Source organism: Apostichopus japonicus, chromosome 14 (assembly GCF_037975245.1).
Source record: "Apostichopus japonicus isolate 1M-3 chromosome 14, ASM3797524v1, whole genome shotgun sequence".
NCBI lineage: Eukaryota > Metazoa > Echinodermata > Holothuroidea > Aspidochirotida > Stichopodidae > Apostichopus > Apostichopus japonicus.
Window position 1 is genome coordinate 24889270 of NC_092574.1, and position 408379 is coordinate 25297648.

General features: G+C 37.3%; 12 protein-coding genes, 1 long non-coding RNA gene and 1 pseudogene across 21 annotated transcripts; 5 read left to right on the forward strand and 9 right to left on the reverse strand.

Moving 5' to 3' along the window:
• Nucleotides 1–1501: 1501 nt before the first annotated feature.
• LOC139979449 (RCC1 and BTB domain-containing protein 1-like) lies at nucleotides 1502–27251 on the forward strand. Its single transcript, XM_071990244.1, has 14 exons — nucleotides 1502–1604; nucleotides 3076–3384; nucleotides 6098–6248; nucleotides 6713–6797; nucleotides 8197–8264; nucleotides 10773–10880; nucleotides 11911–12053; nucleotides 13506–13702; nucleotides 14720–14784; nucleotides 15473–15543; nucleotides 21971–22024; nucleotides 22379–22482; nucleotides 25972–26102; nucleotides 26520–27251. Exons 2-14 carry the CDS (start codon nucleotides 3350–3352, stop codon nucleotides 26661–26663), a joined length of 1356 nt encoding a protein of 451 aa, XP_071846345.1. The 5' UTR covers nucleotides 1502–1604; nucleotides 3076–3349; the 3' UTR covers nucleotides 26664–27251.
• A 9563-nt stretch (nucleotides 27252–36814) lies between these two features.
• LOC139979447 (RCC1 and BTB domain-containing protein 2-like) lies at nucleotides 36815–68284 on the reverse strand. Of its 3 annotated transcripts, none has more exons than XM_071990242.1 (14): nucleotides 68103–68284; nucleotides 64744–65054; nucleotides 55349–55493; nucleotides 51601–51685; nucleotides 50398–50465; nucleotides 49292–49402; nucleotides 48806–48948; nucleotides 44460–44656; nucleotides 42872–42936; nucleotides 42229–42299; nucleotides 40785–40838; nucleotides 40254–40357; nucleotides 39391–39521; nucleotides 36815–38979 (listed from the first exon to the last, which is right to left on the reverse strand). In XM_071990242.1, the coding sequence occupies exons 2-14, from the start codon at nucleotides 65052–65054 to the stop codon at nucleotides 38836–38838; spliced, it is 1629 nt and encodes a 542-aa protein (XP_071846343.1). In that variant the 5' UTR covers nucleotides 68103–68284; the 3' UTR covers nucleotides 36815–38835. The 3 variants fall into 3 exon arrangements, with proteins under 3 accessions (XP_071846343.1, XP_071846342.1, XP_071846344.1); XM_071990241.1 differs by having other exon boundaries at nucleotides 68052–68283; XM_071990243.1 differs by lacking the exon at nucleotides 68103–68284 and adding an exon at nucleotides 67583–67779.
• A 2746-nt stretch (nucleotides 68285–71030) lies between these two features.
• On the reverse strand, nucleotides 71031–107913 carry LOC139979446 (RCC1 and BTB domain-containing protein 1-like). Its single transcript, XM_071990240.1, has 14 exons — nucleotides 107748–107913; nucleotides 93855–94165; nucleotides 90223–90373; nucleotides 88615–88699; nucleotides 87565–87632; nucleotides 86431–86541; nucleotides 85298–85440; nucleotides 82250–82446; nucleotides 80507–80571; nucleotides 79808–79878; nucleotides 78481–78534; nucleotides 78004–78107; nucleotides 76742–76872; nucleotides 71031–75653 (listed from the first exon to the last, which is right to left on the reverse strand). The coding sequence occupies exons 2-14, from the start codon at nucleotides 94163–94165 to the stop codon at nucleotides 75510–75512; spliced, it is 1635 nt and encodes a 544-aa protein (XP_071846341.1). The 5' UTR covers nucleotides 107748–107913; the 3' UTR covers nucleotides 71031–75509.
• Nucleotides 100000–102735, reverse strand: LOC139980097 (uncharacterized). The gene has a single exon (XM_071991474.1). It carries the CDS (start codon nucleotides 102733–102735, stop codon nucleotides 100000–100002), a length of 2736 nt encoding a protein of 911 aa, XP_071847575.1.
• A 5653-nt stretch (nucleotides 107914–113566) lies between the features above and the next one.
• LOC139979623 (ras-related protein Rab-30-like) lies at nucleotides 113567–125167 on the forward strand. 2 transcript variants are annotated; one of them, XR_011797240.1, is made up of 6 exons: nucleotides 113567–113701; nucleotides 115036–115244; nucleotides 115601–115684; nucleotides 116821–117004; nucleotides 118240–121466; nucleotides 121540–125167. XR_011797240.1 is itself a non-coding variant. In XM_071990600.1 (5 exons), the coding sequence occupies exons 2-5, from the start codon at nucleotides 115158–115160 to the stop codon at nucleotides 118476–118478; spliced, it is 594 nt and encodes a 197-aa protein (XP_071846701.1). In that variant the 5' UTR covers nucleotides 113567–113701; nucleotides 115036–115157; the 3' UTR covers nucleotides 118479–125167. The 2 variants fall into 2 exon arrangements, 1 of the variants encoding a protein (XP_071846701.1); XM_071990600.1 differs by having other exon boundaries at nucleotides 118240–125167.
• A 1570-nt stretch (nucleotides 125168–126737) lies between these two features.
• On the reverse strand, nucleotides 126738–218847 carry LOC139979999 (bridge-like lipid transfer protein family member 1). Of its 2 annotated transcripts, none has more exons than XM_071991324.1 (61): nucleotides 218122–218847; nucleotides 214103–214290; nucleotides 213186–213264; nucleotides 198441–198508; nucleotides 196981–197161; nucleotides 193423–193504; nucleotides 192683–192873; nucleotides 188840–188919; nucleotides 185525–185645; nucleotides 184719–184875; nucleotides 181539–181709; nucleotides 180518–180635; nucleotides 180125–180274; nucleotides 179249–179346; nucleotides 178473–178630; nucleotides 177289–177583; nucleotides 176103–176273; nucleotides 175555–175692; nucleotides 174687–174863; nucleotides 174032–174280; nucleotides 172002–173571; nucleotides 171540–171639; nucleotides 170907–171078; nucleotides 169951–170720; nucleotides 169521–169701; nucleotides 166651–168305; nucleotides 165110–165321; nucleotides 164665–164764; nucleotides 163791–164006; nucleotides 162909–163092; nucleotides 161356–161445; nucleotides 160391–160615; nucleotides 159884–160015; nucleotides 159308–159440; nucleotides 157783–157940; nucleotides 157436–157559; nucleotides 155950–156176; nucleotides 155314–155521; nucleotides 154987–155037; nucleotides 153977–154182; nucleotides 153278–153393; nucleotides 151919–152042; nucleotides 150539–150615; nucleotides 150006–150395; nucleotides 149080–149422; nucleotides 148417–148575; nucleotides 147773–147869; nucleotides 146690–146941; nucleotides 145002–145211; nucleotides 143461–143664; nucleotides 143058–143234; nucleotides 142047–142304; nucleotides 140002–140215; nucleotides 138977–139134; nucleotides 137692–137854; nucleotides 137148–137491; nucleotides 136120–136554; nucleotides 135182–135331; nucleotides 133873–134004; nucleotides 133078–133279; nucleotides 126738–132312 (listed from the first exon to the last, which is right to left on the reverse strand). In XM_071991324.1, exons 2-61 carry the CDS (start codon nucleotides 214281–214283, stop codon nucleotides 132084–132086), a joined length of 14013 nt encoding a protein of 4670 aa, XP_071847425.1. In that variant the 5' UTR covers nucleotides 214284–214290; nucleotides 218122–218847; the 3' UTR covers nucleotides 126738–132083. The 2 variants fall into 2 exon arrangements, with proteins under 2 accessions (XP_071847425.1, XP_071847426.1); XM_071991325.1 differs by having other exon boundaries at nucleotides 218118–218847.
• LOC139980001 (inverted formin-2-like) lies at nucleotides 208015–309606 on the forward strand. 3 transcript variants are annotated; one of them, XM_071991327.1, is made up of 19 exons: nucleotides 208015–208148; nucleotides 248930–249113; nucleotides 253428–253716; nucleotides 257012–257136; nucleotides 266986–267101; nucleotides 267700–267893; nucleotides 278663–278677; nucleotides 288503–288662; nucleotides 290333–291101; nucleotides 293903–294045; nucleotides 296046–296213; nucleotides 296953–297038; nucleotides 297276–297376; nucleotides 298384–298454; nucleotides 299290–299468; nucleotides 299647–299767; nucleotides 301443–301607; nucleotides 303091–303261; nucleotides 304243–309606. In XM_071991327.1, exons 3-19 carry the CDS (start codon nucleotides 253445–253447, stop codon nucleotides 306208–306210), a joined length of 4824 nt encoding a protein of 1607 aa, XP_071847428.1. In that variant the 5' UTR covers nucleotides 208015–208148; nucleotides 248930–249113; nucleotides 253428–253444; the 3' UTR covers nucleotides 306211–309606. The 3 variants fall into 3 exon arrangements, with proteins under 3 accessions (XP_071847428.1, XP_071847427.1, XP_071847429.1); XM_071991326.1 differs by lacking the exon at nucleotides 208015–208148 and adding an exon at nucleotides 229907–230015; XM_071991328.1 differs by lacking the exons at nucleotides 208015–208148; nucleotides 278663–278677 and adding an exon at nucleotides 229907–230015.
• On the reverse strand, nucleotides 219736–219819 carry LOC139980409 (U2 spliceosomal RNA; annotated as a pseudogene).
• Nucleotides 225636–227496, forward strand: LOC139979532 (uncharacterized). The gene is made up of 2 exons (XR_011797201.1): nucleotides 225636–227387; nucleotides 227430–227496. It is a non-coding gene; the product is annotated as an uncharacterized lncRNA (long non-coding RNA).
• Nucleotides 309607–312788: 3182 nt separating the features above from the next.
• On the reverse strand, nucleotides 312789–322635 carry LOC139980098 (uncharacterized). Its single transcript, XM_071991476.1, has 4 exons — nucleotides 321520–322635; nucleotides 319778–320888; nucleotides 313336–317366; nucleotides 312789–312814 (listed from the first exon to the last, which is right to left on the reverse strand). Exons 2-4 carry the CDS (start codon nucleotides 320785–320787, stop codon nucleotides 312789–312791), a joined length of 5067 nt encoding a protein of 1688 aa, XP_071847577.1. The 5' UTR covers nucleotides 320788–320888; nucleotides 321520–322635.
• Nucleotides 322636–322997: 362 nt separating this feature from the next.
• On the forward strand, nucleotides 322998–355508 carry LOC139979765 (uncharacterized). Of its 3 annotated transcripts, none has more exons than XM_071990855.1 (2): nucleotides 322998–323421; nucleotides 346291–355508. In XM_071990855.1, exons 1-2 carry the CDS (start codon nucleotides 323357–323359, stop codon nucleotides 351770–351772), a joined length of 5547 nt encoding a protein of 1848 aa, XP_071846956.1. In that variant the 5' UTR covers nucleotides 322998–323356; the 3' UTR covers nucleotides 351773–355508. The 3 variants fall into 3 exon arrangements, with proteins under 3 accessions (XP_071846956.1, XP_071846955.1, XP_071846954.1); XM_071990854.1 differs by lacking the exon at nucleotides 322998–323421 and adding an exon at nucleotides 327829–329504; XM_071990853.1 differs by lacking the exon at nucleotides 322998–323421 and adding an exon at nucleotides 337759–341770.
• LOC139979772 (15-hydroxyprostaglandin dehydrogenase [NAD(+)]-like) lies at nucleotides 354011–365211 on the reverse strand. Its single transcript, XM_071990866.1, has 7 exons — nucleotides 364206–365211; nucleotides 362151–362277; nucleotides 361198–361301; nucleotides 359987–360083; nucleotides 358985–359064; nucleotides 357831–357973; nucleotides 354011–357471 (listed from the first exon to the last, which is right to left on the reverse strand). Exons 1-7 carry the CDS (start codon nucleotides 364296–364298, stop codon nucleotides 357366–357368), a joined length of 750 nt encoding a protein of 249 aa, XP_071846967.1. The 5' UTR covers nucleotides 364299–365211; the 3' UTR covers nucleotides 354011–357365.
• Nucleotides 365212–365349: 138 nt separating this feature from the next.
• Nucleotides 365350–372334, reverse strand: LOC139979771 (15-hydroxyprostaglandin dehydrogenase [NAD(+)]-like). Its single transcript, XM_071990865.1, has 7 exons — nucleotides 371954–372334; nucleotides 371428–371554; nucleotides 370054–370157; nucleotides 369021–369117; nucleotides 368364–368449; nucleotides 366900–367045; nucleotides 365350–366656 (listed from the first exon to the last, which is right to left on the reverse strand). Exons 1-7 carry the CDS (start codon nucleotides 372044–372046, stop codon nucleotides 366551–366553), a joined length of 759 nt encoding a protein of 252 aa, XP_071846966.1. The 5' UTR covers nucleotides 372047–372334; the 3' UTR covers nucleotides 365350–366550.
• A 1773-nt stretch (nucleotides 372335–374107) lies between these two features.
• On the reverse strand, nucleotides 374108–395025 carry LOC139979767 (inositol polyphosphate 5-phosphatase OCRL-like). The gene is made up of 24 exons (XM_071990858.1): nucleotides 394851–395025; nucleotides 394086–394186; nucleotides 392271–392362; nucleotides 391520–391620; nucleotides 391020–391142; nucleotides 390539–390649; nucleotides 389108–389435; nucleotides 388420–388509; nucleotides 386822–387044; nucleotides 385960–386076; nucleotides 385225–385332; nucleotides 385037–385110; nucleotides 383759–383870; nucleotides 382945–383054; nucleotides 382412–382547; nucleotides 381935–382045; nucleotides 380902–381067; nucleotides 379907–380033; nucleotides 379164–379272; nucleotides 378883–378996; nucleotides 377937–378018; nucleotides 376112–376239; nucleotides 375774–375888; nucleotides 374108–374936 (listed from the first exon to the last, which is right to left on the reverse strand). Exons 2-24 carry the CDS (start codon nucleotides 394149–394151, stop codon nucleotides 374779–374781), a joined length of 2901 nt encoding a protein of 966 aa, XP_071846959.1. The 5' UTR covers nucleotides 394152–394186; nucleotides 394851–395025; the 3' UTR covers nucleotides 374108–374778.
• Nucleotides 395026–408379: the final 13354 nt, after the last annotated feature.

A 408379-nucleotide genomic window follows, 5' to 3' on the forward strand; every position in this document is an offset into this window, starting at 1 on the left:
CATGTGTAACGTCGACAACATCTTCAAGAGGCTAACAATTTACACAGTACTTGGCTGGCCTGTATATATCCAAAGGGACTTTCCTAATGACGATACTGCGGGACTTTCCGAGTAGGATTTCACTTCGTGGCTGGAACTATATTTTTCAATCTGTACAACGTCGACAACAGGGGCGGGATTTGAGTTGTGAAAGTGGGGGGGCAAACCTGCCAGCAAGACTATCTAAGCGGAGCGCCACCATCGGTTGGCGCGGAGCGTACAAGAAATATTTTGGCTTTACAAACCCTCCAGATGGCCGGAAACGGCACTTCCCGAGTGCTCTAAGCTGCATGTACCCATCCTTGAAATATGGATCTCATGTCTGCAATTTGTATCTAGATAGTTAATTATTGTTTAAAAATTTGAAGAGGATTGATAGTAGAACATATGGTCAGATGGTGATGTACAACTTTTGTTATACGTCACTATCTAAGCGGAGCGCCATCATCGGCTGGCAAGGAGCGTCGAAATTTTCGATGAAAGGTACCCTTAGATCGGTTAAATTAACACCCATATAGGCTTTAAATTGCATCTAAACAATTAATGAACGTGTTGAAATTTAGGGAGGACGGATAGAAGAACTTATATGGTGATGTACAACTGAAGCTTATACGTCACTATTTAGGCGGTGCACCACCATCAGTTGGCGCGGCGCGTCGAAATTTAAGCAAAAAGGAAAACCTAGATCAGCAAAAATGACACCTCTGGTAACAATAAATCGCATCTAGACAGTTCTTTCCCCCTAAAATTATTAGTATATTGTGCATTTGGACCGATCAAGAATATGTTCAGCACCCACTTCGAAATTCTTCCCGCGGTCCCCACTTTTTGGAGCACTTGGCAAATATTGGGGCTGAACATACCTTTACCCCCCCCTTACTTTTTTCATGGGGGATAAGCCCCTCAAGTCCACCGGTTCCGTCGCCACCGAAGTCGAGGAGGGGTGATTTCGAGCAGTAAAGAAATTACATCGGCATTGCCATTGCATATTGTTGAATGACACGGGGGGGGGGGTGTCATGTGTCAGTATATTGAATTTAATTATTGATATACCCAATATGCAAATCTGGCCTTCGTAAATCGTTTCTCTGGATTTAGTTATTCAACGCATTCAGTAGAGCAGCAACGTTGAAAATCAATTCCTGAAGCTAGCACTGTAGCACATGCCGCGGATTCATCACATGCAGAATTGAATCGCTAGTGTGTTAGCTCCAGGATTCGTAACCTGTGCTGCGAACCATGTGCAGCTCCAGTTATTCTGCATGCTACATGTTACGATCTTAAATACAAATTCGACTTAGATTCGAAACAAATAGGCCTATTTGATAGAGCTGTTGTGGGGGAATAATTTCGATAAGGGTTGTGCACATTTGTCTGCAAAAACGACAAAAAAGTGAACTAAGATTTGGGGAAAAGTGGGGGGGCAAATGCCCCCTCTTGCCCCCCCGTAATCCCGCCCATGGTCGACAACATTCTGAGCAGGCTAACATTAATTTATATATTATTTGACTGGCCTGTAGCCTAACTTAGGCATTCAACTTTGGTTCTACCAGCTTTAATTTGAGGTTTGTGCTTAATTAATATCAATTTATCGTAGGTCATTCATTACGCTTACCCATGACTCATGAGTCACTTGTGAGCTTATGCTGCATGAGTACTGTAATGCTTTTGTCTACCCACAATTAGCAAAGCAATATGCTTGAAGCTGTTCAAAGTAGGGCCACCAAAATTGAGTCAGGCTTTAAAGACCTAGACTATATGCTGATAGACTTGAAGGCTTAGCTATAGCTAACATCTCTTGTTTATAGGCAAAACAATGGAGACCTATAAGAATACCCAATTGGATTTGTGTCATTGCTGACCTCCCTTTTCGGTCAGATATGTCTGTAACTTGTGGCCATGCACAGCTTAAACTATATTTAAAAAAAAGATGTAACACAACTTCTTCTCTTCTAGAGTTGTTGATGTGTGAAACGGTGTCCCTGAGATAGTCGTCTCTACATGTGTCGTAACTTAACACATTCAAAAAACAGACTTGATGGTCACTACAAAGTTCACATAAGTTCTCCATCAATCCATTGCCAAGTAATGAATGACTTGATCGATATGTGGAGATGTTTTCTTTTGTTTGATCAGTCAACAGGATCCCCTATTCAAGACTGAAGAGGGTGTATGTTATATGTGTCTATGCGTGTATATGTCTATATATATACATGAGTGTGTGTATGTGCGTGTATGGATGGATGTATGTATGATAGGACAAGCATTAGGCTACCTGAGCCTATAATCGATACGTAGGCCTATTATATGTGGTTACTATAACAGGTATGTGTTAATTACAAGTCATATACCGAGGAAAGGAATTATCACAGCAAACTTGGTTGGTTAATCATCACATTGATGTATATGTTGGGCAATCAAGATTTAGGCTAAGGATAATATATCATATGCACCACTGATAAGTTAGTGGGCTGATGCACAACATTTCTGGTAAAAGAGTAAAACAAAAGTGTGCGTCTCTGAAAGTGTCTTCTGCCATTACGTACTGTGCCTAATTATTCATACCTCAAAATTGTCAACATTTATGAAAGGCTTTACAAACTCTGAAGGATGACAGCATATATTGTGCTATTCCTTCTGATAATAGCTGGGTACATAAAACACTCTTGTTACTTACAGCCATCATTCGATGCATGATGGGCCCATATATGATTTTAAAGACTGAGGTATATTCCCTCCAAAATGGTGGTTTATATCCTGAACCTTACTGTACATATAAAAATTTCTTTGTCAATGAACTATGCAACCTAGAATGCATGCTACTGTTTTTTATCCAACACAAGAATTGTCAAGTTGTGGGAGTAATTCAACCATTTAGTAGTTCAAAACATTACGATAATGGCTATCCACTGTGGTAAAATTATAAGTTTATGTGAAATTACAAGTGTGCAATCAAGCATTCTATCCTGGTGTTAAGACGAGATCATGCATAACACATCCTAACAAGATTCCATATCTTATATCTCTCATGTGCAGATGTCATTGGTACAGTTTAAAGCTGTCTGGCCAATTCTTGGCTTGATTGACTCTAAACTAAGACAGAAGATTAAGGTGGCGTATGTATTTGGGGGTGATGGAAACTCTGTTCTCTTTCTGACTACTGATGATGATGTCTATAGCTTTGGAACTGATCCCAATAATTATGGTTACCTAGGGCACGTAAATGGTATAAAGACACTCTTACAACCAAAAAAGATTGATGTTCTAAGTAAGAAAGGGAACCATCTGTTGGCAATTGGTGCTGTCGGTTATGTCCTTGCTGCTTACTAACAACGAAATATATGCGTAAGTCAAAATGTATTGTTTACCTGTTTTTATCCTCCTCATAAGGAACTATATTGCATCCTATATCTCTATTTCATTACACTCGTATATATTCATGTCTCTTTTAAAGACACAAGTCTGGATATATAGTATTGATCACTTTTTGATCACTCTTATTCACTTTCCAGGTCTGGTATCCTTTTAAGTATAGGCAAATCTTGCAGCCTTTAAATTGTAAAAACTGGATTGGTCTTCCTTGTATAATTCATAGAGTGCCAGAACTTTTAACAGGATTTTGATATTGAGGTCCTTCCTACTGCTGGTCTGTACTGTATATACATGTTGCCCATACTCTATGTCCTCATGTTTTTGAAAATTTAATTCCCAGATCTACGTCAATACTCATTTATATACTTCATATATTTCCATTATTTTGTTTCTCTTCTAATAAGGCTTTGGAATGATCATCGAAAATGGTCTAATTTTTAGGTTGACGGTGTAAAGGCAATGCCAGGAGTACAATTTGCAAAGCTGGTTCCCTTCTCAGCATAATTTGGGTGCTTGAGTAAGGGATTTTACCCAATATGAAGTCCCGGTGCCATTTTCCTAAGTTGCGATTGTTACGAGGGCCCATTGTAGCCTAACGCTAGTTACTGCTAGTGAGGAACCTAATGTTATATGATAGAAAGTATTTAAAATTGCCTACGTGATAAATCAGTATTTGAGAAATTAGGTCGGGTTACCGTGTCAGAATGTTATAATTCACGATTGTTCTGGTATATTCCTTATGATGACACGCTGGTCTCGGATTAACGTCGCTTTACGTGAAATCGCGTGTAAGCTGTGCAATCTTCGTGGATTCTCTGGAACGTTCGCTAGATATGCAAAGGACTTCCAAGAATGGAGAAACTGGGTCAGGTGTATCGAGAAAGATCTGGAGGATTCTTGACATGGCGAATCGTATATAAAAGCCCGCCCAGATCGGAGAGTTTCTCAGTTTCTGAACGAATACAAGCGACGACACTTATTATACCATTCTACTATATATCGTCAGTGCTCAACTACCAGTAGTTTCTGAGGGATTGAGATATCGATACTAAGATTGATTCTACACTTCCACTCAGAAGTTTGAAGAGGACTTTGCTGTGAAACTACAGTTTTTCAGTCTTTATTTCGGAGAAGGTGAAGAATTTCTGTCTCCGTTGAGGAAGTTCGTTACGCCAGGAGTTAGTGGCTATAAAGCTGGTTTTGGACTGACTCTGGTAATATTTAGTCGGCGAGAAGTTCGACTTGTGCTTCACTCTGTTGTGGCTGGAAGTCCGTCTTCTATTTTGGAGCATCGCCGGAAAGAAGGTGACTGCTGTTTCTGGGATCGCGAGAAACTTCGTCGAGGACCAGTGAATTTCGCGGTACAACGGACCGAGAATCGTCGTCATCAAGGTCGTGGCCGCTGAGGGATATCGCCGTTGGAAGAGACCAGCGTGTTTTAAAGTGTTTCCTATCCTGTTAAGTTTGTGAGTAATTTTCTACATATTTGTAATTACCACTTGTTGTTGTTGGTTCGAAATCCATTGTTCAATATAGTTCATGTTCTCATTTAAATTCTCTAGACTCGTCAATTTGTCTGTGTTCCTTACGGAAACGAACCCAGGCTTGTGTCTCGTTAAAAATTAATTATCGAGACCTCTCGCATTCCAACGTAACACGATATAAAAGTTTGTTTTCGTGTGAGGGGAGGGGAAAGTGTCACCACTCATGCGCATTTGGAAATTTTCAAAAACTATTTGCATATAATATGTCAACGTGGTTGGTAGACTTTGAATAGTTTTTAAAAGCCATATGTATTAAAAGTCAATGGGGATACTAGTCATAGACTAAAATATGAAATGGCTTTTGTGAAACATCTACATTGGGATGATGGACTTTGGATTTGAGTAACAAAATCAAAGATCTTAAACCCATCAGTGTATAGTGTGTAGCCTCTGCTGCCCTTTTCTAGCCAACCTGTCTATGCTTCTTTGTAGATTACATCAATGCATCTATATCAGGGTTACACTATTGTAAGTCTACTTTTGTTGAAGAGGTTCATTCACGCCAATTGGAGTTATTACTGGTTGTTAACATCTCTCACCAGTGCAATTCCCCATCACATTCCCTCACTTCTACCTGCTCATCACATCCCTTTAGCTGTCACTTGCTTCGCCCCTTCTCCCATCACCTGCCATCTCCCCTGCACTTCCCCTCTCCCATTCATTTTCTCTTCATTTTACCACCCACTCTGCCTTCACATGAGAATGACATGATTGATTGTCAACTACTGTACATAGTCAATGTTAAGTTACCACATTGTATGACAAATTTCTAATAGCAGCTTCTTTGCATACAGTTTCGTAGTCTGATGGTGCCCTAGCTTGTTTTCTGTGTACATGTATACAAATTTTGCCATAAGTGGGGGATGTTTTCCAGTTTAAATCAATAAACTGCCTATCGAAAAAATAGAGCTAAGAAATATATTTGCTAGCACACAAGTTGCAAATACACAAATATTCAATATTACTAATAATACATTAATATTTAAGTTGGCAAATCACATTTGATTATAGCATTGGATTTAAGTTGTTTCTTTTGATGGAAAAAGGTATAGGAAAAGGGTGTGTTGTGAGGAAATGGTGTAATTTGGTAACATAGCACTTTAATTCTATAAGCAACTTCTTGTTGTTTTTCTTCGTTGTAGGTGGGGATATGGTACGAATAACAACCTTGGAAATGGAGTTGCTGGTCAGGTTTACGTACCTACAGCAATAACAGCAAACTTCGGAGGACATCATATTACCAAACTTGCCTGTGGCTCTAATCATACACTAGCCCTCACTGATAATGGGGAGGTATTAAAGTGATAGCTGTAATAAAACCAGGCAGCTTTTGTACAGTTTTCTGTTATTCCTTTCATTTGTATTATCTGCCAACAACACAAATTTTCTATTTTTTTTATCAATACTGATAGTATTTCATTTGAAGTTGCATGGTATAGTAAGCTACTGAATCTTAAGCTTATGAATGTTTCCTGCAACTTTCGGTGGAACTAAATTCACAAGGTCCTTGTTTCGTTTCAACTATGAGGGGAGGGTACTTGTCTGGAAACCAGTCAGGATTTACCGATGGCAACTTAATGTTCCTTAGAGCCAATTTTTAATCAGTTTCAGATAAAACTGACTGAAATGTTTGCTATCCTTGACACAGCTGCCTTACATAGCTACGTTATTTACTTGGCGAAACAAGAAGATTAATACCTGAACACCCCGCCCCCCCCCCTTTTTCAGGTATAACATTGGTGTTTACTTTTTGACAGATTTACTCTTGGGGTACTAACAACAATGGGCAATTAGGACATAAAGAGAATGCATCTCGTCCGCAGCCCATAACAGCATCGATTGGTGAGTATTTATCAACAGAATGGAATTTTGTTACTTGATGCTAGAGCTTGCGTGGTGTTTTAGCAGTGGTATATGCCTCAACATTGTTCCTAGTACTAAAGCAATTTAATTAAACTGATCTGATGATGAAATACATAGAATATTAAAAAGCAAAATATTCACTAGAACAGCTAGGTAAAATAATGTCAAGCTCTTAAGTGGTAAACGTTACTAAGAAAAGAAAAAGATAAATGTTTAGATTAATTCTTAGTTGCTTTTTTTCTCGTTTGACTTTGCATCCTTATCTTCTGTATATGGCAATACATTGTAATATTTCTCTTCATTATGACTATTTGAAAGAGTAAAATATCGAAGTGATGGTTGTAGATCTGACAGTCAGCTACTTAAACCTGTAATGGTTCTTTCTTTAGCTGTTAAAGTTGTTACATTTATTGCTATGTTGCTGCATGATATATAATAAATGCATGGTTGAGAAATAAGCCATCTACAAGCTCACAAAGTGTAAAAGGTTGAGTGTTTGTAAAACACCAGTGCCATGGTTGCGTGGACAAAGGCAGTGACATTTCAAGCAGTGAAACCTAGCATCTGGAAGGTTATGAGTTCAATAACCCCAGGCCAAACAAGGTAGGGTAGGGTTTTCATCCAGGAGAAATCCATGGTTTTTACCATCTGAAAATGGTGTTCCAAATTGTAAGAAAAAATCCAAAAGAGCTATAGTGTAACTGTAAATTGGATATCCCACCCATGTGAAGTGTAAGTAATAATGGCTTCTAGCTCCCAAATGCATATACGTGGCTATTTGTAGTAAAATAACTGTCCTTTCTGGCCAATATTAAAACTGTTGAGATGTAAGTTTGTGAAATTCTGACTAGGATGTATGTAACATAGATAATTGCATTCAAAGATAGTGTTTCATGGCATACACGGATACCAATTGAAAACTGGAAAATACACTTGGCATGTGATTTGTTACCCTTGGTTACATGGTTTGGTATACAAAGTATGTGGCTTATATTTGGTTACGGGTGAGGCACCAAATGATCAAAGAATGAAGGGTTCCACCAGCAGGTAATTGACACAAAATTTATTTGACTCCTCGCTTACCTGTCTCCCCACAACCTTAGCACTCTCGTTCTACAGTGCATAGAAAGAACTGGTAACCTTTTAACACTGTGCGCCTTCTATGACCGGCTCTCCTGGTCAATGCCTATTATCCCTTATGATGCCCTTCATTATCATTCTACCATCCAAGGTTGTGGGGAGACAGCTTGCCACTGGTAAATATCTAAACCAGTAAATTAGATGCCAGAATATGACCAGCAATAACTTACAGCTAATGATTATAATATTTCATAGATGTATTAAAATAAATTCAAAGTGCATTTCTTTCTTTCAATAGGAGGACAATGTGTTTGTGATATTGTTTGTGCATCAACGTCTTCATATGCGTTACTGGATAATGGTGAGGTAACTATTGCTTTAGTCAGTGAAATTTGACATGCATTAATGGCCCCTCCAAACAACGAGAAGTAATGTAAGTATATATTTTCCAATTGTGTGATTATCCTTTAAGTTCAGCAGACATGCAGCAGTGCAGCCATACACCCATCACTAGAGGGGGAGGGTGTGGGGGGTCTCACCCCAAATTTGGTAAAACTGACGATAGTTGGAAAATTGGAGTGCGACAGTCGGACTCTAATTGTCGCACTCTAATTTACCTAGCCTATTCATATATTCCTGTGATTGTGAATGACCTAACAATTGAAAGTCATATTTACCACTTTTTCCTTGCCACTTTGAGAAATTGTATCTTGCGACCTTTATACTCCATCATACAAAACTTTGAATGATTTTGAATAACATGCCAAATAGAATTACTGTACTATAACGTTAACCAGCTTTAATTCGGTTTATTTATGTACTAATTTGCTATTGGGTGGGTTGACCCTGTTCATCAAGTAAGTTCAGGATACATATTGTCTCCATGGTATACAATTAAAGCGCTCAACGTCAATCTACGGTTTAATTGTCAACTTATCATATCTCGTCAGTTTGACATTTTTCTGAAATGTTCAACTGTCCACTTCATTCCGTCTGAGCAATTGAAAAATTTTCTGCAAAATGTTTAATTGACAGCTTATCGTATCTCGTCAATTGGACATTTTTCTGAAAAAATGTTCAACTGTCCACTTCGTTCCGTCGGAGCAATTGAAATAATTCTGCAAAATGTTTAATTGACAAATTATCGTTTCTCGTCAACTCAACACTTTTCTGCAAAATGTTGAATTGCATAATTCATTCCGAATGCACAGTTGATTACTTGCTTAACCAGAGTGATTAATAAGTTTGTGAAGGAAGGGCCAGTGGGTACAAATGTATCGAAACAAGTTCGGAACAAAAGGGCAGTCGCGAAAAATGGGGTGTCTGACTGACACTGACTGTATCGTTGACAAGTAGCACGAGGGGGGGGGGGGGGGGGGTACAAGGCAGCAGTCGGAATTTTCTGGCTTCAAAACCCATCCAGTTCGAATTTCAGCCTCTACACCCACCAATCACCAGACCTTGTTTGTAATTGCAGCTATATGGGAAATTATGTTGGTAGTTGGAGCTGTCAGAATTGGAGGGTATTGTTATCTGTCTTTGTGTGTTTGGGCACCGCAAAGTAACACCTTTTTTCAAGCAGCTATGAACAGGAGAATAATTTGCCATGTTTGTTTAATATTGTTGTCACCGAGATGACGCTCAATGAAGCTGAACTAGTAGTCGTAGATTTTAACCCATTTATTGCACACTTGGCTCAATAGGACCACGGTGAAAACTATAAAGTTAAAGATATCAAAACATCAATATGCAAACATTGGTGAAATAAACACATGAATTTGCACAAATCAATAATAATGCATAATATTTCTTCTTATAAATAATGCACAAAAGGAAGAAGTGTAACGAATAAAATTTGGTAACATGAAACAATACATAGAGAAAGATTGAAGACAATTACATTCTTGATAATCATAACTTACCTTACTATCGTTACCGGGCAAAAAGAACCGCACGACAAAATGCGGTGTACATGGGTTTTAAAGGGTTTACTGCGGCTTTCTGGTGTTTACGGCGGCTTTCTGGAGTTTACGGCGTCTTTCTGGAGAATGTTTAGAATACCAACAAAAGGAAAAGCCTTTCGAGAGATACTTTACAAAGATAATACTTTAACTCTTGATACTCTTACAAATAAGCAAACAACAAATACACAAACAAGGCAATCAAAATAACAAACACAAGCATACTGCAAAATCACATTAAAAGCAACTATCTATAATACGATATTAGAAGAGGTGTACAATTATGATATCTAGCCCCTTAATACCTATAACATTACCTATAACTGATACTTAATACCTATAACTGAGCTAACACAGTGGAGTGTTAGCTCAGTGGTTAACGCCGGCGCCTTTCAATCATAAGGTCCCCGGTTCGAGTCACTCAATTAATAATTATGGACGTTAAATATGAATGTAAGAGACTGACTTCGGTCAGCTTGCGGCTTTGATGAGCCTATGAGGCTTCTTCGCGAGTTCCTGCTTGCAGGAGGATCTAATATACATACATAAATACACCCACGCATACACGCATACATACACATATACATACATATAAAACATATATGATACTTACATAATAAGGGTCTGCTATAGAAGCACATGCGACGCCTCTCTGAAGCAGGAGAGGAATGAAGAATATGTACCTCACATAATGCGTAAGTATGCATCGATACGTGAGTGTGCATCGATTACATAAGTATGCAAAACAAGGAGGTGGGTATAAAAGGTCACCGTTTAAGGGCAGTATTGACCTTTGCCCGACCTCAACCAAGCGGAAATTTCCCTTTGGTCACGCTAAGGAAATAACACACATCGGCAACGATGACAATTATTGTATAAATTTGGTTAGAATGCTCCTTGTTTCTAATTGCAGCTATATGGATGGGGATATAATGCACTAGGACAGCTTGGAACCAATACTGTAACCAATTATACAGAACCCATTCAAGTCACTAGCTTGAAAAAGGTTGTTATTAAACAGGTATGTGTAGGCAGAACCTTTGTAATCATTAATCATCTTGTAAAGGAGAGTTTTAGTTCATCATTATGGTCATGTGATAGAGACATCTGTGACGAATAGCTTCTCCAAACAGTTAATAAAAATTTTTGTTCAATTTTGAGATATCCAAGTTTTAATATTCCTTCTCACTCAGAACTGAAGACTTAAAAAAATCTTAATATGACATCAACATATGTGCTTGATTTTTAATGGTTTCACCATTATTTACAATTTATGTTTGTTTTTCCAAAACACACATAATTTCATTGTTTGCTGCAACCAAAATAATTTTAGTTCTTTAAAGTCTCGACGTTTCCAGCTTACTGCACTAAATGTTCATTGAAAAAAAGACACCGTTCTATGGCATTTTCATATCAATATTCATTATTTTTATTGACTTATCTGTCGTTAAAAATTGTGAGTGAATAAAATTCGGCAGATTTATTAACGAGGCCGTAGATTCTACAAATATCGAAATTTGCAAGCCCTGCCCAACAGATCATGTGCTATTCTAATCTCTCTTTCTTGATTATGACCGTTAGTCCTGAACTTACTTTTACTTTCGTAGCTAGTCTGTCATAGGTGCCCTGCTCTTGTATCTTTTCTCTTAGTCTTATACCGATGTAGCTTGCAAAATTGTGTCATTTCCTTCCATTGCAATGAATAAACAGGTGATTTCAAACGTTTTCGTGTAAAAAGTGGAGTATACAGTAGGACTGCGTTAAAATATTGATTAGGTCGCATATGTAGACTATTTTTTCTTCATTTGTGTAATGAACATGCTGGCATGGGCGGTGGCAGTGATTTTACGGTAAATCGTTCGCTCCACAAGGGCAACAGAAAATAAATATCTTTCTTTCGATTGCGACAGCTTTTCTCCATTAAACCCACCCGGTCAGAGTGCATTTAGAATAAGAAACATTGAATCTACTGCAGAAGTTTGTGTTCAGAAATTCATCAGCAAACACGTATTGAGACTTTAATTATATCATATCATACAATTTATACACAGATTGTCTGTGGACCAAACTTCTTTTTGGCTTTGTCCAAATCTGGACATGTGTATGCCTGCGGAGAAAATACCAGTGGACAGATTGGTAAAGGAGATGTTGCAAATTCTTCTGTAGCAACTCAGTTGTCAGAGAAGCTTGGCAGGTAAATGAAGCTAAATATATGCAAATTTAAATCAATATCACAAAAAGATGCTGTTTATATATGGCAGAACATCATCCATGACAAAAATTTCCCCTAATTTGAAAGTAAGATTTTATGTTGAAACACACTTAGTGCTATTTGATTCTGTAATATTAATTATTGAAAATGTATTTTTTTAAAGTTTTTTTAAAGCTTTTTCATCTGTAATACTGATATGAAAAAGTGTGCCTAGCTAGGTGAATAAATGATGAGAATCCAGTCAAATTGTTAATCAGATGCTTATAAACATTTACTTGATGTTAAAATCTAGGAGGAGCTCTTTGGTTTTATGTCGCAATCTCGATTTGAGGTAAACTTGGTAACTTTGAGTATGTACGACTCAAGAAGACGAGCTACAGCTGCTGCAAAATTGCCTGCAGCAAGGCTGACTCAATATCAAACTATAAAGATTATCTATGCAGACTAGCAGTGCCAATTGAGTGTGTAGTATAGTTGTTCTGGAAAGTATATATTTTTTTGTTGCACATTTGGCACACTATACAATTTCAGTGGTCAAGAGGACATTTGAAATGTTGTTAACATGCTGCCATGTTGTTTGCATCATCATTAAAGTCTGGGTCTCAATTTGTCTCCAAGTTATCTGAGTGTGAAACTGCAATTGTTGGTATTATGTTGGTAGCTTAGTCTCTGGTTGCAAATGAGAAGTTTCTTATCTTGACTGCCATGCTTTGTACAGTTATATAGTGTGTAGCAGTGGCGTAGGAAGGTACTTTTGAGTGGGGGGGGGGGCTGAAGACTGATGGCTGGTCTGGGGGAGGGGTCTGGGGGAGGGGTCTAAGGGGAGGGGTGTCCCACTCCTCTTTTGAATTTTTTCCATTTCAAGGTGGCCTCAGATGCAATTTGGTGCAATATAGCACACTTCAACAGCCACTCCATTTTGTAAACTTAATTTTTCACCTGGCCTTAGATGCAATTTGGTGCTCCAAATGAGATTGTTTTTCTCATTTGGAAATGAAAAAGGGGTTTTCTGACTTGCGAAGCGGGGGGGGGGGGCGGAATGATACTTCCGCCCCTTCACATTTTCACTGGGGGGGCTGGCGCCCCCAGCCACCCGGTTCCTACGCCCTTGGTGTGTAGCGATGTTTCGGTGTTCTTTTTGTGGGCAAAATTCCCCATGGGGTACACAAACTATACACTGTTCGTTATACTTCATGAACAAGTGCAGCGATAGTGATATTGGGCCCTATCAGTTGCTAAAATGAAATTAGAATTTCCATCAGTAATGAAATTCAGTAGCAACCACTCAATTCTGTATTGGGAATTGGTGAAAGTTATTTTACCTGATATATTACACTTAAATTTAACAGCCAATATCATAAAACATAAGGTAACTTAAATATGTACCATGTTTGATGTTTAACTGCTTCATATCAATTTGTATTGCTCTTCCAGCTTCTCCCAGGTTGCTGCCACTAGTACCAGTAACCTTTGTGCTGCCCTCAATGATGCAGGTGAAGTGTACATTTGGGGAAGATGTCGATTTGAATTGGTTAAATCACCAATGAAAACTGAGTTGTCTTCCTTAGGCGATGCCTTCGCTTGTTATTCATCTCCTCCTGTTACTTGGCGACCACTTTCGATAGTATCTGGTTAGTATGTTTCTACAATTAGTATTAAGTAAAAAACAGTTGATTGTACACTGTTGGATTATGGACTGATAATGGTAGGTAGAAGCTAGGTTTGGTATATTGATCTTGGGGCTACTTAATGCTTAGGCTAAAAAGCCATTATTAACCATCTTGATCACTCCAAAGTATTAACAAGTTGATTTTGTGACAATTCTCTTCTCCTTCTCTCAAATTAATCTCATATCCCTATGGCAGATAATGTGATACTATATGGACTAGAAAGTTATCCCACACTGTTAGTTGGAAACCCCGTCCCAATATCCCTAAATCACTAAGGATATGGTAGTTTTAAGGGGAACCTATTTGACTTGTCCAACACTCCATTCTTCCCTGAAGTGGATCATAGTAGGTGGTATTTGATGTTTTACCAGCAAATGCCTTTCAAAAAGTTTACTTGCTTTAATATCTTCCTGTTGATGTCCCCTCGAAATCTGAAAAATTTCGACTGTTTGATTAGCTGACAATTTTCTCTGTATTTTCAAATCCATCTTAATGTAAGTTGCTTGAAGTATTATCTTCCTCTGTGAATAAAATGAAGAATCTTTTGATCCTTCAATTGTACTTCTATCACGTGACCTCTTCTGTTTTGTGCGTGATTGTTTGTTTACTGATTTTTTTTAATTCTGCTTACCTTGAACAAAACCTGCTTAGAATCACCTTATATACTGCAATCAGAATTTTTGCATAGGAACCTCATTGAGACTGATCCATTTCTTGTATTTCATTTCTAACACAAACAACAGCTGTCTAATTTTTCTCGTTTTTGTGTTACTAAGTAATAGGCTTCTGTGTCCATGTCCCAATCCAGTGCCAAATTAGATCAGGTGGCTCTGCATAAATGCAGTATCAAGAATTGAGTAAACTTGAGCTCATGACAGCATATATTGGATGAGCAGTTTTCTAACAGTTTTATTTTATTTAGAATATATTCTCAGATATTTAATCACCTCTTTTGTAATTTTTGCTACAACTTGATAGCTGTTCCTAACGAATATGGAGGGGATGTTTTGACCAGTTTGAAGAATTGTCTTACTGAAGATGAGGTAAGCTTGTACATGAACTGTTTATTACTCTCTAGTAAGCTGAGTCAATATACAACCCACTTTCAGGGGACATAAAGCCCAGTGGGTGGGAGTGGGCATAGAGAGCACATGTACATGCGGCTCCACATTTTCCATTTTTGTTTTAGGATAGTGCCCTTGTTAGGTTTTCTTCGTCAAAAATTAAGAAAGAAATAGTCTTTCATTGGGAAAGGTTTGTTGGTTTTGTTGTTAAAATACTGAATTTTGTGGTTCAGAATGCACAGATGGTTCATTTTGTAGTTACATTCTGAGGCAAATGTTGTGGGTTGCCTCCTCATATTCAAGTTTGCATGTCCTTGTGCCCATTAAAGTTTGTGATACCCCACTCCCCTCCACCCATATGCAACCATCCTCTGTCACCCTGACTGCACTTTATGTGTAACTACTGTACAGCTCTACTCAGACATGTGAATAGTATGCTCAGCATATTCAATCTTAATCCAGTCTTATCTTTATGAATGGATAGTATGTTAAATATTACTTTATACATGTAAAATGTATTAATTTCCATGTTGATTGGTACCAAATGAAAATGAACATTTGGAGAATTTTCTTTACTCAGTACCACGCCCATGTACTATCCCGCATCGTAAAAGCACCTTTCAAGATACAGTCTTCTACTTTTTGTTTACTTTTGTCCTCCTTTCAGGAAATTGAAGACATCACATTCATTGTTGAGGGCCAGAAGATTAGAGCACATAAAACTATTCTTATGATCAGGTGAGTGAAGCTTTGAAATTTGTTATAATGTAGTAGGATGGTCAGACTGATTAATTCAGTTATCCAAAGCTAAGAATTGCAAGGTGCCTTAACCTTTAACTGTACTAGATTTCAAGCTTGTATTCAGCCAATCTCAGTTGGGGATTGACAGATTTCTATGGTTTTTTGGTGCTAGAGTTTGAGGTGACACTGTGGAAACCAGATATTTGTTATTTTTGGAAAACATGTTATATTGAGGTAATTGTATTTCATTTCAAGCCACCTCGAAGGTGGTGGATGTTGTCGTCTGAATGTTTGACCTTACTCTTACAAACAACCGTGGGCATTAAAATTCATGCTTTACAGATCAGTGTGTGGCACATTAGAATAGTATAATTTAGTTAATTTGTATTTGTATGACAGAAGAAGTCAATCTGTCAGCTGTTTATTTTAGAAAGTTTTTTTTTAGTAACTTTTACTTTAGTCAATCCTGGTTGTTGTTGTTGTTGGAGAGTAGTATCCAGGGATGTAGGACAATTTACATAAACCCTAATCCCTCTATTCACTACAAAAATACAAGGTAGCATAGCTAGTGCACACAAAAGAAACCTACCAGGGCAGGACATAGTCAAGATGACAATGTATTGTATTGCCAAGTTATGCAAATTGATGCACTAGTAATTATGTGTGACATCACATCCAGCCAGTAAAGTGAGTGTTGGATAAGATTTTTATTCACTCTCCAAAATACCATCATCGGATTGAGTCCTGCTATATCTCTTAGCTGAAAAAGACGGAGCTACAATATTGTGATTTTCATATCATGGGGCACAGGATCCTATATATAGGATACCTGTATTGAAGCCTGGGCTGGTATACTTTAATTAATGTCTGGCATTTAACTGTGAAAGCTTGAAACACAATTTTTCCCTGGAGATTCCAGTATCACACAATATTTAGTGTTCTGGATAGGGCAGCTTGTCGGCAGAGTTGGGATGGAAGTACATCACCTGACCGGATAAAGTATAGCTGTATTGCAGAGCTCGTATGACAGTTTAAGAACTGGAACCATTTGCCACTCTCCTCATATTGAGTCGAAGACCGGAAGCTTTTGAGGATAGTTTTTTCACCGACTATAACACCTACCACAACCTGATATCAGCAACCACGTGTCAACAAGTATTATCAACATCTTTAGGCAATATTCATCACAGTGACAACTCAGAACTCATTTTTTTTAAGATAAATGTTAAATCAGAATTTCATGATGTAAAGGGGGGAAAACTCTTCAGACTAGAAGAGGTAGTCTCATTCTTTTGTAGAGAAAAGTATATCCCATAATTATATATATATATTAAGACTAAATTTATACGTACCAGTTTGCTCTCTCGCAATTGGAAAAGATCCAGGGGTATCAAAACTTTGTAAAGTCTTAAACTTTTCAGTAGTTAAGCTAAATCTATCATATGTCATTCTCTGGTAAAGATTGCACCAAAGCAATCTGTTATCTCTAAGTATTCAGGAGTCCTACGTGTTCTTAAGCAGTATTACAGAACGTTGTAACCTTTATTTTCCATGTTCCGTTTTTTTATTATTTTAAGGAGAAAGTTCCTCCTCAATAAATACATATTCACTTAAGAAGTTGAATTTATAAAACTTGTTCTGTATCATTAGTTGGTTGGAGTATTTCTTTTTTGCATTGCATATTGATTTTGGATAGCCGCTAGGCGAATGTGTCGCATTGCCACTTACTTACTTTGTGTGGGTGACAGTGTGACATAAACTGCAGTTAAAACAATTAAGAAGTAAATCATTTCAACATTGCCACCACATAAGTGTACTTTGAAATCATGTCAAATATCTTTTACGACATTTCTGGATCTGGATCTGGAGTGTTACTAATCAACTCCCCTAAAAGGGTTAAAACGAGTAGGGTGATGCAGTCTTGTTTATGCTGTGATTGGTTTTCTGGCTGTAGTGTTGGGCGACAGCCGCTTTGAAGTTATCCTTGTCCTCGATTTCTTTGATGTGTTGTGGGAGGGCGTTCCAGTCTATTAGAGTTTTTGGCATAAATGAGAATTTTAAACAGTTTTTGTTGCAGGGAATTTGAATGTAAGATCCGTGTCTTGAAGAGCGGACGACCGGGCGCAGAATTGTTTGCGTTGGTATGGCAAGGCGACCCGATTGGGCTTGGTGTAATATGGAGACCCTAGTCACTCTTCTTCTTTCCTCCAACGGTTCCCATTTCCCATGGAACATAAGTTTTTTTTACTTAATTTCATGGTTCACTGACCAAAACCATTGGTTTGGCTGATAAGTGATGAGGTATGTACGCTTTATTCACCATTAGACTTAGTTGACAAACAAAATGGCTTATGTCACATTAATTGGACAAAAGACAGTTCAAGTGATGGGGAAAGTTTGTCAGTGGCAAGGCGAGCTTCTAATAACTGCCTCACGGATTTTAGACTTCCAGTCACATACACTGTGTTTAAGTTTGATTTGAATTTACATGCTTCCATTGGTTTTAATTTCAATGATCTTTTTTCTTCATTTGTAAGGTACTTCATCATCTCAACCCCTTAACAAGTTTCCGTTGGTTAGTTAAGTAATCAAGAGAACTAATTGAAAACATATTTAGCTCTACTGTGATAAACTTGGCAGATTTGCCATAAATTGCGAATTTTGTGGTTGTCTATGAAGGTTTTAGACTTTTTGTATCAGCATATTTTTATTGAGCACTGGTTTTTGTCCTAGAGGTTATTACATCTTTAGAGAGAGTGAATTGATTATAACAAAGAGAAGAGAAAAACCAACTGTTGATGTTTGGGATTATTTCCTCTGACATGCTTCCACATCACTATAACCCCCCCCCCCCACCCCTCCACCCAGCAAAAAATATACCCTAATTTTACCGCGGTAAACTATGGTAAATGTGTGGTAAATAGGGTAAATGTGTGGTAAAATTGTGGTAAAATCAACCGCGGTACATTTACCGCAGTTTGACCATGGTATTACCGCGGTATAAGTATGGTAAAAGTGCGGTACATTGACCGCGGTAAATTTACCGCAGTTTTACCATGGTATTACCGCGGTATAAGTAGGGTAAAAGTGCGGTACATTTACTGCGGTAAATTTACCACAGTTTTAGCATGGTATTACCGCGGTAAAAGTAGGGTAAAAGTGTGGTACATTTACTACGGTAAATTTACCGCAGTTTTACCATTATATTACCGCGGTAAAAGTAGGGTAAAAGTGTGGTACATTTACTACGGTAAATTTACCATAATTTTACCATGATATTACTGTAGTAAAAGTAGGGTAAGTTTATATGGTACATAAACTACATAGGTGAAATTCCTACAATTGTGCCATGATTAACCATAGTAAAAATAGGGTAAAACTATACGGTGCACTTATACATTGATAAATTTACCATAATTGTACCATGATTCTACCACAGTAGAACATACATGGGTCACACTATGAAACATGATGGTACATTTACAGCAATTTTCCATGATTTTGTCCCATATTTTTGCAATACTGATATGAAAAACCTTTTGTTCTACTCATATCTTAATGTTGGCAATATAAATTACCTGTAGATATGAGTTGAATAAAGAAGAGAGACAAACTGCTATTCTTATATGTTATAGTATGCATCTCTTTTCCTAATCATAAGGGAGAACCTAAAAGCCTTTAAAATGAAAAAAGAACTATATCAACTAGCACACATAAGGCATAGCTTCTGTGCCTCAACACTGTGGCACACAAAAGTTGACCGATCATTTTCCTCAGATTTGGGTACTCTCTGTCAGGTCCATTAAATGACTTGACAAGTCTATGTATCTAGAAACTATGTTCTTGTAAATTGCGGTCCCGGGAGCAGGACTAAACACCCGTGCCTCGTTACTTCAGGACACTATTCGAAAAGAGAAGGTGAAATTCGCCTGTGTCCTTCCACGCACAAAAAACTTGGAACCTCAATAATTACCGACTAAGGATTTCCTTAGTCTGCTGAAGCACCTTCGGGTGGAAGCATAACACGAGGTATATCGTATCGTAGAGCGGTGAGGACGATATCGCCAACTGGACCAGCCACATCAATCCGTTTAGGACAGAAGAATACTTACAGCAGTACATCAACAGTATCAACCAATGGTGCCATGATTGGAGATTTGAACTAAACCCGAAGAAATCACAGATACTCTACATCGCCAAACATAACAGACTTAGAAGACAGCCGTATCTCACACTCAACAACGCCATAATACCAGTCACCAACCAAGTGCGTTTCTTAGGAATACATATCGACAGAGGGCTAACACTTGGATACCAACATCGCCTCACCCACAGGAAAGTTAAACAACGTGTTAGACTACTCTTCAGAATCGCCGGAACTACAGATAACCCTCTTGCATCACCAAGTACAACTATGAAGATCTATAAGATGATGATTAGACCACTCATCGAATATGCAGCACCAGCCATGGCGCACATCACCACAAACAACATAGAACAACTCGAAGCCACACAACGCAGAGCATGCAGAATAGCCTACCACATGTCACAGGACACGGACAGTGACACAATAACAGCCATCGCCGACGTTCCATCAGTCATCGAAAGATTAACCCAACTAAGGGATAAATTCCTAGACAGAGTCGCAGCTCCTACACACCACCTACACCAATTCACCAAGAATCAGCTGAAACAAACACCGTTCGTCCTTGATGCAAGCCCACTCACCGGCCTGGATCTTGAAATTTGGGACCCCTAACTCTCAGAAGACATTTAATTCCATCTCCTTCAAATTGTATCCTCTGTGACGTCCGTCCGTACCATCCGAAGAATCAACCATCCCGTTCATGTATCTTTCCCCCTTGTCAGCTTCCAGAATTTTTTCTCCGACTCGGCCCACAAAGTTCATATTTTCCATAATCTCAAAATTTTCAGTTCTCTCAAACCTTGGGGTCTAAATTTTACCGGCCAGGGGCTTTCGCCCTTGGCTTGCTGAAGCACCTTACGGTGGAAACAGCGTAATACTACACATAAGTAGAAGTAGTAGTGCACGTCTGCAGTACCTGAGGTCCCCCCGCTCCTTTCTCGTGGTAGGAAAGAGGCTACACGTGGGAAGTGGTACTCACGTCCTTCGGAGGGGACGTTAAATTGCGGTCCCGGGAGCAGGACTACACACCCCTGCCTCGTTACTTCAGGGCACTATTCGAAGCACCTTCGGGTGGAAGCATAATACGAGGCATATCATAATCAGAGTACTCATACCTAATTGGCTCCTCAGCTCCGACCTCCTGTTTATTTATGGCTTCTTAACAATGTTAAGCGAACAATACTTCACTTCTCAGCATCTCCCTGTTTGAATAATAGACAACTTTCCCTAGAAAAAAGAAAGAAAAAAAGTGTCTATTCTACAAAACTTAAATATTATCCCCCGTAGGACCTCTTGCGAGGTCGAACAGGGGTAAACTCCTTTATTGTTGTTGTCAGAGTACTCTTTCCATTTAAAACAAGTCTTTGAAGACAATAAGAGACCAATAGTCCAATCTGGTCTACCAATTAAGTCAAAAGAAGAGAGTCAGGAATCATACCAGCTAGGGTAATTGAAATTCAACAAAGCTTTCTCATGTATGAGATTAAAAAATCTCACACATGACTTTACCACATGATTTAAAAATCATGTGGTAAATTTGAACCAATAGGGCCTGACCTGTGGAATGCAAGCCCTAGCCTACTGTACCAATATGAACAATAGGACCTGTGTCCCGATGAATGCAAGCCCTAGCCTAGTGTATTAATGTGAACCAAAAGGACCTGACCTGTGGAATGCAAGCCCTAGCCTAGTGTATCAATTTGAACCATTGGACATGACCTGTGGAATGCAAGCCCTAGCCGATTGTACTGATTTGAATCAATAGAACATGTGACCTGATGAATGGAAGCCCTAGCCTAGTGTATTAATTTCAAGCAACAGGACCTGACCTGTGGAATGCAATCCCTAGCCTAGTGTATTAATTTGAACCATTCGACATGACCTGTGGAATGCAAGCCCTAGCCGAGTTTACTAATTGAATCAATAGGACCTGTGACCTGATGGACGCAATCCCTAGCCTAGTGTACTAATTTGAATCAATAGGGCATTTGACCTGATGAATGGAAGCCCTAGCCTAGTGTATTAATTTGAACCTAACAGACATGACTTGTGGAATGCAAGCCCTAGCCGAGTGTACTAATTTGAACCAAAAGTACATGCATGTGACCTGTGAATGCAAGTCCTAGCCTTATTTGAACCAATATTTTTGTAGAAATTTCAAAGGCTACAGACCCTTGCCTCATGACCTGTCCTTTGATAAATCTTGGAAACTCTAGAGAAATATGTTGCATAGCTCTTTCTATTCCTGACATATTTTTATGCTTTTCTTCTGTTTAGAAGTGACTATTTCCGAAGTATGTTCCAGAAAGACTGGGCAGAGAAAGATAAAAAGTAAGTTCATTTTGAAGAATTAATTTCGAAATGAGAAGAGTGACAATCTTAAAATAGGGGTAAAATTCGACTGCATATTTGTGGTCCCTGCTCAGTGATCATCTTTGTAAACTTTGATAAGTTGCTAAATTGGATAATGGTTCATCACTTGCGAATTATTTCCATGTTATCAATCGAGAACTGGCTTTGCTGCATAAAGTTGCTGCGATTCGTTTCTGCAGATTTTACTTCACTTATAGGTAACCGTTACACATCAAATTTCATAAGTAAATTATACTTTTCTATCAGTAAGATATCGTCAAAATTGTAGACACTGCATTGCAAATTTGATTAATAATTGTTATCTTTTGCCAGAGATATAACCATCCAAGGATTCACCTATGTTGGTTTCAACACTTACATAGAGTATGTGTACACTGGGACGATACCAAACAAACTCGCATTCCATGTTGCCGTAGGTAAGTGCTTTATTTCATTTTGTATGTTGTAATAGTTTCTCACATGATGTGTGAATAAACAATTAAGAAAGAGGTTTCCTGTTGAGAACGAAGGACTGTTACAATGTCTGTAGTTAATGTTAATGTAAAGTTAATGTCTTGTCGTGTGTGATGATAAAGGGATCAGAAGGGGTGAGATGGATTACAGTCTGGAGCTCCTTGTCAATTCTGGAGCCATGGGTAAATATGGGATGAAGATGATGTGTTCTCATTTTCATTTTTGCGAAAATAATAAAGACTTCAATAGGGGGCCCAGTGACATGATTGCATCCATGGGCCCAGTATAGCTCTCAAAACTACTGGCTATTGTATCTTTACTGGAATTCCAACCAAGCAAAGTTGAGTATTTACAGGTCATCAGCTGCTCTGTTACTGTATCCCTTTGGGTGATCCTCCTTATCTACTCTTTATTTGAACTTGTATTTGTATTCTTCTGTTTCATATTTTCATTTCATTTTATCATTTACTCATCCCGCTGCTTGGACCATGTCTCACCATTTGCTTTTGTTTCAGAAGCTCAGAAAATTGATGCAGAAATTCCAGCGCTATTCTTTCCATCTTTGCAACTACAGGCTCTACTCTCTCTCCCGCATTATTCCCTAAGGTCTACAGGTTACACCCCAACCAGCACTAGGGACACTCCCTCCAGGACTCCAGAGAATGTGGAACCGAGTCTTACACAGCACCTCCATCCGTCTCATAAACATCCTCACCAAACACTGTCAAACACTGCCAATAGTCTCAACGACGATATCCTGAGGCTGAAGCTTGAATTACAGTCATGCTGCACCGATGACGAATGGACTCAGTACACTACCAAAATCAACTTTTGTTTGTCTCAGCAGAACATTGAACTCACAGAGGGAAGGAATAAGAAAATAATTGACCTTCAGAAAAGACGCAAACGTGCCGCTTGTAACCGTTTTAGAAGGCCACAGACTCCACGTGAGTCTGAACCACCATCCTCAACTGCAGTTGTTAACTTATCTTCTTCTACACTTACCAGTGCAGACCTTAGGCTTCTCTCCAAAGGACTCAACTTCTGTCCTACTCCTCCGTCATTTGATCAAGTGGAACTGAGCCAAGATCTTACTCATTTCTTTCTCAGAATTCGCCTTTGCGAGTTTTTTCTAGCTGATCCTCCAACTGAACGTGACCCCTTCTACAAGAAAAGTTCTTGGATGCCTCCTAAGATATGAGTCCCTGTTTTAGAAGCCTACACACAAGTCGTCAACTCTGAGACTAACCAGTCAAACTCTCCTCTCCGCAGAACACACGACAACCTTCCAAGAGGTGAGCGTACAGTATTCTCCTCACTGATGTCTCGCAGTGACGTTATCGTCAAGCCAGCCGACAAAGGTTGTGCAGTTGTCATCTAGGATCGACAGGATTACATCAAGGAAGCCATGCGTCATCTCTCTAACAGCGATATTTATACTCTTCTTGATTCCGATCCCACAGTTATTTTCTCCCAGTCGATAAAACAGACCATCACTGATATGTACCAGCAGAACAATCTCTAAGAATCTAAGATTTCTAAGAAGGCTGTTTCTTTCCTTTCTCCCACAGACTGTAAGGCAGCCAGGTTTTATCTTCTGCCCAAAATTCACAAGCCTGGTAACCCTGGTAGGCCTATCATCTCAGGCAATTTGTCCCCCACCGAGAAGATATCCTTGTTTGTTGACCACTTCATCAAACCTCTAGTTCCTCAGATTAACTCTTACATCCATGACACTCCAGATTTCCTCAGGAAACTTGAAGATATCAAGAACCAAATCCCTAGTACAGCCATCATCGGTACTTTCGACGTCACTTCTCTTGACACTAACATCCCTCATGCTGAAGGTATCGCAGCCACGTGTGCAGCCCTGTCTAAGAAGTTCCACCCTTGTCCACCCATCTCTGACATCAAAGTTCTCATGCAACAGGTTCTCACGTTCATGGACAAGTTTACCTTTAAAACACGGGACTGCCATGGGTACCAGGATGGCTCCTTCCTTTGCTTGCCTGTTTATGTCTAGCCTTGAAGAACGTGGGCTCAGTACAGCTCCCTGCCGTCCTCTTATCTGGTGGCGCTACATTGATGACATCTTTTTTGTTTGGACCAGTGATGAGGATAGCCTGCTCACCTTCATCAATCACATCAATTCTTTCCACGGCACCATCAATTCACCTCTGATTACTCTCACCAACAAGTTAACTTTCTCGATGTGACTGCTCGCAAGGCACACGGTTCTCTCTCTGCAGACTTGTACACCAAGCCCACAGACACACACCAGTATCTCCATTTTTCAAGCTGCCATCACCGTCACTGCAAGTCTGGAATTGCTTACATCCTTCGTCTTCATCGCATTTGCTCTAACAATTCCTCTTTCATCCGCCAAACAGATGCTTTGGAAAAAACACCTTACTGCCAGGGACCATAGTGCCAGAAGGGTGCGTGAAGCCATTCAGAGAGTCCGCTCCCTTTCCCGATCATCTACTTTGGCAGTGAAGAACAAAAAGGGACGAGATTGCGACAACAACCCCCCCCCCCCCACGGTTGTTACTTTCCACCCAAATCTTCCTCCTCTTCAGCAAACCACCTCTTACAACCACAACATTCTCCTCACTCCAGATAGACTCCAACGAGCCGTCCCTGAAAACCTATCATCGCCTACAGACGACCCCGCAACCTATGAGACCTTCTTGTGCGTGCTGCTGTTCCACCTCGAACTTCTAACTCTACACCCATTCAGCATGGTACTTTCAAATGTGATCGTACTTCGAGATGCATCATCTGCAGCTACAACATTGTTGAATCCAATTCCATCACCAGCCATAACATGCAACTCACACACAAGACTAAGGGTCATATCACTAGCATAACCACTAATGTCATAAATCTGATCTCTTGTAGAGTTTTCGGCATCCAGAAGCGATTCTATGGTCACATATCCACACTCAACACCATGAAGACGGAGACCCCAGTTGGAGAACACTCTACCCTTCCCAACCATACCATTCACGACATGTCCCTACAGGGGATTGAATCCTTAGGTAGCCGTCCTGACCTAGTACGAATCAGCAGACAGAGAGGCTGTGGATGCAACGCCTTCGCACCATTCAACCTCATGGGCTCAACATTCAGGAAGGACATGACTAACTTTTCTTCTGTCCCCCTCCTTCTCCCCTTGTCCTCCCCCATCACTCTTCCTCTAATAGCTCTCTTCCACCCTTTTTTTCTACACAACTTTATATCTTTGCTTTTCACTTTGCTGCTAACTGTAACAAGATGCATGGGATGAATATGAATAATTAATTCATATTTGAATCATGAGATAAGTGTTGTTCTGCAGTGATCTCAGATCATTTACATATTGTTGTTACTGATTATTATGACGGATGAATATTTATATGTTTTGAGTATTTAAATCAGAACCTATGTGTTGTTTCCATCATTGATTACAGATCTCCTGCAGATTGCTGATTGTTATCAAGATACTAAATTGAAAGGACTCTGTGAGGAACCTTTGAAGGATAAACTACAAATCAACAACTGCGCTAACCTCTATCAAATAGCGACACAATTTCAGGCAAAGGTAAGCAACATGACACAGAGAGAAACCTAAAATCTGAAAGAAGTACATGTCAACTTGTAGATGCAATTGCAATGTGCTCGGGTATTTTGAAGCATTACAATTAGCATAGTTAGTAATAAAGAAAAAGAGAGACTGAAACAATAAACCTAGTTCATGAATGATAAGTTTCACTTTAAACTCGATTCCGCAGAAGAATGACCGGCTTATATGTTCTGACAAATGACCCCTACTAGCTGCACAGAACTATTGTAAATAAGTAAATAAGCAATTCTCATAGATAGTGGAAAGGTATCCAACATAAAACCGTTGCCAGTGCAGGTATCGATGAAAACCTTAGTTAGTACAAACTAATTGGAATTGATAAAAGCAAGCCAAGCATATATACCAAGCATAAAATGCTATTATTTCTATCTACAGTTACTGAGAGTCGGGTGCGCTAAGTTTGGTGCTCATCACATGACGGATGTTATCGCCAGTGACTACTTCAAACAAATGACTGATCCCAAGATCATCCTAGACTTCCTGGTTGCAACTGGCCAATACGGCGCATTCAAGTATTGAAAATGGTGCTTTACTGCTGCAAGCAGAGGGGACTTGATTCTCCAGTCAGACAACATGGGAAAATATTACAACTACTACTACTAATACTAATACTGCTACTACTACTACTAATACTACCACTAATACTACTAATATACTATTACTAGTCTAATACTAGTAATATTACTACTACTACTATTTTTAAAACACTACTTGCTACTATTACTACTACTAATACTACTACTACTACTACTACTACTACTAAAACATATTGAACTATGGATTAGAAAGGGTGATTTTTCAATTTCTTTTATATTGCATTAAAGTTCCAAAATTGCTTTCTGAAAATTGGACAAACAAATATCATACATCTGGTCATACGTCTGTCCCAAGCATTTTATAAACACGAAAGTTAAGTTCTCAGATTGAATTATGACTGTGATATATGTAAAACTTCCTAACATTTTATAATCTTTACACCTAAAGCTATTCCATTAAAGAAAGAGAAGGGACAAAATGAAATTACGTGTATAGTCAGCATTTTAGAATTTTGTAAGGGCCAGAATTTCTGTCAAAGCTGAATGGAACTTCAAACCACAGTGAATAAAATATAAGAGATCATTTGTAAGTTCAACAACACATGGTAACTTGTTCTCTTTTTTTTCAGTGGGATTTTTGTGGGATTTTTTGTGGGATTTGTGGGATTTTTGGGATTTTTTTTGTGGGATTTTTTGTGGGATTTTTGGGATTTGTGGGATATTTTTGTAACATACATTTGTAATAACTATGATTGAAGACCATAAAGGATGCTATAAAAATATCTAACAATTACTTCAGATCAATATTGTAAGATATTTATCTACTAATGAAAAAAATAGCAATATTGTCTAATCTTATAAAAAAAATTGACAGTTACAAATACCTGCATATGTACCACTATGCATATTTTATCACACACATGCAAAAAAAAAATTGAAAGAGTGGTACGTGAAACCTTCATTCAGGGCTGTGTCCAGGTCTGAATAGTCGGAATAAAGTCGGAATATTCATTTATTTCTTTTAACGCCAATTGTGTGCAATGGGAGTATGAGTTCAAAAACCACCAGGTCCGAGTCCAGGACACTCCCAGACCAAGGGCATTTCATTGATTTTTGTTTGGTCTGTGCATGATAGTTTTTAGTACAGTACACAAAGGGTAATTCTGTTCACTGTTAATCTTATAAGCCTTTCTTTTAAACTCATTTCTTACAGCAGCATTTAATGTTTCTAACAGAATATTTTAATCTAACTTAAATATAGCTGATGTGTATTTAAGAAACTTCATCATTCTTTCTTTGTCTTTTTGAAATATAAAGTGGAATACCAGACAGGCCGCACTGCATGGATCATATGTGGTAGAATGATATGATTGAAAACATTTTCCTTAGCATTTTGGTTAAAGAAAGACAACATACGCCAATCTAGATACTATATTTACCTTTAATACATGTTTAATGAATATGCATGGTTTAGTACTACTTCTTGATGCGGACCAGTGTTCTTGGCATGCTCAGGGGGTATCACTATTGAAAAATTGATTGACACTCTCTTGACCCTGCCCGTTAGTATTGTACCGCAGTTAACGTATAGTGGCGGTATAGACGAAATATTTACTGAAACTCAATATTCTCCTGGTTAATGCGAAGTCTCGTCATTTGATTATAGTTATGATAGTTATATATACATGTTAAATAATAAGGTTTTTGTCAAGTTTCACAAAGTGATGTGAATCGAATCACTGAGCCGAATAGGAAGGCACGTAGAGCAGTGCATTCCAGCCAACACGTGTTCATCGAGGTAAATGAATCTGGAGAAACTATCACACAGTAAATACGCGCGTACGCGCGTACCATGCATGGAGGGTCATGTGATGTGTTCCAGGGTGGTACTAATATATTACTCTCCCCATTACGCATGATGATTTCACCCAACTAGTACGTAAATGTGTATTCGTGCTTAGAGCAGCAGACGACACCCGTTACTTAGCAATAACCGTGCCTGTAGCCTAACGTGATAGCTATATTCCCGTCGAGCAGCATTAGGCTCTGTTCCATGGAGAATTCCGTGGTTGCACTGAACTAAACATTTCCCCACATTTCCCATTTCTACATTCACTTATAGCAAGTAGTAATAACGTTAGGCCATATGAGACAAAGCTTGCCTCTGGAGCTGTATTAATAAGTAAGATCTATTATGTAGAAGACCTGCCTTCATTCAAGAGAATAAGGTTGAACGTTAGCATATTATAACTATTTCGTAGGCCTGAAGTACCAGTACCTTCTTACGCCGTTAGTTCCCATGTCCGATCCGTCTTGGTGCAAATCTTTCACGAAGTCACTAACATTGTTCTCGAACTGCTATAGAGAAATATCAGTTTGGTACCACCCTGGAACACATCACATGACCCTCCATGTATGGTACGCGCGCACCCAATTGACATGAATCCTCCAGATTCATTTACCTCAATGCACGTGTTAGTGTGGTTGTCCGACCAAACATGCTGATGAGTTGAGAAACGCGAACAGAATTTGATGATCAATTATTACGTTTTGAATGATAACGAGTAGAATATAAAGGATTAAAGGTTTGGTAAGTGTAAATGATGATTTTGTATGAGTTAAAGAGGCCATGACACGAAAAATCCAACTCATCGAGAGTAACTTCCTCTAAATCTATAAGAAAATCTATGTTCAAAACTATCCTCAACACCTTGAAAACCTCAAGGACTAATTAGTAATTAACGTTTTAATATTCGCAACCAAAAATAGATATCTGAGAATGCGATTTCACAACAAGACAATGATGACGTCATGTTAGGAACACACGTGCAAAGCCCAGGCATGTATCGGATGCGCGACGATCATACCGTTCCACATACACGCACATTTACACTGAGAGAACAACCACTGTATTACGCTATATCGTTAGAAATTTCAAGTTTGTTTTACAACTGTTGTAAACTATCCGAGAGAAATGCCGGTCCATTGTGTTGTTGGAGGCTGCATAAATATCATTACCCATGCAATTAGCCTTCATCCATGGCTGAAGGACGAAAAAAACACGGCGATTATGACCAAGTTAGTGCACAACACCAGCGCCGATTTCACTGGGCCTAGCCAGTATGCAGCTCCGAATGAAGCGAACACTTCACGGAAGCATACTACGATCCCTCCTTTTTGTTATGAAATAAAACAAATGGACTTTAACGGTTCGACATAGAAGAGTCATTCTTCTGTCAAGTAATCCACAAAAAAAACTACTCTGAAGACCAGATCGGGGAACAGGAAACCTCCAATGGGGCGAGAGGCGATCCTTAGGAGGTAGCGCGCCGAGCAATAGTAGTACTATGCGTTACTACACTGAAGTCGCAATAGACGAAGAGATTTTACTGTATCATCTAAATTAACACCCCCTTCATTGCTCTATTGTATACTAATAAGCTATGAGGTTAGCTTCAGAAGCGATGGGTTGCATCTTCTTGTGAACAAATCTCAGTGCCCCAATTTATTTCTGGAATATGCTGGATCAGTTAGTTATAGCAATAATTTCTTATTCCTATTCCAGGAAAACCATTTTTTATGTTGTGGAGGGAGTGGGGGTAATGGGGATGGGTCAAAATAGGTAGGTAAAAAGATTTTATTCCAAAGGGTGTTTAATTAAATCTCAAAGCGATTTATTTTAAAGTCACAAAGCCAAAAATTCACACAACATAGTTCAAGTGTTAAATCATTGAACAAAATTTATTCAATATCAGTTCTAGACAGTCATTCTGGACAATCTGAACTAACATTAACAACAATCATTGTATTATATGACATAAAAGTAAAACTGTACTTTCCATAAACATTATCATTCTTAAATTACACTAATGTAATTTGTGACATCAAAGGAGGTTAAAAGAAAACAACATACATGAATTTTTTTGCTTTAAGCCTGCAAAGCAGTTGCATGTCCATCGCTATCAATCGTTGTTGTGACAAATACAATAAAGGGTAATTTAAACCAAGAAACACTGCACGAAGTAACTCACATGCAAAAATGTTACACAAGCACGACGACACGTACAACACTGATGGGCAATGTGAAACACAGCATCACACGCATTAAAACAATCGAAGACCATTAACAGGGTGCACTGCTGAGTTTTTGAAGAAAGACTACAAAACAAACCAACTGCTGCTGAAGAAACAAAGTCTAAACATTCAAGAGTTCTGCTGCCTCCATTGGTCTTTATTATGACTTTTCTGTCAAATATCATTGGTGATATGGATATTTTGGCTTCCAGATTAAAGGTACGAATCAAACGTCTGGGAGGTAAATGCCCCAAAAAAGGTCAATGCCCGTTCCCTTATGCACATATTATGTGACATCACGGTCACGCCAATACTTGTGTCCAAATGCATCAAAACATGCCTTTTCTTTCATTGTTGATGTTGGGTCTGGAAAATAACCTTTTCATCCTGAATTAAAAGTCTTGAATTTCAATATATCAACACTGAGGGAACCCTGACGGATTGATAATCCAACACAATCGTAGTTTAGAAAAGGTGTTTCTGGAGGAAAACTCTCAACCAAGGCTTCCTATACAATGAGTTTTCTCCTGGCAACTTGAATCCAGTGTAATGACCATTGGCTGGAAAATCACTTCTGATCCTTTGGACTGCACATGATGGTAGCACAACCCTGACGTGTCTTGCTAGGAACCCCAAGTATCATTGAACCTGTTGACCGTAGGCTATGTATCTGTACTGCCTGGGAAAAAAATTATGAAAGTTCAAAATGTATTAATGTTGGCCCATGATGTCCACAATAACAGGCAGGCATACAATGTACAGTTATGGTTACATTTGTTGTGATTTTACACCTTCCATGTATCATGAAACATTCTTTTGTTTCAGAAAATTGATTTGCAAAACTCCAGGCCAAAGTACTAGCCAAGTAATCATGAGTATGAAATAACACATATGCCTACCTAGCATGGCTGCATAATGCAACTTACATCCCCGAGCCACACTTTCAGTATGCAACCAACCCTACTAGTAGTACTACACACTCTACATATGGGTTGTAAGTTACCGTAACACAACGCACAATACGGTTTAGGGTGTTCCGCGAATTCCAACAACACATGCACAAAATGGACTCGATTTTGTTTTAAATGCTTCGTTAATAAATTCTTACCACGTTGTATGTTCCTTGCAATGGTTTCGAACCGATTTCTTCTTCGATATGTTGTGGGGCTTCAATTTCGGCTCGTTTAACAGGCTCGAACTGATACCGTTCTAACACCTCCGCTCCACCCTCAGCGTTCGGTTCAATATTGGAATGATCATCGCCTTCACTCTCTGCTTCGAATATGAGAAAGGGCACTCTAATTATAGCCCAAATTCACTGCCTTGTGAAGAACCATTATCACTTTGAACTTCGGTTGCCGCAATTGGTTATGGATCCGCCATTTCACAGGAAATTTTGATTTGATATCGCACTTGTGATCGGTGTTTTGTTTAGTAACTACTAGTGGTATGTGTACTTGTCTACTGTGTACGTGAATGGTATGCTCGGAGGATCGTAAAGCAGCGACAACAAATGTGTTCAAAACGTGACGTCACATGACGTCATGCGAATCGGAAAATTTTCGAGTTAACAAAGTTTCAAACGCCGAAAAGGGTAAATTCATTCTCAATTTTCGACTTGAAAAATCAAGTTTTAAACTGGCAGATTGGTTGATACATGTTCTAGAGAACATTCTTTGATGGATCCCAAAAATATAGGACATTTTCGTGTAATGGCCACTTTAAAGCAAGACAGTGATATATAGTCAGAATTAATTGCATTTCTAAAACACGACCTGAATTTCATTGTTAACGTTTTTTGTTTGTTATTTCATTGTTATTCTTTTGTTTTTCATTGTTAACGTATTTCATTGTTAACGTATTTCATTGTTAACGAATTTCATTGTTAACGTAACACTTACACTAGTTGCATATCACAATCTGTGCTGAATTCGTGTAAGTTGACCTAGCGTTAACTGTCATTACGTAAAATTATTGCATCATTCTGTCACATTGTATTAATTCTCAGTTCCTAAAAATAATCGGTGATGATTGTAAACTGTCATTCTATGTATGTGCCTAATCTTATGTTATGTGTGTTAGGAAAATCATGAGACATTTGTTAATTGGGTTCATGTTCAGTGAATGGCCACCATGTTGCTTAGTGATACTTATACTTGTTATTTAGCGAACAAAGAATTAGTTACAATGCATATACCTACCACATAATCCCATGCATATATAGTATATGGCGGTACTAGTAGAGTTGTGATGAAGTAGTTGAAGATTTACTGATAATTAATGTTGTTTCCAGTTTGATTTATTCTGATGTATAGTTTGTTTTGGAAGTTAACTCTGAAGAAGAACATGTAGGCTACTTTTACAATGTTTCATGTTATACTGTTATGTGTAACCTATATGTCTGAGGTTCCTGCCTGCCAATTGCAGGTGGATTGGTATTAGTATATTGTTTGTGTGCATACTTGTTTGGTATAGTTTCGGTGTCATTACACTTGGTAATGCAGGCCACTGTCCATCCCAGGTACAGGATCAGCTGCTGCAATGGTCTATTTGGGTTGGTGAGTACATAGGCTGGTTATGTATCATAAGTGGTTGAGAATCAAGATCCCAACTATTGTCTTCAATTTATTACCTGGTGATGAGTGTGGCAGATGTGGACACAGTTGATTTCCTTGATTACATGTTGTCATTCTTTAACCTAAAACTATATGTGTATATTACTGAATAAAATATGTAAGGTTCATTAAAATCTTCTTGTACCACTACTGCTTGATATTAAAAAATAATATGTAGTGTTTCCTCAATGATAGTTAATGTCTTGTTGTAATTATTGAACATGGGTAAATAGTACAAAGTATGTCCCATGAATTGAATGGTGGTCCATGTAATTATTATTATTGGTGTGGCATATTACCGTAGTATTGTCATTCATGTTACTTTCAGTTGTAACATGGGAAAGACTTATTTTGTTGCTCACTTTGATATTTGCTTTGGTATTCGTACTCACATCGTGTTCAATGTTGATGCTATTGATATTTCATGTGGTGATGGTTCATGATATATAGTCCGATATAGTGCTATTTCATATATTAGTTGTCAAACCCTTGTTAATGGATATAAAGTTGGTAATCTAGTGTCCATGCATCTTGGTATTCCCAATATTTAACTCTCATTTTTTTCTGGGGGGGGGGGATGGACAAATAAGTTAAGTTATGAAAGTGACTAATTCTTCAAACTGTTGGACATAAACATGTATCTGTGTTCAGATATTTATTACGAGCACTAATATCATGTTATATAGTTTTACATGTTTCTAATCCTGTTCTCATGTATATTTTATTTCACATATTTCAGAGGCTGTGTTTCCTTGGTTAATAAATCGATAGTAACGCTAATCTCTGGTGTCGCCCTTATTAACAGATTCTAATCAACGGTCTTACCCATCTTGTTCTCCTCCTTCCTCGGTGCACGTCCCTTCACATGGCAAGAAAGTTCAAACTGCCAACCATATATACTCCCAAGTATACTCAGTTTTGGAGGTTTTAGCCACCTCAGATCCCTCAATAATAATAATAATATTCTTTGTTTTTTGCGTTTTTGTATTTGTGGACTTTCCATCTCAATTCTGTTTTTCGTCGTAATTACAACTACATGCAGAGAATGTATTTCACATTTCGACTCGTATTGATATTTCATGGCCATAGCTGATCTTAAGATTTGCTCCTGTAATGTCAGGGCATGGGCGTCAATCCACGGGGGGACACGTCACCTCCCCCCCCCCCACATTTCGATGGGTGGGGAAACAATATCAAATGTCCCCCCACACATTTGGAAAAAGGGTAATGTCGCGTCTCTATTTGGTTAGGACTTACACATCTCAGGATTCATATCATCGAATATCACTCAATGATGCTGAATGGAGAATTCCACCCAGATCTCGTGAGTTGGTACCCTGAGCTCTCCGGCAATCTTAAGCTTATTCTGCCTTTCTTTCGAGGCCAGTTCCAGTTGTTGTCGGTTGAAGGGTATAAACAAATATTCAAGTTGATGAATCCAGCGGTACGGGCTATGTTTGGTGAAGTCGAAGCTCTCTTGTGGTTGCTCCTCGTCTCCTCCGCCAGTTCGACGGAAGCCGAGAGATCTTTTAGTGCTTTGAGGCGTTTGAAGACATGGCTACGGAGCACCATGACTCAACAGAGGCTGAACCATGTGATGGTGTGCTATATTCACCGCGAACGTCTAGCCCAGTTGAAGCCTGAGGAGTTAGCAGAGAAGTTCGTTGATTCCTCGGATTACAGACGCCGCATCTTCGGGCGATTCCAGTTGAAAACTAGTGCGCTCCGTCATTATCATAAGAGACAGCACTTCATAAGTAGAGCCAAAGCTTGAACATAGTGGTTGTTTAGTTGTAGATGGTGTTTCAAAGACGGTGTCCGTTCCCTAATATTGGGGAAATGAAATAGGGGGCATATTCCGTGGCAGCGCATCCCGTGTTACCTTGTTGTTGAGTGATACCGGAGTTTACTCCACAGTTAGAACACTGGGTACACGCAGGGACGTCGCTAGAGGGGATGTGGGAGTGTCTGACCCCAAACTTGGTCAAACTGACGATATTTGGAAAATTGGAGTGCGACAGTCGGAATTCCGACTGTCGCACTAAAGTTTATCTAGGCATATTTATTTATTCCTGTGATTGTGCATGACGTAAAAATTGAAAAAATGTCTGTCAAAATTTACCTTTAATCTGTCATATTTACCACGTTTTCGTTGCCACACTGAGAAATTGTATCTCGCGATTCTTATACTGCACCGTACAAAACTTCGTATGATTTTGAATACTCCAATTAAAAAATGCCTAAAAGAACTACCGTCATAGGCGTAGGAGCCAATTTGATTTGAGGGGGGGGGGGTTGTAACGACTTGCCCGAAAAATATAACCAAAATTTTTCTACACCCCCCCCCCCGCTCAATCATCAGGCCTTAGCTACGTTCCTGGGTACACGGTGGTTACATAGTACGCTCCGATGATTCACCCGATTACCAGATGCAGATCCACATAGCAACCGAGGTAACTTGCGTGAGGACTCCAACGAACAACCACTGATTTATTTGGATACCTTCATCACTTTAGCCACCACTCACATGGGACCTATTCTAGGTCTGACGATAAAATTTATTCACAGATTGTTAGTTGTAGGGGTATTCTATCCTAAAGCATAGGGCAAAATGGGGCTGGGGTTCCGGTTCGCCACATCATTTGTCAACTTGCACTGGGTTCTAATGTTCATGTCAATTGGAATCACTAATAAAAGAAATAATCCACCAAAAATGAAGGTCGCATGGACTTTATTGCAGATTTCCTGAGTGACGAATTTGTAATTTTCACCCGAAATCACGCAACTAGATGGCTGCTATCCAGCCTGGCAAGTGCCATCTCCAGCGATCTGGCAGGTATTGAAATCTGAAATTTTCTTGGTACGCTGCGCGCCAACCGATGGTGGCGCTCCGCTTAGATAGTACTTACGGCCGGAATACTCGAATAGATTACGTCCCCCCCCCCCCACACACGTTTCAAATCGGAATGACGCCCCTGCTTGTATGCAAAGGTTACGGTTAACATCGAAACCAATAACATCCTTCCTGTAAAAAAATAACTACTCCTAGCCGGAATAGCATTCTCAACATGAAGCCTAGCCTAACCAACTGAATATACAATATAACAAAGCCAAAAAAGAAAGAAAAAAAAATAGTTAAGCAACCAACTTCAGCCACCGGAATATATATTTCAGGGTTTATACACTGATAAACATGGATAATCAGGGTGCTTGAATATGGATCGATATGCATAAACCAGCTTGTTCGTCACAGATAAAACTTCTTTCAAGCAAAACAAGTTACTTCGAAGCCATGGTTTTCTCATTGCCACGTTTAATAGATAATCTAGGTTTATACAGCTATAAACTAGCTAGAGCATAATCTAGAGTTTGTCTTCCGATAAACTCGAGAAAAGGAAACTAAAACAGGAAAGCCAAAGAAAACAAACAAACATAAAAAACAAGCTAAGGGTAGTTCAAGTGATTATTTATTTTGACTGATGAAAGAGAAAAATAGATCTAAGTGTCCAGAGGAATACTTCATTCAATTCATACTGGCACACCGTTTTCAATACAGAGCAAACCTAACTTGAAGTTTACATGTTTGGTCCAAAAATGACTGACATGAAACAAACGTGTGATATCATAGAACCTGACCAAAAAGGTACGGCCGGGACAGCTAGAAAATAGCAAGGCGTTTACAGTTCAACACACCTTGGTTTATTGAAAATAGATAAAGTTCAATGCGAATTACAATATTGATGATATGTTCAAATCCCTTCTCTTGTTGATTAAATCTTGGTATTTACAAAATTCTCAGTGAGAGCTTGAAGTAGCATGCAATTTTTCACCACAACAAGGGGGAGGGAGAGGATGGGATGCCAGGTATGGATTTTTCCATGTTATTACAGGTGGATATATTGGCACAGAAAGATCTTGAATCTTTATAAATTGTACCGAAAATGTTACTTGTTATTGAAGTTACTTCTTTTTATGACTTTGTTTCCGGAATAATTAGCGAGTGAATGACTTGGACTAAGTCTAATGGCGTCCGTATATCTGACCCTGCAGTCTCTTCCATTACGCGCCTACTTCGTAGTTCTATGTTTTCCATGTTCTTAAATAAGCTAAAACGAAACTCCATAATTTGTATAGACCCGTGCGAAAGGCTATTTAACCAATCACTAAACAGCTGATCAAGTTTCATCACCCATGTGATGTATTAGAACGTACGTTGTTTACATGCTTGTAATGATTTGAAGTCACGTACGTGCGGGGAGAGAGTAAGGCAGCCATCGAACGGATAGGATATCAGAATGTAAGTTGTGATAATTTAAGGCAAAATTGACCTGTCTTTGGCTTAATTGCTGGTAGGGAACATGTTAAAGGTCTATCATTTTAATTCAGAGATAATAAGAAACTCGTATTAAGTTAATGATCCAAATATTTGCGTGCTTGAAGTCAACCTAATTCGAAGATTTGACAAGGGGCTCGGCTTGTTAGGCTGTATGTGGTTCACTGCAACGTTTGACACACTAGATTATAATTCACCCTTATTTTGTTTCGTAAGAGTATTTGCGACCTACAGAAATACGTCAATATTTTCAGTCAGTAACGCAAGGCTGTAATACGCAGTATACAGGCAAAATATGTGCAACAGATTTGTAGGGCTGTAACATCTGAACCAATATATTTACAAGACAAACATTTGGTATGCATGGGCACCTAGGATTCAATGTGGTTTGAAATTCCATTCAGCTTGGACAGATATTCTGGCCCTCACAAAAATTATACAATGCTGACTACCCACCTAATTTACCTTTCCCCTTCCTCTTTTTGTAACGGAAGCTTTAGGTGTAAAGATTATATTTTTTTTTTACATTGAATGGTTTTACAAATATCACAGTAATATTCTGGGAACTAAACTTTCTTGCTTTCAAATGCTTGACCAGATTTATGATATTTGTTTTTCTCATTTTTAGAAAACAAGTATGGAAGATTAATACTCTATCAAATAAATTGAACAAATCACCCTTTCTAATCTAAAGTTCAACATTTAAATCAAAATTACACCCCTCATGCACATATCTAACACTGTGACTTCAGTCACGATTTTTGTCTAAACTTACAAAATACGTACTAAGTTGTTTTTGAAATTTCTAAAGGTCTGAATTCAGGTTTTTGGTTGACTAGTTTTGGTTCTAGCCCAGAAATTGTTCATCCTAGATTGATAGCCTACCGTTTTATTTTAAAGATAGGTTCTTTGAAATATGTTAGCCTTATATGAAACTAAAACAAAAGCAAATATGATGTTCGTTTCATGATGGCAAGCATACCATTAATTGGAGGAGTATTTTCTGTGTGTGTGCTAGGTGGTGTATATGTAATTCTAAGCAGCTGTGCTATGTAATGTCTATGGTAGTATTTTCCCCTGTTGTCTGACTGGAGAATCAAATCGCCTCTTCTTGCAGCAGTAATGCACCATTTTCAATACTTGAATGCTCCGTATTGGCCAGTTGCAACCAGGAAGTCTTTGATGATCTTGAGATCAGTCATTTGTTTGAAGTAGTCACTGGCGATAAAAGCCGTCATGTGATGGGCACCAAATTTAGCGCACTCGACTCTCAGTAACTGTAGATAGAGATAATAGCATTTCATGCTTGGGATATATCCTTGGCTTGCAAATTATCAATTTCAATTAGTTTGAGCTGATAAGGTTTTCATTGATAACACTGTCACCGTTTTTATGTAGGATACCTTCGCTCTATGAAAATTATGTATTCACTTATTTACACTAGTTCTGTACTTTTGCCGTGGTCAGTTGTCAGAACATGTAAGTCAAGCCCATCTACCGTGGCATCGGGAATAATATGAAACTAAATCATTCATCAACTAGGTTTATTGTTTCAGTCTCTCTCTCTTTTTTTATTACTAACTATGCTAATTTTAATGCTTCAAAATACCCGAGCACATTGCAACTGCATCTACCAGTTAACATACGTCTTTAAAACTTAAGGAATTCATCTGCTTCATGTTGCTCACCTCTGCCTGAAATTGTGTCGCTATTTGATAGAGATAAACGCAGTTGGTGATTTGTAGTTTATCCTTCAGAAGTTCCTCACATAGTCCCTTTAATTTCATCTCTTGATAACACTCAGCAATCTGAAGGAGATCTGTAATCAATGATGAAGACAACACAAAGGTTTTGAGTTTAATACACCTATCATAATAATCAGCAACAAGCAATGTGTAAATGATATGAGATCACTGCAGAACGACACTTATCTCCTGGTTCAAATATCAATTAATTATTCATATTCATCCCATGCATCTTGCTTACAGTTTATACAGCAAAGTGAATTCTGATTTAATATGTAAATCCTATTTTGGAACATAGTGTGTAAACTGATTCTCTTGACAACAGTTAGTAACATCACAAAAGTTTGTCATCAATCAAAAACAACACTAATGTTTGGCTTCAATCTCCAAGAAATAGAAATACTCAAATCGATATTGATAAAAATAAGCAACCTAAAGAATGTTATTGATCATTAGAGAACAAACACTAACGCTTTGTTATGAGAGCTAGGCTGGGCCCAGGGATGCAATCATGTCGATCTGCCTCCTTTGAGGTCTTTATTATTTTCGTCAAAATGAAAATGAGAACACATCATCTTCATCCCAAAGTTATACGCAGGCCCCATAATTGACCAAGGGCTTGAGAAAGTAATCAACTTGACCCCCTTCTGACCCCCTATCATCAAGCAGAACAATAATTTAACTACATACATTTTAACAGTATGAATGATGTCCTTCCTTCTCAACAGGACGCCTCTTTTGTAATTGTTTATTCACACATCATGTGAGAAACTATTACAACAAACAAAATGAGGTAACGCACTTACCTACAGCAACATCGAATGAGAGTTTGTTTGTTATTGTCCCAGTGTACACATACTCTATGTAAGTATTGAAACCATCATAGGTGAAGCCTTGGATAGTTATACCTCTGCCAAAAGATAACAATTGTTAATCAAATTTGGCAATGCAGGGTGTACAATTGTAACGATCTGAGAAAAGGATAATATCATTATGAAATTTGATATGGACCTGTTACCCAATAATTGAAGTAAGCAGTGCAGAAACTGATCGCCGACACTTTATGCAGAAATGGATGGCAGCAACCTTTATGCAGTCCTCAATTTATAACTTGGAAATAATTCGCAAGCGATGTTCCGTTATATAATTTAAAACAAATTCAATAAGAGTGTTCACAAATGAACTTTATATTATATTTGATAATTTTTAAAACATCTTATCAAATTTTATTAAGATTATCACTGAACGGGGACCGCAACTGCACAGTCGAATTTTACCCTTTTTTTTAAGATTGCCACTCTTCTCATTTCGAAATTAATTCTTCAAATAGAACTTACTCTTTCTCTTTCTCTACCCAGTCGTTCTGGAACATCCTCCGGAAATACTCACTCCTAAACAGAAGAAAAATATGTTATATATAAATAACAAAGAGCTAAATGTATATTTCTGTAGCATATCCAAGATTTATCAAAGGGCGGAGCATAAAGCAATAATCTGTATATATTGAAAGTTTCTACCAAAATATTGGTTGATATTAGTACACTAGGCTGAGGCTTGCATTCCACAGGTCAGGTCCTATTGGCTCAAATTAGAACAATAGGCTAGGGCTTGCATTCCTCAGGTCACCTCCTTTTAGTTCAAAGTAGTACACTAAAGCTATTATTTAAGGCCTGGAAAGGTTATCTGAAGTATTGACACCTTTGGGAGTGTTTTTAGGGAAGTGGGTGCAGTTCAGAAGATAATAATAAAACATATCGACAGTTGGTTTCTCTTCTCTTTGTTATAATCAATTCGCTTCTCTCTGACAGGCTCTCCTATAGCTTTTAGAAGGAATGATCCCATCAAAGTTGCATACCAACAAACCATATACTTCAGCATCATTAACCTTGATTTGATTAATTGACACATTTACTCCTTCAAACACTATCAAAACCATCTTCCACCAGAATAGCATCTTGGAGTTTGGTCAGAGGTGTCCATGCATTCAACAAACTTCTTCCTTTGAAAGGTTAGAACCCTGCACCGTGGACTTGCCTCTTGGTGTATGTGTCAGGGTACCTACTAAAACCTATCTTGGTAGCTGTTCAATAGCTTCAAGGATGACTTCTTGGTCATCAGGACGTACATTGGCAGCTTCTCCAAAACATTCACCATATATGACTGAAGTCTGTGAGGCAATTATAAGACGCATGCCTTGCCACTGACAAACTTGCCCCATCACTTCAACTGTCTTTTGTCCAATATGCCACGTTGTTTTGGTCAACCAATTATAATGGTGAGTAAAGCTTACATACCTCAATACACATCTGCCTTACCAATGGTATTGTTCAAAAGTTAACTATGGAATTAAGCAAAGCATACTCATTTCTCATTTGGAATGTCGTACAAGACAATTTGACATGATTTCAAAGTACACTTCTATCGTGGCAATGTTGAAAGTATTTACTCCTTAATATTTTGCACTGCAGCTTATGTCACACTGCTCTGTAAAGCATAAATTTTACTGCCCACAGTTGTTTGTAAGATTAAGGTAACCCATTTTGAGGTGGCTTGAATTTAAATACAATTACCTTAAATAAACATCTTTCCAACAAATATCTGCTTCACACGGTGTCACCTCAAACTCTAACACCATTAATAAACTCTGCAAATCATATACATCTGTGAGTCCTTAAACTTAGATTGGCTGAACACAAGCTTGGAATCCTAGTACATTTACAGGATAAGGCACCTGGCAATGCTTAGCTTTGGATAACTGAATTAATCATTGCGACCACTCACCTGATCATAAGAATACTTTTGTGTGCTCTAATCTTCTTGTTCTCAACAATGAATATGATGTCTGTAATTTCCTAAAAAAAGGACAAAAGTAAACAAATTAGAAGAGCGTCTCTTGAAAGATTATTTTGCCATGCTGGATAGTACATGGTCGTGGTCTCCAATGTTCATTTTCATTTGGTATGAATCTACATGAAATTAACAGTTGAAAATTATTAAAATTGACATGTATAAAGTAATATTTAACACACTTTCCATTCATAAAAAATAAGACTGGATTAAGATTTAATATCTAGTCAGGGTGGCAGAGGATGGTTTAATGTGGGTGGAGAGAAGGGGGTAAAAAGGACATGCACACTTGAAAGTTGCCCCAGAATGTAACTACAAAATGAATCGTCTGTGTATTCTGTACCACAAAGTTCAGTATTTTTACAACATAAAATTTTCCCAACAAAAGAGCATTTCTTACTCTTTGACAAAGAAAATATGAAAAGGGCACTTTCTTAAATCTAAAAAAAATTGAAAAATGTGGGGGAGCATGTACATCCCCCCCCCCCCCATCCACTGGGCCTTGCGCCTCCTGAATGTGGTTTTTATATTGATTCAGCTTACTAGAGATAAATAAACAGTTCCTGTACAAGCTTACCTCATTTTCAACGAGACAATTCTTCAAACTGGTCAAAACATCCCCTCCATATCTTTTATGAACAGCTATCAAGTTGTAGCGAAATCAATCAAAAGAGGTGGTTAAATATCTGAGAATATATTCTGACAGGAGCTCAAGTTTTCTCAATTCTTGATACTGCATTTATGCATAGCCACCTGTTCTAACTTGACACTGGATTGGGACATGGACACAGAAGCCTATTACTTAGTAACACAAAAACGAAAAAATTTAGACAAATGTTGTTTGTGTTAGAAATGAAATACAAGAAATGAATGAGTCCAAATGAGGTTTCTTTGCAAACGTTCTGATTGTGGTATATACGGTGATTCTAAGTTTTGTTCAATGTATAAAGAAATAACAAATTTCAGTAAAAAATTATATTATTCACAGAGGAAAGTAATACTTAAAGCACCTTGCATTAAGATAGCTTTGGAAATATAGACATATGTAGAGAATATTGACATCTAAAAGCAAACAGTCGAATACGTTTCAGATTTCAAGCGGACTCAACAGGAAGATATAGGAAGTAAACAATTTGGAAGAACATTTGGCGGTATACCATCACATACCACCTACTATGATCCACTTCAGGGAAGATTTGAGGATTTAAGCAAATTAGTCCATCGGGGCAGGCTCGATATCGTTCACTGTCGTTGCACATATTTAGTACCAAGGTCTGACCACATATTCTGGTGTGTTTTCATATGCTGATTACAATTCTCGATGTTGGATGGTTCGGGAAGTGTTATTTTTAGAATAAACAGCAGTTTAAGACGGACTCATTTAGTCCGCTTTGCGTTGTTAGGACTTCTCCCGCCGCAGCGATTTTTCAGTAAAGAGCTAATCAAAATCCTTATTGTGTATCATGTGATATGTCAGCTGATACGGAAAGTACTCGATTCGGCGTGATGCATATGCACAGACAGTGACTGTGTGTATGTAACGTTTTTACGTGTTTACAAATCGTATGCATAACGTACTGCACAACAAGAAAACGATGGGCTGAATAGAAAGTCTAACGAAATTTACAGCCAACAGTTGGCAAACCGACGTCAAATGTGCCGAGATATGAAGTAAACCGAGTATTTTTCCTTATGTTTATTTCTGTGTGAGCGTTTCAAGTTGTCCCCACTATCTCAGAGTCATCCGGTCCTACTCTCATGGGAAGGTGCTACGTGTAATTTTCCCAAACCTGAAAATATATATTTTTGCCTGGTCACTGCGTTTTTGACCAGCTACATTTGCATTAGAGGTGATTCTCGAGGCAGACGTAAGGAGCGGACAGTGTTTAAAAGTGCATTTATTCAAATGATGTTTTACACTACATAAATTTGTTATTTTCGAAAAATTACACTACTTTAAGAATGCAACAACTCTTAAAATATTCTTTGGACATTCCTCTATTACTTCAGGATGGTTATTTATGGGCCTTTTAACCTTAGTATTGAGTAACCCCAAGGCAAGATCAATATTCCCAACCTAGCTTCTACCTAACATTACCAGTCCGTAATCCAACTGTGTACATTTAGATGTTTTAACCAAATACCAACTGTAGCAACATACTAACCAGATACAATCGAAAGTGGTCGCCAAGTAACGGGGGGAGATGAATAACAAGCGAAGGCATCGTCTAAGGAAGACAACTCAGATTTCATTGGTGACTTAACCAATGCAAATCGACAACTTCCCCAGATGTACACTTCACCTGCATCATTGAGGGCAGCACAAAAGTCACTGGCATTAGTGGCAGCAACCTGGGAGAAGCTGGAAGAGCAATAAAAGTTGATGTGAAACTTCAAATATCGTACATATGTACATTTTTGAAAACTGTATAGTGTAAGCAATCAGAAAACCAATGTTTACTATTTGCCGGACTCATATATGGCGGCCATCTTGGATTTTCAAAATGGCCGCTTTAAAAATGGGTGTTTCTCAATATCTCAACATCTAGGGGACCCAGAGTCCTGATTTTAATGGCTAAACCTACGTTTGCAGGGGCAAGGAATCTAGTGGTACCAAGTACAATAAGCTAAACGTAACCACAAGGTGGTCATCTTGGATTTTCAACATGGCCGCCTTAAGAATGGGCGTTTCTCAGTATCTCAACTTCTAGGTGACATAGAGTCCTGGTTTTAACGGCTAAACGAGCTTCGAGCTATCAACTCGCTCTACCACTTGTTTTGAAGCCATTGAAATTATCTAGGTCTTAGTATATTTTAGACAGTCATAGTGGCCCCAAATTTGGAAATGTGGAACTAAAAACCAGGATGCATCATCACAACGATTTTGTATTGAATTGTATACAAAGGCCCAGTTTCCCAAAAATCCGTTACGTGATTGGAAGCAACGAAAATCTTGAGCAACTTACGTAAGCGGTACGTAAGCTTTTATATCCTAATAAAACTAGGCATAAGTTACATTTATTGTTCAGGGTAAGCATTAAATAGTATTTTATTGAGAAATATCTTCATAAGGAATTATTAAAAGTAGGATTGCATCAAATTCAGCGATCGCTTGGAACCGCCGTAATTATAATTCGTTGTTAAGCCTTATGTTACATTTTAGCGTTTAGCGCCGTATATGTGGACTGAGTCGCATGGCATATCGGGGGATAATTTCCGCCATAAATTTCTGTTTTAGAGTTTGTTTGTAAGAGTTTATGATAATTTATATATTTTTTATGGCTGGTATGATATTATATGTCATTGCTATTCATATTGCAATTTTATGAGGCTGTTAAATGGGTGCAACCATATGATGAAGGGCCCTAGCAACCAGCCTAATTTCTCCAGCAAAACATCCTCGTTACAGCAGTCGCGTTTCGGGCAGTTACACATGTCACGTGACTGGTCACCTGATATTATCGAAGTGTTGTTATATGTATTTAACCTTTCAAATTCAGCCGTTTTAAATGTGATTCGGAGTATTCTTTCGTATGATGGACTGACATCTGGACTGGCACTATGATATCCCATGGTATTCAGTGTTCTAGGTGCAACAGACGAGTATGTGCCCCAGATCCTGAACATTGACGCCACTGGGCAGAAGTTGTATGAAGAGTACGTGTCAGAGCGAATCAATGGGGAAGTCAGCCTGTGGGCACCAGTGAAGAAACAGAAAACAAGATGTACATGTCTGGCAACAAGAAAGCCAGTGTGAAACTCCAGGACAAGGCTGATGGTCCTTGCCAGGTCCAACCGAGACATTGATCTGAAACAAGCCATCGGGAACTACGAGTTCACGTTGACAACGAGGGCACTGTTCGCGCCAAACGGAGCAATGCTGCCATGCACTGACAAGTCAAAGTTGATCCACCTCCTTGAGAAGTTGAGAACAGCAGAACCACCCGATGACGATCAGCAGCAGTTGCAAGATGCACGTGGTCTGCAGCGCGATGCAGTGGATTCTGAAACCATGGACTTCACACACACTGAGGGTGGCACAAATCGCATGATCGCACTGATGGACGGTATGGTGGTCGTGCAGAAGCTGACAAAGAAACCAGCCACGGTAGTGACAGTCAAGGACCTAAGTGAATGCTTCAATGCCAGACTGATGTCTCTGACAAGAGACTGTGATGAGATCATTCTGGTGTTTGATACTTTCAAGGCTGACTCCTGAAGAGTACCACAAGAGAGAAACGGAGACAAGGGAAGGATCCGGTCCAATATCAGATCAGAGATGACACCAGCATCAAACACATCCCGATGAGCCGGTTCCTTTCCCATGACAATACGAAGGCAGATCTGACTGAGTATCTGGCAGCAAGAACCCTGGAGTACAACAAAGACTCGTCCAAGTTGGTCATCACATCGGCCTCAGGACATACCAGAAGCAACAACGAACTGCTCTTTGAGGACAGCAACCATGAAGAGGCGGATAAACTGCCAGGCAGTGCTGGCATCACAGGAAAACGTCCATGTTGATGGCCTCCGGGGTGATCCAAGTGCAGCCAGTATGGACAGCTCTAGGTCCAGAAAGAGCAAAGGCTTTGCCAGCCTTCCACGCATTTTCGGGGGCAGACAAAACTGGGAGGTTCTCTCGTATAGGCAAAGCAACCTGGCTGCAAGTCTACCTAAAAGCAGACGGAGAAGTCGTCAAGGCTTTGCAGATGCTTTCGGATGCCACTGAAGTCACCGACCACCTGCCCTCTACGTTGGCTACATTCGTCTCTGGTGCATACTCACCAAAGTGCATCCAGATTGCAAGCATCCCCGAGCTGCGATGGCATCTGTTCTGCAAGCATATGGCTGTAAGTGACAAGCTGCCTCCCACCCCCGATGCTCTCAAGCAGCACATCCTCCGAGTCCAGATCCAGGCCACAGTATGGGGTCAGGCAAGCGTTGCTCAGCAGCAGTTCATGGATCCTCTGAAGCACGGCTTCTACAAGGACACAACTGGTCAGGTCAAGTCAGTCACTACTGAGGTGCTCTCAGCCCCCAAGGCCATCATCGAGATGGTGAGATGCCAGTGCAGAGCCGACTGTTCTACAGCTCGATGTTCTTGCAGTTCCAATAACCTATCGTGTACAGACCTCTGCCAGTGCGGTTCTTAGTGTCAGAATGATGAGGACTCTAGGAATGACATGTTGTTGGCCAGTGACAGTGATGACGATGAGTGAGAGTACTAGCTGATGATCATGATGATGGTCCTTGCCCTTGAAGTTTAATGATAAACAATTATCATCGTCGGAAGTGAAATCTCTGGCTCAGTCATTCAGATCATCTACTATCATCTACATCTGTTATTATGTTTAGCCTATTGTACTTGGTGCCACTGGGTTCCTCACCCCTAAAAATATAGGATTAGCCGTTAAAATCATGACTCTAGGTCACCAAGATGCCGAGATATTGGGAAACATTCATATTTACGGTGGCCATTTTGAAAATCCAAGATGACCGCCTTGTGGTTACGTTTAGCTTATTGTGCTTGGTACCACTAGATTCCTTGCCCCTGCAAATTTGGGTTTAGCCATTAAAATCAGGACTCTGGGTCCCCTAGATGTTGAGATATTGAGAAACACCCATTTTTAAAGCGGCCATTTTGAAAATCCAAGATGGCCGCCATATATGCGTCCGGCAAATGGTAAACATTGGTTTTCTGATTGCTTACACTATACAGTTTTCAAAAATGTATAGATTTGCAAATCTCCCAAAAAATCCAACGAAATTACATAATGAGCCTGACTATTTGCAACGGAGACTAATTAAGCTACCAACATAATGTCAACAATTCAATTCCTCATATGCAGTTTCACAATCAGATAACTTGGAGCCAAATTGAGACCCAGACTCAGAATTTTATCATTTTATCATACAACATTTCAAGTGTCTTCTTGACCATTGAAATTGCATGGTATGCCAAATGTGCAATAGACTTTATATATATCCAGTACAAATATACTACAAACACAGATGGCACTGCTAGTCTGCAGAGATAATCTTTATTGTTTGATATTGAGTCAGCCTTGCTGCAGGCAATTTTGCAGCTGCTGCAGCTCGTCTTTTTGAGCCGTACATACCAAAAGTTACCAAGTATACCTCAAGCACAGATTGCGATATATATACACAAACCAAGGGCTCCTCCTAGATTCTACAATCAAGTGAATGTTTATGAGCATCTGATTAACGATTTGACTGAATTCTCATCAGTTTGTCACCTAGCACACTTTTTCATATCAGTATTACAGATGAAAAAGCTTGCCAGAATAAGCTTTTAAAGAATTATATTTTCAATAGCTTATCACTATTCAAGCTATACAATATTACAGAATCAAATAGCACTAAGTGTGTTTCAACATAAAATCTTACTTTCAAATTAGGGGAAAGTTTTGTCATGGATGATGTTCTGCCATACATAAACAGCATTTTTTGTGATAAAGATTTAAGTTTGCATATATTAAGCTACGTTTACCTGCCAAGCTTCTCTGGCAACTGAGTTGCTACAGTAGCATTTGCAACATCTCCTTTACCAATCTGTCCACTGGTACCTTCTCCGCAGGCATACACATGTCCAGATCTGGACAAAGCCAAAAAGAAGTTTTTTCCACAGACAATCTGTGCATAAATTGTATAATAGGATATGAACTTAATTATTTTGAATCCAGCAAACAAAGAAATGATGTCTGTTTTGAAGAAAAAAAACATTAATTGTAATAATGGTGAAACCATTAAAATCAAGCATATGTGACATTTTGATGTCGTATTAAGATTTTTGAATTCTTCAATTTTGATTGAGAAGGTATATTCAAAACTTGGATATCTCCAAATTGAAATAAGATTGTTTATTAACTGTTTGGAAAAGCTGTCAATTACAAGTGTCTCCATCACATGACTATAATGATGGGCACTAAATCTCGTTTACAAAATGATCATTTACAAAGGTTTGGCCAACACATACCTGTTGAATAAAAACACTTTTCAAGGAAGTGACTTGAATGGGTTCTGCATAATTGTTTCCACTTGTGTTGATTCCAATCTGTCCTTGTTCATTACTTCCCCATCCATATAGCTGCAATTAGAAGCAAGGATCATTATAACCAAATTGATATGCTTTACAACAATATTAACAAACAGGGCACAATATTTTCCTGTTCATAGGGCTGCAATTGAAAAGGATGTAACTTTATGGTGCCCAACCACACAAAGACAGGTAACATTACTCTCCCATTCCGATAGCTCCAACTACCAACATAATACATTATTTCCCCCATTATAAAGCTGCAATTACAAACAAGGTACAGTACTACCTCATCAATATAGCCGCAGCTAGTCTATTGGTGAAGGGAACATAAATTTATCGATGGACTAGTAATGTTTATTACATATTAATGGATTAGAATTTGATTTGAACCATTTTCATTATGGTTGCTAGGCAATCAAAGCACCAAGCACATTAATGTCACATGATCATTATGCTCAAAACAGCCGATCACCAGTCTGTTTACCTGACCATTTTGATATACATTTAAGGGCCTTAAACATAAAGAAAAATTCAAATATTATCAGGACACAGTACAAGAATTCTGTGGTCATTGGCCAACAAGGGTTTACATGTAAGTCATTCTGACGAATCAACCACAGATGGCCCCTGTTCTAGTGCATAGCCCTAGAGAGTACAGAACACAATGTGTGACAACACTGAAGACTTCTTCATAACCATAACGTTATTGTACTGGTTTGCATAGTAGTAGGGCTAAATGCACATTTAATTGTTGGTCGTCTTTTAAAAGTATTTCATTACTAAATACCAAACATACATTAATCTGATAAAATGTCAATATATACGCAGGTCAGTACACTGAATTGTCAGACCATCTGACCCAGTTATGGTTGTTTGGCTGCCCTGCTGTCCGTCTGCTCAAAGGATACACACATATCACGTAAGGATACCTAGGATACACAAATTGTGTACACAATTTTAAAATATATACTAATTGCACTTCTCAGTGTTTGAGGGGCCAATGATGAATGTCAAAGTTCATTGACTATAAAAGTAATAGTTACCTCACCATTATCCAGTATTGCATATGATGAATGTAAGGCACAGGCAATATCACAAACAAATTGTCCCCCTATTGAGAGTAAGAGATACACTTTGAATTCAACTTTATATATCTAAACAAAAATTAAAATTGATCATTAACTGTAAGGTATTGCAAGTCATATTCTGTCATCTAATTTTGCCAATCATTTGGTGCCCCACCCATAACCAAATATTAGCCACATACTTTGTATACCATACCATGTCACAAAGGGTAACAGTTTACCCCTCTTTCTGATGCAACCAAGAAAGTGACTGGGGAAGGGTTTTGCAAGAAATTCATAATAAATCTGTAAATCAGCATTATGGAGCAAAGATCAAAGAAACTTTGGGTTGGATGGGATTCAAACCAGTGACCCAAGGATCACAAAGTCTTTGTTTGGTATGCCTGTACAGCCATTTATTTGCTGGGGATGTCAGTAAGAAGCAACACGCTAAGTTGTATCGAAGGAAACGGGTGTGATCCCTATCCATTAATGCAATTATCTATGTTACATACCCTCTAGTCAGTCAAGTTTACATAACCAAAAGTTTTAGTTTTGGCCAAAAAGGATAGTTATTTCACTACAATAAGTAGCCACATATGCTTGTGGGAGCTGGAAATTGAATAACGTATTACTTACACTTACATATGTGGGCTATCTAATTTACAGAACAACGAAATAGATCTTTTGTATGTTTTTTTTACAATTTGGAAGACCATTTGCAGATGGGAAACCATGGATTTCTCCTTGATGAAAAAACCCACCCTACCTTGGTCGGTCTGGGTTTCCAACCTTTAACCTTCCAAATGCTAGCTTTCGCTGCTTGAAATGCCACTGTATTTGTTCAATTGACGATGGCAGTGTTTTATATTACAACACCCAACCTTATACAAGTGACATTGGAGATAGCTTACATGGCAATTTATCTAAAATTTATCTTTTAGCTACATATAGCACTGAAGAGCAGTCATTAGTTTACCTAGTTGATCAAGTGAATATTTTGCTTTTCAATATTCCATATATTTCAGATCGGATAATCAGTTTAATTAAATTGCTTTAGTTCTTAGAAACAAGGTTAAGGACTATAGTACTATACCACTGCTAAAACACCACAGAACGGGGCTCTAGCATCATGTATATATAAAAAAAAAAAGCCATTTTGTTGTAATTCTTAATACTCACCGATCAAAGCTGTTATGAGCTGTGGATCCGAGTCAGTCTGATTATGTCCTAATTGGCCCTCTGTGTTAGTGCCCCAAGAGTAAATCTGTCAAAAAGTAAACACCAATGTGTACCTGAAAAAGTTTATTGTGCAAAAGGGAGGTGCTCGGGTATTAATATTCTTGTTTCATCAAATATATACCATAGATATTTAAGGCAGCTGTGTCAAGGATAGCAAACATTTCAGTCAGTTTTAGCTTGAACTGATTAAAAACTTTGCTCTAAGGAAGATTTGGAGTCTATTAAAACTAAACACCCTCAGCAGATATGTTGCTGGCATTTGACAAAAGTTATGAAATTGCACCCCCAGTAATGTGTAACTTACAGTAACATGTTACTGATGGTTAAAACACTTTGATCAGTGCCTGAGTTAATGAGTATTCAAGGTGGAATTGTTAGGGTCACCTTGGGAATGCAGGCTGTAGCTCTTTGTAAGGCTGAGAACAGGAATGCAGGTCTTAGATCTTCCATTGCTGAGCAGAGGTATTGTTCGGGCACTCCGCCGTACTAACACGAAGAGAGAACACTGCACTCTCATCCCTCAAGTCGTCTGCCACGGCCATATGTACGTTGTGTGTATTCAGTCTAGTTTCAACAGAAACTTTATTATAATGGTGTGGTAGAGTGCCCAAGGAGGTACTTTTATTTCCATTAGCTTTGTATCCTGTGTCTTAAATGTGCATTTAAATGGTTATCATTAGTTGAACTTAACGTCACAGCACATATTTGTATCACTCGATTATGCATTTTTGGTTTCGATGATAATCGTAACCTATGCATTCATGTAGGCGGAGAGTGTGTGGGTGTTTGTGTGTGCGTTTGTTTTTCTATCTGACCGAGGACTTGAACAAAAGAATTCCAGGTCCTCGGTTGTGATTTCTAAGGAATCACCACGTCCTCGGAAGAATTATATTGTATGGGGTATTATTAAGGTAAGGGTACGTGGATTTGAACAATGGAAAATACAATTGGGTCCTCGATTGGAATGTAATACAAACATGTGTGTGCGTGTGTGTATGTGTGTGACGCCTTGCTTGTAAACACGATATCTCCAGAAGGGAAGCTTGGACCAATCTAATACTTGGTGTATATAAGTACCACATTAAGTAGATGAACCTTATTATTTTTGGTGCAAGGTCACCAAAGGTCAGTTAGAGGCCAAAAACCAAAATATAAAAACAAGCAAAACTCCCATTGACAGGGTCCGAAATGGTTTATATTTTGACAGTAGTTGAGAATGGGGTAAGGGATCGTTTCCAAACGTAACGGGTATATGGTCCAAGGTCAACAAAAGTCAATCACGGGTCAAAAACTAGTATTTTTGCAATAACTTGAGAACAGAATGTCCGTCAAGGTTGGAAGTTACGCTATTGTAATCCGATGGTCGACCCGCATCTAGGAGACCGTTGACCTCAGGTTGACTTCCGGTGACCTTTCTTAGTTTCTTTGGTCATTTTAATTTTCGTGGCCATAATCGGATCTCAAAGGTACCTTCCGATTAAAATTGTCCATGGTTGACCCCTTTGCGTCCTTCGTGTGCGAAGTTATCAGAGGTCATATTTTTTGTTTGTTAATAAGTACAGTTAGGATGGTCGTACACACTTGTCATGTTGCTTTCTGGAATCAGCATGTCAAACTACATTTGACCACGAGGTCAAAAAGTCAAAGGTCAAATCTTGAAAAAATATGCTCATTTTAGGAGATACAGGGCAAAAAAACACAGTTTGTCCATATTTCGATATATGATAGAGCTCTTTGTTCTATATAGAGGAAACCAACTCCCGCTTCAATCGGACACCCAGTTCTCAAATTATGAGGGGCCAAAGGTTGGTTTTGATACCTTTCTAGCAAAAACATTATGTGTGTACATTGTAGCAAAAAATTTAGGACAGAGTGCACATCATCAAGAGGAACATTCTTGATAAAAGCATCAGGTCATCCAAGGTCATTCAAGGTTGCTTATGTGCAAAAAAACTGCCAACTTATGCTAAGTTTGGCAACAACTTCTAGTCACGAAGTCTGACATGGCTGATATATTGGGACAAGTTGTGAATGAAGTAGGGGCACGTTTTACAAAATAATCGTGATGTGATCTAAGGTCACCGAAGGTCAATTATGGGTCAAAATGTGTTTTTTGGCAATAACTTGTGAAACTACCATTGACAGGGTCGCAAAGTATAATATATGTAATTCGCAAAGTACAGAACAATTTAAGGAGTTTTGAGACAAAATTGCTTATGTTACTGCTAGGAATTTTGGAAGAGAGATGCTCTTACAACCTCAGAATATCATTGCGTAAAAGATTGCTTTGATTTAGGCAGTGAAATGGAGTAATAGCGATATTTTTCGCGCATTAATCTGCAGCTAAAAGACAGATAATTAAATGGGAAATTGTACGAAGTCGCCGCTCTAATTGAGCAGCGGTTCAAAGTAGCAGTGTGGTACTGCAAATGCTTAGGACTCCCGCACACCTAGTTTCTGTATAGTATATGCCTAAGAAAGTAGAGGAGAACAGAACAGAAGCCAAGCTATCTTCGTAGGTATTTTTACAGATGTTGTATTTTTAATTGTTTGAGACATTAAAGTAGGCCTAGCTGCTTATCCATGATTCTGCGTCATGCTTTACTTTGTTCAACACCTACTTTTGGTGGCAAAAGTTTTAATTTCGTACTGGTAGCTAAGAAACACTGTATAATGCGCAATTATGTAGCACCATGCATCTGCCTAACCTTTGTCCATAGAAAGTATTGATGTTGCAGATTTGTACTTTGGAGACTTGACCAACAATCATAGGCCTAATGGCGAGTGGAATTTGGCGAGTAGATTTTTAGTCATGGTTGCCAAATAGCGGGTACTTTCAAAAATATTTGTCGTGGCCTGAAAACCGTCACAACATGATTTCTCATGCTAGAAATCCTGGATACTTTTCATACATGGAATATGGATTTGTCATATTGAGTACAAGAATCCTATTGCTTGTGAGGTCAAATCTCGTATAGGTCACCAGGGGCCAAACTCTGAAAAACCTTTCACATGGTATGTACCGATGGAAATCGTGGATACCTCTAATACTTGGTGTGTGGATTCATAACATTGAGTACAATATCCCTATTGTTTTTATGGAGGTGTGTATAGCCACGCACAGTATACTGAACTGTGTTATCATGCCATAGTGTTATTGTAACAGCTAGTTCTGGTTATACTAACAAGCAGATGTCTAGTGCGTTGAAGTCATTTTGCATTCTGGTTAACGTATATTTTAGTACATTTATATATTTGTATTTCATGCAACTTCGTTATATTTTTGTTATAGTTTTCACTGAGAAAATAAACTTAAATAGAGAGATATCCATTCGCGACCATTGGCTCATCTTTACCGGTCCACTTACGTTGCTACCACACCACCATCGCTACAACATATTTAAGTTGCTATCGATCTTCACCGATTTTACATAAATGTACCCTCCCTTCATAGTTCAATATATACAAGGACCTTGTGAATTTAGTTCCACGGAAATTTGCAAGGAACAAGATTCATTAATTTTACTATACCATGCAAGTTCATATGACATAACAGTGTAAAACACTATCAGTATTGATACCAAAAATAGAATATTTGTGTTGTTCTAAGCAGATAATACGAATGAAAGGAATAAAAGAAAACTGTACAAAAGGCGCCCAGGCTTAAGCACAGCTGTCGATTTAATACCTCCCCAGCATCGGTGAGGGCTAGTGTATGAGTATTTCCACAGGCAAGTTTGGTAACATGATTTCCTCCGAAGTTTGCTGCTATTACTGCAGGTACGTTAAGATGTTCAGTTCTTCTGTAAGTAGAACGTTGACCATATCCCCACCTGTAATGAAAAAAAAAACAAAGGAAAAAGTTGCTTGTAGATTTGTAATGCTAACTTACTAAACTACACCCTTTCTTCACCCCACCCCCTTTTTCTATACCTTTTTACCTCACAAGAAACAATTTAAGCACAAAGCTATATTATTGGTGCCTCCCAATCATAAGGTCCCCGGCTCGAGTCACTCCAAGATTAATGTATGTCGTCCAGTTAAAGAGTTGTTGACAATTGACAATTCATAATCATGGACGTTAAATATGAATGTAAGAGACTGACTTTGCGGCTTTCATAAGCCATTGAGATTTCTTCGCGAGTTTCTGCTTCCAGGAGGATCTAAAATACATACATACATAGATTAATAACATTTAATATTTGTGAAGTTTGCAACTTGCTAAGTGTGTGCTAGTGAATATTTCCTAGCACTATTATTTGCTATAGGTAATGTATTGATTTTAAACTGGAAAACATCTTCCACTTATTGGAAATGTGTATGTACACATACAACAAGGGTACCATCAGACATTGAAATTGTATGCAAAGAGCTTCATGTAGAAATTTGTCATAAAATGTGATAACATTGACTATAGTGGACAATCAATAATGTCATTCTCATGTTGAGGTAGAGTGGGTGGGTGGGTGGGAAAGTGAAGAGAAAATGAAGGGGAGAGGGAAAGTGCAGGGGAGAGGGCAGGTGAAGGGAGAAGGGGAGAACCAAGTGACAGCTAGTAAAGGGATTTAATAAGCAGGTAGAAATGAGGGATTGTGAAGGGGAATTGCACTGGTGAGAGATGCTAACAACTAGTAACAACTTTAATTGGCGTAAATGACTACTACGAGCACATAGAATTATTTTGGAGCTGTGCCAAGCTGTAGTAAAAGGATAGCTGCAGAAATGGAGAGAATGAACTTACATTGTAGAATAGCCATAGCGTACAGGTTGATTTCAGTTTTCAGAAGCACATACATGGGGTGCGTGCGTTTATTATGACTCACATTCCGTACATTAGATCTCTCTTTCTTTCATGTTTGACAGACATATCATTCATTATTGGTTAACATTAAAACAGGTAACTTGTATGACACTTCAGAATGTATGGAGAACTGTTAACAATATTTTATGAAGAATAATACAACAAATAAAAAGAAAGGATTAAAAATGATCAATCAATCCGCAGCTGATTTTGTACTTATATGAGTTTCGTTTACTTGTACAGGATAAAAATATTTAAAGTGATTTGGAATGTTCCTGGTACTTTTCTGGTTGGGTGTTTGTACTGTTTTGTGAATTAAAATGAGGTTGGGTTTCTGTTGACGCTGCAGGATTGGGGTGTTGTCTGCTTGTATTGGTTGTTTTCCATCTCTTCATCTAAGTCCTCTTAATTTTGTTTCACATTGTCCTCTGAAGACTGGTGCAGGTGAACCCTATTTCTCCTCAACCTAGATCCAGAATATGTTAAAATGTTAAAGGATCTAGGTCCAACCGTCTCTTCTCCTTTTGGTGGTAGCCATACTTTCTTGTCACTATTCCAGACCCTTTTCACCAGACTGCAGTGACTTAAGTCGTTTTGTTCCCTTATCATAGTAATATTTTGGCTTCCTTTGACTTTTCTCTAGCTGATCCTTCACAGTTTTAGGATCAACATGACAAGGTTTGAGCATGGATGAGTGAATTGGAAGTTTAGAGTTTAGTCTCCTATCCATCAAAGCTTGTGCTGGAGATTTTTCAATTTTCTCTAGCGGGGGGGCTCGGTACTCCAGAAAAGCAAGATATTATCATCTGCTTTTAACATCAATGTCTTGATTGTTGATCATACCTCTCTGCTAAACCATTTGATTCAAGGATATATTGGAGATGATGTCATGTGTTTGAATTCCCAATCTGTTACAAACTTTCGGAATTCCCCAGAATCATAACATGGACCATTGTCAATGTTTGAGGTATTCCATGCAGACTTAACGCTGACTTCAATTATTGAATTACTGCTTGTGATGTAATATCTTTTTTTAATCACACTATCTCAGAATACTTAGAATAATAGTCCACAATTAGGCAATACTGCTCACCTTTAAATTGATAAAAATAACTTGCAACTTTTGCTCAAGGCTGACCTGGAATGTCATGTTTCTGCATAGGTTCTCTTGGATGTTGCCTAGCATAGGTATTACATCTTAAACAGTACATAACCATTTCTTCTATTTAATAACATCATCCCTGGTCAGTACACTGTTTCTGATATTTGAATTTCCAGATCTACATGATCAATACTCATATACCAGGTGGATTGGTTCTTTACTTCGCACATTATTTATAACCATTATCTAAAGAAGGGACTACAGGGTCAAATTCCATCGACAATGATTATCGCAAATGGTTGATTCCAACTTTTAACTTAACCTTGGAAAGTCAATGGGAGTAAAATTTGCAAAGCTGGGCCCCTTCTCAGCATAATTTGGGCACTTGGATAAGGGATTTGACCCAATGTGAAGCCCTGGTGCCACTTTCATTAGTTGCCAATAAATTCCATGATAAAGAGGGAGCGATGTCAAATTTCGTTTTCGGATGTGGTAGGGGGAAAGCTGTCACCTCCTATGGGTTAAACCATGGGTTAAACCATGAGGGTTTGGACATTTTCGTAAACTATTGTATATAAGTCAACGTATTTGCTGGTCATAGACTAAATTACGAAATTGCAAACATCTACATTGGGATGATGAATTTTGGATTGGAGTATCAAATCAAAGATCTTAAACCCATCAGTGTAAGTGAGTAGCCTCTTCTGGCCTTTTGTAGCCAGCCTGTCTATTGTTACTTTGTAGATTACATCAATGCTTTATCAGGGTTTCACTACTGTAAGTCTACTTTCATTGAAAAGGTTTATGTTGTAATGTACGGAATGGGAGTCATAATAAACACAAGCACACCAACTTACTTGCTGGGTATTCTACATGGTGTCAGAAGTGCGCCAAAAACAGCTTTAAATGGATCAGATAAAGACACTAAAAAGAGATCATGTTTGAAGGTAATTGTGCTTCAAATAATAAGCGCTGGGTGAAGGCTTTAGAAATATATTTCGTAGCGAGCGGGGTTGATAAGAAATCCGACACAATAGAGATCGCTAATCTGCTACGCATAGGTGGTGAACGTATTGTATGGTAACCAAATACAACGCATTTCAATGAGATATTTCTTTGTTTGTTTGTTTTATTCGCACTCAGATTGTGCAAAAAAAAACAGGGATGACATAATAGAAAGGAACAGATTGAAAAAAACAAATAGAGTAACAGGACCTATACCCATTGAGCTGACAGAACGTCGGCCCATTTCATATGGGGCCCTAGAGACAAAAGAATTGCACTTTCAATGGTAAATTCTAATAAAAGCAATAAATAAAGCTCTAAAAACGCACATATTGCACATAATTCTAAAAAGTACCTCCCCATCCCCCGACACCCTATATTATTTGAGATTCTTCCGTTACTCAGCTTTAAAAAGACGATAAGGCTTGATGGATTTAATATGATTTGGAAGAGTATTCCAATCCCGAATTGCCGTGAAGTAGAAAGTAGAGCTAACACCACCCTAAGAATAAATAACATAGAAATTGTGATGTCCTGAACGAGTCCCCTGAGTATGAATAACAGAGGTCTTGGTGAAATTGGTGGTGAGGTACGGAGAACTGCAGTTGTTAAGGATTTTGTGTGCATGGTTTAACCTAATGAATTTTGCTCTTCTCTCTATAGATAACAATCCAAAAACCGGAAATTCCCTCCTGCCCAACATGGAATCTTGGGCTTTGCATAAGTATTTGGCGAACCACTTTACTTTTTTTTTTTTGTAATTTAAACCTTCTTTTTAAGAGTATTAATTGTGTACCAAGAAGAAGAAGAGTAGTCAAAAAGACATTGAATAATACGACATGCATAGCAGTCTTCTGCATCGTTGATTCAGGCAATTGGCTTGGCGATGCATAAAACGGAGCCTCGAGTTGGCCTTTTTAATAACATCAATAGCATGCTCGTTAAAGCTCAAATGGTTGTCGATTAAGACACCAAGGTATTTGACAGCATTAGTAGCAGAAATGGAGTTGTTGCCACTTGTAGTAATTTTGAAGTCACCAGCTTTTTTGAGCATGCTATCAGTACCAAAAAGAATTAATTCAGTTTGCCCAACATTGAACGAGAGTTTTTTGTCATTAAACCAGTCACTACACGCTTCCAGGGCTTCTCCAAGTCTTGGGAAATCACCTTGGCGCTCTTGTGAGAGAATAAAATAGCATTATCATCTGCATAAAGCAAAAGCTTAAAATCAGTGTTCAATGAATCACACATGTCATTGATATTGCAGCGAAACAGGATAGGGCCCAAAATACTCCCTTGAGGAATGCCATAGGTGACCTCAGAGAAGCACCCACCCACGCATGTAATTTGAGATCTGCCGGAAAGATATGAAAGAAACCAATTAGTTGATTTGACACCCATAAGTTTTAGTTGAACGAGTCATACAAATCAATTAAAAAGGTGTTGGTAGTAAATTTGATCTAAAGCCAGATTGATATTCGTTAAGCAAGTTGTTGCGGGCAAGGTAACTTTCAAGTTGTACAAAGACTGCTTTTTCAAGAATTTTTGAAACAATACACAATATACTTATAGGGCGGTAATTTGCACAATCAGTTCTGCTCCTTTTCTTGTGAAGGGGAATGACTTTTGCAACCTTGAACTCATCAGGAACTTTATCATCAAAAATTGACAGGTTGACGATATGTGTTATAGGGGTCGTTAAAATGGAAGCACCATCCTTGATGAACCTTGCTGGAAGATCCTCAAGGCCTGTGCTCTTAAGAGGGTTGAGGTTCTTAAGCTCTTTTTAAATGAATTCCTCGGTGACTTATTCAAGGTACAAAGAGTCTCTCACCTTCGACCGATAAAAAGGAAGAACAGATTCGGAAGTATAGTTAAAAATGTGTTTGAGTGATGGTAGTTTTTCCACCAATTTGGCAGCAATGTTGGTGAAGAAGCCATTGAAACAATTTGCAAAAGCTTTGGGTTCATTTACCCTTAAGTTATTAATATCTACGACAATGTTAGAACTGTTTGATTTCGAATTATAACACACGTATTTCAACTGTTTCCATGGCTTCTTTGAATCATTACGATGTTTTACAAGTTTAGACAAATAAAAACTAGATTTGGCTTTTTAACATCACTCTTGACCTTGTTTCTCATAAACGGTATTCTATGTAAAGAGAAGCATCGTTTCTGTTATGTTTTAAGTTTCTTTAAAAACTGGTCTCTGTTATGAACGTCATGAAAAAAACAGGGATCAGAATGTGAGATAGTGAAACCACAATTTTGCAAATATTTTGAACTACGTAGAAACATGATTTATCTAAGATATCAGTTTTTCCCCGATCACAGAAAGAATTAGAACCAATCGATGCATTCATTACTGACCTTAGGAACAAAGCTAAAGACTGTGAGTTTGAACACTGAAAGATTCTTTAGTAAAAGACAGATTAATATGCGGGCTACTCAATTAGGCGTAGGCTACTACGGGTAGACAAACTAACACTAGAACTTAGAAGAAGCAGTCAAGTTAGAGTCAACACATGTAGAGCTCATGAGACTACAACAGCTCAATTAACAGAACGCTCTCACGATCAAAGCAGAACATCAGAAGTTCATACTGTCAGGTCAAAGACTATTCATAACAAAACATGTGGGAAATGTGGAGGACAACACAATTTTGGGGGCGCTCGGCATATGGCAAAGCTTGCAGCAGATGTGGAAGAGCACGACCATTTCGAGCGTATGTGTCGAACAAAGCTTAGATGTGAGGGTAGTGCCAAACAACCAAACATAATCAACAGGGGCTATGACAAAGGGCCAAGCAGCCATGGTTGTGGGAGAGGTCAGTTCATGCATCGCCAGGGAACTTCCAGTGGCAGGTTCAAGAAAAATTGTACAAGTAGTCCTACACGGGATCAAAATAAAGTTCACGTTCTAGATGAAGACATCCCTATGACTGATACAGACAGTGAAAAAGAATAACCACTTTTTGTTAGACTCATAGGACTCAACTACGTATAAACAAGAACATAAGAATCAGGATCGATGGAAAGTACAATTAAGGATTCATGGTAATGAAGTTTTAAGTAAAATTGATAGTGGTGCAGAGTGTAACATACTCCCAAAGAAAATGATAAGTTAAACCCAACAAATGCTGATCAAATGAGAGAGTAAAGAGAAATTGGTATCCTACAGTGGGGATCGTATCAGAGTAATGGGACAGACTACATTGCTTTCGAGTTACAAGGAAAGATGTACCCAATTAAATTTTATATCATAGAGGTAGATTCACAACCTCTACTGGGTGTTGACAAATGTGAGAAAGAATTCAAAATAATCAAGAGAGTGTATTCAGTTGTTCAAGGTCAAACAAAAGTTGAAGAATCAAATTCCAAAGAAAAGGGATCAGTTCAGGTCATAACTGTATGACTAAAGAAGATTTCATACAGGAATATAAGGACAAACAATTATTTACAGGATTAGGATGTTCGTTAGGAGAAATAAACCTGCAAGTGAAAAAGGATGCTTCACCAAAATTCACCCACCTAGGAAATATCCAATTGCTCAGAGAGCAACACCGAAGACAGCATTACAGAAAATGCAAGATGCTGAAGTAATAGTAAAACAAATTGAACCGACAGAGTGGGTCAATAGTCTTGTAACGCCTATCAAACCAAATGGAGATTTAAGAGTTTGCAAAGATCCTCTGTATGTGAACAAAGCATTGAAAGGGGAGCATTTATCCTTTGAACACAATTGAACAAGTAATCACACATTTGAATGGTTCATAATATTTCACAGTTCTAGATGCCTCTTCAGGGTACTGGCAATGTAAGCTAGATGAAGCAAGTTCCAAAATCTACTTTCAATACACCTTTTGGTAAAAATCGGTTCCAGAGATTACCTTTTGGTATCAATATAGCACCTGAAATATTTCAAAGACATATGGCAAACCTGTTTGAAGGCATAGAAGGAGTCATGGATGAAGTACTGATCTATGGCCGTACTGAGACCGAACATGATGTACGTGTCAAAAGATCGTTACAGATCTTAAAAGAACAACATGTGGAACTAAATCAAAACAAGTGTAAAGCATCAGAAGTTACTTAACTAGGGCATAGTCTGTCAGGAGATGGTCTAAACTGTGATCAACAGAAGGTAGAGGCGATACTAGAAATGCCAAGTCCAGAAAATGTAGAAAGTCTTTGCAGATTCTTTTGGTATGCTAAATTATTTAAACAAGTTCTTGCCAAATTTGTCAGGGGCAACAGGTCTATTAAGGGAACTACTTTTAAAATCAGTTAAGTGGCATTGGACCAAATTTCATGGAGATTGCTTCAACAAGCTTAAGAAATTGTTGCGTTAAGCACCAGTGCTAGCTTACTATGATGCTAGTTCAAAAGGACTAGGGGCAGCCTTGTTACAGCAAAGACGACCAATTGCGTATGCCTCAAAAGCATTGACGACAGCTGAAGAAAACTGCAGCCAAATAGAGAAAGAACTGCGAGCAATTTTGTAAGGGGTATTATGTAGCAATAAGGAGAGTGGTACGAGTCAGAACACTGTCGGTTGAAGATTATCTCAAAGAAACCTTTATGTAAGGCTCCTTTGCGACTACAAAGAATGATAATGCAATTAGAACACTATGTAGCCGTGATGTCAGATATTTAAAGGGCAAGAAATTATTCATAACAGACACACTAATTTGTGCATATCTTCCAGATTTTGGAATAACACTTGAATGTTCATTGGAGGTTACGGTGGTGAACGAACTAACTCCAATTGGCACAGTAAAATTTGAGGAGTTCAAAAGGGAGACTGCCAATGATAAAAATTTGGAAGTAGTTTGCAAGGTTGTAATCGAAGGATGGCCAGATCACATACATCCCTTTGACGCGAAACCTTACTGGACTGTGAGGGACGAATCAACAATAGTTGATGGAGTACTGCTCAAAAGTGCTAAAATCATTTTCCCTCAATCTTTTAGGAAAGAAATGTTGTCGAAGATACATGAGGTTCACCAAGGAATCTCTAGAAGTAAAGAGAGAGCTTGGGAAATTTTGTACTGGCCAGGGGTGATTTTATTAAATAGAAGAAATGGTTATGTACTGTTTAAGATGTAATACCTATGCTAGCAACATCCAAGAGAACCTATGCAGAAACATGACAGTCCAGGTCAGCCTTGAGCAAAAGTTGCAAGTGCTTTTTATCAATTTAAAGGTGAGCAGTATTGCCTAATTGTGGGCTATTATTCTAAGTATCCTAAGATAAAAAAGATATTGCATCACAAGCTGTAATTAAATAATTGAAGTCAGTGTTAAAGTAAGTTGGCCTGACGTCTCGATCCTAGCAGGATCTTCTTCAGAGGCTAAATGACAAGTACAGTAACAGAAGGGACAAAAACTCGCACCGTAAACAGACAGGTTAATGAGCACGGTGAACACAATGATATAGATGAAAGGGGATTATAAGAAGACAATGGATGGTGAGAAGAAAGCAACAGGGAAAGAGGAGAGGTAGGAGATAAACAGTGGAGGGACAAAGAGAGGATTGAAGGAACAGGGTAGGAAATAAACTGGGGAGGGACAAGGACAAGAGGTGTGGAGGAAAAAAGGAGGGGAAGAGAGCTGTGGGAGAAAGAGTGAAAGGGGGGGGCAACAAGGGGTGAAGGAGTGGGGGACAGAAGAAAAGTTAGTCATTTCCTTCCTGAATGTTCAACCCATGAGGTTGAATGGTGCGAAGGCGTTGCATCCAGAGTCTCTCTCTGCTGATTCGTACTAGGTCTTCTTGAGGGTGGTTTTCGTTTCGCCAACATAAAAGGAAGTAATTAGAACATTTCTTTGAAGATTAATGGGATCAAAAAGCTTTAAAGTAAGCATAGGTATAGCTGGAGAATCATGGGACACACACCCTCACATCCATACACCCTCACGCACATACACCCACCTACACTTAAAATGAACTCAAACAGCGACTGTAGAATGATGGAAGAAGCAATTAGACACCACAACATGTATGGGTGACACACCATGTAAACAGAAAAAAAGGAAGCCAGCTAGATATCTTGGACAGAAGCTCGAGGTGTGGCTGAAGACAGAAGCCTACAGATCGTGTCTCTGTGGCTGTGTACCATGAGGCATGCGGAGGATATAGGTACAATAACAGGTAAAAATACATGTTAACTTACGCATATATTTCGCTGTTGGTAGTAGCAGCAATGATATAACCAGCACAGCCAATTGCCACCAGGTGAATCCCTTTCTTACTTAGGACATCAATCTTTTTGGGTTGTAAGAGTACATTTCTACCATTTCCATGCCCTAGGTAACCATAATTATTAGCATCAGTGCCAAAGCTGTAGACATCATCATCAGCAGTCAGAAAGAGAACAGAGTTTCCATCACTCCCAAACACATAGGCCACCTTAATTCTCTGTCTTAGTTTAGAGTCGATCAAGCCAAGAATTGGCCAGACAGCTTTAAACTGTACCAATGACATCTGCACGTAAAAGATATATATTAGATATAGAAGCTTGTTAGGCTGAAGTTAGTTTAGTTTAGTAGAAAAAAGGATCAGGGGGGACACCTAAGTCCCCATCAAGGACCCTATAGAGAGAGAAAAAAAACTGAAGACACAAACACTCAGACCCGATTACAATGCTTAAAGTGCTTGTCCAAAGCATTCTTAAACCCATTCACACTACTTGCAAGTACAACTTTCTCAGGCAAACCATTCCACTCATTCACAACCCTATTAGAAAAAAATTTATGCCGAATATTAACCCTACTATGCGACTTTTGGAGTTTAGGACAATGACCTCTAGTACAACTACTGTTAGCAAACAAGAAAAAGTCGGTAAAGGATAAATTGTCGAAACCATACACAATCTTGAAAACCTGGATCAAGTCCCCACGTAACCTCCTCAGCTCCAGTGTGGTGAGATTCAACAGTTGTAACCGCCTATAATAAGGAACCCTCTTTAAGGAACTAATCATCCTAGTAGCCCTCCTCTGGACCTTTTCAAGTACTTCCTTATCCTTAGCAAAGTAAGGGTTCCAAGCCTGCATAGCATACTCCAGATGAGGCCTAACCAACTGCTTATAAAGCCTAACTACGATGACCTCTTTCAGAAAATTGCAGTTCCTCTTGATCATACCTAAAACCCTATTACCTCTTTTAGCAGCTTCAAGACAATGTTTAGAAGGTTGCAGAGATGAGTCAATGTAGATACCTAGGTCTCTTTCAACAGAGACCTCTTGTAACTCCTCACCATTAAGATTGTATGTAAAGTTTTGGTTACTACTACCAATGTGCATTACCTCACATTTATCAATATTAAAAAGCATTTGCCACCCCTGAGACCAGGAAAAAATCTTATCCAAATCCGCTTGAAATTTCTCAGAATCGCTTTTGGAAGAGACCTCAGAATACAATTTGGTGTCATCAGCAAACTTCTTAGCTTTACACAAATTATCTCCGTCGATGTCATTTATATAGGCAACAAACAACAAGGGACCTAATACAGACCCTTGTGGAACCCCACTAGTAACGTTCTGCCAAGAAGAAGCACAGCCTTTAATTACCACCCTTTGTTCAATATTACCAAGCCAATTCCCGATCCAAGACAGTAAATTCCCTATGACACCCATGATCTTCAGCCTAAGTAAAAGACACTGGTGGGGAACTTTATCAAAGGCCTTCTGGAAATCCAGGAACACAACATCTACAGACCTCTGCCTATTTAGTGAACTTGTTACATCTTCCATAAACTGAAGGATATTAGTGAGACAAGACCTTTTTTGACAAAAGCCATGTTGAGACTCTCTGATCAAAGACTGACTGCTGAAGTGACAGACCATAGACCTTTTAACAACAGACTCCATGACTTTACAAACTACACTAGTGAGACTAACGGGCCAATAATTACAGGGCTTAGACTTATCACACTTCTTGAAAATTGGGGTAATATTAGCACATCTCCAGTCCCTAGGAACATAACCTTCATCCATAAATTTACTAAAAACCAACGAGAGTGGAACGCAGAAATGGTGTGCAAAAGTCTTCAACAAATGCGGATGGATTGCATCCGGTCCAGAAGCTTTAGAAACATAAGTTATGCATGCTCTCGTCAAATCACCGGGAAAGATTTATTGATTGTATACTTTTTATTTGCAGGTTAAGAGAGAAAGACTAGAGAGAGGTGGTTATTGAAATTAATTGCACTTAAACTTGTCATTTGACCACAGTGGATAGCCATCGTTGTAATATTTTGAACTATGGATGTGGTTGATTTACACCCACAACAAGACAATTCTTGTGTTGGATATAGAACAGTAGATGCATTCTTGCTTGCAGAGTTCATTGACAAAGAAATGTTATATGTCAGGTTTCAGGATATAAACCACCATTTTGGAGGGTGTATTCCTCTTTAAAATCAGATCTGGGCCCATCATGCACCGAATGATGGCTGCAAGAAACAGGAATTTTTAATGTACCCGGCTATTATCAGAAGGAAATAGCACAATATATGTTGTGATCCTTCGGGGTTTGTAAAGCCTTTCATAAATGTTTGACAATTTTGAGGTATGAATAATTAGGCACAGTACGTAATGGCAGAAGACACTTTCAGAGACGCACACTTTTGTTTCACTCTTTTACCAGAAATGTTGTGCATCAACCCACTAACTTATCAGTGGTACATATGATATTATCCTTAGCCTAAATCTTGATTGCTCAACATATACATCAATGTGATAATTAACGAAACAAGTTTGCTGTGATAATTCCTTTCCTCGGTATATGACTTGTAATTAACACACACCTTTTATAGTAACCACATAGCATAGGCCTACGTATCGATTATAGGCTATGGTAGCCTAATGCTTGTCCTATCATACATGCATACATACATACACGCTTCTATACATATACATACACACACTCATGTATATATATATATATATATATATATATATATATATATATATATATGTAGACACATACACGCATAGACACATATAACATACACCCTCTTCAGTCTTCAATAGGGGATCCTGTTGACTGATCAAACAAAAGAAAACATCTCTACATATCGACGACTATCTCAGGGACACCGTTCCACACATCAACAACTCTTTTTTGAATATAGTTTAAGCTGTGCACGGTCACGAGTTCCACACATATCTAACTGAAAAGGGAGGTCAGCGATGACACAAATCCAATAGGGTATTGCCTATAAACAAGAGATGTTAGCTATAGCTAAGCCTTCAAGTCTATCATCATAGTCTAGTTTTTTAAGGCCTGACTCAATTTTGGTGGCCCTCCTTTGAACCAAGCATATTGCTTTGCTAATTGTGGGTAGACAAAAGCATTACAGTACTGATGCAGCATAAGCTTACAAGTGACGTATACAGTAGGCCTACAATTAGCGACTCATGAGTCATGGGTAAGCGTAATGAATGACCTACAATAAATTGATATTAATTAAGCACAAACCTCAAATTAAAGCTGGTAGAACCAAAGTTGAATGCCTAAGTTAGGCTATACCTGTTGAGGATGTTGTCGACGTTATACAGATTGAAAATTTAGTTCCAGCCACGAAGTGAAATCCTACTCGGAAAGTCCCGCAGTGTCGTCACTTGGAAAGTCCCTTTGGCTATATACAGGCCAGCCAAGTACTTTAAAAATGTTAGCCTGTTGAGGATATTGTCGACGTTACACATGGATTGAAAATGTAGTTCCAGCCACGCAGTGAAATTCTACTCGGAAAGTCCCGCTGTGTCGTCATTGGGAAAGTCCCTTTGGTAATGAGCTGCTATGTTTACGGGAAGCCGAATATTCACTATTGGATTAACCTGAGGTATATCTGTTGTGTAGTAGAACTGGAAGATACTTTATCCGAATACCAAGTACTTCGAGTACCTGGTACTGTGGTCCAAGTACTGCTTTTAAGGATCATCCGGACAGCATGTAGCAGGCAACAGTTTTTTAGAGTACTGCAGCTAATTTCGAGTATTTCTTGAGTATTTTTGCATTATTAACTATATATACAAAATTTATGCTGACAACTGCTCCCTTCCAATGGTCAGTCCTATTAAACAATGATATAACAGTTGGCTGTGATGACATTGCTTGGATATTGTTATTATTGGCCTTATTTAGAATGTTTCTTTCATTATTTGCCTTATTTAGAATGTTTCTTTCTGATAATTGGAATGACAACATTGCAGTAGAATAAACCTTGCTGATGCGCACAGTGGTTTTAAACTTTCATACAGTAATGATATGCGATCATCAGTGATATGAATTTTTCCTCGTGTTAGCAACTTCTTACACGTACTGTACTGTACTTGATAATGTACTTGGCTAGTACATGTATGATGATGCCCGAGTAGAGAGTAATGAGTATTGTATAATAATTTCATTTGATTGCAAAAGGAATAAGACAATTATAAGGCTTTTTATCAGTTGTATCGCCAGTTTTACCCAAAAAATATATATTATTGTAATTTCTTTAAATAAGTTCTCGTAAAGAACTGATAGCCATGGTCGATCGATTACCACTACCAAGTACTATAAGTACCAAGTGCTTTAACATTCGATTACTTTTTACCCATAGTAGGGGCACCGATCAATTACTTGCAAAAAAGTGCTCAAGTACAACTCAAGTGCCGAGTAAGTTCGAGTACTACGACACATGGTGGATCACAAAATATAAGGAAGTCTATGATGTCATCATGGCAGACGTTCTTCAATAGCCTTACGTTCCTCAAATAATCTAATTATTATTTTATACTAGAAATGTGTTACAATGATTTTGGGATATTGCAATTAGCTGTGAATATTTATTTTGTATTGAGAACTTAATCAAAGTAATACAATTAGTAATACAGTGAAACACTGTGGTGTGAAAACCAATAAATTCACAAAGACACAGGCTCTCCTGAAATGACCATTGACCTCAAGAACAGGCTTGTTAAACTAAATGTGATACATCAACTTACTAAATATGTGATCTGTCCAAGCTTACCTTGCGATATTATGTTGAGGGATATGTGTTAGTGTAAAGAGACAGGTAAGAAGGGAATGAAGTGAAGTTTTGGCGTTTGTTTACTTCCAATGACCTTCATCCTCCACCAAAAGCAATACCGGGCCCCTTAAATTTGATATGGTCCATCTGCAAACTAAATATAAGATCTGTCATAGGTTCCCTTCTTGCAATATTATGTTTACAAGGCTTTCACGATTTGACCTTTGATGACCCCAAATTACCTTTGACCTCCATAAAAAACAATAGGCTTCTTGTACTCAATGTGGTACGTACTTCTATAAACTAAATATGAGGTCTGCCTCTGCTTCCCTTCTTGAGATATCGTGTTTACAAGGTTTTCACAATTTGACCCTAGTGACTCCAAATGACCTTTGAACTCCACCAAAAACAATAGGCTTCTTGTGATACTTGTACACACCAAATATGAAAATTTTCCGATCATCCGTTGTTGAGATATCGTGTTTACATGGTTTTGACAATTTGACCCGGGTGAACTTAAATGACCTTTGACCTCCACCCAAAGCAATATGCTTCTTGTACTTAATGTGGTAATTCTACACATTAAATATGACGTCTGCCTATGCTTTCGATCTTGAGATATCGTGTTTACATGGTTTTTCACAATTTGACCCTGACGACCCCAAATGATCTTTGAACTCCACCAAAAACAACAGGCTACATGTAATTAATGTGGTTCTTCAACACACTATATATGATATTGGTTTGACCTTTTGTTCTTGAGATATCGTGTTTACAAGGTTTTCACAATTTGATCCCTGGTGACCTTAAATGACCGATGACCTCCACCAAGAACTATAGGCTTCTTGTAATTAATGTGGTTCTTATACACACCATATATGAAATTGGTTTGACCCTTCGTTCTTGAGATATCGTGTTTACAAGGTTTATACAATTTGAACCTTGGTGACCTCAAATGGAAAAATGCAAAGATTACGATTATCATCGAAACCAAAAACTTCCTTCTTATAGAAAATTAACTACTCCAAGCCGGAAAAGCATTCTCGAGATGAAACCTAAACAACTGCATATACAATATAACGGCAAAGCAAAAAAAGAAATCAAACCAACATTTGTTAAGCAACCATGCTGCAGCGACCGGAATATATCTTTCATAAATCGAGTTTATTCACTGATAAACCTGAATAATCAGGGTGTTTCGTTTGAATGGACCGATATGTATAAACCAGCTTGTTTGTCACAGATAAAACTTAATTCTTTCAAACAAAACAAGTTACTTCGAAGCCCATGGTTTTCTCATTGCTATGCCATGTGTAATTGATAGTCTAGGTTTATCCAGCTATAAACTAGCTAAAGCGTGATCTAGATTTTGTCTTCCGATAAACGCGAGAAAAGGAAGATAAAATAGGAAAGCCAAACAATAAAAAACAAACATAAAAGCAAGCTAAGGGTAGTCCAAGTGATTGTTTATTTTGACTGATGAAAGAGAAAATAGATCTCGGTATCCAGGTGAATTCTACATTCAATTCATATACTGACTCACCGTTTTCGATACAGAGCAAACCTAACTTGAAGTTTACACGTTTGGTCCAAAAATGAACATGAAACAAACGTGTGATATCATAGAACCTGACCAAAAAGGTACGGCCGGGACAGCTAGAAAATAGCAAGGCGTTTACAGTTCAACACACCTTGGTTTATTGAAAATAGGTAGAGTTCAATGCGAATTACAATATTGATATGTTCAAATCCCTTCTCTTGTTGATTAAATCTTGGTATTTACAAAATTCCCAGTGAGAGCTTGAAGTAGCATGCAATTTTTCACCATAACAAGGGGGAGGGAGAGGATGGGATGCCAGGTATGGATTTTTCCATGTTATAACAGGTGGATATAATGACACTGAAAGATCTTGAATCTCTACATATTGTAACGAAAATGTTACTTGTTATTGAAGTAACTTCTTTTATGTCTTTGTTTTCTGAATGAGCGGTTGAATGGCTTGGACTAAGTCTAATGGCCTCCGTACATCTGACCCTGCAGTCTCTTCCATTACGCGCCTACTTCGTAGTTCTGTGTTTTTCCATGTTCTTAAATAAGCCAAAACTAAACTCCATAATTTGCATAGACCCGCGCGCGAGGCTATTCAGCCAATCACTAGACAGTTGATTTAATCACCCAATTTTTCCGGTGTATTCTTTTAGCGTTGGAATATTCCATGTGATATATTAGTATACATGCCTGTATTGATGTGAACTCAAGTGCAGGAGAGAAGAAGGCAGCCAGCGAAGGGAAAGCATGTCTGAACGTAAGTTGTGTTATTTAAGGCAAAATGAACCGTTTTTTGGACTTAGTTTCTATTAGGGTTAATGCTAAAGATCTGCTAATTCAATTGAATAATCATAAGAAACTCGTATTAAGTTTAGGACCCAAATATTTGCGTGTTTGAATTGCAACCAAGTTCGTAGACTTGACAAGGGCTAGGCTAGGTTTGTTTAGCTGTATAGTCAAGGCTTCATAATTGACGCACCGTCGTAATTGACGCACTCCAAATATTACTAGCAACGATACAGCAGGCCACCTAACCTTTTAGCAGTCAAGCAGTCACATATTTTATGAGTTTGAGTCCATTTCAGGTATATGCTGATCAATTTTTTTAAAAGTTTTTTTGGACATTTGGAAATCTTAGGCTACTCCCTAAAAATAACCAAAATAATCTCAGTATAATACCAGTACTCTTTAGGACCTGACCTGTCTGCATAGCAAACACCATCCAAAGTCAATGGATGTATACTTAGGCCTACACTACAGTTACTAGTTAGCTAATCGACGAATGTGTCAATTTAGGGGTATGAAGAACTTGACACAGCAGACATTTTGTGGTCAAATTCTTCTCAATTGTACGTTGCGTAGGCACAGAACAATAAATAGTTTGAGATCATTACATTTCTGAGGAACTTCACATATGAAAAATGCATGCAGTTCGGTGATTCGGATATTACGTTGATACTGTAGACATCGTCAATCAAATCTTTAAGTGCGTCAATTATAAGCCCACCATGCTACATGTGAATGTGACTCAGTGCAACGATAGAAAATAGATAATTCATCCTTATTTGGCTTCGTAAGAGTATTTGCAACCTAGAGAGCCTTTGTCGATCGGGCTCAAATGTTCACTTATCTTAAAGAAAATGTAGGGAAAGAATATTGTAAAGTAACATCACTTGTAAACATCAATATTTTCACTCAGTATACAATCGAGAGATACCTTCACACGAGTCATTATTTTCACGAGAAATATTCTCACAAATAATTATACAAACGAGACACCTTCTCACGTGTCATTAGGCTCACAAGAAATATTCTCCACTTGTCATTTAGCCTCTGGAGAAGATCCTGTTAGGATTGAAACATCAGGCCAACATACTTTTACACATTCTCTTACACAGGCTCTTGAGCGGATGAGCAGTTTGCTAAGTTTTATTTTATTTTGAGAAACATTCTCACAAGTAATTCTATACATGAGACTCCTTCTCACCAGAGACCTTCCAACGAACTATTTACTCGACAGCGATATAAGAGTGAGTGGCTGTCTTCTCATGAGAGACTTGCTTGCAGGCTAGTTAAATTTTCTCAATTCTCTCCCAAGAAACTTGCGAGATATCTTCTTGTGAAAAAGGTACTCATCATTAATTTACGCAGTCTTCACGTAAGAGATCATTGGTCCTTATTGTTTATAATAGTTAAGTCTTCTTGTGAGAAAGTCTACTCACGAGAAACGCTCTCACGTGCCAATTGCATGTGAACTTTACTCAATTCAAGCTATTATATGTTGTAGCCCAAGGGTATGTTTCGTCTATGCTCATTAGCTATTACTCATCATTGTGTAGATTATCTTGAGAAGTATAGATTGAAAATAAGCTGAGTAAATATTACTCTGTGTGGTAAACCCTTTCTGCTAAGCACTCTTCAATTCTTCAATCACAGACCAATTATCTGTATAAATGTGAGCAATAGTGTTATTTCCATTAAAAAAGGACATTTTCTTTTTGGCGACTGTTTTTTACCAGAATAAGTAGACCAAGGTCAGAGTTACAATATTAGGCCTAACTACAAGAAGGAATCACATTCTGGGCTACATCTCAGAAGAAGTTGGGGGACGGGGGGAGGGGGAGAAACATGGTTGCTGTTCCTCACTTATCCCTAAAATTTGCCCATCTTCTACTACATTTACGGAAATTAGGATCTACATAATGAACACATAGACACAGCTTAATTACAATCTTGTACATTTACTGTAGGCCTACTTTCACAAGAAAGGGACAATCCAGTTGACCAAACAGTATAATCTTCATTATTGTATTTCAGTGTTATATTTACAGCTGATATAATGTGAAATTCGAATCCAACAAAAGTTTGAAAAATGCATAACGTGTATGGAGTAAAGTTAAAAGAAAAGTGATATTTTGGTGAGATATATATATAATCCATGTTTCACTTTGACAGGACCCAACATTTGTTGTTATCATTCCTCTGTTAAAAATTGAACCAAGTCTTCCTTACATTCACAGCTATGGAAATGTATCCATATACTATACATTTGTGGAATTGATGTGACAATCATGTTGGGAGGCCTTCGTAATGACCCCCAAAAACCTTTTCACTTTACCACTCTAGACACAGTATAGAGTGCATGACAGATACGTGAGAAAGCAAACTGGTAAATCACATTTTTTGTAAAAAGCAGCTGTGTCAGGTACCAATAATATGCTAACGAGACATTAACCAGAAATCTGAAGCCAGATTCTGAACAATCTGAAGCACATATGAATATTCAGCTTCATACCTGGTATTAAGGGAAACTTTATGACCTTTCAAAGTAAGAGCAAAAGATATCACTCAAGCACAGAACATCACATGGCCAAAGAGGGGTGCGAATGCGGCATACATCATGGTTGAGAGTACAAAATACCAAAAAGAGGGGAGATGGGGTGGGGGGGGGGCAAAGCCTCCATGTAAGAAACCATATAGTGTACGGAGTTAATATGGGGTAGTCATGATACTGATAGAACTGTAATACATATATATTATTGTAATATATTAAGAATAATCCAATAATATTATTTTGAGCTGTGTAACTTATTGCAATGCAAAGCTAGTAGTGCTAACGATTGGGAAATAATCTAAATGGCAAACATTTTCATTGAAATATGTGCAACAGATTTGGAGGGCTGAAACATCTAGTCCAATTTAGTTACAGGACAAACTTTTGATGTGGATGGGCACTTAGGCTCCAATGCAGTTTGAAATGCCATGGTACAGACGTATGACCAGATGTATGATATTTGTTTTTCCAATTTTAAGAAAGCAATTTTGGAACTTTTAATACTATATAAAAGAAATTTAAAAATCACTCTTTCCAATCCATATTTCAACATTTTGATCAAAAAGACACCCCTCATGCAGAAATCTAGTCACCTGACTTTTTTTTTTGTCTAAACTTAAAAAAATCTTACAAAGTTGCTGCTGAAATTTCTAAACTTCTGAATTCAGGTTTCTGGTTGATCAGTTTTGGTTCTACTCCAATACTATTTCATACTAGATTCATAGCTTACCGTTTTATAAAAATAGGTTCTTTGAAGTATGTTAGCCTTATATAAAACAAAAGCAAATACGATGTTTGTTTCATGATGGGAATTATACCATTAATTAGAAGGTTGGAGGAGTGTTTACTGTGTGTGTTTGTGCTTGGGGGTGAGGGGGAGGGAAGGCTAGGGATTGGAATTGGTAATGCAAATTAACTGTATACGATGTAATTCTAAGCAGCTGTGCTATGTAATTTCTAGAGTAGATATGACCTTTTTTGGTGTTGTCTGTCTGACTGGAGAATCAAGTCCCCTCTTCTTGCAGCAGTAATGCACCGTTTTCAATACTTGAATGCTCCGTATTGGCCAGTTGCAACCAGGAAGTCTTGGATGATCTTGGGATTAGTCATTTGTTTGAAGTAGTCACTGGCAATAACAGCCGTCATGTGATGAGCACCGAATTTAGCGCACCCGACTCTTAGTAACTGTAGATAGAGATAATAGCATTTCATGCTTGGGATATATCCTTGGCTTGCTTCTATCAATTTCAAATAGTTTGAACTAAGTAAGGTTTTATGTTGGATTCCTTCTCTCCCTATGAACATTTTACATTTACTAATTTACAATAGTTCTGTACTCTTGTAGGGGTCAGTTGTCAGTACATATTAGTCAAGGTCATCTTCGGTGGCCTTGAGCTTAAAACGAACCTAATCAATCATCAACTAGGTTTATTGTTTCAGTCTCTCTTTTTCGATATTACTAACTATGCTAATTGTAATGCTTCAATATACCCGAGCACATGCTGGTCAAGCCTGCCTGTAGAAAAACAGTCCTGCTCAAATTCCCACGAGCACGAGCATTCATAACTTGTTACTTTATAACTAAAGTACCCCAAATACTACCTGTTGTGATTCATCCTTGAGCGCACCTAATTAATTGACCAGCCCCCGTATGATTGTAAACACAAGTGCTCTAATGGTGGGCACCGCTTTCCTCTTTGAAGACAAATTTGGCTTAACCACTGGGATAGTACACTGTGTGTTTAATCATCAATTTGTGCAGATGAGCGTTCAGTATGGCTAGCATTACCTACTCGGGTAGATTCAATCATTCAATCCCCCCCTATTTTTGGCCAGAAACAGGCGACTCGGGTGGTATTTGCTATAGGCAGGGAAGATTGGAATGCACATTGCCCTTGCATCTACCAGTTAACATACTTGTCACTCCTCAAATTCAATTAAGCATTTATAATTTGCTATTTGATAGCATAAACTACCCCAAGTACTGTCATTAGGATTCATCCCTGAGTGCACCTACTTAATTGACCAGCCACCATATGATTGTAAACACAAGTGCTCTAATGGTGGGCACTGCTTTCTCTGTGTGAAGACAAATTTGGCTTGACCACCGACATAGTACACTGTGTGTTCAATCATGAATTTGTGCATAGGAGCGTTCACAATGGATAATAACTCAATATTCAATCTCCCCTGTTTATCACCAACAGGGGACTTGGCTTGTATTTGTTATAGGCAGGGAAGATTTTAATGTCTCTCAGTGTCATGTTGCTCACCTTTGCCTGAAATTTTGTAGCTATTTGATATAGGAAAGCACAGTTGGTGATTTTCAGTTTATCCTTCAGAAGTTCTTCACAGAGTCCCTTTAATTTCATCTCTTGATAACAGTCAGCAATCTGAAGGAGATCTGTAATCAATGATGAAAACAACACATAGGTTTTATTTTAATATTCAACACATATAAATATTCATTCGTCATAATAATCAGCAACAGCATTACAGCAATCTGTAAATTATCTGAGATCACTGCAGAACAACGCTTATCGCATGATTCAAATATCAAATAATTATTCATATTCATCCCATGCATCTTGCTTACAGTTTATGCAGCAATGTGAATTGTGATTAATAAAGATTATATATGTGATCACTATTTTGGTATATAGACAAGTGTGTATACTGATTTCTCTTGATAACAGTTAGTAACATCACATACGTTTGTCATCAATAAAAGAAACAACACTAATATTTGGATTTCAATGCCCAAGAAATAGAAATATTCATCTCTATATCGGTAAAAATCAGCAACCTAAAGAATATCAGTGATCATTAAAGAAGAATTGTTAATGCTTAGTTTTCATTATTCAACAGGTATGAGTGTTCATCTCAAGCATCATTGGTACAAATTAGCAACCTAAAGAATATCACTGATCATTAAAAGAATGATGGTAATGTTTTGATTTCAATATTCAACAAGTGTGAATATTCTTCTATCTAGAGCTCATTAGTAAAAAATAGCTAACCTACATGTGATCAATTAAGAATAAAATCACTACAGTATAATCTAATTGACGAATTTGGAGAATCAGAACCTTCAAGAAAGTACTTTGAAAACATCTAGGAAGTTTTAGTCTGCTAAAATTAGGAGACAATACCGATAACCGGTAAATACTCAACTTTGCTTGGTTTTACTTGAATGCCAGTGAAGATACAATAGACAGTAGCTTTGAGAGCTAGGTTAGGGCCGGGGATGCAATCATGTCACTGGGCCCCCTTTTGAAGTATTATTTCCACAAAAATGAAAATGAGAACACATCATCTTCATTCCAAAGTTACGCAGGCCCCATAAATGACCAAGGGCTCCAGACTGTAATCCACCTGACCCCCTTCTGACCCCCTATCATCAAGCAGAACAATAATTTAACTACAGACATTTTAACAGTATGAATGATGTCCTTCTTTCTCAACAGGATGCACCTTTCTTAATTGTTTATTCACACATCATGTGAGAAACTATAAAATGAAATAACGCACTTACCTACAGCAACATCGAATGAAAGTTTGTTTGTTATTGTCCCAGTGTACACATACTCCATGTAAGTATTGAAACCATCATAGGTGAATCCTTGGATGGTTATACCTCTGCCAAAAGATAACAAGTATTAATCAAATTTTTACTGAAAAAAAAGTATAATTTACTTGCTTAATTTGATATGTACCGGTGAAGCAAAATCTGCAGAAACGAATCGCAGCATCTTTATGCAGCAAAGCCAGTTCTTGATTGCTAGCTTGGTAATAATTCGCAAGGGATGTTCCATTATCCAACAAAATTGCAATAAGAGCGCTCAGTTCACAAATTAACTTAATATTATATAGGATCATTTTATAATACATCTTATCAAAGTTTACAAAGATGATCACAGAGCAGGGACCGCAACTGTACTGTCGAATTTTACCTCTATTTTAAGATTGTCAATCTTCTCATTTCAAAATTAATTCTTCAAAAACAACTTACTCTTTCTCTCTTTCTGCCCAGTCGTTCTGGAACATCCTTCGGAAGTACTCACTCCTAAGCAGAAGAAAAGCAGTAGGTAATAGAAAGAGCTAAAAGACATAGCTGTAGCACATCCAAGATTTATCAAAGGGCAGGGCATGAGGCAAATATCGTTAACTTGTGAAAATTCAAATTAGTACACTAGGCTAGGGTTTGCATGCCTCAGGTCACTGGTCTAACTGTTTCAAATTAGTACACTTTGATAGGGTTTGCATTAATCATGCAAGGCCTGGAAAGGGAATGCGAAGTGGTGACACCATCGGGGGGGGGGGGGGGGTTATAGGGATGGAAGCAGTTCAGAAGGATATAATCCCAAACATCAACAGTTGGTTTTTCTCTTCTCTTTGTTATTATCAATTGGCTCCTATCGAAGTTTAATCACCTCAAGGACAAAAACAAGTGCTCAATTAAAACTAATACAAACTTTCTTAAACCTTACATAGATGACCACAAAAATTGCAGTTCATGGCAAATCTGCCAATATCATCATAGTAGAGCTAAAAACATATTCAGTTAGTTTCTATGATTACTTAAACTAACCAACGGAAACTTGTTAGGGAGTTGAGATGATGAAGTACCTTACAAATGAAGAAACAATATCATTTAAATGAAAACCAATGGAAGCATGTAAATTCAAATAAACTTAAACAAAGTGTGTGTGACTGGAAGTCTAAAATCTGTGAAGCAGTTCTTAGAAGCTCGCCTTGCCACTGACAAACTTCCCCCATCACTTGAACTGTCTTTTGTACAATTAATGTGACATAAGCCATTTTGTTTGTCAACTAAGTCTAATGGTGAGTAAAGCTTACATACCTCATTACTTATCAGCCTTACCAATGGTTTTGCTCATGGAACCATGAAATTAAGCCAAGAATACTCATGTTCCATGGGAAATGTCGTACAAGACATTTTGACATGATTTCAAAGTGTACTTCTGTGGTGGCAATGTTGAGATTTTTTTCTCCTTACTTTTTTCACTGCAGTTTACTGTTTGTCAAACTGATCTGTAAAGCATGAATTTCACTGTCCACAGTTGTTTGTAAGAGTACGGTCAAACATTCAGACAACAACATCCATAACAAATACTGGCTTGCAGAGTGTCACCTCAAACTCTAACACCATTAAGAAACCTTCCAAATCATAGACATCTTTTGAATCCTTAAACTCAGATTGGTGAACACAAGCTTAGTTAAAGGTTAAGGCACGTGGCAATTCTAAGCTTTGGATAACTGAATTAATCAGTATGACCATTCTAAAACATTATGAAAACTTCCAAAGCTTCACTAACCTGATCATAAGAATAGTTTTGTGTGCTCTAATCTTCTGGTTCTCAACAATGAATGTGATGTCTTTAATTTCCTGAAAAGAGAACAAAGGTAAACATAAAGTACAAGAGCGTCTCTTGAAAGATTCTTTCACCATGCCGGACATGCGCATGGTCAGAGTAAAGAAAATTCTCCAAATGTTCATTTCCATTTGGAACGAATCTACATGGAAAAAAACACAGTTGCAGATTAATACATTTGACATGTTTAAAGTAATATTTAACACACTATCCATTCATAAAAATAAGACTGGATTAAGATTGAATACGCTGAGCATACTATGCACATGTCTGAGTAGAGCTGTACAGTAGTTATACATAAAGTACAGTCAGGGTGGCAGAGGATGGTTGAATATGGGTGGAGGGGAGTGGGGTATCACAAGCTTTGATGGGAACAAGGACATGTAAAAATTAAATATGAGGGGGCAACCCACAAAATGGATCGTCACATGTGCATTCTGTACGACAAAATTCATTAGTTTAACAACCTAAAAAAAAGCCTAAAAGGGTCACTTTCTAAAAACAAAACTGGGAAATGTGGGGCAGCATGTACATGTGCTATCTATGCCCACTCCCACCCACTGGGCTTTACGTCCCCTGAATATGGGTTATATATTGACTCCGCTTACTAGAGATTAATAAACAGTTCCTGTAGAAGCTTACCTCATCTTCAACGAGACAATTCTTCAAACTGGTCAAAACATCCCCTCCATATCCTTTAGGAACAGCTATTAAGTTGTAGCAAAAACAAGCAAAAGAGGTGATTAAATATCTGAGAATATATTCTGACAGGAGCTCAAGTTTTCTCAAATCTTGCTACTGCATTTATGCAGATCCACCTAATCTAACTTGGCACTGGATTGGGACATGAACACAGAAGTCTATTACTTAGTACACAAAAACGAGAAAACTAGACAGATGTTGTTTGTGTTAGAAATGAAATACAAGAAATGGATCAGTCTTAATGAGGTTTCTATGCAAACGTTCTGATTGCGGTGTATAAATGTGATTCTAAGCAAGTTTTGTTCAAGGTGTAAAGAAATAGCAAATTTCAGTAACAAAAAACAAAACAGAAGAGGTGATAGAAGTACCATTGAAGGATGAAGAGTTTCATTATATTATTCACACAGGAAAGTAATATTTCAAGCAACTTGCATTAAGATAGCTTTGGAAATACAGAGAACATTGACATCTACAAGCAAACAGTCAAAAAAGTTTCAGATTTGAAGCAGACATCAACATGAAGATATTATAGGAAGTAAACATTTTGGAAGAACATTTGGCGGTCTAACATCACATACCACCTACTATGATCCACTTCAGGGAAGATTTGAGGATTTGAGCAAATCAAAACAGGTTCTTCATTTGAAAATCCGACCTTTAGAAAGACTGCCGTTCATTTTTCACCACTGGCCACTTCTGCACCTTTCAAGGCTATTAATCAGGAACAGTAGCCTGTGTGTTATGTAATCAATTTGCCTAGCAAAGCGAACGAGCATAGAGAAGTCACTTCCGCAGCTCAAATTTCCCCCGATCTACTGCGAGAGGCTATTGAAATGCCGCAGGCAGGTAAACTGTTATGGCAGTGGTATTAAAGACCAACTATGGAGACTTTTCGATGAACATAAAATAACCCATTTTACTAAATTTTCTGCTTAAAATTGTCTTAAAACTAGTTGTTTATCTGTATGTGTTCCTGTTTTAAGCTAACAGCTTTTCAAAAGCTCGAAATTGGAAATCAAATACATTACAATTGTTCGCCAGCTGTGTATAAACAGTGCCTATATCAGCGTTTGATTTTCGCGGGATACCAACAATGACGTCACACGGTGACCAGAGGCTCCTTTGGGTCAATCTCTGTTTTCAGACATTCCAGAGGTACATGTCACGTGACTACCCAAAATGTCCATTTTCGTGGTCGTTTTTTATTGGTTATAGTAGGTTTTCGAAGATTATTTTTTACACATGTTGATTATGGGTATGTAACTCCCAAATTAAGAAAATCCCCCCAAAAAATGTTGTCTCAAAAGTTGGTCTTTAAAGGGCGCATTTTCAAATGATTTATATCACCCATATCCTGATTTAGGGGCAAGATATTGGGACGGGGTTGTCAACTGACAGTGTGGGATAACTCTCTATTCCATATAAGTATCACATTATCTGCCATCGGGATTTGACTTTAATTTGAGAGAAGGAGAAGAGAATACATTGTCACAAAATCAACTTGTTAATACTTTGGAGTGATCAAGATGGTTATTTTTATGGGCTTTTTAACCTAAGTATTAAGTAGCCCCAAGGCAAGATCAATATTCCCAACCTAGCTTCTACCCAACACTACCAGTCCATAATCCAACAGTGTACATTCAGCTGTTTTATACCAAATACTAACTGTAGAAACATACTAACCAGATACTATCGAAAGTGGTCGCCAAGTAACAGGGGGAGATGAATAACAAGCGAAGGCATCGTCTAAGGAAGACAACTCAGTTTTCATTGGTGACTTAACCAATTCAAATCGACATCTTCCCCAGATGTAGACTTCACCTGCATCACTGAGGGCAGCACAAAGGTCACTGGCATTAGTGGCAGCAACCTGGGAGAAGCTGGAAGAGCAATACAATTTGATATGAAACAGTTAAACATCAAGTACCTTCTGTTTCATGATAATGACTGTTAAGTTTAAGTGTATCAGGTAAATTAACTTTCACCAATTCCTAATATGGACATTGAGTGGTTGCTACTGGATGTCATTACTAATTGAAATTTTAAATTCATTTTAGCAACTGATAGGGCCCAATATCACTATCGCTGCACTTGTTCATGAAGTATTACAAACAGTGTATAGTTTGTGTACCCCATGATTCCCACGCAAAGAACACTGAGCTACACTGTAGAACTGCACTATTCATGGCTATCAAGATAGAAACTAATTCTCATTTGCAACGGAGACTTATTAAGCTACCAACATCATGGCAAAAAAGCAGTTACTCATTTGCAGTTTCACACTCAGATAACGTGGAGCATGATGATGCAAACAACATGGCAGCATGTTCACAACATTTCAAGTGTCCTCTTGACCACTGAAATGGTATGGTGTGCTAAAAGTGCAATAGACAAAGATAAACTATCCAGTACAAATAAACTACACACACAGATGGCACTGCTAGTCTGCATAGATAATCTTTATTGTTTGATATTGAGTCAGCCTTGCTGCAGGCATGTTGCAGCTGCTGCTCGTCATTTTGAGCCGTACATACCCAAAGTTACCAAGTATACCTCAAACAAAGATTACGATATATATAAAAACCAAGAGCTCATCCTAAATTCTACAATCAAGTGAATATTTATGAGCATTTGATTAATGATTTGACTGGATTCTCATCATTTTGTCACCTAGCTAGGCACAGTTTTTCTTATCAGTATTACAGATGAAAAAGCTTGCCATAAAAGCAAAAAAAAAACTTTAAACAAGAGCATCAATGAAGCAGTGTCTCAATACTGGAAGTTCTAATTTCGATTCCTCATTTCATATCTTTGCTCTGTCTCTACAACTATCAATATCAATCATGGTACAACAAATATAAAGCTTGCATTTACGCTACTTTGCCACGAATAGTCTCTGCAGGTTACACTTCATTCTGCGAGTGTTACCTTTAGCGCTCATTGCCTGTTTGTCGAGAGAACGGCGTTGCAAGGTTTAGTAATGTCATAGAAAATTGAAGAACTTGTTTTTCATGTGGTATCCTTCATCTTGGCTCAGTCTCTGTTGGAGTTTTTGGTCATATAGTTTGACATCAATGACAACGGCCAAATAAGAAGAGGCGAACAACTCGACCATATTCTTGATGCCCGCCTTGAAAAAGCTAGGCCTATCAACCTACTGTATGTTACTGTAGACTGTAGTGGTGACTACCATCAAAACTGTGTCCACTTCCAAGTATCAAAACAACCCACGTTTTCTATCTCAATTTTTCTGACATGAAGATTTCATGGATTTATGACTTGGAATAAATAATGTACTTAGATTACAAGTTTTTAATTGAAAGTGATGGGTGGCCTTCTCCTCCCCTAATAGCCACCCCAGTTCCTCTCCATTTTAGTATTTTCTCTTAATTCTTTGTATATTTGATGTCAAACATCACAGGTTCAAAAGAAAGTAAGCATACTTCTTATAACCTTATAGTTATACATCTTATATCCTTATAAATAAAACATAACCTTATCCAATTTTTATAGTCTTATAAAAGTTGTGATGCTATGGCCGGCTCCTCTCTTATACATACTCCAGTGAAACTTAAATGTGATAGATTATTATTTTTGTTTTTAATTCTTTTTTGGGGGGGAGGGGGCTTATAGAAATATACCAAACAAGCTGTTATTAATTCATAATGTTGCTTCATTCTAGAAATGCACAATATACACTCTATTCCAAATGAATAGTTGTTGTATTATCCCATTAACATTATGTTAAAATTATGGAGTCACAGTTAATATATAAGTTGGAAACTAAACTTAATTAAAACACACTGTAAGGCAATCAAACAAACTTACCCTGGCTCAAAAGCTGCCTGAACACCAATACAATGCTAATGTGGCTATTACTAAATGAAGGCCTAGGCCTAATATAGGATGAACTACTGTAGGCCTAAGTAGCCTTCAGCAGTACAACAATGTGTAGGCCTATACGTAATTATACAAAAATACCTGATGGGCAATCAAGGGCAATCAAACAAACTTATCATGACCCTTGCTCTGAAAAGCTACCTGAGTAAAATCCTTAAAGGGATATTACTAAAACCGTGGAGCTATAAACAGACGAAGGCCTAATATAAATTAAATGCACTATGTAGCATTCAGCAGTACAACAATGTATATATGGAATTAGTGTGCAATACACTACCAGCTACGTACCAAACAACAACAGAAAATTGGTCGCGAGGGTAGCCATTTTCGTATATCTAACATGTAGCTGTCATGAGTCATAGCCAATCTGCTACAAACCAGACTTGGAGGCGGGGCTTAATCATCAAAACAGGGAAACGTGGGCAAAAGTGCCCTGCAAACAAGTTTTGGATCGTGTGCAAAAAAGGCTTGCAAATACTGTGTTTCAGCCCGATTTGGCCCAATTTGGACATAAATCGGTGAAGAAGTCTTAGAATGAGATACAATTCTGGAATAAAAAATAGTAACTTTTGTTGGCCTATATGATATATGCTTGCTCTGGAGATTCCAGAGAAAAAAACTTTGTATGAAGACGCTGAAAATTTTTTAAGAGAAGAGAGAGTCCCACTAACTGTTACAATATCTCTATACATGTAATGTATTGAGATAAAAACTACTTTTTCAATAGCTTATCACTATTCGAAAGTTTTTTCATGGATGATGTTCTGCAATATATAAACAGCATCTTGTTGTGATATTGATTTAAATTTGCATATATTAAGCTCCATTTACCTGCCAAGCTTCTCTGGCAACTGAGTTGCCCCAGTAGCATTTGTAACATCTCCTTTACCAATCTGTCCACTGGTACCTTCTCCGCAGGCATACACATGTCCAGATCTGGACAAAGCCAAAAAGAAGTTTCTTCCACAGACAATCTGTGTATAAATTGTATATAATTAAAGTCTCAATATGTGTTTGCTGATGAATTTCTGAACACAAACTTCTGAAGTGGATTCAATGTTTCTTATTCTAAATGCACTCTGACCGGGTGAGTTCAATGGAGAAAAGCTGTTGTAATCAAAAGAAAGATATTTATTTTCTGTTGCCCTTATGCCGTGAACGATTTTCTGTAAAATCACTGCGACCGCCAATGTCAGCATGTGCATTACACAAATGTAAACAAAATAGTCTAAACATGCAACCTAATCAAGATTTAATGCAGTCCTACTGTAAACTCGTATCATCCACTTTTCACAATTCCACAGAAACGTTTGAAATCACCTGTTTATTCATTGCAATGGAAGGAAATGACACAATTTTGCAAGATACATCGGTTAGACCAAGAGAAAGGTACAAGAGCAGGGACCTAAGACAGACTAGCTACGAAAGTAACAGTAAGGTTAGGACTAACGGTCATAAACAAGAAAGAGAGATTAGAATAGCACGTGATCTGTTGGACAGGGCTTGCAAATTTTGAAATTTGTAGAATCTACGGACTCGTTAATAAATCTGCCAAATTTTATTCACTCAAACTTTTTAACGACAGATAAGTCAATAAAAATAATGAATATTGATATGAAAATGCCATAGAACGGTGTCATTTTCACTGAACATTTAGTGCAGTAAGCTGGAAACGTCAAGACAGCAAACAAAGAAATTATGTGTGTTTTGGAAAACAAACATAAATTGTAAAAAAAGGTGAAACCATTAAAAATCAAGCATAAGTGGCTTATTGATGTCATATTAAGATTTTTTCATGTCTTTAGTTTTGAGTGAGAAGGAATATTAAAACTGGTATATCTACCATATTAACTGCTTGGAGAAGCTGATCGTCACAGATGTCTCTATCACATGACCATAATGATGGGCTAACAATCTCCTTTACAAGGTGATAAATGATTTACAAAGGTTCTGCCTACACATACCTGTTTAATAACAACACTTTTCAAGGAAGTGACTTGAATGGGTTCTGCATAATTTTTTACACTAGTGTTGGTTCCAATCTGTCCTTGGGCATTACTTCCCCATCCGTATAGCTGCAATTAGAAACAAGGAGCATTATAACCAAATTGATGTGCTTTACAACAATATTTAACAAACAGGGCACATTATTCTCCTGTTCATATAGCTGCATTGAAAAAAGATGTAACTTTATGGTGTCCCAATCAAACAAGACAGGTAACATTAATCTCCAATTCCAATAGCTCCAACTACCAATATAATACATTATTTTCCCATTTATATACATACAATTACAAACAAGGTACTGTACAGTACTACCTCATCCATACAGCTGCAGTCTATTGGTAAAGGGACATAAATTTATTGATGGGGTAAGTTATGCTCATTACATATTTGGATTATGATCTGAGTTGAACCATTTTCATTTCAGCACATCAAAGTAACTATTAAGATTTCACATGATCATGATGTTCAAAACAGCCAATCCTGATCATCCTGTTTACATGACCATTTTGATATATATATATGCTCTGATGAAGATGTTACTAGTAAAATAAAAGCCTTAAAAATAAAGAATAATCCAAATAAAATCAGGACAAAAATATAAGAATTCTGTAGCCACGTTACGTCGGCCAACTATAGGGTTAAAGTCATTGGACAAATCAACCACAGATTGTCCCTGTTCCAGTGCATAGCCCTAGAGAGTACAGAACACACTGTATGACAACACTGAAAACTTCTTCATCATAACCATAATATTGTACTTGTTTGCATAGTAGTAGGGCTAAATGCACATATTTAATTGTTCGTCTTATTTCAAAATTATTTCATTACTAAATATCAAACATACATTGATCTGGCGGTCAAAATACATGGTGGTCTGTACACTGAATTGTCAAACCATCTGACCTACAGTAGTGATGGATGTATGGCTGCCCTGATTCCCATCTGCTCAAAGGATACACATGTATAATGTTGGGATACACAAATTGTGTACACAAATTGTGTACACAATTTTAAAATATAACTAATTGCACTTCTCAGTGTTTGAGGGGCCATTAATGGATGTCAAATTTCATAGCTAAAGCAATAGTTACCTCACCATTATCCAGTATTGCGTATGATGAATATTGGGCACAGGCAATATCACAAACAAATTTTCCTCCTATTAAAAGAAAGAAATGCACTTTGAATTCAATTTTATCATCTAAAAAAATGATAATTTATCATTAACTGTAAGGTATTGCAAGTCATATTCTGTCATCTAATTTTGCCAATCTAAATCTGTATTTGTAATGCAAAGCTTTGTCACAATCAACAGCTAGTGAAACCATTCATTGATCATTTGGTGCCTCACCCATAACCAAATATAAACCACATACTTTGTATACTATACCATGTAACCAAGGGTAACAATTAACCCCACTCTTGTTAATGCAACCAAGAAAGCGAATGGGAAAGGATTTTGTGAGAAATTCAGAATAAATCTGTAAATCAGCATTATGGATTCAAACCAGTGAGCCTAAGGATTACAAATCCTGTGCCAAGTGAATTTCCAGTCTTTACTTGGTATCTCTGTACAGCCATTTATTTGCTGGGGATGTCAGTCAGAAGCAACATTCTAGGTTGTATCGAGTGAAACAGAGGTGTGATCCCTATCCATTAATGCAATTATCTATGTTACATACCCTCTAGTCAGAATTCACAAATTTACATCCCAAAAGTTGTAATATTGACCCGAAAGGACAGTTATTTTACTACAGTAAATAGCAACATGTGCTTGTGGAAGCTGGTTTGTCGAAAAGCTTATTACTTACATCTGTGAGCTATCCAATTTACAGAACAACAGACTAGCTCTTTTTGTATGTTTTTTACAATATGGAAGACCATTTTCAGATGGGACACCATGGATTTCTCCTGGATGAAAAAAACCTACCCTACCTTGGTCAGCCTGGGGTCGAACCCACAACCTTCTAGATGCTAGCTTTCACTGCTTGAAATGCCACTGCCTTTGTCCATTCCACCTTGGCACTGTTTTATATTACAACACCCAACCTTTTATAAGTGAGATTGGAGATTGCTTATAAGGCAATTTATCTAAAATTGATCTCTTTTTTTTTCTTGCCATTCTGTTGATAAATACTCACCAATCGATGCTGTTATGGGCTGTGGACCAGATCCATTCTGACTATGTCCTAATTGGCTATAGTCTTTAGTACCCCAAGAGTAAATCTGTCAAAAAGGAAACACCAATGTGTACCTGAACAAATTTATTGGGGAAAAGTGAGGTGTTCAGGTATTAATCTTCTTGTTTCATCAAATATATAACATAGCTATTTAAGGCAGCTGTGTCAAGGATAGCAATTATTTCAGTCAGTTTTAGCTTGAACTGATTAAAAATATGGCTCTAAGGATCATTTGGAGTCTATTAAAACTTAATACCCTCATCAGAAATGTTACTGGCATTGACAACAATTCTGAAATTGCACCCCCAGTAATGAGTAACAGTAACATGTCTTTTTAATATGATGGTTGAAACACTTGCAACAGTGCCTGAATTAATTACTTATTCAAGGCCAAGTGGTGGAATTGTTTGGGTCATTTTGGGTATGTAGGCTGAAGCATTGTTCTAAGGCTCAGTCCAGGAATGAAGATCCTAGCTTCCACTGCTGAGCAGAGGTATTGTTCGACCACTCTGCCTTACTAACCTGCAGAGAGAATAATGCATTCTCATCCTTAAAGGCACTGAAGACTCGCCAAAAACCTTGTGCTGCCCTCTGAACCATTGCTTGCAACTGCAAGTGAAGTTTTTTTCTTGTCACTACAAAATGCAGACAGCCATGAAACATGATACCTTGTTATTTTTTATCTAGACCTGAGCTGTCCATGGCTGCTATGTACACTGTGTTTTGGGTGTTGACCGTAGCTGTATTTATTGACGGTACACTAGTGTCTAATTACCGACAGTAGCAACAGTAGCAAGCTGTGTGTGTATTTTCTGGGATCGACGGTGGAGTCTAACACTTCTGTTACACCTCATTCGAAACTAGGTCAGATTACAGGCATCAGACGTTTCTTTGTGCGCGAGTCTTCACTCCCTTTATAGCCGTCTGTCACAGGAGTGGTACATTGTGTGTATTCAGTCTTGTCTCAACATAATGGTGTGGTAGAGAGCCCAAGGAGGTACGTTTATTTCTATAAGCTTTGTATTATGTGTCTGAAGTGTGCATTGAATCTTTTGTTGAAGAACAGAACCCTTTGGTATATGTTACAGTAGGTAATTTGTATGTTTCATATAGTAATGCAGTAATTGAACTTAAATGTCACAGCACATATTTGTATCACTTGATTATACATTTATGTAACATATATTTTAGTACATTTATATAATTTGTATATATTTCATACCACTTAGTTATATTTTTGTTATAGTTTTCACTGAGAAAATTAGAGATATCCAGTCGAGACCCTTGGCTCATCTTTACCTGTCCACTTGAGTTGTGACCACACCACCATTGCTACAATATATGTAAGTTGCCATTGGTAAACCCTGATTGGTTTTTCAGAAAAGTACCCTCCATCATAGTTCAAACTATACAAGGACCTTGTGAATTTAGCTCAACCAAACGTGGCTCGGAACGTTCATTAGTTTAAGACTCATTAGCTTACTATACCGTGCAACCAATAAAAATGAAAGGAATAACAGAAACTGTACAAAAGCTGCCCCGGTTTAAGCACAGCTATCACTTTAGTACCTCCCCATCATCAGTGAGGGCTAGCGTATGAGTATAGCCACAGGCAAGTTTGGTGATATGATGTCCTCCGAAGTTTGCTGTTATTGCTGCAGGTACGTAAACCTGACCAGCAACTCCATTTCCGAGATTGTTACTTTGACCATATCCCCACCTACAACAAAGAAGAAAAACAAGAAGTTGCTTGTACATTTCTAGGGCTATTACACCCTCCCTCACCCCACCTCCATTTCATAGACCTTCTTACCTCAAAATAAACAATTTAACAACCATCCAATTTACATACATGCATACATGTGATTTGCCAGCTTAAATATTAATGTATTATTATTAATATTTAATGTTTGTGTATTTTGCAACTTGTGTGCTAGCAAATATATTTCCTAGCTCTATTTTTTGCTATAGGAAATTTATTGATGTAAAACTGGAAAACATCCCCCACTTATGGCAAAATTTGTTTACATGTACACAGAAAACAAGCTAGGGCACCATCAGACAATGAAACTGTATATATGCAAAGAAGCTGCTTTTAGAAATTTGTCATAAAATGTGATAACTTAACATTGACTATGTACAGTAGTTGACAATCAATGATGTCATTCTCATTTTCATTGTTTTTGTGGGAGGGGTGAAGGCAGAGTGGTTGGGTGGCAAAGTGAAGCAAAAATGATGGGGTGAGGGACAGTGATGGGGAGGGGGCAGGTGAGGGGAGAAGGGGAGAAGCAAGTGACAGCTAGTAAAGGGATGTGATGAGCAGGTAGAAATGAGGGAATGCGAAGGGGAATTGCACTGGCATGAATGACTACAACGAGCATATAGAATTATTAAGCTGTGCCAGCAGCCAGGCTGTAGTAAAAGGGTAGCTGCAGAAATTGGAGAGAATGAACCTACTGTACATGAACCTTTCCAACAAAATAGACTTACAGTAGTGTAACCAGAATTGATGTAATCTACAGTACAAAGTAGTGTTAGACAGGCTGGCTAAAAAAGACTAGTAGAGGCTACACACTAACACTGATGGGTTTAATATCTTTGATTTGATACTCAATTCAAAGTCCATCATCCCAATGTAGATGTTTCACAAATGCAATTTCGTAAATTAGTCTATGACCAGCAATCTAGTCTACAGTATGACCAGCAAACCCATTTAATTTGTATGCAAGTTGCTTTCCAAAAACTATTTAATGTCTAGCAACCACGTTGACATATATATACAAGTAGTTTTCGAAAAATGTACAAACCCGCAGGAGAGGTGACACTTTCCCCTCCCCTCACACGAAAAACAAATTTTTATATCGTAACTTAGGAAAATGGCTCCGGGACTTCATATTGGGTCAAATCCCTTATTCAAGCACACAAATTATGCTGAGAAGGGGCCCAGCTTTGCAAATTTTTCTCCTGGAATTGACTTTGCAAGGTCAACTTAAAAATTGGACTTCACCATTTTCAATAATCATTGCAAAGCCTTATTAGAAGAGAAGCAAAATAATGGAAATATGAAGTATATAAATGAGTATTGACGTAGATCTGGAAAATATCAAAAACATGAGGACATAGAGTATTTGCAACATGTTATACAGTACAGTCTGTACAAACCAGCAGAAGGAAGGACCTCAATTTCAAAATCCTGTTAAAAGTTCTGGCACTCTATGAATTATACAAGGAAGACCAAATTCCAGTCTTTACAATTTAAAGGGTGTGAAGACTCGCGCACAAAGAAACGTCTCATGCCAGTTATCTGACATAGTTTCAACTGAGGTGTAACAGAAGTGTTAGACACCACCACCGATCCCAGAAAATACACACACAGCTTGCTACCGTCGGTAATTAGACAGTAGTGTACAGTCACTACTGTACATGCAGCCAGTACGGTCGATACCCATAACACAGTGTACAAAGCAGTAATGGACATCTCAGCAGGGAGTTGTTTTGGAACTCCCTGATCTTAGGTCCAGATAAAAGATACAGTAACAAGTTATCACGTTTCATTTCTGTCTGCATTTTGTAGCAATAAGAAAAAACTTCACTTGCAAGCAACGGAAAGTTAACTTTTTCACAGGGCGGCACGCGGTTTGGGCGAGCCTTCAATGCCTTTAAAGGCTGCAAGATTTGCCTTTACTTACAAGGATCCCAGACCTGGAAAGTGAATAAGGGTGATCAAAAAAGGATCAATACTTTATCCAGACTTGTGTCTTTAAAAGAGACATGAATATGAGAGTGTAATGAAATAGTGTAAAAGGAAGTAATTAGAAACTAGTTGCTTGAAAATAATGTGATCAACAAGCATTAAAGTAAGTAAAGGTGGAGATTCATGGGACACACACACCCTCGCACACGCACACCCTCACACTCATACACCCACGCATACACCCACCCTCACCCACACACACACACACACCCATAAACACCCATACACACTTCAAATGAACTCAAACAGTGACTGCAGAATGATGGAAGAAGCAATTAGACATGACAACATATAGTCAAGTGGGGTAAAAAAAAAAACAATTTACCTCAAGTTTGCTCTAAAAATTGATGAGTAAGAGGTATTGTTTTGGTTCCAATGTTCAAGTGTGTGGAGTGGGATTCTTTTAAAGAGAATCTAACAAAAATAACTTTTTTGTGAATGGAAAGTGTCGTTTTTTTGCCCAAAATTTGCTTAATTCAGGTTAAAAAACAAAACAATGCAGGGGTAAAAAAAAAACAATGCTAGAAAATAGCTATTTTCTTCATGAATGTATCTTAAAATCATGTTTGCATATAGTTACATCTAAGTATGAGCTACTATATTTACATGGAAAAGGAAAAAAATTGTGAAATTGTCTTAATTCGTAATTATGGGTGGCTCGTGTCATATGTCATGCTCAGCCATATTCATACTGTACAGTGTGTATATGATGCTACACAAATGTGGTGTAATATAGTAGAAACATTAGAGTTGAGCCAATTTCAGTTATTTCTGCCCAATTATTTAACATTTTTGACACATGACAGACATGAAAACTATTTGCCTAACCTCTAAAATCAACATTATGGAAAAATTTATCCATTCGGGCAAAATAGGGAGTACATTGGAGCCGGAAAGTACTTGTTTTTTTTACCCCATTCGCATCATTTTTGGGGGTAAAAAAAAACAAGGGCCCCCCATGAAGCGTGAATGAAGTTGGAGTAATTCTACCATGGGGGAGTGTAATATCACTAACTGCTATGCTGTAACTGCTGGAATAATCTCCACATCATATAAGCTGGGTATGCAGGAGAAAGTTTCGGATATGTGGTACAAACTTCAAATTTCGCTATTTTAGCATTTGCTTGATTTGATGAAGCGGTGATTGGCAGCGAAGTGACATAGAGTTCCAGAAATTATATATAATAATAAACATATAGGACTATCACCCAAAATAAATTGGAACTTTGGCTAAATATTCCCCTTCTATGAAAGGTTTTTTTTTTTACCCCAACTACCCCCTTGTTTTTTTACCCCAACTGACTATAAATGGGGGACACACCATGGAAACAGAAAGCTCGAGATGTGGCTGAAGACAGTACTTACAGATGATGTTCCTGTGGCTGTGTATATACACAGGTATGTATATGATAAAAACAGGTACTAGTACCCATACATGTTGACTTACGCATATATTTCGTTGTTAGTAGTAGCAGCAAGGACATAACCAATAGAACCAATTGCCAACAGATGGATCCCTTTCTTACTCAGAACATCAATCTTTTTTGGTTGTAAGAGTGTCTTTATACCATTTCCGTGCCCGAGGTAACCATAATTATTAGCATCAGTGCCAAAGCTATAGACATCATCATCAGTAGTCAGAAAGAGAACAGAGTTTCCATCACCCCCAAATACATACGCCACCTTAATCTTCTGTCTTAGTTTAGAGTCAATCAAGCCAAGAATTGGCCAGACAGCTTTAAACTGTACCAATGACATCTGCACGTGAAAGATATATATTAGATATGGAATTTTGTTAGGTTGTAGTTATGCATGATCTTGTCTTATCACCCTGATAGATTGCTTGATTGTACAGTATATATACTTGTAATTTCACAAAAACTTATAAATTGACAAATAGCCATCATCGTAATGTTTTGAACTACTAAATGGTTGATTTACTCCCACAACAAGACAATTCTTGTGTTGGATAAAGAACAGTAAATGCATTCTAGGTTGCATAGTCCATTGACAAATGAATTTTTATATGTAAGGTTGTATATCCTGAAACCTTACATGTAAACCACCATTGTGGAGGGTCTGGGCCATTATGCATAGAATGATGATTGTAAACTGTAAGAAGAATGTTTTATGTAACCAGCTATCAGAAGGTAAAAGGACAAATATGCCGTCACACTAAAGAGTTTGTAGACCTTTCATTAATGTTTGACAATTTTGTGTTACCCTGTACATAAGTAATTAGTTACAGTATGTAACGGATAAAGACACTTTCTGGGACGCAAACATTTCTTTTACCAGAAATGTTGTGCATCAACCCACTAACTTATCAGTGATGCATATATTACCATTACAATCAAGCCTGCCTATAGAAAAACAGTCCTCCTACAAACTCACGCAAGCATTTATAATTTTTTACTAATTGATAGCATACAGTAAACTACCCCAAATACTGCCATTAAGGCCTTGTTCACATTTAAGAACGCAAGGGCAATTATTGATCTTAAGTCCACGAGGAGGATTACCAATTAAGAACATAATACGTTCACATAGAACGAGTGAGTTTCGTATTCAGTCCTCTTGCGAGATTATTATACTGCGCAGGAGTGAAAAGGTCATATCAGCTGTTTACATTCCCTGTGGTTTGTCGTCCCAATGTGCTGTTCTAATTTGGTAGTACTCTGTACACAACTGTGCCCGAACGTTTTAATATTGCATATAACAGTATACTGTATACTGTATTCAAATTTCAGACCAATCCGTACCACTATGTACCATTACATGTTAACTTAGATTTGAATTTCTTACAAACTCTTCAAATGGATGAGCAAATGATCTTGCTAGTCACTGTTTTACTACATCGAAGGCATGCATTTATAGGTAGTCTAGGCCCCAAATTATAGCATGCTTTAATTGCTAGAAGTTTTCACAAAGTACTTTCATGGAGGTCTATAACTCTCTAAATTGTTCTCAGACATTTTTAAGGAACATACAAAATAACTGAATGTCCCAGTGTGGAAAATTTCCTCGAAGGTTGTAGTAAAAACAGTTTAAGAATTTTGACCACAGGTGACCGTATTTGAATATCTTGCATATGTAGGACCAATACGGCATACCTTTAATGTTAGGTCTAAAGACCTAGTATAAAGGTCTATGCGTAGGCTAATATGCTTCATTATAGGCTAGGCCATACGTAATGGTTTTAGCAGTTATTAACTGCCGCAGCAGCAGATTCCAAAATCATCAGTTTGGAAATAAACGATTTTGGCCTCTCCAAAAATCTGTGTGGCATACAATGAATTAAAGTTTATTAGATTCTGATACTTGAAGAAACAAACACAACGTACAGTAGGTTTGCCTCACTGATCTGTACACTGTGCCGTATGCCTACTGCACGCTCAAAAATACCCGCCAAATTACAACTGGATAGAGCGGATATTATAATCGTAAGTCCGTGACCGTTCACATTACATTTATTAATGCATAAATTCTCTTACACAGGCTCTCTAGTGGATAAGCAGTTTGCTAACAGTTTTATTTTATTTTGATAATTTACATTTATTAAGAACACAAGAGGGATTGATTTGAAGAAACCTCGATAGGAGGATTATTCTTAAGAACACATGCGGACTTGAAGTACAAGTATGCGAGCGTTCACACTAAGGGAATTAATTGCCCCTGCGGACTTGAAGTGCGAGTGTGTTCTGAGGTGTGAACAGGGCCTAAGATTCATCCTTGGGTGCACCTCATTAATTGACCAGCCACTGTATGATTGTAAACACAATTAAGTGCTCTAACTGCGCTCACTACTTTCCTGCGAGAGAAGTCAAGTTTGGCTTGACCACTGAAATAATACACCGTGTGTTTAATCATGAATTTGTGCAGAAGAGTGTTCAGTATGGCTAGCATTACCAATTCGGGGAGATATTCAATCTCCCCTGCTTTTGGTCAAAACATAGGGGACTTGGGTGGTATTTGCTATAGGCAAAGAGCACCATAATGATTATCCTTACACTAAAGATTGATTGCCCAACGTACAGTATATGGTCATTTTCACAATCAGTGGTGTAACTTCCAATATTGGCACTTATTGCTTTGTAACTCAGTGACCAAATACCAGAATTCTTAGATTTTTTGCCATTTGACCATCCTAAGTGAAGTCTACCTTGGGTAGCTTAACGAACTTTCTTGGTTTCTTCAGGTTTGGTGGCCATAAATATGCTTAAAATATGCTAGTTCAGCCGTACACTCTCAACTACACTGTTTTTGTCAGAGCCTGTACTTATTGGTGGAAGGTATTTTCCAGTTCTTATTTGATTGATATTATCAACAAGTGTCCAAACTAAAATGCAATTGTGTTCCCCAGGTTTCCTTCCTTTCCTTCTCCAAGGAACGGTGGCTAGATTTTGTCGTTTCGGAGGTGACATTTTCCGTTAACAATTGGTACCTAAGTTTGACTGCAACTAAGTTCTAGTTAAGCAGTGTAAATTTTGTTAAGTAAGGTTGCATTATTACAATAACTAATGTGTCTAATATCTGGGCCAAAAAATATTTTTCATTTGGAATTCTTAAGAAAATTGTGTTAACTTCAAATTTAATGTTAACTTTTCCGTTAACGTTTCCGTCACCTCCGAAACAAAGCATTCTTCAGCCCAAGATTTATGTGAACAATAGTATATAGCCATTTTGAACTTATTAAAATATACTTCACCCCCTAACGTAATATTTGATTAAAAGTTGTGACAACATGACCAGTCGTTTTAATTTCTGGGAGATTCTTAACTTTCCGTTAACATGCGTCACCTCCGAAACACCTTGTCACCTCCGAAACAGGTTAGTTGGAAATTTGATCTCTACTGATCCAATAAACATCTTCCTTGGTTAAAACTCATATTACAGTACTTCTGTAGAGGTGTAGCAACCAGTATGATAATTCTTTTAAAAGGTACTTTATTAATTATGTTAAATTTGAATTTAACTGTAAATTAATGTTTCGGAGGTGACACAATATTGTTAACACTACATTTTTTACATTTCTGCTGTTTGTGTACCATCATATGCTAATGGATGACTTGATCTACCTTAGAAAACACTGTAACAAACTGAACAAAGTATTTATGAAACTCTCACATGCACAGTTGATGAATAAATTACAAATATGTGTTTTTTTGCCACTTTTTCCCCTTTCTGGACAAGAGATAGCGTACCATTGCTTACATTAGTGCTATTAATAAACTTGAATGAAATGATCGATTAGTAATGAAGTGCTGTCCATAAAAGATCACAATCACCAAACATGCAGTTTTTAAAACTTTATTAACATGGGACAAATTTATCAGATATTAGCTCAATCTGCCTGTGGTCTTTGCTATGTTTCGGAGGTGACATTGATTGTTTACATGTAATATACTGAACTATCCCTTTGTTTGAGCATATTTCTGAAATATTCTACTAATGCATACATTTGTGCTGCAGTTATATGTTACCTTCTGTGAGTTCTACAGTGCTGTTGAGTACATGTTCACAGGTTTAATTTTGCACCATGTTGACCTATACCAGTATACACATTAATATGCATGATTCCCACTATAACCACGGAGGGTTCTACTATTTGGTCCAGGTAAATACCCTACAAAAGTTCAGAATATTTGTTCACAATATGTAGACCTGCTGCTGTAACATTTGAAGCAAAGAGAAAGAATCTTATTGCTTCTTTAATGAGCTGTTGTTATCACAGCAAATTGTCTAAAAAGAGATTTGCCAAAAATAAATAAAATTTTGAACAGGGAATTCCCCTCCCTTTTCATAAAGGGAGTGAAGACTGGTGCAAAAGGAAACGTCTAATGCTGGTAATCTGACCTAGTTTCAGTGAGGTGTAACAGAAGACTGTGTTAGACACCACCATCGATCCCAGAAAATACACACACAGCTTGCTACCATCGTTAATAGACACTAGTGTACAGTCAGTACAGCTACAGCACATTGTACAAACGATACAGCGATGGACATCTCAGGTCCAGCTAAAGATAACAAGGTATCACTTTTCATTACCGTCTGCATTTTGTAGCGACACGAACAAAACGTCACTTGCAAGCAACAGAAAGTTACATTTTTAAGATGGCCGCACACGGTTTGGGGCGAGTCTTCAATGCCTTTAACAACCAATTACAAACAACTAACCTTTATAGAGTGAAAACTCATTTAACTCTAGATTGTTGCTCCAGATGGTCTCTTAGGCCTTGTTCACATATAAGAATGCAACCTGGGCGATTATTGATGTTAAGTCAGCGAGGAGGATTAACTAGTTAAGAACAAGACACATTCACATTTCAGAACGAGTAAGTTTCATCTGTTTGCGAGATTAATACACTGCGCAGGCGTATAAAGGTCATATCAGCTGTTTACATTCCCTCTGTGCTTTGCCATTGTCTTATGTGCTGTACTAGTACATACTACTCCGTACACCACTGCACCGCAACGTACAATCATCGCACATAAACAGTTAACTGTATTCAAACAACTCCGTCCTGGCATTACCATAACATTTTAACCCAGATTTGAATTTCTTCCAAACCCTTCAGTGGATGAGCAAACGATCTTGCTAGTCAGTGTTTTACTGCTTGATGTCGCATTTGAGGCTAATCTAACATCAAAGGCATTTAATGTTAGGTCTAAAGACCTAGTAAGGTCTACTGTTTCTTTATACAGTAGGCTAGTAAGTGCAACTTCATTATAGGCCAGGCCAGACGTAATGGTTTTAGCCTTTTACTAACTTCCATAGCAACCGAACCCAAAATCATCCGTTTTGAAATAACCATCAAATTACAGAGTTTGGCCTCTTCAAAAATCTGTCAGTATGGCGTACAATGAATTTAAGGCTATTACAGTAGATTTAAGTGGACTGTCATTAGTTTGTTTTTGTCTCACAACCGTTACCGCGTCTTTTCTGCAGTGTTGGTCAAATCGGTTCAAAGAAAATGACATGGTTCATGAATAGCATCGTTGGTAGTGTTTCTGTTAAGAAGGGCAACGCTCTGACAAACACATACATGCACGTACTACCCGCCCAATAGCAACTTGATAGCTGCTGTTAAATGATTTTAGACCATCATTTATGCAGTTTTTGACAAGTGTTAACCAAACTTTTCACTAAAACTTTGATAGACTGTGGTTAGGTCATGTTAATGAAGTGTTTTTTCCAGAATAATAGACTGAATGTCCTCTTCAAATTTGTAAAAGGTTACAGGAATGTGACATTCAGTTTCACTGCCAAAAGTGTAACCAACATAAATGATACTGTAACTAGCAGTCAGAATGGCTAATGGCTACGCAATATTAATCATTTCTTTGTGGTATATATAATATTTCATATGCAATTAGCCAAAACAGTGTGAATTTAACCAAATGATTTTGAATGGATACAGTATTGTCTCCAAGTTATCATGAATGGCAGCAAAAGCAGTCACAGTTCTAAATTCAAATTCAAATTTATTAATTTATAAAGCGTTAAATCTGTAAAATACATTCTAAAACGCTGTACAATAGTAAAACTACATATGAATATAATAATTAACAATTAATAACTAAAAACGATGTTAAGAACTATTGTTTAAAAACTGAGTAAAAAGGTGAGTTTTCAAATCTCTCTTAAAAATAGTAAGACTATGTTGTGAACGAAGTGTCAGCGGAAGGGAGTTCCACAACCTAGGTGCATAGACGTGGAATGCACGTCCACCGAAGGTGGTGCACCTGTAACTCGGGGTACTCAACATAAAAGCATCATTGGACCTCAGGCGGTAGGTACTGTTGTGGCGCAGTTCAATCGACTCACCAAGATATTCAGGAGCCATATCATGTAGAATTTTAAAAACAATCAAGAGAACTTTAAAATGAATACGGAGCTGCACAGGAAGCCAATGTAAGTCTATGAGAGCAGGTGTAATGTGATCAGATTTTTTAAGACCTAGAACAAGTCTAGCAGCAGAATTCTGAACACGTTGCAATTTATTGATCAAATAAGCGGGAACACCATACATCAGACTGTTACAGTAATCAATTTGGCTAGTAATAAAGGCATGAATGAGTGAACAAGCAGCCTCATGAGTGAGATAGTCACGAATACGAGCAATATTATGAAGATGATAATATGCAACACTACAAACTTTCGAGACATGTTGGTCCATAGATAACTTCTCATCAAAAATAACACCTAGATTTCGCACTTTGGAACATGGTGTAATCTGTGCATCACCAACAGTGATATCACTAATGGTAACTTTTTCTAATTGTTGCCTACCACCCAATATGATGAATTCAGTTTTACTGTCATTGATTTTCAGTTTATTGGTCAGCATCCAGTGTCTTACATCGGAGATACATTCCTGCAAGGCAGTCACTGCGAATTTCTCCTGAGCACGAGAGTCTGGTTTGAATCCAATGTACAGTTGGTGATCATCGGCATATCCTTGAGCACTAGGTAAATGGCGTTCAATAATCTCGAGAACCGGTGCAGCATAAACCGTGAACAGAACGGGTCCCAAACACGAGCCTTGTGGAACGCCAAATCTCAGTTGATATGATTTGGACAGCTTGTTATTTACCATAACTTGCTGGGTGTGTCTTTCGAGATATGATTTAAACCAACACAGGGCTGTGGAAAACACCCCAAGATGTGATTCAATAGTCTTTAACAATATCCCATGATCGATGGTGTCAAAGGCAGAGCTGAGGTCTAACATGACGAGAAGAACCACTTTCTGCCTGTCGAACTCCAGCCGCATATCCGACTGAACTTTGAGTAGTGAGGTCTCAGTACTATGAAACTGCCTGTATGCAGACTGATTAGGAGGTAGTAAATTGTTGTTCGATAAATGTAGTTGAAGCTGTCCAACAACTGCTCTTTCCACCAATTTTGACAGAAACGGAAGGTTACTCACAGGTCGGTAGTTGCTGAAAACATTCTCCGCCCCCGGTTTCTTCAAAATTGGCGTTACCACAGCGTTTTGCCAAACTGGTGGAAAGTAGCCATGTTGCAGAGACATGTTTATCACCATAGTTAAAAATGGTAGAATCACCTCCGCACATTCCTTGAGCAACCACGTCGGAATTGGATCGTTCACACAATGTTTGCTCGGAGACTGGCGGAGAAGTGCCCTAACGTCTTCCTCACTTAAAACAGAGAATGAATGGAAAGACGGTGTAGCGGAATGAGCAATATTCTGTCGACAGATATCAGGGACATCATCATTATCAAGTTCATCTCTGATCTTGTCAATTTTGGACATAAAATAGTCCCCGAAATCATTCGATAGTTCGTCCAAAGAAATAGTCGGTGGATATTGGATGTCACAATTCGGTTTCAGGAGGGAGTTCATTAGCTCAATTAGTCTTTTCGAATCAGAAGAACAGTCTATTACCTTTTGTGAGTAGTGCTCAGTTTTAGCCCTGATAAGCTGAGCTCTAACCGAATTACGGTGATGTTGGAATTGTTGTTTTCGAAACTCTCTATCAACAGGATCATACACAGGACACTTTCGCCAACAACGCTCGGCTTTGCGGCGGGCACATTTGCCTTGTTTAATTTCATCATTCATCCATGGAACAACTGGTCTGATCGTGATGACTTTAGTCTTAACAGGTGCGTGTTTGTCGATGAGTTCTCGGAGAGTTGTATTATAGAGTGCCACGATACGATCTAGATCCGTAGGAGATGTTACTGTCATATCTGATGTAATGGTAAACAGTGGGGAAGCCTGGATATCCCTTTTAAACATGGCAATGTCGATGGCTTTATATTTCCTAAAGGATATGGATTTCCGATCAAGACGTAGTTTCAGAAATGCAAGGTCACTATGTACGAAGGCATGATCTGATATAAAGTGAGCGACATCCGGTGTCGATAAAACTAAATTGTCGCATTCCCTCGTGATCAGTAAGTCGAGTACGTGACCCGCGGAATGCGTGTGGTCTTTGACATGTTGTTCAAGACCAAAGCTTGAAATAAGGTCATTGAACTTCCGTGCATGCATGTCCGAAACATCATCAACATGGATATTGAAATCCCCAGTGATTACAACTGGTTCCTTATGCAATAACAGACTCCAAGTAATCTGCAAATTCCTCCATAAAACAGTTAACTGAGGTCGAATGTTCTGCCGAGTAAGGAGGGCGATAAACGACGATGATCCTGACCGTAATATCCGGTCCTGTGACTCTCCATTCAGAAGACTCAAATGATTGGCCCTGGTTTGCAATGATTTTCTTTGCTTCCAGTGGTTCTTTGCACAGTAAACCAGTTCCTCCACCAGCCCTGTCCTCTCTAGGGTGGTCATATAGCTTATAACCATTAGGTGCACACTCACATCGGATTGCATCATCATCCTTTTTCAACCAAGTTTCCGTGACAGCACACAGATCAACAGCATTGGATACAATGCAGTCTGAAAAATCACCGGTTTTGTTCCTTATGGAGCGAGTGTTCACTGTACAAAAATTCAAGCTTGACAAATGTCTAAGAGACCTAGGTGGATTCGGTACCCATTTCACTATTTGCAAATTACCATAATCAACCCCATCGCGTCGATCAAATTGTCTAATTCTTGGCTTCCCAGATCTGCACCCACGTTTGGTCCGCACTGAGTCGTTAAGAATGCTATTGTCTCGAAGGAGCTGAAAAAGTGTGTTAGATAATCTCGGTAATTGGCCTCCATTCAGTTCGAGAAGCCGCTCCGCAGAATAGCGTAATATTGTCATTGAGTAGGAATCTCCAATAACGAGATCTCCATGCACAATTGCACCAGAACAATAGAACTTTGTTCTGTTCTTGAAGTGTCGTGAAGGCCTGTGTGTAGGCTCGTGTGTAGGCTCGCTATAGAATAACTGGCCTAAGCTTTTATCACTGCCGTAGGGAATAACTCCCAGAGTTGAAAAATTACAGTATATGTGTCCAAATTCCACAAATGACACCAAAATATGGGTGAACAATAAACCAATACATACGAAATGTGGCTGAACAACATAGTACCGATAACAAAATCCTTAAATATCCGAGTATACGTAATAAAAACCATAAAATATGAGAGCAAGAATTGACAAGCAGCCACACGCGGCGCTACACTATACACTTCTAGTATCATGAATGTCATTAAAATATTATCAACATATCCTTCTAATGTTTTTCATACTTTCCACGGTAAGTTCTATGTGTTTTAGCATGAATCAAGCCTTCTGGGTTGTGTAAAAGTTTAGCGTCACCTCCGAAACAAAAGAGACTGAAGGTATACAATATGTTGTATGTGAGATAATCATTTGCAATATGAGTGCCACAGTAAAAGACTTCAACCCAATGTTTACAATTGCTTTTTAAATGTCCTTATTTGCTTTACCTGACATTTACCTATTTTTTATAACATAAAACTATTGTATTCTGTGTTCTGTATTCTTTCACTTGTTTCACTACAGTAGTTGTTTTCACAGGTAGTTGATGTACATTCTCTGCTACTTGGCAGAGATATTTTTTATTTAAATCAGTGTTTGATTAAAGATGTTATGAATACATTGAGTTTAAGTGTTTAATTCTTTGTTAATTAGCAAAAAAGCCTTTACAACAACTTGTAAACATTTTTGTCACCTCCGAAACACATGTAAAATGTTAACGTCACCTCCGAAACGCGTAAGTGGGAAAATTCCAGCTTTTGCAAAACTGCATGGATTTTTTTGCAACTTGGATTGGATATTAGCCCTCTGTGAGGAGACATTATGTAGGGTGTTTGACTTGGAATTATCTTTTTTTTAAATAGTTTAAAGTTAAAATTAAGAAAAACAATCCTTGATTTCCAATAAATTTTCAGTTAACATGGAAATATCTGCAATAGTAATAAAAACTTCTTGCCAAATCCTTTTCATTTTTAAGTAACATATAATGATATGCATTTTAAAGTTTACTTGAAACAGAGTACTGTTTTAACACTGTGTATATATGGTTGCTTAAAAATATATCTTTTTGCTTAAAGTTTCCTAGAGTCATACAGTCACCGAAAAATTACAGCCATAAACGTATATGTTTAAGCTCCGAAAAGTTGAAGTTACAAAAATTTGAACCCTTTAACATGTGATGTTAGTAAAAATTTCAATATATATGGTGTTTGAAATTTTGGCCCTGAGTGTACAAAAGTTACACCGCTGATTGTGAAAATGACCATACATCAATATGTTTGATGATTAAAAAATGTTTGCTGTGATAATTCCTTTCCTAGGTATGACTTGTTATTAACACATTCCTTTTATTGTAACCACATATAGCCTGGGCCTACCCATGATGGTAAAGCCTGCCTTATGAAGAACAGTCCTCATCATATTCACTCGAGCAATCATAATTTGTTTCTAGCACACACTACCCCAAGTACTGCCATTAGGATTCATCCTTGGGCTCACCTACTTATTTGAACAACCACCCTATGATAAGACTAAGTGCTCTAATGGCCAGCAGTACTTCTGGTGTAAAGACAGATTTGGCCTGATCACTGAAACAGTACACTGTGTGTTTAATCATGAATATGTGCATAAGAACTCAGGTCAATCTAGCTCTCCTCTTTTGAGCCAAAAACAGGGGACTCAGGTGGTATTTGCTATAGATGGGGATGTTAATAATGCCTGACGGTTATAGGCTAAGCCTAGTATCCAGCTAATGCTTGTCCTAACATACATACATACACACATACTGTACAAATATACACATAGACACATACATACATCCTCTTTGGTCTTGAATAAGGGATCCTCTTGACCGATCATACAATGAGACATCTCTATCGATCAACTCAAAACAAACTAATCGTTGGAAATGGATTGATGGAGAATCTGTGAACTTTCCAGTAATCATCAAGTCTGTTTTTGAATGTGTTAAGAGTCGACACAGAGACGACTATCTCAGGAAGATTGTTCCAAACATGAACAACTCTAGAATCTTGAGAAGAACTTAAGATGAAGTGTGGTGTTAAATCTTTTCTTAACTAGTTTAAAGTCCAAAAGATGAAGTGTGGTGTTAAATCTTTTCTTAACTAGTTTAAAGTCCAAAAGTTACAGACATCCATCTGAAAAGGGAGGTGGGCAAGGACATAAATCCCATGCATACCCATAGGTCTCAATCATCCCTGTTCTGCCTGTAAACATGAGACGGTAGGCCAAGCCTTCTCAGCCTCTCAATGCTAATCTAGCTCTTTAAAGCCTGGCTCAAGTTTAGTGGCCTGGCCAGGGGCTCCTTTGAACAGCTTCAAGCATCTATCTTTGCAAATTGTGGGTAGACAACATCTTTGCAGTACTCAAATGTAAGGTCTCACTAGTGATTTATTACAGTACAACTCCTGTGTAAGCATAACGATTGACCTATGAATAAGGCCAAGGGTATTGTTTGCTTTATTGACATACTTTTCATTACAAACTTTTAAGTTATCATCAACCAATACCCCAAGATCCTTTTCCTCAGAAACTGTTTCAAAAAGGGTATTATCCTAATGGTAATCCAGCACAGGTTATTTCTCCCTAGAATGCATTGCATTTACAGTATTTCCATTGAAGGTCATTCGCCAGCTCTCGCCTACTCTTGGCGACTTTATAGGTCATTTCTGAGGCTATTGTAATCGTTCTGATTAGTACTGGCAGACTTAATATTGGCATCATCATGGAGTGTTAGCTCAATGGTTAACACCGGTGCCTTTCAATCATAAGGTCCCCGGTTCGAGTCACTCCCAGATTAATGTACTGTATGTCGTCCAGTTACAGAGTTGTTGACAATTAACAATTCATAATTATGGACGTTAAATATGAATGTAAGAGACTGACTTCGGTCAGCTTGCAGCTTTGATAAGCCTATGAGGCTTCTTCGCGAGTTCCTGCTTGCAGGAGGATCTAATATACATACATACATCATCAGCAAACAGTTGAATGTTACAATGAACAGCTTCAGGCATGTCATTAATGCAAAGAATGGAGTGTAGTGGCCCAATATTACACAGCTTCCCTGAGGAACTCCAGACTGCATGTACGCCGGCCTTTCCATGTAGACAAATCCCCATTTATAACCACTCTTTGTCTTCTACCAATCAGGAATTCCTTAAACCAACCCAGGACATTTCCTACAATGCTATAGCCTCTAATCTTTTCCAAAAGTTGTAGCTGTGGAACACTATCAAGTGCTTTGGAAAAATCCAAGTAAGCTAGTATCAAGACAATGAACTCCAGGCTCTATCAATAATATCAGTCCATAAATCTAAGCATCTGAGTAACTGTGTATATATACAAGAAAGCCCTTAAATGGTGTGAAGATTCGGGCAAAGAGAAACGTCTAATGCCAGTAATTTGACCTAGTTTCGTATAAGGAGTTTTGTATAACAGAAGTGTTAAACACCACCATTGATCCCAGAAAATACACACACAGCTTGCTACCGTCGGTAATTAGACACTAGTGAACAGTCGATACCCACATCACAGTATACAAACGATACAGCGATGGACATTTCAGGTCCAGCTAAAGATGACAACAAATAAGGTATCACGTTTCATTACTGTCTGCATTTGTTAGCTACACAAAGAAAACGTCACTTGCAAGCAACAGAAAGTTAACTTTTTCAGATGGCCGCACACGGTTTGGGGCGAGTCTTCAATGCCTCTAAATGGATCCATGCTGGCAGGATGAAAGTACATGAGTTGCATAATAAACTCAAAAATGAAGGCCTACATAAATTTACACACCACACTAGTTAAGCTAACAGGCTTCACAATATTTACACCTATTTTAATTAACAGAATGATGTTGGAATCCTTAAAGCTATATGATAGTTTCTGCTCAAAACACTTTCAAAACACTTGGATGAAGACCAACAGATAGGGTTTGGTAACTTATTGACCTTCAAATTAGCCTATCAAGTTCTGTTATATTTACACCTATCAGACACCTTGCCCATTTTGAAGATTAACAGAATGATGTTGGAATCCTTTTTCAGCTATATGATAATTTCTGCTCAAAACACTTTCAAAACACTTGGATGAAGACCAACAGATAGGGTTTGATGACTTATTGACCTTCAAATTAGCCTATCAAGTTCCTCGATAACCATGTATCCTCTGAAATACCTCTGAACACACTTTGACAAAGTCATAAGGCCTAACCAAGGACGATCATGGTAGTAAACAGTAGAATTGTTACAACTTTGAAAGTAGGGTTACTGTAGCTACTGAAGTAAAGTCAATGAGCTAGAACTCCGTTGAATGCATCGAAGGTTAGGCCTGGTATATTGAGATAATAAACGTGGCATACACCAAAAATTGATATTAATTAACCACAAACCTCAAATTCCAGCTGGTAGAACCAAAGTTGAGTGGCTAAGTACGGTTAAATTAATGTTAACCTGTCGATGGTGTTGTTGACGAAGTCTGACTTCAATGAATTTACCAGATTGAATATTTAGTTCCAGTTACGTACGTGAAATCCTAATCGGAGTCGGAAAGTCCCGCTATATATGTCGGCATTGGGAAAGTCCCTGGCCAAGCTATATGTTTACGGGAAGCCGAATATTCACTATTATAAACCTGTAAAACCGTGTATATGTTACCCAGCAACCACAAAAACGTTTTTAAAACGTTATTAAAACGTTTCGTCTTTTGCTTTGATAACGTTATTTGTGGTGTGATAAGTATGTCAAGAAAACGTTTTCGGGCTATTATTTCAAAACTTTTTTTCGTTAAAGGAATTGAAGACTCGCCCCGACCGCGTGCGGCCATCTGAAAAAGTTAACTTTCTGTTGCTTGCAAGTGACGTTTTGTTCGTATCGCTACAAAATGCTGATAGTAATGAAACGTGATACCTTGTTTTCTTTAGCTGGACCTGAGATGTCCATCGCTGTACATATCGTTTTTACATTGTGCTGTGGGTATTGACCGCAGCTGTATGTACTGACTGTATACACTAGTGTCTAATTACCGACGGTAGCAAGCTGTGTGTGTATTTTCTGTGTATTTTCAATGGTGGTGTCTAACACTTCTGTTACACCTCATTCGAAACTAGGTCAGATTACCGGCATTAGACGTTTCCACATTAATGTAACATTATAGGCCTACATTAATATCTAATAAAAACGTTATGCCGACGTTTTATAACACCACATTTAACGTTATGTATAGTTCTTTAGGATTTTAGGGAATATTCCGGTCGCAAGCAATGTGAAACTTCTCCAAAATTTAAGAGAAAGAATATTTTCCGCACTGTTGACAACCTGGGCCGTCTCGAAATTGGTCCCTCATTACTCCGTCGAGATATATGGTTGATTGATAAGCAAGCATATATATAGCCCTCCGTCCCTCCCCTACTACAGGAAGCGGATCACAGTGTTGTAGTTAGATACTTCATCAGAGTACCATTTATAGGCCTATTTCGAGTACAAGGTAATATGGTCCGAGTACTGCTTGTGCTACGATCAAATTGTTCCTTGCGCTAGCAACTTGATATACGTACTGTACCGTACTGTACTTAGTAATGTACTCGGCTAGTACCAGGGGCGTAGCCAAGGAGGGGGGCGAAGGGGGCAGCCCCCCCCCCTTGAGCATATATATATATATTTTTAATGTTTTTATGATATCGCTAGTATTTTCATAAGAGTAAATGCTAAGATGCAACTTACAAGGCCTGGGAAGTGCCATTTCCAGCGATCTGGGAGGCATTTACAGCCAAAATTTTCTTGTACGTTTCGCGCCAATCATGGTGGCGCTACGGCTCTGATAGTTTGCAATGCCGAATCTACAGTTTCGCCCCTCACTTGGCAAATTCCTGGCTACGCGCCTGGCTAGTACATGATTAGGCTGGAGTAGAGATCTCTACTCCAGCATCCGATGGTGTAGTAATTTAAAGGAATGCAATATGAATTACAGAATTATCAGGCTTTTTATCTGTTGTATTGTTAGTTTTGTAACATGTACAAATTTATTTGAATCTCTTTCAAGAAGTTCTCGTAGTAAGTACTGGATCGCCATGATCGATAGAGTACCAAGTACTATAAATACCAATTATATTCGATTATATTTTACCTCAATATAGTACGAACACCGATCAATTACTTGCAAAAAAGCACTCGAGTTTCAGTACTACTCTTGTGCCGAGTAAGTTCGAGTACTTCGAACACTGGTATATCACAATATATAGGAAGTCTATGACTTTCGTCAATAGCTTTACGTTTTTCATATTATCAAATTGTTGATTTATCCTTGAAATGTGTTACAATGATTTTTGGACATTGCTTTACCGCATGTAAATACTTATTTTGTATTGGGAGCTCCGTCAAAACGCAACTTTTTTATTTAGATATTTTATTTTCCTTTGTGTTAAAAAGTAATTAAACCAAAAACAATTTCAGCTGAATTGTAACGATGACGTAATTCACTCTGCTTCTGCCAGACATAGTGTAGTCAGGCTAGTTTTGTCTAGTTGTTTTTATTTTTTTTAGAATCCTCAAGACAACCATTTGAAACATTATTAAAACCATTGAGTCTTTTAAATAGGATAAGTGGCTCAGACAAATCATTTCACTAATTCTCAACCCCAGCCTAAGAAAACATTCTCACAAACAGTAATCTTCTGGAAACTTTCTGCAACACATTAGAGAACGCTCGACCTCTACATGTTTCTACCCTTTGAAAAACTGAAAAAGTCACTTATAAATGCCAGTCATCAAAGCCGTGGAAAATTAAGTATCCCCTCGCAACCTTCCGACTTCAAGATTGGTGAGATTGAGAATCCGAGGCCTCTCCCTCAGTGAATGAATTAACCTAACAGCTGCACGACTCTGAACTTATTCAAAACTTCCTTGTCTTTCTAGCCGGATATAGCATCCTAAAGATGAAGCATATAACCAACTGTTTATACAATATAACAAACAGTAGGACTTCCTTTAGCCCAATATCTAAACAACATGAAAGGGAAAAAAAAAATTAACCAAAATTTGCTCAGCAATCAACTTCAGCCACCTGAACATATCTTAATAAATTGGGTGTATCACTAATAACACTGAATTATCAGGGTTTTTCGTTTGAATATGGTCAAGATTTATCGATCGGTAAACCAGCTTGTTTGTCACAGATAAACCATAATTCTTTTAAACAAAACATGCAAGTTACTTCGATGCCGATGGTTTTCTCGTTGCTATGTCACGTTTAGTAGATAATCTAGCTTTATCCAGCTCAGAGCCTTCTCTATATAAGGCTTTGATCCAGCTATAATCTAGGTAAAGGAAAATCCAGATTTTGACATCCGATAATCGCGAGAATAGAAAGCTAAAATATGGGAAAACCAAAGAAAACAAACAAATATAACAACAAGCTTATGATAGTTCGGGTGATTATTTTATTTGACTCATGAAAGAGGAAAATAGATCTAAGTATCCAGGTGAATTCTGCATTCAATTCATACACATCGTTTTCGAGATACAGCAACCCTTGAAGTTTACACGCCTTGGCTCAAAACTGAACATTAAACAAACACGTGTGATTTTCATAGAAGCTGACCAAATAGGTACGACAGGGACAGTACATAAAGGCGTTTCCAGTTCAGTCTTTGTACTGACTAGAGCAGGGTTGTCCAACCTACGGCCCGCGGGCCACAGTCCGGCCCGCCGCAGGGTTGCGTCCGGCCCGCCAGAGATGCTCTACGGTGCGAAATATTAGTGAGCAGATTTATTGATAACAATTTGAAGCTATAAAATCAATCATTCGAACCTTCTGGGTCCAAAAAACTGCATACATGTCAGTTTGTGTGACACTCTCTCAGCGGAGGGGGGGGGGGCGGCTGAACTTTATTCATCTGTTTTATCAGGAAGGAAAATAAATCAGTGCGCTCCGCGCGCAGTGCTCACATTTTCTTGTCTTGGGCTTCGGGCAAAAAATCGAAAAATCGAGCGTTTATAGGGTTCATGCGGCCCCCTCCTTCATCATAATCATTCCATGTGGCCCTCCTCTGCAAAAGGATGGACAACCCTGGACTAGAGTAACACATCACACATGATCTTAGACACTGGCGGAGATTTCTTGTCAGAGGTGGGGGGGGGGGGTTGCAGGCCATTGATGAAATAAAAAATAGAAAAAGTCATAACTGCTGGCTCACTATCTAAGTGGAGCGCCACCATAAGTTGGCGCGAAGTGCACAAGAATCTTTTGGCAAATATTGCCTCCCAGATTGCAGTAAATGGCACCGCCCAGGCCTTGAAAAGCTGCATTTAACCAAGGGCGTATGCAGGATTTTCTAACCCGGGGGCGCGTATTACTATATAAGCGGAGCGCCACCATTGGTTGGGGCGCAGCGTACAAGCAAATTTCTGGTTTTGGTACCCCCAGATCACCGGAAATGGCACTTCTCGGGCTTGAAACTGACCAACCATATGTACACTTTTGCGTGAGAACCAAGTAATACTTTATTTTCTCATCTATAACCTTTTTGAAAATTGTCACCAGTCACACATCATGTTCGACTTCATCACATATCCTGTGGATCCTGTGGATCTTTTGTAGGTGATTCTAAATCGCGGCCCACAGTATCCGTCAGCCCCACTGTTCAGAATTTGAAAATTCACAATTCTCGTGAATAAATTCACTTCAAAACATACCCATAATGTTGCACAAAATATCATCTATGGACAACCGATATAGAAAAACCTCCTTCAAACCCTAACAGACGGGTCAAAATTGCACGAGTATGATGAAGTATGATGAAGAATGTTGGTTAGGGAATTTTCGAAAATTCAGACGGCTACTAAAAAATTTCGTTGAAGGAAATATACCAGATATTTCCGAAACCGAACACTACACACATCGACAGTTTTGAGCATGGGCGCAGATCAGTCTTGGATAATGGTGGGGACGCGTGTATGCTCTCTGATACTATCTAAGCGGAGCGCGACCATGGGTTCGCGCGTAGCGTACGATTTTGGGGGGGGCAAATATACCTCCCAGATCGCCGGAAATAACACTTCCCAGACCTAATGATGCTCTTAAACCTCCTTAAGTTTTAGATCTCATGGCTTAGAAATTTAGTTTGGAGAAGTACATGGGCGTCTGCAGAAACAAAATCAGGGGACAAATAATCAAAGTAGACTTTTGTATATACGATGGGTCTGGGGTCCTCTCCCAGAAAACAAATATAGACTGCCGCAAATGCGATTTCCGTCCTATATTTAACAACTGTGGATAAAATACAATAAAATGAGAACTGCTGCATGTCATTTGCACAATGCTGGATCAAACTGCGCCAAAGTTCAATACAGGGGAACTTGAAATGCAGCAATTGGTCAAGACAAATTGGTGGGGACACAGTATATCATGTCCCCACTAGGCCTACTGAAAAAGTTGGTGGGGACGCGTCCCGCTGTCTTCACCAGGATCTGTGCCCATGGTTTGGAGGCTGTTTATCGTGGAACGCCATTTTCATGCTCACTGACATGATGTGATATCTGCTGTTTGCTTTACAAATTCGAAAAATTCACTGTTCCTCTTTCTCTTCCCGTTTTCTTGCCGTATTTTCTACTCCATCCTTTTCTCTCTTTCTTCTTTTTCTTTTCCTTCCTTCACCTCGTTGAAGTTGACAAGTGTATACAGTTCCAAAGCTATTCAACAGCAACAAAACGTTATTTTGTGTATGTCTGTTGTGGGGTGAAGTTAGCGCTATGAGCTACAAGTTCCAATGCGCAAGGTGGGGGAAAGGGGCTAGAAATAATGTGTGGGTCAATTCTAACTCGGTTTTCGGTCGTTAATTGTTGATGTAGCCTACCAGGTAAAAGGTTCAAATTTAATAGTTTGATTTATTATGCCATTTGGAGCACATAACATAGGCTATAACAGAACATTACTGGCAAAAACTAGGGGGGTGATTCTGTGGGCCAACCCCCCCCCCCTTCAAAAAGTGGGGTTAAAAACCCCCAACCCCCCCCCCCCCCTGTTTCTCCGCCACTGATCTTAGACAGATGCGGACATTTATGTCGATGAACCGCAGTGGAACCGATCGAGGCAATCCTGTATAAGTCGACCGGCCCTTCCCCTCCCATGGAGGTAAAAACAGAATGTATCGAAAGAACCCTGTGACGCTACTTATCTATATGAATGGCGTTCCATATTTTAAATGTACATCACGGTTTCTACACAGAATATCGATAATATTGACATAAGGATGATAGGCCTACGGTGGCTTCATGAAATTGATTGCTCTCGACTACTGAAAACTGCACTTGTAAACAATTTAAACCAGAGAAAGCCTATGGTCCTAAGGTAAAACCTGTCCTTACAATCAACATGCAAGCTAAACTGGAGTATTTACCTAAGCTCTACTATTAAAGATTATCCGAGGCAACTTTCAGTAGATGTTAAGCCTTTCAAAGATTATGATCAGTATTCTTACAATTGCTGAGCCTACATTAGCAGGATAAGTAACTAGGGATATATACCTGTGTAACGTTAAAGTTATGCCTAGGCTAGGTACAGTAAGGATCCTATAGGCCGAACACAGAAATGTGTTACGTAATTTAGACCTTCGATAAAACAGGTAAGATACGAACGTACGGATTAAAGGCCAGGCTCTTTAGACCACTGTAAACGTTGTAGACCCTACTTCCAAGTTCTATAAACTTAGACCTGGCTGCCACAGGTTTACTGTCTGACAAGTAGGCACTAGCCTAGGCCTAGCCTATGTTTGTATACTAAAGGCTTCATAATTGACGCACCCTCGTAATTGACGCACCTTCAATTATTACTAGCAACGATACAGCAGGCCACCTAAACTTTTGTGCAGTCAAGCAGAATTACATATTTCATGAGTTTGAATCCATTTCAGCTATTTGCTGACCAAATTGTAGTATTTTCTAGGCTTTTAACGCCCTCAGTTTTGCATGTTTTTTGGGCATTTGGAATTCTTACACCCTAAAAATAACCAACATTACCTCATTATGATAACACTACAGTAGGATTAATAGTAGGATTAATATTCGGCATAACTTTTTTTCTAATAGGGTTGTAAATGAGTGGAATTAGGGGTATGAAACAACTTGACACAGCAGACTGTTTGTGGTCAAATTCTGCTCAATTGTACGGTGCATAAGCACAGAACCTTAAATATTTTGAGATCATAATATTTCTGAGGAACTACACATACATGAAAAACACATACAGTTGAGTGATTTGGATTTTTCCTTGATAGACATCGTTATTCAAATCCTTAAGTGCGTCAATTATGAGCCCACCATGCTACTACTACTCGGCTAGTGTACTACTACTAACATTAGCAGGATAACATTAAGCCATTATGAACTTAGTAATTGTAGGCCCTACAGTACTACATTTGTTGGGTTAGAAATAGAAGTAGGCCCAAACAAACAAATCGCACTATGAATTACTGTCCTCGAACATTGAAATGACCGAAATCACTCATTATCTTTAACAGTGCTAAATGTTTGGAAGTTAAACTACTGGTTCCGTCTTTTATAAAAGGAACCAGCAGTTCACAAAGTTAGACCCCTTATTTATTAAATGACTAATGATGTGCTTATTTCTGAAAAAGTTGCCTCCACAAATTTATAATGTTGATAATATCCTTTCCTCTCTTAAAGGTGTTGTACAACTTTCAATTCTCATCTTTATAATGGCTCTATTGTGACTATCTGCCAACAAAACTGTTGGGCAAAAACACCAGGCCCGTAGAGTTACTGGAGGTCCTTCAGATACCAGAGTGATGGAAGATTACAAGTATCTCTTCAAAGTCGTGCTCATTGGAAATGCTGGTGTCGGAAAGACTTGCCTTGTTAGAAGATTCACCCAGGTGTGTATTATAATTACTTATTTTGACATACGTTTTTGGGTCTGATTGCTTTTGTATTGTTGTTACGTTACATGATTCGAATGTTGCAAAAATTGAGAGATCTAAGCAGTTGGAAGGAATCTCTTTTATTTAGTAGTTTCTCTTTGGTGTCATCTGGCATGGAATTTTTGTGACACAGGGCTATAAACTTCCTACCAAACTCCGAAGACACATTGCTAAGTATTTTATTGGTCACATGAACAAATTAATTATATGAGAAAGTGACTGACCATGTAACTACAATACAAGTACTTCAAAGTTGTTTCTACATTTGTTTCTAACTAAGATAAAAAATTATGAAATATATTTATTCATAGGGACTATTCCCCCCGGGTCAAGGAGCTACCATTGGAGTTGACTTTATGATAAAGACTGTAGACATTGGTGGAGACAAAGTCAAGGTAAACCTTGTGGAAAAGTTATTTTTTGTTTACTTGGTTGTTGAAGTGAGGTAATGTTTCCTAAGCAAATATTGTGTTTGCCCTCAATTTAATGGCAAATGTCAGGAATGTCTATCCTTGAGAGGAGGTATAATATCTTTTCTCCATGAACAGACTGGTGAATTAGCTTTGTTTCAGAGATACATGTTATTGAAACACCACAGCTACGGGTGCAAGGGTTTTTTTCCTTTCAAATTTGTATCAGCATGAATCATTGTTGTCTTGTTTGATTCAGCTTCACGATTCCAGGTACTATACTTTAAGTATGCCCAGGGTTGGCCAGAACAAACAGCAGTTTTGTATTTTAATAACAACAATTATGCAAACCTAATGGGAAAAACGTGAAATTTTAGTCCCTGAGTTTTTATCCTGACTGCTGAGGTGGAGGGAAAAAAAAAAAAAAAAAATCGGCGCTGTCGGTCATGTCAGGAATATAGCTACTGTAGCAGGTACAGTAGTTCCACTTGTTATGTACTGTAAGTCCACAATAATGTGTACATTAAACACCTGAAAAGTCATCAGACTTCAAAGCTTGAAAAATATTATGACCGGTGGTGAGTTTTCGTTGTTTTTTTGTTGTACCTGTATATATATGTATATAATTGCATGAAATTAATAAACCCTTGGACTCTCTGGTTATATGATTATTTACATTCTTGTGGGTTCATTAGCCATCATTTCAGGAGATGCCTTAACGTTTAATATACACAAACTGTATAGTGCAGCTCTATTATATTCAGTTGTAAGCTGGTATGAGATAGCTTAAATTCAAAGGAGGTTGATCATCAATGGTTAAAACAATTGCAACACAGTGAACTGAACAAAAGACAGACAGTAGCTCTTAATTTCAATAATAAAACCTTTTAAGTTTGGAGAGGTAGAATATTTCATTGTTTGAAGTAATCATATCGACGCTTTCACTCGATATAACAAATAAAGGTGCCTCTTGAAAGTGACTGTGAATTTGACGTCATATTTATTTACACAGTTGCAAGTCTGGGAGAGATTCCGTTCCATTACCGTAGTTACTACCACAGTCCTCAGTGCTGATGCCTTAGTATTAGTCTATGATATTACTTGATATTTTATTTACACAGTTGCAAGTCTGGGATACGGCAGGCCAGGAGAGATTCCGTTCCATTACGCAGAGTTACTACCACAGTGCTGATGCCTTAGTATTAGTCTATGATATTACTTCCCGTGAGAGTTTCAACTCCTTACCAGGCTGGGTCAAGGAGGTGGAGCAGTATGCCAGTCGGAAAATCATCTCGGTCTTAGTAGGTAAGAATGTGGGGAACAATCGCCATCTTTCATTATCTGCCGCTAAAATTCTTGCTCTCCGGGGAAATGAAACGATGATTGTGCCCAGAAATTATTTTAGACTTGTTATATCATTTTCAACCAATGAAATGCTTTGAGCTATTTTTGTTTCTGTAGCTATTCCAGTTGTCAAGATATTCAAGCTTTAAAATAGGTTTATTTTGTCTGGAATGCTCCTTAAAGGCCGAATCACTGATGATGTTGGCTCCTCAGTCCAGACTCATCTTATTCCATTAGTTTAGTTTAGTTTAGTAGAAAAAAAGGATCAGGAGGGACACTTAAGTCCCCATCAAGGACCCTATAGAGAGAGATAAAAAACTGAAGACACAAACACTCAGACCCGATTACAATGCTTAAAGTGCTTGTCCAAAGCATTCTTAAACTCATTGACACTACTTGCAAGTACAACTTTCTCAGGCAAACCATTCCACTCATTCACAACCCTATTAGAAAAAAAGTTATGCGGAATATTAATCCTACTATGTAACTTTTGGAGTTTAAGACAATGACCTCTGGTACAACTACTGTTAGCAAACATGAAAAAGTCAGTAAAGGATAAATTGTAGAAACCATACACAATCTTGAAAACCTGAATCAAGTCACCACGTAGCCTCCTAGGCTCCACTGTGGTGAGATTCAACAGTTGTAACCGCCTATAATAAGGAACACTCTTTAAGGAACTAATCATCCTAGTAGCCTTCCTCTGGACCTTCTCAAGTACTTCCTTATCCTTAGCAAAATATGGGTTCCAAGCCTGCACAGCATACTCCAGATGAGGCCTAACCTTGAACTGCTTATAAAGCCTAACTACAGTACAAAGCCTAACTACGATTGCACAGTAATATCAGGAAGTAACATTGTTCAGTATTATGAGAGAAAAATAAACTTTTTAAAGGAAAGACTACTTCAAATTTTGCGATGGAATAATTCCATATTTACAGCCAAGCAATGATAACGATAGGAGCTGATACTACAGTATAGGTGTTTTAATGTGAGATCAATTTAATTTAATTATAGTTAGTTTACAGGTGTCTCGTTAGCATCAATTCACTATCTAGGCTTCCCTTATCAACATCCGCTCACCTACATTGAAGTAAAGTTGATACTGTAAGTCCTCACAAACATGTCCTCCAGCATGTACAGTAGCCCTGTGGAGCCAGAATGGAGCAAACGTGTCATCTTTTTGCCTCCCACAGGAAACAAACTGGACCTTCACAAAGAGCGAGAAATCACTATAGAAGAAGGGAACAGCTGCGCAGAATCCCACAACATGCGTTGCTTAGAAACTTCAGCCAAGGACTCTGACAATGTCGACAGGCTTTTCCTGGACATTGCAGTGGAACTGACCAACAACGTACGCAACGTGGAAATAAAGAGCGGACCTGTTGAAGAGGAAATCCGAGACCACGGATCTGTTCAGGGCTGTTGTCGGTAACTAGCGATTTAAATGCCATTGTTTTGTTTTTTCACATTGATATTTACATATATATGCAATAGTATCCTACCATGATATCTGTATGGCTTTATTATCATCAAAGGTTCATTTTTTTTTCATTTAAAAAAAAAAAAAATTATGCCTCTCTTTCCTTAATTCTTTTACTCTTCATTTTAGTGCAATTCTTAAGTATGCAGTGTTTATAGGCATATATTTATGCATCTTCTTAAAATACTTCTTCAAATATTGATAAAGACAAGATATGCCATTATATAATAGGCTTGATGGATGCTGGTGTGAAGTTGAATCCCTGCAATTTCATTCTCTCCCCCCCCCCCCCTCCCATGAAGTTGAATACCCACATTATCATTTACTCCTCCCTCATACCCCCTCTCCCTTGCTTCCCTTTTTCTTTTGTTGCCTTGTTGTATGTTTGATTGAAGATTGAATTGTGTTATGTTTAGGGAAACCTTGAGAAAAGCAGAAGATGGCTTGTTATTGTACAAAATACTATTCATATTGTCTTGTTCCTATCCAAAGAGAATTTTCAAAGTCAACTCCTGCAGTGTTTCACTTTCTGTCGTACCGTCGTTAAAAATCGTCTATTTGTGATTTTTACACATAGTTTGATGATGAAACGTGTACGACGCTGATACTTCTTCCATAGTCTATGTATGCCATTGATTAATTAAGCCCTGCTGCCAGGTATGATTTCTACATGCATCTCTGTAGGTGGCCATCTAGTGCTTAATTAGCAAGCTTTTCCAATTCAATTAGGCCATATGTTGATACATTAAGTATGACTACTTTCAGATGTATTTTCTGTCGGTAGAAATCCTGTTTCATCTTTCTGACTTTTTTAGGCCTGGTCTGAGCAATGCAAACATTTATATGATCTAACTTAACAGGAAAAGAACTCGTCATAATAAGTATCTGAATTACTGTAATCAGAATTGCAAGATTCGTCTACATTATGGTTTGTGCTCAAATTTCCAGTGACGGTTAGTGCTTGAAGAAGTTTGGAAAAGATGTTGCCATAAATATACTAAATTGTCTGGAATTAATGACTGGACTAGGTAAAGAGTCAGGAAACTTAGGAGCAGTGACTTGACAGTGACTCAAACATGAGAATACTTTCTTCAACTTTTCCCAGTTTAGATTCAGTATTGTTAATACTTTCAATCATGCCCAGGGTAACTTAGCCAAGTTTTCAGCCTCGAAATAATTCTTTGTTTCGAAATAAGTGAATATTTATTACCATCCGTGGTGTGTAGAGGAACATATTTTCGTCGGAAGACATTACCCCGGACGATTTTAATGTATGTGCAAATAGGCTACGGTAGTCTTGCAGTTTTTCTTCAAAACAATTTTAAGCAAACTGCCGGCCAGATATGTTTTGTTGGATATATTATATGAACTGGAAATATTGCAATTTACAGCCATACTTTTCTTTTCTCAGAAACTGTGCAATAACTAACTTACAGAAAGATGAATCATTTTTTTTTTCATTTTTATGCATAACTTTTATCATTACTTTCTTTTTTTTTTCAATTGAGAAGATGATGTACTTAACATTCAGCTGTGGGAGGTGCTTCATAACGGTGATTACTTGAAATATTGTATAATATCATAATGCTTTTAAACATGTGCAAATAGAAATTGGCATAAAAGCCTTTTTTTCCTTTTTTCTTTATGATCGTTAAGGATGTGTTTAAGACATGTTTCTGTTACTAGAACTGCCCATGAGACAATTACAGATTTGTACATGAATCCATTTTAACTCTACTTACGTACAATGTATGTTTATGTAACTGCCATTTAAATGCCCTACAGTGAAGAAGGTTTGAAGTTTCATCACTTTAACATTGGTTTGATAGATCCTTGTATTAAAGAGATTAATTTGTATTTGGAATGGTTATATCGATGTGCTAAATAATTCTGTATGACACAAAGAGTAAATTTGGATAGGATTTTAATTGTTTATTGTTTGTATGCAATGTGAGATATTAATTCATAAAGGATGGGAAAGTGACAATCCAAAAACAAGTTTGACAGAATTGTAAAGAAAAAGTGGAATTTGATGGACCGTATCATTCCAGCTAGGGCTTTGTAGGGTATATATGTTAGGACTGATATATGTTTAGGATTAATGTTAGTATGCTGTGGATGAATCAAACATATATCTTTTGATTTTTTTTTTTTTTTTTAGTCAACTGAACGAAAGGAAAAATAAATATTAAGGTAATTTCTATGATGGGTAATTGATCAGGGTAATTAATATGAAGGTTTATTTATTTATTTATTTTTTTTGGCTTGTGTCATTCACGTTGATGGTACTAGGTCAACATTTTGGAACTTTTCAGGAGTTTGGTGTTTTCTAATAGAATTGTACAGTAATATTCCATTGTGCATCTCTGTGCCATAGTCACACATCATACCAAAATTTGGATTCAAAAGAGACTTAAAGATACCAGGTTTTATTCAATAAGTGCTTGTGTTACTTAGCCTCGAGAGAAGTGCTGGATGACACAATTGAAGAACAGAACTGATTTTGGAAAAGACTTCGGAGAAAACTATGTCAATGACACACATATTATGTTAAAATCTCAGGTTTGGACAAAATATTTCAAAAACACAAACTCGACAAAAATTGCTACCTAATTAGCCAGCCACTTATTTTTAAAGTTATTTGGCTGCAATATACATTTTCAGACATTTTAGTAATTTTTTGCCATTGTGAAAGTGAGGAGAAAAAAAAGTCAAAATTAGAAAAATGCTTATTTACTGCAAAACGCCTGTGTACCTCATATTATCAACTGCTGCAAATTTTTCAACCATTCATGTGATTTTTTATATATATGACAAGTGACGAAATTTTGTTTTATTCATTAGCTTCAACTAAATTATCTCATTTCTGCTTTGGAAGAAGATTCTTTCTAGAATCAGAGCGTGTTGGACATCTTTATAACACTCTCCATACATGTAAAGGTACTGTCTTACAGTACCTATTTATGTATGGAGAGTGTTGGACATCTTTATAACACTCTCCATACATATATAGGGACTATTACAGTACCTATATATGTATGAAAAGTGTTGGACATCTTTATAACACTCTCCATACATATATAGGTACTGTATTAGAGTACCTACTGTATATATGTATGAAGAGTGTTGGACATCTTTATAACACTCTCCATACATATATAGATACTGTATTACAGTACCTGCATATGTATGGAGAGTGTTAAACATCTTTTTAACACTCTCCATACATATGTAGGTACCGTAACATCTTTTTAACACTCTCCACACACATATAGGTACCGTGACATCATTTAACACTCTCCACACACATATAGGTACCGTAACATCTTTTTAACACTCTCCACACACATATAAGTAAAGTAACATTTCTTGATGTTAGTGTCTTCTGCAATGCAAAAAGCAAACAAAGGTTGATAAAAGCACACAAAAAAAGTGTACATGAAATCTTAATCCTAGCAAGATATATATTTTGCCTCAGTTGTAAGGATATTCTGTCTACTTTACTGTACATACCAGCTGATAAAAAAGCAGTTTGGTAACAGATTTGTTCCATTTACTAGAATAATTTATCTCTGGAAAGTACATTTCCTTTCTGTGGCATTAATATAACATTTTCTTTCTGTTCTACTGTATTTGCATTAATATTAAGACAATTGGGCTGAGAGTACTTTATTCATCACCGATTATTCTGACGTTTAATTTGCAAATTGTCAAGGTTGTGCAATTGAGGAATAAACCCTAATGATAGTACACCTCGTTTCTAATGAAAGGCTTACAATTTTGTGCAATTTATTGAAATCATGAATTTATCTCTATTAATATGAATTATTTTAATAATGCTCTGTCTCATCGGTTTGAAAGTTCTACGTTACTCTCTTTATTTGTGCAATTTGATATTAATTTTAAAATGAGATATGTTTTGTAATTCCGTGTGATGTTTAAATTTTGCAACTTTTAACATATGCATTGCAGTACCATTATATCAAAAAACGAGTTGATGAGGTGGTAAGACAAGAAGGCTTGCAGGTTGTCCTAGGAGAGGATGCCCGGAGAGGAGGGGGGGGGGGGGGTAGAGGGAGTTTGCTATGGGTTTGGGATAGTATAAATGTTTTTCTGTGTTTGTGAATTGAAAGGCAGATTTTTGTAAAGAAAAAAACATTCTTTGTCGACTTCCATGCATTTGTAACATAGCCTTGATTCAGCTTTCAACTTTTCTTCCAAGTCTTGAAACAGCAAGTTTTCCTCCCAAAATGATTCCTCAAACTTAACACAGCCTTTTCCTTTTCCTGGTGCTTGTAGTTAAACATGTGCCAGTAATCTTTTTTTATATTTTTGGTTGTGTCATTGTGTACATTTTGCTTATTGTGGCTAGTATGTTAAAAGTATTTAAGTTTTTTTCTGCAAAAAATATATGTTTAATTGGGCCTGCTATTACTATATATTTGTTTGTGTGTATTGGAATGCACAAAAGCAAGAATTTGAATTTTACTTGAGACTAACGATGTAAGTTTAAAGTGAAATCAGAAAATTGTACAATGTTGATTGACTTTCAAATTGGTTCTGATTTTGTTGAGGAAGAGACACTAGTTAGTGTCGCACCTCAGAGAGAAAGTTATTGTCGAGAAACCAAAGTTTTGGGAATTCAGAGGTTTTGAGGAGTATTTCTGGACTCTTAATGGAGTGAGAGCTATGGAATGTTATTGCTAGGTGAACTTCTGTTGTAATGACAACCACTATCTTAACACACAATTATCTTTAACTTTGCGGCCACATTGAAGTTAGCAACCAATTACCTTTAACTTTGCGGCCACATTGGACTTAATATAGCAACCAATGATCTTTAACTTTGCCACCACATTGAACTTATAAACCAGTTATCTTTAACTTTGCGGCCACATTGAAGTTAGCAACCACTTATCTTTGACTGTGCGACCACATTGAAGTTAGCAACCAATCATTTTTAACTTTGTGGCCACATTGAAGTTAGCAACCAATTATCTTTAACTTTGTGGTCACATTGAAGTTAGCAACCAATTTTCTTTAACTTTGTGGCCACATTGAAGTTAGCAACCAGTTATCTTTAACTTTACCACCACATTGAAGATGATGTGAAAGCTTTGTTGTAATGAGTCTAGATTCGAGTCACTCATTTTCAAAAGTTACTCAAAGTCAAAACTTCAAAAGTGATTAAAAAAAAAGAAATTGAAGCTTTTCCCAATAGAGATATAACAGTGACTCGATTGAAAGAATCACAGGCAAAGACTTGACCTGATCCTTTGATAAATAAAGTGACTGGTTTACAAGACTAGGTGCAGGAAATAGAGCAATATTAGTATCATTAAAGTAGATAGCTGTAATAGTCAGGTTTAATCTTATCTATTGTAAACAAGTTATATCTTCCATAGAAGTGTATCTATTTTATGTAATCATCTCAATCTTTCTTATCATAAAAATACAGTCAACACTGTGCATGCTCTTCATGGAGTAATTACCTCATGAAACATACGTATATAATATATTCTATAATCAGGAAATTTAATGAAAGGATCATTTAGTAATAGATTGTATGGGGCAATATTAATCATTGATATATACATAATAATGTTACTATAATGGCCCCCTTTGCCACAACAGGACAGAGAAACTGCCAATCACAACATGTATGCCTTGCATGTCCAAACTCAAAAAGAGTTTCTGCTGAAGTCAGTCATATCAATATGTTTCATTCTTTAAATTCTTTCAGAAAAACAATACTATAGATGCCACCAACTTAACCCTGATATAAACTATTATCTCATGGCATCGCTTTTAACATTTGCCAGATAAGTTGCCTTGTCTGTGACTCTGCAATTGAATACCAACCCTCATATTAAGACCTTCGTTTCCATATATTTTACACTTTTCCTCGCATTCTTACCGTTCTCAGAAGAGGTGCTGTTTCCATCTGTTGTAGCATGTTCACTTATTTCTATCACAGGAATTACAGAATTTACCTTACAATGTATCTCAGAGAAATCGTAATTACATCGATGTATCATGGTGTCATTTTGTTACCTGCCCGTTTTGTTCGCTGTCACCGATCAGTAATCTTGTCGTACAGTTCTCACAGGAGCATGTTAAACATTTGCCCAAAATCATACGTTGCCCTTTCGGTAACTTCGCTGTGAATACGCACCTGCAAGATTGAAAGCCTTGTCTATTAATCTGTTTTATATTTCCTTGTATTCTTGCCATAGTCACAAGAGATGCTGTTTCACTTAGTTGCAGAAGTGTTTGTTTCTTTTTCTATCACAGGAGATTATCTAAATCACATTGATTTCTCCAGTTGTTACTTATTAAATATTTGCCCATTACGTTGCCATAATGATCAGTTACCTTGCAGTGCGTACCAACCACAACATTAAATGCCTTACTGTTTTCATATTTTTCGAATTTTCTTTGTCAAACTTTCAATACTCACAAGAGGTGCTGTGTATATTTTTTAGTTGTTACTTGAAAGATTCCCATCCTGAAATATTTTGTTTAAGCAGAAAGGAGACCCTTTTGTTTTATTAAATAATTTTCTTTTCATCTGTGAATATTGGTCATCGCTATATATGTGCATGTCTGAATAAATGATGTAATATCCTAGTATAAACGAATTATGTGTTTGTGTTAATTTCCAGTTTTGTTACCTCGTCATTATCCATCTGCCAAAGACCATTTTGTCGAAATAGTTTGATTCAAATTTAAAAATTAGTTAAAATCAGCACTCTACATGGGAGCTATGGTTGTGAGATGAAGGTACCAAACCCTTGTCCCAGATAAACAGATGAAATTTACCAAGAGTTGCTAGGAAGCTATGGGGACCATGTATGATTCTGCACTTCTCAGTAAATAATGACAGATTATCCAACATTCTCCGATTTATGTACTAATTTCAGCAGATCAGTGGTTCGACATGCTAAATTTAGTAAAACCAAGGAGTAGAAAGCGTTACACAGGCAGGCAGGCAGGCAGGAGTGAGCTGAAAATCATTAAGTTCAAGGCCAGGCTGTTTATATGCAGCCTCATAAAGATTGCTGCTATTTCTCTTATCAATGTCAACTGTATGAACACAGTTGATAATGCCTGCCTGAGATGTACAGTATGACTGGACTAGCATTCAATAGAACTGACCAATGCAAGGCCACAAGAGCTCATTACTAACAAACCTGTGACCACTTTTCATACAAGTACCCAACTGATATAAATATTATTAGACTGTGGGAGACCAGGCATCCTATGACAGGAGATTGATCAATAATTATTTACAAAGCGCTATTATCTACTTTACTAAATGTAATCTAGATAAGCCAAGTCCATACTATGCTCAAGTCTGTTCTGTATAGGCTGTACAGTTTCAACATAGATTGTTGAGTGACTGAAGGATTGTAGATGATGAATCATGAGAGTAAAGGATAGTATGCTTTCTTGGGTCATGAATTGGTTACAGTGTGAACATTAAAGGTTAGGGGAGGGGGGGACAGTGGCGGAGCGTCCATACAGTCAGGGGGGCGGATGTCCCCCCTGACGGACTCAAATGGACTGCTGGCGCCCTTTTCAGCTTTTTACCACTTTTAACTTATTCACGATTATTTATTTTTTTATTGCGCTCTCATCTATCTATTGACATTTTTCACATTTTGTTGGCGATGACACCTATTTATTCTTCGTTTATCTGCAAATCTACGCTCCGCGCCAACCCGTGGTGGCGCTCTGCTTAGATAGTGTCGAAAGCGCCCCTGCAGACCATTCTCGCCCCCCTTGACCAATACCTCTAGCTCCGCCACTGGGGGGAGAGGCACTGAATTGATTGTGAAAGCCACAATACCTAATCCTTGGACCACAATTCCAAATAATACCAACTGCTTCGTTTATAAACAGTTCCACTACTCACAAGTAAATCTCATACATTAAATACAACAAGGTTCGTTTACACAGGGTTCCACCAGTCACAGGTAGGTCTGTTACATAAAATACCAAAAGTTTTTTTATTACAGGGTTCCACTGGTCGACTTCCAGCAGGCCAAACATTACTGCACATGCCACACTTTGGATACCTGCGGTGTAGATGAATAAATCCTGACTATTAACATTAAATCAAGGAAGTGTGAAATATTATATAAGAATCACATTACTGCAAAGATGTAAACAACAACAACAACAAAGATTTCACACGATACAGTCCTGTTGTTTTTTATTCTTTTTATTGCACTTTTGATAATAGGAAATATATAATTGAATTAAAGTTAATTTCCATTTTCAACTGTGGTACCAAAACAATTTACAAGCAAATGACCTGCGAAGTGAAAAGGTGACTTCATTTATAGTAAAACCGATTGTTGCAAGCTTTTGTATCCATTGGCAAATGGATGAAAATATTCCCTTTGACGATAATACAGCATGCAAAATATTTGACAAACTCCCGAAATAGTCAATTTTTTATTCATAACACATAGAGTCGCCATCTCGGTTAGGAGTATCTCCATATCAAATTAGACTTGTGTTTTGGAAAATAATGTGATTTATATATAGTTAGCAACAGATATCATAAGAATCAGATTTTAAAAACTGAACCCATAACCTCTACATCCATTATCTAAGAGAATACAATCCAATCTTCCTTGAAATGAAACAGAGAACTTGGTATAAATCAAGATACAGCAAAGAATAAAGTAATGCCAAAGTGCCTGTTTGAATTAAAAAAAAAAAATTGAGGTTTGCATATAGCAGATCAAGCCCTCTTGTATTAAACACGGTAGTATGGAAGACCTCTATAAATACATTAATTTTTTTAACCCTTACCAATACCAGCCTTCATAATTACTGTTAACCCTCATACATCTTTCATAAGTTCACCGAGATCAAACAGAGAAAAAAAAAACTTTATAATAATTAAAAGTTACAACACATTTGCAGGTCCGTAACTGGATCGTCAAGATGGTATAAATCGCAAAGGAAATTGGGAGGGGGAGAGGTGGGATGGAGGTGAGGAGGGGGTAGGTGGTAGGGACAGGGTGGGTGGTGGAGATGGGATGGTCATATGTTACCATAGAGTGTCACTGACCTGTTGATATAACACTAATTTCAACATACAAAGAGATGGGCAGCACCAAGATATGTGTTCCATAAATGTGTTTATAACTACTAAGACATGTTTTGGTAGAATGTTTCAAGGGTGGGGAGGGGGGGTTGAGGTGGGAAAGGGGGAGCTTATATGGGGCCTCCTCTATCCATGTGCCTGCTAGAGTAATTCTTTATGTATGTAACTAGAGTATGGCTAAGTTGGTATGATATGGATATCAAATTTATGAAATTGAGTATATGAAGCTATACATTGACTATAACGGTTAGGAGCATGATGAACTGAACTTACAAACATGCAAAGTTAATAGTCTCTTCCTAAAGGGGAGGGGGGGGGGGGGGTGATTCCATTAGTCTCAATATGATGGGACACAATGTCAGGCCTGGTGACTAGAGTCATAATTGTACGCAAATACCACAGGATTTTTGTTTTTTGCACCAAGAAAAATGATAAATTGTTGTAGAATATTTGTAAATGTACATCGCAACCTCATCATGCATGAACATTCCAGGTGTAATAGTGAACCCATAATTGGTTATTCAAACAAGGATTATGAAAAGATTAAATATGAATTATAATAATGAAAAAACAGCCAAAAAAAAATCATAAAACAGGAAAAAGAGAATTGAGAAATGAGAAGTTTAAATATAATGAAATGAAAAGGAAGAATAAATTATAAAAGCATGAAATCCATTTTCGGACTAACAAGCCAAAACTCTGGCAGTTGCAAGAAATTATCAGGTATTCACACACTTGGCTCTATTTAACTTAATATATCTATAGAGCTAAGACCCTGACTGATATTTTAGAAACATGGAAGATAAAATTGAAAATCTTTATTAACTCTTTGCATAGTTAATGTAATAAATCCTGTTCTAAACTTGCAATTTTATTGGTTAGAATATTTATCAGGGGTACACCATGTTTGGTCTCAACTTATATACATTTGCAAAACCATTTTATTAATTCATTCTTCAGTTTTAATGCATACTTTACAGCAGCTCATTGAGGTTTGATTCTACCACTTCAACAACTTACACTTTAGATTAAAAATGACCTTACAAGAAAATCTGGTTTCTCCACAAGGGATAACCTTTTCAGTGATGAGCTAATCAAAACTTGGTTTTCAAGTTCTACATTTTGGGTAGATATGAAATACCCATTAAACCCAAAAAAATTAACTTTATACAAAGTCTGATGAATATAGAATAATTTTGTGAGCTTTAGGTAAGTTCTGTGGTAAAGGGATTATGGACCTAACATATATGCTCACATACTTATGAAATATATATATATATAGAGAGAAAAAATCCAAATAAAATAAACAAATTTGCACAAAAAATTAACTTTGACTGTACAGTAATATTATTTCATTTTAGCTTAAGAAGAACGGAGAGATTGACCTACAGTAGGACCATTGAACATTCATAATTGTGCTCATTTGTGCTTCCAGACTTCCTCGACGTTTGGTAAAACACTGAATTACACTTGGAACTATAACTTGGCCACTTTTTTGCAGTAGGCTAATAACATTTCAGACTTCAAACTGAAAAACCTGTTATTCATATTAAAACATGTTCGTCCATATAATTCAGTAGTAAAAAACTTATTTATGAAAAACCAAAATAATGAAAGACTTCTCAAAAATCAGAAAGTAAAACAAAGTAAAACCAATCCAAAAGAAAACACCAGAAACAATGACTGGATATCGCTGTCCTTGAACCGATGTGACTACAAAATCAATCAAACATCTTGAAGCATCTCTTAAGTTTGATTTGCTGAGGCACTGTGTCAAAACAAAAAGCTGTAGTGGCTGCAAACTACCCTGCAGCTAGGTTGAAACAATATCAAAACAATAGAGCTTATCTCTGAAGACCAGCAGTACTTATTGACTGTGTGAAACTGCAACCCACACAAGATTATGTCCTATACAGCCTGAAAGCATTTTGCTGTAGCCCCCTCACTATTCTAGTCTCGACACTGTGCCTTAATGCTTTGATGCTATTGGATGCTATCGAATGCTATTAGATGCTATCGGATGCTAAAATCCCATAAAAAATGTTTGTCATCCATATTCAAGATTCATCTCAAAATAAAAAAAAAAAGGTTTCCAAAATTTTGAGAATTTTGATTTCAAGGATAAGATTATTTACAATACTGATATGAAAGAGTGTCCAACAGACTAAATGTTGAAACTTGAATCAAGTTCGATTAAACTTATTATCTCTCGCTCATTTCACCTACTCGCCCAATCACATGTTGAACTGATGTAGGATGTTCTCTCAGTTTGATAAATTAAACAATATTATATTATAAAATACCCTCCTGTCAGTTTAGAAATATTGTGAACCAAACTCAAGCAGAGGATTTAATACATTAGTATCCTGAGTGTTATCTTATTCAATGATTGAAAATCTCCAAGAGTCTTAAATTATGTTAATAAGGGCACTTTGTGCATGAAGCTATGCCTCTTGAATGCCCTTGCAACCTTATGCAAACCTTGCAAACATAATGCCTCTACTCTTTCAATGACAACCACTGTTGTAACCATGCATCAATATTAATTCATGCTTGATTGGTGCTAACTCTTTGACTTTTCTTGTCGATCAAACCTTCTTGCAGATCTTGGGAAAGCAAATGCTACCTTAAGCACAAATAATCAATATCTTGTAGTTATAGACAGACGAAATGGCTTAAACTGCTTATCTAATGCAAAATCTGTGTATTAGTATATAGTTAATATACTTCGTTCTAAGATCTTTCTGATTTTGCCTGTCAGAAAAACTGACCAAACTGTGACACCACGAACCAACCGGTTTTGGTTTAAATTACGTCAATCACATAAACTTTGAATTTTTATGAAGGATACCTTAATTCATTTTGAAAACTCTGACAGACATTTGCCATGTTCATAAAGTACTGTTTGTGTTGGTGTAATGTTGTCAGGGTACTCAACAACTGTTAACATAAATGTTTGCAATCCCAAGGTGTCGATTAACTTTCAATAAAACCTGAATCATTGGTTGTACAAAGTTAACACCTGTAAAACTTTTTCCCTCTGACATTCAAATAAACCTATTTTATTATGTAATAAAATTGTTGAAAGCAAAGTTTACAAACCTTCTTACTCTAAAAATGAGTTAATTGTCCTACCTTCTCAACCAGGAAACATACTTAGCTCTTTAAGCAGCTTTTAACCTTTTCTTTAATAGGTCAATTACAGCTAAAGTTGTCAGGTTCAACGATGATGACTATTTGTAAGAATAAATACTGAGAAACCAACAGATATCCAAAGTTATATTTTGAGCCCCTGCAAAAATGATTAAATAATTTTGAATCCTAAAAAGTTGATTGTGATCTCTGACTGGTGGGATAAATTTAAAAAATAAAATTAAGAATATTCATATAACAGCTGGTGACCTTTCATGACTTAACTTATATAACTATGGTAACTAATAATTGCACCCCCCCCCTCCCACCCCTTAAATTCCTTTTTCCTCCTTCAGCTAATCACTATGGTGATCTTGTGTCATGTATATCTGTTGTGATAGGATCAAACAGCTAGGCTATGTCATGATTGTCACTGTGAAGAGTAACAGACTTGACACATGCATCAAATTAACAGTACAGTACTTGTGACTTTGCATTGTGGGAAATGTTACCATGGAAATGCAATCCGCTGCCTTGTGAGGTCTATTCACTTTCAAAATATATTTTTCCTTTTGTTTTTAACTGTAAATTATTCTAATTGATCAAGAAATTATTAACACTTTTAAAATTGTAACCTTCGTCTAGCGTAGTACCAATCCTTTAATGCCAAGAAAGCACTCGGGCAGATTACATTACCAATTTCTTTTGAGCTTAAATTTATGATTCATAGTAGAATCTCAAAACAAAATGGCAGATGTGATAAGCATTCTTGGGCATGGTCAATTTTCCATATGACTCTCTTTTAGAAATAGGACAAATTTTTCTTTACCTGTAAAAAAAAAATTAATATATACCTTTTTAATATTTTATTAAAACATATTTTACATTCTGTACACACAAAGATGCAGTACAGATCGAGACAAACCTGGTCTCACTTTGTACAGATCGAGGGTACAAATCACAAGTTTCAGGATTCTTACCCACTGCTCCCCAGTACAAACTTTTAATCCTTTCATTGGCGTAAGGATACTGTCCGAAACCTGAACTTATGGCTCCTGTTCATATGTAACTGCCTCCACCAGACGCAAACTCCTGGCAACAGGGTAACATCACCTTCATGATGGCTTTGTCTGTTCCAAACATTCTGTCAGTCCATCTGACTGTCTTACATCACCACTCTGTCAACCATCACCTATGTGAGTGCATGATTACTGTCTGCTTAGATAGCCATGGAGTTAAATCTCTTCGTTCTTTTGTTCGTTCGTTCGTTCGTTCGTTCGTTCGTTTGTTCGTTCTTTCGTTCAAGTTCTTTTCACTTCTGTCTTCTTTGTCTCTTTCTCGTCGTCGGAGCCTTCGTCCATCATCTTGAGCATCTCTCTGACGATGAAGGAGACGGCGATGTCGCTGGGATCCATCACCCCTCTCTGGATCCATTTGGGGATCGTGGTCCGGGCATGTTTGAATCCTAGCTTGTGGAGGATATAATCAGCTCCAACTGGTTCAATCTGCTTGCCGCCCCAAGATAATAACCTGAAAATGGTTCCAAAATAGCAGAAATTTGATGATAAAGATATTTCAAGCAATGATATAACTACACATAGATCATGCATGTATATATGGTAATGTTTAATACATGTTGGATAAAGTTACAACCAGTACTTAAAATTTGACATAATATGCTTACAGACATGAACTAATTGAGTCTTCAATGTTATGTAGTATTTTTGAGGGCTTTTGGCTTTTTCTCTTATAAAATACGATGATTGTTGTGTACAAAAACTGTATGAAATTTTAAACATCTTTGCAGAGCCTTTTGAAATTCAATAATAAATGATTTCCAGACAAGATATCAGCACCTAAGAATAGTGTCTTAATAAACAAGTCAAACAAACAAACAAATAAGGGGAAGAACTGCAGGAATGTGTAATATAAGTTACCAAACCTGCTAAGGCTAGCATGATATACAGCTCATCAAAAGCATGATGAACACAAAAACAAACTTTATCCTCTACTCAATTATTTATCCTTACCCAATACTTCCCCCCCCCCTCCCCACTCCACCCCCACTCTTGCCATACTTTACCTGGAGAATGAGGCTAAGGTGGACGGTCTCGGTGGGTGATGGGGGTTTATTCCCAGAAAAGTGAAGGGTGTGTCTGGGATAGAAGTAGTATAAACTTGCTTCAATATAGATGTGGAGGTTCTTTAGGAGTGGATGGGGGGTCACTTGCCAGGGGTGGGAGGTTTGAGAAGGGTGTCTAGGAGGGTAGAAGGGTAGAGAGGAGGTTAACTCACCTGACCGTTGGTTCCAGCTGCCACGTTGAACAATTAAACTCTCGTTTATCCTTGGATGGAGATGGCGGGGCTTCGTCTTTCTTCTCTTCTTTCTCCTTACCATCTTGTTCACCTTTGACTGTTTGACCTTTGACCTTTCCAGTGTCAGCTGTCTTGATGGCTGCTGAAGCTACTGATGTTGACTGAAGCTGGAGACTCATGGCTGCGAAAAAACAAAATCCATTTTAAGAGTAAAATATCAAATCTCTGGCATATTCCATCCGGTTTTGTTTGCAAAAACAGGAATACTGGATATATTCTACGATCGTTACTGCCATTAAAAGCTAAAATTCTTCATTCCATATTAATTTGAGGCAGAGTACATGTCAATCAGCATGACACACAAAAGTAGGGAGGGAAGGAATTTCTCTGGGGAGGGGTGGGGGTGGTTCAGACAGAAACCCTGGTACCAGGCATAATATCTGACACAAACTCCAGTTTCTTTTTTCCTTTGAAGGAATAATTTACTTGCATTGTTTACCTCACTTAGGCTACCTCTAGAGCTTACCTAACAGGGGACGCCGTCACACACAAACATTTTTGTTAAATAGAATTTTGAGGATAACAAGAAATCTTTAACATTTAAAGAAAACAAAATTTGACTAGAACAAGATTCAATCATATTGACATGCCAATAAGAAATAATAGCCCTCTATTGATTTGATAGTTGTAAGCGAATAAACAGAATCCTAGTCTAGCCAACCAATTGTTTGAGGTTTCAAAATGAATTGTTATGATACGGTTTGTTCTTTGTACCTTTCTGTTTATATTCCATGTACGCAATCACCAGGTCATGCAGAAACAACAGCAGCTCCACATCCATGCTCACGTAGAGGTGGTCAGTAAAGGTGGTTACAAACGTTACTTGTACCTTCAGTGGTTCCACATCTAGTAAAGAGGAGAAAATTAGCACACAGATGTGAAAATACTGCACCTCTCCACTATGAAGATTCTTACGCTTTGGATAAAGCATTGGTAGCAGACAATGTATGAGGAACCATCGTTATCAAATCATGAGGAATTTGTCGTAAACCATTTAAACTGGTTTAAACTGTTATAGGTTAGATTAACATCGACTTCCACCAGTTTAACCCTACAGATGGCAGTTTAATTCATTTAAAGGGTTAATTTAACTTGTCATCTTCCAGGTCTCAGTTAGTAGTAGTAGTAAGTTGAGTCTCGTCTATCCGACATGCTCAGTGATCAACCTCCGCCACGTATCACGATCTTGCGCAGGGTTTATTACTTCCTCAAAATTGGTAATGTTAACCTCCTTAAATTGCGACTTTATTTTTCCAAGCAAGGTAATCACGGGCCTTCCTACTGGTTTAGCAGTATGTCTAAATGCTTCTCTTAAAGCAACCTTTGCTGGAGCGTCCTCCTGGAGTCTTGCTACATGACCGAAAAATCTTCTATGTGCGACTATGGATGACCAAGGTGTTTGGTTGGCTTCATAGGTCTCAGTTACCTATAGCAATATTTCATAACTCTTATACTGGTTTAAATCATTCAAAGAATCAAAATAGGTATTTTTTTCTTCACTTAGAAACTGGTACATCAATTTATGTAAACCCAAAGTGAGTTTAAGTGGTATCTGTGGATTTCATACCATTACATATTAAATGGTCAATGCCCAGTTCAATTCAATTTAATCTGGTTTATATAAACTTAAATTGTTATACCAATTTTGATGGGCATATGTATGTCAATTTAATCTGGTATAATATTAAAGCTTATTTAAAGTTGACATATACCAATGTAAATTGACATATACCAATTTAAATTGACACATACCAATTTTGATTCTTTGTGACCTGATATGGCACACCACATGATATATGAATGAAAAACACAATGCTGTGATCCAATGGATCAAATGTGATATCTAGAAACAAAGAAAATCCATAATTTGCAATGTTAGTCAATTAACCTATGTCTGTGTTTACACTAAATATTATATATGCACTCATTTGCTTGCGATCAACATTGCATAGTCTTGTTGTATTTACAATGGAATCCAAGTTATATTGGTGTAAACCGAATAATTAATTTGGTCTTATTTTACCTTGCAGTGTTCCGTCTGCCATTAGATGCTGCTTAGATTCCATCACCATCTGCAGTTTAGGTAAGGCAAAGATCGGATCAGCTTTATGCTTGTAGCTCGATGACGAAGAAGGCGGGAAGAATTCCTGGCTCCGCATATAATGCTCAGTTTCTGAAATAGTTTAAACAAAATATGGGATTCATTTTTAAGCTAGATAAAAGCTCATGGATGTATTAAGGGGAATCAAACTCTTTATATACAGACCAAAGAAGGAATCATACAGAGGTTATAAATCTCAGCAAAAATTCAGATAAAATGTCATAGATAATTATAATATGGCGTTTCATTTGAAAGGACATCACATGATTTCCAATGGAGCACACACTGCACAGTTAACTTATGAATACATAATGTTCTTCTGTTGTCAGGAACGATAGTCTTCAAGATTAGATAAACATCGGAAAGAAAGAAAGAAACAACAAGAACTAACAGAAGAACAACCACAAACAAACAAACAAACAAATAAACAAACAACCACAAAATCAGAGTTAGTTTAGAGGCATTTGCCACAAAAAATTAATTTAAATAAAAATAAAACAAAATTGTTAGCAAACTGCTTATCCACTAAAAAGCCTGCTCTCCCTACCTCTCCTCTTCCCCCTGTTGGTTTCTTTATTCTCTCCATCCCTTGTCTACTAATCCTCTTACATCTATCTCTTTTGTGTTCACCCTGTCATTTTACCTGTCTGTATTCTGTGCGTGTATTTGTGCCTTCTGTTACTGTAACTTGTTTTTCAGCCTCTGAAGAAGATCCTGCTAGGATCGAAACGTCAGGGCCTCTTACTTTAACACAGAACATTAATTTGCAAGGTTTTCGTTCGGGATCGAAATAACAAAAGTCATCGTAAGTTGATCCTAAGTTGATCCTAACTTGACATTTCGAACGAACTCTTACTTACCCTCTGGGCATCTGATTTCTGAGACATACTGGAAGCACTCAGCAATGGTCCCATTGAAAGGAAAATGACTCTTCTCATTACGATACACTCTGTGAATCATCGCAAGCCAACCGTCTTCTCTCTGGGTCTGGTTGTGACCTAGGTCAAAGGTCAAATTCTGGACCACTAAGGTGTTACTCTTCCCTTGCTCAGGAGGTGCTTCAAAGGCATTGGTTTCAAATTGGATGTGAGGTTCCCTGAGTGCAAATAGAGCCCACGAACTTGATCTAAAGTTGAGTCCATGGAAACAGGTCACGACAGCTTTCTTTCCCTGGAGGGTCACCTGACCGCCCAGCTGTAGACCCTGGGCTAGTGAACTGGACTGGCTGCCAAACACCTGTCGACACCACTTAAAGATGGTATACCAGTGGCTTTCCTCCAACACAGGAGGAGCTTCTGTAATGTAGTAAAATCCGTTAAAATAACAACATCACATCCAAAATTACCCATTATAGTAGGTTTCACGCAAAAAATTTACAAACTGGTTTTTTTCTTAATTCATTTTCTAACATATTATACAAAATAGTACTACTGGAACGCTATGTATCAACAAGCATCAGAACTCATAAATTTCCAGCTAGAAATGTCTGGAAAGAGGGCTCTTGTTAAAGTTGTGGTTTATTAAACTTGTACATTAACTCTAGCAAACAACAGATTGTATTGTTAAGTATAATCTACTTTAAGTACTATTTGGTATATTTTAATGATGTAAAACTAACACATTCAAATAATGAAATCTAAACATAGGGCTTTTAGCTAATACTTCACAAAAGTGCATGACTATACAGGAAGCAAGGTGGAAAATTATTTCCATTCTGATGTGAATCAGCTTACTATATTCCCCAAGGGAATGATGGGTTCATCTTGACTAACCACCTAATGGCTACTCTATTGACATCATGGTGTTTAAATGTTTAGACGAACAACTATTAAGTTAGGATATTCATTATAGTACATAAAGTTACAACGCAATGCAACTAAAACCTTACCGATAACTTCAGGTTTTAAAGAGACCTGCTTCTTGAGCTTCCTCTTTGCCCCAGGGGTTACCATGGCTACCTTCTCGGTGGCATTTTTGGTTTGTTTGCCTGAAGATGCTGGCGGCCTTCTGCGACCCCCTCCAGGTAATTCCTGAGACCCCTCGGTTTCCAAACCGGGTGGTTTCCAAGACGACAGCATCTTCTTGCTACTCTGCAGTTGTTGCACTACAAACTCTTCTAGCCGATTGACAGATTTGAAGATGTCCGGGGTGGTGGACCGACAGATAATGAGATGCATGGTATCCCAGTAGATGGCCGTGTTGGTGTACATGCTCTGAAGATGACGCTCTTTGCTGGTGAGAAACAGACCAATCAGAATAGATTAAAATGTCTTCGTATTGTTGACATGTCCTGACAGAAGTTACACAAGGAAAAACACAAAACAGACATGATATCTTTGAAATCTTTATTGGCCAACTTGTCCATCACTTTCACAACAGAGGTTACCTTGTATTTAAAAGACCAGTCTGGGGTCAGGGGTCTAAAGGCTTACCCCTTCATGGTACACTTCCATTCATCCTTCTCAGACACCTGCAGACCGGTCAAGTTAGCCAGGAGACTGCTAGAGCCCATGTAGTCCAGTCGAAAGGCGAAGAATCCGACACCAATCTTAATATTGTGGTGAGGTTCTCGTTCCTGCAACCGTTTCTGTGACACTGAATTATTAGCAGCAAACAGAGCAAGATTCATCGTTAATTGAATTACTCAAAAATTAAAACAAAGATTATAACATAGTTCACTGAATCACTGAATCATTATAAGCAAACAGAGCAAGATGCATCATTAATTGAATGACTAAAACATTATAACAAAGATCTATGCATAGTTCACTGAATTATTAGAAGCAAACAGAGCAAGATGCATCATTAATTGAATGACTTAAAGAATTATAACAAAGATGCATTGTTCGCTGAGTCAGAAGACAAAAAATTAAACACTGTGTTGTTCCCTAAAAATTTGCACAACTGAATATCAGCCACATTTAAATTTATCAACCTGAGTAGGGATTTTCTTTTTATCACGTTTCAGCAAAATTGATCAAGTAGCTTTTTTAATAGCCCATTGAGTTGAGCCTGTTAAATAGTCCATACTATTTCATGATCTGAAACTCCTGTTAACAATGAGTTCAATTACATTTACAGTTCAATTACATTCTCGGAGTTTTAGCTCAGTGGTTAAACGCCGGTGCCTTTCAATCATAAGGTCCCCGGTTCGAGTCACCCCCAGATTAATGTATGTCGTCCAGTTACAGAGTTGTTGACAATTAACAATTCATAATCATGGACGTTAAATATGAATGTAAGAGACTGACTTTGGTCAGCTTGCGGCTTTGATAAGCCAATGAGGCTTCTTCGCGAGTTCCTTCTTCCCCGAGCTTCTTCCCCTGCTTGTAGGGGGATCTAATATATACATACATACATTACTGCTGAAGCTGTTACGTGAAACGATACTTAGAAGAGCAAAAAATTGGCAAATTGTTAGCATGTTTTAAGCATATGACATCATTAAACACTGTATTTTTGTCATTCTGGTGGAGAGTACCTTGGTTGGACCAATTGTGATGATCTCATTTCAAGTTTTACCTGGTTTGTTTGGAAAATTTGGCAGAAACTGATAACCAAAGGCAAACTGGTATAACATGTAATAAAAACGTAGCACTGTTATAAATATGTGAAATTATAACATCCAAGTTTATACAACCTGAAATTTGGTGTAAGCTTGAAGTTTTAACAAAGGTAGACTTTTCTTGAAGACTGTCAATAATTTCAACCACTTACCCTCTACATGGAGTCCTTTGGTATCCAATAATCCACCAACAACCCCACCTTTGGATTCCAGAGATAAGCTGGCTAGATTAGTAATCAGATGGAGATCTCGCTGTTTGTTGCTGTCCATCAGAATATTGCTTTGGCTTCGAAGTTCTTCCACGGTCAGTCTATAAGTATAAAAAATGTTCATCATATACCTAAGTGTACAGCAGAGATCATCAGGAACACAATGATAGGTACACTCATAAAATACAGTACAGCAAGGCCAAATCTCAATCGAAAACAATGTTAAATGCACACATTAGTGCACAGCATAAATAAATGTAACACAAACACAATGTTAACTGCACACATTAGTGTACAGCATAGACAAATGTAACACGAACACAATGTTTAGTACACTCATTAGTGTACATCATAAGTAAATGTAACATGAATGCAATTTTTAGTACACTCATTAGTGTACATCATAGGTAAATGTAACATGAACACAATGTTTAGTCCACTCATTAGTGTACATCATAGGTAAATGTAACATGAATACAATGTTTAGTACACTCATTAGTGTACATCATAGGTAAATGTAATATGAATGCAATGTTTAGTACACTCATTAGTGTACATCATAGGTAAATGTAACATGAACACAATGTTTAGTACACTCATTAGTGTACATCATAGGTAAATGTAACATGAATACAATGTTTAGTACACTCATTAGTGTACATCATAGGTAAATGTAACATGAATGCAATGTTTAGTACACTCATTAGTGTACATCATAGGTAAATGTAACATGAATACAATGTTTAAAATACACATTTCTATAAAAGCAGGGAGCAGCAAACATTTTTTGGGTGAATTACTCGACATTCACAGTCATCACACAGCTTTATGATATCACAATTTTTTTCTCTCTATTTGTAGCAGAAAGACAGGTCAAAACACAATTTACAGCATAAAGTCGTATTTTAAGTATTAATTTCTGACTGGCCGCCCGTCATGAACGGTAAATTCTTTCCAATTTTACTCACATTGTTGTCCCCATGACGTTACTCATGTTAATGTTAGTGTCCAACTTATCTACGTTGATGGCTATCACAACCACCGTCTTCCACTTGGGAGCTCGGTCTTGTTTCGTGACCTGAGGTGACTGAGGGCGTCCTTCCTTCTTAGATAACTTCTTGAGAGCTTCCCTGACACCTTGTACATCATTATCATCTTTAATCGACCGGGTGTGGAGGGATTCTAAACCAGGAATCAAATCCAAACAGTTTAAGAAACAGCATTTTTACTTTCTTCTCTATTTGACAGCATGTCTAACCAATAATAGAATCGGTAAATATATTCGTTGTAATTGATTGAGCTAATCCAAAATCATTTCTTTTTTTTGACACAAAGATAGATGAATAAAAAATATAGTTTGACTGTGAAACAATTGTGAATTGATACCAGTTTTGTAACATGAGTATGAATCAAATGCAAGTCTAAGCTGATAGGTCCAAAGATAAGTACATTTCATGACTATCTGAACGTAAATTAATTGTAATTAATTGAAACTAAATTATTTGACAAGAAAATATAAACACTTTTAGCAGCTTAATATTCTACCACGAACGTTGGAGTTGTTTTTAGGTGCTACTTCAGTGAGGTTTTCTTTCTCTGATGTGACCATAATTCAAATGAAAATGTTGAAATAAGTTTACCATTACTTTTGATTTGACAGTTCATTGTTATAGACTCCTCAATTACTTCATTCATTATGGAAATGGGTTTTTCATTATTGGCGTACTATTGCAAACAATTTTCATTTCTGAACCCATGCATTACATTCGCTTGAAAGTTTCTGCTGAAAGTATCACATAGCAAACTCAATATTCAAGATAGCAAGGGACAGAATTACATTAAAGTAACACATTGATAATCACTGTTGAACAGCTCCTGTAATAACTTTAATTACACAAACTCTCAATTAATATTGCTTGTAAATAATACATTTATCTCACATTGGTAGTTTTATGCATCTGTCTAATATAACTGCCACACAGACTAAGAACGATCACAGTTTTATAACCTCAGGACGGTAGTTTTATGTATCTGTCTAATATAACTGTCACACAGACTACGAACGATCACAGTATCATTACCTCACGAAACTAGTTTCATACATCTGTCTAATATAACTGTCGCACAGACTAAGAACGATCACAGTATCATTACCTCACGACACTAGTTTTATGTATCTGTCTAATATAACTGTCACACAGACTACGAACATTCACAGTGTCATTACCTCACGACGTTCGTTTTATGTATCTGTCTAATATAACTGTCGCACAGACTACGAACGATCACAGTATCATTACCTCACGACACTAGTTTCATACATCTGTCTAATATAACTGTCGCACAGACTAAGAACGATCACAGTATCATTACCTCACGACACTAGTTTTATGTATCTGTCTAGTATAACTGTCACACATACTACGAACATTCACAGTGTCATTACCTCACGACGTTCGTTTTATGTATCTGTCTAATATAACTGTCGCACAGACTACGAACGATCACAGTATCATTACCTCACGACACTAGTTTAATGCATCTGTCTAATATAACTGTCACACAGACTACGAACATTCACAGTGTCATTACCTCACGACGTTAGTTTTATGCATCTGTCTAATATAACTGTCGCACAGACTACGAACGATGACATTATCATTACCTCACGACACTAGTTTTATACATCTGTCTAATATAACTGTCGCACAGACTAAGAACGATCACAGTATCATTACCTCACGAAACTAGTTTTATACATCTGTCTAATATAACTGTCGCACAGACTACGAACGATCACAGTATCATTACCTCACGACACTAGTTTAATGCATCTGTCTAATATAACTGTCACACAGACTACGAACATTCACAGTGTCATTACCTCACGACGTTAGTTTTATGTATCTGTCTAATATAACTGTACCACAGACTACGAACATTCACAGTATCATTACCTCACGACACTAGTTTTATGTATCTGTCTAATATAACTGTCGCACAGTATACTTACGTAGCCTTTCTCTTCTGGATGGTAGTTTAGCCTTTCTCTGGCCCATTGAGAGGTTTGGAGAGGCAGTATCTTCATCATCACCACTAGACGGTTCCTCTTGGATCCTCTTACTCCGATTACCCGGAGAAGCAGGGGTTTGTTGGAAACTAGTACCCTTTCGGAGAGGCGACCTCCTCTTCACATGTCGAGATGGGAGGCGAGAGAAACTGTCCTCGGTATCGGAGGAGGAGGAAGTGGATGAACTACTCAATTCATCATCTGCTCCAGAAAGAAATAATTTACGTCTATTATTAATCTTACTTGTGTTTTATGGCAAATGAATCTATTTCCAATGATTTGCACCAGGTTGGTAATACTGGTATAACAGCACAAGTATGATTACAACAGCATGAGTATGGTTACAACAACACGAGTATGGTTACAACTGCATGAGTATGGCTACAACATCATGAGTATGAGCATGGTTACAACAGCACAAGTATGATTACTACAGCATGAGTATGATTACAACAGCATGAGTATGAGCATGGTTACAACAGCATTAGTATGATTACAACAGCATGAATATGGTTACAACAGCACGAGTATGGTTACAACAGCACAGGTATGGTTACAACAGCATGAGTATAATTACAAAAGCAAGAGCATGAGCACAAGGCTGTCAACATGAGTACAAGTATACAATATATACATTTACTTCATTCCAAAGTTCACCGAATACAAATACAGGTATAAATCTATGACGGAGAGTACAGCAATGAGAGACTTCTATATTTAGAATACCACACGTAACAGTTTCTGCCTCTCAAACATGACAAAATTATAATGCTAAACTGTTTTCATAACCTAGTATAAACTCAACATCCATTTTAGCATAACTACACTGGAAGGGAGTGAGAAGGGAACAGGGGGAGTGGGAGGGGGAGGGGGAGGGGGATGGGGAAGGGGGAAACACAAGCACTAATAACAAAGAAGAACAATTGATCTCCGTCAAGTTTCATTTTACATCACCTGTTTGAGATCCAGAGTCTGACCCAGAATAGCTTTCTTCATCTGGAGATCTGGCTTCTTTGCCTAAGAATAGCCTCTTGGCGAGACTCTTACGATACCAAGCCTTGGGGAATGCTAGCATCTCTGTCAGTCTTCTCATGTCATAGTGGAAGGATGCTGATCCCATATCACAGATGACTGTCAGGGATAAGAGGGATAAGAGAGAAGGAGTATGCTCACTGTGTTATTACGATATGTCCACAAACACTAATTACCAACTTGAGCTTTACATTAATCCTTACTATAAGTTTTTTTGATTGGTTGTCTCCAAACTTCAACGAAAGCAGCATAAACATTAAATTTTGATAATAGAAGTTACTCTTTTTGACTTTGGTATTCAAGAATCTTTTTTTCGACCACTCACCAGAAAACTGATTGATGATAGTTCTAGCTGGTGACATGGGGGCTCCTGCAGGTGACCCATGGAAGAAAGAAACTCCAGCTATGTTGGGGAATTCCCTGCTCCGTTGCCTGGATATGTTGACCTTGACCAGGTTGACCTCTAATGAAAGAGCATTTCTGCTCATTGAAGCTGCGGCCTGGGGCTTGTCAGGCCCTCCTGAGGCATCTAAGATATGGAGTGAAAATGGCAGTCAAATTAAAGTCAACCTTTACATGTAAATATTCCTGGAATACCACATGAAGAAGTAGGACCGAATAGAAGCCGTAAGTTTATTGCTTAAAGGGGAAGGGGTGGTGGGAGGGAAGCAAATTTAAGTAATTGTATCAACTTTTCTGCTAACTCATGATTATTTATACTTGGTTTATAAAACATTAGATCTATGTTGCTTTAGTTGATGATCTTATCCAGCATGGAGGGATCGATTGGACAGCAATACAAAAACAGCAATACAAATCTGCTTAAAATAGTTTATCTGAAGACTCCCAGTTCACCTTGCTCATTTCTGTCTCACTAACATTGCCACAACAATTTCTTCCAAAATTTTCAATGGTTCCAATGTTGTTCTAGCCATCAATGTCTCTCCTCTTTCCATTATTGTAAAACTGAATATGATAATCATGATTATGATTGCACTCTGCCTGAGGGTGGTTGCTGCTGTCGTTTTTCCCATTATTACATAAATTTGAATATGATAATCATGATGATGATTGCACTCTGCCTGAGGGTGGTTGCTGCTGTCTTTTTTCCTATTATTATATAATTGAATATGATAATCATGATGATGTTTGCACTGTCCCTGAGGGTGGTTGCTGCTGTCGCTTTTCCAATTATTACATAAAACTGAATATGATAATCATGATGATGATTACACTATACCTGAGGGTGGTTGCTGCTGTGGCTTTTCCCATTATTACATAAATTTGAATATGATAATCATGATGATGATTGCACTCTGCCTGAGGGTGGTTGCTGCTGTCTTTTTTCCTATTATTATATAATTGAATATGATAATCATGATGATGTTTGCACTGTCCCTGAGGGTGGTTGCTGCTGTCGCTTTTCCAATTATTACATAAAACTGAATATGATAATCATGATGATGATTACACTATACCTGAGGGTGGTTGCTGCTGTGGCTTTTCCCATTATTACATAATTGAATATGTTTATCATGATGATGTTTGCATTCTCCCTGAGGGTGGTTGCTGCTGTCGCTTTTCCCATTATTACATAAAACTGAATACGATAATCATGATGATGATTGCACTCTACCTGAGGGTGGTTGATACTGTCGCTTTTCCACTAATATAACTGTAAATGAAAAGTATGATTATGATTGCACTCTACCTGAGGGTGGTTGCTACTGTCGCTTTTCCACTATTATATAACTGTAAATGATAATCATGATGATGATTGCACTCTACCTGAGCATGGTTGCTACCGTCTTTTTTCCTATTATTATATAACTGAATATGATAGTCATGATGATGATTGCACTCTACCTGAGGGTGGTTGCTGCTGTCGTTGTTGCTGTTCCGTCACCTTCTGACTAAGATCCTTGCGAAACTGTTCACCGTAGGGATGAAAGACGACCAGAGAAAAGTTGGAAAGTACTATGGAGCAGTGAAGGCCAGAGTTGGCCGACTTACGGGCATCCATCGAGTCATCCCCAGAGAACTGGCGTCTGCGGTTTGGACTGGTAAATCTTTCATCTGATGTCGGATATGAGAAAGACACATGCAATGAGATGACCTTTCTCATACAAACACACATAGGCCAGAAAAATGGAGTTCATGGACTAGCTTTAGAAGAGATATTTAAATATCACACTGACAGATTATAGTACAATTAAAGAGACTTTACAAAACTAACTTTTAACGTTTAAGACAAAAGGTATAAGTTGGGTCCATCGCTATATATAAAGGACATTTGTAGTTAGTGTAAATGTTATTCTTGAACTTGCAGTGTGTTTCCCCAAGGATATATATGAAACTTCCATCCAAAAAATTATACTCATCTTTCTCTTTTAATTTTTACATATCTCCATCAACTTTATATAAAGTCAAGAGGTACGAAAAGTCAACGACTTGCACAGCTCAACGAAAGACAAATTAGCTATGAGTCCCTCAAGGTCTCATCTTTTTAATCTTCATATATTGTGGACCCTAGTAATAACTTAGCATGCACAGATCTGCTTCCAGCTGTACTGATTCAAGCACCTAAGCCATCATTTATGAACACTGCTTGCAACAAACATAACCTTCAAAAATCGGTGCAGCCAACCACTGATCAGCTGTCAGTAAAGGGTTTCTTTAAACACAGAGTTAATTTGAATATGTTGCAGATCCTTTAAAAATCAGAGCTTTCCGTCCAGGTTGTACTTCTTTACCACTTCCAAGTTTTGAGAGAAAAACCTCTTTAAAGATCTGAGGGTCATCAATAAAGTGGCTGACCTACTTAGTCTAACACAGACCATTTTGGTTAGTTCCTCAGAAGCAATAGAAAATGTGATAATTTAAAACACTGGATTGACATTAAGGTCCGTACTGCAGAGACAATGTCATCGTTAGTTCAGCTTTAAAGGAGCATTAATAATAATAAATATAAACAGTTCTAATATAGCACAACTTACAATAAGTCTCGCCGCGCTGTATAAAAGAAAGTGAAAGATATGTACACAATATACAATAAGAGTAAACATAACGATTATAACAATGAAAACAGGTGTGTCTTCAAAACAGTTTTGAACATCTCCACAGACACAACATTCTTTATGTTGAGTGGGAGTTTATTCCAAAGGAGGGTTGAGGAGTACTGGAAAGATCGCTCGCCATAAGATTTAGTGGACGCAGGGTGCATAGAGAGCAATGATTGGGTGCTAGAGCGCAGACGGCGAGTTGGGGTATAACTTTGAACAAGTTCACCCAAGTAGTGTGGCGTAATACCATGAATACATTTAAAGGTTAACAGGAGTACCTTGTAATCAATACGCAGTTTTCAAGGGATTCAAAATATTTTATATCTGAATATCCTGAAAACTGAAATAGCAAATAGAAACATTATTAGTTTTTAAATATTTCTATTTTTTCTGGGCTAGAGCTAAGATTCTTCCTAAAGTCCTCCTCAACACTAAGTCTGAACAATTCATCATTGGTATATATCGCGCGAAATGATTCCGGAGATTACAAACCTCCGACATCGTTCGAACCGTCGTCCACAAATTCTGTGGACGAGAATGATAGTTCGGTGCAGGGCAGCTGAAGGAGACATTCGACGCGAGAGGCAGGCAGACAAGTGAGATGAATGACGGAAGGCTGGACCAGGAAATAGACGATGACATCCACCGGGAAGGTGGTATAATCGACTGCAGACGAGGACACCAGAGAGTTTGTGGAGGCATCAATGTCAGTCTCATCCTCCTTAGGATGAGATGGTTGACTCTCTGTTGGAAGGAATTTAAAATGATCTCATATTATTAACATCAACAACTGGTTTCGTGTTTTTTACAGTTATTTTATTCAAAACCTTTGAAAAGAAATAAGCTTTTTGGAAAGCAATTATTACAACTATTACAATGAGATTCAAGACATACCTTTAGATTCACTTCTCCTTAGATTTCATGGGGCTATGTTATACTGTCATTCATAACATCCTATGACCATAGGGTCTTGCAGAATCAGTCATGAAAGCCAAACTACATGTGCTCAAGGGAAACACCAGAAAGATGCAAGCAGTGCATGCGGATCACCACAGACAAATCTGTGATTTTATGGTTGCAGTTACCGTAGTGATACTTTACTGAAAGCTCATGTCATTCACCCAGCAGCCGGAAGTATACCGAGGGCAGTATTCATCACTTTTAACAACCTTGGGGTCTTACAGCATCCAATATTCATGAACGCCATACATTAAATGCTCTCAAGGGAAACAAACCGATAAGATGTAAGAAAAAGATCCCCATCAACCACAGACAAATCTGTCACTATGGTCACAGTTACCATGGCAATACTTACATACTAAATAATTTACAGTAGACTGTATTATGGTGACAGCGATACCTGTAGGCTGCAATGAATGTACGGAAGGGTATTGGATGATAAAATAGATTAGCAGATTTCTTAACCCATTTGTAGACGACAAGGTAAGTTAAATTTCCATGGATCAGATCCATGGTCAGAACTGGATTTAGCAAATCATGGATAAGCCTTTCTCTATTAGCTTTGAAATTGAAACAGGCTTTGGAAGATGAATTTTAATAATTATGTAAACCAACCTGTTGGTGAGGTAGCATCTGCAGTATCCACAGCAGGAGGTATTACTTTCAGAGCCTGCTCCAAAAAGTCTAAGATACTGGTAGTAACAACAATTTCCTGTGCAAAAATGGAAGTAAACAAATAAATGAATGAATTATTTACAACAAAAACACTGATAAAGGAAGAGAATAACAAAAGTGACTGAAATTACACGTTTATTATCATCAGCAAATCCCCCTCCCCCCCCCCATTTGCTAGAAGTCAAACAATGGTCTCTTATTTTCAACTTCATCATGAAGCTTTTCCCTCTCCGAGACATTTCATGGTCTAAATCTGACTCGTCTCGATTTGTCTGTCTGTGAATAATGTCGAAGGTCAGAATTATGTAATAAGCTACTTCAAAAACTTTTAGGTAAGTTTAAGCAGACAAGAACATAGCGGGAATATTGATGATCTCCAAATTCCGTGCAGAGTAGAACATCATCAAAATCATCAGAATTGCGTGACACAATTTAATGCAAATCAGATTCAAAGATTAACCTATTATTAAGTAGCTGTCTATCTCATCATTCAATGAAGAATACTGGTTTTCCGTTTAACAAACTTTCACTTTTAACTGACATAATTTGTAATAATTAATCATTAATTAATCATTTTTGCTTACATCTTCTGGTGATTTCATCTGCGCCCAGACATACATCAACCCTCTCTTCTGTTGTCCTGGATCTTGTCGAGGGTGGAGAGGGGAGGATGGAGGTGAGGTCGTTCTCGCTGACTGTGCAACGGCTGTTCTCTCCCCGGCCTGTTGGGAGCTGTAGTGTGCCTGATAGAAATATTCATTCGGGTAAATTATCAACTTACTACCATACTGTGAAGGGATCATGCTCGGAAGCAAACTGTTTTATTAACCTTGGAGTATCTGGTTGTATATTCACACCTTAATTTAATAACTCTCAGTGGCAGGTAGGACTTTGGAGCAGTTGTTATCGGTATTCTTTTTTTATTGAAGTTTTACATGTTTGGATGAATGTATTCTAAAAATTATAATACCTTATTTCCCCTGGGCCATCTGACTGATCCCAGGAACCAGTCCCCCCTCCCCTATCCCTCTGATTAGGCCTGCTGATTCCCATCAGACTCATTCAAGTCACTACTCCAATGCTCCTTGTTAACTCTGTGAATTATTTTCTCTTGTCCACTTGAACTTATCACCACTTGATTAATAAATATATATATATATTTATATATTACGATGTTTCCGCAAGACTGCCTCAATGACTATTTTGAAAGAAAGCATGTCACAATTGCCTAAATTACACAATGGTACCTTTACATCCACTGACGGAATGGCAAAGAAAGTAATGCCTTGACGAGATTTGGGTTGGGTGGTAAATGCTGCGTCGGACCACATGGGTGTCTTTGACGTCCAAGTAGGCAGGGATCCAGATTTCTTATCCCCCGGTGGTCTGGCGAACAACATTTCTGGATTCTCGTCTGCCTTCTGATAACAGATAAAAGACAACTTTCCAGAGTCAATGTTTACGATGACGTCCAAGTCTAACTGAATGTCCGGTGCGACAGGTCCTGCCTCTGCCTCCGTTCCGGCATCCTCTTCTTCGTCGCCTGACAAACCAGACTGCCCATCATCTCTTAAACTTCTAGACAGCATCCTAGTAGGGGGTAAATCATTTCACAACAGTGGGAGGGTAAAGGAAAAGAGAAGGAAAGGGGAGGTCGCATGTCTCATAATGAATAAATAACTGAAAGGTTATGTTACAAAACTAAAACAGAGCATAACTTTACTAATGGATATTCAACAGTATGTCATACCAAAGTTTACATCTGCTTCAAGTCCGTTAGAATCATGGACTGACTAATTGATTGGTTTATTTATTTATTCATTCATGGATTGATTGGCTAATCTTCTGATAAACTCCAGCTACTGATACTAGCTAAAAGAGCATCATCAGTCTGAGCTGTTGTCTTTGGCTTTTTCTTGGAGGAGGAGGAGGAGAGGAGGAGGAGGGGGGAGGAGGAGGGGGAGGAGGAGGAGGAGGAGGAGGAGGAGGAGGAGGAGGAGGAGGAGGAGGAGGAGGAGGAGGAGGAGGAGGAGGAGGAGGAGGAGGAGGAGGAGGAGGAGGAGGAGGAGGGATGGGGGACACCAGCATTTGATGTATCATTGTCATATTTTACAACAATTAAAGCCTTTGTCTTGAACTAATGAATATTCATCATAACAATTAATTCCCTCACCTGCCATCAGTGGCATCCCCTTCTGATTCCATGTCGCTTCCACTGGCGCTGTCCGACTCCTCGAACGTCTGCGAGGTCTGCAGCATGAACCGGCGTCTTCTGACCATCAGTTCCTCTTGGAAGCGTGATGGCTCACCAATGGTCATGTTCAAATCTTTGGTCATGTTTCTGGTGTCCATGGCTACGCTGGACCGCTGCACCTTGCGTTCCGTCCACCAGGGTGGTCCGACCCTGTCCTTTGGTGTATAAGGGGTGGAGGGGCTGAAAGGGGCGGCATTCAAGACCTCCCGGAGATCTGGTGATTCAGTGGTTGATACAGCCCTCGGTCTTATAGTGGAGGAACTCTGTCTCAGCTGATAGAGTGTTTGTCTTCTTTCCGCTAGTTTCTTTCTGTGAGTCAAGAATCAAACACTAAAATAAACTACAAGATATCATATAGAAACTGTCATCTTGTCTTGTACAATTCAACCCTCCCACCCCTATATATATATATAAAAAGTCAAGCAACATGCTGTTTTAGATTGGCTTCTTACCCTGGAGTTTCATCTGTTGGAGTTAGTTTTTCTCCAGGTTCTCTCTTCTTCTTAAGAGCATCATCCCTTCGGGCCATCTGTTTACAAAAGAAAAAACATCTTAGAACAAACTCATAAACAATAACTTATTATATCAAGTAAAATAATGCATTCAGACAAGCTTGGAACCTAAGTTCAATAGATCAATTCCTTTAGCGACTATGGAAGGGGTGGTACACACCATACTGACCTAAGCCATATTAATCCTATCTCCTTTATAACTCTGAATTATCTGATACTTCTAATCAGTAACACACACTACCCATCACAAATTCATGCTGTTGTACTCATTCTCATGCTGTTGTACTCATAGTCATGCTGTTGTAATTGTACTCATGCTGTTGTGTGCATACTTATACTGTTGTGCTCCTTCTCATGTTGTTGTGCTCATACTCATGCTGTTGTACCCATACTCATGCTGTTGTACCCCTACTCATACTGTTGTACTCATACGGTTGTACTCATACTCATGCTGTTGTACTCATGCTGTTGTACTCATGCTGTTGTACTCATACTCATGCTGTTGTACTTGTACTCATGCTATTGTACTTGTACTCATGCTGTTGTGTGCATACTTATACTGTTGTGTTCATACTCATACTGTTGTGCTCATACTCATTCTATTGTACTTGCACAAGTCTGACTGATAGGCAGCCTGCAATCATGTTATAACAAAATGGGTTCTTTTTCCTCTCAAATTGTTACCCTTTGCCAAAGACAAAAACATAGAATATTGATGTCTCAGTTTGTTTACTATGAGAAAAACTTTGACCTAGGTAGAAGAAGAAGGCACTTTAATGTGTTTTCAAGAGATGCTTCACCATGATGACTAGTTCAGGGTCAAGACCAATGTCAGGCTTAATACTTTCAACATAAAACTTGAAATTATATTGATTTACACAATGTATTTAGTCAAAATTAATTCCTAAACATGAAGACAAATAAACCATTGTGAAACATTTTGGAATAAAAAAAAAAATCAACAATTGACTTTCTTTACAACTAACCCTCTTTTCCCGTCTAGACTGCCCATTCTAACCTTCCACCCCCTCTCCTCCCTCTCCCCTCTCCCTCCCTCCATCCCTCCCTTCATCCCTCACTGTACACACATTGTCTGTTCTTACAACATACTTAATAGCAGTGTAGCATCCACATAGTACAAGCTAGACGTTCCCGAGATAATAAACTTGGGTTCACATACATTTCTGTTGTTTCATTTCGATGACATAGATTTGTGTAAAACAATAACCAACACTTCCACAACACTCTCCCACTAAATATGCAAGTTTACAACATTTCTACATATAGTTAGATACAACTATAAATGCAGATGATACATACAGATTTCCCCATCTCCAATAGTTTCCTCCTCATCGCCCTCTTTGCATCCCGCTGTGCTTCGGCTTCGAGTTTAGCTAGTCTTTCCGTTTCTTCTTGTATTGTACCAGATTTAGCCCCTAACGTTCTGAGAGAGGAAATAATAATGTAGGTATTATTACCTATTATTATTATATCGAAAGACCCTTCCAAGTTTCTGAATTGTTTTGTAAAACACTAATTGTTTTGTTAAACACTCTTATCTCTACAAGCATTATGATTCTTTTAAAAAACAAATTATGGATTGAATCTAATTTTCCAATTCATCTTGTCAGCATTTCATACATATATATATATATATCTATATATATATATATATATATATATTTATAGTAATTAAGGAGAAAAAAGAAAAAACACAAATAAGTTTCAGATGTAGATCGTTATCTTTCATTAGCTTGTCAAGATATTGCTCAATATAACTGACATAATTATCAAATATCATCAGCTAAACCAACAGAGCTATCCAACCAACCCAAGATGGAGACTAAAGCTCTGACAACAATTATTTTTTCTCAAGTGGTGCCAAGAAAATCCTAGAGAAAATTTGCATACAATTTAAACATGTATCCCATATTGTTTGATATGAACAAAATTATTCATAGGGAGTATGACCCATGTGGTCTGTCCCAACGATGTTCCTGCTGAGGTGTGGCAACGTAGGAAATTGTTTTGCACATCCAACTGTTCTATCTTGTAGGTATATGTATGTCACAAGAAGGGTTTGCTGAACCGTTTGGCTTTTACAGATGCTGACTTTTATATGGACCCCAGGTTGGGGATCATGGCCGTATGGCACTTATGTGCATGGGAGGTCAGTCAGGAATCATAGAGACTTCCATATTATTTAACCAAATATCACAACCCACAATGATTGAAAAGGCAAAAAGTTTGGAACTGAGAAGGGTTTCAAATCAGTAACATTGGGACACTCCTATGTTGAAACAACTGAGTCATCAGTTACCAGGAGTTATGGCCTATGGCTATAGCTACTACTTAGCTAAGGGTGTGGGTAAGTAGTTAACGCAACCATGCATACCATTTAACTGAAAGAGCACACCCACTGTTAATAGGGGCCCTAAAGGGGATTCAAAATTTGAAATCAATGACCTCCGGTTTAAATACAGTTTGTATGCCCAACCCCGGCTCCTCAGATCAGAGGTGGAGAGGAGGGTGGGGAGGGGGAGGGGGTTAAGTCAAGAAAGTGCTGGTGTATATTAAGTTCAATACCAGCTTTCATTTTCTACCATAAGGGAAGAGATTTGTTTTTCTTGATCCTATAACTCTAGCATTTCATAATGAATATTGGTGGAGAGGACTTACTTTAAGTCACTGACAACCTTAGCTTGTTCGTTTAATTCATTAATTATCTCAAAGTTTGTCTTCTTCCCATCTTCTTCTTTTAGTTTCAGGGTGCTTGGTCTTCTGTGCTTTCCCTCCTAATTTAAATGACAAAAGAAAACATAAAACATTCACAATAAAGGAGATGGAATAATTTGAAAATACTGTTAAATGTTGAAGTAATGAGTATTTAACATTTTGCATTTACTATTGGCATGACTTCTTCCACGAGTGTGTTTCTACAAATCCTGTCTCCCGTGCACCAACGCTAAATCAAATTTAAACTACAAAACATTTTGACGATAGAAAAAGTGTTTAAGAAAAGAAGACAACCCCAGACAATGATACGAGCATATCAAGAATATTAATATTCAGATGGAAATGTTTTCTTATCATCTGTAGGTTGGTTTGTAAACCAACTCTCCACATTTCTACAGATGTTTTACAAATTAAGAAAGATTTAATTCAACCAGGAAACCACAAAGGTATGAATTTCATGTCATTCTCATATACAACGTCACATCTGGTATGCACATCTGAACCATAAATAGTGAATGTTTTGCAGAGCGAGTGCTTAAAAACATTTTTATATTAATTTCCCACATATTATTAATTTTGGGCTGCTATGCATTATAAGTGGCAGCTATAAAAATTAATATTTGCAAAATGTCTGGTTGTCACCTGATCAGACAAAGCATCGTTTGAGCTTGCGTCTTGCGTCTCTGTCACAGAGGTCAGGTCGGCCACATCCTCTGACCCAGCGATGGAGGTCATGGTATTGATGAGGCCGGAGAGATAATGACCGATAGATGGATCAACCTTCACGTCCAAACCTTTCATGTGCCAACGGAAACCAACCTTCCACTGACCCTGAGATCCATCCGTTGCTAACAAAAATAGAACAGATGTTTAACAGTGCAAACCTAAGTACATCATTGACGGGTGCACAGGTTTAATATGATTTACAAGTGGAAAGACTTAACCGTTTTCGACTGTGCTTACATTTCTCATCCAAATTAAATTCATTCAAAGTATTACTTCAGTGCTCTGTGAAACATTTTTTTATGTCAGTAACTAAGTATTTCTTCTCATCAATAGAAGTGAAATAAGCCAGTGTAAGAACAGTTAACAGTCTCTGTAAAACATTCTTTTATGTCAGTAACTAAGTATGTCTTCTCACCAATAAAAGTAACATAAGCCAGTGTAACAACAGTTAAACAGTCGATAAAAATAATTGCATTAGGGTTGAGTCTTACATTCAGTTTCTCAGAGAGTGTGGAATGTCTAATGTGAATGTTTGAAAATAAACCATCGATAAACCGATTCAAGAGTGTTTATGTACCTGTCAGTGACCGGTTAACAGCCTCTGGTGCCCTCAGGCTCAATATGCTTACCCACCCCCCCACCCCTTGTTAAAGTTTGCAGGCACAGCCAGTCAATGGACCGCAGATTAACCCCCCCCCACCCTTTGTTAAAGTTTGCAGGCACAGCCAGTCCATAAACCACAGACTCACACCCCCAACCCCTTATTAAAGTTTGCAGGCACAGCCAGTCCATAGACCACAGACTCACCCCCTCCCCACCCCTTGTTAAAGTTTGCAGGCACAGCCAGTCCATAGACCACAGACTCACACCCCCCAACCCCTTATTAAAGTTTGCAGGCACAGCCAGTCAATAGACCACAAACTCACCAACAGAATCTACCTTAGAGCCGACTTCAAAGCTACCATGCGGGACACAACCTGAGATAAGAATGTGATAAATAAGAAGCATATTAACAAACACAAAAAATATGGTTTTTCATACACAAAAAAAAAGGTATTACAAAGCCATCGAAGGTAATAAGAATATTCTAAAATAAGAGAAACAAATATCAAATAATAAAGACAACATCTTCAAAAACTTAATGATGATAAATATAACATCAGAAACCTTCTACAAAAGAAACAACTGTAGATAAAAACAAATTTGTCTTTACTGTTTTCTGGGAATCACGGAAACTTATGAATTAAACCTACATGCATTGTAGAGGTCACCGTTGAAATCAGGCAGCCAGTCGTCCATGGCAACTTGGAAATTTTCTGTGAATCTCAGACAGAAGGCGTTGAAGAAACCTTTGGTGACGAGGGATGACCTGAAGTGAGCGCTGACCAAAGAGGACTCAAGGGAGATGATCAGAGCAGCGGGATTCTCCAAATCTGACTTACTACCAGACGAAGAGAATGACTGAAGAAAATAAAATAAAGTTGCTTTAATCAAGTTGGCTGTAAGAGGGAATCTCATCTATTTAACAGAGCATCGGTTCTAACCAAAGAAATGTGGGCTCAAGAAATATACAATTCTCCTTTTACTCATAAGAAGAGTGTTGAAAAAGCAAATAAGGTCGGAATGTGATTCCATATTGGGCAAGAGAGTGTCAGCCTGTCTGATCTGGTTAATAGATATTCCACAGGCAGAAAATGTAATACATTACGGCAAAAATGAATATACTCCAGGCTGTTAGTTGAATACTCCATCTCAATGATCATGTTCCTAACTCAGAGCCTGTTGACTGTGACATAACATTAATGTGAACTGTGTCACATTCATGGGAGAAATGAACACCAAACATAGAAAAAAAGGGAAAGTTAAGCCCGCCTTGATGACATTATTACCTGATGCATTTGGACAAACGGTACACATATAGCCACTTCCCTGACCGATAGCTGGAAGAGGAACGTAGTGTGGGTGGGAACGGTACGTCGTCTCTTCAATGGCAGGGTTGCCTGACTTGATGAGGTAGAGGGTGCGGCTCCTAGCAAGATCCCCTCATCGTTCCCATCCTTCCATTGCTGGATGAACTGCTCATACGCTCCTTTGTAACTCATCCACACCATCAGACCTGTCAATAATAATATTTTAGTGTTTAGAAACTAAAAACTGGCTTCTTGTTAACTTTACATCTTTCAGTCCCATTCCTGCCACTGGAAGCCACCATTTCTCACATATGAGAGTCCACTCCTGTTTTCAAACTATTTTATTCTCACCAGTTAATGGAGATTGTGGTGCTGCCTTCCAAAGTCACTGCAGCACAGCTATATGCGGCAGTTTGGCAGGGAAACATTTTTAAAATCACACACAAAGAAAAACATTACCAAGTTCCCGGAGCAAAATATATTCATAAGTGCGAAACTCGCTCTCCCATTTCTTACAATAACCTTTACACATATTTTCGTTTTGATGATCAGGTTTACGGAGACACTATTTATTTGTCCCAATTTAGTTATACCTTTATTATCTGCTACGTGGGAATGTTTATTATATATTTCGAAAATCGTATTAATCTAATATACTTTGTTAATCGACCACTTTAATTTTCACAATTATGGTCGCTATTCAAGAAATAAAGGTCTTTTCTTTACAAAAATGGAAAACAAATTTGTACATTGAATTCAAAGTTTGAATAAAAGATGGCCAAAAAAAAAAAATGGAAAAAAAATTGTACATTGAATTCAAAGTTTGAATAAAAGATGGCAAAAAAACAAAAAAAGTTCCCGGAGCAAGGAAGCCAGAAATAACCAAGGTCACCAAGGGAATCAAACATTATCACTCCACAGCAGCAATTTTGAACATATTTAGAGACCTTGGGGTTGAGCCTGGAAGCTAAATACCTGTGTCTGTTGGGGTGGACTGTCTGCCTGTTACACCAAACTTAATACACCAGATGTGTACTTAGTGAAGAATTGCCAAGTGATGTTGGGTTAAATGCTTAAATGTGAAGAACCTTTTCCTAGACAGCTTTAATTTCTTTGTGAAATGTCCAAACCTTGCTGCAAAATGACATATAAAACTCACAAGAATAATTGTGTTATGATTCTTGATTATCTTATTTAAGGTGTACATAACATTTTATCCAAACCAATTGCAGAAGTTGAAAGTCTGTCTTAAACTTGAAGGACGGTGCAGGTAATATAGGGACACTTAATTCTAAGTTTCAATTGTAAATGTGCTGTAAAATCAATGTTTAAAAAACTTTTTGAGATCGATATTTACTGATGTCACTCATTCCATGAGAACAAAATCTCTGAAACAGTTATATTTCTTTATTCTAATACCAGTAATTAATCAGATAAAAGGTCAACCAAGTACAGGGACTTTTACCTTTATCAACGGCATGAGGTTGTATAAAGAGGACAGGTTTAATTAATGAAACCAAGAATGTCTGTTTCCCAGTGCTTCTGTCTCCATTGTTTGCCTTCATCTTCTGCTCATCGCTCTGCTGTCCCTGAAGATGAAGAGATCAAACATAAGACGATATTTAAATGGGTAAATAGTATTGAACAAAAAAAGGAAAGATATTGAAACACAACATCCAGTCAAAGAAATGTTGAGTTTTTAACGAGTATCAAACTCTCATGAATTGAAACGTTGGTTAGTAAGGTATACAAGGAATGATTGAGCAATGAAAAAAAAAGAGAAAAAAGAAAGAAAGAAAATGTTTGACTTACCTTTGGAGAATTGGTTAATCCAATTTTAGTTTTAAAGTATGCAACTTCATCAAATTCAGGTTCTGCTTCCAAAAATACAGGATTCCTGACCAAGGTTCCTAAGGAGAGACCTAACTCTATCAAGGCCTTGGCGTGAATGAGAATGTCAACACCAACATCTGAAAAATATGTTAAAAAAATGGTAGAGGTCAGAGGTAACAGCTACAGTTACATAACTTTTCATAATGTACTTGGTACTACTATAGGTCATGCATAGATATACTAGCTGCTTTTATAAACCATTCAATGAAATTCAGTGACTGAGATAGTAATGATACACTGGCAAAGCTGCAATTCAATCTTAACTTCAACACAGGGTTGCACTAAAAGAGAGAGGCTGTTAAGTGACACACAGCCATGCAGCCCCACGCAGTCACAACTGAATGTAAGCTAGTTTCTGAATGTCGTCAAGACCAATTTCTTTACAACTTCCCCATCTCCCAACCTCTTGCATATTGAAAGATGAGTGCTCACAATGACTGTTTTCAGTTAATGACCAGTGACAGGAGACATTATGTACCCGTGATTGTTCACATTGAATGGTTTTGGTTGTGAACTGCCCCCCCCCCCATGCCAAGTCGAAATGACCTTAAACATCTCAAAATGGTCATCAGTCGTAGTCTTAAGGATATGCACACTCTTAATCAATCTGTGATGCTTGAGTCTGCATTAGAATTGAGTCGGGACTCATTCAGTTATGAAATCAGCTTTAAATCTTCATAAAACTCAGTTTTGTTCTGTTTTAGATCATCAGAAGTTTCGACCCACAGAGATGGCAGAAAGTATAAAGAAGTGTTCATGCAGCTTCACGCTTGAACACATACTTGACTAACATCCAACATGCACATAACCTCACTCACAACGTTAAATCTGCAACGTCTATGATTTGATGTTTTCTGTAGTGTGCTTATATTACAATTGACAGATTATAAAGTCAAAATAAAATAAAACTATTAGCAAACTGCTTATCCACTAGAGAGCCTGTGTAAGAGAATGTGTAAAAGTAAGTTGGCCTGACGTATTCGATCCTTGCAGGATCTTCTTCAAAGGCTAAATGACAAGTAACAGTAACAGAAGGGACAAAAACATGCACAGAATACAGACAGGTTAATGAGCATGGTGAACACAAAGAGATAGATGTAAGGGGATTAGCAGACAAGGGATGGAGAGAAGAAAGAAAGAAACCAACCGGGGAAGAGGAGAGGCAGGACATAAACAGTATAAAGTCATTAGTCTATGTTGTCTGCAATATGCTGGGAAGTCCAATAATGGTCACCCTTATGCACTTCCAAATATCTGGGAATAATTTGGAGGTTCACGGTTTTCAGACCAGTATTTGAGAAAACCTTGAAAATGTAATGTTACTTCCATGATTCCATTTCACTTTGATATACAGGTCCTGGTATACAAGCAGTTTCATAACATTACTAGATAAACAAACGATATCTTGTAATTATCTTTTGTCTAATTAGTGGAGAGATTTTACCATCAATGGATCCATCTGTCATGTCTTCATCGTGTACTTTGTCTTCTTTCATGTTGGAGAGTTCCAGCTCAACTACGCCCATCTCTAACCTCACTGCACTAGACGATGGACTGCATGCAGTCAACTGTAAACCCTGGTATTGGATAACAACAAAAACAACAACAAGAAACAGATCAAAGGTCATACCTTCATTCTTTCAAATGATGAGCAAAACTTTATTTTGTCTTATGACAATTCCCAAACAAAAAAATTGGAAAATGAACAACAGACTGGGAAATTATCAACATAATAGAAAAAGAATGTTTTGGCTAGAACGAGAATCAAACGACTTTAGAATGTTCTTGTGGTCACCACATGGTTCCACCAACCCCCCCCCCACCAAACAAATATTCAGCGAAAAAATTATCTGTCATGCAAAGAGGTCCCAAACATGCAGAGCACACAAGATTGTTGTGCTAATATTGTTTAAGTTTTTTACGGTGAATTCATAATGTTTGCCAAGGACATATCTACAATACAGCTAATCAATACATGTAAAATCTGGTCACACACAGCCAAACGGGGAGCAACACTCACCTTAAAATGAACCAGAAGTGTGTACAAACAGAGCGGTTTCTTGGGCTGGTCTGTTGTCTTACTCTTTGATGAAATATCCTCTAAGCTGGGCCAACTGTGATTCTGTAGCTCCTTCTTCAAGACAGTAAGTTCCTGAATGGGGGGAGACAAAATTCTCAAGTTGACGAGAAATAAAGTTCAAGTGATATTTTTCTTGGAGTTAAAGTCAACTGCACCTGCTTTTAGCTCAAGTTATCAATTAATTAACAAGATTTTCCTCAGTAATAAACCCCAACCATCATCATATGTCTCTGTAAAAATAGAGAAAAACTTCCTCAAACAGCAAAGGAAAGTTCTGTTCCATTCAGAAGATATCAGAGTTTTAAAGTTTTTTTCACCCATGCTAGGATCGAAGCCTCAAACCCTCAATATTTAAATACAATCAACAACCTGATACGGTATTACTCTGATAATGTAAACAAGGCAATACAAATACATTTTATGAATTCAAATTGCTCTGTAACAAACCTGTGCCAAGATTTTCTGAAGGATGAGAATGTAATTGAGTAAAGTTGACCTGAGATTATGATTGAAAAAATCCACTTCAAGCGTTGCCTTAAACAGCATGAGATTCTTGGCGCTGGTTCTACTACCGGTCGGTACGTCGGGGGAACCGTTGGATGGATTTTGGAGGTCTCCTGTGAAACTGATTTCAGGGAAGACAACTTCTGCAGAAGATTCTGTCTCACCATTCTAAGAAAAAGATAGACAACTTTAGTATTAAAACATAAACTTTATATGTGTGTACAAAACATATACTCTATACAAAATACATTATATACAAAACATTGATTCTATACAAAACACACAAAACATAGACTTTATATGTATATACAAAATCTCAACATTCAATGTGCATACAAAATATAGATTCTATACAAAAAACACAAACATAGACTTTATATGTATATACAAAACATCAACATTTAATGTGTATACATAATATAGATTCTATACAAAAAACACAAAACATAGACTCTATATCTATACACAAAATACAAACTTGATATGAGTATACAGAATCTACAATATTTTCTTTATGTGATTTGTGGATAAGGAAAATCAAATAATATACTATAGCCTAACCAGTTGCCTAACACAACAAGGACCACTGAGACACAGTGTCAAAAGTCAGACATATTACTGTGCTCTGCAGTTTCACAAAATAAGCATTGCTTGTCTACAGATATTATTTCTATTTCCTGATATTGAATGACAGTCTTGCAACATGGAAGTTAGCAGCTGTTGCAGCATCTCTCTTTGACTCAGTGTCTAACTTAGTAGTATTAGTTACCAGTTTTTATTGATGCTTACTGTAGTTATGAGTGAGAAACACAAATGGATAATGAAATAACTCTGTAATAATGATCACATGTTGAGTAATGAATATATTCATTTACTTGAAAGAGAAGAGGGGAGAGTGTAAACCATACCTTAGCATGAAACTTGAGAGTATGCTTAGGTATAGTAGCAAATATTTGTCCTTCATCCTTCCACTTGAAAGTACAGCAGGTATTCTCAATCTACAGTAGAAGGAACAGAAAACATTCATGTTGTTATGATGAAAGCACAGAGAAATCTAAACTGCCATAAAGGGCTGAAGTTTATTCTGTGCCCTTCTGTTTCCACAGCATCTGTTATCTCAAAAGGTGTGTTCTTTCCTTCGCTCAAAGTTTTGTTTGCAGTTTGAAACGTTCTAGCTTTATTTTAAAATACATGAACTATTTGATACATTTGTGATCATTGAGGTGTGCAGGGCCTTCAGGCCTTCATGAGCCAGTGTCCAACCTTGTCCTAAGACACTTAACTCTTGCTTCACTCGGTTCCGGCAGTTCCATTTGCATATGTGCAGATATGATTGTGAATGTGCGACATTTGATAAAAGGCTTCTCACAGTTGGAGAAGTTTATATTTGAATAACATGAGGCAACCTGCGGTCCATCTATTCATTAAGATACATGTTGCCGTCAACTAAAGGCATACATTACTACAGTTTATGAATCATAAAGGGCTGTCAGAGACAGAGAAATTAATATTATGTTCATGTTTTTAGTGTTTTCCATGGTACCTCTCCAATTTATATGAGGGAGAGTTTTATTAGAGTAAATAGTGTTCATAGCCATAACACAAGAGGTAGTATTTTTAATTTTCAACTTCCCAAAATTAAAACGCACAGTGCTGGGTCTTTTTATTACAATGCAATTAAAAACTGGAACAGGCTACCTGAAAACATAAAATCCATCCTGCTGAAATACAAATTTTAAAAAGATGCCAAAGCCTACCTTTTAAATCATATGAATGTCTAGCTTGTAAATATCTTTCTTTTTTACAGTGTTTGTATGCATGTTTTAGATGTTTTAATAGTTTATTTCTTATCTTTTGTATGTTTATGGTTATAAGGACCCCTTTGGAAATAAGCTTTTGGTTATCCTTGGCATGTTATTTTCTTTTTGATGCATTTAATATATTCCCATCTTGTATTTTAAATGTTTATCTTTATGTGCAATTTTTGTTTGTATGTAGATGAAGAATGATATTTTGCCGAAATCAAATCAAATCATTCAACAGAATTATACACTGACTATTCATTAGGATGCGTGACACCGTCAACTAAGGGCATACATTACAACAGTTTATGAATGATAAAGGGCTGTCAGAGACAGAGAAATTAATATTTAACAGAATTTACACTGACTATTCATTAGGATAAATGATACTGTCACTGAAAGACTATCCTGCAATGATCTTTAAAACCCTGAGAGTTCCATACAAAGGGTAAGGGATTGGAAGGAGGGAGGTGCAGTTCTTTTGAAATACTATATCCTGACATAGTCCGGCCTAAATTTTGAAAAGATGAAACATCAGTAAATTATTCTTACCAAAACTTTGCCTGGGTTAACCTCTCCATCCCACGCCCCCCCCAACTGCCCGTTCAAAAAGAGGTACCCCTTTACCACCCACCATTACATAACCCACTTGTACTCACCAAGTACTGTGTGAACAACTGTGGCAGCAGGGCAGCCTGAATGCTAATGGAGTTTATCTTCGCCACCGTGGATATAATCCAACTATTTCTGTTGTCGGGTAGAAAGTCGAATCCACTGTGATCGGACACCCCTGTATCAGCGGCATCCAACAGAAGAGGGGGGACTAAGTCATTGTGATGAGTTCTGAATTAGCGGAAATCAAACGACAGTGAAAATAGAATCAAATAAATGAAAAAAAGAACACTTTTAATAGGTCAAGTTTCTTGATTTGTCACCCTTTTCCTAGTTATTGATTTTTGTTTACTTTTGCGATTTTACTCTTGATGGAAGGCTCTGCATTATAACCCATTTCATGCAAATTTTATCAAAACCAACAAATATTTAGTATATATAAACTAAGATGAAATATTACAACTGATCATGTTAAGGCACGCTTCTAAATTTACTTTCTTATAACCACAGGAATACTCATTAACGAAGCATTCTTGAAATGTACCATTGAATTTTAAAAGTTCTTTGTCCAGAGACAATTTTATAAGATAAGAATCACAAAATGTAAAACTATACTGTGTGGTCATATCATATCAAAAGGAAACTGAAACGATAAAAAAATTATAAAATTAATAATTCAACCCGAGTAATATTCTAGACACCTAATCATAATTGTAGTTTTAGTTTGGTTTGTTTGAGCTGTCGTATCCTGAAGGGGAGTTCTTGAATCGAATGCAACAATAGAATCACATGAAAAGGAAATTGGGCATGTTATGATGTTTTAACACCACCTTCAAACAAGCCAACAAACAGTGCTAAAATGATATTTAAGTATCGCAAAAACAACAGCGCTCTGATTTAGATCAACTTGGGTTTTGTTCTCCACGTACTTGTAGCTACGTTCAGCTTGTTGTAGCTGTCGTATCCTGAAGGCCAGTTTCTTGCTCGCCTCGGCTGCAATGTCCGTCAGCATGGAGATATCAAGTGGCACGTCCAGCACGATGCTTGGGATGCAAACTAAACTAGTGATGTGGATTCTCGAGAGTTCCTGGCTACTCGTGGCTCCCGAGAGTTGAGGAAGTTCGATTGTCAGAGAACCGATCGTTCTGATAATAAAACAAAATGTTTCCCAACCAAAACTTTATCATTTCTTAAATACTAAAAGTACAATAAAAAAACACCCAGTCAATCAATTCATCATACCAAACATTTGGAGAACCTCCTTCTACCAACAAAAACTTTGAATGAACTTGCCATTTCTACAAAAAAAAAATGGAGTCTTCCAATCAATGTTAGAACCTTTCAACTGTTGTGCAAACTTTTGCTTTTTTCTTATGAAGTTTGAATCATCGGTTTGTAATTTAAAAATTTATGCTTCACCAAAAGTACCTGCTGAAAAGAAAATTCCTTTATATTTTTGAAGAGGAGTGAGACAAATTGGTTATTGGTAACTTAATTTACATTATATATTATTACATATTATTATATATTATTATGTAGTATTATACATTATTATGTATTGTTATATAAAAACTTAAAGTGAATTAACAGTCTTAGCTCATTTAAGAACTGCGTTCCTATATCCAAAGACCATAAAACTTTGGATTGCCTCTGGATGAAAAAAAAGCCACTACAATATGAATTTCCAAGCATCACCATTGCACTATGATAGAAAGTAGTCTCTCTGTATTACAAAGTAAAGCATGGAAGTAGACAAGAAATAGACCATAAAATACATCAAAATTTGAGCTTGCAGATACTTACAAGAGCTCCGTCTTTGATGTTTTGGAAAGAATCGCAGAGATGGACGGGCTCTGTAAGGAAGCTGACACATCTGGTAGTTTCTTCACAAAACCGGGATAAGCTAAAGCAAGAATAACGTTATTAGGTGATGTGTTACCGTGGTTACCTATCTGCGTGATCCACTCAAAAAGGACAATGTTATAAGGTTACAAAAGGGAACAGAAGTAACGGTCATTGAAGACGGCATTAACCTAGGCTTGAAAGCTCTGTTATTAAATGGCAACATTATGCTGTATGATTTCCTTCGTGAAGAAGCAAAAGAAGGAAGAAAGGCCAAAAGTAAAACACTTTATAAATCACAACCAGGATTCAGACATAATAACTATCCTATCTTGGCTTAACTATATGTATGTAGCTGTAACATTTAGGGCAATGAGGTGGCCAGACACACACTCAAGCATCTTACCTTGGTTTAATAAGCTCTGTGCAGCTGTGACTCCTAAGACAATTTGAAATACTTCCACCTCTAGATGGAGACCAGCTAATTCAGCCAGTAGACAGAATTCATCGACTCCTAGGGTACACGTTAATGATAGCCCTATACTGCTTGATGATCCTCTGACTGGAGGTTGGAAGGCGAAGCTCTCCTCACCAGAAGAATGACTTTCTGCTGTGTGCCTAGTAAAAAAATATATATATATATTATATTAAGAAATCAACAAAGTTTACATTTTCAAAGCATCTTTATTTAATTAATGGATGAATTTTTGTGTACATAGGAATTCCTGGGAGTTGCTTAATGTTTATTATTTAGTTGATGAAATTTTAACTTGAGAGTAGCAGAAGAAGAGTCTAATAAATTTAAGCCATGCAAATCAACCTGAAATTTCGTGCTTCAGTTTAGGAATTGCAAAACCGTAATTTCTGGGCGACATTGCCTGTGATATTGTAACATAATATAATGTGACAAGAAGGGAGAATCAGGGTTTTTGACATAACATTGATTGATAAATGACACAATGACAAGATAGTCAATACTCTTGGTGTAACAGCAAAAAATCAAAACAATTTTAAATAAACTTGATCTTGACCACTGATCTTTGGTTCCGGGATCACTCTGGGGTACCTTCCCACCAAGTGTGAAGAAACACGGTCCAGCCATTTAAGAGTTATTGACACAAACTTGGACACACACACTGACAGAATGACTGACACAATGACACGCACACAGACACATTTTGACCCCTCGCTCAGTCATGAACTTCCGGTCACCCTGGGGTATCCCACCATGGGTGACCCCCCTCCCCTAGAGTATCGACTCCATGGCAACTGTTGCTATAGCAACTGACATAGCTGTATATGCCCAACTGGCCAAGGAACTTCAATATCTCATTCTCCCTATGGGAGCGATGAGACAAACACGTTTGATACTTTAACATGTCTTCCTTGGCATGACAGAGACATTAACATGGAAACATGTTAATGTTAACAAAGCCACTTGCCACTTGCCACTTGCACGGTCCAGCCATTTAAGAGTTATTGACACAAACTTGGACACACACACTGACAGAATGACTGACACAATGACACGCACACAGACACATTTTGACCCCTCGCTCAGTCATGAACTTCCGGTCACCCTGGGGTATCCTACCATGGGTGACCCCCCTCCCCTAGAGTATCGACTCCATGGCAACTGTTGCTATAGCAACTGACATAGCTGTATATGCCCAACTGGCCAAGGAACTTCAATATCTCATTCTCCCTATGGGAGCGATCAGACAAACACATTTGATACTTTAACTGATGTCTTCCTTGGCATGACAGAGACATTAACATGGAAACATGTTAATGTTAACACAGCCACTTGCTTTAAATTGGAAAATATGTCAATTCCCTATGATGTGAGCATAGTAGAAGTCTGTTACAGGAGAGAGATCTATAAATATTCTCCAGAAACAAGACTGAAAATTTTCTTAACAAAATCGTTTTTAAGTTATTACTAACCTGTTTCTGTAAAACATCCTCTGATCGCCGGTTTCATTCTCCACAGAGAAGAGAGGATTCTCGTAGACGTGAGGTCTGTCCTCTTCCCGGTCGCTATAAAGGTTCAGTAGATGATACATAGTCTGCCAGCATTGAGGCATCACCTCGCTTCCACTTTTGGAGGATAAAGTATCCAAATCATCCTCTTGGTTAGCACTCTTTGGTCTGTAGCCACTCTTAGGGAGACTAGTCCTCCCCTTGGAGATATCCCCCGTCTTTTGCGGAGACTGTCCGAGCAGGTACGACTGGAATGGCATGACCTCTCCCTCAGTGGGCAGGGTGGACGCATACTCTTTCAACATCAGATCTGTCTTGGCCCTCTGAAAGTTTTTGATGACTTGCGCCACCTGAATTATCAACCTCAGGATGGCCATATTAACGACCTGCAGTACAGTTCCAAAATGGATGTTCAAAACTACCTCGATATTACCACTTATCTCTGCGTCTTTATTTCCTCCCGCCTGGGAGGAAGCCACCCGTGCGTCGTCAGCTGCGGTAACGAGCGAACTTTCTTTGAGAGATTCCTGGATGGCAAGACGGAGACTGATATCCTGACAGGAGAATGCCGGTGAATCTCTCCTGTGAAATGTCTTGCCTCTTGACAGCTTCTTTGTGTGTTTGTCCTTCATGGCCTTTGAACTGGTCTTTGTGATACATATCTCAAAATCGTCCAGAGTGAACAAGACCGAGAGCTGTCCTACCACCTCCACGATCTGTTTGATAGCGGACACCTTGTCCCGAGTGTTCAGGTTGAAGTATTTCAAGACCGGTTTGAAGATGACTTCGATGTCGCCGATCTGAGTGGCCGAGGAGGACATTATGGGCACCGGGGAACTAGGCTGTGATGTTGGGGACGGCCATCCACTGTTGATGAGGATGTCACCGTTCTGTGACAATCTTTCGTCTGCCTCCACATCCTCGTCACTTGACACGCTTCCCATACTTAACTCTGTGACGCATTCTAAATCAGTCACAGGTAAGTAAGTGTGACCGCCTGAGGTCCTGGTAGCAAAGACAGACCCCTCAATAGAGCTGGCACTGGTGTTGGACCTCTGAGGGTTGAGAAGCCTGGTGTAGGATGTATTAGCTGACTTGGAGCCGCTCTCACCCTGACTGCTCATCCCCGACACGTTTCTGCTCCTCTTCCGATCCGAGAATTCATCGTACATGCTATACTTCATCTTGGAATATATCTGACCCCTGTTATAGCCAGACATGGACGCATGTTCTGACTGGTCCACGCTGGTGCGGGTCCCGTTCAGAGCCGACCCATCCGACGGGAATTCATCCAGTACAGTACCGTCGCTGTTCTCCAGGTAGCCTTCTGAATCCAGCGTACCTAGTTTATTCATCTCGATCTCCGAGTCCTCTAGTTGCTTGTTCCAGTTCATGGTGGACAGACATGGGTTCAACATCTGAAGGTTGGCTTTCCACTGCCTGAGCAGGACTCTGGCACCGGTCTCTAGAGTGGTGATGGCAGGGAGGTCCTCATTACCAATGCTCTTCTCCGCCTCCACCTCGTCCATCTGTATCATGTACTTCCACAGGATCAATATCAGCTGGCAGGACAAGTCGCTGTTGATGGCTTCACCGCTCTTGGAGTAGTATTTTTTACTCTAATCAAAGAAACAAAAGGAAAAGAAATGTAGAATTAAAAAACAGTACTGCCGACATTCAAAGCTTAATTATTAGAAAAGTTTACATTCCATTGCAAAATTGAAACTATAAAGTATTTTTACTGCATGTTACCTAAGTATTCCAGTACTGTTCTGCCTTCTTATCTAAGTATTGTTTTTCTACCTCACTGTACATGGTTTTCAGTTCTGCCAGTAAATGGTAGGTCTCCTCTGCCGTCATAAATTATTTGTTCTCTTCAATTCTCTCTTTTTGCACTTTCTCTTGCTCTGTGGGGAGTTCTATTTCCACAAGGTTTCCAAACTTGTCTCCTCCATCTATCATCTCTTTACTATCTGCTCTTCTATTCGTGAAGTTTAATTTATATTTTTCTGCCGATTTGATCTTCACAATCTCACTCTGTCTTGATAGATTGATTGATTGATTTATTTATTGATTGATTGTAAACTGAACCAAAGTGATTTGAAATGAAAATGGAAAGAAAAATTCAAAATTTTGTGTACTAAAAGAGAAGTTAAAAGTGGGGCTGAATACAGACATAAAATCAGTTTTCTTCCGTATTTTCAGAAGGTCAAATTACTCACAAATTTGGTCAGCCCATATAAAAATGGTTACTAGAATGTCTGAAATGATTTTTTTCCCTCCAGAATGATGCATACCATTAATTGCATTACATCAAGTAATACACTAAACAAACAGATTTCACCATAAAGATATGGTTTGTAAACACTGTTGAAAAATATCTCCTATATGTATATCAGAATATTACCATTGCCCAGATGAGGTCATAATGGCTTGTTTCACTTCTCCTTGACGAGCAGCATCCTCAATCATTTTTCTTCTAAAACTTGCAAAATGTGTACATCTAAAATGGCTTTGCTGCCATGGAAACCAAAATGCTCATGAAATGGATCTTGAAGGTTGATCCAACTTTGTTATACATATATATATATTATATAATATTCCATATAACTTGTTCATCAAAGGAAATAAAACCACATTCTGAAAAAACAACCCACTGTTTGTGACTTGCCACGATGTTAGGGCACTTTTAAGCGAGAGGAAGGAGATCGGGAAAACTTTGCAGGTAATTCTTGACTAATGGTAGTCATCATAGGTCACAGCTGTTTGACTTTAATAATTGTGTTTGTCCCACAAATACCTTAAAGATGATTGAGGTTGTTTTGAGTTTTTACCTGTGGAAGCACCGGCTTGAATGAAGATTCGTGAGACTCAGCCATAGCGTATGTCATCAGAGCTATATTTCGCAGGTGTCTGGACTTCATCGTCTTCTCAAAGAGAAAATTGAGATTACTGGCCGAGTTAAGCCAACTGTCGAGTGCAGGCGAAGCTGTGGTCAGCAAGTTGAAGTCATTGCTGAAAAAGCAAAACAAATTTACCAAAATGTTAAGACAGATAAATGAAACTAAAATGTTTGTTCAATATGTTTTGCAAATAATCTAATAAAATAATCAACTAAGTAACATAATTTGTTTGAACATATACTCTTTCATCTTTTCCTTCAGTCATTTTGCCACTATCAACATTACAGTGGGAGAGTACATATCGCTGCAGTTTTGATTAAAACCTAAAGAAAGATATAACCAAGTACATTGATAGACTTACAGAGTCGCAGTCTGTTCTCTCCTTGGATGAGGAGGAGTGGGTACATGGTTCCAAAAAGAGTCTACCCTGATGACCAGACTTGTCGCACCCTGACCAATATTCTGCCCCTCATTATCACTGCTCTTGGCTCTGGGATGCTTCTGAGCAGCAGGGCTCTGCGGCTCCCTAGATAACTGCCTTGTCAGCTTTCTCTTGGGACCTGGTGGACTACTGCCGTACTCTTTCGACAGAGATCTCGCCAGCTTTCTCCTGGCGGCATTGACGCTTCCCATCTTCTCCACTCCGTTGCCGAGACTGACTGCTATCTCCTCCACCCCTCCCTCTGCCATGATGGTGGTGGTTATGTTCATCTGCACCATGTCCTCACTGATATTGAAGGAAGTATTCATACCTCTTTTCAGGGATTCAAAGTCCAAGGGATCCAGGCAAAAGCTCACCCGGGAATGCTGAACCGGGATGGCGGTGGGAAGATCCATCTCGTCCAAAAGGTTCCGTCCTTCTTGAAGTCGTCTCATCTGACAGTGGGCTTGAGAGAGAGTCATGGAGGAGACCATTGAGTCCAGTAGAGGCTGGCAGCCACCATCCATGGAGGTGTGTCCTGGGGATGACTCCTGCTGCTGGGGACTAGGGGTGAACTGATCTTCAATCGGTTTTGATCTCAGGGTCATGAGGTTAAACGAGAACATTTCTAAATGCAACACTAATAGAGATGCAGTGTTTTCCTTGCTTTTAGGTGTTGTAGGTTGAGCCTGCACCAGACAAAGGTTTATCTGTGTGCAGTAAAATAGGACGTACAGAAAAAAGAAAAAATACATTATAAATCTGAAATATTAGGAAGAGAAATATGTTATTGCAATATGATCACAAAATCGGTAAAATCTGTTACATTTTAAAGAGAAAGAAAATGTTATACAGAAAATCACAAAATGTTCAAGAATCCAATGGGATTAAATTACCTGTGGCAAGATGACTGTAAGCTTAGTCTCAGAAGGTGTGGTGTTAACCTGGCCTTTCTTTTGGACTTTCTTGGCCGTATTCAGAGCATGGCTTATGGAATTATGATGAATTGACTCTAAGAGTGAGCCGGGATGTTGACCAGCCAATGAACCAATGGCAGATTCGAGAATCCTTCAAAATGCAAAGAAAATTCTTAAGGAGACTGACTGCAATTAATATCCATATTCCTCTTTCCATCAGATTCATTAAAATTCATAGTTCCGTGTTGAACCAAGAAACATTTGTTAGGTTTCTCTTCTCATCACACAGAATTGGGCTGTCAGGTGGTTATTTATATTTGTATGTGATAAGGACAACTTAATCTCTGCTTCTTACATGAAAAGTAGGCTAGGCTAAAAATATCTACTATGAAGTGTGATAGGATCAGACTGTCATTCCTCAGTTTTGTGAACAAACAGCCTTTCTCATGATTTCAAACCATCTGTTGAGACAATGATGCAAAACATTTTACCCTTTTCTTCTTCTTCACACACTTTTCAATGGTGAGAAGCTTTACAGGCAAATACAAGAAGCGAATTAAAAGAAAAGATTATTATAAAGATATCACACAAAATACAGAAAACTAAACTTACCTGTTAGCCGCATCCAAAAACAATGGGGTCAGTAGTATATTAATGGGTCCATCAATGCTGGCTTTAATGGCCGTTCCAGAGGCAAGAGCAGGACTCTTCCCTGTATGAATACGAAACAAAAGTGGAAGTTGTCAAATTGTCAGTGTAAAAAAAGCCACAAGTAAATACGATTCTTTGAATCGTGGTGGTTTGTTCTTAAAAAGTAAGAGAAGTAAAAACCAAAAAGACCTTTTTATACAGAGAGCACAAAATGAAACAAAAATACTCCTGTCAGCTTTGTAAACTTTGCAATAGCAAAACTAGTACGTAAATCCACAACTAGACATACCATATTCAACATAGCAGTGAACATTTGAAAGGGCTCCAATTCCAGAAAAAAAGAAATGTAAAAAAATCATGTAAATGAAGGAACCTGAAACTTTCAGGAACAGCTACCTTCAGCTTTCCTTAATATGTTCCTACCTTTCAATAGGAATGATTCATCTTCGTCATTACTCTCCTCTTGTTCACAAACATCCTCCTCCATTTCCGACAAGTCCTGATCCCTGGGCCTCTCTGCTATCATACTGGGCCCCAGACCCTGCTGCGCTACATGGAACTGAGGCGGGCTCATGATACCGGTTCTCAAGAAGTTGCCGCAAAAGGGTTGTGTGTAGGGATCTGTGGCCCTCCAACTCTCCACGGAAGTAGGAGAGACCTTCAACCACTCCTGGCACTGGTTGTGATTCAAGTAAGGAATGTAACCTAAGAAGATCTGATCTTTCTCGGACTGAAGATTGTCTTTGGATCCCTTGGGAGCCGACTTGGTGGATCGGAAAGAAATTGTGGAGGAGGTGGACACTTTCCGGCTGGGTGAATCTACTTTCAGGGATGACATGGCGGTCATCTCCTCTGTCGGACTCTGTGCTGAACTGTAAGTGGAGGTTCCCTCTGTCGTGGTTGGTGACAAGGTGACCTTTGACACGCTCGTCTCTGAGACGCTCTTCGCCCGCACCTTGGTCCTTTCCGCATCGGAATCTTCGTTAGCCGAGTAATATTCGCTGTCTGAGACGCTCTCGGATGAGCTCTGATCGCCGGTGGATTTCGGCCTGCTCTTACTGCGCTGCTTTACATTGGAATCGTCCACAGCGACTTTGACTCTAAATGCTGCTGTAGGAAGGCTGTAGGAGCTACCTGTCATCTTGGAAACTTCCTCTCTGACCTTGGATTGCATTGTCAAACTTGCTGTCCTTTTCACAGAGCTTCCCTTAGCTTCATTCTGAGACACAGTCTTCTCATCTGCTGTGACAGCTTCCAGTACCAAGGTTTTATCTGTTGTATCACTTTGTGTTTCTTGTTCCTTTTCTTTGTCTGATTCACCTTCCTCGGTATCACTGGCCTTCTTCGCTTCTTTCTCCGACGAGCTTGGTCCGTTTGCAGGTGCACCATCGTCACCGCCGTGGACGGTGAACGTGCCCACCTCATCAGGGGAAGAAGAAGGAGAAGAATGCACCCACCCTCGAGTAAACTTAAACATTTTGGTAGGAGAATCATCTGGGGTCCTATCACAGGCTGCAAAGGCAACCTGACCCTTTTTGAGAAGACTCTCTCCGAAGTGACCAGCAGCTTGGAATGAATCTGGCCTCCACATCAATCCAGGCATAGATATATTGTCACCGTGGCGTAAGGAGTCCCTTCGCTTTAGTGTGAAGAACATACAACCCCCATGGCAACCACATTCATCATGGTTACTTTCGGTGGCCTGTAACGATGTCAACTCCTCAGCGTTCCAGAGAAACCACAAACGTTTGGTCTTTGTGTCGTGTTTCTTCAGAAAGTGCTTCTTGGCTTTGGTCAGCCTTTTCTCTTGAATGAATTGGACCAGATCAACATTGAGGGGACCAAAGATAACCGACCCTGCATCCAGCCATATCATGCCATTGTTGGAGTTACAAACGTATTGATGAACGGATATATCCTGAACGGTCAAGGTCAATCCATCCTTCACTCTGTGACTATGGGCGTTACAAGATGCCAGACGAATACTTTCAACCTGTGAATGACCAATCAAAGTAGTGTTAAACTAAGACAACATTCTATTGGCCACAATCAGAGGACCTAGAAATCATAGCAGAGTGCATAGTTTAAAAACATCATCTTTTCTCCCTGGTATCAGCTTTTTCTTCCATTTTGCTAATAAATGCAGTAATAATAAAAAAGACCATTCTTAAACCAAATATTTTGGAAGGAAACGAAAGGAAGACATTTTACAATAGAACAAACACTGAAGATAGGATGCATTAGATACAGATTTGTAGTCATTGTAACTTTAAGTTAACATATTTTATGACATGAAGATTGTAAATATATAACTAGTACTTGGACGAGCCAATTTACATCAGTCATTCAACCCTGGTATGTTTAGCAATGCACTTTAAATAGAGAGAAATCTATTTTTCTTAGGAGGGGTGGGGATTACATGGAGTGGAGGTGAGGATGGGGTGGGGACTCACTTTCAAATCTAGAGCACAATCAGTCTCGACTATCTGAAGTTGAACTCCACTGAGATGTAATCTCGTCATTCGATACTTCAAATCGCCCTCCTCGGGGCAAGGAGTTCCGTAATGAGCTTCCTTCATTGTGCATATCTTCTGAGGGATCATGTGCACGCAGAATTTGATTGGTTCAATTGGTTTCAGGTCATCCATGTCATCCATGGCCAAGTGAAGAAACAGCTGTATGGCCTCTACTAAACATAATGCCTACAAATTGAAAACCAAAAATAAAGAGAACAGTTATATAAATTTTATCCTCAAAATTAATCAAAGTTTTCTCTTTGAATTGATTTAACTTAGCTTTTAAGTAATCACTTTGGTTGATAAACTGACAATGGAGGTGGTGATTGGTTGAGTAAGGGAAAGGGTAAAGGCTGATTGGAAATATTTTCTCACCCATTTCTTGGCAGACTAAATTACAAAAGTGTTCCAACCAAAGCCTGAGAAATATGCAATGGATATTGGAGACTGATTGGGTACTAAAAGTGAGGACTGTAAAAACTGTATGGTCACATTTTGAAGCCTTTGCAAGATTTATTGGAATAGAGTACAAGCTAAATTTAATAAACTTTCCTCAAAAGTATTCAAAATAAGTGAAAAACAAAAGCCATACTTGTGAAGGTGAGAGCTTGCCACAGAGGGATCCAAGCTGTAGGTCAACCAGCCATGCATATTCAACAGTGATTGTCTCTGGTGGCAAACCGTTGCCAGAAAACATCGCGTGACACCGTAGTTGGACTCCTGACAGTCCAAGGTACCCTTGATGGAGGTGTTTTCCTGGTGCCTCTCTCTGCAACGAAAGATCAGTAATGGATATGGATAGAATGATCCCATCCTGAATAACTCAGATTGATTTAACTTAACCAGGGATGCCAGCAGGGTTTGCCCCTAGGGCCTGAAAGTTTGTGGGGACTTGGATGTCCCAAAGACTATCTAAGCTAATGTTGGGAACTTTATGAAATCCAGGGGAAAAATTGCGTTTTAGGCTCCAATTTGCGTATGCTACAGTGTGTTAGGATAATAGATAGGAATAGCTCATGTTTGTTTCAACTGGGTTGGAAAGATCGTGTGGAGCCGGAACCCAATTTCAAAATCTGGAAAACGCCAGCTAGTGCCGGAATTTTGGCATCCCTGACCTTACCCCAAACCTGAAAAAAAAAAAAAAATCCAAAAAATGACAAGGAAGGGCATAGACTGGAGAGGTTGGGGGATAGAAGGTGCACAATGTTAAAAGGTTACCAATTCATTTTAGGCACGGTAGATCGAGAGTGCTAACGTTGTTTGGAGACATATAAGCGAGGAGCTAGGTATATATAACAAATCAAAGTTTCCTTTAAAATCAAAAGTTACACAGGAGAACAACAATAACATTATCAAATGATACTCTGGCTCATACCAAGGAAACAGTGTCTGGAATTAAGTTTTTTATGGTTCCCATATTAAGTTGCATCATCACCTTCAAGTGAGGACTATTTCTGTACCTGGTTTTTGTCTGTGACTGTGACTAGAATAGGTGATAACAACAACTGTATTCTGGTCTGTTCATATGTCTTCTGTAGCTCCAAACAGAGCTGTTCCATTAGTATCACAGGACAGTTTTCATCCGCTTTGCTACAATGCTGATGAAAGCAAAAATGAAGACGAAACATATTTTAGGGTGGTGGGGTGGGGAGGGGGAGGGGGAGGGTGCGGGCAAAGCAAAATAAAGGCAAATGACAACAGTATAAGCAAAAGAAACCGGAAATCATACAAATGCTTCCAAGCAGTAAAAATTCATCTGACAATGTTGAGACTGAGCTAACAAACTTGTGACACCATGGTCATATCTCATTCCAGAATTTGAGGGCAGAAGTTTTCTTTAACTTCTTTATATCTTTGACAAGAATTCCAATATTTCTTATATAACTACAGAATACATTCTTGTTACACAGTTTCAAAAGTTGTATGTGCCTTCTGGCATAAATCTTGAAGATGGTTGGATCAGTCTGAATTTGCCTTTATCGCGGTAAAAGATTTAAGGAGCACTGACCACTGGTAAATGGCCTTTGATTCCATCGATATTCAGCGAGACTGTGACATCGAGATGTCTTAATCCTAAGGGGTTCAACCTCTTCTCCTCCTCCTTGAATTTTGCTGGTATTTCTTGGTACTCTGGACCATCGAAAGTAGTGATACTCTGAAATTCCCCCAGGTAGTTCTCCTATAGATACATAAAGAGAGTATGAGGAATTAACTACAAACAATAACTTCCAGGATGAAAGTAAAATGCTGATTGGTTGCTTCCTTGTCAAATCAGTTGCTTGAAAGGTAATAGTTTATTTTCACAAAATACTTATCAGACTGTGGTTCTTGTCTTTCTTCTTTTTGACCTAACATAAATTTGATGATAAATCAAATCAATAAATATAAAATAGCAGACATAAATACAAACAACCAATATGCAACGTTCTAGACACAGAAGGACAAAATTGCGATGAATGTGAGGTAACAGGTAGCTAGCAATGTTGGTCGATCGCAAATGAGCATCAACCATCAGTCAGTCAGTCAGTCTTATCGAAATGCACCAATCAGATATGAGAACTTTCTGGGCAGTACTCGATGATTACCACAATCGGTACTTAAAGTCCATCAAGTAGGGGAGATTTCTTGGAAGTTTACCACTAACCTAAAATAACCAGGAAATTGATAAACAAATTGACTCAGTAATCAATTGAAGCTGTCCTGGCTGCATCATCCTTGGATACAACAAATATTTCAAACAATACAATAAATTCTCAGTTTTAAATACAAAGCTTGGTTTAAATAATTAAAATACCCTATGCAGAAGCACTTTATTGTTTCTAACATAATAACAATTCCCCCCCCCCCTCCCCAAAGAAAAATTGGTGTTGGACAGATGCTAGTCACTCGTAACAACTGACAGTCTATTTATGCATTTCATTATAGAAATCCACAAACTACAATATTTATTAAATTACATCATTTCCATGTGAATCGACAAATAACTCACAATCCCATTTCTAAAAAGCTGTGCTTCCGTGTCAAAATGTCTGTTGCTTCACTTTTGAAGAAGGATATTAAATCGATTATTGCGAAAGCTATTTGAAATTTGAACGATACGTTTGATTCTCATTCCTGTAATAATTAATCACATTCATTAAAGGAATGAGACCAAAAAAAAAATTGAAAAGAGTCAAATAAGAAATTTGTCCTACTTTTATGGCAAGAATGACGTTGACTATGGAGCCATAGGCCATGACGCTGAGTGGCCCGATATCAACCTCTAGGTGTAAGAGGTCAGAGGTCAACTCAGCCGCAGGTTCTGTGATGATGTCACTCTTTCTGAAGCCACCGTGAGGTTGTTCTGGTGGGAGGGTAGAGTACAGCGGTCCTTTCTTGCCCTTCCTTCGGAGTATGACTGGGACCTCGTGGTCCAGAGGTACTGGATGGTAATTGTACAAGACCGTAACAGCTACGACTGGAGCACAGGCAGCTTCAACCCAACCAGGCCTGAGAATAACAAAAGCATAAAAAATGGCAATTCTTAAACAATATGCCAAAAATTTATAAACCTTTCAGATGAAATGATCAGTGAATAGGTATGTACACTGAATATCATTTTATGAACAGAACTTCTCACCAACAAATTAAATCAACCTTTATAAGAACGTTCGCTAAAAGTAGCACTTTTATGGCATTAAAAGCCTTAAAACTCTCTGGCAGGATTAAACACAAAAGGAGAATTCAACAACTCATCTTTCAAATACCTATACACAGTATTTAACATAGCAAACATACAGTACCTTTGCACATACCCAACTTACACAGCATTACACATGCCAGCACACATAGCATTTTACATAGCAATACCAATAGAAAAGGCATACATACCAGTGTACACAGCATAGTAAATACTAATATACATATTATTTGCATTAAAATGGAAAGTCTCTCCTGCAGCTCCATTTTCACCCACCTCCCATTCCTGTCCCGTTGCCCTGTCACTCATCTCATATTTCAGTTACTCCACATCCATGCCCTTGTACTACTTCATGATCACTCGCAACGGTTATTCTTGGAAGCGTTACAGCCACATAATCCCCTTACATCTATCTCTTTGTGTTCACCATGCTCATTAACCTGTCTGTATTCTGTGCGTGTTCTTGTCCCTTCTGTTACTGTTACTTGTCATTTAGCCTTTGAAGAAGATCCTGCTAGGATCTAAACGTCAGGTCAACTTACTTTTACACAGCCACATAATTCCACGATTTTTCAGACTGGATGATGAGACGATATCTACTGTAGCTGCTAACTACTGAGACTATCTCTAGTAACTTACCAGAACTTTCAGGTTAGTCACAAAATTATTCCAAAATTTGATCTAAATTTGAATACTTACCTACTGGTGTAGTCTTTCCACATGTTATTTGGGATCTTCATAGCATTTCGGTCGGCCTCCCAGGAGCTACTCCCTTTAGCGGACTTATCCAGGGCCGCCAGGCAGGGCCTGCTGACATAACTCTCTGGCAGGTAGAGCATCGCAGCAGCTGAATCAGCCTGGAGTAAAAGGGAGAGAGTAAGACCGATGGCATAAAATGACAATTAAAGATGCATTTTGAGCAGTAAAAACAGAATTTAAAGTCTAACATGCTTCACAAAGTTATGTTTAAAGGTATATATAAGCAGGTATGTGCTCAGGAATATTTGAGTGCAGGGCAGATTTTGCGGTAGTGTGATCCACACCCTGGGAGAGGGATCCCATGGGGTGGGGTACCCCCTCCCCACTGGACAAATTTTGCACATGAAGTATGCTTAGGTGGTGCTATTTTTCCTATTCTGTGCCATGTATTCTCCCAGAATTTGGTTAAATGGTAAAATTTGTTAAATCATCATCAAACAAGTGCCGGGCGGAAATGTTTAAAATACTGTTTGTGCTGGGCGGCATTCAGAACTGCTGGGCGCAGCCGCCCAGTGCCGCCCAGTGTGAGCACATCCCTGATAAGTTATGTTCACTTTCATGACCAAAAGTACATCATTTCTTTCATATTTATCCTTTGACACAAACAAGAGCGTCTATTATAGATATTTGTGATCGAAGCTGCTGATTATTGCTGATGAATGCTCCCTGAACCCGATGAATAATTAAGGGATAACAATGATGAGTGCACGTCTTACCCTCAGTAGCACTCTGATCGGGACAATGTCCGGACGGAATTCTGAAAACGGAAGGACGACAGACATTTCCAAGGTGTCCCCAATCAATCCGATGCACACTATGAAAGACAAAAATATTTTTAGCATAAACATAACATGATATTAAGAACATAACTACAGAGGTTTTATCTACAAAATGATTTCACTTATTCAGAATTTTGACCAGACCTGAACTTGCTGTCATCCAAAAGGAATTAATTAAAGAACATCCTATTGTTTTCATTTGGCTCTGGAAAAAAAGAAATGTGCTGCCATCAGTTTTGTAAATGTTATTTGGCAAAAGCACATCATCAACAGAAAACTGAACGAGACATTGTCAAGAAATTTTGAGAGAGCATCAAAAGTGTTTGATAAAACGAGATTTGAAACCACCTACATAGTAACCTCCGGAATAGGGATCGTTTGATCAAGCCGATGGGCATGCCAGGCTAACAATGATAACAATCCCTAATAAATAGTCCTTGGCTTGATGTACCAGTCAGAAGTCATAGTACCTTACCTTACATACCATGTGCATCATTTCACTTTCAAACAAACAAAGGCGTGTGTTATTTGATGCAATAAAACCTAGCATCTGGTAGGTGAGGGGTTGAAGCCCTGGCTGGCTCAAATCAGGTGGGTTTTGTAATCGGATAGCCATCCTGACGCGAAGTGTAAGTTATAAGCAATTCAGGTTATCCCACATTCCTAAACAAACAACTAACAACAGCAGCCATTTGCATTCGATGATTCTCAGATAATTTAGACAGAATTAATATATTACAATTCATAAGACACATTGATTTCACACATTTATTTCAACAACTTTTCGACAAAGTTTACAAGTATCAATCTTACCGTTTTCTTGTCCACTTGTATCAATCCAGTTGTACTGATTATTGGGTAAAATAATTTCAAACTCCTTCAGACAGATATTCAAGTTGACCGTGAAGGGGACAAAGGTCAAGAGGTCAGAGTCCTCCTTCGAGGACCAGTCAGAGATGATATCTAAAACCAGACGAAAGTGAAACAAATGATGATAATATCGTTATTGTAAACAGGTTTTACCAGTTGCAGGTTTGTTAAACAGTTTATGACTATGCAGCATTTTTGTATATAAAGAAAGGAATCTTGTGCTTACGTTTTATCTACAAAATCACTCACTGCATCATGAAAAAAACAACTACAACATTTCAATTCGTGGGCACGTTCCTAGCACATTCTTCCATACAATTTTATTGAACAGCTTACCTGCAAGGAACTCTTTGTGGTCATAAATGAACGACCAGTTGGCTTTGTTGAAATTAAGACTCAAATCCCAGTTTTGGTGATGGTTCCACATAAGTGGATAATGAATACTGACGTCAAACTGGGAAAAAAATATAAGAAAATAAAATGAGTGCACTGTCACACAGACAATCAAAACATTAATGAGCTGCAGAAATGAGACACTAATGTGAACCAGAAAAATGACTTACACATCTACATGAAAATGCCATCTAGATATCTTCATTATTTGAATTTGATCAATATCTTTCAATTTATGTATTCATTTTTTTGTTTTTAGGATTTTGTCATATATTTAAAAGTTTAAACCTTCTCAACAAGACACTCAATATTACTTTAAAGCTATGACAGGGAACTATGACAAATAAAGATTCAAATTTTTGGACAGGAATTCTCATTTCTGAGAACACTGAATTGACCTTGAAGAGTTCTTATGTCAGAGTCTGACATCACAGGTAGTAGTCCTACTATTTATGATAGAGTAATGAAAACATAAAAATTATTTTCAAAAAACAGTAGTTTTGCATAAGTGTTTACCACAAATTGAATCATATAAAAATATATCTTAATTGTCAACTATGCTTTGCTTGCATAGATCTGTTACAACTATATCATTTTGGTTTTCAAGAATTTAATAGGAAATTAAGCTTAGTTGCAAATGCATCCATTGGTATTGAGTGAAAATGATTTTTTTGTTAATTTTTGTTTGATTTTGTTACAACAATACGCTCGAAAGCATAACCAAATGCTGGTGATATCAAATGAATATATAAAAGTTGAAACACAGTTGAAGAAATGTCAGGAACTCTAACAATTTTATAACTACCTATCCAGATTTTGCTCTCTCTCCACCTCTCTCTCTCTCTCTCTATTTTACATTCCTCTGATCAATAGCCAACAGTTTGTTTAACAGTTCTATCTCTCTTTGAATATATGGAAAAATATTTTCTATAAAAAAATATCCAGGAAAGAACTTCAGCATTACCTGGAGGGTTTCACTCTTGATGAAAGGTGTGAAGGCAAGGTTTGTGTTACTGTTGAGGAATAGTAGCTGACCTGTGACCTTATTTACATAACCATTAGGTTCAACAATGAATGGGATTCTGGTCTCAACATAGGAACCTTTCCCCATTTCCATGTAAAAATTATGAGCCTCCTGCAATGAATTTAAAAAAGATAGGTTAATGATATGAGGTGATAATTCTCTGCAGTCAAATGGTCGATTTGTATGAAAATAACGTATGAGGGTAAAATTAAGGTCCTGTAATGAACAAATTAATAAAATCACAGGATTTGGTAAAATACAAGAGCAAAGTTATACTTAAGACAAGATATTGCAGAAAATGTATTACTGACAAGGTATTAATATAGACAATGTATTAATACAGACAAGGTATTAATACAGACAAGGTATTAATACACACAAGGTATTAATACACACAAGGTATTAATACACACAAGGTATTAATATAGACAATGTATTAATACAGACAAGGTATTAATACAGACAAGGTATTAATACACACAAGGTATTAACACACAAGGTATTAATATACACAAGGTATTAATACAAACAAGGTATTAACACACACAAGGTATTAATATAGACAATGTATTAATACAGACAAGGTATTAATACAGACAAGGTATTAATACACACAAGGTATTAATACACACAAGGTATTAATACAGACAAGGTATTAATACAGACAAGGTATTAATACACACAAGGTATTAATATAGACAATGTATTAATACAGACAAGGTATTAATACACACAAGGTATTAACACACAAGGTATTAATACAAACAAGGTATTAATACACACAAGGTATTGACACACAAGGTATTAATACACACAAGGTATTAATATAGACAATGTATTAATACAGACAAGGTATTAATACACACAAGGTATTAATACAAACAAGGTATTAATACACACAAGGTATTGACACACAAGGTATTAATACACACAAGGTATTAATATAGACAATGTATTAATACAGACAAGGTATTAATACACACAAGGTATTAACACACAAGGTATTAATACACACAAGGTATTAATACACACAAGGTATTAACACAGACAAGGTATTAATACAGACAAGGTATTAATACACACAAGGTATTAATATAGACAAGGTATTAATACACACAAGGTATTAATACTGACAAGGTATTAATACACACAAGGTATTAATACTGACAAGGTATTAATACAGACAAGGTATTAATACTGACATGGTATTAATACAGACAAGGTATTAATACACACAAGGTATTAACACAGACAAGGTATTAATACACACAAGGTATTAATATAGACAATGTATTAATACAGACAAGGTATTAATACACACAAGGTATTAATACAGACAAGGTATTAATACAGACAAGGTATTGATACAGACAAGGTATTAATACACACAAGGTATTAACACAGACAAGGTATTAATACACACAAGGTATTAACACAGACAAGGTATTAATACACACAAGGTATTAATACTGACAAGGTATTAATACACACAAGGTATTAATACACACAAGGTATTAATACAGACAAGGTATTAATACAGACAAGGTATTAATACACATAAGGTATTAATACTGACAAGGTTTTAATACAGACAAGGTATTAATACAGGCAATGTATTACAGACAAGGTATTGATACACACAAGGTATTAATACACAAGTTATTAATACAGGCAATGTATTACAGACAAGGTATTAACACAGACAAGGTATTAATACACACAAGGTATTAATACACACAAGGTATTAATACAGACAAGATTTTAATACAGACATTCTTTGTCACGATAGCAAGGAGCCACAAACCCCACCATCATACTGTCAGGATCAACCTCCCGAAAGAGCTCATCCTATATATGGGAGGTATCACAGATTTATTGTCCCTCCACAAACAAGACTGAAGACTTGATCAAGTCTAAATATGATATAATAAGACCACCTCTGCCTCATTTATAAATGTTAAATTCTCAAATTTCAACATGGCTCAGGAAATCTAATCCATTTCTGTTTAAATTACTGGAAAAAATGCTGAACTGCTCCAGATATATATTCTTGTGAGACTTTGACCCTGTTCAAGTTTTTATCTTTGATTTTTTTTTTAATCTTGGTGTAATGGATTGTAACCTTAAACCAAGCTACCACTGTAACAGCATCAACTGACTTGTCTGTTTGAAATAGATATATACTACACTGGTCTGTTACTTGTACATATGGTTTGCAATACATAAATAGCTACCAGTATTTATACTACAGTAATAGATACATATATGTTCAACTGAAAAGAATGTGACAGATGGAGTTTATCAATATTAGTCAAAGACTTAAAAAATTCATAAATTTGAAAAGCATATCTTAGACATATATTTTAACAAACTATTTCAGGCTTCATAAACCTACACACAAGATTCAGAGACAGTTAAATTGTACAGACACACAAACGTTGGCCCCCCCCCCCTCCCAAAGGAAAACCAGCATCATTATTATTCCATCACATTTCAAGGGTATATTTCTAGTCAATTTCTGCAAAGTCAAACACATATTACATTTTTATTCATCTTTTATCAAGCAGCCTTCGGGAACTGGCGGACAATTGTATCCCACCTACTGAGAATTTCTCAAAAAAAAAAGAAATTGAAATTGATCTAACCAAGGAACTGTGAAAGACTTTCTACCAAGATAATGATGTTAATATCAGGCTAGTGGATTTTATGAATATTATAAGATTCTCAATATCAGCTCTGTCAGCCATTTTATCTCAAGTTTTTATCTCAGGTAACAAGCAAACAGAGAAAAACTACAATCTCTTAGCTTTTAACTACATGATTTGAAATGAATTAAATTGTTAAGGGAGTTTAATATTTAGTCAACATCAACAAATTCATCCCAATAAAATTCAAAGCACTGCTTTAAGTCGCCGACAAATATAAAAATTGTATTTCAGTTGCAAAATATTTTGTTAGAAGATAGTTGTTTAGTAATAGAAGTCAAGTAAACAAATACAAAATTAAAATTGCTTGTTGTTCAGCAGAATACGGCAAACAGATTAAAAGTGATAAAATTGAAAAGGTAATTTCAATAATTACAAATTCAAAATAGAAAGAATAGGACATTATTGGGCTTACCTCATTTTTAATAAATAGCACCTCGAGACTAGCCTCGCTGACAATATTCAAGCGCAAATCAAAATTGGCAAACTGTCTCCTTTGACCCGGCTGTATCTCCTCGGTGGGAACCATCGTCTTGTAGTCTTGAGGGTAGAAGAACTTTTGTATCCAGCCCCTATATTTCATCAAATGAAAGAAATAAATCAAATCAAATCATCTGTGGAAAAGTGATTGACGAGAGATACAAGATATGCATGATCAATTCTGAGAAAATTTCAAAACATTTTTCCAAGTTTTGAAATTGATGAGCAGCCAACTTATTTGTCCCCTCACAACTTATGTACTCTCGCTCTCTACTGAGTCTACAGTTACCTGGTAACCATTTACCAATGACCTTCCACAAGTTACACAAAGTATTGCAAATGGTTTCTCTTCCAAGACAAAACATGACAAACTTTAGTTGCTTGAGTTAATGATTTTTATTCAGTGGAATGTGAGGAGGAAAGGAAACTACTTTCATTTCCCTACTTATAATATTTTCATTTTCTGTTACACTGTCATATTTTGCGATCTATTCTAATTAATCCCTATATTGCAAAATGATTGGAAAGTACCTGTTTTGAATACTGACAATATATATGAAATACTACTGTAGGTGTCTACGAAATTGACAAGAGACCGCTCAACACCCATGCCAAAGGTAATCATTCCTCATAGATTCATAGATGAAATTTGGGGGAAAGAATTTTGTAAATGCTTTTACAAAGCCCATTTTCAGAATTTTTCTGAATTTCTTTTATAAAGACACTAATCAGTCATAATACCTCTGTCTGTCAGCCCAAGGCCCATAGGTGAACTGGTTACTTTTATCACATGTGATATCCATGGCCCAACAAGGTGGTGGTACATCAAGGCCCTCGCTCTTTTCAACGGTTGGTTGCAGTCCTACAGAAAAACAAAAAGAATAATAAAGAATAAAAGGAGATTTTTGGTATTACCATGGTTATCAAAGGACTTCAATTATTGCCTTCAAACTTCAGCGAGAAAAAAGCTGGCAAAAAATGTCTTCACGAGCTTGTGACTGGGCCGCAATTAATTAAGGCTAGACATCGGCGAGTATTAAATTAAGCAATTTGTTCAGAGCACTGGTCAAATGATTTTGTGTTGTTAGTCAACAACTTGATCATATAGACAATTATTTGTCCGTGCCATGTTTGAAGGCAATACGAATGACAATTAATATTTAGTTACATTTTGTTTGTTCGGACACCAAATCAGCTTTGAAAGTTGTCCAAGGGACGACTACTTGTTCACATCAAATTCAGATGGCATTTATAACTAAATACCTCCAAAACAGGTAAAATAATAATTGGTGACACTGCAAATGATGGTCTATTCACCAAACCTACACATCTCTCCTACAGTGTACATATAATTGGTGTTCTATTCACCAAACCTACACATCTCTCCTACAGTGTACATTGGTGTTCTATTCACCAAACCTACACATCTCTCCTACAGTGTACATATGGTGTTCTAATCACCAAACCTACACAAATTTGCTGTTCATACGACAACCAAAACGTAAAGCCTGGTTTTCCGAGAGACGACCGATTAAAATCCTTAAGATTTTACACTGTGCATATCATTATCGTACTCTGTGCAGCAAATACAGGACAAGGTGAAAAGTGGCATATGATAAATGTTGTGTTATTATTAATGAAACACAGCCGTCGACCTTAGAAGCACCGCTGAAGACAGGTGCTTTTGCCAATTAGTTTGTCTTAAATGGTTTATATAGTTTTGTTGTATAAAGGAAACCCTCAGCATCCATGAAGGACACTGTAATGTAATAGAGATTATAATATGGTGAGTTTTAGAGGCATAACGAAGTAGCAACTTGTGAGCAGAAATCAATTAGATGTATAACACTGTACATACTGTACATACATACATAGGTATAAAGTAAAGAAACATCACTTTCAGACTATGAATAATACGCTAGTATTGTAGTTGCGTTTTACGCATACTGTTTACACAATCATTACTTACCTATTAATATTAGATATTTATATCAGTAAATGAACAACAAAAAAGCAACAAGGATATTATTAACCATGAAAAGAGTAAAGGACTTTTGACAAGAACAGGATCTGATATACCTGAAAGATACAACCCTGAAGTCACTAAAGTCTTCACTGCACCTTCAGTTTATTATGAAAATAATATTACAATATTCTTCTAGCCATATTTTCCAGGGCCCTCTAACTGACCCTGGCTCCCAGATCTGAATTCCTTGATTGCCCCTCTCATCAGACAAAGGGGTTGGGGGGAGGGGGGTGGTTCAAGGATTTCTAACATATAAGATACTGTAGCAATGCTCATTGGAGTTTCTACTCCTCTAATAACAGAAGATGCACATACCATCCTCCACGAGGAAGTCACAGAAGCCTGACTTTGCTTTAAGATTTATTAAAGACACAGAACAGTCAATATCTTATATCTTATATTTCTTTATGAGTTTCATGTTTCTTCCATAATTTGAAATGATTTTATCTCTAGGTTTGTCCTTCTTTTCCTTTATCTTTTCTTTTCTTTTTTAATTTTGCTGAAGGCAAACTTTCACTTACAAACGGTCATACTGCATATACAGTATGTATATATACCATGAGTGCCTTTAACAAGACTTGAATTAGAAATCATATATGCACTTTCTTGTAATGTGATTACAAAAGGACCTCATTTGTTTAATCAACGAGCAATGCATTAATGGAAATGTTCCTTGAGCATACAGTTCTTGCTTTCAAGTTTTCAACTGAAAGCAGAATGGGAAATGCTTATTCTGGAATTGATTATAAAATAATGACCTAACCTAAACTGGCTATTTTTATCAAAGATATAATAGCTTGAATTGAAGTGCACATTATTCATTCTCTAAGAGGAAATTCGATGACAACTTTGACTTGTCACTGAGATCCATGGATACATAGTTATCCATCACAGTGCTAGGGTCATAAATGTGTGACACATACAGTACATTACTGATACATAGTGTACAGTGGCAAGTTAATGATAGTTGATGGGACACATTTTTTTAGTCAATGGATTAAACTTTCTGCCAGTCCATTCTATTATACTTACAGTATTTAATGGTTTCTCTACATGTAGAGACCATATGGCATAGACACCATAGCCTTGTTGTAATTCTGTATATGGTGTTAGTAATCTATATAGCATAGTCACCCACAGGTACTCACTCTCAGGGACTCATACTAGTACCTGGGACATTTTAGTTATTTTAATTTAGTAGAGATGCTAGTGTAAGGTTCAGAAGTCTGACAAGAGCTTAAAACCTCACAGCAAGTATGATTCGACTTGGCTTTGAATATTCATGCTCTTGTACTTAAATTAGCATAATTAGCATAATTACTGAGAAGAGAAACAAACTAAAGCTGAAGGTGAGCCATGGCTATAATAAAACCCACTTGTACCAGTGCAGTAACCTTCTATGAAATCATCATGGCTAGTCTATACACAAACAACTGGATGTGAAATCAAAACAACATTTCCAATGAGGTGACTTGAATGAAAACAAGTACAAAAAAACAATTCACGGGAAAGGGAATAAAGCATGTAGGCCATCATCTGCATATACACAAACATCTGGATGTGAAGTCAAAACAACAAATCTAATCAGGTGACTTGAATGAAAACAAGTACAAAAAACAATTCACAGGAAACAGAATAAAGCATGTAGGCCATCATCCACATAGCTATGATAGCAATGTTGCCATACACTGCAGTATAGATTCAGTCTATCCACTGTGTATTAACATGTTGTGTGTGTGTTAATTCAGTCAGTGTACAAACAAATAACTGTATAGTTTATCTAAGAAGACAAAGAAATTTCCCATTAATAACCCAACATGGCCATGATATTTTTATTTCTTAATGGTACTGTGATCTCATGCCAAATGAAGAAACTGAGAACATTCTGTCTAACTAAATGCTGTTATATATCATATCATGCAAAGTTTATGAAAAAGATTGTGAAAGTTTGTGACGTGAAAATAATTTGAAACTATTCGCTGTCCCATATAGAGCTAAAGAAATGAAGGAAAATGAGGGCTTTCACTAACCTGCTTCGTCATAGTAATAATGGATCTTTGCTTTACTAGATTTACAGACAACAAATCCTTCACCCATGAAACGTGGTGCCCTGTTGAAAAGAAGAATTCAAGGTAATAATGGAAATCAAATTATGACAAAAACAAGTGAGGTGGATTTTCACCAGTACAGGTCTTCGATTACACTCCATCTATATCATCTACTATGACAGACTGAACACAGTCATGCACAAGAAATAACTACAGTATTATCCTGTAGACAAACTGTGCTGAATTTTTTTTTTCTTCCTTTTTTTAGATCAAGTTTTGATATAAGGAGTTTCCATACATTTATTTCAAAACTTTGCTCTCTCCATTGAATCTAGTGACTGATTAAATTAATCATCATTAATGATGGACTATATTCAGCAGTAGGTTGTATAAGCCACAGTACTTTTAGTCAGACCTTCTATTAAAGAGCAACTCCGGGGGGGGGGGGGGGGGGTATATTGTAGTTTCATGTGTAAGTCACAACTCAGTGTAGAATGAGACTGACAAAGAACATAACCTTTGTATCATTTGTTTGTTTTGTTTTTTGTTGCCAGTTGCCAGTTCACTCTAAACAAGGTAAAACTAGAGTGCTGAGGTTGTGAGGAGACCGGTAGGGGAGGAGCGATGTAAATATAGGCGTGTCACTTGTGTGTTTCTTTATTTTGTTTTTGTGTTTTTGGTTGTTGTTTCTTTCTGGTTATTTCCAGTCTGTGCAACAAAACTTTACTAGACTTCATGAAAAGTAAAACTACTTAGACAGGAAGTCTTGTGATGGAGCTATAAAGGGAATTTGTATATATTATCACTACATGTGACTGCAATGTTCAGAGAGCAACATTTCGGGAAACAAACACTTCCACTTATTCCAAACATGACATTTAAGCTTGCATATAAACTAGGCAGGGAAAGAAAATAAGCAATATCTTATATGCAATTTCCACATATGAGTGCAACTGTTTGTTTTATTCAGATACATCGAATGTGTAAGTTCTATGAAAAAAACAGCTCGGAAGAGGAAGCAGTTGTGACCTTGTTGTATATAGAACATGAGACTCTATTGCTTGCAAAATGTTGTAATGGAGAGGCAGTACCTTAACCGTAGTCCCTGAGGTCTTCACATTTGAGCGCAAAATGTTGTGTTGAAAAAACAACAGCTTTACATTGCAGGAAATAGTGACTGATTTATTATAAAGCTTTCAGGATTAAAGTTAGCGTATAACTAATGAGCAGGATAAGAGATGAGCAATATATCAAGGAACAAGATGAGGAACAAGAAAAGGGCGAGGGATGGGGAAGAGGTAGGTGAAGAGGTAGGGGAAAGGGTGGGGAAGAGGTGGGGAGAGGTGGAGGAGGGTGGGGAGGGGTGGGGTTGTTCCTTGTGCTCTGGGGGTAAAAATCATTACAAATAATGTAATAATATTTCTAAATAAAATAGGAACACTGGTTATTATTCAATGGGATGTCTTCTAACCAAGACATCAACAGTTGTGATTGATAGAATAAGGAAAAGTTGGGCTGTAAACGTCTTAAAAGCCTGATTAACAGTACAGGTAGCATCAAACTAACTCGGCGAGGGATAGGAGGGGGGTAGGTGGGGGGGGAGAATGTTAAATAGCAGACACACAGACTGCTTAAAATATAATGATTTTTGAGATTTGAGCATTGATTTATCATCAACTATTTCAAGTTTATTCATAGCTTAGTTGATTAGATCAGAGAGCGTTGTGGTCAAGTGGTTAAGGCAGTGGACTTGTGATCTAAGGCTTGCAGGTTCGAGTCCCGGCCAGATCATTGCATTGTATCCTTGGGCAAGGTACTTTATCTGCATTGCCTCTCTTCACCAAGGTGTATAACAGTGTTGGAAAACCTTGTTCAATTTCCCGCGAACACACTTCCGATTTCCCGCCGGTGTTCGCGTAGCGAACACGCCGAGCATGCGTAGCGTGCGAGCATAAAGGCGTGGGGTCCAGGGGCCCGCCCTAGGGGCCTGGTAGGGTCAAGGGGAGGAACCCCTTGTGGGGTTGAGGGGGAAAAGACCCCGGAAAATGTTGGTATTTTTGCGTGTCTGGCGATAAAAAACTCGCAGTTGAGGATGCAAAATACTGACACCTTTTTGAATTTAAATTGTCACGAAGCTGATGAAAATTTGAAAATGACAAGTTAGAGTAGCTATATTATGTTATAAAATGAAAAAAGATTTAATCTGCCTTACAATCTTTAAAAAGTTAACTTACAGAACTTCCGATATTATGAAACAAACAACGTTCGGCAAAGCCCCGCGCACACTATACATACATCAGTTTACAACTGCAGTACGGTCCCTACTTATATACTACGGTAGGCTACTTACTGTACATGTGCTGCGAATTTTCCCAGGTACTGTACCTTACCAAACAACTGCGCGCCCATGCCCTGTCTTACACCCGTTTGTTAACATTTTTGGCACGTTTCCAAGAAACGTTTCATGGAGTATTCCCCATGATACACGCAGCACATCGAGGCCCCACTAGCTATGGCCATCTTTATGAAAGTAAAACCTTGTAATAAAATATGTTTTAGGCCACTTGGCATGATTAACTAAATGCTTAATATTATTTCCATGTTCTTGTAGAAAATGTCAAGTTCGCAAAATACAATTAGTTGTGTTTTTGTAGTTACGTGAGATCCATAACAGACGAGGTGGTTAGGCTATTTGCTATGGACTTAACTATGGTAGGATATTATTTTTTCCGTATTTTTTGAAATTCTAGAAAATACTTTCTTTTCCCCCCGCTTAACACCAGATGTGGTCTAACGGTTTATTCATAAATGGGTGTACTAGAGCCTTGTTTACATGACGTTAGTTGCATTTAGCACGATATGCCAGTTTCGCGTGAATTTTTCGAAAGTGTTTTGCTGGATCTTTCGTAAAATTTGAAAGGTGTACCAACTTACTTTTCGTACACAATTGGTAATTTCTCTACTGATTTTCGGAGTTTTTTTACAGTCAAGTGAATACGATGTGCATTGAGTATAAACTTATCGCGAATGCAAGAAAACGATGCGGGGATTTCCAGCAGACAAATGTTTTCTTTGCGGGATTACTGAGTCAGTTGAAGGGAATCCTGCACCTTAGAGGGAACACTGAATTGAAGTCAAATTCATACGAAAGAAAACGTTGACTAACTAACATACAATATAAGTATAACAAATGTGGAATGGCAATATTGTTCAAAACATTTCCCGCGAGGCTGATTTATTACAGCAACCTTCCCGCGCTGGGCCGTGTGTGTCCGTGTGACATTTCCCTTTGTGAGTGGGTTGGGGACACATCATTACTCGTTATAGGCTATTGTGACTAAAATTGCGAGCACGCTCTCTGGTCATTTTTCTTTTGTTTCTGAAACTTTTCTTCTGAAATTTTCCTTATTGTTTTTACAGATGTACTTTTTTGCTCCTTCGTGTTTTTTTTTTTAAGGTTCTTCCCGTTTTTTTTTTTCGTTTTTTTTTTCCCCGATTTTTTTTTTTTCTCCAGCCAGGCTGGATTTCCCGCGAGCATCGCGGATTTCCCGCGAACCTGGTTCGGCAGGTTCGCAAGGTTTTCCAGCCCTGGTGTATAAATGGGGACCTGTGAAATAAACTGTCAGTTTGGTGCTGTTTAGCTGCTACCATGTGGAGGGATTTGTCTCTATGTTTGACAGGTTATCGTTGACCGGGGTAATATTGTAAAGCGGTTGGCCTTTGGGAAAGGCGCTATATAAAAATATGAAATTATTATTAATTAATTACTTATTATTAATTAATTATTAGATCAGGGCAAGCTAGACTTAAAGATTGTTTACGTACTTGTCGACTTTTGCCATGTAGTCTTTACTTGGAGCGAGCATAATTCGTAGTTCATCCACGGAGCAGTTGATGTCATGCATATAAAGATCCCACTCATAGGAGGGTGACGTCGTCGTGTACGTTCCACGGAGCTCTTCAACCCCGACGACTAAGACGTTAGGCACGAGGGGATTGCCAAACACCAGTCGACCCTTCATGGTGGAAAGTACCAGAAAGCAAGACATGAATCATTAAAGAAGAAACAAAGATTGGAAGAAGCAGAGATGATAATATAGTCAATATGAAAAAACACTTTAGGATCTCTCTGTTTGTTTGAAATTTTTAACCTTCTCACTAATATCTTCATACTTTATTCCAAAATTATGAGAGGGAAATATAAAACAAAGTACCATCAAATTTCTGAGATATTTGGCGACTCCGGTGACAGAAATTTCTCATTTTCTGAGAACAATGATTGGCCTTGAAGAGCTTTTTATGTTTGTGTGTGACATCACAGGCATTAGTCCTGGCATTTAATTACAATTACTATATAAGTGAAAGATAATTGTGGTGTAATTGTCTGCGAAAAATTTAAACATATAAACAGGTTTAGACAACCATGAGTGTATGTTTACTGTTGGAAATGTAACAAAAAGAATCTGTAAAATGTTCAAGATAAGGTAAGAGCAACAACAGCATTTCCCTATACAAATTTAATACCAGTTGTTTAAAAATAATTGGTAAAATGCAAGCATGCGTACACTTGTAATTTCAAACTTGACAACTCCAAAGAAATCCCTCCAGATGCTTGCTGGATCAGACGTTTCATTCGTTGTAACTTGGCTGTCAGAAAAGAAATAGAAAAAAAGAAGATATTATACCCATAATCAACAGGATTTGTGTAAGAAAACGGCAGTAAAAGCAGACAAAAATGGAGTTAAGAAACAAATGTTTAATGGTAAATTTGGAAGGAAGAGATGGTGTGCGGTGACCTGTAGCCAAGGTCACCGAGGGCGCAGTGCAAAAATTATACCAGTGGCATCTTGGTAGATTAGGAAAGTGCGTTAGTGTAGAAAGGAGACAGGTAGGAGAGGAGAAAAGTTAATACTGTACTCTGTATAACCCCTCACTTTATCTAAACTAGAGCACCAATGGTGCAGAAGCTCATACCTTTTCGAGCTTAAAAATGTAGGGCCCACAAAACTTTATGGCCCACCAAATTTCAGGCCATTTTTCAGATTCCACCAATTTTGGGCCCATGAGGGATAACCCCCCCCCCCCTCCGTTAGCAGAATCCTGGCCACACCACTGGCTATAATTCCTATTTTCCCCCTTTAAATCCTATTTTACCCACTCTCTCAAACAATACCACTGACCTACAGTACCCTATTAAACTTTCTCCTCTCTACCTGAGCAGACCTGAAGCACTCCTTGCCAAAATTTTGGCTGGCTGCCTACATACCTCAGGCTCAAAGACTTCTAAGAATCGGCAAGTGCTGATTGGCTATAGGGCTCTCATGCTTACAGTTCAACAGTTAATAACAACTCCCAGTCCTGCTTTAATTCCACTAACAGCCTCTGCAGAGCTTAACTTCAAATGTAAACAAACACTGCAGAGACTGGGAGACAAATTAAAGGAGCTTTGGCAAAAGGTGAAGGCTCAGATTTTTTTAAACAATGGGGATTAAATATAATTAATTAACTTTTGCCCAAAAATTATTAGGCATCACCTTATTCATACACAATCCAACAATCATCAGTTCAACTTTGAATATGATCCATCAAAATCTTGAGGAGATTGAGATATTTGAAAATATTACAAAGAATGACCCCCGATGACCCCCTAAATGACATTTGACCTCAATTTTCCGAACACCCCTCGTAACTCTCATCCCAAGGAACGTTGTGACCAAGTTTCATTATATAACTGTCCATAGACTGTACGAACAGGAGCAATTTGAAAATATAGGGCCACGGCCCGGGCCACAAAAGACCCCTAGTTGATCTTTGATCTCAAATTCATGAACACCCTGAAGGTAAAACTTCCAAAGTACTATCGTGACAAACCCTCAACTTTGTACCATGGAATCTGTAGGAGAAGAAACATTTTGCGTATTTCCACAAAATGGCCCATTACGGCCCACAGGTGACCTTTGACGCCAAATTTCGGACCATTTCTGATGGCCCTATACCCAATGGTCCTTGTGTCCAAGTTTCATGAAATTCTATCAAACACTGTGCGAGTGGGAGCAGTTTTACCAATTGTTGACAGATAGAGTGATAGAGTGATAGAATGATAGAGTGATAGACGCCGCACTGTAACAATAGCTCACTCCAGCATGCTGGTACAGTATGAGCTAAAAAGTTCAGAGCATGGAAATAGTAAGCATATTAAAATATTCAATGTTTTATACTTATTAAACCATCAATAATAATAATGAGATAATGAGAGAACAGCAGTTTACAATGCTACTTACGAAACACATTGTTATGTGTTTCGTAAGTTAAGTTATCACCATTTTGAAGTTTTGAATAATCTACTGTGATCAACCCACCAGATTCGAACTTTCTCCAAACCAGAAGGACTACCCATAGCTGCTTCCCATGACCCTCCATCCATCCCCTCCCCATCCAACTTCCCTTCTTGTCCCATAGTTTGCATTTAAATATAGATACATCAGCAAAAACTAAATATCACTCTCCCCCCTCCCCCTTCAGTATCTGAAGTGGTATAAATCAGAATATGTAAAACATACACTTTTAAAGATTGAAATCTGTACCGTCTGAGAAAGCTATGTAAGCTCAAATTTCACATACAGTAACTATGCCTCATATTACCAATTATATTATTGACCGATTGTAGTACAAACACCAGTAACTATCAGTTCTTAGAATCTGGTGTTTACAATTTTTTTGTTATATTGGGTGTTGCTGATAACATTGTCTGTCTTTCCATCTTCCTGCACCCTGGCCCTTCCACCCCCCCCCCATATCAATCACAAACAATGGATGAGATGATCATGCTTCACAAATCTCACCGTAATATTGAATTTGCATCAAGTCTTGCAAATAAAATTTTCCCATGAGCAAACATAAATCTCTCTTTTTTCAATTTAAAATATTAATAGACAACAACCCTAGCAGTCAAGGTTACCGACACCTCTGCATTTTTTGCTTTCTACGCAGCAAAGGATAAATATCTCCACTTTCAAGAATACCCAGGAGCAAAAAAATGTCAAACTCGTGGAGAATCTACACAATCTATACAATAGTGAAGGGCCACTAGAGGTACTGTAATCCATCATTAAAGATTTAATGCTTCCAAGAGATGGAAAACAAAGCCAGGCTTTCTAGTGCAATTTCATGCAAAATAAGCTTTGATATATTCCTATCAAAGACAATTTTTGACTAGAAGTCACTGAACAACATTAAGAAATTTCCTAAATTTGTAATGCAGCTATTGACAAAACAATGCCATATTCTTGTACTTTAAATCTAGGTCTAAATTCAACCATTTCTGTAATGACCACACTTTGGTTACCCCAATGTATTTACTCAGCACTTGTAAGATATTGTGAAATGAAAACTGTCTACTTAAAGCTGTCTTATTTTGCACTGACTGGTGACAACTTTGAATATATTAGGCCGCCGCCTGCCCTGACAACCTGTAATGAATATAATTACAGCAACATCACGTCAGGAAGGAAGAAATCAGCCGTAAACTTCAAGGTATGAAACAATGACGCAATTACAATCGATCACAATTTTAAGTACAAGCTATTTCCTGCGCAAGATTCATTATGAAACCATCGGTCACTCACACATTAAGTAGCAGATGGTTGCAATCTCATGCATCTGCTGGATAGCAGCTCTGAGTGGTGTCCAATATGTATTACTAATGCATGGCTGAATGATGGAAGCTACAACCCAATGCAAAATATGACTTTCAAGCAATCAACAAAGCTGGGAATGGGGATGGGAGTGAGGCACAGGAGGTGTCATGCCCCTCCCCTCCCCCCACTGAGTTCTGTGGAAAACATCAAAATCAGGGCCCCCGTTTGTCAAAAAAGAGAAGTTATTTTGGTAATTGAAAAGCGCCGATTCGGTATTTAACAAGAGCCAGTTTTTGAGAAACATTCAAATACTGGAATATGTCGTATGGAATGCAGAGAGGATCCATTTTGTCGGAAAGATTTGGGAAAATTTGTTGTTGCCCTCTCAAATCAAGGTTTCATATTTCCACTGCCCTTTTGAACATTGTGCCCCCTTGGTTGAGCCTCCTTCCATCACCCAGACTTTGAAGTTAGGATACGACTTACCTCGTTGACAGGTTTCCCTCGCTGGCTCGATGTGCTTGCCTCTTCTCATTTGTCTCTGGAATCATCTGTGATGGAAGACCAAACTTCTTCTCCATCTCGGAGTAAAGTGCCGATCTGTTGTAGCAGTGGAACTCGACCCCAAAGAGGAATACATTCAAACGTGTGGAACTTTGTGATGCATCTGAAAACGAAATGAGTGAGACGAATAACATTGTCAATGGGTGAACCTTGTAATATTCTTAGCAGATAGCACATTTGAAACAACTGCACTGTTGATATTGGTGCTATACATGTTTTCTGATTGATTCATTGAAGTACTGTACTGTCTATTCACCTGAAGAAAATAGTAACAGGAGGGGGGAGCTTGGGAAGGCCTCAAGGGTATTAATATAACACGGCACATTGTTTCATGTGACTTGTTTCATGCCTGAGAGGATTTTGCTGTGCTGGATATTGACTTCTTAACAGAGTTCATATTCCTCCCTACCCTCTCCTCCTCGCCTCTCCTCCTCGCCTCTCCTCCTCCCCTCTATCTTCCTCCCCTCTCCTCCTACCCTCTCCTCCTACCTTCTCCTTCAAAGTCCATACCCTCTCCTCCCTCTCCTCCTCCTCTCTCTCCTACCCTCTCCTCATCCCCTCTCCTCTCCCCTTTCCAAGTCAACATTAATAACCTAACAAGACACAGACCATTGGAATTGAAAAAAAAAAAAAATGGTGAACTTTTTAATCATGATATATGACCAACAAAGAGCAATTTCAGAGTTTTGATAAAAAACAGACAATTGCCATAGTATATATATCTGGTAATCACTGCTGAAGATTATAGTTCAGCATCAGTTAATATAAGGTGTGGAATTAAGGCAAACTTTCAGGATATTAATTGCCATCCTGCAATTTACAGTCTTGACATAATGACAGAGATTATTCAAGAAAGCGGAACTGAAACACTGTATAACAGCAGTTTACCTGGCACGTATGACAGGATATTCACCTCTTACAGCAAATACGATACATACTACAGCACTTGCTAAGGAGATTAATACTGTACTGATCCATCTCATATCAGTTTGCTCCTGAAGGCCTTAATTATGTCAACGATGTACAGAAATATGCACAAACAGTTGTGGTTACCATCAAAACTGCAATAAATTAGCATCCAATAAAGGAAACAACAATTTGAGGCAAATTTTGTAGAAATGAAATCAAATAGAAAGACAAGAAAAAACATTTGTCATGTAAAAAAAAGTGGTAATTCCAAGTAAAAACTGAGGTTAGTTGCTTCATGTATTTTGATGTTATAATTTAATGACCCTTTTGGAGTAAATATCATCCCGTCCGAATCCAATTAGTGATCTATGCATTGCATGTTAAGAATTGTTGCAGTATACACTACAGTATACAGACCAGAGCATGAGTATAGGTATTACAGTAGAGAGGAATTATGTGCAGTACTTAAATACCTTTGCAATTGGCTGGTAGAGGTTTATATGGCCGCCACCATCTCAGAACAATAAGGGCATCTTGGCACCTGGAAAGAGAAACATTTCCAATTAGTACACATTCAGGTATCAATGAACGATGGATGTGTAGGCATTTCCAAGCAGAAAATAAACTGAAGTCCTTACCTCTCATGCTGTTTATCCCACCTTGATACCAACAAGCAGTTTCCCAACAAACACCTCCCCAACAAACACCTCTCCAACAAACACCTTCCCAACAAACACCCCCCCCAATAAACACCTCCCAGGTAAATTTCTCGAAGACGAAACCAGAAAAATTCATGAATGAATATGCACATGAAAAACATAGGTACAGGACTCCCAAATGTAAGATTTAGAAGGTCAGAAAGCAAGCATTGACCAAAAAAGTTGGGTTAAAGGGAGGAGGGTGGGGTTTGTTTTGCAAAATGGATTGGAATTCATACTCGTTTCATATAGAGACAATTTTAAACAGAGGAGTGAAGAAAATCCAAATTATCTCAAATATAGGCTGCTATAAATAGTGACTATAATTTGGCAAAGTACCAAATTTGCTTTAATATTGTCAATTCTATAACAATTTCAGTGAGTATGAACCTAGTATAGCAGTATATACACAAAGAGAGAAGAAACAGACTTAACAATTGTAATAATAAATAAAGTAAAGTGCAAAGAAACAAACTTTTGTTCAGAATATAAAATATACTGTATATCAAGGACTATATGTCACCTCGAACCCTTTGTGCCAAGAACCCCTAAAACTCCCTGGTTTGGGTATTTCTAAGCAAGATTGCATACCTGTCTAGACTCTAACATTGCACCTTCCCATATATCTAGCCTAGTTTAGCACCCGATTATTCCTACTGCGGGTAAACGCCCTTCACCTCCTCCTTCCATATCTACCCCAACCGTAAAGATGTCCCATTGGGAGTGCCCTCGTCCCAGCTCCCTATCCCAGGACTGCCATATTGAAATCACTGAGTATTCCTACAGCATACAATATACTGTGTAGTCCTTGTCATTTCAGATTTGAATACTACTCAAATAGACGTACTGGACAGTACCACATCAGATTGTACAGATCTGTCTGTACACAAACCTGTACTGTACGTACAGTAGTACTGAGCGTCCATCATTATTTTGGATGCGTTTAATTTTGCTCATTCCTCTGGCATTGTCAACAAAATCCACGTACAGTACATCAAGATGATGCAATATAAAGATTTCTGTACCAAGCTATTAGCATATAAAGCTGGCTTTATAAATTCATATATTTATGTATGATACTTATTGTATTGTACAAACGTCTGGGGATTAACTTATGCTGTGTATATGTACTGTATGTCTGGTTTGTGAACTTGGGAAAAGGGGTTTGTTTCTGTTCTTCACTTGGTTGTGAAACAACATTGTTCGTCATGGCTGCACTGCAGTGATGTCGTATGGGGTGCCTTTGCCTATCTCAGTATTTGAGAAAGTGGTCAGATGCTGGGGCATGCACTCTCGTCCGTCGGATGGGGACGTTAAATGGTGGTCCTGGGAGCAGTAATGGGAGCGAATTCACACCCCTGCCTCGTTATTCTCTGATCACTTATCGAAAAGAAAAGGCTTGAAATAAGCCGGTGTTCATCCATGTTGATCCTTGGGACTCTAAACTAAACTAAAATAAACTAATTTAAACTAAAACAGAAACTTATGTTTCTCTTTGTATTAAAACAGCAATAAACTGTACATCATTAAATAAAATTCTGTGTTATATGCATACTCCTGCACACCTATACAGCTACTGTACTGCAAACACTAAAGTACACTACTAAAATGGAAAAAAAAAATTGCCGTCTGGGCTTCTGAACAGTAAACTTCCATAAAAGTGTACAATAACAGTCTGTGTTTCTAACTGTCCGACATTGGTTGTAAAACCAGTCTGCCCTTTAATCATTAAATTACAGTGTACACTATACAGTAGATGATAGATGGTTACAGTACTATAGTAAGCTCTAAAAGGTGTATAAAAATGAAAGCACGCATGCAAGTGCAAAATCAACAGAATGATATTATGGCTACTGTGTCTTGTGTAAAACTAGGCATTGAAGTAGCACTCTTCATCATGAGGAAAGTTGCTATGATGATCATAAAATGATCATAATACTGTGCATGGTAAATATTTAATCATTTATTTTGACTTTTGTAATCACTAACTTAAGATAAGAACCTATTCTGAATATTCTGGTGTAAGTTGAAGAATTTTTTTTTGTTTTTCATTTTATGAAAAACATGTGTGATAACTACTGTATGAAGGGTGCTTGTAACTTACTGTGCAGGTAGGTGCATTTTAGGGTACATTGTTTTTGTTTCATTTTGACAAAGACAAAGCAATACACTTCACACAGCCACACATATGATAAAACTTACTGGTTTATATATTTACGAGTGACGAGCTAACCTGTCTCCTCACAACCTTAGCACCTCATTCTACCGTGTCTATATGCCCTGTCTGTATGCCCTAGTAATCTTTTAACACTGCATGTGCACCCTCAGCGACCGGCTCCTTCGGTCGTTGCCCTTCCTTCTCATTCTACCATCCAAAGTGTTTACACATGTATACATTTTCGTAGTGGATATAAAATCCACATAATAGCATACAGTATATATACGTACAAGTTCTCAAGGCTCTCAACATGAAGAGACCATAGTTCTAAGCACACTTGTGGATTGATTAAACCATTAAATTGCTGCTCCTAATTAACCAGTACACATAATTAAGTACAATTTAACAAATTTTATTACACAATGTTTCATCTAACATTATTTATAAACAAACCTTAAAAGGATTTGCTGAATTTTATCACTCTGGATGATATTATGGTGGATTAAAGAACAGATTATGTTCTCAGGTAATCTTATCCTTCCTCTCAGGAAGCAACCAGATCTATATGTCAACTAGCTCAGGACAAATCCATGTTCATGTCCATTCATCACCCTACAAACCCCCCGCCCCCCTCTGACACATGGCTGGTTTGGCTACAACATATGAACAGTGGAGGCACAGCTGGTCTACATATAAATATTGAGTCAATATAAAGTATGGTGAAACAGGTGAAAATTGAATATTAGGGACCTATAGGTAATGAGGAGAACACTGGTCACATAAACACACAAGAAATTACTGTACTGTATATGGATGTCCACATACACAGTACGTGTATGCAGCTTTTAGCTTTAAATAGATCATATTAATTAATCTCAATTGTCCGTTCATGAAGTCCAAGTAAACCCCAATGAAAATGTATAGTGCACACTAGAGCAAGAGTGCTGAGATTGTGAGTAGACAGGTAAGCATGGAAATGCATGTCTGTGAATATTACTGTATGGTTTATTCAGACTGACATCAAGTTACCACCTTAATTACACAATTTAATGTAGTTTTAATTGCCAAAAACACTATACATACCCTGCAGATTACACTTATGAATTTATTTTCTTACCTGAACTGGAATAAATTTACAACAACTTTTATGAACTCACACAAATGAGATATGAAGACAGTTATGAGCAAATTAATTAAAATTGAAACAATTTAATTTAATAATTATATATGTCACATACCAGAAAAGTATATATCACTTATATAATCATTATTGTCAAAGACCACAAGAAAATCTGTGCAGTCACTCTAAAGGTCACCTTTTCATTATATATACTGTAGGCACGGTAGAACGAGAGTGCTAAGGTTGTGGGGAGACAGGTAAGCGAGGAACGAAGTAAATACAATAAAATCTGTGCAGTCACTCTTGACAGAAATACTGTACATATCAGTTCAGTATCAAAAGGTAACAAAGTCATGAAGAGTTGTAAATCAATGCCAAGTACTGCAATCAACTTTCCGAGCGCTGATATTCGTAACAACCGGCATCCAAAAACAGAATCCCCCATCTCCCCCATTTTGATAAAATCTGTAATCTAGCTGTGCACATCATAATTTGCGGTAGTGAAGACAATTAACTACCCACATTTAATACTCAGTGGAGGCAAATTACAGGCATACTGTATATTTCAGAATCACTTTGTGGAACACTGAGATCACTGGAATACTATGTAGTCCACGGCAACAGAGATTCAAGATAAACGCACCAATCAACTGGTAGTGTTATAAGTACAGTAGAGTGAAAACAATTTAAAGCAATTTAACTAAACGTGATTTAGTTTAATATCAGTACTTTATCCTGGATTACTTTGGAGTAGAGATGATGATGGTATTGCAGACAAAAACTGACATCACCTGATCAATGCTGTGCACATTGAGTTTGCATACATGTATACATGTATGGAACATTGTCAAACACTCAATTTATATTCACTTTTTGGGATGGATATATTCTGAATAACTTTGAATATTCAGCAGACTAGCTAACTGTACAGTAATATACCACAATGAGTAAAACTGAAGGCTTGAATTGAGGCATCATTTGAAATAACTGTGGAAGGCAAGCTATCACATTGCTTTGTATTTTGCCTTGACTTGTAATTTGGAACTCTCTACCAAACCATGTAACTGTCTGTGCACTATTAAACTGCATGTATAGATATGTTGAACATGAATCAAAGCCTTATGGAATCCCCACAACGTACTGGTTTGGGTAAAAAACTTACTATAAATGACAATATGCACTCAAATCTACCAAGCCTACAAAAGATGACCTTTGACCCACTGACCTACTGTACTGCAGGGTCAATGTCCACTTCCTCTCCCTTCCAATTCTACTATTTTGAAAGTCTGGTGGAATAAACAGCATGTGGTTGCACTCTTTTTTTATGTTTGTAAGTGACTTACAAATTAACCCTAATTGAATCTATGACAAGAACAATTTGTATCCTTGCAGACATTTCATGTAAATATTTTATTTATTTCTCTTTGCAAAGCACTCAAACTAACTATTTGATTACTTCCATTGTTTAGGTATGATTTTGGTGTTTTAAAAAAAAATAGATTTTAATGTTTTTCTGGTAAGTATATACTGTACCATTCTTTTAGGGTGCACTGAAGTAAAGAAATATACAACACTGTCAAAAAGTCAATACCAAATGCAGTTTGTTGGGAGTCCTACACTCTGGATATATTTGAATGGCAGAGTCATAATCAGATACAAAATATAAGCAGGGTCTAAGCTCATTCCCACAACCCCTCCCCCCACCCACCCCCTCCCCAAGTCAATCCATATGAAAATATGCCAGTGTACTATATATGTTTTAGAGCTACATGTCAGTTGGACACAATTTCTTTCGAAAGCCATAGTAAACTGCTGAAATAAATCATACTAGATCTGTACAATTGTTGCTGAACCATAGTTCTAAATCAAAAGGAGTATAAATCAGAGATGAAGACATTTCAAAATTGCCCTGGGATACACTCAAGTGGCCCTTGGCTCTACTGAAAAAACCTGTGAACCAGGAGCCACTTTCTGTGGGAAGTGGCCCCTGACTTTTAATATGAATGGTGTCAAATTGAGGTCTCCAGGAGAGGTTTCTGATTAAGTTTTCAAGGACAAACTATCACATTAATAAATTACTTTAACTTAAAGCAAAAAGTGATTATAAAGACTCGATACTGGACAGCTATGTGAGTAAAAAGTATCACATGGTTCAGACAACCCTATGAATTGCCGAAGTGGTAGTTTTGAGGGAACTCTGCATAAAAGACAACTTTGATTGAAGATTAACTACCATTTACTGTATGGAACACACACTTGAATCTATGCATTGTACTACTGGATAACAATGATAGGAAAATAACCATAACAGGCAAACAGCTGAATTTGGGGCTGAATTCCAGATAATATTAATGGCAACTTACCATATTAAGAGCACACAATAGAAATTGATTTTAGAGACTTCCAGATACACAATAAACTGTTCAATACCTTTATTCAGTGCGGTGTGGGTGAAACCCCAAAACTCTTGGGTTTGGGTAATTTACAAGCTTAGCTGTACAGTAACCCTTTGGAGGCCACAATCTTAGTTTTGGAAGCAGGTCCCTGCATTCTTTGAAATAGAATGGGCTTGGAAGTTCAGTGCATTGGGATTGGACACAGTAAAATCATTTATACTTATGCTGGTAATCGGGATCAATTTACAGTTTGTGCAAAGTTTATTCTTTTCCTACATCTTAAATAGTTCATGAGATTAATTTTCCTCTTCAATATAGAGACAGCAACAGGAAATTCCAAAGGGTACTGGTTTGGACAGACAGTAATTCCTACTTCCAAAACACCAAAAAAAAGGCCTCGCAAAATCCAGCTCCGAACGGATTGTAAATGATGACTTTGGGTGGTAGAATGAGAAGGGAGGGTGGGTATTGAACGTTGGGATGCGGATATAGAGGGCGCACAGTGTTAAAAGTTTACTACTTTATTCTATGCATGGTAGAATAAGAGTGCTGAGGTTGTGAGGAGACAGGTTAGTGAGGAGCGAAAGTAAATACAAAGTTTAGGAAGAATAAGCAACCTGATCTTTAGTCTCCGCAAATGAAGTCTGAGTGACAGCAAACAGAATATTTATGTCCTTTTCAACTCTTAATTTATTCAAAGACAGGATTTACAGACAGCCAAAACATATCCCATTACATGTATATGTCCCTCTAGAGTCACACACAGCATATTTAATGACAGAACGAATCAACAACAACAACAAAACCTTCACAAAACCACAAGAGAAAAGGGCCCAAACCTGCCTATCATTAAATCAGTAATCGGTTGGGGACAGTCTGTTATAATACCTCCTTTACATAGAAGCTTTGTAAAGGAAATGAATAGAATGATTGAACTGTGATGTTTTTGGACCAGTTACCAGTGCAATGATTTTATCTTCTGCATTCTTGGAACCTACGTACACAGTAGAAGCTTCTTCGGTGTTAATACTTAGCTACAGTACCTAAGCTTCATATCTTCCCCAATGAGCACAGTAATTGACATGTACCATACACTGTATATATCTCATGCGATTATCTTTTCTCTTTTGCTTAGTTAACGCTGGTGGTTTTGGTACAGTAGCTCAATACAGTCCTCTGTGAGTAATAAAAACAAAGATTAAACACTTGTTCTGCCTATCCTAGATATAGGCGTGGGAGGCAGCGGCAGTTTTTTTTTAAAGTTTTTTTTTACCACGATATAAGCAGCCAGTTATGTACGTGTGGAAGAAACCAGTGTCTGTTAATTACACTCCATGTCTGGTGGCTATCAAATTTACATTTTTAGATTATTTGGGATTTTTTATAAACAATCTGGAAGATTTTTGTTTCAAAAAGGAAAGCCATGGCTCTTCTCCTGGGTGAAAAATTCTCACTTTAGCATGCAGTCAGGCCTCACACATATCCCCAATGCTACTGTAGGTTTCATTGCTTTTTTATAATGCCACACACAGCCTTATATCTACTCAACCATGTAGCCTTGGTAATTATAATAATACCAGTTGGTAAAACCCTATTCAGAGCCATTGTACAGGATTTATCACATCCAGAATAGCGAGGTCTATAGAAAATTACATACAAACGAAAACTTGTTTAAACATGAATAGTAGGGGGAAAAATGTAAAATTTCTCAGATTGTGAGTGATTGACTGATACCAGAAGAAGCTACAGTATAAATTTCTAAACTATTATAATATAAAATGTAGATTCATGATACACTCAAGGAAGAAACATCTAGGGACACGTTGAAGTTGATCCAATTACTATTTTTGGTTTGAAAAATGCTTGCTATATTTGCAAAAATATTTGGCAAGAGAAAAAGAGTAAAAAACCTGCTTTTCTCAAATACATACTGTACTGCAGTACTCAGCACCATATGGAACCAATCAGCAGAATCTATGACAACTTTATACACATGTGTGTTGTACATACATTACAATGTAATATTAATGTTATCCGATGTCTTCTACTTGGTACAGTAGTTTCAAATGTCACTCTTCCACAGTAGATCATCAGATGTCATGTTAGTTAGTATCTTGCAAATTTGTTCAAATCGTTCGAAAATGAGCTGAAAATTTTTGGATTGTCGCCTAAATGTTGGAAGCATTCATGTGTAAAAGGCATTTATGAAAATTTCCACAAACCCATAGGGAATTATGAACATACAGAATCATAACTCTAAATAATATCAAAGACAGAAGATGTCACCTCAGAACCTCATAGCCCCTTCGCCTTATCATGTCTAGAGTTAAGTTCTGGTAACATTTTTAGCACTGTACATCTTCAGTGACCACTTACCGGTCATCACGGTCAATGACACCAAATTCTACCAACCAAAGTGTACAGAAATGTTCCCTTGGTATACATACAATTTACATGACGTACAGTATTTGTTTTAACTGCTTAAGGGTGAACCTTGCTATTTATACGTTTTTCCTTAAATTGATAATATTTAGTACTGCTTTCAAGAATACTTCTTCAGTTCTTCTCCATGCAGTACTAAAATGGATAATTCCAGTTAATTATGACAAAGTAATGCAACTTGCTCTATGTGGTGGGGAGACAAAATAATTAGAAAATGAAGTCATAATTTCACCTGCAACATTAGGATTTATAAAGTCAGCTTTGTAACACTAGGCTGGCATAATGGGCCCAGCTGCTATATGTAACAGTAACACTAGGCTGGCCATACTGGGCCTAGCTGCTCTATGTAACAGACAATTTGAAAAGGTACTGAGTTACATTAAACTTGACAAAATGTCAAAACCATAATATCTATGGGGTTGCCAATTCACACAAACATCAGTACAGAGGAGTAGAGGACATATGTATTAAAAACTTGTAAAATGGTTGCATTAGTCTTCACATCAAAGTACAGAACAGTAATATGAAATATGTTACTGATGTCATGTTTAAAACACTTCGCAGCAACCCTACATACTGTAGATTGTAGATCTATCCATTTACTACTGTATACTGCACAGACACATAGATGCTCTCATGTTATCTTATCCTTTCTCCCAGGAAGCAGATTATGTCAACTTGGATATTTACAGGTAAGTCAATCCAGCCCCATTTACCACCCTACATGCCCCCTAACATGGCTAGGTTTGGGAACAACTATGCACAGTGGAGGCACAGCATTTGATTCATACCAATATTTCTAGGCTATTAAATTAGGATACATCTTTGGTGAATAGAAGAGAAATTACACAAGACAAATATATATATGAGATATCAACATATCCAGTATGCAGCTCTCTGTTAATTTTTCAATAAATATCATACCTCAATTGTCTTTTCAGGACTTAGAAAACCTTATGACATGGTAGCAGGGTACAGAGAGGGTGCTGGGTTTGTGAGCATACAGCTAAACTAAGCCAGGATTTATCCCTGGTAAGTATGTGGGGACACACATAGCACTATATACAAAGATCTGTTCATTGTAACACTACAGACTGTGGATACATTATATTAAGTGCAGTCAGATGAAAACACAATACTTATTTAGTTGGCCGGGATCTATTTTGTTTGCAGAGGATTGTTTCCTGTTTTTGTGTTTTTTAATCTGCAGGATTGAAATCAACGAGCTCAGACAGGGATGCACCAGGGTTTTACTTTACTGTACCTATGAGCTTTCATCGTTGCACCTATGAACCAAGTAAATTGTTATCAACTAGCTCAGACAGGTCTGCACCAGGGTTTTGCCTTACCAATGAGCTTTCATCATTGTAAGTATGAACTAAGAATTATCTTGCTGTGACACATAACATGTAACTGATATCAACTAGCTCAGACAGGTCTGCACCAGGGTTTTGCCTTACCAATGAGCTTTCACTACTGTAAGTATGAACTAAGGATTATCTAGCTGTGACATATAACATGTAATTGCTATCAACTAGCTCAGACAGGTCTGCACAAGAGTTCTGAATGACCAATGAGCTTCATTATTGTACCTATGACATAAGAATTGTCTAGCTGTGACATATAACATATATAATTGCTATCAACTAGCTCAAACAGGTCTGCACCAGAGTTCTGAATCACCAATGAGCTTTCATTATTGTACCTATGAACAAAGAATTGTTTAGCTGTGAATTGTTATCAACTAGCTCAGACAGGTCTGCACCAGAGTTCTGAATCACCAATGCAAGGAATTTTAAATTAGGGATTAGACGATAGTTTCAATGAATTTCAGTGTCGAGAGACAATTTTTGGATGATAGGAGTTACCATGGTGGATTTTAAGGATGATGGGAAGGTTCCAGAGTTTCTAAAGTGACAAATTAATAGCCTTCGACAAACCTTGCAGAAGCTCCTCAAGACATTCCTTAATGCAAGTACTGATCTATAGAGCAGTGCAGCAAGTACAATTGATGTAGGAAATTAAATTACTACAAACTGTTGTAACCATGGAGATGTAAGTATCAAACAGCTTGCCTAATTGGTTGGATCCATCTTTACCATGGGTACAGTACATGCACCATCAAATCACAAGGTACAGTACTGCTGTAACCTTATGATTTCTTACTGTACCTGACCAAAACACAGCACAACCAAAATACAAGAACAAGGCCCCTCCCTAAATGGTCAGTTTGTCTGAGAGATTATCAACAAACCATGACAGACAATTGCATCAATCTAGGTAATGGTTACTGATTAGCTCTTCTGATAAAAAGTCCTCCTATTATGACTGTAGGTTATAAACTTCCTTTACCACTGCTGTTACACCAAAGCAAAGCCAAACAACTTGTCAATTATTTCTTGATGAGACCAGGAGCTTGGTGATTGCATCTCTCAAGGTAATACTTGTCCACCTTGAGTGTTGCCCTCGCAGCAGACCAGCAGACTTGTATCACTCCTCCACCGATTAGCTGCATCAGTAACACCACTGAATATCGTACACATATCCACACCTGCTACGAAGGTTACCTTGAGTGGTGCATAGTGGATCTAGTCACAATTTGTTCTTAAAGTGCCTATAAGTGCATATCACTGCAAGGTGGCCTGCTCTCCCATTGCCAAGATATTGTACAGTATGAAGTACTGCTAACCAGTGTGAGCAAACAGAATTTCATTTTAAGAGTTTGAAGTTTATAGATAACATAAACACTGTATGAACATGAATTTTACAAGAGATGTAGTTCTAAGATGGGAACATTTGTTGTTGTTTCGTTTATTTCTGACATTACATCACAATGAAGTACATTTCTTAATACATAGAACTTTATAGCAATGAGGCAGCAGGACTAGAAGTAAGATTCATACTTTTCGAGTCAGGTCCCTTACAAAGTAAAACCAGAAAATTAAATTTTATATAGAGAAAGAAAAAAAAAGAATATATAGAACACATACACATAGGGGTTTAACAGAACTGGGTAAAAAAACAGTACATAATACAATGCTCATAATAAGGCAAAACTATACGAAAATTATTCGTTGAGTAGATTATGTTTAAGATGTGTTTTATAAGATAAAATTGATTTGCTAAATTCCTAATGTTTTCAGCTAACATTTGTTAGCTAAACTGATTTTCATCCTTTTTGAACATGCAGACTTTATTCATGCTTTTTATGGTAAGATTTATCTGTTATTCAGACCTGGCAAATTGTCTTTCCAAAAGTATGGAGATTTAAAACTGAATGGAGATAAGGAAATAGTACAGGGAATTGGGAAAAATTGAAGTAAAACAAGATAGTGATATACAGTATAAAGAAAAAGTAACATCGATATACTTTGGGCCTTACAAGGCAGCTATGCAATACAGTAATATACAGTTACAGGCTAATGAAAGTAAAATCATCCACATAAAACTTCAGTAGATCACCATGGCAACATGGCATTTAAGCAAATTACACTATTACTGTATTTCCCCAAATTGATGTAGATTTTCTCCAAATGGGTTCCTAATATATGCTTTGATGGGAAAAAAACATTAGATATGACTATTTTGCCTGGAGCTTTATAGCTCCTATATGTACAAACGAGGAGAATGTGAGATTGCAGTAAAACCTGCTAAATTACCAACTTTTTTGGGAGAAATTGGTGAAATTCTATAATAATAAACGATGAAACTGTTTACGAAATTACAGATGAATCTTATTCATACCGACAATTTGTGAAGCTGTTCGTTTGTACAGTACAGTCTTACTTAGTAAAGAATGCATACATGTACAAACACTAAATGTGCAGGATGTAGTAGTACTGTACTTCAATACAATTAATCAAATACATGTGTTGCTTAGTACAGTAGTTATCTCTATTTGTATGTATAACTAATTACAGGCCTTATCAAATAAAATACAGTGTCAGTTTGCCTATATCTGGTATCTGTGTTTAGCTTATTATGTTTATCAATCATATACTGCACTGCATCCATGTGACAGTATGCTAGGGTTCAACAAACCCATGTTGTGCCCCTCAAATATTCAGAAAAAGGTTGGTTGGCCTGGGCCTTCAAATCTGACTTTACCGATGGAACACAATGTCAGAGTGCTCTGTTGCTTTTGTGTGATCACTCCAAGTATGAATCATATTTTTAGAACATAGCAAGAAGCAAACAGGAAGCTGCCCCATCAGTAAACTTGGAAAATTCAGATTTGAACCATAGTGCACTTCAATTTTAGCAACATATGCTGTTGCTAAGATCCCCTCCCCCAACCCCCTCCCCCCTCTTCCCAACATTGCTACACCATATTCAACACCCATTATCAAAATTGCCAGTCAAACCTTGATGTGTCAGTCTTATAAAACTGTGCATCTGACAGTTTGAGTAATGTCCTTGATATTAATGTCATGCTCAAACTGTCATGCTGTTGCTACAGTACAGTACCTATATAACAAGAGTCAAGTATAATTAGATGCCTGTTTCTGAGACAACCAATATCCAGGGTAAAGTTTAAAAGAATAGTCTGTTTTAACAGTGCAAATGTACAGTACATATTCGTAGTAAGTACAAATTCCATGAGACACTCCAAAGTACTTACGACCCACTTGCTCATAACATTTGAACTTGAATGGAGAATAAAAAGTAACTGCACTGTAAATTTAGCAAAGTACCATCAATTCTAACACTTGTAAGCACTTTTCACATACATACAGGTACAAGTAAGAACTACACAAAGTCTACTGTACAAAGAATATTGGATTGCAATGTCTACTTGCAATTTAGTACAGTACATGTACTGAAAGTAAACCCTATACAGTACTGTAATACTAAATTTATGAAATTCCTCTCCTCAAATTAAGATCAATTGCCTTGTAAAGCATGATTACTACTTAATGATATGCAACAGATTAATATCAGAGCTATGCAAGTACTAGCCATGTTATACCCTTTATCAGTAACAGGGCTTGAGAGACTGAACTGACATACCCTGCACCACTAAAACCTGATTCCTTGCCTCTCCCATCTCTCCCTTTCTCCCCTCATCCACCCTCCACAGGCAGCACAAGGGGGCAATCCATGGAGCTGCACATCTCATCTCCTTCATGACCTTACTCTTGGCATCCTAAGTTTGCTAAAAAAAAGTATTGCATTTGTTTCCCACAGTTTGAACTTGTGTTAAAGTAAGTGGGCCTGACGTTTTGATCCTAGCAGGATCTTCTTCAGAGGCTGAAGGTTTGAACTTGAGGATGACGTTTGAACTTGAGGTTTGAACTTGAAGCTGAAGGTTTGAACAGTTTGAACTTGAACGGACTTACGGTGTAGGTGTTCGCGAAACACTTTTTCGCACAATTTTGGCTAATCTGACCTATTACGTCATCAATCATGTAGGCAAAAATTTTTATGGTTCGGGCATCAACCCACCAAATTTGAACATGATCGGATTTACAGTGCAGGAGGAGTTCGTGACATTTTTGGCTCACTCACACACGCTCGCACGTGCTGACCCACATAGAAAGTCACTGTACAAACTTCTGCAGTATAACAGTGACAACATGAAATATTTGTTATCCAACCCAAAGTCAGACTAGGAGAGAAACTGTTTTATTGTTCACGCATTACTGCTTGCATGAGCATAAACCATTAGTTCAATGAGCCAGCACTGGGACAGTGCATTACAAAGCATGAACCAGCAAGTAATTATCAACAGTATAACAGATAAAATAGACAAATTAGGTCCTGTCCATCTGCCACACAAAAAGCATACATGTACTGGTAGTACTGAATGTCAAAAAATTATGGATCCAGGCCACTTTATTAATTAAAACATAATAAACTGTTGGTACCTCAAAGAATAATCCAGCAAGGTGTAAGATTTATCAAACTTATTGAACTCTTTGGAAAACTTTCACAGTCTAGGAAACTTCTAACAGAAATCCAGATGGTGACCAGTGATTTAGATTTTTAAGTATTATTTTTATCCTTTTTGTATTGTGGAGCCAGGTGCAAACTGGCATCACGTACACATGCTAGCACACACACACACATACCAGCAAATTTGCAAGGTTACTGAGCCTTCGGCATCGTAACCAAAAATAATTTAAATAACTCTTAAATGTCTCAACACAATATAGACAATTGGATCCTTAAACAAATTTGAGGCCGATCCTGATGACTTGTAAAAATCCATGCTAATACTGCCTTACATTCGAATGTCAAATGGCCACAATTTATACATTTTGAAATTGGCAAGAGCAGATAAACCTTAAAATTTAATATTCTTTTTCACCTGATATCAATACCTGGATAGAGTACTCGTTTTGTATTTGGATGGGGGGGGTATCAAAAGTGCAGTTCTTGGAATTACTTTGTAATGATCTTACCTAAAAGTGTAGTCTCCTGTTACATATGCCACATCTCTCAGCATAACTTTTCCTGACAAGGCACTGAATGAAAATGAGCCTGGATAATTGAGAAGACATATTGAAGTGTAAATAAGACAATACGGGGTTACACCAGTTTATGAAGTATAATAGTGCCAACATTGTATTATTGCCTATTAGCAAGTGTTCAGTGTCAAACTGAGACACTTTCAGGTGTGGCTACCAAACTAATCAAAATTTGTTCTTTTGATTTTCAACATCAAATTTTTAACCAAAGATAATGTTTACTCTAGCCTAGTTTACTGTACAAGAACAGGGTAGAGTTGTTTTGCCTTGTACTGTAAGCTCTGTATATAAAGCCTAACAAATGACACTTATAACAATAACATCAATATACAGTATATAGCGCTTTTATTTAAAGAAAATAAATTAAAGACATTTATAATCCAAACAAAGACAAAATTCTATTTAATTAATAGCTTGAATAAAAAGTAAGAAGGGATTAAGTTAAAATTGGAAAGAGATTAGTCATTAAAATTTGTGACAGAAAGAAGAGTTTCTGGTTGAGATTAGACACAAATTACAATAAGTTTGTGAAAGACATTTGTGGCGGGTAGGGCATTCCACAAATTACGAAACACCCTGTTGCCAAACAATTTGGACTTACTAATGACTTGAAAAGGGGTTGGGCACTTATCTGCAAAAAATGCATGGACCCACCACAATAACATGTTAAAAAGGCATCTACTTTAAATAGGCCAGAGCCATGCCAAGGAAAATTTTAAAAAGAAGCAGGATGTGATGAATTCTGTTTGGTGCAGACTTGGCAGTACTACATAAAGACCATTTCCCAGTTCAGTGAGACAAACAATTTTACGAAATGCAAAAAAAAGATTCTCTAGCTGTGTTGATCTTACCTATGTGAATGTGACCTATATTACTTCCTCTGACTTTGTTGATGATCCAGGTGAGAATGCTCCCAACGACTCTGGAGTTGTAAAATGTAATGTAAACAATCCAGACACACATTACCCCGGTCATTAATAGTGGCAACAGCAGCGTCTTGGTAACAGTGGTAAAGATATGATGGAAGTCCATTGTCAAACTTTTTATGAAAAAGAGAGGAAGGAATAAAAAATATGTCAGAGCTTAGCTTGTTAGCTTTAGATGATGATGACCCCAATTATACCCCTCTGCCCCCACCCCCCTTCCCCTACTGTACTTCAACTGTTCAACAGTGATTTATGACACCCATTGGTCATTTACAGTATCTAAAGAATATTAACAGTAATTATAGAACCTTGATGTCAATGACAGTGCTTCCCTGAAAAGGGACTTTATGCTAGCGTATCCAGCAAGCGATGTTATAGAGTAGCATAGATTCATGATTAGAAAACACTTGAGGTTGCTGGAGAAAGACATTTATGGTCGTACGTATTGTACAACTCACAAAGCAGCTTTTAGCTGTTGAAATGGATATGAATGGTGTCCTGGTGTTTAATTTTTTATCTACAACTAACAGACTTAGTCATACAAAATGCAAGGATACAGTATACATACAGTACATACAAAATAAAGTAAGTGTTTGTATTTTGTGATCAATGTGGAATTCTAAAAGCATATTCCACAAGCAGCAAACATGATCACATTGCACCTGTTTTGCATTACATCAACAAGAGTGAATTGTAAAGGCTTGTCAGAATGTATAGTACAGTACTTAAACTTAACCTGGCTATTTCCTGTTGGCAAGTACCTACTGTAGTCACATTTGAATTAAGCTATTTAAGAGCAATGCTACAGTACTTTGGGAAACAAAGTTCTGTGTTAACTAGCTAACAGGTCTGTAGCTTATAAACTCTTAAATTAAAGCTTGTTCCTCTAGCTTGGCCTAGGGCAATGATAGAATCATAAACATTTATTAATTAAAATGCCAATAATTAACAACAACTTGGCAATCCGAAATTCTGAAATAAAATGAGAATTTTAAGTGAAAAGTAACATTGCAAGTCTGGAACAAGGTAATTTTCTTAGGGAATTCAAAAAGTTCAAAAGGAAACAGAGAGTTCTGAAAATACTAACTGTCCAGTATCTGAAGATAAAAGTTACTCTGCTCAGATAATTCCCTGAATTATTTATACAGGTTGACAATATTAAAGCGATCTAGGGTTAATACTGAGCTGATGTATACAGACTTAGATCTGCAGAAAACACTTGAGGTTGCTGGAGAAAGAACTGGCAATGGAGCTTGACTCTGGCCAAATGTGATCACATGAAGATTGGCACACACTGGAGGTTCCAAAATAGTATTTTTAAAACTAGTTGTTGGCATTCATTCCATCTAAAGCTCTGCTTTACTTTTGGTTTCATTAAGTAAACAGAACTGATACATCTTTGTCATTTTAGTTCCATTGTTTTTTGCACACTTGATAAACTCCAAGGAATCTCAGTAATGAGAAAATTGGAAGAACTGATTTTATGCATTATTGTACAGTTGTACATATTGAACATCCAACTGTTACATAGCCTAATAGAGATGTTGGATAGGCCAAGAATTTTTAGCAGATTGTCCTTGGTAGCTACACTACATTTATTCAACTCGTACACTGAGCTACCATTTGGTTCATATTAGGCAATCATATTAGGCATGATAATAAGTTTTAATGCTATAATGTCCAAATAACTTTGACTGTTCCATATCTCCTGACTGGATCCTAAACTAACTTAGGCCAAGGCTAGTTGGGACCCACTAGGTTGGCGCCAGTATAAATTTCCATTCACTTTTGGGAGAAATTAAGTCATCTCAGTTGATGGAGTTGATGTGTGAAGCATCATTTGAATAACAAGGGAGCTTCTTTTTTTTAAACTTCTTTAGGCATTTGTCTACCATACAGCAGTTTTTGCGGTTTGTATTTCGAAAAGTCTAACCTTAATTGTGCTGTGTTTGTGCTTTCTTTTGGACAGAGTTTGATCGAAATTTCACAAAATGTTATCTTATATGTTGGTGAGGAGATATATTTTTTCCCTGACTGAGTGGGATTTTGAAGATTCCCATTATCTATTCAAGTGCTTCAAAGTTCATTACCTATCTTGCAATGGTAGCCCTAATGTTTATGTAGAGCCTATAGGCCTATGGCCTAACACTAGTAACAGTAACAATTAAAGTTATTTAGTTTAGCCTAGGCTATGGTATGTCAGTCTGGACTGCATCTAGGCTAAGCCAGGGGTCATTGCCTTAAAGGCTCGCCCCAAACCGTGTGCGGCCATTTGGAAAAGTTAACTTTCTGTTGCTTGCAAGTGACGTTTTGTTTGTGTCGCTACAAAATGCAGACAGTAATGAAACCTGTTCCCTTAATTGTTATCTTTAGCTGGACCTGAGATATCCATCACTGTGCTGTGGGTATTGACCGCTGACTGTACACTAGTGTCTAATTACGGACGGTAGCAAGCTGTGTGTTATTTTTTGGGATCGATGGTGGTGTTTAACACTTCTTTTACATCTCATTCGAAACTAGGCAAAATAACCGGCGTTTCTTTTCGCGCGAGTCTTCACACCCTTTTAAACTCCAAAAGTCACAAAGTAGGTTTAACATTCGGCATAACTTTCTTTCTAATGAGGTTGTAAATGAGTGGAACAGTTTGAGAAAGTTGTACTTGCAAGTAGTGTGAATGGGTTTAAGAATGCTTTGGACAAGCACTTTAAAGGAATTGTCTGGTGGAAGATTTTGATACATTGTCCTTGTAGTTATTATTTTTCTCTTTCTAACCATGTAAAAATTGTCCCCATTCGACATTTTCTTCTTGTAGAAATCTTGTTTTCAAATTCACCGGATGCTCAGTTGGTGTACTTGTATAGCGTTACACATAGTACACTCACACTCAAACCACAGTTCATTAACTGTTCTTCGAACTCGCTGAAATAAAATTCACGGATCAAATTAACAGTAAAAGGAAACTTATAAAGTATTCGTTAAACCGAAAGATGAAACTTGGCGGGATCGATGTCATCGCAGAACTGTCCGATTGTAAACGTTAGAGTAGCCTATAAACGCGAACATTCTTCGCGCTGGAGCTGGATACCGCGATGTATAAACAACGAAGAGCCTGCTGTTAAAACTTATCTTGTGTTACACAAAGACCACGAAACCACCGATCTACTAAATATATTGCGGCTTAAGGAGTTTTTTAAATCATATCTAATTTATAAGAACTTTCACCGGAAATTATTGAAGAAATTGATCGAATCATTGTCAGAGCAGAATATAGCGCTGAAAAGCTTAGGCTTCGCAGAACTGTCCGATTGTCAACGTTTGAGTACAGCCTACATGCGAACATTTTTCGCGTTTGAGCTGGATAGCGCGATGTATAGCCTGAACAACTCAGAGTCTGCTGTTAAAATTTACCTTGTGTTACACAAAGACCACGGAACCACCGCTCAAGTACATGGTGGCTTAAGGAGTTTTTGAAAACATATCTAATTTTTAAGAAATTTCACCGGAAATTAAGGAAGAAATTTATCTGTATACACATGCTGTTTTTGTTGTGATTACCGTATAGGTACTGTGCGGAGGGTGGGTTATGACGCAATCTGCTATGGCAGAGCTGACGTCACGTATTGTACTGTTCAAATCATATTTGAAATGTCTATCCATAACGATTAAAAAATTGTTTCTCTGTCAAACGCAACATTAGCGTTCTCATACTTTGACAACATGTTTGGAAAATTATTTACTATTTTTTAAGGTAACTTCTTTGGGCCACCAGACAATCCTTTTAAGCATTGTAAAATGGTCTGACTGAGTGTTTGTGTCTTCAGTTTTGTTCTCTCCTATATGATATGGGGTCCTTGATCATGGGAACTTGAGAGTCCCTCCTGATGCTTTTTTTTTCTACTAAACTAAACTAATCCACTAGCAAACGAAAATAATGACATACTTACGCCTGAGTTCCTTGCTGTATCCGTTTACACTCCAAGTCAAGGGCAACTAAACAAGGTGTAGTTTACTCTTGTGATATCTGGCCTAGCACCAAGACTCTTGAGTACGGCTATGTACAGCACTGGTTGAGCTTGTCGTCTTCGCACTTGCACTGTGCTATTATTACTCCACTAACCTACAGTGCTAGGCTGGTTGCCCGGACTGAAAGTCATGCACAACATATTCCATTTTGAGATGACTTGATTATCGTTTTCCACTGCTAACGTTATTTTAAGCAAATGCAAGTTATGGCATTATCTCAATTTTCTGAAATCAAGGCATATAGAATATGTATCCAATTCCAAAATCAGCATTTCCCCAGAGTGTTATTGTGAAATGTCAGGTGAGCTACAGTTACCTGACCAATTACACGTAGACTGAAAAAGCTATCAAAGTTTGTGTACAATCTTCTAACCACTAACGATGGCAAATCACCGAACTAAAATAACGTTATTTTAATTCAGGGTGGCAAACACGGAAGGTAATTTATCCGTGATGAAAACTTTGTCCAGTGGTCTCGTCAGGGTGGTTTATTCCCATGTAGAGTCTATATCAATCCGCCCTGGTGTTCTCCTATCTCAGGAAAAGTGCCGAAAAGCACCAGGAAACATCGTGTTTGATATGTTATGAAACAAAATCTCGTTTATGATGGCTTTGACGTTGAATGGAGTTCATGCAAAAAATGGACTATTTAGTGTGTAAGGCAATAGGGCAATTGTATATGGAGTATTCTACAGACAGCGAAGGTCGCTTTGATAGTCGATAATTGTCTCTAACCAAGGGGTTGTTATAACAACTCCCTGCTCTAACACTAATATTATATCCATTACCCTTTAACTAAAATTCTTCTCTATAGTTGGGGAAAGTCCAGTGGTATGCAAAGGATTTCAAAGGTGTTTGTAGGAGTGGGGGTGGGAGGGTGTTGGGGGGGGGTAATTATCCCGAATGATTTTCGTAGAAGCAATATGATCCTTTATGGAAGGGCCAGAAGAGGTGGATCTTGGATTTTATAAAGGAGAGGGTGGTCGTTGAAAGTCAAGTCTGATATAGGGGACCTGGGGGTTCCTCCAGAAAATAAAATAAAATTATGGAAGTCATATATCTAATATATTTTTTTTTTAATGTGTGAGGTTGATAAGGTCGTCCTGGTCCCGACGGAGTCAGTTTTGACAATCAAGGTATGCCGTTACTATAAGCGTCTTTAATTTTTCATTCCATGTAATTTCAGTCAGCTCCACCATATTTCAGTTATGATTTAGTATTGCAAAGGTGATCAGCAAGGGATCAAGCTAGGATATATGTGAAGAGATCTACATGGTTTTGTCAATTTTTATCTCGACTATGTTTCTGATCCCCATGCATGTTGCAGTACAGTCGACAATGTTTGTCGTTAAAACAAAGAATGTTTTGTTGTGTACGTGTTTGTATCAACTTCGCTGATTGGCCTTTCGGCTAAGATATACTTTTAGTAAGAAAAAGTCGCCCAGGAAAGAACCTGGGCACGAAAACCAAACTACCGAACGACTGATCCGCTCTCAACCCCAGTCCCTTGCATCGGGACCGTGACTGTGAGCATCATCGGGTGCGCATCACCATCATGGCTCTCGAAATTTAGGGAACAGATACTACACATGCTCTTAGCCAAAAGGCCGAGAAGCTAAGATATAGTTGTGATATTGAACTACTGCAGAGCTCCAGTAAAGGGTGCGGGGAACCATGCCGCCAATAATTTGCAAAGAAGACATTGCCCCGCGGGAGATAAGCCAACACCACCGAATACTAATCTGATTCATGCTACCTCGTCCTACCCGGAATCCCATGTTTCACTGGTGTCGGGGCTCATCTACAGGTAAATCAAACTAGTGATTCAATAGCACCGGTTACAATTTCCTTTGGTTACGTGTGTAATCAGGGAGTTCGTGTGATTACATATGAGTGGCTAACGATTGCCTGGCCTGAGTTCAGTGTGCGCGACGTTGACGTGGCGCTGTTTATGAATTTAACTCAGAGCCGTGAATGTTGGTTGATTGGGTTTCAGCAGCTCCCTGCGTTCGGGTTGGCAAGTTTAATCTGGTGTATACTGCAGGAGTATTACTCATAAAATACGAATACGATTAGATACCTCCCTAAATTTGTTAGTATAATGAAGGTTAAGAAGGTATAGTTTACGAATTGCATTTTCTCTCGTGCTCCACAATTCTTCATCCAGACATTTCTGTATCCAAATAATATTACTGATGAAAGCAAAATGGAAACTTTCCTATTTTTCACTTTTACTGCATTCTTGAAATGAAATTTAATAGCTTCGTAACGCAAAACCATATCCATCTGTCATTGCAAGAATCACTGAATTAATGTGTGTTTTTCTTTAAATTATTGTGCCGAAAGAACCCCCTAAGCACACTGTCTCAAGAAGGATTTGTGTAAAAGTAAACTTGCATGCGGAAACTGATTTTTTTATTATTCAAGCACGGTAATTTGCAATTCAAAACAAACATTTCATTTAGTCTGCCTTTTGGCATGAGTAAATTAAATAACAGTATTTATCTGATCTTACAGTGGATAAGGATTATTTCATATTTCACAAAGGACGTTCACCTGAATTTTAATATTTTATCAGTCTCAAGTTATACACACTGTGCAGTATACTGTCACGGTTACGCCGTAACTTTTCGCAACAACAGCAACGACAAAAAACGTAATATAGCAATCTCAGTATCCTATTTGAAAAAGAATATGAACAAAGTGATTTAAGTGTATAATTAGATAACAGTTCGAAATAAGAAGTTGGTTATTGTTATGAAGTAAATACTGTCGGTAGGTAAAATATTTAAAGCAGTCGTTTGATGTCATTATCGAATTGATTGCTGCAAGTCGTTTCACTACTATCATGAATGACTTCACAAAACAAATCTTTCCTTTTACACCATGATGTAGATGCTAACTTTGGGACTGTGGTCATATGTTCCAAGTATTTTCTGTAGGATTTGTTTCTCCTTTAAATTAAAATAATTTAAATTTCTAGTCACTTCGTTTGCGGATTTAAGCTATAATTTATGTCATTTTGTACATGATCTATATACCATCAGTCTTTATGTACAATTAGGTCTTAATGCAAAGCTTTGCTAATTAATACCTTCGTGCTTTTATTTTGTGAGATTAACAAGGTGGGGAGGGGTGTACAAACTCAGCCCCCTCCCCTTTCGAATCCGCACCTGCCCTTGTACATGGTGCCTATATAGAGCACTTGGCATTTATTTATTCAAATAACTCATTTTACTTGCGTACAAACCAGGTGAAAGCAGAGAAATGACCTTTGTTTTTAGTTTGTTAACATATTAAATTGCTTAAATTCAACTTGACAGGGCAAACAATTAAATGTCAGCCTACGATCATTCCTGTTTCACCCTCTCAAAAAGATGTGGAAAATGTTTTGAATTTGCAGATTATTTCTCCTAGAATTGATAAATTGGCTTATTGATTTGCAATGACATTTTCTATGTTATTTGATCTCAGATCATGAAAGGGTTATCCTTCAATGATGATACAAACAAATGATGCGGAAATAAGAACTTCCGGTTTAATACCGTCACATGACGTCATATAACTTTGAGATACTTCGAGGAAGAGTTTGTGTTTATCTTTACTAAGATAACTATATTTGTATAATTCCTACTTGATATAGTAGAGGAAGGAATATGCAATATCATAACATGGAGGTAAAAACAGACATCTGTTTTTACCTCCATGATCATAAGAGCTTGAACAAACTTCCAACAAGACAAGTTTTCAATTCACTTTCACAGCTTACGTTCTTTACAGCTTTGGCCTTGTGTAGGTCCCTGGTGATGGTAAAATTGTCTTCGACGTGTTCTTGGCAACACGTTTCCGTACTGCATAGTACATGGTTGTTTCTCAAAGCAAGTGACGAACTTGCAGCCAGCAAAGAATTTTACGTTCGTTTCGCTTCATTTTCCATGTTTCATAAAAGATTCTTGCGGACCCTAAACAGAGATGACTATGTAATATCTTATATTTTGTTGTCATCCGTATAGTGCATCCATGCAAACGTGGATTAGGAGGGGTAAGGGGGGGGGTTAGGGGAAGTGCGTGGGATGAATGACTAAAACCTAAATCAAATGGATCCTCTGTGTATTACGCACCTCAAATTCCATGCAGTTTCGAAATTATTTTCAACGAAATGACACTTTTAATTAGGTCTATATATTCTTAATGTCTCATAAAAATGGATCATGTAAAACGCATTTTTTTATTGAAAGGTAAAGAGGGAAACTTTATTTATAAACAATAAGCGACAATTCAGAACCTTCTTACTCACTGGGATATTAAATTGTCTAATCTGACCGACCTCAATGCCTGGGAATAATCTAGGCCTTGTATTTCGTCAACATGTTGAGCTCAGGATATTTGACATTTCATATAACACAGAAGATTACATACATCACTCTGATCACATGGGTGGGGTTAGGTGGATGATGAATGGGGAAGGATTACGGATGGCTTACTTTTACGTTTGAATCGTGAATCAGACTCAATCAAATTTTAGAATCGTCCTCGGGAATGAAGAAATAATAGTAATTCACGATGTTTTATTCTGGCATAATGTGCCAGCTCCGATGCTTGGTTTAGTTGTAGGCCTACATTAGCCTATTATTCAAAAATAAATATTTCTTAGCTTCTGTAGTTTGACTATCTGCAAATTGATATGATTCTTATTATGTACGCTGATCACATATATAGGTTCGTTTCAGTGGAAGATATATCCAATATGTATATTTATATTTTATATTTTATATATATATATATATATATACACATACATACATATATATATATATATATATATATATATATATATATGTGTGTTTGTATATATATATCATCAAGCACATCTAATTACATGCTTGATTTCGTAAGCAAATATCCACCAATCCAACCAATCAATATATCTTTACCACGTCACGGTTGTACTTGAAATATCGCATTGTCTTTATATGAATATCTTATTAAATTAAAAGTGTTTCTTTTATCGAGAAATAGGCGTGCCTGCGCTTAACGTCAGATGACCTTGTGTGCGATAGTTTTTTGTTGTGATAGTAAAAAAAAAAATAGGTGTACAACCGACGAAATGACGTTAACAGCGATGCTTATTCGATTTACCGAAAAGGAATGAACTTAAAGAGATAGGAAGCTATAGATGGTAGTAAATATTTCGCACTTTCAAATAATAAGTCGTTATCCTGAAACAGACAGACCGAAAGGATCCAGAGGAGGCATGGATCCATGCAGGGGTGGGGATGTGGAAGTGTACACCCATCCTCTTTTTATCCCTTCACGTACAAGAAAATAATGGAAGTAGCTATTCCTAAATCTAATTATAGACCTAATTTGTAGCCTAAATATAATTGCCTCAGAATGCACCATTTTCAGTGTAATTGTTTTTTTTTTCTGGTTTAGAGGAACCTCCTTCTCAAAATTATGGGTCCACCACTGCGTGAACGTGGAAAGGAACCGATTGAGCATTAAGTGTTCAGCATGAATGTTCCCCTTCATCTCCGCATCAGGAAAAAAAAAACGATCAAAGGAGCAAAATGTTTATGACGCATAAAGTTTGTCATAAACAAAGAGAAACTCAAGAAAAGAACTTGCATATTGTGGTGACGCGGATGCTTGGCCCCTTTCAGTTCGGAAGTGGGCCTATGTACTGAGGGAAAGAAAATTATGTGACTTTCTAGAAAATTTAAGAAATTACATTGCCGTGGTCCCCATTAATATGGACGTTGTTACAAAAGTTCCGTCATTATCGCCATAGATAATCGCCAGCCCCTTCCTCTCTCCTCGCCACCCATCCCCAGATACTCTCACACACGTAAACAAAGTAATATCCAAACAAAAACTGTATTCAGTCTTTTAAACACTATTTACATTTTTCCGATTACATGTATACTGTAAAAAAAAAATCTCAATTTTTTAGTACATATTTGTAAATTCCTCTCCCACACCAGCTCTTTCTACGGTACGTGTGTTCCCTTCCTTTACGATCGAGTTGAAATTTCCATCGATTTGGATATTTTCTTGTAATTTACCTCATCGCATGCATGGAATCAAATGAAAACATGAAACTGCTTGGAGCTTATTACTTTAACAATACCTTTAATATTGATTAAGACCGCGCCGTAAATATGGCCTATTATGGATACATATATCTAGTATAGCTAACACACGTTGTAGTGAGATAGAGCGGAGAATAAGTCAGAAATTGCATGTATACAAAAACATCATACACAGCTTGAGGGCATCTTGACGCTAAGTGCATGTGAAATTTTAATTGTGTCTGCCTATTTTGTGTACAATTTCCACAAGACTATATGAAGACTATAATGTTCCTGCTCATGGGAGATTTTTGTACGTATTTTGATAATGGTGTTCATTGTTCATGTTTGAAATGTTTTAAAGTAACTGAACGCGAAAGTCATGCACTGCGGGTAAGTTTATTTTAAACATTTTTTTAAAAATGTTTTTTTTATATATATATATATTTTTTTATGTTCTGTGCACCAATCGGTTAAATCGATTAAGTCAAATATTGGGATTAAAGTTGCTCCCCTTTTCGATCTTGGTTTTATTTTGAGAATGCATGATGGATGGGTAATAGTATAATCCACTTTGTAGATAGGCTGAACCTCGGGTTCCCAAACGGGTTTTCCTATCGCGAACCACTTTTCAAACTTAACAGAACATTTAACCAATGAAGAAAAACGAGTTCCAACATTTACGGTAGGAAAATTTGAAAAACCATTTGAACCGGAATCGTTTACAGACGTGTGTCCATAGAGGTATATGTGACATTGATTCATTCGAACACATCAAATGAAAACATGTTATACGTTGTTTTAGAGAAAACACTTAAATTTTCCGTTGGGTGAAAATAATGTTTTCGTCAGCCGCGTTTCGTCTTAGATGCAGCCAACGGTATCCAGATACTGAAAATAAAATATAATAAATAAAAATGTAAAATTATAATATATCTGTATATATAAATCCATATAAATCCATGTACATACATATATAAACACATAGATATGCACATATATGTACATTCACACTTGCATATATATATACATACATACATCCATACATAAATACACATATATATTAATAGATTACACTGTGAGCAAACAAAACAAGACACCTTGACTAACAGCAGAAAATGTCTAAAGAACAATGAAATGAAATCCCTAACAAAATACAGAAAACAGTAAGGTATAGACGACAGGCAGAGGATAAATCAATAATATTCACAAAGCACATTAATTGAGTGAGAAAAATAAGTCCTTAACGCCATGTACTTTCTACGAGCAGAGCTATAGTATAGAATTTCGTTTCGAAGCAATGTACTTTACAACGTTAAGAATAAATTTCATTTTATAGAAGAACTTGTAGCAATTAGTCTTAATATTGTTATGCTTATGTAGCCGGTCAAAAACGCAGTGACGAGGCTTAAATATATTTTTAGGTTTGGGAAGATTACAAGTGGCACCTCCAAATCAGGGTAGGGCCGATTTACTCTGAGATCGTGGGGACAACTTAAAAAGGCGGAATGCTCACACAAAAACAAACAAATAAAGGTAAAGTGGTGTGTTTACGATGCACATGGACGTTGTATTAATATCAATGGGGTTACTTTAACTTAATGTGAAATTATATGAATGGGTGTAACTTACATATCTCGGAACTCTTACTTCTTATAACGACTCCACTGAACTTAATGAAAAATAATACTTATCAGTCCCAACGAAAATAATAACAAAATCGCGGCGCGGGTCGACCGAATACAATTTGAGAACGAAATTGTCTCCTTGGGAAACTTCTAGGGCGGTTCACTTAGTTGGGGACGTCTCTGGATTGGGTGGTTCTCTGGACAGCTCGCTACTCGGGGAAATAACCTCTTGGGGCGTCTCAGCTTGGGGCGTCTCTAGGAGAAACTGTTCATCACTCGGGTTGGGTCATCACAGGGGTTCACTTCCGGATCCAAACATTGAATTTAAATGGGAATATATAGTTCAGTTCCATCACAACAGAAAATTATATCGTTGCCAGATATTAGTACAGGATGAAATAGAGTTCTGCCTCCATTGGTACAGCTCCGGGTGATAAACTTTTATTAAATATGAAATTTCCTTGTAAAACAGTTCCAGGTTTTTACTAAAATAGAATATCCGTTTGTAGAACAAGCTCCAGGTATTCACTAAACTTCTATAAAAACTCCATGGGTAAATAGCTTCAATTAAGTGTCCATTTAACTTCTAATTAATTTAATACTGGTCCTCTACTCTATTACTGGTGAAGTTAGTCTAAGAAAATAATTATGATCTCTTGCCCATCCATTTCAAACTTAATCCTTCCCTTCTTCTCCTATTACTATTACAAACTCAACCCTCCCCCTCTTCTTCTCTAACTACTGTCACTACTGTAAACTTAACTCGGCATCAGTGTCTTATCTTAATTTCCCCCTACCATGCTACCTTATTCACTCCATCCCATAATAATAAGATTACATCCCATAATAATAAGAATACATCCCATAATAATAAGAATACATCCCATAATAATAGTACAAGGCAACTCACACATGACCACCTTAAACCAATTAAACACAAAGCTTGGTTCATTGAATATTCATGATTTAGCCTTTGTCTCAACTTTCCCCCCTCCTACTCTAGATCAGCTTGCCCTCCACTTCCTGGTATCTGAGGTCCAGTGACCAACCAGCTGTCAATTAATACTTAATACATAATTTACCAGACACATTACTTAATTTATAGTGTCCTTTGGTACATTTAAAATAATCATCTATCACCAAAACATTCCTATCTAACCAAACAAAAGTTATAAAATTGTCTATTTAACCCACGGTTCTGAAAAGGATAGACTCTTGGAGCCACTCATATATTCCTAGAAAATAGGACCACGCAAAACAATTACTTAGCTTAAGAAAAAGACAGGTCACACAGGGCCACCCGACCACTAACTGTTGCCATGTAGTAGTTAGCAATAAAAGTGAAAATTAAGGGAACTCATAAATCTACCAAGTAAAGGTTATTCATTGTCAAATGAATAAAAACAAAGAAACAAAAGAAAATGATCAAATGAATAAAAACAAAGATAAGAAAATGAAAGAAAATGATTAAATGGATAGAAACAAAAGGTGGAAAATAAAAGAAAATGATTAAATGGATAGAAACAAAAGGTGGAAAATAAAAGAAAATGATAACTATACAAAACATTAACCAGGTTATGCTCTGGTTACACTTACAATTGATTATTATAATTATTATTGTTATTATTATTATTATTATTATAATTATTATTATTATTATTATTATTATTATTATTATTATCATTATTATTATTATCATTATTATTATTATCATTATTATTATTATTAAAATCTTGACTTTAGTGATAACATTGTTATGAAGCAAAATTCATATTAAAAAGAAATTCATATAAAGTGAGACAGGTATAGTACTAGTAATTTTTTTAACTGTGTTTACAACGTGTTTGGCAACCGTAAAAGACACTTTTATTGATAGAAACCGTACATTGTAACAAACAATGAACTTAGTGAACATCACAAAATTGTTAAAGATTGTGCAAACCTATATTTACTGTTGACGTGACGGATAATCCCATACATGTAATCACTAATACTTTGCTACTTGGGAAGGCCCTAAAGAAAGTAACATGGTGGTTGCCAAATTGCCTAATTTATATCTGAAGAAAGAATGCTTAAGGGCCACGAACACGCTCCATCCCGGCCCCATCGGGTAGGGTACAAATTCTCCCTTGTGCCAAATTAACGTTCAAACTATATACTTTATATAGTGACGAGATCAACCAACTTAAAAACAAATGGCCCTAGACTCTTTGATTATCACGTAGAAATGTTTATGGCAATCGTAAATGAATGAATTTACTTAAAACAGTAATTTGCCTTAGCGCCACCAACTTAAATGACTTTTTTTATGGCTGGCGATAGATAGGGCAATAGGGCTATTCTTAATTAATGTAATATTGATATTAAACGGGAATATATAGCGTAAATATAGTTGCTAAATTATGGCTAAATTAACAAAGTTAAAATTGACGAAAATGAGGAGCAAATACCGCTACGTCCATCCTTTTGTCATTTGTTAGTAAGGTTTTATTAACTCTCTACTCGTACTGTGCAGTTCGTTTTCTTCTTTTAGTTGGTCTAAGTTTCTTCCGTAAACCGTTACAGGTTCACTGAAACCCCTCTTCGTCTAACCGTATAACCTGACTTAACAGTGAGGGTATGACCTTGTGGGAGATGGGTGAATAAATGTTTCTCGGGATGAAGTATATGTTTTGTATGGATGCGATTTTGTCGAGGGCATATATATATATTTATATATATATATAGGCCTATTTAAAAAATTCAATAAGCTAATTTTGTACCCCTTTTCGTTTATTTCCATTTCATTTAACGAAATCTGTTCAAAGTATCTCTTTCGAGATCGGCTTTAGGAATCACAAGTGATTTTCGAGTTGGCTAGTAGCATGATTGATCTCTAGAGTAAGGCGAAATATGTCGCCAAAGCAGAACTAGCATTGTTCAATACAAGTGACAAATGCTAACAATGGAATTTCTACCTGTTGTTGTAGTACGAAGTTCAAAGACTGTTGATATGTACGATCTCGTCAATTCATTGAGAAAAGTACGACTTTGAGCGAAACTGTTGGACTAGTCCACTTTCTAGGGGTTAATAATTTCCGTTAAGTCGTCAATTTTGTTTGAGGTTCAGAACTGATTACCTCATCTATATAAGAAGTTCTAATCCACTGTTATTAAAGACATTCCACTTTTCCAAAACCCAAAACCAGTTTTGTACATCTCGTTAATCTCTTTCGAGATTCCCAGGGACGTATCCTCGCTTTATTCAGACAAGCGTATCTAACTGTTCTCTATGGAAGCCACGAGGGGACATGTATTAAAAGGAATAAGGGGAATTATGAGATGTCAAGATACGTTGTTATAATACCATGAAATTTTGACCATGATATCAATGATATCATGATACCACGATACGATGATATCTCGACAAAAATACGTTTTTTTGGCAAGTTACAGACTTACAATAACTCGACAAATGGACAATTGTTTTTTACTTACTCGATATCTGGACAACACTTGGAGTTTTATCGAGTTACCGACTTACGAAAACTAGCTATCTTGTCAAACTTTCATGTTGCTGTTTTGTTGGAAATGCATTGTCATGACAAATAGATGATTTATATTGAAGAATAGGAACATTACCTTACCAAGCAGCTAATTCTGTCCATTTTTTATCGACCGGATGTGGGAGTGATCAACATTGTTTGCTATCCCTACACTAGAGTGAACGTCATCACAAGCGTTGTCCAAAACTACACACATTACTGATTGTCAAATTTAAGTCCGTAACACAACAGAAATATATCTTTTTTTGTCAAGATGTCGAGGTATCATAAGTCTTTAATTCGACAAAATCACTCGTCATCAGTAAATCGACAAAAAGCATTTAATTGTCGTGTTAATTGTCAAGGTACTATAAGATGGTATCTCGACAGAAATCTCGCATGTCTTTATATGGCTTCCGTAGAAATTTCTATGGCTTCATAGTAAGTAGTAAGTAACGTTGATGTAAAGTTTTAACAAGTTGCTAGACTGTGGAGATCGTCAATCACGGTCATTGCGAGTGGTACCGTACTTGAGAGCTACTGTTTGTGCTAGAAGTTCACAAAATAATTAAACTATACCTATTTTGCAGTGGTAAGTTGCACAGAACATTTGTAGTTGGTGTCTTGCTTTCAAACTATCACCATAATTTAGCCTCGTAAACCTAATTTACGGCTAGTTAGTTGATTGTAGTTAGAAGTTAGGCTTAATGGTAGATGAACAGTTAAATAAAGTGAAGCAATATGTACCTGTGTGCAAATTCTTGCTTTTCATTTATGTGTATAGGCGTAGGCTAGTGAATGCCTAAATGGAAATCAGTGCTACATATCTCACGCAAGGTAGGCGATAGACTGCCCAAACATAATTCTGTGTGCAGCGTTGTAGATTTGGACCTACAAACGTGATATGTCACGTAAGATAAGTTAACCTAAGTAAGAGCCATGTGGATACAAAAACCAAACAACTTGATCTTAGATGTGACAATTTTAATATGTGAAAGTGTCTTGGTAGAGAACTAAGCCTTGTATGCTTGCCTCCAGGGGCAAGTAGCCGGGAGGGGGGGGGGGGGAAGGAGACTGGGGAACATGCCCCCCACTTTTTTCCAAAGTAGCAATTGTACCCTACTGGCAAATGAAATGTGCCCCTTTGAAGAACTGTCTTTTGGATATCTTAAGCCTTTGTTAACTTTAATATTTATTTTAATTATTTCCTTTTGGTCTGTACATGCTATTTTTAAAATGGCATCCCATATCTTTTTGTAGCACGGCTAACAATACAAAATCTCAATAAATAAAAAATCAACGTTGCAGCGCACCATAATAGTATTGATAGCATACTAACACATGATATATAATTAAGTGATATGGCCAGTGTGTATTGGAGCATAGCGAGTGGTGGTTGTGGAATGAGAAATTCCCCCTCTGATGTTGTGCCCCCACTTTATGGAAGCTTCTTAACCCCCTGCTTAGAATAGCTAAACTGTGATAGCACTTACTAGCCCAGGTCCCAACTGCAAAGTACATATATATGCCTATTGTTTGACCCTGGCCTGCACTTAATTCAATTAAATTTCAAAAGGACAATTAGTGTTGACATTGACCAAACCTCACTCCTTTAAACCTTTGGTTACATTTCCTTTGATAAAGTATGCATGTCCAACTTAGTGACAACATCTTCTTCATCTTGTCAAACCTGCTAGGCTGTAGATAACTTTGGCTTCATTTCCCATCAGATCTTGTAAAGTTTACTTAAACTATAAAAATGTACTGTAACTGCTTTTGCTACGTACACCTTTTGAAAGGTTTAATGCAGTGGGGTGCAAGCACTGTGAAGCCTGCATCACAGGCATGTGCCATGCATGCATGTAGCTGTTTTCCTTTTCCTTTGCATTCTTGGGAAGGCCCATTGTCTGGCCAACCAATGGATAGGTTGCTAGTTAAAGGATTAAATACCTCTAATTGCTGCTCATGCACTTCTTATCAGGTGGAAGCTGAAAAAACCACAGGGTTGTAATGAATCATCCTTTCCTCAGGCCCTCCAAACTAGTCTGGTTATTCCTCAATTAAAGTGTAGAATGTTGTTGAAATTAAAGTATTGCTGTAATTGAAACAAACTTGAGAAGCAATTTTATAAGATGACAAAGCCTGTATAATATTGGGAGGAACGATAAAGTTTAATATCAGATTAACAATACACCCTTTTATTAATTGCCATCCTTAAAGGCATTGATGACTCGCTCTATACTGCGTGCAGCCATCTGAAAAAGTTAACTTTCCGTTGCTTGCAGGTGGCGTTTTGTTTGTGCCACTACAAAATGCAGACAGTACAGTAATGAAACGTGATACCTTGTTATCTTTAGCTGGACCTGAGGTGTCCATCGCTGTATTGTTTGTACACTGTGCTGTGGGTATTGACCGCAGCTGTATGTACTGACTGTACACTAGTGTCTAATTACCGACGGTAGCAAGCTATGTGTGTTTTTTCTGGGATCGATGGTGGTGTTTAAAACTTCTGTTACACCTCTTTTTTAGGGAGTCTTCACACCCTTTAACAGGAGCAGCAAAATTTTAGTATTTATAACGTTTAATCCCTTTATGCAATACCTATATTCCAATTGACATCTACAAACTACATCCCAATTTGAATTCCTTCTCAAGTTCTGCCTCTGCAGTCCAGTGAATTATTTATCTGGTATTGCATAACAAAATGCTATGCAAAATGCATCAAATTGCTAGATACAAGTGCAAAGATACATAGCATATTGTGTACACAAGAACCGTAGTATTTTATAAGAGACAAAGTATTCAAAACTGCTATGCAAAGTTTTTACAATAAATTATTCCCTACTGCGGTTATGTTTGTTAATTAGTGTTATTTAGTGTAAAAATTAACCTTTTAGATGGGTGGGGGTTGTGGTGTTATGGAGATGTAAAGTACGTCAGATCGCTATTAGGCCTTCTTCTTTTTTCATTGTCTGATTTGCTGTACACCGCTTCCCCTGAACAACCCTCTGGTATTTGATAAGGACACTCAGTACATACAAAGTTCTCAGAATCATGAATCAGAAGAAAAGGGCAAAGAATGGATGTATGCTTAAGACCGCTAGGAATTGAGAGGGTTTCCATTGTGAAAAACTGACAACCAAATATACTATTTCACTCTAGTCCTTTGATAATAAAATGTGACCCCTATGTGTTGAAGTATTTGTGTAACCCTCCAGATATGAACTTTGCTCCTGAGTGGATGAGAGAGAATGCATGTAGACAATGACTATTGAAAGGGCTAGTCTTTTATTATAATCACAGCAGTCTAGAGCAACAAATCTGTGTGACATTGCTTATATAATAAGTGCAATTTTCTGTTTCATATGTATCATTGTCTAGCTGTTGTCCTCTTATTATGTGTATAGCATCTGTACAGTAAATCCTTTCTGAATACAAATTATGTTATGATGATTGTCTTTTGTTATAAATTAAAGGTAATCACAGTGAAGCATCAAATAGATGTGACAATACTTTTCGTAGTACTAGCTGTATTGTTTCAATGTCTGTTCAATATGTGTAGCCACAGTACATGTATCCTACTGACACACTTTTATGTTATGATTAGGGTACTGTGCTGCATACAATGGACTTAAAAGCTCTAACCCATTTGTGAGAATAAAGGTCAGTATCTTTTTAGTGCTGAAAATTTGTCAAGCAAAATATCAACATGGTCATAAATTGGTCAAAATTTCACCGGGGTGGTACATTCTCAGAGCGTATGTTTGGTTCTTTCGTTTGACTGGAGCAAATATTCTAATTTTACCCTACTAACAATGTCTAGCTGTAAGGGTTAGAATCACCAGGGTTGTAGTTTTGGAAATTTATAGCAACCTTGTATTAGCATGCTCAGATTTGAGGGCGATAATGTTGATGAATGCTATAAAGTTTTAATAAAGTATGCACCTCAATAAATTTATTTATATACCACTTGAGACCTGATCTACAAGCCAACTTTGAGATCATTTTGCTTGGCAAAATGCTGCTTTTTGTAATAGATACTACTTCCAAACTTCATTATTTAGGAACAGATGGTCTTTTACTCATGAATGTGTACACTGAAATTGTTCAGTTTCTTGCTTGATATCAAGTCGATGCACATGGAAGTGTGGACTGACTTAGTGTAATATGAGAGCAGGTTTAATAGTGCAGCTGTACCAGGTGTTATAATCTGACAGGGTCGATATGAACTCATGGGAAGAAATCACGCTGGGATCAAGGTTGGTGGTGGTGGTTGTTTTTGAAGGGATAATATTTCATACAAGTTCATCTATTTTTCCTACCAAATATAGTTAAGAGCAAATGACCAATGATGACGGTCATGCACTGGTAGTCAGCTGGACTGTATCCTTTTCTCGATTTCAACTGAGGGTTTTGAAGGCAATTTGACAGGATAAGAAATGATGACATGTAACTTTATACTTTGACCAACCTTGATCGTAATATGTGATGGAAAAATTTGGTTAGTGTTTTATACTTACAGCGAGGTGGAAAAATTGACAATATGATTGCCAAAATGTGAAAGTTATTTAAAGCAATAAAGTGTCATCTGACCTTCAACAAGCATTGGAAAATCAACTGTTGTTGGATAAATGCCTTGATTTAAGAGGTCCAAAACTGGTCTAAGTAACATCAACTTTCATTGCTGTAGTAGATTGGTGTCAGTCAGTTTAAGCTTGTTAATGGAATCAGTTTATGCAGGGACCCTAACACTATAGGTGTTGGGAGGGGGGGGGGGAAAGGGGGTACAAACTTCCCAAGGATTTTCATGAGGGGACCATGTCAACACCAGTGAACATTGGTCTGACTAGATCCTGCCCCTCCCCCTCTCCCCTCTCTTCACTGTCAACCCTGTACTGATATTAATGTACATATCATATACTCTGTACGAGTACGTCCAGTAGCCTTCAAAGTTCACTGAATGTATTCAAGAAAAAATTTTAGAAAGCAACATTGTGATGTAAATGATCTGATATAAGATGAGCCAAATTACTACTGTAGGTCTAGTTTCTAGGCCTATCCATTCTATCCTAATTGTCGTACAAGTTTTGGTTTCAGAAGCTAAAAAAAACATGCATTTATGTCAGAAATTCCCTTCTCAGCAGGAAGAAAAGAGTGCCATAAACATTATTAATTATTAATAAGTACTGTACAATGTATTTTTCCCATGATAAGGTAGGTGTAGCATATATTATTTAGTTGCATTGACTATTAGACAATATTTTGTTGTTTGTTGTTTTGTATACTTTCCATGAGAAAGCACTGGAAAGACTCCAGCTGGACCAATGGGGTACATGCAACAGGTACAGTAGGGTTCAAGGCAGGACCGATGTGAGGGGGGGGGGGGGACTACAGGTATATATCAAGAAAGAACTGGACCCCATTTCTTAAGTGCAAAGTGTTCATCCACAACTGGTAAAGGGGTGCAATATTTTTAAAATTGCTAGGAATTCAGTCGAAAAGGTTAAAAATCCCTTCCAAGTATATTTTCGCCTTTACTGCAGCATTTTACGTTAATTTTTGTCATCCTCAATTGAGGTCCAATAATGATTACTTTTTGACAATGTGTTCATAGGTTTGTCCATTGGAGTACAGTACCTATACGTATAGTATCTAGATAGTGCCGTTAATATTTCCTGGTGCACAATGCACATGATCTTTGTTCGTTGCAAAATAATGTCACACAAAGCTGCTTTTGAGCATTGGCTCTGCCAAAGGCTAATTGTCCTACAAATCATGTCTCCTTACAAAGTTACATGTATTCCATGGGTGTGCCAAGTTCATTAGCACAGCGACCTTTCTATAGTTATCTGTTCAAAGCTACTTCCCGCAGTGGTATTCTATTTCTTTATTGCAGCATTATTAGTGTGCAACAACAATACAGAGTAACTATAGGACTGAATAGTGATTATAAAGAGTGACTAATGAAACTTGTAAAAGACATATTTAATGCACCTTCCTCTCAGGACTATATATTTGTCTTGAAGGGATTGTGTTATGGGTATTATTTGCTGTGCCTACAGTATGATTGGATGGTATTGCATACAAAAACAAACAATTATGATATTATCTTTACTATATATGACAACTGCCTCTCAGGGGTCAAGAATTTCTTTACTATAATTTGATTGATAACCGAGAACCACAAAAATGATTGTCTCTGAATTGTCAAACTTCAGTACAATGAAGTCATCATTACTATTGCACAGGATGATACTTTCCAAGTTGAACTAAAACAATTCAGTAATGCAATCTGTTTGAATAGTGGTATTCGTTGTGTACTTGAAAAATTCCCTGCCGGACTTCCTGTCTCGATTACGGTGACCAAACAAAATCATAATTTGTGTTCTATTGTTTCAGGTTCATACTGAGTACTAAAAATACAGATCTCAGTGTAAACTCTGGTAGGGGAAAGCATATATCGTACATCCTGCATCAAACAAACACAGAGCTTTGATAACCTTGTTTATTTTAGTCAGTTCATGATTTGCCTCCATGAATATTTCTAAAAATCCATGCATGTTTTAATAAACACATGGATGTTTAACATGAGTACATGAATGTTTAAAATACATGAATGTTTCTAAGATACATTTAACTTCACTCCTGTTGTACAGTCGATCCCTTTCCACTGTTATGCAATCTCCATTTATCCAACCTACGGAAATTGTTAGCATTGTAAACAATTACACTGCCAGTATGTCCCCCATGGATGAACAATTTCCATAGATACAATACAAATTATACATAGCAAATGGAGACCCTAAATATTTATAGCAAAACAAATATCATAAAACTACAGTTGTGAACATGCAGTTCAATAATGAATTCTGCTGTACTATCATGTTAAATCAACAACGGTTCTGAAATATCATCAGTATATATGTCATGGACCCTTGAAATGGATATTACTTTACATCATAGCTGGAATTAACAGATCCAAAGGCGCAAGGCAACCTTTTAAGCATAGTCGTAGGAGCCCAATTTGATTTGGGGGGGCTGTAACGACTTGCCCGAACAATATAACCAACCTTTTTCGCGCACTCCCCGCGCGTTCAACATGTTAATGTGCATGTCATATAGGCATGCATCGGTAATTACATCGCATGCAAATAACGTACAATCATTTGCCGTGTTACCCTTCCCTATTGGTTAGAATTATTGGGGAAGTTGTTACAATTATAATGATCATAATAATATATCAGTTTGACCATTGAAAAACACATTGCAAATTATTTTTCTTTCAGTAGGGGTCCGAAAAATTCTCAGCATATTGCCCGAATTTTCGCAAAATGTTTTGGTTGGGGGCCCCCCCAGCCCCCCGCCTCCTATGCCTATGCTTTTAAGGCAAGTTAGAAATTGTCCCAAGTGTACTTTCATTGAAATGATAAGACACAGTGCTCAGCACTATTTTCAACTTTAAAAATGGCATCAAGGCAATTTTCAAAGGGCACCAATTGAAGCATTTTCTCCAATGTGAGACACTTGAAACAGGATCTATTCACACGATCATTTGTAAAAACTGTCTACCTCATTACATTTCCTCTTAATACTGAACAGTAAGCTCATTTCTGATGCAAATATTGTTGCAGTTGCACAGAGTTTTTCAAGCCCTGATTTAATTAGTTTGATAATAGTTATAGTGCTACTGAACATGAGGGTAATTGATAGCATTATAGAGGGGCACATCATTTGTTACTGCTGGTAAGGGACGGTTTATAACCGCACAGGGGGCTGTCTGACATGGTTGCTGTCGGTTAATTTAGGACATAGCTGCTGTGCATATATCAAACTTTGTGCAATAAATATCCAAGAATATTTGACTGGTTTAGTTGCCATGTACATCAGTTAATTACATAAATGATGTTATTAATGAGCAGCTTTGCTTTTAGTGAATAGGTCATACAGACAAGGTCCTTCTCTGACTTAATTCCATTGTGAACGTAGGTGAATAGGTCACTGTTCAGTTTTATAGGATAAATTTTGTCTTTATTGCTTGCTTTTCTTAATCAACTAAATTCACTGTAAACTTCCTCTTCTTTGATATTCAAATATTTGGGAAGTTGTTGATAAAATATTGCTTTATAGTTGTTGTATTATTAAATTGTATACATGTGGGACAATATTATACAGAGCTGAAGATTTTATTTTACTGACATATTTAAAATAAATTTCTATCTGTCTGACCATCTTTGTTGATATCCTTGCTTGACCTGTTAGGTCAAGGAATTTACCTAATCACCAGTATTGGATATGGTAAGGGTACTTTGAACATGGTATCTCAATTGATTTGGAAAGGTTTTCTTTCGAAACTAGGCATATACACTCACCAAGTGGAGTACAAGAACTCAAAGAGTTTGGTATGAGTCTATGAAATATTTGAGGATGTAACTGTCCCAAAATATTAATATAGTTTGGAGTTTGATTTGTGTACATGCAGTCCTGTTCTTGTGATCGAAACGGTATGTGTTAGACGTGGTACAATAATGGTATCTTGTTTCAGTCCTAAAAAGGAATAAAATAGTGCAAAATGACAGTTGTCTTTTAGCTCTTTGTTGTACTGATTACGAGACCTCTCATGCAAAGTTTTTGTATTCTTATAAAACTTCCTCAAATGCTGCAAATTTAAGGAACCAAGTATAAACTTGCCAACTAAATCATGTTACAATACAAGGATAGCTAATATCTTTTACATTCCTTTAGCCTTTCAACATCCTCTTCACAGCTATAACATTTTACCAGCATATTGAAGCATAAATGTTGTGATATTCAAGTTTATTCTAACATGTAGGCTACCCACACTACTTTAATAGCCAATATTGTATTTACTATTAAACCTTTGTGATCAGTTTTACTAATTTTCACATTTCATTCATTTATTTATTTATTTGTTTTCTCACAAAATTCAGGTGATAATTATACATATAAAATACCAAAAATACAAAGAGTTGTGAAAAAGCCTTTATGGCTAAACGAGTAGCGCACTCCCTATACTGTACAATGAAAATATACAAAAATGTATGTCTCGAAACAAGAAACAAACAAAAAAGGAAGGGAAAAAATGTCATATATCTGGCTGTAAAAATCAGAGATGAACAAATGAGGGGTCAATTCAGGTGTTTCCGGGGTCACTGAAACAGATGATGATCATGGCATGTTGCTTGAGTAACCCACTTCCAAGATGGCGGCCAAAATCCAAGATGGCCGCCAGAAAAAAACGAAATGTCATATATCTGGCTGTAAAAATCGGAGATGAACAAATGAGGGGTCAATTAAGGTGTTTCCGAGCTCACTGAAACAGATGATGGTCATGGTATGTTGCTTGGGCCACCCACTTCCAAGATGGCGGCCAGAATCCAAGATGGCCCCCTGGAAAAAAAGGAAATTTCATATATATTCAATCTCCAGACCCCCTGTGCCCTTTTCTGATCGGGACCATCAAACCTTCCGTCCTCAAACGTGTAAATGAAACCGGGCTAGCACCCTGACTATATGTTATGGCTGGTATTCTAATTGTGTCGCTTTGGTTGAGGAAGCCACTTAGGACTTATTGGGGAACTTTGAGGTGTGGATAGACACTGTCGCAAACCCGTTATTATATGGGAGTTACGAGTGTCATGTAGGACTGATTACATTGAGTCAACTATATAATAGGGTAACTTGAGGGAAAACAGACCAGATGTGAATACTGACTCATTGAGAGATTTTGTAGGATTGTGCACCCTTCATAAACACAACGTCAATTGTGCGAACAACACACGCTAAGCAGGTCACTAGGCATCTGGGGCATTTAACTCGTTCTTTTCGAACCTGTACCCCAGGGCTTCTGTTAGCGAGGATCTCCAGGAAGACTTGTTGTCTGGTATAGACAAGCCCATCCCCCCCCCCCCTATAGTAAAACGATAGCTTGGGTTCGAATCTCTCCGTTGGTGAGCTCTGGACAGCGGTAGCAGCGATGAAGAAGGGAAAGTCCCCGGTCCTGATGGCCTCCCTGCTGAGTTATATAGGACTTCTGGGAGGTTCTCGGTGGGGACTTTAGAGACGTGTTCTCTACTGCTTTCCAGTTGAATTACATGAGCCAAACACAGAGGGCTGGAAATATTGTTCTCCTCCCAAAGTCGGGAGACCCTTTGGACCCTAATAGGCGTACAATAACGCTGTTAAATCTGGACTACAAAATCCTGGCCAAAGCATTAGGAAATCGCTTAGCGAATGTGATGCCGGATATTGTAGGTCCTCTCCAGACTTATGCTGTGCGAGTCCTTCGGATTGAACTCAGTGTTTATTCGTTGGTTCTCGTTACTATATAAGGACGTCACGAGCATGGTCACTGTTAACGGATTTACTTCTGGTCCCTCCCCGGTTCGAAGGGGAGTCCGTCAGGGTTGTCCCCTCTCCCCGTTGTTGTATATTCTCTTCAGCGAAACGCTCAGTACCTCGCTGGACAGATGCTTGGGGTTTCGACCTATCAATGTACCGGGTGGGGCTAGAGTTAAATGCGTGCAATATGCCGATGACGTCACTTGTATTGTGTCGGACCTCGTCTCCTTCAAGCCTTTATCGAAGGTTTTGGCCACCTTCTAAGAGGCTATGGTGCCAGACTTAACAAGTCCAAGACCAAAGGGCTGCATTCAGGAGGTTGGCGTGGCCAATCCCTCCCGTTCGATGCTACTTGGTCAGATGTCATGATCAGGGTAATCGGCATCTGGCTAGGTTATGGTGCCCCAGAGGCCACCACTTAGGCAGAGAAGGCTGATCAGGTGGAGGCAAGGCTCGACACATTCAATCGGAGGTGACTCTCCCTCCATGGGAAGGTTACAGTTGTCAATCGTTTTATTTTTTCCTCTCCTTCGGTATCCTGGTACGGTGATCGCTGCACCAGGTTATTCCTTGGTACGATTGGAGAGGGTCATTTTTTATTTCATATACGTGCAAACCAAACCTTCTCAAAAGGACCGTTCTGTTAAAGACCCCCTTGAGCGGGTGGGCATGGTTTGGTCCACCTACCATCTTAACTGCGCTTTCTCCTTTTGAAAGGTTTTTTCGTTGCGTTTGAGAATCCCTCGTTTGCCTTTTTTGGTTCTGGGGTGGTTTTCTTTTTCGCCACTACTGGCCCGGATCCTTTTCCAATAACCGGCCAAAGGCGACACGCTCTTCGGGGTGTATACTCAGATTGGTGACTCACTTTGTAGAATCAAAGAGGAGGGTGGTCCAGATGTTCTGCTTAACGTGGCCCACTCGGCTTGCCAAACCGCCATCTCTCCAGATGTGTGGTGTTCTGTGTTGTAAGTCACTAGATAGCCGTCTCCGGGACTTCGCGAGGAGGATTGCACATGGGGTCCTCATCACTAACCATTTTCGCCTAGTCAGGTGGCGATTAGGTTATGGGATTTGTCCCTGTGTGGGCTGTAAAGCCATTAGGACTATGCAACACCTTTTGCTGGAGTGTCCCTTTGTCCGGTTGGTGTCGGAATAATGGTTTCACGCCTTCATTATTGGTGTTATTGGTTGTTATTGTTGTTGTTTTGGTTATTAGTGTTATTGGTTGACCTCAGATGACTAGTGACCCGACTTAGCGTGTGTTGTTCGCAGAATTGATATGTGTTTATGAAGGGGGGGGGGGGGGGCTTGTCTATACCAGACAACAAGTCTTCCTGGAGATCCTCCCTAATAGCAGACCTGTAGTACATGTCCGAAAAGAACGACCTAAATACATCAGATGCCTAGTGACCTGACTTAGCGTGTTTTGTCCGCACAATTGACGTTATGTTTATGAAGGGTGCACAATCCTACAAAATCTCTCAATGAGTCGGTATTCACATCTGGTCTGTTTTCCCTCAAGTTACCCTATTATATAGTTGACTCAATGTAATCAGTCTTACATGACACTCGTAACTCCCATATAATAACGGGTTTGCGACAGTGTCTATCCACGGTCGATCACACCTCAAAGTTCCCCAATAAGTCCTAAGTGGCTTCCTGAGCCAAAGTGACACAATTAGAATACCAGCCATAACATATAGTCAAGGTGCAAGCCCGGTTTCATTTACACGTTTGAGGACGGAAGGTTTAATGGTCCCGATCAGAAAAGGGCACAGGGGGTCTGGGGATTGAATATATATGAAATTTCCTTTTTTTCAGGGGGCCATCTTGGATTCTGGCCGCCATCTTGGAAGTGGGTGGCCCAAGCAACATACCATGACCATCATCTGTTTCAGTGAGCTCAGAAACACCTTAATTGACCCCTCATTTGTTCATCTCCGATTTTTACAGCCAGATATATGACATTTCGTTTTTTTCTGGCGGCCATCTTGGATTTTGGCCGCCATCTTGGAAGTGGGTTACTCAAGCAACATGCCATGATCATCATCTGTTTCAGTGACCCCGGAAACACCTGAATTGACCCCTCATTTGTTCATCTCTGATTTTTACAGCCAGATATATGACATTTCCTTTTTTTCTGGCAGCCATCTTGGATTTTGGCCGCCATCTTGAAAAATCGGAACCGATAAAGTGGGTTCCACGGATAAAATCGATAGATAGGTCGAAAAGAAACTCCATGCCAAATTTGGTACTTTTGTCCGGCCTGTAACGTTAAGCCTAAAAATTGTTGCTAAGCCACCTGACTATACTGAATATATGCTAGAATGCTGGTGAGGCACAAATATATAGTTCGAGCACTGTCATACACTTTTAAATAAAAGGTCCTTATAAATATTGGTGTAAGCATCCCTACTTGTAATCAAGTTGTGTAACAGTTAAATTATAATCAAGAACCTTGTGTTAATTGAACCTTGATAGCCATATTGTAACTTTCCCATGCATGTATGAACAATTTGAGTTCCAATGATTCTTTACAGACAGCCTTGGGAAAAAGAATGAAAAATATATATTTTTTTACTTAATGAATAGTGGTTTTCATTAAATCCAGCTGAACCTTTTCAAATATCACTTTAGAGGTCCCTACAGACAAACAGCCAAATCATTTCATGTAACATTTGAATAAATTTAATATTCACTTGTGTCTGATTTGGTTAATTATGTGTGTGCTGTATGCATTCCCAGAAGGCTTCAATAGTGATAAATTATGTATGAACGAGGACATTATACCTATGTCAGGGTACACTTGGCAGCCTTATATGTGGCAGAACCCTCCTTGGGCAGACATTTTCATGACAGTCGAAAAATTATAAGAGTAATTGGATTTGAATATATATGATCAAGTGTGTATTTTTCCAGTGTGTTTGAGTATACCAAGTTTGAGTATATATAAAAGTTTGAGTATATAAAAATCGAGTATATATACCAGTATAATACAGAAATCTTGCTGAAACCACAGCATGTGTATTAGCAAGTTGGCGGTTATCTTAGTACACATATATGTTTGACAGTAGAAAAAAAAGCTTTATCATATCTCTATTATTAGGTAGAAATTAAGTCGCCACTGTACATGTGCTCACAGAGATGAACTGAAAAAATCACTTCAAATTTTAATCCAAGAGTTGTAGTGTGCTTTTTCTATTGTCATCTCTGTATGCTTATGTGATATAATAAACTTTTAGGTGGCTACCCCCCCTCCATTCTCCCCACCCCTTATTTTCATTCCGCAGACAGGTAGCATAGGTGAGACTATCTAGGTGATTTGATTGGCCTGTTGTCTAGGTACAGACTTTTGTTATTAAACAAAGTTGAAATAAAATTCTGTATAAATGATTAAGTTTACTTTGCTCCCTCACTTACCTGTTCTCCTCACAACCGTTAGTGTTAGTTATGACTTGGATCCATCTTCTACTTCCAGTGGGGTTTAAATTTAAACACTAGACCTGCCCCCGTGAATGATTAATTAGACATCAAATGGTCCAGTCCCAGGCAACATTTTACACTTTAAATTAGGTCTAAATACATGATTGTGTTAATAACCGATGTTTCAATTTAGTGTGAGGTCGAGAGGGCATGTTGGGGGGATGGGCGATGGGCGAGGGTGGGGGGGTTGGATGTAAAACCTCACACTCCACCTCGCACTAGTCAGAGGCTATTCAACCCATATGGCTGGTCTATACCGATTATAGCAAACAGTTGGAAAATTAGGCCAGCTCCTCAGTGTATATAACCCAGAAATCAATAGGGAAATGTAATTAAACTTTCACCTTATGGTCAGTCTCAAGTAACATGTTTCATGATATGTAAAGGTACATTCAACCTTTTATTGTACATGTTTATTGGACAGAAAAAAGAGAACACTTTGGGAGAGATTTCTCTAGGACAATATTAAAATAGTAGCAATTATCAGGTCTGAGCTGAGAAGCATTAAATGAGCAATTTATCCAGGCATCAATTAAACAGAGTTCAGACTTCAGAGTTGATTAATTTTACTGTACCTGGAATTACACTGAATATGTCAATTTTGTTGGATAATTGTTGGCCATCTTTGAAAAGTGCACAACCATAGCCAGAGGTATTGCTCTTACCTGTCTCCACCTAAATCATGCACAGTTTTGCCACCTAACCAATTCTGCTAAAACTGATAACTTCTGAGTCACTGTTCAATTTCTCTATCGTCCAAATCTACCATTTTGATGTGTCAACATGTCCAGTATTATCTGCATGCTTTTGAAATTAGGTTTCTACTAATTTTGACATACAAATGATATTTTTATGGAATTATTCTTGAAGGAGAAAGTCAACCCTTGATATTCCCATTAATAGCCGATATATGTGTTATTTTGCCATCAGCTTTTAATCCCCCCTCCCCTCTTTCCCCTTTTCTGTGTGAACTGTCACCTTTAGGTAATAACTGAGTGTCTCATGAAAATTCAAGAGTCTTGTACTAAAATAGATGCTACTAGATTTACAGTATATTCTGGCAAAATGTGAGATATATGTTAGATTTCACAGGGACGTAATTATTCTTGTGACTTTTTAAGGTGACAAGTTTAAGAGAGTTTGGGGACAAATCTGACAGCAAGCCTGGTGTACTGTGAGCATACTGAATTATCGATGTAGTCAGAATATTGACATTTTGTACATTGTTCTAGGAAGTGGTATTGCCAGACATTTTGAAGCGTGATGGGTGGGGGGGGGGGATGCACATCAATTTGAGAGAAAAATTTCAATTGGGTAGTTTTGATTACAAAAATACTTATTGGACTTTAAGAGACAATTACATTTATTTCAATTCAAATTTTGATGTATGTGCATGCTGCACTAATTTTTGTAAAGGCACATTGTTGGAACATTTAATGTCCAGTACATGAGGCAGACCAAATTTATGGAATAACATGTACTATTGAACCATTGCTCAAGTGTTTTGTATATTTAGGAGACCTAACTAAAATCAACCATATATAATTCTTTTCAAAGTTTATGTGATATTCTGTGGATCTTTCTGATAAACAACTTTCCAAATAATATCTAAGGACAGTTTTGCACTGTTGACATTCAGAATTAAAAACCAGTGGACTGCCATTTTGTGAACGTTGTTAGGTATCATAGTACCACTAGTATCTTTATTATTTTGATATTTTGATAATTATTTTACTGTTATTTCTGTTTCATATATTCAATGTGAATGTTGTCACTGAAGCCAGTGCCACTATTAGTGCATTGTTATTAAAAAGAAACATCTCTAGATGTATTTACAGGATTAAACATTTTAATAATTAAGAAAACATTTAAAATCCTTTAGCAGATTTGGCTTACAAGATGATGATGTATGTTTAGACTTGATCAAGCCTTCACAGTGTTCATCTGTGAAGTAAATCTCTCAAATGTAATAGTTTTTCTTGGCAGCTGTTTGGGATAGTTACACAACACAGATATCTCTATCACAAAGATCCGTGATCTATGGTTAGGTTTGCTTATCCTTTTAAACTTTGACTGACCTTCATGTGCAGTGAGAAATTTTGCTTCAAGAATTAGGGTTGTTTTGACATGTGACCAAATTCTAACAAGAAGTTATCTACTTATGTATGTAATTGCATAGGGGTGGGAGGGGGTCGGGGGGGGGGACAATTTTGAATGACAGGGGAAGATAGGAGGTGAGGGGAAGGCTATGAGAATATAATATTTTGTTATATTGGAACTCTATATAGGTAATGCCCTTCAGGTTTTACTCGACAACAATTAAAGTAAGTGGATATTTGATGGTCACCATGGTAACACAGTTGTTCGACCATGTGACTGCAGCTCAGTATACATGCGTAATTGTAGCAATTGATTTTGCTTTCAATTACAGCTTACTTTATGTAATAAATAGGATAAGGATGATGAATGCCAGATGGTCAATCTACCATTTGATGATAAGGTTACAGCACTGGATGTGTTATATTTGATGGCTATATGGTTGAGATCACATTAGGTAGACTGTAACAATCATTACTAAACATGATGGAATCAAAAGTGGAAATTGTTCTGTAGCCTATAGATCAGAAGATGTGACATTTATCTCTAAAGTTATATATGTACATAGTCAGTGTACCTGTATAGGGTGAGAAAACATGTTATGTTGAAACAGTGATCGTAAAATGGCATCCAGGTAATATTGAGTTATCAATACAGTATGTTGCTGAACTCACAGACATTGCATTTCAGTGCAAATTATTAATGACCAGTCCAGTCATCTGAAGGATGTCCAAATATCTATTCAATTAACCAAAATCAGCTGTGGAGGTTGTCTGGTGGACAACTTTTTGTTTAAACATAAAATTCAGATTACATTGTATGTTGTAACTAAAAACCCCAAATAGGTAATATAATAAATTGGTATCACCCCAACAGTGGGTGTTTTAGTCACCAAACCTACACATCTCTCCTACAATGTACATATCGGTGTTCTATTCACCAACTACTGTACACATCTCTCCTACAGTGTACATACAGTATTGGTATTTTTTATTTTACTATATTTTTTGGACGACCAAGTTTGCTGTTTGGACAAGTTTGTAACCAAAACAGCCAAAGGGCCGATTTGTCCATGGGACAACCCCTCCCCCCCAAAAAAAACCTTAAAAAATTTGCCTTGCAATATTGTTGTGCATTTAAGTGTCCCAAAGTAACATACTGTACAACATGCTATGTCCATTAACTGTGAGCTCTGGAAGCTAAGACCCTGAATGATTTACAGATTCAGTTCCGTCTTTCCTTGGAGGAATACATAGTAGTACCAGGGAGTTGTTATGGTTCCATAACAACTCCCTGGTAGTACACTAATTACTTTCTATTCGTAGCTTAAAACCTTATGTGTGTCTGAAAGCACATTTTATCCATAATTTATGGACAAATACTTCACAGGTTGGTTTTATTTATTTCATATGTGTTTTGTAACTCATGGGGTCAAGCTCGGTAGTATATTTAACCAATTTAATATCCGTAATTATCTGTGTGCCGGGTTTCTATTTTAAGAATAATCTATAAAAGTACAGAGATGGCAAGAAATCTTTAAAATTGAGGGTGTATATGTGGAAGTACAAAACTGCATCCATATACAGTGCATGTTTTCCCACTCGTCGATTTTTCCCAGCTCTGGGGTAAAAAACCACTGAGAAGTACACATACCAGATCAAATAAATAGATCTGTGTAATTGTACACAGTAGTAATAATACTGCAGGGGCTCTGATCTGTTGCAAAGTTTGTTTGATTTTCTGGTTAATTGAGCTTTTACCTGTTGTGGGTGTATTTACAGCTCATAAAACCTGAAGTATTCATAGAATGTTGACTTTGAGTACTAATTCACAACCTGAAGGTGACTCTATAGTTCCACTACAATGTAAATGGTAGACTGGCATACTTAACAGATATTTCTATATTGTGCTACTTGCTATGGATGAGTGCATTTACTTGATACAGATCTGCATGTAGTACACTATGTACTGAGTGCATGCTTTATGTCCTACCACTGCACTGCTTACCATTGCTTTCGTAAATTTAACTCGTATTTGCCATATATAGTAGTTGACTATAAAGAAGGTAGAATGGTGGAAGTTGAAGAATGGAAATGGTGGGGAGGGGGGGGGGGAGGGGGTTGAGAATGGTGGGAAAGGGAATGGACAGGAGCTTGAGGTTTCTGGCAGCACCGGACTACTCGGGTAGATGATATTTAAGAGTTGAAAACCAAATGGTCTAAGCACTTTGGGTGGTAGAATGTGATTGGAGGTCATTGACCGACCAGGTAAGGTCATAGAGGGTGCACAGTATTATTAAAAGGAATTACCAGTACACTCTAGACACGGAAGAACGTGTGTGCTGAGGTTGTGAGGAGACAGGTAAGCTTGTCACTCGTAAATGTTCAAACCTGGTAAAGTTTGGAATTTGTGGGTAAGAACTTCCCTGGTAGTTTGAGGTGAATAAAAGTAAAGGTGAAACTGGCCCTTGCATCATTTCATGGGTTAAACTTTTACAATTAAAATTAAAAAAGCTGAGCTCTGCTATCAGTACAATAATTTAGCATGCTGCTCAATATAAAGGTTGAGTCATTTGGTTAAAATGTTACAATGATTAAGAGGTTCATAATTGAAATTTTTGGTAGTATAGCCACTTTTGGATGCTGAATATCGTCAAGTTATATAGAGATAGTTTAAGGTCATTATGCTTGAAAGAAAAGCAAATTTATGTGCTTGTTCCCCTGTAATGAAACTTAATTTCCTCAAAGTTATCCAGGTAATGCCTTAGTTGAGTATGGAGCCATTCGGGGTGTCGAGAAAGTTTAGGCTCAGGTCCAACTTACTGCCCATTTTGGGTCATAATTTGCTCATATGGTTTGAATAAGTGCTAATTAATTTGCATGTTAGCTGTTACTTTTTTGTAAGAGATGGAACTTTGTTTTATTATAAATCTTCCCCTTTCCATCCATTTCTTCAACAAAATCAAAATCTTCTATAAAATTTTATTTCACTTTTCTGTCATGTTAGTTGTAAAATTTACACAATGTAGAGCAGGGTTTCACTAACTTTATCCTCCCACGAACCCCCTGTGGATGTCAAAGTTGTCCACCAACCCCCAACTTTTCGAGACACAATCTGAGTCATTATTATACTATAATATGCATAACAGTGCTTCGTAAAAGATCAAGTTCATAGTGTAATATTTTAATGAAAAAAACAAGAGATGAACAAATATTTATTTGAAAACTTCAAGATCATATCAGCTCTTTATCTTCACGACGTACTGTCATGTGTACACCAACTTCACCAAAGTCATGCAGTCTGTGTCTGTTTCATAATTCAGTTATATCTCACATGCAGGGTACGGTACTACTATGCGTATAGAACGCGAAAAGAGGTTGGCGATAGGTACACATTACTATGATCAGATTTTAGTGCAACAAAAAGTACTCTAGTTTTGACTTTCAGATACATCTCACAAACCCCCTGGGATGGACTCACACACCCCAGTTAGGGAACCCCTGATGTAGAGTATTTTATGTATTAAAATTCCTCTGCTATTTTGTCTTTGCCTTAATTTCTTCACAGTTCTCACAGATAGTTTGCTTCCTGAGTAACTAATAACAACGGCTGTAGATGACAACATAGGATGAGTAGGCTGGACATCCTTGTTTAAATAACTTTTCCAATCCTTCCAAATTGAGAAGCACTTGAGCTTGTAAGGAGCATCCTGCTTTCTCAGGGAAATCTTCTTGCTGGTCAAAGAAGTTAGGTACAGTATTTAATTTGCCTATCATACAATAAATCACAACTAACAATGTTATCATTTAAAGCTTATAATAGGATACTATACCCATAACATACGTGGTACATATAGCTTAACCTCCTCTCATGATTCTTGATTCAGGTGTTACATATATGCCATAAAATATGTGGTTTGTGGGTGCATGAAATTGAAGGGTCACCAGTGTGTACTTAGCATCAATTATGGGAGGGGTTAAGTTTATACTCCAAGTTAACTTCATATACCAGACAATAAACCTTTGGAACTTTCATACTTCCCTCCTCTCTTACCTGTCTACACTCTACATGTGCACTCAAATCAACCTAGCTTACTAACGTTGTTAACATTGTATCACTGCGCCCCCCTCCCCCCACCACACCCACTGACCTACTTCAGGGGTCAATGTCCACTTACTCCTCCTTCCAGATCTACAGTACCTCTTGCAAGTCTTGCAAATGATTGCAGGGTAATTTTCACTCCTGTGGAATCTCATTGGTTTTAAAGTTTTGGTGAAGTTTCTGAAGTCAGCAAGGACCTGATTTCAAGATAAACATCACCTGTATCAATCACTAAGTATCCTGTTAATCTGTTGCATGTTTTGGGGATAATCTCATAGTCTGGTCGTCAGATGTACAACAGCCTGTAAAAGAACAAGAGGTCATATCTGAGGAGTTTTCAGGAAGACTTTTAACTCTTCTCTATAAAAAATTCACATTGGTAGAAACTAGCTTAAAGATTGTGTCTGCATCTGAAGCTGGTCTCAAGGTAAGTAATATTCAGAGCATGCAATCAATACATGTCTATGGTAAAAGCTCTCAAGATTCAACTATGCAATTCCCCTTGGGTTTTGACAAAACAAAGAAGAGTAGTGGAAATTATGGTAATGAAATGCCATTATGAAGATGTGACATTCTTTGACATTGCAAAAAGTAGGCCATATTTTTTACCTGCATGATAACCCATTCAATTACATAAATTGCAATGTCATCTTTACATAGCCTAATTCTATGCAAATATGAAAATGCCAGCAATAGATATAGTCTGACTTCCAGCATTTCTAATTCAAAACTTATGAGAAAGCTTGTAGTAGGTCCTTGAAATCGACGGTATAATTCTGTACATCTCATGATACTGTAGGAGTGTCAACAGTGCAAAATGATCACACAACTTTAAATCTCTCTTCGTTCACTTAAACTTCACTTTATAGTTTTACGTCTTAAACTTGGAATCAAAGATATTAAGCATCAATTGTCAATAAATAAGTTAAGAACTATTAATTGTTTCTTCCTGTTTCGATATTAAACAATGATCCATTAAAAGTACTTTTTTTTTGAAAGTCAGGTTTGGCACGTAAAAGAAAAGACTGTATTTGATCTGTCTTTTCTGGAACATCCAAGCTGGTGAGAGGTAGAGTCATCAATGAAGGTGATGAGTGTTGATTCAAATGATAACATTACAGCCCTATACTGTAGCACTAGACTGTGGGCAAAGTGAGGCAGTGCATCTAGGCTAGGGTAGAATGGCACGCATATAAAGAGACAGGTAAGTATCATGTCTTGTGAATACCCGATCCAGTTAAAAAGTTTTGAGGTTTTTATGAACAGTTTATTACAGTGTAATATTAGAGATATTGTTGGGTACTCCTTCAATGATTACTATTTAGTTCAGATATACGAATCACTGTACACCAGACTATGTACTGTCGTGGTAGAAATGTAAACATCAAAACAGAATCAGTATAATTGACCTTTAACTAGAATGGAGACAAATTCATCTGGACACACACTGAAAGCAAGTACCGTTTATTTGCATATTAAACAACCTATGATTCTGTAAGGTCAACGCTTGTTGGTAGCCCTTATACTTTCATAGGAATACACAATATTATTCTGTCTACACAGTAAAAAGTTATTTTTTCATACTTGTAGTCCTGGACTGTTATCTATTTTCCCATGTATGTGATTTTTGCAATTATAGAAAAGGGAAGGAAGCTTAAAATGTAAATTGTGCACTGCAACTTCCCATGCTGAAATAGTAGTAAGGCTTTTTACTTTTTTGATTGAATGAATGTGCTATTTGAGCATTATAATTTTTTAAGTTTAATATACATGTAACATACTGCCAGTGGTTTTAAAGAAAGGGGTTGGAAAAACTATTGAATGATCTGGCAACTTTTGATGGGTTAATCCAGCTTGAATGGACAAGTAGTTTAAGAAGAAAGAAAAAAAAGGAAACTTGTATACAAAATGAGAAACTGGGATACTCCAGACCTCATTTTTTAAACCGATTACGTCTCTTGAACGTCTCTTAAAGATTTTGGATGATTGATCGAATCCCAGGTTTGACTAAATATATTTGTTTGATCTGTATGTCACAAATTATGAATTTAATAACCATTTAGCAGCAGTGCATGGCTCAGCTTGCATTTCCAATCAAATCAAATACTAATAAATTAGAAGTTGAATGAACATCATTTTGACATGATGCCAGCAGTAATATATATTGCACAGTTTGCACATTTTTGTGTCATACTGTACACAAAATTTGTGTACACAGGCACAGCATACACATGTATTCACCTACCAACAGTATATATACACAAGACATACATGTGTAATGTTTAGCATTAAACACAATGTCAGACACTTGACATACACAGATTTCATTTCCCTTCATATAGAAGCAGTTATTAATCTTCTATGTAGGAATAATTAAAAAAAAAAAAAAAAATGCAGGTAGAAAATTATTCATATAAATAAAAGCCAGATGTAAAGTGAGCACTATCAGTAGATAATTATAACATTATTATCTGGGTAGCTGTTGTGTGATCTCTGATTCAAGATTCTGACAAATTCAAGAGGGTACCCCATCTCCATATAGTATAGTGACTGGTACAGTACATCAGGACTGTATCACCAGTCTGAAGAGCTGCTGATAAACAAAATACAGTCTGATTTAATTTGTCCTTCAAAACATGTCCATGTTATCTTGCTAAATATATCTGAGTGTTCTCAATTGTTATCGAGATGAATTTTCATGAATTTAAGCATCATTGATATTTCTTTGACAATGTGGTCTTTGTAGGGAGAGGAGAGGGTGGAGGAGTTATTTGGGGGAGGGGGGGGGGCAAACCTCTTTGAACCAGCTGCTTATACGTAAAATATGTGATTTTTTATCCGTTGAATGTTATGTATACTTAACAAATTATGAAGGTCACACAATTCAGAAACAGCATAGTATATAGCGATTAGTGGCATTGTATATACCCAACCTATTATCTGGTAACACATTAGCATACCCAAACCTGAGAGTTTTGAGGATATTGCACCACTGTCATGTGTACAAAACTTTGTAAGTTAATGTACAATTTTTTAACACAATCTCTTTGCCTCTTCTATAAATGGTTTGTGCCTCTCCTTAAATTGTTGTTGCCCTTCTTAAACTCTTCAAGGTACCCCTCCATAAATTGTGTTGCCCCCCCTTAATCGTTGGTGTCCCTCCTTAAATCCTCGATTCTCCTCCTTATGTTGTTGGTGACCTCCTATGTAACTGAAAATTCACTGCTACTAGCATGCGAAACACCATTGGTGCACTAAAATAAGTGCATAATTTACATACTGCCACACCATATATGTTTGCTTTGAACTGGAATCAGTTTAGAATATTATCTTTATCTATGTTTGCATTACTGAATGTGCTAACATTTACTTAATAATGAGGATGATGTGGCCAATTAACTTAATCGCACGATAAATCTCATAATTAGGGTGCTACATACAGTATGTTGAACAGATGGTTCATGAATAAACATGATTTACAAATATAACAGTTGCTTCTCACTTCATATCATCCTGATAATTATGCAAATTAATTAAGTTTTTTTCGTAGAAAGATGATCATATTCTTATATTTACCTGCCCCTTTTGCTTACCTGTCTCTGTACAAGTTCTTTGTTCAGCACTCTGGCTCCATCGTGCCTAGATTGATCTGAAAATATTTTGGTGATGGTCAGACATTATACTCTTGTAAAGTTGCTTCCATATGGAAAACATTTTAACCCTCAGAGAATACAATAAATTATTTACATTTAAATTATTACAAGAAATCTGTTAAACACAATAGATGAATAAAGTTGTAAATTGTCAATGTACATATTGTTTGGTTAAAAGTTGTACCATCAGACCACTTGTTGTTCATCATTAGAAAGTTATAGTTCTTTTTAAAAATTGGTTTTGGTTGATTGTTCCTTTAATTACATTCATTTTTTCTCTTTGTTTTCTTTATGATTATTTTATATTTTAGATGGACTCAATGTCAAGATGTTGACTGGATCGAGGAAATGGTCTACAATTGTGACACAGAAAGTTACAGTTGATGACACCGACTCATCCAAGGACAATGAATCCATAAGTAACTTAGAGAATGCCGAGCCGGAACTGTGCATCAAACTCCTGGGTGTCCCTTCCATCCAAAACTATACCGGGTTGAAGAAGAGAATTTCTGAATGTGATGACGAATGGATGCAACAATTCTTAGAACAGGATGGACTCGGTGTTCTTTTCCTGGCCGCAGAGAGGATCTGTGACCGCAAGTAAGTCGACTGCCATGAACTTCCCGAAGCAGCCCTCTGAATTATCCAGAGAGATTAAAAATATTAAGGAGATACTGAAGTAGCGTGCAAGTTGAATCAGCAATTTACAGAAGTTGAGCAATCACAAGAACTTGTCGATCCAGGAGCTTCCGTAAAGATTCAACCACAACCCACCATACCCCACCCCTCAGAGACAATATTAGACCCATAACCCAGGAATTTACCATAAAGATTCAACCACAACCCACCATATCCCACCCCTCAGAGACAATATTAGACCCATAACCCAGGTATTTTCCTATAAAGATTCAACCATAACCCACTACAGTAGATTCCCATCCCTCAGAATCAACTTTACCACCCATGATTCAGGAGCTGCCATAAAGGTTCACAACCCACCATACCCCACCCTTCAGAGGTAATATTAGACCCATAACCCAGGCATTTGCATAAAGATTCAACCACAACCCACTAGATCCCCATCCCTTAGAATCAGCTTTAAAACACATGATCCAGGAGTTCCCATACCGATTGAACCACAACCCACCATATCCCACCCTTCAGAGGCAATATTAGACCCATAACCCAGGAGTTACCATAAAGATTCAACCACAACCCACTAGATTCCCATCCCTCAGAATCAACTTTACCACCCATGATTCAGGAGCTGCCATAAAGGTTCAACCACAACCCACCATACCCCACCCTTCAGAGGTAATATTAGACCCATAACCCAGGCATTTTGCATAAAGATTCAACCACAACCCACTAGATCCCCATCCCTTAGAATCAGCTTTAAAACACATGATCCAGGAGTTCCCATACCGATTGAACCACAACCCACCATACCCCCATCCCTCAAAGGCAATATTAAACCCATAACCCAGGAATTTCCATCAAGATTCAACCACAACCCGCCAGATCCCTATCACTCAGAATCAGCATGAGGACCAATGACCCAGGAGTTCCCATTCAGATTAAACCAAAACCCACCTACCCCCTCCCTCTGAGGCAATATTAGACCCATAACCCAGGAATTTCCATAAAGATTAAACCACAACCCGCTAGATCCCTGTCACTCAGAATCAGCTTTAGGACCCATGGTCCAGGAGTTCCCATGCAGATTGAACCACAACCCACAGACCCCCACCCTCCAGTTTGTGACATGGTAACACCAGCTTCTAGAAGCTTGGAATATGATTTCTTCTTAAATTGCACTAAGTACTGTATCTTTGCAGTAGCACTTGTAGTAGTTCCTTAACTATGCATACTGTATGTAAATACTAGCTTTTGGCTTTAAATGAAAAGCTTTGGTAACGTGCCATCTAAATGAGATAATAAGGGTTACGACCTTGGGCGTATCTCCTACGGCCGGCAACTGTTACCATTAGGTTTTGAGTTAAATTTCCTAGCCTATGTAGGGTTATCTTTTATACCAACCAATGTGCACAACCTTCAGGAATAGACCGACTGGCAAATCTTGTAGAATGTCTGAAATTTCAGCATTAATTTTCATGGTTTTTTTTGCTACTAAAGAATATGATTAATCATGCAAGACAACACTATTAAGAGTTATGACTCAGGATTGGGTATTCAATTGGCATTGATTTGGAAGACAATAAAAGAGCATATACAGTGCATAATGAATACACTACAGTAAGGATTATGGAGGATTGTAAACAGACTTTCCATATCATGCATGAATGCCTGTTTTATGTTGCGGTTCTGTTCACTATAATTGTGCATACATGTGTACAGCTGAACTCTGCAAATTTACTGAATTGTTTTTTTTATTACAATACAGGTAGCAAAGAACAGAACTTTTGTTTTCAGACAGTTTATCAAGAAAAACAGTTACAGTCAACATAGTCGGAATTAGTATTAATCTGGCTAGATTTTGTCTGTTAGTACAAAAACACTGCTTTATGTCTTGATATGCACTATTTTGCAAGCTAAAAAAATAATACCGATTATGGAAGTTGAAGGACTCGTGCATGGGGTGGGTGGGGAAGGGAAGGGAGGGGGATTGGTGGTGGGGGTGGAATGGAAAAGGTCTATTGTTGGAACAAGCTCTGGTTGTCTGTTTATACTCTTGACTTTCATTTCAATAGACACTATATGCCAAACAGAATGATAATTGCAACCTACTCAGCTTCCTTTTTTATAGTTGCCCTTGGAAACATTCTATCTACATTGGTGCCAGTACGTACTTCCTGAACTTTTTAATAGGTTGAAATGTTACAACAGAGTACATCAACCCAATGGAAGTGACAAGAACTTTGAACAGTTTGTCATGCTACGCTTTGCAGTCCTTGCACTAAACTGTACGGGACTAGAAGTAACTGACATTGATAAGCAGCTGTGATATCAGTCCTAAAAGTGTGATAGATATGGCTCTGGGTCATAATGTGTGTGAGGCTATCCTGTTTACAGATCTCCAAGATTTTGTATAGCGCTGTAACAAATACCTCTCAGTCTATATGCTAGATGTGAAAGCATGTTTAAAAAGATGGTTAGGTGTGTATAAAAGTGCCAAAATGAACAGTTGGTATAATTTCTTTGCTAAAATGTGCTAGTTATTTCCGAGTGGCAAAACTGTAAGCTAGCTCTAATATGTCACACAAAGTGTGAATTAGGGGATGTAGGTATATTGTCCAGAAGTGTCTGTCAGAAATTCCTAAAGGGCATTGTCAGTGATTTTAGAGACAGCAGCTTTTCAAGTTTTGCAGAACTAGAAGGGACCGATATCACAGCGCCCTCAGTTGATTTAGGGCGTGGCTAGAGATCTCCATTCAGTACTGTTGTATCATTACTTCTCATCCATGCTACGTACTTTACATGTCATGTTCTGCATTACATTCATGTCATTAGTAATAAAACAGATTGCCACGTTTTGCAGAACTAGAAATGACCAATATCAAAGCTCCCTCAGTTGGTTTAGGGCAGCCATCTCAATTCACTCATTCATGTAATTCACAACTGTTTAATTATTCCTTCATTTTAAGACAAAATGAACCAACAATCGCCTCTGGGTTGTCATGCTTCAAATATCAAGCACGTAGGCTTGCACCTTCCAGATGAATGCATCGCAATTGCTCCAGTTTGTATTCAAAACAAGCTGTTATATGGTATTCTCATCAAGTCTTGTGACATGATCTTGCTGCTTTGCCAATTATAGTCCTATATCTTTAAAATAGTTCTGAAGTTGTTTATGAAATCTTGTTGGTTTTGAATGTCAAAACATTAAAAATATTAATAGACTTGGTAAATATCATGTTTTGTTTTGTTTTTGCAGAATGACTTTTACAGATGCCTTCCTTCAGCTTGAGGTTGTAGCTTGCATAAAATCTGTGATGAATTCAAAGATTGGGTTAGACTTTGTGGCCAGCCATGAAGAGTCTACCAGGAATCTTGCAAGGGGTGAGGTTTCAAATAAGCAAAATATGTCACTGTTTTATACTATTATATATTTATATGCCTATAATTCAGTTTTACGTAACAGCGTACTACTATATTGATTTCAGCACAAAGGTCCCTGAAACCTGTTAATAATAGCCTTGTATAGATGTGAATTTGAACCCCCCCCCAAACACCTTGGGGTGTATGTCCAGTGCTGCAATTGGAATGAACACTTGTGACAGAAAACTATCAATTAAGTTGCATCTGAAGGGATTCTTGCATGGATGAAACATCAGCCCCTCTGTCATTGAAATGTGTCACCCTACTGTACATCTGGATTTTGCAGTAAGTTGTTAACATTTTTTTCCCCTCACAGCTATGAACATGCAACATTACTGTGTGGAGTACTCCTACGTTCCACCCAGTAGCTAGCTTTGTAGTACCCTTATACTGTAGTTATGAGAGATGTTATGTCCTACCCCTGTCAACATTTTAGTAGGCTACAAGAGAAAACAAGTTATGCATGAATACTGGTATATCCTGCAAGTCCTTAATAAATGGTTTTCATTCAGATAACACATGGAGAAGGAATCTCTTTTAACCAAAGAAATGATGAAGTTTACATCGGTCTTCATAGGTTGGTGAACATAGTTTTCCGATTACAGGATGCAGCATTTTAAGTATCAATTTATTGCGAGCTATTTATGTTAACTTTGGGCATTGTTTATTCCTAGGAATCATTAAGATGGAACTGATATTGTTTAAATTAGTGTTGTATATGTACCTGTTTATGCTTGTTGCAGCTATTGAGCTATTTATTGCCGAAGTGCAGATCTGAGTTTTACAGGTGGTTTGATTTATATGCTTTGAGTGAAACATAATGTCTAAACTGTGAGAAGGTGTAGTAATTATTATGTAATCGCTGAGAGGGGTAGAGTTCAAAGCAACAAGTGGGCAAAGAGGGTTACGGTCTGGTCAAATTGGGGTTAGGTAGTGTGCAAAGAGGATTAGGAAGTGGATATATAAAGACAGTTAGGGGAAAAGTGGACAATGGGTTAGGAAGTGGGTAAAGAGGGTTAGGAATTGGGCCTTATAGGGTTATAATGATAGTACTTGTAAATGGGCATGTGCTTTGAGGGTTAGGAAATGTGTTTGGGGGTGTTACTTTGTGGGACGTGGGCAAAGAGGGTTAGGAAGAGGTAAAAGAAGGTTAGGAATTGTGCTAATTGAGGGTTATAAAGTTGACTTTTCAATGGTATATGTTCAGTCAACTTGACTATATCCATTTGGTGGACAATTGTATCAAACCTATAAGTTATGACGTAAGGTATAAGGTTGCAATTTAATCACACTGAGACTCGATCCCAAAAGTTTTCTACAAATATGGTAAATTAGAGCAGTGATCTGCAACCTTTAGGCCAACTCCTTGGGGTGTTCCATGCATGAGGACTGAGCCAACATACCCTGAGATATCATGAAAGCTATGGTGGATTATGGAGTTGATTTTGAAGAAGTTTATGTTAAGTGATATCCATCAGCAAGCTCCATAAACTGTGGATCAATTTTCGGACAACTGGAATATTCTGCGACCCACCGAACAGTTTTCCTGACTCACCCTTGGGTTGTGCCCATAGCATATGGGCTCTCAGATTAGAGCATAGATTCAATGCGGCTCTCAACATTTTGTTGCCTACATGCTTTATTTGCATTAACCACATTTGGAACACTTAAAACTTTCGCTTCCTGATTCTTGTAGTTAAACTTGATAATAACCAGGTTAGGATTCAAACTATATTTCTTAATGTAGGATTTAAATAAGCAAACCAGTAGCATCAAAATATTTATCAAAATTATATCAGAAATCTACTTTTAGCCAACTTGACAGTAGATACACCTACGAGGAGTTTAAACAAGAACAATATTTCAAATTGCTATTTTTTCCCTTTTGAAATGCAAAATGACCCTGCATGAAACTGTAAACTAAATCTTACATGGAAATATAAAAGATGACATTTTCAGGTGTACTTTCTTCCTGATTGTACTTCATTCTCCAAATGGGAAAAGTTCATCTTTGGAAACATGATATAAATATGAGGGTTAAACTTAGTAATATCCAGCTTGACTTCAAAATACAGATGCACAGATAACATTTGATCTTCATGTATAGTTATCAGTTGAAGGGCCTTATTTGGGCAAGTAATAATTTTATTATGAAATATATATATATGTGACAGGATGATCAAACCCTACACATAAATTAAATTCAGGGTACTGTTGTGATAGTTTTGAAAATCAGTGTGGAAGGTAATTGAGGGTCACTGTAAATTGCCACTTTTGTGAATAATTTACTGTAATTATGCATTTTTGTGTAAAGGTTTTCAGTTTTATTACTTGTTTCTCCTGAAATATACTATCATGCTTCAGCATATAAAAACCGTTATACAGTACATATTTGCATTTATGAAGCAGTTTGTCCATTTCGCAAAGGACGTTATAACTGTGTTGCATAAATGATTTTCTTACGTTCGTATTTAGTACAGTTCACTGTTTACATAGATACTGAAGTCTTAAGGTCATAAAAGTCACTGGAACATATCCATTTATCATGTAACACCAGCACGAATGATTAATCAGATAAATATCATAATTTCTCTCACCTTTCAGAAGGCATACATGATATGGTTAGCTTTTAATGAAATCCAACTTCCAAGAATTAATACAATAACAGTCAAAATAAACACAATTTATTGGAACCTTCATTCCAATCAGAGCAAATCAATAGAAAAAAAAAAAAATGCAATCTGGGAAGAGTTACAGCTAGGCTATCATTTTTCTTGTTTAAATTTAAATTTTAATGATCTCAAGTTATTTAGCATTATATTCCAATCTTCAGCCAATCCACAATGGCAAACTAACAGATTAAAGTTTGCAATGGTCATTAAATATATGAGACTGTTACTGCTAAAACTAACTAAATCTCTTTGTGTGGCAGCTCGTTATTATCTGTGCTGCTATAAATGCAACATTACTATAGCTCCACCCTTCCCAAGCTATGGTTAGAATGCTTAAAGTTATCCGGCAAGCTTTGATATTGGGTCACAGGTAGCAGAAAACAAAGTGGAAAAGACATTAATCGGTTACCAACGGTTTCATTGGGAATCTTACATAGTAAACCAAAATCCTCCATGTCATGTCGTTGTGAGTCTTTCTCCAAGTTTGATAAATTATTTTTGTGTGTGATGTTTTCTAACTTTCAATCAGCCTAATATTATCGATAGCAGTCAAATCAGTCAATGTGCAGTTTAGTCATCAATCACAAGGGAGTAAATCTTCAGTGAACTTAGGCGTCTAGTAATTTAAAGGGGTGTACTGGGAGGGGGGTGACGAATTTAGGGAAATCACTACATGGTTCGCCAAAGAAACATTTTAAGAAGAATTCTAACACTGTTAGAGACTTCACTGTTACTTTGAACATGTAGTATAAGTTATAAGGGTGCAGTTACAATTAGCCTTGGTAATGTACCTTACCATTTTGTGGTGCCGGTGGGGTTGTATTAATTTGCTTATATTTAGATGGAACTTCACAACAATCTTTTAAAAATTTCTTAAAAGCCTTTGATTCTAGCTTAAAACGCATTCCAATCATGTATATATACACTTTGTATGTATTAGCTGACTTTACATTACTGCATGTGAGTATCAATATACTTTGTCGACATCTTGTTGATCAATATCCACTTTTCAATGACTAAAACAAATTTGAACAGATGTATGTACACTTCAATACTATGTGCATTGCATATATATAAGTAGATTTTAGCTCAACTGAAAGCTTTCAGCTGAGCTATAGCGATCGTGCAATTCTGCCAATATTCTGTTCCTTTTTGCCATCGTGTTTGATTGACTGCCATTTTGTCATTCTTAATTCGATTCGGCTGAAATTTCATGAGTAGTTTGAATGAGTTAAGTTTGCACACATGGTATCATATTTTGTAAATTTGAAGGTCATTTGAGGTCATGTGAGGTCGTCTTCTGAAAATTTAAAAAAGTGCTACTCCTCCTAAGAAGGTTTGTTCAAATTTGCTGAAATGATGTGGATATTTGAATGGTGGTCAACCAAACTTTTCCAGGAAAAATATTTTTGCCGTAATGTGAGGGCCCAAAACAGGGCCTACTGTAAATTTTTCAGTGACGAAGAAATGTACGCCACAGATCATATGCAATGATCATGAATTTTTTTTTCAAGTTTTTAGTATTCAAGACCAACCAGTATATGGTTTAGTGTGAGTAGCAAAACGTCTTCTATATTAATTTCCTGTCGTTTTGGGAAATAATTCCACTCGTGGGAGATGTGATCAAGTCAAATATTGACTTGTTATTGCAGGCTTCCTATCTAGTTTGATGTCATGTCTCTGTTCAAAGGACTACTTGGCAAATTTGCAATTTGAACCTGCAACAGTTTGTATGTGGAATACGACATGTGAGAATGACCAATCTTGTTGGAGCTGATTCTGATCTATGCTCTTTAATGTTTTTCTCGATTGTAAACAAGTAGCAGGTCGTTCTATTATCGCATGGGTGCAACTTTTGTGAGCAATTTTGGGTTAGCACAATTCGAGTGATATCCACAAAATTTTAGCAAATTTAGTCGAGATATACTTCTTTATGTTTTTGTACTAAAACATTGCATGTGCATACTGTTGGTTCTTTGTTAATACAATGGGGCATAGTTTATCCCTAGTAATTTAATTAAAGCGATCTACTGCATAAAATAAATCTGTGACAGCGGGAAATTTACCGAAATACGACAATATCAGGATTTTTTTCCGGGGCAAGCAAAGGGTGGTTCCTATACACCCTGCAGTAATTAGGGCTAACAGCTGTTGAACTCAGCTCATTTTGGAAAATAGTCAATGGATTTCAGGATATGCAGCGACGCAGTTCTGGAAAATTCATTTCTGAAATGTTGAGATGGGAGGAAAGGAATGACACTGTTATGTTGCCTAATACTTATATTTCTTGCACAAACAAGCGGAAAAATGGCTCCGAAATATTGCCAATCAAAACAAATTTCTCAAATAGAAGCTTAGCTGAAATTCTGCATTGTTGCTACTCATGTTTAAAGATTGAATTCGAACAGAATGTTATGCAATACGTTATTCAGTGTACTGTAAAATCACATACAAAATTTCAACATGTGTTTATTATAGCTGCATGCATATCCATAATTTGTATAAAAATGCTTAATCAATTTATGTTAAATATTGAACTATTGGGGTGTGGAACACTGTTTGTTGTGTGGAGCAGTTCAGCATGTCTAATAGTTTTGATTGCATAGTATAGGCCTTGTAAAGGTTCTAAGTAGCCGGAATACATGCTAGATATTCAAATAATGGTCACTCATTCTCAAACTTGATACACGAGACAAGCAATTGCCCATATTACAGTACTTAATGCTTCTAATATATCTGAAATAAAAGATCAGGACTTGCAGGGAAGTGATCTCCATAATTAAGTTTTGCCAACTGAAACTTTGGCACAGTTCATAGGATAATTTAAGCTGAACATTAATTGCTGAACATTAACTTTGTTTTTGTTTTTGTTTTTGGTTTCAGTTTTTTTTTTTTGCCTAACTAGCTGTGAAAGCAAAACATTCAAGATACACAGATAGCAGAAATCCGAATATTGGGAGCCGATAAATTGTACGCCAATAAAAGTTGAGATAACGATCCACTTTGCTTTATCATGGGAAAACAATGCATCATTCTGTGCAGACTTGTACAATTGTTGCAATTGTATGAAATTGTAAAGAACCCATAAAATGGCAACAAATGCTCTCTAATTCAGGACTCAATTGTTCAGTTGCCTTCTTGGAAACTGAAGCAATTATTTGATTTTTCAGGAAGTACTTGTGCAATTTAATTGGCTTATTACCTTCATTATTTGAAGCTTTCAGAAATCTACCCTGTCCAGATACAACACATATATATGTGTGTGTTGCATATAGAATGACAAATACATATATGAGATTACGAAAGTTTGACACATGTACCAGAAATTTCCACTTCATGATCGTTTGTTGGGGACTCATCAGGCCAAGGTAGGAACCAGGGATATATACAAGTATTCAAGAGCATTGAAAGCTTAAAATTGCTAACAAACCATCAAATTTTGAACAATGAGATAATGGTAGGAAATATTTCTTTTGTACTTAATCAATTTGCAGAATCAATGTTTGCCTCTGCTCACATGAACAGATGCAGACTGGGAAACAAAACAGATTTATGCGAAGATAGACCGTGAAAATTAGATAACAAACAATATTTTACTTTCTATCTGTGTAATGTATACTCTAAACATGGATTAAACTTACTCAAAGTACAGAGTACCATTAATTCAGCTCCTGGATAGATCATATTGTCAAAGGATATTCTGGAGAAACATTCTTGACACTTAATATCAAGGCCCAAAAAAAAAAACATGATTAGAGAGCAAAGTTTATCTGTGATGTTATATAATTGCACCATTGTCATATAGACCTCAATGCTCTCCTGCCCTCATTATAAACAGGTGTGTTATCTTCTTGGCTCAGTTGAGATCGTCTCTTGGCAATTCTCTCCAGCAGATCATTTTGCTTGCCAATAAAAACGGTAAATGATATTACTTACAGATCAGAAGAAGATAATTCAATTATCATCGTCTTGCAAATTAAATGCTCTTCAAAAATGGCCAAAAAGCTACCAATTGATTGCAAAGATTCTTAGCAGTTTTTTTATAAACCAGGAGAGTTCATAGACCTAAAAATTTGGATTATTTGGTTATTTTTCTGTATGGTGCCATGAACCTACTTTGTGAGTCATTCACTTTGATTTTGTTCCAAGGTATATTAAATGTTGAACAGTTGAGATAACATGCATGGTGATATTAACTTTCCTTAGCACATAGCACAAGCTGTCACCTGGACAAATGCTTGTATCCTGTTGGCTGAGAAACAAACAGACTTGCAAGGCAAAATGATAGTTGACAATAAAACCTGAATGACTTTTATGCTGGTCATTAACTTGCACGAGGAAGATGTCGTTGATAGGTTATAAATCATAATCATTGTCAATGATAATGAAGTAAGTTGAGTCTTCAGGCAACAATGTTCAGTATGGAATTGCTTGCTAATAATTGAAAATTTTTTTGATATCAAATGTCAGCAATGTAATTAAGCAAAGTATGAAAGATTCAACTATAAAGATTTCTGAATGATAAATATAGGTTGCCTCACATACTGTACAATGTAATAGACCATTGTACATAGCCTTATACTAAAGTCTATTGCATACATTACACTTACATTACATACATGCAAGCATGCTCTCACTGATCATCCAATACAGAGGTGCACTTAATATCATATTAGCACACTGCCCTCTATACTGTATCAGACTGCATCAATAACTTCTTCTGATTTGACAATTATTGATGATAATGCAAACTTGAAATTACTTACAAGATGAGGAAGGTAGGGCTGAGGATTGCTGTAGAGGGCTGTACATAATATGTCTGTAATAGTTGTTACTTTTAAGTTTAACTTGTGAAATGCACTGATGAATAGGAGGGAGATCGAATGGAGACTGTCTTTTCGATTCCTTACCATTGAAGGCAAAAGGAATCTATGCCTTCTTGATAACATGTGTGACGGTGTGTATAATGTGTGTGTGTAGTATCTATGCGTATGTAACACCTTGTCTCGTAAACACGATAACTCATCCAACGTCGACCCACGGTGAGTCCTAAGTGATAGGTTTAACTGCTAGTAACAGGAAAATTCACATTTAAACCTGTTGTCTCTTTGTGCGGTTGACCTAGCGATAGATACTTGTAATTGTGCTTCTGTTTACTTTGACGGTTCTTTGTGTTCTGACAAAGCAACATGTTTCTGCGGCCAGGCTATCCTGTGGGTATAGCGCCACCAATAAGACTCAAATATGTAGAATGCATCTTTGTTACAAAAGTGTACAGTGCATTAGCTTCTTACTTATTTTGTAGATTTCCCTTGGTAAGTTCTTGGCTGCTTTCGTTACTGAGTATATAGGTCAAAGGTCATGTGAGGTCACATGTGGCAGAAATATGAAAACCTTGAAAACAGGCTTTCTGAACATCGGTAGCAGTGGTGAATGGCATACTTAGTTGTTTGGTATCCCTTAATGAGTACTACATTTCAAGCATTTTTGATAGAGGTCAATGGTCATTTGAGGTCAACAGGAGGCAAAATCTCAACAACAAAATTTAAACAAGTTAACTCAATACATTTAGCTATGATGAATCTTATTTTTGGTATTTGGGTGCCCTACAGTAAGTTCTCATCTGCTTTTGTTATTGGGGTAGGTCAAAGGTCACTGGAGGTCAAAAGATATCAAAATCTGAAACCCTTGTAAACATGATAACTCCAAAAGTAAAGCTGCAATGAACCTCATACTCAGAATGTATGTCTACCTTAGTGAGTACAAGAACTGTGATTTTGTTTTGAAGACGTCATAATTCAATATATCTAGTTCAAATGTGTGACATGGTAAACTTGATAACTCCAAAAGTAAAACTTGGATGAACCTCATACTTCAAAGGATGTCATATTGCATCCATTTTAATTATTTTTTTTAACTTGAACATGTGCCAGTTGTTGCCAACGTTAACGATGTCACATATTGATTCCTTCCTGTTGCATTGGTTCTGATTCCTGTTAATAGTGTGTGCTCTTGTTATTATCACCATTCATGTGGTATTGATTTGACATATTTCCTCGAAACTAATTGTTGTAAATCAAAAATGTTCTCCTTTAAACCAAAGAACCAGATACTTTTGAAACATATGAACGACACTCTTACTGTGATTTCTTTTGAAAGATTTAATCAACAGCAAAATTCAGCCTTTATGCTGCAATTCTGTTTTAGTTTTGCTCTGAAACTGAAAGTGAAAATGTTATGTTCTGTTTTGTATCTGAGTCTCCACATCATATAACCCTCCTTTAACATTTCAGTCAAGTTCATATTCTGAGCAATGAAACATGCTCGTTAGTCACTCATTAGTGATGTGTTTAATGACTTTCTAACTGCATCATTGCTCTAGTAGGCTAGGATGTTATTCTTTCTCCTGTTTACCTGGACACAATTATCGGTATTTCATTTGCTGTCCCTTAGAAACCATCAATGACCTCATCTCATAAAATATGACTCTAACAATCTACTCATCATGTTTGTTTGCAAAGATTTGATGCCCAAGGTCGGCCCTGTCAGTATTTTAATTGCTAAAACTGATATTTTGATACACTAGAGACTTACATTTGAACTACTTAATAAATTGTATCCCACAGTATATATTGGATTGGTCCTTAAAAGTTACTTTTGTTTTTAGTGTTAAATGTTTTTTTCCTTCTGTATTTAATATTTATGAGCTAGTTGAAGAGATTTCCTAGCAGATATATTTTTTGCCTACATGTGCAGTATGAGGTGAAAACGAGAATTATATCTTAAATACGTTATCCACATGTGTAGTTCTGTTAACTGTTTCATGGAGAATTCCATATGTCTATTATAATGGCTATTACTGTAATGTTTATAAACAAAAAACACTGGTTAATTGCAGATTTATAAAGAAAATGCAAAAATGATGATGTTTCTATCTATGTTTTAATTCTGAGATATTATGTAAGTATACCTTGGGACATATTTTTGCTTGAAGAATATGAACTTAGTTTAGATATAATAAAAACACAAGAAAGAAAGTAAAAATAAAACCAAACCCACACACACACCAAATTGCTTTTGAGGTATTTGGACGGTCTGTAACATCTGTAGAATCTTGTCTGGTTTTTTTTTCCATCAGTGCTAGATACAAACAACGTTCTTGTCAAGAAGCAAGTGTTTGAGTTACTCAGCGGGCTCTGTGTTTACTCCCATAAAGGTTACATGCTAGCCATCGATGCCTTAGAAGACTACAAGGTACAGTAAACTTTAATCAGATCTATCCCGAAAAGTGGTGAAAGTGCCCGGAGAAGGATAGGGGAAGAGGGATAAAATTGTGGGTTAATGGTGGTTGGGAAAAAGAGATGAACACATCTGCAATCTACTGTTTTGGAATCTCTGCATCAGCAGGCGTCTTCTTACTGTCCTAAGAGTGATTGGGGGTGAATTGTCCAGCATTAATATAAAAGCTGCATTTTGCGTTCAGTTGTTACTTTGTTGAAATTTTGATGAGAGCAGTCAGTACATGTATTCAGGTACAAGTAGATATCCTATACCCTTAAATATAAGCAAGAGATCTGCTGGGTAACATCACTGATAGACTTTACAAACCACATAGCTCAAGTTAGTATATACTTGAATCCCACAATATTTTCCGTTTGCAACATTTAAGATCTAAAGCTCCTTTGTTCCCTGATATACATGATTTCTATCCATCTCAATCACAGAACATTGGAAACGTCTGAAAACTTCTCAAGTGTTTACAGTAGCAAAAACTTATCCTTTGGTGAAAATTTGTCCCCCCATCCATAACCGTAAATTATCGTTATTTATCGACAAAATTCCAAATCCGCAGAGGACCAAAAACTTGAGGTATCGTTTTAGCCTCATCATAAAGGAGCTGAAGAATGCCGAAATCATTCCCTACAAGACCACACTGCTTGCCTTCGTCAATTCCATATTGATTTCGACCGAGGAATTTGAGATCCGAGTGAGGCTTCGAAACGAGTTTGTGGGTCTCCAGCTGCTTGATATCCTTGAAGAACTACGGTAAGATGCAATTATTTACATTTTATAGACCATTTGCAGCTCGGATTTTATCTTTCTTCGTTTGAAATATGTGTCTTAAAAAGTCTCTATTGTTTCGTACCTTTCCCGGTGATGAGATTCTGCACTTTTCTCCGACTGTTTAAGACCTGTTCTCACATTATTGGAGGGTGCAGTATAAGGCTGTGTCGTTGCCCAGAGGTCGTTTCTCGTCGGGACGTGAGTCTTGGGGTGGGATTAAAATTTAAGCCCCACAGAAAGGAGAGTAATGTTGCATGTTTTAAACATGGCGTTTGGCTACCAATGGCTGTATGCGATAAGGTCACATGATAAGGTCACATAAGGTCATATGAATTGTAGTGTGACGTTTAAAATTAATTTGTGACCATTACGTCTACCCTGACATCTGCCTAATAAAACTGGCTAGATCCAGTATGCCATGGTACGTACAGCAGTATTGTGGGGTAAATTATGGTGTAAATTGTGGGGTAAATTGTGGAGGTTTATTTGCCTGACCAGATGCACGGTTACACTGATGAAGTCATTTACCTTCATTTAGTGTACACTGCTTAGTCTCTATGGAAAGCACTAAACATGAATTCTTTGTGTATGATTGTAATGTTCAGTGTTAAAGGTGAGAACTTCCCCCACCTTGTCAAATGGTACAATTTTGCAATTTTACGGTGTAAATGATAACTTTACATGAGCTAATTGCTAGCAGTTTTCAAAATTACTATGGTCCAAAAGGTTTGATGACTCCATATTGATATAATAATTTCCAACAATAAGGATTATTAAAAAATATGACATTAGACTTGATCATCATGGACTACTTGAGAATGGCAGTAAAATGCTTGTTGAAATTTTGTGATCATTTCCTGACTTGCTAGCATATTTTGGAAATACTGAAGAACTATTAATGTTCCTTTGGAACTTTTACTGTGAAGAAATTCCATAGACTTTTGATTGATGTGGTTATAAGTGTACGTAAGGTAGGGCAGGAGTGAAAGTCAACATTGAGGGTCAATATGACAATTTTTCATCCATTTTGCCCATTATGTCAAGCTCTGCAAAATACTACAGTTATACAATCACTAATTTTAAACAATGCTTTGCCACTGTGCCAGTCGATTTTTGGCTAAACTACTCATTGTGAAGCTGGAAACATTATAAGCCAGGCTGCATGAAATTTGTGAGCTAGCATTTAGCTTTGCAGTACAAAATCAATCATGAATAACAACATTTGGCAATTTCTTTCCATATTTAAAGAAGTAAATAAATCTATGTAATTCTGGTAATTTGTTTCATTTCAATACTCAAGGTTTCTGCTTCTCCCTACCCAACCTTTCCCAAGCTCCCCTCCCAATAATAAAACAATATCTTGATTGAAAAAAAATGGAAAAATGAGAAAAAAAATTCTGCAAAATTGTTTTTTAATATTTCCAACATGTTGCTGTTCTCTTTTATTTGTATTCAATCATCTCCTAGTTGATTTTTTTCCAGATTAAGTTTTTACAATGGTGAATGGGTACTTTTAATATCTCACACGTAGCACACACATACATATCTCTCCCTATAACCTTGTACCTCGATTTACTTACGAGATAGTTCTGGTATCACTCCACCTTGAGTATTGATTCTGATTGAAGATCTTCAAATCTCTAGAGATTGCTGCTAGGACAGTCAATCAAGAAACGAGAGGAAGAGAATTAGAGAGATTGCGCTCTCAGAAAAAAAAAAAAAAAAAAATATTCTCTGCCGAATCATCTCTCACGCCAGCTCACCTACAAGTTTATCTTCTGAGAGACGCGTGTGGTGGTTTCTGGGAGGACTGTCCACGATATCAGATCGATATCGGAAGAGAGAAATGTTGGACCAGTTAGAGCTGTTTATCCAGTTAGTGTGGCTAATTTAGAGCCGATATCAGTTTTTTGTGGTATTAAACATTTTATTGGAGACGTAAAGTGTGACGAAGAAAGCTTGTAGGCCGCAGTAAACCTGCAGAGTATTTACGTAAAGCTCATTGATTTATGGGAGGACAATTTCTCTGAGAACTTTTAACAAACGGCTTGATAGTGAGTAGTGTCTTTTCATTGTTTTGTGTCTTTTTTCATTATATTTTGTTTGCTATCGTTTATTTTTTATGCCCCCCCATCAGTATAAAGATCAGTATGATATTAAACTTATAAATAATTTATTAATTTAATAGTAGAGCATTTTGTCCAGATTTTTTGATGAAGTGCTTTAAGTCAATAGCGAATTCTTTATATTTATTCATGAATGATAAAACGTAAGACTAAATGATGCAATCAGTTCTGACTTTACATGAATATAAATAATTTATTAATTTAACAATAGAACATTTTGTCATGGATTTTTGTGTGAAGTGCTTTAAGTTAATAGCAAATACATTATATTTATTCATGAATGATAAAACATTAGACTAAATGATGCAGTCAGTTCTGAGAGTCATTTTTAGTAATATTATTTCAGTTTCAGTTAATTTTATATTTGATACCTCTTTGGAAGTAATCAAGACTTATAAATACAAACAGTCATATTTTAAAACGTAAGACAGCAAAGGGCAAAGTTACCCCCAATAATATTGCTAAAAATACCTGAATAATTAGAATGTAAGCTAAATAATTAAAAAGAGTACAGTAATTGAAAGGGTGTGAGCATGTAAACTTTTTTCACAGAGTTTATCTCGCTGTTTGAGGACCAATTTATTTTCCATTTCAAGTAGTAGTCCTCTATTATTCTGACCGTTCTTGGTCCTGCCTGCACTTATCAATCATGTCAGGAAAGTTTTTCTTTTAGCAAGAAAAGAAAGCATATATTTAAATCCATAGCTGATGTGATGGGGTCTTCAGTATCGCCCCTAAATATACTAGAAAGTCTGGTAATGGTCGCCCATGCTAAAAATAACAATGTTAGTACTGCCACTCAAAGAAGAATATAATTAGCACTTCTTAACCACAGGGAATATTTTGAGGATCAGAACTTTTTTAGAAAGGTACCTTTGAAAAGTTTTAGACATTTTTTAGCGTGATAAATGATTGGGCATATAGCTACACCTGATGGCCGGCCTTTAAAGATGAAAGCTTATAAATTCTTTTATGGAGGAACAGTTTTGAAATTTTCAGAAATAATGACAGTTTGTGGTTTTAATGTTAAATGTCAGTTTAAAGTAGATTCCAAGTTTGACCAGACATTTTACTGATTTGACATCATTTTAATTAGTTGCATTATTTATTTTAAGATCCAACCATATAAACTAGAAGGTTAGTTATAATCTCTCCTTTTACCACAGAGCTTTGTTTGGTACAAAAATTTGGGAAACAAATTCCCTTCATGAAGTTATTGTAGCCCAATAAAACTGTGATGTTAAGACTGAACTTTTGTTGACATATTTTTCATAATATATATATTTTAAGAAAATCATGATGCGTATTTCAATTTGTTAAAAAATATTTTTTCTGCTGAATTCAAGTTGATGAAATTTGTAATAATTTTCTCAATTTGATGAAAGTCTTAGTCAGTCAATTTGTTTGATGAAACTTTTTAGCAATTGAGCAAGTTAATGATAAATTAAAATAACATGGAAAAAGGAAAAGAAAATCACAATTTCTAGGCCCTCAAATTAAGACCATTTCACCAAATAATCAAAACTTCCTCACTGATGAAGTCACTAATTTTCTAAGGTTTGACAACACCAGTGAACATGCTGCTACCATTGTTATACCTGATTAGGCTTTGACAACCTTACATTTTGTTAGGTCACATATAGAAGGCAGCTTAACGATTCGATCTATGACAACAACAAAAAATTTGTCAACTTGAAGCAATCAAGCTCGTTTGAGGTTCAGACAAACAGAATTTAAAGCACTTTGTTGTTTTCTTTTTTTTTTATGTGACATTTCCATATTTGACCTTCAATGAAATGTGCAAGACCATGAAAATGCTTTAATAATTAACTTAAATATAGTATGTGTTTCCCATTTGTTTACTTTAACAAATGAAACATTACTTGATCATGTTGGTTTAATTAGTTGATGAAGGTACCTCACAATGCGAAGCCATAATTATTATACAGGGAGAAAGTTTGCAAAACAGCTCAAAAATACTCTCATATGTTTATTAAAAAGCACAGACTTTTATGAGTAGGTTGCACTTTACTCATTGATGAACCCATCATGTACATTAAGTGTTCTTCCAGTCTGTTAAACTTTGTATTGACTAGCCATTTTCAAATGCAATTGTGTATTATAAGATATAAGGGCTTTTCAGTTCTTCAGCCCAAAGCTTTTTTCTAAATTTGCCCCCCCCCCCCAAAGAAAAAAACCCTGAATAATAATAATAATAAAATAATACATAAGTACAAATATTGCACCTCTCATATATAGTATTTGTTGACTATATCCATGGCAACTGCCTATTTTGAACATAGGAAGAAGAAGGATTGTAGGAGCAATTAATCAGTACAAACCAGGTTATTGGCACAAAAGGGGCAAGATACATCTTTAAGCAAATTAGGTATAAGAATATATGGGTCATTGTTAATAACCATGGATGAATGAATGGGTAGATTGCCTTTTAGTATAGTTTGGAAGTTGTGATAGATTATTAATGTGGCTGTAAGATTTTTAAAGAGGGTGGGATTATTAATTATGTAAAACAGAAGCTGAAATGATGGCCGAAAAATGTCAGCTTCATCGTGATCTAAGGGAGTCATATTATTAAAAGTTTAGAAAATAATATAGGCAAGATTTAGGCCTACTTAATATTCACCTACAATGGTGTCGATGTTAGGAGGTGAACACATGATCATTCCTGATTTTTGAAATTGGTGCGTTTTACGGGAGTAAAATCATTTAAAAGTTATTGATTGTCCTAGAGGGTCTCAAGTTGGATATGAATTTCGATCAATCACTGGTTGAGGCTGAAAAATAAAAGAAAAGGTATTTCAAGTAGAGTTATAGACTTATCTAGATATACTCCCTAAGAGCATTCTTTGTATTTTATCCGCATTTCACTTATTGCAGCACTGTATGGTCTAGTGCCAGAAAGTCATACTTAAAAAGTCTTTTACTCGGACTACAGAAAAAGAGCTGTCCGACATATTTGTCACACTGGTCCACGTGATCATACTGGTTCTCTTTTCAAAGCACTAAAATCTACTGAAACTTCAGAATACAATCAATCTAGGAATTGCTTCATATTCGTATCGTTTCCCTGGCAAACTGTTACCACACACTTTCTCAAAATTCTTTACATTCAACCAATTCCCTCGTTCAAAACTACAATACTCGTAATCCTCAGCTTAATTCTTCTACATACGGTAAACTGCACATCTTCCTCTCAATTGAGCCTTTGATATATCTTGCCAATAAACTTTAGAACTCCTGACCTAACACATTAATTGACAGACCTAGCTTAAGATATTTGAGATATAACTTGAGCAAATCATACCTCAGTACTTATTGATACTGATCATCATTCGTCTGCATACTTTCTTTGGGTGGATGGGTAGTTTTCGGTCGGGCATTTGTGTGTTGGGATAGAGTTTACAGTGGGGTGGGGGTGTGGGTGTTGTTCTATTTTGTGCGTTTGTTTCTATTGCTATTTTATTACTGTAATATGTCTTTCTAGTGGGGGTGGGGGTGTTGTTCTATTTTGTGCATTTGTTTCTATTGCTATTTTATACTGTAATATGTCTTTCTAGTGGGGGTGGGGGTGGGGGTGTTGTTCTATTTTGTGCGTTTGTTTCTATTGCTATTTTATACTGTAGTATGTCTTACTAATACTTAAATAATAGGGAGTACAGTAGGTCACTTTTTCAAGCCTGTGAGGGTTTATGGTTCTACTTCCTTTGCATCATGTCTCTTCCATCACTCTCCTCATACCCTAGCTCTGATTATTGTCAATATTTAACTGAATGATGTGAGAAGCAGGTTAATGAAATGATCATTAACAGACAAACCTGTAATTACCAGAACGGATGTTTAATGTCTTACTTTTCTCCACCAACATTACTCCATAAGGAATGATGGAGGTGTTGAAAGCTTTGCAAATGAATATAATCAAACATTAATCTGGGTATTACTCTTTGTTGCAACGGTTTCTGTTGGGTTAAAATTAGAAAGTCTGTATTTATTTGGTTATCACAAAACATGACTGCAGATACAGATAATATGCATTTCTAACGGCGCGGAAACAACCGGAGGAGCAGGTTATAGAGGGCGCGCAGTGTTAAAAGGTTACCAGTTTATTCTAGGCACGGTAGAACGAGGGTGCTAAGGTTGTGGGGAGACAGGTAAGCTTGTCACTTGTAAATATCCAAACCAGTAAGTTTTGGGATAAACATGATTCTTCCCTAGCTATGATTACTGCTAATAAATGCTTATACTGTGAGCAAATAAAGCCTGATTGAATATAAAATGATAATATCTGCAACTAGAAGTGCTCTAAAATATAAATAACCCACTTTGATTCAAATGCTAACATACTTTATACCAAATTGTGTTATTCAATGATGTTAAGCACTAGCAGATTTACTGTCGAGAAATGTTGCTGTTGTTGCTGCAGTCCATAATCAACAAATACATATTTAATACTTCTGTGATATATTTATGCTTGGATTTCACTCAGCTATGTATAGAAATGATCGAGCAGTGAATGGCATGTTTTATCTACAAATACTTCTGTGCTGATAGCTCTTTTTGTGCTATGCTATTAACATTGCTAAAACTTTACAAATTGACCTTCCTTGGAGGTTTGTTTTAAGTACTTCTCAAGTATAAAGAAGTGTTAAATTAGTCCGTAAGAGTTGCTTCTAATAGAGGGAAGATGCTTGAAGGGTCAACGTGAAAAAAATTTGTTTACGATTTCGCCATGATCGACCACTTATTCGACTTTCTAGCATATATGAGGGTAATATCGAACATGTAGAAAATACCATTTCTTTTGCCTAATGTGATAAACATATCACATGCCATGAATAATTACTCTTGCTACTCTTGCTAAATTCAAGATAATCTAAACTGTAAAGACAAACTCAATTTTTCTTTCAAAATTGTTGAAATTGTTTTGAAAAAGATATACACGAAGGAAAGAAAACTAACTGGGAAATTGTCACTAAATTTAAAAAAAGAAAGAACTTATAATAGCTTTTTAGTCTACTTCAAATGAAAGAAAACCAGCTGTACCAATTGTTAAGTGCAATTAAGTTGCTTGAATAGACACTTTCAAGGGATGAAATAATAGAAATGAATAAATTTGCATATAAACGTGATTACACTATTGTAATGGCAGCTTAACTGTCAAGGTTAAACCTAAGCTGTAAATCATGACCATTGCTTTGGTTACTTTTAGTTCTTTTTACTTTTTTGTTTAGAATGATAATTTTGATTTGCCTTAAATGGATTTAACTTTAGCTGTAGATGATTCAATTAAAATGAATACAATGATGAAGATTTGTTCTAGTCAGTCGCTATAATTAATCCATAAATCAAAATTATTTGGCCCTTTATATTGATAAAATTAACTTAAAATAAGGAGTTTATATAATTAATGCAGAGGAAAAAAAAAAAAAGTAACTGTTATTTTGCACTTACATGTTGGTTTTAATTTATATTTTCTATGAAAGTTTGCAAGTACTAAGCCAAATTAAAGTACAGTTGTTATGATAGCTCAAGTTTTCCTTCAAATGAATGAAGAAAAACAAAACAAGACCTCTTTCGTTCTAGATAATGATCATATAAAGATTTGGTAACAAAAAAAAAATATGTCACAAAATAAGTGATAATAGTCTTTGCTCTCAGTTTGACAGCGAGAAAAATTTGGAAAGAAAAGAAGAAAGAAAGAAAAAAGGACAAGAACATGACTTTGATGCTCTCATATTGTGACATGCACATTCTTAATTTGTTATTTTCATCTTACTGCTGCCGGGATGTATACTTTTAATACCAAAGTTGTTAAATATGTAGCTCTATAGCATTGAACTAAGACAGTCTACTCTGCAGGAAATCCGGTCCGTTTCTCTGAATGACTGCAGGTGCAGTGTTCTACATAATGTACCGGTGATTCATACCCTGATATAGAACGTATAGTTTGGTGAGAGACTTCTGTAAATAGAGAACTTTGAATCATTATAAAAGGCACCAAATTATGGATGAAAGCAGAAACAAGTCCTTGAATTTGACATCCATGTCACCATCTGTGAGAGTTAGTAATAGTACTGCAGCTGATGTCATCTGATGTAAGCACGCACACTGTCTCCGTCTTCTGCACGATTAAAAAAATACTTAATTAACGAGGGGACAAAAAAAAAATTGAAAACCAGACGATTGAGCCAAGAAAAAGCTATGGTATATTAGTAAAGTTATAAAAAATGAGCACTTAACAAATTGAATTGCTCAAGAAATTTTTTTATAATGAAAGATTGATTAGGGCATTATACCAAGCAAATGATAGAATTTTATATAGTATAATTATGTATATCCAAATGTTAAAAAAAGAGGATAAGTCAATGAAAAATATTGGGAAGTAAATAGAAAGGATAAAATTAAGAAGAAAGGAAATTCATCACAGGAATCAAGAAAAATAATAAAATCAAGAGTATCAAACGGACCAACAGAGAGGCGAGAGAAACATACTAATTATCCATAACAATGAGAATATGATATATTTATGTTAGAACTAATCGATTATGCTCAATGTCGGGAGGGAGAGGATTTTGAGACACAAATCATTGGTCATTCCAAATTTTTGGACCAGAGATTTTGCTTGCAATTTAAAATGAATAATCTGCGGTCATGCTGGATACTTTGAAAAGCCAGCACAAGTTTGCCAGCCCTCGACATCTCATTGAATTGCGTGATGTTGCCAGAGGCAGCATTTTCAACACCACTGAACATGGGTCTGTCCCCTACCCACCCTCCTACCCCTACCATCTTGACCCTGGTCTGGTTCTTGTTTAGTCAACCTTGCAGCGTTTGGTTCCATGATTATTGATCAGATTTAAATGAAATCATCATATTTACTAATATGATAGTTATATAAGGTACAAAAGTAAGACATGAATGTTGTCTTTGACATTTGGTCAGTTGCAGCGTGCATACACTGTTAAGAACACCATACAGGCCTGTTGTGCAAGTATCTAAAGTTATGTGGTTTGTGTATAACATAACTTATTAAAGCAGTAACTATTGGGATATTTGAGTTATAAAGTCATAAGTTGTGTAATGTTTGGATTGCTGGAAATGTCTTCATTTTGATGAAAAACAATCATATTCTGAACCAAGTAAAGGTATGTTGGTATGCAAATGTTGACATAAATGGACCCAAACTCCTATAAAACTAATAGTTAGTAGAAGAAAGGAAACAAAGTCAGTAACAATTGTAATTACTAATAATTTCTGAAAATAACAAAAAGTGTAAATAAAAAATTCTTACCCATTAAAAAAAAAAAAAATAACAATGAGATTGAGGGATGCGTCTTGTAATGAAAGGCTGCACAATTTTCTCTTAACTTTTGCTTTTATTTTTTGTGTCTAAAAAATGGAAGAAATTGGAACCCACTATACACTTGAATATTTTATAATCTTTGCATCAGTGTGATGTGTTAGATGGCTGTTCTTTCGGCTACTTAAATAAGCTTACCAGAGCAGCTAACAAAATAATCTCTCAAGGTGAAGAGGTTCTACTTTACTGGTAGAGATCTTGAGAAAGGTCAAGATCAGATGGACGACACGGATCATTGCTGATTCGGTTCACAACAACTTCATTTTGCAGTACAGGTATTAATATTTGAAGGTCATAGTTTTGGAGGCAAAGTTTCACTCAGCAGTAGTGCCATTAATACTGTGACAAATGTGTGTCTTTATTTCATGTTATTATTTATTTGTTTTTTATCATCAGTATTTATGTTATTAACATAATACAGAGACCAAGATCAAATATCCACCTCATAAAACTACATTATGTTCCATATTCATATATATGTATATGGTTGGTTGGCATCTATCTTGGTACAGAGTGCTCAATGTCTGGTGGACAGAGCGAAGTATAGATGAGAATTAGTTGAGATTAGTGGAACACTAGTGGTTGTTCACAACAACTACTAGTGTTCCAATAGTCTCAACTAATTCTCCTCTATAGATATAACATATATATTCCAATCAAAAAGGTTTACTCATTCTGCTATTGATATGGAGTGAATATTATTTGAGAATGAATAAGCACACAGCTATAGCACCGATGGACAGCCACCGGAAATTAATTTTGTTGCTATTTGATACGAATAATAAAACTCATTACTATCCACTGGGATACCGCCCATCCCAATCCCCACTTATCAACCACCCCCCCTTCCCCAATTCACCAGAATATCACACTTTATTGCTGCTTGGCATCCATCATAACCAACCATGATAAGGTACTGTACTGTGTTGAGTCTGGATACAAACCAAACAGATTTCTTGATTAATTATTAATTTGAAATATTTATCTTGAAACAAAAATCCCATTTTATTATGATTATTATTATGATTATTAACTTTTGAATGCCATGTGAATTTTTATTAGGAAAGTTAGTTATTCACAAGGTACATCTGGAATTATTTTATTTTACCTACAGGTTGTATTTTCTTTATTTTCTGTTCCTTTCGTTCTCCACCATATACCAAGTGATAATGTGTGATACAGTAATCCATGCATGCATATCCAAAGTTTTTGTCTTTAATTTTCTGTGCTTTCTTTATAACTTTAAGGGAAGATTTGGATGGGTAAGTTTCTTTTGTTTCCATGTTTAACGTTTTAATTTTCTCAAAAGTTGCTAATTTTGTGACACATTTGCATCGCTTTTGCTGTTATTTTACATGTACATCCAATCGCTCATGCACTTGAACGAAAAACATTGTCGGCTTGCGGTTTATTGCTATTGCCTCCAAATTGAAGTATGTTAGTGACTTTGCCAGAGTTTCTATTTGGAAGATAATACCTAGACATTGAGGAATACCTAATTAGTTAATTAAAGGGAAGTTAATTGGATAACATTAGGTAGCAATTAATCTTGGAATGCTAGTAATGTTCAGGTACATTTAGCTAAGTTGAGTTTGAAGATATGAAGCTTAAACTTGATTTAATCCTTAGAATGCTCCTTTAATGCAAAGTTGGTGGTGATTGGCTCCTCAGGGCAGGCCTAAATGTTAATGTTACTTAATCCATTTTCTCATGAACCCTAATAACTTGCCCAAAAGATGTTCTGTTAACTTAATATGAACACAATGGCATATTTTGATGATATCACCATATCACCATTTCTTGTTGACAAAATTGAAATGCACTGTAAGCATATTATGTGAGGCTAATCAAAGTTTCAAAAGTTATCCTTATTGAGGATTTCTGTTTCAATGATCTGTGTGTTAGACTAGTCCTCCATTGGGTGACATCATAATGTTTAACTTGCATGTTGACATTTGAGAATGGCCGAGAATTACCTGACTAATTGCTAACATAATTTTTGGGGGCAATAACGATACAACCATAACTCTGTATAGTCTTGATGTTTGTAGATGATTATTTGTATGACCTTTGCTTAATAGTCTCAACTGAACATGCTGCAGATTATGCAAGCCTCATGAACATTTCCAAACCAGAGTAGTACTTTATTACATATAAGTTGTTTACATGTGTGAAATTGTTGTTTGTATATTTAATGGTTTTTTAATGTGCTGTTGTATATGTTGTCCTCTGGATGCTGTAATGAATATACCCTCATGAGGGTATATATTAAAGCAAACATTTCAAACAGGTTAGCAGTATCTAAACGGGGGTTTATAAAGATCCAATTAACATATGCATGCAATATTGGCTTTCAAGTTAGCATGGTGACATAACATGAAACTGACAATTTTTCTATGATGAATATAATTCATATATGTGCTCCCTATATACCCCAATTGTATATGGACATTATTAAAAGTAGGATGCACAGTATGTCAATTTGCATTGAAATATTATCACAAATTTCATTGAATGAAAACTCATATTTGTTTCCTTGCCACAAGTATGATGAGCCCCCATCATGTTCCTCCTCCATGTATTAGAAGCACAATTTTTGAACCCTCATCTCTCTCTCTTACTTTCTAGTTTTATCCAAAACTGATGTTTTGACCATCCTATATCAGAACCCCCATTTTCTGTTCCAATCTCTGTCCCCATTGTTAATCCCCACCCCGTCTCCTCTTCCCAATTTTAAAGTATTCATGACTGCTGCATGGACAACAATTAAGATATGTCAACAATGTACCAGACAGTTTTGTGCTTATTAATTTAATTTGTAGTTTCATAAAACTTGAGACTACAAGGGACAAAGGGATATATAGGTATCATAACATAGTTATCATGCATTTAAAGTCTATTTAAACGTCTAATGCCGGTAATATGACCTAGTTTCGAATTAGGTGTAACAGAAGTGTTAGACACCACCATCGATCCCAGAAAATACACACACAGCTTGCTATCGTCAGTAATTAGACACTAGTGTAAAGTCAGTACATACAGCTGTGGTCAATACCCACAGCACATACAGTGATGGACATCTCAGATCCAGCTAAAGATAACAAGGTATCACGTTTCATTACTGTCTGCATTTTGTTGCGACATAAACAAAACGTCACTTGCAAGCAACAGAAAGTTAACTTTTCCAGATGGCCGCACGCGGTTTGGGGGCGAGTCTTCAATGCCATTAAGTCATATCATAACAATCCTTCACCCCCCTCCCCCCACCCCTCCCAACTCTCACTCATTCCCTCTGCAGTATGCAATGTCTGTAACGACCTCTCATGGCCCACACATTATAGCCTGCATTATATGACATAACATGAACATATTTTAACAACAGCTAATTTATTACATTTGTGGGGATATTTTAAAGGATATTGGTGACATAAATTAGCTGTACACTGTGTACTGTAGCTGTTTCTTTTTGTGGTAACCTGTCTCTGTCATATACTGGTCTTTCATTTGTTGTTTTTGCTGATTGAGGAGATGTATGATCCCTTTATACCTAATATGGTAGATCTTTTGTTGTTTAATTCTGCTGACTAAGGAGATATATTATCCCTTTATTCATAAATATCGTATGTCTTTTGTTGTTTAATTCTTCTGATTTAGGAGATGTATTATCCCTTCATTCCTAATATCGTATGTCTTTTGTTGTTTCTGCTGATTGAGGAGATGTATTATCCCTTCATTCCTAATATCGTATGTCTTTTGTTGTTTCTGCTGATTGAGGAGATGTATTTTCCCTTCATTCCTAATATCGTATGTCATTTGTTGTTTAATTCTGCTGACTAAGGAGATGTATTATCCATTTATACCTAATATTAGAGGTTTGTTGTCTTCAATGTGAACAAAGCATCCATTGGTCGGATAATTACCCTGGGTAACAACAGGCTTCGCTAGCATGGTGATTCTAGGAACCCACATAGAAAACAGTTGACAACACAACTAAAGAAATTAGTTGCAAACCTGAAGGTATTTTGAGCAATTAAGCCACAAAACTCGTGCCCTGTCTATAGGTACGATATCTGTTTTGTCTTCTTTTCGGATCCCAGCAATATTTTGTAAAACCTTTATAAAATGGGTTTGAAAATCTGTGACAGACCTGTATGTCGAGGTAACAGTTGACTTCAGGATGTTCTTATGACCCCAGCTAGCTGACACATTTACTATAAGTTAAAACCATACAGCTTGCACCTTAAAAATTAGTTGAACCTAAGAAGTCACCTTTAGAAACCCATTGATGTGATCTTTTCATGGGATTCTAATTCTCTCACGACATGCACTCACTTTTTCATTGCTGGCATCTCTCATATGTGATATTGATCTATTATTACACATTTTAGAGCTATTAAGGAGCAAACCTAATGCCTTATCATCCACAGTTGTCAATCATTAATTGTTGTTTTATTGTTCTAAAGTGACAGTTTAAATAGTTCAGTGTGTTTAATATTTGTTTGTTCAATTGCAATTTTGGACTTAAGATTATGTTGTTCACATTCAATAACAAATTGCTCTTTGACATCATTCTGCACTCACCTGTCTCTGCACAACATGTTGCACTCTTAGATGAAGTTGTTGTCAATCGTCATATTTTCCGCATCTTTCCAATGTCTTTCCACCAAGCTAGTTTTTTTCATAGATTTATCTCTAAATATTGTTTGCGTTTCTCCACTTTTCAAAATGTTCTGACTTTAATGGAAGTTAAAGCTATAAAGCCCAGCACTACATCAGATTCTTTGAGCAGAATGGGCCTGACACAAGAGAGTATGCAAGCATCTGAACTGGGGTTCTCAGGGTTAGAGCTCGACCTGTCCAGACAGACAACTTAAGTAATTCATTGTGGAAAATTTGGACTATCTTTGAGGTGGTGAGGTTAAATGGTTCCAAAGTTCATTTTAATTAAAGGATGACTTTGGGCACAAAATTATTGTTGTTATCTTTGAGAACATTTCAAAACACAGCTATCCCATCCCAGTTGTCTTTCTGTACCACTTATGAATTTTTGAGAAATTATCCTGTTAGCATCTGAAGTTCATCAATTGAAGTGTCTGGACTACAGAGTCTAACATGCAGGTCATAAGGTTAGGTCAGGTCAGGTCATAAAACATATAAGGATTACTGGCTCAAATCATATGCCTGCATTGTATCACAAAGTTGTTTAAACTATAACTTTATACCATTTTGTTTCAGTGTCAAACATTATTATAAATACATTATTAAATTTAATATTTTTTCTACTGGAAAAACAATGTTAATTTAGTAACCACAGTTGTTTTTTGTTAACACTGAGTTCCTGAGTTGGAAGCTATTACAGGAGAGGAAGAATCGACCACCTGATGATGTAACAAACCTTTGAAAAACAAAATCTTCTAATTGTGAAGCTAAGAATTTCCTGGAAGTACAATATAGACAGAGAAATTTAACATATGTCCAAATTTGCCAGTTAATTTATATAAATTTAGGCTGTGGCCTCATAGGGTCATTATTGTGACTATTAATAAGAGCCATTATTTTAGCCATTAATTATGGGCAATTATGCAGCAATTTTAGGGTCATTTAAGAAGGTCCCTTAAAGGTCGTCATGTCTATTTGAAGACCCCAGCAAATTGCTAGAATGATACATTTAAAGAGTTCCCAATTGTGATTTCTTGAGGTTTGTACCCTTCCTAAAATTATTTTTAGATTTTCAGATAATAATAGCAGATCATTCTTCAAAATGTTCTTTTAAGTCAAACCTTTGCTACATATGGGAGACATCGATGTCTCCAGGAGACTGGTCTTGATTACCGCAGGCTTTTTGTTGATATATTAACATCAAAGCAATAGAACACTTGAATGTTGCAAGTTTAATATTTCTGATCAATTTGGACCAAATTGACAGTTTAGAGGATGTGAGTAGAGCTATTCAAGTGTTATCTTCTTTAGATGGGTATCTTCATAGTCAAGTATAATTGCCATCTGCCAGGCAGCGTCTAGTTTGCCATTGCTGTTAAAAAGCGTGATGTGATCTTGAAGGAAATTTGATTTTCAAATTTAATTCTTTACTTCATTCTATCATTAATTTACTTCAGTATATATTAAACCTATTTTTTTAATGCCATAAATCAAATTTATATATTTAATTGCATTTTTGTTATGTATAGATCTAAAAAGGGCTTCTAATATAACAATCATTTACTAATTCAAATTGTTTTTATTATAAATTAGAAGCAATAGGAGTTTAGTTTTATCTATAATATGATCTATAAATAGGATATATATATATAATAGGATCTATAAATATGTCCACCATGTGTGTCCTGACTGTAACTTTAAGATTAATTTTGAATCACAGGGAAGCAATAATCTACCAAAAAACACTGAATCCCCCAAAATCACAAATGTTGATGTTGAAATTACAATCAAAACAGTCTGCCTGTTTGTTGAATTCTCACAACTTGCAAATTACTGTTTTACATCTCTCATGTGTCTGTGACCTTTGACATATTTGCAGTCGGATATTATTTTGTTCAACTCTGAAAAGTTTAGTCAACTCCAAAGAGTTTTGCGGACTGTTTCATTAATCAAAAATAAGTTAAAGGCTTGTTTAATAGTTGCAGAAAGTCAACCTGAGGGTTAATCTGTTGATAAATACGAAATTATAAAAATAAAATACAGCGGGATATTAGAGAACGTTGGGCCCACGTACTGGCAACTATGCAACTCAGTTGTATCGAAGTTGACGATAAATCGATAAAATTGAGAATATTTCTGACAGAAGAATGAAGAAGACAAAAACATTGGCTGCTTCTGCTTTCATAATGGAATAACGGCAAATGTATGTGACCAAAAAATAGTCAGTTAGTCTTTCCAGCTTTAATAGGACTAATTTATTTTCCGTGGCTATATTTTTCCACGGTCTTGCTTGGAAATATTTGATCACTGAATATTAAACCTTATATAAACACCTAAGTTTTCTTTTTCATTCTTCACAGCAAAAATTTTGTTTTTGTCAACAGTCCACACGATCAAGGATAAACAGGCTAATTAATAGTTTAACGTAAATGACGTTTCATGGCAATTCAGTTAATAAAATCTTCTTAGATTTGATTCCTTTTTTTTTTTTTTTTTTTTAAATTCTTTACCACTAGTTTTGGATGATGGTACAAATTAAATTAGGGCTGTTCCTCCTCCCCCATGAGGATTTTAAGTCTGTTACGACTTTGCAATGTTGATTTGAAGCGGAAAATCAATACAAGTACTTATTTTCTCTGTGTTTGCGTGAGAGATCTAAAAATTTTGTGCAGCATGATTTTTGAAAACATAAGCCGAGATATGAAGCGTCTTCCTCCAACCGTTATCAGGAATCTATGTTAGGATTTATTAGAGGGGGTAATTTATACTGTAATTATGTCTATGTAGCATATACAGTAGTGGCCATTGTAAGGTATGTTTCAAAATTGTGTGGTTGCCAATTGAGCAAGTGGCATGATCTGTACCAATATTTTATACAGAGGTTTACAGAATATATGTGGGAGTTTGGTAAAACCAATATTATTATCGCAGTCTGTTAATAACTCGTGAAAACTTAATTGGAAGCTGCAAAGTATTCCAAAGTAGTTTTTGAAGAATTTAGCTTTATGATTTGAAGGTGTTAAAGGATGAATCATTTTTTATGTTAAATGAGAGCAAAGCAAACTAAAAATACAAAATTGGAAAACTACGATTAAATTTACTTAACATTTTTATGAGGGGGCAGTCAGCAGATGCCGAGAAAATATCTACAGCGTAAAAGAGAGATGTTAAAATCAATCTTCTGAAATTATGCAATGAGTTGAATATTCATGAGGTCTAAATACTTGACATAAGTATTTATACTGTAGTGCCATGCATTTGTAAGTTGTAATCACCATATGATAATTTTTATTCTTTTTCATATATAATGAAATAATGAGGTACAAAGCCCATTTGATATGATTACAAAATAATTGCACCATTTTTGCACCAAAGTGTCCTTAATTTGACAAAAACTGGCCCCTTTGCCAGGAACGTGCAAGTACATACAATATATATTGTAGGTATCACTCCGCATAGCACATCCTGCATACTGGAGGCTGTATAAGGTTATCATACAAATGTTCACACAATTGATAAACTTTAAACACTAGAAACTGCACACTTGTCTAAAGTCGAAAACACAAAGGTTTGAAATGCTCAGCCACCTACTGTACACCACCAAGCACTAGGCATATATATACCACTTTGAACAATTGCAACTAACAAGACCATTCTTTTATTTGTTTTGTTTTACCACTTGTAGAGTACAAAGAGTAAGTATGGAAATTAAAAAAATTCTATGTAAAAGTGAAAAGCAAGTTTTAATCTAAAACCCACTGAGGGCTGTAGCAAGTAGAATACAAGTAGAATGGGAAACACCAATGCTAATTTAGCTTACATGTTAGAAGAGGTTCTTCGAATTTTGTAATATTTTAAACAAAATTTAAAATGTTGAGGATGATAGCAAGTAATGTAAATTGTTGGACCATACAGTCATATTACAGTCATATTTTTGTATATAATCTACTATATATACATCAAACTTTTTGATAATATCCAAACTGCTTGTTTGATTGATCAATTTATTGTTTATTAGATAAGACTTAATTAGATTATCTTGTGAACAAAAATTTCAGAATCTGCATCAATCATAAACCACTAAATAATTGTAAGTTAATGTGAATTTGTTATTATCAGATCTCAGAAAGCTGTATTTGAATATTTATAAATTAGAAATATCTTAATTTTGAGTAATTAAGTTTATCGTGTGAAATGATCAGACACTGGTAACCAAACACGAAAAAAACATGCTTTTAAATAATGGATAAACTTTCTTAATTTCTCACATTTAGGTGAATTTAGGCATATCATGCATGCGCTCTGTACGACCCTAAACTGTCCACTAACTCGTGCGTGTGAAACAAGTCCTGAGGTTTACTGATAATCTGTAGTAGATCGATACAAGGAATACAAGCAGTAGAAATGGTGTGTTTCTGGGGGAAAAAAATTCTTCTTATTGTATCAAAATTTTCTATTCAATCCAATCCAATCCAAATTCAATTCAATTATGACTCATTTATTACATCACATAACATAAAGGAAGAAAACATGCGTGCATGCAAAATATGTGAGGTTTGTAATAGTAAGTAGGTAGTGTGATGAATGGTATGTCTGAAAATTCTGACAGATAACTGGCTAGGTTATGAATAACTAGGAATAAGTTAGGAATACACTAAGTCTAATGTGTGGTTGTGGCAAAATGAATTTCTACAATTTGAGTGCCGAGATATAAATCCATAAGATGGGTTAATTATTGCTTGATAACATTCATCATGTATAAACAACATTGCAATGCTACGAATACATGAAGCCAAAGCATGGATCATCTGAGAGCTACAGTATCTACAAAAATGTGACAAATCAGAACAGAATGAAACATAGGAATTATAATACTTAATTCTCAATTCAATGACAAAGACACTCGAAGGAACTTTAATATCTTTGGTAGCTTTTGTCAAGATGGGTGTTGTAGTATATATATATATATATATATATATATATATATATTATATATATTATATATATATATATATATATCTACATACATACAACATAACATGAGAAATAATGGGTTAATACTCATATTTATGTAACATACATCAAGAGCAAACCATGACTAAACCATTGATGCATGTGATATCTGGAAGCTGGGTGAAAAATCTCACATACCTGTATATACAAACATGTGACAAAGTGCATATTGTTTCCAAGGTATTGTGGATAAGACGGAGCTAACAGGAAAGATCTTCCAATGGAGTGGAGTTTACATGGTGATGTAAGACTTGTTTTTTCACATAACATGCGATGTGGCTTGTCATCATCATTGTTGTATGTAACATCATAAGCATATAAAGTCTAACTTAAATGGGTTGGTGCATGGAACTTATGGAGGCTGGGTAACAATTTGGTCAATAGAAGAATGTTTTCATTACTTTTAGAATATTTTGGGAAATATTCAAATAGGGTATGTACTCTTTTGAAGTGATTCTGTTACATTATTAATGTTTGTTCACATTGTCATTTTGCAAAATTCTCAAAGTACACGTTGCAAGTTGTCGAGTATGTGAAACAGAGTCTTCACTTGAAAGGACACATGATGTCCAACAGATAGATAGATCTCACCCTCATCTTCTCCCTGCCTGGGTCTCTGGCTTGCACCCTACCATAATTAAAGGACAGGACACATTGATGAAGACAAAGCTGTGTAGCCTGCAACTAAAAGTGATCTTGTCCTTGAAGAAACGACAAAGTTTCTTGCTTAGTAGAGATTGATAAGTTTATACCAAATTGTAACTACTGTATCATGTCAGATATGTCACTTCTTTGGAATTATATATAGATGTAAAGGGATGAAATATTGGGAACTAAATAATGGATTATGATCCAACTATCTTTGACTCATGCACGTTTTGTCCTTTTCTTGAACATTGGTAAAATTCAGGGTGCAAAAATATTGACAACTGTTAATATGATTGTTATGGTAATTGCAAACCATTTATTTTAACAAGGTAATCCACATATAATATGGAGTAGACGCAGTGTATGGTAATTAACTTGTTGTATCTGGTATCTGTTCGACTTTAATGACGATGTGGGGTATATATATAAGGTCATAGATAGCCGTAACAGATCACCTGGTTTATAAATATGTAACAAAACCATGACAACCAATAAGAACACATCACAAATACAAGAAGGTTTTGCTTCTGTAATTTCTATAAATTTACATTCTGACTTTGTCAAATTTATCCAACGTGCTACTTTAAATGTTTACTTTGAATTGTTGAAGAACTCTGTTAAAGATATGTAACTTATTAGTCATTATTACGATATAAGTAAACCGTATTGCCAATTTAAGCTAAGCAAAAAATTTGGTGAAAATGTAAATAAAGTTTCAGATTAATTACATAATTTTAACCAAATGTTTCCTTTCGTTTCTTACGTAGGAGAGACGAGGAGAGAAGTGAAGATCAAGATTTATCCATCCAGCTGGACTGCTTCTTCGCCCAAAAACTCACTGATGATGATGAACTGGCAGAATTATTTCCTGATGATGGTGTCGATCTTAATAGTCCTGTAGATGTCTTTCATGCTGTGTTCGGGAAGGTATATTCAACATTTTTGCCTTTAAATCTGGAATCTTCCACCTTTTAAGCATGCTGTGCTCACATTTTTGATTCATTACATTTATTTTATAATTATATTGAGTATACTACTTACTAAATGATCGATTCCAAAGTTTAGCATACTTGCAAATTTGTTGTTTCAAAAAGTAAAAAGTGGTAGGTTTATAATAGTCGTGTATCAACTTGGACAAGGCTCTCTTACAGGACTTTACATCAATTAACCGCTGGTCATTGGTAATTTGTCACACCAACACACCCAAGTGTGCACAATTGAAGCACAGTCGCTCTTGCTGGACACAATGTGCACCATATCAATGGGACTTCCCATAGTGTACATCCACAAACTGGCGCACGCAACTCTGATTACACGTTACCTCTCAGCTGCCCCAATTTATACACCTGTGTGAATAGAGGCAAAGGAGATTAAGTGCCTTACCTCGGGGTCACAATGGTTAATTGATCTGGCCAGGATGGGGGGGGGGGGTGGACACCTGCAGGTACTTTTCTATTAACTTATACTCCAGACCATGAAGTGGGAGGGGGGAGCCATGATGTCGAACTTTGCATATTCTTGTGAGAACAATTGTCACTGAAAGTGTCGTGTCTAGGTATTTCTATTTGTGACCATTTCTTATCTTTCGAACATTTTTGGAGCAACAGTTATGACCTTTGACCCCCCAAAAAGCTTTGTTTTTCACCCAAATAATGAAACATTGCCTTTATTCTGGCAACGTTATTATGATGGAAAATAATATGCCTACTTGCAACTAAAATACTCTCTCATTATACATTTGGAATCATGTCTGACTGGATGGGTAGCTTTACCTGTCCAATCGTTGTTGCCTTGACCCAGGGTGAAGCTAATATAGATTGGAAATGATCTGTTAAATTAGAAACTTGCAAAGCTTGAAACGAAATGTAGAATGAATTGTGCCCTGATATGACAAAATGTTCTCCTATGTGTTGAGATTCTGTGGTTATTCATTCACTCAAGAGAATAAATTATTCAGTATCAGTTGGGGAAATCTGTCTCTTGAGGTTATCATTGGAATAAGGAAAAGAAAGAATGATAGAATCCCATGCATGTTTGATGATAATTCTATGGAGAAATCAAGAAAAGTGGTCCATAATTGCATTGAAAAGGAAGACAGTTAACTTTTATTAGGTTCCCATCATCCCATGTCACTTTCAGACATTTCCTGCTGTAATTAAACTGGTGTGTGCAGTATTTGCAGCATCGTATGGGACAGGGGTAGGTCTTTGCACAATGAAAAGGAATCAAATAATTGAATGTGATTATATCACTCTTCCATCCGTGGTAAAATACATGAATAAATGTGGCCGAACCCTGCTCCCCAGATCCAACCTACAAAAACTATAAGCTGTAAAGGATAAAGAAAAAATAAAAAAGTTTCTATGCCTTCATCTTAAACTCTGATATGATCTGGTTGTATTTAAAGTCAGATTATCAACCCAATTAAAGTGGTTAATTAATTGTTATAACGGCGTCTAATGCTTGGTTCATTCTAATGTTTTGCGGTTTTGTGGCCGTGCTTCATCAGATTGTACGATCATGTCATCGATTGTTTTAAATCACATGGCTATAGCTATATAACTTGTTATCGTTGTTTCTCCATGATTTGATCGCAGATTGAAGACAGTCCCCAAGCCGCTTCTTTACTCTCCATTCTACATGCTCTCTTGCAACTGGAGTCATCTGACCCTCTCTACGACAAGACTTGGGAACTCCTAGAAAAAATTGTCATCCAAACCATTTCCCTAGATAAGGGTCAGGACATTGCGACCTTATTAAATGACGGCCTCAAAAATTTGATCAATCACAAGAAAGTCATAGAAGCTGGAGGAGAAAACGCCACAAAGAAAGTCGTTCAAAAAGTTCCTTCAGCAAAGGCTGTCAGTACCCAAACATACTTCCCAGAAGATACGCCACCAACAGTGACCGCAATTGAAGTGCCTTCCGTTTCAACAGCACCCCCTCCTCCTCCTCCACCACCACCATTTCCTGGAGCAATAGCTCTTCCCATTCTAGGTATTCCAGGAACCCCTCCTGCTCCTCTAGCTCCTCCACCACCCCCACCTCCACCTCCACCTTTAGGATCCGCACCATTTCCCCCACCCCCACCACCTCCCCCACCACCTCCACTCCGTGGAGGACCACCACCGCCACCTCCACCTCCTCCACCTGGCGGTGGACCACCTCCTCCCCCGCCTCCACCACCACCAGGAGGAGGACCTCCACCGCCACCACCTCCAGGTGGATTTGTTACTGCGAACCGGACACAAGCCTTGACAATGTCTGCACCAGTGAAACCGAAGAAGAAGCTTCGTGCTCTCAATTGGTCCAAGATACCAGCCAATCGGGTGATGTCCCCGTCTCCAAGTGATGACGGTGACGATGGTGAGCTCAATAGTATTTTGTATCCGTCACTTTCATAATGAAAAATGCAATGGATGAGACAAGTGTTTCAGTTTACACTGAAATTTATTCATCCCAACCCATACATAAAGCATTCTGACTATAGACTTTTAACTTAATTCATCAACCTAATTACTGGGAATGCATGGTGAAGGGAAAAAACACATTTATCGTCGGTTAAGTCTAATATAGTTCTTAATCAGATGCATTTCAAGTTGGAAGTTAGCTTTCCTGTGAATAAATTTAATACTCAGAAACTTGTACATGTTTTTTTGTGTGTGTGTGTGTGTGTGCATTTATTGAGAAATGGATTGTTAATTTCATACATTTTTAAGACTAATTTTAAAATGATACATTTAAATATGGACCCGCCAGCTTACATGCTAATTTAAAACCTCTGGTTATGCCATTGTGTCTGTTATTTTCTTTACTAAATGGAGAGATACAGTACATCAAAGGTTATTATATGAACTAATATCAGTCCACAATTACTATAATAATCACATCCATATCTTGCCCAGCAATATCTAAGCGGTCGGCATGAAGAGCTATTCTTGCGAGAAAGAAATCTGCTCAAGTCTGACAACTTTCTGGATTATTGATCGATCCAGAAATCTCTCTGACAGGTTGTTTACCCCAAGGGTCCAAAGTGACAAGACTCACTCCAAAAATTGTTGTGTGTTACTTGGATGGAGTCGTGGAGGGGGAGACTTGTTAAAAAATCTTTACCAAATGAAGTGGAAGTCAGCTGAAACTTTCATTTTCTGAGAGAGAGAAAAAATATGAGAGTGTGTTTGCTCAAAGGATAATTAAATTGAATTCCGCAGTTACCAAGTCGATGTAACTTTATTATCCGGTTGTGAATTAAGGAGGCCAGCACAGAGTGATTCGCTTAAACTTGTCTGCGGCGGTCTCGTTCGCAGTCGTATCAGAATGGAACAGAATAGTATTGTGACCTCATTTCTTGTTATTATGGATCCTGCATTTACTGTATACTCACAACAGTGATTTCAAGAGGACAGAACATAGTTGAAAAGATTTATTGTAAAGTTTTGAACATTTGAGAATGTGGATTTTGGCTGTCCTGTTGACCAAAGAGTTTAAACCTGTAGCAGGACTTTAGTGTTAAGTTTCCACCAGTGGTAGCCTCTACAAGACATGTATTTATTTGGGTGAAAGTGGACGGCTTATTTGTGCGCTACATTCTTTTAAATTGTCCAGTGGAACTTTATGCATGAAGTTTTGACTTTAATTGGGAATTGTTGCAAGGAAAGTTTCACATTTCCTTGTTATTCATAATTAAACCGTTCATAAAACCATCACAAGATATAACATGAACCAGCTAATGGTGATATTTCAGGTTAGTAGAGTGTCAATGAATGCACAAAAACTATTCTTTAAAGTTATAGGTAATCAATATCGTTCTTGTATTAAAGGAAATCATAACAAAACTAGATATTTCTTCAGCTTTCGGAAGTGTTCGAGAGTTTCTTATTTCAGCGCATATTTCCTTTCTTTGTGTAGTAAGACCTGCAAGTCAACTAACATTGCAACTGTAAAGAATCCTTTCAACGCATGACTGGTACTTAATTGAAAGTGATATGTTCATATAGAAAGAGATCCATGTTTTATAATAAATTGTTAAAAACTGTCAGAGCAGCATAATTTCAGGAAAAGTCAATTATTTTTTATTGTGATACCCTCAATTTTTTAAAGCGCTGAGATTTTGAAAAATAAATTTGACTTTCATGGTTAGTCTATTAACAGACTTTTCAATTTCCCATTTTAAAAGTGAAGAAATTTGCGTTTATGCATGTTCTACGTTGACTTTTCTTATGGCAATGTTGGCCCTATATTGTGGTTTGTATCACTCCCAAGGACTATATGATACAAGTAAAGTATTTCTCCTAAGCAGCTTCATTCATTAAGTTGGTTCCAAATTGCAATATTCTGACCATATCTGCCAAATTCTGTTCACATATTGGTTACAATTATCCAAGCTTAGAAAACCTGTTTGCTCCGTCTAAAGAACATGGAAGACATTTTGGTCACGTTTCATTGATAGTTTGAAATGGATCAAACTATTGTGAAACCTCCGATTCCTTTGTGTTAGTGATTGGTCTCTGAGTTCTCTTATTTGATTAAATAGATTATTTACATACATTATGCACTTTATCCACTCGGTGCTGTGGCCTAGTGGAAAAGGCGGTGGCATTTGAAGCAATGAGGCTTAGCAATCGGGAGGTTCGGGGTTCGATTCCCGGCCGGGTCATAGTAAGGTGGGTTTTTCATCCAAGAGCAACCTACAGTTTTCCCATCTGAAATGACTTTCTAAATTGAAAAGATTCCAAATTTGAGTTAAAATGTTGAATTGGAAGCACCTGACGTGTAAGTTGTAATCCATAAGCCCTTGCGGGTTTCTCCCACATTTGTGGTCGCTTAAGCGTCGTAAAAATAACTGCTGATTATTATGATTATAATTATTATTTTGCATAATTAGAAAGGTGGCCGTTAAAACATGTATTTTTACCATATCTTTTATTACAAGTCTCAAGTTTGGTTGTTTCTGCTAAACCAAGCACAATTCATTGTCTTCTGTTGTCAATTGAAGATTGATTTTCAACATCTTGGATGGAACTGACGATTTTATTTTGACAATCCAGTATAAATATCAACAATTATTGGTGTGATCAAACATGATTAAGCAGGCTTAACATATCAACAGTACCTTAAACTTATATTTTAAATGCTAATAAAATGTGATAATTTGTCTCAACTTTCAGTGAAAAACATTTGGCAAACCATTAGTGAAAATCCAATGGATGTGACATCGGAATACGAGGTTCTGGAAGATTTGTTTAGTCAAAAAACCAAATCACCAAAGAAGACCGGAGAAAAGGAAAAACCCAAGAAAGAGTCTAAGGAGGTAAGAATCCTTCCTTAAGTGAAGTTCCTGGTGTCAGATCACCAGAAGTCAAATAGTAAAAATAAGTGCCATGGTCAAACTTTGTGCAAGTTACAAGGACAAGGTTTTGAATGTGGTTTGGTCTTACACAGTGTCCACAAAGTGTCCACAATGTTTGGTGGAAGTCAGACTTTATTTGAAATCTTGCAAATAGGATATCTCAATAAGTGGACTGTTTTACAGATGTCATACGTGATTATGTTGACTTCACATTGATTTATCAGCAGATTTCTAGTTATTGTTTTTTCGGTGTGAGTAAAGTTCCTTTAAAAGGTCAACAGAGGTCAAAATAAAGACAATCGTGAAAGCTGCATATATCAAGTACTATCTTTGTGCAGTACGGTATGCTCTTATACTTTGCAAAAGATCTGTGAAGTATTCAACAAGGTCAATGAGGTGAAAGGTCATTTGAGGTCAACAGAAGTCAACATCAGGAAATCTTGTAAACACAAGAAGTGGTAGTATTGACAGCTGTATTATATAATAATGAGTGCACATACCTTTTTGCTTTTGAAGGGATAAAAGGTCAGCACAGGTCAAAATATAAATTTTTTAGAGCGCTCAGTACCTCAATGGCATCTTTGATGTTCCACAATAGCCAAGAACTGCTCTTACTCATGATTGGTCAAAGCTAATGACCTTTAACCTCATTGAAAAACGTCTCGACATTTCTCTTGTAACTCCGCTGTACAAAAACACTTGCAAAATCAAGCTGTGTAAGAGGCAGATCAGTACCAGCTGATGCAATGAACCTAACCGTTAATTGACCTGGTTTCAGTGACCCTCATATTATATTTTAATCTTTATTAAAGTTGGAGGTATTTTGTTGTCCGTAATGCTGTCCGTGATAATCAATAGCTTAATCCAGTAGGTGACTGTATTGACAAGCACTTGTACATAAATTAAGTACTGATGTAACTCCTTACATAAATAACTCATTCAAGTTAAATGCCCAACTGAATTGTACCATGTGTTCTGGAGTGATAGAATCATAGCTTAAGATTGCTGTAGTTTGGGAGGTTTTTCTTTGGGGGGGGGGGAGTTGTGAAGGAGCTCAAAGGGAGGGCATCTTCATGTATCTATTATCGTTTACTACTTTACCAGTGTTGATTTTACTTTGTAAAAATTATATCTCATCAACCACAAGTTGAATCAATGTCATACTTGGTAGATAGATGCCCCATGATGGAAATTGGTAAAGGTCAATCAGGTCAACAGGTGTCAAAGTTTGAAAACCTTTTACACATGATAACTCCAAAATTAAGTTGCAATAAATCTGTCAATTCTCCAGTGGTATGATTTTCTTTTGGTGAACATAATTTGGTCACATTCAGTTCAGTTAAGTTTTGTGAAGGGGCTCTGTAAGTCTTTAAAGCAGCTTTTTGCATCCTTTTCTCTGACTTCCTCAACCCCATAGACCCAACGATGCCATAACGACATACATAAATAGCTTAAATCTATTTAAATCTAACTTCCACTGGTGGAATAAAAGTCGAAAAATTTCCAACTGAACATTGTTTTTCTCAAAGATATTTTCTGTTCGGATCGCAATAAACCCCACCCATACTATGAATATTGAAAAATTCTAAAAAGTCATGGAATAAAAATTCTATAGTCTAATTGTTTTTACCAGTGAATTAAATGGTTGATGCTGTGTCAACATGATAATTGATCCTTGATTTATTATACACTATTTCTTCTCTCAGTGTTATAAATTACTTTATTTTACACTGTTTCTTCTGTCAGTGTTACAAAGTACTTTATTACACTATTTCTTCTTAGTGTTATATATTACTTTATTATACACTGTTTATTCTGTCAGTGTTATAAATTTCTTTATTATACACTGTTTCTTCTGTCAGTGTTATGAATTTCTTTATTACACTGTTTATTCTGTCAGTGTTACAAATTCCTTTTGTGTGATTTGGATTTGGATATGTTTTGATTAATTTGTTTTTTAGGTTACTCTTCTTGATGGTAAACGTAGCCTTAATCTCAACATCTTCCTGAAACAATTTAGAAAGAGCAATGATGATATCATTGCTCTACTAAGGAATGGAGATGCAGCACAGTTAGGGGGAATCGAGGTCCTCAAGGGCATGGCGAAACTTCTACCAACCAGAGAGGAGGTAATTTACCCAGAAATAAAATGCTTTTTAGTTATTGTGTCGAGTAGTACAAGATAATATCTATTAAACTCTCAATTGTTTTGATTCATGGTATGTGATACAGTCTGTGATAAAATAACTGCCAAATAAGAAGTTAGATACATGTGCTGTTATATTACGTGACCAAATCATAAAGGTTCACTAACCGTATTATAATAGTAATACAAAGTTAGATGCATGAACTGTTATATTACATTACCAAACCGTAGCGGTTTACAGACGGTATCCCAAATAAAAAAATTAGATGCATGTACCATTATATGATGGTACAAAATCATAGAGGGTCACGGACAGTAAGGAAAAAGAAAGAATCACCTACCCGAATCCAAGTTAAATTCACTGTACTGCTAATATACCCCTAAAAAATTTCCAAGTAATATTATCCCTTTACTGTTAGAATACCCTCTCCAAAATGTATGGATCGACTGTCAGAATCTGTGATAAATGCATGAAGCATACTGTAATATGACCTGTACCAAAAAGTAAGGGTAGACTGCCAGTATTCTAGATAACTGCATGTACTGCTAATATTGTTCAGATGTGTCATTGGTTTGAAGACCTGTGTGCAAATTGTAGATATCATATACAGCCATCCACCCCTCAACCCCACCCCTATGTCCCCTAAGTTCAGGTATCTTTTGTCTTGCATTTTTTAAATCACTTTTTATTAAATCATGGCATATGTTTATTCTCCTCTTAGGTTGATTTGATTCAGTCATACAAGGGTGACGAGGCACTACTCGGTGTTGCTGAAAGGTTCTTTCTGCTCTTGACCAGACTTTCAAAGTAATTCTTTAGTTTTCTGAGTTTTGGGCATGCCTTTTGGAACTATTAAGTCGTATGTAAAAATTCTTCATATTGAGAACTGATAAGACCAGAACAACAAAGAGCATGATTTAAAGAGAGACTTCAATGTGATACTGTGGAATATATCAGTCTTTTCTTCTGCTAAGAATGCTAGTTGTAACACAATTCATCTTGTACTGCTATCCAGTAACAGAATATTCTTTTTTATTCTGATAGCTACAAGCTTCGCATCGAGGGTATGGTCGTGAAGGAAGATTTCTCTGCCAATATGGATTATCTCAAACCAGCGATCAGCACAATACAGGAATGTTGTAATGGTGAGCCGCATCTAAATTGTCTTAAAATATGAACTTGTCGATGAATTGAATACGAACAAAGTTTACAGTCGTTATTTTACATTTTGTATTTGCCCAGACATATTCCCACTTGCATGTCGAACCTCTCAACAGATCAGATTTCTGAAAGTTGGCAGTGCTTGTTCGTTCCCTCTCGATTTCTGGTATTATTATCAAAATGATATATACATTTCATCTGAACAATCCATGCAGTGACACTCGCATCAATAACTTTTATCATTATACTCCCAAAAACAGAACATAATGTGGTTACAGTTCTTCTAGGTCACATGACTATCATTGTTACTATTTCAGAGAAGCTCTTGAATTAGCAGAAGACTCCACATATTATTGACAATTCTTGGCTCACCACCTACCTGTGCTTAATTATCAGTTTTTTAGCCCCAGCAGTTTGACTTATAATATAATTCTGACGTTGAACAACACGTTTAAGGACATAGGTTTCAGTTGGCATAGTAATGAATGTCTTTTGAAGGGCCTTTTATAGTTAATCGCCACTTACCTTTTTTCTAAAAACAACCTTCTAAAAGCATTTCATTGAAGATGGTGACTTGTAGTGAAACCTTTGTTTTTATTGAAGTATAACTTTCAATTGCCTTCTGGTTTGTATGAACATTGATATATCAGAATATTTCAGACAATGTGTAGTCTAGGTTTCATGGCAACTTTTCTTATTCCTATATTAATGTTTCCTTTTTATGACACCATGCTACAATGTCCTTTGAGAGGTACAGTATATTCCAAATATTCATTACGTCAGAGCGCCATGGGAATTTTCATCTTTAATCTATCAAAGTAATAATGCTTCATGATTTCATCGTTGAACTTCCGTCAAGTGAAATGCAGATTTTAATTACACTCCAATATGCTTGATCAAGATATTGAAATGAGAGTAATGTTTAGTTTCATATTTTTGGTTTCATTTTACTCTATACATCCACTTCTAATTTCTCAATCTTACAATCCAGGGATACTAGAAAGTAAACTGCTGCAAGAATTTCTGGCTCTTGTCCTTGTAACTGGGAACTACATGAATTCAGTAAGTTGGTTTGAAAATTAAGAATCAAATTTACTGATGATACATGTTTAATGTAAAGATATTTTGTGTCTATTTTGCCTTTTTTTTTGGCAACAAAGCTAAAGGTTTGAAATGAGCAAGTTAAAATATATGTCACAGGACATTTTTTATTATGTACCTTGGAATACCTACCATAGGGTATTTTAAAATGAAATAATACTTCTCATTACCCCTCAGCCACCCCCTTCTCCTAATTCACCCCCTTTCCCACACTGCCACCTTCCCCTTTGCACTTTTCATCAAGGCCCCATGTATTATGAACTCATACTAACTATTGCATAGCAAGGGGGTATGCCATATTAGAATTACCCTTGCTTCACCTATGCCTTTACTCTCCTTTGGTCCTCTTCTCTGTTACTACTATGTATAATCTTTGCAAAGTTAAGGGAGTAGTTTCCCTAGCTATCATGCATCAGGATGCCTGTAAGGTGAATTGGTAAATTCTATATATTTGAATTAACACCAATGTAGCATGCGATAGGTTTGAATTAACACCCCTGTTGCATTCTGTTGATTTGATTTAACAACTACATAATAGTGCAGCTTGTGGCATGGTTTTGTCGCTGAAGCAGATGCTGAAATGATACGGTCAATGCTCTTAATTTGCCAGTCTTTTGTTAGTATGAATTTCTTGACCAAATTGATAGTATGAATAGTTTAAAGAGGGGCCTGACATTTTCCATCCAAGCAAGATCCTCTTAAATGAAAAACCTGTGTATGACATAATTTTGATTTTGCTACATTTTTTTTATGCTGTTCAAGTTATAATATTGATTAATATCTTCCAAATCTCCAGGGTGGCTTTGCCGGGAATGCTGCAGGTTTTAAGATTTCATCTCTCTTAAAGCTTCAGGATACTCGAGCTAATAAACCTAGGGTAACCCTAATGCATTACCTAGTGGAAGTAGCGGAAGAGAAAGATGCAAAAATTCTCTCATTTCCAACGGAGATCAAACATCTTGCAGAAGCATCAAAGTAAGCTTTTGTTTTAAGGAGTGGGGGTTGTGAGGGGGGGGGGGATGTGGAGGAGGGTAATAAAGGAAATTTAATATCAAACAAATTAATATCTCTATTGTGGGATAAACACAAGACATGTTATGGGAACTGGTAATCATACCCATAATTTATTCCATGTTAATGGTTAATATTACAGGTTGTCTGTCGATTTCTTGAAGTCTGAAATAGGAAGTCTGCAAAAGAAGGTAGAAACACTTGAAAAACAAATGGAAACTGCAGATGAAGGTGTGAAAGAACAACTAGGGTCATTCTTAGAGGTGAGTAAGGCATCAGTTAGTCATCTTTCAGTCTACTCCTAACATTCTAAGTTTGGCATGTTTTGCAATTTTGCTCCACCATGTTCAGAGCAAACTGGGGATTCAGCACAGCATAGTGTGGTAGTAATTCCTGGTGAGGCTTCATTTTTTTCTCATGATTATCCAAAAGAAGGTAAATTATGTGCCTCATGTGTTTTAAAATGCCTGAAAGGTCATTCCATATCCTGTTAGGGGTACCATTTTTGACCAGAGCTATACATATTCAAATCTGTAAGGTAAGATCTAATAGGAAACCTTCTTCTATTAATGATGGGATATGGCAACGGCTTCCTGTATGAAAGATCAATGACCAAGCTCAGGTTTGTTTCACATATGATGGAAAATATTTTTGCTTTGACTTCAAAATATGGCTCACTTACTTAACTGGTAGTCAGGAGCATGGTGATATGTTGTGAAAGGGGTAGGAAGGGGAAGGGTGGGGGTAGGGTATTGAGGTATGTATAAAAGGCCTGTCTTCAAAAGAGGGTGACCATCTTTGGGTGGAACTGTACTTTTTGGCAGAGAGCAGTTACGATTAAACTGTAATAAACACTTTAATGCACTTGACAAATAGTGCAATCCACAGCTCAAAATTGGATACTTGATATGGTTTTTTAATCACCTGATATGCAGTAAATTTTGTAGGATTCTGGAGCCACCAAAAATTTCAAATTAAATGTAATTTTTGTTTACCTAATGTGTTTTACATTGCTTGAAAGTTCATTTCATATCCTGTTATGAGTACCTTTTTGACTAGAGCTATACATGTTTGAATCTGAAATGTAATATCCAATAGGAAGTCATCTTCCGTAAATGATGCGATAGGTTTCATAACTAATATGGCAGGGCTTCCTGAATGAAAGATCAATGACCAAGATCAGGTTTGTTTCATATGTGATGGAAAATATTTTTGCTTTGACTTTATTGGTAGTCAGGAGCATGGTGTTAAACTAGTGAAGGGGTGGGGGGAGGGGATAGGGAGGGGAGGGTATTGAGGTATGTATCTTAGGCTTGTTTTCACAAGAGGGTGACCATCGTGGTGTTAGAACTGTACTTTGCATTCAGCCAATTGAATAAGTGAAACAAAAGAGCTTGAAGTGGAGGAGTTTCTAAATGAATGCATTTGAGAGCATTCCATTCCAAATGGAATTTCATCTGATTTTAGGTGTGAAGTATTGTTACATGTTTTTATTTGTATCATAATACTCTTTTGAAATGGCAAGGAGAATAAACTGAGTTGAATAGCTAATGGTCCCATGACAGAATGTGACAGCTATAAGATAATATTTTATAGCTAACAAAGAAACATCTCTGAAAGTTCCACTTTGCCATGGTATTTTTACATCTCTGTTTGCTGTCTGTGCATTGTCATGCATTATAATGTTGTGTTTAAATATATGCATGCTCTGAGATTCTGTTGAGGTTGCAAGGAGACCAGACTCAATTGAACAGAAAATGGTCTAACATGTGATGAACCCTTCTACTTGTGACATGGTGTATAATCAGTGCTCGACTCTTTGTTCGATATGCCCTTCACTCCTCCATGCATGGTCGATGATGATGTGCTATATGTTGGGAATAAACATCAAGTAGAGAGTGGTAAATTGTCACTGATTTATTATCCTTTTATTTCTAGGGTGCAAACAAAGATATCAAATTCCTTCTCAAAGACATGGACAAAATCGATCTTCTAAGCCAGAAGCTGGCTCTCTATTTCTGTGAAGAACCTAAGCAGTTTAAACTTGAAGAATCTCTCGGTGTCTTAAAAACTTTTGCTGAAAGAATAAAGCAATGTCAAGAGGTAAGATACATTCCGATATAGAGACATAGAGAAGAGGGAGGAGGATGGGTACAGAAGAGTAGATGAAAGAGAGGGAACATCAGAGAGGAATTTTGGGGGTGAAATGTGAGTTGGAGGTTGGGAAGCGGTTCCTCTCTACACTTGGAAAGTTGTTTGTTTTGTTAATCACCTGAAGGATTTGAATAAACACAAGAAGAAATGAAGACAAGCTCCCGCAATGGCTACAGCTAAATGGAAAGGGTCACTTAAAAAGTCCTGGCAGTGGAGAAAATGATTTTTGAAATGGGTAGAATGTCTATCAATTAGCGGTTGTCTCAGTTGAATTATTCCTTTGTTCGTAGTTCGCAAACATGGGGGAAGTTGATCTTCTAAATCAGAACTGAGAATACATATGTTAAGGAAAATATGTGGAATAGTAAAATAGTGTATTTATCTCAATAAAGAGCCATTGAATTAAGTCATATCATGTATTTTCAAAGCTGTCATCACTCTGTAGTATAGACTGACCAGACATTTCTCTTAAACTGCTGATGTAGTAGCTTTAATGAAACCAAAAGACTGCATGGTTAAAGAGGCTAAAAAAAAGAAAAAAAGAAGTTTGTTAAAGATATTTGGTGATGGCCTCAACAAATTGCTTGATTCGTTTGATTGAAATGTGTAGGAAAATGATTTTTTTGTAAGGTTTGAGTATAATACAATTCTGCAAAGTGGTTGTCTGGGTCAGTAGGAGAATTGAGAAGATGTACTTCAGATGTACTTCAGATCTTTTCTAAGAAACAAGTCGCATGAGCGATGTGTTACTTAGCTGACGCCTTCGTGATTATTAAGAGGTTCCACTAATAACAACGGTAAACAGACACAGTCTTTCTTACCCAGTCTAAGTGCCGTAGAATACTCTATTAAAGATATGGTCGTGGGAATAGCACAAAATTGTAAATAGGGGCCAAAGGTTTGGATTCCTCTCGGATTCTGTATGTTTTAGAAAATGGAATAGAGCAAAGACATTTTAGGCTGCAGCAGCAATTGAAGCAGATACCTCAGGGTTACAATCCTACCGCACTGTTTCTAATCCTGTTTGAATTTATCCAATTTTTTTTTCCAGTTTCTTTCCATTGTCTATAAGTTTTCTTTTGTTCATTTACATTTACTTGTTTTAGACAATAATGGAAAAGCAGCATTAGAAATAAATTTGCAATTGTCAGTTTTATATTCAGTTTTATCAGGGGTCAACAGGCTAGCTTGGTATGCAGAGATAGCTTGTGCAATAGGCCTGGCAAATATCAATTGATTACGTTGCAGTCTCACCTTGATATTCCAGGGTCTTCCTGTGTTTGCTCTGTATTCAATATTTCTACCATTGGAATAAGAATAAATTCTGTTTGAACCAGGTAGCTTTGTAGTTTTCCTCAGCCTTATCCTTTAAGTGTGAATGAATGGAACCTGAATATCTTGAAACAATCATACTCATACATCTTAATTACAGGAAAACAAAAAGAGAAAAACTCAAGAAGCCAAGGCAGAGGCAAGACGTATCAAAAAGGAGGAGCAAGAGAAAGCCATTGCTGCATCTGGAGGCAAATTAAAGAAAGTAAAGCCACCCCCTCTCCCAGAAGAGGGTTGTATCATTGATAACCTGCTCAGTGATATAAGAAAGGTAGAAACTTCATCTTGTATTGAAACATACTTGTATTAAAAGACATCAGTACTGGCCACAACATTTAGCTAACTATTGTTGCTAACAGTTATAAAAACACACTTTGCTTGAGGTGCTGATCCTCCAAATTATAAGTGGTATTAGAGTATTCAATTAAACAATAACATGTCTCTATGAAGGCAATTTTGTTGAGTGTGGCTGTAAAATGTGTGCTTCACTGTAATGGTTGTGTAGTCCTATTCCCTTTGAACATTTTCAATTTTACTCAGTAGCAAATAATGCTTTGTTTCATATTCAGTGAAGTAGAAAGCTTGAAAATTTGGAGGGAGCGGGAGCAGATAGATGTATTAAGTCCGCATTGTTAGCTTGATTACATTGTGCTGGCATCTTCCTTAAAATTTGGGTGTAATAAGTTTGTATTGAATGGCCCTTTGCACAGTGGTTGCATAGGAATCCTGCAATCCGATAAGAATCTTTAATGTGTTTTATGTTCTTTTGTTAAGTGCAAAATTATGTAAGGCATTTCTGTACCCTTTGCAAAAACTGTTCTCTTTAGATTCACTTCAATATATTTCTCAAGTTCCTGGATACTATAAAGGAAAGTCAGGCAATTATCAAACGGCCCATCATGTCTAATGCATCATATAATCTAAACCTGAATGCAATACTGAAAGTCTAAGTGAGAATTTATGGCATCAAAATCCCATTGTTATAAAGCCGTTGCTATGAACCAACGAGGATTTGAACTTACGCTTTAACTTGTTAAGGTCGATTGTACAAAAACTTGTTCATAAGTATACAAAAATTGTTCACTTTAAACGTTGTACTTAAGGAACATGGACCCTGGTTGGGACTTTGAATCCCAAGGACTCAGATAGGGACTTGGCTTGGATGTCGATTAAACTCGATTGAATCATAGTATTCTCACTGTTTATGAGTCTAGAAATAAGCCAACATTTTTGTTTGCATTGCACTTCACAGGGCTTTCCCCTTCGCAAAGCTCAAGTCCATTCACCCTCGTCAGGACCAGGAATTGGACCACGTGGCACACGAGGTAGTCGACGTCAGAAGAATGAGTTGGAAAGACAAAATGAAGACGTGAAGGGTTCAAAAGTGGCAGATGAAGAGAAGCTAGAAAAAACTTCTGAGAACAAAGTCAGGAAAGCAGAAAATGTAGAATCAGAGAAGGGAGTTGGAAAGGAAAAGCGTGGAAAAGATGATGAACAGAAACTGACAGTGATCAAAGAAGACATGGCTGACAGTAAGGAAACAAACACAGTAAGTGACCAGGAGAAAGCAGTATCTAACGAAAATGATTTGAAAACAATGGTAGCTGTTACAGAGAAACTAGGGGAGAAACCAGAGGGAGAAGTGACCAAATCAGTGGATGAAGGGATTGCAGAGAGCGAAGACGAATGGGTAGATGTCACAATTGAAGATGCAACCAGTGGTAGGCAAGGCAAATTGGAAGTAAAACTTAATGGCCTGACTAATGAAGATGATGCTTCATCCAAATTACAGGAGGTAGGTGACAAAGATGGAGTTCCTTCAGTGGTGATTAGTGATGCAGACATTGATATTAAACTTCCGAATGGTGAGAAAGACGGTCATGGCCAGGTCAATGGACATGCATCACTTGATAAAGAGGAAGAAGCTGCAGACAGCCAAAAGTTGAAGGAATCAGCTGAAGTGGATCAAGGAAATGAAGAGGAGGATGTTTGGCAAGTACGAGTCGCTGCTCCAGAAGAGCAAGAAAGTAAATCTCCAAGGACGGTCAACAGCGAGATTGATCCTCATGAGATGAAAGTGGACAGCAAAGTAAGTTCTGCAGATGGAGGAAGTCAGGTTGATGAAGAAGGTAACATTGGTAACAAGGAAGGAGATAAAGGTGTGACCTCTAAGGGCAAAGTTGTTGGTGATGAGGATGCTCTCGTTGGTTTAATGGATGTTCAAGAAGATGCAGAAGAAGCAACTTCCAAGGCAGTGATGGTCGAGAAAGTTCTTGCAAGCACCAAAAAACCAGCCATAGAACAAGAAAATAGCAGTTGGGATAATTTATCTGATGATAATGATGATAATAATGCTCAAGATATTTCAAGGATTGAAGATGCAACTGTGACTGAAAAGGTGTCTCCAGTAGCAGTTGAACCCAGCGCTCCTCCAAAGACGAAAAAGAAGAAGAAATTTGGCACAATTAGAAGCTTTTTCAGTGGGATTAAAAAGGGTTTCTCTACTTCTAAACTTGAAGAGGGTAAAGTGGAAAGGTCAAATAGTTTCAGTGCAAAGGATACCGCTGAAGCAAGTACTAGTAAAGCAACAAGCCGTCCCAACAGATCACAAAGCCTTATCTTTACAAATAAATCAAAAGCCAAATCCAAAATGACAAACAGCCAAACCTTTTCAGAAGGTCCCTTGCCAAGTACAAAGGATGCTTCCTCACATAGTCCAAATTCAAATAACAACAATTCCAGGGCAAGAGGTCAATCAGGTATGTCTAATATCCCACGAACGCAATCTTCCTTCTCTGTCGGTCACCAGCAGCAATCGAGAGCGGACGACTCTCTGCCCACATGGTTTGGTCGTCACGAGGGTGGCCGGACTGCTGTAGCAGAGAGGAAGAGGGTGTTATCAATACAGCGTTCCGTCAGTAACTTGGATGAAAAATTTAATGCAGACGATTGGAAGAAACTCCATGCGCGTTACAGCTTTGTGAAACCAGATATCCCTCAGGAGGAGGAATTGGAGGAAAAGCCCAGCACCTTGGAGGAAACGGAACTTTCAGATTGTCAGCCAAAGCAAAAGAAAGAAGAAGCAGAGAACGGGTACACCAGTGACGTGGGACGTTTTGTAGTCAACCGTTACATCCACGACCCAAACCTGCGGAGACGGTCCCCAGCTCCTCATCCACATATGAGAAGACAATCGGTAGGTACAGCGCGGCCAAAATAGCTGCACGATGTAAGAGATGTCATGGAAAAGTGAGCTGAGATGTTTGACGAAAGAATGATGAAATCTTTATTGAAACATGAAGATGCAACATTTCAAGTGAGTATGGTGTTGAGATGAAACATCCAGGGAAAGAGTGTGAATGGTTAAACACCCATATTATTTGAAATAATCGAAAGGTTTTGGTCATCAAAGTATTAATTTTCCCATGCCAGGCTGTATAGATGGGTAATGTGAACATTTACGGGAGTAGTGTTGAATCAATGTGAAATGTAGGAAGAGTATTACTGTAGGTTGAAGAATGTTATTGAATAAAAATAATGTAATAAACTATTAAGTAACCAGAAAGAGATTGAAGCACAGCAAGTACAATCATGGCAATTGAGAAGTCAAATTGAGTTGTGAAATATGCATCATTGCCATCTCTATCAAAGTTACTACTTCATGAAAATAAAAAGAACAGGAACAGTTTGAATTATTTTAAAGGTATCTGCTTAAGATGTGTGTGGTATGATGTGATGATCAATTCTCAGTGGTTCCCAAAGGAGGATGGGATAATAGGATGGAGAAATCCCCCTCAGTATCCCCTTCTCCACGCTCCCCGAGTCTGCAGCACAACATGCACCAATGCATAGAGTTTGAATATCAAAAGAAAAAGGCCAAGCAGAAAGATGACGTTTTCGACTGTAAGGTAGTATTGGTAAAGATAGGTAAGGTAGAAACACAAGTAACATAATGCATGTATGTCCTTAGCTACCTGTCAACTGTCCTCAACTACTGCTCACTGTATATTGGTCTGCTGCCCTCACTATTGGTGCATGCTGCATTGCATCATATGGGTTTCAGTATCAGTGTAAAATGATACAAACCAGGGACTACAGGAAGCATATTCAATGGCTATGTGTTATTGCAAGAGGTTAGCGGAAGATATTGAACGAAAGAAGAGATTAGATTGTGTAACTGCAATTTCTCAATAAAGAAACAGGACTGTGTCAAACATTTCCTGTGTAAACCTGTTTTCTGCTACAGACTTATAACAGCAATCAATAAGGGAGAGGCCAAAATGGTATTATTCAATGTGTTTGGAATATAATGTATTTATGATCATTGTCAATACCTTGTTGTTTACTTTTTATTATGTATAATATGCAACTGCAACACTATTATTTGTTTATTTTGAGAGTTCTCCTTATCACTGTATCACACACAGCCCTACAGGTTAATTGCTATCCATATAATACCATATTAGTATTGGCAAAGACTTGTTAACTTGTGCCCAACCTCAGTATTTTATGACTTATTTCATAACTGTATCATAAAACGCCGAAACCAGTCGCTCTCTCTTAAACCAATGCATTGAAGTGATCACTCATGCCTCTCTTACACCAGGTTAACTTCTAACTTTGCTCAGTTATGCCAATTTAAAGTAAACGTTGAATGTTGATGCCAAAACAACCTGATTTTGTGCTCCTTTTAGCAGTGGAAGCATGTAGTTTTAATCTGGCCGCACATGAGTACATAAGCATGTTCAATTCTAATTAACAGATTAAATTAAATTATAATTCAAATATACATACATCTATTTAAATCTTATTGGTTTGTCTCATCAAAACAAATGGTACTTTCAGTAGTTTAATGCAAGTGGTTGAGAGGGTGGTAGAATCTCAGGGGCCCAAAGCCTAACATTGGTATACATAGCAAATTCTTTCAAAAGTTCAGTATCATCAAAAAGAAGTGTGAACCCAATCTCTGCCTTTGCACTAGCATGGTCTCTCAATTGCTAGCATTGCTCAGTTCATGTACCCTCTTTAATATAGGTTCTGTTAGTTTATTGCCTATTGTCAGTACCTGGATGATTGTAATAGTTTGCTATGATCAAAGGCAATATGCTGCTTGGTATATGTAAATTTATGTTATTAACATATAAAACTTGTTAAAACGAAAAGTCAAACTCTCTTAGAAACGTATAACAAAGTCAGTTATTTCAAGTACACTTCCTTGAAGGTTTCTAAAGTCCCACTGCTTAGAAACATCTTTCAGTCAATCTTTATTTTCTGTAGAAAATCAGCCATTTTCACAGTCTGGAGTAATAAACGGTAAATGGGAATCATTTCTTTATTTTAATTTGAAATGTTTTCATACCTTACTTTCTATATTCATACAATAGTACTTAGGGAAATGAAAGAGAAAGTTGAAATGATTGAAATCATGAACCTTTTACGTTTTCTTGGTTTAGCACTGGGTACTATTTTCATTATCTTTACTTCGGTTTTAATTTTTTTTTCACATGGCGCTGAACGTTTCATGAACAATTATGTATCCATAGTTGGGTTGTACTTCATGATAACTGACATTAGCTATAATCTTGTATACTTGTCATAGAAAACAAAATATATTTTATCTCATTTTCTTAGTTTATACCTTGTAATGTCATTTAGTTCAAAGAGTTCTTGTATTCTTAAAGTTATCGGAAATTCATCGTTTTAATTTTTTATAACATCAGTACTCACTTGTACTCACAATGATTATATATATTTTGCAGAGAGTAGCCCTGTTCCATAGAAGGCCTTTGTAGTATTTTGTCTTGTTATTTCACACTAATTGCTGGCTGGTTAAGTATGCACATTAATGAATTCATTTGATATTTTAAATTGGTTTTCTTTTATAGAGTAAGATATTTGTGTGTTACATATTTGTAGTAAAATACTGATTTTATCATCTTTAATTGATATTTTAGAAGGCAAATCAAAATGTAAGCATTTATTCTCTCTCTTCTGATATGCTGGCATTTATTTTCTATGTACTTTTCATGTTACCTTATTCTCTCTAATCTGAAGTATAAATCTTGAAATATAAAAAAGCTCTGAAACTTCACAAATGTGTTAATATCATATTTTATTACTTTATGCTAGTTGTGTTGACTTTCAGTTGCTTTGGCAGTTGACCAGAATTGTGTGTATTTTTTTCTTGCTTACTTTTCATGCTAGTTATGTCACATAAGCTTTATAATGTGTGTATATGTATATATATATGTATATATATATGTATATATATATATATATATATATATATATATATATATATATATATATATATATATATATATATAAACATCAGTGTCGTATGGGCTGCTGTGTTTTATTATAAACATCATTCTCCTAAAAGGTTGTATTGTATGGTTTTGAAACCCCCCAAAAATGAAAAATACTTTGTTTCAAATTTCCAGTTGAAGTTGGACTTATGCTGTTTCGTGTGTAAAGTTGGACTTTTGTTTGGTTAAAACTAGGTACAGTGTTTAAAGGGAAAGGTTCTGTTTCTCTTTGAATAGCATCATAGTATGAATTTTCTGTTAATTTGAAAGAGTAAATATTATGTTAAAAAAATTATGTGTATCTTCTATCTTGAATGTCTCTCTCTTTTTTGGCTGATTAAGCATATTTCATGTGAAATATGTTTGTGTATATTCTATCTTATTTAAGAAGCAATACAAAATAAGTTGTAAACGATTTTAAAGAAAAATGAAGGTATCGGGAAATATAATCTTTTCCTTAGGTCCACCAAATTGGCAACAAAACCGATGAAATATGGCAAAGACTGCAAAGGGGTTTTAAGTGAAGACCATTACATTGAATTTAAGGAACAGGTTAGATAGTTTAATTTGTATTTGTATTTTAGATCCTCCTGCAAGCAGGAATTCGCGAAGAAGCCTCATTGGCTTATCAAAGCCGCAAGCTGAACGAAGTCGGTCTCTTACATTCATATTTAACGTCCCTGATTATGAATTGTCAACAACTCTGTAACTGGACGATATACATTAATCTTGGAGAGACTCTAACCGGGGACCTTATGATTGAAAGGCACCGGGCGTTAACCACTGAGCTAACACTCCGCAAGTTTAATAACTTGCTAATAAGAAGCATTTATGAACCGTATTTTGGATCTCTTCATGGTAATATGCAGGTTCATTTAATTATCTGCCAATATTAAAAGGTTTGATCAGAATGGTGCAAAGTGCTAACTATAACCTAACGAGTCTAGTTGAGTGAATTTTAAAGGAACTAACGAGTGTCGAGGGGTCAATGCTGTAAAGTCTTAGGCGACTGTCTAAATTGCCTGTAAATTGAATTTGTGCACGAAAATGTTTGCAACATACGGTAAGGGGAACTGAAAAACTCTTATATTAGTTTGTACTGCCAAGTTTATTTGTTCTGTGTTTGAATTTCCTGTTGTCCAGTGGTTTTCAAAAAGACGAGAGCAAGATTAGCTTATATTTCTTCTGTATATTAATGTATTTCCTGTTTAGTCACATTTAGCAATTTGAATCTCATGTACAAATTTCTTAATTAGTTATTCAGAATTTACAAATAATGCAATAAATTATGAAAAAGGGAAATGATAGATTTGTTGACCTAACACGTCATTTTTAAAATTGGCAAAATATATTTTATTTCTGCATAGCACTTATACATCAAAAAAACTGATAAAAAAGAAACGAATAAATCAATTATGAGCATCAAAAATGAGCTTTTTCCTCACTTTTTCTGTCTTGACTATACCCCCAAATGGATTGACATATGCCGGCCGTTACCTTGGGCAAACATTTTTATTACACAGTCACTGTTTCATCGTATATCAGAAAGACGAGAGTATATTATCAGAAAATTAAATTTAAACTATAACACTTTGCTGGTGTTATCTCTGCAACGGCAGTACATAAAAAGTTTGATTTTCTAGCCAAAGTTCAGTTAGTATATAGGCAATGCTCTCGCCACTCGAACTATCAACATTCTGTCATATTTCATTCATGCAGGATACGGTAAAACTACAGAGCAACTCTCCGATTTGGCTCTTTCAGACATCTCGGTCAGTTTTTCGAAATTATGACAAAATCATGCCCTCCGTCGTGAAATTCTCTCACTTGTCTCGTGACGTGACATAGTCTTGTCGTGGAGATTTTTCACTCAGGCCTATAGTTACGTTCGGGCGGTTTTTCGGGATAATTATAGAATTTGTTGGCTAAGCATATCAACAACCCCCGTCCCTTCCCTCTGCCGCCGGACCGTAGCGATGTCTCTGTATATTGAAATACATTGCACGTTTGCATCGGTCTAAATGTACTTAACATAAGATAGTTGCTTCTGTTCTACAGTCAACTGCATTAAAATAGGAAACATTTGTATAGAAAATATTTGAGCCACGACTATCGTAATATGAATAAAAAAGAACAGCAACCAAACAGGCGTGTGGGAAGGGGAAGGGGGGCTGGTGGGTGGGGGTGCTTTGACGCAAGGTTGAAAGGAACTTGAAGGCATGCACAGCTAGGTGATGCAATTAAAACAGACGACCCTGTATGTATGAATTAAAACAAAAGTGTCAATGTTTCCCAATAGAAAACGAGGGCGATATTTAAGAACCTTACATGCATAGATAGACTCGGGATGTGTGATTTGATTAGTTCGCAGATAACATTGCAAAGGTCCTGCCTCTACCAATTTGTCACGAGGGTTCTACTCGTAATGGATAAGGTTGGCGTGTAATATACATTTTTGAGTAGTCGAATGAGAACTTTATTTCAGAACACATAAAAATACTTGCTTTCCTTATACATCTTCTGCCGTGGAAGTAGTTATTTTCTTTATAGATTTTATACTTCCACTTTTGTTTTACTTACAGCCAGCTTACGTCACCACTATCATCATAATGGTACTAACCAAAGTTTCAGTTGCATGGACTATTGTATAGGGGGTAACCAATTTCTGTATCAAGCATAACACATATTTTAACATTTAAACAACAGGTTAACTACATAATATTTTCAACATTTACTAACTTAATAGTACCATGTACAATTTTAATGTTCCTTTGATAATTTTATCCTACCCGTTGAATATTTTTCTAACACTGGCAAACAGTGTACACCCTACAATTTTAGCAATAGCAACCTTTCAAGAAATGACGGTCTGCCTTCGCTGGCCAAAGGATTTGTACCAACGAAGTCTTCGACTTTGAGCACATCGTTTCTTTATGTTGCCGTGTTGGACGAATCTTACCCTAATAGGAATTGTCGACTTTGCGATCCGCGTTATAGTCATTGCCGACTTTGCAATCCGCGGTCCCCCTCACAAATTTCCTAGTCGGGTTACTCCAATATTTCCCTTTCGGGAAACCAAAAAAAAAAATGATTTTGGAAATGGCTAGAATCCTCGTCTTCTTGCCTTACGTCGATGTCGTGTAAGAGTTTATGACACAAAACTAAATAGAGTAACTTTCATCTGAAGTGCATGATCGATACTTTATTCGCCTTGACAGAAATCTACAACCAAATAAAAGTTTTATTGAAAACCTTACACGATATTTGATGGAATAAAACATGAAATAATTTTGTAAAAAAAGTGAAAGAAATCAAATATCATACATAATATAGGTAAACTTAACAATGCATACTAATTACTTATATAAAAATGCAAGAGAAATTATCCCTGACATCAGTGTTGCTGTTAACGTTTTAGCCCTGATAGCACGACCATGCACGTCATTTCCTTGATACTGAAAGCCTTGAGTCCTTTGCATCATTTACTTCCCTACGACTGGTCGATAGACGACATTTCTGTTCAGGAACAGAGGGATAATTTCTTGAACTTTCCAATTTCTTACAAAGTAAGTTACTCATTGATTGCTTTGAGGATTTTGAGATCCGTCTTGATCGACTGCTCGTCGTCGACGTTTTCGATGATTTAAGCTGTATTGCAGAAAACCTTACATCGCCTCTCTTCCTGTTTATATAGGAATCCTTTCTTGTAGAAATTCCATCCGCAGCATTAAGATTCGTAGTGTCCTGTGCATTGCTCCTTACACTTGTTCCTTTGTGTTGATCTGACAGACGTCTCCTTAAGGAGTGCCGAGTCACGTAAACCGGTAAGACGTTCGCATCGACTATACCCGGCAAATCATTGATTTGTTGCTGTTTATGTCGATGTAGCATTGTTTTTCCTCCACTAACACTACTACTACTACCACTAATACCGCTACGACTACCACTACTACTACTAGGCCTACTACCACCACTACCACTACTACTACTACTACTACCACTACCACTACTACTACTACTACAACTACTACTACTACCACTACTACTACTACCGCTATTACAACCGCTACTACTACCACTACCACTGCTACTACTACTACCACCAATACCAATACCACTACTACTACAACCACTACTACTACCACTGCTACTTCTACCACTACTACCACTATTACTACCGCTACCACTACCACCACTACTACTACGCAAAGATATCATGAACGGTAACCGACCACGATCAATCGGTTGCTGCAAATCTGCGTTCGATCCGTCAGGACTCAGCGATAATGAGCGTTTCTTCACGATGGAGGCAGATTTGACATCGTCAACTAGATAATGTTGTGTGTTATTGCCTCTCATTGCACCTGTGCGACATACATCGCTCTTAGGAGTTATGACCGTATCGTTAATTAAATGATCATTGTCATCTTTGTCTTTCTCTTGTCTTGATTTGATAAAATTAGTTTTATCATCTATGTGACACTGGGTTGGCCCTTCGGTTATGCAAATAGGACGGTTTTCCTTAACTAGAGTACAATAATCATTATTCCCTTGCGTTGCTTCCTTCGTGTCTTTGCCACTCCGCAGATTGTACTTGCGAGTTAGCATGTCAGTCAATTTGCCTTCATTTTTCGTGTTGTGTTTTTGTTTAAAGTCAAGAAGTGCACTATCATCATGGATACTTTCATCGGACTGTAGATTCCGGTGGTTCGTGCCTGCTTCGTTTCGGTTCTGTGAGCAACCCAAAGAAACCAAATTTACAGGTGTCGATGGACTTTGATCCTGTTTCGTATCTCTACCATGCCGTTGGAAATCAGTCTCGTGATCTGTTACTTGCGTTATATTCACACTAGGATTAATATTATCAGACAGTTGTGAGTTAAAAGGCGCCCCGTAGCAAAGTTCATTGGTGACATCTAGATCTTCATCTGGTGAGCTTTCGTGATTGTGTTTCGACCCACTTCCATTATACTGTGGTGCGTGATCTCGAGGAGAAAAAGCGAGGGGAGGGGCTAGGCGTGGCAGACTTGTCAGATCAGGAACTTGAAGGGTAGACTGTCGGAAATTCGGACTATCAACAATACGGGTAACATCCTGCTCCCCATGATGTGAGTTGATGTGAGTATTGTTGCTCCTACCTTCGTTAGAATGCAACGAATCTTTAGGAAAAGAAGAGAGTACGAGGGAAGGACTAGCCTCTAGTTCCTTCAAAACCGTCTCCGGCGTTACTTGAATTGTAGACTGTTGTGAGTCATATTTTGCCTCACTACTTACGGTATTGGTATATTTCTGATCGCCAATGGCTGAGCTAGTGACACCCTCATTGGTTGTACAAGATTTCACAGCAGACGTAATTACGTCTTCATGAGGAATCGGAGGGTCATTGACAGGACATGTCCTTGGTTTTGGTAAAAGCGCCACTGCCATCACGTAAATTGGAGACTGCTGTGAGTCTACCTTCACCTCACTACTGACTGTATTTGTATATATCTGATCTCCAACGGTTGAGCTGTCTTCACTTTGTTTGTTTGTCCCTGGTTTATCATCAAAGGTAAATTCGTCGCATTGAGAAGTTGCAGCAACGAGAGAGGTGCAAGTTTCCAGTTCCGGCAAATTCATTACCTCTGTTACTTGAAGTATAGATTGTTTCGAGTCAATCAGTGAATTGCTAGTAGCTTTCTGATTTCCATCAACTGAGCTGTTGTCACGGGCATTGTTTGTACTTGACATTTCAACACACTGAAAAGCGTCTTCGTGCGAGGAGGGAGGAACGAGGGAAGTGCAAGTTCCCAGCTTCAGTAAAGTCGCCACTGCCGTTTCTTCAAGTGTTGACTGTAGTGCGTCTGCCATGCCGTCAATTCTAACGGTTCGAGCACCTTTCTGATCTCCATTGGCAGGGCTGTTGTCAATTGCATTGTTTGTCTTCTGTTTTTTATCAGAAGTTAAGGCCACTTGCTGAGAATACGGGGAAACAGAGGAAGCAAATGATCCCAGCTCCAGTAAAGTCGTCACTGCCATTTCTTCAAGTGTAGACTGCTGTGAGTCTACCTTCACCTCGCTGCCAACGGTACTAGGTTTTTCATCAGGCGTAAATGCGTCTTTTTCATGTCGAGTCGGAGGATCGAGGGGAGAATAAGTTTCAAGTTCTGGTGAAATCTTCACTGCCGTTATCTTAAGTGTCGACTGTTGAGAGCATAATGTCTCATTTGTCACGGTATTGACAGTTTCCTGATCTTCAAAATTCGAGCTGTTGTAAATGTGATTGTTTGTAATAGGTGTTACATCAGATGTACATACGTCTTGTTCACGAAGAGTCTGCAGAGGATCGATGGGAGATATTTCAAGTTTAGACTCATTTGTCACGGTATTCGTATCTTTCCTATTTCCAATGTCCGAAAATGTTTCACTTTGATTTTGTGTTCTGGAATTGTCATCAGACATAAATGCATCTTGTTCATAGTGGGTCGGAGAATGGCGCAGAGAGCAAGTCCCTGACTCTGGTAAAGTCCTCACAGACGTTACTTCAAATGCAGATGGATGTGAGTATAATTTCGCCTCGTTTCTCACGGTATTGATATTTTTCTTATTTCTAATGGCTGAGCAGTTGTCACTTTGACTGTTAGTACTAAATTTGTCACCAGACGTGAATGCATCTTCATAAGACGACGGAGTAAGTAGGAGAGATCGAGTTCCTAGTTCCGGTAATATAGTCACCGCCGTTGCTTCTAGTGTAGACTGCTGTGAGTCTAAATTCGAGGCACTGGAAAATATTTTATCTTCATTGATTGAACTGATATCACGTTGATTACGCGTTCCCAATATTTTGTCAGAATTACATGCATTTTCACGAGAAGACGGGGGAAAGAGTGGATTGTTATCAGGTTGAATAACAGTTCTCTGAAGAGGAGTATTAACGAGATGAACTGAAGACCTTTGTTCCATCAACGTCGTCACAGCTGCTATTTCAATAAATAAACCTACTTCTGTCATGTCCATTGAATTTTCTTGTTCATTTTCCTGTTGAATATCCATTGCATATTTTGCCTCCCTTTCCGCTGAATCTTGCCTGAAATTCTCTTTGTGGAACACATTGACATCTTCACTTACTTCTAGTGGTTCGTTACTACCGTTGGTTGAAGCACAAAGTTTTGAGTGGTCGTACGGGATATTGACACTATTATCAGGAAATTGGCTCGAGTTCAGCTCATGATGCCACAAGGTTAGCTCGGCTGTCGTTCCCGTTTGCGATCGCTCTGAGAAACCCTTTCGGTGAGGTAAATCTTTATCTGGTGCTTCGCTTACTGGGTGCCTTTGTATTGCGTTATCGGGGTTGTGATTACTTGGTAAGCTGTACATGTGATCGTATAGTACCGCTTGGTATTGATCAGTGTTACCAAGCAAACATTTATCAGAATTGTCCAGACTTAAAGATGTACTTGAAATAGTCCTAGTTTGACTTAATTTCTCGTCTGCTTGTCTATTGTCAGTTGAACTACCAGTAATATGGTTTGGCTTCATTGCTTCATCATCAAGGAAATCTTCTTCCAAATTGATTCCGTTTACTTTACAAAAATCTCGACAAAAGAGAGCATCCATAAAAGTCTCACGTCGCTCATCCAAAGGGCCCGTTTGGCTCCCACAGGTCTCATTTCTAGAGTTATTTTTGTTAGGTTGGATTACTGTTTCATCATTCACAGGACCCATCTGACAAACAGCTTTGGGTCGGCATTCTTCTTGTCTGTATGTGGTATGTTTGTTTGATGACAAATCATGCTTCCTGACTGTACATTCGATGACAAAACTCTCCAAAGGTGTTGGTAATTCACCGCGTTTTGTAGAAAACCAGTCGTGGAAGAGTTCTTCATTCTCACTGAGAATGGCTGTTACAAAATCAGTGCTTGGGAGCGGCAGAAAATGTGGAAAATTTGCCTTTCTCGACATCTTTTTGTATGTCGGATTGCCTTGTTCCCTTCGGGGCGTCTTTGGGGTCATTGGACTTTTTCTATTCTTCATACGGGACGGTGATGACGGTGTCATGCATCCCTTCCTTGAACGACTCTTCCAGATCCTAAATGGGAACAAAATGACCGAATTTCCAGAATCGTTGACGATAAATAAGCGAATACAATCATATATATCCATCTCTGTATATATTCCTAAATATATATGTACACACACATACACACACACACATATATATATATATATATATATATAGAGTAGGTTGGCGTCTATCTTGGCGCAGAGTGCTCTATGTCCATTGGACAGAGCGGAATATATGTTGATACTAGATGAGAGGATCCTATATATTCATGGAGCATAACTTGAAGCTAACAGTTGTCTGAAGATCGCTACAAAGCGTGAAACTCCGAGTTACAACTACTAGTGTTCCACTAGTCTCATCTAGTATCAACATATATATATATATATATATATATATATATATATATATATATATATATATATATATAAATGAACTAGCCAGAAGTAGCATTAAGATGGATCTTCCAATTCAAATAGGCTTGTTTGTCTACCAGTATGCCAAATTACGCATGTTACAGTTTTAATACGACTGTCTCTGTAAATTTTTTGATGTAAGTAAATGGGAGTACGTGGAAATGGAAACTGATTCGGCGTATATTTCCGTCGCTGGTAACAGTCTAGAGAAGATTTTGAAACCGAACATGAATAAAACATTTCGCAAAGAAAAACATTTATGGTTTCCACGTGATGATACTGAAGAATATAAAATGTTTGATAAACGAACTCCTGGATTGTTTAAAGTAGAATGGAAAGATGATGGTATTGTTGCCTTGTCCAGTAAAATATATTACTGTTTCGGTGGGGTCAAGGGAGACAAATTTAGTTGCGAGGGGTAAATAAGAAAAGAAACAGAATCGATGAGAAAACTTATAAGGAGGTTCTTACCACGTAACAAAGCAAAGCTGGGGGAAATAAAGGTTTTCGAGTTAAAGACAATCACGTATATACATATAGACTCAGCAAGGATGCTTTCACTTACTTTTACTCGAAGAGAAAAGTTCAAGAAGACGGTGTTACGACTACATATCTTGATATTTAGTGAATAGTATGCAGTATGGAATAGATATTTTCTCCTGTGTCGTGTGCTTGTGCATATTTTGTAGAACTCTACACTCTGCAAACTACACTAACTACACAAACTTATAAGTTTAAGTTAATTCACCTATCTAATGTTAAGAATACTTCTATATATACAGTAATATTTTTTTAACTTTTACGTTTTATTTTACATGAACTTAGTGTAAATTTGTGTAGTTTATGTGACCAATGTACCGATGATTATAATTAATTGTTGACTGAAGAAATGTTGTGTTGTTTTAAAAGGATTAACCACATTTAGTGAATTCCCTCGTTGATTTTAATATTAACGCAATGTTTTCTCATCTTGTACTCTTTTAAAATTTTATCTGAAAATATATTTTATCAAGTGTGATAACGGTTTAAGAGGTATAAATCAACAGAATAGAAATGATTTAACATATACAACTTACTTTACTGGTAAGGCAAGTGTACTTTGTAATCGAAAATGTATTGCCGTAATGATTTTCACGATTGTTTAGTATTTTTCTCTCTGTTAACGTATAACTTCCTGATATATTGTATAATAATTGTTCTGAAACATATAAATGTGGCATGAAACTTGTGTTTTGTTCAATAATTCTTGTAAGGAATATAAATGTTAAAATCTCTAACGATTTTTATGGCACAACATTTTGTTTTCATCTATTTTGTTTGAGTTTTGATTTTTGTTTAAAACAATTGTGATTTTTAAAAAGATTTTACTTTAATAAGATAAAGCAAGAATAAAATAAAAACAATAGATGTGATGAATATGAAGGGAAAATTAAAATGATATTAACAATAAATAAATAGGTATTACATTGTTCACACCTCTTATAGTGACGTAATCACCGAATAATATCATTCACGAAGGACGCCCCCAACAAATCCACCTCATTCTACCTCCACCTCCACCTCCCAAAAAGGTGTGAAAAGGGCTTACTATACTAGTTATATATAGCCTATATATAGCCTATATATAGCCTATATATAGCCTATATATAGCCTATATAAAGCCTATATATAGCCTATATATAGCCTATATATATATATATATATATATATATATATATATATATATATATATATATATGATTGATCTCTACAGTATAAGGCAAGACATGTCACCAAAACAGAACTAGTACTGTTCGATACAGTTGACAAATGCTTAAAGTAGAATTACGACCTTCCTTGCTGGTTTCGAACCTCTGGACATACCATCAGTGTCAATGGCCTAGTTGGTTAGGGTGTCTGCATATAAAGCGGGAGGCCCGGGTTCGAGTCCCGGTGGATGCTGGAAATTTATTCACTGTCCTGGATTTGAAAACTCCTTACAATTTCAAATATATGTATAAAGAATATCAAAGAAGAACTTACCCTAATACTTTCTTGTGCTCTGTGGGTATACTCTTCGAATTGTTCGCCGATGCGATGTACTCGTTAATTTTCCATAGAAGGAGGGACTGGAGATTAACTGACGGAAGATCATTCTCACTGGGTGTTTTGGGTGGCACTAAGGAGGATGGTTTCCTGCTTCTCACGTCACTGTCACTGTAAGAAACAATTGGCCGTGGTATACCGTCATTGTTGGTGATTTCCTTTTCATCGGAGATGGCCGATATGATTGCGTCATGGTTCCGGCCGAGTTTTGACGAATTTCCCAGTTTACAAGAAGGTGTTTCGGCATGGCATCCGGTGGAAACTAGTTGAAGTTGTGTCGTCAGTGGTGATCCGGGCCGTGGAGTTGCCCGAATGATAGGATTTATCTTCATCTTGCAACTAAGTGAATAATTTGGTATCGAACCATCACTATCGCAGCATTTAATGTTCCTTGGTGATCTTAAATCGCTTATTGTTTTGCTGCTTGAAAATGTTGTGCCCTGCCGATATGACTGGTATTGGTCATAAACCAAGTTTGACCCACCGGGGGAAGGTTTGCCCGTACTGTGAAATATCTCTTCGCGAATCGTCGTGTTATGCTCTTTATCTTTCTTAGATGGTCGGTTAACTTCCAAATTAACATTATGGCGCATAACTTGTGCAACATCTCGACGGCCGTTCACCGCTTTCACATCCACATCCATTGTCTCACATTTATTTGGATAGTTGACATTTTTAACCTCGACAGGGTTTCTGACAGAGGCGTGTCCTAATTCAGATTTGTCTTTTTCATCTGACGTGGAAAACTTTTCAAACGAAGCAATTAAAATTTGAATTTTCTGTGGCGTTGGTAATTGCGAAAGAAAATCTTCATGAGAATGACTCATTCTGCGCCTCTTGAGACCATTGGGAATGTATGGAGTCATGCATGAAGGCACTTCCGGTCCCTCTCTCGCACTGTCATTCGTTTGTACTGTAGGCCTAGTTTCAACCATAAAAGTGTCCATGGTTGACCCCCAATTAATGGTATTCCTCTAGAATTGTAGCGGATTCCGTAAAACTGACCAATTGACAGGAAGATATTTCCAGTGAGCTGCAAGATCACTGTCTATGAAGAGATGATAATGATGATGAAAGAAACACAATTTAGATCAAGGAAACCGGATTCACAGTTAACCAGGAAACATTATACTCACAAACATGTTTGGAGAAATCTTCTACTCACAAAATGCGAATTTAACGCTTTGCTCAATTTCACTTTATTGAGAAAAACTTTCGAAATCTTAAATATATTCTCTGTTTTTGCCTACGGACAACAAATATATAGATATATAAGATCATCAACCTTTCTATTAATATTCGCAATGTTGTCGTTTGACTATTTTCGTATTAATGCGACTTTCATTAAGAAACATGCCTATTGTTTTATCATTTAAAAATTAAACAAGGGTTCAGCTTGAATGCTGTCTCGAAGCAGAAATCGATAGTATATAAAAACGGTAATGGTGAATTCTACATGTACAAGTTTTACATTTCCCGAATTGCTTGCTTATGAATTAATTATATCATATGTATTTCATACTTTAAAGGTTGTTCTTAAATTAAAGCCAATGCTTTGTGTAAGTTGTTCAAAAGGTCGTAAGATGCTTCAATATAACTTATGGCTACCTAGCCTAATCATAATGCTACTACTTCAGAAGCATAGTGAGTACATTGTGGTGCTAAATACAGTAACTTACCATATAAAAAAAATCGAGATAGCCTAGTTTCGTCAGTTTTCGGTTTCCATTCATTCATTTAGTTGTTTCTCATTTATTTGTTTTATAGACAGAAACATGATCGTTGAAATATAACTTTGTAGGCCTAATTAAGTCGATTGCATCTTTCAGATAAGGAATTAAGGGCGCATGAAGAACAATGTAAATTTCACGCAGTGTTTTGTGAAACGCAACGGCGCGCGCACGTGCCGTTGTTAGGCCTCAACATCAAACCGGACGACCAAGGGAAGACGCACGCCTGCATCCTACATAGCGGTGTAGTAGTAGTAGTAGTAAGTAAGTTGAGTCTCGTCTATTCGACATGCTCAGTGATTAACCTCCGCCACGTTTTACGATCTTGCGCAAGGTTTATTGCTTCCTCGAAACTGTTAATATTAATGTCCTTGAATTGCGACTTTATTTTTCCAAGCAAGGTAGTCACGGGCCTTCCAACTGGTTTAGCAGTATGTCAAGGCGCATAGGTTGGGAAGGGCTCAACAAACACAGCGACATTTTTTACACGGCGGCTGTTTTCTTCCTCGATTTGGTTTGATTATAATCAATTTTTAGATGCTGTTCAACAATGACTTAAATCCGAGCACCCACTTTCAGTCGTTATAGGGATAACTAGACTAGTCGGCTTCAAATAGACTTCCATTCAACTTTCAAGGAAGTTCCAATTTGCGTATAGTTTTACCTTGTAAATAAAGTAACGGAGCTAAACTAAGTGGTTCAGATTAGTTTCCGTCTCTTTTCTCGGGCCATGTAACATGCAATGATTCATGCACGTAGACTATGCATATGGTGATGAGCAGTAATTGTGACTAAGCCATGGCCAAGATTTCATGCCTTTCTTTACAGACAATACTGAACCTCCTAATTTACGCTTGACCGGATTTCAAAAGAAATTGTTTTCTACAGTGAAATGCATTGTCTACTGCTTTCGAGGCGAAGCAGTAGTTCATCCACTACGGACACCAACAAAACAGCACGTGGTCCAAACACAATCCTTCTCATGCTGATAATGGAATCGATGTTTGTATAAAAGGTTTATAACTTGGCTGTGCGTTGTTTTTGTTGACATACATTACATACACTGTACGCAATACGTTTAACAACCACATTCCTCAAATATTCCAAACTAATTATGACAATCACATAGGCCTACTATTCATACTTATATTTATATGGTCTACTATCACGTAGCCTACTTTATTCTGTATAGCACATCATGTTATGTTGCGTCAAATAGCATAAAGCCTGTGTGAACCCTATACGGTATATCAGCAGTTGGATTATAACGCTATCGATCTATTTCACACAACCCTTCCTTCTGCCTTATCTCTACGTAATGAACAGTAGACTAAACGGAACGTTTTCGGTTCAAAGACTGTAAACAGAGATGACAATAGATATCGTCAGCTAGCGACGCTCCGGGAGGTTCGCCTTCTTACTGTATGTAGAGATGAATAGAGCTCTGTTAGTGATTGCAATGGAGAGGTTGTATATAGCCTAACATTGCTTCGAACAATGAATAGCAGAGGGAATTACGCTGACAAATTTAAGGACTTTTATCTCTCTGATGGCGTAAGCCCGCAGTGCTTTATTAGGGGAAGTTCCAGTAGTAAAATATACCAACCTTTTTGTGTGTTAAATGGAAGTCGAGTTCTTGTAGGATTACATGGACAACATGCGTAACATAACATAATTGATCAGTCTCGCGTAACTAGTATCTACGCATATACCAGCATTGTAGTACGTCGAGAACCACGAATTTCGATTTAACTTTATTCTGCTTGGTTACGGAACGTTTTCAACCATGTTCTCAATCGGTTCTTTGATTGTTCGTTCTGTCGTTGGAGGTGGTGAAGGGGCAGAATCAAGGTAAGCTACAGCGTTATAACCGACTTAGATTCGTTAAAAATAAAACTGGCTTCGCTAAACTTTGTGTGAAAGCCTGGAAAGAACTTTGGGGGGGGGGGGGGGTCGTAGGAAAGACAGAATGGAAGAAGGAAGGAGACAGGAGGGAGCCTAAGCAAGAAGCGGAGGAAGGAAGGAGGTATTAGGGGTGGACGAGGATGTGAAGGAGGGGCCGGGGGGTGGGGGGGTGGTGGTCGGGAATGAAAAGGAGGGGGAGCTAGGGGAGAAATTGCAGAAAGGAAGGAGGGGCGGGGAGGGATCAGGCCTGGGATGGCCAATGAGTGGGGTGTAGGCAAGGATCGATTATGCGGGAGCTTGTCATAGTAGGCATATTTAAGCGCAAAATATAGTGGCCTCTCTGCATGGGGAAGGGGTAAGGAGATTATTGGCAGTCTAGCTTGTACCACCCAGAACTTGCTTAGGTTGCTCATAAATAAGCAATCCTCCTCTTTACAAGTTTACATGACTGCCCCAGTGGCCCCAGTGTCATCGCCACGTTCCCCACATGTGCCGGGGGGGGGGGGAAATCCCGGCCCAACTGCACCCCCCCAGTGAAATCATTGCCATGCCTATCAGAAATATAGGCAGGCTCCTGGATGATCCCAAAGTCTTTGACTTCTACATGAGACATGTAACTACAAGTTCTCAAAAATGCTGCTACATTGAAGCTGAGTAATGGTCCAATAGAAACGAAGAAATTCGCATAGCTCCAGCCCCCCCCCCCGCCCTTAGATGCACCCCATGCAGTCGTTCGAGATGGGATGATTTCCAATAATGGTAGACATGTTAGTGCATTATTTTTCATTAAGTCCTTTTTCTATCTACTTAAATTGATCTCACTGTAAATCCTCTTGGACGGTTATATCCACCAACTCAACACCGTTTTCTCTTGGTTTGCAGTTTGTCGTACCTGATCCAAGCGACCGATCTTTAGCATAATCTTTAGTTTAAAGGATAGTCCAGAGGAAGTAATTTATTATGGACAAATGAAGGAGAAAATATACTCCAAAAGATCGTGTTGAAATTGCATTCAATCCCTATGTACCGTTTTCGAGATAACAATTAACATTTGAATTTTGAAGGTCAAACGTTTTGGACAGAATGTTGATTTCAGACCACGTACCCCCCCCCCCCCACCTTATTATCCGAAAGTTTTTAAGTAAATGTTGATGTTCGCTGCTGTGTGGTACGCTTCTTACATTCCATAACTAAAACATTCGTGTTTTCAAATAGCGGGGAAAAAGGTGTTCAATGTTCGTTTAAATGTAGGATGATATATTATAGGGTAATCAACTGCAGGCAACCTTGTTTTGAGCAATATTTGGAAGGCGACCAAACTTAAATAAGTTGCTTAAAGATCAAGCTAAGGTAGACATATTATGGTACACGTTCTGTTAAATATACTTATCGTTTAAATATTCGTTAAGCATATACCATCAACACCATTTGCCTTATTGATATTCTAATCCAATAAGCAAACATCTTATTTGAAATCGCAAAATCACACAAATACCAAAATCGAATGGTTGGTATAGTGTTTCGAAGAGCTGATTTCCAAAGTCCGTAACAAACTTTGATGAGTATGTTTCGCACATTATTTGTGGTACAGTATTTAAATATACCTTATCTTGATAGTTGGTATTTCAAGCACAGATCAAACTTCGTATGTGCATTTAAGTCATTCTAAATAATCACCGGCGCTTTCTTACAACACAGAAGGGAAGTCTCGACTTTTCTATCTTGGTTGCCGTAGTTCGTAATCTTGATTAATTATTTATATTGATATCGTTGCCTAGGTTACAGACAAACAGTACCGCATCAATTCACTACACATTCCGTCCACTAGTGCGTACTATATATATTAATATTATAACTGTAAATTTATCCGTAATGTAAACCACAGTATATGTTCATAAATTAGCATTTAGTAACCTGGGTGGTTGTTTCCAAATCTTTATATGATCATTTTACATTTTCAGTCTAAAGGTTTTTCTGTTTTTTTTATCCACGACATAGGCAATTTTTTCGTCACAATGACATCATTCGCATTTGTCTTCATAAGGTGCATGCTGTACTGGCTGACACATGCTGTGTATTAGTAATCTAATTTAGGTACTCTTGTACGGTATACCATTGGTTTTAGTTTTCAAGTGATACGTACAGTAATATGTCATTTAAATTCCAATATCAAAGTCACTAGTGCCCGACAACATATACTCGACAAGCATTACTCTAGTGCACCAAACCCACCACAGTATCGATCAAATTAGCACCGTACACGCCAATGATTTTGCTCAATAAAGGCTGAAGGCCCGTACGCAGGGACAGGGGTAGGGCTGCGCCCAAATTACACAGGTCCACATTTTACACTGTAAAGAAGTGTATCTCTTGCTGCAGGGGTTGCCAATAGTAACCTCGTCAAGTGTAAGTAATCTAAATTAACCCCCCCCCCCCCCCACAGGACAGTGCTCAGTTAAATGGTCCACATTTTCAGTCTCATGGAGAGTTCAGCGTATGGACCTTGGCCTACACGAGATTGACGAAGACCATCCTACATTAAGTTGCACACAAAAGTTTCTGTGTTTGGTTAAACAGTTCATACTGTAACTGTCCAATCAACATGTTCAGGACAATTTAACGGCTGTGACCACGTACCGCAGTCGCTTATTTGCACGGCAGTTGTATTCAAGACTATGTGAATGTTATAGATCAGTTAGCTAGATATATGAGTAAATTACAACCTTTGGCTTTATAAATATCGTCGGGTCCTGAAATAGTTCCATCCGTTATAAACACAAGGGCGCAATGGAGTGCATTGACGCCCATCTAATGTTTGGTAGATCACTATTGGGGTTTTCTCTCTCTCCCTCTTTAGCTTCTTATCCTTCCGATTTTCATAATATCTGGATCTGTAAGCATTAGGCAACAAACCTAAAAGCTTTGATATAAATATGCTTAAAAAAGTTGCAAAATATACCACACTTTTGCATCCAAGCGTGCACCCTTAATTCTACCATGTAGGTAGGTATGTAATCCTCTATAACACCCCTCTGATATGACACAGAACGGTTGGCCCCACGGAGTTTAAAAGATTAGAACGTAAGTTACAGACAAAACATTGAAGAAATATGTGGGCTACTTTCATGACATTTCAAAAACAGTTTTAACGTCTTTTAACAAATCGTTATCATGCGGTTCCCGTATGAAAAACACGTGACGGGCATCACCTTTCCTTTGACTGACAGATTATCAAATGCCATGTTTTGGTAAGATGAAGAGAGAATAATGTTAACTCCAGAGAAATATTTTTTTTACTGTGAGAACACATTTTGTTTTGTTTGCCAGTCATGGAAAACAAACATCATTCCTGGGAGTAATGCCAAACTATTCCGTATAGAATGCAAGGTATACCTTGGCGTTTCCAACATATTTTACCCCCCATCTTGTGGCACCGCCAGGGCAGGGGAGGGAGGGGGATACTCCTAGATTTCTCCAAGCTTCTCCTATCCCCATAAATATGGGCTAAAACTATTCCTCACAAGCAGTGGCTTTCCCCACGCCCTTAATAAAAAAAATTTAAAAAAAAAATGGGCGAGTAGGTTTTGGTTGAAAACGCTTTAACTCAAAGTTATTAGGGGAATGAACTTCATACTTGGTATGTAAATCCGCCTTCTTGAGCGCAAGAACTATATTCTTTTCTATGGAGGTCAATTGTCATTTTGAGTTCAACATAGTTCAAAGTCTGAAAACCTTTAAGCAGGATAACTCAAAATGTATATATTTGTTGAAGATGATAAGTATAAATGCATATTTGCCTTGATATATTCACATGAATGCTACTAAAATTGGTGGAGGTCAAAGGTCTTCTGAGGTCAACAGCAGTCGAAATTTCAAACCTTGTAAACATGATAAATTTAAGCGTAAGGGATGAGCGAACGTCATATATGGATTCAATTTGTTGAATCTATAGTCTTGTCCGTGAAGATCAAAGGTCAATAGAGGTCAAAGTCGGAACACTTTTTAAACACGACAAGTCCAATAGTAACGGTATATATATTTACTTCATACTAAGTATGTCGATTACCCACGTGCGGTGAGCGCAATATTCCTACCGACATTGGTAGAGCTCAAAGGTCATTTGAAGTTAATGCAGATATATAGGTCTGAAAACCTTGTGGACTTGATAACTGCAAATAAAAAGCTTGGATGAACTTCGTATTTGATTGGTAGGTCCGCATTAGTGCAAGAACCTAGCTGATCACGTGAAGTCATATGATAAACACTTAAAGACTTATTTGTAGAGTAACTGTTTAATATTCTCATACAAACTGAGGCAAGGAATTTGTATGCCAACTGGCATTCTGTTTTATCAATATATTGGGACAAGGGTAGGGAACACCGCTTACCTCGCGGTCTGCTCGCGTAGGCGCAGAGTTCCTGATTGTGTATAGTAGGTTACATATGAATACAACTCTAACCTATATAAAGGTATGGCGTGCATAAAACGCCTTCGCAACCGAAATATGTGACTCAATAAGAAACACCCCGCAATGCACTTGATATTATTGCTTTAATAGAATATATATTGTTTGAACAACGTTCCACGATTGTTGTTTGCATTGATACCGTTATGAAGTGTTTAAACTTTCAACGAGTGCTGCAATCATGCGTGACCAATGGTGTTGCGTTATACTGTCGTCCTCAGGAAAAACAACAGTAGGCCTATATCTATAAACTTAATAGCCTATGTTTAGCAAGACACACAGGTGCGGGTATATACATACAGCACGATACGTTCACTGTCAGCCTATTTCTCATCATTCTCGGATAGTGCGGACTTTAGACTGGAAAACAGTAGTTTGTTGAATAGATCTGAACAGTTTAATATGCTATATAGGTAGCTTAATCTTTGTGAAAACAATCTGTCCACAGCAGCAAAATAGCTAGTTTTATTGATTACTGGAATTGTAGCCTATAAAGTGTCATTTTCTATGTTTGTTAAACCTGCTATATCCGACCATGAATTGCGTGAAATCGTTTCGGTTTTGGTGTCAAAGGAATTCGGCAAATGGTTCGCAATGTTTTTGAGCTATTCTCGATCAACGTGCAGAGGAAGCTGATTCATAACATATGGAAAAGAGCAATCGTACAGTTGATATTATTGTGGCATTCAAATATTTCTTACAGACAATATTTATTGTGTTTGGACAATGCTAACTTCTAGTTCGTCGTTAGATATATAGGCTGTAATTCGAAAGATTCTTCATTACTGGAGAGAAGTCGGGACGTTCAGGTTTATCGATGAACACTTTTATCGCGTCGGCGGATCCTCACCACTCGTCACAACTTGGAACTTCCCTGGCCAATGCCCAAACGTTTAGGATCACCTACGGACCTTTTGTCTATATTTGGTTATTTGTGAGTCTATTGAGGTCGTGACCTTTACTCATCCATATACCCTTGATCTGTGGGATTCGTTTCACTGTGTATTGTTGTTTTGAGTAGAAAGATCAGAAATCCTATCGCTTCTCACAGTAGGGTCACTGTGAGTCACAGAGGGAACTTCTTCTGTTGTATGGTGATTCCACACTAACCGCACCTAATTTGAGACAATAGAAAGCATATGTTTCAAATAATGTAGTCAAGATAGCCCGTCGTCGTTTATACTTGGAGTCGCGTCAGAAATGTACACAGACCGGATAATACACTGACGTCGTAAACATTCAAGATAGGCTTGGCTGCCTTGACTAGTATTTAACAAGCGGCTTGGCAATAAAACACGTGTTTCAAGCCAGTCTAACTCAACCACTTAAATATATACCAGCGATTATATACTACCGTTATTGAATACTTGAAACCCTATCTCAAGGAGATCCAGCCAGTAGACACACAGCGTGTTCAGGTTAGACACAATCGTGCTGGAATCCTCAATACAGACGTGATTATTATTACTATTATTAATACTATCATATATTAATGTGCACGGATTCTGCAACTCTGGATAAATCATCAGTTTCTTTTTCGACCAAAATGGATTCGTCTTCAAGGTAAGGGTTTATAGTAATTGCCATTGGATATTGTGGCGTTGATATCAAAACTGTTAGATTTTCTAACGTTGCTGCATGTATCTTCTGTTTCAGCTCCCTGCAGGCTGCATGTGTCCCAATTTAGTTGATACAGGCCACAAGGTCACGTATTTGAAATCTCAATTACTGCGCTTGTCAGCCTCATGACCTGTGTACTGCAGTATGTCATATCAATGGTTACTATATTAGAAATGAATCATAATAACAAGACATGAAAAGTGTCTTTCGATAACACTCATAAAGTAAACTATAGACCGAAGGGGAAGGTTTTGTCTTTAGAAATTCGTCAAAGTGATATCATTTTGTTGCTATTTTCTATGCACGCTACGGTAATTGCACCGGTGCATCATGGGTACAGAGATAACCGGTAACTGCTTCCCCGTAATAGAACAGTTACTATATATAACACCATGATATCATACATATATTTGACTGAATGTACAAGGTGTACGGTCTTGTAATTAGAAGCAATTTATCCCTGATTGATTTCAACCTCCATTAATATACTTTATGATTGATTCTATACCGTTGAAAGTACACACGGTTTGATGTTGATATTTCTTGTCCGCGTAGTAAAGTATGACTCATCAAACAAAGGTATGCTAAGCCGCGGTATGCGTTGGTTAGGCTTCGCCCTAACTGTTATTGTGTTGTGCGACGGAGACTTTGTCACTCACTCATAATTAATTTTATAGCCTACATATAGGTCATTAGTTAGTACTGTGCAGTAACACCTGGATTATCCGAACTTTTTCTTCAGGTCACTGGATTATCTAGATCCGACATCCAACCATTCATAATCTCAAAATATTGTACATGTTTCATCAATGTGGTCAACACAACGATAACGAATACAACAAATGCAAAGTCCCTCTGACTCTGAAGCTATATGTGACTAGGCACTGACACAGTGTTGTATTTCACATGGTAAGATTCACCCATGACAAGCTATAGCTTATTAAATTATTGTGTTTATATTATAACTTCGTATGTGTATCTATTTTTATGACGCCCAGGCTTGTAAACACGTTATTACTTCTGGAGGAACAAGGAACATATATGTAAATATCATTAATTTGTGTTTATGTATGTGTGTCAATGTTTATGACGCCCAAGCTTGTAAACACGATAACTACAAGACTACAGACCCAGGCTCCGTAGTCAATTTGGTGTCCCGGAACTAACGCCAAAGGGCAGGGAAATATGGGTCACATGAGCAATGCAAACAAAGGGGAACGGTGACATAAATGACCCTGGGGCCCGCCCGACCTGCTGGCTCCCGACACCTTTGATCATTCCTATGACCACAAGTCGCAATGGTACCTAATTGACCTAGCTATTTCAAGGTGTGTGACATCTCCAGATCACCATACAACAGTAAGATACGCTATGCCATATGTGCCGATAATATGAAATATCAGGCAACCTGCTCAGTAACAGCCTAATGGGCTAAATTGCCGCTTGTGAAGCCTTGTATATACAGTTAGTCATTCGCACGTATACCGTATACACTTCGTCAGAATCGACTGTTTGTTAAAGCGATGATTTTAATATTATAAGTAGTTACGGTGTCGCACAATAGTTGTGATTAATGTTGTAAACAGTTGTCGAAAACTCAAAGCACTTGAATGTATAGTGAATCTCCTCCATATTACCATGGAAACCAATGATCGCATGGTATATGAATGTGAAATGAGTGTAACCTTTCACCAAGTGAACCTTCCTTCATAGTGATGTTACTGTAAGCTTAATGTAGGCTTTGTACTGGATTAAAGGAATAAGTAAACTCAAATCACTTTCCCGTGGCATTTGCTCAAATATGACACATGGTGTTACTTAGATTATGAAACCAAGTTTTAAGTTAAAGCAGCCTTTCGGTTAAATTAGGATCATTTTTGCGAATGAAATTCATTAATAATTCGACACTTCCTTGGTCAAACATCTGTGAGGGTGTCAGAGTTTTCAAGTATGTTGCCATATGGGTAAAATTGAAGACCAAATGCGAAACGAAATGTGTCATTATAGGTTATGGTTCGAATATGACCTTTCATAGATGTAACTATATATCTACCCTTCTCTGCATATTAAAATATTTACCCTTTACAAAAGTAGATTGTGACGCATAAATCACCCAAATTGTGCACTTGTAAAACGACAGCTGTGGTTCAACACAGGTCATCCCCTTTAACTTTAACTTAAATATGAATGATTATATACTGAGTACGCGAGCCATAGCAAAAAGGATATAAACACACGTTATTTGAGAAAGTATACGCTCAGGGGGATAAACAGTGGTACTTCTCATCACTACAGTAGAATTATTATCAATTTATGTATTTATGTTATAGCTGTTGTATCTGAAAACTTTTAGTGGCCTCTGGTTTAAGGTCGCACCAACCTTATAAACAGTTATTGACAATTATATACAATATATCGAGACTATTAAGATTTGATATCACCAAAGAGATTTCTTCTGTCGTTAAGTGTGGCATACAAAGGAGGGCATTGTTCTGACGCGTAGTGTCTGCGTGATAGTGTAATGACCTAAATGTATATGCGTATTCTCGTCAGTTCACTCATGGATGTTTTTTACCTCCATGGTTCACTCAAACTGCATGGCGGTTTCCATGGATACCCCATCATTTCAACCCCACCCGCACACCTATCAAAACTACCGACCTACTTAACATTTTGAACTGTCCGACGGTAAATCTTATTGCGCATGTTTACCTCATACTTTCGGGTCAGGTCACGTGCTATACATGTATAAACAGAAGTCTGTTTTGTATTTCTATATCAGGTGCGTATCCAGGGGGGGGCGTTGGGGGCGCGCGCCCCCCGGGTAAGGAAAAGAGGAGAGAAGAAAAAAGAGAAGAAAAAAGGGAAAAGGAGGGGGAAAAAGAAAAGGAGGAGAGGAAGGAAGGGAAAAGAAAAAGAAAAAAAGAGAAAAAAGAAAAGGAGGGAGTAGAAGATAGCCAAGACCTCGGGAAGAGAAAGAGGAACAGTCATAGTTAAAGCGCTGATCCCTATTATATACACAGGGTAGCCAGTGACAGATCAAGGATTACGGAGGGGGTGTGCGCCTCACCCTACCCCTTACACCGACTACTCCATTTTTGACGTTTCCATTTTTCCTCTCTCACTAATGTATCTATATAAATATTATATATGGTCTATCATAACGCGTGTGTGTGTATGGACGCCTTAAACAATTGTACAATTGTGCTATATGGAACCAACTGTGGCTGGTCTTGAACTCGACCGAGTCGTCGGGGAATATGACGCATTTCGGGAAGGGGGCGACCGCCCCCCCCCCCCCGAGAAAATTTTCTTTATGACATCGCTAGTAATTTCAAAATAGACAATGCTTAGATGCAACTTGCAAGGCCTGGGAAGTGTCATTTCCATCGATCTGGGAGGCATTTTCGGCAAAATTTTTTATTGTACGCTTCGCGCCAACTCATGGTGGCGCTTCGCTTAGATAGTTTGCCTACAGGCTTCGCCCCTCCCTTGGCAATTACTCGCTACACGCCTGTTCGAATTGGTAAAGTAAAGAGCAGATATAACATCATATCAGTGAGCATTGAAATGCATGTTCCACGATGAACAGCCTCAAAAACTGTCTATGTGTGTAGTCAAAGGCGTAGGAGCCCAATTGGATTTGGGGGCTGTAATGACTTGCCCGAAAAAAGCCAAAATTTTTCGCGCGCCTCGCGCGCGTTCAACATATCGATGCCAATATCATATAAGCAAGCATCGGTCATTACATTGCATGGCATCGTGTACCGCACGGTCCGTGAAAGTTGAAAGTATACCGCCAGATGCTAATGTAAACAACCAAATGTCTTATGTAGATGGAGAAAAAGCATACAGATCAATTTATGTCAAAACTCTCTTTTACAGTAGTAATGTCGGCCAAGCTTACAACTTTAATTTAATTACCAAGGAGATAATTTTTAAGCTATATATTGCTATTTATTTTTCTTTCAGTAGGTGCCCGAAAAATTTGGTTGCGGCGGGGGGGGGGGGGGGGGCTGCAGCCACCGCCTCCTACGGGACCTACGCCTATGTGTGTAGTGTTCGGTTTCGATATACCTGATATCGGAAATATCTGCTATTTTTCATTTCCTTTAACCAAGTTTTATAATAGCCATTATAAGAGGTTGCAATATTTCTACACCAATAAATTAACTGTGTCGGAATTTTCCAAAATTTCCGGACCAACATTCTTCATCATACTTTCCTCTACTCGTGCAATTTTGACCTGTCTGTTAGGGGTTGGAGGAGGTTTTTCTGTATTGGTTGTCCATAGATTGAATTTTGTGCAACATTATGGGTATGTTTTCAAGTGATTTTATTCACGAGAAATGTGAATTTTCAAATTCTCAACAAATAATGGGCTTAAAACCTTGAAAGTGGGGCTTTCGGATATTGTGGGCCGTGACGTAGAATCACCTACAAAAGCAATGATCCATAGGACATGCATTGAGGTCGAACATGATGTGTGACTGGTGACAATCTTCAAAAAGGTTATGGATGGAAAAAAACTTTTGGGAAATACTTGGTTCTCAGGCAAAAGTGTACATATGGTTGGTCATTTTTAAGCCCGAGAAGTGCCATTTCCGGTGATCTGGGGGTATCAAAACCAGAAATTTTCTTCTACGCTCCGCGCCAACCGATGGTGGCGCTCCGCTTAGATAGTAATTCGCGCCCCCCGGGTTAGAAAATCCTGGATACGCGCCTGTATATAGGCTATAGTGAACCTGTATACACGAACGAACTCATTGTACTATACCTTACTGTGACTTAATTGACATATATATGTCTTCAAATCGTAAAGGAGAGGTAATGTTTGAATGATTACATTAAAATGAGTTTAGTCACCTACTCACCTATATAGCAATATTGTATCTTGTATAGGGGAGTTGATTATATTGTGATCACGTATACATATTCATATTGCGCATGTGCAATTGTATAGATGTCTTGTTTGAAACTGCTGGCTACTGACTACTGCCAACTACTCCTTCACATACACGTTATATAAACTCGACTATATAGTTGTATTAAACGGTGACACAATTCTCGTAATTTAATTTCAGAAACACAAAACAGTTGTTGTAGAACTACACTTAGAACGACCTCTCATTATAATATAACGTATATATTTTACAACGTTATAGCTAGCAAATGCTCAAAGTTGTCAAGAAAACTTTATGAATGCTTTGCCAACATGTGTCTCTTACAAAATAACGTCGTTTTGACGTATTCGTTTAGTCAGTGATTCATATAACGATTTAAAAAATGGTACGAGTTTGCTGTGAAACTGCGTCAAGTCTAGAGCGTATGCTCTCCTCGGATATCAATTGCCTGTACCGAATACAAGAACTACAGAGGAGTAATATTATTAGTGAACACATATTCTATGTGTTTATGTGTGTATATGTGTTTTTATAGCGCCCTCGTCTGGTTTGTACACTAAACTGTATGTATATATATATATATATATATATATATATATATATATATATGTAGGTGCAGGAAGTTGTGTTCCATGACAACTCCCTGGTTGGTGTGATGTCTCTTTGATTTCAGGATATCCAATGCCTGTACCGAATAAGAGAACTACAGAGGAGTTATATTAGAGAACACATATTTTATGTGTGTATATGTGGTTCTGTAGCGCCCTCGTCTGGTTTGTACACTATACTGTATGTATATGTTGGTGTGATGTCTCTTTGGTTTCAGGATATCAAATACCTGTACCCCATAAGAGAACTACAATGGATCAATATTGTGAACGCGTATTTTATGTGTTTATGTGTATGTGTGTCTTTCTATCTTCCCCGTCTGGCGTATGCAATACACTGTATATGTATATGTTGGTGTGATGTCTCTTTGGTTTTAGGCCCGTACCCAAGAGGGGGTATGATTGCGACGGGTGCATATTGTCCTCTTCCGATTTCCAATGGTCCACATGTTCCTGTGCAAAGCGCTACAGGAGACGTTCACATGCACCAACTTCGTAAACTGTCAGAGAACAAATTGGTATGGTTGCAAACCGTAACACCACTTGACATCCAAGCACATTTAATGTATGTGTACATAAATTGACGGCTTCTCAATGAAATGGTACTTCAGTCAACATATCACACTACCCCTTACAGACTACCCTATAGAAAACCCTGCGTATATATAGGGGCCTGGGTTTCAACCTAAAGCTTTTCGCTTACTTATACGGTGTGCCTGCAATATACTTTTGCGAGGAATAAACTTTTGTGTTTACTCGGGTTCTTCACGATTTGTAGTTTTAGCTTAGGGTGTATTCAAATAGGATCGGTTTTCCGTATTCGGTAACCTGTAAATAATATTTACAGACCTCAATCAGACTACGCTGGGGGAATAGTTTATACAGATTTATACTATAGTAATGCCCATCGTTGTGATTGTCCAAACTTTCAGGGTAAAGGTGGACAGGGTTGCAGTTCTTTGCAAATGCTAACAAGGCCTTATTATTTATTCTTTGATGACGTATCACATTAAACAATTTAAATTGTGTACTCTACAAGATAGAATCGTTCGTGTGGGTAGTTTGTAACAACGTGCGAAGTAACCCGATCAGTCTGTCATTGAAAAAGGGAGGGAACACCCAAACACTTAAGAACAGATGTATACGTTGACATTATACAATGTTCAGTTAATGGTAGGCTACATGAAATACTGGAGGAGAACATATTTTCATTGAACGTGTCCTCAGTTACCAGATTATCACAAGGAAAATTTTCTTCCTTTTTTGGTCATCTTGATTCGTTACAAATTGTGGACTTAATTGTTTGTTATATGTCTTGAATAACTGTATCCAAGGGAACATTCCTCAATTCCAGTTTCACACCTCATTTTGGAAATTAGTCTGGTTTGTTGGTCGTTGGATTGATCCGCTGGCGGTAAGTATAGTATAGGCTATGTGTCATATACGTGATACTCTTTCGCGAAAGAAAGTAGTTAATGTAGGTAGTGGGGAGGGGACGGTTGATGATAGGGGGAAGGGTTTGTCGGATCATTACAGTATTGAACTGCTTCTTGTCTCGCGGTAGTTAATCAATACATGAAAATCCGCCTTCACTGTGTAAGCTGGTTCAGGTTGACTTCCATAATCTTATTCCACATTCCACCATATGCACTGTAGTTTAGTAGTATTCTCTATTAAGGCGTATATCTTTTCGCCCAAACGAGTGACTTTATAGCGAGCAGCTATAAGATATAAGATCGCTTCTCGGCCTTTTGCCTAAGATCATGAGTAGTATCTGTTCTTTTCAGGAATGGTGATACACACCTGACGATGATCACACAGTCACAGTCCCGATGCAAGGGAACTGGGGTTGAGAGCGGATCGGTCGTTCGGTAGTTTGGTTTTCGTGCCTGGGTTCTTTCCTGGGTGACTTTTCTTAAGAAAGTATAGCTATAGGATAACCTCAATATTTTATGAGATATAACGACTCAACCGCGATACCTAATTTGGCCAATTCTATAATGTAATTCTCGAGCCGTCTACGAGCTTCGATCCTTCGCTTTGAACTTGACTGTATTGTGTTTGGTGTTATTCACTCTTCTATGGCGGAAGATAACAGAGAAGAGGAAACAGCCAATTGGGTTGGTACGGATGCAACTTGTGTAAGGGTGTGTGACCGTGCCGTACACATATGTGATAAGAAGCACTGATCAAGTGAGCAAATGTTACAATGTCTTATTATTAATGGAAAGTGGTAATGTTTGTTTTGGAAGGTAGCAGCTATTTCAAGGTTTTGAAAAGGTCATCCGTTGTAATATTAATACACTCAATAAACAAGTAGTTCCGATAAAGTGTATCCAATTCAACTCCAAATGTAACCATCGCCTTTATTTAATATTCATAAGCTGCTAGCTGCTGCGGGCCCGTCGGCAAATGTCGGTTCCACTGGATAATGCTAATTGTTACTGTCTAGTTCCCCACCTCCCTCAACTTTCGCCATCGCCATTACCAAAGATATATAAAAACCGTAAGCGTATACTATACATACTATAGTGTTGTGATGTACGTACAGTAATGCCCTATAACCTGATCATTGTCTGCTTTCCATGCATTTTATCGTTTAAGTGTCCAACGACTCTCTTAAAGAGAAATATAAACACGTCACAAAGAAATAAACAAGCACGTGTTACATATAATGTACTGTACCGTGCTTTATTTTTGAGTAAAATACCAATGTTAGTTGTACAATCCAACAATTTGTGTCATCTTCCGTATTGTGCAGAATAGCTTCACAAAGGAATGAAACTATATTGTAGAGTAATAGTAGAATACTTCCAGTAAATCCTTCAATCGGGAGTTGGAATGACTCCTATAAGGTTGCCACCTTAAAGCATTGACGTCGTAATCAATACAATAAACAATTCAACTAATCGGGTGCAGCAATTTTATGGAATAATTTATTCCGTATTATTTCAGGTATATTTTGGCGATGGGGTTTAGACCAGGAGGGAGTGGATTCTCATTTAGAAACTTAAATAAGTAACTTAACCTTAACGTTCACCCATTCTACCTTCCAAAATTACTTGACAAAACCGTCTTGTACCGAGATAGTGGTATTAGCACGCAGAAACGGCGGCCATTATGTTCCAAAAGATGTTTCATTGCACAACTGATGTTTAATACTGCAAATTTATTTCGAAAGCAACACTTTGTGTTGAGTCATGAGAATATTTCAGTTCAACAATCCCATTGTAACGCACTGCAGAACGGATATATTGAATGTTCGCATTATGGATCGAAATCGCTGCATGGGATTTTCATTCAATTTTGTCTCAGTTAAACCATGAAGGTAAAACAGATCATGGTTAAACTGAGATGTATAGTAATAGGTAGATTTTCAGTTCCTTTTTGTGTCTTAGCTATGAAGTTCTTATCTGTAACCAGGACTCCCTGCTGTAACTTACTTTGTTCATGCAGAGCACCGAGGCGCTTTCTCAACAAACAACACGTTTTCTTAGATCGAAGGTCAAGCTATTTGTTTGCAATTCCCTGACAAATGATGTTCTCCATGTTTACTGAATCGGGATTAGGAAATGGAACACACTTTACACAACAGATAATAACATGTAGCCTAGCTATATTTACTGTTGGGGTCAAATGCAAAGTGCATGGGTGCTCTGTTGATTGTTTTAAAGAAGCTCTTCGGGCTTTATTGGTTTTAAACTGCAAAATGAAAACGTTCTTGTTTTAGTCAGTTACTTATATAGTTATAAATGAACCAGATTTGCGAATAGTTCTTGTGTTTTTAACGATCGAATGAGGACTAAATGTCGTATAGTTACCTGTAAAGAGGACGTTAAGCAATTGATGAACGATTTTGTGCTGGTTGAATTATACCCATTGTTTGCAACGGTCAATACATGGTTATGAAAAAACTTAGCAAGACAACTGCAATTCCATGAAGCCTAAGCCGTAATAGGCCTACCTTGCAACACATTTTCCAGTTGAATTTTAAGATGCAGAGTCGCAACTAAAATACCATATCGAAGTAGCTCATTAAGTAGTCTACCCTTGGCAACTTTTATTTCAAAAGAAAACGTTGGCTTAAAAGTCGTAAATCTTTAGGTTTTCCAATTGACCAAACGAAAGAGTACTAATAAGCCTTTGGAAATGCCGTTCGACGTAATGTAATAATGGAATCTAATTGATTAATTGTTCGTTTATTAATTGTTAATGGTTTAGCAATTTACAAAGGGCTCTGGAGGTTGCCTATAAGTTAAGTCAACCGTGCCGAGTGGGTAATATTCGCAAGGTTGGCCAAGGTTATCGACTGACAACGAAATATTGCTTAGTTAACATCGAATTTTAACCGTATATAATCTGTATGTATACTCTGTATGCACTGTATGTACTGGCAACATGCATGGAAATAGAGAACAGGAATGTTTGACCTACAAATAGCCCTATGCTGGATTCCCCATCTAGCTATAACAACTGCTGAATCGTAGCAATGTGTTGATATCCCGCACCGAGACATGTTTTTGGTTTGCGGTAGAATACTAAACTTGTGCACTGAAACTGGAACCGTTCTCACGATGGACCAACTAACACAACAGTCCTACCCCCAAAGTGTTTGACCTTTTCCCTATTGTCACTATACAGTTTAAACAGTGACCTTCGAAAGCACCGAATAGTATTTTAACTGAAGCGCGAGCTGAACCCAACATGTTAGGTCGTTCTTCTCATGCGAGTTGTGAGTTATTGCCAATGTGAAATCACAATTTAAGGGAGTACTGTATATCAGTTGTGTGTTGTGTGTTGACTACCCTCTCGAGTACACCTCTGCCGTAACCGAAGAGGGACCGGCAAAATTGTTTTTACTTGAATAGAGAAAATATCGTTTCTTTTAATTTTGCGCTATTCAAGACCGGTTCATTTCACTGTTTCTTTCTCAATTTGGCATGTTTTCAGGAGATTGTCCAATTATTTCTGCACTTGAAGAATTTATATATTTGCTTTCACCTGAGATTGTTCTATCGCCAGGCATTGTTTGAGTTATTGCATACGGTCAAACTGTTGCCGTGTCGAGCAGCATCAGTTGAATGCGGAGTATGCTCTCAGAACGTACTTCTCAAATCCCTTGTCTAACCAGGGACAGTCATCAGTTTCAGCTTACGACACACGGAAGATTGCTTTAGATTGTTTCAGATTGTTGTAGATTGTTGCAGAGTAGTAGCACCGCCACTGAACACTCTGATCCAATGCAGTGGTACTGTATGATACTATGAATAAACTGTAGAGCTTCTGTTTGTGTGAGCACGAAGTTTTGTAAACAATTCACGCTGTGACGTCCCACCTGTTACGGCTGTACTCAGTGTGTAATTTACGAGATAGCTGAGGTCATGTCAGTATGTAACGTTGGATCATGACAAACTAATTTTGTTAGCACTCATACGGCCAATATTTCAATTTGAAAAATTACCAATTTTAACGTGGTGCATTCGACGGATGGCTTTGTATTTGTGTTCTGTGTTATAGGGAGCAGGTCGTATCGTTCGGCGGCAAATGAGACTGATTTATACACTGTAGGAAACTAAATTATGTCACGTCTAAACTATTATTATGTCTACTGAAAGTCACTCATTCATTACTATTGACTAACACCACCTTCTGCAATAGAGAGGTCGATCAACCGAAAAGCTATATACGTACAGAAAGAAGGCTGGTATTCTAGGACTCGGAATGAACGACCTTCTATCGATGATAAAAATAATTTGCTTTTAGCCTTCAATCCTACCGGTTTTAAAAGGGTTAAACTAAACTTCAGATAAATTAATTTTTTTCTTTTTGTAGATGATTGACCTTGTATTGCAAATGACTCCAGATTCACATTGAAATCAATTGGAAAAGTTACTCATTGGGTGTTGCGATGAGAACAAGTTAAGAACTATTCATTTAGACTGTGTGTTGTAGGAACTTGCCCAGGAGTTTGTGCATTCGCTTGCCTGATGAATGTCGCACACTAAGCATTCTTCGTGGATAATCATGTTACATTGTTACTACAAAAAATATGATTTGGTAGTTTTGTGATCTTAGCGGAATGCTATTACCGTTGAATTATCTACCATTCAATGTTTTCTCCCCGGATCGGGGATCTCTTGCTCTGCACAACGTTTGAACTCACTGTAACGAACTTTGTCCCTTCATTGTGTACTCAGCTTCTCCACTTCATTGATCATATAACAAGAAAATACAAACAGGTTGAAATCTTTAAATGACTGAGTATACACACCTTCTAGGTGTAGGGCACCAAGTCTAACCACACATTATATAAGCTTGGGCCACTGTAGACGGAGCAGCAAATACCAGTGCTTATGGATAGCAACGGTTAATTTGTCCTACGGAGGGAAAGAAACTGTTTGCTTCTTCACAGGAAACAGTCTTATTGTTAGGGTATATACAGTTGTTACGGAGAATGACGGTAACAGTTAGTCTAAATGGAGCGTCGTTATCTCATCTTTTAAACAACAATTGGGCCGCAAGGTGTTGTATCCATCTCGTTTCTTCATCTGGGACTAGTTTTCGCCATGGGTCCTCTGGAACAGATTCATGCGATTATCTTAGCTGTCATGTTGGCATTTATCACCTTTGTTAAACTGACGAGTGAAGCAACGTTAGGTCTTGTTGGAATTTCAAACCATAAAGCAATAAACAAAAGGTAGGTCAACTTAGAAAGGCTTCCTCAAAGATCATTCAGTCTTCCACCCGTTGAATCCAATAAAGTATATTGCTTATGTACAAAACTGGGCCACAAGTCACTATGGTTAATCGCGAAGTAATGATGACTATAATTATGATAGCGCTCATTCAGTATCTGCTATTGTTGAGTACAGTATGCTTGGGCTAGTCTCTTGGACAATGTTAAAGAGAAGAATCATTTTGATATCGAATGTAAAACCGATGCAACAATTAATTGTGTGGTAGTCAAGTTTTGCTACCATCGTAATGGCAGTAGTACATAACGTTGTCGAACTGCCAAGCGGCTACCGGGAATGGTCGCGAAACTACTACTTTGTAACATCTGATATTTCTTTTATCATTAACTTACTTTTGTGCGTAATTGAATATTGTGCTGAAGCGGCAGCCCATTGAGGGTCGCCAGTTAACAGTATATTCGCGATGAAAATTAATTTTAGCATCCTAGTGAAATTTTTATTCAATTCCCACGTACCATTTTCGAGTTATTAACATTGTTGTAAAGGTCTGTACTTATGGTGAACTTGGATTTCTTGGTAGCATATTGACAAAATTCATGTTTCTCTTCAGATATTTATATCAAAGTTTCTACTTGAATAAGGGAATACATATCTTCATTTGGAAAGCTGGAACCGTATCTAATCCAAAATAAACCAAAGTCAAAACTTAAGCATTTTGTTGTCAGTTTGCAACTATGAAGTTACACCTGTTTGCTTCAAGCTCACTTTGAAGTAGACGTTGTCAGCTTCAAATGTCGTTATCTCGAAAACCGATACATAGGTATTATTTGCACGAGAAATTGCTCAAGGATGCCTCGAGCATGCTCCTCTTACATCAGTTATCAACGAATAACAATTTTTTGCCCAAGGCTTCCCTTTTAATTATCATTTTACCATACCAACGAAGTATTAGTCAAAATAATATTACGACTGATCAAATTATTAACATAAATTTTAAACCAAAATGAAAATAAGTTATAGTGACCAGTGACAGATTTCATTCCTTTCTAAAGATTTTGTCGATGACTCCATTTTTCATACTAGTAAGAACAGTACTACGCTGATGATATACAATGATAAAATCGAACACAACAGTTAATCATGCAAGCATGTGAAACCAACGAACGCCCTTTGAAAAGTTGAGAGGTATCTTCGTGCTATTTTACCCTCAGTGGTATCTGAATATCCGAATGCGAAATCAAGCTTAAAAGCTGCTTTAAAGAAAAGGATATATGATTTTCCTTCCGGCTTAATGGGATATTTCGGTTTGCTCATATAACTATATTTAAATGACCATAATTCATTATCCCGACTGCATGCATCCCCGACTGTTAAGACATAAGGGCACAAGGTTGTTATTTTATTTACGTATCTCTAACGCAGCATATGTAAGGCAGATAGGTTGGTCACCTCATGTAGCAAATGAGGTGACAAAACAACATTTCAGTATGATGATATCAGAATAATATTTGCTTCGTTAAGTAGCCTGGGAGTTACATGGAAACAAAATATTAGTTCTCTGTTCACAGTCAACTGTCTGTTGTAAACAAGATAATTCTGTTGGTTTTAGATAAGACTGTGGAACACGTTTATCTCTGACATGATATGTTTAAAATCAATTTGACTTATCTCACTTATATGGAATACGTTTAAAGGTGAACAGGGAAACAGGTTCAGTGGTTAACACATTTTACCTTCACAATAAAATTATATGAATATCATGGAAACCGAAGACTAAAACTATGAATATATTGGAGGAATTTAGGGGGCCAGATATATAAAACACGTCAGTAAATCGTGATAATTCAGTGCACCAAATATCGTAAAATAATTTTGGTCTATATCATATTTTAAAGGCAAAAAAATTTCTCACGTATAAATGTTGTTGCCTTCTTATAATGATAAAATCGAAACTGCGTCAGTTGATTGATGCTAAGGCCATAAAGATAGTAACCAATATACTGCGACTTCTTATGTAGATATCATTGGGCCCGTAGCATTCCACTTTTCATGAAGGTGTTTCTGGCATATACCGGTTATATTCTCGATGTAAGGGAATCGAGGCTGAAATGGAATTAGTTAAGATGTTTGTTTACAGTGTCCAGCCTCTATTTTGGGTAACCTTTCTTAAAGACAAGTACCTGTACTTTGACTAGATATTGACCCCATAAAACTCAGTTGTACTTCTGTACTATGACAGACTTTACAAGTTGACAGTTACATTTTTATGTGTCATTTACTGTTTTCATTTATATTTGCAATAGTACAGTAGTATACTAGTCTATATCTTTAGAATAAAAATAAAATAAAAAATATCCCTGGTAAAATCGGCAGTGCATCATGTGTGAATCCTAGTACGATGTTCTAACCAAGCCCGTCACTCCTAAAAACAAGTATAGGGGTATAGGTGATCATTTCAGCATATCATTATTTTGAATTCAAACACTGATGATGATAACGATGATATGATTCTCCTTAAAATAACAATTGACAAGATCGATCCGAATACCTTAAACTCGTTTATATCGTCAACAACATAAAACTACACGATAGGCGTAATTAAGGGCATATCAATATGTAGGGAAAGCCTTACCACGTTGGGAAAGGACCTGATCACACTAAAAACAAACTTAGTACGTAACCAAACATACTAGCCCATTGTTATCATACTCAGAGAGTAAGCTGAAAACACATCACTAACCTATATGGCATGTGGTTTTACATCACTTGGTTGCTCTGTCCTCTATAAGCATGGAAAATAACTGTAAGTAGTTTTCACGCTTTTAGAACGAGAGTCTTCCTACTATAAACCGATTACACAAGTAGCATTCCATCCCAAAGGACTTTTGCCAGCATGCATGAACACTACTGGACAACAAAACCACCTGAAGTCTTCTTAATAACCATTGTAATGTTCGCCTCTATTATAGGTCAAAACACATTTCTTAGTTACGTGCAGGCAAAGGTTTGGTTGAGTTAATACACCTACTGTGTCAGATATTTGCGGAATTTCGAAATTCGCTGCTTAATTCACAAGAGCAATTTTATTGCGGGTTTTTGAACACCCTTCAAGTGTGTTGTGGAACTTATGTAGTCTAGTAGTGTGTGTACACAGGCTCACTGTAGATACATATGGTAACTGTTTAGAAGATAGAGCAAAGCGCTGTTTGCAAAAAGCAAGAGATACGGCTATGTGGTTAGTAACTAATTGTAGTTGTATGGAATTGCAAAAATGAGGAGTTAAAGTACCGACACAATAGTGGGTGAACACGGCGTCTTAGCTTTCCCAAATATATTTGTTCACCCAATATGTTTCTCGTTCATGAGTGATTACTGATTTGTAAATTCAACTGTTATACCAGCAACCGTCGACGATACAGCATTGTCATTGGTTGGATTATGCATAGCTTTCGAGCAGTACTAGCTCTTCTTGTATGTATTGTATGAACGTATGTATTCTAGATCCTCCTGCAAGCAGGAACTCGCGAAGAGGAATCTAATTGTAATGTTTGAAATTGTAATGAGTTGGAAAATCTAGAACAGTGGAAAACCTTCCTATGAAAATAAAAAATAAAATGAAATGCCATCAAATTTATAAGATCATCCATTGCGATAAGTGGTACTACAAGAGCAAAGGTACAAGATGCGTTTGATTAATTGGTCAGCTTTTGGTATTACGTGACCAATTTATTTTTTATAAGTAAAATATTCACTAAAAACCGACTCTGTCTATTGTGTATAATGTTTTGTCCATGAGTGGTATTCAAATGAATATAGTGATTTGCTAAAGAAAAGTTAAGCTGAGTTCAAGAAGTTATTCCCATTGCATCCAGTTATAAACCCCTTGCAGTTGTAATTAGTTATGTTATCTGGTTGTATAATTGTACGTAAATATATCAAGCGAACCTCATAAATAGATCCAACAATACTTGATATTGAATCTTTCCGTCTGCTCTTTAGATGTGATACCAGTAAGGTCTTCGGATATGCCAAATCAAATTGCTGACTAACAGTATCCTACCCAAAGGCGGTGACAGCCCCTCCCATCCCATATCCACAGATACGTCTATTAAATGGCCATAATTGGCCATAATTAAGACTTAGGTTGGTAACCATTCCTTGTCGTAATCGTTGGTGTAAAAAATTAGACTATTGCGCACTCTCAAAAACCGAACTGGTGATCACACCTCGCGTTTTATACGGAATTAAAAGCACATCAGTTTGAGGTGTTGCGATGCAGGTTAACTTGTCTATCGTATTGTTGAAAGTTATCAACCTGTGCTTGAATAATTGCAATTGCCATGATTACATCAACATTATTACATTGACTGATGCAATTTCATCAACTCTTGTTTACATACGTAACGAATGAATAAGGTCACTGACTCATTTGCTTGCGAGGTGCTTCAAGTAGGTCCAAGTAAGCTCGTTGTAACAGTTCGCATATTTCACAATTCTTTCTTTTCTCTTTATCATTTTACAGCTCAAACGAGCTAGATGTTGATGCCGAAAGTTCAGATGACGGCACGAATATTGACGACCCAGGTGAGAAGTATACTGGCACACCTGTGAAAGTACCAAAGGCTGAGGAGAAACCTGAAAAGGGTGTTGAAACAGGAGAACTTTCTTCTTCCGAAAGTGAGGATACGTTAGTGTGCTCGTCATCTGAATCGGAAGTTTACCTAGATGCAAGTGGAAGTGATGTAACAGAAAGTAAAAGTGAAACTATTGTTGAGGCTGCACATGACATTAAAACCGAATCGCAGATAGAGAGTCCCGAGAAAAATCCCGAGAAAGACACAAATTTGTCCTTTTATGATAGGCAGGCATATGAGCAAGAAGAAGGAAACCAAGAAGAAAGAACCCAAGAGGAACAATATGAAGAGGCTAGACCCATCGATGAACCCACTGTAGAGACAGAGGAATACAGCAGTGAACAAGCGGGAACACATTTTCTTGACGACTTACCAAAAGGCAGTAACAATGATGATGACAATAAAGAAGTGGACAAAATAAGTATTCCAAGGAAAGAAGTAAAAGAGTATGTCGATGGTGTAATACAAGATGCATGTAACAAATTAGACAAAAGTCTAGCAGCTGGCAATAATAATGATATCGAATCTGATCAGCATGTAAACTTACGTGATTATGACATTGTATCCACAGATGATCCCACAACCATGGGAGAAGGGGCCTCAAAACTACAAACAGATTTAAGCAAACATCCATCTATTCCCGCAGACGTAAGTAATTTAACAGAAGATGAGTCAGTGGGACCGACGGGCGACGCTGTAATTATTATTGATTATAAAAAGAGGAAATTTTCAAATGAGGACGAAGATTTGGTATCCAATGAACAGTTGACAGTTGTTGAGAGTTTTGTTAAAAAACTGAAACGAGATGATCATTTGCAAGATGAGCAGGCTAGTGACTATCAGTCCGTTCCTAGCGATAGCCTGGCAAGTTCGCCACTGCTCGAACCAGCTGACAGCATCGAGAAAGATGACAAGGACGACCATGTGACAGAGGACAATAGTCAGACTGTAGATGGAAGCGAGGCAGCTTTTATAGGGGACATACCTGTTTTTAATGAAGATAGCAATTTACCACCATTGAAAGGCCCTGATTCATATGAAAATGGCGAGAATTTGGAAAGATATGTTGAGCCTGCACAGGAAGAGCACATGGAAGAATCGGAATCAGCACCGGAAAGTGAAGTATTAGTTGGTAGTGAAATTCTTGCTTCGGAAAACTCCAGTGACGAAGGGGAACCGCCTGTTTCAAACCATGGAGTTGAAATTGCAGTTAGCCAAAATTATAGCAAACAAGATGAAACACTAAAGGAACAGGATGAACGAGAGCAATCGAACATTTCAATTAATATCGACGTGATGAATGAAGATAGTAACACCAATAATACAACCATGGGATATGGTTCTATTGATGATCGTGCTGCTCAAAGTCAAACGGAAGACGCAAAGGAGGAAAACATTGAACCTGTTATTATTATTGATTATGAAAATAGGGAGATGGATTTTACGGAACCAAATATAGAAAAAAATGAGCAGGAAAGACTTATAAATAAATTTGCAGAAGACCTTGAAAGGAATTATCCTCTTGAAGAAAAGTCCTCTAGTGAGTCATCAACAAACGATGGCGAAATCGAAGAAGTTGTTTCTATTAAATCAGAGCAGGAGCAAGTTTGTCTTGACAATAATGGGGATAACGCCGACTCTGATATTTTGTCGGAGGCATTAGATGAAACCCCTCAACGGATTAATCACGAAACGCTTGCTGATGACGTAATTTATTTGACAAGCAGTGTCGAAGATATTGAATCGGAAAAACTGGCAGTGGAGTTGGAAGAAAAGGTATTGCTAGAATCTTGCCCAATTGATTCTCGAACAGAAAGAGATAAAGAATCGCCATCAGACTCACAATTAGTGTATTTTCTAGCCGAGGACTTAGAAAGACAAGATGCCAACAAAAACGACTCTAGTGCTGGTGACAATGACGATCAGTCCATTACACTACCAGTTGAAGAACAATTTGGAGTAGATCAAATATCAAGACCTGAGATTTCAAAGATAGAAAATTTTCTCAATGAAATGGATCAGGGCAAAACTAACAGTGTAGATCTATTACCAAATAAGCCATCCAAACGAACATACACTCCAGAAGAAGTGCGCAGAGCTATCCAGATACTTACTTCGAAACCTCCTTATGATGATATTGACCCTGAAAGCTTTTACTCAAAAATGTCTGGACCTGGACTTGATGGGGACTTGGAGCTCAATGATCGGGTTTTTGCTTTAGTGATGACCCCAAAGCAAGAAGAGAGAAAGGCACGCATGTTTGGAATCTTTTCTGTTCCGAAGGTGCCGCTGAGTGACAATCGATACCACAATGATTTGAATAAGGAGAGCAACCAAATACCGGTCTTTAATGATAAAAACGCTGAGATCGACCTTTATGAAGTACTTCAAAATTTAGACCAGCCCATTATCGCAGATATAGAGAAAGAAATGCACACAATACCAGACCATGCCTTACAAAATTTTCCAAACAGACATGAGAGAGAGGGTGACGGGACTGAGGGAGACGAGGATAACGATGGATCATTGAGCACATCATCTGCGTCTTCAGGGATGTATATTCTGGAGGATTATTCTGCTATCCAGGAAGAATTAAATGAGGATGAGCGAGTCCTCTTAAATGGTATCTCAAGTGATAATGAGGATGGCGATTCTCTGCAATCTGCTGGAGGTGGTCAAGTCTTTTGTGTTACTTCAAAACAGGACTATTTAAATCGTATCGCGCAAAGTCAAAGCGTACCAGCGAATTTCAGTTCTTCCATCACAGGTTTAGTTGAAAAACCAAAGGCAACCAGCTCCGTTCCATCCCAACTTTCTCACGATGATAATGTCGGAGAAGTGCCAACTTTACACGATGAGAATGCCCCATTTCAAGCGGAAGTATTTGTTGAAACTGAAACAAGAATACTGCATTTATCAGATGATAGGGTTGAATTCGACATGTACTTAGTGCATCAAACACCAAATGTGGATATATCAGAACAAGAAGACGCAACAAGTCACGAGAAGGGACAAGGCGAATATTCAAATTCGGAAGGAAAAGAAGAAAAATCGGATTCTTTATCTTTTCTCCCAGAAAAGCTTCCAAGTGAAGATTCAGCGGTCGTTAATGCCAACCCACCAGATCAAGATGTCGGTGTAGATTTTAACGTGTATATTGAACATTCCCTACGGGATGATAATGCACTTATTAATGAATATCAAGATGGCACTGAAGAAAGGGTAGTTCCAACAAGTGTTCAAAGTCCGATCTTTTATCCTCAAACACTTGATGGCAAAGAATGGGCATCACCGCTTGCGGGAGAGAATAATGAGAAGAACGTCGATCTTACTTTCCAGGTAACAACTCCCACGTATATTACGTTTGAAGAAAATGTGTTACCTGCTAACTATGGAGACAACTTTGTTGCTGAGACTGAAGTTGTTCCACATTTTCTGGATCCTGACGAAAGCTGTCCCTTCACTTTTGAATTTCAAAATGAAAATGAGCCTGAGGTACCACGTGAACCTCATTTTGAGGTTCTTCGTTTGGGAAATGGAGAGACAACCCCTAACAACAAAGAATACAAACAACAACTTTTGGACAGCATCGCTGACATATTAGATGACAGTGTTTGCAATGGCCAGTCAGATGCTGAGTCGATTGTCAGTAACCCTCCGCATTTCTATGACAAAAATGAACTACCAGTGGAAGACACACATTCCATTCAAGAATTCAAAGTCAGTCAGCCCCTAGACTTGAGTGCATGTCTACCTGAAATGGAAGATGTCGATGTTTGTCCAGGAGGTAGTTCGTTTGCTATAGTTGGCACTCCTTGCAAAAATAATGAAATCGTCGAACTACCGACACTTGCAGGATTTACTGAAAGCGCTCCGTTCCACGACAATGACGCTATTGATGCAGCTCTCACGGACGATTTTGAAGATCAGCAGAGTACCTCTTCAGAGTCTTCTTCCACAGATAGCAATGATGACAATGAAGACGAGGGAGTACCATACGAACAATTTCAGAACGAGGCACACGTTGGTAACGAAACTCAGGCAATAGATGACAGCGATTTTCCTTCTTCCTTTTCACTAGCTTTAGATCAGCTTTCAGATTCGTCTTCTTCCACTGACGACGAATCCGCGAACTCGCTTCCAGTTGAATTAGCAGATGATGCACAAGGTAATTCGTCGGGAAGGAAAAGTTCTACGAGTTCCTCTTCTTGTAGTTCAAATGACACAGCGCAAGAACCTGGTGTACCTTATGCATATCTGGAAGACGACGGCGATGACTTCGGTCCAAGAAATTCGTTTCACGAAGACGAGGAATATGTAATAATCCATAGCCAAGATGTAACTGAATTGTCACATAATAGCGATGAGGACACGATTCATGTCGATTTTTCTTCAACGTCAAAACGTCTTTTAGAAAATGAAATGCCCCAACCAGATCAAGAGACAGGTAGTGGGGAAGATATGATAGGGAATAAAGAAAGTATTGCCTTGACGGTGTACCTTGAAAAGGAACCCCTAGACGACATTGACGAAGTAGAGGAAACCAATCGAAGATACGAAAATGTGGAACCCAGTAGTGAAAGTGATGATTGTAAGGCAGAACAGCCTGTTGAAAGAACAACAGAAAGCGAAGTGGAAGCGGTCCAATCTAGCAAAGATGAGCAGGTAGTGTTTAACATGTATCTGGATAAGCCACCACTAAAAGAGGTTCCAGTCGAGTACGATGAGTACTTGGAGCAGGATCCAAGGGAAAACTCAGACGAAGTAAGCGAGCCTGGAATTGTGGAAGAAGATGTGTTTCCTCACGAAAGAGACGAAGTACATTGTATGGTTCCAAATGATACCCCTGGACTAGTTCCTTTACATGTAGGTGGACACGAAAGAGACATGGCGGACCCAGATCAATGTGTGGTGTTGTCAAGCGATTCGGATGATGTAACGCCACCCCGATATCGCTTCGAATCTTCTTCACCAGCAAGTGCCTTTTCTGATTCAGATGACCAAGAACAACCGGAGATTTCTGGACCTCCGCTTGTTTTCGCGTTAATAGGACGACCTTTAGATATCGGTAATAAGGAAGAAAGAGTCGACGGATACGCTGAACCAAGTGAAGAAAATGTGTCGTCTGACCTTCCGATTGTGTTTCAAGGGAGCGTGGAGGTGTACCGTGAAGAAGTCACGGAAGGAGCTCAGAAGACAAGTGTCACATCATTTCAGGAGGTTTTTGATAACAGTAAAGATGATATGTATCAACTATCAATTGATGAAACTGCTCAGCAAAACACACAGGTCTACATCGAAAGAGAATCGCACATTGTTCATCAATCCGTCACTACTATTGAAGTAGCGAGATCAATGTTCCCGAGTTAACCTTTTATAAGCATTTACCCCCCCCCCCCCCCATTCGCTTATTTCCTTAGTATATCTCCCCAGATGTACTTAGAGCGTGTCGGGAAGTAGTTGCGATTGACTATTTGTTGGTGCCTTCATCATCACAATGGTCTTCCCGCCAGTGGTCACGTTATATTTTAATATGTCTTTCATAAGATAAGATGTTGTAAGATCTCGTGTTGCCAACATTCCATGCAAACTTTATGTCGTAGACAATGAACTTTTAATTCAAAGACTGTCATTGCAGCAACAACGTGTGCTGCCATATGGATATAGCTCATGTTCTCCCGGCCGCAAATAAAGTCAGATAAGTCATTGTAAGGAGACCCGTTGTTGATGTCCTGAGTTCTGAACTTTGACCTTGTCTATCGACTCATCTTAATACATGACCGATACGTTTTCTTAGCATGAATAACGATGCCGAGTATGAAGCAATGCTGTATGTGGCTTATGCTGATGCCATCCTTGTGCACAGCTTCTGCTATGGTCGATTTGGTTTTTATTGAACAAGTTGTCCATATTCTTAGAAAGTTTTCTCTCAATAAAAAGAACACGTTGAAAGTGTTTCCAGCTGCATGTACAGAACGAAAAAAATACGCAGAGTTCGTTCCGCAAAACTATGATAATTTCTTGAGTCAGACATTGAAATTAGAAGAAGTTGAATGTCTCTAAAGTTTATTTGCGGGGGGGGGGGGAAGGGCGTTGAAGTGACGTTCATATTTCACACTGTCTTCCATTTTTTCGATGTAAATTGTTAACTTTGTTCCATAGTGTATAGTAATTATTTTCATCACTTGAGTCCTGGTAGAGTTAGATGACCGGCAACTATGTATTCAATTTGTAAAGTTTTCATTTCCATTTTTTCATATTTTGTTTCGTTTATATATATATTTTTTCACAACATATATACTTCATTTGTAGCGAATACAGAGAGTTATGAAATGTGAAAGGAAGTGTAAAAGTAAGTGTATCAAAACCCCTGTGGGCTTATCTAGGGATACACTCCCTGTACAGAGAGAACACATATAACTTACAACAACAAAAATAAGAAAAGAACTAAGGGAGAAAAGGAAGAAAAGAAAGAAAGAGGAACATCAATCTTAGTATAACTTGACGTAATATGTCTTTAATTTGAATTTAAACGAATTTGGGGGAGGTTGTGACCTCATGATATTAAGCAGCAAAGAGTTCCATGTGATGCTTGTGCGATGTCGAAGGCTCTATCTTCCTACATTGGTGTGAATGCGATTAGGGCGTACAATTTGTATGTGTCTTGTGTTTTATTGTGAATGCCATGGTTGTGAACAAGGAAATTGTCGAAAGCAGGTGGGACCTGTCCATGGATAGCTTGATGCAAATGTGGCTATATATACATTATCAAATCCGGGAGTTTGAGGATGTTAAGATCTTTGAAAAGTTTGCTTGTATGTTCATTGTAATTGGCAAATGAAACGTGTCTAATTAGTCTTTTTGCGTGTTTCTGTCCCCTCTGTTACTGTAACTTGTCATTTAGCCTCTGAAGAAGATCCTGCTAGGATCGAAACGTCATGCCAACTTACTTTTATACATAGTCTTTTTGAAAAATAAAGAGTTTGTTTAAACATGTGCGATTCGTAACAGACCATACTAGTATGCAGTATGTAAAATGTAGTGCGATTAAAGTAAGATACGACCGCAACATTTTCTTGGGTAAATCATGCTTAAGTTTTGAGAGAATGCCCAGCCCTTAGCAGTTTTGGTTGCAATAGACTGTATGTGGTTGTTCCATGTTAAACGGGAGTCAATGTAAACACCTAAAAACTTTGTGCAATTCACTCTTTACAGACTCTCATTAGCCTCGAATGTTCAATGCCACTTTCTTCTCAAATGTATTAAATATTTAGTATTTACTTTGGTTTATCAATCGAATAAATTACAGTAAGTAACAACACTGATCGTGCAACCTACACCCATGAAAAATTCTTCTATAAAGAAATCAACAAAGAGTATTATTGTACACGTAAATAAAAGGTGATTTTTTTAAACTGCATATAAATTGTAAACGCACATTTACAGAATATAAGGCGATCCTGTTGTAATTCTAAGTGTTCGATTAGCATTAGCAACATTGACACCTGTAATATAAAGCCTACTAGATTATACGTTTTTGTTGATTTTATGGTTTCCATAACCTCAATAAAACTCCGCCAATTTTTTTGATTTGTTATTCTAAGTTTCAATTCAGTTTCAATACATCTTGAGGTTTTTTTTCAATTACTTAAAATCGGCCAGATTGATTATGCAAATAACACAAAATGATTGATTGTAGTTTTTTTTTAATGTATTGCCTATACTTGTATTCACTGAGATCTTAATAATGTGATTGGTTGTGTAACTTTCAAATATCAAAATGGATTTGCCTATCAGTGATGATCAATGAATGATACGATAAACCAACAATCGATCGACTCATTAGAAAACGGCCAAATAATGGTCAGTAACCTAATGACCAATCTTCGAGTGTCAATTACTACTTTTGAAAATGTCATCCGTTAGTCTTTCTCTGTGTTTTATTATATAAATATATTGTATTCACAAGAGGTCAAATGCCATTCATATGCTTCCGTATACTTCCATAATGATATTTCTATGAGCATCATTTGTGGTTTTGTATACCATTGTCTATATTTAAGGTATTTTCGTTGCAAATGATGAAGCAATGCATTGAAACTGTACAGCCACAGTCAGTAAACGTCTTGTGCGTAATTAATGCCGTTGTCATATGACATATATATGTAATGTGATTTGATATGTAAATAAGGTTTGTTTATCAATAGGCATTTAGTATTGCGTTATATAAATTTCTTTTATATAGCAGAGTGTGGTACTTTGAGTGATACTGACTGTCAGTTCAGGACTAGACTTTAAAAATTTAGCGACTTACTACAAAATGCAAAATCGTTAAAATCTATTGGCTCAAGTCGAATTCTCATTGACTAACAGAACACACCAGTCACTGCAAATGATCAACTGCTTATCAAAGCAATTCAATAATATTTGCTGATAATAAACCGAAATCCTGCCGACTTTTTGTCTGACGATTGTTCACCGACTTTATCATGTGCCATAATCATAATGTCTACTAACAGTAAAAATGCAATTGCCTTTGGCATTTTCAGCCAGTTAATAGCCAGAGTTTCAAAGTTGTATCATGTTATATTTCGTCAGGGAGCTATAGATTCAAGTTTTTGCTGAACTGGTTTGACGACTAACTATAATGGAGGCAAATGTCAGTTGTCCAATAAGTATCAGTCTACTTTTAGTACAGCTATGACTACGCGCAACATGTCAAAAGATGGCAATGGCGTATTAGTTTGTTTTTTCTTCGTCTTTTTGAAGGTAAAGAAGTCTTTAATAGTTGTGAGAGTTTTGTATCTAGCTATTTTGTACTATATTTATGTTTTGGGTTTTTGTTTGTTTGTTTGATTTTGGTTTTGTATAACTTTTGTGTAATAATATCATTCGATATTCATGGTATAACATATATGCGGATCATATTTCACAGAAATATTGTTAACTTGATCTTACTTGGGTATTTCTTTCTCGAACAATTCTGACTGCCTTCTGCAAACAAACAATGCACAGTTCTGCGTGTAGTTAATGTGGTCGTTAATATTCCCTAATAGAAGGATGTTTGGTAAGTTTCTCTGATCCATCGCCTGGCGACTTTCGAAATTGCAAATAAATGGAAGCCTTGGTATTAACTGCATTGGGGCCTGGGACTTGGATGTGTGAATTGATGTGTCTTGCATTCTGTCGGGTGGGTCACGTACAAAGAATGAGACGAAATATGTAATTTTCCTGAATTTTGATGAACTGTATATACTGAGTTAGCTGCAGGTTTTTATTTCATTGGCTTCAAGGGATAACGAAGGCTGAGGTCTTAACAAAGACATACACACGTGCATAAGATCAAAAGATGTTGACCAACTCTTTATTTCATAGTTTTTTCCATAATTTTATCAATTATAAATATTGCAGGTGTTTATGGACTTAATTTGGACGAGCGTACTATGGAATGTGTGCCGTCATTTATAATGGACGTATTACCCTGCGGTCATACTTGTTTGCTACACAGCCAAAAAAAAAATGAAATGATTATACCCTCATTCGGTTACGCTGCTGGACGTTGTATTTTTGTAAACTGAGATCAATATACTTCCTGACAATTAAGTAGTGATTCTAATTATTTGGAGTTTTAATTCCATTAGTAAAGAAAGAACGTTTTGGTGTGTTGTCCATCAGTAGCATCACAAATTATCCGAATAAAATGAGTAACTTTCAACATTTTTACAACATCTCAGGAACGCGCAAGCACTCATTCGTTTTACTCGCTCTGCGATGTAAATTTTCGAATGTTAAACTTCGTTATCCCTTTATATTAAGTAATTGTTTCTAGTTTTGATATGCACGTTTAATGACTTATTATAGACAATAATGGATCTCACCTTGTTACCAGTTTGCAAATGCTTTCTATAAACGAAATTTATAAACTGTTAGAACCAATTTTCGTCTGTATTCATGTTGTAGATATTTTCTAGAGTTTATTGAGAATAAAATAGCAAAATAAGAGGAACAGGCCTATAACGCATTCATAGTTTTCATCATTTCTTTGTTTTTTCATTGCGGTTTGGTGAAAATATAAGTAGTTAAGATATCTATTGTAATCCATGCGGAAATAACCTTAACTGTCTTTGTTTGCGATAAACCGAACAAAATAGCATCCTTGAACAGGGACGTAGCCACAAATTTGAAGGGGGGGGGGGGCGCTTCCCACTGGATACTTCCCTGTCCATGACCACCCATTTGTCGACTTAGTTCACATCGTTAACGTCTTTCTCGTTTATACATATTTCTGCCTCAATCATTTATAAATGCCTAAAGAGTCTCAAGAGCTTCAAAAACAGCTACAATATTACTGGTATATCTGACTATAGTGTACAAGAATAATTTCAATAATAGATTCACAATTTCTCTTTGTTTGGAAATAACACATATAATTGATAAGAAAAAAAGTTAAACATTTTACAATAATTTAGATCGGTTTTGCAGCTTCGAGATGTACAGAAACAGTTTTGGTTTGAACAATATCAAATTCCTTAACATGATTGGAAAGCATCAGCTGCTTGTCTTAATAGCGAATCGTCTTCTTACGTTTAATACGTTGTCTGCTTGCTGAATTTGAAACAAAATATCTCTCCCTCAACCAAACCATACGTGATGTATGTTCGTTCCGACGGTTTCACAACACATATGCAATAACTCGAGAAGATAATGTCATTTGTTTAAGTAAACGAACAAATTGTACGGAGCGTTGAAAAAAGAGTGCGTAGATGAATGTTTGGAAGTTCTTACTGTCCTCAAAAGCACCATTGAATGCGCAAAACACTCCATAAAGTTTGGAAGGAACAATGCATCAAACTACTTGATCAAACAGACACAAAAAGTGGGTGGCATAGTAATGCAAAATATGATTTATAACATATTTTGGCTTCATCGAAGCTTAACATTACAAAACCGTAACTTTGCAATTTTAGGAATATTCCACATCTATCCCTTCCTTTCTGACTTTCACGAAAGCTCCGTTAAGTTCGTCATTTTCTATACCATGGATAAATGCATCTATAACCATGTCAACCCTGTGAAAGAAAGAAGAAGAAACAAACACTTTCACAAAGAAACATCTTTCTTCCTAAACTTGTATCCAGACATTGTAGAGTGTTAAATAAAATAACTGAAGAGATGGGTGAGGATTTTGATACTAGCAGTAAAATGGTTGTAGACATATGCAGATAAGTGACCAATTTTTGTCTTCTTAGCATTTTTCGAGTCAAATATTCCTCACAATATTGTCGAATTTAAAGGGGCAGGTACGGCGGCCCAGAAGGAACGTTAAAATACAATGTTTAATATCTGTTTTATCTCGAATAGAAACTTTCAATGACATTTTCATGAACTGAATTTTTAATGTTTCTTCTGGACCTCAGCCAAAACTCACGTGACATATCTATCTTTAATCGTCTCTAAACGACCTTTGACGTCATTTGTCGAGAAACCATTCGATGTCCAGAGAGATGTATCTACTACAGCAGGGCAGATAGCTACAGCTCGCAGATCTTTGCTAAATCCATCGGTACTGTTCTGTGAATGTATAGAAGGACATTTTTGTGTTTCTTTTTCTCCATTCTTTGTTTGAAATAAACCACGCCAAGGTAAGTCTGGTCAAGCTAGATTAAGTAATCCTGATCAGGGAGCCGGAACAGCTCTGGCTTACCCTGATCATGAAGTAAATTACTCATCAAGAAAACCTGGTCGTCAATACAAACGTAAATTACTGTCTACACTGACAGTATGTCACATTTTATGACTGGTTTATTCTCCAATAATAAAGTATATTCACAAAGACTGCCAGATCCTCACTAATGATAGAGTCACGCTGACAGTTTCAAAAAGGGAAGTATGCAATCGGGTATACATCAGTGCAACTGTTACCCACATTAACCCACAAAATATAAATTAAAATAAATGCAACCGCGGTGATATTGTCTCGCCATGTGTGTCATATCTAAAACAATAAAATAAAATATAGAAAAGACATGACCTTAAATCTTAAATGACTTTAATCTGAACGAGTAATCGCAAATACCAGAATGTGAAAGGTATGGCTAGGAGAGCCTACCAAGAAAACCCCCAAAATCGTTATTAGCAACAATACTAAGGAACTTGACTCATTCCATTCCGATTACCATTAGTTCTCTACCAATATGTTTACGGGAGTTTGAAAGAAAGTTTGGATGCTTCCATTCACCTGCACGACAAAGGTCAAGGTTTGTAGTTCGGAATTACGCAAGGGGAAATTTGACGGGACTGTTCGAAAATGTAATTTAGCCAATTACCATTATCGTAATAAGTATAAATACTGCCAGAAAAATATTTTGCTGGTGACGGCAGCACCCACCCAATCTCCTGTGCGTATGTGCACTGAGAAAATGACACAATTACGCTTGGCATTCACAAATTTAGCAGAAAACAAAACGGAGCATGCAAATCTATTATTATTGATTCATCTACAAATTCCGTGTAAAAAAATATATAATTTACATATATAGTTATAAAGGTTTTCCATGTTTTAACATAACACATTTTCTTTACCGGAAAGGATTTGGTGAGCCCAACTACGCCGTATTTGCTGGCGGTATAACTGAAATTCACAACTGGACTGGCAAGGAACCCTGCGAGGCAACAATAAGATCACCATGTTGTTAATAGTTTACTTATAACCGTTTATCTCAGCATATATAACGTTGTTAACAGCAAATACATGTTTCCCAGGCAATTAAACTTGAACGGATGGAGATGAAGAAAAAAAAAAGAAAAAAAGAGGTTATCATTAACTTCTAACTATTGACCTTCCACAAATCCATTCGACACAACATGATAACAACGCTTTCCATATATGAAGTAAACTACTCAATACCCGACTGAAATTTGACATAGTGAACATTACAATGATCATATGGCTTGCATTTGTTGTACCTTATAATTGCAACCCTCATCCCAATATGTTAGTTCTAACTGTTTGAAATATCCGTTGAAAATTCGTGGCCTCCCCCTTTCTTCTTTGAATAAAAAGCCCGGCGTCTTTATTGACCAGGAATGCTTTCCATTAATTTGAGATGTGGCATAGAACTTTAAATTAATTACTTACCTGTAACGTAATCTGCATATGGTTTCAAGATTGGGAGGGGGGCGGGCGGGTGGTGTACAAGTGTGTAGGGAGGCGATTCTGTTGGAGCTGCAAGGAATGCAGCTCCTTCAGATTGGGAAAAATTTAGGGAAAATTGATATCGTTCAGCAATTGAGCAAAAATAATATAGGATGGGAATAAACAGACAGCTACTTTATACAGATGGAAGCATTAAGAGACTTAACAAAGAAATAAAACATGATACTAAGAAGGTGAATAGCTTACCTTCAGTCGTAGACCTGCTATAGACGTGGCATCAATCTGTAATTCCCAGTTACATCATTACATTAAATTTCAACAACCGTGAAAAATATTTTAGTAGTTATTTGATGTTATGTACGCTGAAGTAGAACATATAAGACCCGTCGTAAATTATCCTTATTAAGTGACGTTGATCATTCTTTTACCTGCCATTGACGCGGTGTTTATTATAACACCCTTTTCTGATCTCGGTTTCTTGGTCATTAAGTCTGCGGCAATGAGCATACCATTCATAACAGCCACCTGTCGAAGGAAAGAAAATATCCAATTCTTGGAAGCAAAAGCCTTACAGTGTTGTGATCGAGAAATTAACTTTCAAACCTGAAGTGATACGAACAAGTTTGTATAGATTTGGATTAAATAGATGTTTGAAAAATAGAAATGGTAATGACTGGATTCGACGTTAAAGTTAAGTCCCATACCGATTTGAGTACAGGTTGATGCAGAACACAGCCAACCGCTGCCGATCACCGTAGTTACCTCACGGCTGTTGATCCGTCTTGGAAAACATGCCCCTTTACAAGTTTAAGGATTTAACATATCAAATGACTAATAATTCAAAAAATAGTTGCTGATAGGTAAACAAAATATTGCGAGAGTTATGGTCATGAACTCTGAGCTTTATAAAAGCGTCAGAAGACAGATGGACAAAATGATCAACCGCAGTGATGTAGCTGGCAGTTCAGCGGCGGCCAGTCAGTACCGGGAATGATGGACATTAGGTCAGGGGACTGAACCCCAGGACAAGGGTCAATTACAGGGAGCCCGGGGGATATGAGATAAAGAATAACTGATGAACATGAGGTCAGGGTACTAAACCCCAGGACAAGAGTTAATTAGGAGCCCGGGAAATATGAGATAAAGAATAACTGAAGAACATGGAGTCAGGGTACTAAACCTCAGGACAAGGGTTAATTATAAGGAGCCCGGGAATATGATATAACGAATAACTGATGAACATGAATTCAAGGTACTAAACCCCAGGACAAGGGTTAATTTAGGGAGAATTATAGTTCAGTTTCAGTTTCTATCAGGAATATGTATCTTTCCGACCAGGCCTTTGCTGTTTGGTTGATATTAGAAATCAGTACAATTTATTTCGTGCCGATTGCTAAATGTTTAATTTAGAGATGGTGTCTTCGTTTGATCTCCCCGTCCTCAGAGTTGTAATTCACTAATGGCGCCCTCTTTAACGTCTGATCGAGACACAGTGATAGCAAATACAAATGAGGTGGGGTGGTGGGTACTGGAAGGATGGCGACAATTTACAGTCTTGCTTTGCGATTCTCTAAACAGTTACTTAAATATTGCAAAGATCTCCATGGTGGTTCGATATGTTTCATAATCGATTCCTCACCAAGTTAACTGCAATCGTTTTCTGATGATCACTTGAAATGATCCCAGCATTGTTGACAACAATATCGAGATAGTCGTGAACATCGTAAGCTTCTTGAAAACACTCTGTGGACGGGAAAAAAAAATAAAAGGAAGAAAATGAAAATACGGAATAATTCTCTGTAGGTATACGCTTTTTACCGACAAAGTCGAAACCTACATTTATGATAAATAACAGCAGTCTATACGTTGCTCGTTGGTCTGATATGAACACGCCGCCAAAAGGTGTTGTCTGAATGACGCAATAGGCGGTATGCAACTGGAAATAGTTTATCTTTCTGGTAACAAAATTGTTTGCATTCCGGAATAGATCAAGGGATGTGTGCGATCGCTAGACTCATTCTGTGTTGTTGGAACGTGTATACCCACCCCCCATATATATATATATATATATATATATATATATATATATATATATATATATATATATAAATATATATATATATATATATATATTACCAACCACGTGACTTTCTACAACACTTTGGAGGAGTTGAGGGTATGGAATACATGAGTTGTTCCTGAACGTGCTTTCTTACATATTCTGATACAACCAGAACACTGTAAATACAACTGATGCTAAATAATGCCTGCATTCCGTTGTCTGCTTGGTGAGACTGTGAAAATACCAACAAGTAAGACAATGACTAACTAATTAATTGATAATGCTGCCACCATACTTTGTGAACATGATGATGCTTGTGATAAGTGTTATGATTGACAGGTTATTTTTAAATTAATTCTGCGTGGTTATCAAGCGATCTGATGGATGTACAATTTCCCTTAAATAGTTTAAGATATTTCAAAACCTGACTGATATCTCCATTCGATTTGTTGAGTCGTACATGTTTTAAAAAACAAAACGTGGAAGGAAAATCCTGCTTGCACACCTTTTCGTTTCTCCAAGGTACTTACTTTTAAGGTCAGCTTCCTTGGTGACGTCACAACGAATGAACATGACCCGCCCGTCTCCAAATTTGCGGTTAAATTCAGATGCGACTTCTTGTCCAGCTTCTTCATTGAAGTCAATGATAGCTACAAACTATGAGAGAAAGAAATAATTTAAACAATTCATGCCTCACAAGTGGCTCAGAATTCTTCATTATTTGATTTGGGATATGTATTTTGTTCAACGTCTTTCGTGACGTCACAACGAATGAACATGACCCGACCGTCACCAAATTTGAGATTGAATTCTGATGCGACTTCTTGTCCCACTTCTAGATTGAAGTCAGTGATAGCTATTAACTATGATAGAATATAAATAATTTACAGAATATCATGCCCCGCAAGTGGGTCAGAAGTCTAATCATATTATTTGTGATACGTATTTTGTTGATACAGTCGGCAAACCAATTTTAAAGCTGCTAGCACGGTATTCTTTAGCTGCTTGTGCGGTATATTCAAGCTGCGAGTACGGTATATCGAACTGCTAGTACGGTATTTTAACGTTGCTAGCCCGGTATTCTAAAGCTACGAGTACTGTATATTAAAGCTATGAGTACCGTATTTTAAAGCTGCTAGAGTACGGTATCTTAAAGCTGTGAGTGCGGTATTTTAAAGCTACGAGTACCGTATTTTAAAGCTGCTATAGTACGGTATTGTAAAGCTGCTAGTGCGGTATTTAAAGCTGCTAGTACGGTAATTTAAAGCTGCTAGCACGGTTTATTAAAGCTGCGAGTACGGTTTATTAAAGCTGCTAGTGCGGTTTATTAAAGCTGCGAGTACGGTTTATTAAAGCTGCTAGTACGGTTTATTAAAGCTGCGAGTACGGTATTTTAAAGCTGCTAGCACGGTTTATTACAGCTGCGAGTACGGTTTATTAAAGCTGCGAGTACGGTTTATTAAAGCTGCGAGTACGGTTTATTAAAGCTGCTAGTACGGTTTATTAAAGCTGCGAGTACGGTATTGTAAAGCTGCTAGTACGGTTTATTAAAGCTGCGAGTACGGTTTATTAAAGCTGCTAGTACGGTATTGTAAAGCTACGAGTACCGTATTTTAAAGCGGCTATAGTACGGTATTGTAAAGCTGCTAGTGCGGTATTCTTAAGCTCATAGTACGGTATTTTAACGCTGCTAGCACGGCATTTTAAAGCTGCGAGTACGGTTTATTAAAGCTGCTAGTACGGTATTTTAACGCTGCAAGCACGGTTTCTTAAAGCTGCTAGCACGGTTTATCAAAGCTGCGAGTACGGTATTTTAACGCTGCTAGCACGGCATTTTAAAGCTGCGAGTACGGTTTATTAAAGCTGCTAGTACGGTATTTTAACGCTGCAAGCACGGTTTCTTAAAGCTGCTAGCACGGTTTATCAAAGCTGCGAGTACGGTATTTTAACGCTGCTAGCACGGCATTTTAAAGCTGCTAGAGTACGGTTTATTAAAGCTGCTAGTACGGTATTATAAAGCTACGAGTACCTTATTTTAAAGCTGCTATAGTACGGTATCGTAAAGCTGTGAGTGCGGTATTTTAAAGCTGCTAGTACGGTATTTTAAAGCTGCTAGCACGGTTTATTAAAGCTGCTAGTACGGCATATTATAAAGCTGCTAGTATGGTATTTTAAAGCTGCGAGTACGGTATACTGAAGCTGCTAGTACGGTATTATAAAGCTCCTATTACGGTATTTTAACGCTGCTAGCACGGCATTTTAAAGCTACGAGTACGGTATTTTAATGCAGCTAGTACGATGTCTTATACAGCTGCTAGTACGGTTATTTCTATTCTCGTATGACATCAGAGAATTAAGTAATATCCTTTTGCCTTAGGACCTCTTAACATTACAAACGTCTCTACGTCCGGCCTTGTGACGAAACCTACGGTATGACCATTCGTGATATGACTTATCCCAGTGACATATTAAATTATATACACAGAATTTTGAGAACCGGTACATGTTGATTATTTACTTTGTTGGAAACAAGTAGCGGTGACGCGTTTGAACCCTGTGTTGGTTACGAAACTATTAATTCTTACCTTGGCTCCACTCTCCAGTAGTCGTAAAGTCAGAGCTTTGCCCAATCCAGCAGCACCTCCGGTAACCAAAGCAAGTTTACCTTCAATCTTCATATTTCTTCCAATAAAGTTTTACTGCACTGTAATGTTAGTCGTTTTTCGAAAGTAGAATTCTATATTTGTGTTTTGTTTTGAAGGCAACAAGAAGACCACGTCGTGAATTCAAGTAAACTTTAAACAACTTTGTAATAGGAACCTAGAATGCAGCTCTGTTTTTATGATCAAAACAATTTATGTTTCGTATATTGGAAGTGAAGGGCAAAGGTCTAAGGTACATCAATACGTGAGGTTAGAATACTTGTATTGCTAAATAGATAACTGCTATCTTTAAAGGAGTGATAAAATATATCAGCTTGTGATCATAAAGCTTCTGCTGAATGATAAGAGGTAATGAACTTACAAAACTTCCACTCAAATTATATCCTATTCATGGGCGATTATATTACCAGTTATATTACATCTGTCGCTACTCTTTATAGATCGGTGACTGATATGTAATATAAAATCAAATTGATATGTCTTTCCTATAGGCAAGTTTGAGATATGCGAGCTGAACCTCGGTTTCATTTCGAAGTAACCTATGTACTTAAAGCGCATGATCATTTAGCAGTGGCGGAAATGGACAAGCATGCAATAGCCTTCCTTAGGGATAAAGCCGCGCATCCGAATGGCAGCTCTGCTTAACAGGCCCACGGCTCTTTAGCACAAATCCTTTCACACAACTTGTGTGATCTACTCTACCATCTGTATCCTCATATATCATCATGTATCACCATGTATCACCATGTATCATCATGTATCATCATGTATCACCATGTATTATCATGTATCACTCTATCATCTGTTCAAGCCTTATGTTGTGAAAACAAAGACGACAGGAGACTAATTATGAAATTATTACTGTAATGGTCGCGTACATATACTTATGTTACTTAAGTCTTCATGTCTATACCATGGGGAAACAACATCTACCTCCACACGAAGTGGGAAATACGTAGCCTAATACTATTGTGTGGAGATAACTGTCCTTATATTACGTATCTACCAATCTTCCTCTGTAAATATTGATTAACTGTTAATTCAGAAAAGACTCTACATGTATACCTTTTCGTGCTGTAAAGAGCTGTATTGTTTTGAAAATCGCTACAAGAGAACAAGAAATATATGAAAAAGTTCTTTCTCCCATGGGACCCCCATGTATCCAAACCATTGTTCCGCCCATACCGTACGGTCCTCTAAACCTCCAGTCAGTAACAGGGTACCCCCATTGCCCCAAGGACCATCCTATATCACTGTAACAATCGCATGGTCAGAGTCAGTGAACTTGAAAGTGCAGACATATATATCCAGTTTGGTGCTCTTAATGGAATTGTTTCTCGCCAGGAAAGGGCAATGTCAATTATTCGTTATCTTTCGGTAACTCAAAGTGTCATTAAGATAAGAATATGTTTACCCTAATAAGTTGATATTTTTAACAGAAAAATGTTCACCAACAAAATAATATCTTGTCAAATTTGCCATTGTCCGTGAATGTCCGACGAGGTCAGTTAATTGGTCAGTTAAGTGTCCAGCACTGTAGTTTAAGTTTTGCCCAATGACGTCATACATAAATTAGTTGCTTCATCGTAAGTCGTGTCAAAACGTTCAAAATTATTTATCAGAACAACTTTGTGTTAAGACCTAATTATAGACCTAAGTTATGGTCTAAATATGCTTCAGAATGCGCTCAGAAATCGACGACTTTGTGGGCGGCTGATGACGTCAGGCTAAATATCAGTATGACAATGATTGTCATTTCATATTTTTTCCATGAAATGTTCACAGATTTGTAATGTTCAGTTATCATTAAGTTTACGTAAAGAAAAGCAAGTAAAAAAAAAATCAGAATTAAATAAAGGGAAAATAAACAAATCATTTACATAAAATTGTTTACGAGATTAAACAACTTTGACCAATTATTTGTGTGCCGTAACTATAACAGTCAAATAACACAAGTGCAAATAACAGTCGTAGTTCATTGGCGTTACCACTAAATTGTCACACAAAAACAATGAGGATACAATCATAAACGTATGACCTTCCAAGACATGATATCACTGAGACAATAAACATTCTCCGTGATGAAAGCAGTGAAATGATGGAATATTTAAAGTAGCATGATTTCAATTTCTAGCGTATTTGAAGATTAATAATTATGAATAACTACGGAAATCCAATATTAAGTTCCTATAGATACTGTAATACATCCCCTCTGGTTGACAAACATCTTATTTAGCAGGAATCAGTAGCAGATAGAGCTCCCCTGTCTATGTCACAACTTTAATGCCTTCACTACCGAAAGCAGTAATGATGTCTCCGTGTAAGCTCTCGTCCTCTATCGCCAAAATGAAGGCATCCACAACAACAGAAACACTAGAAAGAAAAAATAACCAAATCGTTTAAAGAACAGTACCTCGCAAGTCGTTTAAACTGGGCTTATGTCATTATTTGTGATGAAACTTAATAGTTAAGTCAAATATATTGCATTGTGATGGCTATATTAGCATGGAAATGCGCAATCACCTTTAACCACCATAATATCCTGTTACAGAATAATTATTTAATAGACGTAATTCATGTAATCCCATGTAAACGTTCGTAATATAGAAGACGTACTTTGTTACATGCTCCTTGATATCGTCTAATTCTTTCGTCATAACGTTATCATCCACGACGTCTTGTTTCTTGAATATGTTGGTTAAGACTAGCCCAGGGCAAATCGCAACCACTCGTAAGTCTTTACTGAAGTTGTCTGCACTTGCCTATTCATAGTGAAAATATGGCAAGGTTATGATCAACAAATGAATACTGAATACAGATATATAATATACAAAATGCATAATTCGGTTTTCATTAACTTAAATGTAGGTCGAAGTCACGACACGCAAGCAGAACCAGTAACTGTAAAGTGTTACCGGTATGTGTGCTAGACGGTTTTGCTAGAATTGTCTAGAATATATGCTAGTATACACATGAATAGCAACCAAAAGGGAAAATCTAAACTAAAAATTCTAAAACCATAGGGGATAATTTCAGTCGATGATTCGCTCTTAAAAGTTGTACAAACTGGGACTGAATTAACTAACCATTAAGGAACTAAACATAGAGTACCGGAGTAACGTTCAAAATGTTCTAAGCGTTTTTCAAAGTTATTTTCCTGCTGCTTTTTAAACTGCCAAGTTTATTCCCACGGTTAAGGAGGATTCAATAAAGGAAAGTAAAGGTTCTATCCGACGAAAATGTCGATGAACTTTATGGCTACACATACAGGTCATAACAATGACATCTATAAGTTCTTGTACAGTGTTATTACTCACACTGGCTATAGTTTAGCTTTTAGTTTCAAACACAGACAATTATCATCACCTTATCGGAAACAATCTTAATTCAATAGGAAACCAAATATTTTGTGAGCTGACAAACACAATGAATTAGAAATAAGATAAAAAGAAAATTAAAAATAATTGGTTCCTGACGTTATCCGGAGTACCTTTGATATGAACAATTGAAAGAACATTGGTTACTTAGGCAACCTTATTAGAGGTTTAGAAACAATAGATCAACATTATGTATAACGCGGAACCGAATTATTTTCTAATTTCAAGAACACGTGTTTGTATATCACACACTTTTTTCTCATTGCATAATTGAGCACACATCTTCTCATCTTCTCCCATCACCATTCTGTTATAGAAAACATTTAATTAAACGTTCCTAAATTTAAAAATTGTCGCTCTGGAAATAAAGAACCATAGAAGCGTGGAAAATATAAAATAAAATGATATCGGTCATATTTTCGTCATAACTGCTGACAAACGTCATAATGAAACGTACAAAAACAATCCGTCAATACAAATACGATTTGATTTCTACTATATACAACAACTATTATTTTATTTTTTATTATAACCGAAAGAACTACCTTCTACGCACGACGGTGCAACGTTTGACGACGTTTACATGACTTCTTAGTAATATATAGACGAATAGGTATCCTATCATCATCTTTGTCTTCTAAATCACACAAGACCCAACCGATCTTGGCCTTAAGAGAGGAACAATTGACAAAACATAACCTACCGGCAAAGATTTGGTAAAGGCCACTACGCCATGTTTAGCTGCAAAGTAGCTACTGTTCAGGATGTTTGTATCCTGAACCACCATGCCTGTATACAGAAAAGGAGAAGAAGTAGGAATGGATTATATAGCTTTACATAGAAAATACATTAAATTGGATCACTCATCTTTTGCATCTATGTAATTAACGGGAATCTCTAGTATTTTAGATATGATGGAAGCAGTTGTTATCGGGTATATTACATACCAGTAGGTTGATAGGTAACAATATATAGTATACTCCATCACAACAAATAAACCATAGTCTACAGTCTCATGTTATCTCCATGTCAACGTCCACACCAATATAAAGGTATTAGACCGTAAGCCTCGTCACCAAACGTCACCAAAACGTAAAAACTCGAGTCTACCAAACGTGACCAGCTCTCTGGGTATAGGCCACATGACCGTGGTGTATACGCCACTTGGGGAAATGATAGACCTTTATTGGAATGTGTCATCTTCTTTTTGATTGTAATAAGGCAAAAAGTGGCTAGTCAATACCTATGCCATCCTATCCATGGTTCCTAGTCCTTTGCACTAAGCTGCTTTAAGATTTGATCATACTTGTCTTAGTTGTATAAATTTACTCGATTGACTTCTCTCTCGAATGAAACTTACCGGCGATTGATGATGTGTTTACAATAATGCCTTTCTCTGGTCTTGGTTCTTTCGTCATTAATTCTTCAGCTATTAAACATCCATTAATGACTGCCAACTACAAAATTAAAAGTGTTATCTATGTCAATATGTACATTAAAGAAGACAAAGGTTAGGGTACATAGGTTGTTTGTTTGTTTTGTTTTTATCTCATAGAGAGCAGTTAATGAATATCGGTCAGGAAATGAGAGGGTGGAGGGCAAGTGAAATAGTGGTACGTACAGCACATATTAAGCTTTCAAATTTGATTAAGTTTAATGATAAATTATCTAATGCATTGTCAACAATCGGACTTATTACAGGTTTGCATTAGTTTACCTGACAATATAGAAACAAGCAACATCAAAAACTTCCTCCTCAAATATGAATAGAGTATTTTTGCAAAATCATATTAGGATATCTTGATACTATCTTTATGATAACGTATGGCCGTTTACTGGTTACTTTGGAAGGTGACGCAGGTGCCAATAGCCCGGGGTTATATGAAGGAAAAAGGATGGCGGAGCCGAGGTCTGTCCAGGTAATCGGGGGTTGCCAGTCTACAGTATGGCCCTGGAGATATCATCAACTCATTTGCTCTTAATACGCATTACTTGTAATACTCATCCCCACCCCCGCAACTCGAATAGCCATCTGGCCAAGGAAAACTTCATCATTACCATAGAGGCCGTTTGTGAAAGTAAACTTGATAGGTCGTCATAAATTGGCGTTATCGAAAAACATGGCTAATAATGCAATATTATTTGATTAAAATGTTGATGGAATCGAAATCCCAATATTGAGCAATGTGCATGGTATGTTAGAATTGTGGCCATGCCTTATTAAGGCGGTACGGGCCCGCATCCACAATAAGAGCATGCCAAGTGTTCCTCCGTGTGCCAGATAGAAATCTCAAGGGCCGGATGCAGCCCGCGGGTCCTCTTTAAGAGCACCTGCTGATAGTGTAAGCCACTTCCAAACGTTATATGATGCTGCGGTTACACGGTATACCTACCAAACAAATCTCAATTGTCTTTCGGTTGTCTTTTGCGATTAATCCAGCGTTGTTCACTACAATATCAAGCTGCCCGTGTACATCGAATGCTTCTTGAAATGACTCTGAAAGAGATGGCAGGTTTTATATAATTACACATCGAATGCTTCTTGAAATGACTCTGAAAGAGATGGCAGGTTTTATATAATTACACATCGAATGCTTCTTGAAATGACTCTGAAAGAGATGGCAGGTTTCATATAATTACACATCGAATGCTTCTTGAAATGACTCTGAAAAGTGAAGGAAAGTTTTATATGATTTACATGACGTATAACGTAGACTGTACACAGTTCTTCTACGATCAAACTGTTTAAACACATTGAAATTCGCTATAAGTTGTTAATAAAGCATTGGCAGACTTCTGGAACCATTCTCACGTTTTGATTTCGAAGAAAGTCACGTATAGTTGATATTAAGATCTTGTACGGCATAGAACCTACTTTTCTTCCGTGTGTGTACCATTTCCTAAAGGGACCATGATGACAATATCTAAGCATATATCTCTCTACGATTAAGTATTGTTATTTTAACAAAACTGGTAAAAGTGAAACAAAAAGACGGTGATCGCATCCGCGATCCGAGGGGTTAAAGCTTAACCTTTCCTACCACATGTGCCTAGAATCTTGAGGTTGAACACTACTGACTGATGCAATCAGAATAAATAATATGAACATTTCGCTAAAATACTGAAATAGCTCAAACTGTCCAGTCGTTCATAGTATCGTTGGCCTACTGTCAACTAGGAATTAGAGACAGCGGCCCCCTGCCCCCCCCCCCCCCACCGCATGTTACGGCCCAGTACTTGGCAGCTAACTTAATTACAAAAATGTTTTTTGAACATATATAGATAACTACTAAGCTAAATTTGAGGTATAATGAGTAGCATGATAACAGCAACAACAAGACTAGCAGCAATTAGCACCATGTATGTATATACTGTCTCATTATCTGGTGGCTTAGCAGATAGCCTCAGCGGTGATTGGGCGCTGTTCCCTCGTTTAATTAACGTTAGAAATGAAATCCGTAATTGTTTTCAACCCAGTTACTTAATAATTATACTAATCTTATGTAGCACAATATTTGAGCTCCCTTTATGAGATACAAGAGTTATTATGAGCCCGATAGGCGAAGCGCCTACACGAGCCATTCACTAAACCGGGGGGGGGGGGGCATTTAAAATGGTGACCCACACCCTTCAGAAAGTGGGGAGGGGGCGTGTCCCCCTCTCCCCACATGATCCTGGCCCCTGCTATCGACTGACAGTATTACAGTATTACAGCTTCCCATTAATTGACGTGAGAAAACAAATTATTAAGTATTTGGTAGACTCACCGCGTAGTTTAGCTCCGTTTGACACGTCACAATGAATAAATCGAACTTTGTCACTGCCAAACTTTTCAGAAAATTCTGTCGCCGTTTGTTTTCCCAAGTCCGCGTTTATGTCAAGGATGGCGACAAGCTATACAAGCATACAAAAAGAAAAAAGAAGAAGAATACATCCTGCCACTAAAAGTAAACATTCGTTAGGCTTTTAAAAAAATCTTCGATTCCTAAATTGTTAACTGAAATGAACATATCTAACCCGTCGTCGCAGGATACGGAATGTTTGTATCATTACAGTATAAAATTGGGTATGTAGTTGGCAGGTGTGTTGAATACCCGACACAGGAAAAGAGAAATTAGCGTAACCTGGTTCGATTTTTCATTGATAATATTTGTCTCCTATTCCTCTTTTTCATCGACCTCGAATCAACGTATTGACTTGCTTCAACCCAACCCACCCCCCTTCTCTCTTTCACATGTTTTAATAATGATATTCGTCTATGAAATGAAAAAAAAACTAAAATATCAACAGTACCTTTGTTCCATGCTCGAGAAGACGCTGACAGAGGGCCTTGCCAATTCCCTCTGCTCCACCAGTCACCAATGCTACTTTGTTTAATATCTTCATCTTCGACAGTATAAGTTAGCAACCAAACACACTATATAACTCTTTGTACGACACTTTCTCTAGGCTTACTAACTTCCTAGTTAAATCCAGGCGCATCCGATACCTATTACAAAGTTGAGGTTCCAACAGTCTATGGACAATCCCTTTGCGACATGTGTGTGTAACCTATACGCAATAGAAATAACCTGTTGAAGAATTTTAAATGCGAACGTGTGTTGTGTGAAGTTAAAAGTCACCTTAGTTACGATTGTATAGAGTCGCCTTCTATGCGGTACAGTGAACAACAACAGATAAAGCTCAAGTTCAGAGGGGTTACATCAGGGATTCCCTAACTTAACGATGTCAGAGTTGTCCGCGAACACCAACGTTTCGAGACACGATTGAGTTATACTATACTGTAATACGCATAACAGTGCCTCGTAAAAGGTCAAGTTCATAGTGTCATATTGAACTGATATATCATGTTAAAACAGGCTAGCGACTGCATGTTGTCACTCAACAACAATTCCAAGCATGAATTTATGCTAACTTTGCTTTTTGTCGGTCAAAATGGAGGTCATCTGGAATTTCCAAAATAATAATAATTATTACCCTGGTTAACCTTTTCAGTTACTTTCTCAGCTCTTTATCTTCATGACGTATTGCCATGCGTTCACCAACTTCACCTAAGTCATGCAGCCTGTGTCTGTTTCATAATTCAGTTATTTTTCACATGCACGGTGCGGTACTACTATGGCAACATATGCGTATGGAACGCGAAAGAGTTTGTCGATAGGTTTTTGTACATTAATAAATTATATGATATATCAGATTTTAGTTCAACAAAAAGTACTCTAGTTTTGACTTTCAGAAACATCTCACGAACCCCCTGGGATGGACTCACGCACCCTCTGGGGGTTCATGCCCCCCCCCCAAGTTAGGGAACCGCTGGGATAGATTGAGTTATAGTCTACGCAAACCTTGACAGGGTTATAAAATATATGTCATAAACAGGATAGCAAGTACGATGTACAGCAATACGCTGACGACACAGTTCTGGCTCAGAGCGTTCTATTAATTCTATAGTTTATGTACTCAACGATTTTCGTAAGGTCTCGGGCCTCGTTATAAACTTTGATCAATCCTTACTGTTCCGTGTTGGTGGTTTTACTTCATCTCACCCACCCACATAACAAATTGTTTATTTCAAATTTCACATGGTCCTATACAGTATTTTGGTATCTCTTTCACCAACCATAGTGAGGACTTTTGCATTTAAAGCATCTCCCAAAACTCTCTCGTCTAAAAAACATCCTTAATATGTGGTCTGGCCGTGACCATACACCAATAGGTAACATTGTTATCATTCAGTCTTTTGCCTTATCACAGTTGGTGTATCATTTTACTGTCCTGCTCAACCCTCCTTGTGATTTTATCAAGGAACTGAATAAGATTTTATTCGATTTTATTTGGAGCAAAAAGACGTCATAAAATAAAATATTCTGCCCTTAAGAATGATTTCAATGACGGCGGTCTTCGAATGGTCCATATTGATATTTTTATTAAATCTTTAAACTGTTCTTGGGTTCGCCGGTTATGTTCACAAAAAAAATCAATAGTTGGAAAGTCTTCTTTAATATTGCTTAACGTAAATACGAGGATACATTTCTTTCTAAATGCAATATGCATCCTTATGACTTGACTCATGTTCATAACAGTTTTATTAAACAAGTGTGTGGATCTTGGTTTTCGTACAGTTTTCATATTCCTGATGATAATTTCTACAATGAAATAGTTTTCAACCATTCACTTTTAAAAGTCAATAAAAATTATACCTTCTTTGATGGAAAACTTCATGAAGTAGGGTGCCTTTTATGTACACTATTTTCTAGACAATGACAGTTCACCAAAAGATTTTGTGACTTTTGTCAACCAGTATTGTTTAAAAGACTTGCCTTTATACTTTTATTCTGGTACCATGAATGCGTTACCCTCCACTTGGAACATGTATTGCCGCTCTATCGAGCCAGTTCGTTGTAATGCAAAACACAATGAAATTAACTATCTATTATACACCTCACACCCAAATTCATCATAAAGCCGTTTATTCTTCACTGGTTTGTAGTCGTAAAACCACTCCGTCATGTGTGCGTAAATGACAAAATGAGTATAACTGTGAACTTGATTGGAACAAGATCTTTTCTATACCCTTTAAGTCTACCAAGGAACCTAAGCTTCAATAATTTCAGTACCGCTTTGTTCATAGTATTCTACGCGTAAATAACTTTCTATTACGATTGCTTTAATTGACTCTCCACTGTGCACCTTTCCCAAGACATGTGGTGAGACCTTATCCCATTTGTTCTGGGACTGCCCGTTGTTATTAAATTCTGGAGTGATGCCGTGTTTTTATTCTTCAATAAACTCAATGTATTCTTTGGTGATGTAAATGATATTGCTCCCCCCCCCCCCTTAGGGGAGAAGGACGAATTCCTGTTGAATTAATGATCAACTGGGCTCGGTGTGGCTATCGCCGAATCTGTCAGCCACCATGTCTTAGCTAGCTATATAAATACTAAGAGACTGACCCATAAGTCTACATATAGAATAATTGTTTGTACATGTTTGTACATGAAACTCGCAAACCACATGCTTTTCAGTTTCATTTGATAGTGAAATGAAAGTTAATAACTTTTTGACACTGCATTTGTCGAATGTAACATTCTAGACGCGATGAATCTCCTCTTTGAATATCACAAATGTTTGGTTACAGTGAAGTGATACATAAAATGCGCTTTCTTTCTTGATCTATCTTGACCTATGACCGTCCTTTTTGAATTGGACTTATCCTTCCATTCCTTCTCCATCTCTTCTGGAGGCGTTCGTAAGCACCGCTCTCCAAAAAGGGATGCTAAAGTAAGATAGAAAATAAATATTTATTCAGATTAAAAGTAGTCCCAACGGAGGAAAGGAACCATACCACATTTTACATTTTTAACCAACAACTTAATGTTTAAAATGTCGACACAAATCAAGACAATGTGACAGTCTAGCGTATCGATGACCGAAATATTTCAGTTATGTGCTAAACTCCCATTTCAGCATCATCAAATTTGTTCCTGAATCTAAGTATGACAGCTTCACGCTAACCATCGATTAATTGCGTGAAGAATAGTTTGTAAATAATAGAAATTTATCTCATTCGGTAGCCTGGGATCCTACTCAATATGTATTGTACTTTTCGTGGTCGGCAATTTTGGTCTCAAAACCGAGATGTGGGATGCTTGAGACTTTTGATTTCAAGGAATGTTCAAGTTTCATGAAATGGGCCTGTTTTTGAAAATAATTTTATCTTCCTTTTTCAATGAATAATTTGCAAGTAAAAGAGCAACAAAAATGCTTAATTTATTTCTGTCCCCTCACTTGTTGTTACTACAGTAGGTATATATGTCAAATTACAAAAAAAATTGTTAAACAAAAAACAACGTTCTTATCAAAAATGCAACAAAGATGGACGATTATCAAGTGATTTTGCAAGTTGATGTTTGGAACGGGTGCCATTGTACCATTTAACAATGACACCATTTTTGAACAACATAAAATGATTGGTTCCTTCACATCCCCCTCCCCCCTTAAGTTGATGATTTCAGCAAAAGGTAATAGAACGAAATGCACAATTGTATAAAGGTTCGTGATGGAGTGAACAATGGCTTTGCCCAAACTAAACATTTTTCATAATGAAATATACCTAATGTGTCGCCGTCAATTTGGTTGGCATCATCATGACGCGGCAACATCTCTTTCATGAAAATTATTAGATGTGTTAAGACACTGCGATGGCTTCGGGGAATCTTTTCAAGAACCTGCCAACAAAATCAATCAGAAACAACACTTTATTTAAAGCTTTTCGTCGGGTGAAATCTTGTGACCAACTCAATGCGTATAAGGTATATTGACATGCCGAGATAATTCCAAATAAAATGTAATATATCGAAATACTTTTTTATTTACGGTACATAGCTATAACTGTTTGTATATGATGTTCAAGTTATATCTAACGCGCACAATGTGTAGAAACCAACTCACCTGTTTGCAGCAGGAAGTATTCCTGTTGAACTCTAGGCAATCATGGTAATACATAAAAGGAATAACAGGGACACTCAGCGATTCCAAGAACAACAACAGCGCTTCAGCTACTGAGAATATGCTACCAGCTGGTATGATATGTTAAGGGAGGTCAAAGATGACTTAACCTAATCCATTGATATTTTACTGCGCGATGTGTCACATTTGAGCCCGGCTGATTGACAAACTGTCGTACTGCATTACTGACAGACAGATTGATTTACAGACCAATCAACTCGTAAATGACTTTGTACTAGTAACTTGAGGAAGCGAGATGTAGTTATGAAATGTACCTAACTTAAGGTGACCATATTTGCCTGACCGGAATCAGGGACATTTATTGCGTGACTGATATGGGTAAGGGATGTAAGGGGAGGGGGACCCCACTCCCCTTTGTAAAATCTCCAAGTGCTTAAGGTGCATAGATGTATATAAAATGGTGATAATTAAAAGCAATTTTTAAATCAATTTTATATTCACAAATGTAGATTTTTCTTAGATGAAATTTACTTACTTTACGTAAGAGTGCTAGGGTAGATCGATCTAGTATATTCCACTTTACACTGGCCCACCTGAAATACTGGTTCGTTCCATTCTGCGACTGCACACTTGACTAAATTTTGTTTTTACAATTATTTTACTAATAATGTGGGATATTTTCGAAATTCCTGAACATTTTGACGAATCGAGGACATTTCAGGGACACTTGTTCATCTGGGACAGGACACTGTAATTGGGGACTGTCCCCGAACATCGGGGACGTCTGGTCACCTTAAACTAACTTCGACAGATCATTGTAATAGTACCACAATCGACCGACAAATGTAACCATGTTTTCACAATACACAACAACTTGCTTAGAACAGTGTACTAGTACCTATGGAGTGCATCCGATAGAAGGGGGAATTTCAACGCGAAAAGCATCCAACTATAGTACAGGTTATTACGTGGCCATGAGAGAAAACTGACCTGAGTAGAACTACTCTATTGCATAGCAGCTATATTCTTCTTTTAAAATCTATAGGTTCTTGTACGTAACACATATTTATCAACATTAGCTTGTATTTAGCTTTTCGTTGACAGGATTTTCTGGTGAAAACAATGTGAAATTTATAATCAACATAAATGTTCCTCGCTTCTATTTGAGAACCATAGCTCAATACCAACTCGAGATATGGTTGATTCAATATAACCAATTTGACTGGCTAAACCTTCAACTACCCCAGGAAGTTGGTAAAAAGGTTTTTTTGCCATCTGGGAAAATGCCCTAATAGGCTATTATAATCATATTGTTGATTTATCCTTGAAACCTGATACACTTGGAATGTATGTCTAGTTGTCAAATTTCTCTTAATTTGAAATTTTATCAAAATGTATCTCGTCTCTGGAAATATTGTTTTCCTCTGTTGATAAATGTTGGCCATATTATATAAAAAAAAACAAAGTAATTTTCTACTGAAGTACACTGATTGCATTATGCAATCTGCTGTTGACAGATGCATTTACAAAATATCACAAAAAAGTAAAAATTCATGTCTTTGCAATACAAAACGTTATGAGGACGTGATTTTTGCGCAACGTTTCAGAAAAATGTAGCAATTTTGCGAAGAAATTATTGTGAGCCTTCAGAAAATCCTTTAAGTTTATTACGATTGAAAGTGTTGAAAAAAAATTCACCAACATGCAGCGTGTTTCCAATTTGCTAAATTACATTTTTATTTTGATCGATACCGGAACAAAAGGCTAAAGGCTGTAAAACAATTCTGTTCGTCTCATGAAAGGATACGCAAGACTTGTGCTCCAGTGTCCAGTGCGTCTCTAATTGCCTGAAACTCTGTGTGAATACCACCTCTTCTGAACAAGTCCTCCTGAAAAGGAATAAAACATATAAATGGTATGGCATTTTGATTGATGCTTCATATCTGCCACAGGCTTAGTTGATTGGGTTTACGGAAAATGATGGTCAATTGTTTACATGCCAGGTGGTATTATATAATTACAGATATTATAATGACAATATGTATTTGTTTTGTCATTTTATCAAAACAACCTTTGAGGGAGAGAATAAACCTACCCCAATGGGCACGTAATATCCCTACACTAAAATGCTCGATACTGGTTTTAGTAGAATATGGTTAAAGTATCAATACGTGTTCGCTGATGAATTCGGAAAACAAACTTCCGAAGTTGATTCAATATTTCTTCTTCTGAATGCACTCAGACCAGACGGGTTTAATGCAGAAAAGCTATCGCATTCGAAAGAAAGAAATTATTTTCTGTTGCCTTTATGGCGCCAACGATGTAACGTAAAATCACTGCGACCGGCCCATATCAGCATGTTCATTACATAAATGTAAACAAATAATCTACATATGCGTCCCGATCAAGATTTTAACGCAGTCCTATACTCGTATCATCCACTTTCATCTAAAAACACCTGTTTATTCATTGCAATGGAAGTAAATGACACAATTTCGATAGCTATATCGTTAAGACCGAGAGAGAGATACAAGAGCAGTGACCTAAGACAGGCTAGCCATGAAAGTAAAAGTAAGCATTGGCCTAACGGTCGTAAACAAAACTTTTTTTAACTGTAACATGAAACAAACGAGTTGTAGAATATAATAGACTGCACTAATCACGAAGAAAGAAACTCGTCAGTTGCTACAATACGTATCATACTTGCTGAAAAACGTATATGTTTTTATCTCTGTTAGAAAGTGATGACTTACTTGATCACGTCCGTGGTTACGGAGATGACTCAACATCTTCTTGATTTCTTTGGGACAGTCCAATTTCTCAGAAGAATGATTTGATTTGGCTTCTTTAGACCAGTCTGTTTTCTCCTGGAAATGTTAACGGAGCAATAGTACTTATGCAGTGCGAAATATATATTTGTTGGAGATAAATATTACTATACATAACACTACATGCAACGTCAGAATACTGGGTATGACATACCAAATTCATCTCCTTTCGAAGTTACCGTGGGCAACAAACGCTCTTTACTTACCATTTCCATAATTTTTGTTACATCATTATTTCTCATTGGCTCCAGCATTCTCACCAAAGTCTCAATCGAAGAACCAAAACAGCTTGGTTGATAGGAACCTCTTAAATCGATGTGTTCATTGAGTTAAGATAAACCACTTCACAATTCACAAGTTATTTACTTGTGTTAAGAAATCCGATCAATGCTTTAAAAATATATATGGATATTCGTAGGCGTACCTAACCAGTTACAACAACGGTCATCATGTACAACATTTGTCATCTATATTCTACTGTTTATTTGTTAATTTCGTACTTTAAAATTTAAGTCAGGTTGGTATCTTCGTGACATATTTATGTGGATCGCGCTCAATTCAATATAATTTTCTGCTGATAAAATAATCCCTGCTTTAAGCATAACGTTAAGCAAGATTTGCCATAAGCATTATCTTTTTCATAATCTTATAATAGTTTTTCCCCCAGTTGAACTCACATGACGTACGACCTACACCAAACATCGGGGTTTGAATACTTCTAACAAGCATGGCTTGCACGAAAGATGATATTACACTTAAGTTCTATTTATTGAATTAATCATTTCTTCAAGGGATTTCGACTTTGGCTGCTTTTAAAGTTAATTTGAACTTCCACCAAATTTACGTCACCAACTGATTAAATACACAGAGCAGTACGAAGTTCAATCAATTGAAGTACTGTTGCAGTTATCCCCGTTTATATAGTTTTCAGACTTAAAGATCAAAGGATATGTAGTAATCTGTCTCATTGTCAAGACGAAGGATTAAAGTAGCATCCAGCGTACGGTCGCCACGGTTCAGAGCTGCAGCTGTTGATTTATTAACTTCAATGTGGATTTCAACCTCCACATTGTCACCTGTCGGAAAATATACAAATTGAACTAGTTAACAGATCTAAACAGTTGGCTGGCCTGTCCGTTTCACAACTTAGGCTTTCTTTGAATTTTGTTCAAACAACAAAGTTAATTGTAAAGTGAGATCAATAATATACAACATAGTTGAATGTATATGTAAGCAGCAGACTGGTTGTCCCTTGGCAGTCCGTCAAGAAAGCACACCAATCGCTTACTGCTACGAAAATAATTGCCATTTAGCCTCGATAGTGAACAGATACAAATATATAGTATCAAACAACAACTTTAGAGGTTTGGTTCTGATTAAGGGAACATGCGAGCTAAGTTAAATTTCCGCCATCCCAGCTTTTCAAAGATTGGTTAAGCTGGCTTCGTAAAGTTGTACAATATGTCTTGACTTATCATTGAAGCATTCTGTTCGACATATCTTAAGACCGAACAGCCAATAGTCAATACAGTGCATTGTTGACTTACTGTTGAGAAAACCTCTTAAAAGGCAATTTTGAACAGTTGCACGGTCATTGACAACATTTACAATACTTAAACAGTTTGGCATATCATATAATTGGTCATCAAGAAGAAATTGTTGCCAATGACAGTATATCTCGGACATATGAAAACATCGTTTTAAGCTCCTTTATAACAACAAACCAATCCTTGGGGAATTCACTCAAAAAAAAATTGGAATTGAGGAACTAAGGTACTTGAGCACCTGTTAGAGGAACATGGAATTTTAAGATGGACATGATACTAATCTCAACTTTTGTGGCCTTCATTTCTTTGACAAAAGTATGAATCATGGGCATGAAACAAGCTTATTGTCAACTTAAACATAATAAAAGTCAAAATATTTGAATTCAAGATACTTTACCCATAACTAAGAATTTTTGTGCAGGTTCTACTTCCACCCAAGGCGCCAAAAAGCATTCTTTTCCAAGCGTCTTGCAAAAGTAAAAACCAGTGTGAGCCTGTCCAGTATTGGCGACGTCTAAAATGAATTGCTTTCTTTCCATGAAACGAACTGTTCCAATTTTTATCTTGGAAGGAAAAATACGGAACATATTTGAGAGCTCGAACCTGTTGTAACTGAATTGAATATTTCAAAAAGTAAGTTTAAACAAACTTAAACTCAGTGGCTCCAAATGTTGTATCACAAAGTATTTAACTTGTGGGTCACATATTACATAAAACCATTTCTTGTTTGTGTTAGCAGAATCAGTGTCGTTGCACTTGAAAACTGATATGACGAACTGTACCTTATTTCTCACAATCAAGTTGGTTCAAACGTGTTTCTTGGCTCACTGGCTTTAAACAAACATTGAGCAGTTAACAATTGTAATACTGACCAACGCCATAATATGGACAACACTGTGGACATTGTGGACATCGAGGTGTATTTTCTCGTCAAAGAATACCCTGTCAACTGATTTGAACAGACATTCTGTTAGATTTGTTCGTGGACAGGAGAGCATGGCCGATTTTAGATTAATTTCATGACCAAACTCCTGCATGAAAGCACTTTAAGCATGGATGGAAATTAAATTTTCATTTCTGAATTGAGAGAAATGGTCAGAATTTGTTTAATTTGGCTGACTAGATATCTGATTATTCACGAATGTGGTAGTTAGTAAATCACTGACTTAAAGATCTCGTTACACACCGTTGAAGATTTCAAGTTAGATCTAAAGTTAAACTAATATAATTTGTAAAAGTATGAACTTTCATGCAAATATCCTCGTCGTTAACATTATCAAATGTGGGCCTACATGTCACACATGATAATGATGATCAAATATAATGTGGTATATGCCGTCACGTTTGTGTTATTAATCCTGAACTGAAACAATAACCAGCTTCAGTACCGTTAGCGTAGGGTCACCAAATGTCTCAATGTTGTAACTTACCTCATTGGTACTGATGGTAAGGCGCGGTAAGGATTCGTTTACCTCTCTATCTAAGTTTCGAGTCTCTTCTTCGAGGACCTGTCGATATTTGGCTTCATCCACAACTTTTACCTGTAAAATGATATATAAAAAAGATACCACTGCAGAAATCATACTTACAAAATTGGTGTTTATACATAAGTTGAATTTACGTGTGAAATTAAAGTCACTACAATTATCCATATCATTACTTACTAAAAAATATATCACATGAATGCACTGCTGCAAAGCTGTATCCAGCCATTCTTCGTTCATGGTTAGTACTTTACCCACATCGCTTTCATCGCCACGAGCAATACAAAGAAGTTTACTAACAAACACCTTATTGTATAGTTAATTAAAGAGGAATAACGTGTATTATCTCTTTTTGACAGTATCTTACATGTAGTTAATGAGACTGGAAGATTATTTTGGGGAGAACTATCAAAATGAACGAACCTGAACTTCAAACAGACTGCTCACTGGTTTATGATCGCTCAGAGTTATTAAATTATGGCTTCTATAAACCAGCTGCTTACAATTTCGACCAAGGTAAAAAATCCTGTCACACCACGAAGGAATTTTCTGCTTAGGGCTTCAGGATGCACGGGGAAAAGAAGAAGACGGGAACCGAAAGGTATCAGTGACTGAACAATGATGTTATCAAGGGTCAGACGTCATCATAAAGTTATAAGCTTTAATGGAGAATTGCAGAGATTGCTATGTTTCAAAGATGAATATCTTGAAACAGGAAAAGCTAGAGAGACATTACTAGCACTCAATTTTTTATTTGAACCGTAACATATCAAGACTACACTTATAAGTTCATCCTTCAATCATAATATTTCTTTGCAGATATGCAAACTTTTCAAATGTGCTGGTCAGACTTGAATCACGAAAAGCACAGTACATATTCTTGAAAATATCTCTATCAAAGTAATTCAATAACTTACTTGAAAATTCGTGAAAAGAAAGAACTTCTTTTCCCTTACCTGGTGTCATAATTGTCAGTCCCAATGTCAAATTTGTAAGTTGGTTTAAAGTCAATACCACCTTCTACATAATGTTTAAGTACCTTTCCCAGCTGGATTTGCTCCAGTAACTGTCGCAACAGAGAACAGAAGATCAGTTTCCAGATGAGAAAAAGTTAAGAAATAGGTACTTATCGAAATGTTTTAATAACTCATTTGTCATACAAGTTACTTAATAATGTAGTGGAATATATATCGACTAGCTAGATACACTGCACTTTGAGTTCAGTCTTATATAATTTCAATGAAACTGATAGTAAAATCACATTTAATATGTCTATGCGTCTTAAAATGCTTCATTTCAAAACATTTTACATGACCTATATCAAACAATATACATTTAAAGTGTTGAATCTTTTAAAGCAGCAATGACTTTGCTTTGAGTATATGGCTTTTTTTGTTTTAAACAAAACAACTAATATAAAGCCGGCAGTACTTGCTGTTTTTGTTTTTAAGCACAACAACTAATATAAAGCCGGCAATCTTTAGCAGAAATATTCTCCCTGCACACTGACAAGACATATTTTTGTTTAACCAATAACTCAACATGTTCCGAATGTATTTGTTAAAACCGCCAGGAAAGCGTTATTTTGCATGTTTGCTTTTGCAAATTTTAGCATGATCATTAACATGTTAAGGTACTATTAACAATCTTCAAAAACATAACTTAATTTCCATATCTGATCATGTATGTTGTTGCGGTAAGCTTGCAGCAAGTTCTTTTAAAGATGGCCGTCATAAATGCAATAACGTGTAAAGTGGAAGATGAACGAACCTGGTCATTTTCTAATAAAGATCTGTATTCGCGACTATTGATTTTCTCAAAGACAGTTTCCCTATTCAATTGAGTTATTCGATAGTTCAAATCTCCCATCCAGATAACAAGACTGAGAAAAAAATGAAATGATATCACCAAACAGGTAACAGCATCTCCTTCATGTCACATCTCTGATAATAACAGAGATGCACTTATTATGATTGCCTTTTAATATGCAAACATGTGCGCATTAATATACTTACCTTACACTTTATTCGAACATATTCAAACCACAGGTAAAATCTTGTTTACAAATATAAATCATGTGTATTCAGAAAGATAATCAGTGCAATAATTAATGTTTGGTAAAGTTTTTATTTGTTTAACTAAAGCTGCCAGTGTGATCTTTAGTATCAAATACACATTGAATATTCACTTAAATACATAACAAGTTGTTCCATAGCGTAGTAACATAGAATAGTTATGAGTTTTATTACATGTTACAATAACATTTTATTTCAAGCATGTTTAGCTTCACCAGGTGCTAGATTATACATGAAACATGAGTAATGAATAACTATAGACTATTGGAAGAATATTTCATAAAATAAGACTACTGATTTCATACAATGATGCATGCCCACTCGGGAAACAAGAGTCGTAAGTATTTATGATACGTTATCTACAATAGTAATATTATAGCAGTCTACTGATTAGTAAAACCACAATGTTATACAAAGATGCTTTATGGCAGTGCCATCACAAAGCAACGTCACAGAAAATTTAGAAACATTTAACAATAGACAGTACAGGCAAGGAATTGCCAACATAAGGTATCTCACATGACCCACTACAAACAATCACATACTGCTCATTTGAAGGTATATGTATGCTTAAAGAATCCAAGAAGGCAAGAGCAATCACTATGAACTGATATCTTGTGTTGCATTTATTCCATTTCACTATGAACTGAGATCTTGTGTTACATATGTATTCCATTTTACTATGCACTGATATCCTGTGTTGCATTTATTCCATTTAACTTTGAACTGAGATCTTGTGTTACATTTATTCTATTTCACTATGAACTGATATCTTGTGTTGCATTTATTCCACTTCTAAGTTACTTGTGATACTTCACTTCGTCATACCCTCGATCACAATATTATAGTATCGATGTAAGGTCACTCGGCTTGAGAGTGTACCATGTTCTTTGGTTTTCGTGCCCTGGCTCTATTGGGGGGGGGGGGGGGGTGACTTTCCTAAAAAAAAGTATCTCTGGAAACTGATACTTACTCATGCGATCTAATGGGATAAGCTTTGCCAGTTTCCATCTCGAATTTGATCCCGTTGCAAATGTCATTATAGTCCTGAAAAATTAGTAAAGAGGAACTTTAAAAACGAATCTAAATAAAGCGATGGAATTTAGTAAACTTGAGCTATTTTGTAAGCACCGTAAAGGCCAATGAGAGGATATACCGTACCTGGTTTCTCCTATCACACTCGTCCTCATGGGCTGCCAGATGGCTATTAATGAAACAAAATGTCGTCTTGTGGAATTTAAGTCTGACTCCAACGCCACCTTTGTTGCCCTATATGACATATGCAAGACAGAATAGGTACAAACAAACTCATTTGCGAATTACAAAATCATTTGTTACGGTTCCTTGTTGTTAATTTTTAACCGAACACATATCAAATTTGGATTGAATGATAGTTGTACCATATGTATCAGTCATAATAGGTCTCTATTGGGAAAATAAATATCTAAGTGGAATTATGAAAAAGCTTCTTCAACCTTCAAACCACCAATCTTTGGCGTGAAAATACCCAAACATTCATCCAATGAACATATTTGTTGACATAAATAAGGTGAGGAGCTAAAGAAGGTGGTAATGAAGAGAGAGTAGTTTACATAGCAGACATATTAAGCAATGATTTGTCATTCTTCATTTCTCAAAATTGCCTTGTAGGAGTAAGGGGAACAGCAATCACTGGTGCCCTTTCTCCCAGCCCTATATTTCATGTCAATGAAATTCTACCATGAAAACGATTGTAGGTATACATATCTTTACATTTTTCGGCCATCGTAAAAGTCTACACGCTCACAATGTCATATATATTGACGTTATAGTTTTCCAATAGCAATATTTTCCAGCACCCCAATGTGTTACCGCCTTTGATGTAAAGACACTGGCATGATGTACATGGTTTCTTACCATCGTGCCCATGATACCAGTGGCAACGGTCTCCGAAATGTTTTCCGTAACATTTTCTTTGTGGTCCTCTGTCACATAAACTAGGAGCATGATTCCCACCAGCCTCACTTGTTCGACCTACAAAAGAAAAAGCCCAGACATGAGAGCCCTTAATTCAGCGTTTTCGCGTATATATTTCCCAAAATCCGCATTCAAGCAAGTATATATTTCCTCACAAATTATTTTGATGTCAGCTATGGGCGAACCAATCGCATCAGAAACAATTATTGGAACATCAGTTGTAAACTTTTGGAAATGAAAATAAATACTAAAACATTACATGCCATTTATGAGAATTTGTCTGAATATCCCCGATGTTGCTTCTTGGTAAAATACACAAAATAAAAATATCAGATCAGATTTAATGTAAAATGTATAGGGGAAATAACCCAGCATGTGAAAACTGCCTAGATTAGATACAATTCTTTGTCCTTCTCAAACGGTCGCAAGGAACCTTGCAAATAGTGAACTATTCTGTTTTGACCAAGGGGATGGTCGTAAGTGGTTGTTTAAGCAGATATCTGTCTGGTGTAGGGTTAATCAGTTATAGTCAAATATACTGGGTAAGGTGATTAGTGCTTTGCTACAAGGAGCTCCAGTCCAGAGAGAGGTACATGTGAAGACTTCTTTGTCCTGCAAATTGATTTGTTGATGCACTACATACACAGCTTTAATCGCACTCTTTGTTACGATGTAGGACACAGAGAGCACAATTGAAAATATCACCTTTGCTCCACTAGGCGTTTTTCAATACTTGATTACTTTTCAAGAAGCCCCGAACAAAGTCAATTCGTCACACAGCAAGTCTAATATCCATACTTACAAGTTTATATTTTCCTAAGTTCTGGAGTACGTGCTCAACTGCTATCCGCCACTCCTTTTCCCTGTCCGAGGTATTGAATAAGAACGCTCCTGGGGAGAGGTCTAGTTCCTGAAACCCGATTGCGTACATGTGTGCCGGTTCCTTCGTGTCGTCACAGTGTAACCAAGTGGTAAGATCCTTTGTTGCATTCTTACCATTAACGTTAAATGTACCGATGAATAATCTGAAAGATATCAGTGTTGCTCTAAGTTCTTAAAATGTTGTCACGTCGTATCCCTATTTAAACTTTAAAAGTGACTTGAACACAAACATATGATTACATTAGTTTTATAGTAGTTATACAACTGTACCTAGAATAGAAACGCTTCCAAAAAGAGAAGTGAAACTCCACAATATTTTCTATATTTTCACTGCAGATTGAAGGAGAAGCAACCCAACCATCATCTATCGTAATAACTGGTAGAATAGACATGCTTGTAATGAACGCCTATAACCAAACGGTTAAAAAATGTCAAGTTACTGACAGTACCAGAAATTAAGTTCTAAAATTCATTATTATTAGCACCAGCATTTTCAACTACCAACGAACGAAAAACCATATTTCATGCATTCTATAATGTAAACAGAATGCTCAAGAGAAGGAAACCCCCATTAATGCATGATATCTCCCAAATCACTTAGTTATTCCTAAATTTGTGCTGTTCATGATAATGTTTCTCTATCATATGTATTGGGTTTGTTTGTCCCGCTAATTTAAATGATTTGGCCAAACACTACGCGTTTCAGCGAAATAAACAAGTAGTTGACAGCAGTTCTGATGCAAAAGTCAATAAACAAGACATGCATAGTTTTTATCCATAAGACTTTTAGAGCTATACTCTTCAAACGAGTGGAATGGGTGCGATCAGCCGTTTGAACGCTGGGAGCCTCAGGTTGGCTTCATTTTCAAGATTTGAAAAGATGACATTTGTAAAAGAAGTTTTGAGAGATGAGAATTTTTGTCTTCTCTGATTTTAAAGTGAAAGACGATCCTTTTAAAGCTGAAGAAAGGGTAGGGTTGAAACTTTGCATCAAGGCAAGTAATATCTGCACATTACTGCATTTATTGAATAACCCATATTAAGACATGTCATAAGCTGAACGCATTGCTTTATTGTCTCTCTGGTATATGTTGATGCCTAATTTCAACATTATGGTATAGACGTCTAAAACCTCTGCTAGCATTTTATCTTCACTTATTGCTTGAATACAATGAGCACAAAAACACTGATACAAGAACTAATTGACGATGACTTTTATGAAGAATTTATTTGATCCAAAACTTTTGAGATAATTGAGATATTTTGCAGATAATTTGACGTATACACTAGTAAGTAATACAGTCACTATAAATTTGCACTATTTCATCATGAAAATGTTGACAAAGAACATGTATACTATAGTAATGGCAAAGTTTCAAGAAACATTTGTAATTACCTGGTATAGTTCTTAGGGACCATATTAAGTGGTGTGTTGTAATGTTCTTATACAATGATAATTGTCAAGTCTGTATACATTCCGTGGCTATCTTCTAAAGAATTCTTATATGATATTCTCACCTGAAGGGTTGTAAGTAGGTGAAGTCATTTTCTCTCTTCTGCAAGACCTCATCCCTGATTTGGACTCGAGTAACTATGCTGGTGGCTTTCCTAAAAACAAAATATTTGCATGCAGATGCCCAACACGTTAATTCAGCAAGCATACGATGTTATTACTCTTGTAACATTTATAGCCTATTTCATGCGTACTTCAATACCTTCGTAGCCCCCCCCCCCCCCCTCTCCACAAGATAATTCAATGAGTATGTGCAATGTGAAACTTAAAGTTGAAAGTTTGATTGCCTAGCAACTGTTTATCCTTACTCAAAGGATCCGACTGTATCATCCAACAATGCAACAGAATAGACGGTGGAGAACAGAATGAAATGACGTCCACTCAAGAATGAGGTAGCATCTCTTCGTCACTTTTCCCTTCATGTTGCTTAGCCTATGTTTATTATATTCATTCAGACAAACATTTTCAATTGCATTTAACCAAACCATACAATTGCCAAAAAAGCATAGTGTCTCATAGGCGACACTATATAGTGTATATTTCGGCACCAGTATATCAAGCAACAGGTAACATTGAGTATTATTTAAGCATCATGTTGCTCAAGTGTCTGACCAGCTAACTTCATAGCAGTCTCTATAGTCTCTTCAATGCTCTCTTAAAGAAACAATCGTCCCTAAATAGAGTATTACTCACTCATCGATGTAGAAGTTGCTAGTAGATGAAGTATGGGGACTGGGATAAGTCATCTTGGATAGATCAGTTTGATGAGCAGAGTTTGTCTTGGGTGGATTACGAGTAATGAAAGGTGGCATCTTTGATGAGTTATCATGGAAAGGAGGGGGCCGCGGAGGTGGATTAGTAGGACACGCAGGTTTTATCTTGGGTGAACTAGACGAAGGAAGAGCTGTCCTGTTAGGTGAATAAAGAGGTCTGGGAGGTCTCTTTGGTGGCTGGCTGGTGGACTTATTATGATTGTTCTGAACCGTCAGTATATTTGTTTCTTCCCCGTGCCTGTCTTCGTCTTTGAAAATAAAACCAATTAAAAAAAAAGGAGGCGCTTCAATGGTGTTTCGATATAAATATCTACAGTGAGAGAAATCAACTTAATTCACTACATCGTTACATCAACAGGAAATTTGTAAACCAACAGGTCAAATCTTACAACCAATACTAAAGTAGTTTAAGAGTAGTTTCATTATTTGAAAATTGACGATGCAAATGAAGATGGAAACCATACTTAACTTGCTTGTTTATTTTCCTTGATGAATATTCAAAATGGATCTGTCTCCGGATACTGACAAACACTATTAGGCCTACCTACATTTAGATGAATACCTCAGTTGATGGATTTTAAAGCCAAAATACAACATGTGAACCTGCTCAACCCAGAGAATAGTTCCCGGAAATGTTTAAAAGATGCAACTAAAAGGTTCATTTTTTCTAAAGTTCATTGCAGATACTCTCAAAGACAGATTAATCGTGGGATGGCGATGGCGATGGCGATGGTGAAGATGAAGATGAACAATCAATAATTTAATTGGAAAGCTGTTCTGGGTGTCGAGTAATTGCTTGATAGTTAAGTGGATGATAACCCCAAGTGACTTTTCACACTTACTATAATTCGTTACTACATTCTCGTAAAAAGCCTGAATTAAGGAAACTGCTGATTTCATGATTCAATAAAAATCGAGCTATTCTGCAATGCTCAAATTGTAGTTACTTCACTCTTACCATCATTTTAATATCTTGATAAAAATAAGGACCCATGTATATGTCTTTCAAAACCATTAAGCAATGAATGAACTTATTTGCAGTAACGTGACCTGGCTTGGGTGATTGATTAGTGTACCCTGTAAATTCGTTATTGAATTAAGTTGAGATGTAGGGTTTTTTTTGCGATGAGTCTTGGTTTCGAAGAACTTGCCCCGAATAAAGCCTGTCCTGAATTTCATGATCGTGTAATTTGATTTTATCATGGACGTTTACTTGCCAAAAACACCATGACTTCAGATTGTTCAAGTTTCTTTGAACAGAATGGCTACAGGGCTCAAACTTTGACGGCGGCATAGGAGGGAGAGGATAAGAGCTGCCATTTTTGTCAGCATTTCTGTGGTTTGTGCCTACCTGCAATAAATGGTGCCATTCCAAATGCATCAACCACTTGTACATGCTTATCGGGTTGATTCCTAATCTGGTATTGCTCTATCCATCTGAAATCCTGTGATATGTCTGATGCTATTCAATGAAAACAAAAAGTCGTATGATTTGCCTTAAGCCTGGCAAAAAAGAAAATATCTTTATAAGAACATAGCCAACAATTATAAATAGCAAACAACAAATTAATGAAAAGCAAATTGATGAAATTTTGGGAAAGATCATATTTGAGAAAGAAAATCTGTGTCCTTTAAAGTAAAAAGGGAAACACAAAATAAGAAAACCCCATGTAATGAGACATCTACATTTACAAGAAAATACCATTGCAGCCACAAAAGCAAACGTCTCTAACTTTAAAGCATATTGTAGGAATATGTTGGCTGCCACATAATTATGAACAAACCAAATCATACAATATTAGCAAAAAAACTATCAAGAATTGATATCTCACCTGACATGCAATCCTTTAACTTTGAAAAGAAATCAACGGCTTTATTGTCATACACAATGTCTACCTCAAGTGTTTCGTCAGTTGTCACCATAGTCGCCCTCTGTACAAACTTAGCTTGCGGTGCTAAAAAAAGTAGCAGAAACATTTAACAACAGCCTTAGTACAAGAAGAATCATTACTTTCTTTACCAATTACTGGGTAATCCTATATATATTAAACATTGATAATTTAGCCTCTCCTTTTCAAACGTGTTAGTTGCAATAATTAGGTCAGAATCACACCATAATTTGTTCATGTGTTTTATTAATAGATAACACTCGAGTATATTAAGAATATCACTGAACACCAGGTAACATAATAAGGGACATATTTTAGTTTTAATAATAATAGTGACATTATTTAAGCTTTCCATGTGCGCCTAAGTTGTTTTTTGTACGTAACAGTTATGTCTTAACTAATATTGACTTTGCTTGAACTTGAAACTTTGAAAGCATACTTACATAAGCTGTATCTAAAATCTCCTTTGAGTTTTAACACTTTTTGTATGTTTAGTTGGTGTGCAGATGTTAATTGCTGTTGTACGTGTTTGTAAAAGAAAAGTCTGAAAAGGAAAGTAAAAAGTAAGTCTTAGTTTAAACGAATACGAACATTTTCATGCAATTATTTAAAGGTTATTTTTTCAATTGCATTCCCTAGTTCTGATATTAATATAATTTATTATTCTCTCATTACAGACTTCCTACACTCTGCAGACCCAGAATTGGCCTGTCCCGTGTGCGGCCAAGTAGTGCGAGACTTCAGTAGTCACTTCATGAATGCGTCAATCAGCCTGAGTATAAGTGTTACTTACTTATTATCACGTGTAGACAGCACAAAATGCCATGATTAATACAGAAACTTTCAAACACCACAACATGCTACATACACATAACTTAACAAGGTAATACTCGACCAAATATAAACGTTTCACTATGAACTCATTTTCTGTTCCATTCTATACTTAACAATGATAGTTAGTAGTGCAATAGATCCTCTCTTGCAAGGCTACCACAAATGTTCTTAGAAGAAACATTTGGAAATGAATGCTCCCAGTTTTTAAAACATTTCATGGACGGTACGGTTTCTAGCTTTGGATTCACTTTATACTGGTCTCACCATAAAAGTATTACTAGTGTATCTTGATGCCCTCAGTTGTCTTTCTTTAAGTTTGGCACATTAATTGTAGTGGATATGTCAGTATTAAAAACTTACGCATGTTCCCCTTCTATTGATGCCCCATGGTTGACGAGGGCAAGAATATGGTCGCCTGTTGTACCATGGGTAACGACCTTACATTTGATGCAGTAATTGGTCAAAGGTAAAGGAAAACACGAGATCGATAGTAGACAATGTTAACAATAACAATATATATACTTATACTAATGTATTTTACTGAGGATTGCAGTAACTTTAACCGGTCAAAAACACATCCTCATAGTATTTTGTATTGCTGAGATAACCACATCCTCATAATATTTTGAATTACTGTGATAACAACATCATCATAGCATTTTGTATTGCTGGGATAAACACATCCCCAATGTATTTTGTATTTCTGAGATAATCACATCGCTATAGTATTTTGTATTGCTGAGAGAACAATGCACATCCTCAGAATATTTTGTATCGCGAAGATTTGAGGGTATTTTTTAACTACGTGATATGTTTGGATGCAGCAATGATGTCATCGGTGCAATTAAACTGAATATGTCTTTGTTTTGTTTTTTTAAATTGCAAATTAATTTACCCACAGAAGAAAATGGTATCTCTGCGCTAGAGTTTCACTTAAATGAAGCTCTAAATACATAGAACATTGACAGCTTAGCAAATAAATGTATCAGGTTCATGGATAAATCAACGAGAATATTAGAATTAGTAAAACCATTTAGGAAAAGTTACCCAGATGGCATCACAGAGCACATCCTGTGGCTCACTTTCTGTAGTAAGAGACTTAGGTTTCGTCACTTAAACTAAGTTACAGTGAATCCTTCTTGTCTTGAGTCATTTCAATAAGAGTGTGGAATATTTTTCTTTGCAATAAAGGTTTTACATTGTATGCCACCAGAATATCGTTTTAATACATTGATTTGAATTCCATAATTTTCCTCTTTTTGCACACTCGTTCATTCCAGTATTCCAGTCTCTCATTTACATACACTTACCGCAATATCATTCTTACATGTGAATACAAAAAATTAAAATTAAAACTCGAGTTAAAACTATCATTAAGTATAGATAATACCATATTGTAAGACCATAACCTCTTAACCTATCTGTGTCAATTAGTAACAAGATGTTTCTCTTTCTTCTTAAAGGGGGGGGGGGGGCAGAAACACTATATAAACAACAACCCTACACTTATTTTGTGTCATGCAATGAAAAATACTTTGCTGGGAAGTTTAGTTTTCAGAATGCTGGATTTAACAAAGTTATGTTTCTAATCACTTCTGTATCATTTGTTATGGAAAATTGATCTGCTAAATGCTGTAGAAGTATATAAGAACTTAAACTTCACACTTCGAGATTAAATATTTTCAAACGATTGATATTGCTATGGAATTTTAGTATCGAAAACACCGAAAAATTATATATATTAATTATATTATATGAAAAACAACTCGTAAAGCTGTTTTATCATTACAGAAACCTACAAAATAGATATACATATAGTCCAGCCAAGGTTACTAGGGTAAAAACAGTATCAAATGGTTTAGTCAAAGCTGATGCAACTAGTTGAAAGTCAAGAATCAGTTTAGTAGGTAGGTAGGTAGGTAGTAGGTTTAGTATGGGAATTAGCCTGTATGCCATTTTCTTAAACGTGTATATGTACTACATTGTAAATTTAACAGGCTTAACGTGTCATTTTTATAAAAAGTAACTAAATTCCTTGAAGTATTACAAACATCTGGTCTTAAAATATGAATGCAAAATATTAGTCTGTTGTGTTCTTAGGTGAGTGACATGCAGTAAAGGAGACATCATATTTGCAAGCAGATTTAGCTGGTTTTACTTTTCAAGAAAGGATATGGCCGTGCAGAAATCGTTTCCATTGTACTGGGATAAAAATAATTGAATAGCTTCCTTAGGTTCCATTATTTTTATTTCTCTCCGGGTCCATTCATCTCCTTCTGTTAGAAAAATATGTACAGAATATCACGGTGAGTGTAAAACTATTTTCTATAACGTTTTATGACTAAAAATAATAATTGGAGTAAAGCTTCCAGTTACAATTAAATATCTAAATGTAATGGTGGAATATGCCCTAAAAGGGTAATAAGTACAAGCTTTAACTTTAGGCCTATATGTAGATTTGCGAGCAACGTACAGGGTAGTACCGGTCGTGAGTTGCTCACACCTAAGCATTAAAGGGTGGACATAACTAGTTAGCCCAAGACAGTGGAATGATTTCCTTTTTTCGCTGGTCAAGTTGAAATATTTCTCTGGCTGGATTTGTCCCACGGGTCGGTTATCGGGAACCTTTGTTATATGTATATATTCATTAATATAAAACAAAAACTGTAAGCAAACTGCTTATCCACTGAGCCTGTGTAAGAGAATGTTTAAAGTTAGTTTTTGCCAGGCGTTTCGATCCTAGCAGGATCTTCTTCAGAGGCAAAAAGAAAAGAAAAATGATAAATTCAATAAAAAATATCTTCATTAGTGTAATCTACGTCTAGTTTAAGGTTACGTATATTCATAACCCATCTGTTATCAATAACCTTCGACTAAGCACCTGTTAAAGTATCTATTCCTTGGTACTAAATAACTATACAGGTCATTTACTATACAAACCTGTTCCGTGTGTGCAATACCGAAGGAACACTGATTTCCTATCCTGTGTTAGTGGAAGTTAACTCTTCAGATCAATAGTCATAATGCTATATGGTATAGCGAGGGTTCTACACAGTGAACAAAGTGGTGACTGAGCGTTACAGAGCGGGTAATTCTCAATTATGTAAACATTGTCGGTCCAAGGTCCAAAGACATTTGAAGTATTTGCGAAATAGCGTTCCATAAGGAGACATATTTTTCCTGGAGATACTCATCCATTTGCAAGCTGCTATATTTATAGGCCTGTAAGGAAACACCGAACGTTTGAGGCTGCTAGCTTTTCTTTACAGCTTCCTTTTATTCCAATTCATGTCATTTTACTCGTCCGGGCAAAAGTGGTGGGAAGTTCTGGAGTGGTACTTTCAGATCATACCATCTCCACTTCATACCCAACACACACCCACACGCACACTTTTCTATATGTTCCGACCCTTTTTGCGCCCTTCCCATTCCCTTAAGTAAAGCAAAATTGGTACTTTAAACGAAGAATTTTGATCAGATTTATTTATTTTAATAGGTTGCTTAAAATTGTTTAATTAATTATCATAATTTTGCTAACAGTTTCAAATTACTTTCTTATATAACCTGTCATAGACTTTTTAACCCTTCAAAATATTCCTGTCGTCAATCAATGAGTGTTAAATTAGTCAATAAATAGTGTCACTTTCGGAAAATGCTTTGAAGTTGAAAGTTGAACTCTGAACATTGGTTTCCGTCAAAAGAAGTTCTCTAGCCCCTTGTCTGTCATGCCTTACTGTAACTTTCTGTAAGAACTGTACTGAGTGCTCTACTGTAACTTTAACGTAAGTTTCAGGCGCGTATCCATGGGGGCATTGTGGGCGCGAAAGAGAGGAGAGAAAAAAAAGAGAGAAAAAAGAGAAAAAAGAGGGGGAAAAAGAGAAGGAAGGAGAGGAAGGAAGGGAAAAGAAAAAGAATAAAGAGAAAAAGGGGAAAAGGAGGGAACAGAAGAAAACCGCCAAGACACCGGGAAGAGAAAGAGGAACAGCGACTTAATTACAGCGCTGATCCCTATTTATATACACAGGGTAGTCAGGGACGGATCGAGGATTTCGGAAGGGGTGTGCGCCTCAGCCTACCCCTTACACCGACAGGCTAGCAATTCATTGCTTCGCTAATCAGAGTTTCGTGGTTAGATCCACTCATCAGGCGATACAGCAGTATAATGCAAGTCTGCATTATCTTAGACACAATACAGCAGAACACACATAGAACAAGGGAACGATATTTTCGAGAGGGAAATGTTTCTTAACAAGAAAAAGGAATGATTGTCCGATGTTTGCGTCGACATTTTTCGACTACGGTGGGTTAAACCAAATAACCTTTCTAGACCTGTTACTTCTTCTGTTGCTGCGGCTCGGAGAAGGTGAGCTTGTGTTTGAACCCGCTGTTGTTTAGTGCTTGTTGGTAAATAGGAGCGGCTTTGTTTAAAACTTCCTAATTCGAAGAGATGTCACACAATCTTCTGTTGATGGACACTGGTAGATTTGTTAGTGTAACTTGCGGGTGGTTGGATTAACTGTGTATGTACTGTGGAGTGTTGCCATACTATATATATATATATATATATATATAGTCCCATATTTTTGCAATACTGATATGACAAACATTTTGTTCTACTCATATCTTAATGTTGGCAATATAAATTTTCTGTGGGTATGAGTTGAATAAAGAACAATATATATATATATATATATATATATATATATATATATATATATATATATATATATATATAGATAGATAGATATATATAGATATATATATATATATGTATAAATATATATATATATATATATATATATATATATATATATATATATATATATATAGATATAAATATATATATACATTAGTGAGAGAGGAAAAATAGAAACGTAAAAAATTGATTTGTCGGTGTAAGGGGTAGGGTGACGCACTCTCCTCCATTATCATCGATCCGTCAACGGCTACCCTGTGTATATAATAGTGATCAGCGCTGTAATTATGACTGTTCCTATTCTCTTCCCGGTGTCTTGGCGTTAATCTTCTTCTCCCTCCTTTTTCTCTCTTCCCCCCCTTCTTTTTCCACTTTTTTTTCTTCTCTATTTTTTCTTTCCTCTTTTTCTTTCCAGAGGCGCGCGCCCCAATGCCATCATGGAAACGCGCCTGGATACCTGTAGCTTTAATAGTGTCTATAGTACTTAAATACCTAGAAACAAATTCTTCGTTTACGTTCAGGATATCAAAGAGCAATTGTTCTATAATTTGGATAACAGGTAATGCCTTAGGGACTCAAGATTATTTTTATTATCTCATCTCCCTACATGCAATTTATAGAGAGATGAGATACTTCAGATATGTGATGAATGTGTGTACGTGTGGGTGAGTGAACAAAAGGTGTCGGTAATTCCTCATAGGCGCTATATCCTATCAAGTTCAAACTTGATGGGTAGGTACCTGACCATGAAAGTTCGTGCCTGTGTGCTTGATGACTCCATAGGTCAAAGATCAATAAACCTAAAAATTGTTTATTAATCGTTTTCTGATTGTCAACAAGTAGGCAAAATTCATTGAACCACACGATATGTTTGTTTATTTGTTTGTTTATTTTGTTTGTTTTTTGTTTATTTTGTTTGTTTATTTTGTTTATTTTGTTTTTTATTTTGTTTGTTCATTTGATTTGTTTAATCACAAAAAAAAGGTGAAAGGAAAGCTTCGGTTAAGCCTGAAATGGTTTAACAGAGTAGAAGACTCCCTGATAAAATAATAAAGAAAAATATACCACAGGTTGAATGAGCAGAATGATACAGATAATTTAAGGAGCACTAACTAGACAGGATAACATTGTCCTAGTTCATAAAGGAATTAGCTATACATGGAATTACTTAATATACATAAATATAACATAAGCACCGTATAAGAATGTTGTGATGATGTCTTTTCTTAAATACTTCTTAACTAAACTCAACGACTTTTTGGTCTTTATATTATCTCAAAGGAATTCCATGTTTAATTATACGGTTACGAAAGCTATAGGTGCCTATACTAGTAGTACGGTAAAAATTACGATGTGCATTATAAGTATGTCTCGTTGATAGTGATACAAAGTTTTGTTACTATTAATAAAACTGTGGACATTTTCCGGCAGTAACACATACCATGATTTGTAAGCAAAAGCCGCAAGCTTCATATTGATGATATCATTGAGTTTAAATAAGGTTAGTTTCTTGAGTAGCCGACTAGTGTGTTCCCGTGATGCAGAATGGGTAATGTGACGAATAGCTACATTTTGGAGTTAACTTGGGTGATCTGGAATCACATTGTGTGTCCCAGACCAAATAAATATACAGTATGTTAAGTGTGGTAAGATCAGAGTTTGATAAAGCATTGTAAGTATATTATGTGGGAAGAAATGCTTCAATGTAGAGAGTATTCCAATATTTCTTGCGACTTTGTTACAGATCGATGATACGTGGTTGCGCCATGATAAATTACAGTCAATATAAACACCTAAACACCTCGTAGTATTTACATGATTAATCATTTTACTGTTCAGTATCATGTTTTTTCCCCAATGATATGTTCATTCAGTGTTGAAAGCAATATAATCAATTTTCACAAAGTTAATAGACTGTTTATTAGTAATGAACCAATCCTTTCATATACTTAATTCATTAGAAAAAGTACTTTGTAGTGTGTCTAGATTATCAGAATGAATGAAACAATTGATCGTCACTAAATAATGTAATGTTTGCAATTTTAGAGACTTGGCAAATGTCATTGACATATATGATGAATAATAAGGGGCCCAAAATAGATCCTTGTATTTTAGCAAGTTCAGATTTTGAGTTCTTATATGGATATCTATAAGAAGGTTAGCTGTCTAGCCAATTAAGCGTGGTTCCTCAGATATACCATAGAAGGATAATTTGTTCAATAAAATTTTGTGGTCCAAAGTGTCAAAAGCTTTTGAAAGATCAAAGGAGACGCCAATACATGTTTTATTATAGTCAATTTCAGTATACAGTTTGTCGATAGCATCTGCCAAAGCATATTTAGTTGAATGGTCAGGGCGAAAACCATACTGTTCTTTACACAAAATATTGTATCTGCTAAGAAAGCTTAAAATACGATTAAACATAAGGCGTTCAATTATTTTAGAAAAACATGATAGCAAAGATAAAAGGCGATAATCCTCATAGTCACCAGTGTCTCCTTTCTTAAATATTGGTATAACTAATTGGCAATCTTTATTTTATTTTTTTCTGGAAATATGCCACTATTGAATGAAATATTGCACATGTGCGTCAAAGGTTCAGCAATAAATGGTAAACCTTGCCCAGTGGCGTAGGGAGGTACTTTTGAGTGGGGGGCTGAAGACTGATGGCCGGCCTGGGGAGGGGTCTAAGAGGTGTCCCCCTCCCCTTTGGATTTTTTTTTTGCATTTCTAGGTGGCCTCAGCTGCAATATGGTGCAATATAGCACACTTTGACCCACCCACTCCATTTTGTATATAATTTTGCATTTTCACCTGGCCTTAGATGCAATTTGGTGCTCCAAATGAGACTTTTTTCTCATTTGAAAAAAAGGGGTTTACGGACTTGCGAAGCGGGGGGGGGGGGCGGAATGATACTTCCGCCCCTTTATATTTTTCACTGGGGGGGGGGGCGGGCGTCCCAGCCTCCCGGTTCCTACGCCCTAGACCTTGCATCACAAAATCAGGTTTAAAGTTATTTTATCCTGCTGCTTTTTGGGGTTGTAGACTAGAATTGGCTCTTTCTAAAATTTCTTCCTCAGTTACTAGTTAAATAAATATAGAATGACTGTTCGTATTGTTACTATGAATAAAATGTTCCGCCTTGCATTTTTTTTTTAAAATTTCCTGACAAGTGAAGGACCTACGTATAACAAAGTAATTATTAAAATCGTTGTCACATTAGAGTTGATATGCCATGGTATTTTACTATGGGGATAGTAAGCTGGGCTATCTTTTGTGTGAGTAAACAGGCCTTTGTGTCCTCAAACTTTTTATTGAGGAAACGATTAGGATGAAGTGATGGTGTCTATGTAGTAGGAATGTGCCAGCATAATATAGACAGGTGTATGGATAGATTGAGCATGCTATAGAATTGCTCAAGTCCAGGTGGTCTTACTATCTGCGCTAATAGATGCGAAGTATTTTATGCACAATGGATTAGCCAATTCATGTAAGCTAGCTTCGAGCAAACAACTCACACTTAGCGGAAACATCTTGTTGTAAGGAGTCATATGATTTTATGTCTCTCTTGGTAAGGCGCTCGATTATTTTCGGTTTCAACACATCGCATAGGAAATAGTTCATTTTTGGAAAGCCCATAATAGCCTGGGACTATAATAGAGTGAATTTGGAATTCATTGTTGGCAAGAGGTGTGTTGAGAGGGGTCGCCTGGGTACCAGAATCTGATAGAGTCTGAGGAGGGCAGCTGTTTCACGGCAGCATTGGAAAGTGATATATATCACTGCAGCTGTACTACGAGGCTTGCCAATGGACGGTAGTATATGATACCATTTGCCACTTGTATATCCGGTTAGGATTAATTTGGATCCCGCTCATTACTTTCACCGAATTCAGCCTGGGGTATTGCGAAAGCGTTACAGTGTAAAACAAAATTTATGTAGAAACACCCAACATTTGTTAATCTCGTGCAAATAATTTCAACGTTGCATATTACCTGAACAACATGCTATTACCTGGTTAATATTTGAATAAAAGGTATCGGTAATTTAGCATTATACCCCACTATTAGTTAAAGGAAGACGAAACTTTGTGTAACTTTGAAGAATTACATTTATTATCAAGCTTATACTTGAATGTGTTGTTGAATTTTTTGTACTGTCCCTTTATAATGGTCGGATAGCCTCTATTCGATCAAGCCAAAATGTATCCTGCTCTTGTAGGTGACAATAGTAAGCAATTGTATCCTGATCGCTGGTTTCTATATTATCTCCTTTGAAAGTAGCAGGATATGACGATACGGTTTACCGGAAAGTGTTACTTACATTGTTTCTGCTTTCATTGAATTCTTTATTAAAATATAAGCTTTTAGATGATCTAATGGGTTGATTTAGTTTTTTTTGCGATATATTGTGTACGTAAACTTGTTACTATTTGTAGTATTCTTTAAATAGCGTTTAAAAAGGAGGTTCTTTCTTTTAATGGATGTTAAGATACCATTAATGATCCTTTACTGAATGATGACACAAATTTTAAAATAAGGCAGATTTATGTGTTAAGGGTCGGGGTTACAAGTCACTTTGTCCTAAATTTAGCTAACTCCTCCTGGTACGTAAGTCTGATCAAGTTAAAAACTTGGTGGGTAGGTGCCTGACTATGTACTGTAAATTCGTGCCTGGGTGATCGGTGATGTCAGAGGTCAAATACCCGCAAAACGTGTGTTTAGCCATCACCTGCTTGTCAATATGTTGGAAAAAGGTATTACACCACAAGATATGTAGTGAATAATGGGAAAACATTTTAATTGTACTTATGTGGTTGTTAGGTCGGAGTCAAAGGTCTATGTAGGTCAATTTGGATTTAAATTGGGTATGTGCCTAACCATGTAAACTCGATCCTACGTAATTGTTACGACGTCCTAGGTCAAAGGTCAAGGAATCTAAAAATTGGAGTTGAGTCTTTCTCTGCATGCCAACATGTTGGAAATTTTGAAATAAGACAGATGAAGGGCAGGTTCAAAGATCAACTGAGTTAAAAGGTAAAACTTTTTTCAATGTAGATCCATTCCATCATATAAGATATGAGAACTACAACTCCATGATTGCCATCTTGTTAAAATTTTGTCCGTTCGTGGAATACTTCTTGGCACCAGAGGCGAAAAAAAACATTGAAAAGCATTCGCAATGTCATTCACAGCACTAAAATCTTTTCGGTCAACATAAAGAAGACTTATTCCAAAGGACTAACATCTCTGTATGATATATGGTATGGTCAGAAGAATGACATCTCAGTTTGTTATATGGTAGGGTCAGAGGACTGACATCTCTGTATGTTGTATGGTATGGTCAGAGAACTGACATCTCTGTATGTTATATGTTATGGTCAGAGGACTGACATCTCTGTATGTTATATGGTATGGTCAAAGGACTGACATCTCTGTATGTTATATGTTATGGTCAGAGGACTCACATCTCTGTATGATATATGGTATGGTGAGAGGACTGACATTTCTGTATGTTGTATGGTATGGTCAGAGGACTGACATCTCTGTATGTTATATGGTATGATCAGAGGATTTACATCTCTGTATGTTATATGGTATGGTCAGAGGACTGACATCTCTGTATGTTGTATGGTATGGTCAGAGGACTGACACCTCTTTATGGAATATGGTATGGTCAGAAGAATGACATTTCAGTTTGTTATATGGTATAGTCAAAGGACTGACACCTCTGTATGTTGTATGGTATGGTGAGACGACTGACATCTCTGTATGATATATGGTATGGTCAGAGGACTGACATCTCAGTATGTAATATGGTATCGTTAGAGAACTGACATCTCTGTATGTTGTATGGTATGGTCAGAGGACTGACATCTCTGTATGTTATATAGTATGGTCAGAGGACTGACATCTCTGTATGTTATATGTTATGGTCAGAGGACTGACATCTCTGTATGTTATATGTTATGGTCAGAGGACTGACATCTCTGTATGTTATATGTTATGATCAGAGGACTGACACCTCTGTATGTTGTATGGTATGGTCAGAGGACTGACATCTCTGTATGTTATATGTTATGGTCAGAGGACTGACATCTCTGTACGTTATATGGTATGGTCAAAGGACTGATATCTCTGTATGTTATATGTTATGGTCAGAGGACTGACACCTCTGTATGGAATAAGGTATGGTGAGAAGAATGACATCTCAGTTTGTTATATGGTATGGTCAGAGGACTGACATCTCTGTATGTTGTATGGTATGGTCAGAGGACTGACATCTCTGTATGTTATATGTTATGGTCAGAGGACTGACATCTCTGTATGTTGTATGGTATGGTCAGAGGACTGACATCTCTGTATGTTATATGGTATGGTCAAAGGACTGATATCTCTGTATGTTATATGTTATGGTCAGAGGACTGACACCTCTGTATGGAATATGGTATGGTCAGAAGAATGACATCTCAGTTTGTTATATGGTATGGTCAGAGGACTGACATCTCTGAATGTTGTATGGTATGGTCAGAGGACTGACATCTCTGTATGTTATATGTTATGGTCAGAGGACTGACATCTCTGTATGTTATATGGTATGGTCAAAGGACTGACATCTCTGTATGTTATATGTTATGGTCAGAGGACTGACATCTCTGTATGTTATATGGTATGGTCAGAGGACTGACATCTCTGTATGTTGTATGGTATGGCCAGAGGACTGACATCTCTGTATGTTATATGGTATGATCAGAGGACTGACATCTCTGTATGTTATATAGAATGGTCAGAGGACTGACATCTCTGTATGTAATATGGTATGGTCAGAGGACTGACATCTCAGTATGTTATATGGTATGGTCAGAGGACTGACATCTCTGTATGTTGTATGGTATGGTCAGAGGAATGACATCTCTGTATGTTGTAGGATATGGTGAGAGGACTGTCATCTCTGTATGTTGTATGGTATGGTCAGAGGACTGACATCTCTGTATGTTGTATGGTATGGTCAGAGGACTGACATCTCAGTATGTTATATAGTATGGTCAGAGGACTGACTTCTCTGTATTTTGTATGGTATGGTCAGAGGACTGACACCTCAGTATGGAATATGGTATGGTCAGAAGAATGACATCTCAGTTTGTTATATGGTATGGTCAGAGGACTGACATCTCTGTATGTTGTATGGTATGGTCAGAGGACTGATATCTCTGTATGTTATATGGTATGATCAGAGGACTGACATCTCTGTATGTTGTATGGTATGGTCAGAGAACTGACATCTCTGTATGTTGTATGGTATGGTCAGAGGACTGACATCTCTGTATGTTATATGGTATGGTGAGAGGACTGACATCTCTGTATGTTGTATGGTATGGTCAGAGGACTGACATCTCTGTATGTTATATGGTATGGTCAGAGGACTGACATCTCTGTATGTTGTATGGTATGGTCAGAGGACTGATATCTCTGTATGTTATATGTTATGGTCAGAGGACTGACATCTCTGTATGTTATATGGTATGGTCAGAGGACTGAAATCTCTGTATGTTATATGGTATGGTCAGAGGACTGACATCTCTGTATGTTGAATGGTATGGTCAGAGGACTGAGAACTCTGTATGTTGTATGGTATGGTCAGAGGACGGACATATCTGTATGTTATATGGTATGGTCAGAGGACTGACATCTCTGTATTTTATATGGTATGGTGAGAGGACTGACATCTCAGTATGTTATATAGTATGGTCAGAGGACTGACTTCTCTGTATTTTGTATGGTATGGTCAGAGGACTGACACCTCAGTATGGAATATGGTATGGTCAGAAGAATGACATCTCAGTTTGTTATATGGTATGGTCAGAGGACTGACATCTCTGTATGTTGTATGGTATGGTCAGAGGACTGATATCTCTGTATGTTATATGGTATGATCAGAGGACTGACATCTCTGTATGTTGTATGGTATGGTCAGAGAACTGACATCTCTGTATGTTGTATGGTATGGTCAGAGGACTGACATCTCTGTATGTTATATGGTATGGTCAGAGGACTGACATCTCTGTATGTTGTATGGTATGGTCAGAGGACTGACATCTCTGTATGTTATATGGTATGGTCAGAGGACTGACATCTCTGTATGTTGTATGGTATGGTGAGAGGACTGATATCTCTGTATGTTATATGTTATGGTCAGAGGACTGACATCTCTGTATGTTATATGGTATGGTCAGAGGACTGACATCTCTGTATGTTATATGGTATGGTCAGAGGACTGACATCTCTGTATGTTGTATGGTATGGTCAGAGGACTGAGAACTCTGTATGTTGTATGGTATGGTCAGAGGACGGACATATCTGTATGTTATATGGTATGGTCAGAGGACTGACATCTCTGTATTTTATATGGTATGGTCAGAGGACTGACATCTCTGTATGTTGTATGGTATGGTCAGAGGACTGACATCTCTGTATGTTGTATGGTATGGTGAGAGGACTGACATCTCAGTATGTTATAGGGTATCGTCAGAGGACTGACATCTCTGTATGTTGTAGGGTATGGTGAGAGGACTGACATCTCTGTATGTTATATGGTATGGTGAGAGGACTGACATCTCTGTATGTTGTATGGTATGGTCAGAGGACTGACATCTCTGTATGTTGTATGGTATGGTCAGAGGACTGACATCTCTGTATGTTGTATGGTATGGTGAGAGGACTGACATCTCAGTATGTTATATGGTATCGTCAGAGGACTGACATCTCTGTATGTTGTAGGGTATGGTGAGAGGACTGACATATCTCTATGTTGTATGGTATGGTCAGAGGACTGACATCTCTGTATGTTGTATGGTATGGTGAGAGGACTGACATCTCTGTATGATATATGGTATGGTAAGAGAACTGACATCTCAGTATGTAATATGGTATCGTCAGTGGACTGACATCTCTGTATGTTGTATAGTATGGTCAGTAGACTGACATCTCTGTATGTTGTATAGTATGGTCAGAGGACTGACATCTCAGTATGTTGTATGGTATGGTCAGAGGACTGACACCTCTGTATGGAATATGGTATGGTCAGAAGAATGACATCACTGTATGTTGTATGGTGTGGTAAGAGGACTGACATCTCTGTATGTTATATGTTATGGTCAGAGGACTGACATCTCTGTATGTTATATGGTATGGTCAAAGGACTGACATCTCTGTATGTTATATGGTATGGTCAGAGGACTGACATCTCTGTATGTTGTATGGTATGGTCAGAGGACTGCTATCTCTGTATGTTATATGGTATGATCAGAGGACTGACATCTCTGTATGTTATATAGTATGGTCAGAGGACTGACATCTCTGTATGTTGTATGGTATGGTGAGAGGACTGACATCTCAGTATGTTATAGGGTATTGTGAGAGGACTGACATCTCAGTATGTTATATGGTATGGTCAGAGGACTGACATCTCTGTATGTTGTAGGGTATGGTGAGAGGACTGACATCTCTGTATGTTGTATGGTATGGTCAGAGGACTGACATCTCTGTATGTTGTATGGTATGGTCAGAGGACTGACATCTCAGTATGTTATATAGTATGGTCAGAGGACTGACTTCTCTGTATTTTGTATGGTATGGTCAGAGGACTGACACCTCTGTATGGAATATGGTATGATCAGAAGAATGACATCTCAGTTTGTTATATGGTATGGTCAGAGGACTGACATCTCTGTATGTTGTATGGTATGGTCAGAGGACTGATATCTCTGTATGTTATATGTTATGGTCAGAGGACTGACATCTCTGTATGTTATATGGTATGGTCAAAGGACTGACATCTCTGTATGTTATATGGTATGGTCAGAGAACTGACATCTCTGTATGTTGTATGGTATGGTCAGAGGACTGAGAACTCTGTATGTTGTATGGTATGGTCAGAGGACGGACATATCTGTATGTTATATGGTATGGTCAGAGGACTGACATCTCTGTATTTTATATGGTATGGTCAGAGGACTGACATATCTGTATGTTGTAGGGTATGGTGAGAGGACTGACATCTCTGTATGTTGTATGGTATGGTCAGAGGACTGACATCTCTGTATGTTATATGTAATGGTCAGAGGACTGACATCTCTGTATTTTATATGGTATGGTCAGAGGACTGACATATCTGTATGTTGTAGGGTATGGTGAGAGGACTGACATCTCTGTATGTTGTATGGTATGGTCAGAGGACTGACATCTCTGTATGTTATATGTAATGGTCAGAGGACTGACACCTCTGTATGGAAAATGGTATGGTCAGAAGAATGACATCTCTGTATGATATATGGTATGGTCAGAGGACTGACATCTCAGTATGTAATATGGTATCGTTAGAGGACTGACATCTCTGTATGTTGTATAGTATGGTCAGAGGACTGACATCTCTGTATGTTATATGTAATGGTCAGAGGACTGACACCTCTGTATGGAATATGGTATGGTCAGAAGAATGACATCTCAGTTTGTTATATGGTATGGTCAGAGGACTGACATCTCTGTATGTTGTATGGTATGGTCAGAGGACTGACATCTCTGTATGTTGTATGGTATGGTCAGAGGACTGACACCTCTGTATGTTATATGGTATGGTCAGAGGACTGACATCTCTGTATGTTATATGGTATGGTCAGAGGACTGACATCTCTGTATGTTATATGGTATGGTCAGAGGACTGACATATCTGTATGTTGTATGGTATGGTCAAAGGACTGACATCTCTGTATGTTATATGTTATGGTCAGAGGACTGACATCTCTGTATGTTATATGGTATGGTCAGAGGACTGACATCTCTGTATGTTGTATGGTATGGTCAGAGGACTGACATCTCTGTATGTTATATGGTATGATCAGAGGACTGATATCTCTGTATGTTATATGGTATGGTCAGAGGACTGACATCTCTGTATGTTGTATGGTATGGTGAGAGGACTGACATCTCAGTATGTTATAGGGTATGATGAGAGGACTGACATCTCTGTATGTTATATGGTATGGTCAGAGGACTGACATCTCTGTATGTTGTATGGTATGGTCAGAGGACTGACATCTCAGTATGTTGTATAGTATGGTCAGAGGACTGACTTCTCTGTATGTTGTATGGTATGGTCAGAGGACTGACACCTCTGTATGGAATATGGTATGGTCAGAAGAATGACATCTCAGTTTGTTATATGGTATGGTCAGAGGACTGACATCTCTGTATGTTGTATGGTATGGTCAGAGGACTGATATCTCTGTATGTTATATGTTATGGTCAGAGGACTGACATCTCTGTATGTTGTATGGTATGGTCAGAGGACTGACATCTCTGTATGTTGTATGGTATGGTCAGAGGACTGACATATCTGTATGTTATATGGTATGGTCAGAGGACTGACATCTCTGTATGTTATATGGTATGGTCAGAGGACTGACATCTCTGTATGTTATATGGTATGGTCAGAGGACTGACATCTCTGTATGTTATATGGTATGGTCAGAGGACTGACATCTCTGTATGTTATATGGTATCGTCAGAGGACTGACATCTCTGTATGTTGTAGGGTATGGTGAGAGGACTGACATCTCTGTATGTTGTATGGTATGGTCAGAGGACTGACTTCTCTGTATGTTGTATAGTATGGTCAGAGGACTGACATCTCTGTATGTTATATGTAATGGTCAGAGGACTGACACCTCTGTATGGAATATGGTATTTCAGAAGAATGACATCTCAGTTTGTTATAT

Excerpts from the sequence above, each read along its gene's own strand:
- LOC139979449 (XM_071990244.1), top strand. The coding sequence starts at position 3,350 with ATGTCCTTGCTGCTTACTAACAACGAAATATATGC. Across the intron at positions 8,265-10,772 it reads CGTTACTGGATAATGGTGAG|CTATATGGATGGGGATATAA; the intron begins GTAACTATTGCT and ends TTCTAATTGCAG. Across the intron at positions 12,054-13,505 it reads TTGTCAGAGAAGCTTGGCAG|CTTCTCCCAGGTTGCTGCCA; the intron begins GTAAATGAAGCT and ends TTGCTCTTCCAG.
- LOC139979447 (XM_071990242.1), bottom strand. The coding sequence starts at position 65,054 with ATGTCATTGGTACAGTTTAAAGCTGTCTGGCCAATTCTTGGCTTGATC. Across the intron at positions 55,494-64,743 it reads ACCAACAGCGAAATATATGC|GTGGGGATATGGTCAACGTT; the intron begins GTAAGTTAACAT and ends TTTTCATTACAG. Across the intron at positions 40,358-40,784 it reads TGGGTAGAGAAAGAGAAAGA|AGGTATAACTATCCAAGGCT; the intron begins GTAAGTTCTATT and ends ATCTTTTGGCAG.
- LOC139979446 (XM_071990240.1), bottom strand. The coding sequence starts at position 94,165 with ATGTCATTGGTACAGTTTAAAGCTGTCTGGCCAATTCTTGGCTTGATT. Across the intron at positions 86,542-87,564 it reads CAATACTGGATAATGGTGAG|CTATACGGATGGGGAAGTAA; the intron begins GTAACTATTGCT and ends TTCTAATTGCAG. Across the intron at positions 85,441-86,430 it reads AAAGTGTTGTTATTAAACAG|ATTGTCTGTGGAAGAAACTT; the intron begins GTATGTGTAGGC and ends ATTTATACACAG.
- LOC139980097 (XM_071991474.1), bottom strand. The coding sequence starts at position 102,735 with ATGACCACCCTAGAGAGGACAGGGCTGGTGGAGGAACTGGTTTACTGT.
- LOC139979623 (XM_071990600.1), top strand. The coding sequence starts at position 115,158 with ATGGAAGATTACAAGTATCTCTTCAAAGTCGTGCTCATTGGAAATGCT. Across the intron at positions 115,245-115,600 it reads TTGTTAGAAGATTCACCCAG|GGACTATTCCCCCCGGGTCA; the intron begins GTGTGTATTATA and ends ATTTATTCATAG. Across the intron at positions 117,005-118,239 it reads AATCATCTCGGTCTTAGTAG|GAAACAAACTGGACCTTCAC; the intron begins GTAAGAATGTGG and ends TGCCTCCCACAG.
- LOC139979999 (XM_071991324.1), bottom strand. The coding sequence starts at position 214,283 with ATGGACTTCCATCATATCTTTACCACTGTTACCAAGACGCTGCTGTTG. Across the intron at positions 192,874-193,422 it reads TCAAGTTTGAAATTACAAGT|GGTCGACTGGTGTTTGGCAA; the intron begins GTACGCATGCTT and ends TCCACCATGAAG. Across the intron at positions 159,441-159,883 it reads CACTTCTGGTTCATTTTAAG|GGTTTACAGTTGACTGCATG; the intron begins GTGAGTGTTGCT and ends ATCCAATACCAG.
- LOC139980001 (XM_071991327.1), top strand. The coding sequence starts at position 253,445 with ATGTTGACTGGATCGAGGAAATGGTCTACAATTGTGACACAGAAAGTT. Across the intron at positions 257,137-266,985 it reads TACCAGGAATCTTGCAAGGG|TGCTAGATACAAACAACGTT; the intron begins GTGAGGTTTCAA and ends TTTTTCCATCAG. Across the intron at positions 299,469-299,646 it reads CATCTTGCAGAAGCATCAAA|GTTGTCTGTCGATTTCTTGA; the intron begins GTAAGCTTTTGT and ends TTAATATTACAG.
- LOC139980098 (XM_071991476.1), bottom strand. The coding sequence starts at position 320,787 with ATGGACACTTTTATGGTTGAAACTAGGCCTACAGTACAAACGAATGAC. Across the intron at positions 317,367-319,777 it reads GAGCACAAGAAAGTATTAGG|GATCTGGAAGAGTCGTTCAA; the intron begins GTAAGTTCTTCT and ends GTTCCCATTTAG. Across the intron at positions 312,815-313,335 it reads TAGCGGTAGTAGTAGTAGTG|AAATGTCGTCTATCGACCAG; the intron begins GTAGTAGTAGTA and ends GTTCCTGAACAG.
- LOC139979765 (XM_071990853.1), top strand. The coding sequence starts at position 341,640 with ATGGGTCCTCTGGAACAGATTCATGCGATTATCTTAGCTGTCATGTTG. Across the intron at positions 341,771-346,290 it reads CATAAAGCAATAAACAAAAG|CTCAAACGAGCTAGATGTTG; the intron begins GTAGGTCAACTT and ends ATCATTTTACAG.
- LOC139979772 (XM_071990866.1), bottom strand. The coding sequence starts at position 364,298 with ATGAAGATTGAAGGTAAACTTGCTTTGGTTACCGGAGGTGCTGCTGGA. Across the intron at positions 360,084-361,197 it reads AAACGATTGCAGTTAACTTG|GTGGCTGTTATGAATGGTAT; the intron begins GTGAGGAATCGA and ends TTCCTTCGACAG. Across the intron at positions 359,065-359,986 it reads AAACACCGCGTCAATGGCAG|GGTTCCTTGCCAGTCCAGTT; the intron begins GTAAAAGAATGA and ends GTTGCCTCGCAG.
- LOC139979771 (XM_071990865.1), bottom strand. The coding sequence starts at position 372,046 with ATGAAGATATTAAACAAAGTAGCATTGGTGACTGGTGGAGCAGAGGGA. Across the intron at positions 370,158-371,427 it reads AAACGGAGCTAAACTACGCG|AGTCATTTCAAGAAGCATTC; the intron begins GTGAGTCTACCA and ends CATCTCTTTCAG. Across the intron at positions 366,657-366,899 it reads ATCAAGGAGCATGTAACAAA|TGTTTCTGTTGTTGTGGATG; the intron begins GTACGTCTTCTA and ends TTTTCTTTCTAG.
- LOC139979767 (XM_071990858.1), bottom strand. The coding sequence starts at position 394,151 with ATGGAACCTAAGGAAGCTATTCAATTATTTTTATCCCAGTACAATGGA. Across the intron at positions 390,650-391,019 it reads GTTAAAGGATTGCATGTCAG|CATCAGACATATCACAGGAT; the intron begins GTGAGATATCAA and ends TTCATTGAATAG. Across the intron at positions 374,937-375,773 it reads AATTGACGGCGACACATTAG|CATCCCTTTTTGGAGAGCGG; the intron begins GTATATTTCATT and ends ATCTTACTTTAG.